Source organism: Bufo bufo, chromosome 8 (genome assembly GCF_905171765.1).
Source record: "Bufo bufo chromosome 8, aBufBuf1.1, whole genome shotgun sequence".
NCBI lineage: Eukaryota > Metazoa > Chordata > Amphibia > Anura > Bufonidae > Bufo > Bufo bufo.
The window spans coordinates 5,161,757-5,738,472 of NC_053396.1; the positions used below are offsets into that span (position 1 = coordinate 5,161,757).

At 47.1% G+C, this 576,716-nt stretch overlaps 10 protein-coding genes and 1 long non-coding RNA gene across 24 annotated transcripts in view; 7 read left to right on the plus strand and 4 right to left on the minus strand.

The window, feature by feature from the left end:
* The first annotated feature begins 370 nt into the window (after nucleotides 1–370).
* On the plus strand, nucleotides 371–12,212 carry POMT1 (protein O-mannosyltransferase 1). Of its 2 annotated transcripts, none has more exons than XM_040405143.1 (21): nucleotides 371–476; nucleotides 675–843; nucleotides 3,622–3,802; nucleotides 4,282–4,388; nucleotides 4,692–4,742; nucleotides 4,856–5,002; nucleotides 5,429–5,540; nucleotides 7,280–7,345; nucleotides 7,419–7,512; nucleotides 7,588–7,743; nucleotides 8,209–8,339; nucleotides 8,447–8,542; nucleotides 8,646–8,738; nucleotides 8,824–8,920; nucleotides 9,128–9,220; nucleotides 9,421–9,541; nucleotides 9,621–9,718; nucleotides 9,808–9,921; nucleotides 11,586–11,712; nucleotides 11,793–11,970; nucleotides 12,041–12,212. In XM_040405143.1, the coding sequence occupies exons 3-21, from the start codon at nucleotides 3,681–3,683 to the stop codon at nucleotides 12,210–12,212; spliced, it is 2,175 nt and encodes a 724-aa protein (XP_040261077.1). In that variant the 5' UTR covers nucleotides 371–476; nucleotides 675–843; nucleotides 3,622–3,680. The 2 variants fall into 2 exon arrangements, with proteins under 2 accessions (XP_040261077.1, XP_040261078.1); XM_040405144.1 differs by having other exon boundaries at nucleotides 11,804–11,970; nucleotides 12,041–12,179.
* Nucleotides 12,213–14,092: 1,880 nt separating this feature from the next.
* On the minus strand, nucleotides 14,093–20,326 carry UCK1 (uridine-cytidine kinase 1). The gene is made up of 7 exons (XM_040405589.1): nucleotides 20,135–20,326; nucleotides 18,724–18,883; nucleotides 18,544–18,640; nucleotides 18,208–18,350; nucleotides 15,991–16,085; nucleotides 15,265–15,313; nucleotides 14,093–14,957 (listed from the first exon to the last, which is right to left on the minus strand). Exons 1-7 carry the CDS (start codon nucleotides 20,222–20,224, stop codon nucleotides 14,776–14,778), a joined length of 816 nt encoding a protein of 271 aa, XP_040261523.1. The 5' UTR covers nucleotides 20,225–20,326; the 3' UTR covers nucleotides 14,093–14,775.
* A 3,747-nt stretch (nucleotides 20,327–24,073) lies between these two features.
* Nucleotides 24,074–31,390, plus strand: PRRT1B (proline rich transmembrane protein 1B). Its single transcript, XM_040442577.1, has 4 exons — nucleotides 24,074–24,264; nucleotides 29,141–29,460; nucleotides 29,946–30,077; nucleotides 30,881–31,390. The coding sequence occupies exons 1-4, from the start codon at nucleotides 24,252–24,254 to the stop codon at nucleotides 31,025–31,027; spliced, it is 612 nt and encodes a 203-aa protein (XP_040298511.1). The 5' UTR covers nucleotides 24,074–24,251; the 3' UTR covers nucleotides 31,028–31,390.
* Nucleotides 31,391–33,008: 1,618 nt separating this feature from the next.
* Nucleotides 33,009–78,523, minus strand: RAPGEF1 (Rap guanine nucleotide exchange factor 1). Of its 4 annotated transcripts, XM_040405926.1 has the most exons (25): nucleotides 78,244–78,523; nucleotides 64,291–64,433; nucleotides 62,886–63,064; nucleotides 62,588–62,744; nucleotides 59,163–59,251; nucleotides 58,902–59,051; nucleotides 58,091–58,214; nucleotides 56,862–57,045; nucleotides 55,661–56,134; nucleotides 53,172–53,374; nucleotides 52,409–52,567; nucleotides 48,462–48,554; nucleotides 46,320–46,405; nucleotides 45,118–45,250; nucleotides 44,960–45,035; nucleotides 38,380–38,464; nucleotides 38,094–38,186; nucleotides 37,772–37,960; nucleotides 35,847–35,931; nucleotides 35,670–35,764; nucleotides 35,504–35,582; nucleotides 35,181–35,282; nucleotides 35,004–35,101; nucleotides 34,793–34,921; nucleotides 33,009–33,784 (listed from the first exon to the last, which is right to left on the minus strand). In XM_040405926.1, exons 1-25 carry the CDS (start codon nucleotides 78,266–78,268, stop codon nucleotides 33,634–33,636), a joined length of 3,381 nt encoding a protein of 1,126 aa, XP_040261860.1. In that variant the 5' UTR covers nucleotides 78,269–78,523; the 3' UTR covers nucleotides 33,009–33,633. The 4 variants fall into 4 exon arrangements, with proteins under 4 accessions (XP_040261860.1, XP_040261862.1, XP_040261861.1 ...); XM_040405928.1 differs by lacking the exon at nucleotides 52,409–52,567 and having other exon boundaries at nucleotides 78,244–78,522; XM_040405927.1 differs by lacking the exon at nucleotides 48,462–48,554 and having other exon boundaries at nucleotides 78,244–78,522.
* A 47,228-nt stretch (nucleotides 78,524–125,751) lies between these two features.
* On the minus strand, nucleotides 125,752–250,715 carry MED27 (mediator complex subunit 27). Its single transcript, XM_040405934.1, has 8 exons — nucleotides 250,484–250,715; nucleotides 249,048–249,192; nucleotides 196,809–196,939; nucleotides 170,592–170,685; nucleotides 144,918–145,025; nucleotides 138,782–138,823; nucleotides 129,770–129,847; nucleotides 125,752–126,262 (listed from the first exon to the last, which is right to left on the minus strand). The coding sequence occupies exons 1-8, from the start codon at nucleotides 250,684–250,686 to the stop codon at nucleotides 126,128–126,130; spliced, it is 936 nt and encodes a 311-aa protein (XP_040261868.1). The 5' UTR covers nucleotides 250,687–250,715; the 3' UTR covers nucleotides 125,752–126,127.
* A 36-nt stretch (nucleotides 250,716–250,751) lies between these two features.
* NTNG2 (netrin G2) lies at nucleotides 250,752–381,589 on the plus strand. 4 transcript variants are annotated; one of them, XM_040405930.1, is made up of 10 exons: nucleotides 250,755–250,817; nucleotides 254,672–254,759; nucleotides 259,047–259,163; nucleotides 334,390–335,546; nucleotides 350,173–350,816; nucleotides 359,903–360,075; nucleotides 361,849–361,872; nucleotides 370,878–371,045; nucleotides 377,713–377,847; nucleotides 380,631–381,589. In XM_040405930.1, the coding sequence occupies exons 4-10, from the start codon at nucleotides 335,316–335,318 to the stop codon at nucleotides 380,843–380,845; spliced, it is 1,590 nt and encodes a 529-aa protein (XP_040261864.1). In that variant the 5' UTR covers nucleotides 250,755–250,817; nucleotides 254,672–254,759; nucleotides 259,047–259,163; nucleotides 334,390–335,315; the 3' UTR covers nucleotides 380,846–381,589. The 4 variants fall into 4 exon arrangements, with proteins under 4 accessions (XP_040261867.1, XP_040261864.1, XP_040261865.1 ...); XM_040405933.1 differs by lacking the exons at nucleotides 259,047–259,163; nucleotides 334,390–335,546 and having other exon boundaries at nucleotides 250,752–250,817; XM_040405931.1 differs by lacking the exons at nucleotides 250,755–250,817; nucleotides 254,672–254,759; nucleotides 259,047–259,163 and adding an exon at nucleotides 315,502–315,661.
* LOC120977808 lies at nucleotides 363,222–369,836 on the plus strand. The gene is made up of 3 exons (XR_005773967.1): nucleotides 363,222–363,972; nucleotides 366,864–366,938; nucleotides 369,181–369,836. It is a non-coding gene; the product is annotated as an uncharacterized LOC120977808 (long non-coding RNA).
* Nucleotides 381,590–410,100: 28,511 nt separating the features above from the next.
* Nucleotides 410,101–438,225, plus strand: SETX (senataxin). The gene is made up of 25 exons (XM_040405762.1): nucleotides 410,101–410,239; nucleotides 412,629–412,812; nucleotides 412,912–413,113; nucleotides 418,019–418,128; nucleotides 420,329–420,548; nucleotides 420,624–420,743; nucleotides 420,825–420,996; nucleotides 421,132–421,231; nucleotides 421,719–425,459; nucleotides 425,716–425,824; nucleotides 426,018–426,197; nucleotides 426,987–427,219; nucleotides 427,383–427,550; nucleotides 428,022–428,178; nucleotides 428,598–428,699; nucleotides 428,822–428,928; nucleotides 430,014–430,085; nucleotides 431,976–432,125; nucleotides 432,209–432,316; nucleotides 432,711–432,883; nucleotides 432,959–433,051; nucleotides 433,692–433,859; nucleotides 435,321–435,419; nucleotides 435,509–435,596; nucleotides 435,758–438,225. Exons 1-25 carry the CDS (start codon nucleotides 410,223–410,225, stop codon nucleotides 436,355–436,357), a joined length of 7,473 nt encoding a protein of 2,490 aa, XP_040261696.1. The 5' UTR covers nucleotides 410,101–410,222; the 3' UTR covers nucleotides 436,358–438,225.
* Nucleotides 438,226–439,799: 1,574 nt separating this feature from the next.
* Nucleotides 439,800–460,339, minus strand: TTF1 (transcription termination factor 1). 7 transcript variants are annotated; one of them, XM_040405763.1, is made up of 12 exons: nucleotides 460,273–460,339; nucleotides 455,700–458,016; nucleotides 454,825–455,006; nucleotides 453,287–453,472; nucleotides 450,273–450,351; nucleotides 450,056–450,186; nucleotides 449,644–449,851; nucleotides 445,292–445,381; nucleotides 442,686–442,751; nucleotides 441,606–441,688; nucleotides 440,973–441,052; nucleotides 439,800–440,889 (listed from the first exon to the last, which is right to left on the minus strand). In XM_040405763.1, exons 1-12 carry the CDS (start codon nucleotides 460,334–460,336, stop codon nucleotides 440,818–440,820), a joined length of 3,558 nt encoding a protein of 1,185 aa, XP_040261697.1. In that variant the 5' UTR covers nucleotides 460,337–460,339; the 3' UTR covers nucleotides 439,800–440,817. The 7 variants fall into 7 exon arrangements, with proteins under 7 accessions (XP_040261697.1, XP_040261698.1, XP_040261702.1 ...); XM_040405764.1 differs by having other exon boundaries at nucleotides 455,700–458,013; nucleotides 460,274–460,326; XM_040405768.1 differs by lacking the exon at nucleotides 460,273–460,339 and adding an exon at nucleotides 460,105–460,159 and having other exon boundaries at nucleotides 455,700–458,013.
* A 498-nt stretch (nucleotides 460,340–460,837) lies between these two features.
* Nucleotides 460,838–558,542, plus strand: CFAP77 (cilia and flagella associated protein 77). The gene is made up of 6 exons (XM_040442799.1): nucleotides 460,838–460,970; nucleotides 513,987–514,086; nucleotides 514,435–514,657; nucleotides 543,865–543,970; nucleotides 546,117–546,218; nucleotides 558,368–558,542. The coding sequence occupies exons 1-6, from the start codon at nucleotides 460,908–460,910 to the stop codon at nucleotides 558,488–558,490; spliced, it is 717 nt and encodes a 238-aa protein (XP_040298733.1). The 5' UTR covers nucleotides 460,838–460,907; the 3' UTR covers nucleotides 558,491–558,542.
* Nucleotides 558,543–575,473: 16,931 nt separating this feature from the next.
* The window catches only part of BARHL1 (BarH like homeobox 1), a 7,913-nt gene continuing 6,670 nt past the window's right edge, over nucleotides 575,474–576,716 (plus strand). The window contains exon 1 of the mRNA XM_040442798.1: nucleotides 575,474–575,927. Coding sequence (XP_040298732.1) covers nucleotides 575,474–575,927 — 454 coding nt within the window. The remainder of the gene's footprint in view (nucleotides 575,928–576,716) is intronic.

The following is a 576,716-nucleotide window of genomic DNA, read 5'->3' on the forward strand; positions in this document are numbered from 1 at the left end:
TATGGGGAAATGTAGTAAAACTGGTGGAGGAGGGAAGTGGAGCAGTTGCCCATAGCAACAAGCTGGCATTTCATTTACCAAAAAGGTCTGCGTGAATCTGGTTGTTGTGGGCGACTGTTACACCAGTCAGGTTCAGATGGGGGAAGCCACTCCTGACAGTGAATGGAAAATAATAATAATAATAATTAGTAATATTAGCGACAACCCTCCAGTTTTCAATATGGCTGCTTCTCATGGTCATGCTTATAGCTTATAGCGCTGTTTGTCTGTGCGCCCTCTTGTGGCTGAGTGTACGAATGCACTCTGTAATGCGTCTGTACGTCCCTTTACGTATGATGTACGCAGGCTCTATCAGTCGATACCCGTTTCTATCAGACGTAACGAATCGCTGTCAGAACACCGCCCAGAATGTGAGAGAGTAATAACGGCGCTTGTTCAGCCGCTCTGTACGTGGTCACTGTCCACACTCATAAACGGTATGTCCGTCTGCGAGCCGTTAGTCTTTGTGCCATAGGAAGCGCATGAGATTAAGTTTACAATGGGATTTGTGTTTAATTTCATCGCTATTTTCAAGAGCTCTACTTGCAGTTAGTGAATAGAAATGTTATTGTTTATATTCAGAGCCTGACCTCATGCTTTTCTCAGCGGAAGGTTTTACAATTGTATCATTCTAGGTAAAGTGTATTGTGTTCGCATTCACTGACAGCAAGCAGAGATCTTGAAAATGATAAGGAATTGTGATGCAACGTATTAGATATTTACAGAACTGCAAGAAAGCAACAGCGGCTGTCATAGCGGAGCCCCGAGACCAGCCGTTATTCCCATGAAGGTGTCCGGTACAGGGTAAGTAATGGATGTACCGAGCAGAACAGTGAGTGCAGCTCTGGGGTATAATACAGGATGTGACTCAGGATCAGTACAGGATAAGTAATGTATGTACACAGTGACTGCACCAGCAGAATAGTGAGTGCAGCTCTGGAGTATAATACAGGATGTAACTCAGGATCAGTACAGGATAAGTAATGTATGTACACAGTGACTGCACCAGCAGAATAGTGAGTGCAGCTCTGGAGTATAATACAGGATATAACTCAGGACCAGTACAGGATCAGTAATGTATGTACACAGTGACTGCACCAGCAGAATAGTGAGTGCAGCTCTGGGGTATAATACAGGATGTAACTCAGGATCAGTACAGGATAAGTAATGTATGTACACAGTGACTGCACCAGCAGAATAGTGAGTGCAGCTCTGGAGTATAATACAGGATGTAACTCAGGATCAGTACAGGATAAGTAATGTATGTACACAGTGACTGCACCAGCAGAATAGTGAGTGCAGCTCTGGAGTATAATACAGGATGTAACTCAGGATGAGTACAGGATAAGTAATGTATGTACACAGTGACTGCACCCGCAGAATAGTGAGTGCAGCTCTGGAGTATAATACAGGATGTAACTCAGGATCAGTACAGGATAAGTAATGGATGTACCGAGCAGAACAGTGAGTGCAGCTCTGGAGTATAATACAGGATGACACTCAGGATCAGTACAGGATAAGTAATGTATGTACACAGTGACCGCACCAGCAGAATAGTGAGTGCAGCTCTGGAGTATAATACAGGATGTAACTCAGGATCAGTACAGGATAAGTAATGTATATACACTGTGACTGCACCAGCAGAATAGTGAGTGCAGCTCTGGAGTATAATACAGGATGTAACTCAGGATCAGTACAGGATAAGTAATGTATGTACACTGTGACTGCACCAGCAGAATAGTGAGTGCAGCTCTGGAGTATAATACAGGATGTAACTCAGGATCAGTACAGGATAAGTAATGTATGTACACGGTGACTGCACCAGCAGAATAGTGAGTGCAGCTCTGGAGTATAATACAGGATGTAACTCAGGATCAGTACAGGATAAGTAATGTATGTACACAGTGACTGCACCAGCAGAATAGTGAGTGCAGCTCTGGAGTATAATACAGGATGTAACTCAGGAACAGTACAGGATAAGTAATGTATGTACACAGTGACTGCACCAGCAGAATAGTGAGTGCAGCTCTGGAGTATAATACAGGATGTAACTCAGGATCAGTACAGGATAAGTAATGTATGTACACAGTGACTGCACCAGCAGAATAGTGAGTGCAGCTCTGGAGTATAATGCAGGATGTAACTCAGGATCAGTACAGGATAAGTAATGTATGTACACAGTGACTGCACCAGCAGAATAGTGAGTGCAGCTCTGGAGTATAATACAGGATGTAACTCAGGATCAGTACAGGATAAGTAATGTATGTACACAGTGACTGCACCAGCAGAATAGTGAGTGCAGCTCTGGAGTATAATGCAGGATGTAACTCAGGATCAGTACAGGATAAGTAATGTATGTACACAGTGACTCCACCAGCAGAATAGTGAGTGCAGCTCTGGAGTATAATACAGGATGTAACTCAGGATCAGTACAGGATAAGTAATGTATGTACACAGTGACTGCACCAGCAGAATAGTGAGTGCAGCTCTGGAGTATAATACAGGATGTAACTCAGGATCAGTACAGGATAAGTAATGTATGTACACAGTGACTGCACCAGCAGAATAGTGAGTGCAGCTCTGGAGTATAATACAGGATGTGACTCAGGATCAGTACAGGATAAGTAATGTATGTACACAGTGACTGCACCAGCAGAATAGTGAGTGCAGCTCTGGAGTATAATACAGGATGTAACTCAGGATCAGTACAGGATAAGTAATGTATGTACACGGTGACTGCACCAGCAGAATAGTGAGTGCAGCTCTGGAGTATAATACAGGATGTAACTCAGGATCAGTACAGGATAAGTAATGTATGTACACAGTGACTGCACCAGCAGAATAGTGAGTGCAGCTCTGGAGTATAATACAGGATGTAACCCAGGAACAGTACAGGATAAGTAATGTATGTACACAGTGACTACACCAGCAGAATAGTGAGTGCAGCTCTGGAGTATAATACAGGATGTAACTCAGGATCAGTACAGGATAAGTAATGTATGTACACAGTGACTGCACCAGCAGAATAGTGAGTGCAGCTCTGGAGTATAATACAGGATGTAACCCAGGAACAGTACAGGATAAGTAATGTATGTACACAGTGACTGCACCAGCAGAATAGTGAGTGCAGCTCTGGAGTATAATACAGGATGTAACTCAGGATCAGTACAGGATAAGTAATGTATGTACACAGTGACTGCACCAGCAGAATAGTGAGTGCAGCTCTGGAGTATAATGCAGGATGTAACTCAGGATCAGTACAGGATAAGTAATGTATGTACACAGTGACTGCACCAGCAGAATAGTGAGTGCAGCTCTGGAGTATAATGCAGGATGTAACTCAGGATCAGTACAGGATAAGTAATGTATGTACACAGTGACTCCACCAGCAGAATAGTGAGTGCAGCTCTGGAGTATAATACAGGATGTAACTCAGGATCAGTACAGGATAAGTAATGTATGTACACAGTGACTGCACCAGCAGAATAGTGAGTGCAGCTCTCTAGTGTCACTGTGTGTGGGGTAGTTGCTCATTAGGATTTCTTCCCACAGTTTCATGTATTTTGTGTCCTCTTCCTGTAGGATGTGACTCCAGCCTCGTCTTCCATGTTGTACTTTGCTGCTGCGGTTGGTTTTCTGCGATGACTGATTCGAAGAAATCTCCGTTTGTCGTCACCTTGGACATTAACCTGATTGTTGTGGCTTTGACTCTGATGGGGCTTCTCAGCCGGATGTGGAATCTCTGCCATCCGCCAGCAGTGGTGTATGTTTTTACTTTACCCTTTTAGAGTGCACGGGGGGCGGCATCACACATGACATTGAATCAGTGTAATGGAGCAGCTTATGGGGGTCCTCCAACTATAGCCAAACCGAATCTAGACTGAATACAACTGTAACAAATCCTCAGCTGTGAGAATTACTAGGTCTGTACAGATTCTCTGCTCTGAGCTGCTGTACATTGATCCTGAAAATTGGCGCACTGAAGATAAATATGGTGGTCTCTCTGGCCCCGCCCTTTCCGCTTACCCTTTTTCCACAAAGTGGAGGCGGCAACGCAGAAACTCCACTTGAGACAAAGTTTGTTGCAAGGGGTTTTTAAAAATTTGTATGAGGTTTGCAACTTTTTTACGCCAAAAAAAGTGGCGCAGTGAGTTAGTAAGTGGCAGAACTCCTGATTGTGGCGAAGCTTATGGTTTGTCGGGTGGGGCGCCCCTTTAACGTTGCGCTGTTTCTCCCCCGCAGGTTTGATGAGGTTTATTACGGTCAGTTCATCTCGCTGTACATGAAGCGAATCTTCTTCTTGGATGACAGCGGACCTCCGTTAGGACACATGTTGTTAGCTCTCGGAGGTAAGTAGATCCCTCGAGTAGCAAGACCCACAGCAGCCAATCAGATTGCGCCTTTCAGACCTCTAGACTGTAAGCTCTTCGGGGCAGGACGCTCCTTCCTACTGTAATGATGGCCTCGTATAACAATCCTTTTTATGTTCAGTAAAATTCCAATAATCTGAGAATCCCAGTGATCCAGCAGGAGACATGTAATCCCAGGTCTGGTCAGTAGGGAGATCCGCCGGCGGAGCCCCCCTGTAATACGGAACTCCGATGGTCTGGGATCTCCACTTTCCAGTCTGCAGTGGTTTTTCTTTCTTGCAGGATACCTTGGGGGATTTGATGGTAATTTCATGTGGAACAGGATTGGGGCAGGTAGGTTTGTCTGTTAGGACATATGAAGGTAATAAGGGGGTCCCCCGCCAGTTCACCACTATAATGCTTATCATTGTACTGACTGTCCATGATGTGACTTCTCTCCCCTGAAGAATACAGCGGTAACGTCCCCGTGTGGTCTCTGCGCCTGCTGCCCGCTCTGTCCGGAGGACTCTGCGTCCCGCTTGCCTATCAGATAGTGGTTGAGCTGGGGTACTCCACCCGGGCCGGAGTGTCCGCCGCCCTCCTCGTGCTCTTTGGTAAGTTTTACTTTCTCACCTATTGTTCTCGGCCTCCCATTGGGGGTTCACTCAGATATTGCCGGGTATGAATACTTCTGCAACCGGTCTGTATCGCTCCATTGTGTGTAAACTAAATACTGAAGCAGCTGTGCAGATGCCTTGTACCGTTCTGTGTATACAGCTCTCATGTACAGCCCCTGGTCATGTGTTCCTCATGCATATGGGAGAAGAGTGAGCGCAGGGTCAGACTACACAGGGCTTTGATTGTAGTCGGTTACCATGGAGACCCAGAGCCCCACACAGGAGCTGTGTGCACAGTTCAGCTGATTTTTTTTTTTTTTTTTTTTAATCAGTTGACTATTTGTAAAGTTAATTACTAATTTCGTTAGGGGTTTTATGTGTTGCTGGTTCATCACCGCTCGTCTTATACTGTCCCTCCTCTAGAAAACGCTCTGGTCACTCAGTCCCGTCTGATTCTTCTGGAGTCCATCCTCATATTTTTCATTTTTCTGGCCGTCCTGTCCTACCTCAAGTTTCACAGGCATCAGCAAACCAGGTGAGGTACACGACAAAGCGGAAAGCACAGGGGGTGATCGGCGCCAGCAGATGTGACATGGTGATCGTGTGCTGCATACATTCATTTTCTGTTGCATTTTGTGCATTATACTCAAGAGCTGCACTCACTGTTCTGCATGATGAAGAGCCGCTAAGCTGTTATAGGGTTGTCTAGCCACAAACTCTTTCAGTTTCCATTAAAGAAGCACTCCCACAAAAGATGTATTCTTTGGCCTGTTAGAAAGGTACATGATGTAAACGGCAGTGAAGGCAATTTTCTTACTGGTGACAGTATTTGTGAGTTATAACCTCCCTTCTGATCCTCAGCTGTGTCATGTGACCAACTCTCTGGTAAAAAATTACCTTCTCAACAGCTTACACCATGTACCTTTCTAAGAGGTCAGAGAATAAACATTTTTGTGGTAGTGTTTCTTTAACAACCTGTAGAACAGTGAGTGCAGCTCTGGAGAATATTACAGGATGTAACTCAGGATCAGTACAGGATAAGTAATGTATGTACACAGTGACTGCACCAGGAGAATAGTGAGTGCAGCTCTGGAGTATAATACAGGATGTAATTTAGGGTCAGTACAGGATAAGTAATGTATGTACACAGTGACTGTACCAGCAGAATAGTGAGTGCAGCTCTGGAGTATAATACAGGATGTAACTCCGGATCAGTACAGGATAAGTAATGTATGTACACAGTGACTGCACTAGCAGAATAGTGAGTGCAGCTCTGGAGTATAATACAGGATGTAACTCCGGATCAGTACAGGATAAGTAATGTGTGTACACAGTGACTGCACCAGGAGAATAGTGAGTGCAGCTCTGGAGTATAATACAGGATGTAACTCAGAATCAGTACAGGATAAGTAATGTATGTACACAGTGACTGCACTAGCAGAATAGTGAGTGCAGCTCTGGAGTATAATACAGGATGTAACTCAGGATCAGTACAGGATAAGTAATGTATGTACACAGTGACTGCACCAGCAGAATAGTGAGTGCAGCTCTGGAGTATAATGCAGGATGTAAGTCAGGATCAGTACAGGATAAGTAATGTATGTACACAGTGACTGCACCAGCAGAATAGTGAGTGCAGCTCTGGAGAATATTACAGGATGTAACTCAGGATCAGTACAGGATAAGTAATGTATGTACACAGTGACTGCACCAGCAGAATAGTGAGTGCAGCTCTGGAGTATAATACAGGATGTAACTCGGGATCAGTACAGTATAAATAATGTATGTACACAGTGACTGCACTAGCAGAATAGTGAGTGCAGCTCTGGAGTATAATACAGGATGTAACTCAGGATCAGTACAGGATAAGTAATGTATGTACACAGTGACTCCACTAGCAGAATAGTGAGTGCAGCTCTGGGGTATAATACAGGATGTAACTCAGGATCAGTACAGGATAAGTAATGTATGTACACAGTGACTGCACCAGCAGAATAGTGAGTGCAGCTCTGGAGTATAATACAGGATGTAACTCAGGATCAGTACAGGATAAGTAATGTATGTACACAGTGACTGCACCAGCAGAATAGTGAGTGCAGCTCTGGAGTATAATACAGGATGTAACTCAGGATCAGTACAGGATAAGTAATGTATGTACACAGTGACTGTACCAGCAGAATAGTGAGTGCAGCTCTGTAGGTGTCAGAGGTGTAGTAATGGGGATTACATTACTCTGGCTGTTCTAGCCCCTAATGCTGACTCTTCCCTCCGCAGTCCGTTCTCTGCCCGCTGGTGGTTGTGGTTGATCCTGACCGGTGTCTCCTGCTCCTGTGCGGTGGGGTAAGCAGTACGTCCCCATCTTTCATACTCTCTCGTTCTTCTCCGCTCTGACGTTCTCCTCTCTTATTTCCAGAGTTAAGTACATTGGTCTCTTCTCGTACTTCCTGATCCTTGCACTTGCTGGGGTGCACAGCTGGCAGCTGCTCGGTGACCGGAAACTGTCTAATGTAGGTACATGACGTGTCCGCTCCCCTGGTGCATTGTGGGTGGGCGGACGCTCAGCTTGTTCTTTCCCTGTGCAGGTGTTGGTACTTTATCACTTGGGGGCTCGCGGCCTGTCCCTCCTGCTGTTCCCCGTATTCCTGTACCTAGGGATGTTCTACATTCACCTGTCAATACTGACGCGTTCCGGACCTCACGACCACATCATGAGCAGCGCGTTCCAGTCCAGTCTGGAGGTAACTGCTCCTAGATGATACATTGCAGGGGGCATTGGGGCCTCATCTCCTAGGGAATACCCCAACAACATCACGGGGGGCAGCGAGACATTTAAAAGCTTTCCTGACCTAACACATCCTTTAGCTGAGGGTTTGTTCCAATTGTATCTGGACAGACTTCTGAGGACTTCAGACTGATACATTGTAACAAACCATCAGCACGGTTTGTCTACGATTATCCAGACTGGATTACCTTGTAACAAACTCTCAGCTGTGAGAAGTGTGATCAGGTTGTCAGACTTCAAACTGTAAACAGGGATGTTCCCATTCATCAGCAGCCTTAATATACTTTAATGGTTTGAGTTCCTCCCTCTGTTTGCTGTCTGTGAATAGAGACTGCTGTCCTGAGGTTGTAGTGTGCACGAGTTCTTGCTGCAGTTTTTACATGTGAATCCCTTTAACATTTGACCACCTCTTGCTGGTCAGGGCGGCTTGTCTCGGATCACCCAGGGTCAGCCGCTGGAGGTGGCATTCGGCTCGCAGATCACGCTCAGGAACACGCTGGGTAAACCGGTGCCCTGCTGGCTGCACTCACATAAGAACACCTACCCCATCATGTAAGTGGCAGGTGGTGGGCGTTGTGGTTTCAGTGTAAATACTACATAAAGGGGCACGCCGCCTCGCTAGATTTCTGCTCAGCCTCAGGTCTTTACTCTTGTGGCAGGTACGAGGGCGGACGCGGGAGCTCGCACCAGCAGCAGGTCACCTGCTATCCCTACAAAGACGTCAACAACTGGTGGATTGTGAAGGAGCCGATGCGGTAAACATTGGGGGAAGGGGGGGGGGGGGGGGGGGGGGGGGGGGTCCGTGTGTGACGTCTCGGTGCCACGAAAGAGGAAACTATTGTATGGTCACTTCTCCAGGCAGGACATGGTGGTCAGCTCGCCACCGCGGCCTGTGAGACACGGCGACACCGTGCAGCTGGTACATGGAATGACGGCGCGCTTCCTTAACACGTATGTGTCCGCGCTTATGTTATATCTGTACACAGGTCGCATGCTGCGTCCTCAGTGACCTCCATATTTTTTCCCCCACCCCCAGGCATGACGTCGCTGCTCCTTTCTCGCCCTATGCCCAAGAAATCTCCTGTTACATTGACTATAACATCTCCATGCCAGCACAGACGCTATGGAAGGTGGTGAGTGTCAGCTTCTGAGCCAAGCACAGGGGAGGACGCTGCTGTCCCATATCAGCCAATGGTTAAATGCATGGATTTGGATTCAGCAGCACAGCACTCGTTCTGATACACTGTAACGAGCCATGCAGCTGTGACCAGTTCACTGACGGCAGAGATCTTGAAAGTGATGACTTTTTAGGACACAGTGACATTGCCTGTTCCTCACAGGAGATCCTAAATCGGGAGTCTGACAGAGACACATGGAAGACGATCGTGTCTGAGGTGAAGCTGGTCCATGTGAACACCTCGGCTGCACTGAAGGTAGGTCAGCCATTGCCCCCTGTGCGGACGGGGACTGAATAGGGTGGGGTAAGTTGGGTCTGGTTCACGTGTGGCGGTATTTGCTTTGATGTTCTGATATTGGAAGATTTTCGGAAATCGTGGGTAAACCGGCTCCAAGGGAAGAAGCCCTAAATAAGTGTAAGTAAAATCTGCGTTGAAGTTTGCATTCTCTGCCGCAGCTCAGCGGCTCCAAATTACCGGACTGGGGTTACCGGCAGCTGGAGGTTGTGGGTGACAAGGTGGCGAAAGGTTCTCATCCGAGCCTGGTGTGGAACGTGGAGGAGCATCGGTACGGCAAAAGTAAGTGTGCGGAGGGGGGGGGGGGGGGGTACCTGGTGATCCGGCCAGGCCGTGTCCTGAATGTCTCTACCTCCTGTAGGTCAGGAGCAGGCGGAGAGAGAGGAGGAGCTGCACACCCCGCCACAGATGGACGTCGGGAGGAACCTCAGCTTCATAGCCCGATTCTGGGAGCTGCAGGTAGGTAGTCGTGGTGGGTGTAGCGGCTGCAGGAGCTCGGGGTGCACAGTCCAGCCATGGGGTCATGTTCTGCTATCCTGTCCCCACAGTGGAAGATGCTGACTATGAGGAGCGAGAGCCCAGAACACAAGTACTGCTCGTCCCCGCTGGACTGGGTGACCCTGGACACCAGCATTGCTTACTGGCTCCATCCTAGGACTGCGGTGAGTAGTCGCTCATTGCCTTATCACCAGGGGGACTGATTGTAGGGGATTCTCATCGGGGATAGGTATGAATATCTGGTAGAGGATTAGAAGAGACGCGTGAAGGTTCACTGCATGGGAGTCTGTGGCTTACATGGACGCTGGCATGCCTTCACCGCTTATACGGAACCTGAGACAGTGAAAACCAGGAGTGAACAGGGCTCCTAAATAGAGAACGGGTCCCCGATTAATCCCTTGACACCACACCGTGCTGTTAAAGAGGACCTCTAACCCTCTCCTGACATGCATTCCCCATGTAATAAAGATAGAGACAAGGGAGGGAAAAAAAGCCTGAATGTGGCGCCAAATACCTGCGAAGTAATAACCCACTAGAGATTAGGGACGAGTTGTGGGATATCGTTACTAGGTTTCTCTTAAAAGCAAAAATACCTTTTTATAAAATAGTTGAGTAGTGAAATGGTAAAGACTTTGTAAAGTGTAATACGATAAAAACGTTATAATGCTGGAACGCAAACCGGAACTAACCCTCCGTCACGCCAGTCACAATGCATTCCACGCTGAAACGCAGACCGGAAGTGACGTCACCTCCTCCACTTTTTGGCGCATTTTTCACAGCGTATAAATACTTGTTAATGTATGTGACTTGTTTATGCTCCTGATGAAGGGGATCCCAGTGACCCCGAAACGCGTTGAGCCTGCATTTTACCCCCCACCCTGCGCCAATTAAAAAGGAAATGAACCAGATGTACTACGTGTGACTGGCGTTATTTCCGGAGATCCTACAGGCGACCCGGGCGCAGGAGGAAGCAGGGTGGGTGTCCTGAGCTTTATCCCACCCTGCCCCTCCTGGGTGAAGGGAGAGGTTTTATCGTATTATACAAAGTCTTAACCATTTCACTACTCAACTATTTTATAAAAAGGTATTTTTGCTTTTAATGCTGTTGCTGTTGATTTTAAGAGAAACCTGGTAAAGATGTCCCACAACTGGTCACTAATCTCTAGTGGGTTATTACTTCTGAGGTATTTGGCTTTTCCCCCCTCCCTTGTCTCTATCTTGTACCATGTCCACTTCGGACCTTCCTGATTTGGACTATAGGCCGATCACCTTTCCACCTACGGTCCTTCCTTTGGCGCCTGGATATATCCAAAGGGTCTGTGACTGATCCCCTCTTGTCCCTTCCCCATGTAATAACAGTTCTGGAGCATCTATGTCGGTATGTTGCGCTGTTCCTTTATTATTCCTTCTAGACGTTATGAATGGATTGCTAGCAGTCTGCAGTAAGGGTACAGAGGGGGGTAACCAGTGACACCAGCAGCACTGATTGGATAGAGTCAGTCTGTGCATGTCCACCCCCCCCCCCCCAACTGGTTACCCCCCTCTGTACCCTTACTGCAGACTGCTAGCAATTCATTCATAACTTCTAGAAGGAATAATAAAGGAACGCATGTAACTACGAAACCAGGAGAGGTGACAGGTCAACAGTAAATGTATGACATAATGATGATAGATCAGAGACCTCTTGGCTTTTTAACCACTTAAATGCCACTGTCATAAATGCTTTTGATCCCATAGACCGATTACAGTAAAGCTTTGGTTTTTGGGGTCACGCTGCCCCCCCCCATGGGTGTAACATGGCAGTCATGTTTGGCTCTTGTGCTTTCAGGCTCAGATCCAGCTGCTGGGGAACCCTGTCATCTGGTACTCTGCCAACGCTGGTGCCCTATTGTACGCCATCCTCTTCCTGTACTACCTGCTGCGGCAGCGCCGGAGAATCTACGACCTTCCCCAAGGTTATAGCCGTAGTCTGTGGAATCCCAGACGTTCCAGCATCCTGACCATAGGGAATAATATGTCTGTATATTGTCTGCAGGCACGTGGCAGGCCTTACAGCTCACTGGGACGTTATGCCTCGGGGGCTGGGCCGTGAATTACCTGCCCTTCTTCCTGATGGAGAAGACCCTCTTTCTGTATCACTACCTGCCGGCCCTGTCCCTCCAGATCTTGCTGCTGCCTCCAGTACTGGAACATGTCCAGCAGCATCTGCTCAGGTGAGTGCCCTGCTCTGTACGACCTACCTGCTTCTGGGGTCTCCACTCATCTGTCCAGTCTCTGTTCCAGGTCTGAGACTCTACAGAACACCTTCTCTGCCGTCCTGCTGGTGTGGATGTCCGGCGTCGTGCTGACCTTCAGTAAACTCTTCCCCCTCACTTACGGAGAGCCGGCCCTGACGCCGCAAGAGCTACGAAGTTTAAGGTGGAAAGACACTTGGGACATTCTTATTAGAAAGTGACGGCGAACCTGCACTGGATCCGATGAGAGGGATGAGCTCCGCCTCGGAGGTCTACGAGGATAGCAAACTATAGGTTAGAAAGATGCAGAGTCTCATGTGAAGTCGGAGCATCTCTGTGGTGGTGACCAGGAGGGGGCGCCATAGTCTGATACACAACCGTAGAGCAGACCGTCCTCACTGCAGGATATGGCGCTGAGGTGAGCAGAGTGCGCCCCAAGGGGGACGAGAATATAAAATCTGTGCATCCACACAATAAAAGGTATTTAGCAAAGTGTACCATACCAATAAGTGCCATACCTGAGTTACTAGTCACTGGATAATGAAGGTTCTGCAGCTTCATTTCTATTCACTGACAGCATGCTTTGTTTTCAGTGGCTGAAAATCGGTCATACTTCAGCCAGCAGGAGATGTGCAGGATGGGTGTTGTAGTAAATAAGGTTGCAGAGATCTTAAAAATGGGCAGAATTAAAAAACTGGGGAACCTTTCATTATACATTGACCGAGGGGCTCCCTTTAAAAACATGTCCGCTGCTTTTTTTTTTTTTTTAACTTTGCTCCAAAGCATCACCGGTCTTCTACCGTTTTGTGCATACAGCTCCAATGCAGTACTGTGCGTCCCCGTGGTAACAGACTACACCCATGGTTTATGTTGCCATGGAGACGCATTGGAGCTGTATACACAAAACTGTAGACTTGTAAGAAAAATTAGAAACTTTTGATGCACTGGAGCAATAATAAAAAAAAAAAGTTGTAGAAGTCTACACACCCAGAACCGAATGGCATGAAGTAAACCCGACAGATGCCATTTGTCCAATAATTTCCTTTTAATGACAGCGATGTTATTGCGGTTTACACCAAGTTCGGGGCCCGATCCCCTCGTAGTAACAAGTAGATAACAGTCGTGATTTTACTCCTGAAGGAGGTGCTGCCATCTGCTGGACAGATAAAGGTGTAACAATACAATAGGGACTACAACCACCATCGGGGATCACTGTTCTCCTATTTCTGTCATTAAAGGGCAGCAGCCTGGATGAGGAATTGTGTAGATGACTTGTGCAATGTGGCTTTCAGTCATCTACAGCAGCCGCGGACCCCCAGCCCATGTCAGGGGGTGTCCCAGCATGCTCCACAGCCGCTGGAGGTCCGCTCATTTGCATAAGCATAAAGTGCAAAATTAAGATAATTAAGCTACAAAGGTGGGTTCAGTAAACAGAGCCGGAGAACACGTGATTACCTCCCCTCCAGGAAGCTGAGATACGAGGACCTCCGTCCTGGACAGTGTGAGGAATCTGCAAACAGCGGCTCATATCTCAGCTTCCAGAACCCTGCCTGGGTGGGAGGTGGAAGGCGGAGACTGAAGTATAACTGGTGGAGCTCGGCCATCGTGCGGCCTGTACATAGTGGTATTCGCACGCGGTAGATTTGTCCTCGCATACAGGAGCAATTTCTGCAACATATCTTCCGTGTGTGAACATATCTGCATACATACGTGTGCGGTCACTACATAGGAATATACGATCTAGAAAATGATGATTTGTGACTAAGCCTATGAGAGAGTTGTAGAACCGTACGTAAAAGGCGCTAAATTGTCATGTAAAGTGGGAAACATTTTAAAGGGGTATTCCAGCTGTTTACTATTGGCCTCACCACTTGGCTCCAGACCAGAGGCTGCCTGTGCACATCCGGACGCAGAGGCCAGTGAATGGCTGCAGCAGATGTGTACAGGCCCAGAGCAGGGATGCCCAACCTGCGGCCCTCCAGCCGTTGCAAAACTACAACTCCCAGCATGCCCGGAAAGCCTACAGCTATCAGCCTACACCAGGGGATGGTGGAAGTTGTAGTTTTACAACAGCTGGAGGGCCGGTTGAGCATCCCTGGCCTAGAGGAGACTCTGCTCTGGAAGGAACAGCTGGAATACCCCTTTAAGGCCTTGGGCACAATGGTCCTCATAGAAACCAATCACAGCGCAGCCAGCATCCTTATAAAGCAATGAAAGCTGAGCTGTGATTGGTTGCCATTTTGAGGACTGAGGCCGCCATGTCCCCTCGTTCCCATACGTGCAGTAGTGATGCTGTTTTTGTACTGCACCGGCCAATCACGGCGGCTCCAGCTGTTGCAAAACTACAACTTTCATCATGCAACTATCAGGGCACAATGGGAGTTGTAGTTTTGCAACAGCTGGAGATCACTGCTATAGACTACAACTCTCATCACTGTAAGTATTACTGTATAGAAAGGTGCCCGTGCCACGGATAAATCACATTCAGATGATGGGGAGAATCTCCTGGACCTTATAACACGGCCCAGGATTTGGGGCACATTAACCTGTGTGCCCATAGCGGGTACCTGTCAGCAGGGGGCGCTGTCCAATCAGATGATCTCTTCTTACCATCGTCTTCTGTGATCACCATGGATTATTGATGATTCTTATCAGACATGGGAGAAATGTTTCAAAAAGAATTAACTCTCTCTATTTTGGCTGAAATTAGTCCCAGCGCTCCCCCGTCTGCTGCCCGCACCGCCATGATGTGGAATGATGAGGTAAAGAGTCTGATCTCAGCGCTCAGTGCGGCCGGCTGCTGGACTCCAGGTGAGTGCGCTTCCCGGGGCCCAAAACGCCTCCCGAATCTCCAGCTCCTGGGAAGCTTCTCTTCTGTGAGCGCCCATTCGCAGACCCTCGCTGCCACTTACAGATGTCTCCATTCAGGATGTCCTGGATGTGCTGCACGATGAGGTTAATGGCCACTAGGAGAGAAGACGACGGGTGAGCGCGCCGGCCGTGGAAAATCACCACAGGAGCATGGGGCACTGGTACTTGGGTACTGCAGAACCGCTTTTACCTCTGCTGACCCCCCCAACTTACTTAAAGGGATGTTCATGGACTCCGATATTCATGACTTCATTCTGAAGATAGGCCATTAATATCGGCTGCGCCCGGCTCTCTGTGCAGGACCCCCACCTATCGTATAGTCATACAGGACGGGTCCTCAATATCCAAGTACCAGAAGACCCCTTTAATTGGTCAGACAGATATGCCACAGTCAATGCTCACCCATATTATCCACACCCCGCGGGATGATGACATCAGCATACTTCTTTGTCTACAAGGGGATTAAAATGGCAATAAATGATGAACTTCAGAGATGGAAATGAGAACCGACCCAATACAACAGAATCTCAAAGTAATAGAAATACAGCAAGTGATTGTAGAGTCAGGGCACTTTCACACCAGCGGTTTTCTTTTCCAGCATAGAGTTCCGTCACAGGGGCTCAATACCGGAAAAGAACTGATCGGGCAAATCCCCATGCATTCTGAATGGAGAGTAATCCGTTCAGGACGTTTTCAGTTCAGTCATTTTGACTGATCAGGCAAAAGAGAAAACCGTAGCATGCTACGGTTTTATCTCTGGCGAAAAAAAACTGAAGACTTGCCTGAACGCCGGATCCGGCATTTTACCCCATAGGAATGTATTTTCCATAGGAATGTATTAGTGGCGGATCCGTCCTTCCGGTCTGCGCATGCGCAGACCTTTAAAAATCAGTAAAAAATAAATACCGGATCCGTTTTGCCTGATGACACCGGAAAAACGGATCCAGTATTGCAATGCATTTTTCTGACTGATCAGGATCCTGATCAGTCAGAAAAAATGACATGCGTTTGCATACAGTTTGCCTGATCAGGCAACGGAACTGCCTGCCGGAATCAAACAACGCAAGTGTGAAAGTACCCCAAGTGTAAACAATAGACCCAAAAAGAAAAAAATTGTAAGAAAATTACCGGGAGCGAAAATTCCTCAAATGCCGGCTTCACAAAAGTTGTGTACTGAGTCAGAATCTGCTCCAACTCCCTCCCCCGCTTCATGTCTCTCAGAACTGGAAGTAAAAGTTCCCATAAGTGGAAGTTCTAGAATACTGCCCCCTATGTACCAGAATATAACTACTATAATACTGCCCCCTATGTACCAGAATATAACTACTATAATACTGTTCCTATGTACAAGAATATAACTACTATAATACTGCCTCCTATGTACAAGAATATAACTACTATAATACTGCCTACTATGTACAAGAATATAACTACTATAATACTGCTCCTATGTACAAGAATATAACTGCTATAATACTGCTCCTATGTACAAGAATATAACTACTATAATACTGCCTACTATGTACAAGAATATAACTACTATAATACTGTTCCTATGTACAAGAATATAACTACTATAATACTGCTCCTATGTACAAGAATATAACTACTATAATACTGCCTCCTATGTACAGGAATATAACTACTATAATACTGCCTCCTATGTACCAGAATATAACTACTATAATACTGTTCCTATGTACAAGAATATAACTACTATAATACTGTTCCTATGTACAAGAATATAACTACTATAATACTGTTCCTATGTACAAGAATATAACTACTATAATACTGCCCCCTATGTACCAGAATATAACTACTATAATACTGTTCCTATGTACAAGAATATAACTACTATAATACTGTTCCTATGTACAAGAATATAACTACTATAATACTGCCTCCTATGTACAAGAATATAACTACTATAATACTGCTCCTATGTACAAGAATATAACTACTATAATACTGCCTCCTATGTACAAGAATATAACTACTATAATACTGCTCCTATGTACAAGAATATAACTGCTATAATACTGCTCCTATGTGCAAGAATATAACTACTATAATACTGCCTCCTATGTACAAGAATATAACTACTATAATACTGCTCCTATGTACAAGACTATAACTGCTATAATACTGCTCCTATGTACAAGAATATAACTACTATAATACTGCTCCTATGTGCAAGAATATAACTACTATAATACTGCTCCTATGTACAAGAATATAACTGCTATAATACTGCTCCTATGTACAAGAATATAACTACTATAATACTGCTCCTATGTACAAGAATATAACTACTATAATACTGCTCCTATGTACAGGAATATATCTACTATAATACTGCTCCTATATACAAGAATATAACTACTATAATACCGCCTCCTATGTACAAGAATATAACTACTATAATACTGCTCCTATGTGCAAGAATATAACTACTATAATACCGCCTCCTATGTACAAGAATATAACTACTATAATACTGCTCCTATGTACAAGAATATAACTACTATAATACTGCTCCTATTACAAGAATATAACTGCTATAATACTGCCTCCTATGTGCAAGAATATAACTACTATAATACTGCTCCTATGTACAAGAATATAACTGCTATAATACTGCTCCTATGTACAAGAATATAACTACTATAATACTGCTCCTATGTACAAGAATATAACTACTATAATACTGCTCCTATGTACAGGAATATATCTACTATAATACTGCTCCTATGTACAAGAATATAACTACTATAATACTGCTCCTATGTACAAGAATATAATTACTATAATACTGCTCCTATATACAAGAATATAACTACTATAATACCGCCTCCTATGTACAAGAATAGAACTACTATAATACCGGCTCCTATGTACAAGAATATAACTACTATAATACTGGCTCCTATGTATAAGAATATTACTACTATAATACTGCTCCTATGTACAAGAATATAACTACTATAATACTGCCTCCTATGTACAAGAATATAACTACTATAATACTGCTCCTATGTACAAGAATATAACTACTATAATACTGCTCCTATGTACAAGAATATAACTACTATAATACTGCTCCTATGTACAGGAATATATCTACTATAACACATTGCAGAAAGTACATGTGATTATTGCTCTGTGGCCCCTGGATGGGTTCCTCCCGCAGACGTAGATGGAGCCGCACTATCAGGGGGAGTCTACACTAAGTGGCAGGTAATGCACATGTGGTTTTACCGCACTTAGGTGCGCTGGCAGCTATATGACCGATCTTCCCTCTACTCCTGGTTACTTGTGTAGTCAGTGCGATCCGTCACTCACCCCTCCGAGACAACCTGACATCCGAATCCGTGTCCACAAACAGCTTCAGGTGGAACATGTCCCTGATCTCTTGGTTATAAAACGCCAGAATCCCCTCGAACAGCAGCACGTCGGCCGGGTAGACGGTCATGGTCTCTGGTAACCTGGGGCAGAATAGCGGAGAGAAGCTGCAGCTGTAATAACCACTGGGGACCACAAGGTGGCGCTCACCCCATGAATGCATTACTGCAGGAACACATTGGTTAATTGCTGCTGATCTGTCGCCATGTTGACCCTAGGATGACACTGAGGTGGCGGCACAAATCGCTCTGTATCTGATAACCGGCAGCATCTCACCTTGAGTGTGTGACAAAGTCGTATATGGGGACGTCCACGATCTGCCCCTCTAGGATCTTGGTGAGCGTGCTGTACATCAGATCATTGTCAAAAGCATCTAAGAGGAGAAAGGGTTAAGTGATGGGGAGCTCGGCATGCTGGGAGGACGGGTGTATAAAGGCCAGCTCTGACCCCACTCACCGGGGTGGTCAAAGTTGTACTGACCCTTCAGGGCCCGCGCCTTCTGCTCGGGGGTCAGCACCTTGTAGAAGCGGTCCTGGCTCAGGATGACCACCTTCCTCTGCCTCTGTTCAACCTCGTTCTGCCCCAGCAGCTCCATGATCTTCTCACAGACTGTGGACTGGATGAGAGGAGACACAGTGCAGCAAAACCCCCGCCATACAGAGGCACTGACCTCCATGTCTGACCCTGCGGCACAGTGTGACGCCACCTACTGGCCAACATATGCCAGAGTACCCAGCGGCTGTACTGCTCTGAGCTGGCAGGGGGCGCTGTGTGGGATGTCGGACGACCGCTGCTTTCTAAAGGCCACTGGACATGACACAGGTCATTATGTGCAGAGGGCAAAGACTGACCCCAACAGTGACAGCGCAGAGGGCACACCCACTGTTCATATCGCTGCAGCTGGAATGTTTTCTCACTCTGGGATTGTGCTGGAAAACTGCCGAATCCTACACCGAACTGGAGGGTCACAGCACTAATCACCCCAAATAATTGTATATCTCCTCTGATACACAGCACCAAATCCCCTGCAGGAGACATAAGAGCTACATGATGAAATGATGTATATAGATCATACAGCCACCACTAGGGGAGCTCACTGTATACAGATTATACAGCCACCACTAGAGGGAGCTCACTACATACAGATTATACAGCCACCACTAGAGGGAGCTCAGGAGATTACTATATACAGATATATACAGCCACCACTAGAGGGAGCTCAGGAGATTACTACATACAGATATATACAGCCACCACTAGAGGGGGTTTAGGAGATTACTACATACAGATATATACAGCCACCACTAGAGGGGGCTTAGGAGATTACTACATACAGATATATACAGCCACCACTAGAGGGAGCTCAGGAGATTACTACATACAGATATATGCAGCCACCACTAGAGGGAGCTCACTATATACAGATTATACAGCCACCACTAGGGGGAGCTCACTACATACAGCCACCACTAGGGGGAGCTCACTACATACAGATTATACAGCCACCACTAGAGGGAGCTCACTACATACAGATTATACAGCCACCACTAGGGGGAGCTCACTACATACAGCCACCACTAGGGGCCGCTGTCAGTTGTTTCCAGGCTCCTCACTCCGCTCCCGTTGTCTCCGTCTAATTTTATAAGCCGCTCTTGCTCCGAGCACCGAGCCTGCACTCTCCTCTTGGTCGCTATCCTTCCCGGCCGCTGTCACGGTGATCTGGAGGGGGCGCACTGGGCACAGTGACCGGAGTTGTCATATCTGCGTTACCAACCACCAGAGAGAATGACAGCCCCTGAAAACGAGCAGTAGGGACCCCGGACCGAACTTATTACCCGGAAACACAGCTTCCCCCCCACACACTCACCTTGCCGCTGGCAGTGCCGCCGCTCACCCCGATAAGGCAGGGGAGCTGGTGTCCACGCTCCGGGGTCTCCATGCTCCCTGCTGAAGCCATGGTAGGGTCAACCTGCGGACGGAGTAGCGCAAACTACAACTCCCAGAAGCCTCCACGGCCATGAGCGGACGCACAGCACGTACCGAATAGCACGCCGGGAACTAGAGCTCGTGCGCCGCATTGTACGTCACGTGACTGTCAGTTAAGCGCTGAACACGTGACAAGGGGCGGGCCCTCAGGATGACAGTGGACGTTTGTTCTCATGTATAATAAAGTTATATATATTTTTTCACTTTTTAAAATGTCTTTTACCTTAGAATTCACTGATCCTCTCAGCACTGGGTCCATACCCATGATCCTCTGCGCTCATCATGGTGCACTGGTGGCTGCTAATGGCATTGTGCTCCAGCCACCACCAGAGCTGCACCAAGACTCTGCTCTATTGGATTTCCGTATCTGAAGCTTTTACCACACAAACTTCTACTGAGGCCCAGCTGGCGTTGTGCGCGCCCTGCCTGGGTACCGCACCATAGCTATAGGGGGTAGAAGTCACACCCTGTGTGTGTGTAAGGGGCCTAAAGCCGCCACCCCAGTGTAATAAATGCACATGGTTGGATTAGGGCCCCGGAGCTTCGCGTTACTTCTCTGCCCACTTGTGACCAATTCCTCCGGACAAGAACGGTACAACCTAATCACCAACGTACACCACAACTACATCTCCCCGGCTGCAATACAGCAGAATGGTGAACGCAGCTCTGGATGTGACTACAGCATAATACAGGCAATAACGCGGTGCTATATGAGCGGCTGATAGCCAACCGCCATGACACAGTACATACAGGACACCGCCCCTTTACGAGGTCACCGCGCTCTCATATCCTCCCAGCCTTTGTCCTTAAAGCAATAAAACAATAAATTTGAACTGCGCCAGCGGAGCCTTGATACGGGGCGCTGCCCGGGCAGACGTTCACATCCGGGAGGCACGGGCCTTTTCCCCCAGGAAATCTAAGAGTCGAGGTGTCAGGTTATTCTGGAAAGCTGGGCGACAACCCGGCCACCATTGGCGCTTGCACCGGGGTGTCATGGACGTCACATGGAGGAAATGCCCTTCAAACCCGATCATTTGTCAGGGAGGGGCGCCGCTTATCTGCTCAGATTGACCTCGAGAAGGCAATTAGCAGTGAATGCGGCCTCCATGGTGAAGGTGGGAACATCGCTCGTTCCCACCACCAGGTGAGGCTGGCACTGGGATTAACTGGTCGGAGAGCAGCGAAGACCGCGTCCCTCAGCATTATTGTTTCTGGGAAAGCTGGGTGACAACCTCTGCCGCCGCCGCAGCCCACGCCGGGGTTGGCACTCAGCTTTCCATCACTTCTGCTGGGAGACAGACAATATGGCCGCCATCACCGCACTCGCTTACTTTCCCGATTCCCGTGATCACAGATGGCAGAGGCTGAATGAATGACACCGCCCCGGATCACAACATCATTCCAAAAAAAAACATTGGATCCCTGCTTGCTGTCAATGACTAGAAACATTCCTGCACAGCCCTAATGCCTCTTTCACATGAGCAAGTTTTCCTCCAGGGTGTGATGCGTGACGCAAACACGTAGCATCCAGACTGAATCCTGACGCATTCGTCGTTCTTCACGCATTATTTCTGCGTTCAGAAAACATCGCAGCGGGTTCTATATTCAGCGGTTTTCACGCAGCTCTGGCTCTATAGAAGTGAATGGGACTTCAGTGAAAACCGGATGGTGGCTAGGAGACAGTTAGGCTACTTTCACACTAGCGTTTTTCTTTTCCGGCGCTGAGTTCCGTCCTAGGGGCTCAATACCGGAAAAGAACGGATCAGTTTTATCCTAATGCATTCTGAACGGAGAGCGATCCGCTCAGGATGCATCAGTTCAGTCACTGAACAGCGTTTTGCATGGAGGAAATACCGCAGCATGCTGCGTTATTATCTCCGGCCAAAATTCCGGATCAGTTGCCAGAATTCCGGACCCGGCCTTAATTTACATTGAAATGTATTAGTGCCGGATCCAGCATTAAAAATACCGCAATGCCGGATCTTGTCTGCGCCTGAGCAGAGCGGTAAAAATGTGAAAAAAATATGACGGATCCGTTCTTGCAATGCATTTGTAAGACGCATCCGCATCCGGATCCGTCTACAAATGTTGTCCGTTTGCTTGCAGATTGCCGGATCCGGTAGGCAGCTCCAGCGACAGAACTGCTTACCGGATCACAAGTGTGAAAGTAGCTTTATCCTTCAGTTATTTTCTTTTTCACGCGCACGAAAAACGCATAAAAAACTGGAACATTAAACGCAATCGCAGACAGAACTGACTGAACTTGTGTGCAAAACCATCCGTTTTTACCTTTAGCAGACCCTGAGAGAATCCGTATCGTTCGTATTAAAAGAGTCCGTAATCCTTCTCACAGCTGAGGGTTCGTTACAACTGTATCCAGTCTAGATAATCTCTACACTGATACATTGTAACAAAGAGGACAAGTGAGAGCGAAGCACTAAAAACATCAGTAGCACAAATCTCTCCCAGGTCCTGACTCTTCTGTCTGCCCTGATACATTGTAACAAAAAGGTCAGGAGATACTTGTGCTTCTCTCTGTTAGGGCTTGTTCACACAAACGTTTTTTGCGTTCTGTATACAGTCCATATATCGAACCATTCATTTCAACGGTTCCGCTAAAAAAAAAAAAAAAAAAAAAAACGGAATGTACTCCATATGCATTCTGTTTCCGTATTCCGTTGAAAGGTAGAACATGTCCTATTATTGCCCGCAAATCACGTTCCGTGGCTCCATTCAAGTCAATGGGTCCGCCAAAAAAACGTAACAGATACGGAATGTACTCCGTATGTCTCCTGTATCCGTTCCGTTTTTGCAGAACCATCTATTGAAAATGTTATGCTGAGCCCATTTTTTTCTATGTAATTACTGTATATGCCGAACGGAACCGGAAACACTACTGAAACCCCCCAGAAAAACAGCCGCAAAACACTGAAAAAGACATACGGTGGTGTGAACGAGCCCTTACAATGCATCGGGGCAGGCGCAATGCATCGGGGCAGGCGCAATGCATCATTCTTTACGGAGGGGGGGGGGTTGAGCCTGTTTAGCGTACAATTGTAACACGCTATCATTTCTGACGTTTAGGGGCAGGGCAGGATTCCAGCCTCTGGGTCCATAAAATGTCATTCACTGACAGCAAGCAGAGAGCTTAAAAATGGTGAGGAATGGAAACAAAGTCTATTAAAAAAAAAAAAAAAAAGTCGCAGCCCTTCGCCTTATGCGAGGATTGCAGGCTATTTACATAGCGCAATGTTGGCGCATACCTCACAGCGATACGCCCGTCTGCTTGGGTGATCTAGTCTACGGGGCCGCAGCACATCGCACCTTCTGATAGCAGCACTAAGTCTTCAGATACATGGTGGCATCAATTCCCTGTGGTCAAAAATGGCAGCACGGCAGTTGGGGTGTCGCCAGCTGGGTTCGTTTGGGGACAATCGGCATCAAAACTGCAACTCGACTCCAATCCTATTCTTTGGCCACAGTGGCTTCCTATGGGCTGCGATGCAGCAGAGCCGAGTAGGCGACACTACGATTGGGGTCTTGCCCTGACCACCAACAGGAAAGCTGCGTCTCTAATCGCTAACCATGGTGCAAGGAGCAATCTGACCGCTATAGACATGGGGCGAGCACTGCCATGACCCCGTACCAGGCTCTTCTCCCACCTACTACACCCTTTGTACCATCATGGCATTGAGTAAAATGGTACTGCCAGCCTTCCCTGTGAAATCAGCACCAGGAGCTGAGCTGCTATTTGCACAGCCTTCCGCAAACAGCTCTGTCAATTATTAATAAGGCACCTGAGAGCCAGGAAACCGAGACCGAAGGGAGAGGGAAGGAGCAGAAGACAGAGGAGCGGGCAGCAGGGTGGCACCAGTCAGGAGAAGGATGAGCCAGCCTGTGCCTGCAGACCGGGAGGAGCAGGATTAATGAGAAGAGGAGGATAACACTCATCAGACACTGCACCAAGTCCTGGGCAAGGAGTACCAAGAGCGAGGACCATGGCTGCTACAGGTAACACACAGGGGGTGCCCCAACTGGGACAGAGACTGTAAGCTCTTGGGCCCACACTGACCCCTCAATATGCCCAGCTGGCAGCACCACAGAGCTTGGCTATAGGTGTGGGTCAGGCAAGGATTAAATTAGTTTCTGTCTGACAACCAAGCAGTTGTCAAGCCCAGGAAATACAAATGTCATATAATTGATCGATAGGATTCTTCAAAATATGTAAAGAACTACAACCCCCAGCATAATGGGAGAACTACTCCCCAACACAGGAGTGCAGGTTCACTGCAACTGGCAGGAAACCGATGAGCATGGGGTTTAGAGTCTTTACTGACAACTAGTAATTTGCTGACATCTGACAACCCGTAGATACATTATATGGACTGGACGGAGGAGGAAATGAAAGCAAGGAATCCGAACCTCTCCCCCAACGTAGAGGGAATTCCCATATACTGGTCGACAACCACTGCTGCGTATTAGAACAGGTTGTCAGAGTCCGAGCAGCACTGGCGGCAACAGGATCCTGTCTGGACTATTTCATGTACTTCCGATATTATCTACAGAGGCTGCGGATTACAGATCAGCGCTCATAGGAGCGGTATTATAGTAGTTATATTCTTGTACATAGGAGCAGTATTATAGTAGTTATATTCTTGTACATAGGAGGCAGTATTATAGTAGTTATATTCTTGTACATAGGAGCAGTATTATAGTACTTATATTCTTGTACATAGGAGCGGTATTATAGCAGTTATATTCTTGTACATAGGAGCAGTATTATAGTAGTTATATTCTTGTACATAGGAGGCAGTATTATAGTAGTTATATTCTTGTACATAGGAGCAGTATTATAGTAGTTATATTCTTGTACATAGGAGCAGTATTATAGTAGTTATATTCTTGTACATAGGAGGCAGTATTATAGTAGTTATATTCTTGTACATAGGAGCAGTATTATAGTAGTTATATTCTTGTATATAGGAGCAGTATTATAGTAGTTATATTCTTGTATATAGGAGCAGTATTATAGTAGTTATATTCTTGTACATAGGAGCAGTATTATAGTAGTTATATTCTTGTACATAGGAGCAGTATTATAGTAGTTATATTCTTGTACATAGGAGGCAGTATTATAGTAGTTATATTCTTGTACATAGGAGCAGTATTATAGTAGTTATATTCTTGTACATAGGAGCAGTATTATAGTAGTTATATTCTTGTACATAGGAGCAGTATTATAGTAGTTATATTCTTGTACATAGGAGGCAGTATTATAGTACTTATATTCCTGTACATAGGAGGTAGTATTATAGTAGTTATATTCTTGTACATAGGAGGCAGTATTATAGTAGTTATATTCTTGTACATAGGAGGCAGTATTATAGTAGTTATATTCTTGTACATAGGAGCAGTATTATAGTAGTTATATTCCTGTACATAGGAGGTAGTATTATAGTAGTTATATTCTTGTACATAGGAGGCAGTATTATAGTAGTTATATTCTTGTACATAGGAGGCAGTATTATAGTAGTTATATTCTTGTACATAGGAGCAGTATTATAGTAGTTATATTCTTGTACATAGGAGCGGTATTATAGTAGTTATATGGGGGAAGAATTATAATTTTAGGATGGAAGGAGGAGACTGGTGGACAAATGTTTCTAGATAATATCCTCTGTGAAGGTAATAATGGTCCACCTATACCACCCGGCCAAGTCACAGAATTAGATGATCTACTAGTGGAGGAAATAGCTAAAATGACCTTGAAGGGGGAAGTTATCATTATGGGAGACTTCAATCTTCCAGATGTAAACTGGAAAACCAAAATAGCTCGTTCTGCCAGGAGTACAGATATTCTAAACTCCCTACTGGGATTATCTCTACAGCAAGTAGTGGAGGAGCCAACCCGGAAGGCGGCCATTGTAGATTTAGTATTCACAAATGGGAATTTGGTATCTGATATTACTGTAGGGGAAAGCTTGGGATCTAGTGATCACCAGTCAGTGTGGTTTACTATAAGTACAGTGACTGAGTCACACCACACAAAAACTAAAGTTTTAGATTTTAGAAAAACAGACTTTTCTAAAATTAGATTAGTGGTATACGAGTCCCTATCAGATTGGAACAGTTTCATTGGAGTCCAGGAGAAATGGGACGACTTAAAAGAGGCACTATTGAAGGCAACAGAAAACTGTATTAGGCTTGTCAGTAAAAGCAAAAAAAAGGAAGAGACCACTGTGGTACTCAGCAGAAGTGGCCAAAATCATTAAAAACAAAAAGATAGCATTTAGTAATTATAGAAAAAAACAAAAAACGAGGATGACAGACAAATTTATAAGATTAGGCAGAGAGGCCAAACAAGTTATAAGAGCTTCTAAAGCACAGGCAGAAGAGAAATGAGCTCAGTCAGGGAAAAAGGCGATAAGACATTCTTCAGATACATAAATGAAAAAAGGAAACTAAAACAAGGAATTACCAAATTAAAAACAAAAGGAAGGAAGGTATATGGAAGAAGATAAAGAACCAGCTGACTGCCTCAATGAATACTTCTGTTCAGTCTTTACAAAGGAAAATGAAGGAGAAGGACCTCAGTTAGGAAAGAAGACTAATGAATCTTTTGATGGATGTGTCTTTACAGAGGAAGAGGTTCTGAGTCAGCTGTCTAAAATTAATACAAATAAGTCCCAGGGGCCTGATGGGATACACCCAAAGCCATTAAAAGAGCTCAGCGGTGAACTAGCAAAACCATTAACAGATTTATTTAACCAATCACTGGCAACAGGAGTCGTCCCAGAAGATTGGAAATTAGCAAATGTTGTGCCCATTCACAAGAAAGGTAGAAGGGAGGAATCGGGCAACTACAGGCCAGTAAGCCTGACATCAATAGTGGGGAAATTAATGGAAACCATACTTAAGGAGGACCTTTCACCCGAATAAAGTATCTAAACTGACTATATAGACGTGTAGAGCGGCTCCCAGGGATCCCCCTGCACTTACTGTTATCCCCGGGCGCCGCTCCGTTCTCCGGTTATAGCCTCCGGTATGTTCGTAGTTAGGCTCCACCCAGGGGAACCTGCCGTCGTCTCTTTCTCCTATGCTGTCGCGATGGCCAATCACAGCGCTCAGCTCATAGCCAGGCTAGAGGCTATATATTGCAGAATATAAAATCAGTGATCCAGTCCTGACCTCAGTATCTGAGGAAAGGGATTTAGGGGTCATTATTTCAGAAGACTTAAAGGTAGGCAGACCATGTCATAGAGCAGCAGGAGATGCTAGCAGAATGCTGGGTGTATAGGGAGAGGCATTACCAGTAGACAGAGGGGGCGCTCATGCCGCTCTACAGAGCACTAGTGAGACCTCATCTGGAGTATTGTGCGCAGTACTGGAGGCCATATCTCCAGAAGGATATCGATACTTTGGAGAGAGTTCAGAGAAGAGCTACTAAACTGGTCCATGGATTGCAGGATAAAACTTACCAGGAAACATTAAAGGACCTTAACATGTAGAGCTTGGAAGAAAGACGAGACCGAGGGGAGATGAGAGAAACTGCTAAATACATAAAGGGAATCAACTCGGTAAAGGAGGAGAGAGGATTTACAGGAAGAAAAACTGCTACAAGAGGACATAGTGTTAGATTAGAGGGGCAAAGGGTTAAATATAAGGAAGTATTACTTTACTGAGAGAGTAGTGGATGCATGGAATAGCCTTCCTGCAGAAGTGGCAGCTGCAAATACAGTGGAGGAGGTTAAGCATGCATGGGATAGGCATAAGGCTATCCTCCATATAAGATAAGGGCCGGGGGCTATCCATAGTATCAGTATATGGGGCAGACTAGATGGGCCACATGGTTCTTATCTGCCGACACATTCTAGGTTTCTATGCTCAGGAGACATGATAAGAGGGGCGCCCAGGATAGGGACGTTCACATTACTGGTGACGCCATTAGTCCAGCTTCTTGTTCCATGTTGTTCCGCCTAGCCCAGGTCACGCCTAGCGCAGGTCTCAGGACACCGGGGTGAACAGTGATGTAAAGGAATAAAATGATATCGATAAACAATCTCCATCATTTCCTCATGTGATTAATAAAAGAGTCGACAACTGAGGGAAACTAAACAGAAGCAGAAGTGCAGCGAGATGACCGTGGATTACAGGGAACCCCCTCCTCTAATCCAGGGTCACTACAATCCCAGTGAATTAGTCTGCACCGAACATGGCCTTCTATGGGCCGTCTCCCAGCTTTTCCAGGGTCCTGCGTGGCCGGCCATATCTCAGGCAGGTGTCCTTCAGGAGCCTGGTGAAGAGGCCATATTGGCCTCCACCCAGCTTTCCCAGACAACAGACAGGACTTTTATAGTTGACAAGTTCCTGCAGCAGTTCTTCTTGTACGACAACACGCCGCCGACATGAAGGAATATTCCGGAATTGCTCTGATATTTAGGTAGCTGCGGTTCCTTCCAGTTCGCCACCTTTGCCGTGTACTTTGGCGTCTTTACTGTAAACATGATTCACCATCTTGTGGGACACGGTCGGCCAATGTTTATACAGCGCCAGGAGAACAAACAGCCAGAATCTTATCAGCGGTGCTCGAAAATAACCCGTTCCAAGAGGAGAAGTGTCCGCAAAAAGTTACTAAATACTTCTCACAGCTGAGGGTTTGGTACTATTGAATCCAGTCTAGATAATGGACTCCAGACAGACACATTGTAACGAACCATCAGGACAGGAGGGATTTGTGCTGCTGCCGGGTGCAGCTCGCAGGGGTTAGTATGGAAGATACACTGTAACGAGCCCTCAGCTGTAGGAAGGACTGCAGCTCACATGCGCTTGCGCTGTATTCATGGTTGGCATGGTAACGCTGTTCTGTTTGCAACCCTGGTTTATTTAGGTTCTGCAGAAATGGAGGTTCCGATCCAAGAGGACGGGGAGAGAAGTGAAGCCACGGCAGAAATGAGCCACAGAGCTGACACTCCTGACCACGTCCAGCCCAAGAACACATCAGAGGAACCTAAAGGAATAGAGAACACAGGATTTGTTGGGGACCCCCCACCTTATTCCCCCCCAGACCCAAAGATTGCTCATCTCCTGTATCCCAGCTACCCAGCGAACTTCTCGGGGAGCACGCCCGTCTACTACCAGTCCGCACCCGCCATGTCCAGCGTGTACAGTCAGCCGAACCTGCCGCCGGGGTCCTACCCCTACATCATAGTAAGAGTCCTCTTCTGCTCTGCTTTTAACCATCTGTCCCCGGTAAAGCTGGGTGACCACCAATATGTCCGCACCCAACTTTAGGAGGCTCCTGAATGGCCAACCTGTGCAGCATTATGGCGGTGAGGGGGGATACAGAATGCTTCAGGGGGTCTGGGAAAGCTGGGTGGTTTTATACATTTGGGGATGTTCACACCATAAACTCTCCATACGCTGGGAGAACGATGGCCGCCCCCCCGCAGTGCTTTTTGCCCATCGCGTCGTGTTTTTGGTTTTTTTGCACGCAGATCGGGTACACAAAGGGTTAACCGCACATCTTTCCCGGAGAAATACAGAAGAAATAAGATCTTGGAGGAGTCTCGTTCCAGCAATGAATTATTAATGCCCAAAAGTTTGTGCCCCCCCCAATGAAAATACTTGAAAGACCGGTCTCGTGTCCGTCTTATTTCACGCCTTTTGCTGATGCCGCCATTGCTTCTCCGCAGAATGACAGCTCCCTGGGGATGCCGCCGTCACAGCCGGAGGCGAGGACCAAGGACTACCTGGTGGAGTCGGTGCTGGTCACGTTCTTCTGCTGCTTCCTGACGGGGATCATCGCTGTGGTCTACTCGCATGAGGTAAGACACAGGGTCACGGGGGGGAGTGGGGGGGTCCGTCTGTAATAAGAGCGGAGGACCCCTGTCTGTAATAAGAGCGGAGGACCCCTGTCTGTAATAAGAGCGGAGGACCCCTGTGCCCAGCAAATCACAGACTGGGCGTTAATTATTCAGGGTGGAAAAAGCAAACCCGGCCGATTCCAGAACAATCTGCACCATGTAATATTAATGGGGTGAATATCATATGGGCCGGGAGGGGAGGTGTTAACCCTATAATGACCACATGAGCTGCAGCAAAGCCATTCAGGCGACCCCGATAGCGGGATCTTTCTGGTCCAGCACCGGGGACCCCCCTCTATATTAACTCTGCCCTGTAAGGACCCGGCACGGTATAGCCATCTTTTTCCAGATATTACCTGGTGCTGTTGACGGATCTAATATTCCTATGGCGCCTTCAGCTTCTAGAACATTAACCTATGAGGCCAGGTTCACACTTGCGTTTTACTGCTAATCGCCATGGTTTTCGCTGTGCGGTTATTGGCCACACGGTTGATCCCTAAAAACAAAAAACGCATCATAAAAACAGAATGTGGGTTTTCCTGCTAGGTGTGAACCCATCCTCACAGACCAGACCCATCACCTGTGCAAAAACACTGAAGGTCTAATGGAAACCATCAGTATTCTGGTGATCCAAGCCCCCTCCCACCCACAGAGTCTAGATCAGGGGTCAGCCACCTCCGGCACTGCATCTCCCATCATGCACACTTGCTGGGAGTTGTGGTGCAGTCGGCTCGGTCTCACCCACCTGCCTCTCTCCTCTCCAGACCCGGTCGGCACTGAGCAGAGGCGACATCCTGCAGGCCCAGGAGTCCTCCCGCAAGGCGCGCTCCCTCATCCTCTTCAGCCTGCTCTTTGGCGTCTTCATCTCGGCCAGCTGGATCATATACGTGGTGGTGACCATATTCTTATGACGGGGAAAGAAGCTCTGGGAACTGTCAGAAGTAAACTCAATATCGCATCTCGCCCTGAAGGACGGGGCGAGGGGGCTCCGACCGTGGGGCCTTGTGTACAGGAGACACAAATACAATGGACCTTTTTTAAATTAATTAATTAGCATTTTTTCTTTTTGGCCTCCACTTGATCGTTCAGAGGGCGACGCTCTTTCTAATGCACCTTTGGTTTGATTTACTCCACTTGCTGTCAGTGACTAGAACTAATTCTTGATTACACCCAGAGCATGAAAATCCTATACCAGGGGTAGGCAACCTTCGGCACTCCAGCTGTTGTGAAACTACAACTCCCAGCATGCGTACTTGCTCTGCTCTTCTCAGAACTCTCAAAGAAATGAATAGAGCATGCTGGGAATTGTAGTTTCACAACAGCTGGAGTGCCGAAGGTTGCTGACCCCTGTCCTATACAGGCCTAATATGGATACTTTGTAACAGTCAGCCTGCTGAAATAAGTATTTGCTGTGAGCAGAATGCATGTTTCCATTCAGTGACAGCAAGCAGAGACCAGGATTGACAAAACAAAGCGTATTAGAAAATCCCAGAACATTATACATGATATAAGGCAGGTGAGTTTGTAATAGGCAAATAGACAGCGCCACCCGCTGGAATAGATATGAACTGCAACACAATGCTGCACGTCACAAGGAGGTGAAAATAAACCTGTAGGTGCGATTTACTGAACCAATATCAACGCTTTCTATGTGACCTCACAGCCAGATACGAACGGTCCACATTCACTCCTCCTGTTCACGATAGAGACATCCCACAGCTTATAGTGGCATAACTGCGGAACTACAAATCCCAGCACACCAGCCACCCATGCAGCACACATGCTCACGGCTTTCATCGAACCCCCAGATCGGAGTGACCACTTCAAGAAAAAAAATGTGTGAACTTCCTTTTATTTAAATTAATAACTCTGCAGTCTGGGGGATGCTTAGCATCAGACATACCGGCTGCGAGCACCGTCACTTTGGAGGATGATGGGATTCCTCGCTCGAGAAACCAGGCAGCATCAGACACACTGGCTGCGAGCACCGTCACATGGGCGGATGATGGGATTCCTCACTCGAGAAGCCAGCCAGCACTACACACCGGCTGCGAGCACCGTCACATGGGCGGATGATGGGATTCCTCGCTCGAGAAGCCAGCCAGCACTACACACCGGCTGCGAGCGCCGTCACATGGGAGGATGATGGGATTCCTCGCTCGAGAAACCAGGCAGCATCAGACACACTGGCTGCGAGCACCGTCACATGGGCGGATGATGGGATTCCTCACTCGAGAAGCCAGCCAGCACTACACACCGGCTGCGAGCACCGTCACAATGGCGGATGATGGGATTCCTCGCTCGAGAAGCCAGCCAGCACTACACACCGGCTGCGAGCGCCGTCACATGGGAGGATGATGGGATTCCTTGCTCGAGAATCCAGGCAGCATCAGACACACTGGCTGCGAGCACCGTCACATGGGCGGATGATGGGATTCCTCGCTCGAGAAGCCAGCCAGCACTACACACTGGCTGCGAGCACCGTCACATGGGCGGATGATGGGATTCATCACTCGAGAAGCCAGCCAGCACTACACACCGGCTGCGAGCGCCGTCACATGGGAGGATGATGGGATTCCTTGCTCGAGAATCCAGGCAGCATCAGACACACTGGCTGCGAGCACCGTCACATGGGCGGATGATGGGATTCCTCGCTCGAGAAGCCAGCCAGCACTACACACCGGCTGCGAGCGCCGTCACATGGGAGGATGATGGGATTCCTCGCTCGAGAAGCCAGCCAGCACTACACACCGGCTGCGAGCGCCGTCACATGGGCGGATGATGGGATTCCTCGCTCGAGAAGCCAGCCAGCACTACACACCGGATGCGAGCGCCGTCACATGGGCGGATGATGGGATTCCTCGCTCGAGAAGCCAGTCAGTGGAGAACAAAGACGTTTAAAACATTTATTTGACCTCCTGTGAGACAGATGCGGCGACCCCTGGATACTGTCGCGTTACACAGACGGGTGGTCCGCGCGCTCAGGAGGTTTCCGCTATGTACATCAGTCTCTGTATACTTGTCATGCAACAGCATAAAAAAGAATAATAATAATAATAATAATAATAATACTACATGTCACATTGCGCCAACTCTCCCCCCCCTCCCCACAAACAGAAAATAGATATTTACAGGAGCTGCTCGCTGCTGCCCCCCGCTGGGGGTGAAGGAAAAACATGGCGTCCAAAATAAACCAACCTTCTTGTCAAAACAGAAAAATAATAACTCTCTGGGTTCCACATTGGGTGGTTCCTTTGCGGACATCCAGTCAGCCATGTCTTCTTCTCCGGGGAGGTCCGCGAGTCACAGCACAAAATCCAATATGTCTACCCTTCCATGGACGTGTAATGGGAGGACACGCTGCTGTGTTTGGCCTCGGGTTGATGGTAAAGAAGCATAAAGAATGATCCACTGGGAACCAGGATGAATGACCCCTCCCCTCCCCCGCCAGTCGCTTGTATCTCAGAGGTCCCCTTTATTCAGTGTCCGCCGGGCGGCGTCGCCCGTTCGCCTTACTTTAGGTTTTCTCGTCTCGTTCTGTCTTTCGCCTCGTGACGTTACGAGGTTTGATTTTCAGGGAGAGCTCCCATAAAGCTTCCTCGGCCAGGTGGTCGCTGAAGTCGTTGAAGAAAGAGATGATGTCATCGTTGCGCCGGATTTCATAATGACTGTACGAAAAAAATAAAAATAAAATCAGAACAAAAACATTATACTGGGCAACGAGGGGAGCGCCGATACGGCTCAACTTCATCATCGCATAATGACAAGTTCTGTAGTTGCGTGCTACAACTTTTCACCATCTCTGCTTGCCGCCGATGAATCTCGTTTGCATCCAGTAAAGCTGTCCTGGCCAAATGCTTCTTACAGCTGAGGGTTTGTTACTACTGTACCCAGTCTAGACAATCCTCTTGCAGCTCACACGCTCCTCTACAAATGGTTTGTTACAATGTATTAGCGCATGTGAAACGCAACAGCCTGGAAACCACAGAGAATTATCTAGACCAGGGATCAGCAACCTTCGGCAACTCCAGGTGCTGCGGAACTACAACTCCCAGCGTGCACACTTACTTGGCTGTTCTTGCAACTCCCATAGAAGTCAAGTAAGGATTCTGGGAGTTGTAGTTTCTGAGTGTCGGAGGCGGCTGATCCCTGATCTAGACTGAACAGAACATAGCAAACCCTCAGCTGTGAAAATCACTATCCATGTACAGGTGTTAACACCGTGGACGTAAACAATTATATCATTCACTGAAAGCAAGAAGAGATCTTGAAAAGAACTGAAAAGCAGAGCATAGTGGAAACGTGACGATTAGAAGCCGCATGCCTGTCTGAGGCGGCGTGGGATGGATATTCATGCGATATGTAAGGTCTTAGACCAGGCATGCTCAACCTGCGGCCCTCCAGCTGTTGGAAAACTACAACTCCCATAATTCCCGGACAGCCTACAGAAGGGCATGGTGGGAGTTGTAGTTTTACAACAGCTGGAGGGCCGTAGGTTTAGCATCTTTGTCTTAGGTCTATTCACACGGTGCAGAGATTCTTGCAAAATTTGCAGAAGAAAAGAAGCAATGTAACTGCAACATGTGAACAGACACTAAAAGCGATGAGATCGCCGGCCGATTTAACCCTTTAGCATGATAGGTAATCAGGCGGGCTATGAACGACTCTCCACTTACACCTGCTGGAATCGCCTCATGCTGTCCAGGATGTTAAACTGCTGCCATCGTTTGGAGAAGTTCACTTTCCCATCAATGTGGTCGGGGTTCCCCAGGTGCACGAAGGTGAGATCCTGTAAGATCAGACCCCTGGAGGCAAAAAGACAAGAAACATTTCACCAGATGACGGCGACGAATCACCAGCGGGTAGACCGCCTTTTACAACACTTACAGGTACGGTATACACGGAGGCTCTACTTCGGACAGCGCGGCGCGGTACGCCCGGAAGGAGGAGGAGCTGTCGATCAGAGTGCAGTATTCAGCAAGGCCCTGTGGGACAGAACATGGCGTTTAATGCGGGGACGCGTTCTGCGTCAGAGGAGGAGCAGCAGCTCTGCGGGAGCCTCACCTCAGAGGTCTGCTTCTGCCACTCCAGGCGCCGGATGGGCGCAGAGTCCAGCGCGGAGAGGATGGCGAGGTACGAGTTGAAGTTGTTCAGCTTCCTCAGGTGCTGTGGAGACAGAAAAATGGAGAAGTTAACAGCTCTGGATTTCAATATCTTTGCTTGCTGTCAGTAAATGGGAAGAATTTTGTGCACACGCAGAGGCTAAAAACCTGTCCGGACGGAGGGTCTGTTACAATTACAGTCTGGACAATCCTCTGTATAAAGCATAAACAGCCGAGAAGCCGCGCCGCTTCCATCCGGTGTGAGCGCGCCCGTACGTTACTTACTTTCATAATTTTGATGAATTTTAGCAGCAGCCTCTCGCGGTCCTGCGCCTTCTCCTGCAGCATGATGATGGATCGCACCCTGGGGAGGAGGAGGAAGGTGGGGGGTGATCATTGGTATATTTCACTACACTTCTCTGCACAGCGTCCGCCCCTCCGCATCTCTTACCAATACGACATGTTGTTGAAATGCTCCGTGAACTGGGTCAGGTTTGGACTCTTCTCCTCATTTTGTTCTTTTGCCCAAAGGAGAACCTCCGGAATCTGTGACGGGTGAGAGGTTAGCGTGTAACAGGGTGCGGCGACTATCGGCAGCTCGTAGACCGCCCCGCGCCTCTGCCCTTACCTCGATTTTATAGAAGAGCTCTGCGTCCAGAAGCGTCAGCTGCTCCGCAACTTCATGACTGTGGAAATCGTGCAGCGTTCCCGGCCTGGAATAAGAAGCGAGAAGTCCGGGTCTGAGGCGGAGCACGACTACAGCTGCCGCGCTCCATTTACACCGCGCCTTCCTTGTGCTAGGCTTTATATTTAGCAAAATCGGAACCTTCAGTCTGAATCTACCCTAAAGTGAATGATCTCCTCGTGCTGAGCAGACAACGGTGCTTGTAGGTTAACCCTTCAATGACTAGGCCACCTATACACATTATGGAACACGTGCAGTTCTTCAGCGCAGATTCCCTTACGGAAAAACCGCAGTATATTGCGGTACCAGCAAAGCGTAAGGGATTACACAAATCTCATGTAGATTCTTTCCACGCAGAAATTGACCCGCCGTGCAGATATCTAAATAATTGGCGTGTCAATTATGTTTGGGGTTTTAGCCGTAGATTTTACCCATTTAAATAGAAGGGCGAGATCTGCAGCAAAACCGGATCGAATACCGCAATTAGACATTATGGTATTTGGTGCGGATGTGTGACCAGGGACTTCTTTTTTTTATGATTTAGCTCAAATGCTTTAAAAACTGTTGTTACTTTTTATTTTTTTATTTGTTGGACTACAAAAATCATTTTATGTGACACACAGGGCTTTATAATATTTTTTTGGTTTTATTTAGGGGGAAACGGAAAAAAATTATCCTTTTGACACCAAAATAAATTATAATTAGTTCCCTATTTTGTGTCGGTTGTTTTCCTCTATAATATGTAAAGTTTCAAGTTAATGGGGCGATAATGGCAGGGAGTTTGGTTGGTGCGGGTGCCTTTTCTTTTATGCATTTTATAATTTTTTTTAAATATATTTCTGCTACATTTGTCCCCTAGGAGGTAAAAAAAAAAAGACCTTTGGGGACAATGACACTTTTTTTTTTTTATCTGTATTTTATTTATTTTTTGCTTTAATTCCTTTATTACTTTCATATATTTTTGCCACATAATATGTACCCCAAAGGGTCACAAAAAGACCATTGGGGGACACTGAATGTTTTTTTATTTGTATTTTGATATATATATATATATATATATTTTTTTGCCACATAATTTCCCCCAATAAGTCACTGAAAGACAGATTTTTATTTTTTATTTTGCACAATTTCCTGTACTGTAACTGGAGCATCACAGGGGCCCATGCTGCTATGGGGGCTGTGTACAAGGCAGGGCTGCTCAGGTCTACTGACCCTGCAGCTCTGCACTCCATCAGGTGGTCGCCGGGTCCAGACAGTGCCGATTGAGTGTTAGCACCTATCTGAGGGGTAGACGGAAGCCCTGAAAACTGCTTCTCCTCGGGTCCCCCGCTGTCACTGACCACCGGGGACCTGACCTGCTAGGGTTCAGGAGCTGTAATCCAGTGCGACGCTCCAGGAACGGTCAGCTGTGCTTCTGGGGGCTCTGCGGGCTGTGCACCCGTGATGTAGAGTAACCAAGCAGCACCACAGTATGACAGGTGGATTCCTGACTACCACAAAAGACCATAAAGTTACAGGACTGGAAGAACATGGCCGCCTTCTTCTAGAAGCAGCGCCATACCTGCCTGTAGATTGTGTTTGGTGTGTCAGCTCAGCACTATTGACTCTATGGAGCTGCAACACAAGCATATATACAACCCCTTTAAGCTGAAATCAATGGTCACAGCTGAGCGCTAATGGATGACAGCTGCAGTGTAAAGCATAAAGACATAAAAGGAACTTAATCCTCTGATAAGACATGGGTAGATTTCATACTACCGCACATGTCAATAGACAATGCAGCTATACCGGAGGCACTGACGTCGTGGAGGACACGGTAAAGATTAGTGGACCATGACCTGCAGACTTTGGGGGGGGGACTCTCATACCTTGCAGCCACTCCCCGGGCAGCCAGCGGCCTCAGAGCAGAGTTGCAATGGCTTTGCATTCTCTTGTTGTCCACCTTCTCTAGGATGTTCTTCCGCAGCACCCGGGCCAGGCTGAGCTCCCCTTTACAAACCAGTCGGAAGACCAGCTCCATCAGCAGCTTCAGGATTTCATCTGTCAGTTCCACCAAGCTGGAGGAAGAAAGATGGCGGAATAAACCCCAAGGGAGAGGAAGACCTCGGGGTTCAATCCTCGTAGCATGGAAAGGTCTGCAACTTTCTAATACACGTTGCATGGAGAGGACACTTAGGGTTGGTCACTTACCACAGCTCGTCCACCACTCTCACCAGCACAAAGAAGGTGTTTTTGCTCACTCGCTTCTTGAACGTGTCCTGGAAGTGACAGAACCTCTCATATGTGACAAGGGTTAAAGAAATAAAGAGCTGACAGAAGACGTATAGACACTTTGGGAGTTGTAGTCCTTTAAGAGCTTCTGTTCATATTGGAGCCGTGACAGATCCCAATGACTTATACTGGGGTCCGCCAGGTTTCCAGTACATGACCAGAGCTGCATTGTGTGTATGGGAGGTAATGACACTGGGAAGGATATCTATACTGGAGTTTCTGGATCAGCTCCTCTGGTGAGATGAACGTCCGGTAGGTGGTAAGGAAAGCCTCGCAGTACAGAACCAGATCTGTGGGGGAGAGAAGGACAATCCTCAATAGAACAAATAGGAAGAGGGGTACTGAACCCCAAAACAGAGCATGACAGAGTAAACAGTGGTCCTACACCCCCAACACTTCACGTGTCTCCATGTCATTCATCTAGAAAGCAACTATCTGGAGAAGCATTTCATTAAAATGCATTACACTAGTGATCCAGAGTTACATCCTGTATTATACTCCAGAGCTGCACTCACTATTCTGCTGGTGCAGTCACTGTGTACATACATTACTTATCTTGTACTGATCCTGAGTTACATCCTGTATTATACTCCAGAGCTGCACTCACTATTCTGCTGGTGCAGTCACTGTGTACATACATTACTTATCCTGTACTGATCCTGAGTTACATCCTGTATTATACTCCAGAGCTGCACTCACTATTCTGCTGGTGCAGTCACTGTGTACATACATTACTTATCCTGTACTGATCCTGAGTTACATCCTGTATTATACTCCAGAGCTGCACTCACTATTCTGCTGGTGCAGTCACTGTGTACATACATTACTTATCCTGTACTGATCCTGAGTTACATCCTGTATTATACTCCAGAGCTGCACTCACTATTCTGCTGGTGCAGTCACTGTGTACATACATTACTTATCCTGTACTGATCCTGAGTTACATCCTGTATTATACTCCAGAGCTGCACTCACTATTCTGCTGGTGCAGTCACTGTGTACATACATTACTTATCCTGTACTGATCCTGAGTTACATCCTGTATTATACTCCAGAGCTGCACTCACTATTCTGCTGGTGCAGTCACTGTGTACATACATTACTTATCCTGTACTGATCCTGAGTTACATCCTGTATTATACTCCAGAGCTGCACTCACTATTCTGCTGGTGGAGTCACTGTGTACATACATTACTTATCCTGTACTGATCCTGAGTTACATCCTGTATTATACTCCAGAGCTGCACTCACTATTCTGCTGGTGCAGTCACTGTGTACATGCATTACATTACTTATACTGTACTGATCCTCAGTTACATCCTGTATTATACTCCAGAGCTGCACTCACTATTCTGCTGGTGCAGTCACTGTGTACATACATTACTTATCCTGTACTGATCCTGAGTTACATCCTGTATTATACTCCAGAGCTGCACTCACTATTCTGCTGGTGCAGTCACTGTGTACATACATTACTTATCCTGTACTGATCCTGAGTTACATCCTGTATTATACTCCAGAGATGCACTCACTATTCTGCTGGTGCAGTCACTGTGTACATACATTACTTATCCTGTACTGATCCTGAGTTACATCCTGTATTATACTCCAGAGCTGCACTCACTATTCTGCTGGTGCAGTCACTGTGTACATACATTACTTATCCCGTACTGATCCTGAGTTACATCCTGTATTATACTCCAGAGCTGCACTCACTATTCTGCTGGTGCAGTCACTGTGTACATACATTACTTATCCTGTACTGATCCTGAGTTACATCCTGTATTATACTCCAGAGCTGCACTCACTATTCTGCTGGTGCAGTCACTGTATACATACATTACTTATCCTGTACTGATCCTGAGTTACATCCTGTATTATACCCCAGAGCTGCACTCACTATTCTGCTGGTGCAGTCACTGTGTACATGCATTACATTACTTATCCTGTACTGATCCTGAGTTAAATCCTGTATTATACTCCAGAGCTGCACTCACTATTCTGCTGGTGCAGTCACTGTGTACATACATTACTTATCCTGTACTGATCCCCAGTTACATCCTGTATTATACTCCAGAGCTGCACTCACTATTCTGCTGGTGTAGTCAGTGTACATACAGTGCCTTGCAAAAGTATTCACCCCCTTGACTCTTTGTATTTTGTTACATTACAGCCTCACGTTCAATGTTTTGTTTATCTGACTTATGTGATGGATCAGAACACAATAGTCTAAGTTGATGAAGTGAAATGAGAAAAATATATAAATAAAATTGCCCTGTGCGTATGTATTCACCCCCTTTGTTAGGAAGCCCATAAAAAGCTCTGGTGCAACCAATTACCTTCAGAAGTCACATGATTAGTGAGATGATGTCACCTGTGTGCAATCTAAGTGTCACATGACCTGTCATTACATATACACACCAGAGGCTGCGGGTCCTAAGCAAGAGGCATCACTAACCAAACCAAGTTTGAACCAGGCCTTAGGTTATAAAGAAATATCCCAATCTTTGCTGATCCCCAGGAGCTCCATCAAATCTATCATAACCAAATGGAAAGCACATGGCACAACAGCAAACCTGCCAGGAGACGGCCGCCCACCAAAACTGACGGAGCGGGCAAGGAGGGCATTAATCAGAGAGGCAGCACAGAGACCTGAGGTGACCCTGGAGGAGCCGCAGAGTCCACAGCAGAGACTGGAGGATCTGTACAGAGGACGACAATAAGACGTACGCTCCATAGAGTTGGGCTTTATGGCAGAGCGGCCAGAAGAAGCCATTACTGTCAGCTAGAAACAATAAGGCACGATGTGAGGGAAAAGGCCTGTGGGAGACCCCAACATGTATGGAGGAAGGGGCTCTGGTCTGAGGAGACCCCAAAATGTATGGAGGACGGGGCTCCGGTCTGAGGAGACCCCAAAATGTATGGAGGACGGGGCTCCGGTCTGAGGAGACCCCAACATGTATGGAGGAAGGGGCTCCGGTCTGAGGAGACCCCAACATGTATGGAGGAAGGGGCTCCGGTCTGAGGAGACCCCAACATGTATGGAGGACGGGGCTCCGGTCTGAGGAGACCCCAACATGTATGGAGGAAGGGGCTCCGGTCTGAGGAGACCCCAACATGTATGGAGGACGGGGCTCCGGTCTGAGGAGACCCCAACATGTATGGAGGACGGGGCTCCGGTCTGAGGAGACCCCAACATGTATGGAGGAAGGGGCTCCGGTCTGAGGAGACCCCAAAATGTATGGAGGACGGGGCTCCGGTCTGAGGAGACCCCAAAATGTATGGAGGAAGGGGCTCCGGTCTGAGGAGACCCCAACATGTATGGAGGAAGGGGCTCTGGTCTGAGGAGACCCCAAAATGTATGGAGGACGGGGCTCCGGTCTGAGGAGACCCCAACATGTATGGAGGAAGGGGCTCCGGTCTGAGGAGACCCCAACATGTATGGAGGACGGGGCTCTGGTCTGAGGAGACCCCAACATGTATGGAGGAAGGGGCTCCGGTCTGAGGAGACCCCAACATGTATGGAGGAAGGGGCTCCGGTCTGAGGAGACCCCAACATGTATGGAGGAAGGGGCTCCGGTCTGAGGAGACCCCAACATGTATGGAGGAAGGGGCTCCGGTCTGAGGAGACCCCAAAATGTATGGAGGAAGGGGCTCTGGTCTGAGGAGACCCCAACATGTATGGAGGAAGGGGCTCCGGTCTGAGGAGACTAACATTGGACTTTTCAGCCATCAAAGAAAACGCTATGTCTGGAGCAAACCCAACACATCACAGAACACCATCCCCACAGTGAGACCTGGTGGTGGCTGCATCATACTGGGGGGACTGGGAAACTGGTCAGAGGGTAGGGAGAGATGGATGGGGCTAAATACAGGGATATTCTTTTTTTCAAATCATATCATTTTTATTGTTAATAATAAATCAGATCAAAAGTAATAAATCACAAGCGGTAGAAGCGATAGATATTATCAAAAGAGTTCCCCTTATAAATATATTAACAATTCCATTACAATTATCGTAAACCATTACAAATGCATTATACATTTATTCCACCCCCCCTCCCCCACACAGCCACCCCCAACCATAAGTACTACCTACCCCCCTTCCCCCCACCCCAGCATTAGTAGAACAGACAGTAATTATCTAGAAAGACCAACAGTCCCCGACCAAAGACTCCACAATTCATCAGACTTATGAGGACACCCTCGTTTCAAGAATCCCGCTTTCTCAGACATCAACATAGTGTTAACTTTACTACGAAATTCCTCCATCCTTGGGGGGGAGACGATTGAATCCAATGAAGAGCATCACGTTCCCTGGCTCCATATAATGACCTCCCTAGTGCTGTCCTACCTCATCTACACCAACATCCATAGAACCCACGACACAAGCTTTAGGTTCACGAGGAATTCTTATTGAGAAGAACCAATTTCCAGAACATTCGTCCAAAACTCATCCAACCTTGGACAGAACCACAACATATGTATTAAAGCTGCTGGATCCGTAGGACATCTCGGACATGTAGCGTCCGCTCCGACACCAATTCGTGGTACAAACACTGGGGTTTTGTAAACCGTGTATAATAAACATTTGCGATAGTTTACCACGATGTCGGTTCTGCCTCTACGATGTCCTCCCATTGTTCCTTGGTTACCTCTCCAATATCTACATCCCAGGCTTTCATTCTGGAGAGTGGATGTGAATCCAGAAATGTATCTAGAAGCATTTGATATCGTAGTGTGGATATCACTCCCCATTCAATGTAAAGCAGCATCTCTCAGGCCCCAGTATTTCCAGTTTTAGACAGTTGTATGCATGTCGTATTATAACACTTCCATTATATTATTGAAGCACCCCTTTATCTAATAAGTTACACATTCTATTTACTCCTTTATTTTCCCAAATGTGAAACCCCTTCAAGGTTAAAACCTCAGGAAGCATATGATTGTTCCATAGGGGAGTATATTCAGTAAAACCTGTGATGCCCCTCAATTGTTAAGCTTTTTCCCATAAATACGGGGATATCCTTGAGCAGAACCTGCCCCACTCTGTGCGTGATCTGAGGCCAGGACGGAGGAAATGACCCCAAACACACGGCTAAAGCACCACTTAAGGGGTTAAAGGGGAGACATGTAAATGTGTGGGAATGGCCGAGTCACAGCCCAGATCTCAATCCAATAGAAGATCTGTGGTCAGACGTAAAGATCGCTGTTCACAAGCGCAAACATCCGACCTGAAGGAGCCGGAGCCGTTCTGCAAGGAGGAACGGGCAACAATGCCAGCGGTCAGATGTGGCGACTGCTCATAGAGACTTATCCAAAGTGACCTGGAGCTGTGATTGCTGCAGAAGGGGCTCCACAGAGTACGGACTGTAGGGGGGTGAATAGTTCTGCACATTGACTGTTTCTGGTATTTTGTCCTATTTGTTGTTTGCTTCACAATAAAAAATAAAAAAACAAAAAATAAAACATCTTCAAAGTTGTCGGCATGTTCTGTAAATTACATGATGCAAATCCTCAAACAATCCATTAAGGGCTCTTTCACACTTGCGTTCTTGTCTTCCGGCATAGAGTTCCGTCGTCGGGGCTCTATGCCGGAAGAATCCTGATCAGGATTATCCCAATGCATTCTGAATGGAGAGAAATCCGTTCAGGATGCATCAGGATGTCTTCAGTTCCGGAACGGAACGTTTGTTGGCCGGAGAAAATACTGCAGCATGCTGCGCTTTTTGCTCCGGCCAAAAATCCGGAACACTTGCCGCAAGGCCGGATCCGGAATTAATGCCCATTGGAAGGCATTGATCCGGATCCGGCCTTAAGCTAAAACGTCATTTCGCTAAAGTCCTGGCAGCCATGGTAAAGTGTAGTGGGGAGCGGGGGAGCAGTATACTTACCGTCCGTGCGGCTCCCCGGGCGCTCCAGAGTGACGTCAGGGCGCCCCAAGCGCATGGATCACGTCATCCATACGCATGGGGCGCTCTGACCTCATTCTGGAGCGCCCCGGGAGCCGCACGGACAGTAAGCATACTGCTCCCCCGCTCCTACTATGGCAACCAGGACTTTAATAGCGTCCTGGGTGCCATAGTAACACTGAACGGCTCCGTCTTCAAATGCTTTCAGTACACTTGCGTTTTTCCGGATCCGGAGTGTAATTCCGGCAAATGGAGTACACGCCGGATCCGGACAACGCAAGTGTGAAAGAGCCCTTATTCCAGGTTGTGAGGCACCAAAATATGAAAAAAAAAGTCAAGCGGGGTGAATACTTTTGAAAGGCACTGTATGTCCTGTATTATACTCCAGAGCTGCACTCACTATTCTGCTGGTGGAGTCACTGTATACACATATTACAAGCAGAATAGTGAGTACAGCTCTGGAGTATAATACAGGATGTAACTCAGGATCAGTACAGGATAAGTAATGTATGTACACAGTGACTGCACCAGCAGAATAGTGAGTGCAGCTCTGGAGTATAATACAGGATGTAACTCAGGATCAGTACAGGATAAGTAATGTCTGTACACAGTGACTGCACCAGCAGAATAGTGAGTGCAGCTCTGGAGTATAATACAGGATGTAACTCAGGATCAGTACAGGATAAGTAATGTATGTACACAGTGACTGCACCAGCAGAATAGTGAGTGCAGCTGTGGAGTATAATACAGGATCAGTAGGGGATATAAAGAATGTAACCCCCCGAGCCCCCTGTGGTCACCAGTCAGTGGTGTTTGGGGTCTTCTCGTTCTGTTATTCTAGGTCTGTGCTGGAGACATTTAACGACTTCTCACCTTTGCGGTCTGTCTCGGTGGCATGTACAAGCAGGATGTCCCCTGAGCCGCCCCTCACATCTGGGCCATCGTCACCCTGCAAAATAGATGAAAGCGCGCAGTGTAACCAATGTCAATCCCGCCTGCGCTCGCCGCTCCGCTGCCGCTATAACATTTACCTCTTGTTTCAGAGTGAGCCTTGACATGATCTCATTGTGATCGACCAGGGAAAGCTCGTCCGTCTCCTCACTTTCTTCCTCCTCTTCTTCCTCCTCCTCCTCTGGATCGAGTCCCTCTGTGCAATTTGGTGGCCTGGCATAAAAAAAGTCACATCTCTCTATAGAAACCATAAAGCTAAATTTTTCACTTTTCTCATGATCTCCGCTTACTTCACTGAATAGGAACATACTTGCTTACATCTGGTGGCTGGCAACCCATCTGTGCCCAATATGTATCACAGCTGGGGGTTTGTTACAGTTCTACCCAAGAGATAATCATCTGTGGATTCCAGACTCATAAGTTTTCCCTGCACTGACACATTGTAACAAACTATTAGGACAAAGGAGAGATTTGTGCTGCCCTGTAGAGCTCTTTAAGGTTTCTTGCACTTGTGTTGGTTGATATTTTGGGAGGTGTTCACAGTTTTAGCTTTTCTTTGTTGCACCCGGATAATACGTGACATTCAGAGCTCACATCTCTGACGCTCTAATGGCCTCCTCGGCTGTCTTTCTACGAGCAGGGACTCATTAAGGAGCCATAATTAGGAGGCGACACTGAGAAATAACAGTAATTATATCTGACGCTGCTCAGTGCACGGCGGTGATGAAGGCGGTACCGTCATGGCGGATCGGTAGATTAAAGCTTTCTAGACCTTCCATGGACACCGAAGCACTTACCATCCCCCATTACCCCAGTAACCTGTCTGCAGTGGTTTACAGCTTCTGGATGAAAAGAAAGTTTTTTTTCCCACCACTGAATGCAAGCAGAGATCTTGAAAACTGTTAAGAATTCTTAGAAAGTTGCAGAACTTTTCCTTGTACAAAGTGATTTCCTACCCACTGGACAAGAGATAACTGATCTGTGGAAGTCTGACTACTGGGGCCCCTCAATTCCCCACAGCGCGGGGCCCGTACCCCAGTCCAAATGGAGTGGAAGGGGAGCATGTGCTTGGAGATGCAGGTCGCATGCTAGACCTGCCGCTACTTCAGGAAGCGGGGACGAGATCCGCGCTTTCAGGGACGGAGGGGTCCCAGCGGTTGTACCTAAACCGATCAGTTCTCCAGTGCATGGGGAATGACTTTGTTCCTGGAATACACCTTTAAGCCTTATGCACATAAAACTGCAATATTCCTTTAAGAAATGCCAAGTCTGCCGCAGGTACCTTTCGGTGGTCTCGTGGCTCTCGCTGCCCGGCACACAGGGCTGTGATGAGGCTCTTTGGTGTCCGTCTCCAGGCAAAGGCGAATCCTGCAGAGGAAGAAGATGATGTCTGTGAATTAGGGGAGTCGCACCCTGAACCCTACAGACAGGACGGAGACATGGAGAACCCCACCAGCCTCATCAGGCGTGCATCCTTACACAGTACCAGACGACATGTGGGCCAACTCCGACACAGTCATACCTAACATTACAGAATCTCTGCCCCCCCCCCCACCCCTGCAGACTACAGGCTGCTGCTTATGATGGACTGTTCTCCGCCAATAGACTGCAGGCGGACATAAAACCGTTCAGGTCTGTCAATGGTTGGAGGGGGTCTCCAGTCATTGCAAAACTAAAGTTCCGAGCGCGCCATGAGAGCTGCATGCTGGGAGTTGTAGTTTTGCGAAAGCTGGAGAACCCCACAATGGAAGTCTAAGCAGTGATTACAATCGCCCCCCCCCCCCCCCTCCAAATGACTGCCCACTTGGTAGCAGAAGCCATTGCCTGTACTTTGATGCTTTATACATCAGACCCCCGCCCCCAAAAAATTAAACAGCGACGTGTATATGTATGCATGTATAAGCGTCACGCTCTGCTGCACAAGCGCGTTGGAAGCCCCCGGTTATCAGGAGCGGTGAGCGGGGACGTAGATCTGCACACACAAGCACAATCACAGTTTGCAAGCAGTTACGGATGATGGGAGTGGAACCGGACACAACAGCCACATCCAGTCAGGTGAAGATGCAACAAAGCTCGGTTACCTCTGCGCAGCCCCCCCAGAACAGAATCAGTGATGGAACACCCATCCCTAGAGCCCCCCCACGTGGCCCTCATAGCAGCCACGGCATTACGGGTCTTATAATGCACCTGTTGCCGTTTTCTGCACTGAACTCATCCTACACAAGGATGACACTGAGGCACGAGGCGCTATTTCGGTGGTTAATAGCTGCGCCCTCCAAGCGGCAGTGTTAATTCTTGAAGGAGCATTCCACTTGAGGATGAAATTAGCGGCCGTTGGATAATTGCCCGCAGCTGGAGCTATAGATCATCAGTATTCCTGGAAAGGAGCCTATTATTATCTCCGGTGGGGGCGTCTGACACCCGAGGCGTCCTTGCAGGGAGGCGGCGCTCATCGTCTTAAGTGAAGTGAACGTAATCCAACTGGATGGATGAGATGCCACCGGCCGGTTGCTATGGGATACTGTGTAATTCCATTGCACTGGATACAACTGTATCTGAGTGGTAACCGGGAGCAACAGCAAGGAGAAGATACATTCATCAATGTCATAGGAGGGGTTGTTTCTCAAATTATGGCTGCTGGAAGTCCAAATTCACAATGGTAGCGTGACGTGTGAATAAAGCCCTAATGTCAATGTATGAACCTGATGACATCACCGGGTTTCTGTCCAGTTCATCATCTACATCAGTGATCCCCAACCTCGGGCTGTCCAGCTGCTGCAGAACTGCGATTCTAACCGTGCCTTGGACAGCAAAATGCTGGGAGCTGTAGTTCAGCAACAGCTGGAGATCCAGATCTAAAGCAATGTCCTCACATAGACAAAGCCAATTAGTCAGGTCAGGTAGGATGTAGGCAATGACCTGGTGGGCGAGTGGTATCATGCAGCAGGACCTGTATAAAGGGGGGGTAATTACAGCATCGGACATAAGGGCAAGGGGCTGACCGGGTGGGGGGCAGCTGGCTATGCCCTCGACTCTGCACAGACATTTCTGCACATCATCATGTTTTTGTGCCGCCAAAAAATAATATAAAAAATAATATAAATATATATATATAAAAAAAAAACTAACGAGATGAAAGAAGGTAATATCGTAATTTGGAGACAATGGTGTAAGTATATATATGGGTATAGTAATGCACACAAATGTTAATTTTAGTCAGTGCATGGGTGTCTTCTAACCCTGTAGTTGGAGGTTAGTGTGGGGTTAAGGCTGGTAGCTGGGGAGGGTCATGCGGTGCACGGATGTGGCGCAGCAAGGAGGTCAGAGGGGCATGCGTTGTAAAATACTGAGCATGCGGCGGTCTGGCTTGACCTGTGACGCCCCCATTCTGCCCCTTTCACCCCAGGCTGCGTCTTTTACTTACACCATCACAGGACAAGGGGACTCCGTTGCTTTGACCAGGAGAATACAGGTTGACGTATTCCCCATCTCCCGGCTCCTCACTTGCATTTTCATTCTACGGTGGGAAGAGGGAATGTTCGGCAAGTGTCTCTATAGGTTTACTGAATGTGGGGGGTTTTAATGACCAATTCTGCCAGACAAGGAACGGGAAAGGTCAACTGCACCCAAATGAATGCCCAAGACCACCTATAACACCCTTTTAGAAAATTACCTAAATAGTCTGGTGCAGTCACTGTGTACATACATTACATTAATTATCCTGTACTGATCCTGAGTTACATCCTGTATTATACTCCAGAGCTGCACTCACTGTTCTGCTGGTGCAGTCACTGTGTACATACATTAATTATCCTGTACTGATCCTGAGTTACATCCTGTATTATACTCCAGAGCTGCACTCACTATTCTGCTGGTGCAGTCACTGTGTACATACATTAATTATCCTGTACTGATCCTGAGTTACATCCTGTATTATACTCCAGAGCTGCACTCACTATTCTGCTGGTGCAGTCACTGTGTACACACATTACGTATCCTGTACTGATCCTGAGTTACATCCTGTATTATACTCCAGAGCTGCACTCACTATTCTGCTGGTGCAGTCACTGTGTACATACATTACGTATCCTGTACTCATCCTGAGTTACATCCTGTATTATACCCCAGAGCTGCACTCACTATTCTGCTGGTATAGTCACTGTGTACATACATTACTTATCCTGTACTCATCCTGAGTTACATCCTGTATTATACCCCAGAGCTGCACTCACTATTCTGCTGGTGCAGTCACTGTGTACATACATTACTTGTCCTGTACTGATCCTGAGTTATATCCTGTATTATACTCCAGAGCTGCACTCACTATTCTGCTGGTGCAGTCACTGTGTACATACATTACTGATCCTGTACTGATCCTGGGTTACATCCTGTATTATACTCCAGAGCTGCACTCACTATTCTGCTGGTGCAGTCACTGTGTACATACATTACTTATCCTGTACTGATCCTGGGTTACATCCTGTATTATACTCCAGAGCTGCACTCACTATTCTGCTGGTGCAGTCACTGTGTACATACATTACTTATCCTGTACTGATCCTCAGTTACATCCTGTATTATACTCCAGAGCTGCACTCACTATTCTGCTGGTGCAGTCACTGTGTACATACATTACTTATCCTGTACTGATCCTGGGTTACATCCTGTATTATACCCCAGAGCTGCACTCACTATTCTGCTGGTGCAGTCACAGTGTACATACATTACTTATCCTGTACTGATCCTGAGTTACATCCTGTATTATACTCCAGAGCTGCACTCACTATTCTGCTGGTGCAGTCACTGTGTACATACATTACTTATCCTGTACTGATCCTGAGTTACATCCTGTATTATACTCCAGAGCTGCACTCACTATTCTGCTGGTGCGGTCACTGTGTACATACATTACTTATCCTGTACTGATCCTGAGTTACATCCTGTATTATACTCCAGAGCTGCACTCACTATTCTGCTGGTGCAGTCACTGTGCACATACATTACATTACTTATCCTGTACTGATCCAGAGTTATATCCTGTATTATACTCCAGAGCTGCACTCACTATTCTGCTGGTGCAGTCACTGTGTACATACATCACTTATCCTGTCCTGATCCTGAGTTATATCCTGTATTATACTCCAGAGCTGCACTCACTATTCTGCTGGTGCAGTCACTGTGTACATATATTACTTATTCTGTACTGATCCTCAGTTACATCCTGTATTATACCCCAGAGCTGCACTCACTATTCTGCTGGTTGTCATTGGAAACAATCAGCAAGCTTGTGGACACTTTCTTACCAGTCTAACCAAGCTCAGATGCCAGCACAGGTATTGCTATAACCTCCCTTCACTGCCACGTTGGCGGAGATGCCCAGAATAAAATAAAACTAAGTGAAGATAATAAGAAAGCTGGTGCGAATGGACTCGTTAATCGTCTTCTCTCATTAAGTCATCGCCGGAGGGAACTGGACTATATCCGCCCCCACGCTGTCGCATTTTGAGCCACATCCTCCAGTGCAGTGTGACGGGATATACATCCGCGGAGCCTGTACACCATCATCTGTATCTTTCTGGATAAGAGGGCAGAACTATGCCTATGACGAGCAGCAGCAGGCTGACGAGAGACCCCCGTCACAGGGGCACCGTGCTCTGGCTGCCCCCGCCTGGTGTGATGCTGATGGACCCTATTACATGAGAGCAATGAGCCGGCTGGGCACAGACAGACAGAGAATGGCGATGAAAACAGCAGCGGAGACACGGCACAGGGGCGATGAGAGGGGGTCACGGACAGAAGCAGGTGCGCCATTCACAAATGCCCCCCAACACAAGAAGCCGTCCAGCCGAGCCCCCTCCCGTTCTCACCGCTGATGTCTGCAGAGAGCTGGAGAAAGGAGGCTCAAAAGCAAGGCAGGCAGGAGGGGTCCCGCAGGAGCTGCTGCCACCCTGAGAGGAGGGTAAGGGAGGGTAGAGAGGAGCTGGGGGTGGGGGCAACTGGTCTGGGAGGACCGGGGAGAAGCGGGAAGAATAAAAGATGGCAGGGTTCAGCAGGGGAGGGGCAGGACTGTGGGGGGCAAAATCCTGGGAGTAGGAACGGAAAACAGATTTGTACTGGGGAGGGGGGAGGGGGTGTTAAAGGGGAACAAGGGAGAAAGAAACAGAGAAGGTAAAAAGAAAAGCAGATTAGTGTAAAAGCAGGTTTAGTATCCGAGCCTCCCGCCATACCAGGTCACATCCCACAGCACGTCTCCCGCCCAGAACTGCAGCTGCATCCCCCTCCTCCCTGCCTACCATTTATTTAAGGGACCAGGAAGTTTGTGAAACTTTCCACAGAGCTGAAGGACCCAGCGGTGTCACTTATTTCAATGCTTTGCAAGACTCGATTATCCCAATGCCTGGATGCAGGCGGTGGCCGCAGGGTCACAGTGAGGAGCAGGGCCACTGCCCACCACCTGTGAGGTTATCAGAGGTAAGTGCTGCCATGTTATTCCTGTGCCCTGTGAAGACTTTCTATCCCGCCCCGGGCTTTTCCTGTGCCCCCCCCAATCCTTCCCTTCACACGCCGCCTCCTCCTTTCCTCCGCTCCTTCCTTCCTCAGATTCTTGCATGCCGCAGTCTGCCTCTGGAATCCCAGCTATGCGCTCTCACAGCAGGAAGCCGGTATGCGGTCGCACCCCCTCCTCTCCCTGCACTAATCTCCTTCCCATATGGTCCACATGGCAACTCGGCTGTGCCCACTGGGGGCGCCCTACCACCACAACAGTCTCCTGGGGTACGAAAGTCGAGCCGGGTTATTTTTTACCAGGGGGGAGGGGGGGGAGGGGGTGGAAGAGGATACAGGTGAGAGTCCGGGGGGCTGAAGGCTGCGGCCCCGGAACCTCTTACAGTTCACAATCTCACGTTTTCCCATCATGGCGTGCATCACAATCTAGGATGGGCGCACATTAACCCCTCAAGTTCTGCTTGCTGTCAGTGAATAGGAAACAGAACACGTACAGCTCATGCAGGCACATGGCTCTGATACATTATAACAAGCCACTAGATGTAAACAGTGTTTCTATTCACCGAGAGAAAGCAGAAACTTGGACATTGGAGTCTTTTGGAAAGCCGCAGAATTGTTCATTATGCACGGATTTCGTTTTATTTGCAGCAAAAAGGGTTTTCTAAGAGGCGCTCCCTGCAGAACAGAGCGGGAGACCGACCATACCATAGGCCTGGGGGCGTCACCCGCTGCGCGCCGGCACGTGTCGGTGCTCCGAGGGGTCATCACACTCTTATACACAGGATCTACTGACGACGACACAAATCTCACTCACGCGCTACTTCTCGCATTCCACACCAGAGATGAGGCAATGAAGCCGACACTCACCGAAGGCACAGGGAAAGAGCCGTGGCGGCTCAGAAAGCAGTTAGAGACGGACAGACTGATGCCCTGAGGGTGGCTGCCGTCCTCAGGTGCGAAGACCCCTTTGGTTGGCTGTGCACAGTACGAGACAGAGGAGAAGGAAGAAGCAGCAAAGGAGGCCTGCTGGAAGAATGACATACACAGAGAGGGCAGGTGGAAGGAAAAAGAGAGCGCACACACATAGCAGACCCCCAGACAGCCGCCCAGTTATAATGTATGTGGGGGTGGGACGGACAGCGAGATTGTATCCAGATGGTGGCGCCCGTCTTTGTAGGGGATTTAACGACCAAGGTTCCCCATGTATACTGGAGGCTCAATGAAGGGGGACCAGGCTACTTGCAGGTGAGACTACCCGACAACACCTTTACCAGCCCCTCACTGACGTTGGGTATGGGTCAAATCAATTGCAGTGTATGATGAAAGGGTCTTATTTGCAATGTCCTATCAAGAGATTTTGAGGCGACGGGCCATAATTGGGACCCTGTCTGCATCTCCGGGGTCTCGCTCTGGGGAAACGTCTGCTGAAATCAGTACACATCCCCTGAACATTAAAAAAATGTAAACGATTAACGTCAAAAATTCTCTTTTTCGTCCCCCGCCCCCCACCCGTCTGATGCTTTCAATAAAAAAAATTAAAATAAACCTGCAGGTCCCTGAGGTGGTGACGCGGTGAAGCCCCGGGCGCCCTGTTGGTGCACCATCCCCTGTGTACAGTGTGTATTCTTACCAGCTGTCTCTGTTTAGGGGGAAGGGCGGGTGGCGGGGCCCGCTCGACGCCCGTGTCCGGGCCGCTGAATGAATCGTTAAAGCCGTAGACCTCACGTAGGTGCTTATTCTTCTGCTGATAGATGTGCTCGTTCTGAGGCGTCTGATAGAAAACGGACGGCTGCGGCTCGGAGTAATCCTCCACGAAGCGCATGTACGTCATCACTGGGAGAAGAAGAGACTGGTGTGAATGGTAAAAAGGGTTAAACTCCCTAAGATATTATAAACTTCTTGTGCTACCACCAGACATCAAAGTGACAGGAGGAGCCGAGGCATCCTAAAGGGGGCCCCACCTGGGTGAACTTACCCTCTAACCTTACGCTGCACTGCCCTATGACCTCCGATTATACGACACCAGTATAAATTACTGGAAGTCCCAGTTGTACTGGGTGGGTAGCACGCCCCTCCATTGGAACGTTCACTGTGCATCGTGCCAGTCATTGTGACACCTACAATGCCCAGCTCTAAGTGACAGAGGAGAGGAAGGAACCGGCAGCGGAGGGAGAGAAGCTGCAGGTTCAGGTCTCCCTTCCTTTACAAGTAGACGGGAAGGAGACGTGGCTCGGGGGCGCAAGAGACGCAATGAGGGCAACGGCCAAAGACGAAGCATCCCCACATTTTCTATGATTATTTAAACTAGGGCTGAAACAATTACACAAATCAATCAATCAAGTAATTCGACACAAAAAAATCTGATGCAAATCTTTTGCATCAAGGATTAGTTTGCACCACGTGACCACAGAGCGCGAGTAAGGCACTTGCTATTACTCACGCTCCATGGTCTCCCGCCGGCCGGCACCGCGCTGTCCTCCTGGATGTACACATCGTCAGGTTGTAATGCACGTAAGACCGCACTGCGACCTGACACTGCGTGACGTGAAGAGGAGGATGGAAGAGCGGCGGCGCCCCCTACAGGAAAGGTAAGTATTTGATTTCACTGGCGCTGAGGCTGGGCACTGATGGCACTGGGTAAGGAACTGAGGGTGCTGAGGAGTAAAGGCAATGGGGAAGACAGAGAAAGGATGACTGTAGGATAGGAGAATACAGTCTATTGCCCCTTGTTATCAGCCATTTCAGGGGAGAGGATGACTGTAGGACAGGAGAATACAGTCTATTGCCCCCTGTTATCAGCCATTTCAGGGGAGAGGATGACTGTAGGACAGGAGAATACAGTCTATTGCCCCTTGTTATCAGCCATTTCAGGGGAGAGGATGACTGTAGGACAGGAGAATACAGTCTATTGCCCCCTGTTATCAGCCATTTCAGGGGAGAGGATGACTGTAGGACAGGAGAATACAGTCTATTGCCCCCTGTTATCAGCCATTTCAGGGGAGAGGATGACTGTAGGACAGGAGAATACAGTCTATTGCCCCCTGTTATCAGCCATTTCAGAGGAGAGGATGACTGTAGGACAGGAGAATACAGTCTATTGCCCCCTGTTATCAGCCATTTCAGAGGAGAGGATGACTGTAGGACAGGAGAATACAGTCTATTGCCCCCTGTTATCAGCCATTTCAGGGGAGAGGATGACTGTAGGACAGGAGAATACAGTCTATTGCTCCCTGTTATCAGCCATTTCAGGGGAGAGGATGACTGTAGGACAGGAGAATACAGTCTATTGCTCCCTGTTATCAGCCATTTCAGGGGAGAGGATGACTAGGACAGGAGAATACAGTCTATTGCCCCCTGTTATCAGCCATTTCAGGGGAGAGGATGACTGTAGGACAGGAGAATACAGTCTATTGCCCCCTGTTATCAGCCATTTCAGGGGAGAGGATGACTGTAGGACAGGAGAATACAGTCTATTGCTCCCTGTTATCAGCCATTTCAGGGGGAGGATGACTGTAGGACAGGAGAATACAGTCTATTGCCCCCTGTTATCAGCCATTTCAGGGGAGAGGATGACTGTAGGACAGGAGAATACAGTCTATTGCTCCCTGTTATCAGACATTTCAGGGGAGAGGATGACTGTAGGACAGGAGAATACAGTCTATTGCCCCCTGTTATCAGCCATTTCAGGGGAGAGGATGACTGTAGGACAGGAGAATACAGTCTATTGCTCCCTGTTATCAGACATTTCAGGGGAGAGGATGACTGTAGGACAGGAGGATACAGTCTATTGCCCCCTGTTATCAGCCATTTCAGGGGAGAGGATGACTGTAGGACAGGAGAATACAGTCTATTGCCCTCTGTTATCAGCCATTTCAGGGGAGAGGATGACTGTAGGACAGGAGAATACAGTCTATTGCTCCCTGTTATCAGCCATTTCAGGGGAGAGGATGACTGTAGGACAGGAGAATACAGTCTATTGCCTCCTGTTATCAGCCATTTCAGGGGGGAGGATGACTGTAGGACAGGAGAATACAGTCTATTGCCTCCTGTTATCAGCCATTTCAGGGGAGAGGATGACTGTAGGACAGGAGAATACAGTCTATACGTGATGCCACTTACTGTGCTTGTTCTTCTTCTCCGGTAGAGGTGGTGGTTTCTCTGGAATATCGTCGCCCTCCACTGCTCCAAAGTCCGCCAGGAACTCCACCTGTGAGGGGTTTCCAGCCTGGAAAGGGGAAACAGCAGCAAAAGGAGTAGAAGAAGGAGGGGGCAGCAGCAGGTCGTCCTCGGAGATGTTGTCATACTGGGAGGGGTGGCGCTCGTAGCAGACACGGGAGCCTTCAAAGGTTTGGGAGACGGCACTTCTGCGTTTCTTCTCAGGTAGCGCAGGCGGGGTTTCTATGACTGAGGGGTGGGAGGTTTCAGAGTTCTGGGGGGTTCCAGGAGGCAAGTGAAAGTTTTGTCCATGAAAAGGGGAACCAGACTCTCCGAGGGATTCGGGAAGTGGACTGAGGACTCCGGTTCCTTGGCCCAGCACTTGGTCGGCACTGGACAGGTCCTGCTGCAGGAACTCGTAATCCGGGTCATAGTTATCTGTATGGGAACAAGGGGAAAAAATATCAGCACCGATGACTGCAAGCTCTTCAGACAAGGCCAGATCTACAGGGATTTGTAATTCAGCTTCATATCAATTTCTGGGAAAGCTGGGTGACAACCAATGGCCCCCACTGCAGGACGGATGATACGACTACATGGTTAGAAAGATTTGCCATTAAGGACTAAGGAAGCTGGGCGCCCCCCACCCCCACAGGTCTTGCTTCTTATCAGTGGTTTTCTTAAGAAATGACGCTCAGTTGTTAAACGTGTCACGTCGCGCAGCGGTCGATGGACTCTCAGCTGAGAAAACCACAGACAGGAAACTCCTGCCAAGCACAACGCGATCACTTCCCGCTCCGACAAAGAGGCCAGGTGTGAAAACGTCCCAACATCGCGCTTCTTTCTTATGGGATTGGAGACTTCTCCTCATTTAACAAATGCTAATAAACTGAAGCGACCGGCTGGAGGGTTAAGTCTGCACACAGTGTATGACCGCCATGCTGTACACACCTTCTCATCTCTAGCATTCAAGAAAGAACTGATGTGAAGGCGGACTCCTTTTAACTCTAGTCACACTATATTTAAGGACCCCACAGATGGTGGGGAGGGGTCAAAGGTGACACTTCTGTCAGTCAGAGCATAAACCACAACAAAGGAAACTGCTGGATAACGCGCATTACACTGACGGTCTGCGGCTGACAAATGGCGCCATTTCCCATCTTACCTAGTGTCTCACAGCTGGTATTTCGGGAGCACTGCCCACTGTCCCTATCAAGAGAGGAGAGCTGCTCATCGGATTTACTAAGCTTTCCTATACTGCTACATGGTGAAAGGCGCGGGGACTCTCCCCCATAGGACTGGCTGCCCCCGGATAATCGTCGGTGAGCGTAACAATTCACTTCAAAATCCTTCAGAAAAAAAGAGAAACATGGGGTTAAATGGTACATTAAAGCAGGAAGGCTATACATTATATACAGATATCACCGATCCTGAGTTACATCCTGTATTATACTCCAGAGCTGCACTCACTATTCTGCTGGTGGAGTCACTGTGTACATACATTACTTATCCTGTACTGATCCTGAGTTACATCCTGTATTATACTCCAGAGCTGCACTCACTATTCTGCTGGTGCAGTCACTTTGTACATATATTACTTATCCTGTACTGATCCTGAGTTACGTCCTGTATTATACTCCAGAGCTGCACTCACTATTCTGCTGGTGGAGTCACTGTGTACATACATTACTTATCCTGTACTGATCCTGAGTTACATCCTGTATTATACTCCAGAGCTGTACTCACTAATCTGCTGGTGGAGTCACTGTGTACATACATTACTTATCCTGTACTGATCCTGAGTTACATCCTGTATTATACTCCAGAGCTGCACTCACTATTCTGCTGGTGCAGTCACTGTGTACATACATTACTTATCCTGTACTGATCCTGAGTTACATCCTGTATTATACTCCAGAGCTGCACTCACTATTCTGCTGGTGCATTCACTGTGTACATACATTACTTATCCTGTACTGACCCCGAGTTACATCCTGTATTATACTCCAGAGCTGCACTCACTATTCTGCTGGTGCAGTCACTGTGTACATACATTACTTATCCTGTACTGATCCTGAGTTACATCCTGTATTATACTCCAGAGCTGCACTCACTATTCCCAGGCCTCTAAACTAAAGTATCCCAGCATTCCTTGCTTGTGTGGGGTCTGCCCAGAACTTGCTCTGGTAAATTTACACTCTGGGAAGTGCAGCTCTCCACAATCTTCTGATGAGGGAAATCCTAACTGCCATCTGCATTATATAAGGTAAACTATGTTAGATGGCTGTATGTCCACAAGCTTGCTGACTGTTTCCACTAACAACCAGCAGAAATAAGAAAACAAAAGTGATTCTTACAATTTCATATTTCCATGATCTTGCTTTCCCCTCTTACCTGGGGACTGGTGCCAAGGGGTATACTAGAGCCACTGGTAGCTCGGCTCATAGGTGCTACAACAGCCACTCGAGTGGGAGAAGGCGCAGATTGTCTTTTCTTTGGAGGTAAAGCAGGAGGCGGACTGTAAGGAGAAAAGTCACACAGTGTGTCACCATTTAATCTCACACACCAGGAATGAGGAGATTAATGAGGAGCAGTGCCCCTGGGGCCCTACACTGTGTAATATTGCAGCCTGATGCCCAAATAAAATGTAATGACCAGGCGGATGTGGTCTCATAATAACCCTCCAGAGGAGAAGCAGCAAGGTACTTAAACCACTGCAATGACAAATCTGTCTGTCTGTAGTCACCACTAGGGGGAGCTCACTGCATACAGATTATACATCCACCACTAGAGGGAGCTCACTACACACAGGATTATACAGCCACCACTAGAGGGAGCTCACTACATACAGATTATACAGTCACCACTAGAGGGAGCTCACTACATACAGATTATACAGCCACCACTAGAGGGAGCGCACTACATACAGATTATACAGCCACCACTAGAGGGAGCTCACTACATACAGATTATATAGCCACCACTAGAGGGAGCTCACTACATACAGATTATACAGCCGCCACTAGAGGGCGATCACTACATACAGATTATACAGTCACCACTAGAGGGAGCTCTCTGCAGACAGATTATGAAAAATTTAGGCCTTTTGCTTAATTTCTGCAAAACACCATAAATGTTGACACAATTAAGTAGGATATAATGTAATCAAGGTGTGTGTGTGTGGGGGGGGGGGGGGGGCACTTACCTATTATCCATAACTCGTATACCAGGTAACGGGGGTTTGGGTGGAGCAAGCTCATCTGTTTCTACACAGTCTATAGGAACTTCCTTAGATGTCTCTGGAGATTTGTTGAGAATTTCCAGTTCTCTCTCCGATAATGGTAAGTCTTGGTTGCTGGAATAGAAGGAAACCGAGTTTGTCCACGCTGAAGTCCACCAGGGGGAAGGCAGATTAGTAAACAGGACAGCGCTGCAGAAGGCACGAGATTCCCACTCGAGGACTCACCTGTCTGACTTGCCTGCTGGCAAAGATGTCTTCACGGGGCTGGTGGGAGATGGGCGTTCCTGCTTCTCAATCATCAGTCGTACCAACTCCTAAAAGGCCAAACGGGAGTGGGAAAATTAAGATATACAGGACTGTACTGCAGTGGGGGGATTATTAGTATATACAGGACTGTACTGCAGTGGGGGGATTATTAGTATATACAGGACTGTACTGCAGTGGGGGGATTATTAGTATATACAGGACTGTACTGCAGTGGGGGGATATTAGTATATACAGGACTGTACTGCAGTGGGGGGATATTAGTATATACAGGACTGTACTGCAGTGGGGGGATATTAGTATATACAGGACTGTACTGCAGTGGGGGGTTATTAGTATATACAGGACTGTACTGCAGTGGGGTGATAGTAGTATATACAGGACTGTACTGCAGTGGGGGGTTATTAGTATATACAGGACTGTACTGCAGTGGGGGGGATTATTAGTATATACAGGACTGTACTGCAGTGGGGTGATAGTAGTATATACAGGACTGTACTGCACGGGGGGGGGATAGTAGTACATCCAGGACAGCACTGCAGTGGGGGGTTATTAGTATATACAGGACTGTACTGCAGTGGGGGGGGGGGGGGGGGGATATTAGTATATACAGGACTGTACTGCAGTGAAGGATTATTAGTATATACAGGACTGTACTGCAGTGGGGGATTATTAGTTTATACAGGAACTGTATTGTAGTGGGGGGATAGTAGTATATACAGGACTGTGCTGCAGTGGGGGGATAGTAGTATATACAGGACTGTACTGCAGTGGGGGATAGTAGTATATACAGGACTGTACTGCAGTGGGGGATATTAGTATATACAGGACTGTACTGCAGTGGGGGGATAGTATTATATATAGGACTGTACTGCAGAGGGGGGATATTAGTATATACAGGACTGTACTGCAGTGGGGGGATAGTAGTACATCCAGGACTGCAGTGGGGGGGATATTAGTATATACAGGACTGTACTGCAGAGGGGGGGTATTAGTATATACAGGACTGTACTGCAGTGGGGGATATTAGTATATACAGGACTGTACTGCAGTGGGGGGATAGTAGTATATACAGGACTGTACTGCAGTGGGGCGATATTAGTATATACAGGACTGTACTGTAGTGGGGGGATATTAGTATATACAGGACTGTACTGCAGTGGGGTGATAGTAGTATATACAGGACTGTACTGCAGTGGGGGGGGTTAGTATATACAGGACTGTACTGCAGTGGGGGGGGGGGTTAGTATATACAGGACTGCACTGCAGTGGGGGGATATTAGTATATACAGGACTGTACTGTAGTGGGGGGGGTTAGTATATACAGGACTGTACTGTAGTGGGGGGATAGTAGTACATCCAGGACTGCACTGCAGTGGGGGGATATTAGTATATACAGGACTGTACTGTAGTGGGGGGGATATTAGTATATACAGGACTGTACTGCAGTAAAGGATTATTAGTATATACAGGACTGTACTGCAGTGGGGGATTATTAGTTTATACAGGACTGTATTGTAGTGGGGGGATAGTAGTATATACAGGACTGTACTGCAGTGGGGGGATAGTAGTATATACAGGACTGTACTGCAGTGGGGGGGATAGTAGTATATACAGGACTGTACTGCAGTGGGGGATTATTAGTATATACAGGACTGTACTGCAGTGGGGGATAGTAGTATATACAGGACTGTGCTGCAGTGGGGGGATAGTAGTATATACAGGACTGTGCTGCAGTGGGGGGATAGTAGTATATACAGGACTGTACTGCAGTGGGGGGATAGTAGTATATACAGGACTGTACTGCAGTGGGGGGATATTAGTATATACAGGACTGTACTGCAGTGGGGGGATATTAGTATATACAGGACTGTACTGCAGTGGGGGGGATATTAGTATATACAGGACTGCACTGCAGTGGGGGGATAGTAGTATATACAGGACTGTACTGAAGTAGGGGGGGTTAGTATATACAGGACTGTACTGCAGTGGGGGGATAGTAGTATATACAGGACTGTACTGCAGTGGGGGGATATTAGTATATACAGGACTGTACTGCAGTGGGGGGGATATTAGTATATACAGGACTGCACTGCAGTGGGGGGATAGTAGTATATACAGGACTGTACTGAAGTAGGGGGGGTTAGTATATACAGGACTGTACTGCAGTGGGGGGATAGTAGTATATACAGGACTGTACTGCAGTGGGGGATATTGGTATATACAGGACTGTACTGCAGTGGGGGGGGGGGGATATTAGTATATACAGGACTGTACTGCAGTGAAGGATTATTAGTATATACAGGACTGTACTGCAGTGGGGGGTTATTAGTATATACAGGACTGTACTGCAGTGAAGGATTATTAGTATATACAGGACTGTACTGCAGTGGGGGATATTGGTATATACAGGACTGTACTGCAGTGGGGGGATATTAGTATATACAGGACTGTACTGCAGTGGGGGGATATTAGTATATACAGGACTGTACTGCAGTGGGGGGATTATTAGTATATACAGGACTGTACTGCAGTGGGGGGATAGTAGTATATACAGGACTGTACTGCAGTGGGGGATATTAGTATATACAGGACTGTATATAGGAGATCTCCAGAGACAGTGGATCTACAACTAACATTCAGCAGCTTTACATCGGGTAGAGGACCCTCCAATGATGACTCTGGGTAACGGACCCCCACAAGTGAACCCGCATTTTATATACATTGCATTACTTCTCTGCACAGCTGCAATCTCAGGGTAAGTACTGTCATGTATATTACAGCCCCGATCCTCATCTGTGTGCTGGGTATCATGGAGCGGACGTGCTGTATTGGGGGCTGTTGGGTGAGGTATCCGGCGGGATAATATTCGGCGCCCCGGGCGGGAGGTGATCATAAGGGGGCGGTGGACGTCCTGACCGTTTCTATAGAGCTAGAAGCTGTGCACAGGGAGGGAGGAGGCCTGGACGCCTCCCAAATATCTGACTTCATTCTCTGGATGACCTCACGGATGCAGACTCCAGCTGTGTCTCCCCAGAGGGGATGCAGAGCCTGCCAGGCGCATGGCTGGGGTTAACCCCTTAGCTATTAATCAATATGAGCTCGCGACAAAACCGTCTCTCCATTTTGCATTTCACTGGATGCAGCCTGCAGTGTAAAGAATAGAGGGTTTCATTCTGGCTGCCAGGACTATGTCAAAGTCAAGCGCAGAACAAGGAATGAAGTCTATTTGATGAGTGTACATAAAGAGGACTGTAGTAGGAAACCTCCATGCTTTACACTGCAGGCTGCATCCACAGAATATAACTTAAATTACTAGATTGGAGACCTAAAAAAAAAAAAAAACATAAAACATTTCAAACGTGAATGACTATTACAATCCTGACCTTGACACCGTCCAGCACGGCCTTTATGACGTCCTTCACGGTGGCCACCATTTCCTTGTCCTCGCAGTTCACACCTTCCAGCATCACCTGATCGGACCAGCGGATGAGGTTAGCAAGAGACTGGTACACCCGGCTGTAGCAGGAGGAGATGGCGGTGCTGAGAACGGGGCGGAAACAATAATTCAAAGAAGTAAAGACTCTCCCATCTGCTAGAAGTTGCACTGACAGAAAGCAGAGATCTTGAAAACAGTGGGAAACTGGTGCACAAAGTATATTTAAAAGCTGCAGATTCACCAACCTCTGCTGAGAATGCGTGTCCGCCTGGACCAAGGGCAGGATGGCTTCCAGGACTTTGCTGGCCGAGCCGGGGAGCATGACCAACACCATCTTGTCTACCGCCATCTTGTCTACGATCGTCTTAAAGTAGCGCAAAGCGTTGACCACCTCCTTCTCCTGCTCCTCCAAACGACTGAGAGTCTACCAAGGGTACGATGAAGGGTTAATAAACCACAGTGCCACCATGTTATAGCTTAAACAGTAGAAAAATGGTTAAAAATCGCGTTCAGTCTTATAAGATTCCGGAAAAGCTGGGTGACAACCCACATGGCTGACCGAGATGGAAAACCCAGCTTTCCCAGGATCCAGAATGGCATATCCGCCTAGCTAGCAATAAGGGAAGGAGGAGAGCGGCGCCGCAATGGCAGCCATGCTGGTTGTCACCCAGCTTTCCCAGGTACAGATACAGCTATAATGAAAGGAACATTCTTTCAAGGTCGTGGACGATTCTGAGTGGAAAATGATTTGGTTTCATTTTAAGTTGACAGGAAGAGGGGAGGATGATGAGAGTCTCTGTACTTTCCCCGACTCATAATGAGAGAAGATTTCCTGAGCGACGCCTGAGAAGCCGCGACACATGAAGACTGCGAACCTGAGCTAGTCAGATCCGCCACGCGACCGCAGCTCGAGCGCCATGCGAGTCAGCACCAACATCAGCTACAACCTCTGCTTTAGGTGCTGGCCCTTTAAGGAGGTGCATACATAGCAATTCCTTAAAAAGCGACGTGTAAGAACAGCTGGTCGGGGCGGGCGATGTTCAGATCTCGGCGGACGTTCGGCCCTGGAAGCTGGTGGGTGCGGCGGCAGAGAGCATGCGGCCTGCACTACAGCTGTGGGGTGGGAGCGGAGATCTGCGCCCCTCCTGCATGACGAAACCACATCCCCCACAGAGGGTCCGGCAGCTGACGGGGATGTGAAAGCAAAAAACGGGAAGGACCGCTCAGTGGAAGTGGCCTCCCTGAGGTGTCACCCCGACCTCCAGACCATCCACAGGAAGGGCGACAGAATTCACTTCTGTGCTTCTACTTAGAGGGGTTCTCCCTTAAGATATCTGCTGAATTTGCCTGGATCACTGAACATCAGGTGACAACTACCATCTCCATCACCTCCGAGGCCCACAGACATCATATATCCACCAAGTAGCATCATGGAAACAATATGGCGGCTATACCGGGAAATGTACGGAACTGCGGTGATGACTAAGTGTACGAGAATTTACCTTATTGTTATTTTCAATACATTTTTATTGAGTTTTTTTTTAATATTCTAGACAAATAAAAAAAATAATAAAAAATAAAAAAAATTGCAAAAACCACCAATGTTCCATCCATGGGTCTTGTGGAGTTTGGACCGTGGGTAGAATTTACCTTATTGACAGGCTTCTCCTCGGTTTTGACGGTGAGGTCGGCCGGCTTCCCTTTCTTGGAGGGCGTCCTCTTGATGATTTTAGGTGAATGAAACTTGTCCTTCAGTTTCATGGTGAAGGAGGAGAGGTGGGAGCGCTGACTGTCTGCGGAGACAACAGGGAGGGAAGGGAGGTACAGAAATGAAAATCCAAACCCCACAAGTCACCACAGCAAGCCCGTGATCTTACATTACCGATCCCAAGTTACATCCCTACTCCAGAGCTGCACTCACTATTCTGCTGGTGGAGTCACTGTGTACATACATTACTTATCCTGTACTGATCCTGAGTTACATCCTGTATTATACCCCAGAGCTGCACTCACTATTCTGCAGGTGCAGTTACTGTGTACATACATTACTGATCCTGTACTGATCCTGAGTTACATCCTGTATTATACCCCAGAGCTGCACTCACTATTCTGCAGGTGCAGTCACTGTGTACATACATTACTTATCCTGTACTGATCCTGAGTTACATCCTGTATTATACTCCAGAGCTGCACTCACTATTCTGCTGGTGCAGTCACTGTGTACATACATTACTTATCCTGTACTGATCCTGAGTTACATCCTGTATTATACTCCAGAGCTGCACTCACTACTCTGCTGGTGCAGTCACTGTGTACATACATTACTTATCCTGTACTGTTCCTGAGTTACATCCTGTATTATACTCCAGAGCTGCACTCACTATTCTGCTGGTGCAGTCACTGTGCACATACATTACTTATCCTGTACTGATCCTGAGTTACATCCTGTATTATACTCCAGAGCTGCACCCACTATTCTGCTGGTGCAGTCACTGTGTACATACATTACTTATCCTGTACTGTTCCTGAGTTACATCCTGTATTATACTCCAGAGCTGCACTCACTATTCTGCTGGTGCAGTCACTGTGCACATACATTACTTATCCTGTACTGATCCTGAGTTACATCCTGTATTATACTCCAGAGCTGCACTCACTATTCTGCTGGGGCAGTCACTGTGTACATACATTACTTATCCTGTACTGATCCTGAGTTACATCCTGTATTATACTCCAGAGCTGCACTCACTATTCTGCTGGTGCAGTCACTGTGTACATACATTACTTATCCTGTACTGATCCTGAGTTACATCCTGTATTATACTCCAGAGCTGTACTCACTATTCTGCTGGTGCAGTCACTGTGTACATACATTACTTATCCTGTACTGATCCAGAGTTACATCCTGTATTATACTCCAGAGCTGCACTCACTATTCTGCTGGAGCAGTCACTGTGTACATACATTACTTATCCTGTACTGATCCTGAGTTACATCCTGTATTCTACTCCAGAGCTGCACTCACTATTCTGCTGATTCTAAGTGGAAACAGTCAGCAAGCTTGTGGACAGTCATTCCTCCTCACAGCTCTTCTAATTCATGTTTTCTCTCCATTAGTAGAGATTCACAAACTGTACATCACTAGACAGCGACGCTCGGCGCAGACACTGAACAAGCAGCTGATATAATGACACTACAGGCGGGATACGTGTGCGCTCCACATTGCAGAAGTTTATTTTAATAACCGGGGACTACAAGGCCCATCATGCTCTGTACTGGATTCAGCCATTGATGTCCCTCTCCTGGCCTCAGGAGGAATTCAGCAGCTCCTCTGAACAGGGGAAACCGTCAGTAAGCAGCTAAGCTCTTGCTGACTGTCTCCACCTGTGGACCTGCAGCAGGAGGATAAGTGGAGCCTGACTGTAAGAAATCTGCATGTCACCCGAGGCACCAAGCAAAGACAAGAAGCTTCTTGCAAGAAACCACAGCTAGAAATAGCGAGGCGTCGGAGACCACAATCCTCTGCTATATGTCAGTTCTCAGCAACCACAGGAGCAGCTGTCACATCAGACAGAGTGCAGGATCGGAGGAGCGGCCGGGGGCAGGGCCATCACCAGTATACCACTGGGTAAACTGGAATCCACACACTGGTTTACAGATCTGTAGGAACGTGGCGACCTGGCCCCTCATATCCTCCCAGAGAAACCTCATACCAAGAGTATTCAGCAACTAAACCGTGTGTCAAGATCTCTGCTTGCTGTCAGGGGGAGATAGATATGTAGGCTTCTCACAGCTACAATTGTATCCCGTCCATGTGAGCAACAGTCAGAACTCCAGACTGATACACTGTAACAAATGGGAGAGGGGTTAGTGCCCATGGGACTGTCTAGACTGAATACAACGGTAACAAACCCTCAGCTGTGACAAGCAGCAGGGTATACTGACACATTCACCTGCATAGTACAGACAAGTCTGCCGCATGTGAATATCGCCCAAGGCAAGGACAGGTTTGCAGCCTCTGGAGTTAAACAAAACCATTCTCCAACTGAAAGCAAGCAGAGATCTTGAAATGGGAAAATGTGTGGGTTTATTACACGATTTGGCTTTTGATAGATTCTGCAGATCCCATGTTCTGTCTGGGAGAGACTGCACAGGGGGAGGAGTCTCAAAGCCTCAGTATTCAGTCTTCCCCTGTGCTGCACACTGCAGCTCTGCTCCATTACAGCAGAGCTATGATCAGTGACACTGCACTGTCTATTGGGATCTAAGGCCCTCTGAAAACCATCCATCCAGTCTCAGAGGCCTTGACTGCTGCTCTGTCCATTCTTCATGCTTTACACTGCAATTCTGCTTGTTCCGATGAGCTGACACTAGCAGGAGGTGAGTGCACGATGGTACAGACTGATGACAATGAGGCGGAGACTGAGGCACACATACGAGAGGAGGGGCCTAAACAAGGGGGAGGAGCCTAGAACTAAAGCGCATCATTATAGTACAGAGGCCCTGGGACTATAAGGGTTAACACCAGACAATAATAAGCAGAGGTAGGTGATGTAACCCGGGGCAGCGAGTGCGTAATCAGGGGACATGGGAGAGATCATTCACCTGATGAGGCAATCGCGGGACGAGCGCAGATTAACGAGTCGCCCACGTGGAAGCCAAAAACAATAAAAGTGATTGAAGGTGACCAGAGCGAGCGGCCGGGTGCCCCGAGGGGGGGGTATGACGAGGTACAGAGGGCCCCGGACGCAGCCCAGAACAATACCATGTATCATAATTGTAGAACTGTCCTATAGACTTTGCATTTCAAGGTGTCACACTTTTGAACTGCTCTGCTTGCTGTCAAAGAATGGAAACATTCAGAGGTTTAAAGACCGTAATCCAGTTCCAAGCAATCACTGACAGCATCTAGCACCATCGCTCCCAGTAGAAGATAATGGGGGGGGCCTGCGCCGATCACCGGGGGATCAGAGGCAGGGGCCTGCGGCGATCACCGGGGGGATCAGAGGCAGGGGCCTGCGGCGATCACCGGGGGGATCAGAGGCAGGGGCCTGCGGCGATCACCGGGGGGATCAGAGGCAGGGGCCTGCGGCGATCACCGGGGGGATCAGAGGCAGGGGCCTGCGGCGATCACCGGGGGGATCAGAGGCAGGGGCCTGCGGCGATCACCGGGGGGATCAGAGGCAGGGGCCTGCGGCGATCACCGGGGGGATCAGAGGCAGGGGCCTGCGGCGATCACCGGGGGGATCAGAGGCAGGGGCCTGCGGCGATCACCGGGGGGATCAGAGGCAGGGGCCTGCGGCGATCACCGGGGGGATCAGAGGCAGGGGCCTGCGGCGATCACCGGGGGGATCAGAGGCAGGGGCCTGCGGCGATCACCGGGGGGATCAGAGGCAGGGGCCTGCGGCGATCACCGGGGGGATCAGAGGCAGGGGCCTGCGGCGATCACCGGGGGGATCAGAGGCAGGGGCCTGCGGCGATCACCGGGGGATCAGAGGCAGGGGCCTGCGGCGACCACCGGGGGGATCAGAGGCAGGGGCCTGCGGCGATCACCGGGGGATCAGAGGCAGGGGCCTGCGGCGATCACCGGGGGATCAGAGGGAGGGGCCTGCGCCGACCACCGGGGGATCAGAGGGAGGGGCCTGCGCCGACCACCGGGGGATCAGAGGCAGGGGCCTGCGCCGACCACCGGGGGATCAGAGGCAGGGGCCTGCGCCGACCACCGGTGGCGGGATCAGAGGCGGGGCCTGCGGCAACTACCGGTGGCGGCATCAGAGGCGGGGCCTGCGCAACTACCGGTGGCGGCATCAGAGGTGGGGCCTGCGGCAACTATCGGTGGCGGCATCAGAGGCGGGGCCTGCGGCAACTACCGGGGGGGGGATCAGTGAGTGTTGCTCTAAATTTAACATCAATACAGAGTGTCACCCAGAACTATGGTCAGCAACCTGTGGCTACAGTGGAACTACAACTCCCAGCATGTTCTGACAGGCACAGCAGCTGGACAGCCACATGCTGCAGAGCAGGACAATCATTTTTACCAAATGCTGACTAACTGCTCTGCAATGCTTCCATGGCGCCAAGTTCCCTACGGCACAGCTGTGCCCGTCTGTCAGTGCCCTGGCATGTCGCGGATGAGCAGCTGTGTGCCCGGCATTATAACCACTATGACACCAGGCACAGTACACGTCAGCGACACGTTCCCTGGCAGATTGCATGAAACGCCCGCTTTATGGGTTTCCATGGAAACAGTTGGGGGTGATGTCATCGCCTGTTCCAGCTGTGTGATCTCTAATGGCTGGCGGTATCAGGACAGGAATGCACGGAGCGCTGATCACACATCTAGTATAACTCCCATCAGGCAATCATACCCCGTACAGACAGTGTGGAGGGAAGGGCTGGAGATAATGAAGGCTTTAGGGAAACCCAAGGAGAAAGGCCCCCCCCCCCCCCCCCCCCCCCTGCAGGACGGTCAATGATTTGGAGTTCCCCTTTAAGAACTGCAAACCTCTCCCACACAGAAGCAGCACCCCTATCTGGCCGTACCCTGCTTCCCTCTCCCCCGCCATGTTGGACCCCCTCCTTCTCCAGTAAATGATCTGATTAACCCTGCGGAGACTGGTGCTGAACTTCACGCTCGGCGGATCCTCATAATTACCAGCTACCGGTCTAATGAAACAAGTCTTGTTAAAAGGCAGCTGAGCGGGAGAAGGAGCGGGCCCCGGGGCCCCCTGCCTATCACTCGATGCTGCCCAGTCATTAAGCAGCACTAATTAATCTGATGAAGTGATGCAGGCGGCCATCATCTCGCACTCTGACGGGTTGTGGCCTTGGAGGGAGATGTGAGGAGGGTCCGGATCCTATGCAAACTCCACTATCCTTCCTGCCCCAGACACTGGAGAAGACCACGGGCTGATCACACATGTAGTATAACTCCCATCAGGCAACAGGATTCATACCCTGCTCCTCCAGCAGAGACCACCACCCCCATCATGTATCATCTCCACGTATAGGATCCATTCCATACCCTGCTCCTCCAGCACAGACCACCACCCCCATCATGTATCGTCTCCATTTATAGGATCTTTACCCTGCTCCTCCAGCACAGACCACCACCCCCATCATGTATCATCTCCATTTATAGGATCCATACCCTGCTCCTCCAGCACAGACCACCACCCCCATCATGTATCATCTCCACTTATAGGATCCATTCCATACCCTGCTCCTCCAGCACAGACCACCACCCCCATCATGTATCATCTCCACTTATAGGATCCATACCCTGCTCCTCCAGCACAGACCACCACCCCCATCATGTATCGTCTCCATTTATAGGATCCATACCCTCCTCCTCCAGCACAGACCACCACCCCCATCATGTATCATCTCCATTTATAGGATCCATACCCTGCTCCTCCAGCACAGACCACCACCCCCATCATGTATCATCTCCACTTATAGGATCCATACCCTGCTCCTCCAGCACAGACCACCACCCCCATCATGTATCATCTCCATTTATAGGATCCATACCCTCCTCCTCCAGCACAGACCACCACCCCCATCATGTATCGTTTATAGGATCTTTACCCTGCTCCTCCAGCACAGACCACCACCCCCATCATGTATCGTCTCCATTTATAGGATCTTTACCCTGCTCCTCCAGCACAGACCACCACCCCCATCATGTATCGTCTCCATTTATAGGATCCATACCCTGCTCCTCCAGCACAGACCACCACCCCCATCATGTATCGTCTCCACTTATAGGATCCATACCCTCCTCCTCCAGCACAGACCACCACCCCCATCATGTATCGTCTCCATTTATAGGATCCATACCCTCCTCCTCCAGCACAGACCACCACCCCCATCATGTATCGTCTCCATTTATAGGATCCATACCCTCCTCCTCCAGCACAGACCACCACCCCCATCATGTATCATCTCCACTTATAGGATCCATACCCTGCTCCTCCAGCACAGACCACCACCCCCATCATGTATCATCTCCACTTATAGGATCCATACCCTGCTCCTCCAGCACAGACCACCACCCCCATCATGTATCATCTCCATTTATAGGATCCATACCCTCCTCCTCCAGCACAGACCACCATCCCCATCATGTATCATCTCCATTTATAGGATCCATACCCTCCTCCTCCAGCACAGACCACCACCCCCATCATGTATCATCTCCATTTATAGGATCCATACCCTGCTCCTCCAGCACAGACCACCACCCCCATCATGTATCGTTTATAGGATCTTTACCCTGCTCCTCCAGCACAGACCACCACCCCCATCATGTATCATCTCCACTTATTGGATCCATACCCTGCTCCTCCAGCACAGACCACCACCCCCATCATGTATCGTCTCCATTTATAGGATCTTTACCCTGTTCCTCAGCACAGACCACCACCCCCATCATGTATTGTCTCTACTTACAGGGTTAATACACTGGGTTTATGTCGCCATGAGACTCATTAAAGGAAAAAGAGCTTTGTGGCCCCTGGGGCCCGTTTTAGGTAAATTCCAGGGGGACAGTCCCCTCTCATTGCATCTGGGGTCCCAGGGGGAGAAGGCGCAGGTGGCTGGGGGGATGGAGGCGTTTGTACGAGGAAGGTCTTATAAATATCATTGCTTCTATTAACTCTTCGGTTGCCTCTTTTCTACTTTATTATAATCAATTATCTTCACTAAAGTCCTTTAGTCTGGAATCCGATGGTCCAGAATGGGCTCTAATCTGACATTGGCCAAGAGCCACTGATACCACCGAGGGGCGGGCGCTGAGATGCCATGTTCTCACTATGGCCGGCTGAGGGGTAAGTGCCTGCAGGGACCTACCTGACAAGCGGCAAAACCAGGGAGTCCAGTGCAGTGACAATTCTGTCTTTGCAGACTGCAGTGTGACTAGTGACATTAGTCAGGCCGTGACAGCTGCACTGCGGGATCCTGACTGTAAACTTCCTACATAGTTACTGGTGGGGGGGGGGGGGGGGGGGGGTCACCTGGGCGAATCGAGGGCCGGGAAACGGCGAGCTATGCATGCGACGTGGTCATAACCGTGACACAGATGTGAACAGAGCCTTACTGGGTGCGTCTGCCCCTAAAGTGGGAGCATCCGCTCCACGTTACGACAGGTTTATGCCGATACAATCTTGGGCGTCCTGCGCGGCGATCACCACAATGAAGAGAATTAGAGGAAAAACTTCGGATGGAGCAGCGAACCCAAGGCGCACGTCGCCCCATGTCACCCCGTCGCGCACAGTTGTACATTATCCAGATGCTGTCAGTGCTTCTGATGGACACGTACATTACAGTCTCAGCGGAAATAGGGCAGCCTGCCCCCCCCCCCCCCCAGAACAGGGAAACTGATAATGCTGTGGAATTCATCCAACTGACATTAATGCAACTACTCCACCCAACATCCGGTACATTAAATAATAATGGACACACAGAGACAAACCTAAGTGTCAAGCTGAATATAACAGCCCCCCGACCACGGCGACGAGCCCAACCTACAGCCCCCAGACCAAGGCGACGAGCCCAAACACACAGCCCCCCGACCAGGGCGACGAGCCCAAACACACAGCCCCCCGACCAGGGCGACGAGCCCAACACACAGCCCCCCGACCAGGGCGACGAGCCCAACACACAGCCCCCCGACCAGGGCGACGAGCCCAACACACAGCCCCCCGACCAGGGCGACGAGCCCAACACACAGCCCCCCGACCAGGGCGACGAGCCCAACCCACAGCCCCCCGACCAGGGCGACGAGCCCAACACACAGCCCCCCGACCAGGGCGACGAGCCCAACACACAGCCCCCCGACCAGGGCGACGAGCCCAACACACAGCCCCCCGACCAGGGCGACGAGCCCAACACACAGCCCCCCGACCAGGGCGACGAGCCCAACACACAGCCCCCCGACCAGGGCGACGAGCCCAACCCACAGCCCCCCGACCAGGGCGACGAGCCCAACCCACAGCCCCCCGACCAGGGCGACGAGCCCCGCCTACAGCCCCCCGACCAGGGCGACGAGCCCAACCCACAGCCCCCCGACCAGGGCGACGAGCCCCGCCTACAGCCCCCCGACCAGGGCGACGAGCCCCACCTACCACCTACAGTCCCCCGACCAGAGAATCTCTCTGCGTGTAACTTGTGAGACCCCCTGCCCACCAGACCATGCCAGGATGTGCAGAAAAAAATACCCCCCTCCCCTATGCTATTTTGGGGGCTCAGTTCTCAGAACAGAAGTCACTGCCCTCCGCCACAGAGAAGTGATAATGATGGGTCCTGGACTAGTGTCGGGGGAGGGGGGAGCCCAGACTGATACACTGTAACAAACTATCAGCATGGGAAGGGGGATTTATGCTGCTGCTGAAGTTTTGCTACAACTGTATCCAGTCTAGACAATACTCTGAACTCTTCCCCTGCACTGATACACTGTAACAAACCTTCAGCACAGGAGAGGGACTGGCAGCCTCCTCCTCTCCGCTCCCTCCAGACAGGCCGACCTAAATTCTTTCATGTGTCCCATCCTAAGTGGGAGCAGCTGCGCTGTCTGAACACTGCGCCATTCCTAGACAGTAACACAACACTACAACCTGCCAAGCGACATGACTGAGCGCGGCCCTGCGCGCCGGCAGCAGCGACCGGGGCACCAAACCTGCAGTCCACCCAAATGTAACCTAATGCTTTCTGTTATCAGCCATTCCGGGGGAGGCTGGCTGCAGAGTTCTTCAAGTGGATGAGTGATGAAACGTATAGAAACCACCCTGCCCCCCAGGACTACTACTTTATGCCCCATATCTCCAGGGCAGGGACATTCACATCTTTGTGTGTGACTGATACTGGCCCTTTAAGGACTCCTGGACTCCACACAGAGGCACTTCTGAAGTTATCTCAGGACAGCAGCAGACATCAAAGGGGCACTAAGTGCGACAGGACTGGAGATACGGTGAAGGATTTCCTCTCCTCCTGACCTCCGATCCTCCCAGATAATCACTGCGCCCAGAGCAAGCTTCCTGCAGAGCAAGCAAGACTGCCCCTCCACAAAGCCACGGCACAGCCCTTCTACTATTGGAAACTGAACGGCCTTTATGGCTGCCTCATGACACCATAGACACCGCTGAATAAGAGCGAGGATCAGGGCGGCAACGGGTGCCACAACTGTACAGAGAGTGCAACAGGACAGGAAATCACTACATAGAATAAGCTTCAATATACGAAATGTGCTGCACCGTGCTTGTATCCTGAAGCTACAGGGAAACCGTCAGCAAGCTGCTGGTCATGGATCTCGTCTGACTGAATACAAGGGTCCTGTGGGTTCATGAGGAGACTTCCTTTCTGTTTTATTAGGGCACACAGGGGTCCTCGACTCAGATCCCCCTTTAGCCCCCTATGTACTGAGTTCATAGAAAACATTCTGGCATAATTAATGTATGACTATAATTCTGTAATTATATTTCCTCAAGTTCCCTGCTTGCCGTCAGTGAATGATAACACTCAGAGGCAGTACATCCTAATACTTTCTCACAGATGAGGGTATGCTACAATTGTATCCAGTCTCCTACCTGTCTAGATAGTTGTTACAATGTATCAGTGCAGGTAAAATGTATCAGTCTGGAGTCTAACAGGGGATTCTCTAGACTGGATATAACTGTAACAAACCCTCTGCTGTGAGAAGCAATAGGTCTGTCTGGTTGTTGTACAAGCGTACCCTCCCACTCAATTGGACGTCCGGTGTGGGGAGACGCAGCTGCACGCCGGACCAAGCCAATGCCCGTCAAAGGGGTCCCATTGATTAGAAGCTACTTGTGGGGTGTCAGATGGTTTCCAGCACGCAGATCTGTCTCTCCAGGTCACGTTAAGCAAGTGAGTATCCCTTTAAGTGTCTGGATGCTCACATTCATTGACAGCAAGCATAGATCTTAAAAGGGATCACAATTATGCCACAGAAAGCCGGAAATTATCTTTAAATGTTCGTTCTAATGGATGAAAATCAATACAGACGGCACAGGAGGAGGTAAGTGCACCAACACTGCAGACGGAGCAATAACTATCACTCCCAACATGCGCTGGCAGAGTCTCCGCCGAGGTCTCCAGGCCCCTCTATGGTTTTCTATTATTTTCACCTGCCCATCATCATCTCCTCCCCAGAAATATTCTCTCACTTTCCCCCTAAACAATCCGTGAAATCTGCGGATAATTTATGACATTCTTCACCGGCAGCGTCGCGGAGCAGGAAGCCACAAGAAATCCTTGTGTCACCCTGGAATGCCTCCGTGGAAAACGGAGAAAAATCCACGTCCAACGCCCACGTGTATCTAAGCTTCCCCTGCCGTGTGCCATTCATTGACTGCAACCAGTCACAAGGAACACATGATTCACTATTGATATCACATGGAAGAGCGGGGGAGGGGGGGGACCAGTGACACGGCCGGATGAGGAGGAAGTCCGACCGCTGCCAACTGCATTGTGGAAACCAACAAAACTCCGTCTCAACCCAAACGCCGGAATTTCCTCTTCCACCGACGGCAATCCACAAAACCACTGAAAGGAAAGAAAGATGTGAAAAATCTCAACATTTTTTACTTCTTTCTGATCCTCGGAAAGTTGGGTGACGACCAATATGGCCGCCGTTACACTCATCACCCAGCTTTCCCAGGCAGATCCGCGCAGACGACGACGCACACGGGGAATCTTCTAGAGGTCAATCCGTGCAGACGCTACACGGAGCACAAGGTGGCTGACAGCAGAGGACAACAGTCCGCAGGCGCGCGTCATCCGGAAAGTGGAATATGTGACTGTGGACGGGCGAAAGGTTCCCTTAAAGTGACCTCACCGCCATGTGTGCGGAGGGCGAGGCTGGGATCGCGCTTACCAGGGATCCGCTCTGTCAGGTGCCAGCATCTGGCGGCCACATGTTATTCTGCAGTGAACAATGACCGGCAGAGGAGGGGGGACTACAGCGCCCAGCAGAGCAACAACTCCCAGGGCAGCATGAAGATAATGGGAGTTGTGCAACCTTTTCCCCACCCGCACTCCACTGGAAAGGAACAACTGCCTGAGGCCCCATTCACTTGTGTTGTAGTGTGACTGAAATCCTCTGTGCTGCTGGGGACCCTGCTCCTTCCACTATGTAAGGCCTCATGCACACGACCATATGTATTTTGCGGTCCTCAAAAAACGGATCCGCAATAAATACGGATGCCATCCGTGCGCATTCCGTATTTTGCAGAACATCTGACCCCTAATAGAACAGTCTTAAGGCCTCATGCACACGACCGTGCCGTTTTTTGCGTTCCGCAAAGCGCGGATCCGCAAAAAACGGAAGGCGCCCGTGTTGCCTTCAGCAATTTGCGGAACGGAAGCCGGCAATATAAATGCCTATTCTTGTCCGCAAAGCGCGGACAAGAATAGGACATGTTATATATTTTTTTAGCGGGGCTGCGGAACGGAGCCACGGATGTGGACAGCACACGGAGTGCTGTCCGCATCTTTTGCGGCCCCATCGAAAACAACGGTCGTGTGCACAAGGCCTAATGCGGACAATAATAGGACATTTTTTGCGGAACAGAAATACGGACATACAGAAACGGAATGTACACGGAGTAACTTGTTTTTTTGCGGACCCATTGAAATTAATGGTTCCGCATACGGTCCGCAAAAAAAAACTAAAAAAACGGAATGGACACGGAAAGAAAATACGTTCATTTGCATGAGCCCTAACTCTCAGCCTGTGACCCCCAAACTCCTCTCCTGAAATCCTCTGTGCTGCTGGGAATCCTAATGTTTTCAACTCTAAGGCTACATTCACACGACAGTTTGTGTTTTGCGGTTCGCAAATTGCAGATCCGCAAAAAAACAAAACAAAACCGATGACGTTTGGTATGCCATCCGTTTTTTTGGGCGGATCCATTGTAACAATGCCCATCCTTGGCAGAAAAACGGACAATAGGACATGTTCTATCTTTTTTGCGGGACTATGGAACGGACATGCGGACAGCAAACGGTGTTCTGTTCACATTTTTTTGCGGACCAATTGAGATGAATGAGTCCGCCTGCCTACCTGCAAAAAAAACGGAACGGACACAGAAACAAAATACGTTTGTGTAAATGTAGCCTTAGACATGCGGACGATGAATATTTCCACCAGTATAACCAACACACCCACTGGGAAGGAACGACACACAATCATACTGGTTATGCCGGACTGTCAATAAGAGGCAGTCTAAGTACTCACGATCATATAAGGACAATCAATAATCATTGGCATATCCGGTCTCAAGCATTGTATAATGAAACAGCCCCCCCCCCCCAGTGACCACTACTGGGACCCCCCACCCTCTCCGAGCTCCACAGGATAGCTAATCTCTCACCCCCCCGGTGTACCCCTCCTCTCCCGGTCTCACCCCCCCCCCCCCCCCGGTGTACCCTCCTCTCCCGGTCTCACCCCCCCCCCGCGGTGTACCCTCCTCTCCCGGTCTCACCCCCCCCCCCCGGTGTACCCCTCCTCTCCCGGTCTCACCCCCCCCCCCGGTGTACCCTCCTCTCCCGGTCTCCCCCCCCCCCCCGGTGTACCCTCCTCTCCCGGTGTACCCTCCTCTCCCGGTCTCACCCCCCCCCCCCCCCTGGTGTACCCTCCTCTCCCGGTCTCACCCCCCTGGTGTATCCCTCCTCTCCCGGTCTCACCCCCCTGGTGTACCCTCCTCTCCCGGTCTCACCCCCCTGGTGTACCCTCCTCTCCCGGTCTCACCCCCCTGGTGTACCCTCCTCTCCCGGTCTCACCCCCCTGGTGTACCCTCCTCTCTGGTCTCACCCCCCTGGTGTATCCCTCCTCTCCCGGTTCCCTGCTCTCACCCCCCCCGGTGTACCCCTCCTCTCCCGGTCTCACCCCCCGGTGTACCCCTCCTCTCCCGGTCTCACCCCCCTGGTGTACCCCTCCTCTCCCGGTCTCACCCCCCTGGTGTACCCTCCTCTCCCGGTCTCACCCCCCTGGTGTACCCCTCCTCTCCCGGTCTCACCCCCCTGGTGTACCCCTCCTCTCCCGGTCTCACCCCCCTGGTGTACCCCTCCTCTCCCGGTCTCACCCCCCTGGTGTACCCCTCCTCTCCCGGTCTCACCCCCCTGGTGTACCCCTTCTCTCCCGGTCTCACCCCCCCTGGTGTACCCCCTCCTCTCCTGCTCTCACCCCCCCGGTGTATCCCTCCTCTCCCGGTCTCACCCCCCCCCCCGGTGTACCCCTCCTCTCCCGGTCTCACCCCCCCCGGTGTACCCCCCCTCTCCCGGTCTCACCCCCCTGGTGTACCCCTTCTCTCCCGGTCTCACCCCCCCTGGTGTATCCCTCCTCTCCTGGTCTCACCCCCCCTGGTGTATCCCTCCTCTCCTGCTCTCACCCCCCCGGTGTACCCCTCCTCTCCCGGTCTCACCCCCCTGGTGTATCCCTCCTCTCCCGGTTCCCTGCTCTCACCCCCGGTGTACCCTCCTCTCCCTCCCCGGTCCTCGGCCTGTGCCCCGGATGCTGTCACTAGGGCCTGGCCTCAGTAGAATGTGTGCCCCGGGGCTGTGCCGCAGCCTCCTCCCCGTTACCTGCTTTCTCTATTCTCCCGGACATGTCCGCTGCTCACAGGCCGCTCCCCGGGGCCGCGCTCTCCAGTACAGCGTGTCCGGGCTATGGGAAGGGAAGTCCCGGCTCCTGTCCCTCCGGTTCCCGGTCTAGACCAGTCGCAGCCACACCATGTCCCGGGGTCCCGCGGGGTGAGGAGTCCGGTGAGAAGCTCCGTGTCCTCCGCCGCCGCCGCCGCTCTATCTCCTGCTATGGGAGAGGATCCCGGCGCCGCCTCCTGAACTGACTGCCGCACAGCGGCCGAGCCGGGAACTGCAGCCAACAGCGCCCCGTGTACAGAGAGAAAGAGGGCAGCCCTGTGTATAGAGAGGGGCCCGGTCTATATATAGAGAGGGGCCCTGTGTATAGAGAGGGGCCCGGTCTATGTATAGAGAGGGGCCCGGTCTATATATAGAGAGGGGCCCGGTCTATATATAGAGAGGGGCCCTGTGTATAGAGAGGGGCTGGGTCTATATATAGAGAGCAGCCCTGTGTATAGAGAGGGGCCCGGTCTATATATAGAGAGGGGCCCTGTGTATAGAGAGGGGCTGGGTCTATATATAGAGAGCAGCCCTGTGTATAGAGAGGGGCCCGGTCTATATATAGAGAGGGGCCCCGTGTATAGAGAGGGGCCAGGTCTATATATAGAGAGCAGCCCCGTGTATAGAGAGGGGCCCGGTCTATATATAGAGAGGGGCCCTGTGTATAGAGAGGGGCCCGGTCTATATATAGAGAGCAGCCCTGTGTATAGAGAGGGGCCCGGTCTATATATAGAGAGCAGCCCCGTGTATAGAGAGAGGCCAGGTCTATATATAGAGAGGGGCCCTGTGTATAGAGAGGGGCTGGGTCTATATATAGAGAGCAGCCCTGTGTATAGAGAGGGGCCCGGTCTATATATAGAGAGGGGCCCTGTGTATAGAGAGGGGCTGGGTCTATATATAGAGAGCAGCCCTGTGTATAGAGAGGGGCCCGGTCTATATATAGAGAGGGGCCCCGTGTATAGAGAGGGGCCCGGTCTATATATAGAGAGCAGCCCTGTGTATAGAGAGGGGCCCGGTCTATATATAGAGAGGGGCCCCGTGTATAGAGAGGGGCCAGGTCTATATATAGAGAGCAGCCCTGTGTATAGAGAGGGGCTGGGTCTATATATAGAGAGGGGCCCTGTGTATAGAGAGGGGCTGGGTCTATATATAGAGAGCAGCCCTGTGTATAGAGAGGGGCCCGGTCTATATATAGAGAGGGGCCCCGTGTATAGAGAGGGGCCAGGTCTATATATAGAGAGCAGCCCTGTGTATAGAGAGGGGCCCGGTGTGTATATAGAGAGCAGCCCTGTGTATAGAGAGGGGCCCGGTCTATATATAGAGAGGGGCCCGGTGTGTATATAGAGAGCAGCCCTGTGTATAGAGAGTGGCCCGGTCTATATATAGAGAGGGGCCCGGTGTGTATATAGAGAGCAGCCCTGTGTATAGAGAGGGGCCCGGTGTGTATATAGAGAGCAGCACTGTGTATAGAGAGGGGCCCGGTCTATATATAGAGAGCAGCCCTGTGTATAGAGAGGGGCCCGGTCTATATATAGAGAGGGGCCAGGTGTGTATATAGATAGGGGACCCGTGTACAGAGAGAAAGAGGGCAGCCCTGTGTATAGAGAGGGGCCCGGTCTATATATAGAGAGCAGCCCTGTGTATAGAGAGGGGCCCGGTCTATATATAGAGGGCAGCCCTGTGTATAGAGAGGGGCCCGGTCTATATATAGAGAGCAGCCCTGTGTATAGAGAGGGGCCCGGTCTATATATAGAGAGCAGCCCTGTGTATAGAGAGGGGCCCGGTCTATATATAGAGAGGGGCCAGGTGTGTATATAGAGAGGGGCCCCGTGTACAGAGAGAAAGAGGGCAGCCCTGTGTATAGAGAGGGGCCCGGTCTATATATAGAGAGCAGCCCTGTGTATAGAGAGGGGCCCGGTCTATATATAGAGGGCAGCCCTGTGTATAGAGAGGGGCCCGGTCTATATATAGAGAGCAGCCCTGTGTATAGAGAGGGGCCCAGTGTATATATATATAGAGAGGGGCCCGGTCTATATATAGAGAGCAGCCCTGTGTATATAGAGAACAGCACCGTGTATATAGAGAGGAGTCCTGTGTATATAGAGAGGAGCACTGTGTATATAGAGAGGAGTCCTGTGTATATAGAGAGGAGTCCTGTGTATATAGAGAGGAGCACTGTGTATATAGAGAGGAGCACTGTGTATATAGAGAGGAGCACTGTGTATATAGAGAGGAGCACCGTGTATATAGAGGAGCACCGTGTATATAGAGGAGCACCGTGTATATACAGGGAGTGCATAATTATTAGGCAAGTTGTATTTTTGAGGATTAATTTTATTATTGAACAACAACCATGTTCTCAATGAACCCAAAAAACTCATTAATATCAAAGCTGAATATTTTTGGAAGTAGTTTTTAGTTTGTTTTTAGTTTTAGCTATTTTAGGGGGATATCTGTGTGTGCAGGTGACTATTACTGTGCATAATTATTAGGCAACTTAACAAAAAACAAATATATACCCATTTCAATTATTTATTTTTACCAGTGAAACCAATATAACATCTCAACATTCACAAATATACATTTCTGACATTCAAAAACAAAACAAAAACAAATCAGTGACCAATATAGCCACCTTTCTTTGCAAGGACACGCAAAAGCTTGCCATCCATGGATTCTGTCAGTGTTTTGATCTGTTCACCATCAACATTGCGTGCAGCAGCAACCACAGCCTCCCAGACACTGTTCAGAGAGGTGTACTGTTTTCCCTCTTTGTAAATCTCACATTTGATGATGGACCACAGGTTCTCAATGGGGTTCAGATCAGGTGAACAAGGAGGCCATGTCATTAGATTTTCTTCTTTTATACCCTTTCTTGCCAGCCACGCTGTGGAGTACTTGGACGCGTGTGATGGAGCATTGTCCTGCATGAAAATCATGTTTTTCTTGAAGGATGCAGACTTCTTCCTGTACCACTGCTTGAAGAAGGTGTCTTCCAGAAACTGGCAGTAGGACTGGGAGTTGAGCTTGACTCCATCCTCAACCCGAAAAGGCCCCACAAGCTCATCTTTGATGATACCAGCCCAAACCAGTACTCCACCTCCACCTTGCTGGCGTCTGAGTCGGACTGGAGCTCTCTGCCCTTTACCAATCCAGCCACGGGCCCATCCATCTGGCCCATCAAGACTCACTCTCATTTCATCAGTCCATAAAACCTTAGAAAAATCAGTCTTGAGATATTTCTTGGCCCAGTCTTGACGTTTCAGCTTGTGTGTCTTGTTCAGTGGTGGTCGTCTTTCAGCCTTTCTTACCTTGGCCATGTCTCTGAGTATTGCACACCTTGTGATTTTGGGCACTCCAGTGATGTTGCAGCTCTGAAATATGGCCAAACTGGTGGCAAGTGGCATCTTGGCAGCTGCACGCTTGACTTTTCTCAGTTCATGGGCAGTTATTTTGCGCCTTGGTTTTTCCACACGCTTCTTGCGACCCTGTTGACTATTTTGAATGAAACGCTTGATTGTTCGATGATCACGCTTCAGAAGCTTTGCAATTTTAAGAGTGCTGCATCCCTCTGCAAGATATCTCACTATTTTTGACTTTTCTGAGCCTGTCAAGTCCTTCTTTTGACCCATTTTGCCAAAGGAAAGGAAGTTGCCTAATAATTATGCACACCTAATATAGGGTGTTGATGTCATTAGACCACACCCCTTCTCATTACAGAGATGCACATCACCTAATATGCTTAATTGGTAGTAGGCTTTCGAGCCTATACAGCTTGGAGTAAGACAACATGCAGAAAGAGGATGATGTGGTCAAAGTACTCATTTGCCTAATAATTCTGCACGCATTGTAGAGAGGAGCACCGTGTATATAGAGAGGAGCACAGTGTATATAGAGAGGAGCACCGTGTATATAGAGAGGAGCACCGTGTATATAGAGAGGAGCACCGTGTATATAGAGAGGAGCACCGTGTATATAGAGAGGAGCACCGTGTATATAGAGAGGAGCACCGTGTATATAGAGAGGAGCACTGTGTATATAGAGAGCAGCACTGTGTATATAGAGAGGAGCACCGTGTATATAGAGAGGAGCACCGTGTATATAGAGAGGAGCACCGTGTATATAGAGAGGAGCACTGTGTATATAGAGAGGAGCACTGTGTATATAGAGAGGAGCACTGTGTATATAGAGAGGAGCACTGTGTATATAGAGAGCAGCACTGTGTGTATAGAGAAGAGCACTGTGTATATAGAGAGGAGCACTGTGTATATAGAGAGGAGCACTGTGTATATAGAGAGGAGCACCGTGTATATAGAGAGGAGCACTGTGTATATAGAGGAGCACTGTGTATATAGAGAGGAGCACTGTGTATATAGAGAGGAGCACCGTGTATATAGAGAGGAGCACCGTGTATATAGAGAGGAGCACTGTGTATATAGAGAGGAGCACTGTGTATATAGAGAAGAGCACTGTGTATATAGAGAGGAGCACCGTGTATATAGAGAGGAGCACTGTGTATATAGAGAGGAGCACTGTGTATATAGAGAGGAGCACCGTGTATATAGAGAGGAGCACCGTGTATATAGAGAGGAGCACTGTGTATATAGAGAGGAGCACTGTGTATATAGAGAGGAGCACTGTGTATATAGAGAGGAGCACTGTGTATATAGAGAGGAGCACTGTGTATATAGAGAAGAGCACTGTGTATATAGAGAGGAGCACCGTGTATATAGAGAGGGGCACTGTGTATATAGAGAGGAGCACTGTGTATATAGAGAGGAGCACTGTGTATATAGAGAGGAGCACCGTGTATATAGAGAGGAGCACCGTGTATATAGAGAGGAGCACAGTGTATATAGAGAGGAGCACTGTGTATATAGAGAGGAGCACCGTGTATATAGAGAGGAGCACCGTGTATATAGAGAGGAGCACCGTGTATATAGAGAGGAGCACAGTGTATATAGAGAGGAGCACTGTGTATATAGAGAGGAGCACTGTGTGTATAGAGAGGAGCACTGTGTGTATAGAGAGGAGCACTGTGTATATAGAGAGGAGCACCGTGTATATAGAGAGGAGCACTGTGTATATAGAGAGGAGCACTGTGTATATAGAGAGGGGCACTGTGTATATAGAGAAGAGCACCGTGTATATAGAGAGGAGCACCGTGTATATAGAGAGGAGCACTGTGTGTATAGAGAGGAGCACTGTGTATATAGAGAGGAGCACTGTGTATATAGAGAGGACACTGTGTATATAGAGAGGAGCACTGTGTATATAGAGAGGAGCACTGTGTATATAGAGAGGAGCACTGTGTATATAGAGAGGAGCACTGTGTATATAGAGAGGAGTCCTGTGTATATAGAGAGGAGCACCGTGTATATAGAGAGGAGCACTGTGTATATAGAGAGGAGCACTGTGTATATAGAGAGGAGCACTGTGTATATAGAGAGGAGCACCGTGTATATAGAGAGGAGCACTGTGTATATAGAGAGGAGTCCTGTGTATATAGAGAGGAGCACCGTGTATATAGAGAGGAGCACCGTGTATATAGAGAAGAGCACCGTGTATATAGAGAGGAGCACCGTGTATATAGAGAGGAGCACTGTGTATATAGAGAGCAGCACCGTGTATATAGAGAGGAGCACCGTGTATATAGAGAGGAGCACTGTGTATATAGAGAGGAGCACCGTGTATATAGAGAGGAGAACCGTGTATATAGAGAGGAGCACAGTGTGTATAGAGAGGAGCACTGTGTATATAGAGAGGAGCACTGTGTATATAGAGAGGAGCACTGTGTATATAGAGAGGAGCACTGTGTATATAGAGAGGGGCACTGTGTATATAGAGAGGGGCACTGTGTATATAGAGAGGGGCACTGTGTATATAGAGAGGAGCACAGTGTATATAGAGAGGAGCACCGTGTATATAGAGAGGAGCACCGTGTATATAGAGAGGGGCACTGTGTATATAGAGAGGAACACAGTGTATATAGAGAGGGGCACTGTGTATATAGAGAGGAGCACAGTGTATATAGAGAGGAGCACCGTGTATATAGAGAGGAGCACTGTGTATATAGAGAGGAGCACTGTGTATATAGAGAGGAGCACTGTGTATATAGAGAGCAGCACTGTGTATATAGAGAGGAGCACTGTGTATATAGAGAGCAGCACTGTGTATATAGAGAGGAGCACCGTGTATATAGAGAGGAGCACTGTGTATATAGAGAGGAGCACAGTGTATATAGAGAGGAGCACTGTGTATATAGAGAGGGGCACTGTGTATATAGAGAGGGGCACTGTGTATATAGAGAGGAGCACAGTGTATATAGAGAGGAGCACCGTGTATATAGAGAGGAGCACCGTGTATATAAAGAGAAGCATCGTTAATATAGAGAGCAGCACTGGGTATATAGAGAGGAGCACTGTGTATATAGAGAGCAGCACTGTGTATATAGAGAGGAGCACCGTGTATATAGAGAGGAGCACCGTGTATATGGAGAGGAGCACTGTGTATATAGAGAGGAGCACTGTGTATATAGAGAGGACACTGTGTATATAGAGAGGAGCACTGTGTATATAGAGAGGAGCACTGTGTATATAGAGAGGAGCACTGTGTATATAGAGAGCAGCACCGTGTATATAGAGAGGAGCACTGTGTATATAGAGAGGAGCACTGTGTATATAGAGAGGAGCACCGTGTATATAGAGAGGAGCACCGTGTATATAAAGAGAAGCATCGTTAATATAGAGAGCAGCACTGGGTATATAGAGAGGAGCACTGTGTATATAGAGAGCAGCACTGTGTATATAGAGAGGAGCACCGTGTATATAGAGAGGAGCACCGTGTATATGGAGAGGAGCACTGTGTATATAGAGAGGAGCACTGTGTATATAGAGAGGACACTGTGTATATAGAGAGGAGCACTGTGTATATAGAGAGGAGCACTGTGTATATAGAGAGGAGCACTGTGTATATAGAGAGCAGCACCGTGTATATAGAGAGGAGCACTGTGTATATAGAGAGGAGCACTGTGTATATAGAGAGGAGCACTGTGTATATAGAGAGGAGCACTGTGTATATAGAGAGGAGCACTGTGTATATAGAGAGGACACTGTGTATATAGAGAGGAGCACCGTGTATATAGAGAGGAGCACTGTGTATATAGAGAGGAGCACTGTGTATATAGAGAGGACACTGTGTATATAGAGAGGAGCACTGTGTATATAGAGAGCAGCACTGTGTATATAGAGAGGAGCACTGTGTATATAGAGAGGAGCACTGTGTATATAGAGAGGAGCACTGTGTATATAGAGAGGAGCACCGTGTATATAGAGAGGAGCACCGTGTATATAGAGAGGAGCACTGTGTATATAGAGAGGAGCACTGTGTATATAGAGAGGAGCACGTGTATATAGAGAGGAGCACTGTGTATATAGAGAGGAGCACTGTGTATATAGAGAGGAGCACTGTGTATATAGAGAGGAGCACTGTGTATATAGAGAGGAGCACTGTGTATATAGAGAGGAGCACTGTGTATATAGAGAGGAGCACTGTGTATATAGAGAGGAGCACCGTGTATATAGAGAGGAGCACCGTGTATATAGAGAGGAGCACCGTGTATATAGAGAGGAGCACTGTGTATATAGAGAGGAGCACTGTGTATATAGAGAGGAGCACTGTGTATATAGAGAGGAGCACTGTGTATATAGAGAGGAGCACTGTGTATATAGAGAGGAGCACTGTGTATATAGAGAGGAGCACTGTGTATATAGAGAGGAGCACTGTGTATATAGAGAGGAGCACTGTGTATATAGAGAGGAGCACTGTGTATATAGAGAGGAGCACTGTGTATATAGAGAGGAGCACTGTGTATATAGAGAGGAGCACTGTGTATATAGAGAGGAGCACTGTGTATATAGAGAGGAGCACTGTGTATATAGAGAGGAGCACTGTGTATATAGAGAGGAGCACTGTGTATATAGAGAGAGCACTGTGTATATAGAGAGGAGCACTGTGTATATAGAGAGGAGCACTGTGTATATAGAGAGGAGCACTGTGTATATAGAGAGGAGCACTGTGTATATAGAGAGGAGCACTGTGTATATAGAGAGGAGCACTGTGTATATAGAGAGGAGCACTGTGTATATAGAGAGGAGCACTGTGTATATAGAGAGGAGCACTGTGTATATAGAGAGGAGCACTGTGTATATAGAGAGGAGCACTGTGTATATAGAGAGGAGCACTGTGTATATAGAGAGGAGCACTGTGTATATAGAGAGGAGCACTGTGTATATAGAGAGGAGCACTGTGTATATAGAGAGGAGCACTGTGTATATAGAGAGGAGCACTGTGTATATAGAGAGGAGCACTGTGTATATAGAGAGGAGCACTGTGTATATAGAGAGGAGCACTGTGTATATAGAGAGGAGCACTGTGTATATAGAGAGGAGCACTGTGTATATAGAGAGGAGCACTGTGTATATAGAGAGGAGCACTGTGTATATAGAGAGGAGCACTGTGTATATAGAGAGGAGCACTGTGTATATAGAGAGGAGCACTGTGTATATAGAGAGGAGCACTGTGTATATAGAGAGGAGCACTGTGTATATAGAGAGGAGCACTGTGTATATAGAGAGGAGCACTGTGTATATAGAGAGGAGCACTGTGTATATAGAGAGGAGCACTGTGTATATAGAGAGGAGCACTGTGTATATAGAGAGGAGCACTGTGTATATAGAGAGGAGCACTGTGTATATAGAGAGGAGCACTGTGTATATAGAGAGGAGCACTGTGTATATAGAGAGGAGCACTGTGTATATAGAGAGGAGCACTGTGTATATAGAGAGGAGCACTGTGTATATAGAGAGGAGCACTGTGTATATAGAGAGGAGCACTGTGTATATAGAGAGGAGCACTGTGTATATAGAGAGGAGCACTGTGTATATAGAGAGGAGCACTGTGTATATAGAGAGGAGCACTGTGTATATAGAGAGGAGCACTGTGTATATAGAGAGGAGCACTGTGTATATAGAGAGGAGCACTGTGTATATAGAGAGGAGCACTGTGTATATAGAGAGGAGCACTGTGTATATAGAGAGGAGCACTGTGTATATAGAGAGGAGCACTGTGTATATAGAGAGGAGCACTGTGTATATAGAGAGGAGCACTGTGTATATAGAGAGGAGCACTGTGTATATAGAGAGGAGCACTGTGTATATAGAGAGGAGCACTGTGTATATAGAGAGGAGCACTGTGTATATAGAGAGGAGCACTGTGTATATAGAGAGGAGCACTGTGTATATAGAGAGGAGCACTGTGTATATAGAGAGGAGCACTGTGTATATAGAGAGGAGCACTGTGTATATAGAGAGGAGCACTGTGTATATAGAGAGGAGCACTGTGTATATAGAGAGGAGCACTGTGTATATAGAGAGGAGCACTGTGTATATAGAGAGGAGCACTGTGTATATAGAGAGGAGCACTGTGTATATAGAGAGGAGCACTGTGTATATAGAGAGGAGCACTGTGTATATAGAGAGGAGCACTGTGTATATAGAGAGGAGCACTGTGTATATAGAGAGGAGCACTGTGTATATAGAGAGGAGCACTGTGTATATAGAGAGGAGCACTGTGTATATAGAGAGGAGCACTGTGTATATAGAGGAGCACTGTGTATATAGAGAGGAGCACTGTGTATATAGAGAGGAGCACTGTGTATATAGAGAGGAGCACTGTGTATATAGAGAGGAGCACCGTGTATATAGAGAGGAGCACTGTGTATATAGAGAGGAGCACTGTGTATATAGAGAGGAGCACTGTGTATATAGAGAGGACACTGTGTATATAGAGAGGAGCACTGTGTATATAGAGAGGAGCACTGTGTATATAGAGAGGAGCACTGTGTATATAGAGAGGAGCACCGTGTATATAGAGAGGAGCACTGTGTATATAGAGAGGAGCACTGTGTATATAGAGAGGAGCACTGTGTATATAGAGAGGAGCACGTGTATATAGAGAGGAGCACTGTGTGGCACTGTGTATATAGAGAGGAGCACTGTGTATATAGAGAGGAGCACTGTGTATATAGAGAGGAGCACTGTGTATATAGAGAGGAGCACTGTGTATATAGAGAGGAGCACTGTGTATATAGAGAGGAGCACTGTGTATATAGAGAGGAGCACTGTGTATATAGAGAGGAGCACAGTGTATATAGAGAGGAGCACTGTGTATATAGAGAGGAGCACTGTGTATATAGAGAGGAGCACTGTGTATATAGAGAGGAGCACTGTGTATATAGAGAGGAGCACTGTGTATATAGAGAGGAGCACTGTGTATATAGAGAGGAGCACTGTGTATATAGAGAGGAGCACTGTGTATATAGAGAGGAGCACTGTGTATATAGAGAGGAGCACTGTGTATATAGAGAGGACACTGTGTATATAGAGAGGACACTGTGTATATAGAGAGGAGCACTGTGTATATAGAGAGGGGCACTGTGTATATAGAGAGGAGCACCGTGTATATAGAGAGGAGCACTGTGTATATAGAGAGGAGCACTGTGTATATAGAGAGGGGCACTGTGTATATAGAGAGGAGCACCGTGTATATAGAGAGGAGCACTGTGTATATAGAGAGGAGCACTGTGTATATAGAGAGGGGCACTGTGTATATAGAGAGGAGCACTGTGTATATAGAGAGGAGCACTGTGTATATAGAGAGGAGCACAGTGTGTATAGAGAGGAGCACTGAGTATATAGAGAGCAGCACCGTGTATATAGAGAGGAGCACTGTGTATATAGAGAGGAGCACCGTGTATATAGAGAGGAGCACCGTGTATATAGAGAGGAGCACTGTGTATATAGAGAGGAGCACTGTGTATATAGAGAGGGGCACTGTGTATATAGAGAGGAGCACTGTGTATATAGAGAGGAGCACAGTGTGTATAGAGAGGAGCACTGAGTATATAGAGAGCAGCACCGTGTATATAGAGAGGAGCACCGTGTATATAGAGAGGAGCACTGTGTATATAGAGAGGAGCACCGTGTATATAGAGAGGAGAACCGTGTATATAGAGAGGAGCACAGTGTGTATAGAGAGGAGCACTGAGTATATAGAGAGGAGCACCGTGTATATAGAGAGCAGCACTGGTTATATGGAGAGGAGCACTGTGTATATAGAGAGCAACTCTTGTTATATGGAGAGGAGCACTGTGTATATATAGAAGAGCACTGTGTATATAGAGAGGAGCACTGTGTGTATAGAGAGGAGCACTGTGTATATAGAGAGGAGCACTGTGTATATAGAGAGGAGCACCGTGTATATAGAGAGGAGCACAGTGTATATAGAGAGGAGCACCGTGTATATAGAGAGGAGCACTGTGTCTATAGAGAGGAGCACTGTGTATATAGAGAGGAGCACTGTGTATATAGAGAGGAGCACCGTGTATATAGAGAGGAGCACTGTGTGTATAGAGAGGAGCACTGTGTATATAGAGAGGAGCACTGTGTATATAGAGAGGAGCACTGTGTATATAGAGAGCAGCACCGTGTATATAGAGAGGAGCACTGTGTATATAGAGAGGAGCACTGTGTATATAGAGAGCAGCACTGTGTATATAGAGAGGAGCACTGTGTATATAGAGAGCAGCACCGTGTATATAAAGAGAAGCATCGTTAATATAGAGAGCAGCACTGGGTATATAGAGAGCAGCACCGTGTATATAGAGAACAGCCCTGTGTAAATAGAGAGGGACCCTGTGTATATAGAAAGAGGCCCCATGTATATAGCGAGGAGCACCGAGTATATAGAGAGAGGCCCCATTTATTTAGAGAGGGGCCCTGTGTATATAGTGGAGCACCGTGTATATAGAGAGCAGCACTGTGCATATAAAGAGGGACCCCGTGTATATAGAGAGCAGCACCGTGCATATAGAGAGAAGCACTGTGTCTGTATGGTAGACGATTGCATGCCCACGTACCTAAGACTGTGTGACACCTGAAAACCCTATAATAGTGAGGGGACACGACCGCCGGCTCCCTGCACTTAATACGGACGGAGTCAGGGTCACCTAGAATCAAGCCAGCAAGGAAACACAATACAAGAAAGGACTTATCTGAACAAACAGCAGCAGCAGCCTCCAGCAGTGAACACTTCATCCAGGAAGTAGTATAAACCGCAAAGTGAGGCAGTATGGGAGGGAATATAAAGGGAGACAATTAGTCTAAATAGGTGACACCTGGCAGAAGGAAAGGAGATGACAAAGTGAAACCAAAACAAAGAACATCATGCAAGAGGTAGAGAAGAACGTCTGTCAGACCTTCTCACAGACCTGGCAGTGACAGTACCCCTCCCTCTATGGGTGGACTCCGGACACTCAGAGCCCACCTTCTCAGGATGAGACCTATGGAAACCCCTGATGAGACGAGTGGCCTTAATGTCCGCCACTGGGACCCACATCCTCTCCTCAGGACCATAACCCTCCAAATGAACGAGGTACTGAAGAGAACCGCAGATAATGCGAGAATCCACAATCCTAGAGACCTGAAATTCAAGATTACCATCAACCACAATCGGAGGAGGAGGCAAAGAGGAGGGTACAATAGGTTGGACATAAGGTTTTTTATAGGGACCTGTGAAAAACATTATGGATCTTCCAAGTCTGAGGAAGATCAAGACGAAAGGCAACGGGATTAATGACGGACAAGATCTTGTAAGGCCCAATAAACTTAGGACCCAACTTCCAGGAGGGAACCTTCAGTTTGATATTCTTTGTAGACAACCACACCAGATCACCCACATTCAGGTCCGGACCAGGCACACGTCTCTTATCCGCCACACGCTTATATCTCTCACTCATCCTCTTCAGATTATCCTGAATCTTTTGCCAAATAAATGACAAAGATGAGGAAAATCTCTCCTCATCAGGTAAACCAGAAGACCCCTCTCCCGAGAAAGTCCCAAACTGCGGATGAAACCCATATGCACCAAAAAATGGTGACTTATCAGAGGACTCCTGGCGACGGTTATTTAAAGCAAACTCAGCAAGGGAGAGAAAAGAACACCAATCCTCCTGATTCTCCGCCACAAAACAGCGCGGATACGTCTCCAGATTCTGATTGACGCGTTCGGTCTGACCATTCGACTCCGGGTGAAAAGCAGAAGAGAACGACAACCGAACCCCCAAGCGAGAACAGAAACCCTTCCAGAATCTGGAAACAAATTGCGTGCCCCTATCAGAAATGATGTCGGAAGGAATGCCATGCAATTTAACAATGTGATCAACAAACGCTTGCGCCAGCGTCTTAGCATTGGGTAACCCAGGAAAGGGAATGAAATGCGCCATTTTGCTAAAACGGTCCACTACTACCAGAATCACAGTATTCCCCGAGGAACGAGGCAGGTCGGTAATGAAGTCCATGGACAGATGCGTCCAAGGACGGGAAGGAATGGGTAACGGGAGGAGAGAACCCGATGGCCGTGAATGAGGGACCTTGGCACGAGCACAAGTCTCGCAGGCTGCCACAAAACCCTCAACCGTCTTACGAAGAGCCGGCCACCAGAATCTCTGAGCGATGAGATCCAGTGTGGCTCTTGCCCCCGGGTGCCCAGCCAGGACCGTATCGTGGTGTTCCTTAAAAACCTTGTGTTGTAAAGCAAGAGGCACAAACAACCTCCCAGGAGTTCCCCCCCTCCCGGAAAACAACGTGACAGGGCATCCGCCTTCACATTTTTAACCCCAGGGCGGAACGTGACAACAAAATTAAACCTTGAAAAGAACAAAGACCATCTGGCCTGTCTCGGGTTCAGACGCTTGGCTGACTCCAAGTAGGCCAGATTCTTATGGTCGGTAAACACGGTAATAGGGTGTCTGGCTCCCTCTAACCAATGGCGCCATTCCTCAAAAGCTAATTTGATGGCCAACAACTCCCTATCTCCCACATCGTAATTTCTCTCTGCGGAGGAGAGTTTCCTTGAGAAAAAGGCACACGGTCGCCATTTGGCCGGAGAGGAACCCTGAGACAAGACCGCACCCACCCCTACCTCAGAAGCATCAACCTCAACTATGAAGGGTAACGAAATATCAGGTTGTACCAGGATGGGAGCGGAAGCAAAACTCTCCTTGATATTAGAAAAGGCCTTACGCGCCTCTACCGACCAGGAGGAAAAATCTACCCCCTTTTTAGTCATATCAGTGAGTGGCTTAACAACAGAGGAATAATTCAAAATGAACTTTCTGTAATAATTGGCAAAACCCAAAAACCGCATCAGCGCCTTCTGATTCTCAGGAAGCTCCCAATCAAGCACAGCGCGGACCTTCTCAGGGTCCATGCGAAAACCAGAAGCGGAGAGAAGAAAACCAAGAAATTGAATCTCCGGAACCGCAAACACACATTTCTCCAGTTTAGCGTATAATTTATTCTCCCGCAGAATCAGCAAGACCTGACGTAGGTGGTATCGATGAGTCTTAAAATCAGGAGAAAAAATCTAAATGTCATCTAGATACACCAGTACAAACTTCCCCATTAAATGATAAAAAATGCTGTTCACAAAATGTTGGAAGACGGCCGGAGCATTCATCAAACCAAAGGGCATAACCAAATTCTCCAAATGACCCTCAGGGGTATTGAAGGCCGTCTTCCATTCGTCCCCTTCACTGACCCTGACCAGGTTGTACAGGTCCTTCTCAAAAAATTAGCATATTGTGATAAAGTTCATTATTTTCTGTAATGTACTGATAAACATTAGACTTTCATGTATTTTAGATTCATTACACACAACTGAAGTAGTTCAAGCCTTTTCTTGGTTTAATATTGATGATTTTGGCATACAGCTCATGAAAACCCAAAATGCCTATCTCAAAAAATTAGCATATTTCATCCAACCAATAAAAGAAAAGTGTTTTTAATACAAAAAAAGTCAACCTTCAAATAATGAAGTTCAGTTCTGCCCTCAATACTTGGTGGGGAATCCTTTTGCAGAAATGACGGCTTCAATGTGGCATGGAGGCGATCAGCCTGTGGCCCTGCGGAGGTGTTATGGAGGCCCAGGAGGCTTCGATAGCGGCCTTAAGCTCATCCAGAGTGTTGGGTCTTGCGTCTCTCAACTTTCTCTTCCCAATATCCCACAGATTCTCTATGGGGTTCAGGTCAGGAGAGTTGGCAGGCCAATTGAGCCCAGTAATACCATGGTCAGTAAACCATTTACCGGTGGTTTTGGCGCTGTGAGCAGGTGCCAGGTCGTGCTGAAAAATGAAATCTTCATCTCCATAAAGCTTTTCAGCAGATGGAAGCATGAAGTGCTCCAAAATCTCCTGATAGCTAGCTGCATTGACCCGACCAACACCAGCAGCTGACATGGCACCCCAGACCATCACTGACTGTGGGTACTTGACACTGGACTTCAGGCATTTTGGCATTTCCCTCTCCCCAGTCTTCCTCCAGACTCTGGCACCTTGATTTCCGGATGACATGCAAAATTTGCTTTCATCCGAAAAAGTACTTTGGACCACTGAGCGACAGTCCAGTGCTGCTTCTCTGTAGCCCAGGTCAGGCGCTTCTGCCGCTGTTTCTGGTTCAAAAGTGGCTTGACCTGGGGAATGCGGCACCTGTAGCCCATTTCCTGCACACGCCTGTACACGGTGGCTCTGGATGTTTCTACTCCAGACTCACTCCACTGCTTCCGCAGGTCCCCCAAGGTCTGGAATCGGTCCTTCTCCACAATCTTCCTCATGGTCCGGTCACCTCTTCTCGTTGTGCAGCGTTTTCTGCCACACTTTTTCCTTCCCACAGACTTCCCACTGAGGTGCCTTGATACAGCACTCTGGGAACAGCCTATTCGTTCAGAAATTTCTTTGTGTCTTACCCTCTTGCTTGAGGGTGTCAATGATGGCCTTCTGGACAGCAGTCAGGTCGGCAGTCTTACCCATGATTGCGGTGTGGAGTAATGAACCAGGCTGGGAGTTTTTAAAAGCCTCAGGAATCTTTTGCAGGTGTTTAGAGTTAATTAGTTGATTCAGATGATTAGGTTAATAGCTCGTTTAGAGAACCTTTTCATGATATGCTAATTTTTTTAGATAGGAATTTTGGGTTTTCATGAGCTGTATGCCAAAATCATCAATATTAAAACAAGAAAAGGCTTGAACTACTTCAGTTGTGTGTAATGAATCTAATTTTTTGAGAAGGACCTATATGCCCCTCTTAGATCCAACTTAGAAAAAACTTTAGCCCCAACAACCTGGTTAAACAGGTCTGGGATCAGAGGAAGCGGATAAGGGTCACGAATTGTGATACGGTTCAGTTCCCTGAAATCCAGACAAGGTCTTAAAGAACCATCTTTTTTCTTAAAAAAAAAAAAAACAGCGGCAACAGGTGACTTCGAGGGTCGGATGTGTCTCTTTCTCAGGCTCTCAGAGATATAAGCACGCATAGCGACTCTTTCAGGTTGGGAGAGATTGTATAGACGTGATTTTGGCAGCTTGGCGCCTGGGATGAGACTAATAGGGCAGTCGTACTCCCGGTGCGGGGGCAGCTCCTGGACACCACTCTCGGAAAACACATCCGAAAATTCAGAGAGAAAAGATGGCACAGTCTTGGTAGAAACCTCTGAAAGAGACGCCGTGAGGCAATTCTCTCTGCAAAACTCACTCCAACCATTTATTTTCCTCGCTTGCCAATCAATGGTGGGGTTATGTTTAGTGAGCCAGGGTAGCCCCAACACTAGAGGAGGTGGTAATCCGCTTAGGACGAAACATGACACATCCTCAACATGAGCGTCACCCACAGTCAAACGGATATTGTGAACTATGCCCTTTAACGATCTTTGAGAAAGTGGAGCGGAATCGATAGCAAATACAGGAATATCCTTTTCCAAAGTGCACACCAGGAAACCATGTGTTATAGCAAATTGATTATCAATGAGAGTGACAGCTGCTCCACTATCTACAAAAATCTCACAAACAATGTTCTTGCTGTCTAGCGCCACCCTAGCAGGTAGGACAAAACGGGAACTACAAGCAAACGGAAAACCTTCAATAGTAGCAAATGGAAAGTTTTTAGAGGGTTTCTTTTTTTTATTACCCTCAGAAAACTCCATGAATCTCCTAGAGGGGCAAACGTAAGCCAAATGATTTATACCCCCACAACAGAAACAAACCCTCCTCTGAGAGCTGAATCCTCTACTATCAGAGGCAATCAACCCCAGCTGCATGGCCTCCTCCTCAGAGGGGATCGAGACAGACTGAGACCCCTGCTCACTGAATGAGACAGCCCCACTGTCCTTGGACTGAATATGGACAGGAAGGAGTAGTCTCCTCTCTCTCTAAGACGCCTGTCAATACGAACAGCTAGAGACATGGCAGATTCTAACGAGGCTGGTCTCTCATGGAAAGCAAATGCATCTTTCAATCCCTCCGAAAGACCATGGCAAACTTGACTTCGGAGTGCAGCATCATTCCAACCAGTATCAGCTGCCCATCTCCGAAATTCAGAACAATATATCTCTGCGGACTGTTTACACTGGCATAAAAGACGCCATTTAGATTCAGCCAGAGCAATACGATCCGGGTCATCATATATCTGACCCAGGGCTACAAAAAATTCATCCACCGATCGGAGGGGCCGTGCCCCGACCGGCAGCAAAAAGGCCCAAGACTGAGCGTTATCCCTCAGCAGCGAGATGATGATCCCCACCCTCTGCTCCTCATCACCAGAGGAATGGGGAAGAAGGCGAAAATGGAGTTTGCAAGCCTCTCTAAAGCGAACAAAATTCTCACTACCCCCAGAGAACGTATCCGGAAGAGTGATCTTAGGCTCGGAACAAACTCCATGAACACCAGCAGAACCGGTCACCTGAAACTGCGAAACAGTTTTACGGAGATCTGCTACCTCCAGCGAAAGACCCAGCATGCGGTCAATCAAGGCTGAAACCGGATCCATGTTTAAGTTGGTTATGGCGGTTTATAATGTCACGGATGAAGTTAGCAGATAGCTGGAAGTTATGGATAAACATCCGACTGGCTTGATCCCAAACTAAGGAGCTTATAGGTGAGCCCTTTAAAACCCTAAGAGCTCTCCCTGACTGCTATGCACATGCAAGGGTCTGTATGGTAGACGATTGCATGCCCACGTACCTAATACTGTGTGTCACCTGAAAACCCTATAATAGTGAGGGGACACGACCACCGGCTCCTTGCACTTAATACGGACGGAGTCAGGGTCACCTAGAATGAAGCCAGCAAAGAAACACAATACAAGAAAGGACTTATCTGAACAAACAGCAGCAGCAGCCTCCAGCAGTGAACACTTCATCCAGGAAGTAGTATAAACCGCAAAGTGAGGCAGTATGGGAGGCAATATAAAGGGAGACGATTAGTCTAAATAAGTGACACCTGGCAGAAGGAAAGGAGATGACAAAGTGAAACCAAAACAAAGAACATCATGCAAGAGGTAGAGAAGAACGTCTGTCAGAACTTCTCACAGAACTGGCGGTGACATTATACAGAGAGGAGCACCGTGTCTATAGAGAGGGGCCCAGTGTATATAGAGAGGAGCACCGTGTGTATATATAGAGAGGGGCCCCGTGTATATTTAGAGAGTGGCCCCGTGTATATATAGAGAGGGGCCCTGTGTCTGTCATTATCCTGTACCCAAGTGTCAGATAAAAATGCACCAAACCCTCAGCTGTGTGAGGGAAGTGAGGATGGTTTTTGTTCTCAGGATGTTGCTGTCCTCATTCACTGACAGGAAGCAGAGTGGAAAAGAACAGGGTTACAGTGGGGCAGTTTTTAAGGCGTTTTCCTTTGATAAATCTCCCCACATGAATATTAGACATTGTAGAACTGCTTATTATTATCCAGGAATGGAGCTTCACTGACTGCAGCACTGTGGGGGGTCTGGATGCGTTTAGTCCATGCGGTTTTACGTTGCGGTAGTTGTGCGGTTCAGGGGCGGCCGATGGCCAGACGGTTACTGCTCCGGATGTGATGGAGTGGTGGAGTAACATCGCCATCTTGTGTCTGCTGGCGGTACTGCAGGATGTGTGAATGCAGGGCTGCAGGGCAATTACCTGAGAAAACGGCTTCAATAACAAGCCCCTGTTCTCTGGGCTAAGGACAGGTCACTGGGCCCCAAGCTGTGGCCCTCCAGCTGCTGTACAAACGATAGTTTGTTACAATGCACCAGTCTGGAGTCTGCAGAGGACTGTTCAGGGCAGATACATTGTAGCAGACACTCAGCTGCGGATGTAATCAATTATGTTTCTGTCCACTGAAAGCAAACAGAGATCTTAAAAATGGTGAGACTCAATAAACTTGGGTAAAGCTGAACAGATGCCACATCTGAATACGGCCATTGACCTCCAATATCACGGTCTAGGGGGGCACGGGCCTGACACACTGGAGCCCGTGGGGGGTCACGCCCAGCACTGACGCCCCCCTTTCTATGAAGTGGTACAAGCGACAATGTCGGGGCCCTTACATATATCTGCCGTCAGCATTCCACAGACGGAGCCCCCCCCATCTAAATCTACCCCCCCACCGTAAAATCATTCCTGGTGCGTCCTGCGGGGGGCACTGCTGCCCAGGGCTTTTCAATTGGATTTCTGATTAATTTTTTTATTTTACAGGATATGGAGGCGGCACAGTGTCAGCAAGCATGGCAGCACTAGCCACGGGGTCTTCTTTATACCATCTAAGGTCCTACTGACATTAAGAGGATGCAGCATGCTGGGACTTGTAGTCCTTTCCAGCACAGCTGTTCTTTGGATGAGCACTAGTGCCCCTTGCTGGTCACCAGTGTGCGGAGCTAGCGCCACCTGCTGGTGACTGGAGTCCTCAGTAATGTTTTCTTTGCTTACAGCGCCACCTGCTGGTGACTGAAGTCCTCAGTAATGTTTTCTTTGCTTACAGCGCCACCTGCTGGTAATCAGTGTGCACAGTGTTTTTACTTCCTATGGGAGCCCCCGCCAGCTAAGGCTACTTTCACACTGGCGTTATTCTTTTCGGCGCTGAGTTCCGTCCTAGGGGCTCAAATCCGGGAAAAGGACTGATCAGTTTTATCCCCATGGATTCTGAATGGAGAGCGATCCGCTCAGGATGCATCAGGACGTCTTCAGTTCAGTCTTTTTCACTGATCAGGACAGAGATAAAACCGCAGCGTGCTACAGCTTTATCTCAGACTTGCCTGAATCCCGCATTTTTTTCCATAGGGATGTATTAGTGCCAGAATACCGGATCCGTCCTTCTGGTCTGCGCATGCGCAGACCGAAAAACAGGTGAAAAAAATTGATGCCGGATCCGTTTTTTCCAGATGACACTGGAAAGACGGATCCGGCATTTCAATGCATTTGTCATATGGATCAGGATCCTGATCTGTCTTACAAATGCCATCAGGTGGCATACGTTTTAACGGATCCAGCAGGCAGTTCCGGCGACGGAAGTGTCAAAGTAGCCTCATAATATACCCAATAATACATTTTATATGGCCACAGTGCCACCTTCTGGTCACTTGAGCACACAGCAATGTATTTCCTTTGGTTATATTGCCACCTGCTGGTCATTCTTGCACATAGCAAATTTTTTTGATTTTTGCTTTCAGTACCTCCTGCTGCATGTCCAAGACAATGGGGGTCATTTATCAAAGACCCCATAGCTTTGGAGCATCTTCTAGCAGTCCATGCACCAAGACTGAAATCTACTAAAGGAGTAGATGGTGTAGGGGCGTAAATGTTAGTGAATTTGCCGTGCCTGATAGCCCTGCCTCCGCTGCCCCCTCCTTTTCCAGCCACACCCCAGTAAAAACACTGTATGCACCTAAATGACGCCATGCAACTTTTTTTTCACCAGTTTCTGGAGCAGGGGGTCATAATGGGGGCATCTATTATGTGACCTGCAACAGCTTTCTGCCATGAAAAGTCACACATTTTGGTCACCTTAAAAAAAAAGCCAAATCTTAGCATTTACTATAATTTATGCTACAAATTGGTGCAGATTTGGTTACCCGGTGCAAGGCCAGAGGATACATCAGCTTAGGGCCTGCACTTCATACACTATATTCGCCACCTGCTGGTCACTGATGTATACAAGAATGTGTTTAAGACCATAGCGCCATCTGCTGGTCACTGATGCACCCAGCTATATATTTCCTTTGGTGATCTTGTGGTCACTAAGCACACAGCAATGAATTTCCTTTGGTGACAGCTCCACCTTGTGGTCACTAAGCACACAGCAATGTATTTCCTTTGGTGACAGCGCCACCTTGTGGTCATTAAGTACACAGCAATGTATTTCCTTTGGTGACAGCTCCACCTTGTGGTCACTAAGCACACAGCAATGTATTTCCTTTGGTGACAGCTCCACCTTGTGGTCACTAAGCAAACAGTAGTGTATTTCCTTTGGTGACAGCTCCACCTTGTGGTCACTAAGCAAACAGCAGTGTATTTCCTTTGGTGACAGCTCCACCTTGTGGTCACTAAGCACACAGCAGTGTATTTCCTTTGGTGACAGCTCCACCTTGTGGTCACTAAGCACCCAGCTATATATTTCCTTTGGTGATCTTGTGGTCACTAAGCACACAGCAATGTATTTCCTTTGGTGACAGCTCCACCTTGTGGTCACTAAGCACACAGCAGTGTATTTCCTTTGGTGACAGCTCCACCTTGTGGTCACTAAGCACACAGCAATGTATTTCCTTTGGTGACAGCTCCACCTTGTGGTCACTTAGCACACAGCAGTGTATTTCCTTTGGTGACAGCTCCACCTTGTGGTCACTAAGCACACAGCATTGTATTTCCTTTAGTTCTATTGCCACCTGCTGCTGGAGCAAATGTATTAATGTGATTGAGCCTCGACCTTGTCGTAAAATGCAGGCACATAATGTCGCATTTGGCAAATAAGCAAAAAATAATACACTGCACCAAGGTCGCCGGTTTCACTATACAGGAGGGAAGACATTTTTGTCCTCCAATTGCTTGGCTTACTTTGCAATAAACCTTTGGCGCATGTCGGTGCTTTCAAAAGGCACAGCCACTTGTTGAACAAGGCACTGAAGCGTCTAGAACACACAACCAGCACAGTAAATCTCTCCCAATAACTTTTCATCAGCAATACTGCCACCTCTTGGTCATTATTGCATACTGCAATGTATTTCCATAGGCTCTAGCTCCCTCTGCTGGCCACTAATGCATACAGCAGTGTATCTCCTTTGGTCACAGTGCCATCTACTGGCCATTATTGCACACAGCAATGTATATCCCAATGCATAGATACTGTACATCCTCTCCACGCCAGGCTGCCATACTGGATACTGCACCCGGTTCCCCTTTGTTGTCCCTGATTCCTCACATTGCCATCGCCGGGTCCTTAAAGCCGCTGTCACGGGCAGCCCGTTTGTTGTCTTTTGTAAAAGTACTGGGAAATTTTTCTGCATCAATAATATATAGACAAAGCATCTCTGTGCCAGCATCAGCCCCGAGGCTGTTCTGGAATTATGCAAGGCCTGTCAGTAGCCCCTCAGATGGAGACAGGGGGGGGGGGGGGGGGGATAGAGAAAAGGAGGCCGGGAAAATGATCATTAAATTTTCTGTAATTTGCATTCTTCATGTTGAATAATGGATTGGCCGGGTCTATTTTTCCTCTTTCTCTGATGCCTGTGATAGATCCGCCTGTCAGGATGAAGCGGCGCCGGGATGGACAGGTCCGGCACAGTCCACAGGTGGCTTAACCCCCTCCTTACTGCAGAATAGTACAGGTATAGAAGCACAACTCTCAGCAGACTGCTCTATATAATACCCTGTCCTCAAATCCTCTGTGCTGCAGAGAGGACCCAACTGCTTTTGAAATGTGCCTTTCAATATCTGAACCTCCAGTACATTTTTCTCCTGAAATCCTCTGTCCTGCTGGGACCCTGCTCCTTCCTCTATGTAAGGGCTCATGCACATGAACGTACTTTCTTTCCGTGTCTGTTTCGGTTTTTTTGCGGAACGTATGCGGAATCATTCATTTCAATAGGTCTGCAAAAGATAACGGAAGTTACTCCGTGTGCATTCCGTTTCCGTATTTACGTTCTGCAAAGAAATAGAACATATCCTATTATTGTCCGCATTACGGACAAGGATAGGACTGTTCCAGCTGTTCCGTTCCGCAAAATGCGGAATGCACATGGACGTCATCTGTATTTTTTGCGGATTCGTTTTTTGCGGACCACAAAATACATACGGTCGTGTGCATGAGCCCTAACTCTCAGTTTGTGACCTCCACAAGATAAGCGCACTCCTCTCCTGAAATCCTCTTTGCTGCTGGGACCCTGCTCCTTCCACTATGTAACGCTCAGCCTGTGACCTCCACAAGATCAGCACACTCCTCTCCTGAAATCCTCTGTGCTGCTGGGGACTCTGCTCCTTCCTCTATGTAACTCTCATCCTGTGACCTCCACAAGATCAGCACACACCTCTCCTGAAATCCTCTGTGCTGCTGGGACCCTGCTCCTTCCACTATGTAACTCTCACCCTGTGACCTCCACAAGATCAGCACATTCCTCTCCTGAAATCTTCTGTGCTGCTGGGAGGACCCTGCTCCTTCCACTATGTAACTCTCATACTGTGACCTTCACAAGATCAGCACACTCCTCTCCTGAAATGCTCTGTGCTGCTGGGGACCCTGCTCATTCCACTATGTAACTCTCATCCTGTGACCTCCACAAGATCAGCACACTCCTCGTCTGAAATCCTCTGTGCTGCTGGGAGGACCCTGCTCCTTCCACTATGTAACTCTCATCCTGTGACCTTCACAAGATCAGCACACTCCTCTCCTGAAATCCTCTGTGCTGCTGGGGACCCTGCTCCTTCCACTATGTAACTCTCACCCTGTGACCTCCACAAGATCAGCACACGTCTCGCCTGAAATCCTCTGTGCTGCTGTGGACCCTGCTCCTTCCACTATGTAACTTTCACTCTGTGATCTCCACAAGATCAGCACACTTCTCTCCTGAAATCCTCTGTGCTGCTGGGGACCCTGCTCCTTCCACTATGTAACTCTCATCCTGTGACCTCCCCAAGATTAGCACACTCCTCTCCTGAAATCCTCTGTGCTGCTGGTGACCCTGCTCCTTCCACTATGTAACTCTCATCCTGTGACCTCCCCAAGATCAGCACACTCCTCTTCTAAAATCCTCTGTGCTGCTGGGGACCCTGCTCCTTCCACTATGTAATTCTCATCCTGTGACCTCCCCAAGATCAGCACACTCCTCTCCTGAAATCCTCTGTGCTGCTGTGGACCCTGCTCCTTCCACTATGTAACTTTCAGTCTGTGATCTCCACAAGATCAGCACACTCCTCTTCTGAAATCCTCTGTGCTGCTGGGGACCCTGCTCCTTCTACTATGTAACGCTTAGCCTGTGATCTCCACAAGATCAGCACACTCCTCTCCTGAAATCCTCTGTGCTGCTGGGGACCCTGCTCCTCCAAATGACCAGTGGAAGGCGCAGAGGCCCCCAGAAAGCAGTACAGAGTATTTCAGGAGACGCAGAATAGGCATTTTGGTGCAGGAGTCTGTACATGTGAGACAGGACGCTCTCAGCCTCACTGCTCCGGGGCAGCCAGGCCTCCTTGCCGGGACGGTGTCCGCACTTCACCTGTGCCCATTGGTATTCATGGCGTTAGGCACCGTGTTGATTGCTGACTTGGAAGTAATGCCCCCCGGTGGCGCCCCCCTGTTCTCCAGCCTCATGATTAATTCCTGCCCATACGCCCGCACGGCGCAGCGCTGTGACAGCCAATCCTCCAGGACACCAGATTAGCTCACAAAGCAAATTTCTCTGCTTCCGCTTCAATCCATCAGCCTCTCGTTATGATCGGGGGACAGTTCACTGAGTCCCCCCCCGTTACTGCTCCCGGCCTGAGTGATCGCTCCCGGGGGCCCCAGTGCCTGGAAGCCATCACTGCACACAGACCCCAGCGGGAGCCCCCCACAAGTTGTGTAGACTGGTGCACGGGGTAGAAGGAGATGACCGGGGGTCTCCAAAGACCTCCACGGTACCTGCTGACCCTTTACAAAGCGGAGCCGTATGCGCCGATCTCCTCCAGTTGGCGGTATCATGGCTTTTTGGAATGTGAGGCGCTCGCTCTGCGTCTTTCACACTTCCTGGTTATGGATCCGGATTATTTTTAGCTTTTACATTTAAAGGGATTTTTTTTTCTCATTTAAACCTGAGGCAAGAGACGAGCGACAGAAGTGATGGAAGCGGGAAAAGCGCGGTCACTGGGCTCCGCCATGTTTACAGAGGGGGGGGGGGGGGGGGGGGGCCCCCAAATCCCCTCACCAGACTAATGGCACCACACTTTATTTGTAGTGACAACCCACATAACCGCCATCTTGTGCACAGGCGCGGACCTGTTTTGTAGTCGGGTCTAAATTGTAATCAGCGAATCCTTTTACTTTATGTAATTGCCATGAAATGCCTAGATTTGGAGCGGAGAGCGCCGCCCTGGTGACGGCTGCTGTAAACAATCCCGGTTACATAGCAACAACTCTCACCACAAGCCAATAGAGTAACTGTGTCTGGGGCCGCTGACGACTGCGCTAGAAAGCAAGACATAGTCCTCCAGCGCGGATTGCGCATGCGCGGGTACGCAAACCTCCCCCATCGCGTCACCGCGCGGCGCTTCAAGCCTCATTCTGAGGCATGATCAGGTTTAAAAACAGCGCGGGTGGGCGTCTTCGGGCAGGTTGTATCATAGCCTCAGGACATACCGCGGCGCTGTCTTCGGCGGACCTCCCTGTCTTGATACATGTTTCCACCCTGACACACAATGGATCCCACACCGGGGGCCCATTATCTGTAAGTGTCCTCCACTCTGTTATACCTGAATATCTCCAGTGTAAATGTTAGAACCAAGTCGGACTAACGCTCCCGGCGATTCCTGCGCGACTGCGCCATAGTTCCCCTGATGATTTGTACATGGAACATACATGTAGGGGTCAGCTGCACAGGGCCACGTAGCACAAGGGTAAGGTTCCGGACGGGGTCGTTCTTTTTAGGCCGAGTGCTCCGTGGTTAGGACGCCAGGGACAAATCCGTATCCCTATCCTGGGGTGAAATAGGGACGTAGAGCCCTCCGTCATCCAGGTCCGGTTTCAGTACGACGAACACCTTCTGAACATCCACAACGAGCGGGTGACACCTGGGTGACGGTAGGACAACCGGTTATACCCTCAGGTGCCGCCGCGCACCAGTTCTTTCATGCGTCATTTATGCACCTATTTGTTATTTTGTTTATATTTAGGGACTTTTTTCTATCCTGATATCAATTAGAAGTTCTGTTAACAAGAAAACCATTTCCACCTTCCGCTGTATTTGATATCATTTTTGGGTGACCCAACATTTGAATATCTAGAAGCCTTTTCTTTTTGGGTCTAAATTGACAGAAGGCAGGGCCAGGAATACCATATCGCGGCACATTATACCGCCCCAACTGAGCCAAACGCCACAGCGCATCACAAAATACATCCCGAAAAACGTCCACTGGCCGGCCGTGAGGAGAACTCAGGTGGTCCCCTGGGCATCGGCCCATCAGGAAGTTTCCCGGAAAGGTCTATAGCCAATCCTCCCCTGCTTCTGGGGTTGTCAGAGCAAAGAGCGCCATCTGCGCCTAATAACGCGTGCTAGCGCTCCTTATCCTCTGCTATAAGGTCCATTACTGACAACCCACATAACTGCCATCTCCTGGGGTTGTCAGAGCTGGCAATGACGACTACACCTAATAACGGAGTGCTAGCGCTCCTTATCCTCTGCTATACGGTCCATTACTGACAACCCACATAACTGCCATCTCCTGGGGTTGTCAGAGCTGGCAATGATGACTACACCTAATAACGGAGTCCGTGCTAGCGCTCCTTATCCTCTGCTATACGGTCCATTACTGACAACCCACATAACTGCCATCTCCTGGGGTTGTCAGAGCTGGCAATGATGACTACACCTAATAACGGAGTCCGTGCTAGCGCTCCTTATCTTCTGCTATAGGGATCATTACTGACAACCCACATAACTGCCATCTCCTGGGGTTGTCAGAGCTGGCAATGACGACTACACCTAATAACGGAGTCCGTGCTAGCGCTCCTTATCCTCTGCTATACGGTCCATTACTGACAACCCACATAACTGCCATCTCCTGGGGTTGTCAGAGCTGGCAGCGGCGTCTACACCTAATAACGGAGTCCGTGCTAGCGCTCCTTATCCTCTGCTATAAGGTCCATTACTGACAACCCACATAACTGCCATCTCCTGGGGTTGTCAGAGCTGGCAATGACGACTACACCTAATAACGGAGTCCGTGCTAGCGCTCCTTATCTTCTGCTATAGGGATCATTACTGACAACCCACATAACTGCCATCTCCTGGGGTTGTCAGAGCTGGCCGCAGCGTCTACACCTAATAACGGAGTCCGTGCTAATGTTCCTTATCTTCTGCTATAGGGGCCATTACTGACAACCCACATAACTGCCATCTTGTGGGGTTGTCAGATCAAGCAGCAGTCTACATATACCCTCCGCACCCGATGACGGGGCGCACGCTAATGCTCCATATCCTCAGTATCTACAGCGATCACAATGAGAACCAGAAACCAAGTAGAAGTCACAAGAACATCCGGCTCCAGGGAACTAAGGCAGTGTTCACACGGTGCAGGCAATTGACGGATCATTGCTACGACTGACTATAGAAGGGAGAGCTCCAGCGCCACCCACTGTCCGTGTGCAGTAATGCTGGGTCTGTGGGTTTATATTCTGTGCGCCCACAACATATTACAGCTCTTACCCTAGATTTTATGCTTCAACAGCTGTGAATAATGGGTGGAGTAGTTCCAAACCATACAGAACGACGTCATCGCTGCTCAATGAAGACTTTCTGAGACATTTTGGAATTCAATTCTTCATCACTTTTAAGATCTCTGCTTGCTGTCAGAAATGTATAAATCTAATAAAATAGTATCCAGTCTAGACAATCCTCTGCCAGTTCCAGACCGATCCATCTTACCTGCACTGACACATTGTAACAAACTGTCAGCACAGGAGAGCTCTGAGAACAACTAGATCTCTACTGGTATTGAGTCATAAAAAAACAGAAGTCAATGACAGCAAACGGAGATGTTGAAACTGTTGAGATGACCCCCAAAGTCTGTTATAAAATTGTAGCACTTTATTTATGGAAGGATTAATCCTTGTGTTCCTCCAGAGGAAGAATAGACGGGGGCCTGGTTGCTACGGGATACCACATCACATGGATACAGTATCAGCCATTGTATACATTGTATCCAGGTGTTCCTGTGGGTCCCCCCCCCCCCTCTTTCCAGCTGCATTTTATAACCGGTGCTTTTCCCGCTGTCACATTCGAGACGCCGCTCATTTTTTAAGACGCTGCTTAATATTTTGCCGCCCTGTGTCTGAGGTCTCAGTCCTGACGGGGCGACTGTGATTGAATGATCAGAAGGGCGCGTGTTCCCGGCCTGATTAACTCGCTCATATTGATTCAGGGTCGGGGGGAGAAGAGGGGATTGTGATTACTGGACGGCAACGGGAGCCAAGTCTGCAGGCATTAACCCCTTCCTGTACAGTAAAGCTGCATGCAGTACTTTTAGTCCGGCCGCCTCTCGGCGTGCGCTGCCGCTAGTGTAAAAGTACCCTAACCCGGGTATCTCCTGTATATACTGTAATTATATATGTACAGCTGGTATAACCCGGGCGTCTCCTGTACATAATTATATATGTACAGCTGGCAGCGGCGTAGCTAGAAATGACTGGGCCCCACAGTAAATTTTTGATGGGGGCCCTCCTCCCCCAGTAATTTTTTCACAACCCCTTCCTTTCATGCCACCCCCATTCCTGTGGCTAAAAAAGATCGCTCTCTCAGACCGGGGCCGGCCGCTGTTCCATGCGTTTTCTATACTGTCACTGTGTATAATTTCATTGTGTAATAATGTTGAGGGGGCCCTGACCAAATCTTTAAGTCCTCCTCTTCCTGGAGGGGCCCCTTCTGGGTCAGGGCCCCAAAGCAGCCGCTTCCCCTATAGTTACGCCCCTGACAGCTGGTATACGTTATACATCTTCTTGTATATAGTGATATGGAGCATGCTGGTATAACCTGGGCATCTCCTGTATATAATTATATATGTACAGCTGGTATAACCTGTGTATCTCCTGTATATAATTATATATGTACAGCTGGTATAACCTGGGCATCTCCTGTATATAATGATATATGTACAGCTGGTATAACCTGGGCATCTCCTGTATATAATGATATATGTACAGCTGATATAACCTGGGCATCTCCTGTATATAATTATATATGTACAGCTGGTATAACCTGGGCATCTCCTGTATATAATTATATATGTACAGCTGGTATAAGCTGGGCATCTCCTGTATATAATTATATATGTACAGCTGGTATAACCTAGACATCTCCTGTATATAATTATATATGTACAGCTGGTATAACCTGGGTATCTCCTGTATATGATTATATATGTACAGCTGGTATAACCTGGGCATCTCCTGTATATAATGATATATGTACAGCTGGTATAACCCGGGCATCTCCTGTATATAATTATATATGTACAGCTGGTAGAACCTGGGCATCTCCTGTATATACTTATATATGTACAGCTGGTATAACCTGGGCATCTCCTGTATATAATTATATATGTACAGCTGGTATAACCCGGGCATCTCCTGTATATAATTATATATGTACAGCTGGTAGAACCTGGGCATCTCCTGTATATACTTATATATGTACAGCTGGTAGAACCTGGGCATCTCCTGTATATAATTATATATGTACAGCTGGTATAACCTGGGCATCTCCTGTATATAATTATATATGTGTACAGCTGGTATAACCTGGGCATCTCCTGTATATAATTATATATGTACAGCTGGTATAACCTGGGCATCTCCTGTATATAATGATATATGTACAGCTGGTATAACCTGGGCATCTCCTGTATATAATTATATATGTACAGCTGGTATAACCTGGGTATCTCCTGTATATGATTATATATGTACCGCTGGTATAACCTGGGCATCTCCTGTATATAATTATATATGTACAGCTGGTATAACCCGGGCATCTCCTGTATATAATTATATATATGTACAGCTGGTATACGTCAGTGGTCAGGCAAGGAGATAGTTAAGCAGTGGACAGGTCTTGGAGGATGGAGAAGATGTGGAGCCTCAGTGCAGATTTACATGTGTCTGGTATGAAGTGCTGTCCTTTGCTCCGGTGCTGAAGTTTAATTAGAAGACGGTATAATTACGGATGGCGGTTTTTCTATCCCTCTTATACACAATAACACGGACATTCAACCACTTGAACCTGAAATTCCCACAGCTCCACTTCCTGTTTTCCACGCCATTCATTACCAGGTTCATTATCTGGCCTCAAAATTAGTGTCAGGAAGGGGCAAGAAAGCAGGAGATATCCCGGTAAGGAGTGTGTTTATTGAAGGTCACATCCAGGGGCACTGGGTCCTGTTACTCATTTTCACCCCCTTCTCCATAGACATTTGATCTGAAGGGTTATAACAGATATCACATTTGAATGTCCACCTATAGCCTTGTAGATGATGGGTCTTGGCTGAACCTTAGTGATGGCCACACCGGCAGGAGCACGGCATGGCATGGAGAACTGGGCACCAAGGCAGGAGCTATACCCAGCCTCACACCTATGCACCAATGGCATCATGCCCTGCTATATATCATGACACTGGACATATAGACAAGAGACACCTGTAGGGCAGATCTCTGAACGGGGCCCCAGAGGGATCAGTTGCCCCCATAGATTGATCACTGTCCCTGCCAGGCAAAGGGGAGGACTCAGAGCCAATGGATTAAATGTAAAGTCAGCGCCAGAGAACACAATCCCCCGCAGTCAGCATTACCGCAGCACTGATCAGCACACGGCTCATTAGCATCTCATTAAACGTGACCCATGACTGGCCGGGCCCCAGCACTCAGTGACCACAAGGGTTAAAGATGAGGGAGACAATGACCGAGACATGGAAACAAGAAAAGGTCATAGAGCATTGCAAAGTGCAAAGGAGAGATGACAGGAGGAAGAATAGAGGAACATATGGATGACATCTTCAACCAGCTGTGAGGATGACTGGATCCACTGCAGAGAGAAAGGGAGAAAAAAAAAAAAAGGAAGGCAAGGAAGCAAGGAAAGGAGACAAAGAAAGGAAAAGGGGAGAGAAAGAAAAGGGAGGAAGGAAAGGAGAGAAAGAAAAGGGAGGAAGGAAAGGAGACAAAGAAAGGAAAAAAGAACAGGAAGGAAAGTATTCAAAGAAAGGAAGGGAAGAAAGGAAACAAAGAAAGAAAGCAAAGGAGAATAAGAAAGGAAAAAATTAGAGGAAAGGAAGGAAGGAAGGAAGGAAGAAAAAGAGACAAAAAGGAAGGAAAGGAGACAAAGAAAGGAAAAATATACAGGAAGGAAATGAGACAAAGAACGGAAAAAGAACAGGAAGAAAAGGAGACAAAGAACGGAAAAAGAACAGGAAGAAAAGGAGACAAAGAACGGAAAAAGAACAGGAAGAAAAGGAGACAACGAAAGGAAAAAGAACAGGAAGAAAAGGAGACAACGAAAGGAAAAAGAGGAGAGGAAGGAAAGGAGACAAAGAAATTAAGAAAATGAGAGAAAGGAAAGAAGGAAGGAAGGAAGACAAAGACTGGAAATAAAGGAGAGGAAGGAAAGGAATGAAGGACAGAAGGAAGGAAAGGAGACAAAGAACAGAAAAAAAAAACAGGAAGGAAAGGAGACAAAGAACGGAAAAAGAACAGGAAGAAAAGGAGACAACGAAAGGAAAAAGAGGAGAGGAAGGAAAGGAAACAAAGAAATGAAGAAAATGAGAGAAAGGAAGGAAGTAAGTAAGGAATGGAAATGAAAAAAGAAGAGGAATAAAGGAAGGAAAATGAAGCAAATTAATATAGGAAAGGAGGAAGAAAGGAAGTGAAAGGAAGGAAAGAAAGCAAAGTGAGGGAGGGCAAATAAAGAAAAAGAAGGAAGGAAAGAGAAAGGAAGAAAGGTAAGAAGAAAGGAATGCAAATGAAACAAATGAAAGAAAGGAATGGATAAAGGAAGAAGGTGAAATGAACGAAGGACAGGAAGGAAAAGAAAGTAGACAAGGAATGAAAGCAAAGAAAAGTAAAAGGACAGAAGGAAAGGACAAGAAAGGAATTAAAGCAGGAAGAAAGGGAAAGGAAAATAAAAGGGGAAAAAGGATGAAAGGAAAAAATGCAAATTAACTCAGACAGATACAGGATAGATAGACAGGTGATAGAGAGACAGATATGACAGAGGTAGATAGATAATTGTGGCTTCCATGGAGGAGACATGATTAAGGATGTTTCTTAATGAATCTGAAGATCTTTGACATTAGCCAAATTGCTTTTCCTCACTCAGTTCCCCCAGTCGTTCACATTTGCGCTTCCATTGTTATTTAAATGCAGGTTATGGAGCAGTTTGATCCTAATAATTTCCTTGAAGTGGAATTTGAGACGTTTCTCATCCAGGATAATAACTGGAAGGATAATAATTGGAAATACAGCAGTAAGAGACACTGAATAAGCAGCGAGTGATGAAACAGTGCGATTCTACAGCAATAGAGATGACAAAGTGCACTGTCATAAAGCTGTCCACTACAGTGTGCGGTGGCCTCGTGATTGTCCCCAATGGCTGATGCCAGGAGATAAGCCACTGTCAGAGGAGTCCGGCAGCGGTTTCCTCCACTCTTCCCATTCACTACATATGCATGCCCAGCCAAACTGAGCATGCATATGTATGGAAGGATCAGGGGAGCCGATAGCTATGTAGTATGTTTGGACATCTTTATACATTAAACTGCTGCATAGTTTTATTCACAGCTGAAATCTCCCAGAATTCCCTGCTTTTGCTGACAAGATGTAACTCAGGATCAGTACAGGATAAGTAATGTATGTACACACTGACTGCACCAGCAGAATAGTGAGTGCAGCTCTGGAGTATAATACAGGATGTAACTCAGGATCAGTACAGGATAAGTAATGTATGTGCACAGTGACTGCACCAGCAGAATAGTGAGTGCAGCTCTGGAGTATAATACAGGATGTAACTCAGGATCAGTACAGGATAAGTAATGTATGTACACAGTGACTGCACCAGCAGAATAGTGAGTGCAGCTCTGGAGTATAATACAGGATGTAACTCAGGATCAGTACAGGATAAGTAATGTATGTACACAGTGACTGCACCAGCAGAATAGTGAGTGCAGCTCTGGAGTAAAATACAGGATGTAACTCAGGATCAGTACAGGATAAGTAATGTATGTACACAGTGACTGCACCAGCAGAATAGTGAGTGCAGCTCTGGAGGATAATACAGGATGTAACTCAGGATCAGTACAGGATAAGTAATGTATGTACACAGTGACTGCACCAGCAGAATAGTGAGTGCAGCTCTGGAGTATAATACAGGATGTAACTCAGGATAAGTACAGGATACGTAATGTTCAGTCGTGGCCAAAAGTTTTGAGAATGACACAAATATTAGTTTTCACAGAGTTTGCTGCTAAACTGCTTTTAGATCTTTGTTTCAGTTGTTTCTGTGATGTAGTGAAATATAATTACACGCACTTCATACGTTTCAAAGGCTTTTATCGACAATTACATGACATTGATGCAAAGAGTCAGTATTTGCAGTGTTGGCCCTTCTTTTTCAGGACCTCTGCAATCCCACTGCGCATGCTCTCAATCACCTTCTGGGCCAATTCCTGACTGATACAACCCATTCTTTCATCATCACTTCTTGGAGTTTGTCAGAATTAGTGGGTTTTTGTTTGTCCACCCGCCTCTTGAGGATTGACCACAAGTTCTCAATGGGATTAAGATCTGGGGAGTTTCCAGACCATGGACCCAAAATGTCAACGTTTTGGTCCCCGAGCCACTTAGTTATCTCTTTTGCCTTATGGCACGGTGCTCCATCGTGCTGGAAAATGCATTGTTCTTCACCAAACTGTTGTTGGATTGTTGGAAGAAGTTGCTGTTGGAGGGTGTTTTGGTGCCATTCTTTATTCATGGCTGTGTTTGTGGGCAAAATTGTGAGTGAGCCCACTCCCTTGGATGAGAAGCAACCCCACACATGACTGGTCTCAGGATGCTTTACTGTTGGCATGACACAGGACTGATGGTAGCGCTCACCTTTTCTTCTCCGGACAAGCCCTTTTCCAGATGCCCCAAACAATCGGAAAGAGGCTTCATCGGAGAATATGACTTTGCCCCAGTCCTCAGCCGTCCATTCACCAGACTTTCTGCAGAAGATCAATCTGTCCCTGATGGGTTTTTTGGAGAGAAGTGGCTTCTTTGCTGCCCTTCTTGACACCAGGCCATCTTCCAAAAGTCTTGGCCTCACTGTGCGTGCAGATGCGCTCACACCTGCCTGCTGCCATTCCTGCGCAAGCTCTGCACTGGTGGCACTCCGATCCCGCAGCTGAATCCTCTTTAGGAGACGATCCTGGCGCTTGCTGGACTTTCTTGGACGCCCTGAAGCCTTCTTAACAAGAATTGAACCTCTTTTCTTGAAGTTTTTGATGATCCTATAAATTGTTGATTGAGGTGCAATCTTAGTAGCCACAATATCCTTGCCTGTGAAGCCATTTTTATGCAACGCAATGATGGCTGCACGTGTTTCTTTGCAGGTCACCATGGTTAACAATGGAAGAACAATGATTTCAAGCATCACCCTCCTTTTAACATGTCAAGTCTGCCATTTTAACCCAATCAGCCTGACATAATGATCTCCAGCCTTGTGCTCGTCAACATTCTCACCTGAGTTAACAAGACGATTACTGAAATGATCTCAGCAGGTCCTTTAATGACAGCAATGAAATGCAGTGGAAAGGTTTTCTTGGGATTAAGTTAATTTTCATGGCAAAGAAGGACTATGCAATTCATCTGATCACTCTTCATAACATTCTGGAGTAGATGCAAATTGCTATTATAAAAACTTATGCAGCAACTTTTCCAATTTCCAATATTTATGTAATTCTCAAAACTTTTGGCCACGACTATATGTACACAGTGACTGCACCACCAGAATAGTGAGTGCAGCTCTGGAGTATAATACAGGATGTAACTCAGGATCAGTACAGGATAAGTAATGTATGTACACAGTGACTACACCAGCAGAATAGTGAGTGCAGCTCTGGAGTATAATACAGGATGTAACTCAGGATCAGTGCAGGATAAGTAATGTATGTACACAGTGACTGCACCAGCAGAATAGTGAGTGCAGCTCTGGAGTATAATACAGGATGTAACTCAGGATCAGTGCAGGATAAGTAATGTATGTACACAGTGACTGCACCAGCAGAATAGTGAGTGCAGCTCTGGAGTATAATACAGGATGTAACTCAGGATCAGTATAGGATAAGTAATGTATGTACACAGTGACTGCACCAGCAGAATAGTGAGTGCAGCTCTGGAGTATAATACAGGATGTAACTCAGGATCAGTAAAGGATAAGTAATGTATGTACACAGTGACGGCACCAGCAGAATAGTGAGTGCAGCTCTGGAGTATAATACAGGATGTAACTCAGGATCAGTACAGGATAAGTAATGTATGTACACAGTGACTTCACCAGCAGAACAGTGAGTGCAGCTCTGGAGTATAATACAGGATGTAACTGAGGATCAGTACAGGATAAGTAATGTATGTACACAGTGACTGCACCAGCAGAATAGTGAGTGCAGCTCTGGAGTATAATACAGGATGTTACTCAGGATCAGTACAGGATAAGTAATGTATGTACACAGTGACTCCACCAGCAGAATAGTGAGTGCAGCTCTGGAGTATAATACAGGATGTAACTCAGGATCAGTGCAGGATAAGTAATGTACAGGTCCTTCTCAAAAAATTAGCATATTGTGATAAAGTTCATTATTTTCTGTAATGTACTGATGAACATTAGACTTTCATATATTTTAGGTTCATTACACACAACTGAAGTAGTTCAAGCCTTTTCTTGGTTTAATATTGATGATTTTGGCATACAGCTCATGAAAACCCAAAATTCCTATCTCAAAAAATTAGCATATTTCATCCAACCAATAAAAGAAAAGTGTTTTTAATACAAAAAAAGTCAACCTTCAAATAATGAAGTTCAGTTCTGCCCTCAATACTTGGTCGGGAATCCTTTTGCAGAAATGACGGCTTCAATGTGGCATGTGGCATGGAGGCGATCAGCCTGTGGCCCTGCTGAGGTGTTATGGAGGCCCAGGATTCTTCGATAGCGGCCTTAAGCTCATCCACAGTGTTGGGTCTTGCGTCTCTCACCTTTCTCTTCCCAATATCCCACAGATTCTCTATGGGGTTCAGGTCAGGAGAGTTGGCAGGCCAATTGAGCCCAGTAATACCATTGTCAGTAAACCATTTACCAGTGGTGTTGGCACTGTGAGCAGGTGCAGGTCGTGCTGAAAAATGAAATCTTCATCTCCATAAAGCTTTTCAGCAGATGGAAGCATGAAGTGCTCCAAAATCTCCTGATAGCTAGCTGCATTGACCCGACCAACACCAGCAGCTGACATGGCACCCCAGACCATCACTGACTGTGGGTACTTGACACTGGACTTCAGGCATTTTGGCATTTCCCTCTCCCCAGTCTTCCTCCAGACTCTGGCACCTTGATTTCCGGATGACATGCAAAATTTGCTTTCATCCGAAAAAGTACTTTGGACCACTGAGCGACAGTCCAGTGCTGCTTCTCTGTAGCCCAGGTCAGGCGCTTCTGCCGCTGTTTCTGGTTCAAAAGTGGCTTGACCTGGGGAATGCGGCACCTGTAGCCCATTTCCTGCACACGCCTGTACACGGTGGCTCTGGATGTTTCTACTCCAGACTCAGTCCACTGCTTCCGCAGGTCCCCCAAGGTCTGGAATCGGTCCTTCTCCACAATCTTCCTCAGGGTCCGGTCACCTCTTCTCGTTGTGCAGCGTTTTCTGCCACACTTTTTCCTTCCCACAGACTTCCCACTGAGGTGCCTTGATACAGCACTCTGGGAACAGCCTATTCGTTCAGAAATTTCTTTCTGTGTCTTACCCTCTTGCTTGAGGGTGTCAATGATGGCCTTCTGGACAGCAGTCAGGTCGGCAGTCTTACCCATGATTGCGGTGTGGAGTAATGAACCAGGCTGGGAGTTTTTAAAAGCCTCACGAATCTTTTGCAGGTGTTAAGAGTTAATTTGTTGATTCAGATGATTAGGTTAATAGCTCGTTTAGAGAACCTTTTCATGATATGCTAATTTTTTGAGATAGGAATTTTGGGTTTTCATGAGCTGTATGCCAAAATCATCAATATTAAAACAAGAAAAGGCTTGAACTACTTCAGTTGTGTGTAATGAATCTAAAATATATGAAAGTCTAATGTTTATCAGTACATTACAGAGAATAATGAACTTTATCACAATATGCTAATTTTTTGAGAAGGACCTGTATGTACACAGTGACTGCACCAGCAGAATAGTGAGTGCAGCTCTGGAGTATAATACAGGATGTAACTCAGGATCAGTACAGGATAAGTAATGTATGTACACAGTGACTTCACCAGCAGAACAGTGAGTGCAGCTCTGGAGTATAATACAGGATGTAACTGAGGATCAGTACAGGATAAGTAATGTATGTACACAGTGACTGCACCAGCAGAATAGTGAGTGCAGCTCTGGAGTATAATACAGGATGTAACTCAGGATCAGTACAGGTTAAGTAATGTATGTACACGGTGACTGCACCAGCATAATATTGAGTGCAGCTCTAGAGTTATACAGGATGTAACTCAGGATTAGGTTATAGCTGTGTTACTACAAGTGCCAGAAATCTCTATAAAGTTATCCATCCATCCATCCCCCATCACACAGTCTCAGTGATGACGCGGCTCTTTATTCCTTTGCTTAATTATTTATATCTGTGTTTATTTTGGTCCAATAAGTCACCTTGTTCCTTGGCGTTGATGGGAGCGAGGATGTGACGGGGATTATCAGGAGGAAGCTCTGCCAAGACGACAAGTGGAACCGCACACAACTTTATCTTCTTATTTCTGACAGCAAAACTGTGAGAGTGGACTGTGGGGGTCCTGTGCTCAGACGTGTTACCTCAAAGGTTTCATTGTCAATCACATTCCATGCAACAATGTATCAGAGTAAACAGTACTATGTGTCTGCACTGCAAAGTGTTACATGTGACAACACGGATTATATAACCTCCTATGTGGAGAAGACACCAAGCCCCATCCATTTACCATTCAGATTGGGGTATAGGATAATGAGACGCTGACACTCGGGGTACGGGATAATGAGACGCTGACACTCGGGGTACGGGATAATGACACGCTAACTCTCGGGGTACGGGATAATGACACGCTGACTCTCGGGGTACGGGATAATGACACGCTGACACTCGGGGTACGGGATAATGACACGCTGACACTCGGGGGGCGGGATAATGACACGCTGACACTCGGGGTGCGGGATAATGACACGCTGACACTCGGGGTACGGGATAATGACACCCTGACACTCGGGGTACGGGATAATGACACCCTGACACTCGGGGTACGGGATAATGACACCCTGACACTCGGGGTACGGGATAATGACACCCTGACAGTCGGGGTACGGGATAATGACACGCTGACACTCGGGGTACGGGATAATGACACGACACTCGGGGTACGGGATAATGACACCCTGACACTCGGGGTACAGGATAATGACACTGACACTCGGGGTACGGGATAATGACACGCTGACACTCGGGGTACAGGATAATGACACGCTGACACTCGGGGTACAGGATAATGACACGCTGACACTCGGGGTACAGGATAATGACACTGACACTCGGGGTACAGGATAATGACACGTTGACACTCGGGGTACAGGATAATGACACGCTGACACTCGGGGTACAGGATAATGACACTGACACTCGGGGTACAGGATAATGACACCCTGACACTCGGGGTACAGGATAATGACACTGACACTCGGGGTATGGGATAATGACACTGACACTCGGGGTACGGGATAATGACACGCTGACACTCGGGGGACGGGATAATGACACCCTGACACTCGGGGTACAGGATAATGACACGACACTCGGGGGACGGGATAATGACACCCTGACACTCGGGGTACGGGATAATGACACGCTGACACTCGGGGGACGGGATAATGACACCCTGACACTCGGGGTACAGGATAATGACACGACACTCGGGGGACGGGATAATGACACCCTGACACTCGGGGTACGGGATAATGACACGCTGACACTCGGGGGACGGGATAATGACACCCTGACACTCGGGGGACGGGATAATGACACGCTGACACTCGGGGTACAGGATAATGACACGCTGACACTCGGGGTACGGGATAATGACACCCTGACACTCGGGGTACGGAATAATGACACGACACTCGGGGTACGGGATAATGACACCCTGACACTCGGGGTACAGGATAATGACACTGACACTCGGGGTACGGGATAATGACACGCTGACACTCGGGGTACAGGATAATGACACGCTGACACTCGGGGTACAGGATAATGACGCTGACACTCGGGGTACAGGATAATGACGCTGACACTGGGGGTACAGGATAATGACACTGACACTCGGGGTACAGGATAATGACACCCTGACACTCGGGGTACAGGATAATGACACTGACACTCGGGGTACAGGATAATGACGCTGACACTCGGGGTACAGGATAATGACACGCTGACACTCGGGGTACAGGATAATGACACGCTGACACTCGGGGTACAGGATAATGACACTGACACTCGGGGTACAGGATAATGACACCCTGACACTCGGGGTACAGGATAATGACACGCTGACACTCGGGGTACAGGATAATGACACCCTGACACTCGGGGTACGGGATAATGACACTGACACTCGGGGTACGGGATAATGACACGCTGACACTCGGGGTACAGGATAATGACACGCTGACACTCGGGGTACAGGATAATGACGCTGACACTCGGGGTACAGGATAATGACACGCTGACACTCGGGGTACAGGATAATGACACGCTGACACTCGGGGTACAGGATAATGACACGCTGACACTCGGGGTACAGGATAATGACACTGACACTCGGGGTACAGGATAATGACACGCTGACACTCGGGGTACGGGATAATGACACGCTGACACTCGGGGAACAGGATAATGACACCCTGACACTCGGGGTACGGGATAATGACACCCTGACACTCTGGGTACAGGATAATGACGCTGACACTCGGGGTACGGAATAATGACACGACACTCGGGGTACGGGATAATGACACCCTGACACTCGGGGTACAGGATAATGACGCTGACACTCGGGGTACAGGATAATGACACGCTGACACTCGGGGTACAGGATAATGACACGCTGACACTCGGGGTACAGGATAATGACACGCTGACACTCGGGGTACAGGATAATGACACTGACACTCGGGGTACAGGATAATGACACGCTGACACTCGGGGTACGGGATAATGACACGCTGACACTCGGGGAACAGGATAATGACACCCTGACACTCGGGGTACGGGATAATGACACCCTGACACTCTGGGTACAGGATAATGACGCTGACACTCGGGGTACGGAATAATGACACGACACTCGGGGTACGGGATAATGACACCCTGACACTCGGGGTACGGGATAATGACACGCTGACACTCGGGGTACGGGATAATGACACGCTGACACTCGGGGTACGGGATAATGACACTGACACTTGGGGTACAGGATAATGACACTGACACTCGGGGTACAGGATAATGACGCTGACACTCGGGGTACAGGATAATGACACTGACACTCGGGGTACGGGATAATGACACCCTGACACTCGGGGTACAGGATAATGACACTGACACTCGGAGTACGGGATAATGACACGCTGACACTCGGGGTACGGGATAATGACACGCTGACACTCGGGGTACAGGATAATGACACGCTGACACTCGGGGGACGGGATAATGACACGCTGACACTCGGGGTACAGGATAATGACACGCTGACACTCGGGGGACGGGATAATGACACCCTGACACTCGGGGTACAGGATAATGACACGCTGACACTGGGGGTACAGGATAATTATACTCCTGTGTATTTCATATGATATTGCCGTCGCATCCATCACCCCGTAATCAGCTCACTTACAATGGGGATGTTATGATGAATATAACAGATGCTACTTAATATGCAGCGAGGACAGTAAAGGGCTGATTCTCTCCCTCGTATCGATCACTGATCGTTCCCACTTTCCAGTCATCAATGGGTTTTTTTTCTTTCATTTTTATTCAATGAGTTTCAATTCCCAACAAGAAGTTAAGGAGACTGAGCACAGAGGGCTAGGAGGACAGAACAGCCATAATAGAACTATCTGCGGTGTTACATAGGACTGCAGGTGACATCTACTACATTATCTGTACTCAGATTTATTACTGTGTTATCTGTGGTGTTACATAGGACTGCAGGAGACATCTACTACATTATCTGTGCTCAGAGAGTTATCACTGTGTTCTCTGTGGTGTTACATAGGACTGCAGGTGACATCTACTACATTATCTGTACTCAGAGAGCTATCACTGTGTTATCTGTGGTGTTACATAGGACTGCAGGAGACATCTACTACATTATCTGTACTCAGAGAGTTATCACTGTGTTATCTGTGGTGTTACATAGGACTGCAGGTGACATCTACTACATTATCTGTACTCAGAGAGTGATCACTGTGTTATCTGTGGTGTTACATAGGACTGCAGGGGACATCTACTACATTATCTGTTCTCAGAGTTATCACTGTGTTATCTGTGGTGTTACATAGGACTGCAGGAGACATCTACTACATTATCTGTACTCAGAGAGTTATCACTGTGTTATCTGTGGTGTTACATAGGACTGCAGGTGACATCTACTACATTATCTGTACTCAGACAGTTATCACTGTGTTATCTGTGGTGTTACATAGGACTGCAGGTGACATCTACTACATTATCTGTACTCAGAGAGTGATCACTGTGTTATATGTGGTGTTACATAGGACTGCAGGGGACATCTACTACATTATCTGTTCTCAGAGTTATCACTGTGTTATCTGTGGTGTTACATAGGACTGCAGGTGACATCTACTACATTATCTGTACTCAGAGAGTGATCACTGTGTTATATGTGGTGTTACATAGGACTGCAGGGGACATCTACTACATTATCTGTACTCAGATTTATTACTGTGTGTATGTGACAACTCCAGCTCTGCTACATATTACGCTTCTTGCAAGGACGCCCTTACCTGCATTTTCGGGGACGTTCCCATACTTAGAGGCTTTTGGATGGAGTTGACTTTTACGAGCTGATGATTCGGAAAACTTTTTTCCATAAATGGAAGCGAGGCCTAAAGGGGCCCCGGGAGGAAGCGCGGCAGCTGACAGGAGGCCTTGAGGAAATTGCACTGCTTTTCTATGTCTTGATCAATATGAGCTCCTGAGGCAAACAGAGTAACAGGAACAAACGGCCATGAAAAATGCATGATGGGGGGGACCGGGGGGGCTCCCCGGGGGCACAAATTAAACAATCCCATACATGTGTGCAGTTTTGACATTGATGTGAAAGTGAGAACAGGGGAGGTGAAGGAATCACGAAGCTTCTCCTCTGATAAAGCAGCTGAGGTTTGTGCTTTCCTTAGATTAACGGGACTTTGTATTCACCTCGTTTTTGAGCTGAGGTGCGTTGGCGCGCGGGCTCGGGTGGGGCACGCCCAGAACCGCTCCTTTCCATGGGGTGTGCCTGGTAGTCAAATTAACTGGGATGAGCAGCAGATGCCAGACCTGGTAGAAAAGGTTTTAAAATTTGATGTAATCTCTTTAAGGGGCTGACCTATGACTTAAAACGCATGGGTCCTACATCTTGCATCCAGTCTGTAGCCTGTATTGTGGGTAGTTACAGTCACACCCGCAAACATTGGGGGAGAGCGAGAAAAATACACCAACGGAACTGCATCTGGTCTTTGACTTTATGGGGTAGAATAGACTGTTTAACGGGCTCAAAACGCGTGGAAATCCCATCATAAAACCTTTTTGTATTACAGAGTGACATTAAACGTGTATCCCTGAGAGAATTCATAATATATGCTTTATGGCACACGGCTGGTTGTCGTGTGACTTGAAATGCGTGGATTTTAACTGATGGGACCGTTTTGCAGAGAACACGGAGGGTAGAAATCACATTGACTGCGATGAGGTGTAAGGACGCAGAACATGTGGATGTCAATTTAGGAAACTGTTCTCTGCCACGGCTGGGATTGTTGCACTGCGATGTCTATTCCAATACTTACAGATGATGTGACATCTACGCATTTCGGGTCACTCAGCAACACTTGCTGATTATACAAGTTGATAGAAATTGCTATGGGTGTGTGAAAGAAATATTGGAGAAGGGAAAGCGTTCACTGACTATCGGAGAGGTAGTGATTGTTGTGAGACTCAAAATGCGGGCGGCCGGTCTGGGGTCTGACATTAATACGGGCGCCCGGTCCGGGGTCTGACATTAATACGGGCGCCCGGTCCGGGGTCTGACATTAAAACGGGCGCCCGGTCTGGGATTAATACGGGCGGCCGGTCTGGGGTCTGGGATTAATACGGGCGGCCGGTCTGGGGTCTGACATTAATACGGGCGGCCGGTCTGGGGTCTGACATTAATACGGGCGGCCGGTCTGGGGTCTGACATTAATACGGGCGGCCGGTCTGGGGTCTGACATTAATACGGGCGGCCGGTCTGGGGTCTGACATTAATACGGGCGGCCGGTCTGGGGTCTGACATTAATACGGGCGGCCGGTCTGGGGTCTGACATTAGTACGGGCGCCCGGTCTGGGGTCTGACATTAGTACGGGCGCCCGGTCTGGGGTCTGACATTAATACGGGCGCCCGGTCTGGGGTCTGACATTAATACGGGCGCCCGGTCTGGGGTCTGACATTAATACGGGCGCCCGGTCTGGGGTCTGACATTAATACGGGCGCCCGGTCTGATATTAATATGGGAGTCTGGCCTCAGGACCGATATTAATACAGGCGTGCGGTCTGGGGTCGGTTACTGTATTCATAGAGGTGTCCATCCAGGGTCTGATATTAATAAATGTCTGTACATATTCAGATGATCTGTAAACAGTTTAGGGGTTGGATAATATAGGGGGTCTGACTATATTTAGGAGGTCTGGACTCAGGTCTGAAATATATTTTGGGGTCCAGTCTAGTGTCTGATATTAGTTTCAGGGATCTGAATATTTCTACGGGTATAATACAGGGGTCTGAAATAACTGACTGGTCCTGTTTGATATTAATATAGGGGGTATAAAATACATTTAAAAGGCCCGGTTTGGGGTCAATATTAATAGAGGGGGGTCTTAAAAGGAAGGGATTTGGTCTAGGGTCTGATATTAGCATAAAGGTTCTACATATATTCGGGGACTAAAATTACTTTAGGGGTCTGGTCTGGTATCTGATAATATAGAAGTCTGAATACGGTTAGGGGGGCTGGAATTCGTATAAAGAGTCTACAGTCTAAATATATTTAGGGGTCTGGGGTCTAAAATACATGTGGTGGTCCTGTCTGGGGTCTAATTATGAATACAAGTGTCCACTCAAAGGTATGATATTAAGGGGTCGTATGAATTTAGAGGTCTGGTCTGATAATATAGGAAGTCTGAAGTAGAGGTCTGCTCTGGGGGTCCGATATTAATAAAGATGTCTGGCGATGGGTCTGATAATATAGGAAGTCTGAAATATATGGAGAGGTCAGCTCTGGGGGTCTGATATTATTATAAAGGTTCTACACATATTCAGCGGGTCTGGTGTCTGATAAATGTTAGGGGGTCTGCAATACGTTTAGAGATCCAGTCTGGGGTTTGATTATATGATATTAGGGTAGGGGGTGTCAATATATTTAGGGGGTCCGATATTCACATTGGTTATATGTTTAGTCAAATCTCTTTATACAAGCCACGTCCCCTGCAAAAGCCACACTCTTTTTAGTGGGTGCGACCACATACTCACCTACCCTACAGTCGCCTCAGAGGGGTCAAACGAGGCAGAGACCACTCTCGGTACTGCTCGGGGCGCTCTAGATTCCTGACGTAGTCCTGAAAGGGTTAACCCCGTCCAGGAACTGCCAAAGTACGGAAGGTAATTGTGTGGTGAAGGAGATCAATAGCGATCTTCAGCCCGCTCCTGCCTCCTTAAGGACACCATCTACTAAGCCTAATGGTTTGGAGCACAGGCCAAGATGTCACCCGGTGCGGAGAGCCGAGCGATGGGAACCTCGGGTGGAGGGCTCGCCCCGTCCCCGCAGCCGACTGACGCCAGACAGGTGAAACGGCCAAGCACTAAAAGCTCTGCCGGCCGCATCAGCGATAAGGAGCGAGCCCCATATATAATTTATACCTCCTATATGGCCTCCAGAAAACGTGCTGCGGCCTGCAGATTCCTAGAGAACAAAGCCTTAAAGGAGACCTCCAGCCAAAAGGTTGTCCCAACCCACACACAGCAACAATTAAAGGGATTGTCTAGGATTAGAAAAGCATAGCAGCTTTTTTCCAGAAACAGCGCCACACCTGTCAACAGGTTGCACCTGGTATTGCATCTCCATTGACGTAAATGGGGTGGAGCTGCAGTACCACACACAACCCGTAAACAGGTGCGGTGCTGTTTTTGGTAGAAAGCAGCCATGTTTGCCTAATTCTGGACTACCCCTTTAAACTAAACCTGCATTAAAGGGATGCTCCAGATTTACGTAACTAAACCTTCATGAAGTTCTGCAATTTTTCAATATGCCTCCCTATCCAAGGCCTCAGCTCACTTAAATCCAGAGGATGAAAGTCTGTCCTGACAGCTGAGGGTTTGTCACAAATGCATCCAGTGCAGACAATTCTCTGAATCGAAACGGATACATTTTACCTGCACTGACACACTGTCACAAACCATCCATCAGGATGGGATAGGGTTTGCCAAAATGGTTTCCAGTTTAGTCAGTCCTTTCTAATAGACTTTTTTTTCTTTCTATTTCCTTACCTTTGTCAAGATCTCTGCTTGCTGTCAGTAAAAAAAAAAAAAAAAAAAACTCAAGTAATACATATCAACCTAATGGCTCAGGCACACGAACGTTGTTTGGGTCTGGATCTGGGTCACATTTTTTGCCGCTCGGATGCGGACCCATTCACTTCAATGTGTGCTGTCCGCATCCGTTTCTCCATTCAGTGTCCTCGCAAAAAAATAAAATAAAAACTAATAGAACATGTCCTATTCTTGTCCCTTTTGCTGACAAGAATAGGCAATTCTATTTTGGGCAACCCATTCAGTTCCGCAAATTGCGGCGCACACACACAGACGGCATTCGTGTTTTGCGGATCCGCAAATCTACAGAATGCAAAACAGGTGGCGGTCGCGTGCGTGAGCCCTAATGCACAAGTTGACAGCTGGAGCAAACCCTCAGCTGTGAGACGTAAGTCAGGACAAGTTTTTAGCTTTTGGATGTAAAAGAGATTGCTTCCGTTCACTGACAGCAAGAGAAAAGCCGACTACCATAAACTCTTTGCGTTGCACCACTTTTTAGTTTGTGAAATGAAGAGCAACCTCATTAAGATGAAGCAGGACTGAGGCGTTGCCGCGCTCGCTAATCATCTCCGCACACAGATGAAGCCTCCTGTTTGTGTGTGATCTCTCCGTGAACCCTTCTTGGGGGCGGAGGAGTTGACGGAGCAGAGATTTCCACAGCTAGAGGACCCAGGGCGAGAATTATACAGGGATTTAAAGGAGAAGGACTGATTTGTAACAGAGCATGAGCCAAGAGCGCCCCCTACTGTGGGAGGACAAGCCTCCAATGACCATGGTCAGCTACTGAAGCTCTAGGTGAGGTTCTTACATATTTTACCTCCATACGATGGGTTGATACTGGACAGCCCCTTGAATCTACGCCGATCCCCAGGCTCTCAGCCAATCAGCATCAGTCTGAGCTCTGTTGGCCAAGAGCCTGGAGATGAGCAGAGTTGGACTCCATCTGACGTGGGTCCTGACACCATCTCACCTGCAGATACATCGACCATATGATCAAGTCCATCGGGCTCCACTGATCCAGAAGACACTTTCCAACTCGGGTCAATGTCCGGTCCCCTGGGTCCCATTCATCCGCTCTTCTTGCCCTACAATGGAGGCGCTGCTGGCTGCAGGACACAATGGTGCAGACCTCACTATGTGCCCCAAAACCCCTTTAAGACTCAAGTGCAGAATCTGAATCTGTTCACAAAATCTCAAAATAGTTTTTTTTTATTTTGATTTTTTTTTATTGAAAACAGAAAAATATAAATTTTTAATAAAAAGAAAGAAAAATGAACGAGGCCCGCCACACGGTCTCCAAAACTGGTGGTCGGCGATCGAAAAAGTCAACATTTTCCCGGCTCCCTGCGGAGCTGGCTGCCAGACCGGACGAAGAAATCATTGAAGTCCCAGCGCCCCTCGAGTCCGAGGCCTGAGCAGTTTCCAAATGTCGCATTGATGGCATTAATAGTTTCTACCCCGGGTCGTATGTCTCGTCTGCGCAAGGTCCTAAGTCCTCGCTCCCCAGACGCGCAGATATCTTCATCCAGAAAATGCCCTTTGAAAAGTTGTGTCTCAAATAATACCCCCCCCCCCCCCCCCCCTTCCCATCCCTCCCTATTGTCGGCAGGTATCATGGAAGGCCTCTAAAGTGCGGAAATCCCTCCACGTGGGCGGCAGACCGTCCTGCAAGAACTTTCCGCAGCGTTGGCACGGAGCCTGGAACAGCTTGATGTAACTTCTTAACCAGGTCTGCAAAGGGAAAGGGGGGGGGGGGAGGGGGAGAAGAAGAGAAATCAAAAATGTCATCCTAGCTGTCATGTTTAATGCTCTGGGTGACGAGATGACGCGCTCGGGCTCGGGCCCAGGCCAGACATGCTGATTTCACCACCGCCAGAGTGTGCACACTACCGCTACATTTATTTATTTATTTATTTATTTTTTAACAAGGTCAAAAGAAAGCTGATTTATAATATAAAAAAAATGAAAAAAAATATCAGAAATTGTACTTTTTTTTCATTTTTTTCTCTCCTCCTCCGAGACTTAGCGATCCTAAAAGCAGCATCCCATATGGCGTGGAAAGTTTAGCACGCAGAAAAACTGCCGCAAGCGCCAAAAATAATCCGAGCTGCTCAGAGATATTAATACAGATATTTGATGGTATAAAAAGTGCTGTTAAAGGGATATCTGATGAATACGGCCTGACAACCCGTGTGTCCCTAGCAATGAGATGGTCAGATAGACTGGTGCTGCCCACCCGGTACAGACCACCCTCTCAGCCTGCGTATTAATCCGATTTTCCCCCCTTCTAAATGATAAGAACCTATGGCAGAAACATTTACATGTTAAGGAGGGAGTTTTCTTAAAGGGGCGGCACATTTTCCAAACCTTTTTGCACTGCATGAGTCCTCCAATAATGAGATGATGGCAAGGGGAGGAGGGGGTCCAGGGGGGTCCTGGATGGCGAGCCCCCTTCTACAGCATTCACGGTGTATGTGGACCATAGAGCTCCCATCCCCCTAGTACTGCGCGTGGTAGAAGAATGGGGCACTGCCATAAAACAAGTGGGTGCAGAATTATCCGCAAGGCCCTGGGGGGCCCCGTCTGATCTACACTATGGGGTACTATGCTTTACCTCTAGCACCAGAGTTGCTCTGTCTGCCCGGCGTGCCCGCAGGAGGAGGGGGGATTTTTAGCAGAAAACAACATTTTCCTAGATTTATTTCTTAGCCATTAGGCCGCTGTTCCCACAGAGATCCGCATGTCTGAGGCGTCGCCCGGCTGATGAATGGGAAGGTGTCGGCGCCGCACTCGGCGTGCTTTTTATACAGAAGTTACACGTCTCTCTAAAATCCTCTGAATTGGTTTTGGGAAAGCGAGCGCGGCGTGATCGGTGGGTAAATAAAGACCTGAGGGAGGCGGCAGAGTTACACACTCAATATGTCTTCCTTCAATCAATACGGGGGGAGGATGAGGGATGGGAGGCAGCCCGGGACGCACATTTGTCTGTGCTCCGCCAGCGCCTTCCCTGCAGGAGCCGTCAATATCCGACGTTACGAAAAACAAACACTTAAAGGTGCACGGACCCACCCTGAGAGGGATCATACGGGTCAAGGCAAACTTTACACCAAAGAGACACCAACGGGCAAGACCCTCCATACAGGACGCCTTGCTTGGCCAGCAATGAGTGAAATGAGCTAAATTTGAAGGGTACTGGGCATCAATAGGGCATAATAAGGGCACCTGTGTGCCAATGTCACCCCCCTCCAGGCTGGGGCTTGCCAGGAGATCATAACCGGGGGGTCATTCTGACATCTTGGCTGCCGGTGGGTGCAGGATATTGGCCCTTTTATTGAGCTCCTTTCAGACTCTTCAGAAAAGGATCTCGGCTGGAGCCGATCGATCACAATCCCGCTCCCCCGGTGATCGTACACAGAATAACCTGGTGCCGGCTGTGCCGCAGGACTCGGCGTTACAGGAACTTTCCAATTGTCAGGCCGGATCTCAAATTGTTGGGGTGGGATAGATGAGGAGGAAAGCGGAGGAAAGCATGCAATGTGAGATGTTATGTAAGTCATCATTAGAGTGTAAGCTTCTATGGGCAAGAGTCTTCTCCAGCGTCATGTCGCTTCCAGTTTCTAAGCATTAGGGCTGTGTTCATCTTTATGCTTTGAAGTCTGAGTCTGGAGTTTAGGAGTCTGGTCTGGGGTCAGGGTGAGGTGAGGGGTATGGTCTGGGGTCAATGAATTTTTGGGTCTGAATGAGTTCAGGGGTCCGGAAGCTGGATGAGTTTAGGCGTATTGTCTAGGGTCTGAAAGTGATCAGGTGTCTGGATGAGGTGAGGTGTATGGTCTGGGTGAGGGGTCTGGATGAGGTAAGGTGTATGGTCTGGGGGTCTGGATAAGGTAAGGTGTATGGTCTGGGTGAGGGGTCTGGATGAGGTAAGGTGTATGGTCTGGGGGTCTGGATGAGGTAAGGTGTATGGTCTGGGTGAGGGGTCTGGGTGAGGGGTCTGAATGAGTGGTCTGGATGAGGTAAGGTGTATGGTCTGGGTGAGGGGTCTGGATGAGGTGAGGGGTCTGGATGAGGTAAGGTGTATGGTCTGGGTGAGGGGTCTGGATGAGGTAAGGTGTATGGTCTGGGGGTCTGGATGAGGTAAGGTGTATGGTCTGGGTGAGGGGTCTGGGTGAGGGGTCTGAATGAGTGGTCTGGATGAGGTAAGGTGTATGGTCTGGGTGAGGGGTCTGGATGAGGTGAGGGGTCTGGATGAGGTAAGGTGTATGGTCTGGGTGAGGGGTCTGGATGAGGTAAGGTGTATGGTCTGGGTGAGGGGTCTGGATGAGGTAAGGTGTATGGTCTGGGTGAGGGGTCTGGATGAGCTAAGGTGTATGGTCTGGGTGAGGGGTCTGGGTGAGGGGTCTGAATGAGGGGTCTGGATGAGGTAAGGTGTATGGTCTGGGTGAGGGGTCTGGATGAGGTAAGGTGTATGGTCTGGGTGAGGGGTCTGGATGAGGTGAGGGTTATGGTCTGGGGTCAATCAGTTCAGGGGGTCTTGACGAGTATAGGCGTATGTTCTGTAGGACTTTACTGGACTGCAGACCCTGGTACCAGACCTGATCTAGTGTGTCTCGTATCCTCCAATAATCAATCATCCAAGGGACAGCAGTGGTGCCAGATTAATGGATGTTCTAAACCAGGGATGCCCATCCTGCGGCCCTCCAGCTGTTGCAAAACTACAACTCCCAGCATTCCCTGATAGCTGAAGGCCTTCCAGGCATGATGGGAGTTGTAGTCTTGCTACAGCTGGAGGGCCGCAGGTTGGGCATCCCTGTTCTAAACTATCAGGCGGATAGTATGCTTACATGCCCCCTGCCATACATCTGCACACACCAGCACTCTGCTGCCACATGGGGTTTGATGACAGTGTCAACATGTGGAACAAGGAACAGATAAAGGTTCCAGACCAAAGGAAACTCCACTAGATCTATCCATCTATTTCTTTAAAGTGCAGGTGTAATTCTGGGAGGAGGAGGTGGTGGATGAGGAAGAGGAACATGAAGTGGAGGAGGAGGAGGTGGAGGGTCCATTGGTGAAATTTTAGCACAAGAAAAATGGAGAACATAACGAGGGAAGGATAAAAACACAGAAAGAAATCAATTATCTCTGAACTGCCGATTCTGCAAATAGAAAACGTGGGATAAAGCTTCTCCCGCGTCAGTTGTGCCTGGTCATAAAGAGGTTTCCTGGGGCTCTACTCACCATAAATGACCGCACCACCACGTCGGGCATCTGTGGCAGCTGGTAATGCAGCAAGGCTGTTGTGGCGTGGTCTGTAACCTGGAACACATCACAGTAACAAAAGTGTCAGGTCACGCTGCAAAATGCGTGAAACACAGCAAAAATAATAATGTGCAGTCACATCATGAAACGCGTTAAACACATAGCAATAATAACGTGAGGTCACAGCGTGAAATGCAATAAAAGGGTTTTCCCGAGATTTGAATACTATCCTAGGTCATCAGTATCTGGCCGGTAGGAAGGTGGGGGGTCGGACACCCGCCAGTCAGCTGTTTGAGAAGGCAGTAGCACTGCGGCTGAGCACGATCCCACGCACATCCGCTATACACTGTACGGCGCTGTGCTCAGTAAGCACGGAGAAGTGTCAGAACCCCACCGATCAGATACTGATGACCATTTACGAGGAAAAACCTGAGTGAGGTCATGCTGCGAAACGCGCTACTTGGATAGCAAAAACAATGAGAAGTCACACCATGAAATGCATTAAATACACAGCAACAATAAGAATGTGAGGTCACGCTGCGAAACGCGTTACATGCAAAATAATGTGAGGTCACGCTGCAAAACAGCAAAATAATGTGATGTGAGGTCACATCATGAAATGTGTTGAAATCATCCTAATAATGGGGGGTCACGCTGCGAAACGCGTTATATGCAAAATAATGTGAGGTCATGCTGCGAAACGCGTTACATGCAAAATAATGTGAGGTCACGCTGTGAAATGCGTTACTTGCATAATAATGTGAGGTCACGCTGCAAAACAGCAAAATAATGCGTGATGTGAGGTCACATCATGAAATGTGTTGAAATCATCATAATAATGGGAGGTCACGCTGCGAAACGCGCTAAACATTCAGAACTAATAATAAAGTGAGGTCATTTCATGAAACATTAAATAAGCGGCAATAATCATTTGAGGTCGTGTCGCGAAACACGTTAAATACATATCAATAACAATGAGGTTAGATAATGAAACGCGTTAAATACATAGCAATAATACCCATGTGACGTCAAGCTGCGAAACGCGTTAAATGGGGGTGCAGATCTCCATGCCTCATGCTCAACTAGGGCTTTAAATTACGGACCCCCCTCCCCCCCCCTTAGTGGTGATCAAAGTTTGGTTCACGTTCGGGGGGGATTATGGGGGCGCTAGGTGAATCCCCCTCAGGCGGAGCGGGCAGGAGGGCACCAGGATGGCGAAGAGCGGGGCTGGATCCGGAGATCAGAGACAGCCGCACCGCCGCCAATTCCCACCTTCCCAAAAATTATTTGGCACATCTAAAATGTGTAAAGACACATCTGGCGAGACGCGAGGCTGCAGGCGACAGGGCTGTCAATCGGCGGGACAGCCTTCATCCGAGCAAACGACGGCGAGAAATACATGGCGAGATCAATGAGGGATCGGGAGAGACGAGAACGAAGCTGAGGCGGGGGAGGAGAGCGCTGGGGAAGTTGTCAGAGACGGGAGTGTGAGAAGATGAAGGGAAAGAGCAGATCAATGAGCCGAGAAGCAGGGGGATCATCGCCACCTTAAAGGGGGTGTCCACGAATATAAAGAACACACAGTGCCACACCTGTCCTGTGTCCGGTACTGCAGCTCAACTCCACTGAGATACACGGGGCGCAGCTTGCAATACCGCATACAGCCAGGCATGGTGCTGCTTTTTTTTGGGGGGGGGGGGGGGGGGGGGGAGAAGTCTCATGCTCCGCCCCCAAGGCCCTGGGCTAGGCATAAAAGTGCATCAGTTTTGACCGGACTGTCTCTTTAAAAGATTTATTAACGGGTTTCTTAAAAATGAAAGGCAAATTAATTTTACGCAGAGAGCAATCCGGGTAGGGTTTGGCGGAATCGGTGTCAAAATCTGCCACATGTGAAGATGCCCCTCGGATAGGCAGCGATATACGGGCGCAGGAAACCCCAGCATCATGGAGGTGGTCACCCAGCTTTCCCAAAAATAGATACAGCTATGCAAAGACTGAACTGACCCTCTGGGGGCGCTGTAATGGCAGCCATATTGGTTGTAACACAGCTTTCCTATATCTAAAGAAAGGCTGAATGCGCCCCCACAGGAGCTGTAATCACCCAGCTTTTCCAGAACCGGACATACCTAAGGAAAGGCTGAATGCGCCCCCACAGGAGCTGTAATCACCGAGCTTTCCCAGAACCGGACATACCTAAGGAAAGGCTGAATGCACCCCCACAGGAGCTGTAATCACCCAGCTTTCCCAGAACCAGACATACCTAAGGAAAGGCTGAATGCGCCCCCACAGGAGCTGTAATCACCCAGCTTTTCCAGAACCGGACATACCTAAGGAAAGGATGAATGCGCCCCCACAGGAGCTGTAATCACCCAGCTTTCCCAGAACCGGACATACCTAAGGAAAGGCTGAATGCGCCCCCACAGGAGCTGTAATCACCCAGCTTTCCCAGAACCGGACATACCTAAGGAAAGGCTGAATGCGCCCCCACAGGAGCTGTAATCACCCAGCTTTCCCAGAACCGGACATACCTAAGGAAAGGCTGAATGCGCCCCCACAGGAGCTGTAATCACCCAGCTTTCCCAGAACCCGACATACCTAAGGAAAGGCTGAATGCGCCCCCACAGGAGCTGTAATCACCCAGCTTTCCCAGAACCGGACATACCTAAGGAAAGGCTGAATGCGCCCCCACAGGAGCTGTAATCACCCAGCTTTCCCAGAACCGGACATACCTAAGGAAAGGCTGAATGCACCCCCACAGGAGCTGTAATCACCCAGCTTTCCCAGAACCGGACATACCTAAGGAAAGGCTGAATGCGCCCCCACAGGAGCTGTAATCACCCAGCTTTCCCAGAACCAGATAAGCAGAAGACTTCACACACGATGACTGGGGGAGCAGTTCTATTTGCAGGTCATGTCTCTTTATTTAAAGGGGCCATGGACACTGCCGAGGGCTCTGTGACTGTCTGCTGGACGCGCTGGCGGTGTGATGCACTAGTCTTCATGCCGGCGGGGCGCACGCTATCGACTGCGCCCAACAAAGCAGAACTGATAAATCCAATTTGCTGGTAACATCTGACCCTATTAGTCTCACGTTCGGGCTTCTGGGAAGACGGGCGCGGGGCGGCGTGGTGAAGTCGCGCCCTCTCTCACCTTGAGCCCGGATCGTCGATAGCCGGATCTATCGGCCTCATGAATGCATTCATGCGCCGGCTCTTTAGCTCGGTATTGACGAGAATATATTTTCATACATTAGCCGCATTGTCTCTGCAGTACGGAGCAGGAGGGTGCGCGCCGTGCGGCCAGGTCTGGACATACCTGCAGGGGGCAGGCTGCCGCCGAGGTCTGCACCAAGACTTTCTTCAAGGACAAGAAAACTTTGACTCCAGACTTCACCAATCCTACAAACCTACTTGTGATAACCCAAGATGGCGGCCTCCGCTGGGCGGGGACACCGACCGCTCCCTCTTCTCATCCATAAGGCACAGGCGCTGAGTAGTTCTGTCACCTCTGTGCCAGTCACAGGGTCACCCAGGCTTTGTAGAAATGCACAGACCCTGCGGTGGATCCACGGCTCTGGTGACAACTGCTTTTGTAACGTACGGGTCACATCCCCTGTGCCCAACCTTCAACTGCTCTGTGTCAGTCTTCACTGGACCTCTGGAATTCTATCAGTGAACTAGGAGGAACTGGATGAGCAGAGCTAGCTGTTCTATCCAGATAGGCTACGTACAGTAAGGTCAGTATGTTGTGGGGCTCCTGGACTGCCGGGGCCCTCTACACAGCGGCTGCCCTAGTCATCTGAATGGGGTTTGCAGAAGTCCATGCACCCGCGCCATTCACATGGACAGAAGTGATGGTGCACCCCAAACCAGCGCACAGTACCGCAGCCAACGACCGGCGAAACGGTTAAAGCGGCGGCTATAATCAGGTGGCCTCCCGATGCTGCATTCAAGGGCGTTTTGGGCTTTTGTCTGGCCTTTCAGAGGCTCGGCAGACGCCGAGCGATGTGTTTACCGACTCCCATCATCTATTCATCTGGCAGCCGGCTACCTGCAGCTACGGCGCAGACATCCTATTCACCGAAGACGAGCGGGGAGGGAGAGCGGCTGGACGGCGAGGACGCTCTCCACCGCCTATTTGCTGAAGCCGTCTAAATGCCACGCAGCGGACTGAGCCCATCTGTGGTCGGCGGGGGAGCCATTCATCCTCCTCGGCGCTGCGCCCCATCCCCCTCCAGATCCTCCTTTTATCCGCCGTCTATTGTGGCAGACAATACCAGTCCGATTTAGACTCCGACGACACAAAGGGAAGGCCGCGCTCTGCCCCGTGTGAAGTCCATGGCCGCCCCCGAGGGTGTCCAGTAATGTGCCGCAAATTAGTATTCAGCCCTCCAAATCCATACCGCACTATGGTACAGGGAAGATACAGATACCGCACTATGGTACAGGGAAGATATAGATACCGCACTATAGTACAGGGAAGATACAGATACCGCACTATGGTACAGGGAAGATACCGCACTATAGTACAGGGAAGATACCACACTATGGTACAGGGAAGATACCACACTATGGTACAGGGAAGATACCGCACTATAGTACAGGGAAGATACCACACTATGGTACAGGGAAGATACAGATACCGCACTATGGTACAGGGAAGATACAGATACCGCACTATGGTAGTACAGGGAAGATACAGATACCGCACTATAGTAGTACAGGGAAGATACAGATACCGCACTATGGTACAGGGAAGATACAGATACCGCACTATAGTAGTACAGGGAAGATACAGATACCGCACTATAGTACAGGGAAGATACAAATACCGCACTATGGTACAGGGAAGATACAGATACCGCACTATGGTACAGGGAAGATACAGATACCGCACTATAGTAGTACAGGGAAGATACAGATACCGCACTATAGTACAGGGAAGATACAAATACCGCACTATGGTACAGGGAAGATACAGATACCGCACTATAGTAGTACAGGGAAGATACAGATACCGCACTATAGTAGTACAGGGAAGATACAGATACCGCACTATAGTACAGGGAAGATACAAATACCGCACTATGGTACAGGGAAGATACAGATACCGCACTATGGTACAGGGAAGATACAGATACCGCACTATAGTAATACAGGGAAGATACAGATACCGCACTATAGTACAGGGAAGATACAGATACCGCACTATGGTACAGGGAAGATACAGATACCGATACCGCACTATGGTACAGGGAAGATACAGATACCGCACTATGGTACAGGGAAGATACAGATACCGCACTATGGTACAGGGAAGATACAGATACCGCACTATGGTACAGGGAAGATACAGATACCGCACTATGGTACAGGGAAGATACAGATACCGCACTATGGTACAGGGAAGATACAGATACCGCACTATGGTACAGGGAAGATACAGATACCGTACTATGGTACAGGGAAGATACAGATACCGCACTATGGTACAGGGAAGATACAGATACCGCACTATGGTACAGGGAAGATACAGATACCGCACTATGGTACAGGGAAGATACAGATACCGCACTATGGTACAGGGAAGATACAGATACCGCACTATGGTACAGGGAAGATACAGATACCGCACTATGGTACAGGGAAGATACAGATACCGCACTATGGTACAGGGAAGATACAGATACCGCACTATGGTACAGGGAAGATACAGATACCGCACTATGGTACAGGGAAGATACAGATACCGCACTATGGTAGTACAGGGAAGATACAGATACCGCACTATAGTAGTACAGGGAAGATACAGATACCGCACTATGGTACAGGGAAGATACAGATACCGCACTATAGTAGTACAGGGAAGATACAGATACCGCACTATAGTACAGGGAAGATACAAATACCGCACTATGGTACAGGGAAGATACAGATACCGCACTATGGTACAGGGAAGATACAGATACCGCACTATAGTAATACAGGGAAGATACAGATACCGCACTATAGTACAGGGAAGATACAGATACCGCACTATGGTACAGGGAAGATACAGATACCGATACCGCACTATGGTACAGGGAAGATACAGATACCGCACTATGGTACAGGGAAGATACAGATACCGCACTATGGTACAGGGAAGATACAGATACCGCACTATGGTACAGGGAAGATACAGATACCGCACTATGGTACAGGGAAGATACAGATACCGCACTATGGTACAGGGAAGATACAGATACCGCACTATGGTACAGGGAAGATACAGATACCGTACTATGGTACAGGGAAGATACAGATACCGCACTATGGTACAGGGAAGATACAGATACCGCACTATGGTACAGGGAAGATACAGATACCGCACTATGGTACAGGGAAGATACAGATACCGCACTATGGTACAGGGAAGATACAGATACCGCACTATGGTACAGGGAAGATACAGATACCGCACTATGGTACAGGGAAGATACAGATACCGCACTATGGTACAGGGAAGATACAGATACCGCACTATGGTACAGGGAAGATACAGATACCGCACTATGGTACAGGGAAGATACAGATACCGCACTATAGTACAGGGAAGATACCGATACCGCACTATGGTACAGGGAAGATACCGCACTATAGTAGTACAGGGTAGATACAACACTATAGTAGTACAGGGAAGATACCGCACTATAGTAGTACAGGGTAGATACAACACTATAGTAGTACAGGGAAGATACCGCACTATAGTAGTACAGGGAAGATACCGCACTATAGTAGTACAGGGAAGATACCGCACTATAGTAGTACAGGGAAGATACCGCACTATAGTAGTACAGGGAAGATACCGCACTATAGTAGTACAGGGAAGATACCGCACTATAGTAGTACAGGGAAGATACCGCACTATAGTAGTACAGGGAAGATACCGCACTATAGTAGTACAGGGAAGATACCGCACTATAGTAGTACAGGGTAGATACAACACTATAGTAGTACAGGGAAGATACCGCACTATAGTAGTACAGGGAAGATACCGCACTATAGTAGTACAGGGAAGATACCGCACTATAGTAGTACAGGGAAGATACCGCACTATAGTAGTACAGGGAAGATACCGCACTGTGGTACAGGGAAGATACCGCACTATAGTAGTACAGGGAAGATACCGCACTATAGTAGTACAGGGAAGATACCGCACTGTGGTACAGGGAAGATACCGCACTATAGTAGTACAGGGAAGATACCGCACTATAGTAGTACAGGGAAGATACCGCACTGTGGTACAGGGAAGATACCGCACTATAGTAGTACAGGGAAGATACCGCACTGTGGTACAGGGAAGATACCGCACTATAGTAGTACAGGGAAGATACCGCACTGTGGTACAGGGAAGATACCGCACTATAGTAGTACAGGGAAGATACCGCACTGTGGTACAGGGAAGATACCGCACTATAGTAGTACAGGGAAGATACCGCACTGTGGTACAGGGAAGATACCGCACTATAGTAGTACAGGGAAGATACCGCACTGTGGTACAGGGAAGATACCGCACTATAGTAGTACAGGGAAGATACCGCACTGTGGTACAGGGAAGATACCGCACTATAGTAGTACAGGGAAGATACCGCACTGTGGTACAGTGAAGATACCGCACTATAGTAGTACAGGGAAGATACCGCACTGTGGTACAGGGAAGATACCGCACTATAGTAGTACAGGGAAGATACCGCACTATAGTAGTACAGGGAAGATACCGCACTGTGGTACAGGGAAGATACCGCACTATGGTACAGGGAAGATACCGCACTATAGTAGTACAGGGAAGATACCGCACTGTGGTACAGGGAAGATACCGCACTATAGTAGTACAGGGAAGATACCGCACTATAGTAGTACAGGGAAGATACCGCACTATAGTAGTACAGGGAAGATACCGCACTATAGTAGTACAGGGAAGATACCGCACTAAGGGTTATTTTATTTCTTTTCTTTGATATATTACTTCCAGCTATTACAATATAAAAGTCTCGGGGCGGAGCCTAGTGATCACATGACTACTGCCACAGTCGTGTTGGCGAGAGCTGTGCCTCTCCTTTTCGGTCGGCATGGTGGCAGCGGGTTGTCAAAAAAACTGGCACCAGAAGTCGAGACCTCCTCGGACCCCCGTATCTGTCTCGTCAGAACCAAATTGATTGCAGCTTGAAGACTCCACATCCTTGGTGGGAATCATCACAGACCATCTCCCTTCAGGACTCCAGGAAAGCTGGGTGATCATACCTGTGGTTTGGCTGCCATCCAGCTTTCCTAAGAACAGATACCAATAAAACGCACAGCAACTTTGTCGCTTTCTTCTCTTCTGGCCGGGAGTGCAGGGAGAGACGCGTCTTGGGAGCCGAAGGTCTCGTGAGTTCAGTAAGGAAATTACTTCATCTCCGGTACAAGATTCTCCAGACGGCGTCTGGGTAGGGGGGGGGGCGGGCGTACGGCGCACAGCGAGACGCGCTGCTCCCCGGACCCCTCCGGCGCGGCGGCCCCGCCATAAACAAACCTAATAAGATAGTTCTGCTGACGCAGCGAATATTGGGGAACAGAGCAGCAGGATAATTTCATCTCGCTCTACCGGGGCCACAGCTGGCGGGGAAGAGGTCTCCCAAATCTCCGAGACGAAGGACGGCGGGTCTGTGCTGGTAATAGAAGCACTTCTGTATTATCAGATGCCAGATTAAAAGGCCGAACCACAGAATTATAAAACATGGCTTCCGTCTCCCAGAAACAGCACCACCCCTGACCATGGGTTGAGTCAGGTACTGCAGCTCCACTGAAGGGAACGAGGCTGAACTGCAGTACCTTGCACAACCTGTGGACAGGTGTGGCGCTGTTTCTGGAGGACAGCAGTCATGTTTTAGGACTTTTTATGCAGTGTTATAGCTTTATACTGGGGTATCTGGGCAGGCGAGGTCGGTCAGGGCACGTCTGCTGCTCTTACCTTTTGGAAGACTTGATAGTTGGACTTCGACCATATGTCCAGCTGAAAGAAGAGAAAAGAAGGGTGAGAGGCGGTCACAAGCATAACGTATGGGGTCCTGCACCGTTACACTGCGCCCCTGACTTCCAGTGCTCCGGCATAAAGGGGGACTCTGAGCACATACTAAGCGGAGAACAGGACGGGGCTGCAGCACCGGGCAGAGGACGGAAGAACCACCCTGCGAGCCCGGCCCGATGGAGGAGCAGAAACTGGAGCCGAGCGCTGGAGAACGGGCCGCTGCGGGCAGTATGCCAAACCAGTGCCCATCATACACACTGCAGGAGTGGTGCCCAGAGGCTATATACACCCCGCTGTACTGGTGCTATATACACTGACCTATGGCTGCCCAGATACTATATACACCCCGCTGTACTGATGCTATATACACCCCGCTGTACTGGTGCTATATACACTGACCTATGGCTGCCCAGATACTATATACACCCTGCTATACTGATGCTATATACACCCCGCTGTACTGGTGCTATATACACTGACCTATGGCTGCCCAGATACTATATACACCCCGCTGTACTGATGCTATATACACCCCGCTGTACTGGTGCTATATACACTGACCTATGGCTGCCCAGATACTATATACACCCTGCTATACTGATGCTATATACACCCCGCTGTACTGGTGCTATATACACTGACCTATGGCTGCCCAGATACTATATACACCCTGCTATACTGATGCCATATACTGTATACCCTGCTATACTGATGCTATATACACTGACCTATGGCTGCCCAGATGCTACATACACCCCGCTATACTGATACTATATACACTGACCTATGGCTGCCCAGATACTATATACACCCCGCTGTACTGATGCTATATACACCCCGCTGTACTGATGCTATATACACCCCGCTATACTGATGCTATATACACCCCGCTATACTGATGCTACATACACCCCGCTATACTGATGCTATATACACCCTGCTATACTGATGCTATATACACCCTGCTATACTGATGCTATATACACCCCGCTATACTGATGCCACATACTGTACACCCCGCTATACTGATGCTATATACACCCTGCTATACTGATGCTATATACACCCTGCTATACTGATGCTATATACACCCCGCTATACTGATGCTATATTCACCCTGCTATACTGATGCTATATACACCCCGCTATACTGATGCTATATACACCCCGCTATACTGATGCTATATTCACCCCGCTATACTGATGCTATATACACCCCGCTATACTGATGCTATATACACCCCGCTATACTGATGCTATATACACCCCGCTATACTGATGCTATATTCACCCTGCTATACTGATGCTATATACACCCCGCTATACTGATGCTATATACACCCCGCTATACTGATGCTATATACTGTACACCCTGCTATACTGATGCTATATACTGTACACCCTGCTATACTGATGCTATATACTGTACACCCCGCTATACTGATGCTATATACTGTACACCCCGCTATACTGATGCTATATACTGTACACCCCGCTATACGGATGCTATATACACCCTGCTATACTGATGCTATATACTGTACACCCTGCTATACTGATGCTATATACTGTACACCCTGCTATACTGATGCTATATACTGTACACCCTGCTATACTGATGCTATATACTGTACACCCTGCTATACTGATGCTATATACTGTACACCCTGCTATACTGATGCTATATACTGTACACCCTGCTATACTGATGCTATATACTGTACACCCTGCTATACTGATGCTATATACTGTACACCCTGCTATACTGATGCTATATACTGTACACCCCGCTATACTGATGCTATATACTGTACACCCCGCTACACTGATGCTATATACTGTACACCCTGCTATACTGATGCTATATACTGTACACCCTGCTATACGGATGCTATATACACCCCGCTATACTGATGCTATATACACCCTGCTATACTGATGCTATATACACCCTGCTATACTGATGCTATATACTGTACACCCTGCTATACTGATGCTATATACACCCCGCTATACTGATGCTATATACTGTACACCCTGCTATACTGATGCTATATACTGTACACCCTGCTATACTGATGCTATATACTGTACACCCCGCTATACTAATGCTATATACTGTACACCCCGCTATACTGATGCTATATACTGTACACCCTGCTATACTGATGCTATATACTGTACACCCCGCTATACTGATGCTATATACTGTGCACCCTGCTATACGAATGCTATATACTGTACACCCTGCTATACTGATGCTATATACACCCCGCTATACTGATTCTATATACACCCTGCTGTACTGATGCTATATACACCCCCCGCTGTACTGATGCTATATACACCCCCCGCTATACTGATGCCCTATGGCTGCTCAGATGCTACATACACGCACATGTACTGACGCCATACTACAAGGTAGCAGACCCCGGCCGTGTGACTACAGGCCTCCTCGGAGCCTCTCCCACCGCCTGGCGTACACCGGGCACTGGAGTGATGCCACCTCCACAGCTAGTGGTTTTGTGAAATTGAACCAATTCCTAAATTTTCCAAATAATTATCTTTATTCCCCATTTACGTCATAAGTTTTAACCCAAGTTGCCCCTCCCCCACCTGCCGGGACCACGCGACGTCCTCCCGCGTATTAGCATAGCGGGGCAGGATGCCATTTTTTTTTTTTGAAGGTCGTCCGAAGGATTTCAAAGTCGATAAACGAATCGCAACCTTCCGTGCATCTCATATCAAACAGTGACGGTGCCAGCCCCTATTATAGAAATCAGATGCGCCCCCTCCCCGCCGGAGCGCCCCCCCACCCCAGACAAGTTCTACGCTCGGCTTTGAAGTGGTAGGGAAGCAGGGATCAGAAATTACCCCAGAGACGGCTCTGGTGATCTTTGAAGCTCGGCTTTGATAGCTTTGTGCTTTTCACTTGCCGAGGTTCGGAGGATGTGAGCGGCCGCTGACGCGGGGTAATTAATGAAGCCGTAGTCTGAACAGACGACAAGAGGATTCAACGAGGGCGCTTACGCCTTCTAACTGCTACACAGACGAGGACATGCACTACAGAGCCCAGGAGGGACGGCAGGGGCCCCGGAGGAGCTGTCAGGATAAACGCCCTCGCTGCGCAAAAGAAACAAAGCAGTAACAATGTATCAGGTCCAGGGGATAAAGACTAGGGCTACACGTTGTGCTGTGGTCACATGACTATTTCAGAAGGAGATTTGGTTGCGAGACGGTTAGGCCGGGACTAAATGGCGACTTAGGTCTCATGACACGAAGATCAAGACAAGTAATGATCGGGAACGTGAAACGCAACAGTCCGGGAAAAATTGAAACGCGCTGAATATTTGGTCACAAGCAATGTAAAATCAAGACCGCAGCCATATCGCACTGTAAAATAGATGCCGACAAATCGCGAACGTTTTCAAGCAACCAACCTGTATGTGGTCGCACGTAGGTTTAAATATTGTCGCAAGTGAGTTACGGTCCCACACGAATCCCATTGATCTCAACTCTGAAGTAGTCTCGTGGGAATCGCGATTAAAAAAAATCCAGCAGGATTCGGACTGTTGACGACCATTTCGCGGTTGCAACACTTGCGACATAAATGGATCTGCCCCTTTAACCCCTTTGTTTTTTCCTCCCTATGTTCCAATAGCCATAACATTTTTACATTTTCCGTTCACATAGCCATATGGGGGCTTATTTTTTACGGGATAAGTTGTATTTTTAATGGCATGTCTTGTACTGGGAAAAACGGAGGAAAAAAAAAAATATATTTGTAGAGTTAAATTGAATAAACCCCACCATTCTGACAAGGTTTTCGGGGTTTTGATATTCTGGCGTTCATTGTGCGCTAAAAATGACACTATTTCCTTCTTCTGTGGTGCAATACGATTATCGTGATACCAAATTTGTAGGGTTTTTCTTATTTTACAACTTTTACAGTGTACACTGCGCAGGATTTTTTTTTTTTCATATTTTAACAGTTTACGGACGCGGTGATACCGATTTTTTTTTTATTGTTTATATATTTTTATATGTAACATTGGGAAAGAGATTTAAAATTTTTATATTTTTTTTAACTTTTTTTTACAATAACTTTTAGCCCTTAGGGGACTAGAACCTGCGATCTTTTGATTCCTTGTGCCATTCACAGTTGGGGCTCAAGCACAAGGCAAATTGCGGATCTGCAAAACACAGATACCGGCCGTGTGTGTTCCGCGTTTTGCGGAACGTAACGTCCTGCCCTCTGTAAAGCGGTCCTATCCTTAGAATAGGACATGTTCTATTGTTTTTTTGCAGGGCTGCAGAACGGACATACGAATGCGGACAGCACACGGGTGTGCTGTCCACATCTTTTGTGGCCCCACTGAAAGTAATGGGTCCCCATCCGATCTGCATGTTGCAAAACTAAAACCATGGTCATGCGTGTGAGATCTGTTATGGTGAATGGGTTCGGCCTCTCTATCTGCTGAGTTGTGCCTCGTGCACAGCTCAGCAGGCAGATTACCATGACAGGCCAGGGAAGCTTCAGCAGGCTCCAGGCTGCCATGGTACGCGATCGGGAGCTCCAATCGGAAGGCAGAGGGAGCCGCATCCCTCTGCCTAACCTCACAGATGCCACAATTGATGTTGAAAGCGGAATCTGAGGGGTTATATGACTGGTTTCAGCGCCATCGCCGATCACGGTCAGTGTGGCCGGGTGCCTGCTGTATTATAAGTACAGGTACATCAGGGTGGCAGAAGAGGTTAAGGGGCACTTCCCTTGTAAAGCTGTGGAAAACTCTTTTTTTGACATTTCTTTGTTATATCTGTTTCTGGGAACGCTGGGTTACCACAAATCACCCAGTATGTGACTACCTGAAAAGGATAACAAAAATCTGATTAATAAAGCAGGACTGGTTGCTAAGGACAATCCACATGACAACCTCCTACGATACATTGTAACTAGGAAACGTACCCACAGCAACCAAACTGTTCACACTGCGACAGCATTCTGCATTGCTAATCAGATTTTTCTAAAAACATGGAGCTATAATGCGCAGTGTAGGCAGACTATAGGGGTATTACTGAAGGCTGCACGGGTCACGGGATGGCGATCGCTCCCCTCATTACTGCTGACTTCATTATTTATGCGCTTTTCTCGGCACTGCGCCGGTGAAACATCTGCATGCTAACAAGGTCTTGTGCGGAGCCCTCTGCTCGTTAGGATGTGGCCTTTGGGTCTGAAGAGCATTGTTTGCGCTGTAATCAGTCGGGGAACCTGATCCTCATATTAATGTCCGTGCAGTGAACCTGGTGCGCAGTATGGGTTAACCTCCACACCAATTAACCCTTCCTGATCAAGCAGTGTGAATGGCAGCAAGTCCCAGGGATGGGCAGGCGACTTTACCGGCTGCTGCTTTGTCATTTCCAGCGCCTCGGATAACCGCAGATGATCCGCAGCTGCATTATGGGTGTGCGAGGGGTTAACACGAAAAGCCAATTACATGAGCACAGTCGGCTGTGAAAACCAAATTAATTTATTAGCTGTTCCAATGTTCCGGCGGACAGGAACCGATCCTTTTTTAAAAAAAAAACATATTCATCTGTTCCCGTCTGCCCTTTTTGCTCGTCAATAATTTTCGGGAGTGAATATCCCCGAGTAACCCCGATCTGACCATTACGTGCGCACTGGGAGCGGGGGGGGGGGGGGGGCACGGGTGCTGGGAGCTCTGTAAATATCACAAGCGCCTCGGCCAGGCATTGTTTGCTGTGGCTCACCGCGACCTCCCGATCCAGCAACCGCCGATGCCAGCAGAGACCTGGCAGGAGGCCGCGCCGCGTCACCTCGGCGTTTAGGCACACTTCTCCATCTGCATGCTACTGTTCTTTGCCGTTTCAGCGGTGCCCACTGTGAGACCTGCAACCGCCTAAAAGCTACACTTGGGCCCCAAAACCCCCAGAGCACGGCGTGATATAACTTGCAAGGGACGGGTGAGGGGCAGGACAGATTTTTTTGCCTCAGCTAAATGAAAATGATATTAGTGGCTGGTCTTGGCGCCGGCCCTTTAAGAAGGTCACATGATCTCACCTTGCCGTCCTCGGTGTAGACGTTCTCGTTGTAGCCCTTCACGATGGTGCGGTCGATGAAGAGGCTGCGCATCACCACAATCACCTTCAGCACTTTGCCCAGGGTCACCTGCAGAGAGAGAAGCGGGGAAATAGCAGAAAGGCTTTTTTTTTTTTAAAGATCTCTGCTTGCTGTCAATGAATGGCAACAGCCTGATTTACATCCAGAGGCTGAAAACCTGTTCTAACTTAAAGGGGTATCCCCACCGTAATGGTATAATCCTAGAATATGCCATACTTATTATGATGGGGGGGGGGGTGTATCCGACATCAGCGGTAAACCGGCGTTGTGGCCCCTTCATTCTCAGGGGGGTTGGAATGGCAAATACTAACAGTAGGTCAGCACTTCATGGGATGGAATGCCCCTTTAAGACCTCTGACAGCTGAGGATTTGTTACAATTGTGTCCATTCTGGACAATACGTGAGCTCACATGTTACCTGCACTGATACATTGTAACGAACTGTCTGGACAGAGGACTGTCTAGACTGGATACAAATGTACCAAACTCAGCTGTCGGATTAAGGCAAACAAGAATGCTCCCATCCACTGACAGCAAGCGGAGATATTTAAGAGGGATAACATTTTTATACAAGATTGCCTCCAGTCTGTTGGTCAGCACACACACCTCTCCAGTTTGTTACAATGTACCAGCGCAGGTTTCCTGGTCTATAAGCCGAGTATTTGAGGACGGGCATCCCAGATCTAGATGGCAGATGAATTGGCGGGTGAAGTATCGTTGTTTGGCAGACATGACATCTATAGGACTGGCACCGGGATGAAGGCCTGATAGAATGGGCTGCCTGGCATGTCAGTGCCACCTGCCTGAGTGGACTGTGTAGAGGCGCCAGGGCAGACGGGCAAGGTCTGCATTGGGTCACTAGCTGTACGAACGGCTGCTGAACATTGTTGGCAAAGCGTGTGCCCAGATGGCAGATGGTAGGGCTCACACCGAGCAGATAAACTGTGCTGGAAAAACCATCAACGATTGCCTTAGTAACCCAACGCCGAGTCTACCTGCCAGGAGAAGGGGCATAGGGCGCAGGAGTGTGCCGCCTGCTGTACCCACCATACTAGCCATAGATCCACATCTGTACGGGAAAAGGGACGGAACAAAAGAAACTCCACCCGAAGACGGACTTCTAAACTGCAGCTAATCTAAATGAGCGGAGCTGCAGTGCAAAGCATGGGAGACCGAATGGCAACCCAAGCCTCTGATAACACAGGAGGTGGATTTTTAAGCTACGTGAGACTCCAATAGACAAGAGTCATGGTTACCAAAAACGTAAATGTCGCAGCTAATGTGAACGAGTGGAGTGTCCCGGCAGTGCCCTCCACCATGCCCACCCCCCTCGGTCTCACTGCAGGACAAGTACGCAGGTGGCACAGAGATGTCTCCTCATCAGGGCATGTAATGGGGTGTGACAAAGCTGTGACAGGTCGACATCTTCTGAAAGCCCCAGACACAAGAGAAGAAAAACTTCCCCAACCTCTCGCGAGAGGGAACCTGAAACAGAGAGGTGGCCGAACCGCCCGCAGCGCCAGCCTCCTGCCCGACGCCCTGGCACCAGCTGCAAGTCACCAAACACTTATCACTGCCGCCTCTTTCCAGACCTCCTAGGTCAAGGGGGTGCCACAGCCAAGATCCGTCTGTGCCCCCCAGGTGACGCTGGATCATGCCACCACACCCTTACCACTTAGGACATTGTCCTGGTTATTATGTGCCCCCCACCATGACCATTTGGTTCACTCCTCTGTAATTTCTTTGCAGTGCCAGGGTCAAACCACCGGCTAGAAAGGGGGAGTCATCCTAGATGGCGCCCCCTCTCTTCCATAGTAAATACCCCCTTGCTGAGTTGGCATTACAGCTGGCACCTTCTCAGCATTTTATTGCATTTGAGAGATTATAAAAAAAATCTTCATTATTGTGGTCTTCAGGCTCCAATCAGGAGAGGGGGGCATCATGTAAGGTAACTAAGAGCCCACGAGACACAATAGAGGGGTGCTTCCCATCACCCCCCACACATTAGGGAACCATGCCAGGGGATTGATACGAATGAGTGCTGAAATGGGCACAACCGCCAAGCTTTCTATCGCCAAATCTATAACGGCAAGTCATTTTATCGCAGACAATGTCTCCTTCAAGGGTGTGTCAGTGTATACTGCAGCTCTGGAATTCTATTCCAAAACCAGCTCAGGCTGACGGCCATGTTTGGCCATGCTTCATGTCTCCCCTCTTGGCGGAGCTGCAGTTTGCAATGGGTTAATCGTCAGGGAAGCGCTGCTAACTGGATGCCAGCAGAAGATGAGGAAGCGCTGACAATACCGGGGGGATCGCCCGTGTTGGGCCGCACTGTACTCATTAGATTGTTTTACTACAAAGCAATGAATTTCAAGAGCTCGGCATCCTTGGGGGAAAGCTCTAAATCCCTATTAATAAGGAAACAATGCCCCCCGGCCCCCCGCCCGGCGCTCACCTGCCGCCTCCATCACCGGGAACATCACAGCCCCTCATATAATGAATGCAATTAGGAGAAGTCTCCATAAGATTAATAAATAACATCAAGTCCTTGAATCGTCCTCCTCGGCCGCGCTTGGAGCTGCGGGGGAGGTCGGCACCCAGCTTTCCCAGACTCCCGAGATGCAAACTTGACCAGCCGGGCGGCAGCACCAGGGACGCTCCTCATCTTTCAGAATGAGGGCCTCATGCCAAGGAAGGGGGTCACTCAGGCTTATCCTGTAACCTGGGGACGGGTGGCATCCATGGCTTTGTAGTGCTCTAAGTGGCAGAGAGGGGGGCTCTACTTTCAATTCGGCCCAGCACAAGTGCCAGCTTTTAGTATGGGGTGCACCCTTCACATTGTACGAGCTGTGGGCGTTCTGTCCTTAGGTCCAGGATTGGGAATGAGCCACCCTACAACTCATGGACAGGAGAGGAGAGGCGTGCTCCCTAATGTCTCCGGGGGGCGCTCTGCCCCCAGCATTGCCCTTCACTCATCTGTAAGGGGGGGTTCCTCCAATGTCGGATGCCCTGCCCTGGTCCCCAGCGGGCGCTCTACTTTCAGTGCAGGCTGCTTTGCCCTTCTAAATTGGACTCATTTCGCTCTTTAGCACACGGGTCCAATCTTTCCTTCACCCTTCAGTAAAGGAGGGTGCTCTGATGGTGAGCACCCTGTCCTTCAGCAATCGCTGGGTGCTCTGATGGTGAGCGCCCTGTCCTTCAGCAATCACTGGGTGCTCTGATGGTGAGCGCCCTGTCCTTCAGCAATCACTGGGTGCTCTGATGGTGAGCGCCCTGTCCTTCAGCAATCTTTGGGTGCTCTGATGGTGAGCGCCCTGTTCTTCAGCAATCGCTGGGTGCTCTGATGGTGAGCGCCCTGTCCTTCAGCAATCACTGGGTGCTCTGATGGTGAGCGCCCTGTCCTTCAGCAATCACTGGGTGCTCTGATGGTGAGCGCCCTGTCCTTCAGCAATCACTGGGTGCTCTGATGGTGAGCGCCCTGTCCTTCAGCAATCACTGGGTGCTCTGATGGTGAGCGCCCTGTCCTTCAGCAATCACTGGGTGCTCTGATGGTGAGCGCCCTGTCCTTCAGCAATCACTTGGTGCTCTGATGGTGAGCGCCCTGTCCTTCAGCAATCGCTGGGTGCTCTGATGGTGAGCGCCCTGCCCTTCAGCAATCACTGGGTGCTCTGATGGTGAGCGCCCTGTCCTTCAGCAATCACTGGGTGCTCTGATGGTGAGCGCCCTGTCCTTCAGCAATCGCTGGGTGCTCTGATGGTGAGCGCCCTGCCCTTCAGCAATCACTGGGTGCTCTGATGGTGAGCGCCCTGTCCTTCAGCAATCACTGGGTGCTCTGATGGTGAGCGCCCTGTCCTTCAGCAATCACTGGGTGCTCTGATGGTGAGCGCCCTGTCCTTCAGCAATCACTGGGTGCTCTGATGGTGAGCGCCCTGTCCTTCAGCAATCGCTGGGTGCTCTGATGGTGAGCGCCCTGCCCTTCAGCAATCACTGGGTGCTCTGAAGGTGAGCGCCCTGTCCTTCAGCAATCGCTGGGTGCTCTAGCTTCAATGTGGCAAAGGGTTTGCTCTATCCGCCAGAACCGGCTGCTTTGCTCTTCAGAACAGGGGCTCATTTAGTCATTTATGATGCTGGGTCAATCTTTCCACCCCGCAGTAGAGGCGGGTGCTTACTACAGCCATCACTGGGAGCTCTACTTTTAGTGTGGGAAAGGGGTGTCCTGCCCGTCCGTACACGCTGCCCTTCATTCCTCAGTACAGAGGGGGTTCTCCAATAGTGGGCGCCTTGCCCTATGGCCATTACTAGGTGCTCTACATTCAGGGTGGTAAGGGGGTGCCCTGCCCCATCAGTACATGCTGCCCTTCACTCTGCAGTACAGTGGGGGTTCTCCGATAGTGGGCGCCTTGCTCTATGGCAATTATGTGGCGCTTTACATTCAGGGTGGTAAGGGGGTGCCCTGCCCCATCAGTACATGCTGCCCTTCACTCCTCAGTACAGTGGGGGGTTCTCAGATAGTGGGCGCCCACTTTCAGGGTGGTAACTGGACTTCCTGGCTGTCAGTATATACTGCCCTTCACCCCTCAGTATGGGGGCGCTCTACCCTTCATCTCGGCTCCATATTGTGAACCCTTGCAGACCGCACCCCTCGATGGCCGGCCATAAACACTGAGATCCCTGCATGCAGATGGCTGGACTCTCCGCGAGTGAGCGCGCTGAGTTGTGCGCGATTACCGCTATCCCCACAATGTCAGACAAGGACGATCCGCACTTTCGTCAGATGAGACAGAACAAGGGGAACGCGCGGCACAAACTACAGCGGGATCGAAGGAGCATTCACAGCCCTAGGAGTCACTTTGAAGTGAAGAAAATGTGAGGTGTTGAAATATTAATTAAGAGCACATTACAATGTGTTCCTTCAGAACCGGGGAGAGCGCCGCGCGGCTCGCGGAACTTTCAAGGAAGTGGCGATGGCTGGAGATTCCTCCTGGTCGCTAAATGGCCTAATTATTTCCAGAACACCTCTCGTCTGACGAGGAACAGTCGGAGAAAAGTTTGGCTGGCTGGCTTTGGGGCTTGTGCGTTCCTTAAACTTCGGTGACACTGACGTTCCCGGGGGAGAGGATGGCGTTGGCGGCTATAAATATACATCTGGATACATCAGTCTCTGTAATGAGGACCAAGCAATTACCTCTCATCACCGCGAAGATGACTAGAACGGACCTGCCTGCTGTTTCTCACCGCCCTACAAAATCAATTCCACCTTAAAAAGGAGAAATCCATCTACTGACATGGAGGTCCGAGAACCGAGACCGCCATCGATTCAAAGATCATCGGGTTCTGCTGCAAGAACTGTTGGATACGCCGGCACCTGCCTCTCCCTGCAGCTTAAGTAAGAAATTCCACCTTAAGGCTCCACGCACACGACCATATTTACCCGCCTCCGTTGTGGACGCATTCATTTCAACAGAGGCACAAAAAGCGTGGACAGCACACGGTGTGCAGTCCGCATCCGTAAGTCCGATTCGCTGTCCCGCAAAAATTTTTTAAAAAAAGTAGAACACTTACTATTCTCATCTGTTTCAAAGAGAACGCGAGATACACACAGCCGGAATCCGTGTTTTGTGGACTGCAAAAAAGACAAGGTCGTGTGCGTGAGAAGGAGACAACCACCATTACTTCACTTCCAATATAAGGATCTTAAATGTCCACAGATTCCAAAAATCAAGGGTCCTCCATAAAGAACCCAAGCCCTTTGGCCTGTCTGTTGCTTCTTGAACAACCAGCGCAGAAAACAATTCCATCTTAAAAGGAGAATTCCACCTTAAATAATTTTTTTCACATCAAACACCCACAAAACTCCTCTTCTTTTAACTCCACAGTTTAGGCCTCTGCAACCTCCATTTCATGATAAACTACAAATCCCAGCATGCACTGGCAAAGACTACAGGGAATGCTGGGAGATGTAGTTTCCCAAAAGCCAAGGATAAATACCCTGATTATACATTGGCCGTCAGTAATCGCCAGTGTTCGGCCGCGCACAGTCCTCTGCTTGAGCCGCATTAATGGCGACGGCCTCCTGAGCGCAATAAAGAAACTTTCCTGGTTGTGTCTTAAACTTGTTCCGTCGATAGCCGGTGAGACGGCCCTTCGCTTTTTAATATTTCGCCTGTAGGACGTGAGCCAGCGCGACCTTGATGTGGAACATTTTAATTCAAATCAATACGCGAGCAAGGTCATTTTAAAATTCAATTAATATGAATGAAAATGTATGCCGCGCCATTCCTGCAGGAGGACGAGCAAACGGGCAAAACCTGTTTATTTTTATGTTGTTTTATTCATTTTTTTTATGTAAAAGGAAGAAAAAAAATAACAGATAACGAATATCAGAATCTTATAATTGTCACATAATAATCCAATACAAATCTACTGAATGTGAAACATAAGAGACAAAGGAAAGTACAAATATATGCACCTAATGCTGAAAATACTATAATACCGCCTCCTATGTACAAAAATATAACTACTATAATACTGCTCCTATGTACAAGAATATAACTACTATAATACTGCTCCTATGTACAAGAATATAACTACTATAATACTGCTCCTATGTACAAGAATATAACTACTATAATACTGCCTCCTATGTACAAGAATATAACTACTATAATACTGCCTCCTATGTACAAGAATATAACTACTATAATACTGCCTCCTATGTACAAGAATATAACTACTATAATACTGCCTCCTATGTACAGGAAGATAACTACTATAATACTGCCTCCTATGTACAAGAATATAACTACTATAATACTGCTCCTATCTACAAGAATATAACTACTATAATACTGCTCCTATGTACAAGAATATAACTACTATAATACTGCTCCTATGTACAAGAATATAACTACTATAATACTGCCTCCTATGTACAGGAATATAACTACTATAATACTGCCTCCTATGTACAAGAATATAACTACTATAATACTGCCTCCTATGTACAAGAATATAACTACTATAATACTGTCCCCTATGTATAAGAATATAACTACTATAATACTGCCTCCTATGTACAAGAATATAACTACTATAATACTGCTCCTATGTAGAAGAATATAACTACTATAATACTGCTCCTATGTACAGGAATATAACTACTATAATACTGCTCCTATGTACAAGAATATAACTACTATAATACTGCTCCTATGTAGAAGAATATAACTACTATAATACTGCTCCTATGTACAAGAATATAACTACTATAATACTGCTCCTATGTACAAGAATATAACTACTATAATACTGCTCCTATGTACAAGAATATAACTACTATAATACTTCTCCTATGTACAAGAATATAACTACTATAATACTGCTCCTATGTACAAGAATATAACTACTATAATACTGCTCCTATGTACAATAATATAACTACTATAATACTGCTCCTATGTACAAGAATATAACTACTATAATACTGCTCCTATGCAGAAGAATATAACTACTATAATACTGCTCCTATGTACAAGAATATAACTGCTATAATACTGCTCCTTATGTACAAGGATATAACTACTATAATACGGCTCCTATGTACAAGAATATAACTACTATAATACTGCCTCCTATGTACAAGAATATAACTACTATAATACTGCTTCTATATACAAGAATATAACTACTATAATACTGCTCCTTATGTACAAGGATATAACTACTATAATACTGCCTCCTATGTACAAGAATATAACTACTATAATACTGCTCCTATGTACAAGAATATAACTACTATAATACTGCTCCTATGTAGAAGAATATAACTACTATAATACTGCTCCTATGTACAAGAATATAACTACTATAATACTGCTCCTATGTACAGGAATATAACTACTATAATACTGCCTCCTATGTACAAGAATATAACTACTATAATACTGCTCCTATGTACAAGAATATAACTACTATAATACTGCTCCTATGTAGAAGAATATAACTACTATAATACTGCTCCTATGTACAAGAATATAACTACTATAATACTGCTCCTATGTAGAAGAATATAACTACTATAATACTGCTCCTATGTACAAGAATATAACTACTATAATACTGCTCCTATGTACAGGAATATAACTACTATAATACTGCCTCCTATGTACAAGAATATAACTACTATAATACGGCTCCTATGTACAAGAATATAACTACTATAATACTGCCTCCTATGTACAAGAATATAACTACTATAATACTGCTCCTATGTAGAAGAATATAACTACTATAATACTGCTCCTATGTACAGGAATATAACTACTATAATACTGCTCCTATGTACAAGAATATAACTACTATAATACTGCTCCTATGTAGAAGAATATAACTACTATAATACTGCTCCTATGTACAAGAATATAACTACTATAATACTGCTCCTATGTACAAGAATATAACTACTATAATACTGCTCCTATGTACAAGAATATAACTACTATAATACTGCTCCTATGTAGAAGAATATAACTACTATAATACTGCTCCTATGTACAAGAATATAACTACTATAATACTGCTCCTATGTACAGGAATATAACTACTATAATACTGCTCCTTATGTACAAGGATATAACTACTATAATACTGCTCCTATGTACAGGAATATAACTACTATAATACTGCCTCCTATGTACAAGAATATAACTACTATAATACTGCTCCTATGTAGAAGAATATAACTACTATAATACTGCTCCTATGTACAAGAATATAACTACTATAATACGGCTCCTATGTACAAGAATATAACTACTATAATACTGCTCCTATGTACAGGGATATAACTGCTATAATACTGCTCCTATGTACAGGAATATAACTGCTATAATACTGCCTCCTATGTACAAGAATATAACTACTATAATACTGCCCCTATGTACAAGAATATAACTACTATAATACTGCCTCCTATGTACAAGAATATAACTACTATAATACTGCTCCTATGTAGAAGAATATAACTACTATAATACTGCTCCTATGTACAGGAATATAACTACTATAATACTGCTCCTATGTACAAGAATATAACTACTATAATACTGCTCCTATGTAGAAGAATATAACTACTATAATACTGCTCCTATGTACAAGAATATAACTACTATAATACTGCTCCTATGTACAAGAATATAACTACTATAATACTGCTCCTATGTACAAGAATATAACTACTATAATACTGCTCCTATGTAGAAGAATATAACTACTATAATACTGCTCCTATGTACAAGAATATAACTACTATAATACTGCTCCTATGTACAGGAATATAACTACTATAATACTGCTCCTTATGTACAAGGATATAACTACTATAATACTGCTCCTATGTACAAGAATATAACTACTATAATACTGCCTCCTATGTACAAGAATATAACTACTATAATACTGCTCCTATGTAGAAGAATATAACTACTATAATACTGCTCCTATGTACAAGAATATAACTACTATAATACGGCTCCTATGTACAAGAATATAACTACTATAATACTGCTCCTATGTACAGGGATATAACTGCTATAATACTGCTCCTATGTACAGGAATATAACTGCTATAATACTGCCTCCTATGTACAAGAATATAACTACTATAATACTGCCCCTATGTACAAGAATATAACTACTATAATACTGCTATGTACAAGAATATAACTACTATAATACTGCCTCCTATGTACAAGAATATAACTACTATAATACTGCCTCCTATGTACAAGAATATAACTACTATAATACTGCTCCTATGTACAAGAATATAACTACTATAATACTGCTCCTATGTAGAAGAATATAACTACTATAATACTGCTCCTATGTACAGGAATATAACTACTATAATACTGCTCCTATGTACAAGAATATAACTACTATAATACTGCTCCTATGTAGAAGAATATAACTACTATAATACTGCTCCTATGTACAAGAATATAACTACTATAATACTGCTCCTATGTACAAGAATATAACTACTATAATACTGCTCCTATGTACAAGAATATAACTACTATAATACTGCTCCTATGTAGAAGAATATAACTACTATAATACTGCTCCTATGTACAAGAATATAACTACTATAATACTGCTCCTTATGTACAAGGATATAACTACTATAATACGGCTCCTATGTACAAGAATATAACTACTATAATACTGCTCCTATGTACAAGAATATAACTACTATAATACGGCTCCTATGTACAAGAATATAACTACTATAATACTGCCTCCTATGTACAAGAATATAACTACTATAATACTGCTTCTATATACAAGAATATAACTACTATAATACTGCTCCTTATGTACAAGGATATAACTACTATAATACTGCCTCCTATGTACAAGAATATAACTACTATAATACTGCTCCTATGTACAAGAATATAACTACTATAATACTGCTCCTATGTAGAAGAATATAACTACTATAATACTGCTCCTATGTACAAGAATATAACTACTATAATACTGCTCCTATGTACAGGAATATAACTACTATAATACTGCTCCTTATGTACAAGGATATAACTACTATAATACTGCTCCTATGTACAGGAATATAACTACTATAATACTGCCTCCTATGTACAAGAATATAACTACTATAATACTGCTCCTATGTAGAAGAATATAACTACTATAATACTGCTCCTATGTACAAGAATATAACTACTATAATACGGCTCCTATGTACAAGAATATAACTACTATAATACTGCTCCTATGTACAGGGATATAACTGCTATAATACTGCTCCTATGTACAGGAATATAACTGCTATAATACTGCCTCCTATGTACAAGAATATAACTACTATAATACTGCCCCTATGTACAAGAATATAACTACTATAATACTGCTATGTACAAGAATATAACTACTATAATACTGCCTCCTATGTACAAGAATATAACTACTATAATACTGCTCCTATGTACAAGAATATAACTACTATAATACTGCTCCTATGTACAAGAATATAACTACTATAATACTGCTCCTATGTACAAGAATATAACTACTATAATACTGCTCCTATGTAGAAGAATATAACTACTATAATACTGCTCCTATGTACAAGAATATAACTACTATAATACTGCTCCTTATGTACAAGGATATAACTACTATAATACGGCTCCTATGTACAAGAATATAACTACTATAATACTGCCTCCTATGTACAAGAATATAACTACTATAATACTGCTTCTATATACAAGAATATAACTACTATAATACTGCTCCTTATGTACAAGGATATAACTACTATAATACTGCCTCCTATGTACAAGAATATAACTACTATAATACTGCTCCTATGTACAAGAATATAACTACTATAATACTGCTCCTATGTACAAGAATATAACTACTATAATACTGCTCCTATGTACAGGAATATAACTACTATAATACTGCTCCTTATGTACAAGGATATAACTACTATAATACTGCTCCTATGTACAGGAATATAACTACTATAATACTGCCTCCTATGTACAAGAATATAACTACTATAATACTGCTCCTATGTAGAAGAATATAACTACTATAATACTGCTCCTATGTACAAGAATATAACTACTATAATACGGCTCCTATGTACAAGAATATAACTACTATAATACTGCTCCTATGTACAGGGATATAACTGCTATAATACTGCTCCTATGTACAGGAATATAACTGCTATAATACTGCCTCCTATGTACAAGAATATAACTACTATAATACTGCCCCTATGTACAAGAATATAACTACTATAATACTGCTATGTACAAGAATATAACTACTATAATACTGCCTCCTATGTACAAGAATATAACTACTATAATACTGCTCCTATGTACAAGAATATAACTACTATAATACTGCTCCTATGTACAAGAATATAACTACTATAATACTGCCTCCTATGTACAAGAATATAACTACTATAATACTGCTCCTATGTACAAGAATATAACTACTATAATACTGCTCATATGTACAAGAATATAACTACTATAATACTGCTCCTATGTACAAGAATATAACTACTATAATACTGCCTCCTATGTACAAGAATATAACTACTATAATACTGCTTCTATGTACAAGAATATAACTACTATAATACTGCCTCCTATGTACAAGAATATAACTACTATAATACTGCTCCTATGTACAAGAATATAACTACTATAATACTGCTCCTATGTACAAGAATATAACTACTATAATACTGCCTCCTATGTACAAGAATATAACTACTATAATACTGCTCCTATGTACAAGAATATAACTACTATAATACTGCTCCTATGTACAAGAATATAACTACTATAATACTGCTCATATGTACAAGAATATAACTACTATAATACTGCTCCTATGTACAAGAATATAACTACTATAATACTGCCTCCTATGTACAAGAATATAACTACTATAATACTGCTCCTATGTACAAGAATATAACTACTATAATACTGCTCCTATGTACAAGAATATAACTACTATAATACTGCTCCTATGTACAAGAATATAACTACTATAATACTGCTCCTATGTACAAGAATATAACTACTATAATACTGCCTCCTATGTACAAGAATATAACTACTATAATACTGCTCCTATGTACAAGAATATAACTACTATAATACTGCTCCTATGTACAAGAATATAACTACTATAATACTGCTCCTATGTACAAGAATATAACTACTATAATACTGCCTCCTATGGACAGGAATATAACTACTATAATACTGCCTCCTATGGACAGGAATATAACTACTATAATACTGCTCCTGAGTACAAGAATATAACTACTATAATACTGCTCCTATGTACAAGAATATAACTACTATAATACTGCCTCCTATGTACAAGAATATAACTACTATAATACTGCTCCTGAGTACAAGAATATAACTACTATAATACTGCTCCTATGTACAAGAATATAACTACTATAATACTGCTCCTATGTACAAGAATATAACTACTATAATACTGCTCCTATGTACAAAAATATAACTACTATAATACTGCTCCTATGTACAAGAATATAACTACTATAATACTGCCTCCTATGTACAAGAATATAACTACTATAATACTGCTCCTATGTACAAGAATATAACTACTATAATACTGCTCCTATGTACAAGAATATAACTACTATAATACTGCTCCTATGTACAAGAATATAACTACTATAATACTGCCTCCTATGGACAGGAATATAACTACTATAATACTGCCTCCTATGGACAGGAATATAACTACTATAATACTGCTCCTGAGTACAAGAATATAACTACTATAATACTGCTCCTATGTACAAGAATATAACTACTATAATACTGCCTCCTATGTACAAGAATATAACTACTATAATACTGCTCCTGAGTACAAGAATATAACTACTATAATACTGCTCCTATGTACAAGAATATAACTACTATAATACTGCTCCTATGTACAAGAATATAACTACTATAATACTGCTCCTATGTACAAAAATATAACTACTATAATACTGCTCCTATGTACAAGAATATAACTACTATAATACTGCTCCTATGTACAAGAATATAACTACTATAATACTGTTCCTATGTACAAGAATATAACTACTATAATACTGCCTCCTATGGACAGGAATATAACTACTATAATACGGCTCCTATGTACAGGGCAGTATAATTTTTGCCTGCCCTGGAGTAACATCTGTATCTTTCGGGTAAGGATCCATGCACTGTGCAGAGTAAGGTTCTGACGCCCGCACCGGTGCCCTCGTTCTGGGTCTGCAGCTCTCCTGCGCACTGGAGTTTGACGAGTCTTGTTAGTAAATAGCAGGAGAGGTTGCAATTAAGCCATTAGCGGTTAGAGTAAACAGGCTTTCTAATTAGTTTCTTTACCGCGATGCTTTGGCGCGGCTCTTGGCATTTACCTTTCATTAATCTAACTTAATTGCAAGAGTGCATGTTTCGAGAGAAAAGTCAACACGGGCAGCGGACTCGGGGCACAGGCTGGCGAGGGCTATTGTGCTGGGTAAACACCACTGGCAGCAATTATTCCTTTCTCTTTCCGTAAGGTTAGTGAAAGGTTACAGGATAGCGGTTGCTTTCACTTAATGAGCCGTGATACGGGCGGTATACTCTGCGCAGATGGCCGGGGATGAGCGCAGCACAGGCAAGGTTATACGCTGCGCCCCCTGCGGGTGGCACCTGGGTGGGAGTGTGACGTCTGCCCGCTGCTATAAAGAACATGAAATGCGGGTTGGTTTTCCCCGCTGCATGTGAATGGGGTATAAAAGCCTGAAAATGTGTACGAGCCCCTGAAACTCCCGTAGCTGGAGGTGGTGGTGGGCAGCGATCCACGGCACTGGGAACACGCCAATACAGCTGCTTCTGGCAGAGAAGGAAACACAGACCTGATATTTCCAGGAGATAAGCGGCGCCGTCACTACAGACATAGACCCCCAGAGACCCCCGTCTGTAATGTTCATAGGTCCTACTAGGACAAGTCCTTAAAAAAGGAAAATTGCAACTTTCTAACAGGTTCTGCGTTTCATTTTATTTTCAGTTTCAAGAACTCTGCTTGCTGTCAGCTGGAAAACAAAACGTGCACTGACCTAGCCCCGCTAACACAGGGGCAGAGCTTGACCCATCGTGACTGTACCAGACCATCCGCTGACAGCAAGCAGAGATCTTGAACATGGCAATGCCATTTAGGAAGTGGCAGATATTTTTATTACAGGCTGATGAGATTTTTTTTGCCCCCCCCCTTCCCCGGAGCGGTGATGTCCCGACTTGAGGATGGCGCTGGGGATCATCCGCCGCTCCCCTGGCATGGCGCCCGTCACCAGATCCTGCGTCTATACGGGCATAGCACATGGCATTCCACCGCTGACTGTAACACCCGTCCCTTTAATGTGACTGGCTGCTGTAACCTTGTCAGGCGCAGGTAGCGGCTGTTAACAGGAGCGCAGCGGCGCGGCGAGCTGTGATCTCATGCAGAGTACGAGCGGGGCCCCCGCCAGGAGGAATGATTTAATTACATGTGCTGCAGGAGCCGTCTCAGTGTGCCGCTCATTAGTAGACATTAGCAGGGTCGGAGCCACACTCTTAATGACGCCCGGGTGTGAGGGAGACTATCGTTTTAATGTCGTTCGCGCGTGGCACCCTTCCGAGCCATTTTACGTCATGGAAGCAGCCATCTTTCTGCTTATGCATATTACAGAAACGTTGCGGTGTTGTCCATAGCAACCGCAAAATTACAAATACTAAATATATTGTAGCGTCTCAGTATCTGGTGACATGCAGTTACCATCTGACCACCAGGTGGCAGCATTCTTATAGAGAAGTGCAGGAGGTATAGGGTACCAGGAGAAGTCACAGACTGGTCCACGGGCTCATCCGTCACCACCGCCGCCATCACTATATGTATTGTAATCCCCCTCTGGGATGATGGACGGCTCCGCTCCCATGAAACCTACAGGCTGCTGCTAGTTAAGCCCGTCCTTGACCCGATGTGGGCTCGTAGTACGTGACAGCTCCGCAATCAGTCACAATTATACAAACCGCACTGAGCAGTTTACGGATCCTTCTACTGACCGCCAGATGCAGATGTCACTAGGCTATGCAGATACGGGCAGGGTAGGTACCACTGACCTCTAGTGAATACCCCTCACCAGGGTAGGTACCATTGAGCTCTAGTGAATGCCCCTGGGCAGGAGAAGTACCAATGGCCTACAATGAATGCCCCTCAGCAGGGTGGGTAGGTACCATTGGCCTCTAGTAAATTCCACCACGCAGGGTAAGTACCATTGGTCTCCAATAAATGCCCCCAGGTAGGGCAGGTACCACTGGCCTCTAGTGAATAAACCTAGGCAGGGTGGTACCATTGGGCCCCAGTGAATGCCTCTCAGCAGGGTAGGTACCATTGGCCTCTACTGAATGCCCCCGGGCAAAGTATGTACCATTGGCCTCTGGTTAATGCCCCCGGGCAGGGTAGGTACTATTAGCCTCTAGTGAATGCCCCCGAGCAGGGTAGGTACCATTAGCCTCTAGTGAATGCCTCCTCAGCAGGGTAGGTACCATTGGCCTCCAGTGAATGCCTCCTCAGCAGGGTAGGTACCATTGGCCTCTAGTGAATGCCCCCGAGCAGGGTAGGTACCATTGGCCTCTAGTGAATGCCCCTGGGCAGGGTAGGTACCGTTGGCCTCTAGTAAATGCCCCTGGGCAGGGTAGGTACCATTGGCCTCTAGTAAATGCCCCTGGGCAGGGTAGGTACCATTGGCCTCTAGTGAATGCCTCCTCAGCAGGGTAGGTACCATTGGCCTCTAGTGAATGCCTCCTCAGCAGGGTAGGTACCATTGGCCTCCAGTGAATGCCCCGAGCAGGGTAGGTACCATTGGCCTCTAGTAAATGCCCCCGAGCAGGGTAGGTGCCATTAGCCTCCAGTGAATGCCCCGAGCAGGGTAGGTACCATTGGCCTCTAGTGAATGCCTCCTCAGCAGGGTAGGTACCATTGGCCTCCAGTGAATGCCCCGAGCAGGGTAGGTACCATTGGCCTCTAGTAAATGCCCCCGAGCAGGGTAGGTGCCATTAGCCTCTAGTAAATGCCCCCGAGCAGGGTAGGTACCATTGGCCTCTAGTGAATGCCTCCTCAGCAGGGTAGGTACCATTGGCCTCTAGTGAATGCCTCCTCAGCAGGGTAGGTACCATTGGCCTCCAGTGAATGCCCCGAACAGGGTAGGTACCATTGGCCTCTAGTAAATGCCCCCGAGCACGGTAGGTACCATTGGCCTCTAGTAAATGCCCCCGAGCAGGGTAGGTGCCATTAGCCTCTAGTGAATGCCCCCGAGCAGGGTAGGTACCATTGGCCTCTAGTGAATGCCTCCTCAGCAGGGTAGGTACCATTGGCCTCTACTGAATGCCCCCGGGCAAAGTATGTACCATTGGCCTCTGGTTAATGCCCCCGGGCAGGGTAGGTACTATTAGCCTCTAGTGAATGCCCCCGAGCAGGGTAGGTACCATTAGCCTCTAGTGAATGCCTCCTCAGCAGGGTAGGTACCATTGGCCTCCAGTGAATGCCTCCTCAGCAGGGTAGGTACCATTGGCCTCTAGTGAATGCCCCCGAGCAGGGTAGGTACCATTGGCCTCTAGTGAATGCCCCTGGGCAGGGTAGGTACCGTTGGCCTCTAGTAAATGCCCCTGGGCAGGGTAGGTACCATTGGCCTCTAGTAAATGCCCCTGGGCAGGGTAGGTACCATTGGCCTCTAGTGAATGCCTCCTCAGCAGGGTAGGTACCATTGGCCTCTAGTGAATGCCTCCTCAGCAGGGTAGGTACCATTGGCCTCCAGTGAATGCCCCGAGCAGGGTAGGTACCATTGGCCTCTAGTAAATGCCCCCGAGCAGGGTAGGTGCCATTAGCCTCCAGTGAATGCCCCGAGCAGGGTAGGTACCATTGGCCTCTAGTGAATGCCTCCTCAGCAGGGTAGGTACCATTGGCCTCCAGTGAATGCCCCGAGCAGGGTAGGTACCATTGGCCTCTAGTAAATGCCCCCGAGCAGGGTAGGTGCCATTAGCCTCTAGTAAATGCCCCCGAGCAGGGTAGGTACCATTGGCCTCTAGTGAATGCCTCCTCAGCAGGGTAGGTACCATTGGCCTCTAGTGAATGCCTCCTCAGCAGGGTAGGTACCATTGGCCTCCAGTGAATGCCCCGAACAGGGTAGGTACCATTGGCCTCTAGTAAATGCCCCCGAGCACGGTAGGTACCATGGGCCTCTAGTAAATGCCCCCGAGCAGGGTAGGTGCCATTAGCCTCTAGTGAATGCCCCCGAGCAGGGTAGGTACCATTGGCCTCTAGTGAATGCCTCCTCAGCAGGGTAGGTACCATTGGCCTCCAGTGAATGCCTCCTCAGCAGGGTAGGTACCATTGGCCTCTAGTAAATGCCCCCGAGCAGAGTAGGTACCATTGGCCTCTAGTGAATGCCTCCTCAGCAGGGTAGGTACCATTGGCCTCTAGTAAATGCCCCCGAGCAGAGTAGGTACCATTGGCCTCTAGTAAATGCCCCCGAGCAGGGTAGGTACCATTGGCCTCTAGTGAATGCCTCCTCAGCAGGGTAGGTACCATTGGCCTCTAGTGAATGCCCCTGTCCAGGGTAGGTACCATTGGCCTCCAGTGAATGCCCCGAGCAGGGTAGGTACCATTGGCCTCCAGTGAATGCCCCAAGCAGGGTAGGTACCATTGGCCTCTAGTGCATGCCTCCTCAGCAGGGTAGGTACCATTGGCCTCTAGTGCATGCCTCCTCAGCAGGGTAGGTACCATTGGCCTCTAGTGAATGCCCCTGTCCAGGGTAGGTACTATTAGCCTCCAGTGAATGCCCCGAGCAGGGTAGGTACCACTGGCCTCTAGTGAATGCCCCCGAGCAGGGTAGGTACCATTGGCCTATAGTGAATGCCCCTGGGATGGGTGCTGACCGTTTCCCTGGCATTCACCGTTCTCTACAATGTATCAGATTGATGTGAAAACTTGTGCAAATCCTGACAAACCACAATCGTCCAAGTTCTCCCCGTGACAATAACCCCAAACAGCGGACGTCTTGTAAATGAGGTGCAGCGGGGTCCTCGGGGGTCCGCTCAGACGTCTCGGGCGGGTGCAGTCAGATCATCCACTCGAGAAGTTTGAGCGATGTGTCACATGTACCAAGGGATGTAATGAGGCCGGAGCGTGCACTATTGAGCGGGCAGCAGCGTCACTACTACACCGCGCGGGCGGGCGGCCGACTGCGCGGAGGGGACTCGCTTAACCCCGACAGCCCCACGATTGTGCACACTGTGAGAAGGGAGAATTGGGAGCCACCTGAAATTATAAATGTGGGGGGCACATCATAAGGTGGGGGAGGACTGGTACAGGGGGCTGACACCTCCGCAGAGATCCATCGCGGCTCGCCTCTCACACCATGTTCTGGCCTCATTGATAATTTAAGAGCTCCGGTTCGCTCTGATTTATAGCGCTGCGGATTAATCCTTTGTTCCCCGGGGGACATGATGAGGGCGACCTGTCCCCGGGAGCGTAAATAAGGTCATCAAAGACCCAGAGGACAGCACAGTGTAATGGAAGGGTGGGCGTCTGACCATGGACGGGGGTCCGTCCCACGATGGACTCTGAAGATGAATGCAGCAGCATCTAGACGTCTTGGGTTTGGCTCAGGCATCAGATTTGCAGTTCGGTCCTGCCGCCATCTTTGTTGGGGGCGTTCTTCACTCTTTGGGCCTCAGCAGAGGATATTGCTTTAGGGGCTTGTGAGCCCCCGACATTGTGATATCAGTTTAGGGGGGCTCTTTCCGTGGTTTGCTGATAGATCTTGACCTCAATCTCGCCCAACATCTCAGGGATGAACTAGAACCGCGACTGAGAAGTAATGGTTTAGGGTTGTCAGGAGACATAAGAGAGAGTTGTCAGGAGACACAAGGGTTGGGTTGGCACTTGGCAGACATGACAAAAGTAAGAATTTTTGGGTAAGGCTTGTTAGGAGTATTATGGGCCAGCGTTGTCAGGAGAAGAAAAGGTTCAGGTTGTCAGGAGAAGAAAAGGTTCAGGTTGTCAGGAGAAGAAAAGGTTCAGGTTTTCAGGAGAAGAAAAGGTTCAGGTTGTCAGGAGAAGAAAAGGTTCAGGTTGTCAGGAGAAGAAAAGGTTCAGGTTGTCAGGAGAAGAAAAGGTTCAGGTTGTCAGGAGAAGTAAGGCCTAGCGTTGTCAGGAGAAGTAAGGCCTAGCGTTGTCAGGAGAAGTAAGGCCTAGCGTTGTCAGGAGAAGAAAAGGTTCAGGTTGTTAGGAGAAGGGTTAGGGTTGTCAGGAGAAGTAAGGTTTTGAGTTGTCAGGAGAAGTAAGGGTTTGAGTTGTTAGGAGACGTAAGGTTTTGGGTTGTCAGGAGAAGTAATAGGGGTGTCAGACACATGACAAAATTAAGAGTTGGGGTAGTCAGGAGAGGAGAGGGTCAGGGTTGTCAGGAGCAGTAAGGGTGAGGAATAAAGTTTAGGGTCCGGTGAGAGGGACATGAATGTTGGGGTGTCCTTATAACTCAGATTTGCGCGCCGGCAGACGCCGCCTCCGTCCTCGCTCGTCATGTGAGTGTTGACACTAGAAATAACAGATAATTAACTACTAAAATATGTATATAACTGCACGAAATGTGTAAGAGGTAATAAGCAGCGCCCGCCGGCGCCTCCTCACCCGCACGCAGCACACACTGCTAAACACAGCACTCCGCGCGCCTCGGGGGGCGCTTTGATGTGCGTTTAGACCCCATCAGGCAGCGTCTGCCCCTCCCCCGTCAGTAACTTACTGCACACAACTTCCACTCTGTTTCTGAGTCTTTTCCCCTTCTTTCCTTCAGAGCAGAACTCTCCTGACATATTACTGTAGGACGGAGAGATTTTTCTTCAGGCTTCTCTGTGAAGTATGAGCCGTCCCCGTAATTATCATGCTGAGATTAATCACACAGCGCCGGGCATTACAGGTCCTCGCAAGCGACGGCCAGGACACGAAACCCTTGTCGTGCTGTAATAAATGGCGCGGACGCAGTGACCGAGAGCTTCGGATGAAGGAAAAACTCAGATTTAATCACCAACAGTTCCCTCTGCCGCCTACCTGCTAGTGAATTTGAGCTACATTACAGATTATTCTCTAGTCACACCCAAAGCTGCACTCATAGTCCAGGGTAGGGTGGGAATTCTGACAGTGGACTCCCTGAATAAACTGCAGACGCTCGGTCTGAATCAAACAGAAGTGCAGAAGAAGGAGAAGACAAGTCAAAATGGAGAGAAGAGTCTCAAACTGTGAACACAAAGTGTCAAAATGTTGCAAAAAGTCAGTAAATAATGGAAATCGTAGTAATAATAGTAAAGAGTGGAAATGATAGGGGCTGTGCCTGTGCCTTGTGCAGAATCTACTACTACTACAACCCTCAGCAGACACGCTGCTCTACCCGCTCGCCTGATCTAGGGCTTTGGCTGAACGACACGAGGGAGGGGGTGGAGAGTGACTGGGGAAGGCAATCAGCGGGCGCGTTATCCGGAGATGTAAATCGGCGCGCTCTCTCAATTTGTTTATAAATTGCGCTGGATTACAATCCATCACAGTAATAGATTGGAGAGACGCGGCGCGCGGTGTCAGATGAAGAATGGCAGCCGCCCCGCCATCCGTCACAGGCGAGGCGCGCAGGTAGGAGTCAGGAACGTCGTGCGTCAGGGAACGAAAATTACAGGGATTAAATGATCGACGCGTATAGCGAGTGATAGTGGGGGCAGCGGGGCAAAGCAAAGCCTGGGGAGACCCCCGAGGTAAAAAAGGGGGTAGGCGGAGGAAATAAGAGCAAAGAAAGTCATACTGCCATAATACAGGCCATATAGCAGCACCATGCAGTGCCCACGTAATACTGCCATAATACAGGCCATATAGCAGCACCATGCAGTGCCCACGTAATACTGCCATAATACAGGCCACATAACAGCACCATGCAGTGCCCACGTAATACTGCCATAATACAGGCCACATAACAGCACCATGCAGTGCCCACGTAATACTGCCATAATACAGGCCACATAACAGCACCATGCAGTGCCCACGTAATACTGCCATAATACCGGCCACATAACAGCACCATGCAGTGCCCACGTAATACTGCCATAATACAGGCCATATAGCAGCACCATGCAGTGCCCACGTAATACTGCCATAATACAGGCCATATAGCAGCACCATGCAGTGCCCACGTAACACTGCCATAATACAGGCCATATAACAGCACCATGCAGTGCCCACGTAATACTGCCATAATACAGGCCATATAGCAGCACCATGCAGTGCCCACGTAACACTGCCATAATACAGGCCATATAGCAGCACCATGCAGTGCCCACGTAATACAGGCCATATAGCAGCACCATGCAGTGCCCACGTAATACTGCCATAATACAGGCCACATAACAGCACCATGCAGTGCCCACGTAATACAGGCCATATAGCAGCACCATGCAGTGCCCACGTAATACTGCTATAATACAGGCCACATAACAGCACCATGCAGTGCCCACGTAATACTGCCATAATACAGGCCACATAACAGCACCATGCAGTGCCCACGTAATACTGCCATAATACAGGCCACATAACAGCACCATGCAGTGCCCACGTAATACTGCCATAATACAGGCCACATAACAGCACCATGCAGTGCCCACGTAATACTGCCATAATACAGGCCACATAACAGCACCATGCAGTGCCCACGTAATACTGCCATAATACAGGCCACATAACAGCACCATGCAGTGCCCATGTAATACTGCCATAATACAAGCCATATAGCAGCACCATGCAGTGCCCACGTAATACTGCCATAATACAAGCCATATAGCAGCACCATGCAGTGCCCACGTAATACTGCCATAATACAGGCCATATAGCAGCACCATGCAGTGCCCACGTAATACTGCCATAATACAGGTCACATAACAGCACCATGCAGTGCCCACGTAATACTGCCATAATACAGGCCATATAGCAGCACCATGCAGTGCCCACGTAATACTGCCATAATAACGGCCATATAGCAGCACCATGCAGTGCCCACGTAATACTGCCATAATACCGGCCATATAGCAGCACCATGCAGTGCCCACGTAATACTGCCATAATAACGGCCATATAGCAGCACCATGCAGTGCCCACGTAATACTGCCATAATACCGGCCATATAGCAGCACCATGCAGTGCCCACGTAATACTGCCATACAGTGCCTAATAACTATATAATGCCAACATAACAGTGCAAATAACACTTCTATACAACACCTGTGTCATAGTCTGCCAAAATAATACTGCTATACAGGGTCAACACACCACAAAGTGCTAAATAACAGCCCCATACAGGGCCTAATAACAGTACTATATAGTGCCAACATAATACTGCCATACAGTACCTACAGGACATGATCAAATTTCAATAATGACACAGTGCCCACTACAATTTCCCTTAGACTTCCCACACAGACCCGTGCTTGGTACTATCATATAGCGCCAAATAACTCTACTATATAATGCCAACATAGTACTGCCGAACAGTACCAATACAATATGACCTGAGATTGCCAGGATAATAGTGCTGCATAGTAACATATCAGCATCATACACCCTGCCACACAGTGCTCATCTATTAGTAACATACAACAGAACACTCTACCATATGGCGCCCAAATAATACCGCCAGGAAGTGCCTCTCAGAGATGAAGGCCATGGCGCAATGTCTATTTTACCCCCCTATACAATACCCCTCATTATATACATGCAAGGGTCAGGGGATGAAATTAAAGGGGCACCCCACATCTCTATACCAGGGATCAGCAACCTCCGGCACTCCAACTGCTGTGAAACTACAACTCCCAGCATGCAAACTTACTCGGCTGTTCTTGTAACTCCCACAGAAGTGAAAGGAGGATTCTGGGAGTTGTAGTTTTAGAACAGCTGGAGTGTGGGAGGCGGCGGGATATCAGGCCAGGAGATTGCGGAATACATTATCACTAACATACAGCGCCGACTGAAGCGCGTTTGCAGCTCTAGAGGTGACTAGAGTATAAGATGTGTGACAGAGCTGAGGTTGAGCAGTGTGCGGGGTAAATGCGCTGCGGCCCTTTAACTACAGCAGGCTTCGGCGCACAGCGTGACAGAGGCGTGTTCAGCCCGCAGACGTTACGTGTTGGCAGCCTGTTTTTTGGGGGGTGTTTTGACGCTAATTGGAGGCGACACTGAATATATTGTGCATCCTTTAGCGCCGATTACGCTTTCTTAATTACCGCCAGCCTATTGCCTTCCTCCATTGTCTGCTGATTGGATTTGGCCGCCCGCCCCTGAAGCAGGTGTTCACTTTACTTTTTAATTAGAAGCCCATTCCTCCCCTGAGGCCGAACGCGGTCTGCCTCCCAAAAACGTCTTCATCCCGCGCTGCGGATGTCGGCTACGGAAAGGCGGCGCGGGATGCCGGGCTCGCACTCCGCAAGCCGCAGCAAAAACGTCCGCAGCTTTCTTATAGGCTTTACATTTATCTCCACCTTCTAGATCTCTGCTTACTGTCAGTGAATTGGAACATTCCTACTTGCTTCCAGAAACCTGCCTCCTTCTAATACTTCTCACAGCTGAAGGTTTGTTACAATTGTATCCAGTCTAGCCAAGGCTCTAAAAAGCTGAACAGCCCAGACTGTAGAATGATACATTTTACCTGAGTGGATACAAAGTAACAGACCCTCAGCTGCACAGATCTTATTTCTCACAGCTGAGGGTTTGTTACAACTGTCCAGTCTGCACAATCCTCTAGAGCTCGGACTCCTGGATGATACATTGTAACAAACCCTCAGCACAGGACAGAGATTTGCGCTGCCAATGTGCTCAGCTCGCAGAGGACTGTCTAGACTGGATCCTACTGTAACAAACCTTCAGCTGTGAGAAGTAGCTGATCACTGGACTTCTTGATAGTATACAAAAGCTAAAAACGTGCCCTGAGTTAGTCTGTCCTGGTCACACAGCTGAGGGTTTGTTACAATGTATCACTGTAGGGCAGAACCATCACCTAGACTCCAGGACAAGAGAGATACTAGAGCTGCTCATGTGTTCTGCTCAATGAGTACTGTCTAGACTGATACACTGTAACAAACCTTCAGGTCAGGATAGGTTTTAAAGAGTTTTTTTTTTATGGCTTTTCCTTAGGAGAGGTCATCAATATTAGATCTGCGGGGGTCCGACCAGGCAAGGAACGAATGTCACATCCCCACCTATTGATGGACCAACTTTACAGACGCCTCTAAGTCCCGTATTCACTGACAGCAGGCAGAGATCTTGGGAAAGCTGAAGAACATGTCATTACGCAGGATGCTGGCGAAAGCGTCCTCGCTCGTCGCGGCAGTAAAGGGTTAAGGCTTGTCTGTCATGAAGCGCTGTGACTTTGTCCATCTGCGGGTCGCTGAGCATCTGTCACACCTGAATACGCGGCCGCCCCGGGGGTCCTGGAGGCGCATCCTCGGATACGGAGGCTGCGAGTGCTAGGCCTGCCTGACGAGGCGCTTTCTCCTCCGCAGGGACACGCCGCGCTGACATCCCACAACTATGAGCTAAAGGTGGAGGAGGGCGCGCCCCGTCATGACCCAGGGGCCGAGCAGACACGAGGGTCCTGTGCGGCAAACAGGGGGTTAACAGCCTCAAAATCTCCCCGGTAATGCAAGTCTTCGCCAATGTTTTATCTGTGTCTGGGAAAGCTGGGTCCGGAACAATATGGCTGCCATAACGGCCCTCACCCAGCTTTCCTAGATTCCAGAATGGCACATACATGATAGCTATGGTAAAGCAGCTTGCCATTCCGGAGTCCAGGAAAGCTGGGTGACCACTCCTGTCATAATATACATATACACACACAATATGGGGCGGGGCTCTGACAACTCCGCAGTATATACTGGAGGTGGAGTCATAAGAGAAACGCCAAACATACCAGCAACATGGCCGAAGTCCCGTTGGGTCTGGATAAATGGATGGTCATCTCCGGGAACATGCGGTCAATCCGGGTAATGACATCATCAATGTACCTAGGACCAAATGTGAAACAAAGAGTTAATCATTTAAAGGACCAGCAAACTTGTAGCTTATAATAGTGTGGGAGCGTTATAAGAGGAGCCGCTGATATCAGTCACATGTGATGTAATGTCTGGAGGTTATATCAGTACTGGAGCGTTATAAGAGGAGCGGCTGATATCAGTCACATGTGATGTAATGTCTGGAGGTTATATCAGCGCTGGAGCGTTATAAGAGGAGCGGCTGATATCAGTCACATGTGATGTAATGTCTGGAGGTTATATCAGCACTGGAGCGTTATAAGAGGAGCGGCTGATATCGGTCACATGTGATGTAATGTCTGGAGGTTATATCAGCACTGGAGCGTTATAAGAGGAGCGGCTGATATCAGTCACATGTGATGTAATGTCTGGAGGTTATATCAGTCCTGGAGCGTTATAAGAGGAGCGGCTGATATCAGTCACATAGGATGTAATGTCTCTGGAGGTTATATCAGTGCTGGAGCGTTATAAGAGGAGCGGCTGATATCAGTCACATGTGATGTAATGTCTGGAGGTTATATCAGTGCTGGAGCGTTATAAGAGGAGCGGCTGATATCAGTCACAGAGGATGTAATGTCTCTGGAGGTTATATCATCGCTGGAGCGTTATAGGAGGAGCGGCTGATATCAGTCACATGTGATGTAATGTCTGGAGGTTATATCAGTACTGGAGCGTTATAAGAGGAGCGGCTGATATCAGTCACATAGGATGTAATGTCTCTGGAGGTTATATCAGCGCTGGAGCGTTATAAGAGGAGCGGCTGATATCAGTCACATATGATGTAATGTCTCTGGAGGTTATATCAGAGCTGGAGCATTATAAGAGGAGCGGCTGATATCAGTCACATGATGTAATGTCTCTGGAGGTTATATCAGCGCTGGAGCGTTATAAGAGGAGCGGCTGATATCAGTCACATATGATGTAATGTCTCTGGAGGTTATATCAGAGCTGGAGCATTATAAGAGGAGCGGCTGATATCAGTCACATGATGTAATGACTCTGGAGGTTATATCAGCGCTGGAGCGTTATAAGAGGAGCGGCTGATATCAGTCACATATGATGTAATGTCTCTGGAGGTTATATCAGTACTGGAGCGTTATAAGATGAGCGGCTGATATCAGTCACATATGATGTAATGTCTGGAGGTTATATCAGTGCTGGAGCGTTATAAGAGGAGCGGCTGACATCAGTCACATGTGATGTAATGTCTCTGGAGGTTATATCAGTACTGGAGCGTTATAAGATGAGCGGCTGATATCAGTCACATATGATGTAATGTCTGGAGGTTATATCAGCACTGGAGCGTTATAAGAGGAGCGGCTGATATCAGTCACAGAGGATGTAATGTCTGGAGATTATATCAGTGCTGGAGCGTTATAAGAGGAGCGGCTGATATCAGTCACAGAGGATGTAATGTCTGGAGATTATATCAGTGCTGGAGCGTTATAAGAGGAGCGGCTGATATCAGTCACATACAGAAAGGTCTCAGCAGTGTACATTTGTGACATACAGTTAGGTCCATATATATTTGGACACGGACACAAATTTTGTTTTTAACTGTTTACTAAAACACATTGAAGTCATAGTTATATAATGGACATGAACATCACTTGTGCGTTGCGTGAAAATCGCAGCAAGCTCTATCATGTGCGTTTTTCATGTAACGCAGGCCCCATAGAAGTGAATGGGGCTGCGTGAAAATCGCAAGCATCCGCAAACAAGTGCGGATGCGGTGCGATTTTCACGCACGGTTGCTAGGAGACGATCGGGACCCGATCATTATTATTTTCCCTTATAACCATGAAAATAATAGCATTCTTAATACAGAAGGCTTAGTACAATAGCGCTGGAGGGGTTAAAATAAATAAAAATGTAACTCACCTCATCCACTTGTTCGCGCAGCCCGGCTTCTCTTCTTTCTTCAGGACCTGGGTAAAGGACCTTTGAGGACATCACTGCGCTCATCACATGATCCATCACCATGGTGATGGATCATGCGACGGACCATGTGATGAGCGCAGTGACGTCAACACAGGTCCTTTTCCTCCTGTCATCAAAGAAGAAGACAGAAGAGAAGCTGGGCTGCGCGAACAAGTGGATGAGGTGAGTTACATTTTTATTTATTTTTTAACCCCTCCATCCCTATCGTACTATATATTCTGTATTAAGAATGCTATTATTTTCCCTATCTATACAGCACCTAAACCTGAACTTATGTGAAGAAGTCCGGGTTCGGGTACTAAACATGCTGATTTTATTTACGCGCGTGCAAAACGCATTAAAACACTTTGCACTCGCGGGGGAAAAAAAAAAAAATCACACATTTTCCCGTAACGTACCCGCATCTTTTCCCGTACATCACCTGCAACGCCCGTGTGAACCCAGCCTAAGGCTGTTTCATGGGCAGGTGGGGGCGATTCCTTCATTATTTCATTCTCAATTAAGCACATAAAAGGCCTGGAGTTGATGTGAGGTGCGGTGCTTGCATTTTGAAGATTTTGCTGAGAAGTAAACATGCGGTCACAGGAGGTCTCCATGCAGGTGAAATTTCAGCTTTTATCTGGCTACAGTCAGGCAGAAAGCTACAGACTGCATTCATCTGTACAGCAAATGGATAGGATGAGGGTTTGGTACAATGTATCAGTGTAGACAATGCTTTGTGAACTCAACAAGACCTGAGCAATATAATTTGTATCGTCTTGGATTCCAGGCTCTTACCTATGCTGATACAGTGTAACAAACCCCCAGTCACGTCAGCAGGAATAAGTCTGAGGTTAAGACCTTTCTACCTACAATCTAAGCAACTAATGTAACTTTTTTGTCTTCTCCAGTCACACCCAGAGCTGCGATCGCACTGCTTCTAGATTCCAGTTACAGCACAGCAATGCGGTAAGTTACACTTCTGGAGCTAAACTGCTGTCCGCCACAAGGCCATGTGACCGGAGGCCGAGACAGAAGTGAAGCATCTGCAGTGACTGATGTGCTCCTGTCAGCGGAGTTCTCCTTTACGCCTCGACCGTGACCTGTAAATTACCACCGCTAATTAGTGAGGTGCCCGACACAAGAGACGCTCGCTGAACGGGTGCCATGTGAGGGCGACTGCTCCCACTTTTTGCCGATGTGAGTGACAGGCGGCACATTACCGCAGTCCTGCCGCTCGCCCGCTCGCTCACTCCCCCGCTCGCTCAGCAAAAAAAAAGAAAATAAATAAAAGTTGTCGCTTTGCAGGAGAACAAAGGTCACCGCTAACGATATGCTAATGGAGACGCGGGAGCCAAACCGCAATCAATACACATCTCTGCGCTGGACACCGGCCGGACCCTGCAGAATGTAATGAAGCGGAGGAGAGGGGGCAGCGCAACGTGTGGGCCGGTGCCAGGACGCCAACTCCGAGCTACACTATGTGACCCAGAGGGCACCGCCATATCCAGCAGTCAGGGGGCTAGAGGCAACCCTCCAATCCACAGCTGAGAAACACGTCACATGACCACCCTCTGCTCCACCGCTAAGAAGTTTCACAAACAGGAGGGGCCTACGTGACACGCCAGCTTCCATCCGCTGCCTGGCACACTGGCAGGGCATATCATATACCCCAAGGGTAAAATACACACACCCTTGGCAGGAGGTTGTCATCCGTTTTACCCAAAAGGTACCTGCATTGCACTTAAAGGGGAGATCCACCTTTGCAAACTTTTATATGATCCCCCTAACGAATCTTAAAGGGGTATTCCGGTTTTTTAAATTTTCAAATCATCTCCATGAAACACGGATAGCATCTGTGTTGCATCCGAGGTTTTCACGGACCCATAGACTATGAAGGGCGCGATAGATCCGTGAACACGGACAAAACAGAGCGTGCATCCGTGCTAAAAACACGGACTGTGATGAAAGCACCAATGTGTGAATACATACATTAAAACAAACGGGTACGTGTCCTGTCCGTGGAGAACACGTAGGCCTCAGACTACGCAGGGGTTGTTTGTAGTCTGTTACCATGGAGTCACACAGATCTGCCAGGAGCTGCAGACACAAAACGGCAGATTTTTTAATAAGGACTATTTGCATTTAAAGGGAAGATCAAAGTTTGCAACCATTTATTTTATTGCCCCAATGTATCTTAAACAAGGAAATCTTCTGTGCAGACTCATGTCTCCATGGTAACAGACTACAAACAACCCCTGTGTAGTCTGTTCCTGCAGTCATACTCCCTTCCACTTCTTACTAAAGCACATTTGATAGGTTACAGGTGGATGGAAGTACGACTGCAGATCAGACTACACAAGGGTTGTTTGTAGTCTGTTACCATGGAGACACAGATCAGAAGACGAGCTGCAGACACAAAACGGTAGGAGATTTTTTAATAAGGACTATTTGCACAGTAGTTTGGATTGAAGGTGCAGTCTGGCAGGTACGCGGCGCAGGTAGGACTCCCCGCCAGGAACCTTGTTGCTCCTTCCTATGGCAGTAACCGCCAACCGCGCGTTCCCGAACAGCCGAAATGGTGATTAACGTCTGGACAGATGGCGAGGAGCTGCAGCCTGACCCCTCTTCTTCTGGGGCTGGACGGCTTCCAGCGCTGGTGCGATGCCGCTCGTCTTCAGAGAGATTTAAATAGCAATGAATCCCACACAACGTGCCGGAGACATGCTGTTCACTTCATACACCCCTGCAAAGTGGAGAGAGTAGGCAATGCTGGCAGCGCGACAGCGGCATGAAGTAATCGCAGCTGAAAAAGGAGCGCCGGGCACGCAGCGCGCTGCAGAGACACCACCTGAGGGGCTTAAAGGGGTACTCTGATCGTGCACCAGACCGCAAGGGTCTCTTCATACCACGCTTAAGCGCCGCCTCCTAATGGGGCATTGGAGGGGCAGGTGGCGTGGTGCCGGCGCGTGTACTCTGTCCTCCCAAAGTCCTCGAGCCAAGTAAATGTGACTGAGCTCCAGTACCAGGCACCACCACAACTGCGCACAGGGTGCCAATGTTCATGTTCTGTAACAGATCCCTGCTTGCTGTCAGTGAACAGAAACATTACGGTTTACACCCAGAAGCTGGGGACTTGACCTGCTCGTGTCCAGCTAAGACGACTGCAGCGCTCGTTACAGTGTACGAAACTTCTCCTTGGACGCGGGAAAGTAATACATCAGTTTTTCCCCTTAGGGCGCACTCCACCCGCAAGGTAAAATCGGCGGCAAATCCGCCATTTATTTTACATTAAGAAAAATCTGGAAAAAAAAACAAACAAAAAACATTCACATTCATAAAAAAAAAATACTGCCCAAGCGGCAGGAAAATTAATCTTTGCTCGGAGGCGCATCCCGTTGATTATCCCCCCGATCCTCCCCTCTTTGAGGATGCATTTTTGATTTCTTTATTAACCTCTGCAGAAGACGAGGAGGCGATAATTTCATCGTGCGCGCAGCTGTCGCCGGCACAAGCCGTTACATGTCAGCGCGCCCGCCGCCTCCATCCCTCCAGCAACACCAATTAACAAGGTTTAATAAAGCAGAAGAATGCGCAGTGATATTCCTGCCGCTGGAGAAGCAATGGAGACGATCCCCGGGGGAGGGGCAGGGGAGATGGATGTTAAAGAGGAACACCCCCTGAAAATGAAAACCTGGGACCCGGTGTTCCGCTTGGTGGTTTCACTTCCCGTAATCACAGTGGAGCCGGCATGATGATTTTAGGAATTGTTAGTCTAGGACCATTGAATGGAGACAGTCTGCCATAAACAGCAGCTGATGGCGCCTGCAGGGCAGAGGGGGCGGAGGCGCACTCCCTGCAGGGCAGAGGTGGCGGAGGCGCACTCCCTGCAGGGCAGAGGGGGCGGAGGCGCACTCCCTGCAGGGCAGAGGTGGAGGAGGCGCACTCCCTGCAGGGCAGAGGGGGCAGAGGCGCACTCCCTGCAGGGCAGAGGCGCAGGCGCACTCCCTGCAGGGCAGAGGTGGCGGAGGCGCACTCCCTGCAGGGCAGAGGTGGCGGAGGCGCACTCCCTGCAGGGCAGAGGGGGCGGAGGCGCACTCCCTGCAGGGCAGAGGGGGCGGAGGCGCACTCCCTGCAGGGCAGAGGTGGAGGAGGCGCACTCCCTGCAGGGCAGAGGGGGCGGAGGCGCACTCCCTGCAGGGCAGAGGCGCAGGCGCACTCCCTGCAGGGCAGAGGTGGAGGAGGCGCTGTGTATCAGGTACCACAGCTCAGTACGCAGACAGTACGGACACTGCCCTGCAGGCGCCAACAGCTGCTGTTTATGGCAGCCTGTCTCCATTCAATGAACTGACCAAGGGACTATTATGGCAGTTCCACTGTGATTGCTGAAGAGGAACCATCAGGCAGATGACTGGGTCCCCGGTTCCTGCAGGAGGTCGGCCGGGCCGTACGCTCCCATAGACAGGCGTCCACTGGACGGAGTGACTACTCTTGGCAGGCTGCTCAGACAGCAGAACGGCTGCAATTGGAAAAAGCAAAAATTCTGCTCCATCAGCAGAGCGACTCCTGCATAACAGATCTGGATGCATCCGTTACTGCGCGCTGGAGGGGAGCGCTCCCGTTAACGTGGGGGGAGGACAGTGATCCAGTGCCAGGCAGTGATGGATGGGGCGGTATAGTGTCAACGCACAGAATCTCAATACTGTCGCCATATCGTGGCACCTGATAAGAATTTACAATGCGCCCGTCCTCCAGGATTGATAGTGCCTGAACGCGGGCGGCAGCTCCGACACGCCCCCCTCTGGCCAGTTATACATTTATCTACCATTAACCAGGGGCATGGACCTGGCACTGCCGGCACCGTGCACAGTATGGGGGGGTACAAGCACTACATGACAGGCTTAACCCTTTCAGGGCCGATTCCAGGAATTCTCATCCATGGCCTAATCTAATGGAGCAGAGGGGCCGTGCTGCAGCAGAAGGGGCACATGTATAGATGCAACGCCGCTCCGTCCGTCTGGCCGGGGGCACGGGGATTGGATCCAAACTATCCACAAGCATTAAAGGGGGTTGTCATGGATCAGAAAACATGGCTACTCTCTTACAGAAAGAGCGCCGCCCCTGTCCATGGGTCGTGGACAACCCCTTTAAATAGTCCCTGAAAATCTCTTTAAAAGGCCAATTCACACGACCGTATGAACGGGTCCGCATCTGGGTGTGGACCTATTCATTTCAAAATTGCCGAACGCACACGGGCAGCATCTGTGTTTTGCCGAACCACACTTTGCGGACCGGAAAACACGGCGCGGTCGTGTGAATGCGCCCCAACAGAGTAACCCGCCCATGAGCAGCCACTAGAAACGGTCCGGACCGGTGGGGGTTCTAGCGGTCAGTGGTGGGTTATACGGTGGGTACAGATGCACTGATATTAGAGGGTATGTATACTTTTGCAACAGTTTTATTGTTCCAATGCAAAAAGCAACTGTGCAAATAATGCCGTTCTGTGTATGCAGCTCCTATGCGTGCAGTCCATGCCTACGGTCACGCAGTGCTTCACTCCTCCCACCGGTGGTGCACCTTTATTAGGCTATTTCCCCCCCATGCCGTTTCCCGGACCAACAAGGTTGCGGATGAGTGGTCCTGGCCGCCTACGCCAGCCCCGCCATACCATCCACCCCGCCGATCACGTCTTAAACGTGCCCAAAGCCATTTCAAGCTGCCGCACATGGATCTCAAGTTCCAGCCGGAGGAGAGGCGTCAGGCCCCGCGGGAGAAGAAGCTGCTAAAACCGCACCTTGTATCCAGAAGACGCAGGCGGACAAGCTGAAAACTGGCGCTCCTTATGGCTGACTGTCTCCGAATAGTACGCGGTACGGGCTGACATATGGCCACATATGTTCACATCTTATATATAGTGGAAGACGGGGGGGTGCTGGGAGGAACGCGCAAAACCAGTGCAAAAAAAAAAGGGCAAGATCCGGGGCGGCGGACAGAGAAAAACCGCCCACAATGTACCAGTCATCGGGACCCCCACTAATCGCTAGAACAGTGACACTTGACCCCCAATGACAGGTTTTACAGGAGGCCTACTGACACCACTAAACCCTTTACTGCAGGGATGTCAAACTATCGGCCCTCCAGCGGTTGCAAAACTACAACTCCCAGCATGCCCTGATAGATGTAGGCTGGTAGAAGTAATAGTTTTGCAGTTTTGCAACAGCTCAAAGGCCATGAGTTTGACATCCCTGCTTTACTGCTTGCGCTGAAGTTTTCTACTCCATTCACATCTAAAGCTACATTTCACAGGGGCATTGTGGGAGGTAAACGCTGCATGGTAAGGGCTCAGTTGTTAAGTCACATGACTGGCGGCAGAGTGGACAAAAACCGCTGTGTGCGGTCAGGGACAAGGCAGCAGAATGCTGAATGCAGCTCTGAATGTGAACAGTGGAAAACCGGAAACAAGCCGTATGGAGACAATCCCAGGAATCCTGAGGATCCAGAAGAAGACGAGACCAGTTTGGCTCTGGTCGCAGCGCCTGCCATTTGGGGGAGATTTTAAAGCGACAGTCCCTGACTGCAGTCGTGTAGGCAGGGAGGCTCTTTAAGATGCGAGACGCGTCATATTGTAATTTATTTATCCGGTGGAGACTTTCTGCAATGCAGCACGCTGGGACGCGCAAATATCACCCTGCGAATGCCGGAGGCCTTGCCGCGAAACGAGACGATCGGCCCGTGATCTAGAAGAAAGGTGAAAATGAAAAGATGGAAGGTGGGGGGAAAAGAGTGGTCCCTGGCACTAAGGAGTGGGGGCCACAGGGACGGAAAGGTGGAGAAAAAAAGTTTGAGCGGAAACTGACTGACGCCACATATTTTGTGAGTTTCTGTTGGCGATTTTCACCACGGACCCGCGGCAGACATCACCCTAACAGCAGCCTAAAAAACTCCTTTAAAAATGGTTGATCTGGTTAAGAAAATTTTTTTCTCCAGAAACAGCGCCACTATTGTGCATGGTCATATAAGGAACTGCAGCTCATCCCACTTGAATACGACCCGTGGACAAGAACAGCGCAGGATCTGGGGAGGGGAAAAAAAACAAAAACCATTTGCTTTAATCCTCCATGACCCCGCCAGGATTTAAAGGGATTGGCCGATTTCACGTAAATCGCGTTCTACAACGCGACTTTGTGTACTCATTTCTCACAGTGTACATAAATCGCTGCTTGCTGTCAGTGAATGGGAACATTCTACTTTACATCCAGCGGCTGGCCTAGTCCTGCCCTCACGAGAGATGGGTTGTTACAATGTATCAGTGTCTGCTTGTGCTGCTACACAGGACTATTTTCTTACTTAAAGGGATTGTTCACAGTCGGATTTCATTGTAAATGGTCTGTGGAAAGCTGGGTGACAGCCCGCTGTGGGCGCAGACATGACCGGTGTAAGTGGTTGCCTCCCTTAAATCAGTGACCCGACCCGAAATAAGTCCCCATCAGAGGACGACTCCAGGTCTTGTAGCCCCCCGGTCTCCTCTCTTTCCCAGGATGCTCTGCAGCTGTCTAGTTACCAGCTGGAGCGTGGAGCGCAGACCTCTCCAGTCCTACCCGGGCACATTGATATGCATCTAGGAGGGTATGACCTGCTCAGCGCACAGCTGGCGGCACACAGCGAAACGCGCGCTGCAGATGGCTCTCCTGCAATTGAATTAGCGCAGACCCAGCAACACCAGCACAAATAGGAAGGGTCAATGAAGAGGCAGCACCAGAGGAGAAGTAATTACACCTGCGCTGGAGATGCCGATGATTGACAGGGGCGGCTATACTGCAAGGTCACTCACTCCTTGATAGGACACGGCCCGTGCTGTCTGCGGCCCCCCGCCATCCTTCATCCCATCCCTCCCTCCATCGCTTACTTCTTCAGGAGAGTGGCCTTCACCACCATCCGGAGGAGAACACATAATAGCCAGGGGTAGCTGCCAAATTAAAGGGGAAGGGGGGCGGGGGGTTAAATCCTTACTGCAGTCCTGCATCAGATTTATGCAGGTGAGAACCTCTTTGCTGACAGGTATTCAGTGAGCGCCAGACTGATACATTGTAACAAACTCTCGGTGCTGCTACACTGGATATATTGTAACAAGTTTTCAGGATCTAAACAAGAATCCTTCCATTCACTGACAGCAAGCAGAGGCCTATTTGGAAGATGTTCAGTTATTTACTGCGCCTCCTTTCATTTGTGAATTCACATAGGGCGAGATGTGAGGGCAGAGCGGGCGGCAGCGCTGGCACCGGTCCTGCTTCCTCAGCCAGTGCCCAGACAGGACGAGCAGATGTCTTGTGCCATCAGCCTGGTACAGGGCGTCACGCCGCACAGTCGCTCCCCAGTGCCGCCCGCCTGACACCTCGTGCTCCGCTCTCCTGCCATGTCAAGCGTGTTTTCTGTGAGGCTGTCGATCCGTTTGGCAGGTAATCACCCGCGCCTCGCGAGCGCTCATTAGGGCGACTACGCCGAGTATTGACCCGAGCGCGTGACAGAGGAACTGCCCGAGACTGGAGGCGGCTGCATGGACTGGTCACAGCGGACCCTACCTACGCCAGGACGGGGAGGGATCACGCAGCCACGTTTCCCCGATCCTGGACAAGCACTTTAAAAGAGAAACTCCGCCTGTAATTAATGCTGCTAACGTTTTTAACTGAGAAATTCCTTCCATCTCATAATCTAGAAAGTCCGATAACCCGGCATTTATAAAAGGCCCTTTACACGGGCCGAGGATCCTAAAGATAATCGCTAATGAGCACTCACAGGGTAATCGGCGGTACATTTACACCACCAGATAATCGCAGATTAACAATTACCGTTAGGATTCTCAGCCGGAGTAAAGGAACGCTTCCTTCCCGACAATCTGCGGCTCTGTCGTCCCAGAACTAGGCAAAGACTGTGAAATGTCTTTGTAAACATGAACAACCCCTTTAAAGAACCCCTCCAATGATCAGGAAACTGCTGGAGTGGCAATTCCCTAATCCGCTTTACAGGGGGTGTCGCCCTGTTCAGGATACCCCCATTAATTAAGTGATAATATCAGCCCACATAAGGGATGGTCCATGGTGAAGCACCCCATTACTGGAATCACAGGGGTCGAGGGGATTTGTCTGCACTTTACGGCACTGCTGTAAAACAGTCTAACGCAGCAGATACAGAAATTGCCTTACTGTAATTCCTACCGAAAACCGTGAACTACGCAGCGGTGCCAGGGACCTGTTCGCTCCCATCCATTTAAAGGCTGTTTAAAAAAAAAAAAATGACGACTGCATTTTACTCATTTTGGGCTAAAAATAAGTTTTTTAATTGGTCTTTATTAAAAATATACTGAGCTGTTCTGTCACAAAGGGTTAACTGTTTTTCTTGCAGTGTGAACCGTACTTTTTTACTTTCACTTTGTGCAGGTCATCTAAAAAACCCTTATTACTAAAAGGACTAAGCCACATTCGGATCAGTAAGATAAGGATCGAGCTATAATGAGTGTTTAGAAGGTCAGAGATCAGGAGCCGTCCGGTGAGCCGGCTGACGGGCAGAGAGAAAATTCAGATCCTGCTACTAGAGAATCTCAGCCCTGTACAGAGAAAAGGGCTCCATATTTTTAAAAAAGACCAATTGAAAAATGTATTTTAAAGAAAAAGATTGTCCCTCAAAGTTGTACATAGCCTTTAAAGGTGAGAACAGTAACAACTGCTGCAGGCTCACTCAAACACAACCATCCGAATCGTGACAATGGCGAGAGACACAGATCGCAATTGTTAATTTGCCTTTAACCGGCAAGACAAAACTGGAACAGAAAGAGCTTTATTCACACGGGAAATGAAGCGCAAAAGCCATATTTATACTCCATTCACATCCAGAGCTGCACCAACAGAATGCAGCTTTGCGTGACTGGACTAGAAAATATCTTCTTACCCGTCTCAGACAATGCAGCGGGTGTGAGTGTTAAGCTGTGAGTGAATTTCGGATGAGGCTTGATAGGGAGTCGCTGCCTTGGAGGATGTCTGCTGACCCGTACCACCACTAATCCCCCCCATCCCATTGTAAAATGAAGGCAGAATCCACTGGGGACTCTCAATCGCTGCTCGTCCATCAGAACAATCTCCTCCACACTGTGGGAGCCTCGGCTAAACCAGGATTCACCCTCCCGCCGGGAATAACTCGCCCAGCCTTGGAGTATAGATTTACTTAATAAGACGCCGGGAGGAGGGGGCAATATGAAATAAATAGACGCGGACTGCAGGGGTTATCCCATCTCAGTCCATGGGGGGTATTAGACAGAATAAGAAGGGGGAGGGGGCGTTACAGAGTCGGTTCACTGGCAGAGACGAAGCTAAATGCAGTGTCTGTATGCCGCCAATGTGAAGACTATATAGGCTGGGTCCTGCACTGGGGCGCTCCGGGGACTGGGTCCTGCCCTAGGCGGCTCCGGTGGCTGGGTCCTGCCCTAGGCGGCTCCGGTGGCTGGGTCCTGCCCTAGGCGGCTCCGGTGGCTGGATCCTGCCCTGCCTCGGTGGCTGGGTTGTAGGGCACTCCGGTGGTTGGGTCGTGCAGTGGGGCACCCCGGTGGCTGAAGTTCTTCAACCTTTACAGTCTACTAGATCATCCAAGTGGTTAGACAGGTGGTCTCCATCCTGTGGCTCTCGAGCTGTTGTAAATCCACAGCTATCAGTTTGGCCTACAGTTGTCAGGGCCCGTTGAGGCTGGGTCCTGCCCTAGGCGGCTCCGGTGGCTGGGTCCTGCCCTAGGCGGCTCCGGTGGCTGGGTCCTGCCCTAGGCGGCTCCGGTGGCTGGGTCCTGCCCTAGGCGGCTCCGGTGGCTGGGTCCTGCCCTAGGCGGCTCCGGTGGCTGGGTCCTGCCCTAGGCGGCTCCGGTGGCTGGGTCCTGCCCTAGGCGGCTCCGGTGGCTGGGTCCTGCCCTAGGCGGCTCCGGTGGCTGGGTCCTGCCCTAGGCGGCTCCGGTGGCTGGGTCCTGCCCTAGGCGGCTCCGGTGGCTGGGTCCTGCCCTAGGCGGCTCCGGTGGCTGGGTCCTGCCCTAGGCGGCTCCGGTGGCTGGGTCCTGCCCTAGGCGGCTCCAGTGGCTGGGTCCTGCCCTAGGCGGCTCCGGTGGCTGGGTTGTAGGGCACTCCGGTGGTGGGGTCGTGCAGTGGGGCACCCTGGTGGCTGAAGTTCTTCAACCTTTACGGTCTACTAGATCATCCAAGTGGTTAGACCAGTGGTCTCCATCCTGCGGCTCTCGAGCTGTTGTAAATCCACAGCTATCAGTTTGGCCTACAGTTGTCAGGGCCCGTTGAGGGTTGTAGCTGGGCAGCATTTGCAGAGCACTGGGTACAAAGTCTGACAGGCTAGACATCCCGGTGACCAACCCACTGCCCTGAGGGTTCTATCACCTTAACATTAGCTAATGGGAGTTGTAGTACCTCACCTATACTTCCCCAAGATTATGCAGGTTTTTTTCCTTTACTCCCTCTAAAATTAGGACAACAGGGATTGTACAAGAAGATGGGAGACGAGAGGAACCCGGGGAGACAATAGGAATAAATTAACAGAGAGAATTTTATTTTTAGCCAAAGTAGCACAATTCGAGGATTGATTTTCTGTCTGCAGGATTCAAACAGCTGTCTCCGAAACAAAAATAATAAAAAGGAATGGCGGCTTCTGTGCAGAAAACCTCAAACATGTAGGAACCTTCTATGTGGTGCCAACCGGATACTAAAAATACCCCAGATGAAAAGATCCTCCCCTCTCGGCAGACGCCATCGGAGCCTTTGTGTGAAGGCAGAAGACTTAGTAGGAGCTTGGCGTCTCTCTGGAACCCTCACTGCTGAATTTATTTCCCTGGAATTAAAGGGAACCTGAAAGAATCACGATCTGTATAGCGTCATGATTGGATAGCGCTAAAAATGGGGCGTCTGGTTTAAAAAAAAAAAAAATAGAGCAGGCCCCATTCAATACCCTCAATTGTAGGCAAATTCCTGCAGACCTGAAAGGCTCATGCACTACAGAGACAGTTCATTGATTTCAATGGGCGGGTGTAATTCTTCATTCTGCCTGTGGTGGCACTGCAGGGAAATCAAACACTTGCTGCAACATAAGATCGAAGCGGATCACACAGGCTTCAAGCAGCAGGACAACCTGTGATCAGCTTCTGGTACCGCTCGCTATTCAAAAGGGATTGTCCAAAGTGGAGCGCATCGTTAGGCAATTTCATCAAATTTCCCACAAATCTACATATACTATAAAAAAAAAAAAAATAGGGCCCCTGCCTAACATGGCAATCATAATACTGTGGCAGAGCACAGGGGCTTTGGGTCCCTATGGTCACCACGTACTGGGTGTGATTCCTATCTTTGCATCCCCTTGCTTTGCTTCTCCATTCACAATCAAAGTGACATATGACCCCACATCCACGCTTTGGATGTGACTGGAGTATAAGAGTAATTTAAAGTTGTTGACCAGAATTCGAAAAAACCCAAACTTAAAAGGGGTTGTCCTGGATTTGAAAAACATCGCCGCTTTATGTCTAAGGGTTGCAAGATTGGCTCTATTGATGTGAACCAGCTGCAATACCACAAACAGACAGAGGGCAGGGGTGGCACTGTCTTTGGAAGAATGCAAGGATGTTTGAAGATACGGCAGACCGTAGCGCTCTTGGGGTACATCTATGGTTGCACAAATCTAAGGAATATTTCCTGCCAAACCGCGTGCGGCGCGAGCACAAAAAAAGATGGTATTTTTCAGGGCATCTCAGTCGGGATGATAAGCAAATGCGGCTGATTGACTGGCAGGTCGTCAGCGAGGCTTTGTAGCCGTTCCAGCCCCCCCGCCCCCCTCTCTATAACAAAAGTGCTAATTGGAAGCGCGGTAGCAACATCAGAGCTTTGATGTCGGCTTCAAATATGAACTTGAGCTGACTTTTCTGTCTCTGTCCGACTGTATTAAACGCCTGAAATATGGAGAGGAAACTTTTCCCGTGCATACTGATCCGCTCAGACAGTTCGGGGAGGACTCCATCACTTCTGTGACACCTACCGAGGGTTAACAAATTCTGCAGATGGACTCAGCGGAAAGCCTAGCGCGCGGCGCGTTTCAGTATTCCAAACTCATGCACAGCCTGGAATCAGGACGACGCTTATGTAGATTTCAAGGGTATTTGTAACCAGACGGGTCAAATTCGTGGAGCTATGAACTCAGGAGAACATCCCAGACAGGGCAGCGCTAAAGCGAGTCAAAAAGGGGGGGCATACGGGAGGGGGGGATTAAGTGAGGATCCATTGAGTCCAATGGGGCGCAGTGCAATGCTGGAGCCCACGTGGTATTCACCAGTATCTGCAGTTTCAGTTTTATAGGGCCTCCTGGCTCCTTTAAGACCAGGAATGGGAGAACTGGTCTTGGCACGATGCTGTTTAATATTTAACAGGGTCTTGCTAGCGCTGGGCATGACCGTTTGTAAGATTTGCAATGTACGGATGAGCAGTTTTGCTGGAAAGAGGAAAAAATAATAGACATTTAATTCTCAGCAGGGACGCAGAGATAGAACTGTCACCGGCTCCCAGCAGCTGTCATGTAGGGAGAAGACAAAAAGGAAGCAGTGCAACCCCGATTAGATCAGTGAAGAGCAGCCGAGAGGTTAGACACGAGCTGCGAGGCAGATTTAATATGGTATCAGATAGCACGGGAGCTGCAGATATGTCGGGGGGGATGTGCCGTCACTAGAGCCGCGCCAGAGCTTTACAGGCCACGATTCCAGGTGATAGATAGCCCCCCGTTGCAGTGGGAATACATAAGACTGTAGGGGTGACACAGGTTACATTGATGGACAGGGAAGGGCAATAGATTTCTTGTAAAAGCCTCCATCAAGAAAAAGGAAATGTAGCAGAGCTAAGAGTGCGCCATTCAAAGGGCTCTAGTGGCTTACAGTAGAGGCCATGCTACGAAGGCTGGCCATTACCTAGAAATTCATAAAGTATGCTTATTCGTGCCAAGTTGCTGACTCTTCCCAGTACAGCCATCTGTTGCCGACAAGTCTTCCCAGTAGAACTCTTTCTTGCAGACAGTTTATTCCTAGTACAACCAACTCTCGCCAGCTTCTCAGGACAACCATCATTAGTCGACAGGTTCCAAGTCTTTCTAGTACAACCAGCTCTTACCAACAGGCTCTGAGTCTTCCCGGTAGAACCATCTCTTGCCAACAGGTCCCGAGTCCTCCCATGCATAAGAATCTCTTGAAAACAGGTTTCGGCTCCAGCACAGCCAATGGCTTCTGAATCAATCCACCACTGTCATCACTTGCAGATAAAATCCCTGTCTTCTCAACAGGTTCAGAGACTTCCCAGTACAAGCTTCTCTTGTCGGCAGGTTCAGAGTCTTACTAGGACAAACACCTCTTGCTGAAGGCTACAGGTCTTCCCAGTACAACCATCTCTTGCTGACAGGTTCTGAGTTTTACCAGTACAACCATCTCTTGCCAACAGGTTCAGAGTCTTACTAGTACAAACACCACTTGCTGAAGGCTACAGGTCTTCTCAGTACAACCATTTTTTGTTGACAGGTTAAGAGTCTTCCGAGTACGACCATCTCTTCCCGACAGATTCAGAGTCTTCCCAGTACAACCATCTCTTGGCAACAAGTTTCAGCTCAGTCCGTATTCCCATTTCTTGATGACACGTTTCGACTTCTCCAACAGGTTCTGAGTCTTTCCACCACAACAAACAGTAACCAACAGGTTCTGTCTCTTCCCAGCACGGACAACTTTTGATGACAGGATACGCTCTCCCCAACATGGACATATTTTGACTGGATGTTTCAACTCTTCCCAGTATGGCCATCTCTTGCCTACATGTTCTGACTCTTCCTAGCACAGCCAACAAGTTCAGATTCTAAGACCAAACCTTGCCATCAATTTCTGACACTTCCCAACGTGGGCCAACTCTTGGAAACATGTTATTCCTAGCATGGCCAACTTTCACAGACTCTTCCCAGCATAACATCTCTTAAAGACAGGATTCGACTCTTCTCAGAACGGCCAAGTTTCAGAATCTTTCTACCATAGCCATCACTTCTAGATAGGATTTGTGTCTTCCCAAAACAGCCAACAGATCCTGGGCATCTCAAGCCTACAGGTTACAACTCATCCCAGCACAGCCAACAGGTTCTAAAGGCTTTACATCACAGTCAACTCTTGCCTACAACTTCCAAGTCTTCACAGCAAGGCCATCTCCTGCCAACAGACTCCAAGTCTTCCAGGCATAGCCAACTTTTCTGGCAAGTTCTGCCTCTTCCCAATGTGAGCCAACCCTTGCTGTTGTAGGCAACTCTTGCCAACAGGTTCTGAGAATGTTTAGCACGGCCATCTCTTTCTGACAGGTCACGACTTTTCCCAGAACGGGTCAACTTCAGCCTCTATATACTGATAGCTGCGATGCGGGGTGTGGTGGAGAACATTTTAGAAGGTTGCAGTTCCTTCTGCCTGTTGGAAGCAGATGTTATGAGCCTCTTCATTTTTGAGGAGCATTTCTTTTCTTGCTCTTCTCTATTTACAGGTACATTATGGAGCCAATTAAAGCTATTTTTGTGCCGGGGATGCAGGTCGTGTAGCCGATAATTATAGACGCACATATATAAAAACCTCTAATCTTCTCTGTCACTTCCTAGAGATTGATCTCCACTTTATGAACGTCCATTTGTCTTTGACTGGTAGTGTCCTTGCAGCCGCATGTGGTCAGCCTCCCCCCTGACAGTTTCCGTGAGCACATCTGCCTTTTTCCGCCTGGAGAGAGATGTAAAATATATATATATACATAACCCAAAAGCGGAGGCGCCATTACCATGGCTGGGGTTACAGGGGGGCAGCAGCAGCGGCTTCTAACGACTCGATCCCTGGGTATAACAGGCGGAGGTCTGCAAGATGTATAAAGACGAGGACGCGAGGCGTGTTTCGCATCTCACACCCAAATTTTGAGCTGGTAATGACCAACACAGTCATTATACAGCTAACGATCAATTATTGGGGACATATGCATCCAGAGCAGAGGTGCTGCTGTAGTAATCGGTTGTGTCTGGTTTAGGAGGCGCTTCTCAAGCTGTAATAAATATATATACATTATGGCGGTGACATACAGAAGACATTGCCTAGCGCCACGCCATGCCCGTCAAATGCACCAATGATTACAGTTTTCCATAATACCATGCACTGGAGCACGTCAATCTGAAAGGCTCTAATAGCTTTGTTCATCCAGTTCCTCCAGGTTCCTAAATCTATTGTAAATACTGATAAAACAGACATAAAATAGCGGTCTGATTATACCCATGTCAGCCACAGAGATTAGTGACTGCCCTGAACTACATAGAAATGCAGAGTCAGCAACTAGCGGTCACGTGGATGCGTCTACCTCAGCGCAGCTTCTCACATCAGGGAGGTAGCGGTGTAATTACAGAGGCAAAGTACACAAGATGGACGGACATGACGGGTAAAGGAGGAGAGGAGAGGCAGGCAGCGTCTGTGTACACCTGCAGATGGGTGAGCAAAGAATGAGCTCTATGGGATAAGAAAATGGCCAACGATAATTCCAATCCAAGACAACGTTCAGAGTAGGAAGATCAGCTCTGGAGAACAAACTTCCGATCTGACAAGTGAAATACTGTGCACGCCAACAGGGAAGGAGAGCAAAGGTTTATAATTCTGATGGAGAAGCAATCACATAGTGAGCAGGAAGGTTTCTGGCCTACTGGAAATGGCTGATAACAGGGGGCAATAGACTGTTTTCTCCTGTCCTACAGTCATCCTCTCCCCTGAAATGGCTGATAACAGGGAGCAATAGATTGTATTCTCCTGTCCTACAGTCATCCTCTCCCCTGAAATGGCTGATAACAGGGGGCAATAGATTGTATTCTCCTGTCCTACAGTCATCCTCTCCCCTGAAATGGCTGATAACAGAGGGTAATAGACTGTATTCTCCTGTCCTACAGTCGTCCTCTCCCCTGAAATGGCTGATAACAGGGGGCAATAGACTGTATTCTCCTGTCCTACAGTCATCCTCTCCCCTGAAATGGCTGATAACAGGAGGCAATAGACTGTATTCTCCTGTCCTACAGTCATCCTCTCCCCTGAAATGGCTGATAACAGGGGGCAATAAACTGTATTCTCCTGTCCTACAGTCATCATCTCCTCTGAAATGGCTGATAACAGGGAGCAATAGACTGTATTCTCCTGTCCTACAGTCATCCTCTCCCCTGAAATGGCTGATAACAGGGGGCAATAGACTGTATTCTCCTGTCCTACAGTCATCCTCTCCCCTGAAATGGCTGATAACAGGGGACAATAGACTGTATTCTCCTGTCCTACAGTCATCCTCTCCCCTGAAATGGCTGATAACAGGAGGCAATAGATTGTATTCTCCTGTCCTACAGTCATCCTCTCCCCTGAAATGGCTGATAACAGGGGGCAATAGACTGTATTCTCCTGTCCTACAGTCATCCTCTCCACCCCTGAAATGGCTGATAACAGGGGGCAATAGACTGTATTCTCCTGTCCTACAGTCATCCTCTCCACCCCTGAAATGGCTGATAACAGGGGGCAATAGACTGTATTCTCCTGTCCTACAGTCATCCTCTCCTCTGAAATGGCTGATAACATGGGCAATAGACTGTATTATCCTGTCCTACAGTCATCCTCTCCCCTGAAATGTCTGATAACAGGGAGCAATAGACTGTATTCTCCTGTCCTACAGTCATCCTCTCCCCCTGAAATGGCTGATAACAGGGGGCAATAGACTGTATTCTCCTGTCCTACAGTCATCCTCTCCCCTGAAATGGCTGATAACAGGGGGCAATAGACTGTATTCTCCTGTCCTACAGTCATCCTCTCCTCTGAAATGGCTGATAACAGGGGGCAATAGACTGTATTCTCCTGTCCTACAGTCATCCTCTCCCCTGTAATGGCTGATAACAGGGGGTAATAGACTGTATTCTCCTGTCCTACAGTCATCCTCTCCCTTGAAATGGCTGATAACAGGGGGCAATAGACTGTATTCTCCTGTCCTACAGTCATCCTCTCCCCTGTAATGGCTGATAACAGGGGGTAATAGACTGTATTCTCCTGTCCTACAGTCATCCTCTCCCCTGAAATGGCTGATAACAGGGGGCAATAGACTGTATTCTGCTGTCCTACAGTCATCCTCTCCTCTGAAATGGCTGATAACAGGGGGCAATAGACTGTATTCTCCTGTCCTACAGTCATCCTCCCCCCTGAAATGGCTGATAACAGGGGGTAATAGACTGTATTCTCCTGTCCTACAGTCATCCTCTCCCCTGAAATGGCTGATAACAGGGGGCAATAGACTGTATTCTCCTGTCCTACAGTCATCCTCCCCCTGAAATGGCTGATAACAGGGGGCAATAGATTGTATTCTCCTGTCCTACAGTCATCCTCTCCCCTGAAATGGCTGATAACAGGGGGCAATAGACTGTATTCTCCTGTCCTACAGTCATCCTCCCCCCTGAAATGGCTGATAACAGGGGGCAATAGACAGTATTCTCCTGTCCTACAGTCATCCTCCCCCCTGAAATGGCTGATAACAGGGGGCAATAGACAGTATTCTCCTGTCCTACAGTCATCCTCCCCCCTGAAATGGCTGATAACAGGGGGCAATAGACTGTATTCTCCTGTCCTACAGTCATCCTCCCCCCTGAAATGGCTGATAACAGGGGGTAATAGACTGTATTCTCCTGTCCTACAGTCATCCTCTCCCCTGAAATGGCTGATAACAGGGGGCAATAGACTGTATTCTCCTGTCCTACAGTCATCCTCCCCCTGAAATGGCTGATAACAGGGGGCAATAGATTGTATTCTCCTGTCCTACAGTCATCCTCTCCCCTGAAATGGCTGATAACAGGGGGCAATAGTCTGTATTCTCCTGTCCTACAGTCATCCTCCCCCCTGAAATGGCTGATAACAGGGGGCAATAGACAGTATTCTCCTGTCCTACAGTCATCCTCTCCCCCCTGAAATGGCTGATAATAGGCAGTAAATGGCGAGTAGCAGGCCGGCCCTCCTCTGTAGTATGGCAGACATCCCGATCTCTCCGGAGCCGCGGTGATTGATAGGTAAGACGCAGGCGCCACTTCCATTCACAGACACCATCTAGCAGCCGGACAGGTGTGGGAATGGAGTGCAGTAAAGTGAATTTGCCGTCCCGGCCGAGCATTATCACATAACATCCCGAGGACGTGCTCGCTGATGAAGCTCGCTCTGGAGTGCGCTAATGTGATTGGTCGGCCACAGGAGACTCTTCAATAGCTGAGAGAGCACAAGATGGCTCAGTAATCAAATATCACGGGGAAAGTGCGCCCTGATGAGAAAACATGAGACGGCCTCTATGCCAATGACTGCCCCGTATCATGTGACCCACCATCCAATATGGCTGCCTGTTCTCCCATCTACCAGGTGCTCTTTTTTTACCCCTTCACAGTCCTAGATCACCAGGGATGTTATTGTTAATCTCCTAAAAGGTGGAGACCACCAGGGATTTTTATTTTTACCCCTTCACTCCCCTAGCCCACCTGAGATGTTATTACCTCCTCTCAAAGAACTAGAGCACCATGGATGTTATTTTTAACCCAATTAAACCCCTAGACCACAAGGGATGCTCTTATTAACCACTTTCAACTAGTGATGTCATCATTAACCCTAGACTACCCAGGATGTTATTGTTAAACCCCCTCTAAGCTCTAAAACATCAGATATGTTATTATATAGTATAGACTACCAGGGATGGAATTAACCCCTTCACTGCACTAGACCACCGGGACGGTATTAACTCCTTCACTGCACTAGACCATCAAGGCTGTTTTATGAACCCTGTCACTGTGCAAGAACATCACCCTAAAGCACTAGAACCACAGGGATGTTATTCTTCCCTTCACCGGCCTACACCACCAGGGATGTTTCAAACCCCTTCACTTACCTAGGCCCCCAGGGATCATATCATTAAACCCTTCATCCCCCTAGGACACCAGGGACGGGATCTTCAGTCCATGCCACATTACAAGTACAATGTTTTTTCTCCACTGAATTTTGCCATTCCAGCGGGACGAACATTTGTAAAGTGCAGCATGGCGTGGCTTTACCAGTCAAAGGGATATATGGGGAGATGATGCAGTACGGAGAGGTGGCTCAAAAAGACGGGGGCGCTGCTGCTCTGGCGATGGACAGAACTCGGAGCATCAGGCTCATAAGTGACGGCGCTCCCCTCCCCCACCTCTCTCCACAATCATCCTAATCAAGAAGCCATTTAGCCGGGATGTAAAGGACTGAACTAGCCGGGGATCCCCCTCGCTGGAAACCCAGACACCGGCCATTAATTCTGCCAGGAGCACGGCACGCAGACGATCCCCGAGGTCTCCGCTAATGGCTGTGGCGCACTGAAGGATCTGTCAGGCGAGCGCGCCGCCGTCCTGGCCCAATGATTTCGTAATGATGCTCTCTTGCGCTGAGAGCGGCGCTGGGTTAACGAGCGCACACGCAGGAGGATGTCAACACGGAGCCTCCCCGGGGGGAGGGGAGATCACAACGACTAGTACTCACTTGAAAAATCACAAAAGTGACGACAGCGGTGTTAATGAAAAATACCAATTATAGAATTGGCTTTCTATTTCCCCTCCCCCGTACAGGTTGCATATAATTAAGTAATTTAGTAGGACCTGGGGTTCTGTTAACCATTCGAGTCCCTGCTTTCAAGAAACGGGGAAGATAAAGGGAAGAAGCAGAAGTCGTTATATAGGATATAATGCAGTTGTGCTGCAAAACTACAAACTCCCAGCATCACGGCAAGTGCGCCCACCATGCCCAGATCTAAGCAGTGCACTGTGCAAACAAGCCAAGAGCAGCATTATGATTTCAGCTCTGGATGATGATGGAGTTGTGTGTAATTCATTGTGTTTCCATGTCGCAACATTTTCAAGACCTCCGTTTGCTGTCCTTGAATAAGATCATTCCAGAGACTGAAACCCCTTCCTGGCCTAGCCCTGCTCGCGCAGCTTAGGTTCGCGAGACGGTATCTAGCTCCTGCATACGCTGATACACTGCAACAAGCCCATCAGCTGTGTGAGCAGGACCTACAGTAGGAGGCCGTTTAGTCTGTGGATCTTGAAAATGGCAAGTAGATTAGACGCAAAGCTCCGTTGTCCTCCAGAGCAGAAATCAGAATTCTGCTTGGGTGTTATTAGCGCTCCAGCTACCGAAGCTTCCCTGCCGCCTCCTGCTGGTTCAGTGTCTGCAGCAATGCATTCGGGGACTTTCAAAGATGCAGGCCCGTCTTCCTACAACACAGTGTCTTATTGGATAGTCCATTCAAAGGCTGCAAGCAGCGATCTTGACAATGGTGAAAAGGAGAAACACAAGGTCTCGCAGAAGGCGCTGAAGAGTGAAATAATCTCTCTATTCCTAATCTTCAGACACAAGTGGAACGATTCCGCTCCTGTGACCCCTTTACGTTTTGATGCCTCCCCCCGTACGACGCACATGGCGTTCTCCTCGCACCACAAACTCGTGATGTGTGTTTACCACCATAATCTGTGACATCAACAAAGTCCCCCTTAATCCTTCTACGTGAGCAGGACAAGCCGCTGCAAATCCACCAGCCGGAACGGAGCAGGAGACATCGATTAAAGGGGTTTTCTGGGACTTTAAAAGGGGTTGCTCAGGATCAGAAAACCTGCAAGTCCGGTCCATGGGCCAAGCCGCAATACCACACACAACCTGTGGACAGGGGCGGTGCCAAAGAGAGCAGCCATGTTTTTTCCGACCCTGGACAACCCCTTTAAATGAACAGTTCAGGAAAAGCAAGAGGGGGCGGAGCATGACACCAGAGGGACCGTGTGTGGACTGTGGGGGTTTCCCAGGAGCAGAGGAAAAGCTGAAGGACGAGATGTGAGGAGGATTCGCGCCCAGAATGCGGTCATCGCCGCCGTCTAGGGTGGGGGGACAGACTCTAAGGAGATTAGACGGAGCTTACCGAAGGTCAGGAGCCCCGAGGCCACAGACATGAAGAAAAAGAACATCTGCAGAACGCAGTGTGAACAGCGGCGTCTATGGCGCCGCTGCTCACACAGATCTGACACTCGGAAAGAAGGTGCTTTCATGTTCTGTAATGGTGTCCAAACTGATTGTCACCCAGCTTTCCCAGAAACGGATATAAATAAGAAAAAAAAGCCGCAAATCTCCTTCATCCTGGTCAAGGAGAAACGTTACCCGGCACATGAGGCGCGGAGGAGCCGCCTTTACTCTGTGCCTCCTGTCCTGACCCGTTATGTAATCGTCACTAATACCCCTCGTCTAATCCGCCTCGTCTGGACCGATTATATATAGGATAGCCGCGGACCCTGTCTGGAGAGATCCCGCCTTTCTGTGGTTTACGCAATGCACTTAAAGGGGTCGTCCATTTGATGCTGTGTAGTAGCCTTCAATATAAAAGGTATTTCTCCCCGTTATCAGCCATTTCTGGTTGTGCAGAGACCTCCCACCCCCCATAACAACTACTTCTCATCTCATATCTACAGTGCAGACACCCTTCTATTCCCTTATAGGTGTGTGGCCCTTTAAATACGAGGTGAGATTGAGCGTCCCGTTGGAGGGGCCCATCCCGCAGCTGTTCCGAGTCTTGGTGTCTCTGATATAATTATGAGGAATGTGGCTTAGAGCTGCGCTACGATGCGGCGGTCAACACCAGCGAGCGCGTTATCCTGCGCACAGATGTGGAGAGGACGCCTGGGGCATTACCTTTTGATGCCTCAATAGACTACATTTTGCCCAAAAAAATTGTACAACGTGCTGGTGTAGGGTACAGCGGGCAAGAGGAGGTGTGGGGAAAAGCGCCTAACGAGACGCGACAAAACACAGAGTGCGGCGCCACTGTGATAATTTAGGCGCAGCCCTTCTGGTCTAACCTTGAAATCCCCCCATGACTTTAGGGGTGCAGGTTCCTGTAGGGTGCTGGGTACTGGCCACTGCCAGGGTTCTGGGTGACAACCCATGTGCCCATAGTTTAGGCTTCCAAGTGGTTGTCACACAGCTGCCCTAAAGGGGACAGCAACCCCCGGCACTGCAGCCGTTGTTAAACTATAACTCCCAACATGCACACTTTATCAGAACACCATGGAAATGAATAACGCATGCTAGGAGTGGTGGTGCCAGAGGATTAGATTAGGTGTGAGAACACCCTTCAAAACTGAGGGGGCGGAGAAAGACTTGGGGACTTGCCCCCCCGTGTCATGCCCCGCCCCTCAGGCCCCCACTGGAGCTGCCTGGAGTGTTCCTTTAAGCAGTAATCCACAAGCACTGTGGGTCACCTGTTCCTGGCGTGATGGAGCAGATGGCGTGATTTGTTTCCAGCGGGTCGTCGTGGGCCGTGGGGGGGTGAAGAGGATGAGCGCCCGATAATGAAACTTGTAGGCCGCAGATCTGACTCGTATTAGCTCAGCCCCGGCCTTGTACAAATACCTATCTCCGTGTGCTGCAAATGCAAACAGTGTTTTAATTTTTAATTAGTCCGCTCTCTGTGCCGCAACTCGGCAGAGGAGCCGGGGCGCGGGCGGGGGGATTACCGCTTCATTACAGCGTCTCTGCGCCCGATCCTGCCAATATTGCCACTTAATGCTCTGCAATAAGATGGAGGAGTCGATGCGAGACCTCTGGAGACGGCAAAGTACAGAGAAGAAAAGAGTCGCTTCACCTCTGGCACATGACAGGGGTCAAAGCTATGGAAGGCGCTGGGACGTTGGCACAAAACCCGCAAGGAGTCTGCAGCAAATGCCATTTACATGTTATTCGCCATAGATTTACAGCAGAAAAACCCGCCAGCATTGGACCTAGCCAATGAAGTGAATCAGAGTTCCCCTTAATAACCCCCAGGAATGAAGAGCCTCGAAGGTCCTTGAAGATGCAAACCTCAAAAAATTCATAATTTAATCTAAGACCAGCAGGGAACAGACAGCATATTTTAGGGGCTCGGGCCCTCACACGGGGCCACTATGATCTTTTAGTAGCCAAGCATTGAAGACGTCCATTGAAGACAACATGAAAGGTTAGGGTCTAGCAGCCAATGCTTCTCAATGGTTTCCACAAAAGGGCCTCAGACTGACGGGTGTACTCACTGGGGCGGGAGGACGAGGGTCGTGGGCTGAGCCTTGGGTCTCCTCTTGGCCGACACTCCCATCTGGTTGGCAGAGCGTTTCAGGGACTGCTGGTTCAGGAGTCCGGAAGCCAGGCCGGCGTGGTACTGCAACTGTGAAGAAAAAGCACTGGGTCAGATCCCAAAATATCGGACTGGGAAGGGGGGGGGGGGGGGTTAAGTGGGGATATGCAATATACAATTCAATGAAACAGTAATATGCATTATGATGAGAGGAGATGAGTGTAGGGCAGCTGATGGTTCCCAGGAGGCTCATCAGGGGGATCGGTATTACCGGCACCACCGGGGGGACGCACCGTACAAACCAGTAACCTGACAGGAGCCTAGTGAGGCAGAGCAGCCGCAGGACCTGAGGGCGATCACACCGGATAATGACCTGTGCAAGAAACATCCGGGCAACAGACACAATATATATATATATGTTCCTACAGTCATCCTCTCCCCTGAAATGGCTGATAACAGGGAGCAATAGATTGTATTCTCCTGTCCTACAGTCATCCTCTCCCCTGAAATGGCTGATAACAGGGAGCAATAGATTGTATTCTCCTGTCCTACAGTCATCCTCTCCCCTGAAATGGCTGATAACAGGGGGCAATAGACTGTATTCTCCTGTCCTACAGTCATCCTCTCCCCTGAAATGGCTGATAACAGGGGCAATAGATTGTATTCTCCTGTCCTACAGTCACCCCACCCCCCTGAAATGGCTGATAACAGGGGGCAATAGATTGTATTCTCCTGTCCTACAGTCATCCTCTCCCCTGAAATGGCTGATAACAGAGGACAATAGATTGTATTCTCCTGTCCTACAGTCATCTTCACCACTGAAATGGCTGATAACAGGGAGCAATAGACTGTATTCTCCTGTCCTACAGTCATCCTCTCCCCTGAAATGTCTGATAACAGGGGCAATAGACTGTATTCTCCTGTCCTACAGTCATCCTCTCCTCTGAAATGGCTGATAACAGGAGGCAATAGACTGTATTCTCCTGTCCTACAGTCATCCTCTCCCCCCTGAAATGGCTGATAACAGGGAGCAATAGACTGTATTCTCCTGTCCTACAGTCATCCTCTCCCCTGAAATGGCTGATAACAGGGGGCAATAGACTGTATTCTCCTGTCCTACAGTCATCCTCTCCTCTGAAATGGCTGATAACAGGGAGCAATAGACTGTATTCTCCTGTCCTACAGTCATCCTCTCCTCTGAAATGGCTGATAACAGGGGGCAATAGACTGTATTCTCCTGTCCTACAGTCATCCTCCCCCCTGAAATGGCTGATAACAGGGAGCAATAGACTGTATTCTCCTGTCCTACAGTCATCCTCTCCTCTGAAATGGCTGATAACAGGGAGCAATAGACTGTATTCTCCTGTCCTACAGTCATCCTCTCCCCTGAAATGGCTGATAACAGGGGGCAATAGACTGTATTCTCCTGTCCTACAGTCATCCTCTCCTCTGAAATGGCTGATAACAGGGAGCAATAGACTGTATTCTCCTGTCCTACAGTCATCCTCTCCTCTGAAATGGCTGATAACAGGGGACAATAGACTGTATTCTCCTGTCCTACAGTCATCCTCTCCCCTGAAATGGCTGATAACAGGGAGCAATAGACTGTATTCTCCTGTCCTACAGTCATCCTCTCCTCTGAAATGGCTGATAACAGGGAGCAATAGACTGTATTCTCCTGTCCTACAGTCATCCTCTCCCCTGAAATGGCTGATAACAGGGGGCAATAGACTGTATTCTCCTGTCCTACAGTCATCCTCTCCTCTGAAATGGCTGATAACAGGAGGCAATAGACTGTATTCTCCTGTCCTACAGTCATCCTCTCCCCCCTGAAATGGCTGATAACAGGGAGCAATAGACTGTATTCTCCTGTCCTACAGTCATCCTCTCCCCTGAAATGGCTGATAACAGGGGGCAATAGACTGTATTCTCCTGTCCTACAGTCATCCTCTCCCCTGAAATGGCTGATAACAGGGGGCAATAGACTGTATTCTCCTGTCCTACAGTCATCCTCTCCTCTGAAATGGCTGATAACAGGGAGCAATAGACTGTATTCTCCTGTCCTACAGTCATCCTCTCCCCTGAAATGGCTGATAACAGGGGGCAATAGACTGTATTCTCCTGTCCTACAGTCATCCTCTCCCCTGAAATGGCTGATAACAGGGGGCAATAGACTGTATTCTCCTGTCCTACAGTCATCCTCTCCCCTGAAATGGCTGATAACAGGGGGCAATAGACTGTATTCTACTGTGCTACAGTCATCCTCTCCCCTGAAATGGCTGATAACAGGGGCAATAGACTGTATTCTCCTGTCCTACAGTCATCCTCTCCCCTGAAATGGCTGATAACAGGGAGCAATAGATTGTATTCTCCTGTCCTACAGTCATCCTCTCCCCTGAAATGGCTGATAACAGGGAGCAATAGATTGTATTCTCCTGTCCTACAGTCATCCTCTCCCCTGAAATGGCTGATAACAGGGGGCAATAGACTGTATTCTCCTGTCCTACAGTCATCCTCTCCCCTGAAATGGCTGATAACAGGGGCAATAGATTGTATTCTCCTGTCCTACAGTCACCCCACCCCCCTGAAATGGCTGATAACAGGGGGCAATAGATTGTATTCTCCTGTCCTACAGTCATCCTCTCCCCTGAAATGGCTGATAACAGAGGACAATAGATTGTATTCTCCTGTCCTACAGTCATCTTCACCACTGAAATGGCTGATAACAGGGAGCAATAGACTGTATTCTCCTGTCCTACAGTCATCCTCTCCCCTGAAATGTCTGATAACAGGGGCAATAGATTGTATTCTCCTGTCCTACAGTCATCCTCTTCCCTGAAATGGCTGATAACAGGGGGCAATAGACTGTATTCTCCTGTCCTACAGTCATCCTCTCCTCTGAAATGGCTGATAACAGAGAGCAATAGACTGTATTCTCCTGTCCTACAGTCATCCTCTCCTCTGAAATGGCTGATAACAGGAGGCAATAGACTGTATTCTCCTGTCCTACAGTCATCCTCTCCCCCCTGAAATGGCTGATAACAGGGAGCAATAGACTGTATTCTCCTGTCCTACAGTCATCCTCTCCCCTGAAATGGCTGATAACAGGGGGCAATAGACTGTATTCTCCTGTCCTACAGTCATCCTCTCCTCTGAAATGGCTGATAACAGGGAGCAATAGACTGTATTCTCCTGTCCTACAGTCATCCTCTCCTCTGAAATGGCTGATAACAGGGGGCAATAGACTGTATTCTCCTGTCCTACAGTCATCCTCCCCCCTGAAATGGCTGATAACAGGGGACAATAGACTGTATTCTCCTGTCCTACAGTCATCCTCTCCCCTGAAATGGCTGATAACAGGGAGCAATAGACTGTATTCTCCTGTCCTACAGTCATCCTCTCCTCTGAAATGGCTGATAACAGGGAGCAATAGACTGTATTCTCCTGTCCTACAGTCATCCTCTCCCCTGAAATGGCTGATAACAGGGGGCAATAGACTGTATTCTCCTGTCCTACAGTCATCCTCTCCTCTGAAATGGCTGATAACAGGAGGCAATAGACTGTATTCTCCTGTCCTACAGTCATCCTCTCCCCCCTGAAATGGCTGATAACAGGGAGCAATAGACTGTATTCTCCTGTCCTACAGTCATCCTCTCCCCTGAAATGGCTGATAACAGGGGGCAATAGACTGTATTCTCCTGTCCTACAGTCATCCTCTCCCCTGAAATGGCTGATAACAGGGGGCAATAGACTGTATTCTCCTGTCCTACAGTCATCCTCTCCCCTGAAATGGCTGATAACAGGGGGCAATAGACTGTATTCTCCTGTCCTACAGTCATCCTCTCCTCTGAAATGGCTGATAACAGGGAGCAATAGACTGTATTCTCCTGTCCTACAGTCATCCTCTCCCCTGAAATGGCTGATAACAGGGGGCAATAGACTGTATTCTCCTGTCCTACAGTCATCCTCTCCCCTGAAATGGCTGATAACAGGGGGCAATAGACTGTATTCTCCTGTCCTACAGTCATCCTCTCCCCTGAAATGGCTGATAACAGGGGGCAATAGACTGTATTCTACTGTGCTACAGTCATCCTCTCCCCTGAAATGGCTGATAACAGGGGCAATAGACTGTATTCTCCTGTCCTACAGTCATCCTCTCCCCTGAAATGACTGATAACAGGAGGCAATAGACTGTATTCTCCTGTCCTACAGTCATCCTCTCCCCTGAAATGGCTGATAACAGGGGGCAATAGACTGTATTCTCCTGTCCTACAGTCATCCTCTCCCCTGAAATGGCTGATAACAGGGGCAATAGACTGTATTCTCCTGTCCTACAGTCATCCTCTCCCCTGAAATGGCCGATAACAGGGGGCAATAGACTGTATTCTCCTGTCCTACAGTCATCCTCTCCCCTGAAATGACTGATAACAGGAGGCAATAGACTGTATTCTCCTGTCCTACAGTCATCCTCTCCCCTGAAATGGCTGATAACAGGGGGCAATAGACTGTATTCTCCTGTCCTACAGTCATCCTCTCCTCTGAAATGGCTGATAACAGGGGGCAATAGATTGTATTCTCCTGTCCTACAGTCATCCTCTCCCCTGAAATGGCTGATAATAGGGGGCAATATACTGTATTCTCCTGTCCTACAGTCATCCTCTCCCCTGAAATGGCTGATAACAGGGGGCAATAGATTGTATTCTCCTGTCCTACAGTCATCCTCTCCCCTGAAATGGCTGATAACAGGGGGCAATAGATTGTATTCTCCTGTCCTACAGTCATCCTCTCCCCTGAAATGGCTGATAACAGGGGGCAATAGATTGTATTCTCCTGTCCTACAGTCATCCTCTCCCCTGAAATGGCTGATAACAGGGGGCAATAGACTGTATTCTCCTGTCCTACAGTCATCCTCTCCCCTGAAATGGCTGATAACAGGGGGCAATAGACTGTATTCTCCTGTCCTACAGTCATCCTCTCCCCTGAAATGGCTGATAACAGGGAGCAATAGACTGTATTCTCCTGTCCTACAGTCATCCTCTCCCCTGAAATGGCTGATAACAGGGGCAATAGACTGTATTCTCCTGTCCTACAGTCATCCTCTCCCCTGAAATGGCTGATAACAGGGGGCAATAGACTGTATTCTCCTGTCCTACAGTCATCCTCTCCCCTGAAATGGCTGATAACAGGGAGCAATAGACTGTATTCTCCTGTCCTACAGTCATCCTCTCCCCTGAAATGTCTGATAACAGGGGACAATAGACTGTATTCTCCTGTCCTACAGTCATCCTCTCCCCTGAAATGGCTGATAACAGGGGGCAATAGATTGTATTCTCCTGTCCTACAGTCATCCTCTCCCCTGACATGGCTGATAACAGAGGGCAATAGACTGTATTCTCCTGTCCTACAGTCATCCTCTCCCCTGAAATGGCTGATAACAGGGGGCAATAGACAACATGCTGCAGGGTCAGAGCCTCTTTGAACAGATGACCCATTCGGATATTTATCTCAGAAGAAGCGGGAACATTTCCAAGGAGACCATGGTGAGGATCAGAGACGCTGGCGCCTGCACCCGCCGTGGCCTCGTACCATTCACACCGCTCATTAAGCGTCAGCCGCAGAGAGCGATGGAGACGATTTAATGAACGCGGGAACTGAAGGTCCAGGCAAGTTCAGGCGGAAAATGAGTAATTGACACCGATGACAGATAAAACATTTTTTTTTCTCCTGAAGACACCAATTAAATCCCGGAGATAATCGCACGGAGCGGTGGCGGAGGAGGAGAATACGGATTCGCAGCGCTGTCATGGAGGCCTTCCAGGCAGACATCCGAGAGATGGCTCTTTTAACACGAGCGCTCCTCTGTTCACATCCCTTGCCTGGGGGACGAGCGCCTTGATATCCGAACACTTTCTACCGTCAGGAAAAGCAGATCTCCAAGTGCTGAATCTGCCGAGGAAATACAGGAAATTCAGGCCAAGATATTAAAGGGGTTCTTCGGAAGGTACACAGACCCCTAGCGATCAGATGTGATCTGTGAGGAAACCTGGAATTGTTCAGTTTACCTGCAGCACACCCAGAGGGGATATGAGGCATTACACAATGTCCATTCGCATCAAGGGGTTGTCTGTGTAACACAGGGCAGGACGGGTCCTCCAGAGGGAGTCATGCATTCTGGCCAAGAGATGAGGATCCTGAGGACACCCTGTAATAACCCAGAATTACCTAACAGGGTCTAGGACCCTTTAAAGGGCCCCACCACCCATAATAATAGGTGTAGTAACGTCATGTGGAAGGAGCAGGAACCCAAGTGCTTTTCAGCCCTGTGATCGGGGTCTAGAAGAGATCCAGTCACCATGATCTTCTCCAGAACAAAGGTGCCCTTTAACACTGCGCAGAGATTTCCATTACTGGATTTCTGACTCTAAATTCTATGTGAAAGCAACATAAAAATCAATGGCGATGTTGGGTCCGATTTATAGCGGCTGTGCCAATGGGGTTTGAGCTCCTGGTGCTCCAAGATCAAAGACGTCTCCAAGGTCGTCATCTCACTGGTGTCTAATCCACCTTTGTGGTTGGATGACAAATATTCCCAAACTAATAGACAGCAGGGGCTAGAAGTCCTCCTGACAACTATATCAACATCTCACCCAGGGGTGGGCTGGGGTTGTCGACAGGCGGTCAAAAATGGTGCCCAGATCTGGTATACTGAACCATTCCAGTACTCTGGGGTGTAAACCAGAGAGATCGACCAATGAGATCCTCCCATTTCTGCTCATGGGTGGAGCCATCCCGCTGACGGTTTCCACTCTATCAATGCTGTATGGTCCAGCAGAGCCAAAAAGGCCATTTTTCTACAATTTTTATATTTTGTGCAATCATTTTCCCGCTCTAGATATCAGGCAGCTTCCGATAATTGATTTTAATGATATGTAGAGATGTTCTGCCAGCCAGAGTCACAAATCTCAGCAAAAATTTGAATTTCTTCACCCACAAATTCTTTTCCTATCTAAAAAAAAAAAAATTGAAAAAAAAATTGGGCTGAGAAGCTTTGAAAAGACAAATGCTTCAAAATGTCAGCGTCTGGAGGCTTCGATCCTGCGAGGAGAGCGTCATGGAAGAAGAAGGAGACAGCTTGGCAGAAATCACACTCTGGAATGTTCCTTTCGCTTCTCCTCTGATCTCTTCGAGAGGCGGCGTATTAAAAAAGATGGTAGCGAGATCAGCCGCTGGATTAAAAATGGATATCTGCAAGCGGAGGAGGGATCAGGAGGAAAGCTTTCCAAGCTCTCATATGAAGGGTTCGCAATTTTGGGAAGTCTGGCTGGTACAGATGTAGCAGAGCTGAAGTTGTCATTTGTGCCTTTACTTTTTTTTAAGGGGTAAGAGCCAAGTAACAAACACAGCTCTGCTATGATCTTTTTTTTTACCCTTCCTTCCGGTCAGTATAGTCGGCGTGCGTATTATGGCGGCTGCAGCAAATGGGAGTCAATGGACAGAAAAAGCGTCCATGCGGAGCGACAGGGGAGCTGCGTACATAATGTAAAGATGTCATCGGACACAGTCATGGTGTACGAAGCTGAAAACAGGAAGAGTCATAGAACATGGGCTCCAGTGACAGTTAAAGGGGTTAAATGACGGTATACCGCTAGAATATGCAATCACTCCATGATCGTCGGGGTCCAAACTGACCCTGAGAAGGAAGGGGCTGCAGCGCATGTGTAGTGCTGCGCCTCCTTCACACTGCACAGCAGCGCTCACCAAAACGGGGACGTCCTGCTGCGCTCTTTATTTTCAAGATCAGAAAGGTCACAGGGGTCGAACCCCCACCGATCAAAAGGCGATACCACCCATTAAAAAAAAATAATAATAATTAAATAAATAAAAAAAATAAAAAATCTATTTGGGGATGATCATCGCCTTTTGCTGCACCCATAATGACCGTGCTAAGAATGGCACGAATTTTTCCTCACCCCAAATATTAAAATATTTTTATACAGTATGACAAAAAAAAATATATATATATATAAAAAAATAAACTCACTACTTACTTCCCAGCATCTCACATGAATAACATTAGATTTAAAAAAACAAAAAAAAAAACACAGAATTATATAAAATGTAGTAAAAATAAAATGTCGACTAAAAGAGTAACAGACAGTAAAAGACTAAAAGTAATCGACTTGAAACTGACAAATGTAATGAAAGAAAACAAGTCATACAAATTAAATAAGTAAAAAAAGACAGGATATCAAATAATATACAGGCGATGTGTCACACAATATATTCATAAAAGACTATAAAAATTATCTATGATGTCAGAAGACAATGGAAAATATTATATAAAGCAAATAAGAAAGGAAATGTAAGAAAACGTAAAATATCAGAAAACACACGATAAAATAATCCGGAATATTATAACAAAATTACCCAGAAAACTACAATAAAAAATAGCCTAAAATGGTATATAAAATTATCTACCGTAATTTATTACATAAAATGTAAAATATTATAAAAAGATGTGGAAGTTAGTATTCTATAAAACTATGCAAATATTAGATAAAATTATGTAAGATCATATAAAATGATCTAAAAATTAGCGCAAATGATTGCATAAAATATAAAAACACCCAACGTAAAATAATCTAAAATATTAATGTAAAAAAAAATCTAAAATCAACTAAGAAATAAAATAAAAGGCTAAAATAACATAAAACAACAAAACAAACTAGAATTCCGGAGTAGAGACATTTATAGACTGGAATCTATTGGCATCTGCCCGTTATATCGAGGACGTGGACGTATCCCCCCCCCTCCCCCCACCATCTTAGGGCCTAAAGTCCATAAGCAAACCATTACAATGTAGAAAACTGCCATTTAAAGGCTGAAGAAGGTCAAAGTGAAGGCAGCGGTGTGCGAGCGGAGGGATGCATTATTTAAGCAGCAGACCCCGGATTCGGGTCCATGCATATTTCATCTTAAGGGGACAGAACCTCGGAGCTTCCAGGTCGCGACTCTCGGCCGCGCAGCGTGCGGTGGGAATCTGCATAACAAAAACCTTCCCGCAAACTATCAGTTTATTGTGTGGGCCCCGACTGAAGGCGCCCGGGCCGTACATGGCAGGATGAATAGGCCCCGAGTAGAGACCTCTCCCGCGCCGACGCCTCCATGTTCTGACTGGATTATTACGGTCTGGATTTGCATGTTCAGAACCTACAAGAGCGGCAGAAATACCCTGGGAGCCGAATACAGCGCTGGAGATGATGGATATGAATACTGAACATCCAGCAGCGAGAGGAGGAGAGAAGATCGACATGTGATAGACCCCCGGGTGACCGGGCCGGGGATACACCGACCAAATAGACCAATCTCATCATCTCAACTTAGTCCTACACTTTAGTGTCTTAAAGGGCTCTGTATTAAATATCAAGTGATTATACGGGTTGTATTATAAAACCGCCACATAGTCCCTGCTCTAACTCGTGACAGATGTCCCAAAGAGGGTCCATCCTGAAGATTTCTGGTTCATGAGCATGCTCAGTTTTCAGCTCTAAGCCACCATTGCTTGGTATGTGGCCCTTTAAGAGGTCTACTAGCTTGCCTTTCTGGTTCCTGGGTATGCTCAGTGCACATGCGCAGGAAGACGGTGGATGTGTAGCAGCAATCAACTGAGCATGTGCAAGACTTCAGCACCGATCATGCAGAACCTCCGTGCTGCTACACATCCACTGTCTTCCTGCGCATGCGCACTGAGCATGCCCAGGAACCAGAAAGGCAAGCTAGTAGACCTCTTAAAGGGCCACATACCAAGCAATGGTGGCTTAGAGCTGAAAAGATGACAGGTTCCCTTTCAAACCGATTACCTGAGGCGTCACAGGACCAGACATAATCTAGGTGCCCCTATGTCCTACGGAAATCACAGTCCCCGCTCCACCTGCACATTTCTAGCCAATCACAAACCAAGTTGCAGAAATAGGATTGGCTATACGGCAATAGAGTGGGACTCTGACATGGCAGCAGGAAAGTCGCAGCAGCTTAGAGGATTTTTCCATCTCCCCTATGCTTTACACTGCAGCTCTGATCCATAAGCTGGTCTGGTCAATGGAAGCTGCTTTGCTGCACAGTCCACGGAATGTTGCATTTAGAGGCTGCTGCTCTGTCCCTCCTCCATTCTTTACACTGCATCCCTGCTTGTACACATTACCTACCCTGCAGCAGCAGGTATACAAAAAAAAAACACCCTTGGACCCAGACTAAGGGGAGGGGCCTCGATAAAGGGGAGGGGCTTATAGACCCAAAACTCAGCAGAGAATCAGGTCAGAATCATTACAAGTATAAATTGGAGGGGATACATGCGTGTAGCATGCGCTCGGCCGTCCAACATCACACATGAGCGCACATACAAGCGAACGCGCTCCCCCTGAGAAATCCATTAAAACAAAAGAAAAGAAAGAAAAAGCGTAATTTTTATTGTTTTAAACTAAAGCAGCGGAGATGTGAATCCCTCATGTCAGGATGTCTCCTCTCCCCCAGGGAATCCATGCATTATTTAGCAGATGCCGGCGACTAATCGGCGGCACAGGCGCTTTATACATGCATTGGGCATCGGCGCGTCTGTTCTGGTTTTTTTTTTTCTCTTTTTGAGGCCCTTGTTTCTCCTCATTAAAATCGTTTTCTTCCCCCCGTTAATGAGGGAGAGTTTCACTTCTCAGAGACAAATGCGGCTCATCTTTTTCCTCTGAAGGCGACGCGGAGCGCGCTGCCCCCGGTTTTATCCTGGTAGAAGAAAGCCAGCGAAAAAGAAAATTACGCGCCTTTAATTGATTAAAGTGAGGCTCGGCGGTAATGAGGCCGGTTTGGGGAATGTTTGTCGTTCAAACAGCGTTTGATCCGATAACAGGGAGGTAAATTCTCAACATGGACAAGCGGCGCATTCGGCGCGGGTCTCCGGTTTACTTACTCCCCTACGCACTTTGTTCTTCTCCCAGATTTCGGGGCTTTCAATTAACAAGTAACCGGGGCGAGCAGGGGAGAGGCGGCCTGTTTTCTGCTCCAATTAGATGACCATTAGGCAGACTTTGCCGAGCGGTGGGAGGGATCGGCGGGAGGCCTCGCGGAACACTGAACGCAAGCAGGGTCAGGAAATAATGGACCGGCAGAGACCTTCTCCAGGCAAAATCAACAAAAATAAAAAAAACAGGGTAACCCCCCACCCCCACCCCACTGCGGATGGCGACTTACAGAATACTTTTGTTTTAAAAAAAAAAAACGGATCGAAAATAATCACAAAATAAATCGATCACCGAGCTCGCGGAGTGAAAAACTTCAAACACTAAAATGTTATGATTATGATAATCCTAAAGCCAAAAAACCCAAATATATGGCAAGTCAAAGGTCAGGAACCAGCCAATCAGAGGACAGGATCAGGACGGGAGCTACGATCAGACCATGGGCTCTCTATGCGCTTGCTGGTTTTTATATTCTCACGTACACCCGTATGCCTTGTGCACGGACCTCCACCGTAATCCCCTCCAAACAGCCTCACATTGCTCACCGGGGCCCGGCACCTTCCACGGTAATTGCACAGGAGCGTTCAATGCGATTCCAGCATTAATAATCTCAACGGATCAGCTTCACTTTACAGTCAAGAAGACGGTGAGACCATGGAAGGAAGAGCAATCAGTCATATGTATGGCATTTGGCAGAGACCCTTAAAGTAGCCAAAATGACATCAAACTTGTGATGAATGGCGACTAATTGCCATCCATGACCCACAAGAAGTCAGCGGAGGAGAAATAAGGGGTTAAACATGTATAAACTAAACATATAAACTAAAAGAAAAAGAAATTACAGCAGTTTGAGATTACAGGCCGAGCTATTATAATACCGCCTCCTATGTACAAGAATATAACTACTATAATACTGCCCCCTATGTACAAGGATATAACTACTATAATACTGCCCCCTATGTACAAGGATATAACTACTATAATACTGCCCCCTATGTACAAGGATATAACTACTATAATACTGCCTCCTATGTACAGGGATATAACTACTATAATACTGCCTCCTATGTACAAGAATATAACTACTATAATACTGCTCCTATGTACAAGAATATAACTACTATAATACTGCCTCCTATGTACTAGAATATAACTACTATAATACTGCTCCTATGTACAGGAATACAACTACTATAATACTGCTCCTATGTACAAGAATATAACTACTATAATACTGCTCCTATGTACAAGAATATAACTACTATAATACTGCTCCTATGTACAAGAATATAACTACTATAATACTGCCTCCTATGTACAAGAATATAACTACTATAATACTGCCTCCTATGTACAAGAATATAACTACTATAATACTGCTCCTATGTACAGGAATACAACTACTATAATACTGCTCCTATGTACAAGAATATAACTACTATAATACTGCTCCTATGTACAAGAATATAACTACTATAATACTGCCTCCTATGTACAAGAATATAACTACTATAATACTGCTCCTAGGTACAAGAATATAACTACTATAATACTGCCTCCTATGTACAAGGATATAACTACTATAATACTGCTCCTATGTACAGGAATATAACTACTATAATACTGCTCCTATGTACAAGACTATAACTACTATAATACTGCTCCTATGTACAAGAATATAACTACTATAATACTGCTCCTGTGTACAAGAATATTACTACTATAATACTGCCTCCTGTGTACAAGAATATAACTACTATAATACTGCCTCCTATGTACAAGAATATAACTACTATAATACTGCCTCCTATGTACAAGAATATAACTACTATAATACTGCCTCCTATGTACAAGAATATAACTACTATAATACTGCCTCCTATGTACAAGAATATAACTACTATAATACTGCCTCCTATGTACAAGAATATAACTACTATAATACTGCCTCCTATGTACAAGAATATAACTACTATAATACTGCTCCTATGTACAAGAATATAACTACTATAATACTGCTCCTATGTACAGGAATATAACTACTATAATACTGCTCCTATGTACAAGAATATAACTACTATAATACTGCTCCTATGTACAAGAATATAACTACTATAATACTGCCTCCTATGTACAAGAATATAACTACTATAATACTGCTCCTATGTACAAGAATATAACTACTATAAAACTGCTCCTATGTACAAGAATATAACTACTATAATACTGCCTCCTATTTACAAGAATATAACTACTATAATACTGCCTCCTATGTACAAGAATATAACTACTATAATACTGCCTCTTATGTACAAGAATATAACTACTATAATACTGCCTCCTATGTACAAGAATATAACTACTATAATACTGCCTCCTATGTACAAGAATATAACTACTATAATACTGCCTCTTATGTACAAGAATATAACTACTATAATACTGCTCCTATGTACAGGAATATAACTACTATAATACTGCTCCTATGTACAAGAATATAACTACTATAATACTGCTCCTATGTACAGGAATATAACTACTATAATACTGCTCCTATGTACAAGAATATAACTACTATAATACTGCCTCCTATGTACAAGAATATAACTACTATAATACTGCTCCTATGTACAAGAATATAACTACTATAATACTGCTCCTATGTACAAGAATATAACTACTATAATACTGCTCCTATGTACAAGAATATAACTACTATAATACTGCCTCCTATGTACAAGAATATAACTACTATAATACTGCCTCCTATATACAAGAATATAACTACTATAATACTGCTCCTATGTACAAGAATATAACTACTATAATACTGCCTCCTATGTACAAGAATATAACTACTATAATACTGCCTCCTATATACAAGAATATAACTGCTATAATACTGCTCCTATGTACAAGAATATAACTGCTATAATACTGCTCCTATGTACAAGAATATAACTACTATAATACTGCTCCTATGTACAAGAATATAACTACTATAATACTGCCTCCTATGTACAAGAATATAACTACTATAATACTGCCTCCTATGTACAAGAATATAACTACTATAATACTGCCTCCTATGTACAAGAATATAACTACTATAATACTGCTCCTATGTACAGGAATATAACTACTATAATACTGCTCCTATGTACAAGAATATAACTACTATAATACTGCCTCCTATGTACAAGAATATAACTACTATAATACTGCCTCCTATGTACAAGAATATAACTACTATAATACTGCTCCTATGTACAAGAATATAACTACTATAATACTGCTCCTATGTACAAGAATATAACTACTATAATACTGCCTCCTATGTACAAGAATATAACTACTATAATACTGCTCCTATATACAAGAATATAACTACTATAATACTGCCTCTTATGTACAAGAATATAACTACTATAATACTGCCTCCTATGTACAAGAATATAACTACTATAATACTGCCTCCTATGTACAAGAATATAACTACTATAATACTGCCTCCTATGTACAAGAATATAACTACTATAATACTGCCTCTTATGTACAAGAATATAACTACTATAATACTGCCTCCTATGTACAAGAATATAACTACTATAATACTGCCTCCTATGTACAAGAATATAACTACTATAATACTGCCTCTTATGTACAAGAATATAACTACTATAATACTGCTCCTATGTACAGGAATATAACTACTATAATACTGCTCCTATGTACAAGAATATAACTACTATAATACTGCTCCTATGTACAAGAATATAACTACTATAATACTGCTCCTATGTACAAGAATATAACTACTATAATACTGCTCCTATGTACAAGAATATAACTACTATAATACTGCTCCTATGTACAAGGATATAACTACTATAATACTGCCTCCTATGTACAAGAATATAACTACTATAATACTGCTCCTATGTACAAGAATATAACTACTATAATACTGCTCCTATGTACAAGAATATAACTACTATAATACTGCTCCTATGTACAAGAATATAACTACTATAATACTGCTCCTATGTACAAGAATATACAGTCATGTGAAAAAATTAGGACACCCTTTGAAAGCATGTGGTTTTTTGTAACATTTTTAATAAATGGTTATTTCATCTCCGTTTCAACAATACAGAGAGATTAAAGTAATCCGACTAAACAAAGAAAACTGAAGAAAAGTCTTTTCAAGATCTTCTGTAAATGTCATTCTACAAAAATGCCTATTCTAACTGAGGAAAAAGATAGGACACCCTTGCCCCTAATAGCGAGTGTTACCTCCTTTGGCTGAAATAACTGCAGTGAGACGGTTCTTGTAGCCATCTACCAGTCTTCGACATCGGTCTGAGGAAATTTTACCCCACTCCTCAATGCAGAACTTTTTCAGCTGTGAGATGTTTGAGGGGTTTCTTGCACGTACAGCCCTTTTCAAGTCACCCCACAGCATCTCAATGGGATTCAAATCTGGACTTTGACTTGGCCATTCCAGGACTCTCCATTTCTTCTTTTTCAGCCAATCTTTGGTTGATTTACTAGTATGTTTTGGGTCATTGTCATGTTGCATGGTCCAGTTCCGCTTCAGCTTTAATTTTCTAACTGATGGTCTCACATGTTCTTCAAGCACCTTCTGATACACAGTAGAATTCATCGTGGATTCTATGATGGTGAGCTGACCAGGTCCTGCTGCAGCAAAGCAGCCCCAAACCATGACACTTCCACCTCCATGCTTCACAGTTGGTATGAGGTTCTTTTCTTGGAATGCTGTGTTTGGTTTACGCCAAACATGTCCTCTGCTGTTGTGTCCAAATAATTCAATTTTGGACTCATCTGTCCAAAGAACATTATTCCAGAAGTCCTGGTCTTTGTCAACTTTATCGCTGGCAAATGTCAGTCTGGCCTCGATGTTTCTCTTGGAAAGCAAAGGTTTCCTCCTTGCACACCTCCCATGCAAGTTAAACTTGTACAGTCTCTTTCTGATTGTAGAGGCATGTACTTCTACATCAACAGTAGCCAGAGCCTGCTGTAGTTCTCGAGATGACACTTTAGGGTTTTTGGATACCTCTTTTAGCATCTAGCGGTCTGCTCTTGGGGTGAACTTGCTGGGGCGACCAGTCCTGGGCATGTTGGCAGTTGTTTTGAAAGCCCTCCACTTGTAGACTATCTTCCGGACAGTGGAATGGCTGATTTCAAAATCTTTTGAGATCTTTTTAAATCCCTTCCCAGACTCATAGGCTGCTACAATCTTTTTTCTGAAGTCCTCTGACAGCTCTTTTGCTCTCACCATGGTGCTCACTCTCACTTCAACAGTCAGGAGCACACCAAACTAAATGTCTGAGGTTTAAATAGGGCAAGCCTCATTCAACATGCAGAGTAACGATCTACTAATTATGTGCACCTGGTGTGATATACCTGTGTGAGATCTGAGCCAATTTAAGAGGGAATACATGTGAGGGTGTCCTATCTTTTTCCTCAGTTAGAATAGGCATTTTTGTAGAATGACATTTACAGAAGATCTTGAAAAGACTTTTCTTCAGTTTTCTTTGTTTAGTTGGATTACTTTAATCTCTCTGTATTGTTGAAACGGAGATGAAATAACCATTTATTAAAAATGTTACAAAAAACCACATGCTTTCAAAGGGTGTCCTAATTTTTTCACATGACTGTAACTACTATAATACTGCTCCTATGTACAAGAATATAACTACTATAATACTGCTCCTGTGTACAAGAATATAACTACTATAATACTGCCTCCTATGTACAAGAATATAACTACTATAATACTGCCTCCTATATACAAGAATATAACTACTATAATACTGCTCCTATGTACAAGAATATAACTACTATAATACTGCCTCCTATGTACAAGAATATAACTACTATAATACTGCCTCCTATATACAAGAATATAACTGCTATAATACTGCTCCTATGTACAAGAATATAACTACTATAATACTGCCTCCTATGTACAAGAATATAACTACTATAATACTGCTCCTATGTACAAGAATATAACTACTATAATACTGCTCCTATGTACAAGAATATAACTACTATAATACTGCCTCCTATGTACAAGAATATAACTACTATAATACTGCCTCCTATATACAAGAATATAACTACTATAATACTGCTCCTATGTACAAGAATATAACTACTATAATACTGCCTCCTATGTACAAGAATATAACTGCTATAATACTGCTCCTATGTACAAGAATATAACTACTATAATACTGCCTCCTATGTACAAGAATATAACTGCTATAATACTGCTCCTATGTACAAGAATATAACTACTATAATACTGCTCCTATGTACAAGAATATAACTACTATAATACTGCCTCCTATGTACAAGAATATAACTACTATAATACTGCCTCCTATATACAAGAATATAACTACTATAATACTGCTCCTATGTACAAGAATATAACTACTATAATACTGCCTCCTATATACAAGAATATAACTGCTATAATACTGCTCCTATGTACAAGAATATAACTACTATAATACTGCCTCCTATGTACAAGAATATAACTGCTATAATACTGCTCCTATGTACAAGAATATAACTACTATAATACTGCTCCTATGTACAAGAATATAACTACTATAATACTGCCTCCTATGTACAAGAATATAACTACTATAATACTGCCTCCTATGTACAAGAATATAACTACTATAATACTGCCTCCTATGTACAAGAATATAACTACTATAATACTGCCTCCTATGTACAAGAATATAACTACTATAATACTGCCTCCTATGTACAAGAATATAACTACTATAATACTGCCTCCTATGTACAAGAATATAACTACTATAATACTGCTCCTATGTACAGGAATATAACTACTATAATACTGCTCCTATGTACAAGAATATAACTACTATAATACTGCCTCCTATGTACAAGAATATAACTGCTATAATACTGCCTCCTATGTACAAGAATATAACTACTATAATACTGCCTCCTATGTACAAGAATATAACTACTATAATACTGCCTCCTATGTACAAGAATATAACTACTATAATACTGCCTCCTATGTACAAGAATATAACTACTATAATACTGCCTCCTATGTACAAGAATATAACTACTATAATACTGCTCCTATGTACAGGAATATAACTACTATAATACTGCTCCTATGTACAAGAATATAACTACTATAATACTGCCTCCTATGTACAAGAATATAACTGCTATAATACTGCCTCCTATGTACAAGAATATAACTACTATAATACTGCTCCTAGGGGACTCTTACTCTAGAGGTGACGAGTTGAAGCTTACATCAGCCTTCTATAGGACGGGGCTGATTGATCGGGTGATGCCCAGCGCTCTCTGACGACAGGACGACGCTACACCGGAGAACGCTGCCGGGAACGCTGCTCACATCTATCGCGTTGGCCGTTATACCGTCCACATCCGGACACTGACATCTAATGCTGCATACAAGGAATGGCCGGTGGCCAGGGGTGTAGTTCGACCCCTGTAAGTCACCTTGGACGCTGATATAAGTAACAGATTCGGGATGACAACCAGTTAGATCCACCATCACCGAGCTCAACGCCAAGCAGGGGGAGGAAAAGCCAAGGTATGAGTGCTCGTGGTGCTGCTGACTAGCATTGAGGGCTCAAAGGTGGTGCTCACCCTTGAACCTGTATTTTATCCACAGGCTGAAGCTGCTGCACCCCCTCTTCACAAGACGCCTCCAATTAGACGCTGTCACTTTAAATACTGCAAAAAATAAGTTTCAGTTTCAGGTTTTAGTGTTTTTTGGCCTTGACCTTTCCCTTTAAACAAGCTTTAGTGATGTCCCACTAAACAGGACGCACCCCCTCCCCCGCGCCAGTCACAGCAATGCTATAATTTATACATAAACTCGCTCTCCAGGGGAAGAACAAGGTACAGAATTATAACCGCGTTTCAGGTCAAAGATAAAACGGGAAATGACTTTCTTTTTCAAAGGGAGACAATTATGTGTAAAGGATTTCTGTTCGGGTTTCGAGTCGTCAACATCAGAAGACAACAAATGAGTCACTCGCTACGAGCAGCTCAGATGCCGGCCTGAAACGCGTTTCTGTGCGCCCTCCAGCCGCTTTGTGCTGCTTGTTATTAGTGTGTTAGGTGAGGCTCCGGTCTTTCCGCCTTCAGTGATGTTTTAATTACCTCGCCCCCTTTTTTGGAGAATTCACTGTTGGGCCCTCAATTCTATCCTCATCTTCTCGAGACATTCCCCCGGAGGTAGAAAACTGACAGAGAATCGGAAGCCGTCAAAGTCGTCCTTGATTCTCCGCTGAGCTGACAGAGGTGGAATCGTTTCAATGGGATCAGCAGAATGGGAGCCGCACGCGAGGCTTGTACCGTCATGTAGGGCTGTAGAAACGTCTAGAAGTGACATCTCTGATAATTCCACCTGTCAGCCAAAGACTCCCACCCTCAGGGGCCCCGCCATTGCCTGGTGAGAAGGCACGGACTGCGGGACAGGAACTGTGGGGACACTCTACAGGGCGGCAGGGGCAAAAGAGTGAAGGCCAGAGGGCGGCAGGGGCAAAAGAGTGAAGGCCAGAGGGCGGCAGGGGGAAAAGAGTGAAGGCCAGAGGGCGGCAGGGGCAAAAGAGTGAAGGCCAGAGGGCGGCAGGGGGAAAAGAGTGAAGGCTACAGGGCGGCAGGGGGAAAAGAGTGAAGGCTACAGGGCGGCAGGGGGAAAAGAGTGAAGGCTACAGGGCGGCAGGGGGAAAAGAGTGAAGGCCACAGGGCGGCAGGGGGAAAAGAGTGAAGGCCACAGGGCGGCAGGGGGAAAAGAGTGAAGGCCACAGGGCGGCAGGGGGAAAAGAGTGAAGGCCACAGGGCGGCAGGGGGAAAAGGGTGAAGGCCAGAGGGCGGCAGGGGGAAAAGAGTGAAGGCCAGAGGGCGGCAGGGGGAAACCACCAAACCCATAGTGATCTAGAAGGAGCCACAACATACAAAGAAAGGAAGAGGATGGCAGGGGGAAAAGGCCAGAAGACGGGCAGGGGGAAAAAGGGGGGGGGGGGGGGGGAGGCCAGAGGACGGGCAGAGGGAAAAAGGCCAGAGGACGGGCAGGGGAGTTGCAGGAGGGTGGAAGTGACCCAAGATAGCATTAGATAGATATGGGAGGGAAACATGGATATGAGACAGACAGAAAGATGATGGATGGATGGATAGACAGAAAAATAGTCATTGCCGAAAGTGTTGGGTCGCAATGTAGGGCCAAGTGTCAGAAAACTGGGTTTGCGTCCTAGGTCTTGGGTCTTCCAGCAGGACTATGACCCCAAACATACTTTAAGAAGCCCCCAGAAATGGATGGGAACAAAGCACTGGAGGGTTCTGAAGAGGCCAGAAATTAGTCTGGATCTGAATCCCATTGAACACCTGTTGGGAGAAAGTGACCTTCAGATATGAGAGACCTGGAGCGGTCGGCAAAAGAAGAGTCGCCCAAGAGGTGGAAGAGGCTTGTGGGGGGTTATAGGAAGCTTCTGATTTCAGTTACTTCTTCCAAAGGGTAAGCAACCAAATAATCATGTTGAGGGCGCCAGTTAATTTGTCTGGTCCATTATTCGAGTTTTGCATTAAATTACATACATTTTTCAGTTTTTATTTGTTGTGTTGTTCCAATACACACACATGTGTGTAACTGCAGTAATTTGGGAGAAATACTTCATTATCTAGAGAAAGATAGATACAGATAGGGATGGATAGATAGATATGAGATAGATAGATAGATACATATGAGATGGATACTGTAGAAATCTCGGGGTGATTGAGAAGCCGGGGGAGGGGTTTTTCTCGCCGTTGCTGCTGCTTTGGTCTAATTTGCTTTCTCGGCCGTTTTGCTCTCTGCGGCACATAAATCAAACAAATGCTAAGAGAGGCGCATGCATCATGGATTGGCATTTCAGAATCACTTGCAAAACGTGTATTGGACACAGGGCACAAGAGAGCAGGGTGACCCGAGCAGGCGGGCGACGGAGAAAAGGCCAGCGCAGGCGAGGGACGTGGGTAATTAAGCTGAAAGAACTTCTTTACCAATAAAGTTTTAAGAGTAAATTCTCAAGTAGCGATGTGAGTTCCAAGACGGTAAGACACAGTGCATAAGAGCTCCACCAGCAGAATAGCGAGTGCAGCTCTGGAGCATAATACAGGATGTAACCCAGGATCAGTACAGGATAAGTAATGTATGTGCACAGTGACTGCACCAGCAGAATAGTGAGTGCAGCTCTGGAGTATAATACAGGATGTAACTCAGGATCAGTACAGGATAAGTAATGTATGTACACAGTGACTGCACCAGCAGAATAGTGAGTGCAGCTCTGGAGTATAATACAGAATGTAACTCAGGATCAGTACAGGATAAGTAATGTATGTACACAGTGACTGCACCAGCAGAATAGTGAGTGCAGCTCTGGAGTATAATACAGGATGTAACTCAGGATCAGTACAGGATAAGTAATGTATGTACACAGTGACTGCACCAGCAGAATAGTGAGTGCAGCTCTGGAGTATAATACAGGATGTAACTCAGGATCAGTACAGGATAAGTAATGTATGTACACAGTGACTGCACCAGCAGAATAGTGAGTGCAGCTCTGGAGTATAATATAGGATGTAATTGAGGATCAGTACAGGATAAGTAATGTATGTACCAGCAGAATAGTGAGTGCAGCTCTGGAGTATAATACAGGATGTAACTCAGGGTCAGTACAGGATAAGTAATGTATGTACTGTAAGAAGGTTCAAGGAATCATCGTGGATGATAGGTACGTGTCACCGAGGTTCCTGGCCTCGGTGGAGTAAGAGCCAGTTTATATGTGTCAGCAGCTGTTGCTGTTTGACACCTTAATACTTAGTATGGCTGTATAGCTGATCCGAGACGGCTCTTACTGGGAGTAGTCAAAGTGCTAGGTGGGTGACTACTCCCCATGTTCCAGGCTACGTTTTGCCAGGCTTAAAAACCAGCCAGCACTGCCAGGTGGGGAGGATTATCTCAGTCTGACAGTGGAGTTCAGGAGGTGTTTGTGCTGGGATCTGAGGCTTGTGCTGTGCCGTTCTATAAGGGAAACAGGCCCCCTAAAAGCCTGCTATGGACTGCTGGAGGCAGAACTGCCAACAAGGTGATTTTTGCCATGTGGACTTTCCATTGTGTGTGAACTAACACCAAGACTGCAAAGTGACGTTTTGTTTTTGCTTTGTGTGTGAATAAACACGGAGGTTTGATTTAAGAACTAATAATTTGCCTCTGTACTGCGTCCGCTAATCCTGTCTACCAGAACAAATACCCACAGTACACAGTGACTGCACCAGCAGAATAGTGAGTGCAGCTCTGGAGTATAATACAGGATGTAACTCAGGATCAGTAATGTATGTACACAGTGACTGCACCAGCAGAATAGTGAGAGCAGCTCTGGAGTATAATACAGGATGTAACTCAGGATCAGTACAGGATAAGTAATGTATGTACACAGTGACTGCACCAGCAGAATAGTGAGTGCAGCTCTGGAGTATAATACAGGATGTAACTCAGGATCCGTACAGGATAAGTAATGTATGTACACAGTGACTGCACCAGCAGAATAGTGAGTGCAGCTCTGGAGTATAATACAGGATGTAACTCAGGATCAGTAATGTATGTACACAGTGACTGCACCAGCAGAATAGTGAGTGCAGCTCTGGAGGATAATACAGGATGTAACTCAGGATCAGTACAGGATAAGTAATGTATGTACACAGTGACTGCACCAGCAGAATAGTGAGTGCAGCTCTGGAGTATAATACAGGATGTATCTCAGGATCAGTACAGGATAAGTAATGTATGTACACAGTGACTGCACCAGCAGAATAGTGAGTGCAGCTCTGGAGTATAATACAGGATGTAACTCAGGATCAGTACAGGATAAGTAATGTATGTACACAGTGACTGCACCAGCAGAATAGTGAGTGCAGCTCTGGAGTGTAATACAGGGTGTAACTCAGGATCAGTACAGGATAAGTAATGTGTGTACACAGTGACTGCACCAGCAGAATAGTGAGTGCAGCTCTGGAGTATAATACAGGATGTAACTCAGGATCAGTACAGGATAAGTAATGTATGTACACAGTGACTGCACCAGCAGAATAGTGAGTGCAGCTCTGGAGAATAATACAGGATGTAACTCAGGATCAGTACAGGATAAGTAATGTATGTACACAGTGACTGCACCAGCAGACTAGTGAGTGCAGCTCTGGAGAATAATACAGGATGTAACTCAGGGTCAGTACAGGATAAGTAATGTATGTACACAGTGACTGCACCAGCAGAATAGTGAGTGCAGCTCTGGAGTATAATACAGGCTGTAACTCCGGATAAGTACATGATGTGGGTTCCTCTTCCTCACTTAACGTCTACTTCTCAATTTGTCAATTTAATAAAATCCTCATAAAATAATAATTCCAGAAACCTTTAGAACCAGTGCAGAATATTGCTTTTATGATGGTGATGAGTAATGTTATCCCCCCGCAGCGTAAACCTTCATCACCGCAGACGCGCCGATTATCAGAAAGTAAAACATCATTACAGCGTTACTCCACAAACATCTCCATGGAAACGGCTCGCTTCATCATTAGCGCTCGTTTCGTCTGTTAGATTTTATGCAGAATTCTGGCAATAATTACAGTTGTGACATCGCAGGCGACAAACAAGAGGAGACCCGATCCTGTCAACACCGCCTGCCGGGGCACGAAACCCACTACTGAATCCGCTAGTGGTCCAGGCCCCTCCCCCACTCTTCTGGGGACTTGGAGCACAGTTCATCCAGCCCCTCCTGTTTCATGAATCTTACACCACAACTAGTGGACTACATGGGCCTGGGGACAGTGATCAACTGAATAACCATTCAGATTTACATACCATCTTGGATCTATGGACAGCTGGGTACCGACGGGCACTGTAAAGGTAGTCACTAGCGGTTGTCAGCCACTGGCAATCAGTGCGATGGAGCAAAATATTAAAACAGCATTTCTTAGTATAGAGCAGAACTTTGTGCTCCAGAGCTGCTCTTCCTACTCTAACTATGCACAGTTAGCTGTAATCATGGTCGGTCATCAGTCCTCTTGCAGTATCCTGAGACTGGCAGAGGTGCCATCATTATGCCAGCAGTCGGGGTGGTGCCCACATGGGACGTCTCTTCCCACATTGGTTACTTATCGACCAGGGAAACGCCATGGGGCAACTCAAACAAATGAGGCCATGTCAGGCAGGCCAGGGTCACCCTGGCGCAGGCGCCCACCTCCTGTAGTAACACTTAGGTCACTGTATTTGCAGTCACGGGCCGCGCGGCTCGGGGCTGTTACATTGGCAGATGCATCGCCTCCTACGCCTCAATTAATTTGCAAATGCTCCCAGGTTGGGAAATAATGAAGGGGAGAACATTGCTCTGCTGGTTGTGTCTGGTTCCCCGGAGGTGGAGGCGCAAAACTGTGCTAGAGCTGAATGGGTGCCAACGGAGAGAAAGCACACGCCAAGGAGTCCCATCCACAGCGAAGCGTGCGCTGGGCGATCGGCTGGGACGGGCATACGCAGCCGCTCGACACAGTCATTCAGGGTTAACGAGGATGGCACGTACCACCAGAACGCGATTAACTGGCAAACTGAGCGAGACCTTCCCTGTCACATCGCGGGCGCTCACCAGGCGGTAATGGGCACGGACAGGAAGCATATGGCAGGAAGAGTCGTCACGTGGCGTCCTCTACACGGGCGGGGAATGCTCTCGGACACAGTGGCAGCTCCCCAGAAAGAGCAGAACTACGACCCCCAGCATCCTGGAACACCAAGGCACGGCTGAACCTTGATTTGAAATGAGCAGATACGTCTGATCAGACAGACCCGCCATTCTTCTAGCTCTCCCTGTAGAACGGCGCAGGGGCCCGTCCGCGAACGCCGCTTCTCCCAAAAGTGTCGGGGAAAAAAACAACAAGCCTGACAAGCTAAAAAGTTTTGTGAAACGGATGCGTGCAGGTCTTAATGCGCAGAATGGTAACAGGAGCCACTGACAGCAAGCAGAGATCTTGACAATGGTGAAAGTTACTTACAAAGTTGCAAATCTTTTTATTGAGCGACGATACATAAAAGCGGAGAGCGGCTTCGTGAGACGCCCGGAACCCCTGTTCTCGCCAAGTCTATCCTTCTGCCAAATAAAGTCTCTTAACATTTAGAAGAGCCCCCCGCCCCCCACCGCCACCCTCAGCCCGCAACCACCGCGGTGATTTATTAGCCAGGAAACGATCCCTAATTGAGCAGCATTATTGGGGAATGATTGATGGCGCTTTGTTTTCTCCTGCATCAGCTAGCTGGTGCGGACGGACGCCGCAGAGTAATCGCCGGCAAATGGCAGCCGCCTAATTACCTTTTAAACGTCGCCTTCTCCGGAACGCCTGCTGGTGAAGCGGACCCACAATGCACCAGGAACTGCCGGCCTCCATCAATCTACCATCCGGGTAGGGGGTCAACTACAATGGAATGAGCAAGCCTAGCCATCCCAACCCCCACACTGAGCCGAGCATGCATGTGCCTTCAAAGGCCACGCTGCCATGCTGAAATCCAACATGCCCGACCCTTCCTTCCTGGCATCGCAGACCCCCAATACACGTTAGGTAGGTGGCCGATCTTACCAAAACTGACGGGTTCTCTCGTGTGAGCCCCATTACTGTAAGGGACCCGGGACGTCCATTCATTTCATAACAAGGATTGGTAGGGGGCAGGGCAGCTTCTCCACTCCAGACAACCCCGTTAATGGTGACGCCCCTCCTGTTTCTGAATAACTGAATGCAGTTGTCACAGCCCCGCCCCCTCCTCACAGAATACTAATACTAATGGGGGTGGGGATATAGGTCGAAAATGACCCCTATACATCATTCGACTGCAGGTAACGCCAGTCAGGCATTGATTTTGGTGGAAAATTCCTTCAAGAATCCATTCACACGTCGGTAAAATGGGTCCGCATCCGTTGCGCAATTTTGCGGAACAGGTGCGGACCCATTCATTTTCAATGGGGCCGGAATGTGCTGTCCGGATCCGCAAAAAAAAAAAAAAAAAAGAAGAACAAGGCATTTTCTATGAGAGTGCCGGCGATGGGCGGTCCGCAAAATGCGGAATGCACATTGCCGGTGTCCGTGTTTTGCCGATCCGCAAAACACATACGGACGTGTGAATGGACACTTAAAGGGATATTTCCATCTTGTAAATTCATGGCTTATAACTCATGTCCGACTTCATGAACACCCAATGATGGTGGCCCCGTCACGATTGGCGGTGCAGGGATAGATGCAGTGCAGTGGCCCTTAATTTGGGCATTGTGGGGGCCCCAAGATAATAAAGAGAAGACATGGGATACTTGACCCATCACTAAGGTCAGCGCCCGGCTTAGCAAGGGCCCATGTATAGCAACCAGCATCTAGACACGTGCACCAGGAGACAATCAGTTAATGGGCGTGGCCCCTCCGTGGTACCTGCTCTGAGCAGCGCCGCTCGTCTCCGATATGTAAATGACTTGCAGATATTAAATACCTCCTTTGCTTAAATACTCTTGATAATGAGTTTTGCCTTTTTATTTCGGCGTCTTTTACAGGGCGTTTCATGTCGGCAACTGCCGGAATCTGCGCTAAACTGTTCTAATTCGAAGCGGCACCATCTGTTGTGAACATCGCCGAGACGGCTCTGCAGAGGAGACGCTGTGCTGTCGGAGGGAGACGGGGGGGTCGGCAGCTGAAAAACACAGTGATTAAAGGAGGAGAGAGAATGAAAGGGATCAGCGGAGGCGTGCGGTCCACGGCGGATCCGGTGGAGCGATCATTTCTGACCATCACAGCTGGACACAATACAAATCCAGCCGTACGGGGGACACGCCCGTTTAAGCGCCACGACCACATACATAGCAGCCAGATTAAGGCTCTGTTCACATCATGAGATATATGACATGACCGCTACACGACCGACAGCACGAGGCATCCTAATGTCGCCTAAGCCAAGCGACCCGTCTCTTTAAGACATTTCCCGACATATATGCAAAACTTAGCGCTCAAGTGGGTGTGTGAACAGCCTCAAACTGGACATCTCAGCATCACCAAGCATGCAGGTGGTCTGCAAAGAGAGAAAGTCGCTGCCGACATCTCATCGGGTCATCTATCAACATGCCCAATCCTAACCCCCGTACCCCCAGACAGATCCTGGGGACAAGGGAAAAGGAAGCAGCCATGGTATTCTAATCCTGGAAATCCCTTTAAACTAATCTGTATGGGCAGCTTCAGACTAAGTTCACACCGTGGATTTGGCCGAGGACCATGGCAAAGCTGGTTGTGCGGCCCACGGATTTGGCTGCAGATTACACCCCACAACGCCTGAAATCTGCAGCAGCACGCACACGCCCAGATATACATGCGGCATTTCGGAGAGCGGCCGCCAAGACCGAAGAAGTAAGAAAGGCGCAATAACAACAGGTGGAGCTGGAGAAATACTGCCACCTAGGGGGCAAAAAGGGAAGAAGTTGGAGCAAACCTGAAGAAATTAGTTCAATATAGAAACACGATAATATGATTGTAAAGACTGAACTTGTCTGACCAACAATGAAATGAGTGCAGCTCTGGAGTATAATACAGGATGTAACTCAGGATCAGTAATGTATGTACACAGTGAGTGCACCAGCAGAATAGTGACTGCAGCTCTGGAGTATAATACAGGATATAACTCAGGATCAGTACAGGATAAGTAATGTATGTACACAGTGACTGCACCAGCAGAATAGTGAGTGCAGCTCTGGAGTATAATACAGGATGTAACTCAGGATCAGTACAGGATAAGTAATGTATGTACACAGTGAGTGCACCAGCAGAATAGTGACTGCAGCTCTGGAGTATAATACAGGATGTAACTCAGGATCAGTACAGGATAAGTAATGTATGTACACAGTGACTGCACCAGCAGAATAGTGAGTGCAGCTCTGGAGTATAATACAGGATGTAACTCAGGATCAGTACAGGATATGTAATGTATGTACACAGTGACTGCACCAGCAGAATAGTGAGTGCAGCTCTGGAGTATAATACAGGATGTAACTCAGGATCAGTACAGGATAAGTAATGTATGTACACAGTGACTGCACCAGCAGAATAGGGAGTGCAGCTCTGCAGTATAACCAGGATCGGTACAGGATAAGTAATGTTATGTATGCACACGGTGAAGCCTCATGATAGAAACAGTGCAGTTTGTTGTTCGTGTCCTTGTTACTAACGGTTTCTGGGTTTTTTCTCCGTTGTGTAAAATCGAAGAATTGATCGGAAATTCACAGCTTCCTGCTCCAGAGAACAAAACATGACCTCCCCAATATGCTCCACATCTCAGGCTTGTGGTGGGAGTTCTCGGCGGCAGATTCGGTCTTAAGGTTTGGTGACAGCTTCTAACCCTTGTCACAAAGCACTCAGGCTGTTTGTTAAATAACTAATGGCCTCTTGAGGCGCTGGGTGCAGAGGTTCCCACCAGCCCGGGCTCAGGGCTGACGCAGCACATTGTGCGGCAGATGAGGCCTGGGGTGAAACAGGACGGAAGAGGGGGAGATGGAGAGGAGCAGGCTACTGGATCCAGCCCAGGATCCCCGGGGACATTACGTATGTGAGGACTGCAGACGCTTCTGCGTCAAGTTACTGCTGATCCTAAGGTCAACAGTGAATAAGGATCTGAAATCCCAATGGATTATGTAAAAAACGCCACAATGGAGAAGCGGGGAGGAAAAGAAATGACTGGGAACAAAGAGGTTAAAAAGAAAAAAAAAAACTGTTAGAAACTTCGAATAGGAAAATACCACAGTGGAACTGGATACAATGTTGCAGAGCGATAACTGCTGTGAAGTCACAAGATGCGATACATTGTTTCTTTAGACACCAGTTAGGGCAAATATAGGGGGGGGGAGGGGAGAGCAGCAGGGAGTGGACCCCAAATAATAATCACAAACAAAGGAAAAAAAGACAATGTACAACATTCTAATACATGCCACTGAAAAGGCGTATGAGGTCATTAGCTCCACCCATGAGGTTCACCAGCCCCTCCCCTGAGAATCAATAAGCCAGTTCTTAAAGAGTTCACTGAAGCATTACATGGATTCTGTAGTAGTCCATGTATTGCATAGGCGCTGGTGTTCCTCTAGAGAGGTGCAGATCAGTTGACCCCCCATCGATCTGAGATGATCTAAAGCAAACAAGCCCTCCAGAATCTGCAGTCTACTGCTGGCTAGCCTTGGGTGTTCAGGCGATATGCTGGTCTTCATCCTTAACCTCTGGAAGGAGGTGTGCTGTTTGTTACAGGAGGTTCCCAGGCTGTGGTTCCCAAAATGGTCCTGTTGATGGAGCAGTAAGGTGCTCAAAAATGGATGGAACAACAAGTACCAGACGGACAATCCCAAGGACGAGGCCAGGGTGGTAAGGACAGGCGTTGGGGCAGCGGAGGAAGGAGCATCCTGCTGCCCCGCAATTGGACGTGGAGAATAACACTGGCGCCAATGTAATTACACTGTGCAGATCAAGACAGTCCATATAGGTTTGGCAAGTTGCTTAGCAACAGAAGCAGGAGTCTGCGAGTGACAACCCTGGATCGGCTGTCCTTAGTGTAGCTCCGAGGTGGTCACTCACAGTGAACGCCATACAGCAGGGGATGCACGAGATCTAGCCCTGTCGTGACACAGTGTTCCCCTTTAAGACACGGACTCCTGTACAATGTGGGTCTGCTAACACCTGGCTATGCACAGACTGAGGCGCCTGGAGCACTGGCTGCATCTGAGAATGAAACCCTCATCATCTGCATTTCAGAAGTCACAGATAAGACATGAGACGAGGACACTTGAGGAGTGACGGACACTCGCCATCTGTGTTGTGACTGCGTCTCTGCGTCTGCCTGAAAAGAACTAGGAACTCTGCTGTCTTATGTGGAGCAGCCACTGTAGCAGTGCAGCCTGATCTGCCGCCACCGAACTGACGAGAGGGAGGACGTGTAGCCAAAGTAGGCAGCGAGCGGGAGGCGCGCTGCGTTACCCCACAATATACAGCAAGCAATGATGAGGGGCACCATGACGAGACCAGAGGGACGCACCAGTCCCCCAAACAAACCTGTCACATACCATTACATCACCGCTAGCTTCAGTCCGTGTTCATCCTGAGCTTTCAGGTTCACAGGAGAATACAGTCTATTGCTGCCTGTTATCAGCCATTTCAGGGGAGAGGATGGCTGTAGGACAGGAGAATACAGTCTATTGCTCCCTGTTATCAGCCATTTCAGGGGAGAGGATGATTGTAGGACAGGAGAATACAGTCTATTGCCCCCTGTTATCAGCCATTTCAGGGGAGAGGATGACTGTAGGACAGGAGAATACAGTCTATTGCCCCCTGTTATCAGCCATTTCAGGGGAGAGGATGACTGTAGGACAGGAGAATACAGTCTATTACCCCCTGTTATCAGCCATTTCAGGGGAGAGGATGACTGTAGGACAGGAGAATACAGTCTATTGCTCCCTGTTATCAGCCATTTCAGGGGAGAGGATGACTGTAGGACAGGAGAATACAGTCTATTGCCCCCTGTTATCAGCCATTTCAGGGGAGAGGATGACTGTAGGACAGGAGAATACAGTCTATTGCCCCCTGTTATCAGCCATTTCAGGGGAGAGGATGACTGTAGGACAGGAGAATACAGTCTATTGCCCCCTGTTATCAGCCATTTCAGAGGAGAGGATGACTGTAGGACAGGAGAATACAATCTATTGTCCCCTGTTATCAGCCATTTCAGGGGAGAGGATGACTGTAGGACAGGAGAATACAGTCTATTGCCCCCTGTTATCAGCCATTTCAGGGGAGAGGATGACTGTAGGACAGGAGAATACAGTCTATTGCCCCCTGTTATCAGCCATTTCAGGGGAGAGGATGACTGTAGGACAGGAGAATACAATCTATTGCTCCCTGTTATCAGCCATTTCAGGGGAGAGGATGACTGTAGGACAGGAGAATACAGTCTATTGCCCCTATTATCAGCCATTTCAGGGGGGAGGATGACTGTAGGACAGGAGAATACAGTCTATTGCCCCCTGTTATCAGCCATTTCAGGGGGAGAGGATGACTGTAGGACAGGAGAATACAGTCTATTGCCCCCTGTTATCAGCCATTTCAGGGGAGAGGATGACTGTAGGACAGGAGAATACAGTCTATTGCCCCCTGTTATCAGCCATTTCAGGGGAGAGGATGACTAGTACAGGAGAATACAGTCTATTGCTCCCTGTTATCAGCCATTTCAGGGGAGAGGATGACTGTAGGACAGGAGAATACAGTCTATTGCCCCCTGTTATCAGCCATTTCAGGAGAGAGGACGACTGTAGGACAGGAGAATACAGTCTATTGCCCCCTGTTATCAGCCATTTCAGGAGAGAGGACGACTGTAGGACAGGAGAATACAGTCTATTGCCCCCTGTTATCAGCCATTTCAGGAGAGAGGACGACTGTAGGACAGGAGAATACAGTCTATTACCCCCTGTTATCAGCCATTTCAGGGGAGAGGATGACTGTAGGACAGGAGAATACAATCTATTGCCCCCTGTTATCAGCCATTTCAGGGGAGAGGATGACTGTAGGACAGGAGAATACAGTCTATTGCCCTCTGTTATCAGCCATTTCAGAGGAGAGGATGACTGTAGGACAGGAGAATACAGTCTATTGCCCCCTGTTATCAGCCATTTCAGGGGAGAGGATGACTGTAGGACAGGAGAATACAGTCTATTGCCCCCTGTTATCAGCCATTTCAGGGGAGAGGATGACTGTAGGACTGGAGAATACAGTCTATAGCCCCCTGTTATCAGCCATTTCAGGGGAGAGGATGACTGTAGGACAGGAGAATACAGTCTATAGCCCCCTGTTATCAGCCATTTCAGGGGAGAGGATGACTGTAGGACAGGAGAATACAGTCTATAGCCCCCTGTTATCAGCCATTTCAGGGGAGAGGATGACTGTAGGACAGGAGAATACAGTCTATAGCCCCCTGTTATCAGCCATTTCAGGGGGGAGGATGACTGTAGGACAGGAGAATACAGTCTATTGCTCCCTGTTATCAGCCATTTCAGGGGAGAGGATGACTGTAGGACAGGAGAATACAGTCTATTGCCCCCTGTTATCAGCCATTTCAGGGGAGAGGATGACTGTAGGACAGGATAATACAATCTATTGCCCCCTGTTATCAGCCATTTCAGGGGAGAGGATGACTGTAGGACAGGAGAATACAGTCTATTGCCCCCTGTTATCAGCCATTTCAGGGGAGAGGATGACTGTAGGACAGGAGAATACAGTCTATTGCCCCCTGTTATCAGCCATTTCAGGGGGGAGGATGACTGTAGGACAGGAGAATACAGTCTATTGCTCCCTGTTATCAGCCATTTCAGGGGAGAGGATGACTGTAGGACAGGAGAATACAGTCTATTGTCCTCTGTTATCAGCCATTTCAGGGGAGAGGGTGACTGCTTTCACCTGTCCTCTTATAACGCTCCATCGCTGATATAACCTCCAGAGATATTACATCATATGTGACTGGCAGGACGCTGTGCACTAACCATTGTATACATCAGCAAGCCGCGCCGGTCCACTTAAACGCCGTAATGTTCCTTGTGAACCCAAAATGGCTGAGCGCGTGCAATCTTCACATGGAGCACGAGGATGACATCTGTCTCCAGCGCCAATTACAGTCAAATTATGTAAAGTACGAGCCCCAGACAGACAAACAGCGCCATAAACGAGGCATTGTTAAGGGCACGGCTGTTAAGTCGCCAGCAGAGAGGCACTGGCGAGGTGAACAGTCTCATTCTTCACTGCTTCAATGCTTTGGAGCGGTCCGGTCCCTAGGAACGCTCGGCTAATAGGCAACAAAAGCTACAACGAGGCCGGACGCAGCGGGGAGACTTCATTTTCGCTCCTATTAAACGGTACCTTGAACGGAAGGTCACATGGGCTAATTGGTATGAATGCTTCCAGCGCAGGCTTTAAGGTCCTTGCTGGGAGACAGTGGAGGTTGAGATTCATTACTTGAGGGCCTGTATGGCAAGGTCTGCTCCCAGTGGGGGCCCATCATACAGTGAGGCCTGGTGGCATCAATCCTGGCCGCAGCGGCTCAAGAGGAGAGAGTTAACCCTGACAATTCCGGGTAACACTACGGGCAAGTATTTACACCCTAAAATCCACAGAGAATGACCCTCCGGGGGTTGTCCTCTCCTGTCGGGTGTTTGATGCTTCCCTTCCATCTCCTAGTTATATTTGTTACTGGGGAAGGTTTGGTTATGAGCAGCACGACCGCCCCGAGCTTTCCCAGAGCCCTGAATGGCAAACCTGCCAAAGTGACACGGGGGCTATGAATGTAAGTGTGAGGGAGCAAGATGTGATGGTGGCCATAGTAAATCGCCCAGCTTTCCAAGGAACAGACAGAACTTAGAAGAGGGATTGATTCTTCAGGAGAAAGGAGGCGAAACGAGGCGGGCGGTCCAAAAGGAGGCGAAACGAGGCGGGCCAAAAGGAGGCGAAACGAGGCGGGCGGGCCAAAAGGAGGCGAAACGAGGCGGGCGGGCCAAAAGGAGGCGAAACGAGGCGGGCGGGCCAAAAGGAGGCAAAACGAGGCGGGCGGGCCAAAAGGAGGCAAAACGAGGCGGGCGGGCCAAAAGGAGGCAAAACGAGGCGGGTCAAAAGGAGGCAAAACGAGGCGGGTCAAAAGGAGGCAAAACGAGGCGGGCGGGTCAAAAGGAGGCAAAACGAGGCGGGCGGGTCAAAACGAGGCGGGCGGGTCAAAAGGAGGCGAAACGAGGCAGATTAGAAATGAGGCAGGGGAAAGGAGAGCAAAGAGAATTGGGGGAAGGAGAGGGAAAAAGAGGAAGAGGAAGGAAGATGAGGAATAGGAATAGAAGGGGGAAGGGAAGAAGTGAAAAAAAATAGATGTACAGGAGCCAAGGAGCAGATATGGTGGGTGTTGTGCGGGGCGGCTGGCCATCTACTACCATGTGTGGCCCTGACATGGGTCAGAGATGACCAGGCTGCCTCCCACCTCTATAATGGGTGTGTGACAAGTACAGGAGTTTACTAGCTCCGTTGCCATGTAGATCTGCGGTCCGGGGTGGGTGACTACCGCTGTCAGAACGGCTCTGGTGGGCAGTGTGGTGGTCACCCAGATGCCAAACACAGACAATGTGTTTATTTATTTTACATTTTTTAGTGGCGATTTGAGGACTTTATTTTCTGCTGATTTTCGGGATGTGACTGGAGTCGCTGTGAGGCTCTGGTAACGAGGGGCGCAGCTCTGCCAACCTGTCCGGCCGCTCTCATTTCACATTCACCGGCTCATCTTCCCTCCGCACCGAGCAAAACATCACTCGCTGACCTTTCTGAAGGACAACTCCGCAGTCTATAGAGCGTCGGCTGTCTAACCTTTACCGCGGGCCCCTAAATACCTGCGTCCGATCGTCCAGACCATGTCAAGTGAAATGGAAATGACAGGCTTCAAAAAGTTTCCGACTTTTACGCTATTTTCAACACACACTGCAAAAAAACCTCCAGCTCTGTGAGCAGGACTAGATCCAGGGTGTCAGCATCGGAATCTAAGCAATAAATGTCTACGGATGGTTTCCACTCACATGCAGCAAGCAGAGATCCTGAAAAGGTGAGGAACTGACACAAAGTCTATTAGGACGTTGCAGGGCGGCCCCTTTAAATCTCAGCACCGGTTAAACATAAAAGACGCCGCCGCCCTCTAAACACTTAACACGTCAGGACACACTACACTGCTCTTTGCACGCCGCGCAATTTCGCCTCGCTCCTAATGGAAAGACGCAAAGCCTCTTCTTGACCTTCCTCCTGGCGGCTGCGCTGGCGGAGCGCCAACTGGAAATTAAAATAAATCTCCAACAACTGCATTTTCACATAACCGAGAGCGGCTTACGGTTGACAAGGTCGGGTCAAAGGGACATACGGAGCGAGAATTAAACTCACAGTCGGAAACGCTGAGCCCCCCGCCCCTGACAGCAGAACGCAGGGGCACGTACACACACAGCGGGGGGCACTTACTTATGCAATTAGGCCGGTTTTCTGCAGCAACAGCAAAGAAAAAAAAAAATATATAAAAAAAAGCTAATTCCTAGATCATCCTCATTAACGGAGAGCATCACATTTACTGACGGAGACGTCACTGTGTGTCAGTAAAAGGGGCTGTCGCAGGTGCGGAGGACGACAGTCGGGAGCCTGCTTTATTACACCTGCCTCGATATATGGCGGCGGCTCAGCCTGGATAACGCGGCTGTTATGGCGGACACTGCGCGGTCAGGCTTGTCTGGAGATTTTGGATTTATCCCTTTTATTGTCATGAGGGTTAAAAGTTACGCAAAGAATCACAAGTCGTATCGTACATGATGCAGCAAGACTACTACTCTCAGCATCCACAGATAGGAGTTAGATAGATGACGGGGGTAGCAATTTGCAGATATCACTGGTCACTGATTGTTCCGGATAAATACGTAGCGGATGATGGAAAACACCGCCTCAGCAGACGCAGAAGCTTCGTATCGATAGTTCTGATGGGGGTGGGTGAGGGGCGCAGCTCGGAGGAGGGTGCAGGGAGGCGGTTTAATCCCCCCCTAATCCCGCCACAGCCGGGACTTTACAGACTGTGGGAAATTGACTGCATTCACTGATTTTACTGAGTCCCAGACCCTCAATACAAATCACCCCCCCCCCCCCCCCCCCCGAGTGGCGATCAATGGTAACCCTTCCAGTGCCACTGGGTAAAGGGTACGTCAAATCAGACACTGACAGGAGGCAACTACTGCCACAGATGCGAGTGCCAGCTCTGTGGACTAGATTGCATGGAAGCCCAGACCACCAGCTCTGCAGTGTAGGGACCCCGACAAACAGCGCCCCAAACCTCAGCTTCCCTCTGATTGTGTCTGTGGGGGAGGGGGGACGCCTAACCTGCCGGCAAAACATCAAAGGGCTCCTGGCATTGAACCCCCAAACCCGCACATCACTGGGGAGGGAGCAACAAAGGATCAGACCGGTTATGGCGAAGCCCCCGCTTCCTCTGACGGGGGGTAACTGATGACAATGGGCTGGTAAGAATCAGACACAGAACTGGGGGGGCAGAGACGCCTCGCTGATTGGAGGATACTCCCCCGCAATGCGCCTCATTATCCTGACCTCGCTATCCGCCTGGTAATGAGGCGAGCGCCGGGTACAGCGCAGGACCGGAAAAAATAAAGGGCGACAAAAAGGAAAAAGTTCTGGCTGCAGATGATTAAAAGCGTCTTCGTCGTAATCTCTGCCCCCTCGTAATTTCTGTTTCACACTAACGAACCCTTCAGCTGCGGAGCGGGGGCGTCAACCGACCGGCGCCGGAATCATTAGGGAGCGGCAGGAGAGAACCAGACTGATGGGGACGAGAACGGAACCGCAAAGCGGCGGCCATGTCTGGAGATTATCAACCTCCTCGACGGCCGCCATGTCAGGTGAATGTACGAGGAGCTTTAAAGGGCCGGTAACCATAATAGTGCAGAATGGGACACCCGGCATCCGCCAATAGGACCCTCTCGCCATACGCCGATCGCCTAGGGCCGTAGAAATGCATGATGTGTACGTGTCGGGGGCTTTCCCACCACCAAAGTGTGAACGGAGCCTAAAACGTATCAGTCCGGGCTCTGTTCACATCACTGGATACAAAGGTAACAAACCCTCAGCTGTGAGTGGTATCAGGTCTGTACAGGGCTGATATAAACAAGAATGGTCCCATTCATTTACAGGCAGCAGAGATCTTGAAAGTGGTGGGGAATATAAACACTAGAGGGAAGAATGATCATGACCCTTTTTGGGCATCAGTTCTGAAAACCCTTTTTTTTTCTACATCCCTTTATTTTTAAGTGGGAGGGGCTTAGTGGGAGGGGCGTGGCTTCCTTTGGCCTGCACCAGTCAGATGTAACGACCTGCGCCCCGTTTAGCGCCCCTTACTGCGGTATAAGGAAACGCCAGTCAGCGCGCATGCTCCTTATAATGGACTCCCGAATCATTAACCCTCTCCGCCAGGAGGAGCAGCTGTCATGGCATCCGCCAATGTGTCAGACCTCCTGGCGGCTGCGCTAACATGACTCTTGGCACAGAGCAGCGCTCCCTCCCTCCCAGGGATAATAGGCTACAAGGAAGCTGTCCGCGCTCAATTGACCGCGCAGATTTATGGAGAGGGCGCCCGCTGCCGCTAATCAGCGATGATTGATGGCGCAGTAATTATGGTAACTTCCTGGCGGGGAATCGACAATATGGACACGGTCCGGAGCGTAACGCCAGCGCCTGCCGCCCATCACTCAGGGCATAATAGGGCGGGAGGGGGAGCCATAAAGGGACGCGACGTCACCCAGAATATATGGGGCCGTCACCCTGCTTTCTATAACCACCCCAGCCAAGCTCAGCTGTGTGTCCGTCTTACACGACCATATGTATTTTGCGGTCCGCAACAAATATGGATGACATCCGTGTGCATTCCGTATTTTGTGGAACGGAACAGCGGGCCTCTAAGGGTCCATTCACACGTCCGTATGAATGGGTCCGCACCCGTTCCGCATAATTGCGAAACGGATCCGGACCATTCATTTTCAATGGGGCCAGAACGGATGCGGACAGCACACTATGTGCTGTCCGCATCGGCATTTCCGGATCCGCTCTTCCGATTCCGCATTTCCATTCCCGATTTTTTTTTAACATGTCCTATTCTTGTGAGCAATTGCGGACAAGAAAAGGCATTTTCTATGATAGAGGCGGCGATGTGCACATTGCCGGTGTCCGTGTTTTGCAGATCCGCAATTTGCGGACCGCAAAACACCTACGGAGGTGCGAATGGACCCTAATAGAACAGCACTATCCTTGTCCGTAATTCATACAATAATAGGACATGTTCTATTTTTTTGCCGAACGGAAATACGGACATACGGAAACGGAATGCACACGGAGTAACTTCCGTTTTTTTTTGGCGGACCCATTGAAGTCAATGGTTCCGCATACGGTCCGCAAAAAAACCCGGAATGGACACGGAAAGAAAATACGTTTGTGTGCAAGAGGCCTTAACTGTAGTCTTGGCATTGTATTCACAAAACAGGAAGCGCAGGATGGAAAGACCCTAAACATGCAGCGGCTATGATTTACTGAGCATGTCGTCTTTTATCCTTTCAAGATCTCCGCTTGCTGTCAAAGAACAGGAACTTTCCTGTATACAGCACGAAATCCTGTACAGATCTAACCCTTCCCACAGCTGAGGCTTTGTTACAATTGTATGCCGCCTGATTGCGGCTGCTGAGTGCTGGATACACTGTAACAAACCTTCAGCTGTGAGAACCGAGAAGCCACTACAGGAGCTGCACCAAAGCCTTCCACTCTATATAGTAATTGCTATTCAGGCAAATACATGTAAGGAATTACCTTTCGAGCAATTACCCTGTTACTTTACGCCAAATAATAGCGTATGCCGTCATTACATTTGGCGCACAGGTAACGACTTCTTAGCCACGCCTACTTTTTTGGACAATTTTTTTTAAAACAAGAAAGGGGCATTTTTGGGGCGTAAATCTCCCCCGCTGCCCACGCCAGCCGCTTCTCTGGCCGACAATCCACAGCAAACGAACCGCTACCGGATTACAGGCGCCGACTCTCCGGGACTGCAACAGGCAACTGCTCACAACGCAATCCCCTAAAGTCACAGAGCTGCTGCAGAGCGTCACTTCTGAGGACCATACGGGGTGCTCTCTGCTGCCCCTCCCCCCATTAACATCTCTACATACGAAAACTTATGTAAGACGTCTGAACAGATGGCGCCGGGTTCTGAGCATATTCTTCCTTGAAATAAACTTTTTGGAGGAGTGGGAGGGAGCCAGCGGATTGTTTTTGGGGGGGGGGGGGGGGTATTTTTCAGCGTCTCTTTTCTCAGCTTGAAGATGAAATAAGTGACGAGGACGGCGCGGTTGTCAGGTAGAAGCGCCCTCCACCGCAGGGACGAACCGCGCCATTAGCATTCGTTTCATCCACCGCTCGGACGCGCTTTTATTTGTTAAACGGCTGATTATCAACAGCGACTGAAAAATGTATGGAGTCCCGGAATGAATGAGTAAATATTTCATACGCGATTCAGCAGATTAAACGGATCTCGGCGCGGCCCGCCGGGAAAACGCCAACAGTTTCTGGGAAACGCGGCGGAACCATAAAAAAAAACAAAAAAAAAAAAAACACTTGGAGCGCTGGTAACGCTACTGGGGTCACGGTCCGACAGGGGGGTTCGGACCTTGAAGATGTGATGATAATCTGTTACATCCTACTCCAGTCACATCCAAAGCTGCATCCAAACAGGAAGGAGACCCCCTTCTACCCTCCTCCAATGCAAACAGAGGTACAGCAGGACCTTGCAGGCACCTATGGATGTATACCACCCGCAGCTTGTACCTCAACTGGAGCATGTCTTATATAGTCAGGGTTACATATATGCTGCTCTGGATGTGAATGGAGCAGCAGACAAGATCAGTAAAGTTTCTGGACATGATGAAGGTCTGGGAGATGTTGGTGAAATAGAATTATGGTGTGACTGTTGCATTGCGCACGCTTCAGCTCTCTGGGTGCAGCCTGCAGTGTAAAGAATGGCGGTTATTTGTCTGTACAGGTAAGGATGCTTCTCCCCCGGCCTGTACTAATACATCCGTCCATGCTACGTCTCATCAGAATTCCCATCCTGACAACCCATGAGCCGGCCCTGAGCGAGGACGTATGAGGCAGTCCCTTAAAATGAGGCGTATGAGCCTGGATGACCAGAATGAAAACCTCCATTCTTTACACTGCAGGCTGCATCATCCAGACAACTGGAAAATTATACACTGTAGAATTCCGTTTTCAATTACCCAGTGACCCCCCCCCCCCAATAACAGGGAATATTACAGAACACGGGGGTCTTATACGACATCCAGAAATAAATGCGCATCCTGTGATCTCCAGTGAAAACGCGGCGATGAAGGTGTTGGCAGCACAATTATCATCTCCTGACCGCTTTCCGCACTCGCGCCTGTGGCCCATGAAAAAAAAAGTTTTCTTCTTTCGTATAAATGGCGGGCGCTCAAGACGAGACGTCTTCTCCTCTCCCAGGAGGACGGAGCGTTGGCAGGACGGCCGTCATCAGGGCTCATATCCAAGGCCGAATCCAGATACAAGGACTTACAGCGACGTCCCTTGGAACAGGACCCAGAACCAAGGAGGAGAGGAGACGGGGCGGACAAATGATGAACGCCATCCGTGCAAAGGATAACGTATCTGTGTGTGACTAGCATCATCTGCTCCTCTCTCCACACTGTAGGTTACTGGCCCTTTAAATATCACAATTTATGGGATTTTACTGCATTGACGCCGAGTACCTGCAGCTGATCAATGGCGGCTTATTGAGGGCGGGAGGCCTCACAAGGATCTATCGACCGCAGCAAGGAGCACCGGCTCCCAAAGTCAAAGAATTGCAGATCGGATTATTGGTAGGGAAAAAAATGTGGGACACATCTATAAAGGGGTGGGGGGGGGGGGGCACCACGGACGGGACACATCTATCGGGGGGGGGTCACCACGGACGGGACACATCTATCAGGGGGGGGGGGGTCGCTATGGACGGGACACCTGGGATACATCTATAAGAGGGGGTCACTATGGACGGGACACCTGGGATACATCTATAAGAGGGGGTCACTATGAACGGGACACATCTATATGGGGGGTCACTATGGACGGGACACATCTATATAGGGGGGGTCACTATGGACGGGACACCTGGGATACATCTATATAGGGGGGTCACTATAGACGGGACACCTGGGATACATCAATAAGGGGGGGGGGTCACTATGGACGGGACACCTGGGATACATCAATAAGGGGGGGGTCACTATGGACGGGACACCTGGGATACATCAATAAGGGGGGGGGTCACTATGGACGGGACACCTGGGATACATCTATAAGAGGGGGTCACTATGGACGGGACACATCTATATGGGGGGTCACTATGGACGGGACACATCTATATAGGGGGGGTCACTATGGACGGGACACCTGGGATACATCAATAAGGGGGGGGGTCACTATGGACGGGACACCTGGGATACATCAATAAGGGGGGGGTCACTATGGACGGGACACCTGGGATACATCAATAAGGGGGGGGGGGTCACTATGGACGGGACACCTGGGATACATCAATAAGGGGGGGGGGGGTCACTATGGACGGGACACCTGGGATACATCAATAAGGGGGGGGGGGGGGTCACTATGGACGGGACACCTGGGATACATCAATAAGGGGGGGGGGGGTCAGCATGGACGGGACACCTGGGATACATCAATAAGGGGGGGGGGTCACTATGGACGGGACACCTGGGATACATCAATAAGGGGGGGGGTCACTATGGACGGGACACCTGGGATACATCAATAAGGGGGGGGGTCACTATGGACGGGACACCTGGGATACATCAATAAGGGGGGGTCACTATGGACGGGACACCTGGGATACATCAATAAGGGGGGGGGTCACTATGGACGGGACACCTGGGATACATCAATAAGGGGGGGGGGTCACTATGGACGGGACACCTGGGATACATCAATAAGGGGGGGGGGGGGTCACTATGGACGGGACACCTGGGATACATCAATAAGGGGGGGGGGGGTCACTATGGACGGGACACCTGGGATACATCAATAAGGGGGGGGGGGTCAGCATGGACGGGACACCTGGGATACATCAATAAGGGGGGGGGGTCACTATGGACGGGACACCTGGGATACATCAATAAGGGGGGGGGTCACTATGGACGGGACACCTGGGATACATCAATAAGGGGGGGGGTCACTATGGACGGGACACCTGGGATACATCAATAAGGGGGGGGGTCACTATGGACGGGACACCTGGGATACATCAATAAGGGGGGGTCACTATGGACGGGACACCTGGGATACATCAATAAGGGGGGGTCACTATGGACGGGACACCTGGGATACATCAATAAAGGGGGGGGGGTCAGCATGGACGGGACACCTGGGATACATCAATAAGGGGGGGGGCACCATGGACGGGACACCTGGGATACATCAATAAGGGGGGGGCACCATGGACGGGACACCTGGGATACATCAATAAGGGGGGGGGCACCATGGACGGGACACCTGGGATACATCAATAAGGGGGGGGGGGGTCACCATGGACGGGACACCTGGGATACATCAATAAGGGGGGGGGGGTCACCATGGACGGGACACCTGGGATACATCAATAAGGGGGGGGTCACTATGGACAGGACACCTGGGATACATCAATAAGGGGGGGGTCACCATGGACGGGACACCTGGGATACATCAATAAGGGGGGGGGTCACCATGGACGGGACACCTGGGATACATCAATAAGGGGGGGGGCACCATGGACGGGACACCTGGGATACATCAATAAGGGGGGGGCACCATGGACGGGACACCTGGGATACATCAATAAGGGGGGGGGTCACTATGGACGGGACACCTGGGATACATCAATAAGGGGGGGGGTCACTATGGACGGGACACCTGGGATACATCAATAAGGGGGGGGGTCACCATGGACGGGACACCTGGGATACATCAATAAGGGGGGGGCACCATGGACGGGACACCTGGGATACATCAATAAGGAGGGGGGGGGTCACTATGGACAGGACAACTGGGATACATCAATAAGGGGGGGGGGTCACCATGGACGGGACACCTGGGATACATCAATAAGGGGGGGGTCACCATGGACGGGACACCTGGGATACATCAATAAGGGGGGGGGCACCATGGACGGGACACCTGGGATACATCAATAAGGGGGGGGGTCACTATGGACGGGACACCTGGGATACATCAATAAGGGGGGGGGGGGTCACTATGGACAGGACACCTGGGATACATCAATAAGGGGGGGGGGGGGTCACTATGGACAGGACACCTGGGATACATCAATAAGGGGGGGGGGTCACTATGGACGGGACACCTGGGATACATCTATATGGGGGGGCACCATGGACGGGACACCTGGGATACATCAATAAGGGGGGGGGGTCACTATGGACAGGACACCTGGGATACATCAATAAGGGGGGGGGGGTCACTATGGACGGGACACCTGGGATACATCAATAAGGGGGGGGGGGTCACTATGGACAGGACACCTGGGATACATCAATAAGGGGGGGGGGGGTCACTATGGACGGGACACCTGGGATACATCAATAAGGGGGGGGGGGTCACTATGGACAGGACACCTGGGATACATCAATAAGGGGGGGGGGGTCACTATGGACAGGACACCTGGGATACATCAATAAGGGGGGGGGGTCACTATGGACGGGACCCCTGGGATACATCTATATGGGGGGGCACCATGGACGGGACACCTGGGATACATCTATATGGGGGGGTCACTATGGACGGGACACATCAATAAGGGGGGGGCACCATGGACAGGACACTTGGGATACATCTATATTGGGGGGGGGTCACTATTGACGGGACCCCTGGGATACATCTATATAGGGGGTCCTATGGGGGATATATTTATACAGGGGTCCCAATGGGCAGGATACAGGGGGTCTCTAAGCGAGAGATATGGGGGACACAGCTATAGTGACTGCGCATTCACCACCTGCACAGAGACCCCTGATATAGGTGATCGACCCTCCTGCACTAAGGAGCACTCCAACCCAACATCCTGTGTGATGCCTAGCGCAGGGCCTCAGGAGGCGGGGCATGACACGACCCTCTGCAGCCAAGATGGCCGCCAGACACCAGACCGCGATTACATAAAGCCAGACCCCCGACCCCTATGAACAGACCAATCCCATGAAGTCACTGCGCTGACCGCACTTTTTTTTTTAGGTTTTTTGTTTTTTAACACATTCAATTCGGTGGCGGCTTTCCCACTTTTAAGTGATGTGAAAAAGCGAGAGAGAAATCCTCGTCTCCTCCACATTAATAAGACGCCGATCGTTTCCATCCCGGTTCCGCAGTCACCAGAGATTTCATGCAAATGACTTATCCTGGGGCGAATGCAACGCGGGCGGCTAAACCTTAACAAAATGATGCACGGAGAGCGCAACGCTAGAGACGGCACGCCCCGATGTTACAAGAACACGACTTTGTATCAGTCTCCTTATAAGAAGTCATCGCCCGGCCCTATGGGCCCCAGAAGAAAACCACTACCAGGCGCCGCTAGAAACGTAGCTTTATATTTAAGGGTTCTGCCCCAATTAGTACAAATAGTTCTGCAATTTTCCGACATACTTTCTGTTTCAATGACTTACCGTTTTCAAGATCTCTGCTTGCAGTCAGGGAACAGGATCATTCTTATTTGCATCCAGAGGCTGGAAACATTTTTCACAGCTGAGGGTTTGCTACAATGGTATCCAGTCTACACAAACCCCTGTGCATTAAACAGCCTGAGCTCCAGCACTGATACATTGTAACAAACTGCTCAGGACAGGAGAGAGATTTGTGTTGAGGTGTTTAGCTCGCAGAGGACGCCTGAACTGGACGCAACAGTAGCACACCCTCAGCTGTGAGACCTATTAGGTCTGGGTGTAAACAAGAATGCTTCTATTCACTGACCGCTAGCAAAGATATTAAAACGGCGAGGAACTGAAAGGCAGTGTTTTGGAAACTCGGAGAGGCTATGTTGATGATTTCAAGCTCACAGAGGAGTAACTTAATTGGATGTAACTGCAGCAAACACTCAGCTGCGAAGTGGTAGGCCTTAGATTGCCATCCTCTACTAGCTGTCAATGAATGGAAACCTTGTTTGCATCCAAATGCTGAGACTTCTCCAGATGGCGGCCAACTGGCTCATTACAGTGTGTCATGATCAGCTTATCTCATTTTCCATTCACTGACAGCAAGCTACGTAGCTCATGGGGGTTGGTTCTAGAGATGCACACTCTGCACTAGGGCCCCCCCGGGGGGTATAAACTGTGGGCAGGGATCTGGACTGGAGGAGGTCTGCCTGCGCTGACACAGGGATTATGCTAAACCTCACCGAGCGGCGAGCGCAGCTCCCAAACTCCAGGCGAGGGCTTGTTAAGCGACTGAAGTTTGATGTCAGCTCCTCCACTGCCCTTCACAGGCGTCCTCTGCGATCTTGGCCTGCTTTCCCTCCTTGCATGCGATCTGCCTGCCGCCGAGTCACTCAAGCAAGCAGTAATGTTAGCAGAGGCGGGAGCGAGGAGATGCCCGTATCTCCGCTCATCAAATATACAAATGGGGGTGGGGGGCACATTAATTATTGAGAGGCAGGGAAAACAAAATACAGGACAGCAAAAAACAGCTGCCACTTCAAAGGGCACAAAACCGGGGTGGGGCGGGGGGGGCTTCAAGTGCGGAACCACAACCCACCAGGACTAGAGGCGCATACGGATTTAAAGGGGCAGGCGCAGAGAGTGGCCGGATCTACGCTGGAGATTCATTGCCAATTTGGCTGCCGAATCCTAAAAAATTTCCGACTTGCTGCCGGGTCTGTATCCCCATAGAAATCAGTGAGATGTAAATGTATACAGATCTGGAATACGGATCCTTTTCTAACCCCCCCCCCCCCCCCCCCCGGACCAGACATATTTTATGGGAAGAAGGATCCATATATTGGATCTGAACCCGCCCCATAGAAGAGAAACGGAGTCAAAAATATGGATTTTATCACATTCCACAAAACGAGACATCAATGATGATGCGCCAGATTACAACCTGATGCTGCCGACGGTAAAAGTTGTCATCGGGCGCATTAGTGGTTCATTAAATGGGTTTCCCCGGAGAATCTGATCGGTGGGGGTCAGACTCCCGATAGCCCTGCTGATCAGCTGTCTGAAGAACATGCAGCCTCTTAAGGCCGCATTCACACATATGTGGATTTTCATTGGTTGCTATGACGCCGTGCGCTTCGTGCCGCCGCCGCACAGTAATACAGTCATATGATCTATACGAGTGCAATACTGTACAGCGGCGGCGGCACGAAGCACACGCGGCGTCATAGCAACCAATGACGCCGTGCGCTCGTGCACTTAGCAGGACGACAGGCCGGGTTTTCACGGACCGTGGTCAATGAAAATCCACGTATGTGTGAATGCGGCCAAAGCACAGCGCCGTCCGTTGTATAGTGGACGTGCTTGGTATTGCAGCTCAATGACCCTGAGCAGAACATAGGTCATGTGACGTCACCTAAGCGCCGAGCCGTCTTCAAACAGCTGATCAGTGAGGATGCTGGGAGTCGTACTCCCAATGATCAGATATAGGGGTTTGGAAGGTTTTACATTGAGGGTTAACCTTAGGGTAGGACATCAATGGGGCTCCCCACTAATCAGCAGAATGAGGGGGCACAATTCATAGTCTATCCTAAGGAAAATGAAAGGCAATGATGGGAAAAAACGGAGGAGAAGTGTGACGAGCCGCCGAGGTGTGCCGGATCCCAGTGACCGCGGGGTATAACAAGACTTTCCGTGAAGAGCAGAAGCCGCGATTTACCATGTGAAGTAATGAGGGGTGTCCGGCTCGCTGCTCCTCCTGATATATGTAGCTTATAATACGAAGCGTCTAGACGCCCCAAACGACTCCCCGCACCGCGGCCAGAGAAAAAATCCAGAAAAGGGAAGGTTTCAATTTGGTGTTTTGATAGATTGGAAAATGATAGAGGAGTGTATGAAGATGAATGGAGCGTGCCGTGCGGCGCCTGATAAATCAATCACACGTTCTCATCTCTGCAGATTACTGCGGTAAGCAAAAAAAAAACGGCTGACAACAGCGGAGCAGCGGGGCACCGCGCAGCTACATCTACCGGGTGACAACAGCGCAGCAGTTACAGCACAGCTACATCTACCGGGTGACAACAGCGCAGCAGTTACAGCGCAGCTACATCTACCGGGTGACAACAGCGGAGCAGCCGGGGCACAGCGCAGCTACATCTACCGGGTGACAACAGCGGAGCAGCCGGGGCACCGCGCAGCTACATCTAACGGGTGACAACAGCGCAGCAGTTACAGCGCAGCTACATCTACCGGGTGACAACAGCGGAGCAGCCGGGGCACCGCGCAGCTACATCTACCGGGTGACAACAGCGCAGCGGTTACAGCGCAGCTACATCTACCGGGTGACAACAGCGGAGCAGCCGGGGCACCGCGCAGCTACATCTACCGGGTGACAACAGCGGAGCAGCCGGGGCACAGCGCAGCTACATCTACCGGGTGACAACAGCGGAGCAGCCGGGGCACAGCGCAGCTACATCTATCGGGTGACAACAGCGGAGCATCCGGCGCACAGCGCAGCTACATCTATCGGGTGACAACAGCGGAGCATCCGGCGCACAGCGCAGCTACATCTACATCTACCGGGTGACAACAGCGGAGCAGCCGGGGCACAGCGCAGCTACACCTACCGGGTGACAACAGCGGAGCAGCCGGGGCACAGCGCAGCTACATCTACCGGGTGACAACAGCGCAGCGGTTACAGCGCAGCTACATCTACCGGGTGACAACAGCGCAAAGGTTACAGCGCAACTACATCTACCGGGTGACAACAGCGCAATGGTTACAGCGCAACTACATCTACCGGGTGACAACAGCGGAGCAGCCGGGGCACAGCGCAACTACATCTACCGGGTGACAACAGCGGAGCAGCCGGGGCACAGCGCAGCTACATCTACCGGGTGACCACAGCGGAGCAGCCGGGGCACAGCGCAGCTACATCTACCGGGTGACAACAGCGGAGCAGCCGGGGCACAGCGCAGCTACATCTACCGGGTGACAACAGCGGAGCAGCCGGGGCACAGCGCAGCTACATCTATCGGGTGACAACAGCGGAGCATCCGGCGCACAGCGCAGCTACATCTACCGGGTGACAACAGCGGAGCAGCCGGCGCACAGCGCAGCTACACCTACCGGGTGACAACAGCGGAGCAGCCGGGGCACAGCGCAGCTACATCTACCGGTTGACAACAGCAGAGCACCCGGGGCACAGCGCAGCTACATCTACCGGGTGACAACAGCGCAGCGGTTACAGCGCAGCTATATCTACCGGGTGACAACAGCGGAGCAGCCGGGGCACAGCGCAGCTACATCTACCGGGTGGCAACAGCGGAGCAGCCGGGGCACAGCGCAGCTACATCTACCGGGTGACAACAGCGCAGCGGTTACAGCGCAGCTACATCTACCGGGTGACAACAGCGGAGCAGCCGGAGCACAGCGCAGCTACATCTACCGGGTGACAACAGCGGAGCAGCCGGGGCACAGCGCAGCTACATCTACCGGGTGACAACAGCGGAGCATCCGGCGCACAGCGCAGCTACATCTACCGGGTGACAACAGCGGAGCAGCCGGGGCACAGCGCAGCTACACCTACCGGGTGACAACAGCGGAGCAGCCGGGGCACAGCGCAGCTACATCTACCGGGTGACAACAGCGGAGCAGCCGGGGCACAGCGCAGCTACATCTACCGGGTGACAACAGCGGAGCAGCCGGGGCACCGCGCAGCTACATCTACCGGGTGACAACAGCGGAGCAGCCGGGGCACAGCGCAGCTAAATCTACCGGGTGACAACAGCGGAGCAGCCGGGGCATATCGCAGCTACATCTACCGGGTGACAACAGCGGAGCAGCCGGGGCACCGCACAGCTACATCTACCGGGTGACAACAGCGGAGCAGCCGGGGAACAGCGCAGCTACATCTACCGGGGCACAGCAGCGGAGCAGCCGGGGCACAGCGCAGCTACATCTACCGGGTGACAACAGCGGAGCAGCCGGGGCACCGCGCAGCTACATCTACCGGGTGACAACAGCGGAGCAGCCGGGGAACAGCGCAGCTACATCTACCGGGGCACAGCAGCGGAGCAGCCGGGGCACAGCGCAGCTACATCTACCGGGTGACAACAGCGGAGCAGTTACAGCGCAGCTACATCTACTGGGTGACAACAGCGCAGCGGTTACAGCGCAACTACATCTACCGGGTGACAACAGCGCAATGGTTACAGCGCAACTACATCTACCGGGTGACAACAGCGGAGCAGCCGGGGCACAGCGCAGCTACATCTACCGGGTGACAACAGCGGAGCAGCCGGGGCACAGCGCAGCTACATCTACCGGGTGACAACAGCGGAGCAGCCGGGGCACAGCGCAGCTACATCTATCGGGTGACAACAGCGGAGCATCCGGCGCACAGCGCAGCTACATCTACCGGGTGACAACAGCGGAGCAGCCGGGGCACAGCGCAGCTACACCTACCGGGTGACAACAGCGGAGCAGCCGGGGCACAGCGCAGCTACATCTACCGGGTGACAACAGCGGAGCAGCCGGGGCACAGCGCAGCTACATCTACCGGGTGACAACAGCGGAGCAGCTGGGGCACCACGCAGCTACATCTACCGGGTGACAACAGCGGAGCAGCCGGGGAACAGCGCAGCTACATCTACCGGGGCACAGCAGCGGAGCAGCCGGGGCACAGCGCAGCTACATCTACCGGGTGACAACAGCGGAGCAGTTACAGCGCAGCTACATCTACCGGGTGACAACAGCGCAGCTACATCTACCGGGTGACAACAGCGGAGCAGCCGGGGCACAGCGCAGCTACATCTACCGGGTGACAACAGCGGAGCAGCCGGGGCACAGCGCAGCTACATCTACCGGCTGACAAGAGCGGAGCAGCCGGGGCACAGCGCAGCTACATCTACCGGCTGACAAGAGCGGAGCAGCCGGGGCACAGCGCAGCTACATCTACCGGCTGACAAGAGCGGAGCAGCCGGGGCACAGCGCAGCTACATCTACCGGGAGACAACAGCGCAGCGGTTACATCGCAGCTACATCTACCGGGTGACAACAGCGGAGCAGCCGGGGAACAGCGCAGCTACATCTACCGGCTGACAACAGCGGAGCAGCCGGGGCATATCGCAGCTACATCTACCGGGTGACAACAGCGGAGCAGCCGGGGCACCGCGCAGCTACATCTACCGGGTGACAACAGCGGAGCAGTTACAGCGCAGCTACATCTACCGGGTGACAACAGCGCAGCGGTTACAGCGCAACTACATCTACCGGGTGACAACAGCGCAACGGTTACAGCGCAACTACATCTACCGGGTGACAACAGCGGAGCAGCCGGGGCACAGCGCAGCTACATCTACCGGGTGACAACAGCGGAGCAGCCGGGGCACAGCGCAGCCACATCTACCGGGTGACAACAGCGGAGCAGCCGGGGCACAGCGCAGCTACATCTACCGGGTGACAACAGCGGAGCAGCCGGGGCACAGCGCAGCTACATCTACCGGGTGACAACAGCGGAGCATCCGGCGCACAGCGCAGCTACATCTACCGGGTGACAACAGCGGAGCAGTCGGGGCACAGCGCAGCTACATCTATCGGGTGACAACAGCGGAGCATCCGGCGCACAGCGCAGCTACATCTACCGGGTGACAACAGCGGAGCAGCCGGGGCACAGCGCAGCTACATCTACCTGGTGACAACAGCGGAGCAGCCGGGGCACAGCGCATCTACATCTATCGGGTGACAACAGCGGAGCATCCGGCGCACAGCGCAGCTACATCTACCGGGTGACAACAGCGGAGCAGCCGGGGCACAGCGCAGCTACATCTACCGGGTGACAACAGCAGAGTAGTCGGAAAACAGCGCAAGTGCATCTACCGGGTGACAACAGCGGAGCAGCCGGGGCACAGCGCAGCTACATCTACTGGGTGACAACAGCGGAGCAGCCGGGGCACAGCGCAAGTGCATCTACCGTGTGACAACAGCGGAGCAGCCGGGGCACAGCGCAAGTGCATCTACCGGGTGACAACAGCGGAGCAGCCGGGGCACAGCGCAGCTACATCTACCGGATGACCACAGCGCAGCGGTTACAGCGGAGCAGCCGGGGCACAGCGCAGCCACATCTACCGGCTGAGGACAAATCCAACAGGGCGGAAGGTGCCAGCCTGCTGCCATTTATGTCTTTGACTATTAAAGGGATATTCCCATCTTATATAGTGAGGTTGTTTGGCTAGGACAGGCCGGGGGCTTTGGCCCTCTTTTCGATCCGGAGAGTGAAGGGGCCGCAGCGCTGACATAGTGTTCAATGTCTTTCCCCAGTGAAGGGGGCACCGCTGTACAGGCAGAACTTAGGGCTGCAGCCCCCTCAGGATCTGTAGAAGTCCCAGAGATCATAAAGTGCTGGCATATCCTAAAGGTTCTCCATCACTTGATAAATTGAGAACACCCCTTTAAGGGAGGATCCTATGTATGGCATAGCTCCAGGATACGTGGGCTCCCAACCTTTCAGGAGATACAGGGTCACATGCCTCGCTCGGCCATCTCTGTGCCCCCCGTGAAGCCACCTCTCCATACACTCTACACCTGGATGCATGGAGACCCTCATCTCTCCACTGATCATATATAAGACAGGCCGGGTGTCCCTTTAACTATGCTCAGCTCTGCACAAAACCCTAAATCCCTCATTTGGCAAAGTGCCCCCTCCCACTGTTCTCATGATCGCTGCTTGCTTGCACTGAATAGAGACATTCATCTTTACATTTAGTAGTTTAATAATGTATAGACCTAACTTCTCATAGCTGAGGGTTTGCTACAATGTAGAATATTACACTAATGAGAAGAAAATGTCAATGTTAATCACAGATGCGTTTGTAAAATGGGCGGGGGCTGACAACCTCCCATTACACCTAGTGAGGAAGGGTGGGTGACAACCGCTGTGCCCCGATGAATAGCAAACCTTTCCAGTTATACATCACTAGTCTGATCTACCATTCGGGGTTCAAGAAAAGCTGGGTGACAACTCCTACTGTAGGTGTAACGAACATCATACTGGTTGTCAAACGCTAGATCCATGAAGGTGCAACAGCTGGGACCCTCACTGATCACAAGAAGGGGGGCACACAAGAGGAGACCTATACTGGTAGGAAACCAGTATGACAGTGATCGGCATCCAGTGACCAGCACGCTGGGGGTAGTAGTCTCACCGCAGCTGGAATAGGCGGCGTCCGGACTCACCTTATTGGACCACTTATAGGCCTGCAGCAGCTGGCTGTACTGCGGGGTCTTGTCGTGGACGGGGTCCAGGCTCAGCAGGCCGCTGTTATGGAGGGGGTGGTTCTCAGACGGCTTCCCCACCAGGTTACTGAGACGCTCCAGTTCACTGAAGAGAAGGGAAAGAGATCAATCAACACCTCTGGCTATTCCGACACTACAACTCCCAGCATGCCCCGAAACGAGAAGGAGGTTACATAGGGAGAGAGCAGCTTCTACCAGCAGCACAGAGTGTTTCAGGAGATGAGTGCGCTGATTATGTGGCAGATCGCTGCTCCCCTACTCTGCCATACCAAAAACTCCACTGTCATTGCCTGCCAACGCCAGAAGTGCCCACCAACCACCCAGGTATTACCATGGCAACGCAAGAAGTGCCCACCACCATCACCGAGGTCGTACCATGCCATCACCAGCAGTGTCTGCCACCAACCACCCAAATGTTACTGTGCCAACGCCAGTAGTGCCCGCCACCAACTTCCCAGGTGTTACCACGCCAACGACAGAAGTGCCCACCAACCACCCAGGGGTTACCATGCCAACACCAGCAGTGCCCACCCTGTCACCCAGGTGTTACCATGCCAACATCAGCAGTGCCCACGACCAACCACCCAGGTATTACCATGTCAACGCAAGCAGTGCCCACCACCAACACCGAGGTGGTACCATGCTATCACCAGCAGTGTCTGTCACCAACCACCCAGATGTTACCATGCCAACACCAGCAATGCCCGCCACCAACTACCCAGGTGTTACCGTGCCAATGTCAGCAGTGCCTGCCACCAACCAGAGGTTACCGTGCCAACACCAGCAGTGCCCGCCACCAACTACCCAGGGGTTACCGTGCCAATGCCAGCAGTGCCTGCCACCAACCAACCAGAGGTTACCATGCCAACACCAGTAGTGCCAGCCACCAACCACCCAGGGGTTACCATGCCAACACCAGTCAGTGCTGACTCTGTGGGTACGGTAGATGCCAGGACGGGCGCACAAAGACTGGCATGTCACCACTTGGGGCACAAAATCAACCCACCGCTGCTCTCAAGGTGGCTCTTCGTGATGTGCCACAATGTGTAAGAGCTATTCACCTGCGCTGATACACTGTAACAAAACACAAGAGGTTTGTGCTGCTGACAGGATTGAATACAACTGTAACAAACCCTCCACTGTAGAGTTTGGGGAGGTTTCCATTCACTGACAGCAGGCAGTGTTATTGGACACACATCACAAGCCCTGACAGGAGATACTGGGACTTGTAAAACTACAACTCCCATCAAGCAACATTCAGTTCTATGGGGTTTGTGAGAACAGAAGAGCCAGTCTGCACGCTGGGAGTTGTAGTTCCACAGCAGCTGTAGTCACTGGCACCTCTCAGCCCTTAGCAAGCCCCGCCCCCTCCGTACTTGAGGTCCCGGTTGACGGAGTGCAGGTTGTCCTGGAAGTCGCTGATGAAAGCTCTCTCCCGGGCCTCCTGGCTCTCCTTGTTCTTCATGCCATCCTTCAGGCAGTCAAAGACCCTGGTGACGCTGGAGCGCAGCGCCTGGATGGCGTGAATGGCCTGGGAGAAGGCCTCCAGGTTCACCCCGACGTTCAGCTGGTCCGCCATCACCCCGTCCAGCTGCTGCCGTAGGAACCGTCCCCAGCTGATGACGTCACTGGCGCGCAGGGGACGCTGGGAGTTGTAGTGAGAAGCGGAGTGGGCGACCTGAGGAGAGAGTGAGGCGGAGGAGGCGCGAAGTAATGAGCTGGGGGGGGGGGGGGGGAAAGCGGGGTGACAGCCAACATGGCCCCTGCTTCATAGTCACATACAGGGGTGTGGGAAAGCTGGGTGACAGCCAACATGGCCCCTGCTTCATAGTCACATTCAGGGGTGTGGGAAAGCTGGGTGACAGCCAACATGGCGACTGCTTCATAGTCACATACAGGAGTGTGGGAAAGCTGGGTGACAGTCAACATGGTCCCTGCTTCATAGTCACATACAGGGATCTGGGAAAGCTGGGTGACGGCCAACATGGCCCCTGCTTCATAGTCACATTCAGGGGTGTGGGAAAGCTGGGTGACAGCCAACATGGTCCCTGCTTCATAGTCACATTCAGGGGTGTGGGAAAGCTGAGTGACAGCCAATATGGCCCCTGCTTCATAGTCACATTCAGGGGTGTGGGAAAGCTGGGTGACAGCCAATATGGTTCCTGCTTCATAGTCACATACAGGGGTGTGGGAAAGCTGGGTGACAGTCATCATGGCCCCTGCTTCATAGTCACATACAGGGGTGTGGGAAAGCTGGGTGACAGCCAACATGGCCCCTGCTTCATAGTCACATACAGGGGTGTGGGAAAGCTGGGTGGCAGCCAACATGGCCCCTGCTTCATAGTCACATTCAGGGGTGTGGGAAAGCTGGGTGACAGCCAACATGGCGACTGCTTCATAGTCACATACAGGAGTGTGGGAAAGCTGGGTGACAGTCAACATGGTCCCTGCTTCATAGTCACATACAGGGATCTGGGAAAGCTGGGTGACGGCCAACATGGCCCCTGCTTCATAGTCACATTCAGGGGTGTGGGAAAGCTGGGTGACAGCCAACATGGCCACTGCTTCATAGTCACATACAGGGGTGTGGGAAAGCTGGGTGACAGCCAACATGGCCCCTGCTTCATAGTCACATACAGGGGTGTGGGAAAGCTGGGTGACAGCCAACATGGCCCCTGCTTCATAGTCACATACAGGGGTGTGGGAAAGCTGGGTGACAGCCAACATGGCCACTGCTTCATAGTCACATACAGGGGTGTGGTAAAGCTGGGTGACAGCCAACATGGCCCCTGCTTCATAGTCACATACAGGGGTGTGGGAAAGCTGGGTGACAGCCAATATGGCCCCTGCTTCATAGTCACATTCAGGGGTGTGGGAAAGCTGAGTGACAGCCAATATGGCCCCTGCTTCATAGTCACATTCAGGGGTGTGGGAAAGCTGGGTGACAGCCAATATGGTTCCTGCTTCATAGTCACATACAGGGGTGTGGGAAAGCTGGGTGACAGTCATCATGGCCCCTGCTTCATAGTCACATACAGGGGTGTGGGAAAGCTGGGTGACAGCCAACATGGCCCCTGCTTCATAGTCACATACAGGGGTGTGGGAAAGCTGGGTGACAGCCAATATGGCCCCTGCTTCATAGTCACATTCAGGGGTGTGGGAAAGCTGAGTGACAGCCAATATGGCCCCTGCTTCATAGTCACATTCAGGGGTGTGGGAAAGCTGGGTGACAGCCAACATGGCCCCTGCTTCATAGTCACATACAGGGGTGTGGGAAAGCTGGGTGACAGCCAACATGGCCCCTGCTTCATAGTCACATACAGGGGTGTGGGAAAGCTGGGTGACAGCCAACATGGCCCCTGCTTCATAGTCACATACAGGGGTGTGGGAAAGCTGGGTGACAACCAACATGGCCACTGCTTCATAGTCACATACAGGGGTGTGGGAAAGCTGGGTGACAACCAACATGGCCACTGCTTCATAGTCACATACAGGGGTGTGGGAAAGCTGGGTGACAGCCAACATGGCCCCTGCTTCATAGTCACATACAGGGGTGTGGGAAAGCTGGGTGACAGCCAACATGGCCCCTGCTTCATAGTCACATTCAGGGGTGTGGGAAAGCTGGGTGACAGCCAACATGGCGACTGCTTCATAGTCACATACAGGAGTGTGGGAAAGCTGGGTGACAGTCAACATGGTCCCTGCTTCATAGTCACATACAGGGATCTGGGAAAGCTGGGTGACGGCCAACATGGCCCCTGCTTCATAGTCACATTCAGGGGTGTGGGAAAGCTGGGTGACAGCCAACATGGCCACTGCTTCATAGTCACATACAGGGGTGTGGGAAAGCTGGGTGACAGCCAACATGGCCCCTGCTTCATAGTCACATACAGGGGTGTGGGAAAGCTGGGTGACAGCCAATATGGCCCCTGCTTCATAGTCACATACAGGGGTGTGGGAAAGCTGGGTGACAGCCAATATGGCCCCTGCTTCATAGTCACATACAGGGGTGTGGGAAAGCTGGGTGACAGCCAATATGGCCCCTGCTTCATAGTCACATTCAGGGGTGTGGGAAAGCTGGGTGACAGCCAATATGGTTCCTGCTTCATAGTCACATACAGGGGTGTGGGAAAGCTGGGTGACAGTCATCATGGCCCCTGCTTCATAGTCACATACAGGGGTGTGGGAAAGCTGGGTGACAGTCATCATGGCCCCTGCTTCATAGTGACATACAGGGGTGTGGGAAAGCTGGGTGACAGCCAACATGGCCCCTGCTTCATAGTAACATACAGGGGTGTGGGAAAGCTGGGTGACAGCCAACATGGCCCCTGCTTCATAGTCACATACAGGAGTGTGGGAAAGCTGGGTGACAGCCAATATGGCCCCTGCTTCATAGTCACATACAGGGGTGTGGGAAAGCTGGGTGACAGCCAACATGGCCCCTGCTTCATAGTCACATACAGGGGTGTGGGAAAGCTGGGTGACAGCCAATATGGCCCCTGCTTCATAGTCACATTCAGGGGTGTGGGAAAGCTGGGTGACAGCCAATATGGCCCCTGCTTCATAGTCACATTCAGGGGTGTGGGAAAGCTGGGTGACAGCCAATATGGCCCCTGCTTCATAGTCACCCAGCTTTCCCTCATATCACTAGGGTGGCAGGACTGCCCCTCAAGATTCCAGGACACCTAGTATTAGTAATAGTATTAGTGACCATACCTCTGCTGGTAAAGGGCACATTTCACACTTAGCCAGGAGCTCTACTTGCTGTCCATGAATAGAAGCATCCTTCTTTGCATCCAGAGACTGAAAACCTTTTAAAATCTAATACAGCTGAGGTTTTGTTACATTTGCAGACAATCCTCTGAGTCTCTGCTGGTAGTTCGCTCCAATGTGTCAGAGGGCACTGTTCAGCTCACAGAGGATATTCTAGACAAGATACAATGGTAACAAATCCCCAGCTGTGAGAAGCTTTAGGGCCCTTTTACACGAGCTTGACGGATTAGGTCCGGATGCGTTCAGTGAAACTCGCACCATTTTGCAAACAAGTTCAGTCAGTTTTGTCTGCGATTGCGTTCAGTTTTTTCCGCGCGGGTGCAATGCGTTTTTCACGCGCGTGATAAAAAACTGAAAGTTTACAAACAACATCTCTTAGCAACCATCCGTGAAAAACGCACTTGCTTCCGGATACGATGCGTTTTTCACCGAAGCCCCATTCACTTCTATGGGGCCAGGGCTGTGTGAAAAACGCAGAATATAGAACATGCTACGTTTTTCACGCAACGCAGAACTGATGTGTGGAAAAAAAACGCTCATGTACACAGCCCCATTGAAATGAATGGGTCAGGATTCAGTGCGGGTGCTATGCGTTCATGTCACGTATTGCACCCGCACGGAAAACTTGCTCGTATGAAAGGGGCCTTAGGTACAGGTTTTCAGCCCCTGGATGTATGTTTCCATTCACTGACAGGAGGCAGATCCTGTGTCTGTATGGGGTCGCTCCTCTTGCATGTTTGTGGCGTCCGCTCCATCAGATTCTTCTTTTCTCATGTGATTTCTGTTTGCAGATATGGCGGTGGCGGTGGCAGACTGCGGGGAGCGAGGACACCATCCGTGTGGATATAAAACGCTCCGGGTCGTCTTCAGGAGGGAGGTGTAAGTAATGGTACATGGGGGCGTCTCACCCGGGGGCCCTATGTCCAGGGAGGGGGCCACACACAACGTAAGTGGATGGTTGTGAGAGGGGTGGGGTTGATATGATGATACAGTCGCACTACACAGAGATCACAGTTGCAAAACTACTCCCATCATGCCCTGATGACCTCATAACTGTCAGGGCATGATGGAAGTTGTAGTTTTGAACAGTTGGGGAGGGTTGTGGGTAATTATACTGCCCCCTGTTGACAACTCTTAGGCCCCTTTCACACGAGCGAGTTTTCCGTGCGGGTGCAATGCATGATGTGAACATATTGCACCCGCACTGAATCCGGACCCATTCATTTCTATGGGGCTGTGCAGATGAGCGGTGATTTTCACGCATCAGTTCTGCGTTGCGTGAAAATCGCAGCATGTTCTATATTCTGCATTATCAAACTGGCCCCATAAGGCCCCTTTCACACGGACGAGTATTCCGCGCCGATGCGATGCGTGAGTTGAACGCATTGCACCCGCACTGAATACCGACCCATTCATTTCTATGGGGCTGTTCACATGAGCGGTGATTTTCACGCATCACTTGTGCGTTGTGTGAAAATCGCAGCATGCTCTATATTCTGCGTTTTTCACGCAACGCAGGCCCCATAGAAGTGAATGGGGTTGCGTGAAAATCGCGGTGCGATTTTCACGCACGGTTGCTAGGAGACGATCGGGATGGGGACCCGATCATTATTATTTCCCCTTATAACATGGTTATAAGGGAAAATAATAGCATTCTGAATACAGAATGCATAGTAAAATAGCGCTGGAGGGGTTAAAAAATAAAATTTAACTCATCGTAGTCCACTTGATCGCGTTGCCGGCATCTCTTCTGTCTTCTTTGCTGAACAGGACCTGTGGTGAGCATTCATTACAGGTAAAGGACCTGTGGTGACGTCACTCCGGTCATCACATGATCCATCACCATGGTAAAAGATCATGTGATGACCGGAGTGACGTCACCAAAGGTCCTTTACCTGTAATGAATGCTCACCACAGGTCCTGTTCAGCGAAGGAGATGCCGGGCATCACGATCAAGTGGACTAAGGTGAGTTAATTTTTTATTTATTTTTTTAACCCCTCCAGCGCTATTGTACTATATATTCTGCATTCAGAATGGTATTATTTTCTCTTATAACCATGTTATAAGGGGAAATAATACAATCTACAGAACACCGATCCCAAGCCCGAACCTCTGTGAAGAGGTTTGGGTACCAAACATGCGTGATTTTTCTCACGCGAGTGCAAAACGCATTACAATGTTTTGCACTCGCGTGGAGAAATTGCGGGTGTTCCCGTAACGCTTGTCTGAAAGAGGCCTAAAAGTGAATGGGGCTTCAGTGAAAAACGCATCGCATCCGCACGGAAAAAAAATTACTCAACCTGCTTACAAAATGGTACGAGTTTCACTGAACGCATCCGGACCTAATCCGTCACACTCGTGTGAAAGAGGCCTTAGGGTGTATTTGCGGTAATTTAGGGCTTCTCCAGTCTAACATAAAGTTAATGACACGGTCTGCAACTTTCCTATAGACTTCCCAGATCTCTGCTTGCTGCCGGCGAATGCAAACAATCTTGACTGCGTCCAGAGACTGAAAGCTGAACCTGTGCTAATACTTCTCACAGCTAAGGGCTTTGTTACAATGTGTCCAGCCTAGACAGTCCTCTGTGAGCCTAATATATCAGCAGCACCAGTCTCTCCAGTCCTGATAGTTTGTTACAGTGTATCAGTCTGAAGTCCAGCTTCTTTAGTGCACTAGGATGTGCTCCCCACAAATACCAAATATATTACTGGTCCTGTACTGATCCTGAGTTACATCCTGTATTATACTCCAGAGCTGCACTCACTGTTCTGCTGGTGCAGTCACTGTGTACATACATTACTTATCCTGTACTGACCCTGAGTTACATCCTGTATTATACTCCAGAGCTGCACTCACTATTCTGCTGGTGGAGTCACTGTGTACATACATTACTGATCCTGTACTGATCCTGAGTTACATCCCGTATTATACTCCAGAGCTGCACTCACTATTCTGCTGGTGCAGTCACTGTGTGCATACATTACTTATCCTGTACTGATCCTGAGTTACATCCTGGATTATACTCCAGAGCTGCACTCACTATTCTGCTGGTGCAGTCACTGTGTACATACAATACTTATCCTGTACTGATCCTGAGTTACATCCCGTATTATACTCCAGAGCTGCACTCACTATTCTGCTGGTGCAGTCACTGTACATACATTACTTATCCTGTACTGATCCTGAGTTACATCCTGGATTATACTCCAGAGCTGCACTCACTATTCTGCTGGGCAGTCACTGTGTACATACATTACTTATCCTGTACTGATCCTGAGTTACATCCTGGATTATACTCCAGAGCTGCACTCACTATTCTGCTGGGCAGTCACTGTGTACATACATTACTTCTCCTGCACTGATCCTGAGTTACATCCTGGATTATACTCCAGAGCTGCACTCACTATTCTGCTGGTGCAGTCACTGTGTACATACATTACTTATCCTGTACTGGTCCTGAGTTACATCCTGGATTATACTCCAGAGCTGCACTCACTATTCTGCTGGTGCAGTCACTGTGTACATACATTACTTATCCTGTACTGATCCTGAGTTACATCCTGCATTATACTCCAGAGCTGCACTCACTATTCTGCTGGGCAGTCACTGTATACATACATTACTTATCCTGTACTGATCCTGAGTTACATCCTGTATTATACTCCAGAGCTGCACTCACTATTCTGCTGGTGCAGTCACTGTGTACATACATTACTTATCCTGTACTGATCCTGAGTTACATCCTGTATTATACTCCAGAGCTGCACTCACTATTCTGCTGGTGCAGTCACTGTGTACATACATTACTTATCCTGTACTGATCCTGAGTTACATCCTGTATTATACTCCAGAGCTGCACTCACTATTCTGCTGGTGCAGTCACTGTGTACATACATTACTTATCCTGTACTGATCCTGAGTTACATCCTGTATTATACTCCAGAGCTGCACTCACTATTCTGCTGGTGCAGTCACTGTGTACATACATTACTTATCCTGTACTGATCCTGAGTTACATCCTGCATTATACCCCAGAGCTGCACTCACTATTCTGCTGGTGCAGTCACTGTGTACATACATTACTTATCCTGTACTGACTCTGAGTTACATCCTGGATTATACTCCAGAGCTGCACTCACTATTCTGCTGGTGCAGTCACTGTGTACAGACATTACTTATCCTGTACTGATCCTGAGTTACATCCCGTATTATACTCCAGAGCTGCACTCACTATTCTGCTGGTGCAGTCACTGTGTACATACATTGCATTACTTATCCTGATTCACATCCTGTATTATACTCCAGAGCTGCACTCACTATTCTGCTGGTGCTCCTCACAAATACCACCAAAGGGCATCTCTTCTCAATAAACTGCAATACCAGACCCGGCCAAGTGTGGCGCTGTTTTCTCTAATCTGATTAAACCCTTTCTGTAGGGGGCCGTCTGCTCCTATCAGCTCCTGAGAAAGCTGAGTGTCCGTCATTATAGCAATGAATCCCGTTTCCTTCCACTAATCCGGCATATTCCTAGTAATCCAGAATCTCTCAGCGTCCCATGGTTTCCAGATTAAAGGATGCCTTCTCATTGCTGCTGGAGCAGGGACGATCACTTGCTGACCTTGGCAGGCAATATTCCTAGAGCAGAGAAGAGGCAGCAGTAGGAGGATGGGGGTGAGCAGCCGGCGGAGGATGGGGGTGGGGGCTGATTATTCTGTCTGCTACTTGTCCATTTTTCTCTTGTAACATTCCAATAAAGAAAAGATCGATTTGGTTTTCATAAGTGGCCGCCGTGAACTTCCAGCTCTCCATGTTTGTTGGTTCAGCAAAAAGTTCTGCTCCAGCCGGCCGCTCCTTATATATGCTCATAGGAAGATGATCCGCCAGCAGAACTTAACCCTTCGTACTCTGAGCACTTGTGTACAGGTTCCTCAAATATAATGTCAATATACAATATCATGTGACCTGGGGGGCAAAGTTCACCAAGACGTGTACCCTCAGCCCCCGACTGTGTGATTCATCGACTGGAATAACGTGACGAATGCGGAAGAAATAGAACAAATAAACCTAAAAATATTCTGCATATAATCTTTAGTATTTTTACTTCTCTGATCCTCCCATATCGTACTCCACATCCAGAGCTGAATTAATACTGGTTTCCTCATAGCTCTCAAGCTGCAAGAATTCACTTCTCAAGTCGACCTCCTGCTGGTTCAGGATCTGCTATACTGCCTTCTAGAAGATACACAGAGCAGATTCCAGGCGCTATACAGTCATGTAGTATGTAAGTGCAATAACTGCGTCTTCCCACATGAAGGTAAAATGACTGGTGTCAGACGCTGATCAGTACAGGGACAGAGCATATGGTATGCAAGGTCTTATTACAAAAAAGTGAAATGAAATGAAATTCAAAAAAGTGTCACAATGCCATTGTTTCCCTCAATACAAAGCTGTTTGGATACCACGCTGTATTATACTCCAGAGCTGCACTCACTATTCTGCTGGTGCAGTCACTCTGTACATACATTACTTATCCTGTACTGATCCTGAGTTACATCCTGTATTATACTCCAGAGCTGCACTCACTGTTCTGCTGGCTGAGTCACTGTGTACATACATTACTTATCCTGTACTGATCCTGAGTTACATCCTGTATTCTACTCCAGAGCTGCACTCACTATTCTGCTGGTGCACTCACTGTGTACATACATTACTTATCCTGTACTGATCCTGAGTTACATCCTGTATTATACTCCAGAGCTGCACTCACTATTCTGCTGGTGGAGTCACTGTGTACATACATTACTTATCCTGTACTGATCCTGAGTTACATCCTATATTATACTCCAGAGCTGCACTCACTATTCTGCTGGTGCAATCACTGTGTACATACATTACTTATCCTGTACTGATCCTGAGTTACATCCTGTATTATACTCCAGAGCTGCACTCACTATTCTGCTGGTGCAGTCACTGTGTACATACATTACTTATCCTGTACTGATCCTGAGTTACATCCTGTATTATACTCCAGAGCTGCACTCACTATTCTACTGGTGCAGTCACTGTGTACATACATTACTTATCCTGTACTCATCCTGAGTTACATCCTGTATTATACCCCAGAGCTGCACTCACTATTCTGCTGGTGGAGTCACTGTGTACATACATTACTTATCCTGTACTGATCCTGAGTTACATCCTGTATTATACTCCAGAGCTGCACTCACTATTCTGCTGGTGGAGTCACTGTGTACATACATTACTTATCCTGTACTGATCCTGAGTTACATCCTGTATTATACTCCAGAGCTGCACTCACTATTCTGCTGGTGCAGTCACTGTGTACATCCATTACTTATCCTGTACTGATCCTGAGTTACATCCTGTATTATACTCCAGAGCTGCACTCACTGTTCTGCTGGTGCAGTCACTGTGTACATACATTACTTATCCTGTACTGATCCTGAGTTACATCCTGTATTATACTCCAGAGCTGCACTTACTGTTCTGCTGGCTGAGTCACTGTGTACAAAATCGCTTCAACATTAAAATTGCAGAACCAGGAAGGACAAGCTGTAAGATTATATGAATCAAGGAGGTAGCAGTTGTCGCTAAATGTGCAGATGATGACATTTTCCAGCACCTAGCTCCAACTGTGGAAGGGGCATAAAAGCCATATTGAAGTCAAAGTTTTTTAGCCACAAGACACCACAAAATTAGGATCAGGTTGAGCGGGATGATTGTGCGATGCCTCCTTTTTCTCGACATGCCAGTTATGACCGGGGACAGAGTCTTTGACCTGAGAGACCCTCGTTTGTCCCTTCAGCAGATCACTCGGCTTCTAGACTGAGATGTTCTACACTTTGTGTCCCAGTAATTGGAAGAACAATGAGGAACTGGAAGGACAGCAAGAGGACAACCTCTGCCCGGATGGATCGTGTTATCAGAAGAATGGCGCCTAGTGATGTATTCTCTACTGCAAGTGAGACTGTCACATCCCAAGCCTAGGGCGGCGACTAATGACTACACAGACCATCAGAAGGCATCTGGACGGCATTGGGTGATTAGCCAGACGTCCAGCTACAGGTGTCCACTGACCTCCCACCACTTCTCTCAAATGCTATCATGGTGCAAAGCAAGATGGAGTGGAGGTCTGTCCTCTTCAGTGATGAGTCCCGCTTTCCTCTCAGACACAATGCTAGCTGGAGAGAGATCTGAAGACCACATGGACAACATCATGAAGAGGCCTTCACAAGGGAGCATTGCGCCGATCCTACTCCCAGGATTATGATGTGGGGTGGTATAATCTACGGCAGTCTTTATTTCACGTACTGACAGCTCAGAGTTACAATGATTGGTGAAGAACCAGTGGTCCGGCCATTTCTCCAAAGTGTCCCAGGAGCCGTTTTTCTACAGGACATCCCGAGGCCGCGTGTCGCTCGTGCTACTGTGAGCAGCCTGCGAGGCCCAGAGTAATTGAGCACATGAGGGATGTCATTGGTCGGCAATTGCAAAGTGTGCTTTCAGTGTGGTAGAAGATTCCAGAATCATTAGTGATAGCTGCCAAGGCGTGGGAGTGCGTGGATCTCTACACATGGCCTCATACTCCATACTGAACAAATTCAGATGTTTTCAATGTTTTGTTTCCATTTTTTTTTATCATTAACATATCTGTCGATCCTGTAATTTAAATAATTCCACATCTTTTTTCTTCCTTGTGATTTCACTGTTCAGGAGTGTGGCTCCACAGTACAGGAACCTTCCAACCATCTCATCGTGTCTGAGCTTTCAGGACACCAGGGTGAGCGTCATATACTGGGACTGGAATACTGGGATTAGCTGCAGTCCTGCTGCATTTGTGGCGAGGTTTGGAGTGACTCCTCCACCTAAATCTCCTCCTCTGGTTCCCCTGTTAATCTTATTTAAGACTGTCAACAGCCAAAATTAAAAATCAAAGTCAATTGGTAAAATCAGACTACGGCCAATTCATGTTTTGAGTCCTCACAAATCACTCGCAGGCCGCATCCGTCTTTTACAAGGTCACAACCCATTAGTTTAATTGACGTTCCTTATTCTAGAAACATAAATCATTTTATATCATGTATAGTTCCTCTCCTGCCGGTAACCACAATATTCACAATGTAAAGCAAGAGGAACAATTCTGTCATCTCCTTCATGGGAGGCACAAATTAATCACTGCATGACGTGATCAGGAATAACCAGAAGCATCTTCATCTCATAGTTGTGTATAGGACAATGAAAGAGCCGTCACTCCTATAACATATGGACAAAGACATTTATGTAACGAGACTTAAATGAATACAGAACGGTGGCCCTTACTGTACACTGCCCCCTCTGCACAAGAATATAACTACTATAATACTGCTCCTATGTACAAGAATATAACTACTATAATACTGCCCCTATGTACAAGAATATAACTACTATAATACTGCTCCTATGTACAAGAATATATCTACTATAATACTGCTCCTATGTACAAGAATATAACTACTATAATACTGCTCCTATGTACAAGAATATAACTACTATAATACTGCTCCTATGTACAAGAATATAACTACTATAATACTGCTCCTATGTACAAGAATATATCTACTATAATACTGCCTCCTATGTACAAGAATATAACTACTATAATACTGCCTCCTATGTACAAGAATATAACTACTATAATACTGCTCCTATGTACAAGAATATAACTACTATAATACTGCTCCTATGTACAAGAATATAACTACTATAATACTGCCTCCTATGTACAAGAATATAACTACTATAATACTGCCTCCTATGTACAAGAATATAACTACTATAATACTGCCTCCTATGTACAAGAATATAACTACTATAATACTGCTCCTATGTACAAGAATATAACTACTATAATACTGCTCCTGTGTACAAGAATATAACTACTATAATACTGCTCCTATGTACAAGAATATAACTACTATAATACTGCTCCTATGTACAAGAATATAACTACTATAATACTGCTCCTATGTACAAGAATATAACTACTATAATACTGCCTCCTATGTACAAGAATATAACTACTATAATACTGCTCCTATGTACAAGAATATAACTACTATAATACTGCCTCCTATGTACAAGAATATAACTACTATAATACTGCATCCTATGTACAAGAATATAACTACTATAATACTGCTTCCTATGTACAAGAATATAACTACTATAATACTGCTCCTATGTACAAGAATATAACTACTATAATACTGCTCCTATGTACAAGAATATAACTACTATAATACTGCTCCTGTGTACAAGAATATAACTACTATAATACTGCCTCCTATGTACAGGAATATAACTGCTATAATACTGCTCCTATGTACAAGAATATAACTACTATAATACTGCTCCTATGTACAAGAATATAACTACTATAATAATACTGCTCCTATATACAAGAATATAACTACTATAATACTGCCCCTCTGCACAAGAATATAACTACTATAATACTGCTCCTATGTACAAGAATATAACTGCTATAATACTGCTCCTATGTACAAGAATATAACTACTATACTACTGCTTATATGTACAAGAATATAACTACTATAATACTGCTCCTATGTACAAGAATATAACTACTATAATACTGCCTCCTATATAAAAGAATATAACTACTATAATACTGCTCCTTTGTACAAGAATATAACTACTATAATACTGCTCCTATGTACAAGAATATAACTACTATAATACTGCTCCTATGTACAAGAATATAACTACTATAATACTGCCTCCTATGTACAAGGATATAACTACTATAATACTGCCCCCTCTGCACAAGAATATAACTACTATAATACTACCTCCTATGTACAAGAATATAACTACTATAATACTGCTCCTATGTACAAGAATATAACTACTATAATACTGCTCCTATGTACAAGAATATATCTACTATAATACTGCCTCCTATGTACAAGAATATAACTACTATAATACTGCCTCCTATGTACAAGAATATAACTACTATAATACTGCTCCTATGTACAAGAATATAACTACTATAATACTGCTCCTATGTACAAGAATATAACTACTATAATACTGCTCCTATGTACAAGAATATAACTACTATAATACTGCTCCTATGTACAAGAATATAACTACTATAATACTGCTCCTATTTACAAGAATATAACTACTATAATACTGCTCCTATGTACAAGAATATAACTACTATAATACTGCTCCTATGTACAAGAATATAACTACTATAATACTGCTCCTATGTACAAGAATATAACTACTATAATACTGCTCCTATGTACAAGAATATAACTACTATAATACTGCTCCTATTTACAAGAATATAACTACTATAATACTGCCCCCTCTGCACAAGAATATAACTACTATAATACTGCTCCTATGTACAAGAATATAACTACTATAATACTGCTCCTATGTACAAGAATATAACTACTATAATACTGCTCCTGTGTACAAGAATATTACTACTATAATACTGCCTCCTATGTACAGGAATATAACTGCTATAATACTGCTCCTATGTACAAGAATATAACTACTATAATACTGCTCCTATGTACAAGAATATAACTACTATAATACTGCTCCTGTGTATAAGAATATAACTACTATAATACTGCTCCTATGTACAAGATTATATCTACTATAATACTGCTCCTATGTACAAGACTATAACTACTATAATAATACTGCTCCTATGTACAAGAATATAACTACTATAATACTGCCCCTCTGCACAAGAATATAACTACTATAATACTGCTCCTATTTACAAGAATATAACTGCTATAATACTGCTCCTATGTACAAGAATATAACTACTATAATACTGCTTATATGTACAAGAATATAACTACTATAATACTGCTCCTATGTACAAGAATATAACTACTATAATACTGCCTCCTATATACAAGAATATAACTACTATAATACTGCCTCCTATATACAAGAATATAACTACTATAATACTGCTCCTATGTACAAGAATATAACTACTATAATACTGCTCCTATGTACAAGAATATAACTACTATAATACTGCTCCTATGTACAAGAATATAACTACTATAATACTGCCTCCTATGTACAAGGATATAACTACTATAATACTGCCCCCTCTGCACAAGAATATAACTACTATAATACTACCTCCTATGTACAAGAATATAACTACTATAATACTGCCTCCTATGTACAAGAATATAACTACTATAATACTGCTCCTATGTACAAGAATATTACTACTATAATACTGCCTCCCATGTACAAGAATATAACTACTATAATACTGCCTCCTATGTACAAGAATATAACTACTATAATACTGCTCCTATGTACAAGAATATAACTACTATAATACTGCCTCCTATGTACAAGAATATAACTACTATAATACTGCTCCTATGTACAAGAATATAACTGCTATAATACTGCTCCTATGTACAAGAATATAACTACTATAATACTGCTCCTATGTACAAGGATATAACTGCTATAATACTGCTCCTATGTACAAGAATATAACTACTATAATACCGCTCCTATGTACAAGGATATAACTACTATAATACTGCCCCCTCTGCACAAGAATATAACTACTATAATACTACCTCCTATGTACAAGAATATAACTACTATAATACTGCTCCTATGTACAAGAATATAACTACTATAATACTGCTCCTATGTACAAGAATATAACTACTATAATACTGCCTCCTATGTACAAGAATATAACTACTATAATACTGCCTCCTATGTACAAGAATATAACTACTATAATACTGCTCCTATGTACAAGAATATAACTACTATAATACTGCCTCCTATGTACAAGAATATAACTACTATAATACTGCTTCTATGTACAAGAATATAACTACTATAATACCGCTCCTATGTACAAGAATATAACTACTATAATACTGCCTCCTATGTACAAGAATATAACTACTATAATACTGCCTCCTATGTACAAGAATATAACTACTATAATACTGCTTCTATGTACAAGAATATAACTACTATAATACCGCTCCTATGTACAAGAATATAACTACTATAATACTGCTCCTATGTACAAGAATATAACTACTATAATACTGCCTCCTATGTACAAGAATATAACTACTATAATATTGCTTCTATGTACAAGAATATAACTACTATAATACTGCTCCTATGTACAAGAATATAACTACTATAATACTGCCTCCTATGTACAAGAATATAACTACTATAATACTGCTCCTATGTACAAGAATATAACTACTATAATACTGCCTCCTATGTACAAGAATATAACTACTATAATACCGCCTCCTATGTACAAGAATATAACTACTATAATACCGCCTCCTATGTACAAGAATATAACTACTATAATACTGCTCCTATGTACAAGAATATAACTGCTATAATACTGCTCCTATGTACAAGAATATAACTACTATAATACTGCTCCTATGTACAAGAATATAACTACTATAATACTGCCTCCTATGTATAAGAATATAACTGCTATAATACTGCTCCTATGTACAAGAATATAACTACTATAATACTGCTCCTATGTACAAGAATATAACTACTATAATACTGCTCCTATGTACAGGAATATAACTACTATAATACTGCTCCTATGTACAAGAATATAACTACTATAATACTGCTCCTATGTACAAGAATAAAACTACCAGATTTTACCAGCTGTACATATATCATTATATACAGGAGATGCCCGGGTTATACCAGCTGTACATATATAACTATATACAGGAGATGCCCAGGTTATACCAGCTGTACATATATAATTATATACAGGAGTTACCCAGGTTGTACCAGCTGTACATATATAATTATATACAGGAGATGCCCAGGTTATACCAGCTGTACATATATAATTATATACAGGAGATGCCCGGGTTATACCAGCTGTACATATATAATTATATACAGGAGATGCCCAGGTTATACCAGCTGTACATATATAATTATATACAGGAGATGCCCAGGTTATACCAGCTGTACATATATAATTATATACAGGAGATGCCCGGGTTATACCAGCTGTACATATATAATTATATACAGGAGATGCCCAGGTTATACCAGCTGTACATATATAATTATATACAGGAGATGCCCGGGTTATACCAGCTGTACATATATAATTATATACAGGAGATGCCCAGGTTATACCAGCTGTACATATACAGTCATGTGAAAAAATTAGGACACCCTTTGAAAGCATGTGGTTTTTTGTAACATTTTTAATAAATGGTTATTTCATCTCCGTTTCAACAATACAGAGAGATTAAAGTAATCCAACTAAACAAAGAAAACTGAAGAAAAGTCTTTTCAAGATCTTCTGTAAATGTCATTCTACAAAAATGCCTATTCTAACTGAGGAAAAAGATAGGACACCCTCACATGTATTCCCTCTTAAATTGGCTCAGATCTCACACAGGTATATCACACCAGGTGCACATAATTAGTAGATCGTTACTCTGCATGTTGAATGAGGCTTGCCCTATTTAAACCTCAGACATTTAGTTTGGTGTGCTCCTGACTGTTGAAGTGAGAGTGAGCACCATGGTGAGAGCAAAAGAGCTGTCAGAGGACTTCAGAAAAAAGATTGTAGCAGCCTATGAGTCTGGGAAGGGATTTAAAAAGATCTCAAAAGATTTTGAAATCAGCCATTCCACTGTCCGGAAGATAGTCTACAAGTGGAGGGCTTTCAAAACAACTGCCAACATGCCCAGGACTGGTCGCCCCAGCAAGTTCACCCCAAGAGCAGACCGCAAGATGCTAAAAGAGGTATCCAAAAACCCTAAAGTGTCATCTCGAGAACTACAGCAGGCTCTGGCTACTGTTGATGTAGAAGTACATGCCTCTACAATCAGAAAGAGACTGTACAAGTTTAACTTGCATGGGAGGTGTGCAAGGAGGAAACCTTTGCTTTCCAAGAGAAACATCGAGGCCAGACTGACATTTGCCAGCGATAAAGTTGACAAAGACCAGGACTTCTGGAATAATGTTCTTTGGACAGATGAGTCCAAAATTGAATTATTTGGACACAACAGCAGAGGACATGTTTGGCGTAAACCAAACACAGCATTCCAAGAAAAGAACCTCATACCAACTGTGAAGCATGGAGGTGGAAGTGTCATGGTTTGGGGCTGCTTTGCTGCAGCAGGACCTGGTCAGCTCACCATCATAGAATCCACGATGAATTCTACTGTGTATCAGAAGGTGCTTGAAGAACATGTGAGACCATCAGTTAGAAAATTAAAGCTGAAGCGGAACTGGACCATGCAACATGACAATGACCCAAAACATACTAGTAAATCAACCAAAGATTGGCTGAAAAAGAAGAAATGGAGAGTCCTGGAATGGCCAAGTCAAAGTCCAGATTTGAATCCCATTGAGATGCTGTGGGGTGACTTGAAAAGGGCTGTACGTGCAAGAAACCCCTCAAACATCTCACAGCTGAAAAAGTTCGGCATTGAGGAGTGGGGTAAAATTTCCTCAGACCGATGTCGAAGACTGGTAGATGGCTACAAGAACCGTCTCACTGCAGTTATTTCAGCCAAAGGAGGTAACACTCGCTATTAGGGGCAAGGGTGTCCTATCTTTTTCCTCAGTTAGAATAGGCATTTTTGTAGAATGACATTTACAGAAGATCTTGAAAAGACTTTTCTTCAGTTTTCTTTGTTTAGTCGGATTACTTTAATCTCTCTGTATTGTTGAAACGGAGATGAAATAACCATTTATTAAAAATGTTACAAAAAACCACATGCTTTCAAAGGGTGTCCTAATTTTTTCACATGACTGTATATCATTATATACAGGAGATGCCCGGGTTATACCAGCTGTACATTTATAATTATATACAGGAGATGCCCGGGTTATCCCAGCTGCACATGTATAACTATATACAGGAGATGCCCAGGTTATACCAGCTGTACATATATAATTATATACAGGAGATGCCCAGGTTATACCAGCTGTACAGATATAATTATATACAGGAGATGCCCAGGTTATACCAGCTGTACATATATAATTATATACAGGAGATACCCAGGTTATACCAGCTGTACATATATAATTATATACAGGAGATGCCCAGGTTATACCAGCTGTACATATATGATTATATACAGGAGATGCCCAGGTTATACCAGCTGTACATATATAACTATATACAGGAGATGCCCAGGTTATACCAGCTGTACATATATCATTATATACAGGAGATGCCCGGGTTATACCAGCTGTACATATATAATTATATACAGGAGATGCCCGGGTTATACCAGCTGTACATATATCATTATATACAGGAGATGCCCAGGTTATACCAGCTGTACATATATAATTATATACAGGAGATGCCCGGGTTATGCCAGCTGTTCATATATCATTATATACAGGAGATGCCCAGGTTATACCAGCTGTACATATATGATTATATACAGGAGATGCCCAGGTTATACCAGCTGTACATATATGATTATATACAGGAGATGCCCAGGTTATGCCAGCTGTACATATAGAATTATATACAGGAGATGCCCAGGTTATACCAGCTGTACATATATAATTATATACAGGAGATGCCCAGGTTATACCAGCTGTACATATATAATTATATATAGGTGATACCCAGGTTATACCAGCTGTACATATATAATTATATACAGGAGATGCCCGGGTTACACCAGCTGTACATATATAATTATATACAGGAGATGCCCAGGTTATACCAGCTGTACATATATAATTATATACAGGAGATGCCCAGGTTATACCAGCTGTACATATATCATTATATACAGGAGATGCCCAGGTTATACCAGCTGTACAGATATAATTATATACAGGAGATGCCCAGGTTATACCAGCTGTACATATATAATTATATACAGGAGATGCCCGGGTTATACCAGCTGTACATATATAACTATATACAGGAGATGCCCAGGTTATACCAGCTGTACATATATAATTATATACAGGAGATGCCCAGGTTATACCAGCTGTACATATATAATTATATACAGGAGATGCCCGGGTTATACCAGCTGTACATATATAATTATATACAGGAGATGCCCGGGTTATACCAGCTGTACATATATAACTATATACAGGAGACGCCCAGGTTACACCAGCTGTACATATATAATTATATACAGGAGATGCCCAGGTTATATCAGCTGTACATATATAATTATATACAGGAGATGCCCAGGTTATACCAGCTGTACATATATAATTATATACAGGAGATGCCCAGGTTATACCAGCTGTACATATATAATTATATACAGGAGATACCCAGGTTATACCAGCTGTACATATATAATTATATACAGGAGATGCCCAGGTTATACCAGCTGTACATATATAATTATATACAGGAGATGCCCGGGTTATACCAGCTTGCTCCATATCACTAAGTATAGGGAATACAACTACTACTGGTACAGTTGTCAGGAGGGTGGGGGTCAGTTACCTGATGCTCTTCTCTATATGTGTAGGTGTTTGGGGGGTTTATATTGTGTTTTGGGCAGTCTTATGTTCCTTGGCGGTTGCTCTTGGTGATAATGTTAGTAATTGCGGTCGTATATTATTCGCCTTCCTCTACGGTCGTCCTGTGGTCGCCGCCGTCCCTTATTGCCTTCCATATAAAGTGATTATTCTTTACGTTCTGCTGCTCGGCAGCGTCTTCCTCTTGTTTTCTTCCTGGGACCCCTGAGACCTGCAGCAATAACCGGACTCTCTCACCGCTCCGCGCTGCATTAAAACCTTTTCACTTCCATTAGAAATTCAATATTCAGATCCTTTTGGACAAAGTAAATTACCGTTAACTCCTCCGCTGGCGCAGGGTAACGAGAGTCCGGACAGCGCAGCCCACGGTCCGTAGAGGTTGTGTTGTTACTTTTCCTTTCTTTTGTGTCTTTTCTGTACTTGTGCCTTTCCATTCATGAATCTGGGAGCTCAGGATGAACAAAGTTTAAACTGGAATGCAACATGTAAAGTGTTAACTGACATGACTTCTGTGCCAGTCTTCACTGTTCTACTGGCATTCTATTCATAAATCTCAGCTGCTATTCAGTTTCATAGATAACATAATGATAACTCTCTGAGTACAGATAATGTAGTAGATGTCACCTGCAGTCCTATGTAACACCAGAGATAACACAGTGATAACTCTCTGAGTCCAGATAATGTAGTAGATGTCACCTGCAGTCCTATGTAACACCAGAGATAACACAGTGATAATCTCTGAGTACAGATAATGTAGTAGATGTCACCTGCAGTCCTATGTAACACCACAGATAACACAGTGATCACTCTCTGAGTACAGATAATGTAGTAGATGTCACCTGCAGTCCTATGTAACACCACAGATAACAGGGAGATAACTCTCTGAGTACAGATAATGTAGTAGATGTCACCTGCAGTCCTATGTAACACCACAGATAACAGAGAGATAACTCTCTGAGTACAGATAATGTAGTAGATGTCACCTGCAGTCCTATGTAACACAACAGATAACACAGTGATAACTCTCTGAGTACAGATAATGTAGTAGATGTCACCTGCAGTCCTATGTAACACCACAGATAACACAGTGATCACTCTCTGAGTACAGATAATTTAGTAGATGTCACCTGCAGTCCTATGTAACACCACATATAACTCAGTGATAACTCTCTGAGTACAAATAATGTAGTAGATGTCACCTGCAGTCCTATGTAACACCACAGATAACACAGTGATAACTCTCTGAGTACAGATAATGTAGTAGATGTCACCTGCAGTCCTATGTAACACCACAGATAACACAGTAATAACTCTCTGAGTACAGATAATGAAGTAGATGTCACCTGCAGTCCTATGTAACACCACAGATAACACAGTGATAACTCTCTGAGTACAGATAATGTAGTAGATGTCACCTGCAGTCCTATGTAACACCACAGATAACACAGTAATAACTCTCTGAGTACAGATAATGAAGTAGATGTCACCTGCAGTCCTATGTAACACCACAGATAACACAGTGATAACTCTCTGAGTACAGATAATGTAGTAGATGTCACCTGCAGTCCTATGTAACACCACAGAAAACACAGTAATAACTCTCTGAGTACAGATAATGAAGTAGATGTCACCTGCAGTCCTATGTAACACCACAGATAACACAGTGATAACTCTCTGAGTACAGATAATGTAGTAGATGTCACCTGCAGTCCTATGTAACACCACAGATAACACAGTGATAGCTCTCTGAGTACAGATAATGTAGTAGATGTCACCTGCAGTCCTATGTAACACCACAGATAACACAGTGATAGCTCTCTGAGTACAGATAATGTAGTAGATGTCACCTGCAGTCCTATGTAACACCACAGATAATCAGTAGTACTATGTTATATCAGTCATTAGTGCCATATACCACACACACAGCTCTGCTACATCTACAAGCTGCGCACTGCTGCACCGGCCTGACATTATTATATATACGGCATTTATTATTCACTTGCTCTTCAGAGGTGACTGCTGTGACTGATATATCACAATATAGATTTTCCTGCCCCGCGAGGTTCCTATCATCGCTATGCGGCAGCCGCTCTCGGTCATCGGTTTATAAATAGGAATTTTACTGTACTTGTCCTACGGTATCGGATTTCTGGGGTAGGACTTGTGAATGAGCTGCACCTTCCTCCCGACTCTGACCTTGTGGGGTCACATTACACAGACCCAAGCACAAAAGTAAGAAGTCTCCCCAGGAGCAGCGCTAAGTGCAGAGTTCTGCAAGGTTAAGCCGGTGCAGAGGTGTGAGATGAGCTTTCTGTCCACGCTCCAGAGGTGAAGGACACAGGACGCAAACTTAAGCAGAAATGTGGCACTTGTGATTTCTCTTAAAGGGCATGTCAACCATTGATTTTTTATATAACTAAAACCTTCCTAAAAGGTTGAGTAGTTTTGTGAATACATTAAATTACATATTTTTATTTTATTTTACTCCAGATGCTGCTGGTGCAGTCACTGTGTACATACATTACTTATCCTGTACTGATCCTGAGTTACATCCTGCATTATACTCCAGAGCTGCACTCCCTATTCTGCTGGTGCAGTCACTGTGTACATACATTACTTATCCTGTACTGATCCTGAGTTACATCCTGTATTATACTCCAGAGCTGCACTCACCATTCTGCTGGTGCAGTCACTGTGTACATACATTACTTATCCTGTACTGATCCTGGGTTACATCCTGTATTATACTCCAGAGCTGCACTCACTATTCTGCTGGTGCAGTCACTGTGTACATACATTACTTGTCCTGTACTGATCCTGAGTTACATCCTGTATTATACTCCAGAGCTGCACTCACTATTCTGCTGGTGCAGTCACTGTGTACATACATTACTTGTCCTGTACTGATCCTGAGTTACATCCTGTATTATACTCCAGAGCTGCACTCACTATTCTGCTGGTGCAGTCACTGTGTACATACATTACTTATCCTGTACTGATCCTGAGTTACATCCTGCATTATACTCCAGAGCTGCACTCCCTATTCTGCTGGTGCAGTCACTGTGTACATACATTACTTATCCTGTACTGATCCTGAGTTACATCCTGTATTATACTCCAGAGCTGCACTCACCATTCTGCTGGTGCAGTCACTGTGTACATACATTACTTATCCTGTACTGATCCTGGGTTACATCCTGTATTATACTCCAGAGCTGCACTCACTATTCTGCTGGTGCAGTCACTGTGTACATACATTACTTATCCTGTACTGATCCTGAGTTACATCCTGTATTATACTCCAGAGCTGCACTCACTATTCTGCTGGTGCAGTCACTGTGTACATACATTACTTGTCCTGTACTGATCCTGAGTTACATCCTGTATTATACTCCAGAGCTGCACTCACTATTCTGCTGGTGCAGTCACTGTGTACATACATTACTTGTCCTGTACTGATCCTGAGTTACATCCTGTATTATACTCCACAGCTGCACTCACTATTCTGCTGGTGCAGTCACTGTGTACATACATTACTTATCCTGTACTGTTCCTCAGTTAAATCCTGTATTATACTCCAGAGCTGCACTCACTATTCTGCTGGTGCAGTCACTGTGTACATACATTACTTGTCATGTACTGATCCTGAGTTACATCCTGTATTATACTCCAGAGCTGCACTCACTATTCTGCTGGTGCAGTCACTGTGTACATACATTACTTATCCTGTACTGATCCTGAGTTACATTCTGTATTATACTCCAGAGCTGTACTCACTATTCTGCTGGTGCAGTCACTGTGTACATACACTACTTATCCTGTACTGATCCTGAGTTACATCCTGTATTATACTCCAGAGCTGCACTCACTATTCTGCTGGTGCAGTCACTGTGTACATACATTACTTATCCTGTACTGTTCCTGAGTTACATCCTGTATTATACTCCAGAGCTGCACTCACTATTCTGCTGGTGCAGTCACTGTGTACATACATTACTTATCCTGTACTGATCCTGAGTTACATCCTGTATTATGCCCCAGAGCTGCACTCACTATTCTGCTGGTGCAGTCACTGTGTACATACATTACTTATCCTGTACTGATCCTGAGTTACATCCTGTATTATACTCCAGAGCTGCACTCACTATTCTGCTGGTGCAGTCACTGTGTACATACATTACTTATCCTGTACTGATCCTGAGTTACATCCTGTATTATGCCCCAGAGCTGCACTCACTATTCTGCTGGTGCAGTCACTGTGTACATACATTACTTATCCTGTACTGATCCTGAGTTACATCCCGTATTATACTCCAGAGCTGCACTCACTATTCTGCCGGTGCAGTCACTGTGTACATACATTACTTATCCTGTACTGATCCTGAGTTACATCCTGTATTATACTCCAGAGCTGCACTCACTATTCTGCTGGTGCAGTCACTGTGTACATACATTACTTATCCTGTACTGATCCTGAGTTACATCCTGTATTATACTCCAGAGCTGCACTCACTATTCTGCTGGTGCAGTCACTGTGTACATACATTACTTATCCTGTACTGATCCTGAGTTACATCCTGTATTATACTCCAGAGCTGCACTCACTATTCTGCTGGTGCAGTCACTGTGTACATACATTACTTATCCTGTACTGATCCTGAGTTACATCCTGTATTATACTCCAGAGCTGCACTCCCTATTCTGCTGGTGCAGACACTGTGTACATACATTACTTATCCTGTACTGATCTTGAGTTACATCCTGTATTATACTCCAGAGCTGCACTCACTATTCTGCTGGTGCAGTCACTGTGTACATACATTACTGATCCTGTACTGATCCTGAGTTACATCCTGTAATTTACTCCAGAGCTGCACTCACTATTCTGCTGGTGCAGTCACTGTGTACATACATTACTTATCCTGTACTGATCCTGAGTTACATCCTGTATTATACTCCAGAGCTGCAATCACTATTCTGCTGGTGCAGTCACTGTGTACATACATTACTTATCCTGTACTGATCCTTAGTTACATCCTGTATTATGCTCCAGAGCTGCACTCACTATTCTGCTGGTGCAGTCACTGTGTACATACTGTACATTACACTCTTTCTTTATGGCGCTTTGTTACTGGGCCCTTGTGTTGTGTGTATAACACCCCTCCCGCTGTATAGTGACCTCAGGTGTTGTCCTTCGAGCAGTTATTTGTAATGTAGGATCAGAGGCCACGAAGAGGTGATACAATCAACCCCAGAGGATAAAGTGTCAAGAAAATGACTGACCCCTCTGTGGGTGTGAGAGGAGGATCCATGTACTTAAGGAATGTTCACACTGATGGCAAGTGACAGCTGCTAAAATCCCCACTGTTAAATATTCCATGATATAAAGCTGTGAGATCTCAATTTTCTATCTATCTATCTACCTCCTATATGTATCTATCTATTATCTATCTATCTATTATCTATCTCATATCTATCTAATACAAAAAGTAGAAAAGCAGTACTCTTAAACATGACTGGGTGCAATGCCCCTTAGGATCAGGGATCCACAGTTGATGCAAAAAATACAAAAAGAGGCAGCACTCCAAACCAACATCAAGATAAAGATGTGGATGTCTGTATTCCCCCATGATAGGTTAACAAAGGCTACATTGAGTAGAGCTGAAGCGTTACTGGTGCCGGGGGAATAAAGACATCCACTTATGTGACCTGATTGTTGTAGTGCTGCTTCTTTTTCTTTCTTTCTTTCTATCTATCTATCTATCTCATATGTATAAGGTTAATTATTATTCACAAAAGTCAGCTCTCACCTTTACAGGAGAACTTAATGTGACCTTCTCTAACCTTCTGAATGCACATGCCCAACTGTTTCCAGGTTCAATGAGAATTGGTATTAAACAGTGCTCCTCATCATGCTGCTCACATTCTGACATCATGAGACCAAGACGCCACCTAGCAATTGATGAACAGTACCTCGCCATTGTGAGGCTTCAAGGAGGATGTTCTCAGACGGAGGTGGCCACTGAGCTTAGAGTGTCACAGAGTGTCCTCAGCAGGTTGAACAAGAGATACAGAGACTGGAAGAGTCACAGGCGGAGAAGTGGATGTCCTTTGGCCACATCCCACACTGATGGCTGCTTCATTGTGAACACTGCCCTTCGGAACCGGATGATGAATGCTACACAACTCCAGGCACATTTAAGGGAGGTAAGAGGCACCCAAGTGTCACCTCAGACCATTGGAAACCGTTTACATCAGCGTAGTCTGCATGCTAGACGACCTGCAAGGGTACCTGACCGCACCTCCAGGCACACAGACGTCATCGTCTTGTATGGGCCAGGGAGGATCTACACTGACGAGGGAGCAGTGGGCCTCAGTGCTGTTCACTGATGAAAGTCGATTCACGCTGAGCGGAAATGATGGCCGCCAACGATGTTGGAGACGTCAAGGAGCGCGCTCTGCATCAGCCACTGTGGTCACCAGTCAATCCTTTGGTGGTGGTGGTGGTGGTGGTGTCACAGTCTGGGCAGGTGTGTCTAGTCCGTACAGAACATTTCTTACACTGTGAATGGTCCAGTGACAAGCCCATACTACCTGAAGAACATCAGTAATCCGGTCATTGTGCCTCTGTACGACCATCACAGGCCTAATGTCATCTTCATGTAGACAATTCATCGAGGTCACATCATTAGGGAACCTCACATGGAGCGGCCTGCACTTTGTCCAGACCTGAATACCATTGAAAACCTATGAGATCAGCTGAGTCGCCGTGTACAGGTTCGTATCTCTGTACCCCAGAACCTCAATGACCTGAGGGCCGCTCTTCAAGAAGAGTGGACGCCATGCCTCAGCAGACAGTAAGTCGCCTTGTGAACAGCAGGAGACGTCATTGTCAGGCTGTAATGGATGCTCAAGGCCACAGGACAAGTTCTTGAGAAAAGTTTAGGCCGAAACAGCTGTCTGCAGGTGAGATGCTGGCTTATTTAATATCGGAGTCATGTCTCAAGGCCTGTTTAACTGGTCGAACAATGACTTATAGGATAGCTGCCTTATATCTGGTAGCATTAGAGGAGCATGTATGGCTATAAGTCTCCTCACGCCGACCAAGTAACTTTCTCCCCAAGGTGAGATAGTGCCAGCAAATCATAAATTTCACTGGAAAGCCAAATATCCCTAAAGTTTTTTGTGGGTAGTGTAGATATCCATTGCACTGTGATCTCTGTTCCTTCTCTGAAGCTGCGGTCTCTTCTCCGGGCCCCTGGGTCTCACAGATCCCTGCACTGACAGCACATAGGAGGACATCAGAGGTGGATGCTGTGGGGCCGGGGCTTGTTTGCGCTCTTGCTATTGATCGCCTGTGTCCGGTAATGGCCTCCTCAGTCTTCGGGTTGTCTCATCCTTCTTTGTATTTATGGTGAAGCCGCTGAGGCTTTGGGTCTATGTATCGGAGGAGATTTCAGCTTCATGTTACATGTTCTATTCTGGTCTCAGATAAAGCGCCGTCTATTTTTATACGCCTGTGCACACTGGCACATCGATGGATCTGACGTGTTGGATGTTTCGTTCTATTCAGGAGCACGGCCCTCTAATCCGCCCTGTAAATGTGGGATAACGCGCGTGGATCAGCGGTGCCCGCTCTCCAGCAGCTTTGGGGTCCAGAAGGATCAAGTGTCCGCATTAAACCTGAACCCCTCATAAGTTCAGACATCCTTCAGTCGTCCTCTTTGGTTAAGTTTTCTAAAAGTTAGTCAAGTGCGGCCTTCGCCCTGTTGTATCAGTGCTTGCAAAATGCCATCTATGGATTCCTTTTACCGTATATGGTGACCCACATAATGGCAAAATAATACAATCATATGGTGCACATGTAACCCTACTGTATGGTGCACAGTGCCTGATTACCACTGCCATACAGTGCCTGATTACCACCGCTATAAAATACTTGATTACCCTCGCCATAGTATAGCAGATTACCACCGCCACACAGTGCCTGATTCACACTGCCATACAGTGCCTGATTCACACTGCCACACAGTGCCTGATTCACACTGCCATACAGTGCCTGATTACCTTCGCCATAGTATAGCAGATTACCACCGCCATACAGTGCCTGATTACCACCGCAATACAGTGCCTGATTACCCTCGCCATAGTATAGCAGATTACCACCGCCATACAGTGCCTGATTACCACCGCCATACAGTGCCTGATTACCCTCGCCATAGTATAGCAGATTACCACCGCCAAACAGTGCCTGATTCACACTGCCATACAGTGCCTGATTACCTTCGCCATAGTATAGCAGATTACCACCGCCAAACAGTGCCTGATTACCACTGCCATACAGTGCCTGATTACCACCGCCAAACAGTGCCTGATTACCACTGCCATACAGTGCCTGATTACCACCGCCATACAGTGCCTGATTACCTTCGCCATAGTATAGCAGATTACCACCGCCACACAGTGCCTGATTCACACTGCCATTCTGTGCCCACATAACACTCTCTGTCACTAGTAAGGTCACGAGTATCTTGCATGGTTGACCTCTACAGTAATATTAGATGATACTCTTTGTTCACACCCCCAAGCACCGCCCTAGGTGATGACTGTTGTGGCGGCAGTACAACTCCCACCCTCCTTGGCAGCCATTATAGTCCTTCAGATCGCCCCACTGTGCAGACATGGCCTTCAGGACGGATGTGATGGCCGCCATATTGGTTGTCCAGCGTTCATCTTCCTGAGTCAGACTTTACTGGAGTTCCCCTTTAAGTTGCCCATCTGTAGCTATAGATCTGACATATATTTGCCCCCCGTATAGAGTATCCCTGGACTGACCCCAGCGCCCCCCGACCCTCTGGCAGATTCTCATCAATAACGAAATGTATTAAACTCGCTGAGGAGAGTTACAATGTTTTTCCTCCTCCTGTGCCAGCCGTGTCCTGTGCGAGGCTTCCGCATGTGGGAACGTTACCCGATAACACGTTACCATGGAGCCGCAGGATCCCGCATCCACACGCAGGCCTGGCAGCTCCATGCGTGCAATCTGTTTTCTAGACTGACTTACATTTAGTCACTGGGCACGGGCGCAGGCGACAAGCAGATCTCGTGTCCTCCCCGGAGACAGCGCCTGTCCTAGTTTTAGGTCATTGTCCCCTACATTCAGAAGTGACACCCCCCTGACCATTTTATACCGAGTTTTAGAAGCTCAGCTCCAGGCAAGAGCCCGTAGAACAGTGCCAGCTACAGTGCGCCCATAACAGTAGATGTCTCTCCATAGTGGGGCAGTCCTGGATGTAGTGTCCCTATAACAATCTGCCAAGTGTCCCTTTAGCAGTGCCAGTGAAAAGGCCACGCGTGACCCATGACTGTGACCCTTATAGTATTGCCACCCGAGGGCATAACGGTGTCAGTAATGGTGCCTCTATAACGGCGAGGCCACGTCACATCGGTAACTACAGCATCGACTATAGCAGTCCCAGCAGCAGCGACTACTATATAAGTCCCAGCAGCAGCGACTACTATATCAGTCCCAGCAGCAGCGACTACTATATCAGTCCCAGCAGCAGCGACTACTATATCAGTCCCAGCAGCAGCGACTACTATAGCATTGCCAGCAGCAGCGACTACTATATCAGTCCCAGCAGCAGCGACTACTATATCAGTCCCAGCAGCAGCGACTACTATAGCAGTGCCAGCAGCAGCGACTACTATAGCAGTGCCAGCAGCAGCGACTACTATAGCAGTGCCAGCAGCAGCGACTACTATATCAGTCCCAGCAGCAGCGACTACTATATCAGTCCCAGCAGCAGCGACTACTATATCATGTCCCAGCAGCAGCGACTACTATAGCATTGCCAGCAGCAGCGACTACTATATCAGTCCCAGCAGCAGCGACTACTATATCAGTCCCAGCAGCAGCGACTACTATAGCAGTCCCAGCAGCAGTAACTACTATATCAGTCCCAGCAGCAGTGACTACTATATCAGTCCCAGCAGCAGCGACTACTATAGCAGTGCCAGCAGCAGCGACTACTATAGCAGTGCCAGCAGCAGCGACTACTATATCAGTCCCAGCAGCAGCGACTACTATATCAGTCCCAGCAGCATCGACTACTATAGCAGTCCCAGCAGCAGCGACTACTATAGCAGTCCCAGGAGCAGCGACTACTATAGCAGTGCCAGCAGCAGCGACTACTATATCAGTCCCAGCAGCAGCGACTACTATATCAGTCCCAGCAACAGCGACTACTATAGCAGTCCCAGCAGCAGTGACTACTATATCAGTCCCAGCAGCAGCGACTACTATAGCAGTGCCAGCAGCAGCGACTACTATATCAGTCCCAGCAGCAGCAACTACTATAGCAGTCCCAGGAGCAGCGACTACTATAGCAGTGCCAGCAGCAGCGACTACTATAGCAGTCCCAGCAGCAGCGACTACTATATCAGTCCCAGCAGCAGCGACTACTATATCAGTCCCAGCAGCATCAACTACTATAGCAGTGCCAGCAGCAGCAACTACTATAGCAGTGCCAGCAGCAGCGACTACTATAGCAGTCCCAGCAGCAGCGACTACTATAGCAGTGCCAGCAGCAGCGACTACTATATCAGTCCCAGCAGCAGCGACTACTATAGCGGTGCCAACAGCAGCGACTACTATAGCGGTGCCAGCAGCAGCGACTACTATAGCAGTCCCAGCAGCAGCGACTACTATATCAGTCCCAGCAGCAGCGACTACTATAGGAGTGCCAGCATGAGCGACTACTATATCAGTCCCAGCAGCAGCAACTACTATAGCAGTCCCAGGAGCAGCGACTACTATAGCAGTGCCAGCAGCAGTGACTACTATAGCAGTCCCAGCAGCAGCGACTACTATATCAGTCCCAGCAGCAGCGACTACTATATCAGTCCCAGCAGCATCAACTACTATAGCAGTGCCAGCAGCAGCAACTACTATAGCAGTGCCAGCAGCAGCGACTACTATAGCAGTCCCAGCAGCAGCAACTACTATAGCAGTGCCAGCAGCAGCGACTACTATAGCAGTGCCAGCAGCAGCGACTACTATATCAGTCCCAGCAGCAGCGACTACTATAGCAGTGCCAGCAGCAGCGACTACTATATCAGTCCCAGCAGCAGCGACTACTATAGCGGTGCCAACAGCAGCGACTACTATAGCGGTGCCAGCAGCAGCGACTACTATAGCAGTCCCAGCAGCAGCGACTACTATATCAGTCCCAGCAGCAGCGACTACTATATCGGTGCCAACAGCAGCGACTACTATAGCGGTGCCAACAGCAGCGACTACTATAGCAGTGCCAGCAGCAGCGACTACTATAGCAGTACCAGCAGCAGCGACTACTATAGCAGTGGCAGCAGCAGCGACTACTATAGCAGTGCCAGCAGCAGCGACTACTATAGCAGTGCCAGCAGCAGCGACTACTATATCAGTCCCAGCAGCAGCGACTACTATAGCGGTGCCAACAGCAGCGACTACTATAGCAGTGCCAGCAGCAGCGACTACTATAGCAGTCCCAGCAGCAGCGACTACTATATCAGTCCCAGCAGCAGCGACTACTATTGCGGTGCCAACAGCAGCGACTACTATAGCAGTCCCAGCAGCAGCGACTACTATAGCAGTACCAGCAGCAGCGACTACTATAGCAGTGGCAGCAGCAGCGACTACTATAGCAGTCCCAGCAGCAGCGACTACTATAGCGGTCCCAGCAGCAGCGACTACTATAGCGGTGCCAACAGCAGCGACTACTATAGCGGTGCCAGCAGCAGCGACTACTATAGCGGTCCCAGCAGCAGCGACTACTATATCAGTCCCAGCAGCAGCGACTACTATAGCAGTCCCAGCAGCAGCGACTACTATAGCAGTACCAGCAGCAGCGACTACTATAGCAGTGGCAGCAGCAGCGACTACTATAGCAGTGCCAGCAGCAGCGACTACTATATCAGTCCCAGCAGCAGCGACTACTATAGCGGTGCCAACAGCAGCGACTACTATAGCAGTGCCAGCAGCAGCGACTACTATAGCAGTGCCAGCAGCAGTGACTACTATATCAGTCCCAGCAGCAGCGACTACTATAGCAGTGCCAGCAGCAGCGACTACTATATCAGTCCCAGCAGCAGCAACTACTATATCGGTCCCAGCAGCAGCGACTACTATAGCGGTGCCAACAGCAGCGACTACTATAGCGGTGCCAGCAGCAGCGACTACTATAGCAGTCCCAGCAGCAGCGACTACTATATCAGTCCCAGCAGCAGCGACTACTATATCGGTGCCAACAGCAGCGACTACTATAGCGGTGCCAACAGCAGCGACTACTATAGCAGTGCCAGCAGCAGCGACTACTATAGCAGTACCAGCAGCAGCGACTACTATAGCAGTGGCAGCAGCAGCGACTACTATAGCAGTGCCAGCAGCAGCGACTACTATAGCAGTGCCAGCAGCAGCGACTACTATATCAGTCCCAGCAGCAGCGACTACTATAGCGGTGCCAACAGCAGCGACTACTATAGCAGTGCCAGCAGCAGCGACTACTATAGCAGTCCCAGCAGCAGCGACTACTATATCAGTCCCAGCAGCAGCGACTACTATTGCGGTGCCAACAGCAGCGACTACTATAGCAGTCCCAGCAGCAGCGACTACTATAGCAGTACCAGCAGCAGCGACTACTATAGCAGTGGCAGCAGCAGCGACTACTATAGCAGTGCCAGCAGCAGCGACTACTATATCAGTCCCAGCAGCAGCGACTACTATAGCGGTGCCAACAGCAGCGACTACTATAGCGGTGCCAGCAGCAGCGACTACTATAGCGGTCCCAGCAGCAGCGACTACTATATCAGTCCCAGCAGCAGCGACTACTATAGCAGTCCCAGCAGCAGCGACTACTATAGCAGTACCAGCAGCAGCGACTACTATAGCAGTGGCAGCAGCAGCGACTACTATAGCAGTGCCAGCAGCAGCGACTACTATATCAGTCCCAGCAGCAGCGACTACTATAGCGGTGCCAACAGCAGCGACTACTATAGCAGTGGCAGCAGCAGCGACTACTATATCAGTGCCAGCAGCAGCGACTACTATAGCGGTGCCAGGCACATCACTGTGCTCCTATATCAGTGATGTTTCTGTAGCAGTATCATCAACAAGGTCCCTATAACAGTGGTCACCCCTGCAGCACTCCTCCTGGTACAGCACCCACTATAACAGTATCACTTGCACCAGTGTCCATATATTATTGCCATTGACATCAAACTGTCCCTATATCCAGTGCTTCCATAACAGTCCCAGCACTCTGCTTCTATAATAGTGCCTTCCACGGTACCCCATGCACAGTGCCAGCTACACAACTGCTATCCTGTAAACATGCTAGACTACCCACTGTACCCCTATACCAGTGGCCCCATAAATATCACAGCACTCCGCGTCAATGTCAGACACCACTCTTTACCCCTATGTCAGTGTCAAGCACATCCGAAGGCACTTAAAATATCCCAACCGCAGTGCCCCTGAGACATCCCAGCACTCTGCCTATAGCAGTGCAATTCACGGTGCCCCATAACAGTATCAGCTGGACGATTTATCGACACACCACATCCACTATACCACTACACTATAGCAGTGCCATCCACTGTACCCTATAGCAGTGCCATCCACTGTATTCTTATAGCAGTGCTGTCCACTGTACCCTATAACAGTGCCATCTCCTGTACCCTTATAGCAGTGTTGTCCATTGTACCCTATAACAGTGCCATCCACTGTACCCTTATAGCAGTGCCATCTCCTGTACTCTTATAACAGTGCCATCCACTGTACCCTATAGCAGTGCCATCTCCTGTACTCTTATAACAGTGCCATCCACTGTACCCTATAGCAGTGCCATCCACTGTACCCTTATAGCAGTGCCGTCCACTGCACTCTATAGCAGTGTCATCCACTGTACACTATAGCAGTGCCATCTCCTGTACCCTTATAGCAGTGTTGTCCATTGTACCCTATAACAGTGCCATCCACTGTACCCTTATAGCAGTGCCATCCACTGTACCCTTACAGCAGTGCCGTCCATTGTACCCTATAGCAGTGCCATCCACTATACCCTTATAGCAGTGCTGTCTCCTGTACTTTATAGCAGTGCCATCCACTGTACTTTATAGCAGTGCCATCCACAGTGCCCATACTCTGTAATGCCCTGTGATCTGACACTCCTGATTGGTTAGTAAGATTCCTCTTAGTTATTGCCTAGTCCCATCCAATTACAGCTATTCCACCGTATAGCCTGCAGTGCGCGGGGCCTTTGTTCTTTAGCGGCTCCTCCAGTTTCGTCCTCTTTCCCTGCAGGACGGTTGTAGCCACATCTAACACTCCGCTCTGACGATCTACGTCTTATCCTATTCAAGATGTAGATAAAAAGATGATCACCCAAGTTCTCGTCTGTGTCTCCCAGTACACCGTCCCCACTGACTCCTGCTGTATTCTATAGACTCTCCACATCCTTTCTCTCACTTGGTCCTCGTTACATCCTTCTCACGCTGTCATTTATCAGGCTCGTTTTCCAGAAACACATTTTTTGATCTGCACATGTGAGGAATATAACTCGTATTATATGAAATTTCGAAGGAATGTCCATCCTTGAAACATCAAATTTAATTTAATAAAAATTATATGCAGATGAATTTCTTATATATTTTATATACCTTTTTGCTAATACAGAGCTCCAAATCCCCTGCATAGTCATAGAGCTGAATTTAATTTTAGCTTCCTGCAGCCAACACTAGAGGTGGATAAATTCACACAATGTATACATTCTCTAAAGTGAGCTCCCCCTAGTGGGGGCTGTATTATCTGTATATAGTGAGCTCCCCCTAGTGGTGGCTGTATATCTGTTTGTAGTGAGCTCCCCCTAGTGGTGGCTGTATTATCTGTATATAGTGAGCTCCCCCTAGTGATGGCTGTATATCTGTATGTAGCGAGCTCCTTCTAGTGGTGGCTGTATATCTGTATGTAGCGACCTCCCCCTAGCGGTGGCTGTATAATCTGTATGTAGTGAGCTCCCTCTAGTGGTGGCTGTGTAATCTGTATGTAGTGAGATCCCTCTAATGGTGGCTGTATAATCTGTATGTAGTGAGCTCCCTCTAGTGGTGGCTGTATAATCTGTATGTAGTGAGCTCCCCCTAGTGGTGGCTGTATAATCTGTATGTAGTGAGCTCCCTCTAGTGGTGGCTGTATAATCTGTATGTAGTGAGCTCCGTCTAGTGGTGGCTGTATAATCTGTATGTAGTGAGCTCCCCCTAGTGGTGACTGTATAATCTGTATGTAGTGAGCTCCCTCTAGTGGTGACTGTATAATCTGTATGTAGTGAGCTCCCCCTAGTGGTGACTGTATAATCTGTATGTAGTGAGCTCCCTCTAGTGGTGGCTGTATAATCTGTATGTAGTGAGCTCCCTCTAGTGGTGGCTGTATAATCTGTATGTAGTGAGCTACCCCTAATGGTGGCTGTATAATCTGTATGGAAGTGAGCTCCCTCTAGTGTTGGCTGTATTATCTGTATATAGTGAGCTCCCCCTAGTGGTGGCTGTATATCTGTATGTAGCGAGCTCCTTCTAGTGGTGGCTGTATAATCTGTATGTAGTGAGCTCCCTCTAGTGGTGGCTGTATATCTGTATGTAGTGAGCTCCCCCTAGTGGTGGCTGTATAATCTGTATGTAGTGAGCTCCCCCTAGTGGTGGCTGTATAATCTGTATGTAGTGAGATCCCTCTAGTGGTGGCTGTATAATCTGTATGTAGTGAGCTCCCTCTAGTGGTGGCTGGATAATCTGTATGTAATGAGCTCCCTCTAGTGGTGGCTGGATAATCTGTATGTAGTGAGCTCCCTCTAGTGGTGGCTGTATAATCTGTATTTAGTGAGCGCCCTCTAGTGGTGGCTGTATAATCTGTATGTAGTGAGCTCCCTCTAGTGGTGGCTGTATGATCTGTATATATTGAGCTCCCTCTAGTGGTGGCTGTATAATCTGTATGTAGTGAGCTCCCTCTAGTGGTGGCTGTATGATCTGTATATATTGGGCTCCCTCTAGTGGTGGCTGTATAATCTGTATGTAGTGAGCTCCCTCTAGTGGTGGCTGTATAATCTGTATGTAGTGAGCTTACTCTAGTGGTGGCTGTATAATCTGTATGTAGTGAGCTCCCTCTAGTGGTGGCTGTATGATCTGTATATAGTGAGCTCCCTCTAGTGGTGGCTGTATATATCTATATGTAGTGAGCTTCCTCTAGTGGTGGCTGTATAATCTGTATATAGTGAGCTCCCTCTAGTGGTGGCTGTATAATCTATGCAGTGAGCTCCCTCTAGTGGTTGCTGTATAATCTGTATGTAGTGAGCTCCCTCTAGTGGTGGCTGTATGATCTGTATATATTGAGCTCCCTCTAGTGGTGGCTGTATAATCTGTATGTAGTGAGCTCCCTCTAGTGGTAGCTGTATAATCTGTATGCAGTGAGCTCCCTCTAGTGGTGGCTGTATAATCTGTATATAGTGAGCTCCCTCTAGTGGTGACTGCAGGAAGCCAGATTTGGAGTTCTGTATCAGAAATATGAAGCTTAGACCTCTTTACAGATACATTAAGGAATTTATCAGTACAGGATGCTGGATCAAAGAACAACCTGGGGTCAAAAGGGTGAGGATTCCCTTTAGGTTTTATGAAAGAAGCAGTGGTTTCCAGGACTCTTGCTGCCATTGTGGGAGCTGATCCTGCCTCGGCCTGTGGCCACCTCTGCTGTTTTACATATGCACGAGGCGCTGATTCAGGCCTGCTGTGGTGTGCTGGCACCAGCGCTCCCCCCTGAGCTGAGAGGGCATTTTCTCAGAGAGATGCCACTCGTTATTCCAGGCTCCCTCACTCATTACATGCTGTGTCCGGCTGGGACACGGGGTGGGGCGGGAGAAGCTGCCAAGACTCTTTCCACACTAGAAGCATTGATGGGATGGTAACAAGATCCGTGATGATTCACTGATGCACTAATGACTCCCATCTATCCGGTGATCTCAGGGTATTGACGGGATGTTTCCATCCGTCCGGCTGAAGAGAGCGCTGATGGCTGCAAGCTTCATGTGATGAGTAGCGTGATACATGACATTAAAGGGCCCATTCCACTAACATTATATGGGTGATACATATCGGATTTACGGTGGCTCTGACCTCTGAGAACGAGGGGTCTCCAGGCCCTCTCTCTGAATAGAGTGTTATTCTGCATGTTGGACCACCGGTCCATTCACTTGGAGTGCTGTCCATGTCAGTCCCATAGAAGTGAATGGAGCACCGGACCGACATGCACACTACCTTTCCATTCCTTGGGCCCCGCACTTGGACCCCCAGCAATCCGATATTTGCAGGTGATCATTTTCCTAGGATAACCCATTTAAAGTGAAGGTGTCATGAATGCAACCCTTGTTCATATGCACTATTAGGGCATAAGGACATCATATAGGGGCAGGCCCGGACTGGCCCACATGGGAATCCCCCCCGGTGGGCCCCTAGTCTCCCACCCCTTACACAAGTGGCCCATATCACAGTAGACCTACTGCACTACATACATATATTCAATGTACAGCTCCTCCACCAGCCGGTGTTCATATAAAAAACTTGTTAAATTATTTATTATATTTGAATGTATCCGTACTGGTGGGCCCTAGGTACCCCAGTCCAACACTGTAAAGGGGTATCCCCACCCAGGACCCCCCTATGTGCCATAGCGGATAGCCATTCTGTAGGGATCATGCCGTCCTTTTTTTCCATGAATGTAAGTCTATGTACTGGGCGGCATTTTCAGGGCACATCACCCTGGCAGTTGCTTTTCGAGGGACTTACATTCACGATGCCTGATAATTGTACGTATGAAAAATTCTACAACTTAATAATTGACCTTGTCCTGAAATCCCCCACTGTTTTAAAGCTCTCCGCCGGCTGTCAGTGAATGGGAGCTCTCTTTTACATTCAGAGGCAGTAAACCCATAGTTCCTGCTCTCAGCTGAGAAGTGGATACAATTGTATCCAGTGTAGACAATAAGCACAAGGCTCCTTGATACAGTTTGATACAATGTATCCCTCGCAGAGCACTGTCTGCACCAGGGATCAGCAACATCCAGCACTCCAGCTGCTGGGAAACTATAACTCTCAGCATGCACAGAAGTGAAAGGAGGATTCTGGGAGTTGTAGTTTCAGAACAGCTGCAGTCCTGAAGGTTGCTGACCCCTGGTCTACACCAAAGTTTGAAACCAATGGAGGCAAACAAGAATGTGACAGCTAGCAGAGATCTTGCGAACGGTGAGCACAAACCCAATGTGAAAGTTGCAGAACTTTTCAATACAGGTTCATCACGCTTTATTACCGGTAGACTGGAGCGCCCCTTTAAGTTCTCATGTTCTGCCAGCTTGTTCCTTATACACGTTAATTTACTGGGGCAGCAGCATGCCCGGGCTGCTATTTAGCGGCGGCACGTGTGTAATCTGTCACTGAGAAGCATGTGTAAGCTGTCATTTACCAGGGGAGTGCATGTAAAGTGGCATTTATTACAGAAGCAGCATGGCCCGGGCGGCCATCTAGCGAGGAAGCATGCAGCAAGTGTCATTTATCAGATAAATAGCATGTACGCCGCGCCATTTGTCATTGGAAAATAGAGCGGCATTACCATAGAGTGAAAGCCTATCAAGGCAGCGACGACTCTGCTGATTGCTTACATGCCGCGGCGTCCGCGTATAAATCAATGAATCTCATGTATACACAATAAAGAAGACTTCATTTCATGATACCTACGAGGAGAGATTCATCAGCCGGTGGAGGAGGCTGCGCGCCGCGCGGCAGATGCGGGATGCAGATTACATCTAAAGGGATAAAGACATTACCGCTTTTATTTAAAGGGGAACTTCATTGAATTTCTAATAGAGCGGGACTGCATCGTCTCAAGGGCACTGAATATACAACAGGAGGAAGGTCAGGGAGAGGGGTGAGCGCAAGGGTAGGGCACCATCACGACTACGGTGCTGGATTGTATAGGCACGGTATGACCGTACACCGTATGGGGGGCAACAACTAAAAGCTGGCAGTGGTGGCATCAAGGAGGGAGGGCGCCTGCAGGGTGAGGTCTGACCGCCGCAACAGTCCCAGTGGTAGATTTTCTTTTAATACTCTGCACAAGTCAAATTCAGATTGGAAATTGCCACTGGGTAGAGGTGGGTGAGGATGGACAACCCCAGTACACCCCCCACCACCACCACCACTGTATCACATGCTTTGTACATTACATACATGTCGTGATAAGTCCTAGTGCCCCAAATGCAAGTAGGGGGTGTCCATACAAGAACAACTGCCCCTGACTGATGGGATTTGCCCCATGACACAGAAGATTCCAGGCAGATGGAAAGGAAACTATAAGGTCATGACATTACATGCCATCTGTTCACCAAGGACAAGACAAGAGGAGGACACTTAGGTGATCCTAAATGATCTCATTGTACAAAGCATGGTAAAAAGATGTCATTACCTTACTGTGCAGACACTGAACAAGCAGGGAATGCAAGGAGATTTCCACCAGCAGAATAGTGAGTGCAGCTCTGGAGTATAATACAGCATGTAACTCAGGATCAGTACAGGATAAGTAATGTATGTACACAGTGACTCCACCAGCAGAATAGTGAGTGCAGCTCTGGAGTATAATACAGGATGTAACTCAGGATCAGTACAGGATAAGTAATGTATGTACACAGTGACTGCACCAGCAGAATAGTGAGTGCAGCTCTGGAGTATAATGCAGGATGTAAGTCAGGATCAGTACAGGATAAGTAATGTATGTATACAGTGACTGCACCAGCAGAATAGTGAGTGCAGCTCTGGAGCATAATACAGGATGTAACTCAGGATCAGTACAGGATAAGTAATGTATGTACACAGTGACTCCACCAGCAGAATAGTGAGTGCAGCTCTGGAGTATAATACAGGATGTAACTCAGGATCAGTACAGGATAAGTAATGTATGTACACAGTGACTCCACCAGCAGAATAGTGAGTGCAGCTCTGGAGTATAATACAGGATGTAACTTAGGATCAGTACAGGATAAGTAATGTATGTACACAGTGACTGCAGCAGCAGAATAGTGAGTGCAGCTCTGGAGTATAATACAGGATGTAACTCAGGATCAGTACAGGATAAGTAATGTATGTACACAGTGACTGCACCAGCAGAATAGTGAGTGCAGCTCTGGAGTATAATACAGGATGTAACTCAGGATCAGTACAGGATAAGTAATGTATGTACACAGTGACTGCACCAGCAGAATAGTGAGTGCAGCTCTGGAGTATAATACAGGATGTAACTCAGGGTCAGTACAGGATAAGTAATGTATGTACACAGTGACTGCACCAGCAGAATAGTGAGTGCAGCTCTGGAGTATAATGCAGGATGTAAGTCAGGATCAGTACAGGATAAGTAATGTATGTACACAGTGACTGCAGCAGCAGAATAGTGAGTGCAGCTCTGGAGCATAATACAGGATGTAACTCAGGATCAGTACAGGATAAGTAATGTATGTACACAGTGACTCCACCAGCAGAATAGTGAGTGCAGCTCTGGAGTATTATACAGGATGTAACTCAGGATCAGTACAGGATAAGTAATGTATGTACACAGTGACTCCACCAGCAGAATAGTGAGTGCAGCTCTGGAGTATAATACAGGATGTAACTCAGGATCAGTACAGGATAAGAATTCCATGCACTTTGTTGGTTGTCAGACAGGCGCACATCCTTCTGCTAAGCATAAACTGGGTCACTTCTGCTTGTGGTTCTGGGATTCTCTGTGGGGATGCTGTTGCTTTCATAGGAGACACCTGCTGTGCACAACCGTGAAGAACACAGTATTAAAGGCTAAGCAGACGCAGCCGTACAGTATATACAGGCGCTGTATAAGCAGCAGTTTACAGGGTCATATTAGGTGATTATAAAGTGCGGTATGTCTGCGACAGTGATGATATCATAGGTGGACAGCATAGTGATGTATTGGATAGATAGATATGACATATTTGGCAGCTGTTTGGTTGTTTTTTTATTACTTCCTCTGGATCAATACAAATAAAATTATAAGATGAGAATGAGAGGCGGTGCGGGTGACGGTGATGGAGCTCTGCCTGACCTCTGCCTGCTCTCTGCTTGTTCTCTTCCTGCTCTCTGCCTGTTATCCTTCTGCTCTCTGCCTGTTTTATTCCTGTTCTCTTCCTGCTCTCTGCCTGTTCTCTTCCTGCTCTCTGGCTGTTCACTTTCTGCTCTCTGCCTGACCTCTGCCTGCTCTCTGCTTGTTCTCTTCCTGCTCTCTGCCTGTTATCCTTCTGCTCTCTGCCTGTTTTATTCCTGTTCTCTTCCTGCTCTCTGCCTGTTTTCTTCCTGCTCTCTGGCTGTTCACTTTCTGCTCTCTGCCTGTTTTCTTCCTGCTCACTGCCTGCTCTGTGCCTGTTCTCTGGCTGCTCTCTCTGCCTGCTCTTATCCTACTCTCTGCCTGTTTTCTTCATGCTCTCTGCCTGTTCTCTTCCTGCTCTCTCTGCCTGCTCTTATCCTATTCTCTGCCTGTTTTCTTCATGCTCTCTGCCTGTTCTCTTCCTGCTCTCTCTGCCTGCTCTTATCCTATTCTCTGCCTGTTTTCTTCATGCTCTCTGCCTGTTCTCTTCCTGCTCTCTGCCTGTTTTCTTCCTGCTCTTATCCTGCTCTCTGCCTGTTTTCTGCCTGCTCTGTGCCTGTTCTCTGGCTGCTCTCTCTGCCTGCTCTTATCCTGCTCTCTGCCTGCTCTCTGCCTGTTTTCTTCCTGCTCTCTGCCTGTTTTCTTCCTGCTCTCTGCCTGCTCTCTTCCTGCTCTCTGCCTGTTCTCTTCCTGCTCTCTGCCTGTTCTCTGCCTGCTCTCTGCCTGTTCTCTTCCTGCTCTCTGCCTGTTTTCTTCCTGCTCTCTGCCTGTTCTCTTCCTGCTCTCTTCCTGCTCTCTGCCTGTTCTCTTCCTGCTCTCTGCCTGTTCTCTGCCTGTTTTCTGCCTGCTCTCTGCCTGTTCTCTGCCTGTTCTCTTCCTGCTCTTTGCCTGTTCTCTTCCTGCTCTTTGCCTGTTCTCTTCCTGCTCTCTGCCTGTTCTCTTCCTGCTCTCTGCCTGCTCTCTCTGCCTGCTCTCGAGCTCATCAATTCTCCTTAGCCCCGGTGAAGGTCAGGGCACCATTATTGGATTATTTCGTACTTGAAGCCGTCCTCCTTCTTACTCATCTCTGCCAGGAAACCTGCCCCTGGATAGCCGCCGACCATGACAGCAGGGCACCCGCTCACCCCTCTGAGAAAGCTGGGTGACAGCATCTGATGGCAGAGCCAAACTCCTCATGTCTGTGTAAAGAGTAAAGTTAGAGGAGCGCCGCCAGAAAGTGTGAATACAGTATATACAGGTGCTGCACGGCCAGAAGAGCTACCACCTCTGATTATTCTGAATGACATTACCGCTCTACAGAGAAACGCCAGGTGATTACTGTGCATTATCATCAGGGGTGCTCCGAGCCTTTCTGCTGCCTGAGGCGAAAAGTGAAACAGTGCTCTCCCCAAATTCTCAACCTGTTCCCTTCCCTCCAGCCCTGCTGTGAAAGACAGACTTGGAAAACATTACATACAGCGCTACAGAACATACAGGAGAATACAGCGCTACAGAACATACAGGAGAATACAGCGCTACAGAACATACAGGAGAATACAGCGCTACAGAACATACAGGAGAATACAGCGCTACAGAACATACAGGAGAATACAGCGCTACAGAACATACACAGGAGAATACAGCGCTACAGAACATACACAGGAGAATACAGCGCTACAGAACATACACAGGAGAATACAGCGCTACAGAACATACACAGGAGAATACAGCGCTACAGAACATACACAGGAGAATACAGCGCTACAGAACATACACAGGAGAATACAGCGCTACAGAACATACAGGAGAATACAGCGCTACAGAACATACAGGAGAATACAGCGCTACAGAACATACAGGAGAATACAGCGCTACAGAACATACAGGAGAATACAGCGCTACAGAACATACAGGAGAATACCGCGCTACAGAACATACAGGAGAATACAGCGCTACAGAACATACAGGAGAATACCGCGCTACAGAACATACACAGGAGAATACAGCGCTACAGAACATACAGGAGAATACAGCGCTACAGAACATACAGGAGAATACAGCGCTACAGAACATACACAGGAGAATACAGCGCTACAGAACATACAGGAGAATACAGCGCTACAGAACATACAGGAGAATACAGCGCTACAGAACATACAGGAGAATACAGCGCTACAGAACATACAGGAGAATACAGCGCTCCAGAACATACAGGAGAATACAGGGCTACAGAACATACAGGAGAATACAGCGCTACAGAACATACAGGAGAATACAGCGCTACAGAACATACAGGAGAATACAGCGCTACAGAACATACAGGAGAATACAGCGCTCCAGAACATACAGGAGAATACAGGGCTACAGAACATACAGGAGAATACAGCGCTACAGAACATACAGGAGAATACAGCGCTACAGAACATACAGGAGAATACAGCGCTACAGAACATACAGGAGAATACAGCGCTCCAGAACATACAGGAGAATACAGCGCTCCAGAACATACAGGAGAATACAGCGCTACAGAACATACAGGAGAATACAGCGCTACAGAACATACAGGAGAATACAGCGCTACAGAACATACACAGGAGAATACAGCGCTACAGAACATACACAGGAGAATACAGCGCTACAGAACATACAGGAGAATACAGCGCTACAGAACATACAGGAGAATACAGCGCTCCAGAACATACAGGAGAATACAGCGCTCCAGAACATACAGGAGAATACAGCTCTACAGAACATACAGGAGAATACAGCGCTACAGAACATACAGGAGAATACAGCGCTACAGAACATACAGGAGAATACAGCGCTCCAGAACATACAGGAGAATACAGCGCTACAGAACATACAGGAGAATAAAGCTCTACAGAACATACAGGAGAATACAGCGCTACAGAACATACAGGAGAATACAGCGCTACAGAACATACAGGAGAATACAGCGCTACAGAACATACAGGAGAATACAGCGCTACAGAACATACAGGAGAATACAGCGCTACAGAACATACAGGAGAATACAGCGCTCCAGAACATACAGGAGAATACAGCGCTCCAGAACATACAGGAGAATACAGCGCTACAGAACATACAGGAGAATACAGCGCTACAGAACATACAGGAGAATACAGCGCTACAGAACATACAGGAGAATACAGCTCTACAGAACATACAGGAGAATACCGCGCTACAGAACATACACAGGAGAATACAGCGCTACAGAACATACAGGAGAATACAGCTCTACAGAACATACAGGAGAATACAGCGCTCCAGAACATACAGGAGAATACAGCGCTACAGAACATACAGGAGAATACAGCGCTACAGAACATACAGGAGAATACAGCGCTCCAGAACATACAGGAGAATACAGCTCTACAGAACATACAGGAGAATACAGCTCTACAGAACATACAGGAGAATACAGCGCTCCAGAACATACAGGAGAATACAGCGCTCCAGAACATACAGGAGAATACAGCGCTCCAGAACATACAGGAGAATACAGCTCTACAGAACATACAGGAGAATACAGCGCTCCAGAACATACAGGAGAATACAGCGCTACAGAACATACAGGAGAATACAGCGCTACAGAACATACAGGAGAATACAGCGCTACAGAACATACAGGAGAATACAGCGCTACAGAACATACAGGAGAATACAGCGCTCCAGAACATACAGGAGAATACAGCGCTACAGAACATACAGGAGAATACAGCGCTACAGAACATACAGGAGAATACAGCGCTCCAGAACATACAGGAGAATACAGCTCTACAGAACATACAGGAGAATACAGCGCTACAGAACATACAGGAGAATACAGCGCTACAGAACATACAGGAGAATACAGCGCTACAGAACATACAGGAGAATACAGCGCTACAGAACATACAGGAGAATACCGCGCTACAGAACATACAGGAGAATACAGTGCCACATCCAGTGACATCTCCTGTGATGTAGATGTTCTCTTTCCTCGTCTTCTCCACTCGTCCCAGACCGCCATGATTATTTCTTTCAGCCATCTCTTGTCTCTGCAGAGTTTGGCACACAGGTATCTTAGTTTCCTACTTTCCCATCATCCTCCCACATACCCTGCTGCCCCCCCAATGCTGTGCCCACGGTGCTCCCCAATACCATGCTGCAGAAACAGTCCCCCTGAAGATACTAGTACCACGCGGATAGTGCCCCCTTCAATAATTACTGACACACAGGGCCCTTTAAAAATAACTGTGCCAAGCAAACAGTGACCTTGACCGTAATAATAGTGCCGTAAACATATTGATCCCTAAAAATAATGGTAATACAGTAGAATATGGACTATGGAGGCGCCCATTACTCAAGGCCTGCCGCCACCCCATCTCTTATCTCTATATCTGTCTATGTGATCACAGCCGTACTCACTAAATATCTCAGATTATGTGACATTTATAGGTCCAGGTAATATAATTGCGCTCCATTCAGAGGACATGTGATATGTGACCGTAGAAACATCTGTTTCTGGAAAAGCTGGGTGACAACCATTGTAGCCCCCATTAGGCCGTATTCGCACAGTCAGTGTTTGATCAGGTCACGTCTGATGTCTGTGTGGCCTCCAACTCTGGATTCAGCCACCAGTCACGGATGGAAACCACTGATGTGTGAACGAGGCCTTACACAGACCGCCATACCGCTTTCCTTTGGCGCTGGTAACCTGCACATACGTGCCGCCCATATCACTGCTCCACTAGGCAACTTCGTCATTCCGGACCTCTAGGAAAGCTGTGTGCCTTCATGATGCCCCTGAGCTGCCAACGGCGCTCTATTCACCGCTCGGGGTTCTGGGTAATGAGCACCCGAGTGCACCTGCGGTACCGCATCGTGTGTGCGCCTGAACCGATGATTGGTATTGGAAGAACACCTGCCTCGCCCTCCGCGGGCGCTCTTAACCCCTGCTCTGCCGCGCCCTTATGTGGATGAGGTGGTACCCCTGATTGATAGGACTGCGAGTGAAATGTGATCGGCTCTGCAGGATTCGTTCCAGAGAATGAAGTCTCCGCTCACAACAAGCGCCCAGGAAGGTCGTCCTGTAATAGAATATAACAGCTCGCCATAATACACACTGCGCAGCGGTTTAAGCATCAGTTTTTGCAAGTTCTTATTCTTAATTCAGCATTTTCTTCCTATTTAGTTAGTAACCTTAAATAACCCATCGGAGCACCTGCTGGTGGAATCTGTCCTCTGCTGTGCGCATGTGCAGCAGAGCTGGGTTAGTCAGAAGAACAGATTGTTAATGGAATCTGTGCTCCTCTGCTCATCTGTTCACATGCAGCAGAGCTGGGTTAGTCAGGTGACCACATTAATGGGATCTGTCCTCCTCTGTTCACATGCAGCAGAGCTGGGTTAGTCAGGTGACCACATTAATGGGATCTGTCCTCCTCTGTTCACATGCAGCAGAGCTGGGTTAGTCAGGTGACCACATTAATGGGATCTGTCCTCCTCTGTTCACATGCAGCAGAGCTGGGTTAGTCAGGTGACCACATTAATGGGATCTGTCCTCCTCTGTTCACATGCAGCAGAGCTGGGTTAGTCAGGTGACCACATTAATGGGATCTGTCCTCCTCTGTTCACATGCAGCAGAGCTGGGTTAGTCAGATGACCACATTAATGGGATCTGTCCTCCTCTGTTCACATGCAGCAGAGCTGGGTTAGTCAGATGACCACATTAATGGGATCTGTCCTCCTCTGTTCACATGCAGCAGAGCTGGGTTAGTCAGGTGACCACATTAATGGGATCTGTCCTCCTCTGTTCACATACAGCAGAGTTAAGTTCGATGAGCAGATTAATGGGATCTGTCCTCCTCTGTTCACATGCAGCAGAGCTGGGTTAGTCAGGTGACCACATTAATGGGATCTGTCCTCCTCTGTTCACATGCAGCAGAGCTGGGTTAGTCAGGTGACCACATTAATGGGATCTGTCCTCCTCTGTTCACATGCAGCAGAGCTGAGTTAGTCAGATGACCACATTAATGGGATCTGAGTTGGTCGGATTAGCAGATTTTAATGGAGCCTGTCCTCCTCTGCGGTTATTTAAGAACGCTGCTGTGTTGGATGGGCATCTTGCTTATCTATATGCATGCAGCAGAGCTGAGTTAGTTGAATGGGCATATCACTCATCTATAAGCATGCAGGAGGGCTTGGTTAGTATAATGAATTTATTGCTATTGGATTCTGCACTCTGTATAAATGTAGCAGAGCTGAGTTGGTGAAACGAGCATATTGCTGATCACTTATAGCAGGGCTGACCAACCTGCGGCTCTCCAGCTGTTGTAAAACTACAACTCCCACCATTCCCTGCTGTAGGCAGACTGGGCATGCTGGGAGTTGTAGTTTTGCAACAGCTGGAGAGACGCAGGTTGGCCAGTCCTGATATATAAGGATGTAGTAGAGCTGAGCTGGTAAAATGAGCATGTTGCTAATGTATTCTTCAATCCTCTGCTCATTTATATGAATGCAGCAGAGCTGAGTTAGTTGCAGTGGTCATATTGCTGGTCATTTATAGTGATGTAGTAGTGTTGAGTTGGTAAGATGAGTTTATTGCTGTTGGATTCTGTTCTCTCCTGTTCATGTTAGTTGCATCTTCCGTATCATCTACATCAGGGATGCCCAACCTGCGGCCCTCCAGCTGTTGCAGAACTACAACTCCCAAGCATGCCCTGATAGCTGTAGGCCCTCCGTGCCATGCTGGGAGTTGTAGTTTTGCAACATCTGGAGAGCGCAGATTGGGCATCCCTGATCTACATGAATGCAGCAGAGCTGACTTGGTAAGATTAGCATATTGCAGATGTATTCTGTGATCCTGTTTATCTGAATGCAGCAGAGCTGAGTTAGTTGAATATCTATATAGATGTGGTAGAGCTGATTCATTGCTCGTTCATTATAAAATTATTTTACTCATCTGTAAGAGTGCGGCAAGGCTGGGCTATACGCATATGGAGCAGAGCTGAAGTGGTATATCGGTAATGTATTCTGTGCCCATCTATACGTATGCAGCAGACTGAGAGTATTGATAATGTATTCTGTGATCCTCAGCTCATCAGTATGGATGCCGCAGACCTGAGCTGTTTGGATGAGGATATTGCTAATCATCTGTAGGGATGCAGCAGAGCTGAGGTGGTGGGGTGTGCATATTGTTCATGCATTTCTATTATTTTGCTTATCTATATAAGATGCCAAAAAAGCTGAGTCGGTCAGGCAACATATTGCTAATCATGTGTATGGATGCAGCAGGACTGAGTTTGTAAAATGTAGCAGAGTTGACTTATCTATTGTTTGCTTAGTAGGACAAACCTACTAAGTTATCCTGCAGCTCTAAAAAGTTAAACATCAAATTCAGCTCTGCTACATCTGTTATTCACAAAGTCTGTGATGAATGCAGCAGGGCAGATGAGCATATCAGTGTGTCGGCCTGCGGTAGCACTGACCGATTTGGTTGCAGGAGCAGACGTATTGAGTTTGTCAGTTGACCTGAGCCTTGCAAGTGATTTTCCTACGATGAAGCAGAGCTGAGTTTTCTGCGGTTGGTCCGAAAGGACCTCCCAGTCAGAACGTCATTACAGTGCAAAAGGAAACGCAAAGCAATTAATTCACAAACTCAGCTCTTCTACGTCTCGATTTTACTCTCTGACATAATTGAAGACTTCTGATTTTTGGTGAGAAAAAATAATTTGGGAAAGTATCAAAAATCTTTGAAAATTGTACAAATTGTCAGTAGAGATGGTGCCACGTAACAGTGCCAGCAGTGTGCCAGCCTACTGCCCCCTGAGCTCAGGGCCTGAATGCCAGTACTGCCCATTAGCTGGCGGTCTGTGTTCATAGACAGATACATTGTTGCAGTTATATTCCTCTTCCTTTATAGACATGTAGATAAGGCTGAAGCTCAGCCTGCGTTTGTGGGACGGGCGAAGGAGGCCTATTTAACACCGCCCCGCTTATTCTCATGGACGCCGCACTCTCACCCTCCTGCCCTTCCCCTCTCTACTTCTCTCACCATCAGGGCATGCCCCTCATTTAGCTCGCACACGGCCATGGCTTCCGGCACACCTCAGCCATTGATAGTTGATAGTCAAGTCACTTGTCCTAACCTGGTTTATCCACTCTGTTTACAACCGTAGCCAGGACCACAAATATACATTATTGCACTGATATTCCACTCCCTCTATAAGCAGATACATTGTTGCACTGATATTCCACTCCCTCTATAAGCAGATACATTGTTGCACTGATATTCTTCTTCCTCTATAAGCAGATACATTATTGCACTGATATTCCACTCCTTCTATAAGCAGATACATTGTTGCACTGATTTTCTTCTTCCTCTCTAAGCAGATACATTGTTGCACTGATATTCTTCTTCCTCTATAAGCAGATACATTGTTGCACTGATATTCTTCTTCCTCTATAAGCAGATACATTGTTGCACTGATATTCTTCTTCCTCTATAAGCAGATACATTGTTGCACTGATAGGTCACTTCCTTTATAAAAAGATACATTGTTGCATTAATATTTCACTTCCTTTATAAACAGATACATTGTTGCACTAATAGCTCACTTCTTATAAACAGATACATTGTTGCACTAATAGCGCACTTCCTCTATAAACAGATACATTGTTGCACTCATATTCTTCTTCCTCTATAAGCAGATACATTGTTGCACTGATATTCTGCTTCTTCTATAAACGGATACATTGTTGCACTGATAGTTCACTTCCTTTATAAAAAGATACATTGTTGCATTAATATTTCCCTTCCTCTATAAGCAGATACATTGTTGCACTGATATTCTTCTTCCTCTATAAGCAGATACATGGTTGCACCGATATTCTTCTTCTCTATAAGCTGATACATTGTTGCACTGATATTCTTCTTCCTCTATAAGCAGATACATAGTTGCACTGATAGTTCACTTCCTTTATAAAAGATACATTGTTGCATTAATATTTCACTTCCTTTATAAAACAGATACATTGTTGCACTAATAGCTCACTTCCTTTATAAACAGATACATTGTTGCAATCATATTCTTCTTCCTCGATAAGCAGATACATTGTTGCACTGATATTCCGCTTCTTCTATAAACGGATACATTTTTGCACTGATAGTTTGCTTTCTCTATAGACAGATTCATTGTTGCACTGATATTCCGTAGTGTTCCGGCCTGGAATCCGCCTTCCATTTCTACCGCGTTCCCGCCGCACACAACACGACGCCATTATTTTGTCCCCCTGTGACAGTGACCTACACGAGTTTGTCGTCTGTTGGCCCCTGAGGAAGACGTGTGATATATTGTTACTAATTCAATCCATCCTCCCGATCCGCTCCCGTATAGTCTGCTCAGGGAACGAGCGCGGCGGTTTCACGCGCCAGAACCAACCTTTTGCTTTTTTACCCGCAATTTCCATAGTCTTTCTGCGCGGATCTCCCGCTGATGTGACATTTATAGGACGAGAGCATTGAGCTCTGCCTCGAAAATGTATGGTTTTTAGGTTGCAGAGGACGCACGGAGAAGTTTTCTAGAACGGAGACATTTATGCCCCTTTTTTAGGCTCCTCCCCTCCAGTCATCGTGATCTTGTTGCTTGTCTGTAATCAAAAGAGCTGCAGTGTAAGGGCTCATGCACACAAACGTATTTCATTGCAGAACGGGGCCACAGAAAAAATCGGAAATGACTCTGTGTTCATTCCGTATCCGTATGTCTGCAGTCCGTTCTGCAAAAAAATAGAACATGTCTTATATTCTGTCTGTTTTGTGGAAAAGGACAGGCGTTGTTACAATGGATCCGCAAAAGAAACGGAATGTAACACGGACGTCATCCGTTTTTTTTTGTGGATCCGTATTTTTTGGACTGCAATATACATACGGTTGTGTGCGTGACCCCTAAAGCACAGCAGCAGCCTTGATGAGGCCCTCATGCACACGAACATATTTTGTTTCCGTGTCCGTTCTGTTTTATTTTAGATAGGATGCGGACAGCACACCGTGTGCTGTCCGCATGCGTATGTCCCTTCCGTAGCCCCCCAAAAAAATAGAGCATGGCTTATTCTTTTTTGTTTTGCGGACAAGGATAGGCATTTGATACAATGGATCCGCAAAACAACGGATTGCAATATGGATGCCAAAAGGACGTTATCCCGTATTTTTGCAGATCCGTGTTTTGCAAATGTATTGAATGTGTGAATGTAGCCTAAGGCCTCTTTCACAGGATTTTGTCTGGATGTGTTGCGAGTGCATTGCGGCAAAACCCCACGCGAGTAGGCACGCAACTTCAGTCAATTTTGTCTGCGATTGCATTCCGTTGTTCAGTTTTTTCCCGCAGCGAGGTAAATGTGTTTTGCACGCGCATGATAAAAAACTGAATGTGGTACCCGAACCCGGACTTCTTTACTGAAGTTCGGGTTTGGGTTCTGAGGTGTTCTGTAGATTTTATTATTTTCCCTTCTAACATGGTTTTAATGGGAAATAATAGCATTCTAATACAGAATGGTAAGTAAAATGTCCATTGAGGGGTTAAAAAAAACAAAAAAAAACTCACCTAATCCCACTTGATCGTGCAAGCCGGCATCGTCTTCTTTCTTCTTCCCAGCAGGACCTGTGCTGACGTCACCACGCTCACAAACGTGTGCAGTGAGGCTGGGGTGACGTCAGCGCAGGTCCTGCTGAATGAAGATAGAAGGTGAGCGGCGCTGTGACGTCAGCGCAGGTCCTGCTGAATGAAGATAGAAGATGAGCGCAGTGACGTCAGCGCAGGTCCTGCTGAATGAAGATAGAAGGTGAGCGCAGTGACGTCAGCGCAGGTCCTGCTGAATGAAGAATAGAAGGATGAGCGCAGTGACGTCAGCGCAGTCCTGCTGAATGAAGATAGAAGGTGAGCGGCGCTGTGACGTCCAGCGCAGGTCCTGCTGAATGAAGATAGAAGATGAGCGCAGTGACGTCAGCGCAGGTCTGCTGAATGAAGATAGAAGGTGAGCGCAGTGCCGTCAGCGCAGGTCCTGCTGAATGAAGATAGAAGATGAGCGCAAGATGACGTCAGCGCAGGTCCTGCTAGAATGAAGATAGAAGGTGAAGCGCCGGGGTGACGTCAGCGCAGGTCCTGCTGAATGAAGATAGAAGATGAGCGCAGTGACGGTCAGCGCAGGTCCTGCTGAATGAAGATAGAAGGTGAGCGCAGGGGTGACGTCAGCGCAGGTCACTGCTGAATGAAGATAGAAGGTGAGCGCGGTGACGTCAGCGCAGAGTCCTGCTGAATGAAGATAGAAGGTGAGCGGCGCTGTGACAGTCAGCGCAGGTCCTGCTGAATGAAGATAGAAGGTGAGCGGCGCTGTGACGTCAGCGCAGGTCCTGCTGAATGAAGATAGAAGGTGAGCGGCGCTGTGACCTCAGCGCAGGTCCTGCTGAATGAAGATAGAAGATGAGCGCAGTGACGTCAGCGCAGGTCCTGCTGAATGAGATTGAAGGTGAGCGCAGTGACGTCAGCGCAGGTCCTGCTGAATGAAGATAGAAGATGAGCGCAGTGACGTCAGCGCAGGTCCTGCTGAATGAAGATAGAAGGTGAGCGCGGTGACGTCAGCGCAGGTCCTGCTGAATGAAGATAGAAGATGAGCGCAGTGACGTCAGCGCAGGTCCTGCTGAATGAAGATAGAAGGTGAGCGCGGTGACGTCAGCGCAGGTCCTGCTGAATGAGATAGAAGGTGAGCGCCGGGTGACGTCAGCGCAGGTCCTGACTGAATGAAGATAGAAGGAGAGCGGCGCTGTGACGTCAGCGCAGGTCCTGCTGAATGAAGATAGAAGGTGAGCGGCGCTGTGACGTCAGCGCAGGTCCTGCTGAATGAAGATAGAAAGAATGAGCGCAGTGACGGTCAGCGCATGTCCTGCTGAATGAAGATAGAAGGTGTGAGCGGCGCTGTGACGTCAGCGCAGGTCCTGCTGAATGAAGATAGAAGGCTGAGCGGCGCTGTGACGTCAGCGCGGTCCTGCTGAATGAAGATAGAAGATGAGCGCAGTGACGTCAGCGCAGGTCCTGCTGAATGAAGATAGAAGGTGAGCGCGGGTGACGTCAGCGCAGGTCCTGCTGAATGAAGATCAGAAGGTGAGCGGCGCATGTGACGTCAGCACAGGTCCTGCTGAATGAAGATAGAAGGTGGAGCGCAGGTGACGTGACTCAGCGCAGGTCCTGCTGAATGAAGATAGAAGGTGAGCGCGGTGACGTCAGCGCAGGTCCCTGCTGAATGAAGATAGAAGATGAGCGCAGTGAGTACAGCGCAGGTCCTGCTGAATGAAGATAGAAGATGAGCGCAGTGACGTCAGCGCAGGTCCTGCTGAATGAAGATAGAAGGTGAGCGCAGGGTGACGTCAGCGCAGGTCCTGCTGAATGAAGATTGAAGGTGAGCGGCGCTGTGACGTCAGCGCAAGGTCCTGCTGAATGAAGTAGAAGGTGAGCGCGCGGTGACGTCAGCGCAGGTCCTGCTGATGAAGATAGAAGGTGAGCAGCGGGTCGGTGACGTCATCGAAGGTCCTTTTGCAGGCCCTGCAGGAAGAAGAGAAGAAGACGATGCCGGCATGCATGTTCAAGTGGAGGAGGTGAGTTTATTTTTTTAACCCCTCAATGGACATTTTAGTTTCCATCCTGTATTAAGAATGCTATTATTTTCCATTATAACAATGTTAGAGGGAAAATAATACAGTGAATTGCAAACAATGCGTGAAAATCGCACCACATCCGCACTTGCTTGCGATTTTCACTCATTCCCCATTCACTTCCATGGGGCCTGCGTTGCATGAAAAACGCAGAATATAGAATCTGCTGCGATTTTTCACGCAACGCACAAGTGCTGCGTGAAAATCACCGCTCATCTGCACAGCCCCATTGAGAAGGATGGGTCCGGATTCAGTGCGGGTACAATGAGTTCATGTCACGCATTGCACCCGCGCGGAAAACTCGCCAGTGTGAAAGCGGCCTAAGGGCTCATGCACACGACCGTTGTGTGTTTTGCGGTCCGTTATTTCACGGATCTGTTGTTCCAATCTGAGGTTTTTTTTTCTCTGATTTAATTCCTCTTCCATTCCGTTATTCTCAAAACATATCCGTATGGTTTCCGTATTTGATGATTTTTTTTTTGCGATCGGAAACAGAAACAGTAACTTATTAATCACCAAAACACATGAAGATATATGGGCTGGGCGTAGCATTTCTACAGTATGGATCCGCAAAATACGGATGACATACGGATGTGTTCCGTGTGCGTCTGTATTTTTTGCGGACCCATTTACTTGAATGGGGCCTCGGACCGTGAATTTGCGGACAATAATAGGACATGCACTACTTTTTTGCAGAACAGAAATACGGAAATGGAATGCACACAGAGTACCTTCCATTGTTTTTCCGAACACATTGAAGTGAATGGTTCCGCATACAGTCCGCAAAAAAAAAACGAAACGGAAGCGGAAAGAAAATACGTTCGTGTGCATGAGCCCTAAGGAAAGGAAGTAGATTTCAGACAACCGCAGTGTCCAGCTGATCATAGCAATGCAGCTAAGCTGAAGCTACTGATCACTGCAGTGCACTAATGGAGTAGAGCTGCAGTGTAAGCATGAGCCAGCAGAGCATCTGAAGAAGACAGGAAGTGGATTACAGACTTCAGCAGACAATGTAAATAAGCTGCAGTCACGGATCCGGGCCTGATGAACCTAGGTGAGAATGATAGAAAATTATAAACCCGCCACGGATCCTTAGTTGCAGCGGGTGGCCCCCCATATGTGCTCTGGCCCCTTTACTGATTACAAGTTGTGTCGCTCATGTGACGACGTCCTGTACTGCACCCTTTAAGAACGTCCTCATCTGGGTCTTTTGTAAATCACTTTTAACAAAGCAGGATGATGAGCAGGGAACGCTCCCCCCCCGCACGGCGACAGCCCCGATCCAGCCCGAGAAGACTGTGACAATCGTATTGAATAATTTAACATTTGAATGGTGCGCGGCGGCGCTGCAGATATTATAATTCACCAGTGGATTCTTTGCAGTAAAAGGTGGACGAAGGCGGCCTCGTATAGCATCACACCAGGCCACGCCCTTCACTCAGGCCCCTCCCCATGGGTTCAGTTACATGCATTGGGGCCGCAATTTGCGGTCCGCAATGCACGGAGACGTTTGTGAGGCCTCCGGGACGGATCCAGACTCATTCAACTTGAATGGGTCCGCATCCCTCCGTTCCGCAAAAAGATAGGACATGTTCCATCTTTGTGCGGAACGAAAGTACTTCCGTGGGTTTCCATTTCGCACCGCTCCGGATTTGCGGACCCATTCAAGTGGAATGCACACGGAACGGTGTCCATTTATTGCGGATCTACATATGCGGTCCGCAATACGGCAACGGAACCCATACGTTCGTGTGAACGAGCCCTTACGCCTCTTACACACAAACTTTTTTTTCCGTTTCCGTTCCGTTTTTTGTGTTCCGTATACGGAACGATTCATTTCAATGGATCCGCAAAAAAAAACAGAAGGTACTCCGTATGCCTTCCGTTTCCGTATTTCCGTTCCGTTCAAAGATAGAACATGTCCTATTAGGATCCATTCACACGTCCATTGTGTATTTCGGATTCGCAATACACCCGGCCCGGCACCCCTATGGAAATGCTTATTCTTGTCCGCTATTGCGGACAAGAATAAGACATGTAAAAAAAGAAATTCGGGAGCCGCGGACCGGAAGATCGGGGCCGCGCACTGGAAATGTGGATGCAGACAGCACACTGTGTGCTGTCCGCATCTCTTCCGGCCCAATTGAAAAAGAATGGGCACTATATTGCGGTATAATTTGGCCACTATATTGCGGTATAATTTGGGCACTATATCAGGCTGTTATGATTGGGCACTATATTGCGGTATAATTTGGCCACTATATTGCGGTATAATTTGGCCACTATATCAGGCTGTTATGATTGGGCCCTATATTGCGGTATAATTTGGCCACTATATCAGGCTATGATTGGACACTATATTGCGGTATAATTTGGCCACTATATCAGGCTATGATTGGGCACTATATTGCAGTATAATTTGGCCACTATATCTGCTATGATGGGCACTATATTGCGGTATAATTTGGCCACTATATCAGGCTATGATTGGGCACTATATTGCGGTATAATTTGGCCACTATATCAGGATGTTATGATTGGGCACTATATTGCGGTATAATTTGGCCACTATATCAGGCTATGATTGGGCACTATATTGCGGTATAATTTGCCACTATATCAGGATGTTATGATTGGGCACTATATTGCGGTATAATTTGGCCACTATATCAGGCTATGATTGGGCACTATATTGCGGTATAATTTGTCCACTATATCAGGCTTGATTGGGCACTATATTGCGGTATAATTTGCCACTATATCAGGCTATGATTGGGCACTATATTGCGGTATAATTTGGCCACTATATCAGGCTGTTATGATTGGGCACTGTATTGCGGTATAATTTGGCCACTATATCAGGCTGTTATGATTGGGCACTGTATTGCGGTATAATTTGGCCACTATATCAGGCTGTTATGATTGGGCACTGTATTGCGGTATAATTTGGCCACTATATCAGGGTTATGATTGGGCACTAACTTATCCTCCCAGTGCAGCTGGAGAGGCACATATACACATGCTGATCCCCGGGGGGTCCCGCAGCTGCGGCCCCTAGGACCACCCGGCAGGGTCTCCCTGCACCTGTTGGGTTTACAGCTGGTAAAGTCAGATCATGAGCTCCGCAGGGGTCAAGGGCTGAGAAGGAAAAGTATTGATCCCAGCTCTTGAGGACCTCACCGATGACCCTTCCACCTGAAGACTGGACCAGAGCTGACCACCGAGGCCGGACACCGCGGTCACCAGGAGCTGAAAATGAACTGTCCTGTATAATAAAGCCTTGTCATTTTTAAGATCTCTGCTTGCTTTTACTGATTGGGAACATTCTTGCTTACAGGCTAAAAACCGATACAGTCCATATCCTTCTCACAGCTGAAGGTTTGTTACATTTACAAGCAATCCTCTGTAAGTTAAAGCGTCTCAATTTCAAATTGCTACATGTTATTTTCATTGATACATAGTGTCAGATCATTGGGGAGGTGTGCGCTGGGATGACAGCCTATCAGCTGTGAGGATATTCCATTCACAGACAGCAAGTCTGACTAATTGAAGCCATTAGAAAATTGTTGAACATTTTGTTATTTGCCTACGACTGGTCCTTTCATAATCACCAATTCCATTCAATGCAGGCGAATCCTTTCATGTCTATTGAAGAGGTGCACACAGTGGCGGTATTGTCCTCTCTTTTCCCCATCCGCTCTCTTGTGCTTGTGATTCCTACCTGGATAAATATATTAGGTGCAAAATTTCGGCCCATGTGGACCCCAGAAGTAGCAAGACAAGCACCTTTTGTGCATTTCAATAAAGAGAGCCCCCCTTTAATTGTATTGCAGGGTCCTGGGCTCGTTGCCATTATAGTAGAGGCACCAGAGAGAGAGCGCCACTCTAGTCCATGGCAGTTCTTGGTATTGCAGTCAAGTGCATGAGGCTGAACTGCAGTACCTGACATTTCCATGAAGAAAGGTGGCGCTATTTTATTTATTTTCTTAGGGGGAAGTAGAAGCTCCCTCCTTCTAATCCCTTACAGTTTTTATGTAATTGTACTTTTTGTTTTCTGGATGAAGCGCTGCTTTCTGCTTCAGGTGCGGCCTCGTCCCTCTGCTCCCCGGGGTGCTCTGATGAGATCCTTGTGCACAAACATCCTTGGCAGATGAAGGAAGTTAGAATTAATAGCTGCTGCTTCTCCTCTCCCACATTAATTAAACGGCCGAGGTCATGTGGCGACTACGCCCTGAAGTCATGCGGGTGCGGGGCTGCGGATGAGAGGGAGCTCTCCATAATGTGGGTGCTGATTAAAGAGAGCTCTACATAATGTGGGTGCTGATTAGAGGCAGCGCTCCATAATGTGGGTGCTGAAGAGAGGAATGCTCCATAATGTGGGTGCTGAAGAGAGGGAGCGCTACATAATGTGGGTGCTGATTAGAGGCAGCGCTCCATAATGTGGGTGCTGAAGAGAGGAATGCTCCATAATGTGGGTGCTGAAGAGAGGGAGCGCTACATAATGTGGGTGCTGAAGAGAGGGAGCTCTCCATAATGTGGGTGCTGAAGAGAGGGAGCTCTCCATAATGTGGGTGCTGAAGAGAGGGAGCTCTCCATAATGTGGGTGCTGAAGAGAGGGAGCGCTACATAATGTGGGTGCTGAAAAGAGGGAGCTCTCCATAATGTGGGTGCTGAAGAGAGGGAGCTCTCCATAATGTGGGTGCTGAAGAGAGGGAGCTCTCCATAATGTGGGTGCTGAAGAGAGGGAGCTCTCCATAATGTGGGTGCTGAAGAGAGGGAGCGCTCCATAATGTGGGTGCTGAAGAGAGGGAGCTCTCCATAATGTGGGTGCTGATTAGAGGGAGCGCTCCATAATGTGGGTGCTGAAGAGAGGGAGCTCTCCATAATGTGGGTGCTGAAGAGAGGGAGCGCTCCATAATGTGGGTGCTGAAGAGAGGGAGCTCTCCATAATGTGGGTGCTGATTAGAGGGAGCTCTCCATAATGTGGGTACTGATTAGAGGGAGCTCTCCATAATGTGGGTGCTGAAGAGAGGGAGCTCTCCATAATGTGGGTGCTGAAGAGAGGGAGCTCTCCATAATGTGGGTGCTAATTAGGGGGAGCTCTCCATAATGTGGGTGCTGATTAGAGGGAGCTCTCCATAATGTGGGTGCTGAAGAAAGGGAGCTCAGCATAATGTGGGTGCTGAAGAGAGGGAGCGCTCCATAATGTGGGTGCTAATGAGAGGAAGCGCTCCATAATGTGGGTGCTTAAGAGAGGGAGCGCTCCATAATGTGGGTGCTAATGAGAGGGCGCTCACCATATTGTGGGTGCTGATAAAAGGGAGATGTCTACAATGTGGGTGCTGATCATAGGGAGCTCTCCCTAATGTGGGTGCTGAATGGTGATGAGACTTTCCAAAAAAAGGGGGTGCGTGTGCAGGTTGCTGTCCATACAGGGGGTGCTTTACCCCCAGTGTGCAGGTTGCTGTCCATACAGGGGGTGCTTTACCCCCAGTGTGCAGGTTGCTGTCCATACAGGGGGTGCTTTACCCCTAGTGTGCAGGTTGCTGTCCATACAGGGGGTGCTTTACCCCCAGTGTGCAGGTTGCTGTCCATACAGGGGTTGCTTTACCCCTAGTGTGCAGGTTGCTGTCCATACAGGCGGTGCTTTACCCCTAGTGTGCAGGTTGCTGTCCATACTGGGGGTGCTTTACCCCCATTGTGTAGGTTGCTGTCCATACAGGCGGTGCTTTACCCCTAGTGTGCAGGTTGCTGTCCGTACAGGTGGTGCTTTACCCCTAGTGTGCAGGTTGCTGTCCATACAGGGGGTGCTTTACCCCCAGTGTGCAGGTTGCTGTCCATACAGGGGTTGCTTTACCCCTAGTGTGCAGGTTGCTGTCCGTACAGGCGGTGCTTTACCCCTAGTGTGCAGGTTGCTGTCCATACAGGGGGTGCTTTACCCCCAGTGTGCAGGTTGCTGTCCATACAGGGGGTGCTTTACCCCTAGTGTGCAGGTTGCTGTCCATACAGGGGGTGCTTTACCCCCAGTGTGCAGGTTGCTGTCCATACAGGGGTTGCTTTACCCCTAGTGTGCAGGTTGCTGTCCATACAGGCGGTGCTTTACCCCTAGTGTGCAGGTTGCTGTCCATACTGGGGGTGCTTTACCCCCATTGTGTAGGTTGCTGTCCATACAGGCGGTGCTTTACCCCTAGTGTGCAGGTTGCTGTCCATACAGGGGGTGCTTTACCCCTAGTGTGCAGGTTGCTGTCCATACAGGGGGTGCTTTACCCCTAGTGTGTAGGTTTCTGTCCATACAGGGAGTGCTTTACCCCTAGTGTGCAGGTTGCTGTCTATACAGGGGGTGCTTTACCCCCATTGTGTAGGTTGCTGTCCATATACGGGGTGATTTACCCCTAGTGTGCAGGTTGCTGTCCATACAGGGGGTGCTTTACCCCTAGTGTGCAGGTTGCTGTCCATACAGGGGGTGCTATACCCCCAGTGAGCAGGTTGCTGTCCATACAGGGGTTGCTTTACCCCTAGTGTGCAGGTTGCTGTCCATACAGGCGGTGCTTTACCCTAGTGGCAGGTTGCTGTCCATACTGGGGTGCTTTACCCCCATTGTGTTGGTTGCTGTCCATACTGCGATGCTTTACCCCTAGTGTGCAGTTGCTGTCCATACAGGGGGTGCTTTACCCCTAGTGTGCAGGTTGCTGTCCATACAGGGGGTGCTTTACCCCTAGTGTGTAGGTTTCTGTCCATACAGGGAGTGCTTTACCCTAGTGTGCAGGTTGCTGTCTATACAGGGGGTGCTTTAACCCCATTGTGTAGGTTGCTGTCCTTATACGGGGTGATTTACCCTAGTGTGCAGGTTGCTGTCCATACAGGGGGTGCTTTTACCCCTAGTGATGCAGGTTGCTGTCCATACTGGGGGTGCTTTAACCCCATTGTGTAGGTTGCTGTCCATACAAGCGGTTGTTTTACCCCCAGTGTGCAGGTTGCTGTCCATACAGGGGTGCTTTACCCCCAGTGTGCAGTTTGCTGTCCATACAGGGAGTGCTTTACCCCCAGTGTGCAGGTTTCTGTCCATAAAGGGGGTGCTTTACCTCCAGTGTGCAGGTTGCTGTCCATACAGGGGGTGCTTTACCCCCAGTGTGCAGGTTGCTGTCCATACAGGGGTGCTTTACCCCCAGTGTGCAGGTTGCTTTCCATACAGGGAGTTCTTTACCCCCAGTGTGCAGGTTTCTGTCCATACAGGGGGTGCTTTACCCCCAGTGTGCAGGTTGCTTTCCATACAGGGAGTGCTTTACCCCCAGTGTGCAGGTTGCTGCCCATACAGGGGGTGCTTTACCTCCATTGTGTAGGTTGCTGTCCATACAGGGGGTGCTTTACCCCCAGTGTGCAGGTTGCAGTCCATACAGGGGGTGCTTTACCCCCAGTGTGCAGGTTGCTGTCCGTACAGGTGGTGCTTTACCCCTAGTGTGCAGGTTGCTGTCCATACAGGGGGTGCTTTACCCCCAGTGTGCAGGTTGCTGTCCATACAGGGGGTGCTTTACCCCCAGTGTGCAGGTTGCTGTCCATACAGGTGGTGCTTTAACCCCATTGTGTAGGTTGCTGTCCATACAGGGGGTGCTTTACCCCTAGTGTGCAGGTTGCTGTCCATACAGGGGGTGCTTTACCTCCAGTGTGCAGGTTGCTGTCCATACAGGGGGTGCTTTACCCCCAGTGTGCAGGTTGCTGCCCATACAGGGGGTGCTTTACCCCTAGTGTGCAGGTTGCTGTCCATACAGGGGGTGCTTTACCCCCAGTGTGCAGGTTGCTGTCCATACAGGGGGTGCTTTACCCCCAGTGTGCAGGTTGCTGTACATACAGGGGGTGCTTTACACCCATTGTGTAGGTTGCTGTCCATACAGGGGGTGCTTTACACCCAATGTGCAGGTTGCTGTCCATACAGGGGGTGCTTTACCCCCAGTGTGCAGGTTGCAGTCCATACAGGGGGTGCTTTACCCTCAGTGTGCAGGTTGCTGTCCATACAGGGGGTGCTTTACCTCCAGTATGCAGGTTGCTGTCCATACAGGGGGTGCTTTACCCCTAGTGTGCAGGTTGCTGTCCATACAGGGGGTGCTTTACCCTCAGTGTGCAGGTTGCTGTCCATACAGGGGGTGCTTTACACCCAGTGTGCAGGTTGCTGTCCATACAGGGGGTGCTTTACCCCCAGTGTGCAGGTTGCTGTCCATACAGGGGGTGCTTTACCTCCAGTGTGCAGGTTGCTGTCCATACAGGGGGTGCTTTACCCCTAGTGTGCAGGTTGCTGTCCATACAGGGATTGCTTTACCCCTAGTGTGCAGGTTGCTGTCCATACAGGGGGTGCTTTACCCCCAGTGTGCAGGTTGCTGTCCATACAGGGGGTGCTTTACCCCCAGTATGCAGGTTGCTGTCCATACAGGGGGTGCTTTACCCCTAGTGTGCAGGTTGCTGTCCATACAGGGGGTGCTTTACCCTCAGTGTGCAGGTTGCTGTCCATACAGGGGTTGCTTTACACCCATTGTGTAGGTTGCTGTCCATACAGGGGTGCTTTACACCCATTGATGCAGGTGCTGTCCATACAGGGGTGCTTTATCCTCAGTGTGCAGGTTGCTGTCATACAGGGGGTGCTTATACTCCAGGGTGCAGGTTGCTGTCCATACAGGGGTGCTTTACCCTAGTGTGCAGGTTTGCTGTCCATACAGGGGGTGCTTTACCTCCAGTGTGCAGTGTTGCTGTCCATACAGGGATTGCTTTACCCCTAGTGTGCAGGTTGCTGTCCATACTGGGGGTGCTTTACCCCCAGTGTGCAGGGTGCTGTCCATACAGGGGTGCTTTACCCCCAGTGTGCAGGTTGCTGTCCATACAGGTGGTGCTTTACCCCCAGTGTGCAGGTTGCTGTCCTTACAGGGGTTGCTTTACCCCCAGTGTGCAGGTTGCTGTCCATACAGGTGGTTGCGTTACCCCCAGTGTGCAGGTGCTGTCCAACCAGGGGGTGCTTTACCCTAGTGTGCAGGTTGCTGGTCCATTCAGGGGGTGCTTTACCCCTAGTGTGCAGGTTGCTGTCCATACAGGGGGTGCTTTACCCATAGTGTGCAGGTTGCTGTCCATACAGGGATTGCTTTAACCCCTAGTGTGCTGGTTGCTGTCCATACAGGGGTGCTTTACCCCCTGTGTGCAGGTTGCTGTCCATACAGGGGGTGCTTTACCCCCAGTGTGCAGGTTGCTGTCCATACAGGGGGTGCTTTACCCCTATGTGTGCAGGTTGCTGTCCATACAGGGGGTGCTTTACCCCTAGTGTGCAGGTTGCTGTCCATACAGGATTGCTTTACCATAGTGATGCAGGTTGCTGTCCATTACAGGGGGTGCTTTACCCCAGTGTGCAGGTTGCTGTCCATACAGGGGGTGCTTTACCCCAGTGTGCAGGTTGCTGTCCATACAGGTGGTGCTTTACCCCCAGTGTGCAGGTTGCTGTCCATACAGGCGGTGCTTTACCCCTAGTGTGCTGGTTGCTGTCCATACTGGGGTGCTTTACCCCCATTGTGCAGGTTGCTGTCCATACAGGGGGTGCTTTTACCCCAGTGTGCAGGTTGCTGTCCATACAGGTGGTGCTTTACCCCCAGTGTGCAGGTTGCTGTCCATACAGGGGGTGCTTTACCCCTAGTGTGCAGGTTGCTGTCCATACAGGGGGTGCTTTACCCCAGTGTGCAGGTTGCTGTCCATACAGGGGGGGGTTTTACCCCTAGTGTGCAGGTTGCTGTCCATACAGGGGGTGCTTTACCCCCAGTGTGCAGGTTGCTGTCCATACAGGGGGTGCTTTACCCCCAGTGTGCAGGTTGCTGTCCATACAGGTGGTGCTTTACCCCCAGTGTGCAGGTTGCTGTCCATACAGGGGTTGCTTTACCCCCAGTGTGCAGGTTGCTGTCCATACAGGTGGTGCTTTACCCCCAGTGTGCAGGTTGCTGTCCATACAGGGGGTGCTTTACCCCTAGTGTGCAGGTTGCTGTCCATACAGGGGGTGCTTTACCCCAGTGTGCAGGTTGCTGTCCATACAGGGGGTGATTTACCCCTAGTGTGCAGGTTGCTGTCCATACAGGGATTGCTTTACCCCTAGTGTGCAGGTTGCTGTCCATACAGGGGGTGCTTTACCCCCAGTGTGCAGGTTGCTGTCCATACAGGGGGTGCTTTACCCCTAGTGTGCAGGTTGCTGTCCGTACAGGGGGTGCTTTACCCCCAGTGTGCAGGTTGCTGTCCATACTGGGGGTGCTTTACCCCTAGTGTGCAGGTTGCTGTCCATACAGGTGGTGCTTTACCCCTAGTGTTGCAGGTTGCTGTCCATACAGGGGGTGCTTTACCCCCAGTGTGCAGGTGCTGTCCATACAGGGGGTGCTTTACCCCTAGTGTGCAGGTTGCTGTCCATACAGGGGTTGCTTTACCCCCAGTGTGCAGGTTGCTGTCCATACAGGGGGTGCTTTACCCCCAGTGTGCAGGTTGCTGTCCATACAGGGGGTGCTTTACCCCCAGTGTGCAGGTTGCTGTCCATACAGGGTGGTGCTGGAGTCTCAGCTTGCAAGGGAGTGTTGATGTGGGCAGGTGCTGATGGTGGCAGCTCTCCATACAGGGTGGTGCTGATCAGACAGGGCTGGTGCTGATGGTGGCAAGCTCTCCATACAGGGTGGTGCTGATCAGACAGGCTGGTGCTGATGGTGGCAGCTCCTCCATACAGGGTGGTGCTGATCAGACAGGCTGGTGCTGATGGTGGCAGCTCCTCCATACAGGGTGGTGCTGATCAGACAGGCTGGTGCTGATGGTGGCAGCTCCTCCATACAGGGTGTGCTGATCAGACAGGCTGGTGCTGATGGTGGCAGCTCCTCCATACAGGGTGGTGCTAAACCTCAGTGCCCGGTGCTGCACCTCTGCAAATGCAGGCTGAGGCTCCTTATAGAAGCACATTGCTCTGTGGTGGGATGGTGCTCGGCAGCTCTGGAGGAAGTTACGCAGCCTGATCATGCCCTGAGATAAAAAAGCTGCGATTGAAAGTGATGGCTCAAGGATTAGCCTCAGTATTAAGTGGAGAGGGAGGACGCGCAGGAGATTTCCTAAAGCCTCCGCCATCTGCCCTGAGCGGACACCACCCGGGACGGAAAAAGTTCCTGTTGATTTGTGCCCTGGAGCCCGGGGATAATCTGCTGGACCCTGGATCGGGAATGTAACGCTGGAAGAGGACGCAGAGTGTGCACGGGGCTCAGCTCTGCCTGCGGTAAGGAGTGTGCGGGGGCAGACACATACTGGTGCGGTATGAGAGGCTTGTCCCCGTTCACAGAGCGCGGCTTTATTACATTAACTTTCTGCAAAAAGCTGCAAGAAACAAAGACTTCAGTGTATATAGTGGGAGAGCAATCTATCCATATATATCTATAGCTATCTATCTACCTCCTGTATCTATCTCATATCTACCTCCTGTATCTATCTATATCTATCTCATATCTACCTCCTGTATCTATCTCATATCTACCTCCTGTATCTATCTATATCTATCTCATATCTACCTCCTGTATCTATCTCATATCTACCTCCTGTATCTATCTCATATCTACCTCCTGTATCTATCTCATATCTTTGTATTTCTCATGCAGTTAACTTTACAGAAATATCTATAGTTCTAATAGAAACAGATCTATAGACACAGTCAGTTATATACATAGTATCTTCTTCGGTACTTTTATTACTTCAAAAGTTACTTTATCCTATTCCAGACCTCTACACAGGGAACTCAGCGGCTGGATCAGTTACTTGGGCTCTTGTCTCTATATGTATATATATATGTGTGTATACAGTGTATATAGGTGTGTGTATATATGAGTGTGTATATAGGTGTGTGTGTATACAGTGTATATATGTGTGTGTATATAGGTGTGTGTATATAGTGTATATATATATATGTGTGTGTGTGTATACAGTGTGTATATAGGTGTGTGTATATATGTGTGTGTATATACAGTGTGTATATAGGTGTGTGTATACAGTGTATATAGGTGTGTGTATACAGTGCATATAGGTGTGTGTATACAGTGTATATATGTGTGTATATAGGTGTGTGTATACAGTGTGTATATAGGTGTGTGTATACAGTGTATATGTGTGTGTATATAGGTGTGTGTATACAGTGTGTATATAGGTGTGTGTATACAGTGTATATGTGTGTGTATATAGGTGTGTGTATACAGTGTATATATGTGTGTGTGTATACAGTGTGTATATATGTGTGTGTATAGTGTATACAGTGTGTGTATATATATGTGTGTGTGTATATACAGTGTGTATTTGTGTGTGTACAGTGTATGTAGGTTGTATACAGTTTATATAGGTGTGTATATACAGTGTGTATACAGTGTATATAGGTGTGTGTATACAGTGTGTATATGTGTGTGTGTGTGTATATATGTGTGTGTGTATACAGTGTGTATATATGTGTGTGTATAGTGTATACAGTGTGTGTGTATACAGTGTATATAGGTGTGTATATATATGTGTGTATACAGTGTGTATATGTGTGTGTATACAGTGTGTATATGTGTGTGTATACAGTGTGTATATGTGTGTGTATACAGTGTGTATATATGTGTGTGTATAGTGTATACAGTGTGTGTGTATACAGTGTATATAGGTGTGTATATATATGTGTGTATACAGTGTGTATACAGTGTGTATATGTGTGTGTATACAGTGTGTATATGTGTGTGTATACAGTGTGTATATGTGTGTGTATATATATGTGTGTATACAGTGTGTATATGTGGCCACCCCTTAGCAGGATGTGGGACGCCCTGCAGTCAGCACAATGGAGGAGCTGCCCTGTCAGGTTAGTTGGTGGCGGAGGCCCCTGTCTCTCCCTCTTACACTTAGTGGATCAGTTCATGGAAACATTTGCAGAGCAAGCAGATTCTCCCGGACTGACAAATAACAGCAGCCCCGATACTTCATCTGCATATTAAACCATTTTATGACATCTCCAGATCTGCATTCATCACTCTGTAGAACAGACATTTCTGCTGCTCTCCGGGAGTTTACTAAACTGTTACCTCCATCCCTGCACAATGAGAGAGAGAGCAACCATGGAAGGGGCAGGTGGAGGGATTGCAGGGGATAGAAAGATAGATAGATGGATAGATGGATAGATAGAGAGAGAGATAGATGGATAGGTGATAGATAATAGATAGATAGATGTATAGATAGAGAGAGATAGATGGATAGATAATAGATAGATAGATGGATAGATAGATAATAGATAGATACATAGATAATAGATAGATAGAGAGAGAGAGAGAGAGAGAGAGATAGATGGATGGATGGATAGATAGATAGATAGATAGATAGATAGATAGATGGATAGGTGATAGATAATAGATAGATAGATGGATAGATAGAGAGAGATGGATAGATGGATAGATAGATAGATAGGAGATAGATAGATGGATAGATAATAGATAGATAGATGGATAGATATGAGCTAGATGATAGATGAGATAGATAGATATAGGAGATAGATAGATAGATAGATAGATGGATAGGTGATAGATAATAGATAGATAGATAGATAGATGGATAAATATAGGAGATAGATAGATAATAGATAGATACATAGATAATAGATAGATAGAGAGAGAGATAGATGGATAGATAGATAGATAGATAATAGATAGATGGATAGGTGATAGATAATAGATAGATGGATAGATAGAGAGAGATAGATAGATGGATAGATGGATAGATAGATAGATAGATAGATAGATAGATAGGAGATAGATAGATAGATAGATAGATAGATAGATAGGAGATAGATAGATGGATAGATATGAGCTAGATGATAGATAGATAGATAGATATAGGAGATAGATAGATGGATAGGTGATAGATAATAGATAGATAGATAGATAGATAGATAGATAATAGATAGATAGATAGATAGATAGATAATAGATAGATAGATAGATAGATAGATATGAGCTAGATGATAGATGAGATATCAGATAGATATAGATGATAGATACAGTAGATATACACAATGAAGCTCTTCGATCTTTCGCCCACATGGCGTTGGCTCCTCTGGGTTCTTCCTCGCCCTCCTCATCCTCCAGGACAGGAATAAATGTCTTTTCTGAGAATTTTCCTCAGTTTTTCGCTTTCTCCTGGTGACATTGATGGACTTTCTTGTATATTGGGATTGTGGCTGACTCTTGTAGTCCTCCTCTTCCTCTTCTATGGGGGTCGGGTTTGTTCCCCACTGTTATCATTTATTTATGGAGCCTCAGCGCTCCCAGGTACAAGCTGCTGCAGAACATCTTGTCATTACTGCTGTACAATGTCTGCTGGCGTCATTAACGCATCGGGGCGCAGATATGGGGAATATGTGCCCGAGCCGTAGCTTTCCTTCACATGGGGCAAAGGTTTTTACCTCTGTGTCTAACCCCCTTTCACCAGAAGGTGCTCACTGGCGCCCCCTCGTGGAGCTAACATACCGCTACCCCTCTGGATGAATGTGCACACCAGCCATGCCCTGGTGCTGGGATCTCATCCTACAATGGCTACAGGGTTATTGACATCAGTGACCCTACTGAGCCCAAAGTCTATAGGGGCCCCTGCCCATCACCTGCCATTTATAATACTGCTGTCCTCTTATCTGAGGGGCCCAACTCAAGAGCGGGATGTAGCTGCAGACTATAGATCCCCCCCTACATGGTGATTGGTACTATGAGGTGTGTGTAGCCGGGGCAAGCACCCCCAATGTCAGGGCCCCCAACAGGCTGAGCATGGTGCATTAGTCATCGCCGTCATGTGACCCAGCAGCGCAGGCGACCTATGTGAGCACGGAAATGGCAGGAAGGGGTTAATGCATCCAGCAACAACAAAAAAACGTTGAGTCAATAGAAAGAAAAAAAAAATATCTGAGAGAAAAGAGAAAGTCAGGTTTATGTCTCCAGCTCCAATCTAATTTCATGTTCACAATACTTTGCTTATCAGTCCCCAGTGGTGAGTAAGTTCTTCTAAAAGGAGGGAAGAGCCATCGATCCTCCGCTCCGAGCGCGAATATAATCATGTCTGCTGTAGTGTCCCGCCTGATCCGGGGCAGAAAGTTCCATGCCGCTACATTGACTCCATGCACCAGTGACCTTGGGGACGACTCGTAAGGTCATGTGCACACGTGGCGGTAGTGGTGCGGCCGGTACAAGGGGCGACCGGGATAAGAGGGTGTGAACTATGTACGGGCGTAAGTGCGGAAGACGCAAATCCTGCCCCTAATTCTCCCGGCGGCAGAAACCAGTGTAATTATAATGTCCCTAAAGGTCACTTTTTGTGGAGATAGATATGATATAAGATAGATAGATAGATAATAGATAGATAGATAATAGATAGATAGATATAGGAGGTAGATAGATAGATAGATAGATAGATAGATAGATAGATAGATAGATAGATAATAGATAGATGATAGATATGATATAAGATAGATAGATAATAGATAGATAGATAGATAGATAGATAGATAATAGATAGATAGATAGATAGATAGATAGATAGATAGATAGATAGATAGATGATAGATAGATAGATAGATATATAATAGATAGATAGATAGATAATAGATAGATATGAGATAGATAGATAATAGATAGATAGATAGATTAATAGATAGATGATAGATAGATAGATAGATAGATAGATAGATAGATAGATAGATAGATAGATAGATTAATAGATAGATGATAGATAGATAGATAGATATATAATAGATAGATAGATAGATAATAGATAGATATGAGATAGATAGATAATAGATAGATAGATAGATTAATAGATAGATGATAGATAGATAGATAGATAGATAATAGATAGATAGATAGATATGAGATAGATAGATAATAGATAATATATAGATAGATAATGAGATAGATAATATATAGACAGACAGATATAAGATAGATAGATAATGAGATAAATAGGAGATAGATAGATAGATAATAGATGGATAGATAATAGATAGATAGATGGATATAGATATAGATAAATAGGAGATAGATTCTAGATCGATAGCGACAGATAAGTAATCACAGCCTCACATGTCCGCACTGTTCTCTACAATGTAACGTATATCTTTGTGTTTCATTTATTTATTATTTTATGCACTATATGGCGCTGTTATATTCCGCCGCGCTTTACAGACATTGGCATCGCACTGTCCCCGCAGGGGCTCACAATCTAAGGTCCCTATCAGTCTGTCTTTGGAGTCTCTACGGAATAACACAGATGTAGCAGAGCAGAGTTTGTCATACTATCACTTGATCTGGATTTTTATAGCCATTGCATTCTCTGTCCTCCGTTATCTCAGGTGCCATGAGCAATGGTCGGGGGGTTCGCACACTTTGGTCTCTGCTGACCTTCTCGATGGTGGCGGCCGCTCGTTCTCTCCTGGATGTATCTCACACCAGCATGTCTGTACTTGTGTCTGGTGGTGATGTGTTATAGTGCGGAAAAAATCTCTGCAGACACCGAAGGGGGAAGTTACTTCAGCCCCCAAAGTGTGGAACCCCTTTAAATGACAAACTCAGCTCTGCTATGCCTGTATAGAGTTGTCATACATTTGTGCGTGTTTAGCGTATGAGACACAGATGTGCAGGGACCATTAGTGGATGATTTCAGCACCTTGGCTGCAGATAAATAATAAATCGCCCGCTCTGTTAGGTTACATATACCTACAGGCTCATTACATGAAATCCCCTCATTAAGGAGCCCGGCAACTGGTGCATCTGCTCACTGAGCCACTACACCGAGCCCAGCGGGGAGCAGGAGGGAAGACGAGACCCAGTTATGTTTTTAGGCAGAATTTTTCTCCGATATAGCAGAGCTGAATAGGGATTATACTCTGTGTTTACCTCCAGTTGTAGGTAAAAATTCAAGTGACAAATAGTAATATTACTATTAGAAGTCATTAGGCCAATAGCAGGTTCAGCTCTGCTACATCTAACAAACTTGACAGCTAATGAATTAGGTCTGTGGCTTATGACTAACTTAATAGCTCAGCTAGTCTCAAAGTTCTGTCCAGCTCTGCTACATCTATACCTTTCCTTATGGGAAAAAAAAAATCTCCAGCTGAGAGACGTAGTTCCCCTGATGGTTATCTGGAACGTTCCATCCTGGATATTTCCACCATACACCATTTACACCATACTTCTCCCAGCAAATCAAATCAGAATAGATGATCCTGTGATACAATCTGTCTATTTAAAGCAACTCTAAACGTGCATTCCGCCTTCTCCCTGTGTCCGCTGTACAAGAGAATGGGATCTACTGTCCCCTGTTATCAGCGCGAGGTGAGACTGGCTGTAGTGTCCTTCAATAGGCCGAGTGACAGAAACCTCCCGACCCTCTGATCACTGCTTCACATCACATACCCCAGAATACACTGACATCCCATCAGCCGCTCCTCCTGTAGGCCTGAGCTACACTATGAATTTCTGTAGCTCTGCTGATTGATTTTAACTATTAACAGCTGCAGTCCACAAGATTGAATACAGCCTAATGGACTGTAACTGTAGCTCAATAGTTAAAATTGATCTGTAGCATCACAAAGAGCCCCAATGTAGTCCTAGCCATATGTTTCAGAGCTTTTGTAAGCTTCAGACTTTGGGTTTACCAGCCATGTAATTGATGACTCCACTTATGTTCTCAACATTATACCCGGACATGCTACATAAACCTGCTATCATCACAGTTCACATCCTAACAACAATATAACTACTATAATACTGCTCCTATGTACAGTAATATAACTACTATAATACTGCCTCCTATGTACAGTAATATAACTACTATAATACTGCTCCTATGTACAGGAATATAACTACAATAATACTGCTCCTATGTACAGTAATATAACTACTATAATACTGCTCCTATGTACAGGAATATAACTACTATAATACTGCCTCCTATGTACAAGAATATAACTACTATAATACTGCCTCCTATGTACAAGAATATAACTACTATAATACTGCTCCTATGTACAAGAATATAACTACTATAATACTGCTCCTATGTACAGGAATATAACTACTATAATACTGCTCCTATGTACAGGAATATAACTACTATAATACTGCCTCCTATGTACAAGAATATTACTACTATAATACTGCTCCTATGTACAAGAATATAACTACTATAATACTGCCTCCTATGTACAAGAATATAACTACTATAATACTGCTCCTATGTACAGGAATATAACTACTATAATACTGCCCCCTATGTACAAGAATATAACTACTATAATACTGCCTCCTATGTACAAGAATATAACTACTATAATACTGCTTCTATGTACAAGGATATAACTACTATAATACTGCTCCTTATGTACAAGGATATAACTACTATAATACTGCCTCCTATGTACAAGGATATAACTACTATAATACTGCCTCCTATGTACAAGAATATAACTACTATAATACTGCCTCCTATGTACAAGGATATAACTACTATAATACTGCTCCTATGTACAAGAATATAACTACTATAATACTGCCTCCTATGTACAAGAATATAACTGCTATAATACTGCTCCTATGTACAAGAATATAACTACTATAATACTGCTCCTATATACAAGAATATAACTACTATAATACTGCCTCCTATGTACAAGAATATAACTGCTATAATACTGCTCCTATGTACAAGAATATAACTGCTATAATACTGCTCCTATGTACAAGAATATAACTACTATAATACTGCTCCTATGTACAAGAATATAACTACTATAATACTGCTTCTATGTACAAGAATATATCTACTATAATACTGCCTCCTATGTACAGGAATATAACTACTATAATACTGCTCCTATGTACAGGAATATAACTACTATAATACTGCTCCTATGTACAAGAATATATCTACTATAATACTGCTCCTGTGTACAAGAATATAACTACTATAATACTGCTCCTGTGTACAAGAATATAACTACTATAATACTGCTCCTATGTACAAGAATATAACTACTATAATACTGCCTCCTATGTACAAGACTATAACTACTATAATACTGTCTCCTATGTACAAGAATATAACTACTATAATACTGCCTCCTATGTACAGGAATATAACTACTATAATACTGCTCCTATGTACAGGAATATAACTACTATAATACTGCTCCTATGTACAAGAATATATCTACTATAATACTGCTCCTGTGTACAAGAATATAACTACTATAATACTGCTCCTATGTACAAGAATATAACTACTATAATACTGCTCCTATGTACAACAATATAACTACTATAATACTGCCTCCTATGTACAAGAATATAACTACTATAATACTGCCTCCTATGTACAAGAATATAACTACTATAATACTGCCTCCTATGTACAAGGATATAACTACTATAATACTGCCTCCTATGTACAAGGATATAACTACTATAATACTGCTCCTATGTACAAGAATATAACTACTATAATACTGCCTCCTATGTACAAGAATATAACTACTATAATACTGCCTCCTATGTACAAGAATATAACTACTATAATACTGCTCCTATGTACAAGAATATAACTACTATAATACTGCTCCTATGTACAGGAATATAACTACTATAATACTGCCTCCTATGTACAAGAATATAACTACTATAATACTGCTCCTATGTACAAGAATATAACTACTATAATACTGCCTCCTATGTACAAGAATATAACTACTATAATACTGCTCCTATGTACAAAAATATAACTGCTATAATACTGCTCCTATGTACAAGAATATAACTGCTATAATACTGCTCCTATGTACAAGAATATAACTACTATAATACTGCCTCCTATGTACAAGAATATAACTACTATAATACTGCTCCTATGTACAGGAATATAACTACTATAATACTGCCTCCTATGTACAAGAATATAACTACTATAATACTGCTCCTATGTACAAGAATATAACTACTATAATACTGCTCCTATGTACAAGAATATAACTACTATAATACTGCTCCTATGTACAAGAATATAACTACTATAATACTGCCTCCTATGTACAAGAATATAACTACTATAATACTGCTCCTATGTACAAGAATATAACTGCTATAATACTGCTCCTATGTACAAGAATATAACTACTATAATACTGCCTCCTATGTACAAGAATATAACTACTATAATACTGCTCCTATGTACAGGAATATAACTACTATAATACTGCTCCTATGTACAAGAATATAACTGCTATAATACTGCTCCTATGTACAAGAATATAACTACTATAATACTGCTCCTATGTACAAGAATATAACTACTATAATACTGCTCCTATGTACAAGAATATAACTACTATGATACTGCCTCCTATGTACAAGAATATACCTACTATAATACCGCTCCTATGTACAAGAATATAACTGCTATAATACTGCTCCTATGTACAAGAATATAACTACTATAATACTGCTCCTATGTACAAGAATATAACTACTATAATACTGCCTCCTATGTACAAGAATATAACTACTATAATACTGCCTCCTATGTACAAGAATATAACTACTATAATACTGCTCCTATGTACAAGAATATAACTACTATAATACTGCTCCTATGTACAAGAATATAACTACTATAATACTGCTCCTATGTTCAGGAGTATAACTACTATAATACTGCTCCTATGTACAAGAATATAACTACTATAATACTGCTCCTATGTACAAGAATATAACTACTATAATACTGCCTCCTATGTACAAGAATATAACTACTATAATACTGCTCCTATGTACAAGAATATAACTACTATAATACTGCTCCTATGTACAAGAATATAACTACTATAATACTGCTCCTATGTACAAGAATATAACTACTATAATACTGCTCCTATGTACAAGAATATAACTACTATAATACTGCTCCTATGTACAGGAATATAACTACTATAATACTGCTCCTATGTACAGGAATATAACTACTATAATACTGCTCCTATGTACAAGAATATAACTGCTATAATACTGCCTCCTATGTACAAGAATATAACTACTATAATACTGCTCCTATGTACAAGAATATAACTACTATAATACTGCCTCCTATGTACAAGAATATAACTACTATAATACTGCTCCTATGTACAAGAATATAACTACTATAATACTGCTCCAATGTACAAGAATATAACTACTATAATACTGCCTCCTATGTACAAGAATATAACTACTATAATACTGCTCCTATGTACAAGAATATTACTACTATAATACTGCTCCTATGTACAAGAATATAACTACTATAATACTGCTCCTATGTACAAGAATATAACTACTATAATACTGCTCCAATGTACAAGAATATAACTACTATAATACTGCTCCTATGTACAAGAATATAACTACTATAATACTGCCTCCTATGTACAAGAATATAACTACTATAATACTGCTCCTATGTACAAGAATATTACTACTATAATACTGCTCCTATGTACAAGAATATAACTACTATAATACTGCTCCTATGTACAAGAATATAACTACTATAATACTGCCTACTATGTACAAGAATATAACTACTATAATACTGCTCCAATGTACAAGAATATAACTACTATAATACTGCTCCTATATACAAGAATATAACTACTATAATACTGCTCCTATGTACAGGAATATAACTACTATAATACTGCTCCTATGTACAAGAATATAACTACTATAATACTGCTCCTGTGTACAAGAATATAACTACTATAATACTGCCTCCTATGTACAAGAATATAACTACTATAATACTGCCCCTATGTACAGGAATATAACTGCTATAAGGTCTCTTATATAACTACTATAATAATATTTGATATATTATATAGATTGGATTTGCATCAATTAACCCTCCACATCCTGTGCTATAACGTCCCCGTATTAATACACAAAGCCCCTTTAAATGAAGCCGTTTCCCCTCGTGTCCTCTTAGGGGTTAATTATTCTATTAGCGGAGATGTGATGAGTTTTTTTCCCACTTTTGGCCCCCGCTCCCCTCCTGCACCAGTCACACTTGTAGATGAGAAGTCTCCGGCATTAATTGGGAGCCGCATGAGACGTGAGGTTGTGTAGATGAGATGTGGACAGGAGCCGCCATGTAATAATCTTCCCCAGGCGTTAATGGTCAGGGTGGGGGGGGGTGAGGTGCGCCACTCGGAGCGATCTCAATAACGTTCGGATCTGTGGGATGAGAGATGGATTTTTGGCCGCTCCGGTCATTTGTCTCAATCAGGGGGTCTTCATCTTTTGGAGGGGGACGAAGGAGACCTTAACACAGATATATGAATGCTGTGACTGCGATCGATGTGCGCGCCGTTCCCCCCCTCTCCCCGACGCCAAAACCTAATATTTGCTCTTGATTTTCCTGCAGATTTCGGCTCTGACCCCTAGGACGTGACCATGGTCGGCCGCTGCTTAATAATAAAGTCCCAGATCTCTCTTAAAGGGGCAGGCGCCACTTTCCGAACAAAGTCCTAGAGGCTTAGAACACGGGATGGCGACTTTTTTTATAAGATTCCTTTAATCCGGCATCTGATAATCCAGAAACTCTTTTAATCTGTCGTCCGATAGTTCAGAAACCCAGATCATTTTTGCAGCCACTTATTTTTTTAAATTAGCGTTTGGATTTTTCGCTGTTTTCATGGATGTTTTTTGAGGTCGGTTTAATAATCCGGCAAACACCCGCTCTCCAGCACAGTTTTAGTACTGACAGTGTATTATTCCTATTGGTATACTGGAAAGACTGGTTTCTCATGGATGTAAAACCCCCATTATCCAGATGGCTAAAACCAGTCTAGTAGCAGTAGTCAGACTCCATCTTTCCTGAAATGCAGCAGGCGTAGTGGCGTGGGGCGAAAGTTTGACCCGATGCTGCGGGTAGGGGGCGCTAACGAGCCCCTCTGCCTGGTGTTTAGCTGCAGGCAGGGTGTGCAGATGTAGCAGAGCCGCGCCTGGTACCTGAAAGCCTCCTTCACCCTATGAGAAGACCCCATTATTATATTATCGGTAGGGGGGGCCCCTGGTACAGACTTCGCATTGGGGCTCAGAAGTTGAACCACAGACAATGGGGCTGCTGCGTGGCCCCTGGCGAGGGGCCCAGGACCTGATGGGGGTGAGGTCACATAGCAGGAGCTCCAGTCCTGATTGTAATACCTTCCCCCATAATGAGGGGCTCTGTGTCCTCCGCTGCCCCAGGCCACGCCTCCGCTACCTGTCTCGCTGGCGTTTTGTTACATTGTAATCTCGGCCGCTTTTTAATAAACACATTTAATATCTACAAAAGGGAAATTTTAATTTTTAATTCTCTTCTGTTACGACCTAAATTGCTTTTCTCTTGTAAAATATTTAAACCCCCTCCGTGAACGCGGCGCCGGTCCGCGGCGACAAACGCGGTATTTCTATTAGTTTTATGGAATTTAATTGCGCCATCTCCCGCTTTGGCCTTTGCCGCTTTGTTTAGCGTTTTAATATATATTTCCCAATTAAATACCTTCCTGATCCTTATATCTAATAAAGGGATTTTTACAGGAATTTTTTTTTTTTTACTGTCTGTTCATGCCCCCATGACAACACCTACTGTCCCTCTGATTTTACAGGGGGCCTCATGGCAGCTAATCAGATCATGTGCAGTAAAAATGCATGCATGATTCTGATTGGCTGGTAGTGGTAGGTAGGTGTCTCCATTGTAAAAGAGTCCAAGGCCAGGAAGTGTTGTCATAGGGACATTCCACTGGTCTGGTATATCACAATCCTTGCTGTGATGGAAATCCACTCTCTGTCTACTCAGCTTGCAACCAATCTGAAGAAGCAGAGCTGCAGTGTAAAGCATGGAAGGACAGCTGCCTGTGTCTCCAGTGAGAAAGCACGCTCACTGGAGCAGATATGTGGTGTAAAGCATGGAGGAGCGACATCCTGAGTGCTGAGACAGGAGAGGTGGATTCACGCTTTGACTCCAATAGACAATGTAGAGGATCTGGAGTCGTTGATCAGGGAGCAGTGAAGTAGTGTAAAGTATGGAGGAGAAAAGCTTTAGTATTGAGACAGGAAAGGTCGATTTAGATCTGTAGTCACTGGACAGACTGTGCCCTAAGTGAGCAGAGATGCAGAGTAAAGCATAAAGAAACAACATTCTGAGTAATGACCTCTGACTCCATTAGATACTGCAGCTGAGCTGGAGCAGAAATGTAGTGTAAAGCATGAAGGAATGACATCTTGACTGCTGAGACAGGAGTGCTGTGCTGGAGGCACTGATCATCATGGTGCCCTGAGTGAGCAGAGAGGTAGTGTAAGGCCCCTTGCAGACGAGCGAGTATTCCGTGCGGGTGCAATGCGTGATGCAAACGCATTGCGCCCGCACTGAATCCGGACCCATTCATTTCAATGGGTCTGTGTACAAGAGCGTTGTGTGAAAAACGCAGCAAGCTCTATATTCTGCAATTTTCACGCAACGCAGGCCCCATAGAAGTGAATGGGGCTGCTTGAAAATCGCAAGCAAGTGCGGATGCGGTGCGTTTTTCACTGATGGTTGCTAGGAGATGTCAGTTTTTTATCACGCATTAAAGGCCTCATGCACACGACCGTTGTGTGTTTTGCGGTCCGCAAAACACAGGTGGCGTCCATGTGCGTTACGCACTTTGCGGAACAGCATGGACAGCCATTGATATAACTGCTTATTGTTGTCCGCAAAACAGACAAGAATAGGACAGGTTATATTTTTTTTGCGGACCACAGAACGGAGCAACGGATGAGGAGCATCTTTTGCGGCCCCTTTGAAGTGAATGGGTCCGCATCCGAGCCGCAAAAACTGCGGCTCGGATGCGGACCAAAACAACGGTCGTGTGCATGAGGCCTAAATCACATTGCACCCGTGCAAAAAAAAAACTGAACAACTGAACGCGATCGCAGACAAAACTGAATGAACTTTCTTGCGAAATTGCGCATTTTTCACTGAACGCATCCGTAACGCATCCGGGCCTACTCCGCTCACGCTCGTCTGCAAGGGGCCGAAAGCATGAGTGCTGAGACAGGAGCAGTGGCTTCAGACTACCTCTGACTCCATTAGACACTGCGGCTGAGCTGGAGTCGCTGATCATCATGGTGCCCTGAGTGAGCAGAGAGGTAGTGTAAAGCATGAGTGCTGAGACAGGAGCAGTGGCTTCGGACTACCTCTGACTCCATTAGACACTGCGGCTGAGCTGGAGTCGCTGATCATAGCTGTGCCCTGAGTGAGCAGAGAGGTAGTGTAAAGCATGAGTGCTGAGACAGGAGCAGTGGCTTCGGACTACCTCTGACTCCATTAGACACTGCGGCTGAGCTGGAGTCGCTGATCATAGCTGTGCCCTGAGTGAGCAGAGAGGTAGTGTAAAGCATGAGTGCTGAGACAGGAGCAGTGGCTTCGGACTACCTCTGACTCCATTAGACACTGCGGCTGAGCTGGAGTCGCTGATCATAGCTGTGCCCTGAGTGAGCAGAGAGGTAGTGTAAAGCATGAGTGCTGAGACAGGAGCAGTGGCTTCGGACTACCTCTGACTCCATTAGACACTGCGGCTGAGCTGGAGTCGCTGATCATAGCTGTGCCCTGAGTGAGCAGAGAGGTAGTGTAAAGCATGAGTGCTGAGACAGGAGCAGTGGCTTCGGACTACCTCTGACTCCATTAGACACTGCGGCTGAGCTGGAGTCGCTGATCATAGCTGTGCCCTGAGTGAGCAGAGAGGTAGTGTAAAGCATGAGTGCTGAGACAGGAGCAGTGGCTTCGGACTACCTCTGACTCCATTAGACACTGCGGCTGAGCTGGAGTCGCTGATCATCATGGTGCCCTGAGTGAGCAGAGAGGTAGTGTAAAGCATTTAGTGCTGAGACAGGAGCAGTAGCTTCAGACTACCTCTGACTCCATTAGACACTGCGGCTGAGCTGGAGTCGCTGATCATCATGGTGCCCTGAGTGAGCAGAGAGGTAGTGTAAAGCATGAGTGCTGAGACAGGAGCAGTGGCTTCGGACTACCTCTGACTCCATTAGACACTGCGGCTGAGCTGGAGTCGCTGATCATAGCTGTGCCCTGAGTGAGCAGAGAGGTAGTGTAAAGCATGAGTGCTGAGACAGGAGCAGTGGCTTCAGACTACCTCTGACTCCATTAGACACTGCGGCTGAGCTGGAGTCGCTGATCATCATGGTGCCCTGAGTGAGCAGAGAGGTAGTGTAAAGCATGAGTGCTGAGACAGGAGCAGTGGCTTCAGACTACCTCTGACTCCATTAGACACTGCGGCTGAGCTGGAGTCGCTGATCATAGCTGTGCCCTGAGTGAGCAGAGAGGTAGTGTAAAGCATGAGTGCTGAGACAGGAGCAGTGGCTTCGGACTACCTCTGACTCCATTAGACACTGCGGCTGAGCTGGAGTCGCTGATCATCATGGTGCCCTGAGTGAGCAGAGAGGTAGTGTAAAGCATGAGTGCTGAGACAGGAGCAGTGGCTTCGGACTACCTCTGACTCCATTAGACACTGCGGCTGAGCTGGAGTCGCTGATCATAGCTGTGCCCTGAGTGAGCAGAGAGGTAGTGTAAAGCATGAGTGCTGAGACAGGAGCAGTGGCTTCGGACTACCTCTGACTCCATTAGACACTGCGGCTGAGCTGGAGTCGCTGATCATCATGGTGCCCTGAGTGAGCAGAGAGGTAGTGTAAAGCATGAGTGCTGAGACAGGAGCAGTGGCTTCGGACTACCTCTGACTCCATTAGACACTGCGGCTGAGCTGGAGTCGCTGATCATAGCTGTGCCCTAAGTGAGCAGAGAGGTAGTGTAAAGCATGAGTGCTGAGACAGGAGCAGTGGCTTCAGACTACCTCTGACTCCATTAGACACTGCGGCTGAGCTGGAGTTGCTGATCATAGCTGTGCCCTGAGTGAGCAGAGAGGTAGTGTAAAGCATGAGTGCTGAGACAGGAGCAGTGGCTTCGGACTACCTCTGACTCCATTAGACACTGCGGCTGAGCTGGAGTCGCTGATCATCATGGTGCCCTGAGTGAGCAGAGAGGTAGTATAAAGCATGAGTGCTGAGACAGGAGCAGTGGCTTCGGACTACCTCTGACTCCATTAGACACTGCGGCTGAGCTGGAGTCGCTGATCATAGCTGTGCCCTGAGTGAGCAGAGAGGTAGTGTAAAGCATGAGTGCTGAGACAGGAGCAGTGGCTTCGGACTACCTCTGACTCCATTAGACACTGCGGCTGAGCTGGAGTCGCTGATCATAGCTGTGCCCTGAGTGAGCAGAGAGGTAGTGTAAAGCATGAGTGCTGAGACAGGAGCAGTGGCTTCAGACTACCTCTGACTCCATTAGACACTGCGGCTGAGCTGGAGTCGCTGATCATAGCTGTGCCCTGAGTGAGCAGAGAGGTAGTGTAAAGCATGAGTGCTGAGACAGGAGCAGTGGCTTCAGACTACCTCTGACTCCATTAGACACTGCGGCTGAGCTGGAGTCGCTGATCATAGCTGTGCCCTGAGTGAGCAGAGAGGTAGTGTAAAGCATGAGTGCTGAGACAGGAGCAGTGGCTTCAGACTACCTCTGACTCCATTAGACACTGCGGCTGAGCTGGAGTCGCTGATCATAGCTGTGCCCTGAGTGAGCAGAGAGGTAGTGTAAAGCATGAGTGCTGAGACAGGAGCAGTGGCTTCGGACTACCTCTGACTCCATTAGACACTGCGGCTGAGCTGGAGTCGCTGATCATCATGGTGCCCTGAGTGAGCAGAGAGGTAGTGTAAAGCATGAGTGCTGAGACAGGAGCAGTGGCTTCAGACTACCTCTGACTCCATTAGACACTGCGGCTGAGCTGGAGTCGCTGATCATAGCTGTGCCCTGAGTGAGCAGAGAGGTAGTGTAAAGCATGAGTGCTGAGACAGGAGCAGTGGCTTCGGACTACCTCTGACTCCATTAGATACTGCGGCTGAGCTGGAGTCGCTGATCATCATGGTGCCCTGAGTGAGCAGAGAGGTAGTGTAAAGCATGAGTGCTGAGACAGGAGCAGTGGCTTCGGACTACCTCTGACTCCATTAGACACTGCGGCTGAGCTGGAGTCGCTGATCATAGCTGTGCCCTGAGTGAGCAGAGAGGTAGTGTAAAGCATGAGTGCTGAGACAGGAGCAGTGGCTTCGGACTACCTCTGACTCCATTAGACACTGCGGCTGAGCTGGAGTCGCTGATCATCATGGTGCCCTGAGTGAGCAGAGAGGTAGTGTAAAGCATGAGTGCTGAGACAGGAGCAGTGGCTTCGGACTACCTCTGACTCCATTAGACACTGCGGCTGAGCTGGAGTCGCTGATCATAGCTGTGCCCTAAGTGAGCAGAGAGGTAGTGTAAAGCATGAGTGCTGAGACAGGAGCAGTGGCTTCAGACTACCTCTGACTCCATTAGACACTGCGGCTGAGCTGGAGTTGCTGATCATAGCTGTGCCCTGAGTGAGCAGAGAGGTAGTGTAAAGCATGAGTGCTGAGACAGGAGCAGTGGCTTCGGACTACCTCTGACTCCATTAGACACTGCGGCTGAGCTGGAGTCGCTGATCATCATGGTGCCCTGAGTGAGCAGAGAGGTAGTATAAAGCATGAGTGCTGAGACAGGAGCAGTGGCTTCGGACTACCTCTGACTCCATTAGACACTGCGGCTGAGCTGGAGTCGCTGATCATAGCTGTGCCCTGAGTGAGCAGAGAGGTAGTGTAAAGCATGAGTGCTGAGACAGGAGCAGTGGCTTCGGACTACCTCTGACTCCATTAGACACTGCGGCTGAGCTGGAGTCGCTGATCATGGCTGTGCCCTGAGTGAGCAGAGAGGTAGTGTAAAGCATGAGTGCTGAGACAGGAGCAGTGGCTTCAGACTACCTCTGACTCCATTAGACACTGCGGCTGAGCTGGAGTCGCTGATCATAGCTGTGCCCTGAGTGAGCAGAGAGGTAGTGTAAAGCATGAGTGCTGAGACAGGAGCAGTGGCTTCAGACTACCTCTGACTCCATTAGACACTGCGGCTGAGCTGGAGTCGCTGATCATAGCTGTGCCCTGAGTGAGCAGAGAGGTAGTGTAAAGCATGAGTGCTGAGACAGGAGCAGTGGCTTCAGACTACCTCTGACTCCATTAGACACTGCGGCTGAGCTGGAGTCGCTGATCATAGCTGTGCCCTGAGTGAGCAGAGAGGTAGTGTAAAGCATGAGTGCTGAGACAGGAGCAGTGGCTTCAGACTACCTCTGACTCCATTAGACACTGCGGCTGAGCTGGAGTCGCTGATCATAGCTGTGCCCTGAGTGAGCAGAGAGGTAGTGTAAAGCATGAGTGCTGAGACAGGAGCAGTGGCTTCGGACTACCTCTGACTCCATTAGACACTGCGGCTGAGCTGGAGTTGCTGATCATAGCTGTGCCCTGAGTGAGCAGAGAGGTAGTGTAAAGCATGAGTGCTGAGACAGGAGCAGTGGCTTCGGACTACCTCTGACTCCATTAGACACTGCGGCTGAGCTGGAGTCGCTGATCATAGCTGTGCCCTGAGTGAGCAGAGAGGTAGTGTAAAGCATGAGTGCTGAGACAGGAGCAGTGGCTTCGGACTACCTCTGACTCCATTAGACACTGCGGCTGAGCTGGAGTCGCTGATCATAGCTGTGCCCTAATGGAGTTAAACAGTAGATAATGAAGCGTCCCCCGAGGTGGCCTCTTCTGCTTGGACATTAATTATTTTTTCCCTGCGTTATGAAATAAATGCAATAATCCTGCGAGGAAAGCGATGTCTCCACAGAAAAGACAAAGCATCTGTTGTGTGGATGTGGTTGGCAGATAGAATAGCTGAGGACCCAGTTCCAAAGCACGTTGTTATTTTCTACCCCATGTAAACATGTCCGCTCTATCCTCGCAGGCGCTGCTGGTTGATAACATCCCTCGCTTCCCGGACTAGAGATAAACACGCGGATGCCTCAGTGAGAAGACGGCGACCTCCTCTGACTGCACGGTCACATCTCAAGGTTTGGTTTCAACCTCAGCAGATGCCACCTACATGATCTTGGGTCTAATTTTCTTGGAATTTAAGATTCTTGTATCAAAAGGCTTTTGGAGAAGACAACCGAGGAGTCCAGAAGTTTATTGGATCCTTCATGTGGACCATCTAGCCCGAGTCCAGAAGTTCATTGGACCCTTTGTGTGGACCATCTAGCCCGAGTCCAGAGGTTCATCGGACCCTTTTTGTGGACCATCTAGCCTGAGTCCAGAAGTTCATTGGAACCTTTGTGTGGACCATCTAGCCTGAGTCCAGAAGTTCATTGGACCCTTTGTGTGGACCATCTAGCCCGATTCCAGAAGTTCATTAGACCATTTGTGTGGTCCATCTAGTCCGAGTCCAAAAGTTCATTGGACCCTTTGTGTGGACCATCTAGCCCGAGTCCAGAAGTTCATTGGACCCTTTGTGTGGTCCATCTAGCCCAAAGATGAGAAGATGTCCACCCGCTAGTGTTCTGAAGAGTAAAATGAGTCCATCTTCTCGGCCTGACCTGTGCAGAGTTGACTTTCTTAGTCTTGCCTAACACCCCTATGAGTCAATGCAGAGACAAAGAGACCCAGATAGTTGGGAAATATCTATGCATCACCTAGGACGTCTTCTAGATGTTCTGTCTCAGCTCTCCGGACCCTTGAATGTACGACACTTGACTATCTACCATAGCTGGAAAGCCCAGTAGCATCATATAACAGTCAATGAGGTGTTTCCATGCTGATCCCGACAGTAGCAGATAAACCCCCTGAAGTTTCCCCTCTTCGTTACTTGGTCATCTCTGCTCCAGCAGGACACCAATGTCCGTTCCAGCTGCCATGCTGCCTTTGGCTGTCTTCGTCTTAGACTGCCTGCTTATGGCATTGGGACACTATGACATCTGTAAATCATGGGTGGCATCTGACGAGGGCCCTTCCTGGGAATATTATGCCTGTCAACCAAAGCCCATGGTGATGAAAGAGTATGCCATCATCAAGGTGGATCCTCCTGGAATTACCTGTGGTGACCCCGCGGAGTACTTCTGCACACATGTGAGTACTGTCTATGGTATAAGACTATGTACGGTCCTACGAATTTGGTCCCCGAATCTCATGACAAGAGTCGTGTTTCTACTTGCAGTGCCACATTCTACAGTAAATGTTATCCATAGACATTAATGCAACAGCGCCCCCTGCTCCGTGCAATTTTTTATGTTTTGTTGCTTTTTTTTTCTCCTTGGCACTTAGTGTATTTTGCAGGATGGTTGTGTAGAATATTGACCTACGATTTAGACAAATCCCAAGGACATGCATGCCATGGAAGCAGATAAAGCAGGTGCCATGGGACCCATGGAGTAGCAATGCCCAGGTCAGATTGTGCCAAACGCCTGGGCAGTGGGTGGTCCTCAAAAGCACTGCTGAATTCACAAAAACAGGAGCGATTAACAAGCTCATGTCGTCCGTCACTCCTGCCTGGGCTATTGAATCATAGACTCACGGTGGCGCCCCCTGTCTACCAAACCCTTGGCTAGAAAAGTTGAAGAGGACCTGACACCACTCCTGACATGTCTGTTTTAGCACATAATTGTATTCCACGTGAAGTGACAATTCTGGAGCATCTATTCTTACAACTCTGTGTTGTGCCGTTCCTCTATTATTCCTGCTGGACATTTCTGAATAAAAGTACACCTGGGTGTTACAATGTGGGTATGTCCCTGCACAGATGGAGACTATCCAATCAGTGGCAGACTGTGCAGGGACACCCCACCTGGTAACACCCAGTAGTACCTTTAGTTTTAAATTTCTAGCAGGAATAATATAGGAATTGAACAACACAGAGTTATAAGAATAGATGCCCCAGAATTCTTATTGCATGGGGATTGCAAGTAGTTACTAAAACAGAAATCTCATGAGAGATGACAGCTCCTTATCCATGTTTAGTCAGCGGATCCTTCACTCAAGCCCAATGGGCCTGGTGCCCGGTAGGGACAGAAGCCCCTATTGGTCCTGTTTGTGTCCCGGGATGGGGGGCTCTGGTCATGTAAATCCCCATTAGCAAAGAGGCACCATTTTACATGTTGATGATTCCTTAGAATTACATGAAATAACATTGTTAGACAAATTTTTTTTTTTTTTTTTTAGAAAATAAAACATTTCTGGCTGGTAATATGTTTTCAGTGGGTTGCAAAAAAAACATGTTCCTATCAAACTGTATGACATGTAGAGAGGAGCCAGCATGAACCGTCCACAATTATCCCGGGTGATCAGTATTCTTCTTCAATCTGTCTTTCAAATGAGCTGATTTTTATTTTCCGTGATGAAATATTGATGTGTTTGCTGCAAGGTCCTCTCAGAAGTCTCTGTGTATCCAGAGCTCATCCCGCACAAGCTTTTAAACATCACTACCCTTTTCCTACTTTGTAGGCATTTCTGACTCTTGCAATCAATAATGCACTTAGGGCCGATGGTAGTTTATGATGAGCACAAGGCCTGGACCACTAACCTGGGGCCACAGCTCCAGAAGACAGAAAGACACATCCACAGATATTCCTACATTCCTACACATTTCCCTCTGAGGATGAAAGATACTTAGAGAATGGTAAATGTGTAAGTAACTTGCAGATGAGCATCCCCATTACTAAATACTATACAATTACTATAATACTGCCTCCTGTCTACAAGAATATAACTACTATAATACTGCCTCCTATGTACAAGAATATAACTACTATAATACTGCTCCTATGTACAAGAATATAACTACTATAATACTGCCCCTATGTACAAGGATATAACTACTATAATACTACTCCTATGTACAAGAATATAATTACTATAATACTGCCTCCTATGTACAAGAATATAACTACTATAATACTGCTCCTATGTACAAGAATATAACTACTATAATACTGCCCCTATGTACAAGGATATAACTACTATAATACTGCTCCTATGTACAAGAATATAACTACTATAATACTGCTCCTATGTACAAGAATATAACTACTATAATACTGCTCCTATGTACAGGAATATATCTACTATAATACTGCTCCTATGTACAAGAATATAACTACTATAATACTGCTCCTATGTACAAGAATATAACTACTATAATACTGCTCCTATGTACAAGAATATAACTACTATAATACTGCCCCCTATGTACAAGAATATAACTACTATAATACTGCCTCCTATGTACAAGAATATAACTACTATAATACTGCTCCTATGTACAAGAATATAACTACTATAATACTGCCTCCTATGTACAAGAATATAACTACTATAATACTGCTCCTATGTACAATAATATAACTACTATAATACTGCCTCCTATGTACAAGAATATAACTACTATAATACTGCTCCTATGTACAAGAATATAGCTACTATAATACTGCTCCTATGTACAGGAATATAACTACTATAATACTGCTCCTATGTACAGGAATATAACTACTATAATACTGCTCCTATGTACAGGAATATAACTACTATAATACTGTTCCTATGTACAAGAATATAACTACTATAATACTGCCTCCTATATACAAGAATACAACTACTATAATACTGCTCCTATGTACAGGAATATAACTACTATAATACTGCTCCTATGTACAAGAATATAACTACTATAATACTGCCTCCTATGTACAAGAATATAACTACTATAATACTGCTCCTATGTATAAGAATATATCTACTATAATACTGCTCCTATGTACAAGAATATAACTACTATAATACTGCTCCTATGTACAAGAATATAACTACTATAATACTGCTCCTATGTATAAGAATATAACTACTATAATACTGCTCCTATGTACAAGAATATAACCACTATAATACTGCTCCTATGTACAAGAATATAACTACTATAATACTGCACCTATGTACAAGAATATAACTACTATAATACTGCTCCTATGTACTGTACAAGAATATAACTACTATAATACTGCCTCCTATGTACAAGAATATAACTACTATAATACTGCCTCCTATGTACAAGAATATAACTACTATAATACTGCTCCTATGTACAAGAATATAACTGCTATAATACTGCTCCTATGTACAAGAATATAACTACTATAATACTGCCTCCTATGTACAAGAATATAACTACTATAATACTGCTTTCTATGTACAAGAATATAACTACTATAATACTGCTCCTATGTACAAGAATATAACTACTATCTATAATACTGCCTCCTATGTACAAGAATATAACTGCTATAATACTGCTCCTATGTACAAGAATATAACTACTATAATACTGCCTCCTATGTACAAGAATATAACTACTATAATACTGCTCCTATGTACAAGAATATAATTACTATAATACTGCTCCTATGTACAAGAATATAACTACTATAATACTGCCTCCTATGTACAAGAATATAACTACTATAATACTGCTCCTATGTACAAGAATATAACTACTATAATACTGCTCCTATGTACAAGAATATAACTACTATAATACTGCCTCCTATGTACAAGAATATAACTACTATAATACTGCCTCCTATGTACAAGAATATAACTACTATAATACTGCCCCTTATGTACAAGAATATAACTACTATAATACTGCTCCTATGTATAAGAATATAATTACTATAATACCGCTCCTATGTACAAGAATATAACTACTATAATACTGCTCCTATGTATAAGAATATAATTACTATAATACTGGTCCTATGTACAGGAATATAACTACTATAATACTGCCTCCTATGTACAAGAATATAACTACTATAATACTGCTCCTATGTACAAGACTATAACTACTATAATACTGCTCCTATGTACAAGAATATAGCTACTATAATACTGCCTCCTATGTACAAGAATATAACTACTATAATACTGCTCCTATGTACAAGAATATAACTACTATAATACTGCTCCTATGTACAAGAATATAACTACTATAATACTGCTCCTATGTACAAGAATATAACTACTATAATACTGCTCCTATGTACAAGAATATAACTACTATAATACTGCCTCCTATGTACAAGAATATAACTACTATAATACTGCCTCCTATGTACAAGAATATAACTACTATAATACTGCTCCTATGTACAAGAATATAACTACTATAATACTGCTCCTATGTACAAGACTATAACTACTATAATACTGGTCCTATGTACAGGAATATAACTACTATAATACTGCCTCCTATGTACAAGAATATAACTACTATAATACTGCTCCTATGTACAAGACTATAACTACTATAATACTGCTCATATGTACAAGTTCTCATCAATCAGCTTTGAGTGCACCCTGTAGCAGAGGTCACAATGCAGAACTATAACTCCCAGCATCCTCTGGCAGCCTTGTAGTACTGTGTGACCTATGGGCAGGGCTGATCAGTGCTGTATCCAAGGGCACACAGTCGAGGCAGCACCCTTTATACAGTAGGGCAGTTCTAGGGGCTACAGCTGGTCCCCCAAACACTGGAGTCACCCCCGAAGAGGTTGTGCAGCAGCTTTGGTCACTGTTTACTGTCAGTCGTCCGCTGCTGTCGTCTGGCCAAACCTCCTGGATCCCTCGTACGAGTCTGTGAGTGTAAATGAGCCGTCACTCGGAGGAGACGCAGAAGGAAGCGCGAAGGAGAACGACGTCGCCTTAATTCATCCTTTCCTAAAGTTGCCTGGTTTGGTTTGCACTGTAACTTAGGCTACATGCACACGAACGTTGTTTTTTTCCGTGTCCGTTCGTTTTTTGTTTTTTTTGCGGATAGGATGCGGACCCAATCATTTCAATGGGTCCTCTAAAAATGCGCACTGCACACCGTGTGCTGACCGCATCAGTATGTCCTTTCCATAGCCCCGCAAAAAAAATAGAACATGTCCTATTCTTTTCCGTTTTAAGCATTGTTAGAATGGATCCGCAAAAAAAAAACAAAAAACGGATGGCATACGGATGGCGGACCGCAAAACACATACGGTCGGTCGTGTGCATGTAGCCTAATTGTCAAAATTTAAAGGGCTGTCCTTAGTTATGTAAATCAGTCCATAGTACTACAACTCCCAAAGTCTTACTAAGCTCTGAAACTTTCTGATAGACTTTGTGCTCTGGTTCTTATCCATACGCTTCTAGTTGTGTTCCCATTCACTGACAGCCAGCAGAGAACTGAAACATAAGTCAGTTGCCAATACAGCATGAGTGAAGTGACAACCATTAGGGGCCACATTGCAGCCAGAGGAGTTGTCAACTGGAGGCTACATTTATGGGGGTGTTGATACTTTGTGGTAGATGTGATATATACAGATAGATACATTGTGTCCATCAAGCTCAACCTTTGTTTCAAAGGTAAACGCAGCCCCCCCAGCGGGTTATGGCGAATTTCCCTTGGGGACCGGGGTAATTCCTGTGACCGGTGACTACCCTGGATGGGTTTTTCTTGCGTCCCTTGGGTTAGTACATAGGGCAGTTCCCCTGTCCGAACCCTCTAAGCCCCCCACCTGTTTCTGTGGCTGGAGCGGCTTACATCCGCTGATGCTCAGAGTACAGATGGCGGGCGAGGAGGGGGGGGTGGGTTCCGTGTGACCTGCTCGGCTCCTCCAGCTCTCAGCCCAAACACACACGGATTATTCTCTTAGCCTTGGTATAGGGCGATTAACCCCTAACACACCATGGGCTGTCACTTCTATAGGGACCTCATCTGCTATCATAGAGAGTGACTGCTCATGCACAGCCACCAGGATGACCTGGCGCCGCTGATCTCTAGATCAGCGGAGGAGGTGCCAATGGTCAGATCCCCAAGTCAATGGGAATTGGCCTCATCAGACAACTTTTACATTGACTTGCATGGGGAGGAGATAAAAAAGTTGTATCATGGGATGTGACACGTGACATGTATGTGCCAGGCATTGCTTGGCAGGAGGTGCTGTGTACTCCAGTCTGTATTGTGTTTCGGTAGCTCCTGAGCTGCGGGGTGCAGGCAGTGGTGTCCCCTGTGCCCGGGGAGGTTTGTTGTGGTGCGGAGTGTCCTCTTATGGAGGATTAGTGATAAAATTGTAATAACCGCGTAAGAGGATCACAAATCCCCTGCGGCCTTATTATAGAGCGCCACCGTCTATAAGTACCAACCTCAGCAGCCGCGTCCTAGAAATCCTCAGCCCTGGGACACCCTGCACAGGATCTAGGGGGGGGGGCGTCCCCCCATGTCACAAACCTGAGAGACGTAGGCATGGCGGTATCACACAGGATGGGATTAGATACACAGCTCAGCAGACAGTATCACACAGGATAGGATTAGATACACAGCTCAGCAGACAGTATCACACAGGATAGGATTAGATACACAGCTCAGCAGACAGTATCACACAGGATGGGATTAGATACACAGCTCAGCAGACAGTATCACACAGGATAGGGTTAGATACACAGCTCAGCAGACAGTATCACACATGACAGGATTAGATACACAGCTCAGCAGACAGTATCACACAGGATAGGATTAGATACACAGCTCAGCAGACCGTATCACACAGGATAGGATTAGATACACAGCTCAGCAGGCAGTATCACACAGGATAGGATTAGATACACAGCTCAGCAGACAGTATCACACAGGATAGGATTAGATACACAGCTCAGCAGACGGTATCACACAGGATAGGATTAGATACACAGCTCAGCAGACAGTATCACACAGGATAGGATTAGATACACAGCTCAGCAGGCAGTATCACACAGGAGAGGATTAGATACACTGCTCGGCAGACTGTATCACACAGGATAGGATTAGATACACAGCTCAGCAGACAGTATCACACATGATGGGATTAGATACACAGCTCAGCAGACAGTATCACACAGGATAGGATTAGATACACAGCTCAGCAGACAGTATCACACAGGATAGGATTAGATACACGGCTCAGCAGACAGTATCACACAGGATAGGATTAGATACACAGCTCAGCAGACTGTATCACACAGGACAGGATTAGATACACAGCTCAGTAGACAGTATCACACAGGATAGGATTAGATACACAGCTCAGCAGACAGTATCATACTGGATAGGATTAGATACACAGCTCAGGAGACCGTATCACACAGGATAGGATTAGATACACAGATCAGCAGACAGTATCACATAGGATTAGATACCCAGCTCAGCAGACAGTATCACACAGGATAGGATTAGATACACAGCTCAGCAGACCGTATCACACAGGATAGGATTAGATACACAGCTCAGCAGACAGTATCACACTGGATAGGATTAGATACACAGCTCAGGAGACCGTATCACACAGGATAGGATTAGATACACAGCTCAGCAGACAGTATCACACAGGACAGGATTAGATACAGAGGCTCAGCAGACAGTATCACACAGGATAGGATTAGATACACAGCTCAGCAGACAGTATCACACAGGATAGGATTAGATACACAGCTCAGCAGACTGTATCACACAGGACAGGATTAGATACACAGCTCAGCAGACAGTATCACACAGGATAGGATTAGATACACAGCTCAGCAGACTGTATCACACAGGATCCGTCTTGAACACCATTGAAAGTCAATGGGGGACGAATCCGTTTTTCTATTGTGCCATATTGTGTCAGTGAAAACGGATCCGTCCCCCTTGACTTACATTGTGTATCAGGACGGATCCGTTTGCCTCTGCATCGTCAGGCGGACACCAAAACGCTGCAAGCAGCCTCAAAAGCGGAATAGAGGCGGAACGGAGGCAAACGGATCCTTAGCTATTCAGAATGCATTAGGGCAAAACTGATTCGTTTTGGACCGCTGAGCCCTGAAACGGATCTCACAAACGGAGACCAAAACGCCAATGTGAAAGTAGCCTTAGATACACAGCTCCGCAGACAGTATCACACGTGATTGGCTTAGATACAGCAGCTCGGTGGCACACTGTCCCTTCAGCCATTATACAGACGGACTGGCTCTGGTGTCGAGTTCACACTGCGCAGCTTTCTGCTGGGGTCTCTCAGATCTATAGTGGTGAATGAGGAAGGAGGTGACCGATCAGACGAGACGTCTCTGAAACCACCTGAATAGAGAGGCCGTCTAGTAGAGGGTTTAGGTTAATAATGTGGAGCCTGGCCTGGGCCCCGGTCCTCCACCCTCCCTCCTCACACATTATAGGCATGGTGTATATGGTGGTATATTATGTATTATTAGATGAAGTACGGAATTACACAAAAAAGGCCTCATTAATGCAACTAGGCCTTGTTACCCATAGCAACCAATCACAGCATAGCTTTCATTTTCTCATAACAGCTCATAGAATGTAACTTCTGTTCTGATTGGTTCCTGTGGATGCCAGGCATTACAAGCCGATGGGAACATGAGGAAATCTCTGTATTCCCTGATGTGATGTATGGAATAAATTGTGACAGAAATGATGGGATGAGTAGTCACCGCCACAATCAAAGCATGGAGAGCGTCCTAAACCTATACTACCTGTTAGTGAAAGCTAGTGTTCTCTGTTATGAGCCGCTTCATAGCCTGACCAGTGTCCTTCAATAGTCCTTGTACAGGAATTCATCGCCCGTCCATCAGGATTAAGTAGATAAATGACTTCCATCTGCATGTACCCGAGGTTATACGTACGTTCTCACTTGTGGGCAGCACATCCCCTGCAACACGGCGACTCTGCAACTATCATTTCTAGCATGGCCAGGCAGATAGGATGGGAGTTGTAGTTTTGCCACTGTTAGGTTAGGGCTACGGGATGATCTCGGCCACGACACTCATCACACTGTGTAGCAGTGCGGCCATTGAACTGAATTAGGTGACATTCAATGACTGCACTGCTACACAGTGTGACGGGCATCATGGACGAGATCGCCGCGTGACCCCAACCTAACAGTTGCAAAACTACAACTCTCATCATATCTGTCTGGTCATGCTGGCAATTAGGCTTGAGCGAATCCATTCTTTCAAAAACGTTGTTTTTAATGCTGTGTCCGTGCAGCATTAGGCTACATTCACACAAATGTGTTTTTTGCGGATCCGCAAAACACGGATACCGGCCCATGTGCGTTGCGCAATTTGCGGACCACACATGTCACCGCTATCATAGAAAATGCCTATTCTTGTCCGCAATTGCGGACAAGAATAGGACATGTTCTATTCTTTTTGCGGGGCCGCAGCACAAAGCTGCGGATGCGGACAGCCCCATAGAAATTAATGGGTCCACACGCTCGTGGGAATGTAGCCTTAAAATGTATTGGCTCCGTGTAGGACAACTTTGTATCGCCCGAAGTTGCGCAAGACTTCTGTGCGGTATTCCTATTTGGTACCTTGTTACCAAAGCCCCCAGATATGTCGTAGTTTTATTCCGGCCACCTCTCGGCATGTTTGCCGTGCTGCCGCCGGAACTCTGGCCCGCCCCCATTATAGTCAGTGGGGCCGGAGCGGTAGTCCAGGGGCACGCGTGCACGGATCCGACAGGCTGTTCATACGCCGGAGTTCCTTGCCGCCGGTGTGAAAGTACCCTTATTCACCAAAGTCTTGCACAAGTTCAGGCGATATGAAGTTTGCCTACACGGAGCCAATACATTTTAAGGCTGTACGGAAACAGCATTAAAAACAAAGTTTTTGAACAAATCAACTTCGGATCTATGATCCGAGGCTCAATTCGCTCAAGCCTACTGGGAATGATACTTTTACAACAGTTGCAGAGTCGCAGTGTTGCGCCGTTGAAGCAGGGGATGTTTTACCAACAAGTGAAAACGGTGTAGGGACAAATAATCGTACTGGCGATCATTCATCCCCATGCTAAAGCTGATTGGCACACGTAAATGCCACTTAATGAGCGCCCGGCACTTCTTGTATCGTCACCGGGCGTCCATTGACAGGCAGATGATCGGGTAAAAGCTGAAGTAAAAAAAATACACAGCGCCGAGTGCTACGTAGAGTAGTACAGAATGACCCAAAAGAAATCCAGGACTGACAGAGCGGTGAGTACTGCTCTCACCTTTTATGGTTGGGAACAGTCACATTACTTGGACGGCCGCCGGTGTAAAGAGAATAATGGGAGTATAACTCCAAAAAAAGGAACCGCTACATACAATGTCTGTCTGAGGAAGGGGTTAATCTCCGAAACGCGTCACGTTTGTTTGGATCACAGTACATTTCAGTGGCATGTGGTGTGACAGGAGAGAAAAAATTGCTCCCCCCCCCCCCCAAAAAAAATAAAAAAAATTAAATTAAATGTTTGTTAATTAATCACTATAGTTTTTTTTCTTCGTTTTTTTTTACTTAAGTTGTTCGCCGCTGCGCCAATTAATTCATCATTTTATTTTCGCGATGGGATGCTGCCGGCATTGAGCGATTGACGCTGCTGTATTTAATGAGTGCCATCAAGGGGAATCGATAGGTACTGCAGGGAAGTTTAGGAAAAATCTTTTATACATATTTTTAGTTTTGTATTTTATATATTTGTTCTATATTTTTATATTTTATTTTCTATATATTTAATATTGGGTTTTTTTTGGGGTTTTTTTACAGTATTTTTTATATTTTGTTATATCTATATTTTAGATGTTTATATTTTATTTTGTATCTTTAATATTGTGGTTTATATTTTTGTTTTATATTTTTATGTTTTATTTAGTAATTTTAGTTTAGATTTTTATTTTATTTTCTATATATATTTAATATTGTATTTTAGTTTTCTAAATATTTTTATATTTTGTTGTACATATTTAATATTGTATAGTATTTTACTTTTATATTTTATCATATATTTTTTAATATTGTATTTGTATATTTTATTTTGTATCTATTTAATATTATATTTTTGGGTTATATTTGAGTATTTTATGGTATATATTTAGTATTGTATTTTATATATATGTGTGTGTGTGTGTGTGTGTATATATATATATATATATATATATATATATATATATATATATGTGTGTGTGTGTATATATATATATATATGTTGTATTTTAGATATATTTTTTTCTACTTTCCTAGAGATAAAATAACATGTTCATTTTCAACCAGCTCTACTTAGTGTTTCAGTACGTTGATTGCAAGCTCTCCTGGGGGCTGGACGTCAGGTAGCACTGCAGGTCTGCACGGAGGGCCCCCTATAGAAGGTGCCGCCTTGGTGAGAGGGCACCATCCCTGACCTTGCAGTCCAGTCACTTATGGATTCTGCATGGTTGGGTCTTAGGATGATGCCAGCGGATTGCAGCAATCAATAAACCCTCAGCGCGAGAGCGAATGAGCGCATTTAGGAGCCAGATTTAGAAACTCTGCGAAACAAGGGCCCCATTTCCGCCGTGTGAATAATTTATCTCGGCTCAGAGTTGTCTTACCACTCCAGTAGGCAGGAAATAGCTTCTTTGCAGAGGAGGCTTTTTTTTCTTGCTTTCGCCTGTCCCTTTTATTTTTTGCTTACAGTGCAGGTGGAATTGCTGCGCGAGGGCTTTTTAACCCCTGTGTTGCCAGTGGAGATCACATGGGGTTGCACTGGGGAGGGCTGTCGCCCCTGGAACTTCTGGGCTCACATACATACATGTTATTCCCTATATCATTTTCCAATATACTGTACTTTCTGCAGACGTTGTTTGTGGGTTTTTTTTAAGATCTCTGCTTCCTGTCATTTGATAGGAACCTTTACTAGCAGGGAATACGAATCAGTCCACGCGATGGACACAGCTCTGATAATGGGCCGCGGCCCCCCGTGATCTGCACGCAACCTGGATGGATTTGTATCCCTTCGAAATAAACCATTGTATGAAAGCAAGCAGAGATCTCGAACAGCAGTGGATACAGAAATCATCTTAGTACAAAAAAATAAAATGTATTTGCTAAAACCGGTAATATCCCTTTAAAAGGAAATATATAACCTTGAAATTTATCATCTTAACCCCTCCATGCCTGGCCTGTCTATAGATGTATATAGTGGGTGGGACATGTGACCGTACAGCGGGGGATGGTCGCCTGTGATGAATCTGCTGCGCTGTCCGGACACCTGTTCTGCAGCTGTGGAATATGTAGACTCCAGCATCTATATCCAGAAAGTGCACACTGCGAGGTTCTGCCAGACGCCAGCGCATGATGACGAGGCCCAGGGCGCGGGACAATGAATGGCGCTGTGGCGGCTGCGCTTTATTATTCCGCCATCCTACAAAACTCCTAATGACCGAAATATAAATCACAAAATTCTGCAACTTTCTAATAGGGGATTCATTAAGACTTGTCTGTCGGGGTGAAATGTGGCAGATTCACTAAATCTGGAGCATCCTGTCCTAGAGACAGAAGACGATACGTGCGCCTGGGGGCATCGATGGACGCTAAAATGTGCGCCAGATCATCGGAAACTTGCTTGCCCCGCCTTCTCCCCGTTAACCCTTCCCAGAGGTGAAGGGACTTTAGCGCATATGTGGCTTACACCAAAATTTGCTACTTTTTCTTACACCAAAATCCCTTGACAATTGACAATTTCTACCCCTTTTGCATTGTTATTTCTCACCGTTTTCAGACTTTCTGCTTGCTGTCAGTGAATGGAGAACAGTCCTGTTAACAAACCCGTACAGACCTCACATCTGAGGCTTTGTTACATTTGTATTCAGTCTGGACAACCCTTTGAGCTCTAGACTGATACATTGTAACAGACTGTCAGGACAGGAGAGAGATTTCTGCCGCTGATCACAGAGGATTCCTGTAGACTGGATACAATTGTAACAAACCCTCAGCTGTGAGATGCTTGGGTTTTACAGCCTATGGATCAAAAATAATGTTCCTACTCACTGAGAGCAAGCAGAGATCTTCGAAATGATGGGGAATTGAAACAATAAGGCCTCATGCACACGACAGTTGTTTTTTGCGTCCGCAAAAAAAAACAGATGCGGCATCCGTTTTTTTGGGAGGATCCGTTTTTTTCCACAGTTCCCTTGTAATAAATGCCTATCCTTGTCCGCAAATGTAAAAAAAGTAGGACATGCACTATTTTTTTGGCTGAAGGGAAACACGGACAACGGACGCGGAACACAAACAGATGAACTATCAGCATTTTTTGGCTGACCCATTGAAATGAATGGGTCTCCATCCTATCTGCAAAAAAAACGGAACGGAGGCCGAGAAAAACAACTGTCGTGTGCATGAGGCCTAAGTCTGACAAAAGCAGAGACCGCAGGACCCCTTTAACAAAGTTAGGATTCATTAGATTCATTTGAAGCTACACCCTCCATGTAAATATGATGCATGTCCCCTTTAAAGAGTGGCTTTGGTCGCCTGAGCAACACAAACCATTACACGGTCCACAAGGGTTGTCACCCGACTTTCCACATTCCCAGAATGGCTTGTAAAGCTGCAATGTGCTCCAATCCTGCTACTATGGTAGTGTGTCAGTCTTCACTGTAGCTCTGGAGTTCTATTTGTGAATCAGGGAGGCGACGTGCCCTGTATAACAGCACATGCACTACCGATCCTGGTGTTTGCAGTCGTTACCACTTAGTATTCTCGCCCCATTGCACATCATTTCACAATCATTATATGGAATTTCTCGTTGATCCTTTAAACCCCCCCCCCCCTTCCCTCTCAGGATCCCCGAGAGATCCCACCGAGCGCAGCTTCTCCATGACCTTTCCCGCATTACCCGGGAGCATCCGGAAGAATCCCTCCCCGACGATCACTTTGGGGGTTCTTGGAAATATACAGCAAAGTGATTAAAGGGGCAGTGACCTCTTAGAGGGGCTCTGTGCAGAGGGGGTGGTCTTGTATAGTATTGCTCATAACATGAAGGTTTAGTGCCCGTTATTTTACAGGCCGCAAGTTCTAGAAATCATGAGATAAAGGGGCGCTAATCAAATTCCCTCCTGTTTGCTCGTTGACCTGTCGGCTGTCTGTACCTGATAATGGCACGGGCCAAACATGGCATATGGTCCTACAGCCTATTATGTGCAACCTGCTCTAAGGTCCTCCATGGTTGGCCACGTCATACTCGTATCATGGCTTCTGCATTATATGAGTGGTGTTGAATGGTGGCCGCTGTATGGCGGTTTTACGTTGTGTTGTCTTTATGTTGTGGTGGTATGGGTGCTGAATGGCAGTATTATGTGAGCACTGTATGCTGATTGTTATGTATGCAGTTGTCTTCTAGAAACCTGTACGGGGCTCAGCAAATGTCTCTCCTGCTAGAACGTAGGCTTGTATTCTGGGGGCAACATATTCATTACCAATCTGGGAGCATGTAAATGACAGCCTTGTCCAGCGCTGCTCTAGGCTTTGATGGACGCCATTAGAAAGGCTGCATGGAAACCTACTTATCCCCTGGTCATAGCTAATTGCAAGGGGCACCCACAGAATAGAAACGGGTACCCATATTGTACAGTCCACATCAATGGAAATGGCCATAGACTTCAAATACCAAGGTAGTCTCTTCATGTCAACCCAGAAGAACATTCTGTGTCCACCCAGGGGTCTGGTTTGAACCCTTGGTTCCAGGGTGGCACCACCACCGTGCCAGTGTTGTCCTCCGACACTCAGATACTTTCTGCAAGTCCTCCAGGTCTAGAACTTAGTGTCCACTCCTGACTTGTAGACTTGTCTTGTAGAGGAGGTTGGATGGACCACGTCTTATTTATCAGTCACTGGTTCTTCTGTTTCTTGCCTTTTGCAGGAGAACCCATACCTCTGCAGTGATGAATGCGATGCCTCCACCCCTGACCTGGCCCATCCCCCCAGTCACATGGTTGACAAGGACGAAGAAGGCCTAGCCACCTACTGGCAAAGTGTCACATGGAAACGGTACCCAGAGCCACTGGTGGCCAACATCACGATGTCCTGGAACAAAACCATAGAGTTAACCGACGACATTGTGGTGACCTTCGAATATGGACGTCCCACCGCCATGATGCTGGAGAAATCATTGGACTATGGAAGGACTTGGCACCCGTACCAGTACTATGCTGATGACTGTATCGAAGCCTTTGGCATGACAGCCAAGAAGGTGGTGAACCTGATAGCGAACAACGTCAGCCGCGTGCTGTGCACCGAGGAATACTCCCGCTGGGCAGGCTCTAAGAAGGAGAAGAACGTGGTCTTTGAGGTTCAGGATCGATTTGCCATCTTTGCTGGTCCAGACTTGAGAAATATGGAGAACCTATACACAAGGATGGAGAGCGCCAAGGGCTTGAAGGACTTCTTCACGCTCACTAACCTGCGGCTACGACTCTTGAGACCGGCGCTAGGTGGCACCTACGTGCAGCGGGATAATCTGAGGAAGTATTTTTATGCCATCTCCAACATAGAGGTGTCCGCAAGGTAAGTCATCTCCAAGATCAAGAATTCTAAGACCTGCATGACCAGTCACATGAGGACTTCTACTCCAGTCACATCCAGAGCTGCATCTGGTTAGTGAGTCAGGCTGATTGGTCCAAGTGCAGAATAACTGTGGGTTTCCAACTAGATGAATTGTGAGTGTAGCTCTGGATGTGACTGGAGTATAATACATGGTTGCTACCAGCCATTGTCATGACACGCCTGATCTCGGTTATCTCTTGCATTCTTTCCTTACTGCAGGCCCTGCCAGGGACATGGCTAGTTTGGGGTTGGTTTAGCTTCTGCCTCAGGTGCTGGGGGCACCAATAAGCCACTCTGCCCTGGCCAGGATATTTAATAACAGGGCAGTGAACTCAGTCTATGGCCCAGGTGAAGGCATCTCCCCCAGCCTCTGGCCATGGAATCACAAACACCGACTGAATGGTCACCCCACCCCTGGCCGGTAATCTCGCTACGTAAACCCTATCTTGGTGCAGATCTGCGCCTTTTTCATCCATGGTTCCATCCTGGGGACCTTATGATCTGTCCCAGACCCACGTGCACAGTCACAAGCCAAGCAACCCCTAACTAAGTGATAAGAAGTGCAGAGCTAGTTGTCTCTCTAACAGATGGTGTGCAGAGAGCGTCCATCTGCTGGCCCAAGAAGATTCCTGGCCTCCAGAGGATTCCCGAAAGAGACAGAGCCTTGGGTCTTATTGCAGAACGCTGCGCTCGCTGCTCCCATTGCAGGTTTATCTTACAGTACGGGTGTTTTTTTATTAATCACAGCTCTAATTTTGGCAAAAGATGGGACCTGGGCACCTGAGATCTAGACACTTCTCTGTGGAGGCAGGAGGTGCCCGCTCCAGGCTCTAGATCAGCACTCTGCAAACCAGAATGGCCCCTTACAGTGCCCAGATTACCAGGTTACAACTGAGGTGCACGCTGGCCATACACAAAAACTAAGGGATCAACTTGCTGATTTTGGGGAGACTGATACGCCATCTAAGGCATGGGGGAGGGGGTCTCCCAATGGCATATGTGAGGGGAGAGGAGGATTGGGGAGTTGTAATTCAACATGTCCAATTCCTTTGTTCATGGGGAGAAAAAACACTGCTAGGTTTGACCGAAGGAGTCATTGGGGGACAGGGAAGCCTGGAGGGGGAACAGGGAGTGTGGAAGGGGGACGAGAGGGATCTGGAAGGGGGACTAGAGGAGTCTGGAGGGGGGAAAGGAACCCGGAGGGGGACTAGAGGGGTCTGGAAGGGGGGACAGGAACCTGGAGGGAGACTAGAGGGGTCTGGAGGGGGGACAGGAAACTGGAGGGGGACTAGAGGAGTCTGGAAGGGGGACTAGAGGAGTCTGGAGGGGGGACAGGAACCTAGAGGGGGACTAGAGTCTGGAGGGGGGACAAGAACCTGGGGGGGGGGGGACTGGAGGGGGGACAGGAACCTGGAGGGGACTAGAGGGGTCTGGAGACCATGCTAATAGCCCCTATCAAATATCACATACACAGCGTGCATAAAAACATATCATTTATTGAAATAGATACACATAACAAACTAGTGGGAAAAAACGGGCAAAGATGGACAGAAGCGCCACATCGCTGCTGCGGAAGCACACCAGCTGCTCCATCTGGACCATACATTGACACATACCCATAATGATATATAACAATGTGACACTTTGAAAGAAAATCCTCCAAAGATATACACATCAAATGTATAAATATAGAGCCGCACAAATGGCCCGCGCTGCACAATAGATGGGCACTATCAGCATCGTACAGGACGTACTGCCCGTCCCTGGAGGACACAAACAATATGTATGTGTATAATAATAGATCTGAGAGCAAAACTCGCAAAGGCTGTACCAAAAATTACAAAGGAATGATGAACTAGCAGCGTGTGACAATGGTACCATGTAGCAAGAGTAAATGCTGCAGACAGACAAACCGTCACACCGTGCTAGACCATAGGACAGCTAAATTGTGAGAAAAATAAAAAGTGACACTAGTTATCAAAATAGCAAATGATAGTGACATGAAAGCATCCAAAGGAGAGGGCTAGAGACCGTCCAAGTTATAGAAAGTCACATAAATGTGCAGCAGTCAAGATACAATCAAAATGAAGGGGAGCCTGGGAGGGGGACAGAGAGCCTCGAGGGGGGACAGGGGAGCTTGAGGGTGGGGAACAAAGAGCCTTGAGGGGGGACAGAGAGCTTCAAGGGGGGGCGGGGAGCCTGGGGGGGAAAGGGAGATTGGATAGGGGACAGGGAGCCTCGAGGGGGGACGAGGAGCCTGGAGGAAGACAGGGAGCCTGGAGGGGGGACAAGGAGCCTGGAGGGGGGGGGGGACAAGGAGCCTGGAGGGGGGGGACAGGGAGCGTGGAGGGGGGACAAGGGAGCCTGAAGGGGGACAAGGGAGCCTAAAGGGGGACAAGGGAGCCTGGAGGGGGTACGGGGAGCCTGAAGGGGGACAGAGAGCCTCGAGGGGGGACAGTAAACCTGGAGAGGAAATGGGGAGCCTGGGGTGGGGGGGCAGGGAGCCTGAAGAGGGGATGGGGAGCCTGGGGGAGGGCAGGGAGCCTGAAGGGGGGGACAAGAAAGCCTGGAGGGGGGACAAGGAAGCCTGGAGGGGGGACAAGGAAGCCTGGAGGAGGGACGGGGACACTAGTTAGCAAATTATAGTGACATGAAAACATCCAAAGGACAGGGCTAGAAACCGTCCAAGTTATAGAAAGTCACATAAATGTGCAGCAGTCAAGATACAATCAAAATGAAGGGGAGCCTGGGAGGGGGACAGAGAGCTTCGAGGGGGGGCGGGGAGCCTGGGAGGGGACAGGGAGCCTGGAGGGGGGACAAGTGAGCCTGGAGGGGGGACAAGGGAGCCTGGAGGGGGGAGGGGGAGCCTGGAGGAGGGACGGGGAGTCTGGAGAGGGAACAGAGAGCCTGGGGGGGGGGGGGCAGGGAGCTTGGAGGGGGACAGAGAGCCAAGAGGGGGGACGGGGAGTCTGGAAGAGGGGACAAGAAAGCCTGGAAAGCGGACAGGGGAGCGTTGAGGAGGGACAGGAATTCTGGAGAGGGGACAGGAAGCTTTGAGGGGGGGCGAGAAAGTCTGGAGAGGGAACGGGATTGTGGGGAGGGAACAGGGGAGCCTGAGGGGGGACATGAGCCTGAAGGGGGAACTAGAGGGGGTCTGGAGGAACGATAGGGAAGCTTGGAGGGGGGAACAGGGAAGTCTGGAGGATGGGCAGAGGGGTCTGGAGGGGACAGGGGAGCTTGAATAGGGGACAGGGGGTCTGGAGGGGTGACAGAGGGGTTTGGCTTGAGGGTCATGGTAGTCTGGAGAAGACAGAAGAGTCTGGAGGGGGGTCAGAAACAAGGTTGAGGCTTGCAGAAACCATGTGCTGTAAACTTTGGACACCTGGACATTTTCCTATGATAAATGCCTGCATCTCTGCGCCTCCCTAGGCCGGGGCTCATACGCTCGGAGGACGGTGGGGCTCCCAGGGCGGCAGTAACCAGGAAGATAATCCGGGGTAAATTGCTGCCATTCAGGACCACATTCCAATTGTCAGCTCTTTGTCCAGGACTCATCACATGGAGGCTAATTACAGCAGTAAAAATAGCGGGATGTCAGCGGAGCGCGGTTATTGTTAGCCCTGGAATCAATAGCGGGCAAATGCTTAACGCAACGCTGAGACGAGGAACATGAGAACCCCCCCGGGGGGCGCCGATTACATCATGAAAGCACACCCTTCCATTGCCAGGAAGAGTAGACACCTGCACAGCATTCTTGTCTTTCACAGCATCCCCTTTAATATGGGGTTCTCCAGGCACTTCCAGGCTCATGAATAGAACCCCCAACTGTAGTATGGACTGACACAAAGGCAGTAATGCTACATAATAAAACAGTATTATGCCATTCAGGGTCTGTGTGAAGCTGGTTCACAGCCCCTTGGGACAGTATGATGATGGCACAGGATGGTAGTTGTCCCTCAGCAGGGGAATGAATGTCATTATTTTGTGGGGACACCCATATTAAGCCCCGTAGTAGTAAATCTGATGTTGCCGCTTTCTTCCAGAAACAGCGCCTCAACTGTCTACAGGTTGAAGGTGGGATTGCATCTTGGCTGCACTCCCCTCAGTGCACATGAGCTGCAGTACCAGACCCTACCCATTAACAGGTGTGGCGCTATTGTTGTTTTTTTAGAAATCTAGGTTCTTGTCATCTTGGACAAGCCCTTTAAGGTTGGAAATGTTGGTAGATTTGACATTCAGGGTTTTAGAAAGCTGATTGGGAGTTGCAGTGGCGGCCATATTGGTTGTGTTACCCAGCTTTCCCGAATCAGGCTGATTAGGAAGAGGAGAGCTCTGTTACATTGTTACATAATTATCTTGCTTATTAGTATTAGAAGATGGTTGAAGCCTTCCCCCCCGTTCCTCGCTCTGCCGCCGGCCGCCCTGAAAGAGTCTAATTGGAGTTAATCAGGCGTGGGGAGAAATTTAGATCCAGACACTTACACAAAGCGCAGAGTCACCAGGGAGGAGCAGCAGGGAGGAGGCGCTGCCAGCAGAATGTATATAGATATATACAAGAGCCGCACCACGGTCTCTCAGGTCCACTTACAGCCGTATACATGAGAGGTGGCTGATTCTTCTAGTTCCACCGGTAGAGACTGCAGGTCATAAGGAGCCTAACACCGCCATAACATTAAGACCACCTGCCAGTGAGCTCACTACATACAGATTATACAACCACCACTAGAGGGCGATCACTGCATACAGATTATACAGCCACCACTAGAGGGATTTTACTACATACAGATTATACAGCCACCACTAGAGGGAGCTCACTATATACAGATTATACAGCCACCACTAGAGGGAGCTCACTACATACAGATTATACAGTGACCACTAGAGGGAGCTCACTACATACAGATTATACAGCCACCACTAGAGGGAGCTCACTACATACAGATAATACAGCCACCACTAGAGGGAGCTCACTACATACAGATTATACAGCCACCACTAGAGGGAGCTCACTACATACAGATTATACAGCCACCACTAGAGGGAGCTCACTACATACAGATTATACAGCCACCACTAGAGGGAGCTCACTACATACAGATTATACAGCCACCACTAGAGGGAGCTCACTACATACAGATTATACAGCCACCACTAGAGGGAGCTCACTACATACAGATTATACAGTCACCACTAGAGGGAGCTCACTATATACAGATCATACAGCCACCACTAGAGGGAGCTCACTACATACAGATTATACAGCCACCACTAGAGAGCGCTCACTGCATACAAATTATACAGCCACCACTAGATGGAGATCACTACATACAGATTATACAGCCACCACTAGAGGGAGCTCACTACCTACAGATTATACAGCCACCACTAGAGGGAGCTCTCTACATACAGATTATACAGCCACCACTAGAGGGAGCTCACTACATACAGATTATACAGCCACCACTAGAGGGAGCTCACTACATACAGATTATACAGCCACCACTGGAGGCGATCACTGCATACAGATTATACAGCCACCACTGGAGGGCGATCACTTCATACAGATTATACAGCCACCACTAGAGAGCGCTCACTGCATACAAATTATACAGTCACCACTAGAGGGCGCTCACTGCATACAGATTATACAGCCACCACTGGAGGGCGATCACTGCATACAGATTATACAGCCACCAATAGAGGGCATTCACTGCATTCAGATTATACAGCCACCACTAGGGGGAGCTCACTACATACAGGTTATACAGCCACCACTAGAGGGAGCTCACTACATACAGGTTATACAGCCACCACTAGAGGGAGCTCACTACATACAGATTATACAGCCACCACTAGAGGGAGCTCACTACATACAGATTATACAGCTACCACTAGGGGGAGCTCACTGCATACAGATTATACAGCCACCACTAGAGGGAGCTCACTACATACAGATTATACAGCCACCACTAGAGGGAGCTCACTACATACAGATCATACAGTTACCGCTAGAGGGAGCTCACTACATACAGATTATACAGCCACCACTAGAGGGAGCTCACTACATACAAATTATACAGCCACCACTAGAGGAAGCTCACTACATACAGATTATACAGCCACCACTAGAGGGAGCTCACTACATACAGATTATACAGCCACCACTAGAGGGAGCTCACTACATACAGATTATACAGTCACCACTAGAGGGAGCTCACTACATACAGATTATATAACCACCACTAGAAGGAGCTCACTACATACAGATTATACAGCCACCACTAGAGGGAGCTCACTACATACAGATTATACAGCCACCACTAGAGGGAGCTCACTATATGCAGATTATACAGCCACCACTAGAGGGAGCTCACTACATGCAGATTATACAGCCACCTAAATTCAATGGGAGCTGCATAAATTTGTGAGCTCCCCCTAGTGGCTGGTAGCTGCTCCAGCATTACTGTATTTTTTCCCAGGCATAGACACCCATTCATTTAATGACCCAGCTGTCCCCCTGGACAGAGGAGAGGCTCTATCATGTATATGATTACATATATTGCAGGCAGTACAGGCCGGGTATGGAGCTCACCTTTCAGGGCTTATTTTCATGCACACAGTGGTGTCCTCTTTAAGGATGGTGTCCTGAGGCGTTTTTTGTACAGAATAGTAAGCATGCCCTGTGCTCGCTCATGTGTGTCAGCGCCTGGTGTGGTGTGTGCACATATGTGCCTGTCATATAGTAGCCTTCCTGATTAAAGTGGCAGGTGCAGGACGCAGCCGTCCGTGGACATTAAATAATTCACATCCTCAGTGCCTCCTATGGAAGTAAAGAGGAAAGAAATGCAGATTGTGCTCCGCTGGATCGGAGAGGGGGGGGTGTATATATATATATATAAACTGCTGATCCCCGTCCTGCGCCGCATTCTTAACACCCGACAGCACATATCGGGCAATGGCGACATGACTGACAGATGGAGGAAATCTCCTGTATTAACTCCTCTCCTGAAATACTCTGCGCTGCCGTGGACGTCTCCAAAATTAGAACACTCCTTTGCTGGGGCTGTGGGGCACTCTGTGCACCCTACTCTTTCCATCAAGATCAGCACACCCATGAAATCCTGAAATACTTTGTCCTGCTGAGGACCCTGCTCCGTATATTTCTGACAGGTCTCCATTCCTCTCCTGACATGATGCCACTACCCCCATCATCCTGGTAACTTCTCATGGGCTGGGGGTTCCTCGTACCTTTAACCAGTTGATCGCCGACCCCCAGCAAATCTTATAAAATTTACATCTGAGCTCGGGGAGCTGTCATGGCTGATCAAACAGAAATTAGTAATTCCTGCGCCGTCTCCCTAACCCCTCGTTAATATATCATTTGGATGAGATTTCAAAGGATCCTTGGCAGAGACGAGCGGCTCTGTGTACGCAGGACGCGCTGCTATCCAGACCTTGGCCCAGGCTCCTTGTTAGAGCCACAGCTCCTGGGGCCACAACCAAAGTGACGTCATGTGTTGCCACCTGCTGGGAGGACACGGTACACATGAAAAAGCGATATGCAAATGTAGGTGTGTGCGGATGCCTATGCCTGGAGCCTATGGGGGCCCCAGATGTAGGGGCCCGCTGCCTACTGTAACTGTATAATATGTATGTAGTGAGCTCCCTCTAGTGGTGGCTGTATAATCTGTATGTAGTGAGCTCCCTTTAGTGGTGGCTGTATAATCTGTATGTAGTGAGCTCCCCCTAGTGGTGACTGTATAATCTGTATGTAGTGAGCTTCCTCTAGTGGTGGCTGTATAATCTGTATGCAGGGAGCTCCCTCTAGTGGTGGCTGTATAATCTGTATGTAGTGAGCTCCCTCTAGTGGTGGCTGTATAATCTGTATGTAGTGAGCTCCCTCTAGTGGTGGCTGTATAATCTGTATGTAGTGAGCTCCCTCTAGTGGTGGCTGTATAATCTGTATGTAGTGAGCTCCCTCTAGTGGTGACTGTATAATCTGTATGTAGTGAGCTCCCTCTAGTGGTGACTGTATAACCTGTATGTAGTGAGCTCCCTTTAGTGGTGGCTGTATAATCTGTATGTAGTGAGCTCCCTCTAGTGGTGGCTGTATAATCTGTATGTAGTGAGCTCCCTCTAGTGGTGACTGTATAATCTGTATGTAGTGAGCTCCCTCTAGTGGTGACTGTATAACCTGTATGTAGTGAGCTCCCTCTAGTGGTGGCTGTATAATCTGTATGTAGTGAGCTCCCTCTAGTAGTGGCTGTATAATCTGTATGTAGTGAGCTCCCTCTAGTGGTGGCTGTATAATCTGTATGTAGTGAGCTCCCTCTAGTGGTGGCTGTATAATCTGTATGTAGTGAGCTCCCTCTAGTGGTGGCTGTATATTCTGTATGTAGTGAGCTCCCTCTAGTGGTGGCTGTATAATCTGTATGTAGTGAGCTCCCTCTAGTGGTGGCTGTATAATCTGTATGTAGTGAGCTCCTTCTAGTGGTGGCTGTATGATCTGTATGTAGTGAGCTCCCTCTAGTGGTGGCTGTATAATCTGTATGTAGTGAGCTCCCTCTAGTGGTGGCTGTATAATCTGTATGTAGTGAGCTCCCTCTAGTGGTGACTGTATAATCTGTATGTAGTGAGCTCCCTCTAGTGGTGACTGTATAACCTGTATGTAGTGAGCTCCCTCTAGTGGTGGCTGTATAATCTGTATGTAGTGAGCTCCCCCTAGTGGTGACTGTATAATCGTTATGTAGTGAGCTCCCCCTAGTGGCGACTGTATAATCTGTATGTAGTGAGCTCCCCCTAGTGGTGGCTGTATAATCTGTATGTAGTGAGCTCCCCCTAGTGGCGACTGTATAATCTGTATGTAGTGAGCTCCCTCTAGTGGCAGCTGTTGCCAAATCATATGGTGCAACTGTCTCACACACTAGGCACTAGTCTTAAAGGGCCGGTCCTGCAGGAGACATTTTATGCGTGCATGTTGTGATCCCTGGAGCGCAGGTATCCCTTTAACATCAGCCAATCTTCACATGACTGTTCTCTGCCCACAGGTGTAAATGTAACCTTCATTCCAACGCATGCAACTTCCGAGAAGGGGCTCTTCAGTGCGAATGTGAGCACAACACCACCGGGCAAGACTGCGGCAGGTGCAAGAAGAGCTTCCGCAACCGATCCTGGCGAGCGGGTTCCTACACACCTCTGCCTCATGGATCTCCAAACTCATGTAAGTAAAATCCTCCTGCTTCAAGAGACTGACTGGAGCTCGCCTCCTTAAAGGGGCCTACAGGATTACAAACACCTGTCTGCTTTCCTCCTGGAACAGCGCCACCCTGGCCCACAGGTTGTGTGTGGTATTACACAGCGCAATGGTGGACATAACCTTTGGACAGGGTCTGCAAATATAGTGGCCATGCTTATCTAAAGATGTACAGCCTTTATGGCAACTATAGATGGTCCCTTCTCCCACCTGCCCACTGACCAGTGTAGACAGTTACGTTCTATGGCGCCATCTTTGCGCCACTAGACGGTCGGATCATCCGAGTCTGTTCGCTCCTGGGTCCTGTGTTCTCAGAGTTTTCCAGGGAGACAGTCCAGCCCCCCCCCCCCCCCCTCCGCTTTCACATCTGCACTTTAAATTGATCAAAGCGGCGAGCGCGCAGTGACTCGGGTGTCACCGGGACGAGGCGAGAAGGAGGATTTCAAAGAGAACACGCTTGTCAGCACTCCGTATCCCTTCAAAGGCGCTGACAAGGCCGGGTGTAGCGCACATTCTTGTTCTCCTCCGCTCTGCCCAGCACAACGAAAAATTCTGGGACTTTCAGGGGATATATCATTACTGCAACGCGCCAAATACCGCATATCACTGCGGTTTGTGCATTTGGCGCATCTTGCAGGACCCCTTTCTCTTTCTTTCACCATCTCTCGCTTTTTTTTTTTACCTTCACACCAATATTTTGCTCCAAAATAACGGTGCATTTTACGCCTCCTCTTTTTCAAAAACTGTCCGGTGAGGCGTAAAAAGTGTCTAAAACGCATACCTATCAATAGATCTGGCGCACATCATGGACAAAAGTTTTTTTTGCGCAATTTGAGCTAGAATGTCGTCATATTTTATCAATTCTTCACCATTTTCAAGTTCTCTGCTTGCTGTCAGTGAATGGGGGCAGTTCAATTACATGCAGAGGCTGCTATCTCTTTCCAGTGCGTAAGGTGAAAGCTGCGACAAACCATGTAGATTAGTTACAGGCTCCGCCCCAAACTTGCATCCCATGTCATTGTCCCAGCTGAGGGTTTGTTACAGTTGCGTCCAGTGTAGACAATCCCCACAGCAGTGCACATCTCTCTCCCTGTCCTGATAGTCTGCAGCACATGTTCTAGACTGGATACAACTGTAACAAACCCTCGGCAGTGCGAAGTGTTAGGTCTTATTTTTACGTCTCTGAATATAAAGAATGTTTCAATTCACTGGCAGCAAGCAGAGATGTTGGTGATGATGAATAGTAGCACAAAGTTAGAAAGTTACAGAATTCTATGTATTCACCTTTCTAGTGGTTGATGGGGGTGGGGGGTTGAGGCGCAGCGCACATGGTGTAACCATAGTAACGCCGCCGACCATTAATGCATCAGATTATAACTGCAGTGAGCGGGGGGGAAGCATCTGCCCATCCCCGATACATTGCGCTATACCTCGTGCAGGCTCTGCGGGGGCGGGGCTGACACAAGGATCCTCCTGGGCATTCTTTCATTTGGTCATGCTCCGCCCATCATTATACAATGTATCAGTTTGTATTTACATGTCTCCTGCCTTCTAATATACTTTGTTTCCATCAATTTTCAAAATCTCTGCCTGCTGCCAGTGAATGGACTGTGCTCAGATGCGTTTTATACAATTAACCAGAACTTTGTTCCAGTTTTATATGTGGGAAAGTTGTCGCCGTTCGGTTCAGTCTTCGGAGGTCGAGCAGCCCCCGACTAACGGCTTATTTTTCCCTTCTAGGTGCAGCGTCCGGTTCCTCGGGCAGTGAGTAGACCCCTCGTATTCCTGTCTTTTGTCCTCTCCACCTGCATCCCCCCCATCTCCCCTCCCTGCATCCTCATAGTACGTTGTGGCGTGCCCTCTCAGTCGTGGATGTGTGTGCGTGGTCCCCGTAGAGACTCAGAATTTGGGGAAATATCCCTTTTGTATACAATGAATATCATTTTTTTTTGGGGTATTTTAAAAAAGTACCTGAAGCTCAATGTTTAATTTACTGCAACCGAGACCTTGTGTGTCAGCAGCGCCACCTCATGGCGGCATGAAGGACGTGCAGGTGTATAAATCTTACACGTCCTGTCGTCTTCTCTACTTTATTCTGTGCAGGTGAATGCAGCTATTATTCCCTGTTATCAGCCCTTACTGAAGTGACTGGGAGACCTCAAGACTATGGGGCGTCATGGAAATTTTTGATCCGCAGGGGTCACAGGACACAGACTTTCCCCCCCAGTGATAACCTGTCAGCAGTTGTTTAAGGATGAACCTTTCCTTTAAGATCTTCCAAGCCTAGCTCTACTTTCCATCTGTGTCTACTCCTGTCACATCCAGAGCTGCACTCGGATCCATGCTGGCAGACAAACCCCTAATACATACGAGCTCAGTGCATCACGGATTTCACAAGGCAGTGCACCAACAATAGGAACTAGCAGAGGTCAGCAGCTTCGGATGTGATCGGAGTAGGAGACCTGATGTGCTCTGCGTATCCACACACATGTAAAGCATACAATGGCTAAACCGGAGGCGGCGAGGATTGCAGACCCTCCAGGCGCCAGGATGAGGAGCTGTGCAGACATTGGTAACACGTGGTGAATGGACATTTTGTCTTTGTGTCTCACTAGTGTCAGACACTGCGAGGCCCGAGGTCACCACAGCCAGACAAGCGCGTGCAACCGACCCAAAAACTTCTCCCACAACCCTCGTGTCCATCACTGCCGCAGGTTGGTGACTTACCGTAGAGCAAATGTCACTCCCTCCCCCTCCCCTCTCCATAGCAAGTCGATGGCCCAGACCTGCTGCTACTGCGTTCCTGGAAGCTGGGAGGGTGTCCAGGACATGCACTAGGGTCCACCCCTGACCCGATACAGAATATGAGGCTACATAATGTCATAATTAAACGCGTGGCCGTGGCCTACCTGCTGATGGTTTCCTGTACACTCCAGAGGAGATCGAGCCGGTGGAGGGATTCTTACAGGCAATGCTTTATGGGACACATACGCCAATTAGCTCTCCTCCAGAATCGCCTCTCTAGCGCCACCTATAGGTACCTACCCTTCCTTCTAGGCATGTGAAAAACTAGATGGGGCTAAGGGTTAAAATTACCCCCCTAAAACCTGGGGTGCTCCAGACTGCACCCAGAATTTTGGTTGGGGAATTGCGATTTATCCGAGCCCTTTTCCCGGGTATTAAAACGCTATAAATCTGCAGGCGGTCGCGCCGCTGCTGTTCTATTACACGTCCTGTCTGCGCACGAGTGAATTACAAAGCAATTCATCAGCGGGTGAAGGAGCCGGCGCCGGCACAAATCCCGCACTCATCCGCCGCGGCAGAAAGCAGGGATTGTGTAATCAGCGGGGGGGGGGAGCAGGCTGCAGCCTAAAGGGGAACTCCACCAACCAACCAAATAGTCAAGGCCTAATAGGGCGTGATCTGCTGATCCAGCCGGTTATTTGCCTAGAAATACGGAACACGCATTGAACAGATTGGACCATTTTGGCTCCTTCCCTGTCTCTACTCCCTGCTCAAGCTGCGTCAAATTTATAAAGGGACAGACATAGCTTTAATAAACGCCACAAATACCTCTGCTTTTTACCAAGACGTTGTAACACATTGATACATGACCCCCCCCAATTCTGCATTCATTTGTAGATGATGGGAGTAGTACCTCTGCCTAGAAGCCAAAGTAGACGTTTCCCCTTTAAGTATTTGGTCTGACGGTCTGTTTCTTTGATCTATGATGACATCAGAGGATCCCGTCCTGCAGCCGTCATCGCCTGGCGCCAGCCTGGAAGACACGGAAGAGGACGCAGGTACCACCCAGCCGACGGGGGCGAGATGTAGAGTAGACCCGTAGTTCTCGTGCCTGTGAAGGTGATTGCTAGTGGAGCGATTGTAGTTCCGTAATGATAAGTCCCGATAATCTCTAATAGACCTTGTGCGTAAGTTTGTCACCATTTTCAAGATCTCTGCTTGTTGTTGATTGGAGGCATTGATTATTCACATGCAGAGGCTGGAAACCTATCGCACCTGACTCGCACAGCTGCGGAGGCTGTCGCAATGTTTCACTGCAGGTAAGGACAGCCATGGGTCAGGATGGCTCTGCAGTCTGTGAAAGTAAGCAAGATTTTTCATTCACTGATAGCAGAGATCTTGAAAAAGTTGAATCTGTTAGAAAGTGTATGTCATTTCAAGGCCACGGCGTGCGCACTACAGGCTAAACTTTTGCAATATCTAAGACCCTGTGCCTGAAACAACCTGTCAAAGACTCAGCAACACACCAGACCGGCGGCCAGTGACCGCACATTGCTGATGGTTTCCCTGTGTAATAAGAGCAGCGGTGTGTTTCAGAGTTTGCAGCAGTCTGTTTCAGGCAGAGGTCTCCTTTACACCAGTCTGTCTAGTGTTAAAGTGGATTCCCCTTTAACCCTAACCCGAGATTCTCCTGTTGCCAGTGCACACAAGCTCCTCTGTTGCGGCCCCCCTCCAGGTGGGCTCCCCTCCCTCCAGGACATACCACCACCACCATATAGAAGGTAGGTTCTGGCCCCCGCTATAGTGGACTCCACTGCCTTAGATAGGCCGCAGCTTGTAGAGCTCACAGACCACTGAACACCGTGGAAATCGACAAAGAGGAGATTACCGGCCCCCCAAATACTTTGCTAGTTACTATGGATGTAGGGCACTTTACAAAGCCCCATAGCTCTTCACTTTCGTAGTTAAGGGGGATCCCAACTCCTGGACCCCAAGTGGTATTGCTTTTCTACAATTTGCTAACATGAGTTTACTTGCCATAGAGACTGACCATGCCCATGAGTGAGCCCGGCCCTGATCTGCTTCCCGTCACACAGTCCATGTTTGCCTGTAGCCACCACTTGGGGGAGCTCACTGCATACAGATTTTAACAGCTGCCATTGTATTCTACCCTAGCTGTATTAATCCTTGCAATGAGCTCCCTCTAGTGGTAGCTGTATAATCTGTATGTAGTGAGCTCCCTCTAGTGGTGACTGTATAATCTGTATGTAGTGAGCTCCGTCTAGTGGTGACTGTATAACCTGTATGTAGTGAGCTCCCTCTAGTGGTGGCTCTATAATCTGTATATAGTGAGCTCCCTCTAGTGGTGACTGTATAATCTGTATGTAGTGAGCTCCCCCTAGTGGTGTCTGTATAATCTGTATGTAGTGAGCTCCCCCTAGTGGTGACTGTATAATCTGTATGTAGTGAGCTCCCTCTAGTGGTGGCTGTATAATCTGTATGTAGTGAGCTCCCTCTAGTGGTGGCTCTATAATCTGTATATAATGAGCTCCCCCTAGTGGTGACTCTATAATCTGCATGCAGTGAGCTCCCTCTAGTAGTGGCTGTATAATCTGTATGTAGTGAGCTCCCTCTAGTGGTGACTCTATAATCTGTATGTAGTGAGCTCCCTCTAGTGGTGGCTGTATAATCTGTATGTAGTGAGCTCGCTCTAGTGGTGGCTGTATAATCTGTATGTAGTGAGCTCCCCCTAGTGGTGGCTGTATAATCAGTATGCAGTGAGCTCCACCTAGTGGTGGCTGTATAATCTGTATGTAGTGATCTCCCTCTAGTGGTGGCTGTATAATCTGTATGTAGTTAGCTCCCTGTAGTGGTGGCTGTATAATCTGTATGTAGTGAGCTCTCCCTATTGGTGGCTGTATAATCTGTATGTAGTGAGCTCCACATAGTGGTGGCTGTATAATCTGTATGTAGTGAGCTCCCTCTAGTGGTGGCTGTATAATCTGTATGTAGTGAGCTCCCTCTAGTGGTGGCTGTATAATCTGTATGCAGTGAGCTCCCTCTAGTGGTGGCTGTATAATCTGTATGTAGTGAGCTCCCTCTAGTGGAGGCTGTATTATCTGTAGGTAGTGAGCTCCCCCTAGTGGTGGCTGTATAATCTGTATGTAGTGAGCTCCCTCTAGTGGTGGCTGTATAATCTGTATGTAGTGAGCTCCCTCTAGTGGTGGCTGTATAATCTGTATGTAGTGAGCTCCCTCTAGTGGTGGCTGTATAATCTGTATGTAGTAAGCTCCCTCTAGTGGTAGCTGTATAATCTGTATGTAGTGAGCTCCCTCTAGTGGAGGCTGTATTATCTGTAGGTAGTGAGCTCCCCCTAGTGGTGGCTGTATAATCTGTATGTAGTGAGCTCCCTCTAGTGGTGGCTGTATAATCTGTATATAGTGAGCTCCCTCTAGTGGTGGCTGTATAATCTGTATGTAGTGAGCTACCCCTAGTGGTGGCTGTATAATCTGTATGTAGTGAGCTCCCTCTAGTGGCGGCTGTATAATCTGTATGTAGTGAGCTCCCTCTAGTGGTGGCTGTATAATCTGTATGTAGTGAGCTCCCTCTAGTGGTGGCTGTATAATCTGTATGTAGTGAGCTCCCTCTAGTGGTGGCTGTATATTCTGTACGTACTGAGCTCCCCCTAGTGGTGGCTGAATTATATCAATTATCTATTTGTGTGAAGAGAAGCAGAAGGTTTGGAGCTCTGTATCTACGACCCTTATAACAATATATTATAAAATTATTATTGGGGCTCTGATAGCGAGTATGCGGACTGCTACAGACCCCCATTTTTTAATAACCCTCTAGAGCAGAAGAATATGCACCTAACATGCATTGCCCTCTGTAATTCTGTCAGCCGCTCGCTGCTCTTTCACCCCCGCTCTCGGCTAGTTCTAGGAGGCCACGCCGCTCTCTGTCCTTCTGGAAAAGCCGTAGATCTCATGGTCTAATCTGTTTGTTTGAAGCACCCTGGATTTCTCCGACTCCTCCATTGCTAGAACCTAAGCTACAGCGTCAGGAACATCCAGAAAGAATACGAGGTACGTCCCTGGCTAATATACAACTGTCCCATATGGCGGTGACAGTCCTATGCGGTGTGTTACAAGGAAGGACAGCGGAGAGATAGGAACCAGCCATAGATCTGACAACTTCTTTAAAGAATACGGACACCTTCAGTGGTATTTCTTATTATTGCATTTTACTTATTTTGGGCTAAAAATATTTTTTTCAGTTGGCCTTTATTAAAAATGTTCAGCCATTTCTAAGACACAGGGGTTAAAAAGTCTGTGTGTAAGCTGTCAGTTTCTGTTTTCTTGTAATACCGTCATCTAACAGCTCATGTGTATCTCTGATTTCCTGACCTCATAAACACTCATTATAGCTCAATTTTTATCAAACTGATGTGTTTATGGAGTCAGGAGTCAGGAGATAGAGCTACACATGAGCCGTTAGATGATGGGATTCAAAGAAAACAGAAAGGGACAGCTTGCAAACAGATTGATTTTTTAACCCCTGTAACTCAGAAACGGCTGAACATTTTTAATAAAGACCAATTAAAAATGTATTTTTAATCCAAAATGAGTAAATCGAAACCATAAAGAAAGAAATTGCCCCCAGATGTCTATAGCCTTTAAATATTCACCCCCTACATATGACCCCTGTAAAGTCAGTAAAGACCTATAGATACATTTAATCTGAGGCTTTGCTATACTGTAGCGAATGCCAATTAGATATCACTAGGGAGACATTGCCTGGCAAGGATGGCGTTAAATAAAACTCTCCAGCCTTGAAGATTATATTTAGACATACGATTAGAGCAAATCCTCCAGAAAAGGAAAAGCAGTAAAGTCACGGCAGACGTGCGGCTCCACGAAGCCAGCGCTGTCTGTCAGGTGTAGACAGAGGCTCGTGTATTAGACAAGTGACTGCACAGCAGCTCCCAGAACTTCTAGGAACGGATTTACATCTTGCATAATACAGAACGGGCAATGTAAAGCAGCCGCCACTAGGGGGAGCGCACTGCACACTGGTGTCAATGTATCTGCAGGAAGCTCTTCGGCTCCCTCTAGTGGTGACTGCAGGCAGCTGCGATTTTTATCATTTCACTCTAGGTCCTTGCTGAGGATTCGGAGATCTGTATCAGAAAATCCTGAGCTCCATTCAAGACTGGGCATCCCAGCATCAGATTGCCCATAGTAATCTATGGACTGGTCTCTAGAGGGGGACACACTGGTGTCGACCTCTTCTGGATGGTGCCCCCAGCACCGCAGATGATGTTCCATATGGGAGGACTGGCACTTCCGTTCCCCATATCGGTGATGGAGCCGCAGCCACTTGAGCAATTTCTAGTCTATTGCATAGGATATTAGTAAAAACGATTGCATGACGGACACGAGTGGCAATCGCCTGACAAGCGCTCGCTGCCCATCTCTCATTCTCTCTCATCACGACTGATCAAACGCTGCATCAGACAGTGCAGGGTTGGGGGGCACTGTCACCATGGTAACAGGACTATTGCCCCGAGCTACCGCCACCTGTCCTACGGAATTCAGTAGCCCCAGGTTCTATGGATGTTCAGAGGCGAACGCTTTATAGTCGAAATTATCCCGGTGCCACGTTACAAGCGGTGCCCACGACTCTCTTAACCCCTCGGCTGTCAGACCAGTAGATTACGTCTGGCCCTGTCACTAATGCTAATTAATAGACGCCGCAGCCCGGTCGCTTCGGTTTTTTGCAGACATTTTTATACGTTGAACAGGTAGTCCGCAACCTGTAGCTCTCCAGCCATTGGAAAAACTACTACTCCCAGCATGCTGACTCCAAAGCTTCAGCCATCAGGCAGCCGAAGCCACCCACTGTCACTGACAGCTGGACTGACAACTCCAGCCCTGAGACAGAAATGTGCACAGAATGGTTGTCAGCTCCCAGAAGGGAGTTGTGTCTTTCTTAGATGATATTGCAAAGCATCATGGTCCAGAAATTAAAGGGCGTTATCTAATCAAGTTGTAATCATTGTATGAAAAGTTCTCTGCTTGCTGCCAGTGAATGGAAACATTCACTACTTGCGTGTCCCATTCACACAGGAGCAGAAATCAGAGTGCAGCAGGACATTATCAGGACAGGTCTGTATTCACAAACAGCAAGCAGAAGCCATGGCTGTAAAACAATGATTCATTCTTATTTACATAGGACTGCAAATCCCCTATCAGTGTATAGATCTGTCACCTGTAGATGCTCCCTGAGGCTCCACCATCTTTGACTTACTGCATTTATAACACACAGCTAACCCGCCGATCCACAGAGAGCCATCATCGCCCGCCAAGAAACGCCCGAAAACAGGTATCGTGACCCCGCAGGAGCCCGACAGATAGGCGTGTTGTGTTACGTGATGTGGACGCGCCCCTAGTGATTAGCATAGCGCAATAATCGTATCTGATTTCTCCATATTTAAGAGTCCTCCAAGGTCCTCCTTCGCCCTGAACCAACGCCGGCCTACGTCACCGTCACCTTCAAGAGACCAAAAGGTACCAATCAGACCAAAGTCTGTCCTGGGAAGGAGACCCCATTGGGGCATATGCAGGTGCCCCATAGTTTTACATGGAGCAGGGCACATCTGTGGAGGCTCGTTGGTGGCCCCTCACAGTGAATTACTGGGGGTCTCGTCACTGGTTCTTTCCATTACTAACCCTAACCCTTTCTGGACATTTTAACATGGAGTTTACCGGGGGACCTGCATCATGATGTTGCCCCTCCAAGAACCTCGATGCTTGAGAAGATCCAGGCGGTCTTTGAGCCGTGTAACAAGTGATCTCCAGGATGTTACCCCTGGATCCACACGATGAGTTCTCCATCATGGGGGGAAAAACCTGGCATGGAGCCCACATAATCCATTCCTGGTTTCTTCCTCCAACATTATGTCCTACATGGTGACAAGCCATCCGTGAACCTTAACCGGGTCTCCACCACCATCCTTGAGCTGGACATAGATTAATGTCAGCATCATAAGATGAGAGAAAGGAGGGTCGGCACATTGACTTTGAATACCTGACCTGGTTCGTGGAAGATAAGGCGCTGGCAGAAGTATCTGGCAGCGACTTGTTCCCCTCTCCCGATTGAAAACACATGCACACTTGACGGTGAAGCATGCATGTGTATGGAAGGGTCAAACGAGCATTTGGTTGACATTCATCGAAGGTGTGTGGCCAGCTTTACTGTCTCTGGCACCTGAGCCTGGAAGTCCTAATGGTCGGTATGACCACCAGCCCTTTGGAGGCCTCTTGGGAAGTCCTTCAGAGTCTAGAGAGGGGATTTAACTGTTGGTGGTGTCTCCTAAAGTCCCCTATGGGCACTGATCTCAGGTAGACCAACCGCAGCCTGGGAGGCCTTGTCCTGCGTCCATGTACCCTACACTGAGACGGAAGAAGAAGACTCCATAAAATGCCGGCCCTGTCTGTGATGCCGATGATATTTGGGGGTATGATTCTGTGAGTGGTTGTCTGAATGTGATGGACTTTCAGTGTCCTTGTCCCATGTGTCACCTCATCAGACATCAGCATGACTTCTCCTCACCGTGCACGTAACTTGCGCATATTCCTGTTGACTCCTCATGACTTTGGGATGTCCCTCCGAGACATGGATCAGAATTATCCCTGTGATGTAGACGTTGCCCTCAGCTCCTGCCCCGAGGCCAAGCTGCAGGGAGATTGACACTTACATGTGAGGTTTGATTAAATCCGGTAACAACGTCCGTGGCCCCCGGCAAGGTCACGGATCTGACGCCGTCCGCTCTGCATAGAACGAGGCAGTAAATCCGGCAAGAACCAGATTAGATTTGCTGACAGCCCGTAGGGTGGTCCACAGAGGGGCAAGTACCTGGCTTTGGCTGATCCATGGGGTGGATTAGGTGATGGGACATCCCTGGTTACTGAGGAGTCAGGTGCTTCTTTACTGGTTCTCACTGGTTTTCTCTCCTTTTCCAGACTGTGAATGTTATGGACACTCCAACCGGTGCAGTTTTATCGACTTTCTGAATGTGGTCACTTGCGTCAGCTGCAAGCACAATACTCGGGGACAGCACTGCCAGCACTGCCGCCTCGGCTTCTACCGCAACGTGTCTGCCGAGCTGGAAGACGAGAATGTCTGCATACGTGAGTTATCCTGAGCAAGACGGTGGGCTCTACTGGAAGGACCTTGTACGGCCAACACCCCCAACCATCTGTCAGCTGTGGGGGAGCAGTGGCTTGTGGAAGAGAGGTTCCACAACAATTAGACATCAGCCGTAGCGTGCCATGCAAATCCCCCCCCAAACCTATGGCAAAGAATCACATCATCTTGTGCAGCAATTCTATGACGGAATGCGTAATAGAATGCCTTTATAAGCATTCCGTTATTCATTCCGTTACAATAGACGTCTATGGGCTGCAAAAGAGATCCGTCCCGTTTCCGTTAGGCAGGAGAGGACTCAGGATCAGGAGAGGACTTCCCTGCATAATGGAAAGGGGACGGATCCGTTATGCAGCCCATAGACTTCTATTATGATGGAATGCCTCTAAAGCAGGGATGGCCCACCCGCGGCTCTCCAGCTGTTGCAAAACTACAACTCCCAGCATGCCCAGACTGTCTACAACTATCAGCCTACAGCAGGGTATGGTGGGAATATGGTGGGATCTGGAGAGCCGCTCTAAAGGCATTCCCTTATGCATTCCGTCATAGAATTGCGTTATGATCCGTGGTAACGGAATCCATAACGCAATTCACCTTTTACCACCAAATGAAGTGGGAACGAATTTCAAAATAAGAGGTAACTTCTGGTATCTCCACTGAACCTAAAGTAGCCACAGAACTTGACATCCTAGAGCGGCGGTCAGCTGCTGTGAAACTACAACTCCCAGCATGCTCAGCTGTTACTCTAACTCCCATAGAAGTGAATGAAGCACTCTGGGAGTTGTCGTTTCTGAACAGCTGGAGGTTGCTAATTCCTGTTCTAGAGGGTCTGCTAATAGGGGTCTAAGTCTTACCTTGCCCCTTATATACGAGATGTAATTGGGCACCTCTGCCTTGTAAGTCGCATTCAGACACGATTCTGCTTGTATCACCCTTCATCCTTTTCACCCTGCATTATAAATGCTTATAGGAAAGCAGAATTCAGTTTCGCCTTGAAGTCTCCCTTCTACAGCTTGTGTCAGGATGAAATGTCAGACGTTCCTGTGCCCCCCTCCCTTTTCCGGATCTACCCCTCTTCTCGTTCCCTCACTTCCAATTAATGTCCCTTCTGCAGCAGGAGAGAATAATTCACTCACATCTGTATAAAGAACAGCCATAAACACATTAGAGCGCCTGCACCGAGCTGTGACTGCGGAGATGCGCTGCTGAGTAATGGCCTGCAAGGCTGCGGTAATTTGATTACAATGAACAGTAGAGCGTCTGAGCGCAGGAGAGCACTCGAGTGGATCACAATATTCCAGCTATATATTATCCTGACTCTTAACAAACTCCTAACAGCAGAAGAGGCTGCTCACCCATAAAGAGTAACACAATTACCTGTAAATAAAGTGCCTATTGTCATCTGCTGCCCTGTAATGACTGCCACGTCACCACCAGGTGGCACTGTGCAGGTTCTCAGGCTGAAAGAGCAAGAACGTAACAATAACCTAAATGCAAAAAGATTTAACCAATTATAATTATATCCCCAGCCCAAAATAAACTATATTTCATACGACAATTTTTCATAAATCCCTTGATTTTTATATTCTAGTCCATCCCGTCATACATCATGACAAAGCACAAAATATAAGAATATACCTAATATAATACTGCTCCTATGTACAAGAATATAACTACTATAATACTGCCTACTATGTACAGGAATATAACTACTATAATACTGCCTCCTATGTACAAGAATATAACTACTATAACACTGCTCCTATGTACAAGAATATAACTACTATAATACTGCTCCTATGTACAAGAATATAACTACTATAATACTGCTCCTATGTACAAGATTATATCTACTATAATACTGCCTCCTATGTACAAGAATATAACTACTATAATACTGCCTCCTATGTACAAGAATATAACTACTATAATACTGCTCCTATATACAAGAATATAACTACTATAATACTGACTCCTATGTACAAGAATATAACTACTATAATACTGCTCCTATGTACAAGACTATAACTACTATAATACTGACTCCTATATACAAGAATATAACTACTATAATACTGACTCCTATGTACAAGAATATAACTACTATAATACTGCCTCCTATGTACAAGAATATAACTACTATAATACTGCTTCTATGTACAAGAATATAACTACTATAATACTCTTATGTACAAGAATATAACTACTATAATACTGCTCCTATGTACAAGAATATAACTACTATAATACTGACTCCTATATACAAGAATATAACTACTATAATACTGACTCCTATGTACAAGAATATAACTACTATAATACTGCCTCCTATGTACAAGAATATAACTACTATAATACTGCTTCTATGTACAAGAATATAACTACTATAATACTCTTATGTACAAGAATATAACTACTATAATACTGCTCCTATGTACAAGAATATAACTACTATAATACCGCTCCTATGTACAAGAATATAACTACTATAATACTGCTCCTATGTACAAGAATATAACTACTATAACACTGCTCCTATGTACAAGAATATAACTACTATAATACTGCTCCTATGTACAAGAATATAACTACTATAATACTGCTCCTATGTACAAGATTATATCTACTATAATACTGCCTCCTATGTACAAGAATATAACTACTATAATACTCCTCCTATGTACAAGAATATAACTACTATAATACTGCCTCCTATGTACAAGAATATAACTACTATAATACTGCTCCTATGTACAAGAATATAACTACTATAATACTGCTCCTATATACAAGAATATAACTACTATAATACTGACTCCTATGTACAAGAATATAACTACTATAATACTGCCTCCTATGTACAAGAATATAACTACTATAATACTGCTTCTATGTACAAGAATATAACTACTATAATACTCTTATGTACAAGAATATAACTACTATAATACTGCTCCTATGTACAAGAATATAACTACTATAATACCGCTCCTATGTACAAGAATATAACTACTATAATACTGCTCCTATGTACAAGAATATAACTACTATAATACTGCTCCTATGTACAAGAATATAACTACTATAATACCGCTCCTATGTACAAGAATATAACTACTATAATACTGCTCCTATGTACAAGAATATAACTACTATAATACTGCTCCTATGTACAAGAATATAACTACTATAATACTGCCTCCTATGTACAAGAATATAACTACTATAATACTGCCTCCTATGTACAAGAATATAACTACTATAATACTGCTCCTATGTACAAGAATATAACTACTATAATACTGCTCCTATGTACAAGAATATAACTGCTATAATACTGCCTCCTATGTACAAGAATATAACTACTATAATACTGCTCCTATGTACAAGAATATAACTACTATAATACTGCCTCCTATGTACAAGAATATAACTACTATAATACTGCTCCTATGTACAAGAATATAACTACTATAATACTGCTCCTATGTACAAGAATATAACTACTATAATACTGCCTCCTATGTACAAGAATATAACTACTATAATACTGCTCCTATGTACAAGAATATAACTACTATAATACTGCTCCTATGTACAAGAATATAACTACTATAATACTGCCTCCTATGTACAGGAATATAACTACTATAATACTGCTCCTATGTACAAGAATATAACTACTATAATACCGCTCCTATGTACAGGAATATAACTGCTATAGTACTGCCTCCTATGTACAAGAATATAACTACTATAATACTGCCTCCTATGTACAAGAATATAACTACTATAATACTGCTCCTATGTACAAGAATATAACTACTATAATACTGCTCCTATGTACAAGAATATAACTACTATAATACTGCTCCTATATACAAGAATATAACTACTATAATACTGCTCCTATGTACAAGAATATAACTACTATAATACTGCCTACTATGTACAGGAATATAACTACTATAATACTGCCTCCTATGTACAAGAATATAACTACTATAACACTGCTCCTATGTACAAGAATATAACTACTATAATACTGCTCCTATGTACAAGAATATAACTACTATAATACTGCTCCTATGTACAAGATTATATCTACTATAATACTGCCTCCTATGTACAAGAATATAACTACTATAATACTCCTCCTATGTACAAGAATATAACTACTATAATACTGCCTCCTATGTACAAGAATATAACTACTATAATACTGCTCCTATGTACAAGAATATAACTACTATAATACTGCTCCTATATACAAGAATATAACTACTATAATACTGACTCCTATGTACAAGAATATAACTACTATAATACTGCTCCTATGTACAAGACTATAACTACTATAATACTGACTCCTATATACAAGAATATAACTACTATAATACTGACTCCTATGTACAAGAATATAACTACTATAATACTGCCTCCTATGTACAAGAATATAACTACTATAATACTGCTTCTATGTACAAGAATATAACTACTATAATACTCTTATGTACAAGAATATAACTACTATAATACTGCTCCTATGTACAAGAATATAACTACTATAATACTGACTCCTATATACAAGAATATAACTACTATAATACTGACTCCTATGTACAAGAATATAACTACTATAATACTGCCTCCTATGTACAAGAATATAACTACTATAATACTGCTTCTATGTACAAGAATATAACTACTATAATACTCTTATGTACAAGAATATAACTACTATAATACTGCTCCTATGTACAAGAATATAACTACTATAATACCGCTCCTATGTACAAGAATATAACTACTATAATACTGCTCCTATGTACAAGAATATAACTACTATAACACTGCTCCTATGTACAAGAATATAACTACTATAATACTGCTCCTATGTACAAGAATATAACTACTATAATACTGCTCCTATGTACAAGATTATATCTACTATAATACTGCCTCCTATGTACAAGAATATAACTACTATAATACTCCTCCTATGTACAAGAATATAACTACTATAATACTGCCTCCTATGTACAAGAATATAACTACTATAATACTGCTCCTATGTACAAGAATATAACTACTATAATACTGCTCCTATATACAAGAATATAACTACTATAATACTGACTCCTATGTACAAGAATATAACTACTATAATACTGCCTCCTATGTACAAGAATATAACTACTATAATACTGCTTCTATGTACAAGAATATAACTACTATAATACTCTTATGTACAAGAATATAACTACTATAATACTGCTCCTATGTACAAGAATATAACTACTATAATACCGCTCCTATGTACAAGAATATAACTACTATAATACTGCTCCTATGTACAAGAATATAACTACTATAATACTGCTCCTATGTACAAGAATATAACTACTATAATACCGCTCCTATGTACAAGAATATAACTACTATAATACTGCTCCTATGTACAAGAATATAACTACTATAATACTGCTCCTATGTACAAGAATATAACTACTATAATACTGCCTCCTATGTACAAGAATATAACTACTATAATACTGCCTCCTATGTACAAGAATATAACTACTATAATACTGCTCCTATGTACAAGAATATAACTACTATAATACTGCTCCTATGTACAAGAATATAACTGCTATAATACTGCCTCCTATGTACAAGAATATAACTACTATAATACTGCTCCTATGTACAAGAATATAACTACTATAATACTGCCTCCTATGTACAAGAATATAACTACTATAATACTGCTCCTATGTACAAGAATATAACTACTATAATACTGCTCCTATGTACAAGAATATAACTACTATAATACTGCCTCCTATGTACAAGAATATAACTACTATAATACTGCTCCTATGTACAAGAATATAACTACTATAATACTGCTCCTATGTACAAGAATATAACTACTATAATACTGCCTCCTATGTACAGGAATATAACTACTATAATACTGCTCCTATGTACAAGAATATAACTACTATAATACCGCTCCTATGTACAGGAATATAACTGCTATAGTACTGCCTCCTATGTACAAGAATATAACTACTATAATACTGCCTCCTATGTACAAGAATATAACTACTATAATACTGCTCCTATGTACAAGAATATAACTACTATAATACTGCTCCTATGTACAAGAATATAACTACTATAATACTGCTCCTATATACAAGAATATAACTACTATAATACTGCTCCTATGTACAAGAATATAACTACTATAATACTGCCTACTATGTACAGGAATATAACTACTATAATACTGCCTCCTATGTACAAGAATATAACTACTATAATACTGCTCCTATGTACAAGAATATAACTACTATAATACTGCCCCCTATGTACAAGAATATAACTACTATAATACTGCTCCTATGTACAGGAATATAACTACTATAATACTGCTCCTATGTACAAGAATATAACTACTATAATACTGCTCCTATGTACAAGAATATAACTACTATAATACCGCTCCTATGTACAGGAATATAACTGCTATAGTACTGCCCCTTATGGATTGGGGGGTGTACTAGAACATAATTCTGCATTTCCAGTCTTGGGGGTTTTTATACTTCTTGTCGCTGACTTTCCATATGTTTTCTTTCTCAGAATGTAACTGTAACCAGCAAGGCTCTGAACATGAACGCTGCAACGAGACTGGGGATTGTGTTTGTCGGCCTGGAGCTACTGGAACTAAATGTGAAGAGTGCCTACTGGGCTACCACTGGAGACAGGGTTGCCATCGTAAGTTGCATTATGTTGGCACATTGCTGAATTAGAAATCAGGGCTCATCGTAGGGTTTGATTCCAAGATAGTCACATAGATTTAAAATAATAAATAAATTCAGCAATTTCACAGTTAAAAAAAGAACTTATACCATTTTGTATCCACAGTTCCTATGCAGAGCTAAGTGTCTCCATGGTAACAGACTACAAACAAACCCTTTGTAGTCTGATCCTCCAGTTGTGTGTTAATTTCTGATTCTCCGTTTTAGCAAACAGAGGAGGCAATGGATTAACATATGGCTGCAGGATCAGACTACACAGGGTGTGTTTGTAGTCTGTTACCATGGAGACACATAGGTCTGTATAGGAGCTGAAGCCACAAAATGGTAGAATGGTATCTAAACTAGCTATATTGATCAGATGCTGATTTTTAAATAATTGGGCAAAAATTAGCCCTTCAAGTCCATGTATAAGTGTGACCACTCCGCCTGGGACATAGATACCGCAAGCACCACGGCCAGTGGACACAGTGACAGCAAACACTAGGGTCTGGCTACTGGACCCCAAACTGGGCAGTTGGGATATGGGTGGCCCTCTGGTCATCAGCCCATTGGAATCAATGGTTTCAGTGTTCAGCTAGTCTGAGTAACAAACCTGAACCAGGAGAACGAGCGGATTTGGCGCTGTCCATACCTCCTCAAAGAGTGAGACAGAGACCTTTACTGGCGAGTGATTAAGAGACGCATTAAATCTGCCCTGTCTGCACGCTGCCCTTTCCTCAGCCGCATTGGAAGATTTGTGTCTCTTTGACCTAAATTAAAGAATCTTAAATTATGATTCCACCGACCCCGCAATGTGATAGAACCCAGGACGCCGCGAAATTTGAGAAGTGCAGAATATATGAGAGCCTGTAACATGCAGGAAGTCAGGATCGGGCATTCATCAAATGTGTGGGTGAGGGTTTGAGGGCTCCATTTTCTGATATAGAGCGCCAAATCCCACAGCACCCCTTCACACAGGCAGGGTATGGGATAGATGATTTACCATTAATCATATCAAGAAAGATATTACTATGTATGCAGTGAGCTCCTCCTAGTGGTAGCTGTATAATCTGTATGTAGTGAGCTCCTCCTAGTGGTGGCTGTATAATCTGTATGTAGTGAGCTCCTCCTAGTGGTAGCTGTATAATCTGTATGTAGTGAGCTCCCTCTAGTGGTGGCTGTATAATCTGTATGTAGTGAGCTCCCTCTAGTGGTGGCTGTATAATCTGTATGTAGTGAGCTCCCTCTAGTGGTGGCTGTATAACCTGTATGTAGTGAGCTCCCTCTAGTGGTGGCTGTATAATCTATATGTAGTGAGCTCCCTCTAGTGGTGGTTGTATAACCTGTATGTAGTGAGCTTCCTCTAGTGGTGGCTGTATATTCTGTATGTAGTGAGCATCTCCTAGTGGTGGCTGTATAGTCTGTATGTAGTGAGCTCCCTCTAGTGGTGGCTGTATAATCTGTATGTAGTGAGCTCCCTCTAGTGGTGGCTGTATAATCTGTATGTAGTGAGCTCCCTCTAGTGGTGGCTGTATAATCTGTATGTAGTGAGCTCCCTCTAGTGGTGGCTGTATAATCTGTATGTAGTGAGCTCCCTCTAGTGGTGGCTGTATAATCTGTATGTAGTGAGCTCCCCTAGTGGTGACTGTATAATCTGTATGTAGTGAGCTCCCTCTAGTGGTGGCTGTATAATCTGTATGTAGTGCGCTCCCTCTAGTGGTGACTGTATAATCTGTATGTAGTGAGCTCCCTCTAGTGGTGGCTGTATAATCTGTATGTAGTGAGCTCCCTCTAGTGGTGGCTGTATAATCTGTATGTAGTGAGCTCCCTCTAGTGGTGGCTGTATAATCTGTATGTAGTGAGCTCCCTCTAGTGGTGGCTGTATAATCTGTATGTAGTGAGCTCCCTCTAGTGGTGGCTGTATAATCTGTATGTAGTGAGCTCCCTCTAGTGGTGGCTGTATAATCTGTATGTAGTGAGCTCCCTCTAGTGGTGGCTGTATAATCTGTATGTAGTGAGCTCCCTCTAGTGGTGGTTGTATAACCTGTATGTAGTGAGCTTCCTCTAGTGGTGGCTGTATATTCTGTATGTAGTGAGCATCTCCTAGTGGTGGCTGTATAGTCTGTATGTAGTGAGCTCCCTCTAGTGGTGGCTGTATAATCTGTATGTAGTGAGCTCCCTCTAGTGGTGGCTGTATAATCTGTATGTAGTGAGCTCCCTCTAGTGGTGGCTGTATAATCTGTATGTAGTGAGCTCCCTCTAGTGGTGGCTGTATAATCTGTATGTAGTGAGCTCCCTCTAGTGGTGGCTGTATAATCTGTATGTAGTGAGCTCCCCTAGTGGTGGCTGTATAGTCTGTATGTAGTGAGCTCCCTCTAGTGGTGGCTGTATAATCTGTAAGTAGTGAGCTCCCCCTAGAGGTGGCTGTATAATCTGTACGTAGTGAGCTCCCTCTAGTGGTGGCTGTATAATCTGTATGTAGCGAGCTCCCTCTAGTGGTGACTGTATAATCTGTATGTAGTGAGCTCCCTCTAGTGGTGGCTGTATAATCTGTATGTAGTGAGCTCCCTCTAGTGGTGGCTGTATAATCTGTATGTAGTGAGCTCCCTCTAGTGGTGGCTGTATAATCTGTATGTAGTGAGCCCCCTCTAGTGGTGGCTACAGGAAGAATCTATGGCTGTCTGAGGGGAAGCAGGGATTTTAGTTTTCGACCCTTATAAATGATATATTAACCTTTTTGTTATTTTATTTTTCTTTCAGCAAATGTGTGCGACGATGAACTGTTGATTTGCCAGAATGGTGGCACGTGTCACCAGGGACAGCGCTGCATTTGCCCCAATGGCTTTAAAGGAGCCCTGTGCCAAGATGTCAAATGTGACCCCACCCACAGGAACTGTGACTCCGCCTCCAGCGCCCTGATGTTTTCCTCTCTGCTCCTCATCTGTACAATCCTACTGAGCATGGAAGGCATTTAGGTTCCCCGCCCCCACGGTCTTCATGTCCGAGCACACACTGCAGGAGGTGTCTACAAGTCATGCAATCCCCCTGTGAGGACGCACCATCCGACCAGCGGGGGAGGATCTGTGCTGGTAACTCAGCTTCTGCAGTGCCTTATTGTCGCCTATCACATGGGACTTTAGAAGAAGGCGCCCATGTCCTCGCATCCACGGTGGAGACAGATGCCACTGCGGCCCTCAGGTGGAAGAATTATTCTCAGTTAATGGCTATTATAGACTCAGTGGCAATATCTACCCACACTTTAGATTCTTGGGAGCTGGCATTTAGCCCGGGCACCAGCTGAGTCCAAGATGGACGTCACATTAAGCACCTCCCCCTAAAAATGGGAGGAGACATAGACCAATGATGTATAACTATTATCACTAAGCAGATATGGACCTTGTGCCAAAAACAGGATAGACACCGATCTAGATGGCTGACGACGCTCGCCACCACCGGGAGGTTATTTTTTGGGGGGGAGGGGAGCATCTGAATCTGACCCATTTGGCTCTGACTGTTTGACATTTCTTTGTCTGTTAACCATTTGCTGCCTGTGTGTAACCTTTGGCGTCATTTGGGGGGTGGGGGGCAAATTTCAAATAATTTCATCCCATTTTCTCAAAAGATTTTATTTTTGAAATAGTAATCTCTTTATCCATCCCTCTAGTGTATACGAAACGATCACCTTCACTGTGACACTGGAAACTATTGTGGGCGGAGCCTTGGACGACTCCGAGGGAAACGGGGGGGGGGGTGGGAGATGATACTGGTTCTATTGGGAGCGAATAATATATATATATATATAAATATAACGCTATCACAGGGAGACAGATATAAATCCTATTGATATATTGTATATGGATTTTCTTTTGTAGAGAATTATTTTTATTTCTATTTAAATGTTATATTTAAAAAAAAACACACAGAGATGAGAGCGATTTATCCTGAGGACACGGACATGGCGAGAAATATCCAAAGTAAAGAGATTGTGTATTAACACCGCTCCTGTGTCTCGTCTCTTTTGTCAGATTGTAACGATTTTACAGTTTTAACAGTGCAGGACCTCAGGGGCGGGGCATAACTACTCTCTGGAGGTCCTTGCATCCACCCTTTTTAGATACCGCCCACGCACAACATCGGATCAGTATTTCTTGGAGTTTGAAGCACTCGGCTGTCTCCAGGAGGCACAATTTTATGGTTTTAAAGGCAAAATGGATGCTGATGCCTGGTGCAGAACCTCAGGGGCAGGGCTTGATTACTCTCTGGTGGTCTTTATATCCCTAGTCATGCTCTTCAGAGACTGCCTAGGCTTAACATTGTTGAATGGAGTGGCAGCATGCATGCTTGACTGCCTCTGAGCTCAAACAGGGGAACACAGGGCCCACATTTTCCTGATCGGTGAGTGCCCCAGCGGTCAGACCCCCATCAATCAGACACTTATTCACTATCCTGGGGCTAGGATATCACAGGGGGCGCTGTTATATGGATGGTCATGGTGAGAATACACTGCTGTCGGTGGTGAACTGCGGTACTGCAAGTGAAAAAACAATATTGGGAATTGTGATATAATCTGAAGAAATCATCTCCAAATGAAGGTTTGGACCCACATTTCACGGGTGCAGCTACAGGGGGCGCCGTGTCTGGAAAAAGCTGTATTTGCCTCTAGGTTTAAATGACGATGTAAAAATGTAAGGGGTTGTACTGGTTTTGGAAACACACAGATGATTTCTTACAGAAACAGCTCCACTCCTGTCCATGGTCGTGTGCGGTATTGCAGATCTATTGCAGTGGATGGGGCTGAGCTTCAATACCATCTTATCCTGGACAACCTCCTTCCCACAGATGGTCAGTCTAGTGCTGTGACGGCTAACCTCCGGAACGCCAGCTATGGTAAAACTACAACTCCCAAGATGTACACTTGCTTGGCTGTTCTCAGAACTCCATAGAAATGAATGGAGCATGCTGGGAGTCGTAGTTTCACCACAGCTGGAGTGCCGGAGGTTAGACGTCACTGGTGTAGTCAAACCTGTTTCATAAAAGTGGTGTCCCTTTAAGTGATCCCTGCGATCAGTGATCCGCCTCTGCTCCCGTTACCGGGTGGTGAACATGTCGATGCTCCTCCTGGGAGGGGCATGGAGCCAGAAGAAGCCCATTCCCTTCCGCCATGGACCGCCTCCCTGGCAGCCATTCTGAATAATTAGTCTCTTCTCCAATAGAAATGTGCATCATTTGCATAATTTTCCAGAATGCATTGTGTAAAGTCTCCTTGAGTTTACTGAATATTGAAATGAATACATTAAACTGACACTTCAGCTCTCAGATGATGGCAGCGTGGTGTGACCGGGTGGGCATGTGGGGGGCATGGTTTAGGTAAGTTTACTGGCCAATTTTTTTTAAAATAAAATTAAATGGAATCAGAAAAAATGTATGTTTTCTATATTTCAAATTTTTAATATGTTATAAAATTTCCCAAACATCCATAGTTCCTCCCTAAAGGGGTAACCGAGGACATCAGACATGGCTGGCGCTGTTCACACTGGTCAGCCTCCACCTTCCAGTTCACATGGACCTCTACAGCTAAGACCGTGTTCACACATATGGGTGCCTTCACCCACGGAGAGTTTCAAGCAATGCACTATGGGAATGTATGCAAATTAAAGGATTAAAGGTTTATCTATTTTAAACTTAAGAGGAGGAGTCACAAAGAAGGGGCGGGGCATCACTGGAGCCCTCTGAGGTCATCTAAGGCTACTTTCACACTGGGGTTTTTGCTGGATCCGGCAGGATCCGTTACTGATAATACAACCGTCTGCGTCCGTTATGAACAGATCCGGTTGTATTATCTGTAACATTGCCAACACGGATCCGTCATGAACTCCATTAAAAGTCAATGGGGGACGAACCCGTTTTCTATTGTGTCAGAGTAAACTGATCCGTCCCATTGACTTGCATTGTGGGTCATGATCCGTCTTGCTCCGCATCCCAGGACAGAAAGAAAACGTCACTCTTGCAGCAAGGAGGCCAGACACCCTCCCTGCCACAATGTGTCCACCCTCAAAAGACGAACTTAAAACCCCGCACCCAGGTCCTGCTAAGCTACGCCCTTTATCCAGTTGGGCCATGCCCCTGCCACTCCTCAGCCGACAAGGATTAAAAAAAATTACGTTAAAAATCACCTTCTGTCAGCTGCAGAGGGTTAGGGAGGGCGTCTTGGGAGGGCAGGGGTGGGAGGGATGGCGACTTTCTTCCTGCAGCTCACACTCTGACAGCACAGTGCTGCTGTCTGAGAGTGAGCTGTTCAAAAGGACATCCCTGTGTCCATCCAGGCCCTGTGCCAGACGAAGGACAGGGAGTCTGAAAGCCGGACTATCCGGCCTAAAACTGGACCTCTGGTCATCCTAGGGGCAGGCTGCTGTGTAGGTTAAGGGAATGTTCCGCTATGGAGGTCACTGTTAAGGAGGCCGGCCGCTGTGGAGGTCACTGTCAAGAGGGTGGTGTGCTGTGAAACTCACTGTTAAAGGGGAAGGCTGCTGTAGAGGTCAAAGTTAAGGGGGTGGGCTGTTGTGGAGGTCCAATTTTAAGGGATGGGGCACTGTGGGGGGGTCAGTGTTAAGGGGTCAGGGTGCTATGGAGGTCACTGTTAAGGGGTCAGGGTGCTGTGGAGGTCACTGTTAAGGGGTCAGGGTGCTGTGGAGGTCACTGTTATAGTGGATAGTGTTGATATCTTTATTTTTTTATTGTTTCATAACAACAGGGTACGCAGCCCCTGACATTGAACAATTCACATTTACATTAAAGCAATTCTAAAAATTCTTTGTTCTTTGAGGGGGGTACGCAGACCCCAAAACGAAGTCACAAACAAACAAGATCCACCAGACCTCAAACAGTTACTCCGCACATCAGCGGCTCATCAACCCAGGAAATCAAAGCTTTGTATATCTTTATTGTTTGATTAAAAGCAGATGTCCCCGTCCCATTCTACTGAAGGAACCTGCCGAGCCCCGCGCTGTCAGGACACCGGTGAACCCTCATCACAACCTGCCCAACCTTCCTCTCATTTGTTCTAATAGAGACCATTCCCTCAAAGACAAAGGTTGCATCATGTTTTGTATCTCTGCATCAGACATATACTTTATAATGAAGCCTATGTGACAGTGTATGCCTGTCGTTTGAGTTCAATATAGCCAAACGTTCCAAATGGAATAACTTTTTTAGCTGATTCCTTAATGATCGGTATCGTTGGCATTTCATCTTGTAGCCACTGTTGCAAAATACTACGTTTGACCACCATACAGTGCCTTGCAAAAGTATTCACCCCCCCCCTTTGACTTTTTTCGTATTTTGGTGCCTCACAACCTGGTATTAACATGGATTGTTTGAGGATTTGCATCATGTCATTTACAGAACATGCCGACTACTTCTCCTGAAGCCATCTGTAGTAAGTGCCTAACCCGAGTCACCCCTATACACAAGCTCCGGCTTGTTCCACAATGGAAGGTGCTTCGATATTCTATAGGACAACCAATACCTTTTCCTCAGAATTCTCCAAGTTGTCTTTGAAAGGTACAGATCTCGCCTGCAGCGACGCCGCCAGAGACCGGGGAGCGCAGCGCTGAATAGAAGCCATTAATCCCATCCGCAATGTGCCTGGCCATACACGCCAAATTCTATCCTCTAACATCTGGGAAAGCTATGCCACATTGCTCTTTGGGTGCCCTTAGTTTACGTAGACTTGTTCCCGGGCGTTTACCATGCCAAAGAAATACCGTGAAGGCTTTTGTCAATTTATTGACATCTTCGCGCTTTAGTAGCAGAGGAATTGTCGGCAATGGGTGCAACCGTTTGGACATCATATTAATAAGATGATTACGTCCCATTAAGTGCCGGTGCCGTAGTTCTCTCGTGATCTTATCAATCAGTGGGACAGAGTTCCGTCTATAAATTGACTCCATTTTGCCTATTTTAATACCTAGATAAGTTAGAAATGACTCCGCCGCCGTCCGCTGTTGCTCTGTGACCTCCTGAAGTATCTTTTTTTTTCATTAAAAGATTATCGCTCTTCGAGTAATTTATTCTAAGTCCAGAGAAAGAACCAAAGGCCGTCAGCACTCGCATAACTTTGGCCATGTCAGTGACGGGGTCAGCCATGAACAACACTATGTCGTCCGCGGATAACGCCAATCGCACGTGATGAGGGTCTACCACCAAGCCTTCGAATATTGTGGGCGAATACAAGTATCTGGCCAATGGTTCTATCGCCAGATCGAAAAGCAGAGGGGACAGAGGGTGCCCCTGTCTAGCACCTCTCTGTTACGCAGGCAGACATGAAGCCTGCAGCATACACCATGGCTTACGGATTAAGAGCTGATTGAAAAAGACCAGTAAAACCCGCGCCATCTCAGACCCGATCCAGCCACCTCCATCCAATACTGTCAAACGCTTCCTCTGTATCGAGCGTCACAGAAGTAACAGGTTCCTTCCCTCATATTTCGGCGATCTTGCTACAGACGTACCTCACGTATATTAGTGACCGCTGATCTCCCTTTAATAAAGCCCACTCGCCGGGGGAAATCAATGAGGGGAGGATTTCCGCTAACCTGTGAGCTAAAATCTTAGGCAGCAATTTCATGTCTTGATTTTAGGAGGAGGGGTCCTCCGGATCCTTCCCCGTGTTATGTATCAGCCGCGTTCATGTGATCAGGAATTCTATTTCCTTCGACTATAGAGGAACAAACCGTGGTCAGCACTGGGGTGATCTGTGTGCACGTGGCTTTATAGTTCTATGTCTATGTAGTTTTTTTAAAGCTTTCCTGCTTATCCGTCCACACGTCAAACTCTCTCTGTGCCAAGAGCCACCTCTCCGACCAGCGTATGACTGCTTCAATGCCTCACTCGCTTCCTGAAAATGCTTTCTTGCTAACCGTTTCATAGATGACACATGCGACAGAAAGCGCCCCCTCAGCACCGCTTTACCTGTTTCCCAGAATAACATCGGTGAATCTACAGTCGTGGCCAAAAGTTTTGAGAATTAGATAAATATTGGAAATTGGAAAAGTTGCTGCTTAAGTTTTTATAATATCAATTTGCATCTACTCCAGAATGTTATGAAGAGCGATCAGATGAATTGCATAGTCCTTCTTTGCCATGAAAATTAACTTAATCCCCCTTGATCCAAGTGAGAGATGTGCTAGAATTGGCCCCACTAGAATTGAAACAATGTCTTCCCAATTCACTTAAAACATCCCAAATCCCTATTATTTCACTGTTCAATGAAGAAGGGAAATTGATAAATAAAAAAGAAATCGCATCAACACTCTCCACTTCAGACTCAATTCCTTCTCCAATATCTTTCCTGCACACCTATATTACTAAACACATCCCCCTTCAAACACTTCTCAGACCAATAACCTGGTTTGAAGGATGGATATGCAGTCAAACCACAATTAATAAACCAATCTCCCAAATATACAAAAAATTGAACACCCCTATTAACATGCCAAAACCAGCTTTTGTTGGCTTATGGGAAAGAGACTTAGAAATATCATTTTCACCACAAGATTTAAACAAACTATTTATTACCCCACACAAATCTTCAAGATGTGTCCTCATCCAGGAAAATAGCTATAAACTACTCACAAGGTGGTACAGAACCCCTGACATCACATCCAAATACAGTAGCTCAGGATCAGATAAATGCTGGAGGTGCAATGATTTAAGGGGAACTTTTCTCCACATTTGGTGGCTATGCCCTCCCGTATTAAGTTGGTGGAAAGATATATTTTACAGGAGTAACAAAATATGCAAAACTTCAATACCATCAAATCCCCAGTTAGCCTTATTAAGTCTCCCACCGTCTGATTCTACATCAATGATTCCTCCATTATTCCACACACTGCTCATGGCCGCACGCCTCCTATTACCTCGTTTCTGGCTCACAGCTGAACTCCCGTCTCCTGATTTATGGAGGGAAAAAATTGATACAATATACAGATTCGAGGAATTGGCGGCTGCTGAAGCGCGCAATTACAAAAAATTTAGTGGTAGATGGGATAACTGGGTGAAATACAGTCACTCCAAACACGGACAAGCTACCTCTGCTAAATAGCCGACTTCTGCCAACAGGAATACACACAGTAATCTCCAGTCAGTAAAGAGCAGTACTTTATACACCTACTTAATTACCATATATTCAGTATGAGAAAGAAGTAAAGGTATACAAATATGTTCTTGTGTTCTCACGCCAGATTCCAAGAGAAGCTTGTGTATCAGATTTCATCTAATAACTAACACGTGTCCAAGTTACAGTTTTAATTCTCTGTTACTGTTTATATCAAACATTAACCTTGTACAATTTAATATTGACTATGTACGAATCCTGCTTCTCCCATGATTGTACAATTTTGAATACTTCAAATAAAAAATATTATAAAAAAATAAATAAATAAATAAATTAACTTAATCCCCAAAAAACCTTTCCACTGCATTTTATTGCTGTCATTAAAGGACCTGCTGAGATCATTTCAGTAATCGTCTTGTTAACTCAGATGAGAATGTTGACGAGCACAAGGCTGGAGATCATTATGTCAGGCTGATTGGGTTAAAATGGCAGACTTGACATGTTAAAAGGAGGGTGATGCTTGAAATCATTGTTCTTCCATTGTTAACCATGGTGACCTGCAAAGAAACGCGTGCAGCCATCATTGCGTTGCATAAAAATGGCTTCACAGGCAAGGATATTGTGGCTACTAAGATTGCACCTCAATCAACAATTTATAGGATCATCAAGAACTTCAAGGAAAGAGGTTCAATTCTTGTTAAGAAGGCTTCAGGGCGTCCAAGAAAGTCCAGCAAGCGCCAGGATCGTCTCCTAAAGAGGACTCAGCTGCGGGATCGGAGTGCCACCAGTGCAGAGCTTGCTCAGGAATGGCAGCAGGCAGGTGTGAGCGCATCTGCACGCACCGTGAGGCCAAGACTTTTGGAAGATGGCCTGGTGTCAAGAAGGGCAGAAAAGAAGCCACTTCTCTCCAAAAAAACATCAGGGACAGATTGATCTTCTGCAGAAAGTCTGGTGAATGGACGGCTGAGGACTGGGGCAAAGTCATATTCTCCGATGAAGCCTCTTTCCGATTGTTTGGGGCTTCTGGAAAAAGGCTTGTCTGGAGAAGAAAAGGTGAGCGCTACCATCAGTCCTGTGTCATGCCAACAGTAAAGCATCCTGAGACCATTCATGTGTGGGGTTGCTTCTCATCCAAGGGAGTGGGCTCACTCACAATTTTGCCCAAAAACACAGCCATGAATAAAGAATGGCACCAAAACACCCTCCAACAGCCACTTCTTCCAACAATCCAACAACAGTTTGGTGAAGAACAATGCATTTTCCAGCACGATGGAGCACCGTGCCATAAGGCAAAAGTGATAACCAAGTGGCTCGGGGACCAAAACGTTGACATTTTGGGTCCATGGCCTGGAAACTCCCCAGATCTTAATCCCATTGAGAACTTGTGGTCAATCCTCAAGAGGCGGGTGGACAAACAAAAACCCACTAATTCTGACAAACTCCAAGAAGTGATGATGAAAGAATGGGTTGTATCATCAGGAATTGGCCCAGAAGTTGATTGAGAGCATGCCCAGTCGGATTGCAGAGGTCCTGAAAAAGAAGGGCCAACACTGCAAATACTGACTCTTTGCAGAAATGTCATGTAATTGTCGATAAAAGCCTTTGAAACGTATGAAGTGCGTGTAATTATATTTCACTACATCACAGAAACAACTGAAACAAAGATCTAAAAGCAGTTTAGCAGCAAACTTTGTGAAAACTAATATTTGTGTCATTCTCAAAACTTTTGGCCACGACTGTACTTTGCTTTCTGTATTCAGAATGCTATTATTTTCCCTTATAACCATGTTATAAGGGAAAATAATAATGATCGGGTCCCCATCCCGATCGTCACCTAGCAACCGTGCGTGAAAATCACACCGCATCCGCACTTGCTTGCGGATGCTTGCGATTTTCACGCAACCCCATTCATTTCTATGGGGCCTGCATTACGTCAAAAACGCACAAAGAGGAGCATGCTGCGATTTTCACGCAACGCACAAGTGATGCGTCAAAATCACCGCTCATGTGCGCAGCCCCATAGAAATGAATGGGTCGGTATTCAGTGCGGGTGCAATGCGTTCAACTCACGCATTGCACCCGCACTGAATACCGACCCATTCATATTAATTATTGGTCTGTTTGATAAAGATGTAGCATTTATTTCTTATCATATGTAACTTTTAATAATTCTGTGCTGGTGGAAAGTGATAGTGGGTTACACCACCATCTAGTGGTGGTTTGTTGGTACTGCGTCGATTTGTCTCTCCATAGATCTTATGTCTGTTTTATATTGGATTTTTACTCATTTATAAATAAATTATTACATATATTTTGCATAATTTATTGCCCCTTTGTTTTCATTAATTGCATAAATTAAATTTAGAGTCTCAAGATAAAAGAAAAGGCGTTTTATGTCCGCCTAGTGGATTTCCATATTTTATTGACTTTTTTTTTTTTTTATATAAAAGATATACCTTGACAATCTGACAAACCGTCTCTGGCCACTAGACCCAAAAAGAACAATCTTACTTCCATCAGTCCACAGAACGTCTCTTCAGGCCGTCAATGTGCTCTTTGGCAGATTGTAAGCTCTTCAGCACATGTCTTCTTTGCGGGGGCTTCTTGCAGATCGCTCGGCTTCACATCGGCGTCTCCTAATTGTAACAGGACTCACAGGGAACTTTACACCTTCTTTCATCTTCCTGGAGCTGATTGTTGGCTGAGTCCTTCCTATTTTGGCTATTCTTCTATCCATTCGAATGGTAGTTTTTCGCTTTCTTCCACGTCTTTCAGGGTTTGGTTGCCATTTTAAAGCATTTGCGATCATTTTAGCTGAGCAGCCGATCATTTTCTGCACTTCTTTATATGATTTCCCCTCTCCAATCAACTTTTTAATCAAGGTACGCTGTTCTTCTGAACAATGTCTGGAACGACCCACTTTCCTCAGAATGTCAGAGAGAAATGCGCTGTGACCGGCAGGTACAACATGTGCTGCCTTCCTTCCTTAAATAAGGGCAATAATTGCCACCTGTTTTTTTAAAGAGTGAATGACCTCACTCATTGAACTCCACACTGCTATTATTTTGAACATGCCCCTTTCAATTAGTGATTCAATTACAGAGAATCAGCAGCATCTGTTGGGTTTTTATTTCTCTACTACACCTACTAGTGAATTATTTGCCATGTAGAAATATCATTTCTACCAAAAACAGTGATTGATCAGGTTACTGATGTCTGACTGCTATTATTTTGAACACAACTGTAACTTGTCATGGTCTTTGATTCACACGTGTAGACGGCGAGGTAGGGGGTTCTTTCAGAAGTCCAATTCTATGATATCAGGTGCCAGTTGAAGGTTTTAGACCGGGTCCCAGCACTTTAGCACGTACCGTTCCTGAGATATTCCCAAAAGAAGCAAATATGGCACATCACATGACCTGCATTGGCCAATAGAAGCCTGCAGGTCTTTCTCTTCATATCCCACCTGCCATACACACGGTCACATGTCCCTTATCAGCCAATAGAAGCTCGCAGGCCCTTAGGCATCAGTTTTGTCCTAATGCACTCTGAATGGAGAGAAATCCGTTCATTATGCATCAGGATGTTTTCCGTTCCGTCCCTTTTACGGTATTCGGCTGGAGAAAATACTGCGGCATGCTGCGGTATTATCTCCGGCCAATATTTCGGAACACTTGCCATTGAAATGTATTAATGGCGGATCCGGTACCAAGTGTTCAGGAAATTGCCGCATTGACAGATCCGGTTTTCCGGTCTGCGCATGCGCAGACCTTTAAAGATGTGAAAAAAATAAATACTGGATCCGTTTTTCCGGATGACACGGAGAGACGGATACGGTATTTTAATACATTTGTCAGACGGATCCACAAACAAATGGTATCCGTTTGCATACGAATTTCCGGATCCGGCAGGCAGTGTCGGCAACGGAACTGCCTGCCGGATTCTTCTAACGCTAGTGTGAAAGTGCCCTTAGTCTCCACATACACACAGTTTTACACTAAGTTTCCATAACAACCCAGCCATTTTTCTTCACTGCTATAGCTCAGCTTTAAAGGGGCAGAGTGCTGTGGAGGTCACTGTTAAGGGGGCAGGATGCTGTGGAGGTCACTGTTAAGGGGGCAGGATGCTGTGGAGGTCACTGTTAAGGGGGCAGAGTGCTGTAGAGGTCACTGTTAAGGGGGCAGAGTGCTGTGGAGGTCACTGTTAAGGGGGCAGGATGCTGTGGAGGTCACTGTTAAGGGGGCAGGATGCTGTGGAGGTCACTGTTAAGGGGGCAGGATGCTGTGGAGGTCACTGTTAAGGGGGCAGGATGCTGTGGAGGTCACTGTTAAAGGGGCGGGCACTGTGGAGGTCACTGTTAAGGGGGCAGGATGCTGTGGAAGTCACTGTTAAGGGGGCAGGATGCTGTGGAGGTCACTGTTAAAGGGGCATAGTGCTGTGGAGGTCACTGTTAAGGGGGCAGGATGCTGTGGAGGTCACTGTTAGGGTCCATTCACACGTCCGCAATTTCGTTCTGCATTTTGCAGAACGGAATTGCGGACCCATTTATTTCTATGGGGCAGCACGATCTGCTGCCCGGATCCAGAATTGCGGATCCGCACTTCCGGGTCCGCAATTCCTTTCCCCAAAAAATAGAACATGTCCTATTCTTGTCCGCAATTGCGGCCAAGAATAGGCATTTTCTATTAAGTGCCGGCGATGTGCGGTCCGCAAATTGCGGAACACACATCACCAATGTCTGTGCTTTGCGGATATCCGTGTTTTGTGAATGGACCCTTAAAGGGGCGGGCACTGTGGAGGTCACTGTTATAGTGGATACTGTCGATATCTTTTAACAACACACACAAACATTAAATTAACTAGATTACATTTACCTGTGCGAAGCCGGGCCCTTCTGCTAGTGGCTAATATTAATAACAACATGAAATATATGTGTGTGGCCCTGAGCTGCTTGGGGCCCCTAATCTGCAGAAAATGGTTCATAGGTGTTACATCCTAGAAAGGGGTTGATGCCATGGGGATGGTTACATTACTTGCTGAACTGGTGCATACCTACATAATAGGGGTACTTTCCCTTTAAGTAACTCATGACTGTTAGCAACAATGTAACAAGTGCCCGGGATAACACAACGGGGGATATTTAATAACCATGTTGCACCAGAAAAATGGAATAAAATGCACCAAAAAGAATGGCGTTTGGATTTTCGTGAAATATATCAACTGTTTCATGCCAAAAATGAATTATAAATGTCACAGTGTGTGGGGCTATCAACTTGGCGCATATTTCGCCTCATTTATCTTCTTATCGGCAGAAATGGCTAAAATTTTTGCAGACAATTAAGCAGCTTATGTGGTGGTGTTTTCTGTAAAAATATGTTTCAAACGTCTCAAGTGGCGCTGAAGTGGCGCATATTGGTTTAAAAAGGTTGATATTGGTGCCATTGATGTTAAAATGTCGCAAATAGAGAGAAATAGGCGGATACTCAGGCTTATATTTTAACAAGTCACATTTTAAAAGTGGTGTGCGCCTTTTGATATATGAGGGGAAATAAATCACCACTTTTCATTTGTAATGTTAGTATTATTTTTTTTTGCAAATTACACCATTATTGATAAATGTCCCCCAGTCCCTCTTAAAGGGATTGTCTCATATCACTTCAGACATAGGTGGTATATTACTAGGATATACGCCATCAATGACAAGTAGGTGTGACCCGCTCCTATCCCTAAGACAGAGACCCAAATGTGAACGAACGTGCATCACAGGAGCACGCCCAACCTCCACACATTTCTATGGGGATTGTGACACAGCGAGGGTTTTTTTCTGGGAAGGCAGGTATTTTCCTCCCAAAATGTGCGGCTGGGCTGGTTTACAGCCAGATGAGGTCAAGTGCTGGTCCGGGTTTTGGCAGCACGTGGCTGTCCTTAAATAGGCAGCTGGGCTCCGCAGCTGAGTCTCTGTGTTGGGATCTGAGGTTTTGTGCGGACTGGAGGGCTGAGACCCGTGTGCAGGGGGAACAGGCCCCCTAAAGCCTGCTGTGGACTACTGGAGGCAGAACTGCCAACAAGGGGACATGTTGTTCTGTGCAAATTGAACTTTCCATTGTGTGTGAATTAACACCAAAGACTGCAAGGTGACGCGTTGTTTTATGCAACTGCCGCAAGTGTGAATAAACACTGACGTTTGAGTAAAGAACTTGTATTTTGCCTCTGTACTGCGTCCGCTAATCCTATCTACTAGAGCGAATCCCCACAATTGGTGGAGGATGCGGGTAAGCGCAGTGAGGCTGGCGCGAAGGCCGAAATATTTTTGTTTTTCCGGGCACGGTTGTATGTCTTACATCAAACCAGCGAGATTACAACCCGTGTCCCTCGACAAAATGGAAGCGGTCTTGAAAGCCCTCGTGGAGGCTAACCTGCAGCAGCGGGAGGCTAATAAGCGGCAGCAGGGAACCAACCAGCTGCTGTTACAACATGTGATGGCTTTATAGGCGGCAGGAGCGTCCCAGAGCGTCCACAATGCCCGGAAAGCGGTCCGTGCGGCGATTCCCAAGATGACTCCCTGGGATGACATCCAAACCTATCTGGCGTTGTTTGAAAAGGTGGCCGTGAGGGAGAGACTACCCCGAGATCAGTGGGCTGAGGTCGTCGCTCCGTTTCTGGCATCTGGACCCCAGCAGGTGTATTTAGACTTACTGGACGAACAAGCGGCCGGTTACCCGACAGTAAATGGTGAGATTCTGGCAAGACTGGGGGTGAATGTGTTGGTCCGAGCCCAGCGGGTGCATCAGCGGGAGTTTAACCCGTCTAAACCCGCGAGACCGCAGTACTGTGATCTATTACACCTGTTGCAAAAATGGCTGCAGCCTGAGTCCCACTGCTATGCTGGACCGTCTGATGTATTCTGGAGGGCTTTGCCGTACCCTCTCCAGCACTGGATCGGCCAGGTGTCTCCTGGTAATGCCCTTGAGATGGTCGACCTGGGGCTATGAGGCTACCAGGAATCTACAGGGGGGTTCTTTTCGGAGGGGGCCCGTCAAACCCCGGAAATCTCCACCCAGGCCCGGTTACTTGTGCCAACAAAATCCTCCCGGGATGTACCCCCTACGGACCCGGCTCCGATAGTCTGCTGGCAGTGCCAGGAGCCTGGCCATGGAAGGGCTGACTGTCCTCATCGGGGTTAGCCCATGGACACTAACTATGGCTACCTCCACTCATTATATGCCAGGAAGCTGTGTGCCTCCGGTACCCCAGAGACTAGAGACAACAACCACTTGTGCCAGGTGAAAGTAGGAAACACTCTGGCGGTGGCGTTGCTGTACTGGTGTCCATCGAAAGGGCTACACTCGTATGGCCCACTGAGTATACTGGCCGGAAAGTCGGGGTAATGTGTATTTATGGAGACTTAAAAGACTACCCCACCGCTATGGTGTCTCTATCCACGGTTGCTGGCAGGAGGACCCATGAGATGGCCGTCGCCACCAATCTACACTATGAACTAATAATAGGGAGAGACTTCCCGACAATGTGACCTGCTACGAGAATTACTGATACCCATGAGACAGGGGTAACCCTAGCAGAGTGGCCCGGCTCAGGGGGAGACCAGAACCCGGCGAACCCAAGACCAAAAGGCCAGCGGTAGGGGTGACCGCCACTTCGGTGGAAGAGGGGGAGACAACCCCGCTAAGTGTGATGGTGGGAGACATGGAGGACTTGCCGCCGGGTCCTGAATTTGCAGACCTCAATGTCTCCGGGGATAATTTTGGTACCGCACAACGTCGGGACCCAACCCTATCCCGTGCCTGGGAAAATGTGTTAATAGTAGATGGTGAACCACAACAACCTGGGGCAGAGTCGGTGTTTCCCCGTTTTGTGGTTCATCAGGATATGTTGTATCGGGTAACGACGGGGTGAGCCTATTGGACAGTTGGTGGTCCCCAAGGCTTATCGTAAGCTTGTGTTAAATCTAGCCCACTAACACGTTCTTGGAGGTCACCTGGGGCTGCAGAAAACTCAGGATCGTATTCTACAGCGGTTTTACTGGCCCGGCATATTCAAAGAAGTGGAAGAGTTTTGTAAGTCTTTCCCAACCTGCCAGAAAACGAGCCCCCAGCCACATTTCCGTAGTCCCCTAGTACCTCTCCCGATTATCGAAGTACTGTTTGACCGAATAGCTATGGACCTTATAGGCCCATTATCGAAGTCCGCCAGAGGGCATCAACACATCTTAGTCATCCTAGACGACGCCACTCGGTACCCGGAGGCGGTGCCACTGCGACATACCTCGGCCAAACTCATAGCTAAGGAGTTAATGGAGATGTTTTCCCGAGTAGGACTACCTAAAGAGGTTCTGACCGACCAAGAGACCCCTTTTATGTCCAAGGTGATGAGGGAACTCTAAGTTGCTGCACATAAAACTACGGACGTCCGTGTACCATCCGCAAACGGACGGTCTGGTAGAACGGTTTAACCAAACATTAAAATATATGTAGAAAAAGGTGGTGTCTAAAGATGGGAAGGACTGGGACCTCCTTCTGCTCTACCTCATGTTCGCAGTGCGAGAGGTACCCCAGGCCTCTACTGCTATATGGCAGACACACTCGCAGTCTCTTGAACGTGGCCAAAGAGGCGTGGGAACAGCAACCCACTCCACATAAAAGTGTCATTGAGTACGTCACCCAGATGCAGGATCGGATAGAGACAGTGTTGCCTCTTGTTAGGGAGCATATAGAGGCCGCTCAGCGAGCCCAGAGTCGGGTCTATAATCGGCAGGCTCGGGTCCGGAACTTTAACCCGGATGATCGGGTTTTGGTTCTGGTGCCGACCGTGGACAGTAAGTTCCTGGCTAGGTGGCAGGGGCCCTACGAGGTACTTGAATAAATGGGAGATGTAAACTACAAGGTACACCAGCCAGGACGGCGAAAGCCGGAGCAGGTTTACCATGGGAATTTACTCAAACGGTGGAAGGATAGGGAAACCTGTACGGAAGACCGCCCGCGGCCGGGTTTTCTAGAAGAGGTTCCGACCCCTCTGTCTGATGGAAGAGAGGCGGCTGCCACAGTAAGAATTGCTGACAGCCTCTCCTCTAAACAGGCTCAGGAGGCCAGGGAGTTCGTTAGTCGGAACACGGATGTGTTCTCGGACCTCCCTGGACGCACTTCCATAGTCCAGCATGACATTGTCACTGAGCCTCAGGCAAAAGTCCGATTAAAGCCATACCGGGTACACGAGGCTCGGCGACAAGCCATATCGGAGGAGGTGCCGCTAATGCTGCAACTAGACGTCATTGAGGAGTCTAAAAGTGAGTGTCCCAGTCCGATAGTACTGATACCCAAGCCGGACGGGACGTTGCGGTTTTGTAACGACTTTCATAAACTTAATGATATTTCTAAGTTTGATGTGTATCCCATGTCCCGGGTGGATGAGCTCATCGAGAGGTTAGGACAAGCACGGAACTTTTCTGTTTTGGACCTCACCAAAGGATACTGACAGGAGCCCCTAAATGGAGGCTGCCAAAGAGAAAACGGCCTTCATCACGCCGGAGGGGCTGTATCAGTACAAGGTGTTACCCTTTGGTCTGCATGGCGCCCCCGAGACTTTACAAAGGCAAATGGACATCGTGCTGCGTCCACATCGGCGGTACGCCTCGGCTTACCTGGACGATATTGTCACAGTACCGACTGGGAAAGTCACCTACCTAAAGTGCAGGCTGTAGTGGACTCCCTTCGGAAGGCTGGACTAACCGCTAACCCAAAGAAATGTGCGATAGGGTTAGAGGAGACTAAGTACCTGGGGTATGTGGTGCCTTTTCATAGGGGTATAAAATTTATATCAAAATATCCTAATTATAGTGCATTTGATATATAATAGGCCATGTGTGTTATATTCACCATTGTGTATGTATTTAAAAGTAGCCGAAAGAGGTTCATGGAAAGGACACAGTTCATATAGTTTTTTCTCTAGATGTACCAGTCTGAGAAGAGTCATTCTTGTCTCCTTAAAGATTTATTACTGAGATAAGGATATCCTCTAGACGCAGCCATCTGGTACTAATTATCCCTATGGTTTAATGTCTATTGATGAAGCAGAAAATCCGTGATGTATACATATAATCAACATTAGTTTTTAGTATAAGATAATCAATAGGACATATGTATTGTATTATATTATTGAATATTATGAAGGCCGTCAATGCATTTATTATCTTATATATTTCTCACTAAGAACGCAAACACTCCTAAAGCATGATAAGAAGAATTTTAAGTGTAAACTTTGTAGTGAGATAGTGTTATTTTAACTAACAATTAATCAACTGTTGGTGTAACAGAGGAGACACAAATGTCTGGGAGAGTACAAGGTCCATTATATTCTTATCAGTACCGTAAATCTAGTAGCTTGAGAAACGTTTCAACTGGTACCCAAACTTCTGTGTTTTAATTGGTTTATGTGTCAAAAATAATCTCTTCGCTCTGATTTAGGATTCCGTATATTATGTGTATAGAATGTTAGAGAAATTAGACCTAGACAGTTAACCCTTAATAGTGAGGATGCTAGTAGCTTATACAATAGCGCCACCTAGGTATGAATAGCTGAACACGCATTCTAGGTGATACAGTGACATCACAGTCCGACAGTTAGGAAGGAGTGTCTAACTGATACGTTTGTAATCATAAACCACACACACATGAGGGAGAACAACAGGGAGCAACAGAAGACACAGAACCACAGAGAAGCAAAGAAAGGAGCCCCCCCCCCCCCAGGAGAAGATCCCAATGATGAGAACAGACTTCAGAGCTGACTTCCCTTAGGCCTCTTTCACACGGGCGTCGCGTGTGAGGGCCGGATAGGATGCGGGTGATTTGCTGGAAAATCGTGCGATTTTGCCTGCGAGTGGGGTGAGTTTTGTCTGCAATTGCGCTGCGTTCTTCAGTTTTTTCCGCGCGATTGCAATGCATTTTGCACGCGAGTGAGAAAAAACTGAATGTGGTACCCAGACCGAAACCCGGACTTCTTCACTGAAGTTCGGGTTTGGTATTCTGTAGATTTTAGTATTTTCCTTTATAACATGGTTACAAGGGAAAATAATAGCATTCTTAATACAGAATGCTTAGTAAACTAGTGATGGAGGGGTTAAAAAAATAAAATAATAATAATAATTAAACTGATCTCCTCCACTTGTTCGCGCAGCCCGGCTTCTCTTCTGTCTTCTTCTTTGAGGAAAAGGACCTGTCGTGACGTCACTGCGCTCATCACATGGTCCATCACCATGGTGATGGACCATGTGATGAGCGCAGTTACGTCACCAAAGGTCCTTTTCCTCCCAGGTCATCAAAGAAGAAGAAAGAAGACGAGCCGGGCTGCGCGAACAAGTGGATGAGGTGAGTTTAATTATTATTTATTTTTTTTTAACCCCTCCATCCCAAATTTACTTAGCATTCTGTATTCAGAATGCTATTATTTTCCCTTATAACCATGTTATAAGGGAAAATAATAATGATCGGGTCTCCATCCCGATCGTCACCTAGACACCATGCGTGAAAATCGCACCGCATCCGCACTTGCTTGCGGATGCTTGCGATTTTAACGCAGCCCCATTTACTTCTATGGGGCCTGCGTTGCGTGAAAAACGCACAATATAGAGCGTGAAAATCACCGCTCATGTGCACAGCCCCATAGAAATGAATGGGTCCGGATTCAGTGCGGGTGCAATGCGTTCACCTCACGCATCGCACCCGTGCAGAAATCTCGCCCGTGTGAAAGGGGCCTTAGTTTGAGCAGAACAAGGGTTTGTATCTGTCCTTATCATCATTGTGTGTATCTCATAATCGTCGTCGAGATGCTTGTGTTACATTTTTATGTTCGAGAAGTGATATGGAACGCTGCTAGTCGTGTAAGAGCCATCTAGTGGCGAATTTTGGGTACTGCATATTAGGGTTGTTTCAATACCAAAATTTTGATTCGGTTTCGATACCATAAAAAAGTATCGCGATACTCGATACCATTCAATACCACGCGAAAAAAATAAACCACCAAAAAAAGCCGCGTGCATTCCGCATTTTATAAAACGTCCAGCCCATAATAGAACAGTCCGATCCTATTTTTTGGGGGGACAAGGTAACTGAAAAAAATGGCGAATCGTGCAGTTTTTATTTTTCTGTTACAGCGCTCACCGCATAGGACATTTTTTTAATATTTTAAGTTTGGACTTTTCAGACGTGGCGATACGTAATATGTTTATTCATTTATTGTTTAGATATTTTATATGTAAAATTGGGAAAGGGGGTGATTTATACTTAATATTTTGTTTTGTTTTTTTACTTTTTTTTACTTTTTATTTAATAACTATTCCCCCCCTTAGGGGCCAGAACCTGGGATCTTTGAATCCCTTGGCCTATTCACCCTGATAAAGCTCTGTGATGGTCTTGTGCATGAGCCCTTTGTTAGAAAGAGATTGTCACGTACTATACGATGTCTGGTTTTAATTTTTTTGCATTAATCATCGGATAACCCCTTTAAAGGGTTTCAGTCACCTGAAAATTGGGTATTAAGCTGGCTGATGTTAGCGATGTGCTAATGTCAGCTGAACATAACGATATTAGCGCCATCTCACTGCCGGCCGCCGTTATTGAGAAAAAGGAACTTTTAGAATAAGCCTCTTAGCCTCTATGGGCGGCTGCTCCGAGAGGCTCCGTTCTCCCACCTCTGGCCAGATCCTGCTACACTAGATTGACAGGGCCAGGCACCGTTCACCTCCTCCCGCCGGCCCTGTGCGCTGGGAGATCTTGCGACGTTCAGTATTCAGCGCAGGCGCAGTAAGGAAGCTGGCAGCCGGCAATCGCCCTTCACCTGCGCCGTATACTGAACGGGACGGCGCAGGTACGAGATTTACACTGCAGAAAGGGCCGGAGGTAGGAGACCAACGCTGCCTGGCCCTTTAAACCCAAATCTCACCACTCCATCTGCGGTGCTTCTTCGAAGGCGTTCTCACTGCGCGCCCTGCAATGCACTCTGGTCCGCAGCAACCCCGCGGATCACTCTGCTGGTCTCCTTGTGGGAGCACAGAAGGAAAACTGGTGAGAAGTTCACTCTCCGCTGTTTCCAGTAGTCGCTGCAGGTGAATAATGGGACAGTGAGAATAGGCAAAACTGCACTCAATCTGCAAAGTAAAAAAACACAAAATATAGTGCAGATTTCCTACATACAGGGGTCAGGACCCCCCAGCATTACCCCTCTTCCTTCAGCCTGTACAGCCGGCACAATGCAGTCAGACAGGTAACGTTCTCCTGGCAGCAGCAGACGCGTCCATCAGACCACCAGAAAGAGAAGTCAGTCTTATGGAGTCAGCAGAGCATTGGTGCGCTTTATGAACTATGATCCTCAGCACTCGGCGACCCCGCTCTGTAACTTTACGTGGTCGCCACTTTGTTACTGTGGTACCTTTGACTTTACAATAATACCGCTCACAGGTAACGGAGGAACATCTAGGAGGCAAGATATGTCAGGAAGTGGCTAGAGGCTGGATGTTATACACTGTGGTAATGGTAGACTGCATGGCTAGAGGCTGGATGTTATACACTGTGGTAATGGTAGACGGCATGGCTAGAGGCTGGATGTTATACACCTGTGGTAATGGCAGACTGCATGGCTAGAGGCTGGATGTTATACACCTGTGGTAATGGTAGACTGCATGGCTAGAGACTGGATGCTATACACCTGTGGTAATGGTAGACTGCATGGCTAGAGGCTGGATGTTATACTCTGTGGTAATGGTAGACTGCACGGCTAGAGGCTGGATGTTATACACTGTGGTAATGGTAGACGGCATGGCTAGAGGCTGGATGTTATACACCTGTGGTAATGGCAGACTGCATGGCTAGAGGCTGGATGTTATACACCTGTGGTAATGGTAGACTGCATGGCTAGAGGCTGGATGTTATAAACTGTGTTAATGGTAGACTGCATGGCTAGAGGCTGGATGTTATACTCTGTGGTAATGGTAGACTGCACGGCTAGAGGCTGGATGTTATACACTGTGGTAATGGTAGACGGCATGGCTAGAGGCTGGATGTTATACACTGTGGTAATGGTAGACTGCACGGCTAGAGGCTGGATGTTATACACCTGTGGTAATAGTAGACTGCATGGCTAGAGGCTGGATGTTATACACCTGTGGTAATGGTAGACTGCATTGCTAGAGGCTGGATGTTATATATTGTGGTAATGGTAGACTGCATGGCTAGAGGCTGGATGTTTTACACTGTGGTAATGGCAGACTGCATGGCTAGAGGCTGGATGTTATACACCTGTGGTAATGGCAGACTGCATGCCTAGAGGCTGGATGTTATACACTGTGGTAATGATAGACTGCATGGCTAGAGACTGGATTTTATACACCTGTGGTAATGGTAGACTGCATGGCTAGAGGCTGGATGTTATAAACTGTGTTAATGGTAGACTGCACGGCTAGAGGCTGGATGTTATACACTGTGGTAATGGTAGACGGCATGTCTAGAGGCTGGATGTTATACTCTGTGGTAATGGTAGACTGCACGGCTAGAGGCTGGATGTTATACACTGTGGTAATGGTAGACGGCATGTCTAGAGGCTGGATGTTATACACTGTGGTAATGGCAGACAGCATGGCTAGAGGCTGGATATTATACACCTGTGGTAATGGTAGACTGCATTGCTAGAGGCTGGATGTTATATATTGTGGTAATGGTAGACTGCATGGCTAGAGGCTGGATGTTTTACACTGTGGTAATGGCAGACTGCATGGCTAGAGGCTGGATGTTATACACCTGTGGTAATGGCAGACTGCATGCCTAGAGCCTGGATGTTATACACCTGTGGTAATGGTAGACTGCATGGCTAGAGGCTGGATGTTATACACCTGTGGTAATGGTAGACTGCATGGCTAGAGGCTGGATGTTATACACTGTGGTAATGGTAGACTGCATGGCTAGAGGCTGGATGTTATACACCTGTGGTAATGGTAGACTGTATGGCTAGAGGCTGGATGTTATACACCTGTGGTAATGGTAGACTGCATGGCTAGAGGCTGGATGTTATACACTGTGGTAATGGTAAACTGCATGGCTAGAGGCTGGATGTCATACACTGGTAATGGTAGACGGTATGGCTAGAGGCTGGATGTTATACACTGTGGTAATGGTAGACTGCATGGCTAGAGGCTGGATGTTATACACTGTGGTAATGGCAGACTGCATGGCTAGAGGCTGGATGTTATGCACTGTTGTAATGTCAGACTACATGGCTAGAGGCTGGATGCTATGAACTGTGGTAATGGTAGACTGCATGCCTAGAGCCTGGATGTTATACACCTGTGGTAATGGTAGACTGCACGGCTAGAGGCTGGATGTTATACACTGTGGTAATGGTAGACTGCATGGCTAGAGGCTGGATGTTATACACCTGTGGTAATGGTAGACTGCATGGCTAGAGGCTGAATGTTATACACTGTGGTAATGGCAGACTGCATAGCTAGAGGCTGGATGTTATACACTGTGGTAATGATAGACTGCACGGCTAGAGGCTGGATGTTATACACTGTGGTAATGGTAGACTGCATGGCTAGAGGCTGGATGTTATACACCTGTGGTAATGGTAGACTGCATGGCTAGAGGCTGAATGTTATACACTGTGGTAATGGCAGACTGCATGGCTAGAGGCTGGATGTTATACACTGTGGTAATGATAGACTGCATGGCTAGAGGCTGGATGTTATACACTGTGGTAATGGCAGACTGCATGGCTAGAGGCTGGATGTTATACACTGTGGTAATGGCAGACTGCATAGCTAGAGGCTGGATGTTATACACTGTGATAATGATAGACTGCATGGCTGGGGGCTGGATGTTATATACTGTGGTAATGGTAGACTGCATGGCTAGAGGCTGGATGTTATACACTGTGGTAATGGCAGACTGCACGGCTAGAGGCTGGATGTTATACACTGTGGTAATGGTAGACTGCATGGCTAGAGGCTGGATGTTATACACTGTGGTAATGGCAGACTGCACGGCTAGAGGCTGGATGTTATACACTGTGGTAATGGTAGACTGCATGGCTAGAGGCTGGATGTTATACACTGTGGTAATGGCAGACTGCATAGCTAGAGGCTGGATGTTATACACTGTGGTAATGGCAGACTGCATGGCTAGAGGCTGGATGTTATACACTGTGGTAATGGCAGACTGCATGGCTAGAGGCTGGATGTTATTCTTATTAATGACCCTATGGACCCGGGAAGAAATATTTTTGCAATATTAGGTTCATTAGTTCAGGGCTAGATTGTTCCCGTTTGTGGTTTTTATTTAAAACATAACGTTTATTAACTCTATTAAAAGTGTAACAAGTAACCACAAAAAAGGACTATTTAAAAATAAACCATGGCGAGACGCTGTAGCGGGGAATGCTTCCCACTCCTGCCTATACGGCTACTAACCACTCTTGTCCCAGACTAATAAAACATAACTTTTACTTGTTCATGTTAAAAGACTAGTGAAATAATACATTGTGAGCTACCTATAGGGTTAAAAACCCTGTGCCCCCTGAGGCTGGCTGTGTGTGAAGGGTCACTTCGGTGTATGAGTTGGCGGGAGTGCACTGACAGCGCTCAGCCATACACCATCATCCCAGATTCAGACTGTGCCTGATATCTACGCGGCCCCCGTATCTGGGGTCTGAACCCCAAGATTAGATGAGCCTGAAGGCACCATGTGTTGTGGTATCAGGCACACAGATCACTGCAAAGGCTCAGTAGGGGCAGCAGATTAAAAACCTAAATTCCGCCCCCAACATGTTTCGCCAGCTATTCTGGCTTCATCGGGGGTATCGGGCAGACTGGAATCCTAAACGCTGGAGGAGGAATTTGACCTCTCACCTCTCACTTCCTGTGGGGAGAAGCTCCAATCCACAAGATGTTTAACACAATGAGCCCACAAGGCGTGAATGAAGGGTTTTCCTTCACAGCATTCATATAAGGAACAAAAAGAGGTAAAAGATAAAAAGTAAATAAATAATAATGTATATATATATAAATAAAAAAACACAAAAACGATAAATGTAATGAGTAGGCTACATGGCAACAAATATGGAATAATCATGGAATCTCCCCCCTTCTAATACTAGATGAAAGATAACAATACCTCTTTTAGTAATTTAGCTGAAAGGAAAGATGACGGGAGGTCCCAATGGCCTGTGAGTCCACATTATTCCATCCCCGGGGGATGGAAGAACAAACAAGAAAGCATCGATCTGCACACCGAACATTGTACTAAGTCGGGGCGCAGGCGCATGGCGACTCAGTGGACTTAAATGAGTTTGTCAGCAAGCATGCGCAGTTAAGATTGGCTGCGAGGGAAACTGAATCTAAGTCCCAAGACATGCGCAGAACCCCTCATATATACGTCAGATAAAACTAACGTTCCTGCGCATGCGCACACGGGGGATTGCCTGCCAGGGAAATGGAATCTAAGTCCAAAGATATGCGCAGAGCTCCTTGTAGATGTCAGAATAGTATCTAAGTCCTAAGACATGCGCAGAGCTCCTTGTAGATGTCAGAACAGTATCTAAAAGTTTGGGCGCATGCGCATGCCGACTCATTGGATCTAAATGAGTCTAAGTGAGCAATCATGCGCAGTTAAGATTGGCTGCGAGGGAAATAGAGTCTAAGTTCCAAGGACATGCGCAGAGCCCCGCATATATGTCAGATAAAACTAAAGTTCTGGCGCATGCGCATGCACCTCTAAGGGATTGGTTAAACATCCACTAGTTGGAAATGTGGTAGTATCAGACTATTGGCCCTCCAAACGGTACATCACACGAGCGGCGATTACACATTGGCGGATGAGATGGATTTACCCGCCCATAAGACTTAGAAACCTGGCCCTATTTAGCGCTCGTGTTGATAGTAGCTCCATCTCCCCTGAGGACGCCACAGTTGTGGCGAAACATGTCGGGGGAGCTGCGTGTTAGATATTAATTGAATATGTCTGAATACTGGTGCATGTAATAGCGGTGTGCACTGCAGGCAGACAGCACATGCGCAGGACAGGGCAAACGAGCTCATAGGAGACAGTCAGTGAGCAATAAGAACACAAATATCCAGCTCAGTGGTTATAGGGCAAGTCAGCTATAGGCAAGTCTAGGTATTAGGTGATAATTAACCACCTGAGGAAATATAGTACAGATCGTCTTGGCTGCCGCAGTTCTGACCGTGTTCACTCACAGCAGCACTGACCACTTGACGTCAGATAATCTGTATATTGATCTTGTGGTGACATTGTTTATAATCATATTGGAATAACTGACTGCCACTAAATGGTAAACAAGAGGATATGCAAATAATATCCCTAAGGTTATCTCCATATGAGTTATATAATAATTCAGAACAAATAAAAATTAAAGAGTGATAGAAGTATTCCCCGCCACAGCATCTCGCCATGGTTTATTTTTAAATAGTCCTTTTTTGGGTTACTTGTTACACTTTTAATAGAGTTAATAAATGTTATGTTTTAAATAAAGACCACAAACGGGAACAATCTAGCCCTGGGCTGGATGTTATACACTGTGGTAATGGTAGACTGCATGGCTAGAGGCTGGATGTTATACACTGTGGTAATGGTAGACTGCATGGCTAGAGGCTGGATGTTATACACTGTGGTAATGGTAGACTGCATGGCTAGAGGCTGGATGTTATACACTGTGGTAATGGTAGACTGCATGGCTAGAGGCTGGATGTTATACACTGTGGTAATGGTAGACTGCATGGCTAGAGGCTGGATGTTATACACTGTGGTAATGGTAGACTGCGTGGTTAGAGGCTGGATGTTATACACTGTGGTAATGGTAGACTGCGTGGTTAGAGGCTGGATGTTATATACTGTGGTAATGGTAGACTGCACGGCTAGAGGCTGGATGTTATACACTGTGGTAATGGTAGACTGCATGGCTAGAGGCTGGATGTTATACACCTGTAGTAAAGGCAGACTGCATGGCTAGAGGCTGGATGTTATACACTGTGATAATGGTAGACTGCATGGCTAGAGGCTGGATGTTATACACCTGTGGTAATGGCAGACTGCATGGCTAGAGGCTGGATGTTATACACTGTGATAATGGTAGACTGCATGGCTAGAGGCTGGATGTTATACACTGTGGTAATGGTAGACTGCATGGCTAGAGGCTGGATGTTATACACTGTGGTAATGGTAGACTGCGTGGTTAGAGGCTGGATGTTATACACTGTGATAATGGTAGACTGCATGGCTAGAGGCTGGATGTTATACACCTCTGGTAATGGTAGACTGCATGGCTAGAGGCTGGATGTTATACACTGTGGTAATGGCAGACTGCATGGCTAGAGGCTGGATGTTATACACTCTGGTAATGGTAGACTGCATGGTTAGAGGCTGGATGTTATACACTGTGGTAATGGTAGACTGCATGGCTAGAGGCTGGATGTTATACACCTGTGGTAATGGTAGACTTCATGGCTAGAGCCTGGATGTTATACACTGTGGTAATGGTAGACTGCATGGCTAGAGGCTGGATGTTATACAGTGTGATAATGGTAGACTGCATGGCTAGAGGCTGGATGTTATACACTGTGGTAATGGTAGACTGCATGGCTAGAGGCTGGATGTTATATACTGTGGTAATGGTAGGCTGCATGTCTAGAGGCTGGATGTTATACACTGTGATAATGGTAGACTGCATGGCTAGAGGCTGGATGTTATACACTGTGATAATGGTAGACTGCATGGCTAGAGGCTGGATGTTATACACTCTGGTAATGGTAGACTGCATGGTTAGAGGCTGGATGTTATACACTGTGGTAATGGTAGACTGCATGGCTAGAGGCTGGATGTTATACACTGTGGTAATGGTAGACTTCATGGCTAGAGCCTGGATGTTATACACTGTGGTAATGGTAGACTGCATGGCTAGAGGCTGGATGTTATACACTGTGGTAATGGTAGACTGTGAGGCTAGAGGCTGGATGTTATACACTGATAATGGTAGACTGCATGGCTAGAGGCTGGATGTTATACACCTGTGGCAATGGCATACTGCATGGCTAGAGGCGTGATGTCATACACTGTGGTAATGGTAGATTGCATGGCTAGAGGCTGGATGTTATACACCTGTGGTAATGGCAGACTGCATGGCTAGAGGCTGGATGTTATACACCTGTGGTAATGGTAGACTGCATGGCTAGAGGCTGGATGTTATACACTGTGGTAATGGTAGACTGCGTGGCTAGAGGCTGGATGTTATACACTGTGGTAATGGTAGACTGCATGGCTAGAGGCTGGATGTTATACACTGTGGTAATGGTATACTGCATGGCTAGAGGCTGGATGTTATACACTGTGGTAATGGTAGACTGCATGGCTAGAGGCTGGATGTTATACACCTGTGGTAATGATAGACTGCATGGCTAGAGGCTGGATGTTATACACTGTGGTAATGGTAGACTGCATGGCTAGAGGCTGGATGTTATACGCTGTGGTAATGGTAGACTGCATGGCTAGAGGCTGGATGTTATATACTGTGGTAATGGTAGACTGCATGGCTAGAGGCTGGATGTTATACACCTGTGGTAATGGTAGGCTGCATGGCTAGGGGCTGGATGACATACCTAAAGTTAATTATTAAGCTGTGGGCCGATACTTTTCTCCATATAGTGTATCTTGGGTATTGGGAGTCAACAATTTCACCACTAAACTATGTTCCATGTGATTTTTGTTACATTTCTTCTTTGTCTTCTGCCTCAGTAAGTTCTCTATATGGTGCTTCATCTCCATGGAGGCCAACTGAGGAGGACGCATTAATCACTGCAATATCATGAGCCTCCTGGTGAGGTCCATCCCTTTTTTTCTTCTCCTTGGCAGGTTCCTTCGTCTGCCCCGCTCTTTCATCCACCTACCAGAGGGTCTCACACCGATCTGGACAATTTCTTTGGAAACGTCTTCCTGGAGACCTCCACCACTCATCCACTTTTTATTTTCAATGTTTTCAGCTTGGTTATCAGTAGTCTAAGATTTCTCAACTAAACTATCATCTAAAAGTCGTTCCCTGTAAGCTGTCTTCACTTTCTTCTCCCTTGACGTAGCTTCTAGATCAGTAAGTTCGCCATATGGAGCGTCTAAAGAGAAACTTTCATCTCCATGGAGTCTTGGTTTTATCAGATTTTTTTTAGTGTTCATGATGCTCTCAATGGAAAAAAATGAAGGAGCGCCATCTGATGTGTTGTCACCAGCCTCCTAGCGGGATTCTTCTTTTCTTCATCTTTGTATAAATTCCTTCATGTTCTTGGTCCATCTGTTCTTCCATATAGACATCTCCTGAATAGAAGTTCTTTTCTGGATCAATACTGAGGCAAAGAATAAAAACTTTTGAGAAAGGTTCAACACCCCCAAAAACTTTGTAAAACTGGATGTCAACCCTTGAGGTAGTTACAGACAAGAGCCATATTGGTTGTCACCCAGCCAGAAAAGGACCACCCAAAGGTCCATCCAGTTGGTCAACAGGTTAAGTGAAATTCTGTGTCCTACTAACTCATCTTTCTTCTCTTGGGAGGAAGATTCAGTCTCCTGGGTCTTCCTGCTTCTTTAACATCTCTTCCGGGTTCCTGCAGCCCATGAGCGTGACATTAAGATATTTGTCATCTTTCATGTTACCCTGGTGAGGATCTAAGGACCAGTTCATGAAGTTCATGATTGGAAGTCTCTGTGTCAACGGTCCCGCCCCGGTGTAAACCTTTTTTACCCAGGCTCCTGGACATTTTATGATGATCCAAAAGATACAATGAAGCACCTAGTATAGATGCAGAGAAATAGAAGACCTTGAGCCGCCCTGAGTCCCTATATGTGCCTAGTAAGCCCTCCACGGGGATCCCTGCATAACTCCTATAAGGTACATCACAGCCACAGAAGAGGGGGCGCTGGAACCGGTATCGTGGCCCTATAAAAAGGGGTCTCAATTGTCGGAGAACCTCCCCCTTCCTTAATAAACCCTTAGGCTAGGAACACACCGCAACCTCTGGCAACGCAACAAAATATTGTCACGACAGTTAATGTGATGGCACTAAAATCCGTCAGGTTTGGATCACTCCCGACTACCGCGACAACCTGTGGGCACCACACGACCACATCTACTGTCAGTGTTGTGCCGCCACAAAACTAAAAGCCCTGCCTCAAAACCGTAAGATGACGAGCCAGACCAGGTGTGTATTGTAAGGTCCTGCAGCAGCGGAGATGTGTGTTAGGAGGTTCTGCAGCAGCGGAGATGTGTGTTAGGAGGTTCTGCAGCAGCTGAGATGTGTATTAGGAGGTTCTGCAGCAGCTGAGATGTGTATTAGGAGGCTCTGCAGCAGAGGAGATGTGTATTAGGAGGTTCTGCAGCAGCGGAGATGTGTATTAGGAGGTTCTGCAGCAGCTGAGATGTGTATTAGGAGGCTCTGCAGCAGCTGAGATGTGTATTAGGAGGCTCTGCAGCAGCGGAGATGTGTATTATGAGGTTCTGCAGTAGCTGAGGTGTGTATTAGGAGGTTCTGCAGCAGCGGAGGTGTGTATTAGGAGGTTCTGCAGCAGCTGAGATGTGTATTAGGAGGCTCTGCAGCAGCGGAGATGTGTATTAGGAGGTTCTGCAGCAGCGGAGATGTGTATTAGGAGGTTCTGCAGCAGCTGAGATGTGTATTAGGAGGTTCTGTAGCAGCTGAGGTGTGTATTAGGAGGTTCTGCAGCAGCTGAGATGTGTATTGGGAGGTTCTGCAGCAGCTGAGGTGTGTATTAGGAGGTTCTGCAGCAGCTGAGATGTGTATTAGGAGGTTCTGCAGCAGCGGAGATGTGTATTAGGAGGTTCTGCAGCAGCTGAGATGTGTATTGGGAGGTTCTGCAGCAGCGGAGATGTGTATTAGGAGGTTCTGCAGCAGCTGAGATGTGTATTAGGAGGTTCTGCAGCAGCTGAGATGTGTATTGGGAGGTTCTGCAGCAGCGGAGATGTGTATTATGAGGTTCTGCAGTAGCTGAGGTGTGTATTAGGAGGTTCTGCAGCAGCGGAGGTGTGTATTAGGAGGTTCTGCAGCAGCTGAGATGTGTATTAGGAGGTTCTGCAGCAGCTGAGATGTGTATTGGGAGGTTCTGCAGCAGCGGAGATGTGTGTTAGGAGGTTCTGCAGCAGCTGAGATGTGTATTGGGAGGTTCTGCAGCAGCTGAGGTGTGTATTAGGAGGTTCTGCAGCAGCTGAGATGTGTATTAGGAGGTTCTGCAGCAGCGGAGATGTGTATTAGGAGGTTCTGCAGCAGCGGAGATGTGTATTAGGAGGTTCTGCAGCAGCTGAGATGTGTATTGGGAGGTTCTGCAGCAGCTGAGATGTGTATTAGGAGGTTCTGCAGCAGCTGAGATGTGTATTGGGAGGTTCTGCAGCAGCGGAGATGTGTATTATGAGGTTCTGCAGTAGCTGAGGTGTGTATTGGGAGGTTCTGCAGCAGCGGAGATGTGTATTATGAGGTTCTGCAGCAGCTGAGGTGTGTATTAGGAGGTTCTGCAGCAGCTGAGGTGTGTATTAGGAGGTTCTGCAGCAGCTGAGATGTGTATTAGGAGGTTCTGCAGCAGCTGCGATGTGTATTAGGAGGTTCTGCAGCAGCTGAGATGTGTATTGGGAGGTTCTGCAGCAGCTGAGGTGTGTATTAGGAGGTTCTGTAGCAGCTGAGGTGTATTAGGAGGTTCTGCAGCAGCTGCGGTCTCTTATGAGGTTCTGCAGCAGCTGAGGTGTGTCTTATGAGGTTCTGCAGCAGCTGCAGTGTCTTATGAGGTTCTGCAGCAGCTGCAGTGTCTTATGAGGTTCTGCAGCAGCTGCGGTTTGTATTAGGAGGTTCTTCTATGTGTTTTCCGCCTCTAGCCGGGGCCGCTGCGCTGTAATACGGTAATACCCTTATAATCCGCCTCCGCTGTGACCTCATTGGGCGGAGAACACTGAGGGGGACGTAAAAGGGGCGGAGAGACGTCACATCCGGGGCGGCGGGAGGAGGAGCTTGTCTGGCGGGCGCCCTGTGTTTGTGTATCGGTCGTAACGCGAGGCCGGGGACTGAGCGCGGCCTGGGGCCTGGTAGAGGAGCGCGGCCGGGGCCATGGCGGAGGAGGGCTGACAGGAGGACCGCAGGGAAGCAGGTGAGGAGGGCTCATTGTCGTCACGTGGTATAAGGACTGCTTGTGGAGGGCTGTCAGCTTTGTCAGTAAAGTTTATTGAAACTTTAAGGTGCGATTCTGGCATCTAAAGCAGCAGTCTGAATGGTGACTACTTCCAGGTCCGGATAGAGGGAATCCCAGTGGATTCCGCCAGCTGTGGCGTTTATGGCAGAGTTTCCGCTTTGATGGCGAGCTGTATGGCCGTCCGCTGCTGCGCTCCGGGTCATACAGTCACCATGGCGCGGGGGCGTTCCTCTGCAGGTCGCCCCGTTGTAGCGCAGTCCCGGAGCTTACTGGTGGAAAAATTTCGGATTGGACACCAGGGATCTGTAACGCAGCACAAAATGATCGTTATGGGTTTAATATATAGATTATTATTAACAATAACAACATTTTTTATCTTTCTTTAATGCCCGACACCTGTAGGACAATGAGCACGTGCCGCTGGTGCACGCCGGGCGCTCCTGTCTCCGCGGAGCTGCTGAACAGTTACGCCGCCAGGAAGCTACAAAGCGATGACCTCATCGGAGCCAACGATGACCTCTCCTACTGCATGGAGTGCGTGGCGGAGTACCACCGGGTCCGGGAGCAGGCCCCGCACCTGCACAAGGTACCGAGAAGAGCATCCAAAATCCTCCCCTTACTGTTCTAATATTTCATGTCAATCACAGATTTTTATTTTATTTTTTTATCCCCCCTTCCCCCCCAGGCTCTGTGGAAGATGGAAACTGCGCGCATCACCGCGCATTTGGAGAAGTCTCTGCGGGAAGAGATAGAGGACGACGAGGTGTTGTTGGTGGAAGAAGATGGAGAGAAGCAGCTGTTTGGTTACGCCGGCCTCGAGAGTAACGTGCGGGTCCCTCTCCTCGAGATCCTCAAGTATCCGTACTTGTTGCTGGACAGACGCGTCTGTAAGTACACACCGAGAACGCGAATTCTGCAGGCCCGGATTATAGCTGGATGGACGACACAGGAAACCGCCTGTACGATAAGACCCCCTCCTCCCTTCTAGTGATCGAAACGTATTCTAATGGGAACCTTTGCCCAAAGAGCAGGCACTGCGGAGGAGACCTGCATCGAGGTAGACATGGCTGCTGGTGCCAAGAATAGTGTTTTTTTTATTTTTTATTTTCCTCTTTTTCGCGTCTTAAGAAGCCTAGTCTGGAGCTGGGACGTCGCACCGTGGACCCAAAGTTGATCCTTTTAATGTAATCCGTGGGGTCTTCAACTTCTGCCGGAACGTAGGGACGAGGCACAGGGCCGGCCCCTCACTATGTTTGTATGATGCCCATGTCTTGCGTGCTGCACCGTGATGGACACGATGTATCTAGAAATGACTGCGCAGGTTGAAACTTCGGCGTAATGGGGCGAAAGGAGCTTTTTCTAGAGAGCCAATGGTTTTCGCAGATCTGGTCACCGTTCGTTTCGGTCCCTGTTCGCTATGGGGCTGCGCGTCTAAACTTCTATCTCGAGCAAACCATTCAGTGGCAGAAAACCCATTCAGATGTCGTCACTGGACAGGTTCGAGCCCAGGATCCCAGTTCTGGAAGGCAGTGACCACTAACCTCTGTGCTACCTTCATCGTCAGAGAGGGCGGTGCCTGGTTCAACAACGACTTGGTGCTTCTCCGCACAAGCGTGACTGCCCGAGGTTGGGCCTCCTGGGTTTTCCAGTTTTTGGCATCACTTAATTTTGGTAGCAGTTTTGTAAGACTCTTAGGTCTATCCTTGAATGGCGCTTGCGTGTCGTCCTGTGCCGTGGAATGTGTCTGTAACGGATTTACAGTTTCCCAGAAAAAGAGACATAGGCGTCGATGGTTTCTGAGCCACGTGCCGAGACTCGGGGGTACGTAAGGCTTACTTTTAACCTCTGTCATTGAATATTTATTCTTCGCTGTGGAGGACTACGTTAAGGACGGATTAGGTTGGGTCCTTCTCAGTGGCTTCAGGGTTATACACAGACATCTGATGGATTGAGACTTGCTGCACAAGAGCTCTGTAGACAGCCCCCGGCTAGGAGAAGACACAATTAGCTAGTGCTTGGTACAGAATTTGGTGGTCCGGACCACACAGAACAAGGGCCAGTGGTTGATATGGCTGGCTGCTCATTCAGATAAATGGCATCCATGAAGTATATGGGCGGCTGTAGTCCAGTGGAGTAGGAGGCCCTTCTTGTCAGCAGCTGTCTACTCTGGCTTATGAAGGGGGCTGCTTGAGTAAGGCCATATGGACAGAGGTGGTCTTGGTGGGACAACTCCTCAGTATCTGGTATGACCATTTGCCTCACGCAGTGCAACCCATCTCCGTGGCTTAGAGTTGATCAGGTTGCTGATTGTGGCCTGTGGAATGTTGGTCCACTCCTCTTCTGTGTGAAGTTGCAGAATATTGGCAGGAACTGGAACACGCTGTCGTATACGCCGATCCAGAGCGTCCCAAACATGCTCAATGGGCAACATGTCCGGTGAGTATGCTGGCCATGCAAGAACTGGGATGTTTTCAGCTTCCAAGAATTTGTGTACAGATCCCTGCAATATGGGGCTGAGCATTATCATGCTGCAACATGAGGTGATGGTCGTGGATGGACGGCACAACAATGGACCTCAGGATCTGGTCACGGGATCTGTGCATTCAGAATGCCATCAATAAAGTCCACCTGTGTTCGTTGTCCATAACATACGCCTGCCCATACCATAACCCCACCATGGGCCACTCGATCAGCAAAACACTCACCCACACGACGCCACACACGCCGTCTGCCCTGAACAGTGAAAACCGGGACTCATCCGTGAACAGAACGCCTCTCCAACGTGCCAGACTCCACCGAATGGGAGCATTTGCCCACTCAAGTCGGTTACGACGATTAACTGCAGTCAGGTCCAGACCCCGGTGAGGACGACGAGCATGCAGATGAGCCTCCCTGAGACGGTTTCTGACAGAAATTCTTTGGTTATGCAAACCGACTGTTGCTGCAGCCGTCCGGGCGGCTGGTCTCAGACGATCATGGAGGTGAACATGCTGGATGTGGAGGTCCTGGGCTGGGGTGGTTACACGTGGTCTGCGGTTGTGAGGCCGGTTGGATGTACTGCCAAATTCTCTGAAACGCCTTTGGAGATGGCTTATGGTAGAGAAATGAACATTCCTGCAGTCAGCATGCCAATTGCACGCTCCCTCAACCATTGCGACATCTGTGGCATTGTGCTGTGTGATCAAACTGCCCATTTCAGAGTGGCCTTTTATTGTGGGCCGTCTAAGGCACACGTGTGCAATATTCCTGCTGTCTAATCAGCACCTTGATCTGCCACACCTGTGAGGCGGGATGGATCATCTTGGCAAAGGAGAAGAGCTCACTAACACAGATCTAGACAGATTTGTGAACAATATTGGAGAGTAACGGGTCTTCTGTGTCTGTAGAAAAGGATCTGCAAGATGTTGGAGCTTGGTTTCATTTGGAACAGCTCCTACAAAGCCGTTTTAAAGGGATTTGCACTTGCAGATAGCGCAGTGCTGGAGACAGAAAAGATGTGTTAACGACGGTCCAATGCACCTAGAGACTTTTCTGCCTGGGCTGGATTGTTTTGGATGGATTCCTTTTGAGGTGTATGGGCATCTCCAGTCAGTTGGCACCAGAAGCGGTGTGATCGGTTCCAAGAATGGACAACATATGGTTGAGCCCTTGGTAAAAGCTGTCTCCCCTGGTAGTCTTGGCACGATGGCTTGTCTACAGTTTAATTGGAGGACTAGTAAAAGTTCATCTGGTTTTGGTATTGCTGCGGACATGGACCATTTGTCTAGACCAGGCATGCTCAACCTGCGGCCCTCCAGCTGTTGCAAAACTACAACTCCCAGCAGTTTGCCGAACCTGAAGGATATGATCCAATTGAGAATTCAGATTTGTGTTGATGGGGAAATCCAGGTATTGAGGTGTGTGTGTGATGGTTTTTAAGCTGTCGGGGTTGCACTTGGACCAGTAGGAGGTGGGCATATCAACCAGAAGGTCTTTTGGATTTTGATAAAGGTTAAACATTGAAGAATCCCAAAATATAGACTGATGGTCGGCTAGGAAGAGAGTTTGGAATCTGTTTCCTGGGAGTTGTCCCTCGTATGGTGGTAAAGCGTAGGAGAATGTGGTGAAGAAACTGGTGAAATGATCTGATAAACCCAAGAAGAAATGGAGAAGATTAAAGTGAGATGAGGTTGAATGAAAGACTATTGGATCTACGATCGGGAATAATAATGGATTTCTTTCTGGACTTTGTTTTGACTAAAGTTGGTTATAAATGTTACACCCCCCCATCCCCCAATGCCCTCTAGATTATACTTGCCCCGCTCCCCAGCAACCATGCCGCTCCTGATCCTCGGACGGCCGCCGATGCATCTTCCTGTTGCACGAATCAAAACATCTGTCTGGGAAGGGATAGGTGAGCGGGCAGCCAATAGCAGGCTGCGACAGGGACAAGCATCGCAGGTGATGCTAGGGAGGCTCGTCCCAGTCTCGGCCTGCTATTGGCTGCTCCCATCGCCGGATGATCCGCGCGACGGAAAGATGCAGTGGTGGCCGTGCGGAGATCAGGAGTGACGTGGGTGCCAGAGAGCAGGGTCAGTGTAATCTATATGTGCCTGGGCATTTGGAGGGGGCATCGTTATAGGGGTTAAAAGGAGCCTGTCAGCAGTTTTCAGCATTCTTAAGGACAAACTTAGCTTTTGGGGAGTTTTTATTATCAGGAGTAGTTAGAATGTGAACTCTTATTCTGCTGGATTTTGTTTAAGTGCCGAGCTTCAATATGAGGAGCTCTCTGGGTTGAGCTACTTTGTAACAAGCAGACGGCTGCAGCTGTGACTGAGCAGATGGGCCCCGGGGAAGTTGCTCAATGGAAAGACCGGTATGCGTTTCACAGTGAAGCTCCGCCTCCTGGGCACTTAAGGAGCAGAATAAAAGTTCATATTGTCCCTACTCCTGGTAATGAGAACTTCACAGAATGTTTTGTCCTATTGTCTTACCAGCCTCTACCTAGTGCGGTCTGTATCTTGGCATGGACAAATCTGCTGACGGATTCCCTTTTAAAGTCTTGATCTTTGCCAAGTATCTGGATTTATTTTTATTTTTTTTAAGACCCTCACTTCCAAGGAAGACATCCAATGACCCATCGGAAGATCGATCGTCCTGTTTGTGTCTTGGTTGTTCGGCATCTGTTTTTGGACCAGTATTGTTTGTGTGAACGGATTTTATTCTGATGGGACATGGGTTGGAAGACTGGTCCTCCATGAGCGGGCAGATTTACCCTAATGTCGACTGCCTTATTAAAGGTGTTATCCGAAAAGCCAGTGATCCTGAAAGTGGCCACCGCGCGAGATTGCGGCCTATCTGGTATAACCCCTTTAAGACCAATGCTGAAGAACCATGATGGTGTGTCTCAGGACATGTTGGAGTCCTATCTGGACCCCTCTTTCCACATATCCTACAGTTTATGGACGTCACAGAATGGTGTCCTCTGTTCGGAGACCCGCTCTATGGGGCTGAGGGGAGATCCGGTGCTAGTTTAGTGGGGATTGAAGGTATATATTGTTCTAGACCCAGTCACATCCAAAGCAACCAGTTGCTTCTAGAAATCTGAAAGCTCGGGTCACCCAAGAGCCCACAATGCACTGCTTTTTGGTAACCGAAAACTAATGTTCAGTGCAGCTTTGGATGTGACTGGAGATCTGTCCAGTTTTTTTGTTGAGATAATAAAGATGGCGGCTGTAGAAGTGGCACATGTATGAGATGTCGCCTGCAGGGGCACGCCCTCTATATGATACAAGTTCTCTGTTATTTATCAGGTGAGCTCTGCGTTGACGCCTTGTGCAAGATGGAGACTGTGAACAACCCTTTCCAAGTTTACGAGAAAGTGCCAGGGATCTACCTCCTCCTTGTACACCCCAATGAGAGCGTGAGTGCATCACTGTCTTCTGTCTCTGCCCATCTTTATCCCCTCCTGCCCTCTGTGTTACTCCTCCATTCATACCAGTCATCTCTTCCTCCCATCCATCCCTACCTTCATCTCCTCCGTCTATGTATCCTTGCCTTTTTTTTCTCCTCCCTCCTGTTATCTCCATTCATCTGTCCATCCCTGCCCTCTCCTCCCTCCTATAATCTCCATGCATCCTTCGCTTCTCCATCCGTCCATTCCTACTTGATCTCTACTTTAATCTCCTCCATCCCTACGTTATCCATCCATATCGATCTGCTCCATCCATCCATATCTATCTTCTTTTCTCTATCCTTCCCTCCCTTCTCTTCCCGGCTTTCTCCTACCAGGCCTCTTCTCCCACTGATGGATGGCACGCTAGGATCTGGTGTTGCAAGGATTAAAAATAGCTCAATAATTTATTAGTACAAAAAAATTACATAAAAAAAGAAAATTGTTTAAAAATTATCAATTATAAGATAAATTCTATCCCACAATAAATACTAGTAAAGACTCCTATGTGGATATTAATATTGTGAAGAATAGCGTTACTAGAACCACAGTGTTGGTAATACTAATAGACGGTACTGGTGTGAACCGCAATCTCTGCACCTCTTCTATTCATTCACAAAGATGGCAGTAAACATAGCAATACACATGGCCGCCTCTAGATGGCAATACACATGGCAATAAGCATAGCCGCCTCTAGATGGCAGCAGTACACTATAATAATAATAATGATTCCATGGGTATAACACAAATCAATTCTCTAAAATTGGTCCGAACAAAGAGAATGTAAATAACTATGTATATTTATAATAAAAGTAGAAAAAATGAAGTAAAAAAATTGAAAATGTGTGAAGAAATGTCTCTATTCAATCCTCCTCAAGAGCGCAGTCACTGTATATAAATTAAATTGATGAATTAATATTTAAGTTCATATATGTAAATATCCTATTCAATTAATATTACTCATGCGAGCTGTCGGCTTTATCCTGTGTTCGATCCTCAATTAGAGTCGCTCCTTTAGTATATCATTTCCAAGAACTCCTCCATAACTGAATAGGATATTTACATATATGAATTTATCAATTTAATTTATATACAGTGACTGCGCTCTTGAGGAGGATTGAATATAGACATTTCTTCACACATTTTCCATTTTATCAATTTTTATTTTTATCTATTATATTTTATTCTACTTTTATTAGAGATATATCTATTTATTCTCTTGGTTTGGACCAATTTTAGAGAATTGATTGATTTGTGTTATACCCATCTAATTATCTGCTGCCATCTAGAGGCGGCTGTGTGTATTGCTATGTTTACTGCCCTCTAGAGGCGGCTATGTGTACTGCCCTCTAGAGGCGGCTGTGTGTATTGCTATGTGTACTGCCCTCTAGAGGCGGCTATGTGTATTGCTATGTTTACTGCCATCTAGAGGCGGCTGTGTGTATTGCTATGTTTACTGCCCTCTAGAGGCGGCTATGTGTACTGCCCTCTAGAGGCGGCTGTGTGTATTGCTATGTGTACTGCCCTCTAGAGGCGGCTATGTGTATTGCTATGTTTACTGCCATCTAGAGGCGGCTGTGTGTATTGCTATGTTTACTGCCATCTTTGTGAATAGAAGAGGTGCAGAGATTGCTGTTCACACCAGTACCGTCTATTCACAATATTAATGTCCACGTAGGAGTCTATACTTGTATTATTTATTGTGGGATAGAATTTTATTTTATAATTGATAACAATTTTTAACAAGTTTCTCTTTTTATGTAATTTTCTGTATTAATAAATTGAGCTATTTTTAATCCTTGTGACACCAGATACTAGCGTGCCATCCATCTTTTCTATTTTACTGTTCATACATAATATACTGGCGACGGGTACGCCTAGGATTGAGCACCTATATCCACCGGTCTGAATTAGGTGAGCCGCCGACATTTTATCTATTACTCCCACTGCTCTGATTTAAAGTCTAAAGGGATTGCTGTATGCACTGCATTAAATGTGGGGACAGTGGCCGGATAGCCTGCAGCAGAGGTGACGGTGAGAATGCGGAGAGGCGACCATGTTGTGTGTTGGCTGGAATCTGGAGAGAAGTGAAGTTGTGTCGTCATCGGGGGTCAACATTTTATGTCTTCATTCTTTCCTCCTAATCCGTTCTCCTCTTGCTCGTCATCAGATCCGCCGTTGGGCCATTTTGACTGCGAGGGCTCAGGGGAAGGTGGACCGGGATGACTACTACGACCTGCAGGAAGTCTTTACCTGCCTGTTTAAGTTCATTGAACTCGGCCTGTTTGAAAGTCCTGACATTTACAGCAGTAGTGAGGTCGAAGATGGAAAGCTCATCCTCCTGCCGGCTCACTTGTACGATACCGCCAATTACAAGAACTACTGGCTAGGTAAGTGCACCCTCCATACCTGAGGTTTCAGCTGATTAACCTGCACGCCTATACCCACATGTGGTGGTCCTGCAGGGGTCTGCATGTTACTGACCGTCCTGGAGGAAGAGGCCATGGACTCCTTGCTGCTGGGACCAGACAAGCAGAACGACTTCATGCAATCCATCCTTCACATGATGGAGAAGCGGACAGATGGTAGGTCCGATACATGGCAGGGTGCAGGCTCCATGAAGGTCGCAGCAAGTCACCTTGGTTTCCTATGGCATTTTATTTCAGATGAAAGCACAAATCCCTTTTGGCCTGCACTCCATTGCTTCATGATCATCCTCGATCGCCTAGGGTCCAAGGTTTGGGGGCAACTGATTGATCCAATCCAAGCATTTCAAACCATCATCTCCAGCCCGAGCTACAATAACGAGATCGAGAACATAAGGAGAAGTTGTCAGAGGTCAGATTGTAATGTTCTTCTCCGATCCGGCAGCTTTTATAGAAATGTTTGTCTGCTGAGTGCAGGTGGTTGGTTTATGTCCTGAATGAAGCGGCGTTATAATCTCTCTCCTTTATAATCTGTGTCCTCTTAAAGGCTGGCCAAGGACCAACCCGATCCAGAGGATGACGACGGCGACGACTTGGTGTCGTGTAGTCAGATGGTATATAACTTCAACAGTGAAAAACCAAAAAAGGTAAAAACAGGTTAATTGTACATGGTTTTTATTCATACTGTTCTTGAGGGACACAGTTTATATTCCGATCACATTCAGAGCTGCATTCATAATTCTGCTGGATTCTACTTTTAATGTACTGAATATACTTGCATTGATATATTAATAGCTTAGCTCTGTCATTCACACTCCCAGCATGCTCTCCGGTGATGGCGAAACGAGCAGAATTATGAATGCAGCTTTGGATGTAAGTGCTGTACGTCAGTACAAAATAAGTTATCACCTATCCACAGGCTAGGGGACAGCTATTAGCTGACTGCTGGGGCCCCCAACGAGCACAAAATGGCTGCATCACACTTGTTCACAGGTTGCATATGGTATTGCAGCTCAGTCACTTAGTTTAAAGGGGTTCTCCGGGCTCTCCTATATTGATTTCCCCCTCCTATATTGATTTTTTTAATTTATTTTTTCTACAGGTTTTGACAGTATATTTGTCTTATTTTTGCAGGACACTGGATGGAAAAGTGCAATTTGCCCGGACTATTGTCCTAACATGTACGATGATATGCAAAGCTTGGCCAACATTCTGCAGAGTGACACTGGCCAGGATATGAGAGTCCACAATAGCACTTTCTTGTGGTTTATACCCTATGTCCAGTCAGTCATGGACCTGAAAGACCTGGGGGTTGCTTACATCATGGAGGTGATTCACCACCTGTACTCGGAAATAAAGGAGGCCCTCAGTCAAAGAAGCCGTCCGTGTGACAAGGTCTCAGAACTTTTTATCAGGGTCTTGGTTTCTATCATTGAACTGCATAGAAGCAAAAAGTGCCTTCACTTGCTGTGGGTGAGCTCTCACAAGTGGGTCGAGGCCCTCATCAAGGGCTCTCTGATTCCAACCAAAGACATGGTGGCACGGCCCAACTCGAGAATCACCTCCACCACCTCACCCTTGTCGTCTTCACCGAACTCTCAGGCCCCATCTTCTGTACAATTTGCGTGTATCCAGCTGATCAGGAGCCTTTTGCGGGAGGGATATCAGCTGGGACAGAACTCTACTTGTAAGCAGTATCTGGACAAACTCAATCTCGTCATCAGGGGAAATGCTCTCTGGAACCTCGAGTCGGACATTCAAGGTTTACAGAACTGCCTTATTGAAATTATAAAGGTCATCAAGAACAGGACATCCATGGCTCCTAATTCCGCCCTGGAGCAAACGACCATGAGCAAAGTTCAGTCTGTTCCTTTCATCAAGACTGAAAGAATTGATGAGGATGAGGAATGGTACGGGTGCAGTAGTAGCTCTCCGCTTCCATCTCCAGATGTCCCTCCTGTTACGACCAGGTCTGGATGTAGCACTGGTTCTCCATTACCATCTCCAGATATCCAACCCACTGTTACCAGTAAGCCTTCACAACATGGGGCAGAAGGGTTGCTTTTCCCAATTAAAAAGGAACCTCAGGAGGTCCAAGCCAAAGGTTCTTCCTTGCATGGGTCTGTTTTAAAGACTAACATCAAAAAGCAACCGTTCGATGAAATTGGCCAAGAAAACGCGCAGTGCAAAGAAAAGCCAGTGGGCTGGAAGTCAAAACTAAGTGAAGTCATGGCAAAGTCTTCCAATCGGATATGTAAAAAAGAGCCTTCAGCGTCTGAAAGTAATGTCAGCAGCAGCTCTGAGGCATCCAGTGCATTAAAACCATGCTACGTGCGCATTAAAAAGGAGCCGGACTTGTGGCAGAAAGCAAAATCTTGTAGTAACGGAGGTGATGCCAATGAAGAAAGTGACGATGTTGATGATGATATTCCTCTGATACAAGTCAAAAAATCCTTGCATGAAAAGACGAAGGGCTCAGCTGCAGACAACCTCGCAGTTAGTGAACGGCTTCGAAGACTGACGTTAGAAAATGATCAAGCAACCAACCTGGTAAAGAGGGAGACCAGCAATGAAGAGGCCGAGTGTAATGATTGCGTGATGGAAGGCGAAGGAGAGGACGATCTGCCATTATCTGAAATCAAAAAAAGGTTGCTCCTAAAGGGTAAGAAGTTGGCCGGCTGCATGGTTGACCGGGATCTTGCTCGTTCAGCTGCTCAAGAGGCGACCCCATCCCAAGAGTTTGGCCTTATAGAAAGGAAAGTTAAGGAAACGAGAAGATCTTTGCTCTCTGACAATTCCTCTGGTCCCATCATAATCCTCTCTGATGATTCTTCGGACGAAGAGCAGAAAGATTTTCTTAAGTTTGTTAAAACCGAGAAAAGGGAAAGCGGCCAAGAAGCAAGATCATCTTCTTCAGCCAAGATTATGCAGATGAAAAGTGCCCAAATAAAACAGGAACCCGATATAGAAATTGTCGATGAGTACAACTCCCAGCGTTTCGAGTTCGAAACAGAGGATGAGATTTATTCAGCTTGGGAAGACCCACAGTTACAGGAGGAAAAACCTGATCTTTTAAGCAAATGTAAAAAAACGGAAACTGACGAAACTCCTGATAACGATATTGTATCGGCTGATAAACTTGATCAGTGGGGATATGACACAGATTATATATGTGATGATGTCATTGAAAAGGCAGCAGAAGATGCGGAGAGGCAGTTCCAAGAATCCTTAAAAGCTTCAAACGCTCAGACGGGAGGCGAATGCAGCAACGATAAATCTTCACATGAGGGGACGGCTTTAGCTCGGTTTTATGGGAAAAGTTCAAGGGAGACCGAAACTAAAAATCGCAAATTTGATTCTAGAAGTAAACCGCCCAAAATGACCAAAGAAACTTCCTCGATCAGGCCAAAGTCAAGAGCAGAGCTGTCGGCAAAGCAGAATAAAGTTCCAAGTGTTAAATCTACAAAAACCAAAAGCCCACGTAAGGCACAGGGACAAGTTAGAAAATTCAGCAGCCCAGGCAAAGCATCACTTGCCGTGGTCCCACCGAAGAAAGTACGCAAGTGTCCTGAACAGTCTTCTACCGCCGAAAAACTTGGCCTAAAGAAGGGCCCTCGCAAAGCCTTTGACTTGTCCCAAAGGTCTCTCAATAGCTTAACTGAACTACGTGAACACGGGAAGTCGGCCGGGTGTGTGGAGCCCAAGAGGCAGAAGGCGAAACTCATCTCTCCACAATCCATAATGGTGAAGAGGAACAAGAAGATGTTGGCTTGTCAAGACCTTCTTCAGTTTTACCGTCAAACTAGACCGAAGGATGTTGAAAAGAGACGGTCGAGTAGCAACTCTGAGAACAGCTTTCAAACTTCGGAGAATCCTGCAAAGCCAGTGAGAAAGCCGACGGATGGCGATTCCTCTTTACAGAGTAGAGCGGAGAAAAAGGAACAACTAAATGGTACTTCAAGGAAAAAGGAATCTTCTAGGATGTCTCCACAAGCTTCTACCAGCTCTAAAACAAATGAGGAAGAAGACTGGAATGACCCTCCGCAGACCAAGATGGATCCACCTTCACCTTCTGAGCCGGCAAAGACGGAACTGGAGGATTATGAAGAAGAAGAGGATGATGACCCTTTGTTTTTAACCCAAGCTGATCCTCTTGATATGGACCTGTGCTCACAAGTAGAGTCTGAGATCATTCAAGAAAACAGGCCGTCCATTGTGGAGGAGCAAGTGGCGCCCGTGCAACAAGAGGCGAACCAGACTTTGAAATGCAAATATGTGGACTGCTCAGAGCCCGTCCAAGCTCCGGGTTGTCATTGTCCTAAGCATAATACTGCCGAGAAAACCGACGATCACCTTTTCGTTAGACCCGGTTTGCCGCTATCTCTCCAAAAACCTACGAAAGCAGCCACTGCCAAGGTTTTCAGTACGGAGACCGCTTCCAGAACTGCCAGTCTCACGAAGGACCTGGAAAACAATCCAAAGTATCCAACGATTCCAAAATCTAAAGCTCAACTTCCAAAGCCCCCTCTGCCTAAACTCGTCGTTCCACAAAGAAAGCCTCCGGCCCCCCTCACTACAAGCAGTGTTTTGCAGCCCCTCATCAATCAGAATAATCTCCCACTTCCACCCACGTCTAACAGTGGTCCAGATATGGGGAAGTCTTTTGTAGCTGGACGCTTGCCACAGCTGGACCAGGCCTGGCTCATGCAGCTGGTTCTGCGCTGGAAATATGAAATGTTTGACAACTTCCAGCAGTTCGGAGCCCCCAGTGACCTCTGCCCATTACCACTGATGCCGGTGCCTCTGAAGTTCTCCGGTTATGATGATTATTTTAAAGTCTTTTTCCCTTTGATGCTCCAGAACGCTTTTGAATCAGTAAGTATACGTTATATTCAGTTTTTCACCACTTTGGCTTGCTGTCAATGAGTGGAGCCATTTTTTTTTTTTTTCATCCCTTCTGATGAAGTCTGACTGGCACACTGTAACGCCCTTTGCACTTGTGACACTTTTTCCATTCACTGACATCAAGCAGTGAGGTCTTAAAAGGCCACAAGTAATTTATCTTCTCTAAAAAGTAAAGCCTCTTCATAGGCCTAATGTAGACGTCTGTCGCATCTGATTTCTGTGATAGCTGGAGCAAGAATGGAGAGACAAACGAAGGCCACAAAGTGCCCATCCGTATAAGCTCCACCTGCAGAATTTCTGCCTGGATAGCCAAGTCAACCGGGGAGAATTTCGAGGTAAGATCTTGCCCCAAACCTTGAGCCCCATTCGCTTTAACGGATATGCTGCAATACCAGAGACAGGCCACGGGGAAGAGTGGCGCTGTTTGTGGATAAAAATAGACCCTTTCCAATTTGCCCCTAAATGTCCTCAGTTTCAGCATCTCTTGGGCTAACATTTTGGTTTTCTTACTTTTACATCATTTACCAGCCTGGATACGGGATAAAGATTTACACTTCCAGCATCATCCAAAGGAGGACGATTTGGTGTTTCTGCTCACGCCGGAGCCTCCGGACGAACATTCCCGAGAAGAAAGGGAGTCTTCCGCGTCACTGGTCTATCATATGGGACACGTCTTCAGATTTACCCGCTCTCAGAATACGCAGAACTGTAAGTAGAAAGGAGGATAGACTCAAAATATTAACCCCCTTCCAACATACTGGACATGTACACCTGATTTTGGCTCTATAAAGATGGCGCCCGCTCAGGAGCTGAGCAGGCGCCATGCCTGTTGGGTGCTTGTGTTTTACACAGCAAGACACTTGGTGGCAAAGTTTGGGATTAGAGACAACTCTGATCATGGACTTTTATCCCCTCAAATCCTGTAGTCAGTTGCAACCATGGCATCTCAGTGGTCCTCCTGTGAACGAAAAGCTTCCCCGTGATGAGATCGTGGCAGCGGTTTGGGTGCTACAGCAGCCGGGGCCTTCTAAAGGCTCGGAGTCCTGCCATAGGAAAGTTCCTATCAAGCCATGCCTGTGGCAGGGCATAATAGGAACTCGCTAATTTTCCATGGACTGCAATGTTAAATCATTGCAGTCTATGGGAGAAGTGATCAGAGGATCTTAGGCCCCTAGGGGGACCAAAAATAATGGAAAAGTCGTTTAAAAAAAGATATATATAAAAATCCAATTCACTCCCCCCCGGCGAATGCTGTAACGGAAAAAATGCATATTGTAGTTTCACAGCAGACAGAGTGCGGGGGGTTGCTGATCCCCGTGTAAGAACGTCATAGAAAGGGGGGTTCCTGTACACAGCCTCACTCTGGGGTGCGAAAAGCCACTCGGCGAGATCGATCTAACGGACAGTTTGAAATACACCCCCCCCCCACCCATTGAATAAATGGCAGACAGTAGAAATCTTTATAATTGATGGATTTAATTATTTTTTTTCCTGCAGTTGAGAGGGAACAGTACTCGTTGTGTGACCTGTGCATCCACACGCACGGAAATCTGTCGGCGTTCCGCAATCAGCAGGTGCAGTGCGTTATAATCGGCAGCTTTGTAACGACCCTGCGGCAGTTTAAAGCTCTGCTGCAGCTACAGAGGAACCCGCTGTTCAGACCGATCATTTATCCCAACGCCACAGACCTCTCACCGAAAGGCAGCGCTGAAAATATTCCCACCAGCTCCGTAAGTTCTTACGTGCGGTTTCTTCAGTTTTGGGTCAGCCTGTGCAGTAAGGATAGGCAGACAGGTGGCCGCCTGTATTCTGCTGAAGGGTCTCCGATCCTCAGGCGCTGCAGAGGTTAATGGTGCCTTTTACCTTTACACTCCGTTTTCTCATTCTCCTCAGCTCCGCCACCTGCGGGAATATAACAGTGACCAGATGTTTGCCATCGAACAGGCCTACGCCATGGTGACCCAGCCTCCACGGTTTCCCAAGATATGTCTGATCCACGGACCTCCAGGAACGGGCAAATCCAAGACTATAGTTGGCCTGTTGTTCAGAATGCTTATGGAGGTAGGTGGCCATGTAGACTGATATATAGGGATGGCACAAGTTTGAAACAGTCACCTACGAGAGGTGATTAGTTTCTAATTGATGGTGATTGGACTCCCTCCAATCACAAGAACGGGGGCGTCCGATTCCCCTGTGTGAATGGAGCGGCTGAATCGATCAGAAATACGCACGTTCAACCGCCACACCGTTCATACAGGGGACACGACACCTTTGCTCTTCTCTAAATGAGGATCGGCTGCTTCTTTTGAGTTTGGGGTTTGGCAGAATCTTGAAGACCAGCTGTGATTTGTGCTGGGAAGCTGCACAGTTCGTCCACAGCGGCCACTGCAGGAGAAATGTGGTATTACACAGTGGCCGTTGTAATGGCTTCCTGGTGCAGAACCAAGAAATTTACATGACGGCCGAATTAGCGTGACGTCAAGGGACTGGACATGTGAGAAGGGACCACTAGCCATTCTTGTTTCTCTGCAGAAAAGGAACAGCGGTGTCCCGAATCAGAACTTCAACGCCAAAAATAAACGCAACCGAGTTCTGGTCTGTGCCCCGTCCAATGCTGCGCTGGACGACCTGATGAAAAAGATCATATTGGAGTTCAAGCAAAAATGTCACGACAAAAATAACACGCTGGGTAAGGTGGCGAATGAATACTGCTTAACCTGGCCGTACACGTATGCAGGACGGCTGGCCGTCTAATGCGTGCAGGGGCTTACGTGTACTCGGCTCTGGTCCTGCCCTGCAGCAGGCTATGTAGTGGTACACCGTACGTGAGACGCACGTCCGCTGATGGCAGTGATTGCCGTATACCTCTACATGACAGCTGTATACAGACACTGGAGGGAACTGAACAGACGGGGGAGTGTATGATGGGCTTTTTTTATTTTATGATGAAGTTATGACGTGTCAGTACAGTGCACCATGATGGTGTACATGGGGTGTCCCTGCTCTGGCTTCCCTCCAGGGATCCGTTTTCTGTGAGCGTACATGAGCCGTCACTTTATTTACCATAGATTTCATGTCACGTCATTAATACCGTATTCTTAACCCCAGGAAACTGCGGCGACATAAACCTGGTGCGTCTGGGGGCGGAGAAGACCATCGATTCGGACGTTGTCAAGTTCAGCCTGGATTGCCAGGTCAACTACAGACTGAGTGAGTGATGTCCGATGCCCTCATCATGCAGAGGGTGCCGCCATTCTTTGACCTGTCATGTAGCTGCTAACGTTGACCATAGAAGACCATATGATAATGGATGACTCCCAATGCATTTTCAGACAGACCTCATCAGGATCATGGCATTCTCCGGCATAAGGAAGCCTTAGACAGACAGCTCGACCAGCTGTCCCGCCAGAGAGCGATGGAGCGCTCCAACAAGCAAACCGTGAGTGACTCTCTGTCCGTGCTGCCTACTAGCGCCAGGCTCTTGCCCACGGAGCTGGGGTCCCTCCAGTGTTTGGATGCCGCTGTTGTGCAGTCTTCATACTGATAATGCTGCGGGCTTTTTGCCAAAATAACCTTAAATGGCATTTATCATGTAGAGAATGGTAATGCAAGGCACGACCACCACTACTGGGTGGTCATAAACCATGGAAACGAGCAGTGTATAATGTGATGGAAAAATGAATCCAGCCAGCAAAGGAGGCAATATGGAGAATCACAATACATTAGTAAAGGGGTTATCCAAGACTAAAAAATGTCCCCCATATGCCCAGGCCCCTCACACTGAATCTACTTACCTGGCTCCCCACTCCCAGCGCCGCTCCTGGTCCCCACTCCACAGGCGCCGCTTCTCCCCGTGCGCGGATGAAAACATCTGAAGTGTGTGCGGGGGAGAGCCTCTCTAGCATCGCGGGTGACGGTAGGGAGGCTCGTCCCCCGCCTGCCATTGGCTGCTCCCCCCGACACCTGATGTTTTCATCCGCGCACTGGGAGAAGCAGCAGCGGCCGCGCAGGGAGCCAGGTAAGTAGATTCAGTGTGAGGGGCCCGGGCATATGGGGGACATTTTTTAGTCTTGGATAACCCCTTTTTCTTCCTCTAAATGATAAATGCCATTTACTGAATGAGAGGACCCCCTTTTAATCTATAGATAATTAAACTGATATTCCCATCTCGGGCATATTGCAAGGGTGTGCCATCACTTTAAGATCCGTCGCGGTCCAACCAGGATAGAATAAAGCGGCCGCAGCTCTCGGTGCTGTATTCCCTGTGCAGGAAACTGCTGCCAAAGCGCTCCTCTTCTACATGTAGCACTCCCATGCAGACCTATGTGTCTCTGTGGTTACAAATTACATATAGACCTCTAAGTGAGGCGATATCGGAGATGCCCTTACCCCCCGTCAGCGTGAGAGAGGGAAAACGTAAGCACCCAGGAGAAAACCCACTGGGCACAGAGCTTGCAGCAGATCTAGAAAATAGCCCATATCCCGACTCGGCATATTTCAATGTTGTCCCATTGTATTGTACAGTATCAAGAGCTGGATCAGAAAATGAACAGGCTGTCTAAAGAGCGGCAACGTCTGGCTAACGATCTGCGAGAGGTGAGAGTGTGAACGAAGCCCAGCGCAGGGTGGGAAGCTGCACATCTGGATGTAGTCTAGACCAGTGGTGCCCAACCTTTTTTGCACCAAGGACCGGTTTCATGCAAGACAATTTTCCCAGGGACCGGGTGGGGGGGGGTGGGGGGGGAAGGGGGCGGGGTTGACTGATTCACACGCATAACAAAACACAAGGTGCATATTAAAATATATAACACTATATAATGACTATATAAACTGACTATGGTCTCTGCTGCACTGTACCGTATTTTTCGCTCTATAAGATGCACCTAGTTTTAGAGGAGAACAATAAGAAAAAAATATTTTTCATTACACCTCAGGTCAGACCAGCAATCAGACCCCCAATGTTAATCAGACCTCAGATCAGACCCCCAATGTTAATCAGACCTCAGATCAGACCCCCAATGTTAATCAGACCTCAGATCAGACCCCCAAACCTTTAGCCATCTATCAGCCCCCAATGTCAGCCATAAACCCCCCCCCCCCCAATGTCAGCCATAACCCCCCCCCCCCTCAATGTCAGCCATAAACCCCCCCCCTCAATGTCAGCCATAAACCCCCCCCCCCTCAATGTCAGCCATAAACCCCCCCCCCCTCAATGTCAGCCATAAACCCCCCCCCTCAATGTCAGCCATAAACCCTTATTAGCCCCTCATGTCAGCCATAAACCCCCCCCCCTCAATGTCAGCCATAAACCCTTATTAGCCCCTCATGTCAGCCATAAGCCCCCCATTAGCCCCTCATGTCAGCCCCATGTCCCCCAGCTCAGCCATCAGCCCCTAGTGCAAATAAAATAAATAAAATTAAAAAAAGTACCTCTCCTGCTCCTGGTCACCATCGCGATCCTCTTCATTCTGCTGTCGGCTGTGTATAGCGGCGCACAGCGTGATGTCACAGAGAGACCTCACGCTGTGCGCAGCCCTGCACAGCCGATAGCCGAGCCGAGGACCAGGAAGTGGTGAGTACAGATCCTTCACCGCTCCCTGGTCCTTCTGTACTAATGAAGCGCTTCCATAATGGAAGCGCTTCATTAGTACAGAGTTAAAGACTGGCCTGATCGCCGCGGCCCGGCTAACAATCCTCCACGGCCCGGTCCTGGGCCGCGGCCCGGCGGTTGGGGACCGCTGGTCTAGACGGTCCTAGTCTCCAGCTGCAGATATTGAAGACCTATCCCAGTATCCGACCGGGTTAGGGTCTGACAACTGGCACCCCCACAATTGGCTGTTTCAGGCAACCACGGTGTCAGAAGCTTTACAGCGTACAGGGCGGAAGCAGAAGGTTCTGTAAACTGGTTAGCGGTCGTGCCGAGGTTCTGAAGATCAAGTCCTATTCAAGTGGATGGGAGCTGAGCTTCAGTACACGGAGCGCCGCACAGTGTAAGGAGCTTTCTGCTTCTGCGCCCTACACTGTGCAACAGGTAATCGCTGGGGGTACCATCTAATAGTGATGACCTTATCGGTCAACCCCCCTTAATGCCTCCCCAAACGCCCAGGCCCCTCACACAGACTGTACTTGCCTCGCTCCCCAGCACCCGCACGGCCGCCGCTGCATATCCCCGTCGCACAGATATAAACATCCAGCGATTTTTGGCGGGGGAAGGGGGGCAACCAATAGCTGGCCGCAACGGGAACCAGCCTCCCTAGCATCGCGGGTGACGCTATGAAGGCTCGTTCCCATCCTGGCCTGCTATTGGCTACCCCCAGTCGTCGGATGTTTCATCCGCACAATGGGGAGCCAGGTAAGTACAATCTGTGTGAGGGGCCTGGGCATTTGGGGGAGGCATTATAGGGGTTAAATAACCCCCTTTAACTCTTAGGTTAGGGTATGTTGTGGTGGTTTTTGTAGCCAACGATGTCGCTTGTATGTGAAAAGCTGCGCAGGAGACCACAGGAGATACAGCGGAATATCATCCTAGAGTCCCACGTCATCTGCTGCACGCTGAGCACGAGCGGGGGGGTGCTGCTGGAGTCGGCCTTCAGGCAGCTGGGACACGAACCCTTCAGCTGTGTCATCGTGGATGAGGTCAGTCACGTGGACCTTTTCATGTGTCCTTTGTACAAGCCGTGTTCCGAACATGCCTTGACTCACGGATGCTATTCCCTCAGGCCGGACAGTCGTGTGAGGTTGAGACCATCATCCCTCTTCTCCACAGATGTACGAAACTAGTTTTGGTGGGAGACCCCAAGCAGCTGCCTCCCACTGTCATCTCAACGGTAAGGGGGGGGGGGACGGGGACAAATCCTTGTGCAAATCTACACGTAAAGTCGAGTAAAATGACATTTCTCTCTGCTGCTTTCAAATCTATTTCAAGTCTTCTCCACTCACATCCAGAGCTGTTTCCAAAATTCTGCTGCTTGCCCTAGGAAAAAGTCCCCTTTCAGCTCCACCTCCGTCAGATATCTGACCTGACAGCTTGAGTTCTCTGAACTCCCACAATGCATTGCTCCCTGGCAACCAGCAGAATTTTGAATGCAGCTTTAGATGTGATTGGAGAAGTTATTGTAAAAGATCAATAAAGCAAAGCATTATACTTCTAATTCCATGAAGCTGCCGCCACACGAAGCCATTTTCTTGTGCTGATGACTTGGTTTCCCCCGTTCCCTGCAGAAAGCTGAAGATTTGGGCTACGGACAGTCCCTGATGGCGCGGCTCTGTCGCCAGCTGGAGACCGCAGGCCACGGCTCCCTCATCTTGCAGCTGACGGTCCAGTACCGGATGCACCCAGACATCTGCCTCTTTCCATCTAGGCATTTCTACAAGCAAGTGCTGAAAACAGACCGGTGAGTGCGTGTCGGATCACATACGTGATGGGGTTGTATGAACCGTGTGAACGCAATATGTGATGTTTTTTGCAGAGCCACGGAAGAAGCGCGGTGTTCTTCAGATTGGCCCTTCCAGCCATACATGGTGTTCGATGTGACAGATGGCTACGAAGTGAAAGAGAGGGAGTAAGTGCGGAATTCCATGGTGACCCCAGCTCGGCTGAGTGTTTGGTGCAGTTGCATCCCAGCTGGTACAACTGTTTGTTAACTAAGCAAGCTAAATTTCAGACATGTTGCCTGCACTGATACGCTGTAACAACTTAGAACATTGCTGCTGTGTTACAGTGGAATGCCTGGAATGATACACTGTAGCAAACAAGCATGCAGCTGCTTTATCACGGCCGATTCTCGGCATACCGGATCTCCTCTGGTCCCCATTATAGTTAATGGGGACAGACGGCATCCATGTAGCTTCCGGCAATACTGGGTCCACGGCAGGCTAGTGTGGAACTAACCTCCGCTGTGACTAGTATTAGGCTAACAAGGCTTCCATTCACTAATGGCAAGCGGAGACCTTGAAACTTGAGAGAAAAGTAAATCATGTGACCCCCCTACAGAACCAGGAAGTGTCACGTGATCCCTCCTGGCAGTCAGCTGCTCAGGACACAATCACGTGATGCAGTCTGGAGTGCATGTCACATGATTCATTTTTTCAGCTGCTCACTGGCTCCGAAGGATCATGTGACCAGCAGGAGGTTGGGGTGTTCCCTCTTCAGCGCCCCCCCTGTGGTGGGCTACTGTAACACTTCGTCTTTCTCTTTACAAGGTCGTTTGCCAACCCACAAGAGCTCAAGATGGTTGTGGCACTGGTAAAGCTCATCAAAAGCAAGAAAAGGGAATTTACGTTCCGGAATATCGGCATCATCACCCCGTACCGCGCCCAGAAGATGCAGATCATCGAACAGCTTCAGAGAGAATTTGGAAAGGACTCGAGGTAAGAAAGTCAGATCTAAGGGAAAAATGTCAAAAATCGAATCCCCCCCCACCTCTGCCTAAAAACGGTGGAAGGAGGCAGTGCTTGTGCTACCTATGAATGGGACGGCACCAGGACTTCAGGGGTGACAACCACACATCGGAATAACGTGTCACCTGTCTGGCACTGGTTTCACTGGGCATAAGGCAATGGGTGCCCGCCAATGGCAGTGTGTAATCTGTGGCTTACCTGCAGTAGGCCCCGTAGTGAGTCGGATCCCGGCACTGAACTGCTTCCAGTCACAGCCGTGGGCAGCTCCTTACATACTGCTGGATACAGCCACTGTCCAGCTGGATACAGCTTTCTTATGGGAAATACATACTCAGGAGCCGATTCCTCATCCTTAATAACCAGGAAGTCACACAAATTTAGCTCTGGCGTAGTCCTGGCCTTAAAGGGCATCTGTCAGCAGATTTGTACCTATCACACTGGCTGACCTGTTCCATGTGATCTTGGCATCCAAGTTGGTCCCATGTTGATATGTGCCCGCATTGCTGAGAAAAATGATGTGTTAATATATGCAAATGAGCCTCTAGGAGCAACAGGGGCGTTGCCGTTACACCGAGAGACTCTGCAACTTCCACACCATCTGCACTTTGACAGGACCAGGATTGATGACATTTACACTGTCTGGTCCTGTCAATCACAGTGCAGAGGGCGCAGCAGTTGCATAGTTAGCAGAGCCTTTAGGTGCAATGGCAACACTCCTGTTGCTCCTAGAGGCTGATTTGCATATATTAGGGTACTTTCACACTAGCGGCAGGGGACTCCGGCGGGTGAACAGCCTGTCGGATCCGTCCTGCTGCTAGTTCACGTGTGCCCCTGGACTGCCGCTCCGTCCCCACTGACTATAATGGGGGCGGAGTCCCGGCAGCGCATGGCGAGAGGCAGACAGACTAAAAGTACTGCATGCAGTACTTTTAGTCCAGCTACCTCTCGCCATGCTGCCGCTGGAACTCCGCCCCCATTATAGTCAATGGGGACGGAGCGGCAGTCCAGGGGCACACGTGAACTAGCAGCAGGACGGATCTGACAGGCTGTTCACCCGCCGGAGTCCCCTGCCGCTAGTGTTAAACCAGCCTTAAAACATCAGCAGTGCGGGCACATATGAACATGGGACCAACACAGATGTCTGCAGCTGCCGAGCGCACATGGAACAGGTCAGCCGGTGCCATAGGGACAAAACTGCTGACAGATGCCTCCTCTATATATGCTATGGATGACCCCCCTTCTAGTAGCTGGGCAGAGAGGCACTCTACCTGGACCCGCTGCAGTTTGATCCTTTTCAAAGAAGCTGAAGAACAAAAGGGGGTAATTCCTGATGGGACCCCCCCTCAAAAGGAATATTCCTGCATGTGTCTCCTGGTCACAGATGCAGGCCTCCATGTTTTATCCCCCCCCCCCCCCCCTTGTGTCTTCCAGGCCAAGTGAAGTGGACACCGTTGATGGATTCCAGGGTCGCCAAAAGGACTGCATCATTGTGACGTGTGTTCGTGCCAACTTTGTTCAAGGGGCTATTGGGTTAGTACTGTCGGCTCAGGATGTCGACTGTTTACGGAAGCAGTTGGTTTCTTTTAAGGCGTCTTCCATTGTTCACTTTCTGCGTTTAGGTTCCTGGCGAGTCAACAGCGCTTGAATGTGACCATCACAAGGGCCAGGTTCAGTCTCTTCATCTTGGGGAGCCTCCGAACCTTAATGGTAAGGGACACCCTGCTACCGTGCAGGCAATGTGACGGACAGATCTCTGTATACATCGATGGGGGTCCGCGAGCTCAGTGGAGACTCGGATACCTGCAGCCTCCTCTCCACTCGGCGGTTGGTTGGAAGATTGTCTGATGCACCTCCGTGTTGTCTTGCAGGAGAACAAGGACTGGAACAGCTTGATTCAGGATGCGAAGAAGCGAGGGGCTCTCTTCAAGACGAGAGAGGAAAACTACCAGAAAGATGTCAACAGGATCCTGAAGCTTAAAACCGCTGTCAGCCACTCCAGTAGGCCAGCGGTGGAGCGGCATGCGTCCGGCAGTCCTTCCAATACAACGCCTGCAGAGACGCCTTCAAGAGAACATGTGTTACCTCCTCAGCTGGCGGTCCAGCCACCTCAGCGGATCATAGTTCATCCAGCCGTGGACATTCGCCCAATGCAGAGCCGAATGACTGCTCCGGTGGCATCTTCAGTGACGAGGGCGAAGCTTCCAGATCCCAGGCTGGCGCGGCGGCAGAGTGAGGAGTCGAGAGATTCCAGTCCCACGAGCTGTGCGGTGCAGAATCTCCAGAGCCGTTCTCAGACCCACGTCTCCTCCTCTTCATCATCAGTAACTGGAGTCAAGCGACCTTCATATCCCGCCCCTGGTGACCCGCCGCCCCACGGAGCACACCGCTTCTCCAGGGACCAGGACTATCGGGACCCTATCACACAGTTTGATCAAAACCAGGATGCAAAGAAGAGGAGGACATCCTAGGATTATTCGGAGTCTCACCCAGCGGGGTGGCATGGGCAGGCCCGTGGACTGGACTTCCTTTTATACACTGGTGGCAAGTAGTTCAGTGGCACTTTACAGTCCCGACATAACGTGAATGACTAAAAGGGTAAATGAGGTGTAATCGCTGCACAATGAAATGTCTGCAACTTCTTAGTAGTTGAAATCCTTACTGTTATCAAAGATCTCTGCTTGCTGTCAGTGGATGGGAATAATGTTTTAGGATAGATGGACATGGCAGATTTGAACTTTTTTCTGCAGGCTTCATTCAGGTGAACCTTCCCTTATAGGCAGAGTCCGACCCAGTTCTGCTTGCCCAGCTGATGAAGTTGGTACAGTGTACCAGTGTAGGGACAAGTATTTAAAGGGGTATTCTGTTTGTTAAGCTGTGGAAGGGGAATAACTATTAGATCGGTGGCGGTCCTACAAGAGGGACACCCACTCATCACAAGACTGAGGACCCCCTAGGTCTTGCGTGCACACTACCACTCCATTTCTTTGGGAGTTCTGGAAATGGCCGAACGCTGTACTCTGGGGTCTAGGCTTGAGCGACTCGAGCCGCAGATCCGAAGTCGATTCGTTCAAAAACCTTGGTGTTTATGCTGTTTCCGTACAGCATTAAAATGTATTGGCTCTGTGGAGCCAAACTTAGTCTCCCTTGAAGTCGCCTCAGACTTCGGAGAATTACTGCGTTATTCCGATCTGCGTATTCAAAACATGATAAAATAGGAATCGGAAGTGGACTTTGGTACTGGCGGGCGCCTTCTCCCACTTCAGATTCCTATTGTAACATTTCTTTAAATACGCAGATAGGAATACCGTAGTAATTCTCCGAAGTCTGAGGCGAGATGACGTTTGGCTCCACGGAAACGGCATTAACACCAAAGTTTCTGAACAAATCTTTGATTTGCTCAAGCCGACCGGCGTTATCTGAACTCCCATAGAGATGAATGGAGCAGCAGTGCGGCACATTCGTTTCAGGGGCACTCTGAGGGGTAGGTAGGACCCATAGGGATAACATCTCACAACCTAAATCCCCCTGTGGCTCATGGCAGATTGCCTAAATTATCACAAGCCAGTCAGGGCAGGTTCTGGATGTTCATTCACTGACTGCAAACAGAGATGTGTATTAGAAAGTTGCAAAGCTATTTGTCATAATACTTATGCTTTAAGGAGACCTTAAAAAAAAAAAAAAAAGTTTTTTTGTATAGTTCTGATATTTGCGTTTTAACACTTTCTATGCAAGTGTGCTGTAGATGGATCGCTCTGCGAGCTTCCTCACGCTACGTTGAGAAGTTTGTACAATAAATGTATAAATGGTCGCGAAGCGCTTTTTTTATTTTTTTATTCCCCCCCTTTTCTATAAACTGACCAAAATTGAATCTGTTTTTGGCCGGTAATTTGTCTTCTGCTGCAGTGTTAGAAATCGGTGCGATGGATGTGACTGAGACGTCAGGAAGTAACCCAGGGTCCTGCAGGCCTCTGAGCTCCGATTCTACGGAAGAAGGTATTTACTTATTGAGTTATTAGAAAAACATGGCTCGAGCTGCGGTACAACCCGTGGACACACGTGGCTATGTTTTTCTAAGCCCTTTAAAACAAAATGATGTACCTATATGTCATCTGAGTGGGGTGTAAGTATGGAGAGGGTTCACAAACTCCATATGCGGAGTGTGCGCCTGATACTGTGGGTAGATAGGGGGTCTCCCTCTGTTCGGGGCGCGGTAAGGATCACATTATTAGGGCTCCCATAAACATGCAAGCACTGTGCCTCCAGCTGGATGCTGTATTATGGAGATATTCCTACCGCAGCGTGTTGGGGGATCGCTTTGTACAGCACTCAATAGGGACATACAGTGGCCAAAATTAGTCGTTTTGAGAATTACATAAATATTGGAAATTGGAAAAGTTGCTGCTTAAGTTTTTATAATAGCAATTTGCATCTACTCCAGAATGTTATGAAGAGTGATCGGATGAATTGCATAGTCCTTCTTTGCCATGAAAATTTACTTAATCCCAAAAAACCTTTCCACTGCATTTCATTGCTGTCATTAAAGGACCTGCTGAGATCATTTCAGTAATCGTCTTGTTAACTCAGGTGAGAATGTTGACGAGCACAAGGCTGGAGATCATTATGTCAGGCTGATTGGGTTAAAATGGCAGACTTGACCTGTTAAAAGGAGGGTGATGCTTGAAATTATTGTTCTTCCATTGTTAACCATGGTGACCTGCAAAGAAACGCGTGCAGCCATCATTGCGTTGCATAAAAATGGCTTCACAGGCAAGGATATTGTGGCTACTAAGATTGCACCTCAATCAACAATTTATAGGATCATCAAGAACTTCAAGGAAAGAGGTTCAATTCTTGTTAAGAAGGCTTCAGGGCGTCCAAGAAAGTCCAGCAAGCGCCAGGATCGTCTCCTAAAGAGGATTCAGCTGCGGGATCGGAGTGCCACCAGTGCAGAGCTTGCTCAGGAATGGCAGCAGGAAGGTGTGAGCGCATCTGCACGCACAGTGAGGCGAAGACTTTTGGAAGATGGCCTGGTGTCAAGAAGGGCAGCAAAGAAGCCACTTCTCTCCAAAAAAACATCAGGGACAGATTGATCTTCTGCAGAAAGTCTGGTGAATGGACGGCTGAGGACTGGGGCAAAGTCATATTCTCCGATGAAGCCTCTTTCCGATTGTTTGGGGAATCTGGAAAAAGGCTTGTCCGGAGAAGAAAAGGTGAGCGCTACCATCAGTCCTGTGTCATGCCAACAGTAAAGCATCCTGAGACCATTCATGTGTGGGGTGGCTTCTCATCCAAGGGAGTGGGCTCACTCACAATATTGCCCAAAAACACAGCCATGAATAAAGAATGGCACCAAAACACCCTCCAACAGCAACTTCTTCCAACAACAGTTTGGTGAAGAACAATGCATTTTCCAGCACGATGGAGCACCGTGCCATAAGGCAAAAGGGATAACTAAGTGGCTCGGGGACCAAAACATTGACATTTTGGGTCCATGGCCTGGAAACTCCCCAGATCTTAATCCCATTGAGAACTTGTGGTCAATCCTCAAGAGGCGGGTGGACAAACAAAAACCCACTAATTCTGACAAACTCCAAGAAGTGATGATGAAAGAATGGGTTGTATCAGTCAGGAATTGGCCCAGAAGGTGATTGAGAGCATGCCCAGTCGGATTGCAGAGGTCCTGAAAAAGAAGGGCCAACACTGCAAATACTGACTCTTTGCATTAATGTCATGTAATTGTCGATAAAAGCCTTTGAAACGTATGAAGTGCGTGTAATTATATTTCACTACATCACAGAAACAACTGAAACAAAGATCCAAAAGCAGTTTAGCAGCAAACTTTGTGAAAACTAATATTTGTGTCATTCTCAAAACTTTTGGCCACGACTGTACATGCGTGCAGGACTCTAACCCCTGAATGACGGCACGCAGACAGCCGCAACCCCTGGTTCTTTATCAACTCTATGGTGGTCTGGGTTCAGTATAGACAATGAGGTAGACACAATTTGGATGTTTGAATTTGGACATGTCCCTACCAACCTGATGCAAGACATAATTGGGTTGATCTCCACTTTAAAACCCATTCCTGCACCTTGTCCTACACTTACAGCACTGGTGGGTTTTCCAGGTGTAAAATATTGGTGACCTATCTGTCCGGTGGGGTCTGACTCCCAGCACCCTGCCGATCGGCTGTTTTAGGAGGTTGTGCGCGCCTCCCCTGAGGCCTGTGATGTCACGTTCATCGGTCTCCGGGCAGTTTGGTCCCATTGGGTGCTACAGCCCCATGTCATACAATAAATATACACCTTGTTATAAAATTGTCATTTAAGTTTTTCTATAAAACACACAAACAATGTATACATATCTACAGTCTGTGGATGGCAATAAAAACAGCAAAGACCCTGGGATGGACGGCCCTTAAGGGGGGGGGGGTTGTTAAATAAATGCATTTCTGTCCGGGGGGGTGATTTCTTGCTGGTGACTGTACTCACTAAGTAGGATTGCTCATCTATACGATGTCTTATCTGAATTGCACTTGTTTTGTACATGTTTTCAAAAGAAATCTTTTAATTCATAAAACATTATCTGAATAAAATAAGAAATGCTCCTGTCCTCCATTTACGGCCGGGCAGCCAGCCACCGCTGAGGCCAGGTCACAGGATTGGCTGCCCGGATATAAATAGAGGCTGGAGGGAGCATAACCTAAACAACCCCTTAAAGGGGAAAACTCCAAATTTTACACTTTAAGCACAAGAGATCCGCATAGCCGCCAGGTGTCTGCTGTTTCACACCTAATGTCTGTGATCGCTGATCAGACGCCGTGGTCAAAAGCTTCCCCTGGCTGTTACGTTACAGTGATGGGCTGGGTGCCCAGGGCATCTGCCAACTTCACCCATGACCAGAGTAATGGAAGACCAACCGGAAGCTTCTACTTGGAGTCATGTAACTCGGAGCATTCCTCAAACATGTCGCTGATTAAGAACTCCGTTTTCTTCTCGGGCTGCGGAGGCGCAAGAAAGAGTGTGAGAATTACAAATGAGGACACAAATCTGCGCCAAAAGGAGACCCGGCCTCGCCACTTACCGCTATGGGTTTTTCATTGGCCATAGCCAGCTGGTCTTCATATTTCGGCAGGATGTTACTGTACAAGTAATCTACAATTTCTAAATGGGAGGAACATGACAGATCAGAAACATTTCCCCTTTAAATGGGGGGGGGGGGGGGGGAGACGACGACCTGGATCCCTTCCCTGGAGGGAGATGTCCTCTAACCGTGCTGGGGCTTGATGGAGAAGTCAAGAGGTGACCAGCCATGGTCCATATTATGGATGTGTCCCCTTCCCGAATGCGGTTTACGGACCTGATCTCTCAGCATCATAGATCCCTACGGCGCCGCGAGTTCAGATTTGTAAACCTACGATCGGGCCGGGACACGTGTCCTTAATACAGCTGTGTACAACTGGCCTTAAAGAGGGGGGGGTGTCCCATCTTGGCCTACAGTAAGCACTGGTTTTCGGGGAGAATGGGGGTGCTACAGAAACAGCTATGCGATTTACGGAAACAGTGGAGCACCGGCCATTTCCGTAACTCTGGCCACCCCAAGCCGTTGGTTACCATAAAAGCCAATCCCTTTCATCTGTCACAGCAGGTATACCCTCCCCCCATAAAGAGAATCAATATGGCTGACAATAGTCAGAAAGCTCGGCCTGTGACCTACCGCTCAGACGCAGAATCTCCCAGCCCGCGATGAGCCGCTTCAGTCTGACAAATTTGTTTTGGACGATGGTGTTCGGAACGTTTCTGAAAGATCAAACACGTCACGTGATGAAGGGAATGCAGCGTTTACCAGGAGCGGCTGCAGCCACTCTCATTTACAGGAAAATCTGATTAATAGCGCTCAGCGGTCCTGTCCGCTTTGGTTTAACCCCTTAGAATCCTTTTTTTTCTTTAAATGGTAAATTAACAAAACTAGATTTAGGACACCCCACTTCTGGTCTACTCCTCTAAGTACTAGACTGGGTCTGACGGGCCACCACCGCCCGCTGGATGCCTTCAGCCATTGGTGGGGTGTACTGGCGGAGCCCTTCTTGTCCAAACAAATCCACCATGATCCAAGACAAAACCGCACGTCGCCACTGTCCACTTGTAAGGCTACTTTCACACTTGCGGCAGAGTGATCCGGCAAAACGTATGCCAACTGATGGCGTTTGTAAGACTGATCAGGATCCTGATCCGTATGACAAATGCATTGAAATTCCGGATCAGTCTTTCCAGTGTCATCCGGAAAAACAGATCCGGCTTTTTTTTTTTTTTTCACCTTTTTTTCAGTCTGCGCATGCCGAATGCAGCATTTTGAATGCCGGCACTAATACATTCCTATGGGGGAAACTACCGGATCCGGCATTCAGGCAAGTGTTCAGTTTTTTTTCCGCCCGAGATAAAACCGTAGCATGCTGCGGTTTTATCTTTTGCCTGATCAGTCAAAATGACTAAACTGAAGACATCCTGATGAATCCTGAACGGATCGCTCTCCATTCAGAATGCATGGGGATATAACTGATCAGTTATTTTCCGGTATTGAGCCCCGAGGACGGAACTCTATGCCGGAAAAGAAAAACATAATGGAAGTTACAGAGCGAAAGTAGCCTAAATTGTGTAAAACAGGATAAGAAAAGTGTTTTATGGTAATAAAACACCAACTTCTGCCGCCAAAGACCCATTGTTAAAGAAATCTGTTGGTTATGATGGGTGTAATCAGCCATGATTAATAATGGACTGTGCACGCAATAATCCGTACCCTATTAAGTCACACAGCTCGTCCCATTTCACGTCGCAGTAGTCCTTTACTCCGGATTCATGAAACCTACGAATAAGACATGACAAGTCGATCAAAATACAATACGTGACAATTAGTACAGCAAACAATGATGGCGCCACCAGCGGCCGTGCAGAGCCCCCGACCTCCTGCTCCATGGGATCTTAACTTGATAAACATCATGGAGGACACAGGGTTTATATCATTATCTGATAGGCTGATTTCTCACAGATATGTTATATGAAGAAAAGAATCGGGCCCCACAACCTAATCAGGGGCTTCAGGTGTGTTATATAGTGCCATTACCAGTGTATAAAATCCAGCCTCTAGCCATGCAGTCTACCATTACCACAGTGTATAACATCCAGCCTCTAGCCATGCAGTCTGCCATTACCACAGTGTATAACATCCAGCCTCTAGCCATGCAGTCTACCATTACCACAGTGTATAACATCCAGCCTCTAGCCATGCAGTCTACTATTACCACAGTGTATAACATCCAGCCTCTAGCCATGCAGTCTGCCATTACCACAGTGTATAACATCCAGCCTCTAGCCGTGCAGTCTACCATTACCACAGTGTATAACATCCAGCCTCTAGCCATGCAGTCTGCCATTACCACAGTGTATAACATCCAGCCTCTAGCCATGCAGTCTACCATTACCACAGTGTATAACATCCAGCCTCTAGCCATGCAGTCTACCATTACCACAGTGTATAACATCCAGCCTCTAGCCATGCAGTCTACCATTACCACAGTGTATAACATCCAGCCTCTAGCCATGCAGTCTACTATTACCACAGTGTATAACATCCAGCCTCTAGCCATGCAGTCTACCATTACCACAGTGTATAACATCCAGCCTCTAGCCGTGCAGTCTAGCATTACCACAGTGTATAACATCCAGCCTCTAGCCGTGCAGTCTACCATTACCACAGTGCATAACATACAGGCTCTAGCCGTGCAGTCTGCCATTACCACAGTGTATAACATCCAGCCTCTAGCCATGCAGTCTACCGTTACCACAGTGAATTACATAGATGCTCGGACCTGAATAGATACACATTCTACAGCACATAAACCAATTTAAGGCTACATTCACACGTCAGTGTTTTTCTATATATTCCGATTTTCGGTCCGTTTTTTGCAGATCCGTTGTTCCTGAAAATGTTTCCGTATGTCATCTGTTTTTTGCGGATCCGCAAAAAACGAAAACCTGTGAAAAATAAGATCCGACAGTATATTCTAACACAGAGGCGTTCCCATGGTGATGGGGACACTTCAAGTTAGAATATACTAAAAGAACTGTGTACATGACTGCCCCCTGCTGACTGGCAGCACCCGATCTCTTACAGGGGGCTGTGATCCGCACAATTATTGTGCGAATCATAGCCCCCTGTAAGAGATCAGGTGCTGCCAGGCAGGAGGGGGCAGACCCCCTCCCTCCCCTGTATTAAATGTGACCAATGCGGCCCCCCTCCCTCTATATTCATTGGTGGCCAGTGCGGATTCCCAGTATTAAATGTGACCAGTGCGGCCTCACCTCTCCCTCTCCCTCCCCCCCCCCCCACCCATCATTGGTGGCAGCGGAGAGTTCAGATCGGAGTCCCAGTTTAATCGCTTGGGCTCCGATCGGTTACCATGGCAGCTAAGACGCTACTGCAGTCTTGGCTGCCATGGTTACTTAGCAATAAATAGAAGCATTATACTTACCTGCGACTGCGATGTCTGTGACCGGCCGGGAGCTCCTCCTACTGGTAAGTGAAAGGTCTGTGCGGCGCATTGCTTATAGCACAGACCTGTCACTTACCAGTAGGAGGCCGGTCACAGACATCGCAGTCGCAGGAGTCCAAGTGATTAAACTGGGACTCCGATCAGAACTCTCCGCTGCCACCAATGATGGGGGGGAAGAGGTGAGGCCGCACTGGTCACATTTAATACTGGGAATCCGCACTGGCCACCAATGAATATAGAGGGAGGGGGGCCGCACTGGTCACATTTAATACAGGGGAGGGAGGGGGTCTGCCCCCTCCTGCCTGGCAGCACCTGATCTCTTACAGGGGGCAGTCATGTACACAGTTCTCAGTATATTCTAACTAGAAGCGTCCCCATCACCATGTGAACGCCTCTGTGTTAGAATATACTGTTGGATCTGTAAAAAACTTACTGGGAATCCGCACTGGCCACCAATGAATATAGAGGGAGGGGGGCCGCACTGGTTACAATTAATACTGGGGAGGGAGCCTAATTTCCAGGAATGGAATCCGCATAAAACGGATGACATACGTAATGACATACGAATGTCTTACGTTTTTTGCGGATCCATTGACTTTGTATTGTACCAGGATCCGATTTTTGCGGAAAAAATAGGACATGTTTTATATTTTTTCGGACATGCGGAACGGAACAACGGAAACGGACAGCACACATTGTGCTGTCCGATTTTTTCCAGGACCCATTGAAAATAAATGGGTCCAGATCTGTTCCGGAAAAGATCAGGAAAGAAAAAACGGACGTGTGAATGGACCCTAAATGTGATTACCGACACGGAATAGGACACGAAATTCACAGACAAAACTAAACGTACCATTTGATTATTTTTATGTGGTTCAGTATTCCCAGCGCTCCTTTAAACGGATGAATGTGATAGTTCATACGCATCATTATGAAGGTGAACCTGAAAATAGATTGGTAATGGTTTGAAATAATAGGAGTAAAAAAACGTGCAGAACTGAGGAGAGAAGCAATATGGAAACACACCGCACATAAACATATTCTTATACATAGGAGCAGTATTATAGTAGTTATATTCTTGTACATAGGAGGCAGTATTATAGTAGTTATATTCTTGTACATAGGAGCAGTATTATAGTAGTTATATTCTTGTACATAGGAGCAGTATTATAGTACTTATATTCTTGTACATAGGAGCAGTATTATAGTACTTATATTCTTGTACATAGGAGGCAGTATTATAGTAGTTATATTCCTGTACATAGGAGCAGTATTATAGTAGTTATATTCTTGTACATAGGAGCAGTATTATAGTAGTTATATACTTGTACATAGGAGCAGTATTATAGTAGTTATATTCTTGTACATAGGAGGCAGTATTATAGTAGTTATATTCTTGTACATAGGAGCAGTATTATAGTAGTTATATTCTTGTACATAGGAGCAGTATTATAGTACTTATATTCTTGTACATAGGAGCAGTATTATAGTACTTATATTCTTGTACATAGGAGGCAGTATTATAGTAGTTATATTCCTGTACATAGGAGCAGTATTATAGTAGTTATATTCTTGTACATAGGAGCAGTATTATAGTAGTTATATACTTGTACATAGGAGCAGTATTATAGTAGTTATATTCTTGTACATAGGAGGCAGTATTATAGTAGTTATATTCTTGTACATAGGAGCAGTATTATAGTAGTTATATTCTTGTACATAGGGGCAGTATTATAGTAGTTATATTCTTGTACATAGGAGCAGTATTATAGTAGTTATATTCTTGTACATAGGAGGCAGTATTATAGTAGTTATATTCTTGTACATAGGAGGCAGTATTGTAGTAGTTATATCCCTGTACATAGGAGCAGTATTATAGTAGTTATATTCTTGTACATAGGAGGCAGTATTATAGTAGTTATATTCTTGTACATAGGAGCAGTATTATAGTAGTTATATTCTTGTACATGGGGCAGTATTATAGTAGTTCTATTCTTGTACATAGGAGGCAGTATTATAGTAGTTCTATTCTTGTACATAGGAGGCAGTATTATAGTAGTTATATTCTTGTACACAGGAGCAGTATTATAGTAGTTATATTCTTATATATAGGAGCAGTATTATAGTAGTTATATTCTTGTACATAGGAGCAGTATTATAGTAGTTATATTCTTGTACATAGGAGGCAGTATTATAGTAGTTATATTCCTGTACATAGGAGCAGTATTATAGTAGTTATATTCCTGTACATAGGAGGCAGTATTGTAGTAGTTATATCCCTGTACATAGGAGCAGTATTATAGTAGTTATATTCTTGTACATAGGAGGCAGTATTATAGTAGTTATATTCTTGTACATAGGAGCAGTATTATAGTAGTTATATACTTGTACATAGGAGCAGTATTATAGTAGTTATATTCTTGTACATAGGAGGCAGTATTATAGTAGTTATATTCTTGTACATAGGAGCAGTATTATAGTAGTTATATTCTTGTACATAGGGGCAGTATTATAGTAGTTATATTCTTGTACATAGGAGCAGTATTATAGTAGTTATATTCTTGTACATAGGAGGCAGTATTATAGTAGTTATATTCTTGTACATAGGAGGCAGTATTATAGTAGTAATATTCTTGTACATAGGAGCAGTATTATAGTAGTTATATTCTTGTACATGGGGCAGTATTATAGTAGTTCTATTCTTGTACATAGGAGGCAGTATTATAGTAGTTCTATTCTTGTACATAGGAGGCAGTATTATAGTAGTTATATTCTTGTACACAGGAGCAGTATTATAGTAGTTATATTCTTATATATAGGAGCAGTATTATAGTAGTTATATTCTTGTACATAGGAGCAGTATTATAGTAGTTATATTCTTGTACATAGGAGCAGTATTATAGTAGTTATATTCTTGTACATAGGAGCAGTATTATAGTAGTTATATTTTTGTACATAGGAGGCAGTATTATAGCAGTTATATTCTTGTACATAGGAGCAGTATTATAGCAGTTATATTCTTGTACATAGGAGGCAGTATTATAGTAGTTATATTCTTGTACATAGGAGGCAGTATTATAGTAGTTATATTCTTGTACATAGGAGCAGTATTATAGTAGTTATATTCTTGTACATACAAGGCAGTATTATAGTAGTTATATTCCTGTACATAGGAGCAGTATTATAGTAGTTATATTCTTGTACATAGGAGCAGTATTATAGTAGTTATATTCTTGTACACATGGAGCAGTATTATAGTAGGTATATTCTTATATATAGGAGCAGTATTATAGTAGTTATATTCTTATACACAGGAGCAGTATTATAGTAGTTATATTCTTATATATAGGAGCAGTATTATAGTAGTTATATTCTTATATATAGGAGCAGTATTATAGTAGTTATATTCTTGTACATATGAGCAGTATTATAGTAGTTATATTCTTGTACATAGGAGCAGTATTATAGTAGTTATATTCTTGTACACATGGAGCAGTATTATAGTAGGTATATTCTTGTACATAGGAGGCAGTATTATAGTAGTTATATTCTTGTACATAGGAGCAGTATTATAGTAGTTATATTCTTGTACATAGGAGCAGTATTATAGTAGTTATATTCTTATATATAGGAGCAGTATTATAGTAGTTATATTCTTGTACATAGGAGCAGTATTATAGTAGTTATATTCTTGTACATAGAAGCAGTATTATAGTAGTTATATTCTTGTACATAGGAGCAGTATTATAGTAGTTATATTCTTGTACATAGGAGGCAGTATTATAGTAGTTATATTCTTGTACATAGGAGCAGTATTATAGTAGTTATATTCTTGTACATAGGAGCAGTATTATAGTAGTTATATTCTTGTACATAGGAGCAGTATTATAGTAGTTATATTCCTGTACATAGGAGCAGTATTATAGTAGTTATATTCCTGTACATAGGAGGCAGTATTGTAGTAGTTATATCCCTGTACATAGGAGCAGTATTATAGTAGTTATATTCTTATACATAGGAGCAGTATTATAGTAGGTATATTCTTGTGCATAGGAGCAGTATTATAGTAGTAATATTCTTGTACATAGGAGCAGTATTATAGTAGTTATATTCTTGTACATGGGGCAGTATTATAGTAGTTATATTCTTGTACATAGGAGCGGTATTATAGTAGTTAAATTCTTGTACATAGGAGCGGTATTATAGTAGTTATATTCTTGTACATAGAAGCGGTATTATAGTAGTTATATTCTTGTACATAGGAGGCAGTATTATAGTAGTTATATTCTTGTACATAGGAGCAGTATTATAGTAGTTATATTCTTGTACATAGGAGCAGTATTATAGCAGTTATATTCTTGTACATAGGGGCAGTATTATAGCAGTTATATTCTTGTACATAGGAGCAGTATTATAGCAGTTATATTCTTGTACATAGGGGCGGTATTATAGTAGTTATATTCTTGTACATAGGAGCGGTATTATAGTAGTTATATTCTTGTACATAGGAGCAGTATTATAGCAGTTATATTCTTGTACATAGGAGGCAGTATTATAGTAGTTATATTCTTGTACATAGGAGCAGTATTATAGTAGTTATATTCTTGTACACAGGAGGCAGTATTATAGTAGTTATATTCCTGTACATAGGAGGCAGTATTATAGTAGTTATACTCTTGTACATAGTAGCAGTATTATAGCAGTTATATTCTTGTACATAGGAGCAGTATTATAGTAGTTATATTCTTGTACATAGGGGCAGTATTATAGCAGTTATATTCTTGTACATAGGGGGCAGTATTATAGTAGTTATACTCTTGTACATAGGAGCAGTATTATAGTAGTTATATTCTTGTACATAGGAGCAGTATTATAGTAGTTATATTCTTGTACATAGGAGGCAGTATTATAGTAGTTATATTCTTGTACATAGGAGGCAGTATTATAGTAGTTATATTCTTGTACATAGGGGCAGCATTATAGTAGTTATATTCTTGCACATAGGGGCGGCATATAGAACATTTTTTTGGACAGAGGCAGTATTTGGGGGGGGGGGGGGGGCGACGACGACTATGAATATGAAAATATAGAATAGGAAATCTGTTCTTCTACAGCATCAGGAAGGATAACTCTCTTTAAAAGAGGTGACTGCAGTTTCTACATCTTCATAGATATAAAACTCCAGACATAGATGTAAGTAATCACCATTTTATCTTACAATGCGTCCAGTTTCTCGTCTCAACCTTTTCCTCTACCTTGACCCATGATATACCCTTGTACAGCATTTCTTTGGGGACAGTCACCGGCTCTTCGCTGGTATTCTTACATTTCCGAAGAGATTTCAGAACAATTGTCTTCACAGCTGCGATCAGACGATTCGTTTCTGCTATGCTCCATTTCCCGGTGTTCACCTCTGGATAACAGAATACATATCTATAGCAGCACATTATAAGAATCAGTTATATTACATTACCAAGACATCTGATAATGAGGAGCAACCTGAGAAATCCAAGTACAGAAACTTTCCAGCCTGAGAGCGAACAGGAAAGCGGGATGTGAATAGAGTTGCAGGACGAGTACGGAGAGAATCGGGATGAAGCAGATACTGAAAACTCACCTCGACGGAGTTGGGAGGCCTTTAACTGAGAGTCCTTGTGACTACGGTTCATTAAAGCCCCAATAGTCGGCCAGTTGTTGTCATATATTTCACAGTACTTCTTCAGCTGCTGCACCTCCTGGTCCGTGTACCTGGAAGGCAGCGGAGAAGCGTAACAGCCACAGGAAACCGACACAATGGAAGACTATAAAATGTGAGCAATCAACTGGGGGCTCACCGTCCTCGGATTGGAGAAGGGTCGAATAGCCGTATTCCTCGATTATGGACTTCTACCATTAAGCGATGTAATCCTACAGCTGTGCAGCATCGAAAACAAATCACACATAGGAGCAGTATTATAGTAGTTATATTCATGTACACAGGAGCAGTATTATAGTAGTTATATTCTTGTACACAGGAGCAGTATTATAGTAGTTATATTCTTGTACATAGGAGGCAGTATTATAGTAGTTATATTCTCTTACATAGGAGCAGTATTATAGTAGTTATATTCTTGTACATAGGAGCAGTATTATAGTAGTTATATTCTTGTACATAGGAGCAGTATTATAGTAGTTATATTCTTGTACACAGGAGCAGTATTATAGTAGTTATATTCTTGTACACAGGAGCAGTATTATAGTAGTTATATTCTTGTACATAGGAGCAGTATTATAGTAGTTATATTCTTGTACACAGGAGCAGTATTATAGTAGTTATATTCCTGCACCTAGGAGGCAGTATTATAGTAGTTATATTCTTGTACATAGGAGGCAGTATTATAGTAGTTATATTACTGTACATAGAAGCAGTATTATAGTAGTTATATTCTTGTACATAGGAGGCAGTATTATAGTAGTTATATTCTCTTACATACGAGGCAGTATTATAGTAGTTATCTTCCTGTACATAGGAGGCAGTATTATAGTAGTTATATTCTTGTACATAGGAGGCAGTATTATAGTAGTTATATTACTGTACATAGAAGCAGTATTATAGTAGTTATATTCTTGTACATAGGAGGCAGTATTATAGTAGTTATATTCTCTTACATAGGAGCAGTATTATAGTAGTTATATTCTCTTACATAGGAGCAGTATTATAGTAGTTATATTCTTGTACATAGGAGCAGTATTATAGTAGTTATATTCATGTACATAGGAGGCAGTATTATAGTAGTTATATTCATGTACATAGGAGGCAGTATTATAGCAGTTATATTCTTGTACATAGGAGCAGTATTATAGTAGTTATATTCTTGTACATAGGAGCAGTATTATAGTAGTTATATTCATGTACATAGGAGGCAGTATTATAGTAGTTATATTCATGTACATAGGAGGCAGTATTATAGTAGTTATATTCTTGTACATAGGAGGCAGTATTATAGTAGTTATATTCATGTACATAGGAGGCAGTATTATAGTAGTTATATTCTTGTACATAGGAGCAGTATTATAGTAGTTATATTCTTGTACATAGGAGGCAGTATTATAGTAGTTATATTCTTGTACATAGGAGCAGTATTATAGTAGTTATATCCTTGTACATAGGAGCAGTATTATAGTAGTTATATTCTTGTACATAGGAGCAGTATTATAGTAGTTATATTCTTGTACATAGGAGGCAGTATTATAGTAGTTATATTCTTGTACATAGGAGCAGTATTATAGTAGTTATATTCTTGTACATAGGAGGCAGTATTATAGTAGTTATATTCTTGTACATAGGAGCAGTATTATAGTAGTTATATTCTTGTACATAGGAGCAGTATTATAGTAGTTATATTCTTGGTAGTTATATTCTTGTACATAGGAGCAGTATAATAGTAGTTATATTCTTATATATAGGAGCAGTATTATAGTAGTTATATTCTTGTACATAGGAGCAGTATTATAGTAGTTATATTCTTGTACATAGGAGGCAGTATTATAGTAGTTATATTCTTGTACATAGGAGCAGTATTATAGTAGTTATAGTCTTGTACATAGGAGCAGTATTATAGTAGTTATATTCTTGTACATAGGAGCAGTATTATAGTAGTTATAGTCTTGTACATAGGAGCAGTATTATAGTAGTTATATTCTTGTACATAGGAGCAGTATTATAGTAGTTATATTCTTGTACATAGGAGCAGTATTATAGTAGTTATAGTCTTGTACATAGGAGCAGTATTATAGTAGATATATTCTTGTACATAGGAGCAGTATTATAGTAGTTATATTCTTGTATATAGGAGGCAGTATTATAGTAGCTATATTCTTGTACATAGGAGCAGTATTATAGTAGTTATATTCCTGTACATAGGAGGCAGTATTATAGCAGTTATATTCCTGTACATAGGGGCAGTATTATAGCAGTTATATTCTTGTACATAGGAGCAGTATTATAGCAGTTATATTCTTGTACATAGGAGCAGTATTATAGCAGTTATATTCTTGTACATAGGAGCAGTATTATAGTAGTTATATTCTTGTACATAGGAGCAGTATTATAGTAGTTATATTCTTGTACATAGGAGCAGTATTATAGTAGTTATATTCTTGTACATAGGAGCAGTATTATAGTAGTTATATTCTTGTACATAGGAGCAGTATTATAGTAGTTATATTCTTGTACATAGGAGCAGTATTATAGTAGTTATATTCTTGTACATAGGAGCAGTATTATAGTAGTTATATTCTTGTACATAGGAGCAGTATTATAGTAGTTATATTCTTGTACATAGGAGCAGTATTATAGTAGTTATATTCTTGTACATAGGAGCAGTATTATAGTAGTTATATTCTTGTATATAGGAGCAGTATTATAGTAGTTATATTCTTGTACATAGAAGCAGTATTATCGTAGTTATATTCTTGTACATAGGAGCAGTATTATAGTAGTTATATTCTTGTACATAGGAGGCAGTATTATAGTAGTTATATTCTTGTACATAGGAGCAGTATTATAGTAGTTATATTCTTGTACATAGGAGCAGTATTATAGTAGTTATATTCTTGTACATAGGAGGCAGTATTATAGTAGTTATATTCTTGTACATAGGAGCAGTATTATAGTAGTTATATTCTTGTATATAGGAGCAGTATTATAGTAGTTATATTCTTGTACATAGGAGGCAGTATTATAGTAGTTATATTCTTGTACATAGGAGCAGTATTATAGTAGTTATATTCTTGTATATAGGAGCAGTATTATAGTAGTTATATTCTTGTACATAGGAGCAGTATTATAGTAGCTGTTCTTTTGTACCGATTCTTTGGTGAAAATGAAATTTTCTTTTCAGATCTGTGATCGTATTTTTTAGGTCCGGATACTTGTAGGTGTGGAAAAGAATCACTGCTGAATCTATCCCAACTTCTGTCATAAACCTTTGTACATTCTCTTTGATCTGTTCATCTTCTTCGTTGGTAAACTTGCCGCTACGGAACATAATTCCTGAAAAGTGCACAAGACTGAATTTATAGATGTGTTCTGACAATGACATAAATATATATATTAGAGGTCAGCAGAGATTACTGCATCTGTAAGCATTCATCAGAGTCCTACATGCTAAGCACCTCCACCGATAGTGCAGAGGCATCATCAGGTCATTCACATATAGATGTAATGTCTCTGGAGGTTATATCAGCGCTGGAGCGTTATAAGAGGAGCGGCTGATATCAGTCACATAGGATGTAATGTCTCTGGAGGTTATATCAGCGCTGGAGCGTTATAAGAGGAGCGGCTGATATCAGTCACATAGGATGTAATGTCTCTGGAGGTTATATCAGCGCTGGAGCGTTATAAGAGGAGCGGCTGATATCAGTCACATAGGATGTAATGTCTCTGGAGGTTATATTAGCGCTGGAGCGTTATAAGAGGAGCGGCTGATATCAGTCACATAGGATGTAATGTCTCTGGAGGTTATATCAGCGCTGGAGCGTTATAAGAGGAGCGGCTGATATCAGTCACATAGGATGTAATGTCTCTGGAGGTTATATCAGCGCTGGAGCGTTATAAGAGGAGCGGCTGATATCAGTCACATAGGATGTAATGTCTCTGGAGGTTATATCAGCGCTGGAGCGTTATAAGAGGAGCGGCTGATATCAGTCACATAGGATGTAATGTCTCTGGAGGTTATATTAGCGCTGGAGCGTTATAAGAGGAGCGGCTGATATCGGTCACATATGAAGAGTCCCCTGCACTGCCAGGAGTCTGACTCCCATCAATCAGATACTGAGTTATCAGTATTAAACACTTGGACAACCCCTTTAACTCCCAACAACCAGTTTTAGTCTCTCCCTAAAAAGACATCTGTATGCGGAGGACTATCAGTCCCTCTCAGGTCCTTTCTTCCATCACACACATGCACCCAGAAGCACTACAAATACCAGCCGGTGGTGGCTCACTCATGCAGCTCTATATGTTCTCCTCTATTTAGGTAATATGGCCGCACCATAGTACCCTGTGATTGTGAACAACTGACAAGTCAGGAGGGCGAACGGTCCTCTATAATTCCCACTATCCAATCAGACAAGTCCTTGGCTGTCATTGGCTGCTGCCAGGTTTGGTGCAGTCCTTGTGCCGCCATGTTGGTGTGATCGTCTAGAGCAGGGATGCTCAACCTGCGGCCCTCCAGCTGTTGCAAAACTACAACTCCCAGCATGCCCAGACAGCCTTCAGCTATCAGCCTACAGCAGGGCATGGTGAGAGTTGTAGTGTTACAACAGCTGGAGGGCCGCAGGTTGAGCGTCCCTGGTCTAAACCTTGGGGCATGCAAACAAATGCAAACCAGGACGTCCCCCTACCTTTCTGCTTGGCGGCTCTGATTCTATCGATTTCATGGGACTGTACGATAAACGACAGCCTGGGATTGGAGATCTTGGGAAAAAACTCTCTAACCAGCGCAACGTCTTTTTCCCGCGTAAATGGAACAGATTTCTTCATCTTCTTTTTAGCTTTTTCAGTGTTTTCATCTGAAGTGGTCGATCTGCGGAGATTCTGGTGGTAAATCGGGAGGTTGCTTATAACAAGTAAACAGCAGAAATGATTACCTCCACTTCCTGTCTCAGCACAGGCTTTAGCTGTGTGCATCCTCCATGCTTTACACTACAGCGCGGCTTGCTGTGTAGGAGCTCCAGCTCAGCAGGAAGTCAGTGCATGGAGAGCTGATCTCCATTACATCAGGGGTCAGCAACCGCTGGCTCTTCAGCTGTTGTGAAACTACAATGCCCAGCATGCTCACGATACCCAATCGATACTTTTGCACCCGGATCGACCCTATACCGGGATTTGCTATTTTCCGATACTAGGCTGCACTACTGCGCAGTCTAGTATCTTTTAGAGAACATGGCACGGACCATGTTCTCATCAGCCAGCACAGTGGAGAAGGAAAGAGTCGTCACCCCCCCCCCCCCCCCTCCCGCTGTGACGTGGCCGCCACTGACACTAATGAATATAATTAACCCCTTAATACCAATGTGGGCGGCGAGTGCTTTTTTATGGCATTGAATCTAAATTTTGGTATCGTGACAACCCTATGCTGAACTGTTGTTGAAACTCAAATAGAAGCAAATGGGGCATGCTGGGAGTTGTGGTTTCACAACAGCTGGAGAGTCTGAGGTGGCTGAGCCCTGCAGGACATCAAGGACAGAACCATCAGGCTTCCTCTATCATCACTTACCTGTTGTCACCCTCATTCTGAATCGTCTTGTCTTGATTCTGGTCGTCGTCTGGGGGAGCAGGAGTCTCAGGTCTATCCCTTCTTCTGCTTGACGTTTGTCCCGTGTCTTCTTCTGCATCACCCTCCACATTCCCACCTCTTTCCACCGCCTGGCCCTGGTATGGTTGATTCACCTCTGGGGCTTCACCACCTTCCAGCTGCATCTCCTCAGTCAAGATTTCAGAGGTCTCCTCCATCCTGTCTGAGCGTTTCTTCTTCTTCTTCTTCACACGTTCTTCGGCTTGGTCTACCATTCGCTCCGGGCTCTCAGAACCTCCTTCATGCTTCCTTTTGCTGACAATAAACTCATCTCGCCTATTGTTTTTACCACCACCATCCTTTTCCTTTGTCTTCTTCTTGCTTTTATGTTGGGGGTCGGAAGTCCATGATTCCTCCACATCTTCCAAAGGCTGTTGCCTCTGATCTTCTTTAGATTTCTTCTTTTTCTTTCGTCTCGACCCATCTCCTGTCTCTGTACCTTCACCGTATAGAGGATCAGCTCCATGGAGGCCAAGTGAGAAGGACACATTATCCACTGCGAGGCCATCAGCCACCTGGTGAGGTTTAACCTTTATCTTCTTCATCTTGACAGGTTTTTCTGCCAGGCCCATACGTTCATCCACTTGGTCTGTGGTCTCAGCACCACCTTGGTGTCTTTGCTGCCTACTGCCATCACCTCCACCATCCTTCCGCTTTATTTTATTCTTCTCACATTCCTCCACATCTACCAAAGGACGTTCCCACTGATCTTTCTTAGACTTCTTTTTCTTTCGACTTATCCTGTCTTCTGCCTCAGTATGTTCTCTATATGAAGCTTCATCTCCAGGGAGGCCAACTGAGGAGGACGGGTTATCCACTAGGAGGCCATCACCCTCCTGATGAGGCTCATCCTTTCTTTTTTTCTTCTTTTTCTTCTTCTTGACAGGTTTTTCTATCTGCTCTATATTTTCATCCACTTGCTCTGGATTCTCAGAACCTTCTGGACACTCTAATTGGGATACAAGTCTCTCATTGAAACCATCATCCTGGAGGCCTCCACCATCCTTCCGCTTTTTCTTCTTCTTTTTGCTTACATGCTGGGTCTCAGAAATAGACGATTCCTCAACCAAATTTTCGGCCTGGTCTATACTTTCAATCACTTGCTCTGTGGTCTCAGAACCATCTTGATGCTTTCTTTTGGTGACCAGTTCCTCACTAAAACCATGTAACCTATGGTGTTTTTCTCCATCATCCTTCCGCTTTTTCTTCTTCTTGCTTACATGCTGGGTCTCAGAAATCAACAATTCCTCCACTAAACAATCTTCGGCCTGGTCTATACTTTTGCTCCCTTGCTCTGTGGTGACGGGTCCCTCATCGAAACCATGTAGCCTGTGGTGTTCATCTCCACCATCCTTCCTCTTTGTCTTTTTTTCGCTGACATCAGGAGTCGATGATTCCTCCTCTTCTAAAAGATGCTCCCTGCAATCTTTCTTTGGTTTCTTCTTCACGCTTGGCTTTGGTAAATCTTCACCTCCGCAAAGTGTCTTCAGGTATTTGGATTTATGGGATTTTTTAAGCTTTTCTTTATGATCCTGATGAAGGACAATGGAGGACGTCTCGCCCGCTGTGATGTCATCTTCCAGTTCAGGTCCATCTTTTCTTTTTTTCTTTTTCTTCTTCTTCTTGATGTCCACTTGCTTTGCTGTCTCAGAACCGTCTGGATTATTTCCTTGGGAAAAAGGTTCTTCAGGGAAATCCTGTTGTCTATGGCTTCCATCATCTCCTCCCTGAAGACCTCCACTATCCTGCCGCCTTATCTTTTTCCTGACTGCATGTTGGATGTCGGCAGTCAACGATTCCTCCGCTAAATCTTCTAAAAGACGTTCCTCATGATCCTTCTTCAGTTCCTTCTTCTTTTTCTTTGGCCTACTTTCTAGATCAGTATGTTCGCCAGATGGCGCTTCGTCTCCATGGTGTCTCTTGGAGTCTTTGGTTTTATGAGATTTCTTTAACTTTTCATTATGCTCCTGATAAAGTTCATTGGAGGAGACCGCGTCATCTGCTGTGATGTCATCAGCCGCCTCCTCCTGGGTCTCGCTGCCCTGTTTATTCTCCGTGTCGCTGTCGCCCAAGTACATGAAGTCCAGATTAAGGATTTTCCTTTTCTTCCTTATTCCTTTATGCCCAGCAGCCTGGCTCTGAGGACCGGAAAGTACATGATCGGGAGCGTTTGGGTCAGAGGCGCCGTCCCGCTCTTTACGCTTTCTCCCTGGGTTCTCAGACATTGTGCGATGTTCTAAAAGAAGAGAAACAGAAGACATGTCTGTAATATGGGTGCTGGGTCGCCCTCTATTCCCGCATCTGTTCCTGGAAAAGCTGGGTGACAATCACTAGGTTACTATGGGTGCAGTTATCTAACCTTCTCGGAACACATAGCTGATCAATGGTGGGTCAAATCATTTGAGCCCAATGGATCACTATACGGGGGGCACCTGGTCCTCACCTGCAGCAAGCAGTAGTGTGAATAGAGCACGTGCGCTGCCGCTACCGGGGCTTGTACCAAGATACCAACTTAAAGGGACTCTGCCTTGCCAGCCCCTCCCTCGGTTTCTTGATTGACAGGCCAGGCGAGATGACTAAGCAGGAAACAGAAAGGAGTGGGAGGAGCCAGTGTGCACAGATTGATTGGACCCGCCCCCAGTGCACTTAACTATTGATTTGCATATGGATCAGAAGGAAACAGATCGCTGAGTGAAAGGAGTCATTCCATTCAGCAGAGCTAATCCTACGAGGCACAGTGCCCGCTGTAAGAGGGAACTTCCTGCTGAAAGATTCGCTTTAAAGGGGTTGTCTCATCACAGACAATGGGGGCATATCTCTAGGATATATGGAGAACGGAGCCCCGAAAGCGGTGGAGGGCGCACTGCGCATGCGCAGCCGCCCTTCATTTATTTTCTATGGGGCCACCGCTGGCTCTGCTATTTCTGTCGGGCCCATAGAAGTCAATGGGAGCGGTGGCCGTTCATGCGCGGTGCGTCCCAGTCACTTCTATGGAGAGAAGGCTTGGTGGTGGCCGGAGCAGAGTCCTCCAGAACTTGTGGGGCTCCGTTCCCGATACAGGTGCGGGTCCCAGCGGTGGGACCGCGCCATTCATCTGAGGGCCTTAGGACCCCCATTCTCAGGATCTGTGGGGGTCCCAGTGGTCAGACCACCACCAATCAGACATTTAAGCAGGCCTTTTTTTCTGGCGGAATGCCCCGGAACGGCGTTCCGCCACCTATTTTCTGCCGACTCGCCCCGCCCCCCTTTAGTTACTGGGCCCAGCCGGCCCGCTGCTTACTTACAGTTTACATGATTCCTCAGTCCCTGCAGCCACCGGCACCTCCGGCTCTCGCCCGCCCAGCTCCCGCCCACCGCTGACCGCGGCGGAGAGAGTGAGAGAGGAGACGCCGATTCTGTGGCCCCAAACCCCGCCCCCAGGCCGACTCCATTGCCATCTGCGGCCCCAGACCCGGGACTCCCCGCCTCCGGCTCCACTGACGGGCCCGCCCAGCAGGCAGGGCGGCTGCTGGAGGCGCGGGCGGCAGTTTAGTGTCGTGGGTGTCGGCACGAGCAGGAGGCAGAGCGGCACCAGGCAGGAAAAGGAAACAAAAGGAAAAAGGTAATTTTTCATTTATTTCATTTTTAAATTAAAAAAGATTAAATTGGCCAGTTAGGGGAACAGGAACAGGGAAGGGGCCAGGCCAGGCTGCGCTGCCCATGTGTGGACTAGGGCGGCGGCGGCCACTGCAGCCTGGCTGTCACGACCATCACTGGCAATTTTACTTGCATCCCTGTTCTCTAAAGGGGCGGTTTTAGGGGGCGGTCCTAGGGGCGTGGCCAGGGGAGGGGGGGGGGTGAGTTCCACCACCTTTTCTCTGAGAAAAAAAGCCCTGGATTTAAGTGTTTATCTTTAGGGCTTTTACTGCACAGCAATAGTAGTTCATTTACATTGTCAGGGGTATAGTCGCAGACCGCCACCGATAACGCAGAGTGACGGGGTTAAAGGGGCATTCTCACCTCAGATATTGACGGCCTATCACCAGGTGCGGGTCATTCTCTGCAGCAGGTGGCCCTTTATTTCAGGGGCCCCAGCGATATGCCGTCAGTGTCTGTGGTGAGAATACCCCCGATGCCAGGCCTCCACCCAAACCCTAGAAGATGTGAGGTGAAGAGTCTGGACCTGCACTAATACACTGTAACAAACTACCAGGATGGCGCTGAGGATGTGTACAGCTCACATAGGATTGTCTGCACTGGATGCGACTGTTACAAACCCTCAGCTGTGAGACATACTAGCTCAGTTTTTAGGCCCTAGGTGTAAACAAGAACGCTCCCATTCACTGACTGCAAGCAGAGATAGTAAAAACCAGGTGAAGGAATGCAGGGGTACAAACATGGCGTCTACCCCCTTCCCCAGACACGACCTCGGGCCCCTGACATTAGAGGGCCCCTCTCATCTCCACAGCACGTCCATTTAAACCCAGTTTCCCGCCACAACTTGCAGACGCGGATACCTTCCAGATCGTTCCCTTCCATCCGGAGTCCCGAATGCACGTGGGAAGCGGAAGTGGCGTCATCCAGGTCAAAGTTCAGGCGCCGTTACCCTGACGACAGCCGTACTCTGCTGCTTAGGTCTTTTTTAAATAAACTTTATTAACAATTAATATACAAACAATTCTGGCTAATCTTTTTCCATATAGAGTCAATACAGGGCTGCGACACAAGCACATAGGTGCGATATATTCGGCCAAGTGTCGCTTGTCTGCGCCATAACCGCGGTATCTGAGGCGATCTGGCTGCTACAAGAGTAAATAATCCAGAGCCGAGTCCATCCTGAGATGCTCCCTGTTAGCGTCTTGTCGCCATGACTACGGAATAAACCATTGCAGAAAAGGGTGGAAGGTTCTCCTGTTTCCGTTTTGTTAGAGACTAAAACCACCATACGTTTAGTGACTGACTTTATGTTGTACTTATAGCCTTAGACCTGGACCTAGAATCTAGTGAACGGCTGCCATAGATATCATTTGCAGGAGCCACCACCCCCGGGCCGCTGTAATGGTCTGATCCATGTAGTGAGGCGAGTTGCCTAGAAGCAGATGAGGGGCCCCCGGTGTGAGGCAGGACAGGGGCCACTACACAGGCAGCAGGATGGAGAACCAGCGGTATGGAGTGGTGAGGGAGTCCATGAACAGCAACCAGCTGCTGCAGAAGGTGAGGAGCCGCCATGTCTGGAGGTTATACCTGGCTATTATAGTCTACATGTGTGTATTATCACCACCATGCAGGTGACCCCGGAGACCACGCCGAGGAACATGGTGTCCGGTCTCTGTCACACGTTTCTCATTTCACTTTTTTTATTTACTCACAATCTCTGCTTGCTGTCAGTGAATACAAATATTCATACCTAGAGAGTCTGAAAACTCATCCTGACCCAGTTCCGCTGACACAGCTGTGGATTTGTCACAGTTGTTTCCAGTCTAGGACGATGAGACGCTAGACTGTTGGGGGGAACAGGGCGATGAGATACCGGACTGCGGAGACGCAGGACAGGATGATGGACACTGGGCCAAGGGGTGAGGGGACAGGACGAGGAGACACGGGACCGAAGGGGGGGAATTGACAGGAAGAGGAGTCAGTGAACCGAGGGAGGAATGGACAAGGAGGCAAGACATTGGACCGGGGAGGGGGGGGATACGGGGAATGGACAGGAAGAGGAGACGCTGGACCGAGGGGGGAATGGACAGGAAGAGGAGACGCTGGACCGAGGGGGAATGGACAGGAAGAGGAGACGCTGGACCGAGGGGGAATGGACAGGAAGAGGAGACGCTGGACCGAGGGGGAATGGACAGGAAGAGGAGACGCTGGACCAAGGGGGGAATGGACAGGAAGAGGAGACACTGGACCGAGGGGGGAATGGACAGGAAGAGGAGACGCTGGACCGAGGGGGGAATAGACAGGAAGAGGAGACGCTGGACCGAGGGGGAATGGACAGGAAGAGGAGACGCTGGACCGAGGGGGAATGGACAGGAAGAGGAGACGCTGGACCGAGGGGAGAATGGACAGGAAGAGGAGACGCTGGACCGAGGGGGAATGGACAGGAAGAGGAGACGCTGGACCAAGGGGGGAATGGACAGGAAGAGGAGTCAGTGAACCGAGGGAGGAATGGACAAGGAGACAAGACATTGGACCGGGGAGGGGGGGGGGGATACGGGGAATGGACAGGAAGAGGAGACGCTGGACCGAGGGGGAATGGACAGGAAGAGGAGACGCTGGACCAAGGGGGGAATGGACAGGAAGAGGAGTCAGTGAACCGAGGGAGGAATGGACAAGGAGACAAGACATTGGACCGGGGAGGGGGGGGGATACGGGGAATGGACAGGAAGAGGAGACGCTGGACCGAGGGGGAATGGACAGGAAGAGGAGACGCTGGACCGAGGGGGGAATGGACAGGAAGAGGAGACGCTGGACCGAGGGGGAATGGACAGGAAGAGGAGACGCTGGACCGAGGGGGGAATGGACAGGAAGAGGAGACGCTGGACCGAGGGGGGAATGGACAGGAAGAGGAGACGCTGGACCGAGGGGGAATGGACAGGAAGAGGAGACGCTGGACCGAGGGGAGAATGGACAGGAAGAGGAGACGCTGGACCGAGGGGGAATGGACAGGAAGAGGAGACGCTGGACCGAGGGGGAATGGACAGGAAGAGGAGACGCTGGACCGAGGGGGGAATAGACAGGAAGAGGAGACGCTGGACCGAGGGGGAATAGACAGGAAGAGGAGACGCTGGACCAAGGGGGGAATGGACAGGAAGAGGAGTCAGTGAACCGAGGGAGGAATGGACAAGGAGACAAGACATTGGACCGGGGAGGGGGGGGGATACGGGAATGGACAGGAAGAGGAGACGCTGGACCGAGGGGGAATGGACAGGAAGAGGAGACGCTGGACCGAGGGGGGAATGGACAGGAAGAGGAGACGCTGGACCGAGGGGGAATGGACAGGAAGAGGAGACGCTGGACCGAGGGGAGAATGGACAGGAAGAGGAGATGCTGGACCGAGGGGGAATGGACAGGAAGAGGAGACGCTGGACCGTGGGGGAATGGACAGGAAGAGGAGACGCTGGACCGAGGGGGGAATGGACAGGAAGAGGAGACGCTGGACCGAGGGGGAATGGACAGGAAGAGGAGACGCTGGACCGAGGGGACGAGGGGAGAATGGACAGGAAGAGGAGACGCTGGACCGAGGGGGGAATGGACAGGAAGAGGAGACGCTGGACCGAGGGGGGAATGGACAGGAAGAGGAGACGCTGGACCGAGGGGGGAATGGACAGGAAGAGGAGACGCTGGACCGAGGGGGAATAGACAGGAAGAGGCAATGTCTCTGGCTGCAGCATTTCCTGGTTTTGCGGTACAATCGGCTTATTTCCTGATTATCTTAATGTTATTTTGGCGCCGGATAGAAATAACGGTGGCGGGCGGTCAGTGGCAGGACACGTAATGGCCGCGGTGACACCAAATCTCCTTCTGCTAAGGGCCTGTGAATGGTAGAGACAGGGGTGTAATGAAGGGCCCTCCGGTGTCGTGCTTATCAGTGGATCCTCTCTACTGGTGTTCCTGTGTGTGCCGCCACATAACCACTACTCCCAACATCTCCTAACAGTGAGGTCAATTCATTGCAGCGACCATCCTGCTTCTCTCAGTCCAGTGACGCCCCCTCTCAATATCTGTCAACTGGGCATAATGTCTTCCAGTGCGCCGTAGAGGCGTCTAGCAGTCGGCGATCTCTCACCAAGAGGTACACTACCCAAGAGCAGCCTCTGAGAGCCTTTGTATGAGGCAGCAGGCGAAGCACTTTTACATCCTCTTGTAGAAAGACCCATTGTCTCATCAGACCTGTTATCATCTACATAACTGCAGGACGAGTTTCGCAGCGCTCCAACGTTTCTGTCGGGGACGGTATTATTGAGTGTATATTACACTGATATTGAGGAGTGCAGTCCTGCTTACATCCACTAAGGGGCAGTAGAATGCCATGTAATAGCCGCCTCCAGGACATTTATTATTGCAGGGCGGCGCTGATGATGGGGAGCTCACACTGGGGCCCCCAGGGGCGTTCGCTTGTTTTGGCCGCTGTTATATCCACTACTGTTTATACCCAGCATGCACTGCGCCGTCAGTGGGGTAACACTGCTGTTTCCCTTTCCGCCACGCCGGCCCGGTCAACCCTCCTGATGGGGCACATCATTGGCGTAGCTTGTAGCCCATTGCAGAATGTCACCCAATACTGGGGTCTTCATATGTGGGGGGGCTGCACCCCCTACAGCATGCACGCTTTCCTGGCTGTTCTCAGAAGGCCTATAGAAGTGAATGGAGCATGCTGGGAGTTGTAGTTTCACAACAGCTGGAGTGCTGGAAGTTGCTGACCCCCAGCCCTATAGTTCTATGCCCGTCCCCATTGGGGGGTCACAGTCTAGGTTCCTATGAGTGAGGGGGGAACATGGGGGAGAACCCAGGACAATGAGCGGAGCCACGGTGTAAATGTGGGCGTTCATCGGGTGGTGCCAAGTTTCTCCAGGTGCCGCTGTCCGTCAGTGCCATCTCCTAGCGGCCACTGCCGCCGCTTATTATTTGGGAAGGGGGGGGGGGTATTATTATATTAGGCCTTTATATTCCATGTTTGCAAGCGTGGCCGCGCCTGGTAACCTGCGCAGAGCTGTATCAGCGTCGCAGGTTTTGCGGGATGCAAACAATGGACCCGTCACTGTGTGCGTACCGCCAGTATAATGAGACGGGTGACCGCAATACAGCAGCACCCCCCCTGCACCCTACAGTAAGAGGGTGACGGTCATACAAAGGAGGCTCGGGCTTTCCACCATGTGTAGAGTTTCATTTACTCACCGATTTGCATACTCTTGCTTGCTGTCAGTGAATGCAAATGTTCTCGTTTATATAATGCAGTTTGAGTTTGTCACAAATGTTTTTAATAATGTCCTGAGAGTTTCCTGCAGTTACAGCTTCAGCCACTTGATGGCAGCAGTGGATCAATGTAGAAAGGAGAACTGACCATAGCTATTCACTGACATATAGCACCCAGAACGTATATACATAGAGTATACAGTGATATGGAGCATGCTGATATAACCTGGGCATCTCCTGTATATAATTATATATATACAGCTGGTATAACCTGGGCATCTCCTGTATATAATTATATATGTACAGCTGGTATAACCTAGGCATCTCCTGTATATAATTATATATGTACAGCTGGTATAACCTGGGCATCTCCTGTATATAATTATATATGTACAGCTGGTAGAACCTGGGCATCTCCTGTATATAATTATATATGTACAGCTGGTAGAACCTGGGCATCTCCTGTATATAATTATATATGTACAGCTGGTATAACCTGGGCATCTCCTGTATATAATTATATATGTACAGCTGCTATAACCTGGGCATCTCCTGTATATAATTATATATGTACAGCTGGTATAACCTGGGCATCTCCTGTATATAATTATATATGTACAGCTGGTATAACCTGGGCATCTCCTGTATATAATTATACATGTACAGCTGGTATAACCTGGGCATCTCCTGTATATAATTATACATGTACAGCTGGTATAACCTGGGCATCTCCTGTATATAATTATACATGTACAGCTGGTATAACCTGGGCATCTCCTGTATATAATTATATATTTACAGCTGGTATAACCTGGGCATCTCCTGTATATAATTATACATGTACAGCTGGTATAACCTGGGCATCTCCTGTATATAATTATATATGTACAGCTGGTATAACCTGGGCATCTCCTGTATATAATTATATATGTACAGCTGGTATAACCTGGGTATCTCCTGTATATAATTATACATGTACAGCTGGTATAACCTGGGCATCTCCTGTATATAATTATACATGTACAGCTGGTATAACCTGGGCATCTCCTGTATATAATTATACATGTACAGCTGGTATAACCTGGGCATCTCCTGTATATAATTATACATGTACAGCTGGTATAACCTGGGCATCTCCTGTATATAATTATACATGTACAGCTGGTATAACCTGGGCATCTCCTGTATATAATTATACATGTACAGCTGGTATAACCTGGGCATCTCCTGTATATAATTATACATGTACAGCTGGTATAACCTGGGCATCTCCTGTATATAATTATACATGTACAGCTGGTATAACCTGGGCATCTCCTGTATATAATTATACATGTACAGCTGGTATAACCTGGGCATCTCCTGTATATAATTATACATGTACAGCTGGTATAACCTGGGCATCTCCTGTATATAATTATACATGTACAGCTGGTATAACCTGGGCATCTCCTGTATATAATTATACATGTACAGCTGGTATAACCTGGGCATCTCCTGTATATAATTATACATGTACAGCTGGTATAACCTGGGCATCTCCTGTATATAATTATATATGTACAGCTGGTATAACCTGGGCATCTCCTGTATATAATTATACATGTACAGCTGGTATAACCTGGGCATCTCCTGTATATAATTATACATGTACAGCTGGTATAACCTGGGCATCTCCTGTATATAATTATACATGTACAGCTGGTATAACCTGGGCATCTCCTGTATATAATTATACATGTACAGCTGGTATAACATAAGCCTCTTCTTGTATCTCACTGTATATAAGGATAATTTCTTTTGCAGATCTGAAGCGGCTCAATAATTAATGTGACTTATTTGGGGTCAGTCCGTGTGATGATTATGAGAAGGGGCTCTCCGCTTTGTCGCTCCTTCCCTCTAAGTTTTATCGCTTCTCCTTCGCAGTGCGAACTAATTTAGGATTTTTTAACATCCTAAATAATTTCCGTGTGATGGATTCTGCTCCGTGTTACCGAGAACTGACGATCTGAACCCGTCCCAACTCTCAACCTATCCCTGCGGTTACTTTTCAGTCGCCCTTCTGCCTCCTAGTGCCAGGCAGGAGACTGGAAGGAGGAATCTCCGCCCCCTGGACTCCAGTGACTTGGGACTCTTATACGTCATGTGAAGTCTCTGATCTCTGACCCTCGATTGGGCATTTGGGGAAGGGTTATATTTCGGGACCCATGATGGGAGTTTAGTGGCACCATTATCCCTGGTGTGAAGTGCCCTCCATCTGCCTGTGTAGCCCTTTCAATGGCTGCAGGGAAGTCACATGTAAATCCGCTAACCTGGAGCCCGGACCCATGTACGCCGATCCTCCCAATGTCCAGCAGCATCCTGTGCGGCAGGGTAAGAGGACCCTCAGGGGAGTGACCTCTCCCCTTATTTGCTGCTTCTGTTTTATCACCGAAAACTGAGTGTTGATGTAATACACTGGAGCGGAGGGATTTCTAAAGTGATGGGTCCCTTTAAATCAAATATATTGAGTTGGGACCCCTACGAAGAGCCCTCATCACCGTTAAGGTGACGGGAGCCTTCGTGTTTATTGTGATTTGTGAAACTCTATGACCATTGCTATGGGGGTCTTATGACATGTCTAGACCCCCATAGCAATGGTCATAAAATAAAATTTCCACAATGCCTAGTCATGTCATAAGACCCCCATAGCAATGGTGGCAGAGTTAACACAATGTCTAGTCATGTCTTAGGACCCCCATAGCAATGTTCACAAAGTTTACAAAATGTCTACATGTGTCATAAGACCCCCATAGCAATGGTCGTAGAGATTACACAATGTCTAGACGTGTCATAAGACCCCCATAGCAATGGTCGTAGAGTTTACACAATGTCTAGACGTGTCATAAGACCCCCATAGCAATGGTTGTAGAGTTTACACAATGTCTACACGTGTCATAAGACCCCCATGGCAATGGTCGTAGAGTTTACACAATGTCTAGACGTGTCATAAGACCCCCATGGCAATGGTCGTAGAGTTTACACAATGTCTAGACGTGTCATAAGACCCCCATAGCAATGGTCGTAGAGTTTACACAATGTCTAGATGTGTCATAAGACCCCCATGGCAATGGTCGTAGAGTTTACACAATGTCTACACGTGTCATAAGACCCCCATAGCAATGGTCGTAAAGTTTACACAATGTCTACACGTGTCATAAGACCCCCATAGCAATGGTCGTAAAGTTTACACAATGTCTACACGTGTCATAAGACCCCCATAGCAATGGTCGTAAAGTTTACACAATGTCTACACGTGTCATAAGACCCCCATAGCAATGGTCGTAGAGTTTACACAATGTCTACATGTGTCATAAGACCCCCATAGCAATGGTGGTAGAGCTTACACAATGTCTACACGTGTCATAAGACCCCCATGGCAATGGTCATAGAGTTTACACAATGTCTATACGTGTCATAAGACCCTCATGGCAATGGTCGTAGAGTTTACACAATGTCTAGACGTGTCATAAGACCCCATAGCAATGGTCGTAGAGCTTACACAATGTCTAGACGTGTCATAAGACCCCCATAGCAATGGTCGTAGAGTTTACACAATGTCTACATGTGTCATAAGACCCCCATGGCAATGGTCGTAGAGTTTACACAATGTCTAGACGTGTCATAAGACCCCCATAGCAATGGTCGTAGAGTTTACACAATGTCTATACGTGTCATAAGACCCTCATGGCAATGGTCGTAGAGTTTACACAATGTCTAGACGTGTCATAAGACCCCCATAGCAATGGTCGTAGAGTTTACACAATGTCTACATGTGTCATAAGACCCCCATGGCAATGGTCGTAGAGTTTACACAATGTCTAGACGTGTCATAAGACCCCATAGCAATGGTCGTAGAGCTTACACAATGTCTAGACGTGTCATAAGACCCCCATAGCAATGGTCGTAGAGTTTACACAATGTCTACATGTGTCATAAGACCCCCATGGCAATGGTCGTAGAGTTTACACAATGTCTAGACGTGTCATAAGACCCCATAGCAATGGTCGTAGAGCTTACACAATGTCTAGACGTGTCATAAGACCCCCATAGCAATGGTCGTAGAGTTTACACAATGTCTACACGTGTCATAAGACCCCCATAGCAATGGTCGTAGAGTTTACACAATGTCTACACGTGTCATAAGACCCCCATGGCAATGGTCGTAGAGTTTACACAATGTCTAGACGTGTCATAAGACCCCCATGGCAATGGTCGTAGAGTTTACACAATGTCTAGACGTGTCATAAGACCCCATAGCAATGGTCGTAGAGCTTACACAATGTCTACATGTGTCATAAGACCCCCATAGCAATGGTCGTAGAGCTTACACAATGTCTAGACGTGTCATAAGACCCCCATGGCAATGGACTATGAACACTCTACGACCGTTGCTATGAATAGACATTGCATGACCATTGTTTTGGGGTGAGGGCCTAACGAGATGACTAGACGTGGCATGACTTCTGGTGGCGAGGGAGCCATTTCGTACTCCAACGACGTGCCACCTACATGCCTCCTCACCTCACGAGCTCGCTGTCTGCCGCCTCTTCGCCCACGGCCCACTCCATCCTCCATCCTTCTTCCAGCCAATCGGCCCTTCTACAACTTACGTCGATGGCATGGCCGTCCGTCCTGTGAGAGAGGCATGAAACGCGCAGTCCCTGACCGCGCGCACAGTTAGTTAGCATTTAGATTGTTGGGGGGGGGGGATGGGGGGGCAGGGTTCTCATGAAAATCCGATATCACAGAGCAACAAGAGGGATTAATTCCCTTAACGAACACGGATGATCCCGTCTATCTCATTACCTTCCCCCTCGTCAGCCCCGACGTGAGATGTGATTGAAGATTACACCATTTAGACTTCCTCTATGACTTTGTAGAGAAATCGCCCCCCGATTCGCACGCGGCCCGAGCCCTCAGCGGCCCGAGCTCATGATTCTGCTTCATTGAAACTTCATCAACTTCTGCAGTGAAGTGGAAGGATGGGAGATGGAGTCTGGAAGCCGCCGGCCCGATCCTCTTTGTTAGTTAATGTATTCTAGCGCTCTCCCTTTATTTCCTTCCCAGTCTTCTTTTTTTTCTTTCCTTTTTGACGTTCTCGTTCCCCTCATGCTGAAAATGAGATTACAGTATTTAAATATCTATGATAATCAATCGGGGACCCGGGGCAGGACTGCAGGTTAATTTTTCCGAGCAGAACAAAGAGTCCTGCGGCCGCCGGGGATCGAAAGTTCAATTTGTGCTTTATGCTTGTTTCGTTGCCTTCTTTACGCCCCCCCCCCCCCCACCTTCCTTCTCGTAATTGCTGTTTTAAGAGTTTTTCTAGCTGCTAATCCAGCAGCTGTTGACTTCCTTCTGACAATGTTTATTTATTTATTTTTCATTATATTTTTTATTTATTTATTATTTTTATTTATGTTTTTCATTTTGTTATTTTTCATTCCTTTTTGTGTATTTTACATGACCTATTAATAAGGGATTTGTTTTCTTAAAGGGGTTGTCCGTGATGATTAGAAATTTTACAAATGCCCTTTAATGCTGTTAAAAAAAAATCTATGTATCCATCTATATATTAAAAAATACATACTCCCCTGGATTTTTGCGTCGCTGGTCCGGTGGTGACCTGCAGTATACAACACCATTGCAGACAGTTCACTTCTTTATAAAAAAAAAATTTTTTACAGGTTTTTCTTTTTTTAAAGATTTTTTTAGTATTTTATTTTTAATACATTTTCATTTCATATATGTTTTTAAGGCTTTTTAAGTCATATTTTTAGTTTTTTAATTTTTTTAATTCATATTTTATAGTTTTATTTTTAGCAATTTTTTTCATTTTTGCTATAATTTTTATTTTTAGTAATTTTCTAAATGTAAAAAAAAAATTGTAACTAAAAAATGAAAAAAACATAAAAATAAAAAATAAAATATATATATATATACACACACCGGTATATAATATTTTTTTTCCTGTTGTATTTTGTGGTATACGAGTTATATTACATTTAACTAGACTGCACCATTTAGCGGTGTAGGGGTCGTCCCCCTTTGTGGACCTTTTCTACAGACCCCACAGCGAGGCCGGGCCCGCGGTGATAACCATACTACTTACCTGACCCCCACCTCTGGGTTCTGGTGCCATCACTGGCCCCTCCGGCTCCGCAAGTCTCTGTGTCAACGTCCAGTTTGATGCTGCAGCCCATGGCCCCAGTGGTGACGTGGCACCCATTCTTCACGTGACCCAGTGAAAGCAGTGGGCATCAGCTAAGTATGATTGTGGGTCTGACTACGTCGAGGGGTCTGTAGAAAACAGTGATCGGCCCCTTTAATGGGAACCTGCCACCTGGTTTGGGGCTGTAACTTCCTGTATGCAGCTGGAGTTTAGGGTCCCAAACCTGCCCATAGCAAATGAAAGTCAATGACATTCAATCTTACCGGTAGAAGAGTCCAGGACTCTTCTCTGCGACATTACGTCTATGTGAACGCTGCGTCTTTCTTTACTGCACATCGGCACATGCACAGTGAAACAAGGCCATCTTGGTACTGTGCGCATGCGCCCAATGCCGCTGGCGAAGAGTCCTGGACTCTTCTTTTCTTCTCTTTTTTTCCACTAAATTTGAAATTCATTTACTTTCTTTTATGGCAGATGGATAAATCTGCCTTTAATCCTCATTTTTATATAATATTTGTATTATTTTTTTTATTATTTTTCCTGGACAACCTGCGTATCACTTATGTAATATTATTATTATTTTTTTCCTGGACTGTTTGTGTATCACTTATGTAATGTTTTTATTATTTTTTATTATTTTTTTCCCTGGACTGTCTGTGTATCATTTTTCAATATTTTTTCCTGGACTGTCTGTGTATCATTTGTATGTAATATTTTTATCATTTTTTAATAATTTTTTCTGGGCCATCTGCGTATCACTTATGTAATGTTTTTATTATTTTTTATGATTATTTTCTGTATTTTTCCTGGACTGTCTGTGTATCATTTTTCAGTATTTTTTCCTTGGCGGTCTGTGTATCATTTTCAGGTAATATTTTTATAATTTTTTATTATTTTTCTGTATTTTTACCTGGATTGTCTGTGTATCATTTGTATGTAATATTTTTATAATTTTTTAATATTTTTTTTCTGGGCCATCTGCATATCACTTATGTAATGTTTTTATTATTTTTTGTATTTTTCCTGGACTATCTGTGTATCATTTTTCCTTGGCGGTCTGTGTATCATTTTCATGTAATATTTTTATAATTTTTTACTATTTTTCTGTATTTTTCCCTGGATTGTCTGTGTAATATTTTTATAATTTTTCAGTATTTTTCCCTGGATTGTCTGTGTATCATTTTGCGTTAATTTCCTTCCTGACAGCGCTCTTAATTATGGCCGCCCCTGTTTCCTGTTTCTGGCAATTAGTCGGTATTAGCTGTCACTAATGACGCCCGTTATTTAGTTCTCTACCTGCAAGAAAGAAAAAGGCTGTCTGCGCGAAAAAATTACAGCTGACGCGCTCCGGGCCGATCCGCTGCGGAGATGGTTCAGCAACTAAATGTCAGGGAGATTTGCTGTAATCTGCATTTCCTAAGAGAAAAATATTCGTAATAATTATGACTAATATTGGTTTTGTACTCCGAAGTGAAAAGCAAAATGATCTCGCTTTGGTGCCGCAAAACAGTTCAGTGACTGCGCTGTCAGCGCCGATGTAACGCGCCGCAGCTTGTGCGAATGGCAGAAATGACGCCGGGAGGGGTAAGTGTGCGCTGGGACTGTACGGAAATGTCCAGAAAGCCAAGGCCGGGATCACAGCATGTTTACCGGATACGCGCGTTTCTATCCTGCAGAGTCCAGTAGAAAAACTGATACTTTTTTTTTTTTTTTACAGTGGTGAACCAGCCACGGTATGGCATCAGTCGGAGGCATCCGTTAACGTATACGTTTTTTGCACACGTTAAATGGATGGCAAAAATGTAATGTGAGCCGAGCCTTACATACGTGAACATGGCCTGACATCACACACAGGCCATATACCGCCATCTTCTGATGCTGACATGACTTAACCCTCTATATCGCCACCTAGTCTGTGACCCTAGTATGCCACCACCTTGTCTGCGACCCTAGTATGCCACCACCTAGTCTGTGACCCTAGTATGCCACCACCAAGTCTGTGACCCTAGTATGCCACCACCAAGTCTGTGACCCTAGTATGCCACCACCAAGTCTGTGACCCTAGTATGTCGCCACATAGTCTGTGACCCTAGTATGCCACCACCAAGTCTGTGACCCTAGTATGCTGCCACCTAGTCTGTGACCCTAGTATGCTGCCACCTAGTCTGTGACCCTAGTATGCCACCACCAAGTCTGTGACCCTAGTATGCCGCCACATAGTCTGTGACCCTAGTATGCCACCACCAAGTCTGTGACCCTAGTATGTCGCCACATAGTCTGTGACCCTAGTATGCCACCACCAAGTCTGTGACCCTAGTATGCCGCCACCTAGTCTGTGACCCTAGTATGCTGCCATATAGTCTGTGACCCTAGTATGCCGCCATGTAGTCTGCGACCCTAGTATGCCGCCACCTAGTCTGTGACCCTAGTATGCCGCCACCTAGTCTGCGACCCTAGTATGCCGCCACCTAGTCTGCGACCCTACTATGCCACCACCTAGTCTGCGACCCTAGTATGTCGCCACATAGTCTGCGACCCTAGTATGCTGCCATATAGTCTGTGACCCTAGTATACTGCCATATAGTCTGTGACCCTAGTATGCCGCCACCTAGTCTGCGACCCTAGTATGTCGCCACCACGTAGTCTGTGACCCTAGTATGCCGCCACCTAGTCTGTGACCCTAGTATGCCGCCACCTAGTCTGTGACCCTAGTATGCCGCCACCTAGTCTGCGACCCTAGTATGTCGCCACCACGTAGTCTGTGACCCTAGTATGCCGCCACCTAGTCTGCGACCCTAGTATGTCGCCACCACGTAGTCTGCGACCCTAGTATGTCGCCACCACGTAGTCTGTGACCCTAGTATGCCGCCACCTAGTCTGTGACCCTAGTATGCCGCCACCTAGTCTGTGACCCTAGTATGCCGCCACCTAGTCTGCGACCCTAGTATGTCGCCACCACGTAGTCTGTGACCCTAGTATGCCGCCACCTAGTCTGCGACCCTAGTATGTCGCCACCACGTAGTCTGCGACCCTACTATGCCACCACCTAGTCTGCGACCCTAGTATGCCGCCATGTAGTCTGCGACCCTAGTATGCCGCCACCTAGTCTGTGACCCTAGTATGCCGCCACCTAGTCTGCGACCCTAGTATGCCGCCACCTAGTCTGCGACCCTACTATGCCACCACCTAGTCTGCGACCCTAGTATGTCGCCACATAGTCTGCGACCCTAGTATGCTGCCATATAGTCTGTGACCCTAGTATACTGCCATATAGTCTGTGACCCTAGTATGCCGCCACCTAGTCTGCGACCCTAGTATGTCGCCACCACGTAGTCTGTGACCCTAGTATGCCGCCACCTAGTCTGTGACCCTAGTATGCCGCCACCTAGTCTGTGACCCTAGTATGCTGCCACCTAGTCTGCGACCCTAGTATGTCGCCACCACGTAGTCTGTGACCCTAGTATGCCGCCACCTAGTCTGCGACCCTAGTATGTCGCCACCACGTAGTCTGCGACCCTACTATGCCACCACCTAGTCTGCGACCCTAGTATGTCGCCACATAGTCTGCGACCCTAGTATGCTGCCATATAGTCTGTGACCCTAGTATGCTGCCATATAGTCTGTGACCCTAGTATGCCGCCACCTAGTCTGCGACCCTAGTATGTCGCCACCACGTAGTCTGTGACCCTAGTATGCCGCCACCTAGTCTGTGACCCTAGTATGCCGCCACCTAGTCTGTGACCCTAGTATGCCGCCACCTAGTCTGCGACCCTAGTATGTCGCCACCACGTAGTCTGTGACCCTAGTATGCCGCCACCTAGTCTGTGACCCTAGTATGCCGCCACCTAGTCTGTGACCCTAGTATGCCGCCACCTAGTCTGCGACCCTAGTATGCCGCCACCTAGTCTGCGACCCTAGTATGCCGCCACCTAGTCTGTGACCCTAGTATGTCGCCACCTAGTCTGTGACCCTAGTATGCCGCCACCACGTAGTCTGTGACCCTAGTATGCCGCCACCTAGTCTGCGACCCTAGTATGCTGCCACCTAGTCTGTGACCCTAGTATGTCGCCACCACGTAGTCTGTGACCCTAGTATGCCGCCACCTAGTCTGTGACCCTAGTATGCCGCCACCTAGTCTGCGACCCTAGTATGCTGCCACCTAGTCTGCGACCCTAGTATGCTGCCACCTAGTCTGTGACCCTAGTATGTCGCCACCACGTAGTCTGTGACCCTAGTATGCCGCCACCTAGTCTGTGACCCTAGTATGCCGCCACCTAGTCTGCGACCCTAGTATGCCGCCACCTAGTCTGCGACCCTAGTATGCTGCCACCTAGTCTGCGACCCTAGTATGCCGCCACCTAGTCTGTGACCCTAGTATGTCGCCACCACGTAGTCTGTGACCCTAGTATGCCGCCACCTAGTCTGTGACCCTAGTATGCTGCCATATAGTCTGTGACCCTAGTATGCTGCCATATAGTCTGTGACCCTAGTATGCCGCCATGTAGTCTGCGACCCTAGTATGCCGCCACCTAGTCTGCGACCCTAGTATGCCGCCACCTAGTCTGCGACCCTAGTATGCCGCCACCTAGTCTGCGACCCTAGTATGCCGCCACCTAGTCTGCGACCCTAGTATGCCGCCACCTAGTCTGCGACCCTAGTATGCCGCCACGTAGTCTGCGACCCTAGTATGCCGCCACCTAGTCTGCGACCCTAGTATGCCGCCACCTAGTCTGCGACCCTAGTATGCCGCCATGTAGTTTGCTTCCCTAGTATGCCACCACCAAGTCTGCGACCCTAGTATGCCGCCACCTAGTCTGTGACCCTAGTATGCCGCCACCTAGTCTGCGACCCTAGTATGCCGCCATGTAGTCTGCTTCCCTAGTATGCCGCCATGTAGTTTGCTTCCCTAGTATGCCACCACCAAGTCTGCGACCCTAGTATGCCGCCACCTAGTCTGTGACCCTAGTATGCCGCCACCTAGTCTGCGACCCTAGTATGCTGCCATATAGTCTGTGACCCTAGTATGCCGCCACCTAGTCTGTGACCCTAGTATGCCGCCACCTAGTCTGTGACCCTAGTATGCTGCCATATAGTCTGCGACCCTAGTATGCTGCCACATAGTCTGTGACCCTAGTATGCCGCCACCTAGTCTGCGACCCTAGTATGCCGCCACCTAGTCTGCGACCCTAGTATGCCGCCATGTAGTCTGCTTCCCTAGTATGCCGCCATGTAGTTTGCTTCCCTAGTATGCCACCACCAAGTCTGCGACCCTAGTATGCCGCCACCTAGTCTGTGACCCTAGTATGCTGCCATATAGTCTGCGACCCTAGTATGCCGCCACCTAGTCTGCGACCCTAGTATGCCGCCACCTAGTCTGCGACCCTAGTATGCCGCCACCTAGTCTGCGACCCTAGTATGCCGCCACCTAGTCTGCGACCCTAGTATGCCGCCATGTAGTCTGCTTCCCTAGTATGCCGCCATGTAGTTTGCTTCCCTAGTATGCCACCACCAAGTCTGCGACCCTAGTATGCCGCCACCTAGTCTGTGACCCTAGTATGCTGCCATATAGTCTGCGACCCTAGTATGCCGCCACCTAGTCTGTGACCCTAGTATGCCGCCACCTAGTCTGCGACCCTAGTATGCCGCCACCTAGTCTGCGACCCTAGTATGCCGCCACCTAGTCTGCGACCCTAGTATGCCGCCACCTAGTCTGCGACCCTAGTATGCCGCCACCTAGTCTGCGACCCTAGTATGCCGCCACCTAGTCTGCGACCCTAGTATGCTGCCATATAGTCTGCGACCCTAGTATGCCGCCACTTAGTCTGCGACCCTAGTATGTCGCCACCTAGTCTGCGACCCTAGTATGCTGCCATATAGTCTGCGACCCTAGTATGCCGCCACTTAGTCTGCGACCCTAGTATGCCGCCACCTAGTCTGCGACCCTAGTATGCCGCCACCTAGTCTGCGACCCTAGTATGCCGCCACCTAGTCTGCGACCCTAGTATGCCGCCACCTAGTCTGCGACCCTAGTATGCTGCCATATAGTCTGCGACCCTAGTATGCCGCCACTTAGTCTGCGACCCTAGTATGCCGCCACCTAGTCTGCGACCCTAGTATGCCGCCACCTAGTCTGTGACCCTAGTATGCCGCCACCTAGTCTGCGACCCTAGTATGCCGCCACCTAGTCTGCGACCCTAGTATGCCGCCACCTAGTCTGCGACCCTAGTATGCTGCCATATAGTCTGCGACCCTAGTATGCCGCCACTTAGTCTGCGACCCTAGTATGCTGCCACCTAGTCTGTGACCCTAGTATGCCGCCACCTAGTCTGCGACCCTAGTATGCCGCCACCTAGTCTGCGACCCTAGTATGTCGCCACCTAGTCTGCGACCCTAGTATGCTGCCATATAGTCTGCGACCCTAGTATGCTGCCACCTAGTCTGTGACCCTAGTATGCCGCCACCTAGTCTGCGACCCTAGTATGCCGCCACCTAGTCTGCGACCCTAGTATGTCGCCACCTAGTCTGCGACCCTAGTATGCTGCCATATAGTCTGCGACCCTAGTATACCACTATATGGGCTGTTTACCCATGCTGACTCTTGTATGCGGCCTTATGAGCTCTTTACCTGCTGTGAATCATGTATGCCGCCATATAGGCTGCTCACCTCTTGGGACCTCAGCCACCTCTGCACGCCCTGTTAGATCTCGCCTCACACAGAGCGGCCCCTTCAGTACTGCAGCAGATTCTCCCTCTCTTTATAACCGTGTCACTGTCAGTCTTTACTGTAGCGCTGGCATTCTATTCATGCACCACCAAGCCCTTAGAATGTCCGCAGTGCTCAGAATGTGAATTGCTCCAGTCATGGGGGTGGGGGAGGGGATAAAACGTCCTCCTTCCCGGTGAGCCGTGCCGCGTCTGCGGGGCCTCCTTGTCATACCTGACTACGAACATCTAAACGTTTGCGCTAAACACGACATTAGTCGGAATATCACAGCTCCCATTTTACCCGTCAGCGTCAACATCAAAAGAGGAGGCGCCGCGCTGTGAGATCTGTGTCGCGCCCGCGTCTCTTTGTTGACATTACCGTCTCGCAGACGGATGCAAGATTCCCGGCAAAGCGTTCTTCAAAGCCCGGAATTTTACATCACACTCCGCCGACAAATCTCACTTTATCCTTACAAATGGCGAGGATTAAAAGATACTGCCGCTAATCGGAGGGGAAATTACCGCCAAATCTATTCTGGGGACGGGCGGACGGTATCCCCATAGGAGGGGGGCGCCTGGGCTTCCATTTATATCCGGAATTTCGTCTTCATCCATCAGTAGGAACGAGGGGGGCAGCACCGAGGAACCCTAATACATCCGGCTGACCGTACGGTAAAGTACATGACCGGTCCAGTCCGTGGGGGGAGCTCGGGGGCATGTTATCGCTATTTGTTTTTTTGGGGGGAGGGTATTTAAAAATACCCCATTAGTCTACATCTCCGAGCTACAAAAATACTACAACTCCCAGCATGGCCTGACAGCCGGCAGCAAGTGATCTTTGAGGCTGTCGGCAGGAGTGGACTGTGTGGTGTCAGGTCAAAGGGCGCTTGATTTGGGGTTCCTCCTCCAGGCCAGTCGCAAGGAGATCAATTTTTTTTTTTGATAAGTTCTTTTTAAACATGACAATTTTGGAGGAGATTTTGCAACATGTTGGAAAGTGCGGTTAACGAGTTGGGTGGGACTATGTACGGCCAGCCATGGTGATATCACTCCAGTTTGAGTTTGATGGATCCTCAACTACTGCTGGTTGAATGGAGCCCCCTGTGTTGTATGCGAGACCCTTTACATCGTAGGTCATGACTCTCAGATAGGCCTGTCTGGATGAAAGCTGAAGCAGATGGTAATGAGACGTTTTTGGGAAACTCCAAAGGTCTGGCTCGCATTCGGATAAGGGTCAACAGAAAGACTAAGGTCAATATAACGAGCATATAGCTAGAGTTGAGAAAATGAATAAGGGTTAAGATCACAGACTCATGGTCAAGGTGAAGAAAACCCATCTGGATGCTCAGTCTCCAGAGATGAGCCAAAGACAATGAATATGATCGAGAACAGGCTTTCAAGAACACAAGGAACTGGGTAATAAACAGATCTTTGAGGACGAGGGCAATATCTCAAGCATCAGTGGAGAATCCTAGTCCAAGATGCAGCAGTCATCTGGGGGATCAAGGTCAAGACAGAGGCCAAGGATCCAGAACACATCTGGAGGATCAAGGTCCAGACAGAGGCCAAGGATCCAGAACACATCTGGAGGATCAAGGTCCAGACAGAGGCCAAGGATCCAGAACACATCTGGAGGATCAAGGTCCAGACAGAGGCCAAGGATCCAGAACACATCTGGAGGATCAAGGTCCAGACAGAGGCCACCATTCCAGCGAATATCTGGAGGATCAAGGTCCAGACAGCGGCCAAGGATTTGACAACCATCTAGAGGATCAAGGTCCAGACAGAGCCTAAGGGTCCGGCACCCATCTAGGGGATCATGGTCAAGACAGAGGCCAAGGATCTAGCGCCCATCTGGAGGATTAAGATCCAGAGACCAGCGATGGTGAAGTCATTTCAGAGTGTTTAGTTTGATGGATCCTCAATTGCTGCTGGTTGAATAGAGCCCCCTGTTTTGTATGCAAGACCCTTCCACAGCAGTACAGGGGTCTTTACCTTGTAGGTCATAACCTTCTGGTAGGCCTGTCTGGATGAAAGCTGAAGCAGATGGTGATAAGACCATTTTGGGAAAAGCCAAATATCTGGTTTACATGTAGGTGATCAAGTTCCAGGCAGAAGCCATGGACGTGCTGCACATCTGGGGGTCCAGACAGAGGTCTGGATCTGGCTCACAGGTACATAAAGACTAATGTCATGGTCACAACTGCTGGTTTAAAGGTCATAGACAAACCAAAGGGTGAAAGTCAAAATGATGCTTCTAGGGCAAGTGGCCATACTCCTGAAAGCCTAACCTTTTGCTGTCAAGGAGCAAAGGCCACACACTTCTAGAAATCGGAATCCAGACAGCAGGCACAGAGGTACAACAGCAAGGTCACCAACCGGTTTTGGTCAAACGAGAAGCCGAATGCTTGGATAATAAGAAGACATGTGGGAGTTGAGAGGCAAGGTGAAAGTTAAAGGGGTTCTGCTCTTTTGAAAAAATCCCCTTGACAAATATGCTGATGACAAAGTAGTGCCCCTGCTGGGACCCCCAGCGATCAGCTGTAATCTGTGGGGAAACCTGGCATTGAGTGTTGAATTCTCCTATAATGCCCCCACAGAGGAAAGGAAGTATTACACCATGTCCTGTCATATCTATGGGATGTCGGTGTAATACAGGACAGGACAGGTCCTCCAGACTCTACACAAAGAGATGAAAAGAGGACCCCACCCTCCTATTAAATCAGAACTACCAAAGAGGGTATATGACTATGGGTTTTCTAAACTGGACATCCCCTTAAAGACCACCGACACAGAGTCAAGAGAAAGATCAGCGAGCATCTGGAGTATCACGGTCCAGAGATGTGCTAAAGATAAGGTCTCAGATTGGTGATCAAAGTCAGACTCTGGAGAACCTACTCAAGGTGACCGTCAGAGGAAAGAGGTGGACGTGCCAGAAGGAGATGGCCAGGGAGGACCTCGAATGTCCTGTGCATTCCCATGGAAAGGCCCCACCAGCCATGTTCTGGTGGAGCCACAGATTAGGAGCCCACAGATATGGCTGCCTGTGCCACGTTTTGGGCAGCGTGCCTCCTTATTATGCTGGCCCAGTCCTCCGTGCCGGATTCATTACATTGCTTTACATGGCGTATCGCGAACAGATATGAAGAAGCGACCAAGGAGAAGATCTACGGCGGTTATTTTTGTATAACTCCTTATTGCAGATGGAGCCGCCTGATGGATTTTTCCTGTTTTCTGAAGAAAATGAGTACAAACATCGGCACATTTATTACAGGGAATTTTTTTTTCTCATTTTTTCTTTTTTTGTCACTCACAGCGTTCTCCTCTGCTTAACATGATGCTAGTCCTGAAAATGATCTCAGGCGTTGTCAGGAGATGATACGGGGAGGCAGCGTTCATTTGTCGAGGACAATTCCTCATAAAGCATCGGGACGGGGAGATGAAACCATTTATCAGTGCAATGAGGAGCCATCATTTGTTGGGACAGGCTTGTTTGCATCTCAAGACGGCGAGAAAAATCTATTATTTTCACGTGGGAACCCAGGAAGCGAGGAGACATAATCAAGCCACAAACGCCGCCCGTGATTTGTCACCCAAGTCATTTGCTTCTTTGTTTTTGGGTTGTCAGATTACATCTCGGCGTTGAGGAATAGGCAAAAACAAGGAATAATCAGATGAGAAGATGTCTGAGCTTTGCTGCGGCTCGTCTTGCGGTGTAAGGCGGCGTGAGGCGATTATTACGGGGGTCGAGGTGGCTAGCTTTTGAGGCATGAGGCACCAATGTAGCACCTAGTGTGGTGGAAAAGAGACCCAAGTTCAACCAAGGGAGGTTCCCCAGTTTTTACTGGTCAGGAGAGGTTATTGTGTGTGTATATAGCAGTATGTGGCATCCTATACTCTAAATTCTCCCCCGTTGCCCCATGAAACTCCACGTCAATGTTTTACTAATTTCCAAGTATATTTTCTCTGAAACACAGCTCCGACACCCCTGCTGAAACAGTAACATGATAATATTCTCTCTGCCTGCAGCCGCCACTAGGGGGAGCTCACTACGTGCTGTTAATTCCATTGAACTCCACAAGGCTCCCTCTAGTGGTCACTGCAGGGAATTAAAGTTTTCTCCTGTGTCGGCCTGTGCAGGGGATTTGGAGCTCTGTATCAGTAAAATGGAGCACCGATCTCCTATAAAGAGGCGTGGTAATGAATCCGCACCGGATGTTGGACCGAAGATCTGAATTGTGGTTAAAAATGGACTGTTACTTTAAGGGGTTATCCGTTTTTTAATTAGAAGGAGTAGCCCTGGCTGCTTCGACCTTTGCAAAGTGTCTGGTGAATAACGCCGCAAAACTGCAGATTTTGCAGCAGCTTTAGGCCCCTTGCAGACGAGCGTGAGCGGATTAGGTCCAGATGCGTTCAGTGAAAAATGCGCGATTTCGCAAGCAAGTTCATTCAGTTTTGTCTGCGAACGCGTTCAGTGGTTCAGTTTTAATGCGATTTAATGCGTTTTGCACGCGCGTGATAAAAAAACGGAAGGTTTACAAACATCTCTTAACAACCATCAGTGAAAAACGCGTCGCATGCGCACTTGCTTGCGGATGCGATGCGATTTTCACGCAGCCCCATTCACTTCTATGGGGCCGGTGTTGCGTGAAAAACGCAGAATATAGAAGATGTTGCGATTTTCACGCAACGCACAAGTAATGCGTGAAAAACAACGCTCACCTCCACAGCCCCATTGAAAGGAATGGGTCCGGATTCAGCGCGGGCACAATGCGTTCACGTCGCGCATTGCACCCGCGCGGAATACTCGCTCGTCTGCAAGGGGCCTTAGGCTGAGTTCACACGTGACTGGTTTGCGGCAGATTTTTGTACCAGCATTGGCTGAGATTTTAAGAAATGTCCTCCGCTCGCCGCGTACAAAAACCACAGGGAAAAAAAAACGCATACAAAAAATACGCTGCAGAATTTCGAAGCCGACCCTGAAAATTCTGCCATGGATTTTCAGTTTTACATAAGGACGCACAAGAGGATTCAGTTCCGTCGATGACGATTCACGTTCACCGCCGCCGTTTCCGTACGTAATCCATGCCCAGAACTGGTCCGCAGCTTTACTTCCCACTGACAGCAATGTGGATTCTGGGTCCGTTCCACGTAGATTTCGAGGTGAAATCTACAAAGAAAACCGCCACGTGAGCATATATTGTCATAGGACCCCCTTTAGAGTGGAGGCCTTCTGTAACCGTTTTTTTTTTTTAACGCCCGTCCACTACCAATCCAGAAAACGCCTCCGTCGCCATGAAACCCGTAACCGCGCTCCATTTTGTTGCACAAACCTAAATGTGTTTTTCACGCATGGAAGCTTTTTTAAATCCGTATATTTTCCAGTGCGTTGAGTCCCTTCTTGCCGAGGAAGACAGCGATCGCTTTCCCCGCTCTCGTCTAAAGCAGCGCGAACGTGAGTCGAAATACCTAAGGAGTCAAGTGAAGGAGAGCGGCGGCCGCGCCATTGTGTCCTGTACATCCCAATGTTCTGCTTCAATTAGGCCTGAATGGAAGAAAACAATGGAAGCGGGGGCGGTGGAAAAGACAACCAGCGTGGCGGTACATGTGCGGGATCAGCTCTGCTGCTCGGCCATTGTAGTCCTGACCCGGGCTGTAATCTGGGCAGCAGCAGGAGGGACCATTGTCTGGAAGAAAGCTTTACAAGGCCGCTAATTAAAGCGAGCCCCGGCCACCGCTAATGACACAGGAGGGTTAATTAAATTGTTGCTGTTGAGATTATCCCTTTTATGTCCTCTCCACTTGTCCTTTCTAATGGTGTCTTTTGATCCCCCCCCCCCCCCCCCAATCATTGTATGGGGCGTTACGGGACTCTTAAAGGACTTTTCCTCATCTCCTTATCGACTTGCAATCGATCTACAAAAGACAGAGTCAAAATAGACACCAAGAAGGGTGTATCTCAAGCGAAATAAATGAAGAAAAAAAAATAAAATAATATATATATATATATATATATATATAAATAAACACTGTATACACAAAATGTAACCAAATAAATAAAAATATACACACACCAGTAAGTATGTATGTATGTATGTGTGTGTATATATACAGTGAGGAGCAGAAGTATTTGAACACCCTGCGATTTTGCAAGTTCTCCCACTTAGGAATCATGGAGGGTCTGACATTCACATTGTAGGGGCATTCCCGCTCTGAGAGACAGAATAAAAAATATAATATTTCAGGAAATCCCATTGTATGATTTGTAAAGAATGTCTTTGTCTTGCTGCTGAACAGAAGTATCTGAACACCTGAGAAACAGCAAGAATTCGGGCTCTCGAAGACCTGTTACTGCGCCTTTATAAAGTCTACCTCTACTCCACCCGTCTGGGCTCTGTAAAGACCCCTGTCCACCCCACAGTCAGTCAGACGCCAACTACTACCATGGGCAAGACCAAAGAGCTGTCAGAAGACACCAGAGACATAATGGTGGACCTCCACAAGGCTGGAAAGGGCTACGGGGCAATTGCCAAGCAGCTTGGTGAAAATAGATCAACTGTTGGGGCAATTGTTAGAAAATGGAAGAGGCTGAAGACGACTGTCAGTCTCCCTCGGACTGGGGCTCCATGAAGATCTCACCTCGTGGGGTATCACTGATGGTAAGAAAGGTGAGGAATCAGCCCAGAACTACAAGGGAGGAGCTGGTCAATGACATGAGGAGAGCGGGGACCACAGCTTCAGAGGTCACTGTCGGTAGAACACTACGCCGTCATGGTTTCAGATCATGCATTACACGGAAGGTTCCCCTGCTCAAGTCATCATAGGTCCAGGTCTGAAGTTTGCCAATGACCATCTGGATGATCCAGAGGAGGCCGGGGAGAAAGTCATGTGGTCAGAGGAGACCAAAGGAGAACTTTTGGTCTAAACTTCACTCGTCGTGTTTGGAGGAAAAAGAAGGATGAGTTGCATCCCAAGAACACCGTCCCTACTGTGAAGCATGGGGGGGGGGGGTAACATCATGCTTTGGGGGGGCTTTTCTGCGAAGGGGACAGGACGACTGCACTGTATTAAGGAGAGGATGAATGGGGACGTTTATTGGGAGATTTTGAGCAACAACCTCCTTCCCTCAGTCAGAGCATTGAAGATGGGTCGTGGCTGGGTCTTCCAACATGACAACGACCCGAAGCACACAGCCAGGATAGCCAAGGAGCGGCTCCGTAAGAAGCAGATCAAGGTTCTGGAGTGGCCTAGCCCGTCTCCAGACCGAAATCCAATAGAACATCTTTGGAGGGAGCTGAAACTCTGTGTTGCTCGGCGACAGCCCCGAAACCTGACAGATGTAGAGGAGATCTGTGTGGAGGAGCGGGACAAAACCCCTGCTGCAGTGTCTGCAAACCTGGTCCAGAACTGCAGGAGACGTCCGACCTCTGGAACTGCAGACAAAGGCTTCTGGACCAAATAGTAACACGGATTGTCTCAGGTGTTCAGATACTTCTGTTCAGCAGCAAGACAAAGACATCCTTTATAAATCATACAATGGGATTTCCTGAGTCTCTCAGATGGGAATTTACCTACAATGTGAATGTCGGACCCTCCATGATTTCTAAGTGGGAGAACTTGCAGGGTGTCCAAATCCTTCTGTTCCTCACTGTGTGTATATATATATATATATATATATATATATATATATACATATATATATATATACACACACACACACACACAGTATACACAAAATCTAACTTAATGTATAAAAATACGTATTTACTGTATACAAAAACTCTAACCTAATAATACATTTATTTTATGAACCGTATGCACAAAATTATAATTCATTCAAAATATATTAAACCATGTGATATATAAATAAATAAACTGAATAATATTTAGATAAAAAGATTAAAGAATAAGCTAAATTAAATGGAAATTTCGAGTTACAAAAATTCTAAAAAATATTAATAAATAATATTAAGCATAATATATTATGGTTAAAAATAGATAATGTATACACAGAAATAATGTAGAATTATATTTTTGTTCTAATCAATGTTTATTCCTTTTTTGCTTTTTTTTAATCATAATTGACTTTATATTCCTTTAAAAATTAGTTCTGACGATGATTTCGATTTTTATTTAAAAACCAAATTTTTCTCCTGTTTTCTCCAAATGTTGTTCTAGATAACGGAGATCTTCTTTCGTCTCTGACACGGCTACAATAATCCCCCTCAATGTGTATCAGTAATATCTGTAAAGTTACTAAACACTTGAAGGATCTTTTAGCCCAAAGTTACTATTTCAAAAGTTTAAAGCTTCCAGGGGGTGGCGCTGTTGCATTGCTTTCAGTGGAACAGATTGGCTATTGTGGTGAAAAGCGGTACTGCAAGAGGCAAAAATTACATTTTCTGTCACTTTTCAGAAAAATGATGTCATCAGATTGCATTTGTGAATTGAATGTTAAAGGCAACATCCCGTCCCTCTTTGTTACAACATCTTTATATTTGTTTCTCTACTTAAAGGAACACTCCAAATAAAATGTCTATTTCAGGGATTAATGGGGCGGGGCATGACACAGATTGTATTTGCTGTTATGATAATTTCGGCACTGTCCGGCCCCATCCTGCATTAGGAATAACACTGTGTATGTATCTTGCCTGGAGTGTTCCTTTAAATGTCATCCACAACCAAGACTGGTCCATTTTCTTTCATCTATGAAATAATCCAAAAGAGTTAAAAAAAACGGATGTGTCCTTAAAATGACAATCATGGTGGGAAGGGGTTGACTGTGTGATTTTGATGGTATAATCCTTCACCTGGGCTCTATATGAGTGACATTACCGCCGTCAGGTGGTAGCCGTCCATTAAACGTCGAACTTTACACTGAAACTTATTACTGCCGATCCTCGGGATGTCATGAACGCCATAAATAAGACATTGCGTCGCCGGGATCTGACCGCCAGCTTTTGACCCCCTCAATATGAAGAATGATCTTTTTTCTTTCCCTCTCGCTTGCAGTTTTGCTGCACGATCTGAAGTCTGAATTAATAGGAGAAATGTAATTAGTTTAGAGCGATCGACTCGAGACTGAAATAAACGGAAATTAGGTCGGCTGCATTAATAACCGAGGACTGACCTTGTTTTTTGCTACTTATTTCCAGAACACAAAGCGTCTCCTCATTTCTCTTCTGTTCTGCGCTTAGGAGGCTCCGCAGTCATCTGCAACCTGTGGCACTACAACCCTCAGCATGCGCCGACAGCCTGGACAACATTAGGATGCAATGGCAGATCACTAAGATAGATTATAACCAGAGATAAGGTTGTCAGAGGTGTCAGCGTTTTCAGGGATGAATTGTTACACCTTTTATAGCAACTAATATAAACGTGAAAATTGTCAGGTATATCTAGACCTGCAGATATACCGGGATCTTTACCCGAATAACCAAACTATAACTACTATAATACTGCTCCTATGTACAAGAATATAACTATAATACTGCTCCTATGTACAAGAATATAACTACTATAATACTGCTCCTATGTACAAGAATATAACTACTATAATACTGCTCCTATGTACAAGAATATAACTACTATAATACTGCTCCTATGTACAGGAATATAACTACTATGATACTGCTCCTATGTACAAGAATATAACTACTATAATACTGCTCCTATGTACAAGAATATAACTACTATAATACTGCTCCTATGTACAAGAATATAACTACTATAATACTGCTCCTATGTACAAGAATATAACTACTATAATACTGCTCCTATGTACAAGAATATAACTACTATAATACTGCTCCTATGTACAAGAATATAACTACTATAATACTGCCTCTTATGTACAAGAATATAACTACTATGATACTGCTCCTATGTACAAGAATATAACTACTATAATACTGCTCCTATGTACAAGAATATAACTACTATAATACTGCTCCTATGTACAAGAATATAACTACTATAATACTGCTCCTATGTACAAGAATATAACTACTATAATACTGCTCCTATGTACAAGAATATAACTACTATAATACTGCTCCTATGTACAAGAATATAACTACTATAATACTTCCTCCTATGTACAAGAATATAACTACTATAATACTGCTCCTATGTACAAGAATATAACTACTATAATACTGCTCCTATGTACAAGAATATAACTACTATAATACTGCTCCTATGTACAAGAATATAACTACTATAATACTGCTCCTATGTACAAGAATATAACTACTATAATACTTCCTCCTATGTACAAGAATATAACTACTATAATACTGCTCCTATGCACAAGAATATAACTACTATAATACTTCCTCCTATGTACAAGAATATAACTACTATAATACTTCCTCCTATGTACAAGAATATAACTACTATAATACTGCTCCTATGTACAAGGATATAACTACTATAATACTGCCTCCTATATACAAGAATATATCTACTATAATACTGCTCCTATGTACAAGAATATAACTACTATAATACTGCTCCTATGTACAAGAATATAACTACTATAATACTGCCTCCTATGTACAAGAATATAACTACTATAATACTACTCCTATGTACAGGAATATAACTACTATAATACTGCTCCTATGTACAAGAATATAACTACTATAATACTGCTCCTATGTACAAGAATATAACTACTATAATACTGCCTCCTATGTACAAGAATATAACTACTATAATACTGCTCCTATGTATAAGAATATAACTACTATAATACTGCTCCTATGTACAAGAATATAACTACTATAATACTGCTCCTATGTACAAGAATATAACTACTATAATACTGCCTCCTATGTACAAGACTATAACTACTATAATACTGCTCCTATGTACAAGAATATAACTACTATAATACTGCTCCTATGTACAAGAATATAACTACTATAATACTGCCTCCTATGTACAAGAATATACCTACTATAATACTGCTCCTATGTACAAGAATATAACTACTATAATACTGCTCCTATGTACAAGAATATAACTACTATAATACTGCCTCCTATGTACAGGAATATAACTACTATAATACTGCTCCTATGTACAGGAATATAACTACTATAATACTGCCTCCTATGTACAAGAATATAACTACTATAATACTGCTCCTATGTACAAGAATATAACTACTATAATACTGCTCCTATGTACAAGAATATAACTACTATAATACTGCCTCCTATGTACAAGAATATAACTACTATAATACTGCTCCTATGTACAAGAATATAACTACTATAATACTGCTCCTATGTACAGGAATATTACTACTATAATACTGCCTCCTATGTACAAGAATATAACTACTATAATACTGCCTCCTATGTACAAGAATATAACTACTATAATACTGCCTCCTATGTACAAGAATATAACTACTATAATACTGCTCCTATGTACAGGAATATAACTACTATAATACTGCTCCTATGTACAAGAATATAACTACTATAATACTGCCTCCTATGTACAAGAATATAACTACTATAATACTGCCTCCTATGTACAAGAATATAACTACTATAATACTGCTCCTATGTACAGGAATATAACTACTATAATACTGCCTCCTATGTACAAGAATATAACTACTATAATACTGCTCCTATGTACAGGAATATAACTACTATAATACTGCTCCTATGTACAGGAATATAACTACTATAATACTGCTCCTATGTACAGGAATATAACTACTATAATACTGCTCCTATGTACAGGAATATAACTACTATAATACTGCTCCTATGTACAAGAATATAACTACTATAATACTGCCTCCTATGTACAAGAATATAACTACTATAATACTGCCTCCTATGTACAAGAATATAACTACTATAATACTGCTCCTATGTACAGGAATATAACTACTATAATACTGCCTCCTATGTACAAGAATATAACTACTATAATACTGCTCCTATGTACAAGTATATAACTACTATAATACTGCCTCCTATGTACAAGAATATAACTACTATAATACTGCCTCCTATGTACAAGAATATAACTACTATAATACTGCTCCTATGTACAAGTATATAACTACTATAATACTGCCTCCTATGTACAAGAATATAACTACTATAATACTGCCTCCTATGTACAAGAATATAACTACTATAATACTGCTCCTATGTACAGGAATATAACTACTATAATACTGCTCCTATGTACAGGAATATAACTACTATAATACTGCTTCTATATACAAGAATATAACTACTATAATACTGCTCCTATGTACAAGAATATAACTACTATAATACTGCTCCTATATATAAGAATATAACTACTATAATACTGCCTCCTATGTACAAGAATATAACTACTATAATACTGCCCCTATGTACAAGAATATAACTACTATAATACTGCTCCTATGTACAGGAATATAACTACTATAATGCCGCCCCCTGTGTGCAGGGACGTGACTGGCAGTAGTATATTCTGCTCTTTTTCTATCCTGTCTGTTTTTCTAATAATTTGCGGTCCGTGTAATTACGGTTGATGTTGCTGGCGGGACCTTCGTTCTGGACTCTGCTGCGGATTAGACAGATTATTAATAACTCTCGGTCAGTTTTAGCATTTTTTTTTTTTTTGAGAAATAATGAAAATTAATGTCCTTCAAAATATCACAAGTCTTAATTACATGTAAATGCGATTTTTTTTCCTTCCAGCAGTTTCTTGAATCGAGGCTCAGGCAGTAGAATCCTGTCAGTTATTCCCCTGGATATCAGCAGAGATCCCCGATGTCGCCCGTTTTTTTTTATTAGGTTTATTTCTTGCTCACATCGGCTTCTGGGAAAGCTGGGTGACCGCCCCTATGGCGTACAATACTGCTCCATACATGCTTTTTACCCATCGTTTCCATCGCCTGCCCCTCCGGTTGGTGCAGAGCTCAGCATGTATTCCACTCCAGGATCCACACCAACACCTATTGTACAGGTAACGGCTGCCATGTTCACCCAGCACGCCTTAAAGGGGTCCTCTCATTATCATGTAGAGGAAGTCAATACCAGGCACTTCCTAATTTATTGTCATTCTCCATATTGCCTCCATTGCTGGCTTGATTTCTTTTTCCATCGCATTATACACTGCTTGTTTCCATGGTTACGACCACCCTACAATCCAGCAGTGGTGGTCGTGCTTGTGCAGTATAGGAAGAAGCGCCGTCTTCTCCGGTGACCTGTACTGTGGGTGCTTTTTCCCACCCCCTTTTAAAGGACACATAGATTTTGGACAATTTTGACCACAGAGGAAGGCCCCTTTCACATGGGCGAGTATTCCGCGCGCGGATGCGATGCGTGAGGTGAACGCATTGCACCCGCACTGAATCCGGACCCATTCACTTCTATGGGGCTGTTCAGATGAGCGGTGATTTTCACACATCACTTGTGCGTTGCGTGAAAATCGCAGCATGCTCCTCTTTGTTCGTTTTTCACGTAATGCAGGCCCCATAGAAATGAATGGGGCTGCGTGAAAATCGCAAGCAAGTGCGGATGCGGTGCGATTTTCACGCACGGTTGCTAGGAGACGATCGGGATGGGGACCCGATCATTATTATTTTCCCTTATAACATGGTTATAAGGGAAAATAATAGCATTCTGAATACAGAAAGCAAAGTACAATAGCGCTGGAGGGGTTAAATTATATATTTTTTTAAATGTAACTCACCTTAATCCACTTGTTCGCGGAGCCGGCATCTCTTCCGTCTTCATCTGTGAGCAATAGGACCTTTGATGACGTCACTACGCTCATCACATGATCTTTTACCATGGTGATGGATCATGTGACGGATCATGTGATGAGCGCAGTGACGTCATCAAAGGTCCTATTCCTCACAGATGAAGACAGAAGAGATGCCGGCTCCGCGAACAAGTGGATTAAGGTGAGTTTAAAAAATATATATATATTTTTAACCCCTCCAGCGCTATTGTACTATGCATTCTGTATTCAGAATGCTATTATTGTCCCTTATGACCATGTTATAAGGGGAAATAATACAATATACACAACACCGATCCCAAACCTGAACTTCTGTGAAGAGGTCCGGGTCTGAGTACCACAGTTGGTTTTTTATCACGCGCGTGCAAAACACATTGCACCCGCGCGATAAAAACTGAACATCGGAACGCTATCGCAGTCAAAACTGACTGCAATTGCGTTCCTACTCGCGCGGGTTTGCCGCAATGCACCGGGTCGCATCCAGACCTAATCCGGACACGCTCGTCTGCAAGGGGCCGAAGAGTTAAGGGCGTGATAGAGTTCTTTGGGTTTTTTTTGTAATTTTTATTTATTTATTTATTGGGAAATATCTTTGATGTTTTTGGATTATGAAATCTTTTTGACCAATTGTCCAGATAGATTTTTGACAAGCTTAAAGGGGTATTCCGGTTATTTCAAGTTATCCTCTATCCACAGGGTAAGGGATAACTGTTATCTAGGTGGGGGTCCTACCAGTGGGACCCCTCCCATCACGAGAATGGGGGCGAAGCGCTGTACTCTTCTTTCTGAAACTGCCATAGAAATGGACGGAGCGACCCTGCGCATGCGCGACCAGCCGCTCTGGTCATTTCAGGGGGTCTGCAATCGGTGGGGGTCCCAGCAGTAGGACTCCCAGCAATCTAGTTATCTTCTGTCCTGGGGATAAGGGATAACTTGAAGCAACCGGAATACCCCTTTAGCAGTAGAGGATGTGATGGTATTTTTTCTTTTAGGAGAATGTTCATTTTCTAGAATTATTTGTTTTTATTTTTTTGTTACTTTTTGGAGCCTCCCAATTGTTATTTGTTATTTTTTTTACTGGGGGATGTTTTTTTTGTAAAATTTTCTTTTTTTTTCAGTATTGTTTTTTTGGTCTTTTTTTTCAGGATTTTTGTTTGAGGGGGTGGGGGGTTCAGTTTTTTGAAGTTTGTAGGCAATTTTATTACTATTTGGTGTTTTGAGAGAAATAGTTTTTCTTTTTGTTTGTTTTTTTAACAATGGAAATATATTTCTGCAGTGTTTTTTTTGTCACTTTTCTGGGGTTATTTTTATTTTATTTTTAATTTCTCTGTAGATATTTTTATACTTTTTGGGGGGTCTCCTAGTTTTTGTAATAGTCAGGGGATATTTTTGTATTTTTATGATATTGGTAGAAGGAATTTTTTTATTTTTTTTTATTTTTTTAGTGATGGAAATATTTTTCTGATGGTTTTTATATTATTTTAATTTTTTGTAGGTATTTTTATTGCTTTTTAATGTTTTTTTGTAATTTCCTGGTACTTGTAGGAAGATTTTCTTAACTTTTTTTGAAAAAAAAAATGTTGTAGTATTTATTTATTTATAAAAAAACTTTCATTTAGTTTTTTTCTGTGCATTTTCTTGTTTACATTTATACATTTTTCTCATATCGTTGATTTGACAAGTAAACGCCCTTTAGGCAGATTGTTAGGTTGCCTCTATGTTTCCAGGGCGCCCTCGCCCTCTCTGATCCGGTACCGCCATAAATTATACCGTTCGGCGTTTGCCATGCGGCGGCTCCTCCGCCGTAGAACGTGTCGAATAATGTAGGCGTAAGTTTATGCGAATTAAGAGGCGTAATAAATTATGGCGGATTATGCTGCAGACCAATTTAGCCGAGTGCAGCTGTTTTCTGAGTTCGGGCAGGAAGAACCCACCATTCCGTGAAGCGAGAGGTGGGGCGTTTTCTCCCCAATTACCCATGGGAGGAGAGATTTTTTTTTTAGATGTATTTTTGTTTTTTATTATTGGAGCCGATCCGGCGTGCTCAGCCTAAATGAAGGAGGCGGCCGAACAGTAACCCGTGACCAGATGCAAATCACCTGCTCTTCGCGGCTAACAATAGACTTTGCTTTATTGTTCTGGCATTTAAGAAGCGGCGAGATAACAAATGAGGCCCCCTGGGGATCGGATGTATTTCTGGAACGCTGAGTACGGGCCCCTCCGAGCGAGGGGGGGGGGGGTGGGGGGCTCCTGCTAACAACTCTTGACCTAAAGCATTATTAACACGGATAGCGGTCAGGTTGTAAATGGACGCTTTCCGCCATCTCATTGTTCATAATTTTCGTTTACTTTTTGGTGTTTGACCTCTAACCCCAGAGACGAGCGGCTACGGCCACATTCACACCCGCCGCTCGTCTGTCACATCGCCAACCCCTAACTTTATTTTTGATTTTTTTGCTCTCCCTCAGTCGCTCCCTTCCCCTTGACTCCATTAGATTGTCAGCTTTGGCGCAGCAGGGTCACACATTGTGGGGCGTCGTAGCTCCCCCATCTGATGGACATGTCAATAAGGGTTCATTTTTTTGCGTTCCGTATACGGAATTATTCATTTCAATGGTTCCGCAAAAAAATAAAAAACTGCATACGGAGTACATTCCGTTTCCTTATTTCTGTTTTTTCGTTCCGTTGAAAGATAGAACATGTCCTATTATTGCCCGCCAATCACGTTCCGTGGCTCCATTCAAGTCAATGGGGTCCGCAAAAAAAAAACGGAACACATACGGAATGTACTCCGTATGTCTGCCGTATCCGTTCCGTTTTTGCAGAGCCATCCATTGGAAATTTTATGCCCAGCCCAATTTTTTTCTATGTAATTATTCTATACTGTATATGCCATACAGAAAAACGGAACCGGAAACACTACAGAAAAAAAAAACGGATCCGGGAAAAAACGGCCCGCAAAACACTGAAAAAGACATACGGTCGGGTGAACGAGCCCTAAGGCCAGGAGTCAAGAATTTTAGAATTTTCACCTCTGACAACTTGAATTGCCCAGAAACTGAAAGTTTTTTTGCTTTTCCAGAAATAGCGCCGCTCTTGTCCTTCGACCATAGATGGTATTGAAACTCGTACACGCCCATTTCGCAAAACCCTCTAATGTGTATTCGGGGCCTCTGATTCTCACCCGATGGTAAATGTCACGGACGAGAAGGATCGCGCTGTTGGATTTCAGCATGCTCGATCCGTTTATTCTTGGGGGGCGGCTTTCTTCTCTCTCCCCGCTCAGATGACTTGCATGCTCGGCCAGGGGCTGGCAGGAGAAGTAGTCCTCGGCCAAACAAGTATTGTAGCCGTGAGAGCGGGACCGCCGGGGGGTCACGTAAGCCGAGCACATCGGAGATCACTTGGCCTATCGGAGGTCCTGGTATCGGCCACCATACAGATGAGGCCTAGGGGTGGGTTCACACAGAGTGTTTTTGGAGGAAGTTTTTAGGCAAATTTTCCTGCAGGTTTTTCAGCCAAAGACAGAAGTGGATTCAAAAGGATTGGGAAATGACGTCTCCTTCCTGCTGAATCCCCTGCTGGCTTTGGCTGAAAAACCTGCAGGGAAATCTGCCACAAAACCTGCTCCTCCCAAAAACTCTGTGTGAACCTACCCTAAGGCCTGTTTCACACTGTCAGTATTTGTCATCCATAACCAGGAGCGGCTCCAAAACACAGAAGAGGCCCAAATATTTCTATTCTACCTTTTCTCTGTCGGTGACACTTCTGGTTTTGGCTTGCAAATACTGATGCAAAATACTGACCGAATACTGACCAAATACTGACCGTGTGAAACAGGCCTTAGACTGGAGTAGTTGAGTGGATTTCAAGATATAATAAAACCTATAATTAAATAAAATGTAGAGGTTAAAATAGAAGCATAATAAATGTAATATTATGTAAATATATAATATTATAGATAATAAAAAAATACAAAAAAATAAAATATAATATAAATATATAATAGTATAGATTTAAAAAAATATATATAATAAAACCCTATCTAGTAGATAGAAAAAAAAATTATATATATATATATGAAATAAAACCCTATCTAATATATAATAGTATAGATAAAAATAAAATATAATAAATGTAATCCTATCTAAATATATGTGTGTGTATATATATATATATATAGTAAATATAATGACAAAATATAAAATTGCGTAAAAAAAAAAAAAAAGTCTAATAAAAGAATACAAATAATATACCAATTATATATAACACAAAAAGACATTAAAAAAAATCATATATAATGGAATAAATCGATGTTTTTGTCGATTCAGGACGCTCCACCTTTGGCGGATTTCACGGATTCTTTCAGGGAGGTATGACGCTGAGGTTTTCTTGCGGTCTAAGGGGGTAAGGCTTGAAATAAAGCCTCGATTTCTCACCGCCTAGTTAGCAGCGCCGCGGCCTGTCAGCGACTAGTTTATCACGCGAGGGTTTTTGTCTGGGCCTCGGCCGCGCGGCTGCAGCTGCTTCTCGCTCTGCGTTGATGTATGAGATCCACCGCAGAAATGGGGTTTATAAATCATGATAATGCGGGGGCCGGACGCGCGGTGCTTAGAGCCCGGAGGAATCTATTGTAAGTAACAGTCCCAGCAGAGAGGACGACTCCGGGCTCATGGCGGCTGTTGCCGCGACAGGTTACGGATAATGTTGTGGGGGTTTTTTTTTATGTCTCCGCGCACGTGCCACCAAGAGCAGGACCCCGGGGACTACTTCATAGTCCTTCTCTGTAATATTTCATCACTACGAGGGGAGCGGGGAGGAGGATGCGGCAGATTGTCAGCCACTCTGCATTATATGGGGCCCCTAAATCTGGACTGCGCCTCGTATTTTATTACAAGTGCTGCAGGTGTGATAAATGTCAGCGCCGCCGACCCTCGCACCGCAGGATTAGAAAAACATGGCTGCCTTCTTCCAAAAACAAGGCCCACTGGCTGCTTCTGGTACTGCAGGTCAATGCTCATTGATTGGTATGCCCCTGGTTTAAAGGGGTTGTCCAGGATCGGAAAAACATGGCTGCCTTCTTGGAGAAACGGCCCGGTCATAGGTTGTGTCCGATATTGCAGCTCAGCTCTATTGAAGTGAATATGGCCGAGCTGCAGTACCACATACAACCTGTGGGCAGGCGTGGCGCTTTTTCTGGAATAAGGCGGCCGTGTTTTTTTTTCTAATGCTGGTCTGGATTTTTTCCAATATCCCCCTTTTGTGACTGACAATCGTTTCTATAGCAACCCTGGATACAAGTGTTGAACCTGAAAAAATATTTAAAGGAGAAGTCTGCTTAAAATGTAACAGTGAGGGGAGGGGCCTCTTTACCCAGGAAGCGCTGTAACGGGAACAGGGTTGTCAGATTGTTGTCTCCGCCCCGTCACTACCTGACAGGCTTGGCGCGCACACGCAGGACCCTAGGTGGCGCAGTCTCTGAAAAATCCACCCAAAGTTACATTTTCCAACTTTTGGTTGGAGTTCTCCTTTAAAACTGGATGTATTTTCTTTCTGGGTCCTTTCCGGGTTTTTTTTGCGGACCGTATGCGTCACCATTCATTTCAATGGTTCTGCAAAAAACTGAAGTTTCTCCGCATGCATTTAATTTCCGTATGTCCGTATTTCCATTCCGCCAAAAAATAGAACATGTCCTATTATTGTCCGCATTATGGATAAGGATAGGACTGTCCCGTTCCGCAAAATACGGAATGCACACGGACGTAATCCGTATTTTTTGCGGATCCATTTTGCGGACCTAATTCTCATGGACTGTGCACCTTTCCTCCGGTGCCAGCCCCGAGATAAAGTCTACGCCAGCTCTTGAACCGCATTGACCCGCGAGGTCCTCCGGAGATTACTCGCTGCAGCTTCTCCGCCCGCTAATAACCGCCATGTCAGCTGCGGAGGGATCTCGCCTTGGCTCTGCAGAATTACACATGCACCTGCAGAATCCTGAGGGGGGGCTATGGAGCATCTTTTTAACCCCTTCCGCTTATAGACACGAGCCTATTGTATGACTGCAGTCATATTTGTTAAATCTGCGACCTGATTGGCGCCGGGTTATCAGATGTTCTGGACTATCAGACGGTCATAGGAATGGGTGGAGAATCGGGAGCCCAGCATATAATAACCGTAACATAAACATTTACCTTTAAATCGATTTATTTCTTAAAGGGGTTGTCTACATGTAGAAAAACAGGGCTGCTCTTTTTTTGAAAGACAGCGCCATCCCTGTGTACAGGTCGTTTGTGGTATTGCAGCTCAGACCCGTTAACTTCCATAGAGCTGTAATGCCAGACACGACCTGTGGACAGGGGTGGCGCAGTTTCTGGAAGAGAGCAGCCATGTTTTTCTAATCCTGGACAATCCCTTTAATACTCTGACACGCTGTAACAAACCCTCAGCTGTGCGAAGAAGCATTCGATCTGTACAGGTTAATACACTGACACGCTGTAACAAACCCTCAGCTGTGCGAAGAAGCATTTGATCTGTACAGGTTAATACACTGACACGCTGTAACAAACCCTCAGCTGTGAGAAGAAGCATTTGATCTGTACAGGTTAATACGCTGACACGCTGTAACAAACCCTCAGCTGTGAGAAGAAGCATTTGATCTGTACAGGTTAATACGCTGACACGCTGTAACAAACCCTCAGCTGTGAGAAGAAGCATTTGATCTGTACAGGTTAATACGCTGATAGCTGAGGATGGTTTTTTAGTGTTCCCATTCACTGACAGCAAGCCTCCCTCATGGCGCCGTCGTTCTCTCCTGTTTGATTTCCTAGGACCCGGCGGCGAGGATCAGAGGAGACGGAAACAAAGGAAATGATAGGGAATATTCATGGGCGATTATCGGCTGACACGGGAGAGACGCCGCGTCTGAAATTAAACCAGAACTGCAATTACACCGCCAGATATCAAAGCCTGATGTGCGCCGTATGATTATCAGCAACAGTCAAGTGGGGGATCTCCTCACCCGCTTCTTAAAGGGAAACCGTCAGCAGGCAGGGGGGTAGAGCTAAGTAAGCCTCCAATCAGAGGGTCCACCGAAGTGGGGCTCCTCCCCCTGGACTCTTAGAAGGAGGACTCTTTCTGCCAGGGGAGGAGGCGGGTGGCTGACGTCATCCCTGGGACCTCTGCCCTTTTGGTTATGGATTGTTGTCCGCCCTGTATTTTTGGGGGGCTGGGTGTCCCGAGTTTTTCCCTGGGATGTCACACGCGGCGATCTCTGTGCCGCCGCGCCATGTTGCTGACGCTCTGCAGGCAGACTGCTCGCGCTCCGTCCTCCTAGGGCCCACCCGAGACCTCAGCGTCTTACAATCACATTTTCGAACCCAGTAAAGTTTACAGCTGGAAAAACGGCGCGTGGTAATGTGCGCGGCTCGTGGCGGCATCAAGCCTCCCCCGCCGCCATCAGGATTCATAAACCGGCTTTGTGTGTCACATCATTTCTTAAATGCTGCACCGTCAGGACCCGCGACATTCCCCCCCCCCCCCATCCTCCAGCGCGCGGTGCGCGGCGCCTCATTTGCAGTTGTGGAGCGTTCGCAGGGCTTACGAGACACATGCTCCCAATTAGCTGTTCCTCTTAATTTAAATGCCTCATAAATTATCTCCTGTGCACGAGGATTATCGCCTCATAACGCCACCGAGCATTTCAATAAACAGCCGCCGGCTCGCAAACCGCCGGACGAAGCCCGGAATGAAAAAGGCGACCGGAAACGCCGTCCATCCGATCGGATTGTTTGTAGATTTTTTGAGGAACAATGGTGACGATTGTGTATGGGGGGGGGGGGGGTTGGGGGGAATGAAAAAAATAAAAAATTCCCGATTTGCACACGGATTCGCAGTCCATGATCACGGATTAGCTCATTCAACGGTGCAAAATCGACGTGCAATCTGCAGCGTGTGCAACCGCTAACCCGCGGCGGTAACTTGAGGGTCAGCGGCCGATTCCTGCTGCAGATTCCACATTTATCCAACCATAAGGGGGATGTTCGCACAACAGATTTTTTGGCAGCCAAAAACTGCATTGAATCTGCGCTGGTTTCCGTGGGAGTCCGCGCAGCAGGTGTTGTGGCAGACGAGTTTTCACACGCGGTTACAGCGTGGACGCCGTGCTGCAGCAGGAGCATGCTTTCAATGGCGCTAATCTAAGCTTTCAAAATGAAAAACTGCAGGATACGCATCAGAATTTGACGCGGTCTCCTGACGAGGCTTTCCGGGGTGTCCGCGCGCTAACTGCGCCAAGAATGAACATGTGGCTTTTTGGTGCCATCTGCAAAAACCACACGTGACGCAACACCGAATCCGGTCTGAAACCCGTGTCCAAAATCCGTCATGTGATCATACCCTGATGTGCGCTCGCCCATCTTTCCCAGGGGCTGTCCCCCATCTTTCCCGGGGGCTGTCGCCCGTCTTTCCCGGGGGCTGTCGCCCGTCTTTCCCGGGGGCTGTCGCCCGTCTTTCCCGGGGGCTGTCGCCCGTCTTTCCCGGGGGCTGTCGCCCGTCTTTCCCGGGGGCTGTCGCCCGTCTTTCCCTGGGGCTGTCGCCCGTCTTTCCCAGGGGCTGTCGCCCGTCTTTCCCCGGGGCTGTCGCCCGTCTTTCCCAGGGGCTGTCGCCCGTCTTTCCCTGCGTAGTTTTGTAAACTCTCCGTGTTTGTACAGGGGCCCCGGGGCTCACGTGAAGCTGCATTTTAATCAGTCAATATGGCAGCTCCAAATTATTGAAAGCTTCTTAGGAAGGGATTAGCGCTGATTTCTTGGGGGAGCGGCAGAGGTGCGGCGGCGCTCCCCAGAGCTTGGCGTGTTATCACATCCACATCCGTCTCGGTGCAGAAGGAAAGCTATAATTGAGAGCAGATTACGCGCCTGCAGCGGTCGGGGCGGCGCGGACAGGTGTCCTACAAAGGACTACAAATGGCACTGCTAATTGTCACCTTTGTGGACGGAGGGGGGAGGGGCTGTCAGCCTGATCAGAGACAAGCACGCCCTATTCTAGGAAAGCTGGGTGGCGGCCATTACAGCTCTTATAGGGGGTCTCCAGGAAGTGATGGGGGTCCCAACACAAAAAATCAAAAGGTGTAGTCTTGCTGTCCACATCTTCTTCCAGCTACTGCCGCCATTTTGTCGCTCTTAATATTGTGCCAGCTGTGCCCCATATACTACCGCACCATGACCTGCTACAGCCCCAATATTGTGCCAGCTGTGCCCCATATACTACCGCACCATGACCTGCTACAGCCCCAATATTGTGCCAGCTGTGCCCCATATAGTACCGCACCATTACCTGCTACAGCCCCAATATTGTGCCAGCTGTGCCCCATATACTACCACACCATGACCTGCTACAGCCCCAATATTGTGCCAGCTGTGCCCCATATACTACCACACCATGACCTGCTACAGCCCCAATATTGTGCCAGCTGTGCCCCATATACTACCGCACCATTACCTGCTACAGCCCCAATATTGTGCCAGCTGTGCCCCATATACTACCGCACCATGACATGCTACAGCCCCAATATTGTGCCAGCTGTGCCCCATATACTACCACACCATGACCTGCTACAGCCCCAATATTGTGCCAGCTGTGCCCCATATACTACCGCACCATTACCTGCTACAGCCCCAATATTGTGCCAGCTGTGCCCCATATACTACCACACCATGACCTGCTACAGCCCCAATATTGTGCCAGCTGTGCCCCATATACTACCGCACCATTACCTGCTACAGCCCCAATATTGTGCCAGCTGTGCCCCATATACTACCGCACCATGACATGCTACAGCCCCAATATTGTGCCAGCTGTGCCCCATATAATACCGCACCATTACCTGCTACAGCCCCAATATTGTGCCAGCTGTGCCCCATATACTACCGCACCATGACCTGCTACAGCCCCAATATTGTGCCAGCTGTGCCCCATATACTACCGCACCATGACATGCTACAGCCCCAGTATTGTGCCAACTGTGCCCCATATACTACCGCACCATGACCTGCTACAGCCCCAGTATTGTGCCAGCTGTGCCCCATATACTACCGCACCATGACCTGCTACAGCCCCAATATTGTGCCAACTGTGCCCCATATACTACCGCACCATGACCTGCTACAGCCCCAATATTGTGCCAGCTGTGCCCCATATACTACCGCACCATTACCTGCTACAGCCCCAATATTGTGCCAGCTGTGCCCCATATACTACCGCACCATGACATGCTACAGCCCCAATATTGTGCCAGCGGTGCCCCATATACTACCGCACCATTACCTGCTACAGCCCCAATATTGTGCCAGCTGTGCCCCATATACTACCCCACCATGACCTGCTACAGCCCCAATGTTGTGCCAGCTGTGCCCCATATACTACCCCACCATGACCTGCTACAGCCCCAATGTTGTGCCAGCTGTGCCCCATATACTACCGCACCATGACCTGCTACAGCCCCAATGTTGTGCCAGCTGTGCCCCATATACTACCGCACCATGACATGCTACAGCCCCAATATTGTGCCAGCTGTGCCCCATATACTACCGCACCATGACCTGCTACAGCCCCAATATTGTGCCAGCTGTGCCCCATATACTACCGCACCATGACCTGCTACAGCCCCAATATTGTGCCAGCTGTGCCCCATATACTACCCCACCATGACCTGCTACAGCCCCAATGTTGTGCCAGCTGTGCGCCATATACTACCGCACCATGACCTGCTACAGCCCCAATGTTGTGCCAGCTGTGCCCCATATACTACCGCACCATTACCTGCTACAGCCCCAATATTGTGCCAGCTGTCTCCCATATACTACCGCACCATGACGTGCTACAGCCCCAATATTGTGCCAGCTGTGCCCCATATACTACTTCACCATGACGTGCTACAGCCCCAATATTGTGCCAGCTGTGCCCCATATACTACCGCACCATTACCTGCTACAGCCCCAATATTGTGCCAGCTGTGCCCCATATACTACCGCACCATTACCTGCTATAGCCCCAATATTATGCCAGCTGTGCCCCATATACTACCGCACCATGACATGCTATAGCCCCAATATTGTGCCAGCTGTCCCCCACATACTACCCCACCATGACCTGCTACAGCCCCAATATTGTGCCAGCTGTGCCCCATATACTACCGCACCATGACCTGCTACAGCCCCAATATTGTGCCAGCTGTGCCCCATATACTACCCCACCATGACCTGCTACAGCCCCAATGTTGTGCCAGCTGTGCCCCATATACTACCGCACCATGACCTGCTACAGCCCCAATATTGTGCCAGCTGTGCCCCATATACTACCGCACCATGACCTGCTACAGCCCCAATATTGTGCCAGCTGTGCCCCATATACTACCGCACCATGACCTGCTACAGCCCAATATTGTGCCAGCTGTGCCCCATATACTACCGCACCATGACCTGCTACATCCCCAATATTGTGCCAGCTGTGCCCCATATACAACCGCACCATGACATGCTACAGCCCCAGTATTGTGCCAGCTGTGCCCCATATACTACCGCACCATGACCTGCTACAGCCCCAATGTTGTGCCAGCTGTGCCCCATATACAACCGCACCATGACATGCTACAGCCCCAATATTGTGCCAGCTGTGCCCCATATACTACCGCACCATGACGTGCTACAGCCCCAATATTGTGCCAGCTGTGCCCCATATACTACCGCACCATGACATGCTACAGCCCCAATATTGTGCCAGCTGTGCCCCATATACTACCGCACCATGACGTGCTACAGCCCCAATATTGTGCCAGCTGTGCCCCATATACTACCGCACCATGACATGCTACAGCCCCAATTTTGTGCCAGCTGTGCCCCATATACTACCGCACCATTACCTGCTACAGCCCCAATATTGTGCCAGCTGTGCCCCATATACTACCGCACCATGACCTGCTACAGCCCCAATTTTGTGCCAGCTGTGCCCCATATACTACCGCACCATGACATGCTACAGCCCCAATATTGTGCCAGCTGTCCCCATATACTACCGCACCATGACCTGCTACAGCCCCAATATTGTGCCAGCTGTGCCCCATATACTACCGCACCATGACCTGCTACAGCCCCAATATTGTGCCAGCTGTGCCCCATATACTACCGCACCATGACCTGTTACAGCCCCAATATTGTGCCAGCTGTGCCCCATATACTACCGCACCATTACCTGCTACAGCCCCAATATTGTGCCAGCTGTGCCCCATATACTACCGCACCATGACATGCTACAGCCCCAATATTGTGCCAGCTGTGCCCCATATACTACCGCACCATTACCTGCTACAGCCCCAATATTGTGCCAGCTGTGCCCCATATACTACCGCACCATGACATGCTATAGCCCCAATATTGTGCCAGCTGTCCCCCACATACTACCCCACCATGACCTGCTACAGCCCAAATATTGTGCCAGCTTTGCCCCATATACTACCGCACCATGACCTGCTACAGCCACAATATTGTGCCAGCTGTGCCCCATATACTACCGCACCATGACCTGCTACAGCCACAATATTGTGCCAGCTGTGCCCCATATACTACCGCACCATGACCTGCTACAGCCCCAATATTGTGCCAGCTGTGCCCCATATACTACCGCACCATGACCTGCTACAGCCCCAATATTGTGCCAGCTGTGCCCCATATACTACCGCACCATGACCTGCTACAGCCCCAATATTGTGCCAGCTGTGCCCCATATACTACCCCACCATGACCTGCTACAGCCCCAATGTTGTGCCAGCTGTGCCCCATATACTACCGCACCATGACCTGCTACAGCCCCAATGTTGTGCCAGCTGTGCCCCATATACTACCGCACCATGACATGCTACAGCCCCAATGTTGTGCCAGCTGTGCCCCATATACTACCGCACCATGACCTGCTACAGCCCCAATATTGTGCCAGCTGTGCCCCATATACTACCCCACCATGACCTGCTACAGCCCCAATGTTGTGCCAGCTGTGCCCCATATACTACCGCACCATGACCTGCTACAGCCCCAATGTTGTGCCAGCTGTGCCCCATATACTACCGCACCATGACCTGCTACAGCCACAATATTGTGCCAGCTGTGCCCCATATACTACCGCACCATGACCTGCTACAGCCACAATATTGTGCCAGCTGTGCCCCATATACTACCGCACCATGACCTGCTACAGCCCCAATATTGTGCCAGCTGTGCCCCATATACTACCGCACCATGACCTGCTACAGCCCCAATATTGTGCCAGCTGTGCCCCATATACTACCGCACCATGACCTGCTACAGCCCCAATATTGTGCCAGCTGTGCCCCATATACTACCCCACCATGACCTGCTACAGCCCCAATGTTGTGCCAGCTGTGCCCCATATACTACCGCACCATGACCTGCTACAGCCCCAATATTGTGCCAGCTGTGCCCCATATACTACCCCACCATGACCTGCTACAGCCCCAATGTTGTGCCAGCTGTGCGCCATATACTACCGCACCATGACCTGCTACAGCCCCAATGTTGTGCCAGCTGTGCCCCATATACTACCGCACCATGACCTGCTACAGCCCCAATATTGTGCCAGCTGTCTCCCATATACTACCGCACCATGACGTGCTACAGCCCCAATATTGTGCCAGCTGTGCCCCATATACTACTTCACCATGACGTGCTACAGCCCCAATATTGTGCCAGCTGTGCCCCATATACTACCGCACCATTACCTGCTACAGCCCCAATATTGTGCCAGCTGTGCCCCATATACTACCGCACCATTACCTGCTATAGCCCCAATATTATGCCAGCTGTGCCCCATATACTACCGCACCATGACATGCTATAGCCCCAATATTGTGCCAGCTGTCCCCCACATACTACCCCACCATGACCTGCTACAGCCCCAATATTGTGCCAGCTGTGCCCCATATACTACCGCACCATGACCTGCTACAGCCCCAATATTGTGCCAGCTGTGCCCCATATACTACCCCACCATGACCTGCTACAGCCCCAATGTTGTGCCAGCTGTGCCCCATATACTACCGCACCATGACCTGCTACAGCCCCAATATTGTGCCAGCTGTGCCCCATATACTACCGCACCATGACCTGCTACAGCCCCAATATTGTGCCAGCTGTGCCCCATATACTACCGCACCATGACCTGCTACAGCCCAATATTGTGCCAGCTGTGCCCCATATACTACCGCACCATGACCTGCTACATCCCCAATATTGTGCCAGCTGTGCCCCATATACAACCGCACCATGACATGCTACAGCCCCAGTATTGTGCCAGCTGTGCCCCATATACTACCGCACCATGACCTGCTACAGCCCCAATATTGTGCCAGCTGTGCCCCATATACTACCGCACCATGACGTGCTACAGCCCCAATATTGTGCCAGCTGTCCCCCATATACTACCGCACCATTACCTGCTACAGCCCCAATATTGTGCCAGCTGTGCCCCATATACTACCGCACCATGACCTGCTACAGCCCCAATTTTGTGCCAGCTGTGCCCCATATACTACCGCACCATGACATGCTACAGCCCCAATATTGTGCCAGCTGTCCCCATATACTACCGCACCATGACCTGCTACAGCCCCAATATTGTGCCAGCTGTGCCCCATATACTACCGCACCATGACCTGCTACAGCCCCAATATTGTGCCAGCTGTGCCCCATATACTACCGCACCATGACCTGTTACAGCCCCAATATTGTGCCAGCTGTGCCCCATATACTACGCACCATTACCTGCTACAGCCCCAATATTGTGCCAGCTGTGCCCCATATACTACCGCACCATGACATGCTACAGCCCCAATATTGTGCCAGCTGTGCCCCATATACTACCGCACCATTACCTGCTACAGCCCCAATATTGTGCCAGCTGTGCCCCATATACTACCGCACCATGACATGCTATAGCCCCAATATTGTGCCAGCTGTCCCCCACATACTACCCCACCATGACCTGCTACAGCCCAAATATTGTGCCAGCTTTGCCCCATATACTACCGCACCATGACCTGCTACAGCCACAATATTGTGCCAGCTGTGCCCCATATACTACCGCACCATGACCTGCTACAGCCACAATATTGTGCCAGCTGTGCCCCATATACTACCGCACCATGACCTGCTACAGCCCCAATATTGTGCCAGCTGTGCCCCATATACTACCGCACCATGACCTGCTACAGCCCCAATATTGTGCCAGCTGTGCCCCATATACTACCGCACCATGACCTGCTACAGCCCCAATATTGTGCCAGCTGTGCCCCATATACTACCCCACCATGACCTGCTACAGCCCCAATGTTGTGCCAGCTGTGCCCCATATACTACCGCACCATGACCTGCTACAGCCCCAATGTTGTGCCAGCTGTGCCCCATATACTACCGCACCATGACATGCTACAGCCCCAATATTGTGCCAGCTGTCCCCATATACTACCGCACCATGACCTGCTACAGCCCCAATATTGTGCCAGCTGTGCCCCATATACTACCGCACCATTACCTGCTACAGCCCCAATATTGTGCCAGCTGTGCCCCATATACTACCGCACCATAACCTGCTACAGCCCCAATATTGTGCCAGCTGTCCCCCACATACTACCCCACCATGACCTGCTACAGCCCCAATATTGTGCCAGCTGTGCCCCATATACTACCGCACCATGACCTGCTACATCCCCAATATTGTGCCAGCTGTGCCCCATATACAACCGCACCATGACATGCTACAGCCCCAGTATTGTGCCAGCTGTGCCCCATATACTACCGCACCATGACCTGCTACAGCCCCAGTATTGTGCCAGCTGTGCCCCATATACTACCGCACCATGACGTGCTACAGCCCCAATATTGTGCCAGCTGTCCCCCATATACTACCGCACCATGACATGCTACAGCCCAAATATTGTGCCAGCTGTGCCCCATATACTACCGCACCATGACCTGCTACAGCCCCAATATTGTGCCAGCTGTGCCCCATATACTACCGCACCATGACCTGCTACAGCCCCAATATTGTGCCAGCTGTGCCCCATATACTACCGCACCATGACCTGCTACAGCCCCAATATTGTGCCAGCTGTCCACCATATACTACCGCACCATGACCTGCTACAGCCCCAATATTGTGCCAGCTGTGCCCCATATACTACCGCACCATGACATGCTACAGCCCCAATATTGTGCCAGCTGTGCCCCATATACTACCGCACCATGACATGCTACAGCCCCAATATTGTGCCAGCTGTGCCCCATATACTACCCCACCATGACCTGCTACAGCCCCAATATTGTGCCAGCTGTGCCCCATATACTACCGCACTACCGCTCCACCGCTATCACAAATATAATCTATACCAGGAGGATAACTGCTAGATATGGCATTCAGGCACATGGTTAAATCTTTTTTTTTTTTGTGTGTAAATCAAGTTAATTGAAAGAAGCTCCGCCCCTGCTTAATGTTTGCCTAATGTATAAATACAGACAGAAAAGAGGGGTGATTACCAGTAACCCAGATCAGAATCCAGCTTCTCCCAGTATGCCATTGTTTTTATACCCAATTTACAAAGATGGGCTGAAAAAAATATATAAAATGGAGGGACCCCTTTAAGTAAGGTCACATGACACACTTAAAGGGGAATTCCATCAATCATTACAGAGATTACTGTCTGCTTTCTAATTCCTAAAGTAAAAGTGGCGACCAGACCCCGCTGATCTAGGTAACCGACCCCTTTAAATGGATACAGCCATATGGTCGCTGTCAGCCAATCAGCTGAGAGGGATGTTCCATTTGCATGCAGTGCTTGGGGGAGGGGGGTACATAAAAATATAACCACCCATTGCCAGTTACATCTGTAGCGCATCTGGCAGTAAATCGGTGGCCCCCCGCCCGCTGCTCCCTGTGAGTTACTGCCCCGCTCCCTGCCCCCGCCTCGTGCCGTCCCTATCTGCTCCGCATTGTTTTCTCGGAGTAATCAAACTCCAGGCTAAGTGGAGAATAAATCTCATCGTGTAATCACCCGCGCAGCCAGATTCCAGCTGCCGCGGGGAGGGGGCGCCGGCTCAGACCCCCGCACCTCTAGAAACCGCAGCATCAAAGCCTTGCAGGCGCCAGACTTTGTAAAAATTTATGAAAAAATTGGGAAATTTTTTTTAAAAAGAAAATCCTGGGTTCAAATCCGCATCTCCCTATCAAAGGGTTAATTTAAATATCAGTAAAACGGTCCGCACTAACCACGCACCGTTTATAACACCGGAGTCTTCCCACGTGGTAGAGGGGCCTCTGTCCAGCCCTGTTCTTTAAAAGGGGTATTCCATCCATATGCCATCGCTTCATGATCGGTGGGGGTCCGACCTCTTGGACCCCCGCTGTTCCTAAGAATGAAGAGCAGTGCTTTAGAAGATGGGCGTGCCCCTTTAAACCTTATGGGCTTCTCCCAAAATCCAAAAACATCCTACTAGGTCAGGTGCAGTCCATTGAAATTGACAAAACAATCGGGGCGTACAGCTTCAGAACAAGCCGGCCACCAGAGGGCCTGTGTGGCAGTTTGGGAACTGTCATGGCAGCCATATTGGCTCCCCCCTTCCCCCCCAACTTTTTAGTTCAGGGTAGAAAAACTTGGCAGACAAGGAAGACATTAATGATTGTTAACTAGTCATTTTGGGATTTATATATTTTTTTGCTAGGGGGAAGTGCCCTTTAAATTTTTTTTAAAGGGCAACACCACCCAAAAAAAATAAAAAATATTAGATCAGTTGCTGATTTGGAGATGACTACTTTAAGCATTTGCTTGTTGTATTTTACAGTCGGAGGCTGCAGTAGGCACAATGAATGTGGTGATGATTAAATAAACCCCGCCGTCCCAGCCTGATAATAATCCCGCCGCGTCATTTGCATAAAAATGAGTGTACGGAGTCTCCGCTATATTTTCTGTACAGGCGCCATAAACAACTCCTATAAGTAGGCCGCCGCTTATTCACATAGCTGGGCCATAAAAAGGGATGTCATTTCCAGAAGGCGCCGGGAGAAAATAAGGACGGGCTGGAAAAGGTAGCGGGAGCTTGTTTTAATTAGAGCTGAGAGACGCGAGGCGCGAGGATGACATCCTAACGAGGTTTAATGAAGCCGTAGACGGATGGAGACAGCTGTCAGACTGCTCTGTATTCCTGCCGGATCTCCTGCTGGCAGAGATTACAGCCAGCCGGGGCAACCGCCCTTACCCCGGCACTTCGAGGGGCAACTTTAAATTTTTTTTTTTTATTATGGAGCTCAGATTGGTCGACTAGAGCCCCCAAAGTTTTACAGAACGTACAGGCGAATAACTTTGTAGCATTTAGGACCCTAAGGAAACTGGTGGAGAAACCCTAATGGTGGCCATATTGGTTGGACAACTTGATGGAAGTCCCAACAACTTTTTGGTTTTCAGGCTAAATTTTGTAGCAGAACAAATTGGACAAATTTGTGTGAATTTCTAACCTAAAATGGTCCCTGATCGTAGACCAGGTTCACGCCGTGCAGTTTGGTGCAAGTTTTTACATTCAGTCCCAAAAATAAACCAAAAACTGCACTAAAACTAACCCTCGTGCAGAGGGCTGCCGAATCTGTCAGTGCCCTGGAAGCAAAGCATCCTTCTGCAAGACATTGGTATATGGTGGGGGTAGTGGTCATGGCACATAATGGGACACCACCCAGAATATACTAATTTTTTATGTTTTTTAACTCCATTTTGTAAATTTTTGTTTTCAATGTAATAACGGAGGGGGGGGGGGGGGGGTCTATCTATAGACCATTGTGCGGTATCTCTTGAATGGCCTCCTAGATGGAATTTTAGCAGAATCTCAAGCCATGGTATGAATTATAAATCGGACCAGAGGGAATCATCAGACCATGAATGGTCCAGAATCGGTGGGGGGATTGCACTCGTTTACCTCAATGGTGAAGAACATCAAAAGGTTGACATGGAAATCTTCACTCATTAAACTCCTCCACCATTATTAATTCATCCCCGGGTCCCCAGCCCCACAAATCTCCAGCAATTTGGCCGGTGAAGCGACATGAAAGAGCGGTGACGTAGACGAGGGGCATGACTCCATCTATCCCGTATGGTAGAGGGACAATGCCAATCCCCCGAAGACCTCACCGTGGAGATGATCGGCAAACACGACAACCAACTGATCTCCTGCTAATCCTGCAGAAATCTGCTCCTCACACAAAGGCACTTCATCAGGACTAGATAAAGCGCTCAGCCCGGCCATTGTCCGCCCTCGTTACCCTCTTAGTTTGATTTACAGATTAAAAAGAACAAAAATAAAAAATTTAAGGGAGTAAATGGCGGGACAGGGAACGCACTGGATTTCTGGTGGTCATTCTGAGGGATTTTCATGGGTCTTCCCGGCCCAGATGTTTAGAACATGACCTAAATCTGCAGGTCTATTGTGTCCATATCCTTTCATCTCATTGTGCGTCGGGGTCTTCACACAAATCACATTATAAAGCCCCCGAGACGGTGAGAAATAGTTCAGTCCAAGACAGAAACATGTAGAGCCACGTCTTGTAGTCACTTGTAGAACACTTGTCTTGTAGGTACCAGAACCTGGATTCAAATACTTGAATTTTTCTTTTTTTATTATTATTATAGAAGGAATTGAACCTTTTTTTTTTCTTAACTTGTGCAGCCTTTTTACTTTTTAATTTTATTTAATTATTATTTATTTATTTTGGGGGGGGGTTGTGATAGGGTTGTCATTATTTTTCTCCAACTTTTAGATTTCTTTAAGAATTATTTTTCAATATTTTAATCTTTGGAGGGTTTTATTTCAAAATTTTTTTTTATTTCTTCTTATATTTTTGATGTCTTTTATTTGTTTTTTATCTTTTCATATTTTGAGATGCGGTTTTTATGTGGTATTTTTTTTCTCCTTTTTTGATATATTATGAAATACTATAATTAATAAGGAGCGATTTTTTTCATTTGCATTTTTTTTATATTTAGATTTTTTTATTGCCTTCTTTTAACATATTTTATGAGTTTTAGTAACGTCTCTTTGTCAATAATACTATTCCCCCGCCCATCCCCTCCAGACATACACACACATTTTTTCTGGTCTTCTTCAATTTTTGATTCCTAAAGCTTTGTACATGAAGCTTCTCCTAGAATGGGTGGAGCTTCTTAGCACTTGTCTGGGCATGCTGGGAGTTGTAGTTTAGTAACACTTGGTGCCCCACAGGTTGGAGACCACTGGGGCGGTGTATACATAGCGTATTCCCTGCTTGTACTTGTGTATTCAGCAGATGATGGGTCCTTATAATATGTCCATAATAAACAGGAGAGGAAACCTCGTCAGACCCCGGGGAAATTATCAGAAAGGCAAATTTAATTACAGGATTGTGTCCCAGAGGACTCTGGGTAATTTCCATTCCTGGCAGATAACAGTTATACTAACCTCAGAGCAAGGAAGACGTATACCTGGCGATAAGCCGTATCCGCAGGTAACTTACCCCCTGAGGACCCTAATGCCTAACTAATATACTTACCTCTGGTAATCACACTGCCCGGAGACACCTATATTACTGTACATAGGAGCAGTATTATAGTAGTTATATCCTTGTACATAGGAGCAGTATTATAGTAGTTATATTCTTGTACATAGAAGCGGTATTATAGTAGATATATTCTTGTACATAGGAGCAGTATTATAGTAGTTATATTCTTGTACATAGGAGCAGTATTATAGTAGTTATATTCCTGTACATAGGAGCAGTATTATAGTAGTTATATTCTTGTACATAGGGGCAGTATTATAGTAGTTATATTCTTGTATATAGGAGGCAGTATTATAGTAGTTGTATTCTTGTACATAGGAGCAGTATTATAGTAGTTATATTCTTGTACATAGGAGCAGTATTATAGTAGTTGTATTCTTGTACATAGGAGCAGTATTATAGTAGTTATATTCCTGTACATAGGAGCAGTATTATAGTAGTTATATTCTTGTACATAGGAGAAGTATTATAGTAGTTATATTCTTGTACATAGGAGGCCGTATTATAGTAGTTATATTCTTGTATATAGGAGCAGTATTATAGTAGTTATATTCTTGTACATAGGAGCAGTATTATAGTAGTTATATTCTTGTACATAGGAGCAGTATTATAGTAGTTATATACTTGTACATAGAGGCAGTATTATAGTAGTTATATTCCTGTACATAGGAGGCAGTATTATAGTAGTTATATTCTTGTACATAGGAGCAGTATTATAGTAGTTATATTCTTGTACATAGGAGGCAGTATTATAGTAGTTATATTCTAGTACATAGGAGCAGTATTATAGTAGTTATATTCTTGTACATAGGAGCAGTATTATAGTAGTTATATTCTTGTACATAGGAGCAGTATTATAGTAGTTATATTCTTGTACATAGGAGGCAGTATTATAGTAGTTATATTCTAGTACATAGGAGCAGTATTATAGTAGTTATATTCTTGTACATAGGAGGCAGTATTATAGTAGTTATATTCTTGTACATAGGAGCAGTATTATAGTAGTTATATCCTTGTACATAGGAGCAGTATTATAGTAGTTATATTCTTGTACATAGGAGGCAGTATTATAGTAGTTATATTCTTGTACATAGGAGCAGTATTATAGTAGTTATATTCCTGTACATAGGAGGCAGTATTATAGTAGTTATATTCTTGTACATAGGAGGCAGTATTATAGTAGTTATATTCTTGTACATAGGAGCAGTATTATAGTAGTTATATTCCTGTACATAGGAGCAGTATTATAGTAGTTATATTCTTGTACATAGGAGGCAGTATTATAGTAGTTATATTCTTGTACATAGGAGCAGTATTATAGTAGTTATATTCTTGTACATAGGAGGCAGTATTATAGTAGTTATATTCCTGTACATAGGAGCAGTATTATAGTAGTTATATTCTTGTACATAGGAGGCAGTATTATAGTAGTTATATTCTTGTACATAGGAGCAGTATTATAGTAGTTATATTCCTGTACATAGGAGGCAGTATTATAGCAGTTATATTATTGTACATAGGGGCAGTATTATAGTAGTTATATTCTGGTACATAGGAGCAGTATTATAGTAGTTATATTCTTGTACATAGGAGGCAGTATTATAGCAGTTATATTATTGTACATAGGGGCAGTATTATAGTAGTTATATTCTTGTACATAGGGGTTAGTACAGATATGATAAGTCTAGTTTATTACCTTTTTCATCCATGTTTGTGGACACTTTCCTCCCCTTCTCCTCTCGGAGCCGCACACAATGTACACATCCGAGCTGCATTCATGATTTCTGTACTGTGTCCTATGATGCGTCAGTGGAAATATTTCAGAGTAAAGATAAAGTAATTTTTAATGTTAATTATTGTTTGGATTGTCGCCATGTGGCGGTGACACGTTGTGTGATGCTTCTTCTTTTTTTTTTGCGTTGGACATGTGAATTATTTTGTGGATTCAGATGTCGTTTCAATATCTTTTTATTCCATTTTTGATCTTTTAGGCAGAACTTGGGAAGACGAAGAGGAGATGTTACTCTCTCCCCGGAGCAGACTTCACCTACGGCCTGAACAGTTTCCTGCAGGAGGGCGGAGTGGCGGAAGGTAGGCGCGGGCGCCATGATGATGACTTGGGCGTCTGTGATAGCAGCGCCCTAAGAGCATAGTGCAGGAAGTGGTGGTCACCCCACAATAATGGGGCATATTGTAGGCAGTGTGGGACCACCAGAGACCTTCATCTTGCGCCCTCAGTGTACAGTATGGTCACCCTGGGAGGTACTGACTGCCCCACCAGCAGGAGCTTCGCTATAGGCGGTGCTCGGTGGTGGTCTCACCGGGCCCCGGTGGGGTCTGTTACTGGAGCATTACTTCTGCCCGAGCACAGTAATGGACCCCTGTGGGTGCTGATCAGTTATCAGGAAGCCACCTCTAATTCTGCTCCTCCACGAACAGCACTCGGTCACTGGCAGACGGTCGCGGCGAGGGCTCATCAGAGGAAACTGGAGAGTGACTTTGTCGCCCTGAACCGGGAAGCGGTGAAATCCGGGCTGGTCACAGCACCTGAACATCAAGCCTTCCGCAGCACCCACCAGATCTGGCGCCCCGTCAATGAAGGACGACTGAAACCGCGCGGTCAGCGCCTGCCGCAGAACATGACCTATGGCATCTGCACCAGGTGAGACCACGTAACAGCAGTGATGTCACCCGCCGCCATATTGTGAGACATCGCATCACTGTGTGTTTATAATATATGTAATTGCCCCCAGTTCCTCCCCGACTGCTCCTTTTTCATGGCTGGGGGGCTGATGGGGCCAGAAATTCACTCTTCACTGTGTCCCCCTCCCCCCCCACAATTTTTATAGCTTATAGCTTTGTTCATCCTGATCTTCTTGGTTCAGCCTTTGCATACTCCTATATGACCGTAGGAGAGATGGTGCGGAGGGAATCTCGCTCTTACCGAACCGCACTCGGCTGACAACTCCCGGTAATGGCTGCCATTACAGGTTGTCACAGAATATCTGTTACCTGTAGACTGGGCAAAATAACTCAGAAACAAGCGAAAAGACGCCACCGGCAAAACAAATCCCAGACGTAGAAGTTTATTTGCGTATTTTTTTTTATATTTTATTTATTTAAAGGGCAAGCGCTCTTTAATTGATAGCACGGACTGTCCAAGGAGATCATGTTTCTTTAAATGAAAGTTTCTTAAGTTAAACTTTTTTCTCCGATAAGACTTTGGCCTTCGCGTCATCCTGATAGATACTGTGCGCCTTTTATCTCCCGCCGGTCCTATTACGTCTCATGGGTATGTGGCCTCTTAAAAGCTTCAGAGTAAAGACCACGACCGTAAGGAACCGATCCAGCAAAGTGCCGCCCTCCTGCGGACCCCTCGGTACAGCCGTATGATCTGTGGGGTCACAGCCCCTCCGAGCACTTCGCATTAAGACCACTTTAGCTCTCGCTCAGCACTTTAGATAAGAGCCCATGAAGGTGGCCTGTAATTCCCATGGAGGGGGGGAAGCTTAAGGCGACGCTTAGAACCGTAAATTGGCCGCGCCGACCAGTTACCGGAGTTGGAACAACATTGTGGCCAGGGGCGAGCGGTCAGGGCCGAGCGTCTGCGGAGAAGACTTCGGCAGTGGTCCCAGTATAGACATGCCATACTGCGCCAAACTGAGCTGGTAATCGGCGAAAATAATCGTGGCTTTTATAGTGACACGGGGGAGGGGGAGGACATAGCTCGTAGAGGCGAGGGATATCCGAAGGCAATGGCAGCCAGTCTTTCCTCCAAGCCTCTGTGGCTGCGGGGCAGTTAGGTAAGTAGGCAATACAGAACCGCAGCACATAGCATCCAGGCCCGGCACATCTGGTGGTCTAGGGCAGTGAAGGGGTTAATATATATATTTCCCTCTGGCATTGAAATAGTTACTTCAGTGGATCTAGGACAGTGAAAGGGTTAATGTCCGTATTCCCTGTGATCTAGGGTAGTGACCGTGTCCCCAAGACATAAACCTATCCCTTATCCCCAGGGTACGGGGTTGAGTATCTCATCGGTGGGGGTCCAATCTGATGTCGAGATCCGGGTCCCGAGTTCTGGGAAAGGGGTTTTCTGGGAGTTAAATAATGACGGCCCGTCAATATGTGATCGACTGCCGGGACCCCCGCCGATCAGCCGCATGAGGAGGACAGCATGCCGTCTAGTGGCTGTGCTTAGTATTGCAGCTCGAGCCTCATTCACTTGAAGGGCGCTGAGCTGCGCCTAAGCCACGTGACTGATGAATGTGACGTCATTGGCCAAGGATGAGGCCGCGGGGGTCCGGGGCTCATCAAACAGCTGATCAGTGGGGGGGGGCCAGGAGTCGGATCCCCACCGTTCTGATATTGATCCCCTCTGATGAGGTTAGGTCAGTATTTTCCTCCCATCGAGCCACCATAATTCATCCTTAAGTTTCCTTATGCTTGGTGTCTCGAAGTTGTTTGGATCCGTCACTCTGGGACGAGGTCTCCTCGGAAATCCTACATCCGCCGACACCCCGTCCATCAGTCTGTCTGCTACGTGGCCGGTCTGATCTGTGGTCATAATTCATAAATGTTAAGGTGGGTTCATGGGTCTCAGAAAACCCCTTTAAGGCTGCACCGTGATGAAATGGACCTTGATTACATACAACCCAATGATGAACTGTGTCGGGTCAGCAGGGGGCGCCGCCACCACCAGGGTACAGACATGAGGACAGGCTTTAGCCTTATCCAGGGACCAGCGGACCATCCAAGAAGGACGGTCCTGATTTAAAGGGGTTGCCTGACACCTTCTTAAGGGTTCCTCCAGTCCAGCACTGTTGTTTGGCCCCCCCATTGGGCCGGAAGTGACTGTTCATGTGACCGCTCAGCCCGTCGCTGGATTAGAAAAACATGGCTGCTTCCTTTCAAAAAACCGCGCCACACCTGTCCACCTGTCGTCTGTGGTTTTGCAGTTCAGTCACTAGGGCATATACTGCATAGAGCTGCAATACCTGACACAACCTGTGCACAGATGTGGCGCTGCTTCTGAAAAGAGCAAAGCGGCCATGTTTTTCGGATCCCTGTGGCTCCTCTTGTTATTCGAGGGTTAATAGGCAGGGTTGGGAGGGGTAGTCCTGACAAGGCCAGGGGAGATGAGAAGTTAAGGCGCGGCGTTGTGTGTAGTAAATGGGGCTCCTCGGATGCAAATTGAATGGATTTTAAAATGGTATTTAATGACGATTTTCATAGCCGACATTAACATTAATTGCAGCCAAATGAATCTGTTCCATTACTCCGCGGTTAGATGCAAACGGCGCGACCATAAAGCTTCATCATGATCAGCCCGCAGCCGCTGCCGTGTGACAGCCGCGCGCCGCAAAGTGCCGCCAAAGAGGCCTTTTATGGATCAAAGTATCCCCTGAGCCGACCCGAATCAGCATCAATTCTGCTTTATTTCTCCGTAAATGGAGGTTAAATCGCTGAAGGAGATGGCGGCACAGGACAGGATGAAACGCGCCAAACACCGACGGTCATTCCGTCCCCCAGAATACTGCCCGTGTCAATGGATTGTGGACACGAAAATAATGGGGAAGGGGAAACGGCAGGAAGAAAACCTGTAGAAAGCAAGGAAATTGTGGCCTCACCATAGATTGGCCCCGTTAATGGCTGAACAGAGGGGGCTCCATAACAAGGATCGGCCTAGGCGCACACATTATGGAGCTGCCGTTATCACCCCAGACAGCAGAGCCTGGTGTTTTTTTCCAGCTCTACCCCTTTTTTTATTACCCTTGGGGCGGTTTCCACACTTGCAGTTCCTCTGGGGAGGGGCATCCTGCAGTGCTCACCACCCAATAGAAATAGGACAAACCGGGGCCCGGCCCCTGCTCTGTAAGGAGCCACAGGGTATGCACGCCCTTGAGCGCTCTACGGTAAATAGGCTCAGGTCCCTCCTGGGTGTTTTGATATTTACCAGTAAGGGAGCTACATTGTACATTTCTGCTATAGAAGCCCCGCCCATGAGGTTCAGAATCTGCTCTCGTTTATCCAGACTCATTTTTTTGCTTCCAAATGGATTTGCAGAAGGTTCCTCAGGAAGCGGCCACATTTTTAAGACGCAGGGTCCTGAAAACCAAATTATGGGGGCTCCTCGGTACTGACATGTTTAACCCTTCATGAGCATCTGAGAGAGAAAACATCATCCCTCCAGGGCAGAGATCAGCAACATTCAGCACTCCAGCGGCTGTGAAACTACATCTCCTGACATGCGCCTGTACTTGGCTGTTCTTGTAACTGTAGGATTCTGGGAGCTGTAGTACTGTACTATTAGGACGGCTGGAGTGTTGGAGACTGATGATCTCTGCTGTAGGGTTTTGATTTCATCACCCAATAGTTTAACCCTTCATCTGTTGACTAAAAAATATCTGTATGAGCAGCAAAATTCTGTCTGCTGCGGCCACCACTAGGGGGAGCTTACTGTATGCAGACATGGGTGAGGGCTGTGCAATCAGTCTTCAGTGAGCTCCCCCTAGTGGTGGGAGACTGGTGCTGCTCCTGGAGGAATGCTTGAACTGATACACTGTAACGATCCGTCTAGCTGGTGAGGCAACCAGTAACACTCCACCTGTCCGGCTGATACTACAGTCAGCAATCCTGTGATATTCGTTTTCCAAGGTGAGAATCTGCTGGGATCTGTAGTTCTTAAGATGGTGGAGACCCCTGTGCTGTCTGTAGGGAGGCTCGTTAATCTGTTGTCAGCGCGGCTGGAAGCGTTAACGATCTCACAGAAATGCGCGGCTGTCAGTCATCCCCCCCCGCGTCCTGACATGTCAGACGTATCTGAAGCCGTCAGTCTGCCTGTGAATAAAACCGCGAGACGCAGAATCCTGACTGACAGACGTCTCCACAGCGGGATCCTCCGCTCCTTCCCTGACCGTGACCAGGAATACACTGGGATACAGCAGGCAGTATCACACAGGATAGGATTAGATACACAGCTCAGCAGGCAGTATCACACAGGATAGGATTAGATACACAGCTCAGCAGGCAGTATCACACAGGATAGGATTAGATACACAGCTCAGCAGGCAGTATCACACAGGATAGGATTAGATACACAGCTCAGCAGACAGTATCACACAGGATAGGATTAGATACACAGCTCAGCAGACAGTATCACACAGGATAGGATTAGATACACAGCTCAGCAGGCAGTATCACACAGGATAGGATTAGATACACAGCTCAGCAGACAGTATCACACAGGATAGGATTAGATACACAGCTCAGCAGACTGTATCACACAGGATAGGATTAGATACACAGCTCAGCAGACAGTATCACACAGGATAGGATTAGATACACAGCTCAGCAGACAGTATCACACAGGATAGGATTAGATACACAGCTCAGCAGACAGTATCACACAGGATAGGATTAGATACACAGCTCAGCAGGCAGTATCACACAGGATAGGATTAGATACACAGCTCAGCAGGCAGTATCACACAGGATAGGATTAGATACAGCAGACAGTATCACACAGGATAGGATTAGATACAGCAGACAGTATCACACAGGATAGGATTAGATACACAGCTCAGCAGGCAGTATCACACATGATAGGATTAGATACACAGCTCAGCAGACAGTATCACACAGGATAGGATTAGATACACAGCTCAGCAGACGGTATCACACAGTATAGGATTAGATACACAGCTCAGCAGACAGTATCACACAGGATAGGATTAGATACACAGCTCAGCAGACAGTATCACACAGGATAGGATTAGATACACAGCTCAGCAGACAGTATCACACAGTATAGGATTAGATACACAGCTCAGCAGACAGTATCACACAGGATAGGATTAGATACAGCAGGCAGTATCACACAGGATAGGATTAGATACAGCAGACAGTATCACACAGGATAGGATTAGATACAGCAGACAGTATCACACAGGATAGGATTAGATACACAGCTCAGCAGACAGTATCACACAGGATAGGATTAGATACAGCAGACAGTATCACACAGGATAGGATTAGATACACAGCTCAGCAGACAGTATCACACAGGATAGGATTAGATACACAGCTCAGCAGACAGTATCACACAGGATAGGATTAGATACACAGCTCAGCAGACAGTATCACACAGGATAGGATTAGATACACAGCTCAGCAGACAGTATCACACAGGATGGGATTAGATACACAGCTCAGCAGACAGTATCACACAGGACAGGATTAGATACACAGCTCAGCAGGCAGTATCACACCTGACAGGATTAGATACACAGCTCAGCAGACAGTATCACACAGGACAGGATTAGATACAGCAGACAGTATCACACAGGATAGGATTAGATACACAGCTCAGCAGACAGTATCACACATGATGGGATTAGATACACGGCTCAGCAGACAGTATCACACAGGATAGGATTAGATACACAGCTCAGCAGGCAGTATCACACAGGATAGGATTAGATACACAGCTCAGCAGACAGTATCACACAGGATAGGATTAGATACACAGCTCAGCAGACAGTATCACACAGGATAGGATTAGATACACAGCTCAGCAGACAGTATCACACAGGATAGGATTAGATACACAGCTCAGCAGACAGTATCACACAGGATAGGATTAGATACACAGCTCAGCAGACAGTATCACACAGGATAGGATTAGATACACAGCTCAGCAGACAGTATCACACAGGATAGGATTAGATACACAGCTCAGCAGACAGTATCACACAGGATAGGATTAGATACACAGTTCAGCAGACAGTATCACACAGGATAGGATTAGATACATAGCTCAGCAGACAGTATCACACAGGAGAGGATTAGATACACAGCTCAGCAGACTGTATCACACCTGACAGGATTAGATACACAGCTCAGCAGACTGTATCACACCTGACAGGATTAGATACACAGCTCGGCGCAGTATCACACCTGACAGGATTAGATACACGGCTCAGCGCAGTATCGTCGTCGCCCTGTAGATACACAGCTCAGCAGACTGTATCACACAGGATAGGATTAGATACACAGCTCGGCGCAGTATCACACCTGACAGGATTAGATACACGGCTCAGCGCAGTATCGTCGTCGCCCTGTAGATACACAGCTCAGCAGACAGTATCACACAGGATAGGATTAGATACACAGCTCGGCGCAGTATCACACCTGACAGGATTAGATACACAGCTCAGCGCAGTATCGTCGTCGCCCTGTAGATACAGTTGTGCTGATGCTGGAGGCAATTTTGTGGAGTAAAGAATTCCCAATTTATGACACACACGATATTTGAGAACTTCTTGGTTCCTCGCAGATTTCCCTCCGCCATGATGGGGAGGCGCGGGAGCGTCCTCATCTTCCTCACCTGCCGGATTGTCAGACTCTGGATGAAACCATACACCTGCACACGGCTGCTCAGCACACAAGGGGTTAATCCAGCTCCCTCCTCCCTGCGTCTTGCACAAGTCATAAGAAGGACATTTTTCACCTGCCCCCCCCCCCCCATCAGACATAGATTTATACTCTCTCGGATGCTGGTGGCATTCACACCCGGGGAGGGGTCACGGGAGGCGCTGATGGGACAATAATGGATACATGGCGGGGGTCCCCAGGGCTTTGTCCGGCCGGGTACCCTATCCATCAGCCCTCAGAACCTATGCCAAGGTCAGCACTAACGAGCCGGTGCCAGCGTCCCAGAGTCCCCCATGGGGAAAGCTCCAATCAGCAGCCAGGAAATCTCGCTGTAGCGTCTGATTCTTACAAGGTCTGGCGGGTGTAGGGGGATGCGGCAGGTGGAGCGCGCCACGGGAGCAGCCCGCGCCGCGTTCTTGACGTTTTATGAAGCTGAGGTTTATACGCGGCGACTGGCACCGAGGCTCGTCGTGATCCGATCGCAGCAATCGTTACGTCAACGGCCACACACATTAGACTTATTCTGGTGGGGTCCTGACGGCAGATATGGGGGGGGAGGGGAGTAAGAGAAGACATGCATGCTCGGTCTGTGGTCATGGATGTCATACATAGGGGGCGCTAGATGGGCTCCACTTCCCTTACAGGGTCCCACTACTACTGCCCCCGTCAGACTTGGAAAGGAAGCCCTGGTTTACCCCCCCCCCCCCACACTCTTACAGTGAATCGAAATCTGGTGTAGGGGGGGGCTTGGCACAAATAAACCCAAAATCCTATCACAATAGAGTTCAGTTTTTTTTCTGTCACAGAGCTTCTAATCCCCAGCCATAGAGGTAAACAATGCAATTCTGCCTGCTGTCACCACTAGGGGGAGCTAGACTAATACATTGTGTTGAACACAAGGAATGCTTTATAATCTGTATGTAGTGAGCTCCCCCTAGTGGTGGCTGTATAATCTGTATGTAGTGAGCTCCCCCTAGTGGTGTCTGTATAATCTGTATGTAGTGAGCTCCCCCTAGTGGTGACTGTATAATCTGTATGTAGTGAGCTCCCTCTAGTGGTGACTGTATAATCTGTATGTAGTGAGCCCCCTCTAGTGGTGACTATAATCTGTATGTAGTGAGATCCCTCTAGTGGTGACTGTATAATCTGTATGTAGTGAGCTCCCTCTAGTGGTGGCTGTATAATCTGTATGTAGTGAGCCCCCTCTAGTGGTGACTATAATCTGTATGTAGTGAGCTCCCCCTAGTGGTGACTGTATGATCTGTATATAGTGAGCTCCCTCTAGTGGTGACTGTATGATCTGTATATAGTGAGCTCCCTCTAGTGGTGGCTGTATTATCTGTATATAGTGAGCTCCCCCTAGTGGTGGCTGTATAATCTGTATGTAGTGAGCTCCCTCTAGTGGTGGCTGTATATATCTATATGTAGTGAGCTCCCTCTAGTGGTGGCTGTATAATCTGTATGCAGTGAGCTCCCTCTAGTGGTGACTGTATAATCTGTATGTAGTGAGCTCCCCCTAGTGGTGGCTGTATAATCTGTATGTAGTGAGCTCCCCCTAGTGGTGACTGTATAATCTGTATGTAGTGAGCTCCCCCTAGTGGTGACTGTATAATCTGTATGTAGTGAGCTCCCCCTAGTGGTGACTGTATAATCTGTATGTAGTGAGCTTCCTCTAGTGGTGGCTGTATAATCTGTATGTAGTGAGCTCCCCCTAGTGGTGGCTGTATAATCTGTATATATTGAGCTCCCTCTAGTGGTGGCTGTATAATCTGTATGTAGTGAGCTCCCTCTAGTGGTGGCTGTATAATCTGTATGTAGTGAGCTCCCTCTAGTGGTGGCTGTATTATCTGTATGTAGTGAGCTCCCTCTAGTGGTGGCTGTATTATCTGTATGTAGTGAGCTCCCTCTAGTGGTGGCTGTATAATCTGTATGTAGTGAGCTCCCTCTAGTGGTGGCTGTATAATCTGTATATATTGAGCTCCCTCTAGTGGTGGCTGTATAATCTGTATGTAGTGAGCTCCCTCTAGTGGTGGCTGTATAATCTGTATGTAGTGAGCTCCCTCTAGTGGTGGCTGTATTATCTGTATGTAGTGAGCTCCCTCTAGTGGTGGCTGTATTATCTGTATGTAGTGAGCTCCCTCTAGTGGTGGCTGTATAATCTGTATGTAGTGAGCTCCCTCTAGTGGTGGCTGTATAATCTGTATATATTGAGCTCCCTCTAGTGGTGGCTGTATAATCTGTATGTAGTGGAGTATAATACAGGATGTAACTCAGGATCAGTACAGGATAAGTAATGTATGTACACAGTGACTGCACCAGCAGAATAGTGAGTGCAGCTCTGGAGTATAATACAGCATGTAACTCAGGATCAGTACAGGATAAGTAATGTATGTACACAGTGACTGCACCAGCAGAATAGTGAGTGCAGCTCTGGAGTATAATACAGGATGTAACTCAGGGTCAGTACAGGATAAGTAATGTATGAACACAGTGACTGCACCAGCAGAATAGTGAGTGCAGCTCTGGAGTATAATACAGGATGTAACTCTGGATCAGTACAGGATAAGTAATGTATGTACACAGTGACTGCACCAGCAGAATAGTGAGTGCAGCTCTGGAGTATAATACAGCATGTAACTCAGGATCAGTACAGGATAAGTAATGTATGTACACAGTGACTGCACCAGCAGAATAGTGAGTGCAGCTCTGGAGTATAATACAGGATGTAACTCAGGATCAGTACAGGATAAGTAATGTATGTACACAGTGACTGCACCAGCAGAATAGTGAGTGCAGCTCTGGAGTATAATACAGGATGTAACTCAGGATCAGTACAGGATAAGTAATGTATGTACACAGTGACTGCACCAGCAGAATAGTGAGTGCAGCTCTGGCGTATAATACATGATGTAACTCAGGATCAGTACAGGATAAGTAATGTATGTACACAGTGACTGCACCAGCAGAATAGTGAGTGCAGCTCTGGAGTACAGGATGTAACTCAGGATGCAATTTCTATACAGTGTGTGTATTATATCAATTCTACATTTATGCTTGTGGTTGTATTACGATTGTGGGCATGTCGGTATATTTGCTATTACCTCTGGATTGACCTGTAGGGGGCACTGTTATTTTTATTCCTGCGCCCTCCATACATTTACTGTGACTATGGATAAGGTCACCATAGATATAACCAGTGATCTGGATCTTTCATCCCCAGTTGTATTGGGGGCAAGGTGTTATCTAGGGAGGACTTGAGTCAGTAACCTCCCCTCCTCCCCCCTCGTCTTGTACTCATTTGGGTAGAACACTAATTGAATGCAGCGCTGGGAAAGTCTCGCTAAATTACCGGTGACCTTTCTCTATAGATTCAGCATCAGAACTAAACTCGTCTCCTCCACCGTCATTAGGCTTCTTTATGCAGGGACAATTAACAAAAAATACCCTCAGAGCGACGCTCAACCCCATGAAGGCCCAGTGGCCCCTTTGCTAATTAGCTGCAGACGCTGCGGTGAATACGGATAAGCGCTCCGCTTTTGTTCCTTGGCTGAGTGTTTGTTGCAGCCGACAGATCCTCCGGCCAAGGGGGAGCAATTATAGGACTGGACGGGGCGGCTTTACAGGTGGTCACGGCCATCTTTACCTGAGCAGTAATAGCCAGGCTGAGGGCCCCTGCTGTGTGACTGGAGCAGGGCGTCAGCTGGACAGTGAGACAGGTGCCTCCATTGTTCCTGGTGAGAGAGGGGAAGTGGTGCCCCCTACAGATCACTCTGCTACCGCCATGTATCCCCCTCCTGCCCCTCCTAGTGTACAAATGACATATTACGTGTTGAGGTCTCTAGTGGTTGGTGGTGGTACTGCATCTATATATTATAGTCCAGGGGGCAGCTGCACAGGGACCCCATTTACTAGGGGCTTTCTAGGGACAGGATCACTATTTAGCGCAGTACGGAAGGAACTGATCTACGGTATTATTGGGCTGTGTGAGGGAGCATTATTTAGGTACTGTGTAAATTTGGGCTGTATATGGCAGCATTCTCTTGGCACTATATGGCAGTATTGTGGGCTGCGAAAAGCGATTAGGCCCTATTCTGCTCAATGCCTGGATCCTACTTTTCTATAAAACCGCTAAATCAGTCCTTGCTTGTTTGCACCCCATTTCTTTGCAAGAACAGGAGGCAGTTTTGGGCCGGCCAGCCTTTGATTGACAAGGAGGTCCAGGATTAGAGAAACATGTCTGCTTCCCTACAAAATCAGCGCCACCCATGGACTGTATCTGGCCCTGCAGCTAGGCCTTATTGAAGTGAATGGGGCTGAGCTGCAATACCACACACGACCTGTGTACAGCTGTGGCGCTGTGTTTGGAAGAACGGTCAAGCAAAACTCCTTGTAAAGGGTTCTTGCAAGATTTCAACGTATTCCTTAACTACAGGTTACAGCAAAGTGACTGACCATTGGGGGGCGGACTGCTGGGACCCCCCCCACAAGCCTCCGCACAGGACGCCATATTTAAATCTATAGTACAAAGAGGTTAAAGGGGTTGTGCTGAGATTTTAACTTACTCCTATACACAGCGTAAGCTGAGCCCCCCACCAATCATAGGAACGGGGCCCTACACTCGAGTGTATGGAGCGGCAGTCAGATGTGCGATGTAGATCCGAGAACAGCGCTCCGGCAGACATGAATGTAGCACGCTCGACCGCCGCTTTATACATGGGGGGGGCCAGCTGTCAGCCCCCCCCCCCCCCATCCACAGTTTAAACCCCTTTAAGTGTCTGCACTACATATTCAGAACGGTGTCCGTCCCCTGCTGCGCGCCCGGCCTTGACCAGATTTGTCACTTAAAGGGTTAATAAAACTTTACTAAAACAATGGGAAATCATTTTAAAAATGTCAAAAAGTTGAATGCGCGGTAAACAGGACGGTGGAGTCCGACCAGAAGGGGGAAACATTGGGAATTTGTTCCGAGGAGTAAAAAAAAAAAAAAAGTTTACAATTCCTTTTAATGATGTCACTATGCCGGGTCTGGCAGCTGACCCCCCCCCCCCCCCCCATATGTCATAATAACACCCCCCCCCCCCCCCCGACCGCATATATAGATATTGTAATGTTATATTAACAGAATGGCTGTCTGCTAAATCAGGGCCGCGCCGCGAGCCGAACTGCGCTGAAAAGGCCTCAGCGCTGTCATTGATTTCCTCGCAAGAAAAAAATTGCCTCCGGCTACTGAACCGAATTAGTAGTCACTGATGACCAATTATTTTTGCCCACCGTGAACGGAGAGGCATACTAAAAATCCGGTTTGTCAGACCCAAGGCTCGCTCCTCAAACACCTTTCAGGCGCCTCGTATCTCTCCTCCTCCTCGCGCCTCTGATGACTCCTCGACTGAACTTTTTCTGTTATTTTTTTCGCGTTTTTTTTTTTTTATCTCCAAGTTTTAATGAGCTGGCGGATATGATGATGACCTGCCATAAATGGCGCCCCTTCTATCCTCGGCGGAGCTTTATTTGGCAGGGAAGGCGAGCGAACACACAAATCCGAAGTGTCAGCTTTCACACGGACGCGTGCGCCACCCTCGTAAGGAAGGTGTCAGTTTAATGCTTTCTCGGATTATCATTTTCCACTTTATGGCGGCCCCTGGTGCCTGCTTGCTTCCCGCGTACTCCAGATGGAAGGGGTCCGATGATCCGGCTTTTATGTTTCCAGTAACAGACTTAACCTGCTCGCTGCAGCCAGGGAGCCGCACAATGTCTGCTAGCAGCCGCAGGGTTAAACCTGTGCGCGGACTGAGCCAACACGATTTTACGCGGTCAGTCGTATGGAAGAAATCACCGACCCATAGATTTCTGCCACAGATTTGCATCCATAATTTCACTTGGAAGTGTCCTGTGTGAACAGGAGCACGGATTCCCATTGGAAACAATGGAGCACGGATTCCCATTGGAAACAATGGAGCACGGATTCCCATTGGAAACAATGGAGCACGGATTCCCATTGGAAACAATGGAGCACGGATTCCCATTGGAAACAATGGAGCACGGATTCCCATTGGAAACAATGGAGCACGGATTTTGTCTGTGTTAACCTACTCAATAGAAATCAATGGGATAGGAATGTGCTTACATGTGTCTCTACTAATACTGCCATACAAAGTTAGTTAATAGCCATACAGTGCCCTCGTAAAACTGCCATCCGTCCACCCACACACCTCCATATGTAATTAATACCTTTGTAATTGAACAGTATGTTCTAATGGAGACATCCCTGGTGGTCTAGGTTTGTTCAGTGGATATATTCCAGTTGATCTATGGTCGATCAGTGGAGACATCCCTGGTAATCAAGGGTCGATCAGTGGAGACATCTATAGTTGTTTAGGCTGGGTTCACACCTGAGCGTTTTACAGCGCGTTCCTGCGTTCCTACGCACTGTAAAACGCTCAACAGGCAAAAAACAATGATTCCCTATGGGCATGGTTCTCACCTGAGCGTTTTACAGCGCGTACGAACGCGCTGTAAAACGTCCTACGCCCCAAGAAGTACAGGAGCTTCTTTGGGGGCGTATTGTCGCGCGTTCCCGCACATAGACTTAGCGGGAAAGCGCGACAATGGGCATTTGCTTGTTTCCTCGCGCGTATGTAAACGCCCGATAAAAACGCCTGTAAAAAGCGCATACAGAGTACGCTCAGGTGTGAACCCACACTTAGGGTCGATTAGTGGAGACATCCCTCATGATCTATGGTTAATTAGAGGAGACATCCTTGGTGGTCTAGGTTCGATCAGTGTAGACATTCCAGGTGATCTACGGTCGATCAGTGGAGACATTTCAGGTGATTTATGGTCGATCAGTGGCGACCTGTCAGGTGATCTATGGTCGATCAGTGGAAACATCCCTGGTGGTCCAGGGTCGATCAGTGAAGACATCTATAGTTGTCTAGGGTTGATCAGTGGAGGCATCTCTTGGGGTCTAGGGTCGATCAGTGGAGGCATCTCTGGGGGTCTAGGGTCAAACAGTGGACACATTCCTGGTGGTCTAGGGTCGATCAGTGGAGAAATCCCCGTGATCTAGGGTCAATTAGTGGAGAGGTCCCTGGTGACCTATGGTCGATCAGTGGAGACATCCCTGGAGATCAAGGTTCGATCGGTGGAGACATCCCTGTGATCAAGGTTCGATCAGTGGACACATCTATAGTTTTCTTGGGTTAATCAGTGGAGACATCCCTGTTGATCTAGGCTTGATTAGTGGAGAGGTCCTTGGTGGTCTAGGGTCAATCAGTGGAGACATTCCAGTTGATCTATGGTCAATCAGCGGAAACATCCCTGGTGATCAAGGTGGGTTCGATCAGTGGACACATCTATAGTTGTCTAGGGTTAAAAAGTGGAGACATCCCTGGTGATCTAGGGTCAATCGGTGGAGGCATTCCTGGTGATCTAGAGTCGATCAGTGGAGACATCCCTGTTGGTCTAAGGTCTAGCAGTGGAGACATCCCTGGTGATCTAGGTTTGATCATTGAAGACATCTATAGTTGTCTAGGGTCAATCAGTGGAGATATCCATGGTCATCTAGGGTCAGTTAGTGGATAGGTCCCTGGTGGTCTATGGTCAATCAATGGAGATATCCTTGGAGATCTAGGGTCGATCAGTGGAGACGTCCCTAGTGATCTAGGGTCGATCAGTGGAGACGTCCCTGGTGATCAAGGTTCGGTCAGTGGAGACATATATAGTTGTCTAGGGTTGATCAGTGGAGACATCCCTGGTGATCTAGGGTCAATTAGTGGAAAGGTCCCTGGTGGTCTAGGCTCAGTCAGTGGAGACATTCCAGGTTATCTATGGTCGATCAATGGAAACATCCCTGGTGGTCTAGGAGTTAAATGCCTGGGTAAAGGTGCCCATACACAGAGTAAAGTCAGCTATGCCTGACTTTTCTTATCTTCAATGTCCAGGACAGCAGTGGGCTCCTCTACATAACTGATGTGGGGGCCCCATGCTGTTGAGGAGCTGCTAGTTACAGAGCACTTTGCTGGTATGGCTCCCAGTTTCTCGTCTATGTTCCGGTGGTTTGATATCCTAGTCCTAGGGGTCCCATGGATGAGGGGCCCCTTCTCTGGAGGTCAGTAATGTGTTGCCTTTCTGGTCACTCCTGCACAGTCGGTGCCAGAAGGTGAAGTAGCTGCCATGCGACAGCCACTTCGTCCTCCGACATTAGACAGCCACTATGCGGTGATACATGGGAACTTTCTGGCGGGCCCCTCAATGCTTAGGGCCCCTGCATATCTGTACAAGCTCCATCTCCACTCTTGCAGCAGGTTGCACCACAGGGCACGCTCCTCATCTGCAGGTAATTGTCAGCAATACGGATGGAGGATTAGTGCAGTGAATGCACAAAGGCGCCAGCTGATCGGCAGTGACAGGCAGCTGGTTACCAGGCTCCAGGAGTGGCGGGCAGCGCTGGCACCGGACATCATTGTGAGAGCCGTCTCTTCTGATCTGCAGGCAGTGCTCTGTGTGTACAGGACCCAGGAGCCCCCCTTATCTGCATCATTAGAACAACACTGCTATAGATTAGCTGCTTCTGGAGCCTGTGGAGTGCAATAATGAAGTAATAACTGTCGCTGCAGGGGTGACCAACACAGCTCTGCTACATCCAAGCGGAGATGGCTCAATGATCTCCGGATGAAAAAACTAAGTTGTGACTGATCTACAGCGAGAGAGGAAAGATCCAGCAGAGACAAGTTCACCGCTATTCTAACGATATAACGCCGCTCTGTAGATTATAGCCAAGCTCCTTAAAGGGCAAGTAAGGGTTATGCTTGAAGTTTATACATCAGAAATAATGTATCACTGAACAGCAAGATATACACAAAATAACTGCCCGCTGCAATCTTAAAGGTCTGCTAACCCTAAAGTCAGCAACCTATGATAGCTGCTCCTCTTATAATGCTCCCGCATGGATATAGGCCCCACATGCAGCACTGGAAATACAGCAGATAAAGCATTCAGCAAATCTCTCCCCGGCCAGAAATGGCTGATAACAGGGAGCAATAGATTGTATTCTCCTGTCCTACAGTCATCCTCTCCCCTGAAATGGCTGATAACAGGGGGCAATAGATTGTATTCTCCTGTACTACAGTCATCCTCTCCCCTGAAATGGCTGATAACAGGGGGCAATAGACTGTATTCTCCTGTCCTACAGTCATCCTCCCCCTGAAATGGCTGATAACAGGGGGCAATAGATTGTATTCTCCTGTCCTACAGTCATCCTCTCCCCTGAAATGGCTGATAACAGGGAGCAATAGATTGTATTCTCCTGTCCTACAGTCATCCTCTCCCCTGAAATGGCTGATAACAGGAGGCAATAGATTGTATTCTCCTGCCCTACAGTCATCCTCTCCCCTGAAATGGCTGATAACAGTGAGCAATAGACTGTATTCTCCTGTCCTACAGTCATCCTCCCCCTGAAATGGCTGATAACAGGGGGCAATAGACTGTATTCTCCTGTCCTACAGTCATCCTCCCCCTGAAATGGCTGATAACAGGGAGCAATAGACTGTATTCTCCTGTACTACAGTCATCCTCTCCCCTGAAATGGCTGATAACAGGGGGCAATAGATTGTATTCTCCTGTCCTACAGTCATCCTCTCCCCTGAAATGGCTGATAACAGGAGGCAATAGATTGTATTCTCCTGTCCTACAGTCATCCTCTCCCCTGAAATGGCTGATAACAGGGGGCAATAGACTGTATTCTCCTGTCCTACAGTCATCCTCTCCCCCTGAAATGGCTGATAACAGGGGCAATAGACTGTATTCTCCTGTCCTACAGTCATCCTCCCCCTGAAATGGCTGATAACAGGGGCAATAGACTGTATTCTCCTGTCCTACAGTCACCCCCCCCCTGAAATGGCTGATAACAGGAGGCAATAGATTGTATTCTCCTGTCCTACAGTCATCCTCTCCCCTGAAATGGCTGATAACAGGGAGCAATAGACTGTATTCTCCTGTCCTACAGTCATCCTCTCCCCTGAAATGGCTGATAACAGGAGGCAATAGACTGTATTCTCCTGTCCTACAGTCATCCTCTCCCCCCTGAAATGGCTGATAACAGGGGCAATAGACTGTATTCTCCTGTCCTACAGTCATCCTCTCCCCTGAAATGGCTGATAACAGGGGGCAATAGATTGTATTCTCCTGTCCTACAGTCATCCTCTCCCCCCTGAAATGGCTGATAACAGGGGCAATAGACTGTATTCTCCTGTCCTACAGTCATCCTCTCCCCTGAAATGGCTGATAACAGGGGGCAATAGACTGTATTCTCCTGTCCTACAGTCATCCTCTCCGGCCTGAAATGGCTGATAACAGGGGCAATAGACTGTATTCTCCTGTCCTACAGTCATCCTCTCCCCTGAAATGGCTGATAACAGGGGGCAATAGACTGTATTCTCCTGTCCTACAGTCATCCTCTCCGGTCTGAAATGGCTGATAACAGAGAGCAATAGACTGTATTCTCCTGTCCTACAGTCATCCTCTCCGGCCTGAAATGGCTGATAACAGGGGGCAATAGACTGTATTCTCTTGGCCTACAGTCATCCTCTCCTCTTAAATGGCTGATAACAGGGAGCAATAGACTGTATTCTCCTGTCCTACAGTCATCCTCTCCCCTGAAATGGCTGATAACAGGGGGCAATAGATTGTATTCTCCTGTCCTACAGTCATCCTCTCCCCTGAAATGGCTGATAACAGGGGGCAATAGACTGTATTCTCCTGTCCTACAGTCATCCTCCCCCCTGAAATGGCTGATAACAGGGGGCAATAGACTGTATTCTCCTGTCCTACAGTCATCCTCTCCCCTGAAATGGCTGATAACAGGGAGCAATAGACTGTATTCTCCTGTCCTACAGTCATCCTCTCCCCTGAAATGGCTGATAACAGGGGACAATAGACTGTATTCTCCTGTCCTACAGTCGTCCTCTCCCCTGAAATGGCTGATAACAGGGGGCAATAGACTGTATTCTCCTGTCCTACAGTCATCCTCTCTCCTGAAATGGCTGATAACAGGGGACAATAGACTGTATTCTCCTGTCCTACAGTCATCCTCTCCCCTGAAATGGCTGATAACAGAGGGCAATAGACTGTATTCTCCTGTCCTACAGTCATCCTCTCCCCTGAAATGGCTGATAACAGGGGGCAATAGACTGTATTCTCCTGTCCTACAGTCATCCTCTCCCCTGAAATGGCTGATAACAGGGGGCAATAGACTGTATTCTCCTGTCCTACAGTCATCCTCTCCCCTGAAATGGCTGATAACAGGGGGCAATAGATTGTATTCTCCTGTCCTACAGTCATCCTCTCCTCTGAAATGACTGATAACAGGGGGCAATAGACTGTATTCTCCTGTCCTACAGTCATCCTCTCCCCTGAAATGGCTGATAACAGGGGGCAATAGACTGTATTCTCCTGTCCTACAGTCATCCTCTCCTCTGAAATGGCTGATAACAGGGGGCAATAGACAGTATTCTCCTGTCCTACAGTCATCCTCTCCCCTGAAATGGCTGATAACAGGGGGCAATAGACTGTATTCTCCTGTCCTACAGTCATCCCCCCCCCCCCCCCCCCTGAAATGGCTGATAACAGGAGGCAATAGATTGTATTCTCCTGTCCTACAGTCATCCTCTCCCCTGAAATGGCTGATAACAGGGGGCAATAGACTGTATTCTCCTGTCCTACAGTCATCCTCTCCTCTGAAATGGCTGATAACAGGGGGCAATAGACAGTATTCTCCTGTCCTACAGTCATCCTCTCCCCTGAAATGGCTGATACCAGGGGGCAATAGACTGTATTCTCCTGTCCTACAGTCATCCCCCCCCCCTGAAATGGCTGATAACAGGAGGCAATAGATTGTATTCTCCTGTCCTACAGTCATCCTCTCCCCTGAAATGGCTGATAACAGGGGGCAATAGACTGTATTCTCCTGTCCTACAGTCATCCTCTCCCCTGAAATGGCTGATAACAGGGGGCAATAGACTGTATTCTCCTGTCCTACAGTCATCCTCTCCCCTGAAATGTCTGATAACAGGGAGCAATAGACTGTATTCTCCTGTCCTACAGTCATCCTCTCCCCTGAAATGGCTGATAACAGGGGGCAATAGATTGTATTCTCCATTCCTACAGTCATCCTCTCCCCTGAAATGGCAGATAACAGGGAGCAATAGACTGTATTCTCCTGTCCTACAGTCATCCTCTCCCCTGAAATGGCTGATAACAGGGAGCAATAGACTGTATTCTCCTGTCCTACAGTCATCCTCCCCCCTGAAATGGCTGATAACAGGGGGCAATAGACTGTATTCTCCTGTCCTACAGTCATCCTCTCCCTCTGAAATGGCTGATAACAGGGGGCAATAGACTGTATTTTCCTGTCCTACAGTCATCCTCTCCCCTGAAATGGCTGATAACAGGGAGCAATAGACTGTATTCTCCTGTCCTACAGTCATCCTCTCCCCTGAAATGGCTGATAACAGGGAGCAATAGACTGTATTCTCCTGTCCTACAGTCATCCTCTCCCCTGAAATGGCTGATAACAGGGAGCAATAGACTGTATTCTCCTGTCCTACAGTCATCCTCTCCCCTGAAATGGCTGATAACAGGGAGCAATAGACTGTATTCTCCTGTCCTACAGTCATCCTCTCCCCTGAAATGGCTGATAACAGGGAGCAATAGACTGTATTCTCCTGTCCTACAGTCATCCTCTCCCCTGAAATGGCTGATAACAGGGGGCTATAGACTGTATTCTCCTGTCCTACAGTCATCCTCTCCCCTGAAATGGCTGATAACAGTGAGCAATAGATTGTATTCTCCTGTCCTACAGTCATCCTCTCCCCTGAAATGGCTGATAACAGGGGGCAATAGACTGTATTCTCCTGTCCTACAGTCATCCTCTCCCCTGAAATGGCTGATAACAGGGGGCAATAGACTGTATTCTCCTGTCCTACAGTCATCCTCTCCCCTGAAATGGCTGATAACAGGGAGCAATAGACTGTATTCTCCTGTCCTACAGTCATCCTCTCCCCTGAAATGGCTGATAACAGGGGCAATAGTCTGTATTCTCCTGTCCTACAGTCATCCTCTCCCCTGAAATGGCTGATAACAGGGGGCAATAGACTGTATTCTCCTGTCCTACAGTCATCCTCTCCCCTGAAATGGCTGATAACAGGGGGCAATAGACTGTATTCTCCTGTCCTACAGTCATCCTCTCCCCTGAAATGGCTGATAACAGGGGGCAATAGACTGTATTCTCCTGTCCTACAGTCATCCTCTCCCCCTGAAATGGCTGATAACAGGGGCAATAGACTGTATTCTCCTGTCCTACAGTCATCCTCCCCCTGAAATGGCTGATAACAGGGGCAATAGACTGTATTCTCCTGTCCTACAGTCCCCCCCCCCCCCCTGAAATGGCTGATAACAGGAGGCAATAGATTGTATTCTCCTGTCCTACAGTCATCCTCTCCCCTGAAATGGCTGATAACAGGGAGCAATAGACTGTATTCTCCTGTCCTACAGTCATCCTCTCCCCTGAAATGGCTGATAACAGGAGGCAATAGACTGTATTCTCCTGTCCTACAGTCATCCTCTCCCCCCTGAAATGGCTGATAACAGGGGCAATAGACTGTATTCTCCTGTCCTACAGTCATCCTCTCCCCTGAAATGGCTGATAACAGGGGGCAATAGATTGTATTCTCCTGTCCTACAGTCATCCTCTCCCCCCTGAAATGGCTGATAACAGGGGCAATAGACTGTATTCTCCTGTCCTACAGTCATCCTCTCCCCTGAAATGGCTGATAACAGGGGGCAATAGACTGTATTCTCCTGTCCTACAGTCATCCTCTCCGGCCTGAAATGGCTGATAACAGGGGCAATAGACTGTATTCTCCTGTCCTACAGTCATCCTCTCCCCTGAAATGGCTGATAACAGGGGGCAATAGACTGTACTCTCCTGTCCTACAGTCATCCTCTCCGGTCTGAAATGGCTGATAACAGAGAGCAATAGACTGTATTCTCCTGTCCTACAGTCATCCTCTCCGGCCTGAAATGGCTGATAACAGGGGGCAATAGACTGTATTCTCTTGGCCTACAGTCATCCTCTCCTCTTAAATGGCTGATAACAGGGAGCAATAGACTGTATTCTCCTGTCCTACAGTCATCCTCTCCCCTGAAATGGCTGATAACAGGGGGCAATAGATTGTATTCTCCTGTCCTACAGTCATCCTCTCCCCTGAAATGGCTGATAACAGGGGGCAATAGACTGTATTCTCCTGTCCTACAGTCATCCTCCCCCCTGAAATAGCTGATAACAGGGGGCAATAGACTGTATTCTCCTGTCCTACAGTCATCCTCTCCCCTGAAATGGCTGATAACAGGGAGCAATAGACTGTATTCTCCTGTCCTACAGTCATCCTCTCCCCTGAAATGGCTGATAACAGGGGACAATAGACTGTATTCTCCTGTCCTACAGTCGTCCTCTCCCCTGAAATGGCTGATAACAGGGGGCAATAGACTGTATTCTCCTGTCCTACAGTCATCCTCTCTCCTGAAATGGCTGATAACAGGGGACAATAGACTGTATTCTCCTGTCCTACAGTCATCCTCTCCCCTGAAATGGCTGATAACAGAGGGCAATAGACTGTATTCTCCTGTCCTACAGTCATCCTCTCCCCTGAAATGGCTGATAACAGGGGGCAATAGACTGTATTCTCCTGTCCTACAGTCATCCTCTCCCCTGAAATGGCTGATAACAGGGGGCAATAGACTGTATTCTCCTGTCCTACAGTCATCCTCTCCCCTGAAATGGCTGATAACAGGGGGCAATAGATTGTATTCTCCTGTCCTACAGTCATCCTCTCCTCTGAAATGACTGATAACAGGGGGCAATAGACTGTATTCTCCTGTCCTACAGTCATCCTCTCCCCTGAAATGGCTGATAACAGGGGGCAATAGACTGTATTCTCCTGTCCTACAGTCATCCTCTCCTCTGAAATGGCTTATAACAGGGGGCAATAGACAGTATTCTCCTGTCCTACAGTCATCCTCTCCCCTGAAATGGCTGATAACAGGGGGCAATAGACTGTATTCTCCTGTCCTACAGTCATCCCCCCCCCCTGAAATGGCTGATAACAGGAGGCAATAGATTGTATTCTCCTGTCCTACAGTCATCCCCCCCCCCCCCTGAAATGGCTGATAACAGGAGGCAATAGATTGTATTCTCCTGTCCTACAGTCATCCTCTCCCCTGAAATGGCTGATAACAGGGGGCAATAGACTGTATTCTCCTGTCCTACAGTCATCCTCTCCTCTGAAATGGCTGATAACAGGGGGCAATAGACAGTATTCTCCTGTCCTACAGTCATCCTCTCCCCTGAAATGGCTGATACCATGGGGCAATAGACTGTATTCTCCTGTCCTACAGTCATCCCCCCCCCTGAAATGGCTGATAACAGGAGGCAATAGATTGTATTCTCCTGTCCTACAGTCATCCTCTCCCCTGAAATGGCTGATAACAGGGGGCAATAGACTGTATTCTCCTGTCCTACAGTCATCCTCTCCCCTGAAATGGCTGATAACAGGGGGCAATAGACTGTATTCTCCTGTCCTACAGTCATCCTCTCCCCTGAAATGGCTGATAACAGGGAGCAATAGACTGTATTCTCCTGTCCTACAGTCATCCTCTCCCCTGAAATGGCTGATAACAGGAGGCAATAGACTGTATTCTCCTGTCCTACAGTCATCCTCTCCCCCCTGAAATGGCTGATAACAGGGGCAATAGACTGTATTCTCCTGTCCTACAGTCATCCTCTCCCCTGAAATGGCTGATAACAGGGGGCAATAGATTGTATTCTCCTGTCCTACAGTCATCCTCTCCCCCCTGAAATGGCTGATAACAGGGGCAATAGACTGTATTCTCCTGTCCTACAGTCATCCTCTCCCCTGAAATGGCTGATAACAGGGGGCAATAGACTGTATTCTCCTGTCCTACAGTCATCCTCTCCGGCCTGAAATGGCTGATAACAGGGGCAATAGACTGTATTCTCCTGTCCTACAGTCATCCTCTCCCCTGAAATGGCTGATAACAGGGGGCAATAGACTGTACTCTCCTGTCCTACAGTCATCCTCTCCGGTCTGAAATGGCTGATAACAGAGAGCAATAGACTGTATTCTCCTGTCCTACAGTCATCCTCTCCGGCCTGAAATGGCTGATAACAGGGGGCAATAGACTGTATTCTCTTGGCCTACAGTCATCCTCTCCTCTTAAATGGCTGATAACAGGGAGCAATAGACTGTATTCTCCTGTCCTACAGTCATCCTCTCCCCTGAAATGGCTGATAACAGGGGGCAATAGATTGTATTCTCCTGTCCTACAGTCATCCTCTCCCCTGAAATGGCTGATAACAGGGGGCAATAGACTGTATTCTCCTGTCCTACAGTCATCCTCCCCCCTGAAATAGCTGATAACAGGGGGCAATAGACTGTATTCTCCTGTCCTACAGTCATCCTCTCCCCTGAAATGGCTGATAACAGGGAGCAATAGACTGTATTCTCCTGTCCTACAGTCATCCTCTCCCCTGAAATGGCTGATAACAGGGGGCAATAGACTGTATTCTCCTGTCCTACAGTCGTCCTCTCCCCTGAAATGGCTGATAACAGGGGGCAATAGACTGTATTCTCCTGTCCTACAGTCATCCTCTCTCCTGAAATGGCTGATAACAGGGGACAATAGACTGTATTCTCCTGTCCTACAGTCATCCTCTCCCCTGAAATGGCTGATAACAGAGGGCAATAGACTGTATTCTCCTGTCCTACAGTCATCCTCTCCCCTGAAATGGCTGATAACAGGGGGCAATAGACTGTATTCTCCTGTCCTACAGTCATCCTCTCCCCTGAAATGGCTGATAACAGGGGGCAATAGACTGTATTCTCCTGTCCTACAGTCATCCTCTCCCCTGAAATGGCTGATAACAGGGGGCAATAGATTGTATTCTCCTGTCCTACAGTCATCCTCTCCTCTGAAATGACTGATAACAGGGGGCAATAGACTGTATTCTCCTGTCCTACAGTCATCCTCTCCCCTGAAATGGCTGATAACAGGGGGCAATAGACTGTATTCTCCTGTCCTACAGTCATCCTCTCCTCTGAAATGGCTTATAACAGGGGGCAATAGACAGTATTCTCCTGTCCTACAGTCATCCTCTCCCCTGAAATGGCTGATAACAGGGGGCAATAGACTGTATTCTCCTGTCCTACAGTCATCCCCCCCCCCCTGAAATGGCTGATAACAGGAGGCAATAGATTGTATTCTCCTGTCCTACAGTCATCCCCCCCCCCCCCCTGAAATGGCTGATAACAGGAGGCAATAGATTGTATTCTCCTGTCCTACAGTCATCCTCTCCCCTGAAATGGCTGATAACAGGGGGCAATAGACTGTATTCTCCTGTCCTACAGTCATCCTCTCCTCTGAAATGGCTGATAACAGGGGGCAATAGACAGTATTCTCCTGTCCTACAGTCATCCTCTCCCCTGAAATGGCTGATACCATGGGGCAATAGACTGTATTCTCCTGTCCTACAGTCATCCCCCCCCCTGAAATGGCTGATAACAGGAGGCAATAGATTGTATTCTCCTGTCCTACAGTCATCCTCTCCCCTGAAATGGCTGATAACAGGGGGCAATAGACTGTATTCTCCTGTCCTACAGTCATCCTCTCCCCTGAAATGGCTGATAACAGGGGGCAATAGACTGTATTCTCCTGTCCTACAGTCATCCTCTCCCCTGAAATGTCTGATAACAGGGAGCAATAGACTGTATTCTCCTGTCCTACAGTCATCCTCTCCCCTGAAATGGCTGATAACAGGGGGCAATAGATTGTATTCTCCATTCCTACAGTCATCCTCTCCCCTGAAATGGCAGATAACAGGGAGCAATAGACTGTATTCTCCTGTCCTACAGTCATCCTCTCCCCTGAAATGGCTGATAACAGGGAGCAATAGACTGTATTCTCCTGTCCTACAGTCATCCTCCCCCCTGAAATGGCTGATAACAGGGGGCAATAGACTGTATTCTCCTGTCCTACAGTCATCCTCTCCCTCTGAAATGGCTGATAACAGGGGGCAATAGACTGTATTTTCCTGTCCTACAGTCATCCTCTCCCCTGAAATGGCTGATAACAGGGAGCAATAGACTGTATTCTCCTGTCCTACAGTCATCCTCTCCCCTGAAATGGCTGATAACAGGGAGCAATAGACTGTATTCTCCTGTCCTACAGTCATCCTCTCCCCTGAAATGGCTGATAACAGGGAGCAATAGACTGTATTCTCCTGTCCTACAGTCATCCTCTCCCCTGAAATGGCTGATAACAGGGAGCAATAGACTGTATTCTCCTGTCCTACAGTCATCCTCTCCCCTGAAATGGCTGATAACAGGGAGCAATAGACTGTATTCTCCTGTCCTACAGTCATCCTCTCCCCTGAAATGGCTGATAACAGGGGGCTATAGACTGTATTCTCCTGTCCTACAGTCATCCTCTCCCCTGAAATGGCTGATAACAGTGAGCAATAGATTGTATTCTCCTGTCCTACAGTCATCCTCTCCCCTGAAATGGCTGATAACAGGGGGCAATAGACTGTATTCTCCTGTCCTACAGTCATCCTCTCCCCTGAAATGGCTGATAACAGGGGGCAATAGACTGTATTCTCCTGTCCTACAGTCATCCTCTCCCCTGAAATGGCTGATAACAGGGAGCAATAGACTGTATTCTCCTGTCCTACAGTCATCCTCTCCCCTGAAATGGCTGATAACAGGGGCAATAGTCTGTATTCTCCTGTCCTACAGTCATCCTCTCCCCTGAAATGGCTGATAACAGGGGGCAATAGACTGTATTCTCCTGTCCTACAGTCATCCTCTCCCCTGAAATGGCTGATAACAGGGGGCAATAGACTGTATTCTCCTGTCCTACAGTCATCCTCTCCCCTGAAATGGCTGATAACAGGGGGCAATAGACTGTATTCTCCTGTCCTACAGTCATCCTCTCCCCTGAAATGGCTGATAACAGGGAGCAATAGACTGTATTCTCCTGTCCTACAGTCATCCTCTCCCCTGAAATGGCTGATAACAGGGGCAATAGACTGTATTCTCCTGTCCTACAGTCATCCTCTCCCCTGAAATGGCTGATAACAGGGGGCAATAGACTGTATTCTCCTGTCCTACAGTCATCCTCTCCCCTGAAATGGCTGATAACAGGGGGCAATAGACTGTATTCTCCTGTCCTACAGTCATCCTCTCCCCTGAAATGGCTGATAACAGGGGGCAATAGACTGTATTCTCCTGTCCTACAGTCATCCTCTCCCCTGAAATGGCTGATAACAGGGAGCAATAGACTGTATTCTCCTGTCCTACAGTCATCCTCTCCCCTGAAATGGCTGATAACAGGGGCAATAGACTGTATTCTCCTGTCCTACAGTCATCCTCTCCCCTGAAATGGCTGATAACAGGGGGCAATAGACTGTATTCTCCTGTCCTACAGTCATCCTCTCCCCTGAAATGGCTGATAACAGGGGGCAATAGATTGTATTCTCCTGTCCTACAGTCATCCTCTCCCCTGAAATGGCTGATAACAGGGGGCAATAGACTGTATTCTCCTGTCCTACAGTCATCCTCTCCCCTGAAATGGCTGATAACAGGGGGCAATAGACTGTATTCTCCTGTCCTACAGTCATCCTCTCCCCTGAAATGGCTGATAACAGGGGGCAATAGACTGTATTCTCCTGCCCTACAGTCATCCTCTCCCCTGAAATGGCTGGTAACAGGGAGCAATAGATTGTATTCTCCTGTCCTACAGTCATCCTCTCCCCTGAAATGGCTGGTAACAGGGAGCAATAGATTGTATTCTCCTGTCCTACAGTCATCCTCTCCCCTGAAATGGCTGATAACAGGGGGCAATAGACTGTATTCTCCTGTCCTACAGTCATCCTCTCTCCTGAAATGGCTGATAACAGGGGGCAATAGATTGTATTCTCCTGTCCTACAGTCATCCTCTCCCCTGAAATGGCTGATAACAGGGGGCAATAGATTGTATTCTCCTGTCCTACAGTCATCCTCTCCCCTGAAATGGCTGATAACAGGGGGCAATAGACTGTATTCTCCTGTCCTACAGTCATCCTCTCCTCTGAAATGGCTGATAACAGGGGGCAATAGACTGTATTCTCCTGTCCTACAGTCATCCTCTCCCCTGAAATGGCTGATAACAGGGGGCAATAGACTGTATTCTCCTGTCCTACAGTCATCCTCTCCCCTGAAATGGCTGATAACAGGGGGCAATAGACTGTATTCTCCTGTCCTACAGTCATCCTCTCCCCTGAAATGGCTGATAACAGGGAGCAATAGACTGTATTCTCCTGTCCTACAGTCATCCTCTCCCCTGAAATGGCTGATAACAGGGGCAATAGACTGTATTCTCCTGTCCTACAGTCATCCTCTCCCCTGAAATGGCTGATAACAGGGGGCAATAGACTGTATTCTCCTGTCCTACAGTCATCCTCTCCCCTGAAATGGCTGATAACAGGGGGCAATAGATTGTATTCTCCTGTCCTACAGTCATCCTCTCCCCTGAAATGGCTGATAACAGGGGGCAATAGACTGTATTCTCCTGTCCTACAGTCATCCTCTCCCCTGATATGGCTGATAACAGGGGGCAATAGACTGTATTCTCCTGTCCTACAGTCATCCTCTCCCCTGAAATGGCTGATAACAGGGGGCAATAGACTGTATTCTCCTGTCCTACAGTCATCCTCTCCCCTGAAATGGCTGATAACAGGGGGCAATAGACTGTATTCTCCTGTCCTACAGTCATCCTCTCCCCTGAAATGGCTGATAACAGGGAGCAATAGACTGTATTCTCCTGTCCTACAGTCATCCTCTCCTCTGAAATGGCTGATAACAGGGAGCAATAGATTGTATTCTCCTGTCCTACAGTCATCCTCTCCCCTGAAATGGCTGATAACAGGGGGCAATAGACTGTATTCTCCTGTCCTACAGTCATCCTCTCCCCTGAAATGGCTGATAACAGGGGGCAATAGACTGTATTCTCCTGTCCTACAGTCATCCTCTCCCCTGAAATGGCTGATAACAGGGGACAATAGACTGTATTCTCCTGTCCTACAGTCATCCTCTCCTCTGAAATGGCTGATAACAGGGGGCAATAGACTGTATTCTCCTGCCCTACAGTCATCCTCTCCCCTGAAATGGCTGGTAACAGGGAGCAATAGATTGTATTCTCCTGTCCTACAGTCATCCTCTCCTCTGAAATGGCTGATAACAGGGGGCAATAGACTGTATTCTCCTGTCCTACAGTCATCCTCTCCCCTGAAATGGCTGGTAACAGGGAGCAATAGATTGTATTCTCCTGTCCTACAGTCATCCTCTCCCCTGAAATGGCTGATAACAGGGGGCAATAGACTGTATTCTCCTGTCCTACAGTCATCCTCTCCCCTGAAATGGCTGATAACAGGGGGCAATAGACTGTATTCTCCTGTCCTACAGTCATCCTCTCCCCTGAAATGGCTGATAACAGGGGGCAATAGACTGTATTCTCCTGTCCTACAGTCATCCTCTCCCCTGAAATGGCTGATAACAGGGGGCAATAGATTGTATTCTCCTGTCCTACAGTCATCCTCTCCCCTGAAATGGCTGATAACAGGGAGCAATAGACTGTATTCTCCTGTCCTACAGTCATCCTCTCCACTGAAATGGCTCATAACAGGGGGCAATAGACTGTATTCTCCTGTCCTACAGTCATCCTCTCCCCTGAAATGGCTGATAACAGGGAGCAATAGATTGTATTCTCCTGTCCTACAGTCATCCTCTCCCCTGAAATGGCTGATAACAGGGAGCAATAGACTGTATTCTCCTGTCCTACAGTCAGGGGATTACAGCAGATGGACAGGAGACAGAGTGGAAGATAAAAATCTGTATTATAAAAGACTATTCTGAAAATACTGTTTCTGAAATCGATGCCATCAGGAAGCATGACCCTACTAGCTGATGGATCCTCCCATGAGCTGAATTAATGCCGACCTCAGCACGAATGGAGTGTCTGCACCACAGATACCTTGAAGATGACAAACTCGGCTCTGCTATGTGGATGAGCTGCAGCTGGTGCCCTGTTATGTGCTCCTGACATGAAGGGCGACATCACTGCCCATTAGATCACACAGATCTCACCCTTTACCCTACAACCCCAAGGAGAAGCGGAGTCGGATGTGGCTGGTAGCCGCTTATCTCCGGCAGGGGATTCGCCGCTTTCCGTTTTTTGTCCATCTTGAGGCCGGTGATCATACAAACTCCATGGGATGTGACAACTGCAGGAATATGTACGACCTCTGACCTCTGACCTCTCTTTCAGGCCGTCCACACCTATATACGACCTCATAGAAAACAAGTACCAGCGGCTTTGGCTCGAGCAGCAGCAACAAGCGAGTGAGGCCCTGCGCGCCATGTCCAAAGAGAAGGTAGGTGACCACCAGTGCCAGTAGGTGCGCCTGCAGCAAGATCCTTTAGTCACCATTACAAATGTGAAAACCGTTTCTTGATATCTTATTTCTCGCAGGGATCTGATGGTTTGAATTTCCAGGCCCAAAGCCTGAGGCTGCACTACCGAAGTACAATGTTATCTAAAAACACCCCTTCAATATGCACAGCCTGTGTAGGGTCAGCAGTGGTTACCATGACAACACTGCCCTCGTTGGCCTCAAGCCCTCAGTGGTGCAGCCTCAGGCCCCGGGCCTGTAGATACAAATGGTCATATTTTGAATTTGAAGTAAGATATTTTCACATTTGAAAGCTGCATTTAAAGGACCCTTTCTGAATTTCTTGAGGTAAGTCTCCATGAAGAGGGTGGGCACAGATTTTAGGGGTTAGGGGTCCCATTGTCTGTAGCTTGCTGCGTTCACTGAAGAGTGAGGTCCCAAGTATGTGACCCTCTGTCAGTAGCTGAACATCCCCTTTAAGCTCCCCTCCCCCGCCCTAATGCCTATTACATAATAACATGATTTAGGATATTTTTATTTTTATTTTTTTTAGTTAAATTGGCATAATAAGTGTTAAGCGGGATTAACGGGTGAGCGGTTAGGGGGATAGAGACGTTTTATGCCGGTCCGAGGCGTCTGGTAATATTTAAATAGCCCTTAAGAGCGGCCAATGACTGGTTTATATGGTAATGGCGGGAATAAGAGCGCCACTAATGGGGTAATAAGCGATTTCTGTGGGAGTTTACGGCGTCTGCAGATGATGCTTTATGGTTTAAGTGCAGGGAGGCTCGGCTTGTTTAATTAGCAGCGAGTTTACGGCTGACACGTCGGGAGATTAGTTACAGCCGAGGAGAATGGGAGGATCATTAGTAATATGACAAGCAGATTGTTGTGTATGGAGCGGGGGAGCGGGGGAGGGGGCCCCCTCCTGTAAGATGGAGGCAGCAAGACCACCCGAACCTGGACAATCAGGATCCTGTGCAGCAGTGACCTTATATACCTATAGACCGCACTATACTCCAGAGCTGCACTCACTATTCTGCTGGTGCAGTCACTGTGTACATACATTACTGATCCTGTACTGATCCTGAGTTACATCCTGTATTATACTCCAGAGCTGCACTCACTATTCTGCTGGTGCAGTCACTGTGTACATACATTACTTATCCTGTACTGATCCTGAGTTACATCCTGTATTATACTCCAGAGCTGCACTCACTATTCTGCTGGTGCAGTCACTGTGTACATACATTACTTATCCTGTACTGATCCTGAGTTACATCCAGTATTATACTCCAGAGCTGCACTCACTATTTTGCTGGTGCAGTCATTCTGTACATACATTACTTATCCTGTACTGATCCTGAGTACATAATGTATGTACACAGTGACTGCACCAGCAGAATAGTGAGTGCAGCTCTGGAGTATAATACAGGATGTAACTCAGGATCAGTACAGGATAAGTAATGTATGGACACAGTGACTGCACCAGCAGAATAGTGAGTGCAGCTCTGAAGTATAATACAGGATGTAACTCAGGATCAGTACAGGATAAGTAATGTATGTACACAGTGACTGCACCAGCAGAATAGTGAGTGCAGCTCTGGAGTATAATACAGGATGTAACTCAGGATCAGTACAGGATAAGTAATGTATGCACACAGTGACTGCACCAGCAGAATAGTGAGTGCAGCTCTGGAGTATAATACAGGATGTAACTGAGGATCAGTACAGGATAAGTAATGTATGCACACAGTGACTGCACCAGCAGAATAGTGAGTGCAGCTCTGGAGTATAATACAGGATGTTGCTGAGGATCAGTACAGGATAAGTAATGTATGCACACAGTGACTGCACCAGCAGAATAGTGAGTGCAGCTCTGGAGTATAATACAGGATATAACTCAGGATCAGTACAGGATAAGTAATGTATGCACACAGTGACTGCACCAGCAGAATAGTGAGTGCAGCTCTGGAGTATAATACAGGATGTTGCTGAGGATCAGTACAGGATAAGTAATGTTTGTATACAGTGACTGCACCAGCAGAATAGTGAGTGCAGCTCTGGAGTATAATACAGGATGTAACTCAGGATCAGTACATTAGTGTCCTCTCTCTTTCCTCCTCAGATCCAGTTGCGGAAGGTTCAGGACACAAGGACCACTCTGCTCCGGAGGTACCAGCCGCCCGCAGACCCGGCTCCTCTCTGGAAGCTTCCACGGTTTGAAAAGGTTTGTACCAATTTATCAGAGTGAAACAATGTGTATAGAATAATTCTACATTGTCATGATCTCTGCTTGCTGTCAAGGACTGGTGAAATCCTTGCCTACAAGTAAAAGCTGAATCCTTTCACGATACATTGTAACAAGCTCAGCAGCTGTGATTGACGGAGCGGGATCAGGATGGGGCTTGTAGTCATATCACCTTCGTACACGAGAAGACTGTGTAATGTTTGTGATCCCCCGACCTCGCCTTTAACCCCTCGGTGTCCCTGTCACTTCCTCTACCACCTAACCGGGCGTCAGTAAGAATCGTCCTTCGTCCGTAAAATTGTGCTGTCGGTAGCAGCCAGGCTCCAGCTGACAGACATTGCCGCTGTCCGTAACCGTCACCTGTCCCGCGTGGTTTTCCCGCTGACACTGACAGCCCCGTCCTGTCATGATAAAGGAGGCCTCTGCTGCCGGGAACCTTCCTCCACCTTGATCCGCCCCATTACCATATGTCAGTGATCATTTATAAGCCCCTGAGACGCCTGCACCGCTGCGTCTTCTGCTCAGAACAGAGGCGGACAGCGCCAAACAGATTGAGGAAGTGGAGGGGGGGCAGATGTCAGCGGCAGTGATCCTCACCCGCTACCTGTACATCATGCATCACTGTGATGAGGTACGTGTCAGCGCCTCATGCCTCTGCCAGGCGGGCACAGAGGTGGCACGCTGCCACTACTCCAGAAATCAATCTAAAATGAAAAGTTCCCCAACTTTGTCTTTCAATGTCTCCCCCTTGCTGTCAGTGAATGGAAACAACCTGCAACTGATTCTAAACGAGATTATGTTCCATACACACCGACATACAGAACTGACACTTCTCACAACTGAGGGTTTGTAACAATTGCATCCAGTCTAGACAATCAGGATACATTTTCCTTGCGCTGATACATTGTAGCAAACTCTCAGGACAGGAGAGAGATTTGTGCTGCTGATGAGTTTACCTCAAGGGGGATTGTCTAGATACAATTGTAGCAAACCCTCTACTGTGAGAAGTATTAGGTCTGACTGTTTTTTCAGCCTCTGCTTGCTGTCAGTGAACAGGTCAAGTCATGTTTATGTTCACAGATTGTATCCATCCATTGACAGCAAGCAGTGAATGCATATATTGATGAAATGCCGGCCACATTTTTAAAAAAAGTTAAGGGCCCAATGATCGGTGCCGGTTGGGGGGGGTCCTTATGCTAATGAGCTTGTGACCTCCCCCTTGGCACCAGGCTGGGTCTTCTTTGGGCTCCCGTGATGCCAGTCCCAGCAGCCAGCGGTGGCACAAATATTGCCTTTAAGTCTGTGTGGCCATTGGCTGCCACGGGTCATGGAGGTTGTGACGGCCATGCGGAGACCCGACCTTGGACCCCGGTGATGTCACCGGCCCACTCCCCCCGCAGGATCCACCCTCCAGACACTGCTGTGTATATACTGGGGCACAGGTGACCTGATCTCTCAGTCAGGGATGGAATTGCCCTTTAGGTCCCTCAGTCCTAGGAGCAGGATCTATAGGAGGGGATGGCGCCGACAGCGTACGATACACAGCGGGCTAGCGCCATGTCCCGCTGCGCCGCTCGTCTCCTCCAGACTTCACTGCAGGACTCTGAGCATCTCCGAGGAATTCTGACATGAAAATCTAGTAAATCACAATCTATGCAGACACCAGGGGATGGCGGCGACCGTGACAATAGCGCGGCACATTGCACTGAAGCGCCGTAACTCATAGCGACCGGTCATTAGCTTTCTACATCTTATAGCGTCCTGCAGCTTTTCTTGTGCACCGTGGAGCAGAGGCGGCAGGTTGAAGGTTCCTGAAAACCCATACGGTGTTCTGTAAACTGACCGTCATATACTATACAGTGCCCAATAATTATACCGTCATATACCATACAGTGCCCAATAATTATACCGTCATATACCATACAGTGCCCAATAATTATACCGTCATATACCATACAGTGCCCAATAATTATACCGTCATATACCATACAGTGCCCAATAACTATACCGTCATATACCATACAGTGCCCAATAACTATATCGTCATATACCATACAGTGCTCAATAACTATACTGTCATATACCATACAGTGCTCAATAACTATACCGTCATATACCATGCGGTGCTCAAAAACTATACCGTCATATACCATGCGGTGCTCAAAAACTATACCGTCATATACCATGCGGTGCTCAATAACTATACCGTCATATACCATGCGGTGCTCAATAACTATACCGTCATATACCATGCGGTGCCCAATAATTATACCGTCATATACCATACAGGGTGTACTAATTATATTGTCATATACCATGCGGTGCCCAATAATTATACCATCATATACCATACAGTGCTCAATAATTATACCGTCATATACCATACAGTGCCCAATAACTATACCGTCATATACCATATAGTGCCCAATAATTATACCGTCATATACCATACAGTGCCCAATAACTATACCGTCATATACCATGCGGTGCCCAATAATTATACCGTCATATACCATACAGGGTGTACTAATTATATTGTCATATACCATGCGGTGCCCAATAATTATACCATCATATACCATACAGTGCTCAATAATTATACCGTCATATACCATACAGTGCCCAATAACTATACCGTCATATACCATATAGTGCCCAATAATTATACCGTCATATACCATACAGTGCCCAATAACTATACCGTCATATACCATGCGGTGCCCAATAATTATACCATCATATACCATACAGGGTGTACTAATTATATTGTCATATACCATGCGGTGCCCAATGATTATACCGTCATGTAAGCCCTCGCGGTCAGGGTCCTCTCTTCTTCTGTAACTCGTCTCGTTCATGCTTAGTGCAGTTGTCTGTATTATGTATGTGACCGCTTATTCTACGTACAGCGCCAGGGAATGAATGGAGCTTTAATAATAAATAATATAACAAAGTGACGAATAATTATCCTGTTGTATACCATGCACTGCCCAATAATACCATCATATACTGTATAGTGCCCAATAATTATACCAACATATATCATGGAGTGCCTAATAATTATGTCATATACCATATAGTGCCCACTCATTATACAGTCATATCATGCCCAGTAATTATACCGTCATATAATAAAGGGCCCAATATCTATACCGTCATACTACACAGTACCCAATAACAGTCAGTTGCCTATTTCCCCAATAATTATACCGTCCTATACCTTACAGTGCCCAATAATTATACCGTCTTATACCTTACAGTGCCCAATATTTATACCGTCATATACCATGTAGTGCCCAATAATTATACCGTCCTATACCATGTAGTGCCCAATATTTATAGCGTCCTATACCTTACAGTGCCCAATATTTATACCGTCCTATACCATGCAGTGCCCAATCAAACTATGGAAGGTAGTTGCCACCTATGCAGCTGCAGTTCCATAGGTTCATTGGTTTGTGCACCAAGTATGACAGTGCTGCCCCCTTCAGGTAGCTGCAGGTGATGCTCCCTGTGTGGCTTCATATAGCATAGCCGCACCTATAGATGGCTGCCACGTTACTGAAGATGACCCTCTACAGACCTATGTATGCCAAGGTCTCTAGATCTGCTCATCCTGAGCTTCCTGGTTCCTGAACAGAATACAGACACACGTAGGCAGAGCAGTCGGACAGACTGTGGGATCTGATCACTATTGTCCAGCGTCTGAGCTGCAATACCAGATACAGACAGGGACGCGAGTGGTGCTGTTTCTGGAAATAAAGCAGACCCTTTATCCTAATCTTAACCCCTGTTTGTGTCAGTCTTCACTGTAGTTCTGGCTTTCCGTTCATGAATCAGGAGGCTCAGGATGAGCAGATCTACTGAATAAACTCTATCTATGGCAGAATATACATCCTAGGACTGGCATGGAATGGGAATGTGATCCGGAGGCAGCAGCGGGGGCTCCTGTATAATAAGGATATAGCAGAGCCCAGTATAGCCGCCCGCGGATGGCAGACTTGTCACGGCAGCCGCTGACACATTCCTCCCTCTCCCGTCTTTCTCCAGATACTTCTGAACCCATCAAGGCACAAAAAGCAGGAAGCAGAGGAGGATGATGAGACTCCTCACCCGGGCCCCCAGCGCACGCCTCCAATTAAATCAAAATTGTTTGTTTTTAATGGTCCTTTTACACTGACAAGTGGGCGATCATTCCGGCAGCGCGAGCTGTCAGGGAGCCGGGAGAAGCCGCCGCTGATAATGCCCATTGCTTCCAATTAGGAGCAGAACTGCTCCTCGTGCACATCCTATTCCCCAGCTCCCCCAAGGCCCCAGCGTCTCCGCACTTTATTTTTTAAGATTTTTTTCCTTCCTTCTTCTTCTTCTTCTCCATCACAAATTACTGACACAAAACGGCCGCGTATTGATGGCGAATGTGCGCGGTCCGAGCCTGTCGCCTTTAATGAGGTGATGGAAGTTTTCCTGCCTTTGCTAAGTTCTTTCTTGTTTGACAGCTGCTGGATGTTGACCTCATGAAACATTTAGTAATTCTCATTACTCGCTGTCAAGCATCACAGTGACGGCTTCACCAAGTCATTTGCATCTAAAATGTGCCAGTGTGGGGGGGGGGGGGGTACCGGGGTTCCGGGGGGGTGGCTGCACCCAGCATAGGTGGCTGCTCGCCCCCGCTACAGTTCTACATTCATCTCCGGTCCTGTGGACTCGATGGATGGACAATGCACAGTACCACTTCTGGTCCTCAGTACGTACATGTATATTACACAGTACTACCTCTGCTGGATGCTGCACAGTACCACTTCTGGTCCTCAGTACATACATGTATATTGGTACTGTGTAGTATACATGTATGTACTGAGGATTATACCCTGGATACAGGACATGTATTCTGTAGGTATGGCTATGACACAGGACCACTTCTCTTGTATGAACTGTCACTTACAACCAGGACATATAACGAGAAGAGGTACGGCAAATTACCCGGGATACAGGACAAGAGAAGTGGTACTGTGTAATATCCATACCTACCAAATATATGTGCACTAACAATTAGACCTGGGACACAGTACCACTTCTAGCTGATGCTTCACAGTGCCACTTCTCTTGTAGATACTGAGAATTATAACCAGGACATATACAGTGGATGTAAAAAGTCTACACGCCCCTGTATGTGTCCTCTATATATACAGTGGATATAAAAAGTCTACACGCCCCTGTATGTGTCCTCTATATATACAGTGGATATAAAAAGTCTACACGCCCCTGTATGTGTCCTCTATATATACAGTGGATATAAAAAGTCTACACACCCCTGTATGTGTCCTCTATATATACAGTGGATATAAAAAGTCTACACACCCCTGTATGTGTCCTCTATATATACAGTGGATATAAAAAGTCTACACACCCCTGTATGTGTCCTCCATATATACAGTGGATATAAAAAGTCTACACACCCCTGTTAAAATGTCAGGTTTCTGTGCTGTAAAAAAATGAGACAAAGATAAATCATTTCAGAACTTTTTCCACCTTTAATGTGACCTATAAACTGTACAACTCAATGGAAAAACAAACTGAAATCTTTTAGGTGAAGGGAAGAAAACAAAAAAAAAACTAAAATGATGTGGTTGCATAAGTGTGCACACCCTCTTATAACTGGGGATGTGCCTGTGTTCAGAATGAAGCAATCACATTCACAATCCTGTTAGATAGCAGTCAGCATACACCGGCCGTCATGTAAAGGGCCTCTGATTGACCCCAGATAAAGCTCAGCTGCTCTAGTTGGTCTTTCCTGAAATGTTCTTGGTCACATCCCACAGCAGAAGCCACGGTCCACAGAGAACTTCCATCAGAGGGGTCTCATTGTTAGAAGGTATCAATCAGGAGAAGGGGACAAAAGAATGTCCAAGGCATTAGATCTACCATGGAACACAGTGGAGACCGTCATCATCAAGTGGAGGAAATATGGCCCAACGGTGACATCACCAAGAACTGGACGTCCCTCCAAAACTGATGGAAAGATGAGAAGAAAACTGGTCTGGGAGGCGACCAAGAGGCCGACAGCAACATTACAGGAGCTGCAGGAATATCTGGCCAGTCCTGGCCGTGTGGTCCATGTGACAACAATCTCCCGTATTCTTCATATGTCTGGGCTATGGGGTAGAGGGGCAAGACGAAAGCCTCTTCTTACCAAGAAAAACATCCAAGCCAGGCGACATTCAGCAAAAACACATCTGAAGTCTCCCAAAAGCATGTGGGAAAAGGTGTTCTGGTCTGATGAGACCAAGGTGGGACTTTTTGCCGATAAAGATATGTTTGGCCCAAAAACAACCCTTCCCATCACCAGAAGAACCCCATCCCCACAGTGAAGTCTGGTGGTGGCAGCATCATGCCAAGGGGCTGTTCTTCTTCAGCTGGAACTGGGGCCTTAGTTAAGCTGGAGGGAATTCTGAACAGATCCAAATACCGGTCAATATTGGCCCAAAACCTTCCGGCTTCTGCTAGAAAGCTGAACATGAAGAGGAACTGCATCTCTCATCATGACAACGACCCAAAGCATCCATCCAAATCAACAGAGGAATGGCTTCACCAGAAGAAGATGACAGTTTTGGAATGGCCCAGCCAGAGCCCAGACCTGAATCCGATCGACAATCTGTGGGGTGATGTGAAGAGAGCCGTGCCCAGGAGATGCCCTCGCAGTCTGTGGGGTGATCTGAAGAGGGCTGTGCCCAGGAGATGCCCTCGCAATCTGTGGGGTGATCTGAAGAGGGCCGTGCCCAGGAGATGCCCTCGCCATCTGTGGGGTGATCTGAAGAGGGCCGTGCCCAGGAGATGCCCTCGCCATCTGTGGGGTGATCTGAAGAGGGCTGTGCCCAGGACGATGGGTGATCTGAAGAGGGCTGTGCCCAGGACGATGGGTGATCTGAAGAGGGCTGTGCCCAGGAGATGCCCTCGCCATCTGTGGGGTGATCTGAAGAGGGCTGTGCCCAGGACGATGGGTGATCTGAAGAGGGCTGTGCCCAGGACGATGGGTGATCTAAAGAGGGCTGTGCCCAGGAGATGCCCTCGCCATCTGACAGATTTGGAGGGTTTCTGCAAAGAAGAGTCAAAATGTGCCCATGCTGATAGACTCAGACCCAAAAAGACGCTGGAATAACATCAAATGGGGCTTCAACTAAGTATTAGTTTAAAGGGAACCTGTCACCGGGATTTGGGGTATAGCGCTGAGCACATGGGTTGCTAGATGGCCGCTAGCACATCCCCCAGTCCCCATAGCTCTGTGTGCTTTTATTGTGTATAAAAACCGATTTGATACATATGCAAATTAACCTGAGATGAGTCAGAGCTTGAAAATATGACTCTTCTCCGGTCACACAAGTGAGATTTGACTCTTTTATGTTAATCTGCATATGTATCAAATCAGGTTTTTACACAATAAAAGCACACAGACAGGGGCGTAGCTAGAAATGCATGGGCCCCATAGGAAAAAAATTGCTCCTGCCATAAGTGTAAAAGTACCCTTAGGCTACTTTCACACTTGCGGCAGAGAGATCCGGCAAGCAGTTCCGTCGCCGGAACTGCCTGCCGGATCAGGCAAAATGTATGCTAACTGATGGCATTAGTAAGGCCTCTTTCACACTTGCGTTGTCCGGATCCGGCGTGTACTCCACTTGCCGGAATTACACGCCGGATCCGGAAAAACGCAAGTGTACTGAAAGCATTTGAAGACGGAACCGTCTTCCAAATGCGTTCAGTGTTACTATGGCACCCAGGACGCTATTAAAGTCCTGGCTGCCATAGTAGGAGCGGGGAGCGGTATACTTACAGTCCGTGCGGCTCCCCGGGCGCTCCAGAATGAGGTCAGAGCGCCCCATGCGCATGGATGACGTGATCCATGCGCTTGGGGCGCCCTGACGTCACTCTGGAGCGCCCCGGGAGCCGCACGGACGGTAAGTATACTGCTCCCCCGCTCCCCGCTACACTTACCATGGCTGCCAGGACTTTAGCGTCCCGGCAGCCATGGAAACCATTCAGAAAAAGCTAAATGTCGGCTCCGGCAATGCGCCGAAACGACGTTTAGCTTAAGGCCGGATCAATGCCTTCCAATGGGCATTAATTCCGGATCCGGCCTTGCGGCAAGTGTTCCGGATTTTTGGCCAGAGCAAAAAGCGCAGCATGCTGCAGTATTTTCTCCGGCCAAAAAACGTTCCGTTCCGGAACTGAAGACATCCTGATGCATCCTGAACGGATTTCTCTCCATTCAGAATGCATTGGGATAAAACTGATCAGGATTCTTCCGGCATAGAGCCCCGACGACGGAACTCTATGCCGGAAGACAAGAACGCAAGTGTGAAAGAGCCCTAAGACTGATCAGGATCCTGATCAGTCTTAAAAATGCCTGATCAGTCGAAAAAATGCATTGAAATGCCGGATCCGTCTTTCCGGTGTCATCCGGCAAAAACGGATCCGGCATTTATTTTTTCACCTTTTTTTCAGTCTGCGCATGCGCATACCGGAAGGACGGATCCGGCACTAATACATTCCTATGGGAAAAAATGCCGGCATTCAGGCAAGTCTTCAGTTTTTTTCGCCGGAGATAAAACCGTAGCATGCTGCGGTTTTCTCTTTTGCCTGATCAGTCAAAACGACTGAATTGAAGGCATCCTGAACGGATTACTCTCCATTCAGAATGCATGGGGACATACCTGATCAGTTCTTTTCCGGTATAGAGCCCCTGTGACAGAACTCTATGCCGGAAAAGAACAACGCAAGTGTGAAAGTAGCCGTCTGTCATATAAGGGGGGGGGGGAGAAACCCCAGAACTAGAGTGTGCCCCCCAAAAGAAGGAAGGGGCGCCCTCCTTATCACTGCTGGCATCTCTTTTTACCTTCAGATCATCAGACTCTCACTTACTAATTACAGCGCGCACCCCTGTAGTGTCCACCATCAGACAAACCCCAGAACTAGAGTGTCAGTGTGACCCCCAAGTTGGGGGCCACACTCTAGTTCTGGGGTTTCTTCCCTCCCCTGTCTGATGGTGGACACTACAGGGGTGTGTGTGCTGTAAATTTGTAATTAGTGAGAGTCTGATGATCAGCTGCAATGATAAGGAGGGCGCCCCTTGCTTCTCTTGGGCCCCACTCTGCAGGCAGCTCTTTTTAACTTCCGAATTCAGATCAAGTATCTCAGAAATCATAAGTTCTCACTTTCTTTCACTTACTTTTATTTAGAGCACAGTAGGCACAGCAGGCAGCAGGCACAGACTGGCAGGACTGGGGACTGGAGACCAGTGGAGGAGGAGCAGAGAGAAGAGGCCCGGCCCCCTCCACCGCCTGAGTCCGCCTCCCTCTGCTGCTTCTCCAACCTGCTGGCTGGCTCCAGTCCCTCCTCCCTCCACTCAGGTACGCCCCCGGTCCGGCCCCCTCCACCGCCTGAGTCCGCCTCCCTCTGCTGCTTCTCCAACCTGCTGGCTGGCTCCAGTCCCTCCTCCCTCCACTCAGGTACGCCCCCGGTCCGGCCCCCTCCACCGCCTGAGTCCGCCTCCCTCTGCTGCTTCTCCAACCTGCTGGCTGGCTCCAGTCCCTCCTCCCTCCACTCAGGTACGCCCCCGGTCCGGCCCCCTCCACCGCCTGAGTCCGCCTCCCTCTGCTGCTTCTCCAACCTGCTGGCTGGCTCCAGTCCCTCCTCCCTCCACTCGGGTACGCCCCCGGTCCGGCCCCCTCCACCGCCTGAGTCCGCCTCCCTCTGCTGCTTCTCCAACCTGCTGGCTGGCTCCAGTCCCTCCTCCCTCCACTCGGGTACGCCCCCGGTCCGGCCCCCTCCACCGCCTACCTCATCTGCTGCGCCAGTCCTGACTCCTTCTCCCCAGCCAGGCCCGAGCCGCGGACCGCCCGCGCCCCGCCCACTACACTAGTCTAGTGTAGTGGGCGGGCGGTCCGCGGCTCGGGCCTGGCTGGCTGTGTGTGTGTAAATAAAAAAATTAATAAAAAATCAACAGAAAGCGGCCTGGACGGGCCCCCAGTGGCGTAGGGCCCCATAGCCACTGCTATGGTTGCTATGGCGATCCCTACGCCACTGCACACAGAGCTATGGGGACTGGGTATTGTGGATGTGCTAGCTCTATACCCAAAATCCCGATGACAGGTTCCCTTTAAGGGTGTGCACACTTATGCAACCACATTATTATTATTTTTATATGTTTTCTTCCCTCCACCTAAAAGATTTCAGTATGTTTTCCATTGGGTTGTACAGTTTATAGGTCACATTTTAACAGGGGTGTGTAGACTTTTTATATCCACTGTATATAGAGGACACATACAGGGGCGTGTAGACATTTTATATCCACTGTATATAGAGGACACATACAGGGGCGTGTAGACTTTTTATATCCACTGTATATATAGAGGACACATACAGGGGCGTGTAGACTTTTTATATCCACTGTATATATAGAGGACACATACAGGGGCGTGTAGACTTTTTATATCCACTGTATATATAGAGGACACATACAGGGGCGTGTAGACTTTATATCCACTGTATATAGAGGACACATACAGGGGTGTGTAGACTTTTTATATCCACTGTGTATATATATATATATATGAGGACACATACAGGGACGTGTAGACTTTTTATATCCACTGTATATAGAGGACACATACAGGGGCGTGTAGACTTTTTAATATCCACGGTATATATAGAGGACACATACAGGGGCGTGTAGACATTTTATATCCACTGTATATAGAGGACACATACAGGGGTGTGTAGACTTTTTAATATCCACGGTATATATAGAGGACACATACAGGGGCGTGTAGACATTTTATATCCACTGTATATATAGAGGACACATACAGGGGTGTGTAGACTTTTTATATCCACTATATATAGAGGACACATACAGGGGTGTGTAGACTTTTTATATCCACTATATATAGAGGACACATACAGGGGCGTGTAGACTTTTTATATCCACTATATATAGAGGACACATACAGGGGTGTGTAGACTTTTTATATCCACTATATATAGAGGACACATACAGGGGTGTGTAGACTTTTTATATCCACTATATATAGAGGACACATACAGGGGTGTGTAGACTTTTTATATCCACTATATATAGAGGACACATACAGGGGTGTGTAGACTTTTTATATCCACTATATATAGAGGACACATACAGGGGTGTGTAGACTTTTTATATCCACTGTATATATAGAGGACACATACAGGGGTGTGTAGACTTTTTATATCCACTGTGTGTGTGTATATATATATATATATATATATATATATATATATGAGGACACATACAGGGGCGTGTAGACTTTTTATATCCACTATATATAGAGGACACATACAGGGGCGTGTAGACTTTTTATATCCACTGTATATATATAGAGGACACATACAGGGGCGTGTAGACTTTTTATATCCACTGTATATATAGAGGACACATACAGGGGCGTGTAGACTTTTTAATATCCACGGTATATATAGAGGACACATACAGGGGTGTGTAGACTTTTTATATCCACTATATATAGAGGACACATACAGGGGTGTGTAGACTTTTTATATCCACTATATATAGAGGACACATACAGGGGTGTGTAGACTTTTTATATCCACTGTATATATAGAGGACACATACAGGGGTGTGTAGACTTTTTATATCCACTGTGTATATATATATATGAGGACACATACAGGGGCGTGTAGACTTTTTAATATCCACGGTATATATAGAGGACACATACAGGGGCGTGTAGACATTTTATATCCACTGTATATATAGAGGACACATACAGGGGCGTGTAGACTTTTTATATCCACTGTATATATAGAGGACACATACAGGGGCGTGTAGACTTTTTATATCCACTGTATATATAGAGGACACATACAGGGGCGTGTAGACTTTTTATATCCACTGTATATATAGAGGACACATACAGGGGCGTGTAGACTTTTTATATCCACTGTACATGTAGGTATGTCTATTACACAGCGCCACTTCCTCGCATGTCAGTACTTCTCGTGTCCGTTCTCGGCCACCCCTCCTTCTGGACGACTTCTTAAAGGAACGTGACATGATGACAATTTTTCTCCTCTCTCAGGTTGGTCCTCACCTTGACACCTTCCCCAGCGAGACGGCGCGACAACGAGCGTTCAGGGCCCACCAGTCGGATGCCATAGCCCGCCAGGGTCTCCACGGACAGGGGATCTATAACATCAACTGAGACCCCTGAAGACTACAACCTCCATCATCTCTGTGCAGTGCAATAAAACGTGTCTGATTTTACTGGTTTGGCGCCTGTAGGTTCATTTCAATGTCGAAGCCGCTGTGGCGGGGAATGGATTTATTGCGTGAGGCGGACCTAAATGAACCTCCTCCTATGGACCACAAAGGGTTAATTCTATAGGATGCAGACTCTTACTTTACAGAACTTTAGAATGACATGGTCGCTCTCTTCCAGAAACAGCACCACTGCTGTCCTCAGGTTGTATGTGGTACTGCAGGGGTGTCCCGGGGGCCACTGAGTCCCTCCTGTGGAGAACCACAATCACAGAGGTGGTGGAACCCCGCCGATCAGCGGTCACCAGGGTCTCCACTCTGACCAATAGGAGGACCCCCAGATTTTATGTCCATCATGCAGAGGGAAGAATGTCTCACAGCGCAGGTCAGGAAGAGGTTAATGGTTTACCCCATGGCGTCATTCTTATGAAGTATAAATGTCGGCGCAGCGGAACGTAAAACAAACAAGACGCCAATATCAAAATCACGTCTTCCCAGTTACCACGAGCAGAGCAGCGAGGGCGGCAGAATCCCACGCGGCGGCCCAAATCATCCGCCAAAGTTGTGATTTCCTAAAACCTGCTGAAGCGCTTTCCTGAGGGCGCCGAGCGTGGGCAGGCGCCGAGCAGTCACAAAGACGGGATCATCTCCGAGCTGAGAAACTGGGACAGGACCAGAGTCCGAAACCTGAAGACGAGGCATCAGAATAACTCCCTGGATCCCCGACCCCTCTCTAGTAGCCATAGCCTGTAATATTATTACCCTCCAGAAATACATCCAGGCCCCTCCTGGACTCTTAGGCCCCTTTCACACGAGCGAGTATTCCGCACGGATGCGATGCGTGAGTTGAACGCATTGCACCCGCACTGAATCCGGACCCATTAATTTCTATGGGGCTGGGCAGACGAGCGGTGATTTTCACGCATCACTTGTGCGTTGCGTGAAAATCGCAGCATGCTCCTCTTTGTGCGTTTTCCACGCAACGCAGGCCCCATAGAAGTGAATGGGGCTTCGTGAAAATCGCAAGCAAGTGCGGATGCGGTGCGATTTTCACGCACGGTTGCTAGGAGACGATCGGGATGGAGACCCGATCATTATTATTTTCCCTTATAACATGGTTATAAGGGAAAATAATAGCATTCTGAATACAGAATACATAGTACAATAGGGCTGGAGGGGTTAAAAAATAATAATATAACTTATCTTAATCCACTTGCTTGCGCAGCTCTTCTGTCTTCATCTTTGCTGTCCAGGAGGAAAAGGACCTGTGGTGACGTCACTGCGGTCATCACATGATCTTTTACCATGGTGATGGACCATGTGATGAGCGCAGCGACGTCATCAAAGGTCCTTTTCCTGTGCACAGCAAAGATGAAGACAGAAGAGATGCCGTCTGCGCGATCAAGTGGATTAAGGGGAGTTATATATTTTTTTATTGACCCCTCCAGCCCTATTGTACTAAGCATTCTGTATTAATAATGCTATTTTCTCTTATAACCATGTTATAAGGGGAAATAATACAATCTACACAACACCGATCCCAAACCTGAACTTCTGTGAAGAATTCCGGGTTCGGGTACCAAACATGCCGATTTTTCTCACACGCGTTCAAAACGCATTACAATGTTTTACACTCGCGCGGAAAAATTGCGCATTTTCCCGCAACGCACCCGCATCTTATCCAGGCCAAAAACATGACGCCCGTGTGAAAGAGGCCTTAGGCTGGTTTCACACGGGCGTTGCGGGAAAAGATGCGGGTGCGTTGCGGTAAAATGCGTGATTTTTCTGCGAGAGTGCAAAACATTGTAATCGGCATGTTTGGTACCCAAACCCGAACCCGGAATTCTTCACAGAAGTTCAGGTTTGGGATCGGTGTTGTGTAGATTGTATTACATGGTTATAAGGGAAAATAATAGCATTCTGAATACAGAATGCATTGTAAAATAGCGCTGGAGGGGTTAAAAAAAATAAAAAATTATTTAACTCCCCTTAATCCACTTGCTCGCGCAGCCGGCTTCTCTTCTGTCTTCATCTGTGAGGAATAGGACCTTTGATGACGTCACTGCGCTCATCACATGGTCCTTCACATGATATTTTACCCTGGTAATGGATCATGTGACGGACCATGTGATGAGCGCAGTGATGTCACCACAGGTCCTTTTCCTGTGCACAGCAAAGATGAAGACAGAAGAGATGCCGGCTGCGCGAACAAGTGGACTAAGGAGAGTTAAATTTTTTTATTTTTTTTAACCCCTCCAGCCCTATTGTACTAAGCATTCTGTATTCAGAATGCTATTATTTTCCCTTATAACCATGTTATAAGATGAAAATCGCACTGCATCCGCACTATGGGGCCTGCGTTGCGTGAAAAATGCAGAATATAGAACATGCTGGGATTTTCACGCAACGCACAAGTGATACGTGAAAATCACCGCTCATGTGCACAGCCCCATAGAAATGATTGGGTCCGGATACAAAGCGTTCACCTCACGCATCGCACCCGCGCGGAAATCTCGCCCGTCTGAAAGAGGCCTTATAGTCAATTCATCATCACCACCTCCTCAGGCAGAGAGTTCCATAGTCTCACTGCTCTTACAGTACAGTCCATAGTCTCACTGCTCTTACAGTAAAGAGTCCATAGTCTCACTGCTCTTACAGTAAAGAGTCCATAGTCTCACTGCTCTTACAGTAAAGAGTCCATAGTCTCACTGCTCTCACAGTAAAGAGTCCATAGTCTCACTGCTCTTACAGTATAGAGTCCATAGTCTCACTGCTCTTACAGTAAAGAGTCCATAGTCTCACTGCTCTTACAGTAAAGAGTCCATAGTCTCACCGCTCTTACAGTATAGAGTCCATAGTCTCACTGCTCTTACAGTATAGAGTCCATAGTCTCACTGCTCTTACAGTAAAGAGTCCATAGTCTCACTGCTCTTACAGTAAAGAGTCTATAGTCTCACTGCTCTTACAGTATAGAGTCCATAGTCTCACTGCTCTTACAGTACAGAGTCCATAGTCTCACTGCTCTTACAGTAAAGAATCCATAGTCTCACTGCTCTTACAGTATAGAGTCCATAGTCTCACTGCTCTTACCGTAAAGAGTCCATAGACTCACTGCTCTTACAGTAAAGAGTCCATAGTCTCACTGCTCTTACAGTAAAGAGTCCATAGTCTCACTGCTCTTACAGTAAAGAGTCCATAGTCTCACTGCTCTTACAGTAAAGAGTCCATAGTCTCACTGCTCTTACAGTAAAGAGTCCATAGTCTCACTGCTCTTACAGTAAAGAGTCCATAGTCTCACTGCTCTTACAGTAAAGAGTCCATAGTCTCACTGCTCTTACAGTATAGAGTCCATAGTCTCACTGCTCTTACAGTAAAGCGTCCATAGTATCACTGCTCTTACAGTAGAGTCCATAGTCTCACTGCTCTTACCGTATAGAGTCCATAGTCTCACTGCTCTTACAGTAGAGTCCATAGTCTCACCGCTCTTACAGTAAAGAGTCCATAGTCTCACTGCTCTTACAGTAAAGAGTCCATAGTCTCACTGCTCTTACAGTAAAGAATCCATAGTCTCACTGCTCTTACAGTAAAGAGTCCATAGTCTCACTGCTCTTACAGTAAAGAATCCATAGTCTCACTGCTCTTACAGTAAAGAATCTATAGTCTCACTTCTTTTGCAGTAGAGTCCATAGTCTCACTGCTCTTATAGTAGAGTCCATAGTCTCACTGCTCTTAGCGTAAAGAGACCATAGTCTCACTGTTCTTACAGTAAAGAGTCCATAGTCTCACTGCTCTTACAGTAAAGAGTCCATAGTCTCACTGCTCTTACATCAAATAATCCACAGTCTCACTGCTCTTACAGTATAGAGTCCATAGTCTCACTGCTCTTACAGTAAGGAATCTATAGTCTCACTGCTCTTACAGTATAGAGTCCATAGTCTCACTGCTCTTACAGTAAAGAGTCCATAGTCTCACTGCCCTTACCGTATAGAGTCCATAGTCTCACTGCTCTTACAGTAAAGAGTCCATAGTCTCACTGCTCTTAAAGTAAAGCGTCCATAGTATCACTGCTCTTACAGTATAGAGTCCATAGTCTCACTGCTCTTACAGTATAGAGTCCATAGTCTCACTGCTCTTACAGTAAAGAGTCCATAGTCTCACTGCTCTTACAGTATAGAGTCCATAGTCTCACTGCTCTTACCGTAAAGAATCCATAGTCTCACTGCTCTTACAGTATAGAGTCCGTAGTCTCACTGCTCTTACAGTAAAGAATCCATAGTCTCACTGCTCTTACAGTAAAGAATCTATAGTCTCACTTCTCTTACAGTAGAGTCCATAGTCTCACTGCTCTTACAGTAAAGAGTCCATAGTCTCACTGCTCTTACAGTAAAGAGTCCATAGTCTCAGTGCTCTTACAGTAAAGCGTCCATAGTCTCACTGCTCTTACAGTAAAGAGTCCATAATCTCACTGCTCTTACAGTAAAGAGTCCATAGTCTCACTGCTCTTACAGTAAAGAGTCCATAGTCTCACTGCTCTTACAGTAAAGAGTCCATAGTCTCACTGCTCTTACAGTAAAGAATCCATAGTCTCACTGCTCTTACAGTAAAGAATCCATAGTCTCACTGCTCTTACAGTAAAGAATCCATAGTCTCACTGCTCTTACAGTAAAGAATCTATAGTCTCACTTCTTTTGCAGTAGAGTCCATAGTCTCACTGCTCTTATAGTAGAGTCCATAGTCTCACTGCTCTTAGCGTAAAGAGACCATAGTCTCACTGTTCTTACAGTAAAGAGTCCATAGTCTCACTGCTCTTACAGTAAAGAGTCCATAGTCTCACTGCTCTTACATCAAATAATCCACAGTCTCACTGCTCTTACAGTATAGAGTCCATAGTCTCACTGCTCTTACAGTAAAGAGTCCATAGTCTCACTGCTCTTACAGTAAGGAATCTATAGTCTCACTGCTCTTACAGTATAGAGTCCATAGTCTCACTGCTCTTACAGTATAGAGTCCATAGTCTCACTGCTCTTACAGTAAAGAGTCCATAGTCTCACTGCTCTTACAGTATAGAGTCCATAGTCTCACTGCTCTTACAGTAAAGAGTCCATAGTCTCACTGCTCTTACAGTATAGAGTCCATAGTCTCACTGCTCTTACAGTATAGAGTCCATAGTCTCACTGCTCTTACAGTAAAGAGTCCATAGTCTCACTGCTCTTACAGTATAGAGTCCATAGTCTCACTGCTCTTACAGTAAAGAGTCCATAGTCTCACTGCTCTTACAGTAAAGAGCCCATAGTCTCACTGCTCTTACAGTATAGAGTCCATAGTCTCACCGCTCTTACAGTAAAGAGTCCATAGTCTCACTGCTCTTACAGTAAAGAGTCTATAGTCTCACTGCTCTTACAGTAAGGAGTCCATAGTCTCACTTCTCTTACTGTAAGGAATCTATAGTCTCACTGCTCTTACAGTATAGAGTCCATAGTCTCACTGCTCTTACAGTAAAGAGTCTATAGTCTCACTGCTCTTACAGTAAGGAGTCCATAGTCTCACTTCTCTTACTGTAAGGAATCTATAGTCTCACTGCTCTTACAGTATAGAGTCCATAGTCTCACTGCTCTTACAGTAAAAAGAGTCCATAGTCTCACTGCTCTTACAGTAAAGAGTCCATAGTCTCACTGCTCTTACAGTAGAGTCCATAGTCTCACTGCTCTTACAGTAAAGAGTCCATAGTCTCACCGCTCTTACAGTAAAGAGTCCACAGTCTGACCGCTTTTACATCAAATAATCCATAGTCTCACCGCTCTTACAGTAGAGTCCATAGTCTCACCGCTCTTACAGTATAGAGTCCATAGTCTCACTGCTCTTACAGTGAAGAGTCCACAGTCTCACTGCTCTTACAGTAAAGAGTCCATAGTCTCACTGCTCTTACAGTAAAGAGTCCATAGTCTCACTGCTCTTACAGTAAAGAGTCCATAGTCTCACTGCTCTTACAGTATAGAGTCCACAGTCTCACTGCTCTTACAGTATAGAGTCCACAGTCTCACTGCTCTTACAGTAAAGAGTCCATAGTCTCACTGCTCTCACAGTAAAGAGTCCATAGTCTCACTGCTCTTACAGTATAGAGTCCATAGTCTCACTGCTCTTACAGTAAAGAGTCCATAGTCTCACTGCTCTTACAGTAAAGAGCCCATAGTCTCATTGCTCTTACAGTAAAGAGTCCATAGTCTCACTGCTCTTACAGTATAGAGTCCATAGTCTCACTGCTCTTACAGTATATAGTCCATAGTCTCACTGCTCTTACAGTATAGAGTCCATAGTCTCACTGCTCTTACAGTAAAGAGTCCATAGTCTCACTGCTCTTACAGTAAAGAGTCCATAGTCTCACTGCTCTTACAGTATAGAGTCCGTAGTCTCACTGCTCTTACAGTATAGAGTCTATAGTCTCACTGCTCTTACAGTATAGAGTCCGTAGTCTCACTGCTCTTACAGTATAGAGTCCGTAGTCTCACTGCTCTTACAGTAAAGAGTCCATAGTCTCACTGCTCTTACAGTATAGAGTCCATAGTCTCACTGCTCTTACAGTAAAGAGTCCATAGTCTCACTGCTCTTACAGTAAAGAGTCCATAGTCTCACTGCTCTCACAGTAAAGAGTCCATAGTCTCACTGCTCTTACAGTAAAGAGTCCATAGTCTCACTGCTCTTACAGTAAAGAGCCCATAGTCTCACTTCTCTTACTGTAAAGAATCCTCTTCTATGTTGATGGAGATACCTTCTTTCCTCTAAATATAGAGGGTGTCCCCTTGTCACAGTCCTGGGTATAAATAAATGATTATTTCTGTACCTAAACTGAATAACCCTAATTCTGATAATCTTGCTGGGACCTGTAGTCCATCCATTCCAGTTATTACTTTAGTTGCCCTCCTCTGAACCCTCTCCAGCCACTGTATGTATTTCTTGTGTACAGGAGCCCAGAACTGTACACAATACTTCATGAATAGAGAGTATACAACATAGTTTCTCAGTCACTGTGTACATACATTACTTATCCTGTACTGACCCTGAGTTACATCCTGTATTATACTCCAGAGCTGCACTCACTATTCTGCTGGAGCAGTCACTGTGTACATACATTACTTATCCTGTACTGATCCTCAGTTACCTCCTGTATTATACTCCAGAGCTGCACTCACTATTCTGCTGGTGCAGTCACTGTGTACATACATTACTTATCCTGTACTTATCCTGAGTTACATCCTGTATTATACTCCAGAGCTGCACTCACTATTCTGCTGGTGCAGTCACTGTGTACACACATTACTTATCCTGTACTGATCCTGAGTTACATCCTGTATTATACTCCAGAGCTGCACTCACTATTCTGCTGGTGCAGTCACTGTGTACACACATTACTTATCCTGTACTGATCCTGAGTTACATCCTGTATTACACTCCAGAGCTGCACTCACTATTCTGCTGGTGCAGTCACTGTGTACATACATTACTTATCCTGTACTGATCCTGAGTTACATCCTGTATTATACTCCAGAGCTGCACTCACTATTCTGCTGGTGCAGTCACTGTGTACATACATTACTTATCCTGTACAGATCCTGAGTTACATCCTGTATTATACTCCACAGCTGCACTCACTATTCTGCTGGTGCAGTCACTGTGTACATACATTACTTATCCTGTACTGATCCTGAGTCACATCCTGTATTATACTCCAGAGCTGCACTCACTGTTCTGCTGGTGGGATTCTTCATACAAGCAATCCCATGTGCAGCCAGAGGAGCACAGATGTCATAAATCCATGTAGCAAAACTGACGCCACTTGTCCTACATGTTTCCATGTGAATGGTGGACTACACACAGGGGTCCGAAGGCTTCAGTTCTGCCATGATCAGACGCACGATCACAGGGCATGCTGAGAGTTGTAGTTCCCCTTTTGCTAATAGCAAATCACTCATGTTAATCTCTTCCCAGTAAAGTGAACGGATATAAAAATCATCCGACTACAGATTGTATGACTAAGAGATTCCAGAGGAGACAATCAGGGGGTGCGATAAACAACGGAGAAGAGGCGGCAGCGGAGACGTATAACCTGCCGCCGCCATAAAGACAGATACGGCCACACACAAAGAGCAAATCCAATTATATAACTGCCACTGAGAGTTATACGGCATTGTGTGGATTATATATAGGCTGCCCCTGCAGACTGTGCTGCACTGCCACCACCTGGCCACCGGGGGGTAGTGCAGCCACTACAGAGATATGGGGCAGCTCCACCGTCCTGGGGTGAAGGGTGAAGATTTCAGTTATGGAAGCGACCAGAGCCAAATTTATGCAACTAACCGTACACCACTTATACAGAGCCAACTGAAACACTGATCTCCTGAAATACTCTGTGCTGCTATTTACCTTTAAACTATAACTCTCAGTCTACCACCAAAAAAAACACAGAAATCTGTCCTCCTTAAATCCTCTGTGCTGCTGGGGACCCTGCTCCTTCCACTATGTAACGCTCAGCCTGTGACCTCCAAAAGATCAGCACACTCCTCTCCTGAAATCCTCTGTGCTGCTTCACCTCCCCTAATTTGTACCAATGCACAAGCCCTGTCTCAACCCCCCACGCTCATGGACGTCTGCATGAGACTTAACTCATCAAAAAAAATCAGCACACTACTCTCCTGAAATCCTCTGTGCTGCTGGGGACCCTGCTCCTTCCACTATGTAACTTTCACCCTGTGACCTCCACAGGACCAGCACACTTCTCTTCTGAAATCCTCTGGGCTGCTAAAAATTCTGCTCCTCCCACTTTGCAACTCTCAGCCTGTGACCTCCACAAGATCAGCACACTCCACTCCTGAAATACTCTGTGCTGCTGGAACCCTGCTCCTTCCACTATGTAACTCTCAGCCTGTGACCTCCACAAGATCAGCACACTCCTCTCCTGAAATACTCTGTGCTGCTGGAACCCTGCTCCTTCCACTATGTAACTCTCAGCCTGTGACCTCCACAAGATCAGCACACTCCTCTCCTTAAATCCTCTGTGCTGCTGGGGACTCTGCTCCTTCCACTATGTAACTCTCAGTCTGTGACCTCCACAAGATCAGCACATTCCTCTCCTGAAATCCTCTGTGCTGCTTCACCTCCCATAATTTGTACCAATGCACAAGCCCTGTCTCTAAATCCAGCACACGTGTCCCAGGGCCCCAACCCCGCACGCTCATGGCCACACCTGGCCTGAAACACTCTGTGCTGCCACTAAATAACTGTCACCTCAGTACACGCCTCTCCTGAAATACAAATGGTAGATGGTTCCGCGACCTGTGAGTGAGGGGGTGACGGCGGCCGGACCCCCACCACCTCCCACACACTGAGCTCCATGGACACTATCAGGGTCTGTTCACACTGCAAACATTTTTCTGCTTCACCACTGACTTTAAAGGAGTTCTCCGGGCTTTTACTATTGACCTATCCCTCAGGTCAGGTCATCAATATCAGATCGGCGGGGGTCCGTCTCCCGACACCCTCACCATAAGCTGTTTAGAAAGGCCACTGCACTCTGGTGAGCGCCGCACACAGCGCCCTCCATAGGATTGTGGCTGCGCTGGGTATTGCAGCTCACCAGAATGGCACTCAGCTGCGCCTGGGCAATGTGACATCACAGCTGACCAGCGGAGATCCCAGGAGTCGGACCCCTACCAATCTTATATTGTTGTGGGTCTCGTCCCAGTGTTTGCCCATTTTTCCAGTTGAATAGTCTCACAGAAGGAAACTCTAAACTGGGGGCGGCTTCTGAAACCGGAGACCATGTTGTCAGGCGTCTTCAAGGTGTTAAGTCTTCTGCCATTGAAGTGACAGCTTGCAGCCGCTCCTCAGTTCTCCGGGGGAGGCCGGGGGTCTCTGGCACAGACTCTGACCGCTTACAATCTGCTGGGAGGAGGGGGGGTTGGGGGGTCCGTGTACAAATCTGAAGGGTTTACCACAACCATCACTGAGATAGACTGGAAGGGGGGGTCCTGAGGATAGCCCCCGATGTCTGACCTCCCAGCACCTGACCAATATAAAGCAGCATAAGGGGCGCACTCAGACCCCAACTTCTCGGGGGGCTGCACCGAGCCAATCTGCCATCCAGATACAGATCCCATACTGCCCGTTATATACAATATGTAGTCCGCGAGGGCGAGCGATCAGCTATGGGGGGCAGGCTGACACCCCTCGTAGCTGCATGCACGGCCGCCATGTCCCCTGTGATCATGAAGACAGGGGAACAAGGTTCTCGCTGCTGTGACCGGCGGGAAATTCAAAAAGGAAGCAGAACTGGACTTTTTGGTGTAAATCTATGAAAATCAAAGTGTAAAAAATGACATAAGAAGAAGCTTAGATGAGGAGGCGCCGGGAGGGGACACCGATCACCGCGCCCTTCTCCTTAAAGGAGTTATCCAACCCTTATAATGACCCCCCCCCCCAATGCCCGGGCCCCTCATATAGGTTATACTTACCCCCGTCCCTGGCACCCGCGTCGCTTCTGATCCCCACACGGCCGCCGCTGCATTGTGAGTGACGCTAGGAAGGCTCATCCCCATGGCGGCCTGATCTTGGCTGCCCCCCGCCCCATCGCCAGGTGGCCGTGAGATAGATAATTACACACATTGTGTGAAAGATCAATGGGGGGGGGCATCAGGGGCCCTGGAAAGATCAATGGGGGGGCATCAGGGGCCCTGGAAAGATCAGTGGGGGGGGGGGCACCTCAGGAACCCTGGAAAGATCAATGGGGGGGGGACATCAGGAGCCCTGGAAAGATCAATGGGGGGACATCAGGGGCCCTGGAAAGATCAATGGGGGGCACATCAGGGGCCCTGGAAAGATCGATGGGGGGACATCAGGGGCCCTGGAAAGATCGATGGGGGCACATCAGGGGCCCTGGAAAGATCAATGGGGGGGCACATCAGGGGCCCTGGAAAGATCAATGGGGGGGCACATCAGGGGCCCTGGAAAGATCAATGGGGGGGCATCAGGGGCCCTGGAGAGATCAGTGGGGGGGGGGGCACATCAGGAACCCTGGAAAGATCAATGGGGGGGGGACATCAGGAGCCCTGGAAAGATCAATGGGGGGCACATCAGGGGCCCTGGAAAGATCGATGGGGGGACATCAGGGGCCCTGGAAAGATCGATGGGGGCACATCAGGGGCCCTGGAAAGATCAATGGGGGGGCACATCAGGGGCCCTGGAAAGATCAATGGGGGGGCACATCAGGGGCCCTGGAAAGATCAATGGGGGGGCACATCAGGGGCCCTGGAAAGATCAATGGGGGGGCACATCAGGGGCCCTGGAAAGATCAATGGGGGGGCACATCAGGGGCCCTGGAAAGATCAATGGGGGGACACATCAGGGGCCCTGGAAAGATCAATGGGGGGACACATCAGGGGCCCTGGAAAGATCAATGGGGGGGGCACATCAGGGGCCCTGGAAAGATCAATGGGGGGACATCAGGGGCCCTGGAAAGATCAATGGGGGGACATCAGGGGCCCTGCAAAGATCAATGGGGAGACATCAGGGGCCCTGGAAAGATTAATGGGGGGACATCAGGGGCCCTGGAAAGATTAATGGGGGGACATCAGGGGCCCTGGAAAGATAAATGGGGGGGGGACATCAGGGGCCCAGGAAAGATCGATGACAGGGGACACATACAGTACAGACCAAAAGTTTGGACACACCTTCTCATTCAAAGAGTTTTCTTTATTTTCATGACTATGAAAGCATCAAAACTATGAATTAACACATGTGGAATTATATACATAACAAACAAGTGTGAAACAACTGAAAATATGTCATATTCTAGGTTCTTCAAAGTAGCCACCTTTTGCTTTAATTACTGCTTTGCACACTCTTGGCATTCTCTTGATGAGCTCCAAGAGGTAGTCCCCTGTAATGGTCTTCACTTCACAGGTGTGCCCTGTCAGGTTTAATAAGTGGGATTTCTGGCCTTATAAATGGGGTTGGGACCATCAGTGGTGTTGAGGAGAAGTCAGGTGGATACACAGCTGATAGTCCTACTGAATAGACTGTTAGAATTTGTATTATGGCAAGAAAAAAGCAGCTAAGTAAAGAAAAACGAGTGGCCATCATTACTTTAAGAAATGAAGGTCAGTCAGTCAGCCGAAAAATTGGGAAAACTTTGAAAGTAAGGGCTATTTGACCATGAAGGAGAGTGATGGGGTGCTGCGCCAGATGACCTGGCCTCCACAGTCACCGGACCTGGACCCAATCGAGATGGTTTGGGGTGAGCTGGACCGCAGAGTGAAGGCAAAAGGGCCAACAAGTGCTAAGCATCTCTGGGAACTCCTTCAAGACTGTTGGAAGACCATTTCAGGGGACTACCTCTTGAAGCTCATCAAGAGAATGCCAAGAGTGTGCAAAGCAGTAATCAAAGCAAAAGGTGGCTACTTTGAAGAACCTAGAATATGACATATTTTCAGTTGTTTCACACTTGTTTGTTATGTATATAATTCCACATGTGTTAATTCATAGTTTTGATGCCTTCATAGTCATGAAAATAAAGAAAACTTTTGGTCTGTACTGTATCTCTCTCATTTATTCCTGCCTTACATTTTAGGAGAATGGAAACTTCCCACAGTCAGTGACAGGTAGGTAGACCTCCAGCATCATTCTCAGTGACAGGTAGGTAGACCTCCAGCGTCATTCTCCATACACTTACCCCTAAGGCCGGCCCTGCGTGCTATACCCTGCAGTAGTCGCCGTGTCATGTGACCTGCGCTCTATTTCTCCCTGCCCCCTCTCTTGATATTCTGTTGTGAAATTCATTTGGGGGGGAAGAAAGGTTTTGCAGTCTCGTATATATTGCATTATGTGGCCCCCGACCGCAGCGGCGCTGCAACCATCCCCCCGTCCACTCCCCAATATGTCTGTCAATGGAGTCGAACGTCCTCCCAATCCACAGAGAACGCCTCGACTTTCACTTGACCTTCACAGTGCGAGAACAGAGTTTGTAAGACTGAAAAAAAGACATCTGTCCGTCCAGAGGAAGGCGTCGTAATGTCACCCCGGGGGGGTGCGGTCATCCTTAGACTTCATGGGCTTAAATATTAGGCTAGGTCTACACGACGACAATAAGTCGTGCGACAGATAGGGCACAACTACTCTGCGACATTTGTCGCGCGACAATTTTTATAATAATAGTCTATGGAGTCGCTGAAAAATCCATCTCGCATGTAGCAGTGCGACACCATAGACCAGGACTGGCCCGCCTGCGGCTCTCCAGCTGTTGCAAAACTACAACTCCCAGCATTCCCAGTCTGCCTGCAGCTATCAGCCTACAGCAGGGAATGGTGGGAGTTGTAGTTTTACAACAGCTGGAGGGCCGCAGGTTGGCCATCCCTGGTCTATGGTGTCGCACTGCTACATTCGAGATGGATTTTTCTGCGACTGTCGCGTCGCAGTCGCAGCATGCCGCAGTGCGACTCCATAGACTGCCATTATAAAAATGGTCGCGTGACATTGGTGCGACAAAATGTCGTCGTGTAGACCTAGCCTTACTGTCATGTATAACAGTATATGGAATGTAATGATAAAAAGTAGTAATATATTAACTTTTTAAAATGTCGTTTTAAAATGTTAAAAATATATTTAAAGTTTTTTTTAATCAAATACAATCAAGTAAAAAATAATATTAATAAAACACTATTAAAATAAGATAATTATTATTATTAATAATAATAATAATAATAATAATGAATGATCCAGGGTTATCATCCTCGGTCCTGTAGACAGTCTCTTACACATCCACTAGACCAGTGGTGGCGAACCTATGGCACAGATGCCAGAGGGGGGCACTCAGAGCCCTGTCTGTGGGCACCCGCGCCCTGGGAAAAGTCTATGGTGTACCAATATGCCATAGACTTTACCCGCCATTCCTCAGCGCAGGGCGCACTATGTACAGCACAAGCAGCGCACTGAATGTAGGCAGGATATTATAGCCAAATGATAAAGTACATAGAAGATATACTATATTGGACTGTAGTATTCAGGGTAAATTGGCGTGTTGGCACTTTGCGATAAATAAGTGGGTTTTTGGTTGAAGATTGGCACTCGGTCACTAAAAGGTTCCCCATCACTGCACTAGACTCTTACCTGGTTCTGATGACAGAATTGCTGCTCTCTCCATGGATCAGGATTTCCTTGGTTCTGTAATAAAAGAAAATTAATGAGCGGACGTTATTGTCTCATAGAAGATCTCAGAGACCCCCCCCCTCCCCCATTATATTGTTTCATGGCAACAGGTATCACTCCACCTGTATCATCAGATGAGAAGGAAGGACTGAGCCCTGCAGAGTGTCAACTACCAGCAGCCGAGAGATCGGGGGTTTTATTCATGTGTAATTTTATGTAACAGAATGGAAAACTTAAGTATCAAAATCACCAATAAAAACAGAAATGTATAATGATAGGAAATTGGTCCTTAGTCATAGAGAATAGAGAATGAATGAAAGTGTTTTGAAAATATAATAATAGTAATTAGATAATAACTAATCAGAGATGTGTACCCCTAATCAGATGTGTGTACCCCTACTCACAGATGTGTACCCCTAATCAGAGATGTATACCCCTACTCAGAGATGTGTACCCCTACTCAGAGATGTGTACCCCTACTCAGAGATGTGTACCCCTACTCAGAGATGTGTACCCTTACTCAGAGATGTATACCCCTACTCAGAGATGTGTACCCCTACTCAGAGATGTGTACCCCTACTCAGAGATGTGTACCCCTACTCAGAGATGTGTACCCCTACTCAGAGATGTGTACCCTTACTCAGAGATGTGTACCCCTACTCAGAGATGTGTACCCCTACTCAGAGATGTGTACCCTTACTCAGAGATGTGTACCCCTACTCAGAGATGTGTACCCTTACTCAGAGATGTATACCCCTACTCAGAGATGTGTACCCTTACTCAGAGATGTATACCCCTACTCAGAGATGTGTACCCCTACTCAGAGATGTGTACCCCTACTCAGAGATGAATTCCCCTACTCAGAGATGAATACCCCTACTCAGATATATATACTCTTATTCAGAGATGTGTACCCCTACTCATAGATATATACTCTTACTCATAGATGTGTACCCCTACTCATAGATATATACCCCCACTACTCAGAGATGTATACCCCTACTCAGAGATGTGTACCCCTACTCATAGATATATACCCCCACTACTCAGAGATGTATACCCCTACTCAGAGATGTGTACCCCTACTCAGAGATGTGTACCCCTAATCAGAGATGTGTACCCCTAATCAGAGATGTGTACCCCTACTCAGAGATGAATACCCCTACTCAGAGATATATACTCTTACTCATAGATGTGTACCCCTACTCATAGATATATACCCCCACTACTCAGAGATGTATACCCATACTCATAGATTATATACCCCTACTCAGATATATACCCCTACCCATTGATATATACTCCTACTACTCAGATATGTATACCCCTACTCATAGATATATACCCCTACTCATAGCTATATACCCCTACTCATAGCTATATACCCCTACTACTCAGAGATGTGTACCCCTACTACTCAGAGATGTGTACCCCTACTCACAGAGTTGGCACCATGGGCTGGGGGAGCAGGTAGCATTGCAGGCAGCAGAGGGTTAAGGGCATCATTAGAGGCTCCTGAAAGAGGGGATGAGAGCAAACAGGGTGGAAATTGCCTGTAAAGAGCGGCCCTGAGCTGCTGTAATTAATTCACTGTCTCTTTTAATCAAACTGAAAGAGGATCAGGTTCTTCTCCTACATGACATCAGCCAAAAAAGCCCGCCAGCAGCCAATGGCAGAGGAGGCTCCAGTGACACGTGTGCTGCTGCCACCCCAGGAGCTCTGCCAAAGTGACACAAGTTCTGTAGAGAAAAAGGCTTGAAGTGACAGTGTGTAAGGAGATCTGAGCCTGGAGAGGACCCTCCCCTCCCCCAGCCCACTCCAGGAGAAGCAGGACAGTGCAAGCTACACAGGAGTTCAAAGGGAGAAGATCTGAGCCTGCAGGACCCTCCTGGGTGACTCTGGAGCAGGACACAGCTCAGCCGAGAAGATACCGAGGCTTCACTGGAAGGTTGTGGAGCTGGAGAGGAGACCTTGCACTTGGACTGGCAGAAGGTCCTGGATCTGGTCATAGGCAGAAGGTCCTGGATTGGTCATAGGCAGAAGACCCTTGTTCTGTAGAGCGGAGACCTTGTATCTGGTCATAGGCAGAAGGTCCTGGATTGGTCATAGGCAGAAGACCCTTGTTCTGTAGAGCGGAGACCTTGTATCTGGTCATAGGCAGAAGGTCCTGGATTGGTCATAGGCAGAAGACCCCTGTTCTGTGGAGAGGAGCCCCTGGATCTAGTCATATGCAGAAGACCTTCAACTGGTCCTAGGCAGAAGATCCTGGAATGGTCATATGCAGAACCGAAACCCCCTCTTCTGTAGAGAGCAGGTTCTCCTGATTGTGTCGCTCTCCAAGGTGCTGAAGCCTTCAGAGCATCTTGGAATTTTCCCATCCTAGGATGACTCCTACCAGAGGGTGACCTCCTGCCTCCTCGGCTGTTGGGTCTGCTCAGAGTCATCTTTTCTTCTTCTTCTTCTTCTGCCTCTCCTGAGCTGAAGCTTCTTGCAGGAACCCCTTCTCCAGATCGATGCTCTCATCATTGAGCTGGTTGCACAGCAGATCCTTCTATCGATTTTCCACAAGGGTCTTCTCCTGAGTTGCTCCCGACCACCCAGCTACAGGACAGGGACCTTGCATACTCTCTGGATGGCACCAGCACTGGACCTTAAGTAGAGAAAGATTTTTATTTTTTTTTGGGACATTTTTTTCCCGGCTCAATGTTTATCTGAAAAGTAGAAGAAGGCTGGAATGGAAGGATCTAACGGATTTGGGATTGACACCATCCTGTCACATAGAGCCAGTAGCCCTGGGCTTTCTCAGGGGGACCCATTGATGGGGGATAGCAGGTCACCCCTGGAGCTGAGCCCCAGGTCAGAAGTCAGCAGTGTCTGCTCTCCTCCACCCTCCCCATCCAGAGAATGTTTGGAGGCGATCAGCACCAGACAAGGGGTCTCTCTGGCCATCGAGTCGCATCTTCAGCCAGGACTTTCTGCACCTTCACAATCCAGGACTGTTACCTCTTCCTTCTTAATCAGAGACATTTTAGCAGACTGCAAGCCCCTGGCCACCTGCGCCCCTTACTCCAGTAATGGTCAACCAGCCCAAGACCTCACCCATTGCTTGTCCAGTAAAACTGTTGAGGACTTTAGGGACAAACTAGAGAAGAGCAGCAGTTCCATGTCCTCAGACTCTGAATATAAAGGTAAAGGTGAGTCTAACCCCTTCCCTAAAACGTGCACCCCAAGAAATGGCATGGGGGCTCTGGAGAAAGATAAGACCAAGCAAAAAAAAAGGGGGGGGGGGGAACATATCATGATACATTATATCTGACTAAGATAAATAAACAGATCTTGATACATTGTATCTCTGATTTCCGCTACAGAGGAGAGGATTTCTGGAAGGAAATAAAGCTAAAAGGATGGGGATTTTTACCCCTAGTTTATACACATATATAGAAAATTGAAAAAAAAGTTGCATAAATCAATAAGAAATGTTGATGCGATATGGAAGGGAAAAAAATTAATGAGTAGGAATCTCAGGGCCGCAGCCTCCCCTCAGAGGCCTCATTATCTGATAGAAATATTAGGAATAAATATGTAAGGAATTAACATAAAAGCGGACATCCAAATTAGTCATACAAGTCGGGCCCATCTATTACCATGCAATTAGATGAAAACTGACAGGAAAGATTAAAGTGATCGGAGCGGTGAGGACAGGCGGCCATTTTACTGGAAAAAGTGAAAAAATACAGATTTGCACAGGAAGTTTATGCTGTTTTGCATAAAAGTATGTTTTGTTTTGACTTTTATATAAATAATAATAATAATAATAATAAATATCGTTTATGTAACGGAAAAAATAGAAATAAGTTAAATATTTACATAGGAGCTTTGCTGTTTTGCATATTTTTGTAAACTTTTATATAAAGAATAATCATTTTATTATTATTTTATTAAATATCGATTATGGGAATAAGAATCATATTTAGGTA

Excerpts from the sequence above, each read along its gene's own strand:
- POMT1 (XM_040405143.1), top strand. The coding sequence starts at position 3,681 with ATGACTGATTCGAAGAAATCTCCGTTTGTCGTCACCTTGGACATTAAC. Across the intron at positions 7,346-7,418 it reads TCCTGCTCCTGTGCGGTGGG|AGTTAAGTACATTGGTCTCT; the intron begins GTAAGCAGTACG and ends TCTTATTTCCAG. Across the intron at positions 11,971-12,040 it reads GTCCAGCAGCATCTGCTCAG|GTCTGAGACTCTACAGAACA; the intron begins GTGAGTGCCCTG and ends TCTCTGTTCCAG.
- UCK1 (XM_040405589.1), bottom strand. The coding sequence starts at position 20,224 with ATGGCTTCAGCAGGGAGCATGGAGACCCCGGAGCGTGGACACCAGCTC. Across the intron at positions 18,641-18,723 it reads GTACAACTTTGACCACCCCG|ATGCTTTTGACAATGATCTG; the intron begins GTGAGTGGGGTC and ends TTCTCCTCTTAG. Across the intron at positions 15,314-15,990 it reads TTGAGGAATTTTCGCTCCCG|ACAAAGAAGTATGCTGATGT; the intron begins GTAATTTTCTTA and ends ATCCCCTTGTAG.
- PRRT1B (XM_040442577.1), top strand. Across the intron at positions 29,461-29,945 it reads GGTCCTACCCCTACATCATA|AATGACAGCTCCCTGGGGAT; the intron begins GTAAGAGTCCTC and ends GCTTCTCCGCAG. Across the intron at positions 30,078-30,880 it reads CTGTGGTCTACTCGCATGAG|ACCCGGTCGGCACTGAGCAG; the intron begins GTAAGACACAGG and ends TCTCCTCTCCAG.
- RAPGEF1 (XM_040405926.1), bottom strand. The coding sequence starts at position 78,268 with ATGTCCGGGAGAATAGAGAAAGCAG. Across the intron at positions 59,252-62,587 it reads CCGTGCTGGACGGTGTCAAG|GAGTTGGTACGACTGATGAT; the intron begins GTCAGGATTGTA and ends TTGGCCTTTTAG. Across the intron at positions 35,102-35,180 it reads GGCAGAAGCAGACCTCTGAG|GGCCTTGCTGAATACTGCAC; the intron begins GTGAGGCTCCCG and ends TCTGTCCCACAG.
- MED27 (XM_040405934.1), bottom strand. The coding sequence starts at position 250,686 with ATGGCGGACCAGCTGAACGTCGGGGTGAACCTGGAGGCCTTCTCCCAG. Across the intron at positions 170,686-196,808 it reads ACCCTCGTCCTCCCGCCCCA|GTACATTGATGATGTCATTA; the intron begins GTGAGTACACCC and ends ATTTGGTCCTAG. Across the intron at positions 138,824-144,917 it reads TCTACACCGAGGACGGCAAG|CTGGACATATGGTCGAAGTC; the intron begins GTGAGATCATGT and ends CTCTTCTTTCAG.
- NTNG2 (XM_040405930.1), top strand. The coding sequence starts at position 335,316 with ATGTCCGTTCCAGCTGCCATGCTGCCTTTGGCTGTCTTCGTCTTAGAC. Across the intron at positions 335,547-350,172 it reads CGGAGTACTTCTGCACACAT|GAGAACCCATACCTCTGCAG; the intron begins GTGAGTACTGTC and ends TGCCTTTTGCAG. Across the intron at positions 360,076-361,848 it reads TCATGGATCTCCAAACTCAT|GTGCAGCGTCCGGTTCCTCG; the intron begins GTAAGTAAAATC and ends TTTCCCTTCTAG.
- SETX (XM_040405762.1), top strand. Across the intron at positions 413,114-418,018 it reads GTTGCTGGACAGACGCGTCT|GTGAGCTCTGCGTTGACGCC; the intron begins GTAAGTACACAC and ends GTTATTTATCAG. Across the intron at positions 435,420-435,508 it reads TTTGTTCAAGGGGCTATTGG|GTTCCTGGCGAGTCAACAGC; the intron begins GTTAGTACTGTC and ends TTCTGCGTTTAG.
- TTF1 (XM_040405763.1), bottom strand. The coding sequence starts at position 460,336 with ATGACGCCACTTCCGCTTCCCACGTGCATTCGGGACTCCGGATGGAAG. Across the intron at positions 453,473-454,824 it reads CAGAGCCGCCAAGCAGAAAG|GAATTATGTTCCGTAGCGGC; the intron begins GTAGGGGGACGT and ends TGCACTTTTCAG. Across the intron at positions 442,752-445,291 it reads CACATAAAAATAATCAAATG|GTTTCATGAATCCGGAGTAA; the intron begins GTACGTTTAGTT and ends TCTTATTCGTAG.
- CFAP77 (XM_040442799.1), top strand. The coding sequence starts at position 460,908 with ATGGAGAACCAGCGGTATGGAGTGGTGAGGGAGTCCATGAACAGCAAC. Across the intron at positions 543,971-546,116 it reads GCGCCATGTCCAAAGAGAAG|ATCCAGTTGCGGAAGGTTCA; the intron begins GTAGGTGACCAC and ends TTTCCTCCTCAG. Across the intron at positions 546,219-558,367 it reads AGCTTCCACGGTTTGAAAAG|GTTGGTCCTCACCTTGACAC; the intron begins GTTTGTACCAAT and ends CTCCTCTCTCAG.